At 43.5% G+C, this 576716-nt stretch overlaps 5 protein-coding genes, 1 long non-coding RNA gene, 1 other non-coding gene and 3 pseudogenes across 34 annotated transcripts; 5 read left to right on the forward strand and 5 right to left on the reverse strand.

Annotated features, from left to right (window-relative positions):
* Positions 1 to 2112: 2112 nt before the first annotated feature.
* Positions 2113 to 52607, reverse strand: FAM114A2 (family with sequence similarity 114 member A2). Of its 16 annotated transcripts, none has more exons than XR_010157373.1 (15): positions 52493 to 52550; positions 51933 to 52074; positions 48380 to 48603; positions 47914 to 48013; positions 47427 to 47519; positions 43122 to 43213; positions 41781 to 41915; positions 40809 to 40967; positions 40034 to 40157; positions 21496 to 21575; positions 13106 to 13228; positions 12510 to 12988; positions 8133 to 8205; positions 5257 to 5310; positions 2113 to 3456 (listed from the first exon to the last, which is right to left on the reverse strand). XR_010157373.1 is itself a non-coding variant. In XM_016954096.4 (15 exons), exons 3-15 carry the CDS (start codon positions 48587 to 48589, stop codon positions 3322 to 3324), a joined length of 1518 nt encoding a protein of 505 aa, XP_016809585.2. In that variant the 5' UTR covers positions 48590 to 48603; positions 51933 to 52074; positions 52493 to 52568; the 3' UTR covers positions 2113 to 3321. The 16 variants fall into 16 exon arrangements, 7 of the variants coding, with proteins under 7 accessions (XP_016809585.2, XP_063667676.1, XP_518045.4 ...); XM_016954096.4 differs by having other exon boundaries at positions 12510 to 12649; positions 52493 to 52568; XM_063811606.1 differs by having other exon boundaries at positions 12510 to 12649; positions 48380 to 48582; positions 52493 to 52557.
* MFAP3 (microfibril associated protein 3) lies at positions 52591 to 71073 on the forward strand. Of its 9 annotated transcripts, none has more exons than XM_063811610.1 (4): positions 52595 to 52647; positions 63192 to 63652; positions 65336 to 65578; positions 66557 to 71073. In XM_063811610.1, exons 3-4 carry the CDS (start codon positions 65560 to 65562, stop codon positions 67348 to 67350), a joined length of 813 nt encoding a protein of 270 aa, XP_063667680.1. In that variant the 5' UTR covers positions 52595 to 52647; positions 63192 to 63652; positions 65336 to 65559; the 3' UTR covers positions 67351 to 71073. The 9 variants fall into 9 exon arrangements, with proteins under 9 accessions (XP_003310979.1, XP_063667680.1, XP_016809588.1 ...); XM_016954099.3 differs by lacking the exon at positions 65336 to 65578 and adding an exon at positions 55926 to 56088 and having other exon boundaries at positions 52629 to 52938; XM_063811608.1 differs by lacking the exon at positions 65336 to 65578 and adding an exon at positions 55926 to 56088 and having other exon boundaries at positions 52635 to 52702.
* A 39050-nt stretch (positions 71074 to 110123) lies between these two features.
* On the forward strand, positions 110124 to 436214 carry GALNT10 (polypeptide N-acetylgalactosaminyltransferase 10). Of its 3 annotated transcripts, XM_063811602.1 has the most exons (13): positions 110124 to 110371; positions 162996 to 163076; positions 309772 to 309874; positions 312892 to 313030; positions 344520 to 344686; positions 391481 to 391666; positions 395659 to 395842; positions 401518 to 401635; positions 419348 to 419455; positions 424800 to 425021; positions 428136 to 428252; positions 431029 to 431178; positions 432049 to 436214. In XM_063811602.1, exons 2-13 carry the CDS (start codon positions 163074 to 163076, stop codon positions 432205 to 432207), a joined length of 1656 nt encoding a protein of 551 aa, XP_063667672.1. In that variant the 5' UTR covers positions 110124 to 110371; positions 162996 to 163073; the 3' UTR covers positions 432208 to 436214. The 3 variants fall into 3 exon arrangements, with proteins under 3 accessions (XP_063667672.1, XP_063667673.1, XP_016809583.1); XM_063811603.1 differs by lacking the exons at positions 110124 to 110371; positions 162996 to 163076 and adding an exon at positions 203968 to 204242; XM_016954094.4 differs by lacking the exons at positions 110124 to 110371; positions 162996 to 163076 and adding an exon at positions 204801 to 205093.
* On the reverse strand, positions 352708 to 353466 carry LOC129144036 (heterogeneous nuclear ribonucleoprotein A1-like; annotated as a pseudogene).
* On the forward strand, positions 362022 to 362162 carry MIR1294 (microRNA mir-1294). The gene has a single exon (NR_035647.1). It is a non-coding gene; the product is annotated as a microRNA mir-1294 (primary transcript).
* LOC134810120 (uncharacterized) lies at positions 405043 to 461113 on the reverse strand. Of its 2 annotated transcripts, none has more exons than XR_010157382.1 (3): positions 460938 to 461113; positions 458552 to 458670; positions 405043 to 408287 (listed from the first exon to the last, which is right to left on the reverse strand). It is a non-coding gene; the product is annotated as an uncharacterized LOC134810120 (long non-coding RNA). The 2 variants fall into 2 exon arrangements; XR_010157381.1 differs by lacking the exon at positions 405043 to 408287 and adding an exon at positions 455971 to 456185.
* Positions 461114 to 461196: 83 nt separating this feature from the next.
* SAP30L (SAP30 like) lies at positions 461197 to 471380 on the forward strand. The gene is made up of 4 exons (XM_518049.8): positions 461197 to 462005; positions 466291 to 466413; positions 468610 to 468708; positions 471133 to 471380. Exons 1-4 carry the CDS (start codon positions 461805 to 461807, stop codon positions 471259 to 471261), a joined length of 552 nt encoding a protein of 183 aa, XP_518049.2. The 5' UTR covers positions 461197 to 461804; the 3' UTR covers positions 471262 to 471380.
* Positions 471381 to 490188: 18808 nt separating this feature from the next.
* On the reverse strand, positions 490189 to 493458 carry HAND1 (heart and neural crest derivatives expressed 1). 2 transcript variants are annotated; one of them, XM_518050.8, is made up of 2 exons: positions 492683 to 493458; positions 490189 to 491127 (listed from the first exon to the last, which is right to left on the reverse strand). In XM_518050.8, the coding sequence occupies exons 1-2, from the start codon at positions 493223 to 493225 to the stop codon at positions 491023 to 491025; spliced, it is 648 nt and encodes a 215-aa protein (XP_518050.4). In that variant the 5' UTR covers positions 493226 to 493458; the 3' UTR covers positions 490189 to 491022. The 2 variants fall into 2 exon arrangements, with proteins under 2 accessions (XP_518050.4, XP_009448295.3); XM_009450020.4 differs by having other exon boundaries at positions 490189 to 491124; positions 492683 to 493323.
* A 15484-nt stretch (positions 493459 to 508942) lies between these two features.
* On the forward strand, positions 508943 to 509971 carry LOC462211 (vacuolar protein sorting-associated protein 37A-like; annotated as a pseudogene).
* A 47818-nt stretch (positions 509972 to 557789) lies between these two features.
* LOC744339 (corepressor interacting with RBPJ 1-like) lies at positions 557790 to 575293 on the reverse strand (annotated as a pseudogene).
* Between the last annotated feature and the right edge of the window lie 1423 nt (positions 575294 to 576716).

Below are 576716 nucleotides of genomic sequence, written 5' to 3' on the forward strand. Positions count from 1 at the left end.
TTTTCAAAATTCTCTTCATACAGTTGCCAGAGGCCTTTATGACATGTTAACTAAGAGGCTTATTATTTTTAGAACTTCCTCATTTCTCAAATGCTTTTTAAGGCTTTTATGAAAAGAGATATCATGTGTTAAGAAATAATAAAAGGGCCAGGCACAGTGGCTCACGCCTGTAATCCCAGCACTTTGGGAGGCCGAGGCAGGTGGCATCATCTGAGGTCAGAAGTTCCAGACCAGCCTGACCAACATGGAAAAACCCCGTCTCTACTAAAAATACAAAATTAGCCAGGTGTGGTGGCACACACCTGTAATCCCAGCTACTCGGGAGGCTGAGGCAGGACAATCACTTGAACCCAGGAGGCAGAGGTTGCGGTGAGCCGAGATCACACCACTGCACTCCAGCCTGGGCAACAAGAGTGAAACTCCATCACACACACACACACACACAAAGAGATAATAAAACATCTCAGTCTCTGACATTTGTGAAATATCACACTTGTTGAGTGCCCACTGTGGGTATAATTTTATTCTGGGTTTTCTAAACTGAAGAATTCAGGCTTAAAATTCAGAACACCTCTAGAAATACAGAAAAATGTCTATTTCTCAAATGGAGATATCAATAGCAACTACCTATAAAATGGCTCTCCCTCAAAAAGGTCTTTCACTAAAAACAAGTACAAAAGAGAGCACCCTTTTTCAGCAGTAGGAACCCACAAGATCTTGTTCTTTGATTACAGGATTGAAAAATTCACATTTGTACACCTAGCACTGATTTCAGATTCATAGTAATGCCATCTATAAAAATTACAATTTCACATTTCAGAGGCCTGCCAACCTGGATATCTACGCTTAAAAAAAAAAAAAAAACTATCAAAAGCAAGTAAGGAAAATATAGCTTGTCCTTAACACATTTCTAAGGTATTATGCAAAGGAAAATAAAAATTGTTTCATAGAGGTTTCTACTTCTTTCAGATCAAATTAATAAAGTTTCTCTTAATCACAGCCTTTTAAAATCTCAATAGTAGGAAAAGACACATTTACCCTAGCAATACCTGAACATTTCACTTATTAAGGTTTTAAGTGAATTGGAAAGGCATATATTAGTAATTAGTGGTAAATCTTAGACACCAAAAATTTAAAAGGAAAATAGTACCAAAAGTGTAGCTGTTAACAAAAAACTACAACACTGTAACTACCCCAAATAAAATAATGAAGCACATACTATCCAAAAACCATCACCATAATCCAGCAAGTTCCAAAGTGATCCCTGAATTTACCTACTCATCTGTCATGAATGTTTATGTTTCTCTATGTCTACTGGATCAAGGAACCTTAATTATTTTTCAGTATATTTTATGTGAAGAGTAGACAATTGTTACTCAGAATTGGGCCTTTCATCATTTCACTAGTGGTCCCTAACTCCATTAAAATAAATAAATATATATGGGGGGGTGGGGAAGATGAGAAAAAAAGAGTTAGTGAGTCATATTTACCTTATGTGAGACCTAATCTAAAATTTGCCAAATTCAGGGCTGAAATCTGAATAGGTGTATAAAAAGAGTTATTACTCTCTCCTTCATATGTATACCCCATTTCTTGAAAGAAAAACCTTAAATACATTTCTAGGTTAAGGATTTAAAGCTGCCAAACTGCCATTGTACAAGAGGCTGAACAGACAGTAGGCAGAGTGACCAGTTTCTAAACTTTGCCCTCAAGGGATACAGGTTCAGACACATCAACCAAGCTTGAGGCAACAATTCAGAACCGGTGACACCAGCCTTTGTAACCAGAAGGCAACTGTTTTTCTGAAACTTCAGAAATATTCAAGCTGGAAAGGGTGAAATTTGTCTTTAAAAAGGAATATTCAAAAACTTTCTGATCATATTAAGACAGAATATAGGCAGAGTAACATTGTAGTGCTGTTGGTATACCTTTTTAAACCAAATTTATTTCTCTTCCTTGCTTACTAACTGACTCCTGCCCCAAAGAAGATTACATAGAAACAGTCTTTATACTAATCTATGTTATGGCTTTGCTTTGCTTTTTTTTTTTTTTTTTTTTGGTCTAAGTAAGATATTAGGGCTCGTGTTTACAAAAGTAAATGAAAGGATCAAATAACATGATTAATACATTTTATTACAAAGGTTTTAGAAGATGAGGGGCAGAGCTAACAAATAACCTTAATCATTAAAAAACCACAAAGTTGGAGAATTTTTTTAAAAAGAGTGGATACCAAAATAGCTTTTAGGAAGATGACAGCTTAATTAAGTCTCTTAAATTGCTGAAGAGAGCAAAAGAAAGCTTAAGATCTGGAGGATAAAAGTTATATCAAAAACATGCTAAAGAATACATTAAAACAAAAAGGAAAGAGGAAAAAATAAACTATGCCTTAGAAGTTAAATCCTATCATAAATGAACATCATTTCTAAAGGATTATGGCCCACTTCAACACTCAAACAAAAAAATCCTCATTGCTAAAACAGCTTCAACATTCCTTTGGAGTTTGCTGTTAAAGAATTTATCCTGCATATATGGTAGACACGAAACACATCCTGAAGAGACTCAGAATATCTGCAAACATAAAACTGCTTCTCTAAATTGCATTTACTGGTCTTGAATCCAGTAGAGTAGGGTTCAGCTATGACATGAAGTGTGTCATCCTGGGGAGGGGGAGCAATTTGAAGAAAAAGGGCACTTTGCTACAGTTAATTCACATGGCTATAATAGTCTACAAGTTTCTCCTCAATGCCAAATATCTACTAAGAATTTAAAAAAGCAGATGAAACTTTCTATTTCCAAGAATTCATGTGATAAAGGGTAATCATCACAGAGTTTACATATGCTCAGTTTTCTTAAAGCCATAGATTTTATTCCAGAAAGGAGAAAGTACATGGCATTAATAAACCACACATGCCATGAATTTTAGAACACTAAATTATTTTTCTGTGGCTTATCAACCAGTTATATCCATGGGCTGCAAATTATATCCATGACAAAATTGATAACATTTTGCAACATGTCAAAGAAAGACCAACATTTTTGCCTGAGTGTCCCACTAATCTTTATCTAGAGTTATTATTCTTGGACTTTCTACAAAAGTTTCTTTTCAAATAATTTATGAATTACAACAACTGGAAAGAATACTGTGAGGACCTGAATACTTCAATCAAACACTGAAGGCAACAATCTTCCTCTTTAAACCATCTCTCCTGCCTGAATTTTTATATACTAAAATAACCCCACTCCTTCATTTCTGCAGGAGTAGCCAGAATAAGGTGGCATTCCTTGGCCGTCACAAGTCCCAGGTCAAAACGTCTCCATTCTTCAATGTTCTAACAAAGGTTTCTGGCCCTGCAGCTCATGCCTGTGTGATTCAATCTTGTTCTCAATGAGAGAGATCTCTAGCACAGGTAAGAGTAGCTGAAAGGTGTCCTGGATGTAGGAGGCACTGTTTGATGCCTGCCAGGATTGAAAAAACAAGAAAAAGAAAATATTAGTTATTTAAAAGAGAAGATATACTGTAAGGCAACAAGGGAACAGATTAATTTTTGTAATCTAACTGAATTCATAGCCTGGCAAGTAAGAGCAGTGACCTGGCCATTTTGGTAAACTCTATTATAGGGAGAAGAATTTAGCTCTTAAGATGATATGAGCACCAAAAGAGAATGTCAGCATTTTGTACAACTTGCCCATCAGAAATGGTAGCTTTTCTTTGGCAACATGGTCAGACTTGGCATTCAAAGCTTATTTATTCCTTTACTGAGTAGGGTAGATTCTGTCACAATATTGTGGTCAATTACTGAAAGAGGCTTTCAGAAGTCTATAAATCCTACACCTATAGAATTTCTAGCCCATTATGATAGCTCTTTTTCCATGGACTCAATGCGATCAGTGAGCACAATAACTGCTCACACACATAAACATCTTTCACACATATACTGCTTTCAAAGATGACAGTATAGATATATTTCTATCTTGAACAACATTTTTCAGAAGTGTTAGAGAATCATTACCCTCAGTTTGCTGGACTTCATTTATACTGAAAAGCCCTCACCTTTCAAAAGAATATCAACAGAGAGCTCATTAAGATAAAAATGTATAATTTCGAAGACAAGAGTGTTTCAAATCTGTATGCAAAAAAAAAAATCCACTAAATAGGGAGCCCATATCAAGTGATATTACCTTTTTAAAATTTATCAATGGCAAGTACTATTTAAAATTCAGTGTGACATTTAATACTCAATTTCCCACACAAAAGGGACCTCAGATATCGTCTAGTTAAATCTCTTATGTTGCACATGAAAATAACGAAGTTTGTCAGAGTCACACAACAAATCAAGGAAGATCCAGGGCAACACGGGGCTTCTGGTTTACAAAGTCTTTTCTACTGCACCACTCTGCCATTTACTAAATCACAAACTTATATTTTTAAAAATTATTAAAATGATCAAAATAGTTTCCCTGACTACTTGATTAAAACTGTGTAATTAAAGAATTAAAATCATTTCCTTGATGGTAATGTCAAAAGAATTTAAAACTAGAGAAGTAAGAGTTTGGTAGTTAAAACATTTTTTCAATTAACATCTAAAACTTAACTATCAAATATATTTTCTCCCCCCAGACTTACATAAACATGTTTTAAACAAATCATCAAAAAGTCTATGTTGTCTGCACAGTTAGTTTACAAGGTAGAGTTCTTAAAACATGGAATCCAGAAAACATCACATAGGGAGGTAATATAATCAGTCACAGGATCCTCTTTTCCATTGACTTAAACCATCTACCTTCTCAAATCTAATGGAATGATGAGGATAATGTAAACACTACCTTTCTGACAAAACAAAGCATGATTTCCTGGCAAGGAAATGACAACATGTTTTGTTTTGTAACAAACCTCTGCATAAACTTTAGTCCTAAATTAGGAAGCAGTGCTTACCTGTAATTTTCAGCCCTTCATGTTTACCAGCTGGTATTCAGAAGGTGTTTCATTACTGTGAACTGTCCATTAAGCTGTCAAGGATTAGTACTAAGTAATGACAATCTACTGCTTCTTCCAGTACCCTGCAGCTTCAACTGTGTGCTTTGTAATTAATAAGGAAGGAATACACATCAAATATACACTATTTTTGTCATATCTACATCAATATGGCTAAACTACCAATATGGTGAATAAAATAAAAAAGCCAAAAGCAAAAGGCTTCAGAAGAGTTAATTATACGTAATACCTTTGGAGTCAGAGACTTAAAAACAATTACTAACCTCTAGAAATACTGCAGTGATTAACGGGTTAAGGACATCTGCCATTTCTTTGACCTGGAATAACGAATACATTTTTAAGTGAGCAGAGTAGGTTAAATAACAGTAAGTGGAGTACGATCACACTTTAAAACACACACACACACCCATACATAAATATTAAATATAAGCATAGAAGTCTGGACTGAGAGCAAAATGTCATTTTTAGAACGGAAATTGTAAGTGTTTTAAACTTCCTTCTTAATATCTTTCTGTGCTATCCATATTGACAGTGTATTGTTTTATACCTTTTTATTGACTTTAAAAAGTATCTTCATTTGACCACAAAACCTTAGAACCATTTTAAAACAAAACATGTAGATATGGAACATGTGCTCAAAAAACTCAAGGGTCTTTAACACAAGCTGTTTAGAAAAGTCTTATAAATAAATAATGTAAATTTAATACTTGTATGTGTCAGCATCTTATAGTTGATATGCCGGCTTAAAGTATCTTTATGGAACACACAGAAAGATTTGGCCTTGTAAGATTAACTTCAGGAAACCCAGATCCTTTTGTCAAGAAAATACTACAGGGAAAAGTGAAGCTGTACCAAAAGATTATCCTTTACAGGAATAATCTAAACTCAAATTTTAAAAAATTAACTTAGGCCATGGTCTTAATTAAAACAAATGTAATGTTCATGACTAGGGCTTTAAAATAAATAAATAAATAAAATTTAAGAACCCACAGTAATTTTGCTGCTACACTGACACTGATAAACTTACTATAAAGTAATTTTCATTTGCTTGTTTAAAATGCTCGATTTTATCCTAACTCATTATTACTGGCTTCTCAATCATCTTCCATAGCTCACACATCTTCATAAATTTTTACAATTCCAATTTTTAAAATCCCCAAAAGACTTTGGCTTTAACTACTTCTCTCCCACCGGCTGGCAACTGCATACTGTGAGCACTGCCATAGTCTAAGTACAGAGTTGCTCTTTAAAACCAGAGTCAAAATCTGAAGTTTGAATTTTATCAAGGTCTATATTTCCATTATAGGTCTCAGAAGATAGCATAAAAAATACTGAAAACTTCATAAACAGAAGAGAAAAAAAATTAATTAGAATTAGACATAGACAAGCTGATCCTAAAAGTCATATGAAAATGCACAAGGCCCCAAGCAGTCAAAAAATCTTGAAAATAAGAACAAAGTTGGAGGACTTACACTTCTTGATTCCAAACCTACTACAAAACTACAATATCAAGACGATATGATACTGGCATTTGGATAAACATACAAATTAATGGACTAAAAATCAGAGTCCAGAAATAAACCCATATATCTATGGCCAACTGATTCTCAACAAAGAAGCCAAGAGAATTTAACGGAGGAAAGAACAGTCTTTTCAACACATAGTACTGGAACAAACGGATATCCATATGCAAAAGCATGAAGCAGGGCCCCCTACCTTACACCATACACAAAAATTAACTCAAAATGGATCACAGACATAAATGTAAGGGCTACAACCAAACTTTTAGAAGAAAACAGAGGAGTAAAATTTCACTGCAAAGGACACGATCAAAAAGCGAAATGACAACTCATGGACTTGGAGAAATACGTTCCCATCAAAAATCTGATAAGAAACTTGTACTAGGAAAATTAAAAAAAAAAAAAATCTCCTACAAGTAATAATAAAAACACAAACAACCCAAGTTTTAAAACAAGCAAACTGCTGAAATAGATATTTCTCCAGAGAAGCCAGACAAATAGCCAACCAGCACATTAAAAGATGTTCAACATTGGCTGGGCACGGTGGCTCACACCTGTACTCCCAGCACTTTGGGAGGCCAACGCAGGTGGATCACCTAAGGTCGGGAGTTCGAGACCAGCTTGGCCAACATGGTGAAACCCTGTCTCTACTAAAAATACAAAAATTGGCTGGGCATGGTGGCAGGTGCCTGTAATCCCAGCTACTTGGGAGGCAGAGGCAGAAGAATCACTTGGACCCAGGAGGCAGAGGTTGTAGTGAGCTGAGATCATGCCATTGCACTCCAGCCTGGGTGACAAGAGCAAAACTAAAAAAAAAAAAAAAGAAAGAAAGAAAGAAAAAAAGATGTACATTAGGGAAATGTAAATCAAAACCACAATGAGATACTATTTCATACCCACTAGGATGGCTAAAATAAAAACAAACAATAAGTATTAGCAAGGATACAAAGAAACTGGAACCCTTACACACTGCTGGTGAGAATGTAAAACTGTGCAGCCAATTTGGAAAACAGTTTGGTAATTCCTTAATGACCCATATCACCCATATGACCCAGCAATTCCACTCCTAGCTATCTACCCAAGAGAAATGGAAACATAGTCACATAAAAACATACATGCATGTTCACAGCAACATTATTCATTATAGCCAAAAAGCAGAAATAATCCAAATGTCTACTAACTGATGAACAAATAAAATGTGATATATATCCGTAAGACAGATTTTTTGGTAATAAAAAGTATTAATACATGCTACAATGTGGATAAGCCTCAAAAACACTATGCTAAGTCAGGGAAACCAAACACAAAATACCACATATTGTTTAATCCCATTTATGTGAAAGATGCAAAGCAGCCAAATCTATAGAGAGAGAAAGCAGATTCATGGTGCGTAGGGCTGGGGAAATGCGGAGTGAAAGGGAATGGGGATTGTACGAGTTTTGGGGAAGGCTGATGAAAATGTTTTAAAATTAGACTATGGAAATGGCCGCACAACTCTGTAAATATACTAAAAACTAAAAACTATTGAACTGTACACTTAAAGTGAGCAAATTTTATGATATTTAAACTGCTAAAGAAACCAGACAAACATTATTGCAATAAGAGGCATGGATTCTTACCCCAGCAGTTGTTAGGCAGGTGGTGAACTCTTTAGACAGAGAGGACAACTCTTTACACAACACAATTGTCATCCTAGGAAAGAAAGGAAAAGTCAGAAACGTTCTTTTTTCTTTTTTTAAAAAAATAAGTTATATTTAACAATTGTCAGAAGAGAACAAATCACTTCTGGTACTAAATGTGAAAGAAGAAAGCTTTTCAAGGGAGTAAATACAGTATCCCCCCCTTATCTGTGGTTTCGCTTTTTGCAGTTTCAGTTACTCATGGTCAACAATGATCTGAAAATAATAAATAAAAAATTCCAGAAATAAATAATTCATAAGTTTTTAATTGCACATCATCTTGAGTAGTGTGATGAAATCTCTCATTGTTTTCTCCATCCCACCCAGGACATGAATCATCCCTTTGTCCAGCATATCCACAGAACCCACTCATTAGTCAGCTATTAATATTAGCCATCTCGGTTATCAGACTGACTGTTGTGTTATCACAGTGCTTATGTTCAAGTAACCCTTATTTTACCTAATAATGGCCCCTGCTATGGTTTTGATATGTCCCCTCTAAAATTCATGTTGAAATTTGATTCCCAACATGGCAGTATTAGGAGGTGGGACCAAGTGGTAGGTGCCCTCATGAACAGATTAATGCAATATCACAGTAGTCAGTGAGTTCTCACTCTGGGGGGAAATAAATTAGGTCCCAGAGAACACGTAGTTATAAAGCAAGTCCAGTCTTTCATGCAGGTCTCTTTGCACACATCCATTTGTCTTTCTGCTTCTTTACCATGTTGTGGAGCAGTACATGGCCCTCACCAGAAGTCAAGCAGATGCCACTGCTATGCTCTTGGACTTTCTAGCCACCAGAATCATGAGCCAAATAAGCCTCTTTTCTTTGTAAATTACCCAGCCTCAGATATTCTGTTACAGTAACATTAAATGGGCTAAGGCAGCCCCAAAGCCCAAGAGTTGTGATGCTGACAATTCAGATATGCCAAAGAGAAGCTATAAAGTGCTTCCTTGAAGTGAAAAGGTAAAAGGTCTTCACTTAGTAAGAAAAACAAAAACATATGCTGAGGCAGCTAAATCTACAATAAGAATGAATTTTCTATCCGTAAAACTGTGAGAAGAAAGAAATCATGCTAGTTTTGCTGTTGCACCACTAACTGCAAAAGTTATAGTAACAGTGTGTGATATGTACTGAGTAAGATGAAAAAAAGCAAACTACTCATCTGACAGGAGACTAATATCCAGAATATACAAGGAACTCAACAATAAAAGAAAATCTCATTAAAAAATGGGCAAAGGACATGAATAGACATTTCTCAAAAGAAGACATACAAATGACCAACAGATACACGAAAAAATGCTCAACATCACTGATGTATCAATCATTAGGAAAATGCAAATCAAGACCACAGTGAGCTATCATCTCACCCCAGTTAGAATGGCTATCATTATTAAAAAGACAAAAAATGGCTGGGCATGGTGGCTCATGCCTATAATCCCAGCACTCTGGGAGGTCAAGGCAGGTGGATCACTTGAGGTCAGGAGTTTGAGACCAGCCTGGCCAACATGGTGAAACCCTGTCTCTACTAAAATACAAAAATTAGCTGGGCATGGTGTGCACGCTTGTAATCCCAGCTACTCAGGAGGCGGAGGCAGAGGCAGAAGAATCACTTGAACATAGGAGGCAGAGGTTGCAGTGAACGAGACTGCACCACTGCACTCCAGCCTGAGTGACACAGCAAGACTCCATCTCAAAAAAAAAAAAAAAAAAAAAAATTGATGCTGGCAACAATTCCAAGAAAAGAGAATTCTTATACATTGTTAGAATGTAAATTAGTACAACCACTATGAAAACCAGTATGAAGATTTTTCAAAAAATAAAATGGAACTACCAAACTACTGGGTATTTAGCCAAAGGAAAATAAATAAATAAATTATATCAAAGGGATACTTGCACCTGCATGTTTATTGCAGCACTATTCACAACAGCAAAGATATAGAATTAACCTAAGTCAGTTGAAAAATGGATAAAGAAAATGTGGTGTGTGTGCGTGTGTGTGTGTGTGTATATGTATGTGTGTGTATATATATGTGTGTGTATATATGTATATGTGTATACACACACACATATAATGGAATACTATTCAGCTATTTTAAAAAAATGTCATTTGCAGCAACATGGATAGAACTGCAGGTCACGAGGTTAAGTGAAATAAGCCAAGCACAGAAAGACAAACACCTCATGTTCTCACTCATATGTGGGAGCTAAAAAAACATGATCTTACGGAAATAGAGAACAGAACAATTGTGATACCAGAAATGGGGAAAGGTGGGTGGGTGAGTGGGTGGGGATGAAGAGAAGTTGGTTAATGAGTACAAACATACAGTTAGATAGAAAAAAATAAAGTCTAATGTTTGATAGCAGAATAGGGTGACTATATTTAGCAATAATATTTTGTATATTTCAAAATAACGTAGAGCACTTGAAATGATACCAACATATAGACATAATAAATACTCAAGGTGATGAATACCCCAAATACTCTGACTTCATCATTATACATTCTATGCATATAACACTCACATGTACCCCATATATATATATTATGTATCAGTAAAATATTTTTTAAAAAGACGGAAAAGGCATTAAATTTGTGGGTGGAAGACATGAATGAAAATGTGTTCCAAATGACGGCAATCAAGTTTGGTACTATCCACAGTTTCAGGAATCCACTAGGGACTTAAAACATAACCCATACAGATAAGGGGGTACTACTGTATGCCTAAATCAGCCACCTGAGGTATAAGAAGACCCATCTGAGCAGGCACTCATGCTACATAAAAAGGAAGTTCAGTCCTTAGAAAAACATTTCTCTACAAAATTCTCTAGAAAGCAGTATATGTTCCAGTTAAATCAAATAGAAAATAATTAAAATACATTTTAAGGAGACAACATCATACTCAAAATACCCTACATTCCATTTAGAAAAGTTAAAATATGTATTAATTCTCAGTTCTTAATAATAGTTATTAGTTATTAGTTACTGGGTGCTAATTTTATGCCAGGCACCATGCTAAGGGATTTACATGTATCATTTCTAATTTTTACAACAACCCCAAAAGTAAGTGATTAGTCCATCTTTAATAATAGTTACCTAAAGTCTTGTGGGTGCCAGATTTTATTTAAAGTCTTTCAAGCAATGGGAACATATCAGTGTACAAGAAAAGTCCCAGTTTTCATGGATTTCAACTTACTTGCTAAATTAAGGGGGAGACTATATACATATATATACACATACACACATATGTATACATATACACACATATATATTCATATACATATAAGTCCTACTTGGTGATATAAGCTAAGACAATAAAGCAGAGTAGCAGAGTAAAAGGACAGAGAATGGTGGAAGTTGCTATTTTAGACTTTGTGGTGAAGGAAGGCTTTTCTAAAAAGGTGGCATTTGAGTAGACTTGAATTCAGAGAGGGAGTGAACCCCATTTCAAAGGACATTCCAAGTAGCAGAAATAGCCTCTTTTCCGCAGAACAGGCTCCTTTTAGGGTTGTGAGTCTCTCATCCTTAAGGAAGTTCAAGAAGACAAATTAGCCCCCTATTATGGGGTGCTGTAGTGGGATGGTGATGGTGCAAGTAAAGAGGAAGTCTGCAGAAGACTGACAGCCCCTCCCAGTTCTAATAATGGGCACTCTTATACATTTGTTTCCAATGAAAATTCTCATTATTTTAATCAGGACATTTGCTTAGAAACTACTGGGCTTTTTCTTCCCTACCTATGATTATCTATACTATTTTTGAAAAATTTTTGTACAAATCAGCAATAGAATGAGAAAAAAAGAATGGGTTCAGGACACTCAGTCAGACCTGGGGCTAAATCCCAGGCCATACAGCACAGACAGATTACTTAACTCCTCCAGTTTGCATTTCCTCATGATTAAAACTGGACTAATTACTTACTTTTGGAGGTATAAAAATTAGAAATTATACATGCAAATCCCTTAGCATGGCACTTGGAATGGTATAAAATTAGCACTCAATAATAACTATTATTAAGAACTGAGGTTCTTAGAACTCTTCTCTGTTTTCACTTATACCAAATTCCATTCCTATTAAAACTTATCTGTAAAGAAATAGTCTTCAGAGCATGAGTTGGTTAATAAAAAGGGCATATTTATAATATTGATTTATCATGGTTCAATGAAAAGAAAAAAACAACCAAAATGAACAAACCATCTAATATGTGGATGGGTGTGACGTGAATGGTTTCTTGAGAGAGACGTTTATAAAACTTTGGAAACAGGCCAAGAAAACTCCTGCAATTTGCATCATTTAGAGGAATTCTCATTACACTTACTGGGAAAGAGTTTGGCTCCTTTCTATGGCTGTCACTTCCTGCTTCCTGCCATGCAGAACCAATGCAGCTGTTTTGTGGAATAGTTCAATTGAGCAGGCAGTCAGTTCAGCCAGGCTCCGGATTGCAAACGCATGGATATCCTGGATGGAAAAACAAAACAAAGCATAGCAAAACAAAACATTTGGTGGAAAGATACCACCTTACTTCTCTCATACTACAGGATTTGTAGCAGAGACTAATAGTTGCCTTCCAATAAAGAGTGTCTTCTTCTTCCACAGTAGTGATGTAATTTTACAGCTGGGCTCCCCTGAAGTCAGGCGTGACGAAGTAACTAAGTTTTGGCCAAATGATTTAGATAACAAGTGTCAGGCGGCAGTTTCTGGGAACCTTCCTCATGACAAAACACACGTGCATCCTTTCTCTCTTTTTTTCTTCACTCCTCCTTTAATCTTATAGTCTGGATCTAAGATGCTACAATCCTAGATCACAAGGTTGAAATTATGGACAGCAGTGTAAAAATAGGAGCCTGGGTCCCTGATTGCGACACATTTCAAATCTACTAAAACAAACAAAAAAGGCTTAGTTGCTTTGGCTACCTCTATTGAATTTTTGTTGACTTGCTCAGTATTTTCTGCTTCCGACTGTTTTTCTCCTTCTTCATTCTCTGCTAATGGCTTGGTCAGAGACTTCCTGATCCATTCGTGGGCGGTATTTCTTGCCTAAATAAGAATAACATTGGCCATCAACAATTCAATTCAGTTTACCAAAATTACTGTGCACCTACCAGGAACACAATAGCATCCTAGAAGTAAGGGCTCCTGTTCTTACCTGAACGTACCATCTAGCTTTTCAGTCCTTATCCTACTAGTCTCAGCAATACTTATCACTGTGGTCCATCATTCCTTTTCAAAATTCTCTAATTGGTAGTTTTTTTTTTTTTTTTTGAGATGGAATTTCGCTCTTGTTGCCCAGGCTGGAGTGCAATGGCACAATCTTGGCTCACTGCAACCTCTGCCTCCTGGGTCCAATCGATTCTCCTGCCTTAGCCTCCCAAGTAGCTGGGATTACAGGCGCCCACCACCACGCCCGGCTAATTTTTGTATTTTTAGTAGAGACGGGGTTTCGCCAAGTTGACCAAGCTGGTCTCGAACTCCTGACCTCAGGTGAACCCCCTGCCTCAGCCTCCCAAAGTGCTGGGATAACAGGCATAAGCCACTGCGCCCGGCCTCTAATCAGCTTTTTAAAAAACCAAGGTATAATTTACATAAAGCACACAAATCTTCAGAGTATGGCTTAAGAAATGTTTTTATGTGTATATGCCTACGAAACCATGATCAAGATATAGAATATTTCCTCATCCCTAGAAGGTCCCTTCATGTCCCTTCCTAGCCAATACTATTCAAACCATGTCCCCCTCCTCCTGCCCAAAGACAAACCCTCTTCTGCTCACTATAAATAATTTTTCCTAATCTTAAAATGCATAAAAATAGAAATATAAGTTCATTCTAATTTGTGTCTGGCTTAAGCACAACATAATGTCTGTTAGATTTATCCATGTTGCTGCATGGATTAGTTCATTCATATTAACTGCTGTGTAGTATTTCATTTTATATACAGTCATGCACCACATAATGATGTTTGGGTCAACAGCAGACCACATATATAATGGTGGTCCTGTAAGACTGTAATACCATATTTTTACTGTACCTTTTCTATACCATTGTGTTGCAACTGCCTACAGTATTCAGTACTGTAACATGCTGTACAGTTTTGTACAGGAGCAATAGGTTAAACGATATAGCCTAGGTGTGTAACAGGCTATATCAGCTAGGTTTGTGTAAGTACACTCTCTGATATTCGCCCAATGACAAAACTGCCTAATGATGCAGTTCTCATAACATATCCTCAACATTAAGCAATGCATGATTGTATATATCACAATTTATCCATTCTCCTGATAATGAATCTAGTTTTCTTTGGTTTTTGTAACCCCAACTTTCTTCTGTTCTCCTCTGACCTTTATGACCATTTCTCCTCAGTATCTTTTATATATTGATCCTAACTGGCCAGTCTCTTAAACGCCAATATTATTTGGAGGTCTAGCCTTCATTCTTTACTCGTCTCATCCTATTCCCTCTCCATCCATCCTATGCCAGTGGTTTCAACTATCCTCAACCTGCTGTTGACTCTTAGATCCTTATTTCTAGCCCTGACCTCTCCTGAAAACTTATTCCAAATGCCTGCTAGACAAAATACTCTGCAGGCATCACACATACAACAAATAAAAACTTTGAACTCATTGTCTTTCTCTTCTTACCCCCAAATTTTTCAACCTCTTTTATTTCCCAAAGTTTTAGAGGTGCCACCAGGTACCAGTTACCTGAGCCAAAATATAGGGGCCATCTTAGATTTTTTTCCTCTCCAACCAATCACCAAGATGGTCTGATTTTATCCAAGCCCCTCATCATCCTCTTCCCGTCTTCCTCCTCCCTATTACCACTACTTGAGTTCAGATCCACTTCATGACTGGTCTCTCTGCTTCTGATCTGTTTATCTTAAATCTATCTTCCAAAATGCTACCAGTGATCTGTCTTAAGCCCAGGGCTGACCATTCCTCTTTCCTTCAATGGTTCCTCATCAACTAGATCATGCTCTTTACATGATGTAACAGGTCTCCATGACCTAGACCCTACCTACTTTTCCAGCCTCATCTCTTATCATTTTCCATTTTATCTTCTGGTAAGAATGACCTCTACTGTACTTGTTCTTTCAATCCTCTACCCAGACATCATCTCTTTCAGGTAACTTAAATTCAGAACTTAACCAAATATAGTAGAATTATCTGTTTCCTAACTAAACTATGTATTATAGGATAGCTAGAGAGTGTTTTATTTGGCTTTGCACACCCAGTGTCCAGCACACTGTGAAGAACATCTACTGTTTTGGATATGGATATGACCAGCACCCATATCTCCTTTCTTTTGGTGGCAGGTTCTAGATTCTCCTTAGTTCATGTGACCTGGGTGCAGCTGCTTCCATCTTTTGGCTCCAAAAGTTGGCAAACCATTCAGATTTAGCTACTGAGAATACTAATACCCCTGTCCACAGAGTAAGTGGTGCATAGATTAAAAAGTAACCCAAGCCAGATCAATGGACATCAGTCTCAGGACATCTGGTAAAATTATCAGCAAAAAGAAGTGTTCTTTCAGTAAGAGTTACCGAAATGGAAAAAAGTCACCCACCCTGAAGCTGCCAATGGTCATTTTACCACCATATGGAAAAGCTTCCCTAAGAATGAAGCCAAAACAAAAAGGAAGCAAGCCGAAAGACACAGATAGGGATAGAGATAGGTTCCTGAATAGAGCCATGCCTGAAGCCAGTTCTGCTCCTTGATTTTCTGTTTTCTTGAGCTACTGCATTCCCCTCTTTTAAATTAGTTTCTGTTATTTTTTAAGTTTCTTAACTTGAGTTTCTGTCATTTGCAAGTGAAAGAGTCCTGGTTTCTCAGAAACTGTTTATTACCACCTAGTTTATTAACTTTACATACACAGAATGTGTTCAAAGCTGTCATGAGGTAATAGGAATCCAGAGAAGACTTTGAGAGTCATTCTAACTGAGAAAACAGGTTTTATTACACATACAGTACTGGAGTTAGGCCTTGAAGGATCAGCAAGTGGGGCTACACCCAAGGCTACCCGAATGAGCTAAAGCAGACCTGTGTTCCCAGAATTTCACTGTAGGGTTCTTTCCCTATATCCTCCCACAAAAACATTCAGGAACAATCTAGCTCTGATCTATACCTTCCCATTACTTAAGCATTAACCTCTCAAATTCAAAACACCAAACAGCATGAACTATATAAAGGCTTGGAAACAGAAAAATGCAAAGTGTGTAGGCAAACAGTGAGATATCTAGCAAGACCAAAATATAGGATACAGGCATTTTACTCATTCATTTATTGCAAATATATACTAACACTGTGCCAGTGCTGGGGATTCAATGGTGAATAATACAAACTAGGAGTCTGCTCTTCTCTCTCCTAATAAGGCAATTAGCAAGCAAACAAACAAAAAGATACATAAAGAAAATAAAATGGAGTAATGGTGGGTATGGGTAGAAGGTGGCTTGAGTTTGGGTGGTCAGGAAGGGTCTCTGAAAAGTTATGTTTCAGCTGAAATCTGAAGGAATTGGCCATACAAATAGTTAGGCAAAGAGAGTTGTAAGCACAGGGAAATCAGCTTGGTACACCTGAGAAACAGAACAAAGGCCAGTAAGGAAGAATATAGAGGATGGGGAGTGTGACAGAAAATTAGGTTGGAGTAGTGAGATTTACAGAAGAGAACACTGAGAGATGAGGCTGGAAAGAATCATAACAGTTGACTAATAATACAAACAATATGTTAAATTCTTTGCAATATCTTTGAAGAGACAAATTGAGTAAAAAAATGAAGGATTAATTTATCAGAGATTAAAAAAGAAAAATGGAGAGTGATAGACCACATAAAAGAAAAAACGGATACCATAAATTTAATATACCCAAAGGAGATTTTTTTTTTTTTTTTTGAGATGGAGTCTCACTCTGTCGCCCAAGCTGGAGTGCAGTGGCATGATCTCAGCTCGCTGCAACCTCTGCCACACTGGTTCAAGCTATTCTCCTGCCTCAGCCTCCCGAGTAGCTGGGATTACAGGCACCTGCCACTGCGCTTGACTAATTTTTGTAGTTTTAATACAGACGGAGTTTCACCATCTTGGCCAGGTTGGTCTTGAACTCCTGACTTCGTGATCTACCCACCTCGGCCTCCCAAAGTGCTGGGATTACAGGCATGAGCCACCGCGCCTGGCCAGGAGATATTTTAGTAGGCATAGAGCATACCCAAAGTGACCTCTCTTGTAATAAATATATTAAGTGAAATCATCATGAACTATTGTGCCAACTCAAGGTAATTTATTATCCTTTCCCAAAATTATTAATGTCATCCACGACCACAATTCAGTCTGGAACTTCCCACTTGTTGAGATCTGCAGATCTCAATAGGTACCTTTGAACTTGGCTTCTCCAAAAGCTTATTTATTTCCAACAGAAAAATAATGAGGCCCACAGAAGAAAATGAATTTGCCCCAGGCCACACCACATGTGAGTATTAGAACAAGAATCAGAATCATAGAATCATATTCCCGGACTCCTAATTCAGTGCTCTTTCCCCTACATCACAGCCTGCCATATAAATCTTTTGAGGGCCAATGGTTAAGGCCTTGATCCTTAACCAATCTACATCTTAAGTCTCAATGCCTAAAATTTAAACAATCTGAAGATTGCTTTCAGAGAATGGCGAGAACTGCCAGACAGATAAGGAGTTACTGGCCTTACAAAAATACGTATTAATGTGATCTCTCATTAAGCATGTAAACTATGTCTTTTTCATGATTATTTCCCTAGCACCTAGCAAATTACTAAGCATAATAAAGGTTTATTGAACACATATGTATATTTATTGAACAGCTACATGTAGAGGACATCGGGCTGTCTTCTGTGGAGCCATCAACAGTGAGCATTTATTTACTATGAGCCAGGCCCTTTGTAAGAGCTGTGTGTGTGAACACATTTAAACCTCACAGGAACTCTACATTATTACAACTCACCTCACAGATAGAAAAAAATGAGGCTCACAGAGGTCAAGCAATTTGCCAAAGGTCACACAGAAAGTAATAGGTAGTAGAGCTGGAATTTTAAGGAGTAGGTATGTACAGATCCTGCCTTCAAGAAATTTAAGCTTCAGGATAGGAGGTAAGATACACATATTTTTTAAAAACTGTAATAAATTTATAAAAATACCTATGCACAAGGCTAAGTGAAAAAAGCAGAGCGCTAAAGAACAAATATAGTATGTTGACTTTTCCATCAGAGGAGATAAGAAAATATATCTGCTTATCTTTACAAAAAGAAACTCAGGAAGGATAAGCCAGAAACAAGAAAGATGAATACCTATAAAAACAGGTGAATGGAGTGGAAGGGAAGTGGGATGGAGAGATCTGAGTATATTTTTTGTGCAGTTTGATTTTTGGAAGCGTATTAATACTCTACATATTCAAAAATAAAATTAACACACAGGGCAGCAAATAAAACAATTTTTTGTAGGTTACTTTTGTAGTACAGGTCAAGTATCCCTTATATGAAAATCCAAAATTCTCCAAAATTTGAAATTTTTTGAGTGCCAACATGATGTCACAAATGAAAAATTCCACACCTGACCTCATATGATGGGTTGTAGTCAAAATGAATTGAAAATTTTGTTTCATGCACAAATTTTTTTTAAATATTGTATAAAATTATCTTCAGACTATGTGTATAAGGTATACATGAATATAAATGAATTCTGTAATTAGACTTGGATTGTATCCTCAAGATACAGCACTATATGTGTATGTGTGTGTGTGTGTTTATTTGTGTGTGTATGCAAATATTCCAAAATCCAAACAAAAATCTGAAATCTGAAACACTTCCCTGTTCCAAGCATTTTGGATAAGGGATACTCAATCTATAGTATAGGCAAAGCAATAAAACCATTTCAGATACATCTCATAATTAAGGAAATGTGCTAATATTGTTGGGAGACAAGGTTCCTACTGTAGAAGGGAGATACAAATGTGTAATGGGGAAAGGCAAGGAAAAACCCTGTAGGGATGGATTAAAATTGGAGTTATACTGTGTGTGAAGTCATGATTTCTAAAATACATATAGGTGTACATGTGCACATATGTATCTACAAACATAACACATATAGGTGTATATGTACCTGAGTATATTTTCCAGCTCTGCTGACAGCCTAGAATCAAAGCCATGCCAGTGGCAATGAGTACACTTAGTACTCAGGTCTTGGTCTATAAAACCAAAAGGGAATGAATCATGCTTTCTCAAAGAAATGTCTGGTTGCGGGGCTGGGGCACAGAAGGCATAAGATGAGTCTAGAATATCTTGTTATGCCAGAAAATAAGGAAGCACCCAAAAATGATGGAGGCATGCCACCTAGGAGCCAGCTTGAAAGACAAATTTGAACATCAAAATAATTAAGGACAGTGATGAATTACAAGCCAATGGGGAAAAAGCAGAACTCCATGAAAGCATACTGATAACAAATAAAAAAAGAACAAAATGGGGGAGAAAGGAGAGGTCATGACTATTCTAGAATGCTGAAAGCCAACTGGTAAATCTTCACATTAAATATTGGTGCCAGAATCATAAATAAATGCTAGATTTAGAAGAGAAATTATGATGAATAGCAGGATATTTGTATGGTCTTACAGTATCTCCTCACAGAAAGTTTATTAGCAAGATAGGAAAATAAACTTTAACTCTACAGAACAAAATCAGACAACACATCACCAATAAGGGGCAGACGGTTATCATGTACCTTTAGATGTGATACCCTGGGCAGGACACACCATCACTTATGGAGTATTTTGGCCAGGAATGTATAAACTGACATTAATCATGAGAAAGCATTAGAGAAACTCCAAAGCTTGTTTTTCAAAAACGCCAACGTCATAAAAGACAAAAAGACAAAAAAAGACTGAAGAACTATTTTAGATTAAAGGAAACTAAAAGTACATGGCAACTAAATACAATTTGTGATCATGTACTGGCTCCAGTGGTAGAGGAAAAAGTTTGGTATTATTGGACATTATTGGGTCAACTGATGTAACTGAAATATGGAAAATAGATTACAACAAATTAGTACAACAAAAGTACTAATGTTAAATTTACTGAAGTTGATAGCTACACTGTAGTTATGTAAGGGAATATCCCTATCCTTAGCAGACACATACTGAAACATTTAGAAGAGCAATAATGTTTACAATTTACTCTCAAATAGTTACAAAAATAAAGTGTTTATCTATATATGTATACATGTATTTACACAGAGAAAGAACACATGTGAAAGCACAAATGTTTGAGCAAATGAGGTAAATATTAACAGTATTGGATTTGCATAAAAGGTATACAAATATTGTTTGTGCTACTCTTGTAACTTTTCTCTAAGTTTGATATTATTTCCAAAATAAAAAGCACTATAAGATCAAAAGTGCTTTAGTAAAGTGTTACAGTAGAGGTGAGGGAGATGAGCTGCCTGGGGATGATCTAAAAGAGCTTTTTCAGAGAATGCAGCATTTTCGATGGGCACAGGAGAGTGGGATAACACACCAAACATCATATTCCTTGCCCTGGGGGATGGAGACAAGGTGACTGGGTTGACTATGCAATAGCTCTCACCTCTCCCTGGCCAGGAAACAATGTGCACCTGCAGCTGACTGGTCCTGAAATGCTTCTCAAGATTGGTAGAGGTGGGTAAAGAGGTAGCAAGCAATCCATGACCCAGTGAACAGTGTCCCAAGAGCAGGCACTGGCTTATACTTGCCACAGAACCTCCCTACCCACTCTGAGCTTTGATTAAAGTCTCTCCACATTCCAAATATAAGAAAATAGTTCCAGAATCAGCACCAAAAATAAGGGCCTTGGTCATAATACTCTCTCATTTCCACACGCCAAATAGTCATTATCTGAGTCACTGGGCTCTGGGTAATGACAACCTCTAATCCCTATGGGCAAGGCCACATATCATCTCTAAATCATTCAGATCCCTGAGAACAGTGAGTCCTCGACAGAGGCTCACCCACTGGAATCATGAGGCTGGTCAGCACTGCCAATTTTTAATGACCAACATTGTAGACTAAATTAAGCTTTCAGATAAGCAAAGCATCCCAAATGAAAACAGGTAAGGATGGGACACGTGTTGTGGGGCAGATGTGGCTTCAACACACTAACCTGGAGGAGCAGAAGGCAAGTAGATGCAGAACCCAATTCTGGGTATAATGAGAATATACCTTCGATTTTGGTGACACCTCTGCCAGGAATTTATAATCTTATGCTCTTTATCCACTACATTTTTACAAGTAAAATAATGAAAATCACCAAGAAGCAATAACTTACCCTGGCAAGTTTCTCTGGTTTGGAGGAAACGTGCAGCTGGGAAAACAGCTCTGTTATGTCCTTGGTAAAATCTTCATCCCCTAAAAAACCAAGTCCCATATAAAACACTCCAGAAAGACTGCTGAGGATCATGAGGTGGCAGGCGAGGAGGAAGAGGAGAGGAGTGGTAATAGCAGTGACAGTAGTAGTAATAACAATAGTAGCAGCAGTAATGTACATGAGCATGGTGCTTTAGTGCTTATAGAATCCTTTTACGTATATCAATAAATGCTTCAATGGGCTTGAGAGAAAAGTGCCATTATTCCATGTTAGAGATGAAGTGATAAAGGCTTGAAGACATTAAGTGACTTCCCCAAGACTGCATAGCAAAGATTAGTAGTCAAACCTTAGTCTTCCTACTCCCAGTCCAAACCCTGTGCTGTGCTTTTTGCATTATATCCAGAGCAAGAATATAGAAATGGTGACAGCATAGACTAAGCAAGTACTGTACATGCGCTTCCAAGAAAGTGGAGTTTAAGTTGGGACATGAAACTTGAGTACAAGTTAGCCAGGAGAATAGGAAGAGTTTCAGGCAGAGAAACAAATGTAAAAAGCCAAAGGTGAAAGAAAGTATGGGAAGAAGTTTAATATGATTGAGAATATCTAATGTAAGGGGGAGAAGTGGTAAGCTAGAAAGGTAAGATCCAGATAATAAAGGCCATATAATCGATGGTGAAGAATTCAAACTTTATAATGAGGAAGTGAGGAACCACTGAATGGTTTTAAGCAGAAACAGAATCACATTTAAATTTTAGAAAGATCACTTTGGTGGCTGGGTGGAGAATGGATTAGAAGGCGGAAAAGAAGGGAGGCAGGCTGAGGCAATAATCTAGGATCCAGGTAAGACAAAATGGTGGATAAGAAGAAAAGAGGATCAATCATTATGCATCCATAATAATTAAAAATAAAAAGAAGAGAAGCAAAGGGGATTCCAGAACGTTGGAAGGATGGTAAGGAAGCTGTTGGAGTTAGTCTTGTGAAAGATGATGGAGAACCAGGAACACTTACAAAGAAACAAGCAAGCAAATGGGTGACTCAAGATCAAAAAGCAATTAGCAAATCCAATCAGTGCGAAATGCTCTCTTCCCCTCTCCACTCATCTGAATCCTATACACTCCCCACTTTGTGGTCCAGCCCAAGGCTTCTCTGCAACATGGAATGCAGAAGAGAACTCTTGTACATAGACATCTTCTAGCAATCTATTTACAGTCTATAGACTATTTCTTAATTCACTATAGTTTGCCAGGGCAAATCATTACTGCTTCATACTCAGCATCTTCCCTAATATTCCCAGGAATAAAACAGTGTATCTTGGCTCTTCTCTCTCCATCCACTATCCTTTTGTCCCTCTCTCTTGGTGTTTAAGGCAGAGAATTAAATGATTTAGTGATCTCAGGTATAATAAGGTTTGGGAAAAGCTGATCTCACTAACTGATACAACTCTTCCTACATAACTCATCTAAACAACTGCTAATAATATCCTACTATTTAGGTAGACATTTTGTTTTCTCAAGTAATTTATAATTTGGATACAAAGGATGAATCTGAACCCATAGTGGGATGCATATACCCAAAGAGGTTCACAAAATAATTCAATGGAGGGCAGGAAAAAAAAATGGACTTTTTTATTTATAGAGATTTATCTCATTCTATTAAAAATTCTATTTTAGGGTATATTTTAGAATGTTAATTATACATTATTATGGTAGTACATATAATTTATATAATTTACATATAAATTATTTATATTCACATATAATTTATATGAATTTACAGATTATATAATTTATAAACATCCAAATACCCACATATTATGTCTGAATGTGAAACACTGCTTAGAGTTGTGATAAAAAAATTTTGAAGATTACTGTCATCTACTGTTTAGAATTGAGTAGAAAAAGTAGTTATTGCATTAGAATAAAAATGTGTAAGGATGGAAAAGAGACTGGTTTAGTGCTTTGGAGGGACTCTGGAGAGGGGCTGGAAGACTCCTTCTGAAAAAAGGAGTCAGGTACATATGGTAGAGGGGCAAGAGCCCAGGATGCTCATGGAAAATGAAGATAACCAACATCATAACCAGAACCAGGTTCTATGGTATTCTCTCCCCTCTGATACCACCACTTTTTTAAAAAACAGCTTCACAGAGACATAATTAAATACTAAGGTCACTATTGCATTCTCAACCAAAATCACTGGGGAAGGCTGGGGCACAGTGAGTGGTGGGGGGAATCCAGTGCTATCTTTTCAGAGTTCTGGTCTCTGGTGAACAAGTAGGAGAAAAAAATATCATAGACACAAATCCATCTGTTTAGAAAACTACTTGGAGTTCTCTGAATGGTATTTAAAGACTGAGATTTCTGATTACTATGCAAAGCCAGATGTTGAGTAAATTGAACAAATACTGTTAATGGCACTACAAACAAATAAGTTTATAAATAACTGAGGACTGTCATGTCAAGGCTTGATTAGGAAATTAGGAACAATGGAGCAACTTAAGAAAATCAAAATTAATTTCTTGGTTTCCTGCTAAGACTTTTAAAATGCATATTTTTACCTATTTATTTATGCCCTCCTAATAATGAAAGTAATAATAGCTACATTTATTGAGTGCTTACTATATGCCACATATTAAATATAGTATTTCATTTAATCCTTATTACTTGAGAGGAATTAGCATACTCTTCTTACAGGTTAGGAAACAGAAGCTCAATGTTAAGTAACTTCTCAAAGTCACATGGCTTAGTAAATGGCAGATCTTGATTTTGAATCCAAGTCTAATTCCAAAACCCATCCTTTTATTCACCATGCTATCCTGCCTTCTCAATATCTCAAGGCAGCTTTAGAAACTTGTATTCAAGAACCGTTTTCCAATCAGGACAAGTACCTTTACATAGAATAAGGTATCATTTAGCAAGATGCTATATAACCAGCCAGTTTGACTTCTTAGGACACAATGCAGAACAGAAATGGAAACAAAAAAGAAAAAGTCCTGAAAGTAGGAGAGATCATGGCGGACAGGAGGCAGGAAGAGATTTCAGGTCCCACTTGGATGGACAGAGCAGCGCGTGGAGGCTCGCATCGTAAACTTCTGCTCCAGAATGACTACAGGAATATATTAGGAAGGCCAAGAGAACCCATATACCCTCTGAAGGAAGTGGATTGCTCCTGCAGGACCCGGGAGACATCTCAAATACTGTGAGTGCCCAAATAGTGTGGAAGTGGAAAGGGAGATCATCTGCCCCAGAACACACACCCCACTGGGGAACCTGAGGGTCTAGATTAAAGGGAGACGAATCTGACCTTACTGGAGCTGAGTCAATTTAGAGAGCCAAGTGAAATACAGGGGTAGAGGAAGCAGTAGGAAAACCCCTGTGGGCTCGCTGGGTCCCCTAGCAAGCAGTTTCCACCTTGCCTCACAGGGGTCCTTGGGGAGGATGGCCAGAGGCACTGGGAAAAGGCCACAGGGAGAAAGAAACCTCCAGTTGAACTTCGCAACAATTTGAACTGATGGAGAAGTCTCCTGACCAGAACTCAGGAGAGGGCATGAATCCAGTGTGTGGACTCCACAGGCAGGGGAAAAACGAAAGTCCTACTTGCTTTCACAGCTGGGAGGTGGGTAGTCTGGGGCAAGTTCTCAGCCCTGCTTGCCCACTGCCTGGAAACAGACTCAGTGTGGTTGGGGAGCAGGCACAGTGGGAGTGAGACTGGCCCTTTGGGTTGCATGGAAAAGCCTGTGACTGCTGGCTTTCCCCCACCTCCCTGACAACCTGCATGACACAGCAGAGGCAGCCATAATCCTCCTAGGAACATAACTCCATTGACCTGGACCTCACCCCCATTCCCCACAGCAGCCACAGCAAGACCTGCCCCAAGAGAGTCTGAGCTCAGACACACCTAACCCTGCCCTTCCCACCCTGATAACTGAAGACAAAGAATATATACTCTCGGGAGTTCTAGGGCCCTCCTCACTGCCTGTTCCTCTCCATACTACCACAGCTGATGCTTTCTTGAAAGTGCCACCTCCTGGCAGGAGGCCAACCAGCATAAAAATAGTGCATTAAGCAACCAAAGCCAAGGATGCTCACAGAGTCCACTTCGTCCCCCTGACACCTCCAGCAAAACAGGTGCGGGTATCCACAGCTGAGAGACCCACACAGACAGTTCACAGGACTCTGTGGAGAAAACCCCCAGTACCAGACTGGAGCCTGGGAGACTTGCTGGGTGGCTAGATCCAGAAGAGAGATAACAATCACTACAGCTTGGCTCTCAGGAAGTCACATCCTTAGGAAAAGGGGGAAGGGTGCTACGTCAAGGAAATACCCCATGGGACAAAAGAATCTGAACAACACCCTTGAGCCCTAGACCTTTCCTCTGACACAGCCCACCCAAATGAGAAGGAACCAGAAAACCAACTGTGGTAATATGACAAAACAAGGTTCTTTAACACCCCCAAAAATCACACTAGCTCACCAGCAATGAATCCAAACCAAGAAGAAATCCCTGACTCAACTGAAAGAGAATTCAGAGGTTAGTAATTAAGCTAATCAAGGAGGCACCACAGAAAGGCAAAGCCCAATTTAAGGAAATCAAAAAAATGATATGAGAAGTGACAGGAAAAATATTCAATGAAAGAGATAGCATAAATAAAAAAAAATCCAAACTTAAGGAAACAATGGACGCACTTACAGAAATGCAAAATGCTGCAGAAAGTCTCAGCAATAGAATTGAACAAGCAGAAGAAAGAACTTCAGAGCTCATAGACAAGGCCTTCAAATTAACCCATTCCAACAAAGACAAAAGAAAAAGAAAATATGAACAAAGCATCCAAGAAGTCTGGGATTATGTTAAACGACCAAACCTAAGAATAATCAGCATTTCTGAAGAAGAGAAATGTAAAAGTTTGGAAAACACATTTGGGGGAATAATCGAGGAAAACTTCCCCAGCCTTGTTAGAGACTTAGGCATCCAAATACAAGAAGCTCAAAGAACATCTGGGAAATTCATCGCAAAAAGACCATCGCCTAGGCACATTGTAATCTGGTTATCTAAAGTTAAGACAAAGGAAAGAATCTCAAGCTGTGAGACAGAAGCACCAGGTAACCTATAAAGGAAAAACCTATCAGATTAACAGCAGATTTCTCAGCAGAAACCCTACAAGCTAGAAGGGATTGGGGCCCTATCTTCAGCCTCCACAAACAAAACAATTATCAGCCAAGAATTTTGTATCCAGTGAAACTAAGCTTCATAAACGAAGGAAAGATACAGTCTTTTTCAAACAAACAAATGCTGAGAGAATTTGCCACTACCAAGCCAGCAGTACAAGAACTGCACTGCAAGAACTGCTAAAAGGAGCTCTCAATCTTGAAACAAATCCTGGAAACACATCAAAACAGAACTTACTTAAAGCATAAATCTCGTGACCTATAAAACAAAAATACAATAAAAAAAAAAAAAAAAACAAGGTGTACAGGCAACACAGCACAATGAATGGAATGGTGCCTCACATCTCAAAAGTAATGTTGAATGTAAATGGCCTAAACGCTCCACTTAAAAGACACAGAATTGCAGAAAGGATAAGAACTCACCAACCATCTGCTGCCTTCAAGAGATTAACCTAAAACATAAGGACTCACGTAAGCTTAAGGTAAAGGGGTGGAAAAAGACATTCCATGCAAATGGACACCAAAAGCAATCTGAGGTAGCTATTCTTGTATCAGACAAAAGAAACTTTAAAGCAACAGCAATTAAAAAAGACAAAGAGGGACATCATATAATGGCAAAAGGCAGTGTCCAACAGGAATATATCACAATCCTAAACATACATGCACCTAACACTGGAGGTCCCAAATTTATAAAACAATTGCCAATAGACCTAAGACATGAGATAGGCTGGGTGCAGTGGCTCTCGCCTGTAATCCCAGCATTTTGGGAGGCCGAGGCGGGTGTATCACCTGAGGTCGGGAGTTCAAGACCAGCCTGACCAACATAGAGAAACCCCCTCTCTACTAAAAATACAAAATTAGCCAGGCGTGGTGGCATATGCCTGTAATCCCAGCTACTCGGGAGGCTGAGGCAGAAGAATCCCTTGAACCTGGGAGGCGGAGGTTGCAGTGAGCCGAGATCGTGCCATTGCACTCCAGCCTGGGCAACAAGAGCGAAACTCCATCTCAAAAAAAATAAATAAATAAAATAAAAATGAGATAGATAGCAACACAATAATAGTGGGGGACTTTAACACCCCACTGACAGCACTTGACAGGTCAACAAAACAGACAACAAAGAAACAATGGATTTAAACTATACCCTGGAACAAACTGACTTAACAGATATACACAGAACATTCTACCCAACAACTGCTGAATATATATTCTATTCAACAGTGCATGGAACTTTCTCCAAGACAGACCATATGATAGGCCACAAAAGGGGCCTCTATAAATTAAAAAAAGTGAAATTATATCATGCACTCTCTCAGATTACAGTGGAATAAAACTAGAAATCAACTCTTCAAAACCATGCAAATACATCGAAATTAAATAACCTGCTCCTGAATGATTCTGGGTCAAAATGAAATCAAGATGGAAATTAAATTCTTCAAACTGAATGACAACAGCGATACAACCTATCAAAACCTCTGGGATACTGCTAGGAGGAAAGTTAAATATGCCGAAACACCTACATCAAAAAGTCTGAACGAGCACTAACAGACAATCTAAAGTCACACCTCAAGGAAACAGAGAAACAAGAACAAACCAAACCCAAACCCAGCAGAAGAAAGTAAATAACCAAGATCAGAACAGAACTAAATGAAGTTGAAACAAACAAAAATACAAAAGACAATTGAAACAAAAAGTTGATTCTTTGAAAAGATAAACAGAATTGATAGACCATTCGCAAGATTAACCAAGACGAGAGAAAATCCAAATAATCTCAATTAGAAACGAAATGGGAGACATTAAAACTGACATCACAGAAATACAAAAGATAATTCATGGCTGCTATGAACACCTGTATGCGCATAAACTAGAAAACCTAGAGGAGACGGATAAATTTCTGGAAAGATACAACCCTCCTAGCTTAAATCAGGAAGAATTAGATACCCTGAACAAACCAATAACAAGCAGCAAGACTGAAATGGTAATTTTAAAAATTACCAACAAAAAAAAGTCCAGGACCAGACGGATTCACAGCAGAATTCCACCAGACATTAAAAAAAGAATTGGTACCAATCCTATTGATACTATTTCACAAGATAAAGAGAGAACCCTCACTAAATCATTCTATGAAGCCAGTATCATCCTAATTCTAAAACCAGGAAAGAACATAACCAAAAAAGAAAACTACAAACCAATATCCCTGATGAGTATAGATGCTAAAATCCTTAACAAAGTACTAGCTAACCAAATCCAACAACATATCAAAAAGATAATCCACCATGATCAAGTGGGTTTCATACTAGGGATGCAGGGATGGTTTAACATATGAAAGGCAATAAATGTGATATACCACATAAGCAGAATTAAAAACAAAAATCATACAATCATCTCAATCAATGCAGAAAAAGCATTCAACAAAATGTAGCATCCTTTACGATTAAAACTCTCAACAAAATCAGCATACAAGGGACATATACCTCAATGTAATAAAAGCCATCTATGACAAACCCACAGTCAACATAATACCGAATGGAGAGAAGTTGAAAGCATTCCCTCTGAGAACTGGAACAAGACAAGGATGCCCACTCTCACCACTCCTCTTCAACACAGTACTGGAAGTCCTAGCCAGAGCAATCAGAGAAAGAAATAAAGGGCATCCAAATCAAAAAAGAGGAAGTCAAACTAACTGTCACTGTTTGCTGATGATTGTTTACCTAGAAAGCCCTGAAGTCCTAGAACTGATAAAAGAATTCAGCAATGTTTCTGGATACAAAATTAATGTACACAAATCAGTAGCTCTTCAATACACCAACAGTGACCAAGCAGAGAATCAAATCAAGAACTCAACCTCTTTTACAATAGCTGCAAAAAAAATATTTAGGAATATACCCAACCAAGAAGGTGAAAGACCCCAACAAGGAAAACTACAAAACACTGCTGAAAGAAATCATAGACGATACAAACAAATGAAAACACATCCCATGCTCATGGATGGTAGAATCAATATTTTGAAAATGACCACACCACCCAAAGCAATCTACAAATTCAACACTATCCCCATCAAAATACCACCGCCATTATTCATTGAACTAGAAAAAACAATCCTAAAATTTGTATGGAACCAAAAAAGAGCCCACACAGCCAAAGCAAGACTAAGCAAAAAGAATAAATCTGGAAGCATCACATTACCTGATTTCAAACTATACTATAAGACCATAGTCACCAAAACAGCACGGTATTAGTATAAAAACAGGCACGTAGTCCAATAGAACAGAATAGAGAACCCAGAAACAAACCCAAATACTTAAGGCTAACTGATCTTTCACAAAGCAAACAAAAACATAAAGTAGGGAAAGGACACCCTATTAAACAAATGGTGCTGGGATAATTGCTAGCCACATGTAGGAGAATGAAACTGGATCCTCATCTCTCACCTTATATAAAAATCAACTAAGACCTGAAACTATAAAAATTCTAGAAGGTAACACTGGAAAAACCCTTCTAGACATTAGCTTAGGCAAGGATTTCCTGACAAAGAACCCAAAAGCAAATGCAATAAAAACAAAGATAAATAGCTGGGACTTAATTAAACTAAAGAGCTTTTGCATGGCAAAAAGTTCAGCAGAGTAAACAGACAACCCACAAGGTGGGAGAAAATCTTCACAATCTATACATCTGACAAATGACTAATATCCAGAATCCACAATGAACTCAAACAAATCAGCAAGAAAAAAACAAACAATCCAATCAAAAAGTGGGCTAAGGGCATGAACAGACAATTCTCAAAAGAAGATAAACAAATGGCCCCTAAACATATGAAAAAATGCTCAACATCACTAATGATCAGGGAAATGCAAATCAAAACCACAATGTGATACCACCTTACTCCTGCCAAGAATGGCCATAATCAAAAAATCAAAAAATAATAGATGTTGGCATGGATGCAGTGAACAGGGAACACTTCTACACAGCTGGTGGGAATGTAAACTAGTACAACCACTATGGAAACAGGTGGATTTTCCTTAAAGAACTAAAAGCAGAACTACCACGTGATCCAGCAATCCCACTACCAGGTGTCTACCCAGAGGAAAAGAAGTCATTATATGAAAAAGATCCTTGGAGGGGTCCATTCCAAGATGGCTGAATAGGAACAGTTCCAATCTGCAGCTCCCAGTGTGATCGATGCAGAAGATGGGTGATTTCTGCATTTCCAACTGAGGTACCTGGTTCATCTCACTGGGACTGGTCAGACAGTGGGCACAGCCCACAGAGGGCAAGCCAAAGCAGGGTGGAGCATCGCCTCACCCAGGAACTGCAAGGGGTCAGGGGACTTCCCTTTCCTAGCCAAGAGAAGCTGTGACAGACTGTAACAGGAAAATTGGGACACTGCCACCTAAACACTGCGCTTTTCCAACAGTCTTAGCAAACGGCACACCAGGAGGTTATATCCTGCGCCTAGCTCAGCGGGTCCCACTCCCACAGAGCCTTGCTCACTGCTAGTCTGAGATCGAACTGCGAGGCAGCAAGCCCGGATGGGGGAGGGGCGTCCGCCACTGCTGAGGCTTGAGTTGGTAAACGAAGCGGCCAGGAAGCTCGAACTGAGTGGAGCCCACCACAGCTCAACAAGAACCCCCGGCCTTTGTAAACTCCACTTCTGGAGGCAGGGCATAGCTGAACAAAAGGGAGCAGAAACTTCTGCAGACTTAAACGTCCCTGTATGACAGCTCTGAAGAGAGCAGTGGTTCTCCCAGCACAGTGTTTGAGAACCGAGAACGGACACACTACCTCCTCAAGTGGGTCCCTGACCCCCATGTAGCCTAACTTGGAGACACCTCCCAGTAGGAGCCGACTGACACCTCATACAGCCGGGTGCCCCTCTGAGATGAAGCTTCCAGAGGAAGGATCAGGCAGCAATATTTGCTGTTCTGCAGTATTTGCTGTTCTGCAGCCTCCACTGGTGATACCCAGGCAAACAGGGTCTGGAGTGGACCTACAGCAAACTGCAACAGACCTGCAGCTGAGGGACCTGACTGTGAGAAGGAAAAATAACAAACAGAAAGGAATAACGTCAACAAAAATGACATCCACACCAAAACCCCATCTGTAGGTCACCATAATCAAAGACCAAAGGTAGATAAAACCACAAAGATGGGGAGAAACCAGAGCAGAAGAGCTGAAAATTCTAAAAACCAGAATGCCCCTTCTCCTCCAAAGGATCACAGCTCCTCGCAAGCAACAGAACAAAGCTGGACGGAGAATGATTTTGACGAGTTCACAGAAGTAGGCTTCAGAAAGTCGGCAATAACAAACTTCTCCGAGCTAAAGGAATATGTTTGAACCCATCGCAAGGCTAAAAACATTGAAAAAAGATTAGATGAATGTCTAACTAGAATGAACAGTGTAGAGAAGACCTTAAATGACCTGATGGAGCTGAAAACTATGGCACAAGAACTATGTGACAAATGCACAAGCTTCAGTAGCTGATTCCATCAAGTGGAAGAAAGGGTATCAGTGATTGAAGATCAAATTAATGAAATGAAGTGAGAAGAGAAGTTTAGAGAAAAAAGAAATGAACAAAGCCTCCAAGAAATATGGGACTATGTGAAAAGACAAAATCTATGTTCTACCTGAAAGAGATAGGGAGAATAGAACCAAGCTGGAAAACAATCTTCAGGATATTATCCAAGAGAACTTCCCCAACCTAGCAAGGCAGGCCAACATGCAAATTCAAGAAATACAGAGAACACCACAAAGATATCCTCAAGAAGAGCAACTCCAAGACACATAATTGTCAGACTCACCAAGGTTGAAATGAAGGAAAAACTGTTAAGGGCAGCCAGAGAGAAAGGTCGGGTTACTCACAAAGAGAAGCCCATCAGACTAACAGCTGATCTCTTGGCAGAAACTCTACAAGCCAGAAGAGAGTGAGGGCCAATACTCAACATTCTTAAAGAAAAGAATTTTCGACCCAGAATTTCATATCCAGCCAAAGTAAGCTTCATAAGTGAAGGAGAAATAAAATACTTTACAGACAAGCAAATGCTGAGAGATTTTGTCACCACCAGGCCTGCCTTACAAGAGCTCCTGAAGGAAGCGCTAAACATGGAAAGAAACAAGCGGTACCAGCCACTGCAAAAACATGCAAAATTGTAAAGACCATTGAGGCTAGGAAGAAACTGCATCAACTAATGGGCAAAATAACCAGCTAACATAATAATGACAGGATCAAATTCACATGTAACAATATTAACCTTAAATGTAAAAGGGCTAAATGTTCCAATTAAAAGACACAGACTGGCAAATTGGATAAAGAGTCAAGACCCATCAGTGTGCTGTATTCAAGAGACCCATCTCACGTGCAGAGACACACATAGGCTCAAAATAAAGGGATGGAGGAAGATCTACCAAGCAAACAGAAAGCAAAAAAAAAGCAGGGGTTGCAATCCTAGTCTCTTATAAAACAGATTTTAAACCAACAAAGATCAAAAGAGACAAAGAAGGCCATTACATAATGGTAAAGGGATCAATTCAACAAGAAGAGCTAACTATCCTAAATATACATGCACCCAATACAGAAGCACCCAGATTCATAAAGCAAGTCCTTAGAGACCTAAAAAGAGACTTAGACTCCCCCACAATAATAATGGGAGACTTTAACACCCCACTGTCAATATCAGACAGATCAACAAGACAGAAGGTTAACAAGGATATCCAGGACCTGAACTCAGCTCTGCACCAAGCAGACCTAACAGACATCTAGAGAACTCTCCACCCAAAATCAACAGAATATACACTCTTCTCAGCACCACACTGCACTTATTCCAAAATTGACCACATAGTTGGAAGCACTCCTCAGCAAATGTAAAAGAACAGAAATTATAACAAACTGTTTCTCAGACCACAGTGCAATCAAATTAGAACTCAGGATTAAGAAACTCACTAAAAACTGCACAACTACATGGAAACTGAACAACCTGCTCCTGAATGACCACTGGGTACCTAACAAAATGAAGGCAGAAATAAACATGTTCTTTGAAACCAATGAGAACAAAGACACAATGTACCAGAATCTATGGGACACATTTAAAGCAGTGTGTAGAACAGGGAAATTTATAGCACTAAATGCCCACAAGAGAAAGCAGGAAAGATCTAAAATCGACACCCTAACATCACAATTAAAAGAACTAGAGAAGCAAGAGCGAACAAATTCAAAAGCTAGCAGAAGGCAAGAAATAACTAAGATCAGAGCAGAACTGAAGGAGATAGAGACACAAAAAAACCCTTCAAAAAAATCAATGAATCCAGGAGCTGATTTTTTGCAAAGATCAACAAAATTGATACACCATTAGCAAGACTAACAAGAGAGAAGAACCAAATAGATGCAATAAAAAAATGATGAAGAGTATATCACCACCAATCCCACAGAAATACAAACTACCATCAGAGAATACTATCAATACCTCTACACAAATAAACTAGAAAATCAAGAAGAAATGGAGACATTTCTGGACACATACGCCCTCCCAAGACTAAACCAGAAAGAAGTTGAATCTCTGAATAGACCAATAACAGCCTCTGAAATTAAAGCAATAATTAATAGCTTACCAACCAAAAAAAGTCCAGGACCAGATGGATTCACAGCCGAATTCTAGCAAAGGGACAAAGAGGAGCTATTACCATTCCTTCTAAAACTACTCCAATCAATTAAAAAAGAAGGAATCCTCCCTAACTCATTTTATGAGGCCAGCATCATCCTGATACCAAAGACTGGCAGAGACACAACAAAAAAAGAGAATTTTAGACCAATATCCCTGATGAACATCAATGCAAAAATCCTCAATAAAATACTGGCACACCGAATCCAGCAGCACATCAAAAAGCTTATCCACCAAGATCAAGTTGGCTTTATCCCTGGGATGCAAAGCTGGTTCAACATACGCAAATCAATAAACGTAATCCATCACGTAAACAGAACCAACGACAAAAACCACATGATTATCTCAACAGATGCAGAAAAGGCCTTTGACAAAATTCAACAGCCCTTCATACTAAAAACTCTCAATAAACTAGGTATTGATGGAACGTATCTCAAAATAATAAGAGCTATCTATGACAAACCCAGTATCATACTGAATGGGCAAAAACTGGAAGCATTCCCTTTGAAAACTGGCACAAGACAGGGATGCCCTCTCTCACCACTCCTATTCAACATAGTGTTGGAAGTTCTGGCCAGGGCACTCAGGCAAGAGAAAGAAATAAAGGGTATTCGACTAGGAAAAGAGGAAGTCAAATTGTCCCTGTTTGCAGATGACATGATTGTATATTTAGAAAACCCCATTGTCTCAGCCCAAAATCTCCTTAAGCTGATAAGCAACCTCAGCAAAGTCTCAGGACACAAAATCGATGTTGAAAAATCACAAGCATTCTTATATGCCAATAACAGACAAACAGAGAGCCAAATCATGAGTGAACTCCCATTCACAATTGCTTCAAAGAGAATAAAATACCTAAGAATCCAACTTACAAGGGATGAGAAGGACCTCTTCAAGGAGAACCACAAACCACTGCTCAACGAAATAAAAGAGGACACAAACAAATGGACGAACATTCCATGCTCATAGAGAGGAATAATCAATATTGTGAAAATGGCCATACTGCCCAAGGTAATTTATAGATTCAATGCCATCCCCATCAAGCTACCAATGACTTTCTTCACAGAATTGGAAAAAACTACTGTAAAGTTCATATGGAACCAAAAAAGACCCCACATTGCCAAGACAATCCTAAGCCAAAAGAACAAAGCTGGAGGCATCATATAGACTTCAAACTATACTACAAGGCCACAGTAACCAAAACAGCATGGTACTGGTACCAAAAGGGAAATATAGACCAATGGAACAGAACAGAGGCCTCAGAAATAACATCACACATCTACAACCATCTGATCTTTGACAAACCTGACAAAAACAAGCAATGGGGAAAAGATTCCCTATTTAATAAATGGTGCTGGGAAAACTGGCTAGCCATATGGAGAAAACTGAAACTGGATCCCTTCCTTACACCTTATACAAAAATCAATTCGAGATGGATTAGACTTAGACCTAAACCCATAAAAACCCTAGAAGAAAACCTAGGCGATACCATTCAGGACGTAGGCATGGGCAAGGACTTCATGACTAAAACACCAAAAGCAATGGCAACAAAAGCCAAAACAGATAAATGGGATCTAATTAAACTAAAGAGCTTCTGCACAGCAAAAGAAACTACCATCAGCGTGAACAGGCAACCTACAGAATGGGAGAAGATGTTTGCAATCTACCCATCTGAGAAAGGGCTAATATCCAGAATTTACAAAGAACTTAAACAAATTTACAAGAAAAAAATCAAACAACCCCATCAAAAAGTGGGCAAAGGATATCAACAGATACATCTCAAAAGAAGACATTTATGCAGCCAATAGACACGTGAAAAAATGCTCACCATCACTGGTCATCAGAGAAATGCAAATCAAAACCACAATGAGATACCATCTCACACCAGTTAGAATGGCGATCATTAAAAAGTCAGGACACAACAGGTGCTGGAGAGGATGTGAAGAAATAGGAATGCTTTTACAATGTTGGTGGGAGTGTTAAACTAGTTCAACCATTGTGGAAGACAGTGTGGTGATTCCTCAAGGATCTAGAACTAGAAATACCATTTGACCCAGTGATCCCATTACTGGATATATATCCAAAGGATTATAAATCATGCTACTATGAGGACATATGCACACATATGTTTATTGTAGCACTATTCACAATAGCAAAGACTTGGAACCAACCCAAATGTCCATCAATGATAGACTGGATTAAGAAAATGTGGCACATATACACCATGCAATACTACACAGCCATAAAAAAGGATGAGTTCATGTCCTTTGTAGCGGCATGGATGAAGCTGGAAACCATCATTCTGAGCAAACTATCGCAAGGACAGAAAACCAAACACCACTTGTTCTCACCCATAGGTGGGAACTGAACAATGAGAACACTTGGACACAGGGCGGGGAACATCACACACCTGGGCCTGTCGTGGGGTGGGGGGATGGGGGAGGGATAGCATTGGGAGAAGTGCCTAACATAAATAATGAGTTGATGGGTGCAGCAAACCAACACGGCACATGTATACATACGTAACAGGCCTGCACGTTGTGCACATGTACCCTAAAACTTAAAGTATACTAATAAAATAATTAAAAAAAGAAAAAATAAAAGAAAAAGATACTTGCACATGCATGTTTAAGCAGCACAATTCAAAACTGCAAAAATGTGGAACCAACTCAAATGCCCATCAATCAACGAGTAGATAAAGAAACTGTGGTATATATATACATGATGGAATACTACTCAGCCATAAAAAGGAATGAATTAATGCATTCGCAGCGTCCTGGATGAGACTGGATGCTATTGTTCTAAGTAAAGTAACTCAGGAATGGAAAACCAAACATCATATGCTCTCATTCACAAGTAGGAGCTAAGCTATGAGGATGCAAAGGCTTAAGAATGACACAATGGGCTTCGGGGACTCAGGGGGAAAGGATGGGAAGGGAGTGTGGTGTATACTGCTCAGGTGCACAAATCGGGTGCAGTGTATACTGCTCAGGTGATAGGTGCACCAAATTCTCACAAATCACCAGTAAAGAACTTACTCATGTAATCAAACACCACCTGTTCCCTGATAACCTATGGAAATAAAAAAATTGAAAAAAACAGAAGACAAAAAGCACTGGTAAAGATAACTATGTAATTATAAATGATATACATGTATATTTCTTCTCCTTAACTGATTTAAAAAGAAAAAAAAGTCCCTGTTTGTAGAGAATCCACACAGTTAACTTTATGTTTCCTGTCACAAGAAAGACTCTAAGACCCTCACTCAGAACTCTTTGCTTTTAATAGACATCTCAAATAAAATTAGTTACCTGGTTTCTCACCCACAGATTAGAAATAGAAAACCAAATGAGATTCAGGGGATATCAGAAGCCAGCTAACAGTGAAGTAAAAGATGAACAGATAAATGAACAGAAAGAAATAAAGATGTACAATTCTAAAAAGCAATCAGAGACATTTCTAAAAAGCATTGCAGTTTAGGTCATTTAATCTGGTAATTCTCAAACTTGTTGGTCTCAGGACCTTGTTCTTGTAAAACTTTCTGAGAACATTAAAGAGCTTTTTTAGTGTAAGTTTTATACATATACATATAAAAAGTTATAAATATTTATATAAAGCTAAAACGAAGTGTTTATTAATTCATTCAAAACAGTAAACCCATACCACTTATTAACATAAACCTACTTTTTATTTTAAAAAGCTGTATTTTTCAAAAAAGAAAAACTTTAGTGAGAACAGTGCCATCAGGGTTGAATCTCTTTAATATCTAGTTTAACAGATGATAGCAAAATTCTCTTATCTACTTTTATATTCAGTCTGTTATGTTGCTTTAAGTATATGAAGAAAATCCAACTTTACAAAGATACATAGTTGGAAAGGGAAGAAGTATTTTAATAGCCTTTTCAGATCATTATTAATATTCTTTAATACCACATTAAAACTCAACAAGTGGTCGTTTCTTAAAAATTAGTTGCAATGAACCATATTGCAGTATACTTGAACCCATATCATAAAATTTTGTACACTAAATTAAAATCTATTAGGTCTTTTACCCATGGTGATTTGACATTTAGAAAATATTGGTTCTCTGAGTTATGCAGACTTTCCAAATGCTGACACATTTCCTTGTTAAAATATCAAAAAGTGATATTTTAACAAATATGATCACCACCAATTTCATAAGAGTCTATAAGCACTGGGAAGCTGTCAAGCTCACCACGGCAGCAAATATGTTTTACAAAGTTTCAACCTTCACTTAAATTTTTATCATGACTCACAAATAAATTAGTTGCTCTCCTTGAAGAAAAGGTTCACTTCATTCATTTTCAGGAAAATGTGTACCAATTATCCTATTCTGAATAGTCTCTGTGACTGCTATCCTTTCAAGTAAAAATGGTATTCCACGAAAAAAGCACATAGTTCAGCTCACAACTCAAATAATGTAAGTGCTTTTCCTGAGACAACCATCATACTTCAGTAGGCATCACACAGAATATTTGTAAGATGCATACTTAAAGGTAAAGATTTAATAAAATTAATAATTTTTACTGCTTCATCAAGGACAAGATTAAATAAAACTGGCACTTTTTTTTTTAACTGCCAATGCATGGCAATGAAAATGCAATGACACTAGTAGAGTCTGCTAACATCTTGATCCATGTTATGGCACCAGCAATTTTATGCATCATTGTTATTCACCAACAGCACAAATGCCAAAGCAGAAAAAAAACTCATTATAATTTTTAAAAAATTCCTAAGTAGACAACATCTTAGTATTATGATGCAGAGTTCTGACTCATAGACTCCCTGAAAGGGTTTTGGGAATTCAAGGGTCTACAGACCACACTTTGTTCATCATTGATTTAACCTACTACATGGGTGATTGGCCCTATGTCTTAATGAAACCTGAGAGAATTTTTCCATTCACTTTTAATGTTTATAACTGATTATTTCATGAAGAAAAGGCAAAACTGTATTCATTAGATTCCACTTTTTTTTTAAAAAAAGGTCAGTTAGTGTATATCTTAGAAATATTTCCAGCTAAAATGTCAATAAAACAACCCTTAGAACTTAATATTCAGTTGCCTGGCAATTATACTTTACGTCAGCCATCTCATTTCCTGACCCATCTCATTTCCTGATAATTTTGCAAATATACATAGTATCTACATTTACATTTTCTGAGAAATGAAGATATTAAAATATGGTATAAGAGTTTTCAAAATAAAAAAAGACAAACTATCACCCACATTTTAGATAACTGCCATCCTGCATGCTTCAATTCAAGACAGAATCAGGGGTTACAAGAGTCAGAGAGGCAGAGGTAAAGTACCTAGGAATATAAAAGCTCATATGAATGACCAGTCAAACTGAGGCAAGAATCTGACGAGAACAGCTTTCTAACTGCAAAAATAGGCAAAGATGTGAGTTGCAAGATTAGACCTTGAGAAGCCACAAAGAGTTTGGTTGGAAGGAGGTAGGGAGACATGGGCATAAGGCCAACTGCCCCCATCAATGCCTAGTCAGGTGCAAGGCTGCAGAGAATTTTACACGGAGAATTTGCATAAAAATTTTCACCGAAAAAGTAAAATCAAGCCAGTGTAATAAGAGTAAATAATTTATTTCAAGGGCAATGCACTGCATACAAACACACTGCATCCTCTCCACTCAGATACTAAATTTTCATATTACCTTTTTTCTCTTCTTCCTCTTCTTCACAAAATTCTGCTAGAGAAAATGCTTCTTTGAGTTGCTCTAATTCAACTTTTAGAGTCTCTAATTCTTCTCCACTCAGAGAATTAAGGATAGATTTCACCTGAATGGATACAAGAACAAAATGTTGTAGGAGTATGAAAGAAAAGAAAAACATTCACAAATAGGGAAGAGACTATAAAAAGATCATATTGAAGTCAAAATTATGAGCTCATCAGCCAGCACAAGTTATTCCTTAAGAACCTTAACACAAGAGGCTGGTTATGACAGAAAGGTAGGGAGACTCTGTGCTTCTAAAAGTAATACCAGCCAGAAATTCCTGGAAATTATCAGTGTTTAGCAACAGCTTAGAAATAACAGAAAAATGAGATAATCTTAAATCAATTAAAAGCTAACAGGTAACTGTACACAAATTGGCAGCTCAAGTCAACAGGTTTCTTGGCAGCCTAGGCCAAAGAAACTAAAAAAAAAAAAAGACCAAAACGAAGGAAAAATAACACATGTCCTATTTAAGACCTCTTTGTTAACCTTTTTTGTTTAAATTTAAAGAAATAATACTTGACTAATTCTGCTTTTAGCAATTAGTTCAATCAAACATTAGTTTTTAAATTTATTTTGTGGTAGCATTTCGAAGGCATCTCAAGCCTCTAACAAAAAATACATTTCATCTTCCAAATGTACAAAGAGAAAAGAAACCATGCAGCATTCTTTTACTTGAAGACTTTTTCCAGTTGAGATTTTGGCTTGGAATTACCTTTATTTCACTTTCTCGGGAAAGCATCTCCAGAGCTTCTAGATGTGAAAGGCCTTGAAATTCATCAAAGAGTAGCCCATAATGAGTTTTCTTGTCTGTTTCCACGGTAACCTCACTGGAGGTCCGTATCTCTTCTTTCTCCTTCGCCTCTCGTAAAACCTAAAAAGAGATGGAGGCATTACACTGTAGCAAACAATGAGAGCTCAAGGGTGAGTTCTGAGAATTGAAGGAAGCAAAGCTTAGACAGGTTACAGTACAGAGGATTGCCCTTTCATTCTTGGCACTGCTATTCAAATCTGGTGGGCTCAGGAGCTGCAGAAAGAAAAACAATCACACATAATTCGAGACGGAGTTTCACTCTGTCACCCAGGCTGGAGTGCAGTGGCACGATCTCTGCTCACTGCAACCTCTGCCTCTCGGGTTTAAGCTATTCTCGTGTTTCAGCCTCCCAAGTAGCTGGGATTATAGGCATACGCCACCACGTCCAGCTAATTTTGGTATTTTTAGAAGAGACGGGGTTTCATCATGTTGGTCAGGTTGATCTTGAACTCCTGACCTCAACTGATTCACCTACCTCGGCCTCCCAAAGTGCTGGTATTACAGCCGTGAGCCACCGTGCCTGACCACATAATTTGATCCTAGACAGTGCAAATCACACCCAAGGAACCAGGTGTTTCTCTGAAAGTGATTTAAACACTAAAACAAACAAACAAACAAACAAAAAACCCTGACAGGGTTTAGCATTTTGCACTGCACTGATGGGAGGCTCCTGCAGAAAGAGGAGGAGAAAAAGAGCTGGGTATTTTTGTAAGCAGTAGAGCTCTCACCCATCCCTGATCCCCCAAAAAAACGCCTGAATAAACATTATTGAAAATGCTTGAAAAGAAAACACTAACAAGGTTCCAAGTAAACAAAGGCAAAAATACAGATCAAAACAGAAACAGGAAGTAAACAGGTAAGGATAATCAGTACCTGAGATAGTGTAGCATTTCGGTTCATCAGACCCTTGGTTCTTTTAAATCCAGGATCCCCTTCTGCTATCACATCCATTGTCTTTTTTCCAATGAATTCTAAGGCATCCAAACCCCCACTTATAACACTCTTTCCCTAGAAAATACATGCAATCTCATTACAACAATATTAAGAAAACATATTTTTATGCATTTTTATTATGTATTTATTATATAAAAATAGTGGCTAACAATACCAAGCATTGGCAAGAATGTAAGGCAAATGAAACAATCACACACGGCTTGTGGGAACGTAAATAGGTATAACCACGTTAGAAAACTGTTTGTCAATATCTACTCCAGCTGCATGACCCAGAAATTCCACTCATGGTTACATCCTAACAGAAATAAGTACAGAGATTCATCAGAAGACATGCACAAAAATGTTCATAACAGCTCTGCTTGTAATAGCTACAAACTGAAAACCACCCCAATGCTCACCAACTGTGGAATGAATAAATAAAACGTGACAAAGCTTCACAATGAAATACAACAAAGAAAATCAAATCTACCACACAAACTGCAGCATAGGTAAATTATACAAATATAATGTTGCATGAAAGAAGTTAGATACTATATATGATTCCACTTATGTAAAGCTGAAATGCAGGCAAAATTAACCTATGATGGTGGAAGTCAGGATTATGGTTATCTTGGTGCAGGAGACGGGGAGAGCAGAAGACACAGAAAACTGGGAGAGGACACAAGATGGTGGGGAGATCTGATGTACGGTAATACTGTTTCTTACTCTGGGTGTTTCACACTGAAAATTCAAACAACACTTGTTACATTCTTCTGTATGTATATTTCAATAAAAAGTTAAAATTTAAAAAAAACTAGCTATCTATCCTCATGTAGCAAAGATATTTAGCTTCCTAGATAATCCTCTTACAAATGTTTTTAATCATACATAGTTTTGCAAATATCTGTCATAAAGATCACATTTCCCCTTTGCCTAAAAGATGCAACTATGAGAAAAATATTTTTGTAAAGTAGACATTTTTTAGGGCCACCAAATTAAGAATTCCTAATCCATAAAATAATACGTATATTGCCTCTCTGTAACTCCTACTCCCTTATTTATTGCTACTCCTTTATTTCCTACTTTCTTCCTTATTGCTTTAATGAAAGTTTTCAAGTAGCATTCACTCCACCCATAAGACCAAAGTGACTGATCTTCAGTGGCTTGGACTCCTTTAAAAGTAATCAGTCCACATGGCTGTTCAAAGAAAAGAGAGAGAAAGATATGCAAACCCATTATAATAATGGAAAGGAACAGGCCACCTTGCACTTTTTTACTTACTGTGCTCTGAACAGCAGTAGAGATGGTAGAGAATACACCAAATGCCCCAGCCACTGGGGAGGAGTTTTCATTCTCTTTGGCATTTGTCTCTCCTACAAGAGGGAGGGGATGTGTAAACATGAAGGGAAGGTCCCTTAACTCTCATGCTTTATTAGCATCTATGTGAATTTTTTAAAACTAGACCCTGCTTACTACATACTAGGCCTTAGCCCTTTTTATCATTTTAAACCATTTGCTTATTTTAAAATGAAAGCTAAGATAGGCAGTTTTCATTTTCTTTTCATTTCAAAAATAAAATCCAGTTTTGTAAACAAACTGCTGATATATACAACAGCCTATATGTTGTATGATTCCAATTATATAATCTTCTGGACAAGGTCAAACTGTAAGGTCAGAAAACAGATCAGTAATTGCTAAGAACTGAGAGTAAGGAGAACAGTGACTACAAAAGGACATGAGAGAACCTTTTTGGGGTAATAAAAATTTTCTTATGTCTCAATTATCAATACAGATATAGGAAACATTCTATATATCTGTATTGATCATTCTATATAGAATGTTTTCTATGTCTGTATAATCACAGTGTACTATGATTACACAGTATAAACAGAAGTATATATACTGATCAAAACATGTAAAACTGTACACCTAAAAAGAATAAATTTTACTGTGTGTAAATTATAATTTGATAAACCTGATTTTTAAAAATCCAGTCTATTTTAAATTTTATCCTAGAAAATTATGATTAGTAGAAATCAAACAGACATACATTACAAAGATAGGTATGTTTCAAAACAAAAATCCATTAACTTAAAAATTTCACATAGGAGAACAACCATTATAACAAATAATTTCAGTATTATCAAATATTATAGAGAGGACTTCCACTTCTAGCATGATGGATTAACTGGTATTAGATATGACCTCCTGCCACAACAACTGAAAAACTGGACAATATATAAGAAGCAACTGTCTTCAGACATAGGACAATAGGCAGTACAAGACTTCGGTTCACACAAGAAGAACAACAAAGTAAACCTTACAATTGGCTTGGCTTTCTGTATAGAGGAGCTTTCCAGGACATGACAGAGTCAAGAAACCCAAGTAGGGCATGGCAATCAGTTTGAGTGGAAGAAACGGAGACTGGAATCTGGGAATGCTGAAGCAATCGGAATTTGCAGGTCAGAAAACCACAGAGGAGGAAGCTACATAGCTAAAAAGTTCTAAGAATCCGCACAGGCATGCCCTAAGACACCTTTAGGTGTTTTTGCTTAAATACTGCACTGCTGAGGCACTGGGAGGCTCCACAAGTCTGTACAAAGAACTAACCACGGAGCTCTAAGCTAAGCAATCCCCAGAGCTCACGCTAGGCTTAGAGACATTTGACCTCCAACCACCAAAGCAGAGACTTTATATTAAACACCTGAGAATTAAGGTGGAGACTTCAGAAGAGTCAAGCCTTAGCAGTAGAGATAAACAGTACTTAGTTAGAGCAAAGGCCACTATAGACTCACCCTAAACAAGCTTTACAAAAAGCCTTGGCCAGACACAGCAGCTTATGCCTGTAATCCCAGCACTTTGGGAGGCCGAGGCAAGAGGATCACTTGAGGTCAGGAGTTTGAGACCAGCCTGGCCAACACAGCAAAACCTCACCTCTATTAAAAGTACAAAAATTAGCCAGGCATGGTGGCCCATGCTTGCAATCCCAGCTATTTGGGAGGCTGAGGCAGGAGAAGAACTTGAACCCAAGAGGCAGAGGTTGCAGTGAGCTGAGATCGCACCACTGCACTTCAGCCTGGGCGACAGAGTGAGACTCCCTCTCAAAAAAAAAAAAAAAAAAAAAGCCTTAAAGCATCAATTTAAGTTGCAAATACCTTAACTGCCCGCCGACAAAAGGAAAGCAGAAGATAGCACCCTTTAAAGGAAGACAACAAAATCCCTAATAGATGATCAATGATTTCCATCAGTGGCCTATGCTTATCTCAAAATTCTGAAAATATACATGTTGACTACAAGACACATCCTTGGCAGAGGAATTAACCTCCTTCCTCAGGAACTTTAGAAGATAGAAGGGGTTTAGTATCAAAAGGCAGTCCATTGTAATTTTGGAAAGTTCTCCCTGTTAAACTCTTTATTAAACTAAAACTTAACTCTATATAACTTCCACTGAGTGGTACTAGTTACTAGTTCTCCCCATAAACCATGAATAATAAACCTAATCCTCTTCTCCATGCTAGTCTTCAGGAAAAGACCAGGATATTCTCCCAATCTCCCTTCTCCAGATTACCAGATTCAATCTCTTATAAGACTTTCTCTTATAAGACTTTAATTCTAGACATTTCACTATTGTGAAAGAAAATAAAACTCAGGACCCCAAATTTACTATGCCAAAGGGAACAGTTAAGCTGAAAGCTAAGTTACACAAAAACTGTCTTTCCTTTTGTTCCTAAGCAGAAAGGCCAGACAGAAGGCCAGATGTTTCCACAGGTAGCTACTCTACGTTTACTTTATTTCATGTAAACTGCCAATTTACTGAGCATAAGACAAATACATAATTGACTCTACCTCTGCTCTTTCCTTTTACACGTAAAATGTGGATTCAGTGAACACTGATCAAAGATTCAAAAGAAGGCAACCACTTGCCCCTCTTATCTACCCTCCCCTTTCTTTACTTCCTCTTTCCCCTAGAGCCCACTCTTCTTCCTTTAAATATTGAAGTCACCAGACCCTCTTCAAAAAAAGTATGGAAGGTAGATTGTTTCTGTGGTTTGTGTTCCTTTTTCCCAGGTGCATCCTCAAACTTAGCAAAATAAACCTCTAACTTGATTGAGACCTGTCTCAGACACTTTTTGATTCACACTATCTAGCTGACTCTTTTCTGGATTCACCCAGTTTTTCAAAGCCCTTCTTAAAACATGGCCCTCTGTGGTAGATATCTTTCAGTGTCATGAAGATGCTGCTGTTAACATATTCAAAGCCACTTCTAACCCCCTTTTTCCTTGGCTGCTAAACCCATATCCTGATCTTGAGGTTTCTAATAATGCCCAAAACTCACTCTCTCAGCATCTCTTGCTGCTACATCAAGAACATGAGATCCTGTTCTAGGCAATGGCATTGGAGAAGAAACATGCTTGGGACTGCTGGAAAACATTTCCCCTCTTTAAAGAAAGAGGGATGCATGAGGAAAAATGACACTTCCCATCTACTTCATTCCTGACTTTGAGCATGGTTATTTTAGAACACTATACTTGGAGTTGCAGTATTATCGGACAACCATAAAGAAACTATAAAGAAATCAACAAAGAATACTGTAGAGAAGCCAGCCCAGAACCTTGACATCATTGAGCCACTAAACTAACTCTGGAACAGCCTACTTCTAGAGTCCTTAAGTAAGAAAAATACATTGACTTTCATTCACACATGCTGTTACTTGCAGCTAAAATAGTTTAACTGATGCAGGCATCACTAAGAACAGTGCCTCCAATTCACATCCATAGTCCTTTGCAGCCATGTTTATACATGTGACTTGTCTCCAGGCCATAAGTGATCCATGGACATATGACCCAAGTTTAGACTGATTCTTTTACCTAGGAATTCAGAAGTGGAAATAACTGATGCCAGGATTCAATATAAAGCTGGAGCTGAGGAAAATAAGCAGCGAAAGTCAGTCTGCTTCAAGAAAAAAACTGAGACAGATCAGCAAAAAGAAACAAGAGTGAGAGACAATAAAGCCCATGAGAGATGAAGAATGCAAACCAGGCCTTGAAAAGATTCCTATTTTCTGGTCCCAGGCCCTCTCGATTTCTGGTTATAATTCTAGCCTTCATAGTTTGAGAGTAGGTTTCTGTCTGATCAAGGCTAGCCTCTAGAATTAAACGTAGTCTTCATAAAAATCTGAACACAAAAGGAATACACCCCTAAAACAATACATTAAAATATTTTTATCATGTCACAACAGACTCAGACTCAGCTAACTCTTATTAGTCTCTTATTCAATTATGCCAAGCAAAATGCTAAGCAATTTTTATATTGTATATTCATGGCCTTATTTGTTAAATGTTTATAACAGTCACTTGAGATATAAAATATCATTCTATTTCAGATGTGGAAAGTGAAGTAAAGGGACACATAAGCGGTTAAAGGACATAGATGTCTAATTGGGAACTAAAGATTCTAAATCCTCTTTCTCACTACAGTCCCATGATGCCCTGAGTATCAGATGTCCAATAAATACCTACTGAAAAATTAGTTCAACTGTTCCATTTCAATTCATAATTCTAGGTCTTTATGTTTCCATATACTGACCTGCTACATACTTGACTTCAGTTGAAATTTCACTGGGACTAGGGATTCCAAGGGAAGTCTCTGCCTTCTCGATGACATTTGAAATGCCTTGTCCTAATGAGAAAAATAACTTTTTTTTTTGCTATTTGTCACCAAAACTGAAGAAACAAAAATCAAACTTGAAGATTTTTAAAATCATTTAGGACCACAAGACATGTTATTTTGACAATACATAACTAATCTTGGCACTATTTCCTTAAAAAAATTGATTCATCATCACCAAAGAATAAGTTCACAGTAATAATTCCTAGACTTCAATATTCTAATGAGGAAATGCTACAAACTCTAGTGGCAGTATATATCAGCCCATCATTACTAATGCATCCTCAAATTATAAAGCCTTTGAGTAAACATGGAAGGAAGAAGAATTTTAACCAAGTCATATGCAACGCAGATCTGTATAAAATAAATACACACACAAAAATAACTAAATGACTGATGATCTTACCTACTGTAGCTACTGTAGCCGAGGCTGAGGAGAGTATGGACTTGCCCCAGCTCCCCCAATAACCCCATCTGGTCTGGGGTACATCTTTGGAAACATTATCCTAATTTCCCAGTAGGCAGAAAAACAAAAGGCAAAGAAAAATGAAAAAATCAGAGGAAAATCAGAATGTACAGACAAGGTATCTAATTATTAGCCAAAAGCATGGGTGAACAAATACATATTATTTAGCTAAAGAAATGTATTGCTTGACTGGCAGATATATGCTATCAGCATGTAAGTACCACATAGCAAAAGCAATTATTCATAAAGGAATTTATAGAACTGAAAAGACTGTATTTTAGGGTTGTAAAGAGAAAGAAATAAGAGCAATTCTAAATTGGTATTTATGCCAAATTTCTTTTAGCCCCAACATTTTTTAATCCTAATATTTTAATAGATATCCTACTTTTTCTGTGGTCTGTGATACCTGAATAGGGAGAACTTTTGAAGTCTCAAGGTCACTGGAAGGTTTGGTCTCTGGTCTTTTCCGAGTGGAAACTACAGGTTCTGATTTACTCTCTGGTTTGGCACCTTGGTCAACAGACTCAGAATTCTTGGCTGGCTCACAGTTTCCATCTTCAAGGATGGGGGCTGCTTCAGTTAGCAGTGGAGTCTCAATATCATCTTTATCTGACATGATTAGAATATCAGCTGGTAAAATGAAAGCCCAAAAAAAATTTATATAGGCTTCTTTGGTATAAAGTATTTGTTTAAACTTTTTAGTTTGAGATTATCATAGATTCACATACAAGTATAAGGAATAATACAGAGATCCCATACACCTTCATCCAGTTTCCCCCAATGGTAAAACTTACACAAATATAATATCACAACCAGGAAACTGATATCAATGCAATCCACTGATCTCATTCAGACTTTATCAGTTTTAAACGCACTCATTTGTATTTAGTTCTATAAAATTTTATCACATGTATAGCTTTGTGTGACTATCACCACAATCAAGATACAGAACAGTTCAATCACAAGGATCCCTTGTGCTATCCTTTTTTAGCCATAACCACTTCCGACACTCCTTCCAACCCAAAGCAATTACTGATCTCTCTGATGGACAGGTGTCCTCCATCTCTGTAATTCTGTCATTTCAAGATGTTATATAAATGAAATCATACAGCATATTACCTATTGACATTGACTTTTTTCACTCAGCATAAGCCCCTCAAGATCCATTTAAGTTGTATTAGTATTCCTTCCTTTTTATTTCTGAGTAGTATTCCACAGTATAGATGTATCACAATTTACCCATTTATCCATCGAAGCATATCTGTATTGTTTCCAGTTTGGGACTATTATAAATAAAACAGCTATGAAAGTTCATGTATAGGTTTTTGGGGGAACATAAGCTATCATTTCTCTGGGGTAAATGACCAAGAGTGCAACTGCTGGGTCATATGGTTAAGTTCATGTTTAGTTTTATGAGAAACTGCCATACTCTTTTCCAGACTAGCTACACCATTTTACATTTCCACCAGCAATGTATGACTGATCAAGTTTTTCTGCATTCTTGCCAGCATTTGACATTGTCGCTATTTTTTATTTGAGCCATTCTGACAGTTGTGTGGTGATATCTCATTGTGGATTTAAGTTGCACTTCTCTAAGACCTAATAAGGTTGAACATCTTTTCATGTGCCTATATGCCATCTGTATATCCTTGTCAGTGAAATATCTTTGTATCTTTTGCCCATTTTCTAATGAGATTTTTTTTTTACTGTTGAGTTTTGAGAGCTCTTCATATATTCTGTATAATATGTGGTTTGCAAATATTTTTTTCCAGTATGTAGCTTATCTTTTAATTGTCTTCATTGGGCCTTTCAGAGCAAGTCTTTAATTTTAATGAGGTACGATTTATCAATTTTTCCTTTTACTTATTGTCCTTAAAAATCTTACTAGTTATTAATCATTCCTACCTCAATTTTTCCAGGACATCATGAAATTTAAGCCAACAGATAGGCTTTATGTCAGATCAACTTTTGAATACCAATGTTACTCAATTCAATTCCTTCCAGATGTAGAGCTCTTTGGCAATTAAAGCCAAGATACTATTGCTGTCTCTACAAAGAACAGACACTAGTTTCCAGGATAACCAAGGATTATCAGAGTAGAAATCAATACATCTCACACATATGTACACACACGCTGCAGGTATGTACTGATATGTACTAAGTGCAGAATTAGACCCAACCCATGCTATCAAAAATGTTTCTAATGTATTAGAAAAGAAAGGCATATTAAAACTAAGGCAGACTGGATGCAGCACTATAACAGGTGCTGCATTCAGTCCAACACACAAAATGCTGAAACATCCCTGCCAGACCATCCAACACACAAAATGCTGAAAAAAAACAGAACTCCATTAGAATCAGACAACGTAATTCATGAACAAAGTACCTGAAATAAGCCTAGAGTAGTGGTCACAAACTGGGAATTTAAGTGCCAAATCCAGCCTACAGATGTTTTTATTTGGCCTGCACAGTATTTAAACTTTGCAAAAACTAGATGCCAACATTTAAAAATCAGACTTCATATAAAAATATAGGCTTCCAACTTCTAACTTGTAAAATTAAAAGATCTAGCAACACTGGGCCCACATTCAACTCTGTAATAACTAGCTTGTGCTAAATAGCTGCTGGGCCCTTTTAGCTAGGGCAGTTGCTCTCCAGCTCCCTACAATCCCCCACGCAAATCCACTTCACTCAAATTATGCTACCTGATTAACCTCTGTAGGCATCTGAGTTGGCAACACCTGCCTTAAAAGAAGCTTATGATTTTGACAGATGATGATGCCAATGACAGGATTCAAGGATATGGAAATAACATGAGGGAACAGCCAAAGGCCTGAGGTCTGACAGTATGGAACATGGACAGTTACAGTAGGGAGTAGTTACCATGGCAGAGAGAAGAACAATGGGAAGGCATGAAGCTAGAAAGGTAGATTAAGACAACACTATGGAGTTCAGAATATATGGGCATATAATATAAACACATTACACATTTCCAAAACACATAGAGAAAAAATCCAGATACAACTACTCACTGACATACAAACCAACTTAGAAGTAGCCATTCATTCACTCGCAAACATTTTTTGAGTACCTACTACGTACCAAGTAGTACCACAGTACCTGTGGAGATAGAGAACTAATGTAAGCCATTCACTCCAAGGGCCTATCTAATAGGAAAGACAAGACAGTTTTTGCACAAAGTTCAATTAATGTTTTGTGTATATGAATAAATGTTTCCTATCTTTTCCTTATGCTCTCTCCAGGTTGCAACGCATCATTATCATCATCATAAATATATACAGTATACTATATGTAGAATATATAATATACATATTACATAAATTCATATAATTCCATGAAAGACTGGAAGGACATACTCCAAAATATATTTTTAAAGACAGGGTCTCGCTATGTTGGCCAGGTTGGTCTTGAACCCTAGGCCTGGCCTCAAGCAATCTTCCCCTGCCTCAGCCTCCCAAAGTGCTAAAATTACAGGCGTGAGCCACCATGCCCTGCCAAAACAGTCCCTTTACTAAAATATTAAACACTGGTTATCTCTATTCTTTCATTTGTGCCAGATATTTGAGCTAAGCCAGAAGAGAATTTTTTATGGTGATGGTTGTTTATATTATCATTACTATCGTTATTAGAATGGCTGTACCATCTCTTTCCTCAACTCATTCATAATCTAGGAGAAAGGTTAAAAAAAAAAAAAAGGAATAAATACCAAGTACGTGGAACTGCACTATTTAGTGTTTTTGTAAGTCTTCCAGGCATTGTGTAGTAAGCGTGTAGAAATAATTGTAGTTTCTCCTCCAGTTATTTTCCCAGTTGGAGGAGAAAGATTCCAATAACTGGAAATAAATACTGCTGAGCCATATTTTTAAGAAATAAAAACGCATACGCTTACACACACACATATATATTACGTATATATACACTCCCCCCGCCCCATTTACCAAAATGAAGAGCAGTACAGCTTAGTAGCTAAGAGCACGGGCTCTGGAGTTTACTTTCTTCCTGTCCTGCAGCGATTGTGGGGAAGTCAGGTCACCTGTCTGCCTCTCCGTTTCCTCATCTGTCAAATGGAGTTCTGGGTCCCTATATTCAATGACGCGATATGTGAGGGGCTTGGAACAGTGACCGGCACGTAACCGCCCACAGGTTAACAGCTGCTATCACTTGGTGGGGTGATGGTTTGTATCCTATCGTTATTAATACGGCTGTCTCTAGATGAGCAAACATGCGCTCTCACTTCTTCCCACATTCAAGAATGGGGTCCCAAACGAGAGATCCGACGTAAACGTCCGCTCCCAACTAAGTTCTCAGGCGCTGACAACGACAAGAATTCCTCACACAAACGTAGCGCTTCAATCACTAAACCGCTTTCACAGCCCTCGACCCTGCCGCGAGATGTCCGCCGCCCACCGTCAGGTCACCGCCTCCCTAACGACTTCGGCTGCCCGGGCCCTGCCCCTGAACCTCGCACCCCTCCTGCCTCGTCCAGGAAGCTCCGCACCTATCCGGCCGCCACCCTCAGCACAGCCACCGCAGCCGACTCGGCGTTCCTACTGCCCCGGAAGTGCTCCTTCAGCGCAGAGGCGTGCCGGTGTGTCCGAGAAAACTTCCGGGTTAAGCCGCCGCTGAGGCCGGAAGGAGCTAGACGGAGGTCGGGTAGGTGACGGCTTGGTTGGGGTCGCTGCGAGGGGACTACTAGGAGCGCCGAGGCGTGAGTCGTAGCCTGTGGCTTGGGGTCGGGAGTGCAGGAGGCGAAAATGTTTGCCATCCTTTTGAAAGTCTGGCCTGGGTGCGGGAGTTCGGTCATCGAACACTTACTGAGAGCCAGATACCTGCCAGGCACTGCCGTGGGCTCCAGGGACACATCAGTCAACGAAGGGAAGGGCCCTGCTCTCAAGCTGTGCGAGAAGCAGATTATAAACAAGTCAACAAACGGGATTATCTAAGGTGGTAGTAAGTGCTGTAAAGAAATTTAGACTGGATAATGTGATGGAACGAAGTGGGAGAGTAATAAGCCGTATGAAAATCTGGAATAGAGCATTCCAGGCAGAGAGAATAGCGCGTGCAAAGGCCATATAGTGGGAACAAACTTAGCAAAGTCAAGGAAAAGACAAAGGCCACTGGCTAGAGCAAAAGGAGCAAGGTGAGAATGGAGAGAGATGAGGCCAGGGACTTGAGCCCAAATCTTGTAAGGCTTATGAGCAAGGATAAAGAGTTTGATTTTTGTTTGGAACCCAGTGGAAAACCATTGAAGGTTTCTAAGCAGATGAATGACATGATCTGATTTATGACTCTGAGATTACTCCTGGGACCTCATCAGAAAGATGCAACTCTTCTGTTGCCCTCGAGCAATGAAAATGCATGAAATCCAGACTGACAGAGCTAGGAAGATATTAAAATCAATCTTATTGTACAGATAAGAAAAATTGAATCCCAGAGAGGTGAAGGGACTTAGCCTTTAGGAACTCATGTTTTCCAACTCCATTTAATGCCCTCGGAATTATCATCTTAATTCCCAGATAAGAGTAATTGTCACTTCTAAAACTCTTCAGATATTTTCCTTTGCTTTTGACAGTGTTTCTCTAAATTTAGGTTCATCAATATCACCTGGAAGCTTGTTAAAATTCCAAAAAACAACAACAAAAAAACCCCTGCTTAAATATAAAATGGATCATTTCCTCTGATTTTCTGTTGTAATGGAAAATGCATAGAATTTGGGGCTAAAGTATGGAATCTTGGGAAGCCACTTATTTTTTTAATGCTGCTGATAATTATAGCAGCAGTTCTCAAACTTTTTGATCTTAGAATTTCTTTATACTTTTAAAATTTATTGAGAACTTCAAAGGGTTTTTGTTTATAATAGCTATCAATATTTACTATTTTAGAAAACAACTTTCAAAAAAGGTTATTCATTTTAAAATAAACTCATTTATGTTAACATAGATAGCATTTCTATAAAGGATATTTTCCAAAATGAAAAATTATTGAGAACGGCATTGTTTTACATTGTTACAAATCTCTTTAATGTCTGGCTGAATAAAAGACAGCTAGATTTTCGTAACTTCTACCTTCATTCTCTTACAATATCAATCATCATGTAACTTCTAGAAAATTGTGCCATATTGTGTGAGAATGTGAGTGAAAAAGGGATATGTCCTAATATTGTGTAAATTGTTTTGAAACAGTGTCAGGGACACCCAGGAGTTCCTGCACCACACTTTTGAGAATTACACTGAATTACAGTGATTGTCATGCCAGTAAAAGAAATATGAGTTTGATTTGTAAATCAGTAAACCTATATGCACATTAAAAATGCAGATGCCCAGGCATCCCCTAGAGATCCCAATTCAGTAAGTCTGTGGGGTCAAGAAATCTGCGTCTTTAACAAGCACCACAGATTAATTTGATATAAATGGTCTGAAAATTACAGAGTGAGAAAACCAGTCAAATGATTCTCTAGAGTGTTCTGCCTACTAAAACTCAAGATAGGTGTCTTTCTTATCTTCACCTCTCTCCATCAATAGTTTCCAGAGCCTGAAGCTCTGGAAAGTTAATAAGTTTGTAGCAGACACCTTTCACACTACCAAGTCGATGAGTGTCTGAACTCAAAATTTTGAGCACTTGCCACAGGCAGTGGCCCTGTGCTAAGGACAGAAGGTTTTTAGACTCTCTCATTCATAAGCTTACAGTCTTTTGAACGGATAACTAACTGCTAAGAGGAAAACTGATAAGTCTTATAATAGCGTACTCTTAATGTGCTAGGGGACTGACAAAGCAAAAAAAAAAAAAAAAAAAAAAACTCATCTGACAAGAGGGTGGGCATGAGAGGGTTTCCTGAATAAGATGAAATTAGAGTTGAATATTATAGAGAGGGTACAGTTTCCCCCAGAAAGATATTGATGGGAAGGGGCAGAAAGATTTTTAAGCAAAAGGAACAACTAGTAAGGTGAAAAGTTATTTAGAGAGAATAAAGTAAAACAAGCATAGTTTAGGCTTTCAGCCATGGCAGGAAAGCTGGGTAGATTATAGGATTTAAGCAAAGAAACGAATGATAATGATAATCAGCCTCTAGGTGAGGAAACTAAGACCACTGGAGCACATGATAGCTAATTTGTGATAGAGGTAAAACTAAAGACCAGACTTAATGTTTAAATCCATTCATTCCTCCTGCAAGCAATTATTGTACATAGAGGCACCTCTGGGCTTCTCATGACTTTCTGTTCTGCTGCCTGAATCTATTCTTGGAGAATTACAATGCCAAATTGGAATTTTAAGCTTATCTCATGGGCAGTGAGAAATCACCAGTAGATTGTAAAATTACCCTGAATTGCTCAGATTTGTGTTTAGGACCGATTCTGAGTGTCACAGTGTTTGGATACATCATAGAGGTAAAAGGAGTTAAGGAGATCCATTCTGAAATTAAAGGGATAGTGTAGTATACCCAGGTGAGATAAAAGGATATGAGTTAGGACAGAGACAACAGGACTTAACTGAAAAATGTGTAGGAGGTGGAATAATAACAATAGCATATATTTATAATTTACCCACATTAGTTCATCTTATCCTCAAAACTACTCTATGATGCAGTTACTGTTAATATTATTTTATTTAATAAATGTGAAAACTAAGGCCTTGCAAGCCTATGGCTTCACCCAGGGGTAGGATCAGGCACCTTAACTCTAGAGCCCATTCTCCTAACCACTGAGCCATGATTGTCTTACAATTTTGATACTGCAAAACTGGAAGAATTGTCTGGCTATTATCTAAGCTGTTCATAAGCTGAACAAGTAGATCTGAGGGTAAGAGGAGTTCTGTTTTAACTAGACTGAGTTTCAAATAGAGATGTTTCAGACTATAGAGGGGGAAAAAATGGCCTGGGAAGATCATAAATCTAAGCCTGTTTCATTGATGTTTTTGTCATTTGCATCCAGTAGCTATTCAGCAAATATACATATGGCGAAAAGGATATAAGTTATGGGTATAACTGAAATAATCCTGGGTTTAAAGCAAAGCTCTCATAAATACAGAAGATGTTTCTCCAGGTGCCAGAAGATATGTTGAAGTTTGAGCTCAGACTGACCAAATGCTAGTTATGAGGTATGTGATAGCTCCAAGGTAGTAATATAAAGGCTATTTTAATTAGAAACTTTTGAGTAAATGGCCCTCAGGATAGTGATTTCTGTTTGAATGTCACTAACCTTTTTTAGTTACAGATCCCTATAATAATGCTTGAGTCTAGGCAGAACAACTTTGTGTTTATTCTTTGCAAAGGGTAGGGTAGTGCTAACAACCTGCTCTTCGTTTGCTTTTTCTCCCCTTTGCCGATTCAGAATGCTGCTTTGTCAATTTGTGTGCCTGCTGTAGGAACTGGTCCGTTTTCCAAGTGTGACAGTGCAGGCAGAGAAGGGTGGATGAGCTGTAAATGCAGCCTAGAACACATTTGATTATAGAGAATGAAGCACTAATATCCCAATATAATTGGAGTTTAAAAAAAAAAAATACCGCCTGGGCATCAATGTGTTTCCCTGCTTTGCATTTTCCCAGAACTATTTCTGCAAACATCAGTTTCCTCAGCCAACTTAATACTGAGTCACCAGAACGGAAATCAGCCATATTACTTCCTTATTTGTGTTGAAAATTGGAACAGAATGGAAATATTTCTTCCCTCAGAAGTTGGCAGGAACGGCAACAAGACAATCTGTTAGGGGTGACAGCTATAGGCTCTTCTCTTTTTTAAAAATAATATAGTCAATATTCAACATGGTTTTCTGGGGTAAAATCATCCACGTTTCTGATTCTTTATGATCTTAGCAAGGCTTACATTCTGTATACCTGAAAGATGAAAAAGGAGTTGGATTAAACTTGAGTCTTACACTTAACTATTACATTTTTATTTATTAATGCTGAAGAAAGGTAATATAGGCTGGGCGCGGTGGCTCACGCCTGTAATCCCAGCACTTTGGGAGGCCGAGGCAGGCAGATCACCTGAGGTTGGGAGTTCAAGATCAGCCTGTCCAACATGGAGAAACCCCGTCTCTACTAAAAATACAAAAAATTAGCCAGGCGTGGTGGTGCATGCCTGTAATCCCAGTTACTTGCGAGGCTGAGGCAGGAGAATCGCTTGAACCTAGTGGGTGGAGGTTGCAGTGAGCCAAGATCTCACCATTGCGCTCCAGCCTGGGCAACAAGAGCGAAACTCCATCACACACACACACACAAAAAGGAAAGGTAATAAAAAATTTTATCAAGTAACTTCATCCACAAACATAGTATAGCCCTTTTTAACTGATAAGAAGAAGGTGACACTTTGGTTTTCCTTTTTGAAATCTGTTCTTGGGTTTCAAATGTCAGCTGCTACATTAAAAACAGCAGGCATAACATATATATATTTTTTTTTTTCCAAATACAAATGCATGTACTCTTGTGTCTCCCATGGCATCTAATATACCTGCCTTAATGACCTCAGCCCACTTAACTGATTTGGTGAACAATTCTGCATCTGAGGCTGTATATATGAGGAAAAATTAAAGGATTGGAAATGAAAGTAAAATAACTATAGTATAAAGGATCATATGTTCAAAGCATGCAGACCTAATATTATAGGAAGTCCCAAACATATAAGTGAATTGCATTCCTAGAACTGACACATTTGTCTTTTCCCTGTTGCATTCACAGCATAATTACATTTCAGTCACATTGTCTTAGATACAGTTGGCTGTTTCTGGGCTGTCTTTCAAGCTGGTTTGTAAATTCTTGAGGGTCTAGGACAGTGTCCTAATTCTCCTTAGCAACTCTTGCACCACCTACTGTACTTCATCTTCCACGATGGATCTTTGACCTAGCTGAGCTGTAGTTTTAAAGTCATTAGTCTAGAATGAGCAGAATGGTCATAGTCAATGCAGTTTGTGCTGCAAGTAGCAGAAACCCATTCAAGCTGACTTAGCAAAAAGGAGACTTAGTGTGAGGAAATAATAGTACCCTGATGCCAAGGATGATTTGTTCTTCCCTCACTATTTTTTTCTGCTTTGTCACCTTCTTGGACACGTATCTTTGCCAGTGTTTTGTCTCACAGCTGCTGAACAGCCTGTTACCTGCAAATGGGTTATATCCGTTAGTCTTTCAAATCAGAAGTCCTCTGTGTTCAGGATGTACATGGTATGAGTGAAGTGCCCAGTATTAACTGGATGTGTAAGGCTATTGTGCAGCCTCTTTCTCTTGTGGCTCAAAATCAGTGTGCCAGGTTTCTTCTGCCATGTTTGGCCTAAGAGCAGTTTAAGGGAGTTTATAGTGTTTTCCTAAATCCTGTCTGTAGGTAGAGGCAAATGGCTGTGTCTGTACAACACAAGAACCACAAATCTTGGCCACATGGGCAGTTTGCTTGCCACACTCCACTGTGTAAGGAAGAGACTAGAGATCTATGATGAAGATTGCCTGGCAGCCACAGACACAGTTCAATAACTTTTTGTGAACTTAATCTTTTTTCTCCTGCCTAACCATTTCCGCATTTATTACGTGTTTGCACATTCATCTTCACTTTTGTGGTTTTAATTTTGAGTAAAATTTAATAAAGTTGTTTCTTTTTTTAAAAAAGAAAAAAAAAGGGTCACACGAGTGCCAGGAAGTAGAATTCTGTCAGGCACCAAAGCACCATGTATGAGTCTTTCTTTGTCTTTCTCCTGCTCCTCTTCCTGTCTTCCTACTCTCTCCCTTCCCCATCCCTCTTGTCCTTTCTTACAGCTTCTCCTTGTATGTGGCCCAAACCTGACTGCCTCAGCCCCCACGTGCCTCCTTTTCCTCAAATGACCCTGACCCACAAGGGTCTCAATTCCAAGTTCCAAGAACAAAGATTCTATTAGCTTACTTTGCCAATAGGTTGTCTTCCTCCTAGGCCCAAGAAGATAGGGATAGGGCTCAAAGAGGGGAGCCGTTGGGTAAGTAGATCACGACAAATCTTCTCTACCACAAACTGAGGACACATACAATGTCATATCATGGTTGGGATCCAAGCTCAGTTTACAATGCCTATATGCTCCATAATATTGCAAAATATTTGCAATGAGAAAAAGAAAAATGTGAAATTTTAAATTTAAGATTACAACTGCATAATGGTGTCCCCTTCCCCCCAACCCCCAAGATTTTTAAATGGTTGCATGGTATTCTGAGTGTTTTATAATGATGTAACTATCAAATGTAAATTTTAGTACAATATCTGAAAGAACCATGAACAGTAATAATAGAGCTTATTCAGTGATTACCATTGCCAGGCTCTGTGTTTTATGTATACTACCTCATTCAGACTTTGCAATAATCCTGTGAGAATAGATTCTGTTATTTTGCCCATTTTAAAGATGAGGGGCTGAGGCAGGGAGATTAAGTCATTTATAAAAGTTGCAAGGCTGGTTAGAGTCAGAGATCGTATTTGAATCCTATACTCTGAACCTCTCTGCTACCCTGCTCTTATTAGAGACCTTCAATTTTGCTGATCTAGAGTAATCTAAATCTAGAATGGAATGTGAGTGATTATATCTCTCATTGGAAATATTCAAATAGCCTGAAGCACCATTCTGCAGGTCAGTTGCAGAGGAAATTGAGGAACTGTATTAGTGGCCCTTAGATGCAGTACATGAATCCAATGCCTCAGAAACACCCAGGGAGCCAATTAAAAGTCATAAATTCCAAGGCGCAAACACAGAGTTTCTTACTCGTTCTGGGTTGGGACCTGGGAATCCATATTTTTAAAAAGCTCTCCTGACAGTTGTGATATTCGACCTGGTTTGGAAACTGCACTTGGTGATCTTTTATTCCTACCATATCCTCTAGGACAACATGGTAAATGAAGATATCAGGTTGGGAGTCGGAAGAATGCATTTAATTAGGTACTTTTAAGGTCTTCCAAGATTGTTAGCATTGACTGTTTTTGTTTCAGAGAATTTATAATAGGCAACTGTATGTCAGTTTGAACAATTATAATCCCTGTTGCATAACATTATTCAATTTATAAAGATCTGTCACATACTGAATCAAATTTAAACTAATCTCCATCAATATTTATTGAGCATGTGCTAGTTATGACGTACAGCAATAAAAAATATAGGCCTTGTTCTTAAGGGGTAGTTGAGATGGGATAGACTGCCTAGCAGTACAGAGCAGCATATACCAGCGCCAGATGAGTACGGTAGGTGGGGAGGGCTCTGGGGTGAAGGAGAAGCCATCCTTTATACAGCTATACTCTGAATTTATGTAGGAGGAATAGCTAAGGCCTTGATAGGAGGTTCAGGAAGTTTGCGGGAAGGCAGAATTCCATGTGGGAGTTATGTTTTGCCAAGCCTTGTGTTGGTGAGCACACTCATTGCCCTGCAGCCCTCGCCTGTGACAGCTGTTCATTCTACTGAAGTTCCTGAATCTCAGAGCAGGAAGACCGAATCCATTTCCTTTCTTTCCAGTTTCTTCTACACTAGCTACTTTGATCCTGGGGGGATGTGACCATACCCCCAGGTGATCTGCCCACGTTTGAGCCTCTCAGTTGTTTGACCTCTTCATCATGGACGAATATCTCCCTCACTCACTTCAGCCACTGCAGCTTCCGGAGTCTATCTCCAGTTTCACCATTGGCCCAGTTAGTTCCCCTCCAGAATCAGGAATCAGACGCAGCATTTTTGGCCACTGCCTGTCTTTACCACAATTTTTTAGCTGTTTTTTGTGAACAACTCCTGACCAGTGACCCCTCTCATTTTTCCCTGTCTCCTGGCCCTCTACCTTGAGTGCTTTCCTCCCAATTTTTATTCCTCTTTATTCTTCAGGTCCTGCACCTGAAGAATAGGTGCTGCACACCTCTCTTTCTCAGAGGCTTTCCATGATGAGATTAACTCCCCATGTTGGGTCCTCCTGTAGCATCTGTATTTTCCCTTGGGTAACATTGAGTTTATTTTGTATATATGTAGTTAGTGTCCATCATCTGCCAGACTGAACTTCATGGAGGCCGAGACTGTCTATGGGGCAGTAGGTAGGCACATGGTAGGTGCTCAATAGATACTGTTCAGTATATGAAAATGTGTCCCTCCGATCTCAAACTCAGTGGTGGGGAAGAGTAGAAAGGAAGGAGATGGCAGGATAAGAAATGAGGTGGCATTAAAATAAACTGGAGTTGTGGGGGGCTTTTGGTTTTGGTTTTGGTTTTACTACAGAGAGAGCAAGCCTCCAGCTCAAAGCCTTCAGCAGGCAGTAGTATCTCTGGAAGCTAATAACACTTCTTTGTTTTCATTATGTTTATGTGTACGGTTACATTTGTCCACAGAACTGATGTAGAGTTTCCTTTTTAAATAAATGTGAAAGTAAAAATAAAATGAGTTGATTTAAAAGAAAAGCAGAAATGACGATAATTTGGTTCATGGATATAGTAAAAACAACAACAACAAAAAAGACAGGAGAAGGAATGAATGAAGTTTGGGAAGTGCTGCCCTGGATGAAGCTATAGGAACTCCTAATCAAAGTTCTGGAGAAAGCCTGGAGCATTTTTTCAGCACACTCATAGCCTGTCACCGTTGAGAACCACTAATCTAGAATAAAGTACAAAATTATGTCCTCCAATTGCTGTATATCTTGCAGTGAAAAAGAACTTGGAAACTTACATGTCAAGCCCCTAGCACAGTGCTTGGCTTATGGCAGTCATTCAATAAATGTTATTTCCATAGTTTCTACCCATCACCCCCTCTTAAAAAAGAGACTGTATTCCAAACTAGATTCTCCTACTAACTTGTAGCATGTCGTAAGAAGCAAATCACTGTGCACTGAATCAATTAGATTATATTACTTCCAAAATCCCCTCTCTGCCTAAGTCTTTGTTTCCTTTAGTGTCCTTTTTGTGCGGTTTTAGGAGGAAATGGAAATAAACACGTTTAGTGTGTCATGTATTGCCAAAGTCTGAAGGTTTTTTATTTTACTCTGTAAACCCCATCCTTAAATTTTAAAGATTTAGAAAAGTATTTGTCACCATTCAACCATCCTTTCAAGGGTTAATGAAAATTAAATGACATTTGCACCGTATTGTAATTTAGACTTTGAGATATTTAATGGCAAAATACAGTGATTCATTGTTTTTTATGTTCTGTGATCAAGCAGCCTTCATATAAATATAAAGGAGAGTAAATGTCATTTCCAAAACTAATTATCTTGGTGCTTTATAAGACATAAAGCTAGGCATTTCATCCCATATTTTATAGAAATAAAAGTTGAATTTTTTCTTTGAGAGTTGGTGGCTTAAAGGGGGAGTCAAATTACCAGGAAGGTGATCATAAATACATAGACTTTTGGACTAGGATGTTATTTTGCCTTTTATTCAAGATATTTTGCTCTTCTTTTAAATGTGTCTAACAATCTGTCCCTGTAGTTTTATATTTGCATTTCTACTAACTAGACACTTAAGATGTCAGTTCCTCCCTTAGCTAGTTTACAGAGTTTGAGCTAGAAATTTGGTATCCTTACAAACTATTAAATACACTGTACTTTGTCTCTTCGTATTGGAGAAACTATTAAAAGAAAATTCTGTTGTCTAATGTTCTTGCCCATGAAGGAGGTTCCATAGCTTTAGAAGTCAATAACTCTATTTATGTGTATGCAGTAAGTGCAGCTTTCTTTCTAGTGTTAAAAACAACCCACCTCAGGTGTCCCTGCATTATTTATATGTAACATATCTTCATACTTGAATTACTCAAATTTTGAGCTCCATGGTTATGATTATGATATACCAGTTGATTTACATTATAACAACAGATGGTAATGGTGCAGGTTGAAATAAAAGATCATTAAGATAAATATTTTAGCCTTCATTGGCTCCCTGTTGCATAAAATTCGTCAGAATGAAATAGAATCATGGCATTTCAGAACTGGAAGAGTCCTTAGAGATTATCTCATCCAGTCCCTTATTTGACAGAGGAGAAAACAGAAACCCAGAGAGAATGCTGTTTGCCAAGGTCGTACAGCTAGTTAGTAGCAAAGCTAGGACCAAAATCTAGGTCTGCTATTTACCAGTTCATTGCTTTTTCTGCTGTCTCTGTGTGAGATTTTTAGGTACTGTTCCATCTAATTACTCCCCAATGTCAGCACCAATTATTCTAATTAACATCTGTTCATTCTGGAACATACACACTTTCACCCCATTATGAATCTCAGTTGGTTAAACTTTGTATCTGGCTTTCTTTTAGGTTCTCTACTCACATCTTTTAATCTTGAAGACTAGAAAATATAACTGGATCTACCACTTGTTTGGAAAATTTCTCTACCAAGCAATAAATTACCTGCTGTGCTTTTGTTGTAGTGTAGAAGTTTTTGAGTTCTCCAAATCTAAACAAGATTTTGTCCCATTTTCCCATGAAGCTACATTGTTGCTTATTCACTTTAGTGGCAAGTATTATTGTGCCAGCTGCTTTTGTTTTGGAAGATGTGGACTTCGACCAAATGGTTTCACTGGAAGCAAATCGTAGTTCTTACAATGCATCCTTTCCCTCAAGCTTTGAACTCTCAGCAAGTTCCCACTCGGATGATGATGTCATCATAGCCAAAGAGGGAACTAGCGTTTCAATTGAGTGTCTTCTCACAGCCAGTCACTATGAAGATGTCCATTGGCACAATTCAAAAGGACAGCAACTGGATGGCAGAAGCAGAGGTAATTGGTCAGGGTATAATTAATCAAGGTTACTCATTTCCTGTTATGTCTTCTTATTTTTTAACACGTTAAACAAGAAGTCTCAAAGATAAGGTGCCAAGGTGAATAGTTTAAAACATTTGAAAGGTCTGGAGTGTTGTACCTATCAGAAAACGCAAAGTAATTATAATTGTTTAACCAGAAGAAGAAAAAAAAGAATCATTGTAAATTTAAAAGATGTTCACATGATGACAATGAGCTATTTTCTCTCCTGATCAGTTGGTTTTCTTCTTCATTGAAGGTAGAGTAAATCAGGGCTGCTGCATACAGCTGTACAGGTGGTATACAACACAACTCTGGGAGCACCCTTCACCTAGACTACTATGTCAATAGTACAGTGTGGTGGCCCTGTGTGAATACATCCAGAAGGGTTTTGGCTAGACTTAAGAAAATTTGTTATAAATAAAAAAGTTTTGCTCTGAAATTAGTTACTATAAACTTTAGAGGAAATCCAGGACATTTTTGAAAATGAGTATCAATCTGTGCATAAAACTTTGACGTCAGGTCTCAGAGAATTAGAAGGGCACTATGGAGCTTGTAAGCCCTTCCAGCTCTTTTTTTTTTTTTTTTTTTTTTTTGTATTCTATACCTTAATTTACTGGAAATGAGAAATTTTTTTTTGCATTTTTTGTTTATGTCTTAAAAATCACATAAACATAGTGATAGTGTGTTCAAGGTCTACTTTTTGACAGATTTTTATTTAATTTTCCTGTTCATGGATCTGTGAATATATCTTAATCCAGACTACTCCTAACCAGTGTTCTGTTATAAAGATCTTTTTGATGAGTACTTGAGTTATAATGGACCTCAAAAAGAAATCACCATGAAAAGCCAAAGGGATGAAGATTAAATTCTAAGATCCCCACAAGCTACACTTTCAGAAATTTTTTTGTTAGGAAGATAGTGTAGCCTTTTGAAATAGAAAAGGATATTGGTTATTCATATTAGGCTGGAAAACACAAAAGGAGACAGGTGATACTTCCTTCAGACATATGCACTATTTTAATCTATAGACTGAGTGACTAGTCACCAAGGGATTGAAGAGTTTGAATTGTTAGGGTATTTTTAATCAGCGTGTTTAAAATACATAACTATTAAATTACCTGGAATGTGTACTTTGAACATGATTTGGGGTTCCATATTTGGACCCACTGAACCAGACTCCTATCTTCTCTGGGCTCTACGATATCCTGACCAAACACCTCTGAGATCTGAATTATTCATTCAGTGTCATCACTGTAGACTGACTGCATAAACAAAGCCTTAGGTTAAAACAAGACCAGCCAAGTGGAATGGCAGTTTTATTTTTCTATTTTGCCTTTACTTTGAAAACCACTAACATCTATCATTGATGCTTTCAGCAGCAGCTCTGGAAAATTGTATTAAATTTTATGAATCTCAAGTGAGAGGAGTTTAAAGAGCATGTCAGTCTAGTATAAGGTTCATAAATCTTGAGCTATTATCAGCAAGTGAGCTAGAGAGTTTAGATTGTGGTTGTAGTGCAATGGTTGATGAATGGAGTCTTTGTAGTTCATCATACCTTGGATTCAAGTGGTGTCGTTTTCATAGCTCTAAGTTCATGGAACAGAAGCTTATGGAAAATGGCTATATTCATAACTACATGTTTTCCTCTTTTTGTATTAGTGAAGTGATGGCTTTTAAATATATTAATACCTATAGGATTGAGATAAGTTTGGATGATGATGAAAATGGACAAAATCCAGAGTGCTTACTAATTTATGTGCCACTAAAATAATCCAGAACCATAGAATCTTGGGGATGAAAGAGATTTTGAAGATTGGGCACTCAAGTAATGCTTAACAAGCAGTCCGCTAACCTCCCCTGGGACACCACCTCTAGTCATTGGAATGCATCCCCACACTGCAGGTTAGCCCATCCTTCCCATCTCTGAATGGCTTTCATAGTTAAAGCACAGAGTGCTTTGGGAATGTATCACAAAAGTAGGAATTATGCAGTCAGAGCCAAGTTATTGAAGGATGTGAATCAAGATGCGTAGTCAATATGCTTTGCTTTTCTTACACTTGTATACTTCTATATACATGTTCCCTGAATGAAAATACCTTCACGTGTGGAAGAGAGGCAGTATGTTTTAGGTTGAAAATGGAAGCATAGGCATCTTAAGGGCAACTTTATTCTTTTTGCCAAGCTTTTCATTTACCATGACTTGTGAGATGTATTTTTTGGCCTGTGCTTCAGTTACTCTTGCCAGAAAATCAACAAAAGTTTCTTAACAACAACAACAAAAAAAATTGATATGTGCAAGGCATACCAGATTAGGCAGTTACTTCAACAAATGCATTAAATTGCTAGGATTTTTTAAAATAATTTCTTCTTGTTATATAAGTTCACTATGGAAAGTGAGCAAACACAGAAGAAAATAAAAATTACTCATAAAAATTTAAAATACTGTTATTTTAAACCATTGTTTTATATTTCTGAGACATACCCTCGTAGTATATGAAAATGTATTGGTTGCAATGTGATGTAGACAGACACATATGTATAAACTATAAGCTTTTTTTATGATTAGTCATTTAGCATTTTGTAGACATACCTGTTTCACAGAAAGGCTTTTGAAGTCTAGCAGTGAAAAGGAAGCTATGTTAATTATTAGTGTCATGAAGGAAGATCTTGATTTCCTTTTAAGATCCAAGCTAATTAAATTCTGACTCTGGACCTCACAGTCTGCCCTTTTTTTACATGATTTAAACAAATGGTAGAATCTAACAAATCAGCTGAGTTAAAGTACTTTGATAAAGAGGTGGAATATGGATAAGGCAGCGGGCATATTTAGTAATCTTCTTTTTGCTATAATTTTTTTTTTCATTTCTGTTCAATTATCAGGTGGAAAGTGGTTGGTTTCTGATAACTTCCTAAACATCACCAATGTAGCTTTTGATGACCGTGGGCTCTATACCTGTTTCGTCACCTCTCCAATTCGTGCCTCCTACTCTGTCACCCTACGTGTTATCTTCACCTCGGGAGACATGAGTGTCTATTACATGATTGTTTGCCTGATTGCCTTTACAATCACACTCATCTTGAATGTCACACGGCTGTGCATGATGAGCAGCCATCTTCGCAAGACTGAGAAGGCCATCAATGAGTTCTTTAGAACTGAAGGGGCTGAGAAACTTCAGAAGGCCTTTGAGATTGCAAAACGTATCCCCATCATTACCTCAGCCAAAACTCTGGAGCTCGCCAAAGTCACACAATTTAAGACCATGGAGTTTGCTCGTTATATTGAAGAACTGGCAAGAAGTGTCCCTCTTCCACCTCTTATTCTAAACTGTCGAGCCTTTGTTGAGGAGATGTTTGAGGCTGTGCGAGTGGATGACCCTGATGACCTGGGTGAAAGAATTAAAGAGAGACCTGCCTTGAATGCTCAAGGTGGCATCTATGTCATTAACCCAGAGATGGGACGGAGTAATTCACCAGGAGGAGATTCAGATGATGGCTCTCTGAATGAACAAGGCCAGGAAATAGCAGTTCAGGTTTCTGTCCACCTTCAGTCAGAAACCAAAAGTATTGATACAGAGTCTCAAGGCAGCAGTCATTTCAGTCCACCTGATGATATAGGATCTACAGAATCTAACTGTAACTACAAAGATGGGGCATATGAAAACTGTCAGCTGTAACCTACAATGCTGTAACCCAGTACCTACAAAATCAGCTCGCTCTCAGAAAAGGAACCTGTTTCTTAGAAGAAGTAACATTTTTGCCAAAAGATGACTGGGGTTTTCCGTTTGTTAATATTAAGCACATCAGAACGTGAATTGCCAAAGTCTTCATTAGAAGGCAGCATTTTTCCTATCTGATACTTTTCAGTCATTTTCCTTAGAGCTTTATTAAATTATGCATGCTAAGATTTAAAGGAGCCCCAGATAAACATGATGGGAAAAGCACTGAACTAAGAGTCCCATGGTTTCTCTTCTGGTCACAGTTCTTCCATTGGTTGGATCTGATACTTATCTTGGGACTTCAGTTTTTCCGTCAATAAGATGAGGGATTAGGTGAGATCTGAAGTTGTTTCTAGCTCTATAGCTTCTTAACCCATCACTTTAAATTACCAGAATCTTCACTCATCTCTAAGTAAACCTTTCCCGGGACTTTTACTCGCTTCTTTTGGAAAGGATTAAGCTGAGATCTAAATTTCCACACCAATGTCATAATGCACAGAGGTTTTTGAAAAACATCTGAGTATTTTTCAGATGTTTTGCCATGTGGAGCATATAATGATATGTGCAAGACTGAATCTTTTCAATGTAGCACATGTCTGTAGGGTTATACAGATGTCAGAGAGCTAACTGCTCATTTGTAAACTACTTTCCATGAGTAAATTGGTCCTTGGTGGGGGTGTATCATGTTTTTAACTTACTGAGACATCATTTTAGTTCATTGAGGTTGGCAGGGATTGCCTAACTGATCTTCCAAAGTGAGCAGTTTATTTCTAAGGTATAACGTCTTTGATGCTTTTAGAATAAGAACAGTGTCAAATCATCTGTCTTCTGGAAAATCATGGATTTTCATATTTCTGTTAACAGAATTTCTCAGGCTTTCCCTTTTTAAAAGTATTGGACTCTACAAATAGGTTCTATATTTGGGATCTCATCCTAGGAGAAAACCCAAAACTGGATTCCTCTTAAGACCTCTGTCAACCCTCCTGCCCTTTGTGGTCTTAAGTATGGTGCTATAGGTTGCATGCGTCTTTATCTTGTTTGTTTGGTTAATATTTTGTTGTTGAGGTTTTTATTTTTGTTTACTTCAGATACATAATTCTGAGCTATGGCTGCTTTTGTAGCCTTTCTGAGAAGCACTAACCTGAAATAAGATTAGATAATTGTGAGGGTGTGTTTACTATATTAAAATACACACACAACTGATCTAGACATCAAGAGGAAGAAAAATGATGGATGATGCCACCTGCTTCAACTGTATATAATAAACACTTATGATGACATTTCTTGCCTGGCTGAGATCTGATATAATGGAATTGTAAATACTCTTCAGAACAATTTCTTCAGCTACAGGAAGCGTGGTGCCATATAATTTTAAGAACTTGGCAGTGGAGCTCCATTTGGGGCTTCACGTTTCTTCATATGACTTCTGATTATTGAAGCATTACTTCAGGTAGAGGCTCCTGAGGGAAATGTTCAGAGGAGGTTTTATCAGGATTTTAATTTAAGGTTTCAAACAGGGGAAGACAGGAAATTCAAAGCGTGACGGGATAAAACTCATGCCTCCCTTTGTCCAGGCTTATCAGAAGTAATACATCTGCTCTGAATAGCATGAATGAATCAATGTGCAGTTTTATCAGATGGCATCATGGATAAAGATGATAATGCTGCCTTTTCTGTCTCTCAGGCTGTTTCCATGGAAACTTCTAGAGCCAAATAAAAGCTAACCAATCATTTAGCCAAAGCTTGCCTTGGCTCATAGACTGGTATTTCTTTAAGGAAAATTGTTTTTATATATTTGGCTATAAGAGCAAAGGCTCTTGAACATATCCTAGATTATGGAACACTTTTTCCCTTCCCTTTTCTCTGGAAAAATTAAATTTTTTTTCTGTCCACTGAGACTGGAGTGCAGTGGCAAGATCATAGCTCACTGCAGCCTCCAACTCCTGGGGTCAAGCGATCGTCCTGCTTCAGCCTCCCAAGCAGCTAGGACTACAGGTGTGCACCATCTTTCCTGGCTAATTTTTTTTTATTTTTTGTAGAGATGGGGGTCTCACTTTGTTGCCCAGGCTGACCTTGTACTTGTGGCTTCAAATGATCCTCCTGCCTCACCTCCCAAAGTGTTGAGATTACAGGCATGAGCCACTGTGCCTGGCCAAAAAACATTTTAAATCCCTTGTCTGGGGGTCAGTCCTCTAAACATCCCTCAGATTTCAGATAGTACTTTCAACCCTGTCCTAACATAGCAGGTTTGCAGTAATCTTTTAGAATATAGCTTGTCAAATTAGAGAATGGTTTTACCCCACATGTTCTCATAGGAGACATTATTATTTAGAACCCTAAGGTAGGTTTGTTCAAAATCAAAGTCCTAAGAAACAGAACTTTGGAAAAATGGAGGAAATGTTTTTAAATTCTGTAAGTTTGCACAATACTGTATAGTAACTAAATGCATGCTACTCCGTTGTATCCTAGTTATTTTAGAAACAGAGGTGGCCTAATTTGGTGGCCAAAGTAACTGGTTTACTTTGAGTGTACCAGCTTATGGTGCCATTGATGAGGAATTAAAGTAGGTCAAAATTTAATTGGAGTTGTTATTACTTCGTAAAGCTAGTTTTCAAGAGGAAGAAAACCACACTTACTAATGTTTTCTGTATCTAATCAAATACTCTTCATATATAATTAAGCCTCATGTTATCTTTTTTTTAAATCAACCTTTTGAACTTCAACTACAGTCTAAAAGTCTTGATGGTAACTATAGTGTAATTATCTTTTTGTCTCACTGGATTTTATAGTTAGTGGAAAATGCCTTTACAAAATGTATTTAAAATAGCTGTCATCTCATTTGTAAATTTTGTCGTGTATTGTGATATAGTGAACCTTATTGTCCTTATGAAATGGTAGCTTTGTGAAATACATTCACCAAAAATCAACATTTGAACATCTTTATGATTCCTTACCAGCTGAAGCCAGATAGACAGGTATCAATTGAGCTGATGCCCCACTTGAGTTTATAGACTGTTTGATAACTGCCTGTCCTCCAAATTGTGTATGTATATGTTACGATGGTTTAATTCTTGAGTCAGGGCCAGCACGCATTTATATTTTCTACCAATTACCTTGATAGAAATACCTTAGAAATTGCTGACCTGGAACGGTTGTGAGAAGACTCCTGGCTTCTTTCTTGCCTCACTTAACAAATATTTTAAGGTCAAAGCAATATCTGTGCACGGCTTTCCTTTTGCTCCTCCAGACAAGTGAGGCTGTTGGTATAGTCCTCTTCACCCTCTGCATGTAGCTTCACCCTAGATCAGACTTTTGTCTCTTGGGTCCCAGATGGCACAGGAGCACTGCATGCTTGTTTTCTAGAGCCCAGCCAGTCATGGGTGCTAGCCTAGTCTCCACACACCAGCAAGTAGAACCCAAGTGTATTGTATAAATATTTCCTGAGTACCAGTAAGAGAATGCATTCTTTTCTCATCTAGGCCAGGAATGTTGAAAATGCTCAGCCTTACATAGAAACTCCTAGATTTTCACTAACGCATTTCACAAAAGTAAATAAGTATTTCATATAATTCAGAGGATGTTTAAATTGTCAGCATTTTAATAAATACTTGCATTATAATTTTGTCTCTTTTTTAAAGAAAGTCATACTTGAATATAATTTATTAAACGTTCCATGGAGTATATAGTCTATTTGAAATTTACTATAGTGTATGTTTCATTTGTATGTTTGACGAAATTTGTATGTTTGATGGAACTTGATGTTAATGATTTTAAATGGGTAATTTTTTGGGGAGAGGGTAGTCTCACTCTGTCGCCCAGGCCAGAGTATGATGGCATGATCATGGCTCACTGCAGTCTCAACCTGGGCTCAGCAGTTCTGCCTCAGCCTCCTGAGTAGCTAGGATTATAGGTGCACGCTAACGCACGTGGCTAATTTTATGTGTGTGTGTGTGTGTGTGTGTAGAGATGGGTCTCGTTATGTTGCCCAGACTGGTTTCTATCTCCTGATCTCAAGTAATCCTCCTGCCTGGACCTCCCGAAATGCTGGGATTACAATCATGAGCCACAGCCCCCAGCATAGGAGTAAATTTGAATTCAACTTGGATTCTAGTGTGGCTGGAATCCACTTTAACTTTACAAATATTTACACCTAAGCACTGTGTATGTTTTCAGTGCTATGAGCTACACTGAGATGGGTATCCTGCCCACAACGGGCCTGCAGATACCAGACTATCCTCCCTGGGCCCAAATACAGCAATTTACTCTTCTGAAGTAAAGCATTTTTGGCAAAGGCAAGAGCTTGAGAAAAAAAGATGAGAAGATTTGGTACATTTTTAAAGAGATTGTGATTATAGTGTGTAGTTTATGGTGAGATTTGGCGGGCAGGAGGTTTAGCTCTGGTAGAAGCAAAAGTCTGCAGTCCCATCAGGGTGAAGAGTGGTGATGGTTAACAGGCATGGAAAAGCACAAGGTGTTAGGAGAACGCAAAGGCAACAGATGGGAGGTGTGACTCATTACTTAAATGCCACAGACTCCTTAGAATGAAAATCTAGCCTTTATATCCCTATGGCAAAAGATTGCTGGACTTTAAATCCTGATTTCACCCCTAGCCTTGTAACCATGGACAAGGGCTTCAGCCTTTCTCGGCTTCAGTAAAATAGAATTGATAATGCCTACCTCACAGAATTAACACAAGGATTAAATATAGCAACCGATAAGCAAACACTGATAGCTCTGATCTACCACACTGTAAGGGGCTAGTCATGAGCCGGCGTCAGCTTTGTTAGTAGCCTTGTCCAACTGATGACTATATTTGCGTTTGTGGTCAACTAAAAATTCCTCCACACCTCTGAGAATTGCATTTGGCTGCATGCCATAGAAACCTGATTGTGGTGGCTTATCATAATAGCTAAGAGATTTATTTTTCTCAAATCCAGAGATAGGCAGTCCAAGGCTGGTGCAGGGGCTTAAGAACTGGCATCAGGGACTCGGCTCTTTCTAGACTGCTCTCTATCCTTAACATGTGGCTTTCATCCTCAAGGTCACAAGATGTCTTAGTTTGGGTTCCCCCAGAAGGAGTTCTGAGAAAAGGATTCACATGCAAATAGTTTATTTGGGAAGTGATCCCAGGAAGGTAGGGAAATGGGGAAGTGAGACAGGCAAAGTAAGAAAGCCTACACAGGATGTGTTAATGAGTGGGTTACTGCTGTGGGCAACCAGTGTTCAGTCCCACTGGGGACCTCAGGGAGCTCTCTCTGCCCCAGGTGTATGTAGCTCATGCCTCAGTTGTCCCACCTCAAGGCCAAAGAGCTGGGATATTTATCCACCAACTACCATCTGTCATTAGTTAAAGGCTGCTCCCAGGGTCACTAACCCCCACTTTCAGACTGCATTCTACAGGCTCAGCATGATTCTGTAGCTAGCAAAAGCCCTCGGGTAGAGAACAGGAGTTTTCAACAGGAAGCCTGTGGTAAATAGAATGGTGACTGTCAACGAATAGTGGGCAGAGCACTGACAGCACCTGCTACATAGGACGACTCTTTTACCTCCAGTATCGTGTCTGCATTCCAGACAGGGAGAAGGGTAGAAGGTCAAAGGACAAAGGACACAGCAGCTGAGTTTGTACCTTTTTATCGAGAAAGTGATAGCTTTCCCAAAGCCTCAACCAACTTCTGCTATGCAGCGGCCAGAACTAGGAGACATGGCTACCTGCTGTAACTAAGAAAGCTTGCAGAGAGGAGCGTGTTTATTTTTAACTGGACACATTGTCCCAAAGTTTGGGCTTCTGTAATTAAGAAAGGAGGAAAAATGGAGGTTGTGGGTAACAAGCAGTGTGTGACAAGGTCAGCTTCACATGAATGACAGGAGCAAAACGTGGTTCTGTGGTGGATAAAATTGCAAACCATGTTCCTTGAAGATGATCACATACATGAACAAAACAAGAATCAGAAGCAGTAAGTGCTAGGCTAAATCTTCAAGTCATCATTTCTGTTGTCTCCAGTCCACGTAGCTCAAACCGCAGACAGGTTATCAGATTCTGCTGGGGCATAGTTGGCTTTTCTTAACCTATTTATTCATGAACAGGTATTTGCTGACACCTGCTATGTGCCAAGTGTTCTTCCATGAGCCAGGGACTCCACAGTGACAGAGAGTGACTGGCAGTGTATATCTATTCACTGGGGTCAGAAAACCCCCTTCGAAAAGGGCATTGTGCTGAGACCCAAATTATGAGGACCCAGACATTCAAAAGTTAGGAGGGGTACTCCAGGCAGAGGAAAGAGCAGTGGCAAGGTCGGCCTTTTGGAGGAACAGAAGAAGTAGGCCAGTGTGTCTAGTGAAGGGAGACAGTCACAGAAGCAGGCAGGGGGGCAAAAATATGGTAAGAAGATTTCAAAGCTCCTTTTGGCTGGCCCCAGAAATGCATTTCTTAGAAGAAATGCTAGAAGTACCTAATTTGGAACCGAAGATTTACATATTTGGTGGGGAAAGTTTGATCATTCAAAGAGTACTCTTAGTTTTTATTCCTAAAGTCATCTGCAGCTAAAAAAAAAAAAAAAAAATTGCGCTGATTCCCTTTTTCTTCTTCTTCTTTTTTTTTTTTTTTCTTTTTTTGAGATGGAGTCTCACTCTGTCGCCCAGACTGGAGTGCAATGGTGCGATCTCAGCTCTCTGCAACCTCCACCTCCCCAGTTCAAGCAGTTCTCCTGCCTCAGCCTCCCCTGTAGCTGGGACTACAGGTGCATACCATCACACCCAGCTAATGTTTGTATTTTTAGCAGAGACAGGGTTTCAACGTGTCGGCCAGGCTGGTCTTGAACTCCAGACCTCCAGTGATCCGCCCACCTCTGCCTCCCAAAGTGCTGGGATTATAGGTATGAGCTACTGCACCTGGCCCTAATTTTCTTTAAGGAATTAAACTCCTTCAGAGTCCCTTAAATTCCAATCATTCTCTTGAGTTTTCATGTTTTTGCTGGAACCTATTGATTAGGAAATATATATATGTAAATACACATATGTCACTCCATCTGCCTAGAGGATCCAAGGCTGCTGCCAGCATGCTTATTCTTCCTGACAGTTGGGAACACTCTGCTTTGCCTCCAACTCAGCTATGCCATAGGGAGGACTCGAGTGTCCTAAGTGATGATAAATCAGCCTTTAAGGGGCCTCATTCAGATAGAAGAGCCACCCTCTGGGAAGTAGTTTGTCCGTAAGCAGAAGGGAGTTCATCAGAAGACACTCCCGCTCATGTAGCAGTTTTTCATTGTGGATTTCAGTCTTCTTTCAGAAGCTGTAAGCACACAATTGGACCATTCCTGAGGCCACTGTTCTAAAGCCCCTTTGTCCTTTGAACACCTAAGCTCACATGTATTCATTTAATTTTTAGCAGTTGTTTGTTGCACCCAAACTGGGAACACTAACTGCAAGCACAACTAAACATGGTCTCTGCTCTTTGGGGACTTACATCCTATGGGAAAGCAGTTCCAATTCACATAGTGACATGGAGTGTATAGTTTAAAACTGAGCAGTGTGCTAAAGGAAATGATTCTATAGGCGCCTAGAAAAAAAAGAGCCTCATCTAGGTCAAAGAAGAATTCCCTGAAGAGGTGATACTTAACGCAACAGGGATTATTTGAGGGCTTATGTTCCTAGCCATGAGCCGGATCTATGGATTTAAGTCAGATCTTGCCTAGAATGAATTTACAGACCAGTTGAGAAAATAAGATGTTCCTGTCATAAACCATCTGAAAGAGTCAGTGTATCAAGTGCTAAATGGATTAGTGCTGGAAAATAAATGCAAGAGGACTTAAAGATGAAAAGAGTATGTGAGCAGAGAATGGGCAATGCTTTGTGGACTAGGTGAGATTTGAGCTAGACATGGAAGGATGAATTAGTCATGGATGCAGAAGGAAAGGTGTTAATCTGATCATGGAAATCAGAAATCTTCAATGTTGCCCTGTTCTCTAAGCAGGAAAAATCTAATTCTTTGGCCCTCCAAGATCTGTTCTCATCCTATCTTACCAAATTTATCTTTTGAAGATCCTCCCCAATCCCTTGCAAATACCTTAACGTATTCTACCTTTTCCATTAGAATTGTCTTCTCCTTACCAATTTTTTAGCAACTTGACAAGATGGCATCATATATTAGTCATCTATTTTTGTAGATTCTGTATCTTAGGTCACCTTTCATATAGAAAAGACAATGTTTGCTGCATTTAATGGAACGGAAGGAGTGAACTTGTTCTGTGGTCTATGACTATGTCCATCAGTTGATGTGAGAATTAAGAATGAAGGCTTGGGAGGTATGGCCACCACTTCTCCATAGCATTCTTCCTTGGTGGCATTACCTAATTCCAAAGTTTTAAATGCCATCCTCACACTGATGACTCCCAAAGGTATATTGCAGCTCCAAATGTAGCCTTTCAGACTTGTAGATCTAATCCCTTCCTACTTGACATCTCCACTTGGCCAGACATCTCTCATGGCATCTCAAAATTAATATATCAAATATAGAATTCCTTATTCCTTTCCCTTAAAATAAAAAATACACCAGTTTCACCCCTGCCGTCTTCTCTCAGTAAATGACACCATCATCTCATATGCTCAAGCAAAAGCATCATCTTTGACTCTATTTGCTTTACTCTCCACATCTGTTATGTCGACAAGTCCTACTGTCTCACTTCAAAAAACATATGCAATCCATCCACTGCTCCCTACCTCCACTGATACCATCCTAGCCCAAGACCCTGCCATCTCTCACATGTACTATTTGATGGTCCTTACCTCATGAGCTTCCTGCTTCCACTTTTGTCCCCAGGTCATCCATTCCCTACACTGCCACTGGAATGAATTGTCAAAGTAATAAATTATGTCATGTCACCCTCTGCCTATATGCCACAGTATTTATCCTCACTGAAAAAAATTTCAGAAGAAAATCCATCCTCCTTGCCATGGCCTACAGGATGCTAATATGAACTGGTTCTCTCCTATGGGTCCAAACTCATTGCCCACCACTCTCCACCTCACCCATTATATCCCAGCCACCCTGGCCTCCTTGCTGTTCCTCTAACACACACACCAAGTCTGCTCCCACCTTAAAACCTTTTTCAGGGCTGGGCACAGTGGCTTACGCCTGAAATCCCAGCACTTTGGGAGGCCAAGGCGGGAGGATCACGAGGTCAAGAGATCTAGACCATCCTGGCCAACATGAAACGGTTGTGAAACATGACGGGGTGAAACCCCGTCTCTACTAAAAATACAAAAATTAGCTGGGCATGGTGGCACGCACCTGTAGTCCCAGCTACTCAGGAGGCTGAGGCAGGAGAATTGCCTGAACCCGGGAGGCGGAGGTTGCAGTGAGCTGAGATGGCGCCACTGCACTCCAGCCTGGAGACAGCAAGACTCCATCTCAAAAAAAACAAAAAAAAACCCACCTTTTTCATGCTGCCCCTCTGCCTAGAATGATCTACCCCAGATGTTCCCTTGACTGGTTTATAAGCATTCAGAATTCAGATTTCAGCTTAGTTATCACCATTAGACGCCTCCCTGACCATACTAAAGTAGGTGTTCCTAGGTTGGGGTTAGGATGAGGGTTTAATACCCTGTTTTTCATTTTTCTTTTATTTTCATCATAGTATTTGTCACTATTTGATATTAATTTTTTTATTTATTTTCTTGTTTATTCTCTATTTCTCCCATCTAAAACATGAGCTCCATTAAAACAGAGACATTACCTATCTTATATTCCCTGCAGCTAAAACAGAGCCTGGCACCAAGGTGGCAATCACTAAATATTTGTTGCATCATCAGATGTAGTGGATGGGTCAATACTGATAAATTATGTGAAATTAAGGAAATTATTTAGCATCTAGGCCTCAATGTACCTTTTTACTTGATGAAGATGAAGGTAATATACTACTTGCTCTTCTGGAACACAAAGGAAGTAGGTAAGAAAATAAAAGACTGAAGAGATTACCACTTTATTTTGAGAAAAATATTGGAATTTATGGGCAAGCCATTTGAAAATGGCAATGACAAGCTAATGGAGAAAGAAGTTCATTTATTTTCTTTCTTTTTTTTTTTTTTTTTTTTTTTAGATGGAGTCTTGCTCTGTCACCAGGCTGGAGTACAATGGTGCAATCTCAGCTCATTGCAACCTCCGCCTCCCGGGTTCAAGCGATTCCCCTGCCTCAGCCTCCCAAGTAGCTGGGGTTACAGGCAGGCGCCACCACGCCCAGCTAATGTTTTGTTTTTGTTTTTGTTTTTTGGGGGTTTTTTTGTATTTTAGTAGAGACAGGGTTTCACCATGTTGGCCAAGATGGTCTCGATCTCCTGACCTTGTGATCCACCTGCCTTGGCCTCCCAAAGTCCTGGGATTACAGGAGTGAGCCACCATGCCCAGCCTTTTTTTTTTTTTTTTTTTTTTTTTGAGACAGAGTCTCACTCTGTCACCCAGACTAGAGTGCAGTAGTGTGATCTTGGCTCACTACAACCTCCTCCTCCCAGGTTCAAGTGATTCTAGTGCCTCAGCCTCCCGAGTAGCTGGGATTACAGGAACCCGCCACCACACCTGGCTGATTTTTATATTTTTAGTAGAGACAGGGTTTCACCATGTTGGCCAGGCTGGACCTCAGGTGATCTGCCCACCTCACCCTCCCAAAGTGCTGGGATTACAGGCATGAGTCACCACACCCGGCTTCATTTATTTTCTTATCCATGAACCTCCTGGGGACTGAATAAAATGGAGAAAAATAAAATTACCCATATACAATGTAAAAATTTATAAATACAGCTTACATTAATTCAAATACAGTAACATTTTATCTGGCATCAATAGGTATTTTGCTAAATGTTTTGTTTTTTTTCAGATAGTTAGTATTCCCATTGGAAGAAGACATTTTTCAATTTGAACATTTTAACAGAAATAGTTTTCCAATGAATTTCAGTACCACCTTCTCTGGCAACATACTGAACAGAGCCTTTGTCGATAAGTTGGGGACATCATTATAAACATATGTTATTATGTCTGGGTATAAAATAGTGAGAAGCTCTGCAATCATAGATGTGTGAAACTATTAGGCTTTCTAAGCTCTTATGTGTATTGTATAGATTTTCCTCTCCTCTCGTTTATTTAACCAACAACTATTAATAAGGCACCTAGCACATGCCAGGCTGGTTGCTGACAACTAAACCCAGAGTAATAAATGTAGTCCCTGCCCTTCTGGAGGCCAGAATCTTCTGGGGAAGACATGTCATGATCAAGTAAGTACAAGTGTTACAAGAGTCTCAAAGGCCTACCCAGGGGCTTGCAAAAAGCCTCTGCAAAGAAGCAGTCTTTTAGCTGATTCCTGTGAAGGAGATGCTCAGGGGAAGAATGTTCCGGGCAGATGTAAAAGCATGTACAAAGTCTATAAAAGCTAAGAGCCAAGGTGCTGGTGCATTTGAGCAGACAAAAGAAGACCAGCATGGCTCCCGATATTGCAGAGAGGGCCAGAGCCAATTGCAGAGCCCCCTCCTAAGCTGAGGCTAGGAATTTATCTTCATTCTAAGAACAAATTAAATGGTTTTAAAGAGAGGAGTGACATGATCAGTGTTACACTTCAAAATATATGTTAGAAGAAAGCTAAATAACTAACGAACCTTTGCTTTCACATATATTTTTGGTTTAGATGAAGTTAAAGTAAGTGGTGCCTCAGTAACCCACCTTTCATAGACTATGGAATTAACAGATGGTGCTCAAGGACATGGGAAAAGGGCAAAAATAAAAGGGAGTATTCAGGTTAGGGGAGTGCCAGTTTCAGAAAGGAACCTCATTATTGGGGTTCTGTTACATTACTGGACATGTAATATCCTCAATTAAATTCCACTCAACATTGTTCAAGACACCTATATACATATGTAAGATCTAAGGGGAAGATGGTTAGGGTGAAAGAACTCGCACTGGGAATGGATACCTGAGTCCTAGGCTCACCTTGGCCACTACTGGCCAAGACTAAGATGATGCCTAGGGGACCCTCCCCTCTCTAGAATGCTGAAATGCACATACATTATTAACAGGTAGGAGGGTCAAAGGAGGACTCCCCCACCTGCTCACCAAGCGACCTTAGACAAGTTTTTACGACTTTATCACTTCACTTATTTGTGAAAATCCTATCTCATCAGGTTGTTGTGAGGGCTAAAATGCCAGGCTCTGAGAAAGCAATCAGTAAACATTAGGATCACTCTGTGACTGTATAGCTTACTATCTAATGGCTCACACATTAGCACTAAGGCAGGAGAAAGTATTTGGAAATGAATGTTTCCTTAAGAGAAAAAGAGGCCCCTTGCAAATTAAGAATTCATGTTACATATTACATTTTTCTGTATCCTTTTGAGACTTGGTAACATTTTGGGAAGCATCTTGCACCACCCATCTGCCCAACATTTGCTCTCTGGAATATCTTTCCTCTAACAGCTTGGCCAACTCCACTTTGAATGTGTTCAGTGCTGCTATCCCTGGTCTATTCTGAGCATGTTATTAACCTGAGCTTTCATGTATCAGTATACATTATGCTAACAGCCAACTTCTTAAAAATTTCTGAGCATCAGTGCAGAAATAAGCTTGGGTGGTTTCTTTGTGGTCTCTTTGCAGCCCCCAGTGATATTAATGACAAGTCACATACCCTCTAAATTCTTATTATTTTTAAATAACTCAGTTTAAAATTATAAATTTAATCCATGCACATTGTTTAAAAATATGAACAGTGTAGAAGGTTTTTAGGTTAAAAAAGAAACACTCTTTTCTTTGCCTCCCACCTCCGGCTCCCTAGTTATACTACCCATATATTCAGTATTTTATGCATCCTTCCAGGAATTTTCTCCCTCCCTTCCTTCCTTCCTTCCTTTCTATATATATTCTCCATAACTGTCTTTATTTTACACAAATAATATACCATCTTTACTTCCCACCTCCCTTCCTGTATATATTCTATATAATTGTATTTTTATAAAAATGTGACTGTACTCTACAGATCCTATATCTTGGACATTTTTACATACCAGTACCCACAGATCTGCCTCATTCTTTTGAGTCTTTTGAGTGACTTGCTGGGATTCCATTAATGGAATGTACCCTTTAGCCAACCCCTCTTGATGGACATTGTGGATGTTTGTTTCCAATCTTTTGCTTTTACAAACATCTCTGCAACAAACATCTCTGGAGATATGTCACTGCACACTTGAAGGAGTTTATCTACAAGATAAGTTCTTCAAAGTTTGAAAACTCTGAATAGCATCCTCCTATATGTTTGCCAGACCATGAGCATATCACTGCTAATGTCAGTCTCCAAAAAGAGCTTCTTACAAGGCTAGTGGCTGCCTTATTTGACAGCAAGGGGAAAATCAATACTGTAAAAGTTGTTAATCTTTATTGTGAAGATTGGTGATAATGTAACAAAGTGCTTAATGAATATCTGGCATATCATAGTTGCCAAATAAATGGTGGCTATTAGTTATGTTGCCTTTATCCTTGTGAATAACCAGTCAAAATTTATCTCCAAGTCCTGAGGCTAAATATAACTACAGTCAATGGATTGGTATAATATTAGTTAATTTTAGGTGGCACTTTTTTTTAGGAAACTCAGCAATTAAGAGGAATGTCCAATGGGACAAGAAAGTCCTTTTTAGGTGGTAAAGGGAAAACTACAAAACATTATGCTTCAATATTAGAAATTTTCTCTGGCTAAGTCTCCAAGAAGCCTTCACATTTTCAACAAAATGAAATCAATTTGTAGCTGGTAGGTATTAGCCTGAGTATGTAAAGAAAAGTAATTGCCAGCTTAAACCAAGTAATGTTAATTTTACTCTTAGCAAGTATCACGAGAACATTATTTGAAGGAATCCTGAGCTAGAGATAGTGTATTTGCATTCTGTTCATTCACTTATTCAACAAATGTTTATTGACCACCTGCTAGGTGCCAAGCAGGATTCCAGGTTACAGAGGATGCAGTATGAACCAAACCTATATGGGGCCTGCAATTAAATGGCCATGTGACCTTGGACAAGCCCCTTGCCCTACCTGGACTTACTCTCCACATCTTTAAAATAAGCTGGCTGAACTACATTATCTCCAAAGATCCTCCCAGATGTATCATTTTGTGCCCTCCTTAATGCATTCTTTTTGGGGTTTTTTTGGTGGGTTTTTTTGTTTGTTTGTTTGTTTGTTTGTTTTTGAGATGGAGTCTCACTCAGTTGCCCAGGCTGGAGTGCAATGGCACAATCTCAGCTCACTGAAACCTCCACCTCCCGGATTCTCCCACCTCAGCCTCCTGAGTAGCTGAGATTACAGGCACCTGCCATCATACCCGGCTAATTTTTGTATTTTTGTAGAGATGGGGTTTCACCATGTTGGCCAGGCTGGTCTCGAACTCCTGACCTCAGATGATTCACCCACCTCAGCCTCCCAAAGTGCTGAGATTACAGGTGTAAGCCACTGCTCCAGGCCTCTTAATGCATTCTTAATGGTGATCTCAATCCAGTGCAGCACTGATTGATGTACATGGCACTTCAGGGTACCACAAAATCCTTCACAGGTGTACTGCCAAGCTCTGACCAATGGGTACTATGTTAATTTCCTTGAGCTACCATACTAAATTACCACAAAGCTGATGGCTCAAGACAATAGAAATGTATTCTCTCACAGTTCTGGAGGCTGGACTTTTGAAATAAAGGCGTTGACAGGGGCCAAGTTCTCTCTGAAGGCTCTAGGGAAGGATCCTTTCTCGCTTCTTCCTAGCTTCTGGTGTTGCCAACAATCCTTGGCATTTCTTGGCTTATAGCTGGATCACTCCAGTCTCTGTCTTCATTGTCACATGGATGGTGTCCTCCCTGTGTGTCTGTGTCTCTGTTTTCTCTTGTTATAAGAATGGACAGTCACTGGAGTAGGGCTCACCCTAATCCAGTATAACCTCACCTCAACTAATTATACCTACAAAGATCCTATTTCTAAATAAAGTCACATTCTGAGGTTCCAGATGGACATGAAATTTGGATAGGGGGACACTATTCAACTTAGTCTAGCTACCATTTCTTTTGGCTTCTTACCAAAAATATGGACTGTTCCAGCAGTGTTCATCTGCAGACACTGTGCTGGAAAGGTCATGCTGCCTAGTGCAGAGAGGGGTGGGTTTGAGGAAGAGGTAGGGAGTACATCTGAGCATCAAGGCTGGCAACAAAGGAGCGGTTGTGTTTAATGGAATCTGTCAGGCTGTGCCCTGCAGACATGTACATCACTACAAGCATGGTCAGGTTGAGTGCCCGGCTTGTTCCAGGCATTAAAGAGCTCTGTGCAACAGCAACACTGTGTTTAGGATGACAGAGTAAAGAGCGAAATAATTGTGGAAGCTTTTCTAGACACTTGGGGACTTTATAAGATAGTGCTGTCATCATGATTACTTTTGATTGTCGATTTCTTTGATGGTCTTTTGAGTCATTTCATCCCTTCTAGCTGAGCACCAAAAATTCAGGCATTTAAAAGAGTGTGCTGGAAGGCTGATGGCTGGGCTGTGCAGGGCAGGTGTTAAGGACTCTAGCTCTGAAGGGGATTCCAGGGCGGAACGTCTGCTCTCCCATTTTATTGGCTATGTGTCTGTGGAAATGTTAGTTTCTTTCTCAAAGCTCAGGCTCCCTTGTCTATAAATTGAAGAGAATAATAGAGCCTCCTCAATCATTATGTTAAGTAAAATAAGCCAGGTACAGAAAGACAAATTTTTCATGTTCTCACTTATTTGTGAAAGCCGAAAATTAAAACAATTGAACTCATGGAGATAGAGATTAGAAGGATGGGCCAGGGGTGGTGGCTGATGCCTGTACTCCTAGCACTTTGGAAGGCCAAGGTGGGTGGATCACTTGAGGCCAGGAGTTTGAGACCAGCCTGGCCAATGTAGCAAAACCACGGGTCTGCTAAAAATACAAAAATTAGCTGGGCGTGGTGGCATATGCCTGTAATTCCAACTACTTGGGAGGCTGAGGCATGAGAATCACTTGAACTCAGGAGGCAGAGGTTGCAATGAGCCAAGATCATGCCACTGTACTCCAGCCTGGGCAACAGAGCAATACCAGGTCTGTCCCGCAGACCCTAGCCGACAGATGAAATGAGTACTCAGACACAGGTATGCAGTATAAGAGCAGCTAGGTGACTGCCTGGCTGTAGTGGCCAGAGAGCAGCCCCGAGAAGCTGGAGCTGCTTGCTTTTATTCAGTGTAGGCACAGTGCCGAAAACCTGGAGCCAACACAACCTGCAGGTAATTAACATTTATTGTTCCCCTTTCAGGGAACATCACGGGTGGATGATCAAAGGCCAGTTCCTGGTCAACAATAAGTAAACAAGCTTGATCAAGATAAATTCCCCTACACTCCCTTGCACCTACTCCTTGCCCTCTGCCTCAGGGTCAGAGAACAGCTGCCTTCAGCTATTCTCCCCCGAAGCTATGCAGATCCTTCCGACCTTTCAGAAGGCCTGCTCCTTTCCCTATAGTTTCTCCCACCAGTCTGACCCATCTCCTACAGAGCAAGACTGTGTCTCAGAAACAAAAAAAAAAGAAGAAGGATAATTACCAGGGGCTGGGAAGGGTAGTGGGGGACAGAGGGAAGTAGGGATGGCTAATGGGTATAAAAAAAAAAAAGAATGAGGCCGGGCATGGTGGCTCATGCCTGTAATCCTAGCACTCTGGGAGGCCGAGGTGAGTGGATTGCCTGAAATCAGGAGTTCAAGGCCAGCCTGGGCAACATGGTGAAACCCTGTCTCTACTATAATACAAAAAATTAGCTAGGTATGGTGGTGTGTGCCTATAGTCCCAGCTACTTGGGAGGATGGGGCAGGAGAATTGCTTGAACCCGGGAGGTGGAAGTCGCAGTGAGCTGAGATCATACCACTGCACTCCACCCTGGGTGACAGAGCTAGACTCATCTCAAAAAAAAAAAAAAAATATATATATATATATATATATATATATATATATAAAGAATGAATAAGACCTAGTATTTGCTAGCACAACAGGGTGACTGTAGTCAAAAATAATTTAGTTGTACACTTTTTAATAACTAAAAGAGTGTGAGTGACTTGTTTATAACACAAAGGATAAATGCTTGAGGGGACTTACCCAGATATGATTACTACATATTGCATGCCTGAATCAAAATATTTCATGTAACCCATAAATATATACACTTATTATGTACCCACAAAAATTAAAAGTTAAAAATAATAATAATAAAACCTCCTCATAGGATTGTAGTGAGATAAGAAATGTGAGGAAAAATAATTCATGTGCAGCATTAAACAGTGTCAGGAATATTAAAATGTGCTTAATAAATGTTTGTTTCTATTAAAGTATCTACTCATTTTTTCCTGTGCTGGAGGATCTCTTCCAACAAAAATATAAACATGCTAATTCTCTCATATTAAAACACACAAAAAAACCTTTCTTGATTCTGTTCTCCAACACCCTCCCTTTACAGTGAAATTTTGCAAAAGAATTTTTGTTCTCTCTGTCCCCAAATCTTCTCCTCCCATTCTACAAAGAGGCCCTTGCCCCTCTCCCAAACCCTCCCATGATGTTGTGGTCTTCTGTGACCTCCAGGCTGCTAATTCCAGTGGTCAGTTCTCAGTACTCATCTTACTTGGCCGGTCAGCAGCTCGTGACTATTGACAACTCCTTCATTCTTAAAATACTTTTTCACTTGGGTTCCTGGAGCATCACTCACTCCTGGCTCTCTACCTATTTCCTTCCTATACTGCAGTGCCCTGGGGGATCCCCTGGACTTCTCTCTTTTATCTTTGCTTCCTCCCTAACTGATCCCATCCAGCCATAAGGCTTTAAATACCATCTCTGATGGCACATAAACTTAGATATCCAGCCTGAACATTTCTCCTGAACACACCCTTTCAGCATCTCTATTTGGATCTCAAATAGACATCTCTAAATTAACATGTATGAAATCGAACTCCTGATTCCCCTCTCTGGTGAAACCTGGTCCTTCTGCAGTCTTCCCCACCTTAGCAAATGGAAACTGCCTCCTTCCAGTTGCTTGGAGTAAAACTCTGGAAGTCATCCTGACTTTTCACTTTTCTCTTTCACCCTGCATCCAATCCATCAGCAAACCTTGAGAGTTCGACCTTTAAGATAAATCTAGAATCTAACCACTTCTCTTCACCTTCACTGTTTCCACTGAGGTCTGAGCCAGCCATATGTCTCACCTCTATTATAGCAATAGCCTCCCAACTATACTTCCTGCTTCTTCCCTTGGCCCCTTTAGTCCATTCTCTATCCAGAAACCAGAGTGATCCCACCCTTGGCTGCACATTAGAAACACCTGGAGAGTTTTAGAAATTCTAATCTCCAGGCCATATCTCAGACCAATCTAATCAGAATCTTTGGGGATAGGACTCAGGCACAAGCATGGGTTTTTTCCTTTTCTTAAGTCAGACTGTGGTACTCTTCTACCCAGAAACTTCCAATGGCTTCTCAGAATAAAAGTCAAAGCCCCCACACTGGCCATGAAGCACTTCTCAGGCCCACCTTGCCCACCCTTAGGAGAGCAAGGACTTTGTTCTGCTCACTGTTCTGTCCATAGTGTCTAGGACCATGCTTGGCACACAGTAGAGTTCACTAAGTATAAATCGAAAGAATGAAGAAAACCCTGAAACCCACTGAGACCAGACAATAGTACCTGTAGAGGTGGTGACGGCCACAAGAGGCCGCTGTTGTGTCGTGGAATGGACAGGAGAGCGGGCAGCTGCTCTTCCACAGCCAGCAGGCCTAGCAGAGTTTTGAGTGGGAACAGCAGGGGGGCACCTAGGTGGTCAAGCGGACAGCTGGGACGTGGAAACATGTTTATTATCGCCCCCCCAGAGCCTCGTGCTCAACACCAACCCTGCTGGCTCCTAGAGATCAGCTGCAGCCCATATTGAGTAAGCTTTTTGAAGGGAACACACCAAAGTGAGAGCATTTCAACAAATCCTCGATGGGGTTTGATGGACGCCAGTTCCTGCAGAAAGCCAGCGAGAGAGGAATGAACTTGGCCTGGTCCTGGTACATACAGCCCAGGAGCTGAATTAGATAGAGTTGCGGAGTCACTCTGAGTTGTAGTCCAGAAATTAAATTTCTAAAAATTGTAGAGGGACAGGCATAGAGCCTAGCTTGAATGCATCCCTTCCTGAATCAGGAAAGTTCCAGGGCCTGTTCTTTGCCCTTTCCTCATTATTGCGGGATCTGGCCAGTAGCCTGCAATGCGACGGGGCTCTCTCTTTGTTCCTAGGCAGATTGGCAGGTTGAGAAATAATAGACACACACAAGATAGTGAAAGCTGGGTCCAGGGGGGTCACCGCCTTTTGGTCCCGCGGTGCCACCAATGCACTGGATATACCAGCATTTATTATTAAGTTTAGTGAGGGCGGGGGTAGGTTAGTGAGGGATTTAGGGTCGTTTGATTATGAGGTGAGATGGTCACATGGGGATGAAGTAATTCTTTAACATAACATTTGTATGTAGAAGTACAGTGCATTTGTATGTAGAAGTACAGTATACAGAGATAAGAATTTACAATATAGTGTGTGCGTCAGTAATTTCTAACAGAGCCTTAAAACAGAAACACAGTCTTTCCATAATCTATGATTAGCAAGATATTAATCAGCAGTAACAGTTGCAGCAAAAGCTGGTTACAAACAATCCATAGAAACAGGACGTGAAGCTAGACAATCGGGTAGACCAGAAATTCTCAGAAGGGAGTATGCCTTAACCCTAAAGAGGCCTAGAAGAGCTGTGGCAAGATGAGGGCATTTATAGCCCTATCTTATCCGTATGGACAGGCGCCCCCCATGCGTCCATTTATAGACTCTCCACAAGGGTCTCATTCCATTCCCAGAGCTATGAACATCTGCTTTTCTGGGATAGGAATCTTGGTGATGTGAAACCCCCTGACTGCACGTCCATTCACAGGCTCTCTGCAGGGGGAAGCACATCACGCGCTGTTGGCTCATTCTGGCAGTCCAACCTGGCATTGTCTTTACACAATCCTGCATGCAATTTTGTATTTACAATAATCAGGAGCATTTCATCTTTTATTCCGTAGCAATAGTTTCAGGGGGTCTCCCTACACCTCATTAATATAGCCATCTACATATTCATATGCATATATATGTATATATATGCATATATTTACACATACACACACACACACACACGTGTAGATAACATAATATATAAAACTGAGACCCAGTTCTCCGTAAAACTCACCCAGTTTTATTCTCTATGATACAGTAGATAAAAGGTCTGGGCTTGGAAATTTTTTTTAAAAAAAGGAAGCCAGGCATAGTGGCTCACACCTATAATCCCAACAATTTGGGAGACTGAGGCAGGAGGATCACTTTAGGCCAGGAGATTGAGACTAGCCTGGGCAACATAGCAAGACCCTATCTCTACAAAAATTTTTAAGATTTCTGTCCCACTTCTATCTGTGTGACTCAAGATTTACATATGAAGAAGGTGGTCAGCATACCTGTGTTCCCTACTTCATGGGTATTAATCAAATGATGAAATATTGTAAACCCTCCTTGTGAATTGTGGAAATGTCAGGATGGTTTTTCTTTTGTGTGTGTGTGTGTGTGTGCGTGTGTGTGTATGTGAGAGAGAGAGTCAAAGAGAGGGAGGATCTCACTCTGTTGCCCAGGCTGGAGTGAGTGGCACAATCATAGCTCACTGTAGCCTTTACCTCCTAGGCTCAAGAAATTCTCACACCTCAGCCTCCCAAGTAGATGGAGCCACAGGTGTATACCACCACACCCAGCTAATTGTGTGTGTGTGGGGGGGGAACACACGCATGCGTGAGTGCATGCATTTGTGTAGACAGGGTCTCACTATGTTGTCCAGGCTGGTCTTATACTGCTCAAGTGATCTTCCCACCTTTGCTTCCCAAAGTGCTGGGATCAGGATGGTTTTTCTGATGATGGTGGGATGACTTATTAGCTTTTACTAGTGGCACTTGAAGCCACCAGGAATTTAACAGAAGACCCATCCAACCACAGATCCAGGGGAGCCACAGGATTTATTTGCATGTTGTTTGCATACAGTTTAAGAATAATAATATTATTGACCAGGCGTGGTGGCTCGCACCTGTAATCCCAGCACTTTGGGAGGCCGAGGGGGGCAGATCACCCGAGGTCAGGAATTCGAGACTAGCCTGGCCAACATGGCGAAACCCCATCTCTACTAAAAATACAAAAATTAGCCAGGTGTGGTGGTGGGAGCCTGTAATCTCAACTACTCGGGAGGCTGAGGCAGGAGAATTGCTTGAACAAGGAGGCGGAGGTTGCAGTGAGCCAAGATCGTGCCACTGCACTCCAGCCAGGGTGACAGAGTGAGACTCTGTCTCAAAAAAAAAGAATAATAATATTATTAATAATAAGAGCTAAAATTTATGGAGCCTTTGCCATAGGCACTTAAACCCATTACAGGTAATTTTATTTAATCATCACAACAAATATATGGGGTAAGAACTATTCTAATCCTCCATTATATATAGATGAGGAAACTAAAATTCAGAGAGGTTAAGTTGCCCCAAATGCCAGACTAATTAATAAATGAGACTTGGACCGAGGCAATCAGCTCCCTTCCCCATCCTCCACATCAGAGCCTGCTGAATGAGCCAGGAGGATGATGAAATCAGACTTCTCAGAAAATGGCAGCAGGATGTGGTGAACCCGCTTTGAATCTTAGGGTCATGCAGACCTGGTGTGCATTCCAGCTTTACTACTTCTTTTGTTGTTGTTGTATTTTTTTTTTTTTTTTTTTTTTTTTTTTTGAGAGGGAGTCTCACTCTGTCACCCAGGCTGGAGTGCAATGGCGTGATCTCGGCTCACTGCAACCTCCGCCTCCCAGGTCCAAGCAATTCTCCTGCCTCAGCCTCCTGAGTAGCTGGGATTACAGGCACATGCCACCACGCCCAGCTAATTTTTGTATTTTTAGTAGAGACATGGTTTCACCGTATTGGTCAGGCTGGTCTTGAACTCCTGACCTCAGGTGAACTACTTGCCTCAGCCTCCCAAAGTGCTGGGATTACAGGCGTGAGCCACCACGCCCAGCCCAGCTTTACTACTACTGAACTGCATAAGTGGGCAAGTGATTTATCTCCTCTACACTGCTGGTTTTTCCTCCAAAAAATGAAGATAATATTTCCCCTGAAAGGAGGTTGTTGTGAAGATTAAATGAGATAATACTTAAAGCACCCAGCCTAGTTACTGTCAACATAGAGGTCCATTAAATATTAGTCTACCCCTGTGTCCCCATTAAAGATGAAAAAACCAAAGCACCAAGAGGCTAAATGTCTTAGCCCCTGTGACCCAGTGTGTTCCCCTAGACTTTGTAGTCAGTCCTCAGGCCATCTCCAGATGAGATTTTATCCTTGCTGCAGTTAGTAGTCTAGGACCTAAACTTTTCTCAGTTCTCTCTTAGCTAATTTCTGATCTTCTCCCTCCTGGGATCCTGAGAGAGAGAGAGCTACTGGAAGCCTTTATGCAGCCTCCCTCCTTTCTTGCTTAAAAGGATAAATGAGAGAAGGAGAGGCTAAAAGCTCCCTTGGTCATCAAGAGAATTAAGGCGAGGAGAAGGGGAGCCACTAGCTCCCCCATGTTCATGACTGATAATGGACTCAAATGGTTCTATGGTGGTTTCTTTTTAAAACTGATCTCCTAGAGAAATGAACCTTTACTCGAAGGTTAAGGTACTTAAGGTAGAATTCTGGGAATTCTGAAGCAGAAAATCCTCCCAGCACACCTCCAAGAGTACAGTTGAGACAACCACCACCATGCCACCATGTGATACTAGTCCTGGGTTAGAGGTATGTGTGTTTTCAAGCACTATCCTGATAATGATCTGGTCTCTTTTATGTATCTAAGAAATGCCCTTCTTCTTATCATACCAAATCTAAAGGCATTCATCTCCATTTCCTTGGAGCTCTCTCTTAATGCATCTCTCCTTTCCACCCAGTGCCTGCAGTCAAGAGAGTGCAGGAAAGGTGAGGAGGGTCCCAGCTGCCCTGTTACTGCTTCTTATAGCAACTCCCGAGGCAATTACATTCACCCCTTTCTAAAATTCTCAAGCACCAAGTTTCAAATGCCTCATTCCCACAGGACTTTACCTCTTTCTTACAATGCTGTCTAGGTAAATTGTAATAATGAAAATGATGGTGGTGCCAGATGTAATGGGTTTCTTCTCCACGTTATGATTCATGGTGGTCTGAGGGATAGAAAGAGCCCATTTGGATAAGCACAGTAGTCAAGAACTGAAGTTTATGCCTGCTGTCTTGACATAATTATTAATAGTGCCTTTCACTCTCAAAAGTGTCCTGGTTTGGGTGACAAACTATTTGGTCATCCTATTAGGAGCACGGGCTTTGAAGTGGATTTGACCTGGGTTCAAACCCCAGCCTATTTCTTACTAGCTGAATGACTGTACAAGTTACTTAAGGTCTATGAGCCACAGTTGCCAAATCTACTGATAGAGAATACTATTAGCACCGAGTTCACAGGGTCATTTGGAAGGACTGGCCTTGCACATTGCCAAGCACATGGTAAGATTGCAACGTGAGTCACCTCCAATTCTAAAGTTACAGAGCATACATTGTACAACTTCATTTGTGGACTCACCTAGGCAGGAAAGTAGACTCTTGAGGATGTTTTGCATTGGAAAAACCTGGACTTGTAACCAGACAGACTAGCATTCAAATCCCAGCTGCACCACTCACTAGTTCTATGACCCTGGGAATTTAAATGACCTTTCTGAGCTTCACCTTGTTCATCTGTGCAATGGGGATTAAAATCTCAGAGTTGTTGTGAAGGGAAAATAAGATAAAGGTATTAGAAAGCACTCCATATGAACTCAATAAATGCTGCCTCTTATCATTACATTTGCCCAGGTACACATCCAGGGTTCACTGGTAAGGGCAGAAGCAGATCTAGCCCTGTGCTCTTTCAGTTATATCTTATGGTCTCTGGGGACTGCATTCTTCTTCCTCCATTGATCAAAATGTTGTCCTAAGCCATCGGCATTATTTCCCACTCTAAATCCTTCTCAAGCTCTCCCCCGCTTTATCATGGAAATTAGAAACAAGAAAAGGAAGCATCATGATGACATGCAGCTGGCCCCAGGGTTTTTGGATTAGAACCAAATTTCATGTTTGTGGAACTGATGTCAATTTGCTGGCTATGTGACATTGGGCAAATTACTCCACCCCACTGAGCTGCAATTTCCTCCTGTGTAAAAAGAAAATAATACCCTTTGCAGGGTGAGTAGCAAACCCAAGTCATTCTAATTCCCAAGCCCATGCTTTTAACCTTTATTCTGCTTCAAGTTCAAGAGCTGTTTAGTCTCATGGCCATTTGGGCAGCAGTTAAGATGATAGCAGGTAGTGAGACCAAAGTTTCTGGACTAGAACCTACGTTTCAGGTGCATGGGATTGAATTCAAAAGTTTGGAATTTGGGCTAAGGTATGAAGTATGACGCTACCTCATTCGAAAATAGTCTACAAAGCATCTGGCCTGTTTTTTGTTTTACATAACTATATCCCTGTAGCATCAACCATGGCCCACCAGCCAAAACCATCCTGCCACCTATTCTGGTAGCGTTTTATTGGAGCAGAGCTATGCCCATTAATATATGTATGCAATATGTCTGCTTCCTTGGAACTATGGAAGATTGAATTGTTGCAACAGAAACTATATGGACTGTAAAGGGTAAAATAATGTGCTATCTGACCCTCTACAGAAAAAGGTTGCAACCCTGCTCTAGGGCATAATACCACTTTAAGTTTTAATAATGATAATTACAATAATACGTGGTGCTGAGTGCTTACTCTATGCTGAGTGCCGTTCTATGGCTTTATATGTATATCTTATTTGTACTTGCAATAAATCCATGATATACACAATTATTCCTATTTTATGAGTAAGGAAACAGACAGAAAGAGGTTAAATAACTTGCTGGAGATCCAGTGGCTGGTAAATGGCACAGTTGGGATTCTAACCCAAGTAGTGTCAAGTATTACATTTCCTTGGAAGTTTGCAAACACATTTTCTTTCCTGATCAACTTGACCACTCATGATATGAGAGACAATTTTAGATGGTTCATAAACACCTTATTAAGAAACATCCTCTCCTATGGTGAGAAAGCCATTCCCTTTCAAGTTCACTTTAACATGACAAATCTCTCTTTTAACAGAGAGAGTGAACAGTCTTTTCACACACAGCAGTACCTTGCTAAAATTTAACTTCTAAATTAAACTTTTAAACTTAAATTTTAAATTATATTTAAAATTTAATATATTTAAAATGTATTGCTTCATTTCATAGCATGTATTTTTTGTGGTCACCTTTTATTTGTGGAAAACAATCCTTGTTTTCTCTTCACAGCAATTTCCTTTCAAAAGGAATTTATTTAAGGATAAAAAAATACAGTCGATTCAGATATTAAGACCATGTTAATAATGGTGCCGAGGGTGTGTAAATATGACACAAATCATGACCGTGGTACAGAAATGAATGACAGAGGCCAGGCACAGTGGCTCATGCCTGTAATCCCAGCACTTTGGGAGGCTGAGGCGGGAGGATCACTTGAGGTCAGGAGCCCAAAACCAGCCTGGCCAACATGGTGAAACCCCATCTCTATTAACAATACAAAAATTAGCCGACTGTGGTGGCGCACACTTGTAATCCCAGCTACTCGGGAGGCTGAAGCAAGAGAATTGCTTGAACTCAGGAGGCAGAGGTTGCAGTGAGCTGAGATGGTGCCACTGCACTATAACCTGGGCAACAGAGCAAGACTCCATTTCAAAAAAAGAAAAAAAAAAAAGAAATGAATGACAGAGATAGGAAGCCCTGCCCAGAGCACTGGCCCAGGAGTAAGGTGCCATAGCCCTCAGCCCAGCCAGCAGCAGTTTGGTATATGGCTGTGGACAGATCGTCCCCTCCCTGAGCTCAGATTCTCTATCTATTGAGTAAGGAGTTTAAATTAAATTATCTCTAACATTCTGTGGCATCCTAGTTTCTTCTTCTTGGCCTGGAATTTACTATACTTTAACTCAAGCCAATATTAAATTAGACGTGCTAGAGATCCACCCTTTCAAGCCCCGTAAAGACAAAGGACTCCACTGCACCCACTATGTCTTTTCCTCTTTGAGTGAGTCTATTAATTCCTATCTAGATTCCTGCCGAAAAAGGTGAGGAGATAAATGCATGTAGTGCAGGATTCAATTTGTGCTTCTTGCCTAGAAATTAAACAGGTCTGGGTTGGTCCAAGGTGTTTACAGGAGAAAGATAAGTTCCTTGACATGTCCTCATTCACAGCGATTCCACCTGGGCCCAGCAGGCCTTCTGATTGGTTTTCTCTCCCTCTGGAGGGTTCTGTGTCTGCTCACCCAGAGACAGCTGTGGCCATACCTCATGACGGCTGGGGAAAAAAAAAGAGAAGGATTTTTATGAAAAATTACAAGGTGCAGCACTGCAAATGGATGCCAAGCCTATATGAAAAGTAACCTGACTAGAAGCAGCAAGAGTGGAAAAACCCATTCTTCTCACATTTAAAAAAAGTTGTGGGGTAGAGGATGCCCAGGATAGGCCAGGTGCAATAACTTATCCTATTAATCTGCTATATTTAGTTCTTTTACCCCACATCAATCCTGAGAAGGAGTTATCATCATCATTTATTAATTTTATTACACTTTATAGTATAGATTAAGAAACTGAAATTCAAAAACATTTCATTTCTCTCATCAATACAGCCCTAATAGGTATAGGTATAATTGTTCCCTATTTTATATGTAAGGAACTTGAGATTCAGAAAGATTAATTCATGCAGCTAGTAAGGGGTAAAGCCCAGATTGGAACAGAGGTCTGACTCTCTGCAGGCCTTTTCTGTGCACTTCCTCACATGTAGCCTCAGGAAAACTTTATAGTAAGAGAAGGCAAGGGGCAAGAATTTCTCCTACATGTCAGATCATAGGGGCATGGACCTCGCTCAACATCTTCATATTTCATTCCTCATTGTGTGTCAAGAATTCCTACGTGGTCAAAACGATGCATCCTTTTTCCCCAGGCATCCACAGAGATTTGAACCATCTGTCAGCCCTTCCTAATGACAGCTGATGGAGACATCTGTGGCCAAAAGCCACCACTGCCAGCAAGGAGCAGGTTAAGAACCTGTTCTCTGTCTTGTTTAACATTCTTTCCCACAGGCTCTGCACACACTGTGAAGCAAAAGTCATCTGCAAGGCCCGAACCTCTGTCCTCAGGGAGTCCCCATCTGTAGTGGGCACTATCGATGCCCCAACCAGTGCCCCTCAGATTCCCTTTACCCCTTCTGTGATCCATCTGCCAGCTTCTGTGTGCTCCGCTCCTAATGGCTCACATCTGTGACTTTCTTCAGAGGCCTGCCCTGGGGCTGCCGAATCTGCTCTGCCCTCACTTTTAGAGAGCTGAAAGTGTTCAAAGCCAGTACTGACAAGGGCAGGACTATGGAAGCCCAGCTCTCTTGCATCAAGTCAGGGCCAGGTCTAAGGTAGAATTTTTACTCCAGAGCTCCCCATGGGATCAGGCTGGGATTGAGCCCGAAAAAGCATGCTTTGCTTGGCTTCTTCCCCGTCCTGTTCTGCTACCTCACTCCCTCACCAGTTTCTCCTCAGAGCACTCCCTTAATAAGTCACATGCAAATACAGTATCATTCCAGGATCTCCTTCTGGGGAACTTGACCTAAGACATCATTTTTCATCCATAGAAAAGCTACCTTATTTTCTATGTCCGCAGACTATCTTCACCTGAATAGACACCCCCTCCGGGCATCTCCTGAACCAGCCTCCCTGTGGAAGTTGTGTTATGGACATATATATGGTAAATGAGAGTGTCACTGTTCAAAGGTATCACCAGTCTTCTAGGCAACAATAAATTCAACCTGGTGGTGTCTCTGTCCATCTTATATATACAGCCTTTTGGATAAGAACATTTCACTACACATAATGCTGACTTTATCCCATTGCTTTAAAGAAAGAAAGAAAAGTAAGAAAATTGGGTCAAAGTTCTTCTTGTCCATCCACTTATTAACTAGGTAACCTTTGATAACTGACCTAACCTTTATTTTACTTAAAAAGGGAAAAGGAAACGGCCTTCTCTCTGATTTAAAGTCATGTGTGTCCTTCATAGAAAAATTTAGAAAACTTAGAAAAGTACAATAATCAGACACCCTCACCTCAACCAGTACTTTTTGGAAAATTTCTATCCAATCTTCCTTTTCTCTATGCAGATATTCTAAATTGTGATAGACATTAATTGTGTTCATCATCTGGTCCAGATAATTATCTGGTATGAAGAATGGCCTACCAGACCTTAAATCTGCTACTGTGGACTGTGAAGCTTCAAACTGAGATTGTGGCTACTCCACCATCTCTACCTCAATGACAACAATAATAGCAGAGTCCCCTGCCAACTCAAAATGAGCATATAGTATATGCAAGAAGCAAACTGTTGTTTCAAGCCATTGGGATTTAGTAGCTGTATTCATTTGCTAAAGGTGCTATAACAAAGTACCACAAACTGAGTGGCTTAACATCAGAAACTTATTGTCTCACAGCTCTGGAGCTTAGAAGTCCAAGATGAAAGTGTCAGCAGGGTTGGTTCCTTCAAAGGGCTGTGAGAGAGAATCTGTTCTGTGCCTTTCACCTAGCTTCTTGTAATTTGCTGGCAATTTGTGTGGCATTCTTTGGCCTGTAGAAGCATCACCCCACACTCAGCCTTCACCTTCACGTGACATTCTTTGTGTGTGTGTGTGTGTGTGTGTGTGTGTGTATACACATGCATGCATGCACATGTGTCCAAATTTCCTTATTTTATATGGACACCAGTTATATTTTATTACGGCCCACTCTAATGACCTTATTTTAACTAATTACATCTGCAACATCCCTACTCCCAAATAAGGTCATATGAGGTACTGAGCATTAGGGCTTCAACATGTGGATTTGGAGGGACACAATTCAACCCATAACAGTGGATGTTTATTACAATGGTATAGTTTAGCCTATACTGGCCAATGCAAGGGATTCTTCTTATGCTGTTTTTTGACCTCCTATTTTCACTTCATAAGGTTAAGTATTTTGCCCACAGTCACAATACCAGTAAGAGGGAAACTGGAATTCTAATCCAGGTTTTTGATTTGTTAGCCTGTTCTTTCGGCCACTCCCTGGGGTTAATCCCTTACAGTGGAGGTGCTTTGTAGTTCCCATAGTTCTCGCCGTTCCCTATTACTCTCAGACACTGAGTTTAAGTACTATCTGTCTTTAGGCTTGTCCCATTGACTTTCCTGTACACAGCCCAATTTATTCATTTACACTGCCTGTTTTCCCCCTGTGGACACTGCATTTGCAACCTTGAACTATGGTATAATTCCTTCCCTTTATTATTAAAAAGGCAACTCACACCTTTTGAATTCACTTTCCAGGTCACTAAAAGCCCTAGAGTTATTAAGACAATCTGCACAACCCTCGCCCTGTATTATACCTGTCCCTGATTCTCTGCTCCCACTTTTCAAGCACAGCCCCATGGACTAGGCCCCATCACCCATCTTGTACTTGTTTTCTGCCAAGCAAATTTTCCCTCGAAGGAGTAAACCAGGAATAAAAATACTTGATCAATTCAAGCAAATGGCTTGTCAGGAAATGGCACCTCCTCCTGTGTATATCCTTTATAAGAGATTCTCCCCATTACAAGGAACTCGATCAAATGGCATTTTCTCTCAGTCCTGATGTTCGCATTTCCCAATGCAGAGAAAAGAAGAAACCCTGCTTTGTGAAGCTTATGCCCAGGCAGCGAATCACAGAAGCTCTTCAATCACTTACTGCTTTCTCTCTCTTGCCATTCCCATTGAGCATGATGTCTTTTTCATCCCACACTGAGGGGCTTTGTGTGTGTGCTACTCCTCATTAATTTGATCACAGAGGGAAGATTTAAGATGTGATTCAAGTAAATGAGAGGTTCTCCAGAAGCTATCCACGTAGAGGCATTCTCTTCTAAGCTCTCATCCATGGCTTTGAATTCATTAGCTCGGAGTACACTGTGCCTCCAAAGAGGCACGTACACTGAGTGTACACACCCTGGAGAGCCTGACTCTGCAGACTGGCACTGAGTCACCTTCTCCTAACCCAAGTTGACAAGACACATGTTGTGTTTACTCCAATTTTCTCATTAATTTCTCTGGCTGCCTGACAGTCTCTGCCTCCTCAGATTAGATTTCTGGAATTAGACTGATCTTAATGCTGCAAGAGAACAACAGACCCTATGCCCTCCTTCCAGGCAGAAGTCCCCATCCCCATTTTGCTGATTAAGGCAACTGAAGCCCTGCCAGGGAAGACCTTTCTAAACTGTTGGGGAGTTTCTAAAGTGTTGGGGAGACTAGCCTTCATATGTAGGTCAAGTGCTTTGCCTAACCTGCAAGACAACCTCACCAAAACATTTCTCAGGCTGCCTGCCTCTGTGCTGCAGTGTACAACATTAGTCCAGGTTTACATCGGGTATTTTTTAATGCAGCACTTACCTGGAAGGATTGCTATAATATGCCATTAATGCGTAACTGTAAATGAATTTGATCAAATTGACCTCAGCCTCTGATAGGGTCAGCAGGGATAAATTCTAATGAGGGAAAGGACTTCAAAAAAAATTGCAAAGGCAGAAGTAATAAGGGCCCCAGGCACCAGGAACAGCAAATGGACACTGGGCACCAGTTAGGGAGATGAAATGGAGAAAGGCCAAGAGAGTCCAGAGAGATGGAGCAGACAACTCTTAACCACCCAGCAACCGTAGGAGGACTTGAGATGTCAAACACATTTCTGAATATCCAAGCTAAGTGACTTTGAACCACCCCCTTAAAAATCTCTGGCCCCACTGCAAGTATCGAAAGGAGATAATAATGGCTTATTTACCTAAAGGCAGAGGAGTGAATCAAAGATCCCTGGAGAACCCTTCCTTCAGGAAGTTTGTATAAATCAAAGTGAACTCCAGTCAATAAAGAAATCCTCTGGTTTAACCCTTCCCAGCCTTAGCATCATCTTTAGAGCCAGACAGACTTTGTTTTAATTCTGAGTTCAGCCACTGTGTAACTCACTGGGCAACCTTGGATGGGTCCCTAAACCTCTTTAGGCCTCAAGCTTCTTGTCTACAAATAAACCATAAAACCTACCTCACTGGGTTGTCAGACAGTTTTAATAAAACAATGTGTGTGAATCCCTTAGTGCCACGTTGGGCACAAAATAAACACTCAGTAATAACAGTTTAGCTGCCGTGTATCATCCTCATCCTCTCAGACCCACCAGTGTCTTTTGGTAGGTGATAGCTCAGCAAGGTCATGGTGAATGGCATGGGTTCTGGAGTCAGACCATCCTGGTTTCAAATACGGGCTCCAGTGAGAACCAGGTATGTGACCTTGGGCAACTCATTTATACTGGGTTTCTATTCTTTCATCTGTAAATGGGAGTGATTAAAAATGGCTTCCTCTGAGGTGAGGATTAAGTAAGACAATACACGTAACTTGCTGAGAGTGGTGGCTAGCACACCGTAAGAGCCTAGTAAATAGGAGATGAAAACTCCCTTTCTCTTCCTCTGCCTTTCTCTCTCTGTATCTCTTTCTCTCTTTGCTGACAGATGTGGTTGAGTAGGGAGAATGAGATCCAGTTCTATCGATGATCAAAGGTAGATGTAAAAACCTTGCTTTTCAACCAGAGAGACAAAGAAGACCCAGTGAACCATCTCAAGGAGCCAAATCTGGTTTTATCCAGCTCTTGTAGTAGTGTTCTGGCTTTTGGGCTGCAGTACAGAAAATTAGTTCCCCTGCAGTCATCCCCTTCAGAATGGAGCTAGGAGAGATAAAGAGTGGCTAAAGAGCTCTGAACAATAGCTAATCCTCTAATTAGCACTTCAGAGAGCAGTGATAACTGGAATCCACTCTCAGTTCTAAGCTCCAGGGAACAGCAGGGTCTGATCAATGTTTTCCTGGAATCATACCCAAAGCCAATGACCTCCTTCCTTCTAAGTTGGAGTCTCCCTCCTGGAGCGTTGCTCTTTCCCTTTCTTTTGTCGGTGCCTCTTTCTTTTTCCCTTTATCTAGCTCTCTGTTTCCTTCTGGCTCTCAGAACTACTCTCCTCTCCCAACCCCTGCAAATTTTCCCACCTCTTTCTCTCAAAACTACCATACTATGAGGTACTTGTATAATTAGGTGTTCATCCCTTCATTTGTGAGACATTTACTGAATATTTTCTAGGTGCTAAGAATATAGAAAAGAATAAGATGGGCTCCCCATTCTCAGGGCAATGGACTGATGAACAATGGAAGGATCTTCCAAACAACTATAATATGGTCCGACAAATGCTTTTCCAGAAGTACACACAAGCGTGGGTGTATACGGCAAGTGCCAAATTCTGGCTGGGTGGGGCCCAGAGGAGCAGATATTGGGCTTGAGACATGAGGAGTGAGTCTAGGTTTTAAAAATAAATGAATCATTCAATCAACTGTGTAGTTCTTGATCCTCATTCAAACACCTGTGACTTAAACATGCATTTGTGAAACAGAAACCAACATTCCTAAACTAACTGACATGGTGTGTGTAACCCCCACTTTTTCCCTCCATATGTCAGTGACCAATAGGAAAAGGAGCTTCCCTCCTGTGGGGCTCCTTAATCCAAATGGGTGACTAAAGTGAGGATGGATAGGGAACTGAACCAACAAAGTGATTAGAGAAGGCACTAATAAGGCTCCTCACCCATACTAGCTATAGAAAAGGGGGCCCTATGCTTTACAATCTCTAAGCTTTATTCTTAGTGATGAAGCTAAGGTTTTCAAAATAATCCAGTGCCTTCTGTCTCCCATCTCTCTCCCAAACCCAGAGCTGGAGAGTAAGAGAGGCATGGACCTGAAGCCAGACCCCCTACCCAACCGTTGATCAGACTTCACTCTGGACAGATGAAAGGTTTGAGCACTTTCTGAGTGACAGCTCACAGAGCTGGCATGTTACATTTAAGCCATTTACATTTTGAAGCCTGTGAGTCTGTCAAAACAATGCCACCCCCTGCTGTGACTCTGGCATAATAACTGGCTTGTGCAGAGCAAATCTTGACTCAACTTCCATGTGACCAACCATGTGAATGTGTGCAGATTAAAAGAGAGAAAGAAACGAGATTTTTATTTTTTTTTTCTTTATCTTTAACAAATACAGGCACCTTTTGGTCCAGGTTTCCCTCTGATTCAATGTCATGCACTAGTAAATCTGGATCTGAGACAGCCCAGTTTATCTTGGAGTATTAAGGACTTAGTGAAGCAAAGAAAACTCATTCTAAGGGTTTAAAGGAAGTTAAAGAATATCCTGTTACATTTTCAGGTTAAGGATCCTAAATGCCTTATTCACTGGTATATTCCATGGATTTGCCCAGGGCCTGATGTGTAGAAGATGACCGACAATATTCGTTGAGGGAATCGATGTTTTCAACAACACCATCTCTACCACTCCACCCCCAAAACCATACAAGGTTTCCTGCCATTCGTCTATCCCTGGTAGTGTTGTCATCCATACCGCCTCCTCACATTTCTTAGAGAGCTACTTTGGATGATCCATCCTCATTTCATTTCTGAGTAGATATACATCTTGCAGCTGAACCATTCATTCACTCTTTCATCAACTCTATGTTGTATGGAGGGCCTATTTGGATCAAACACTTAATTAATGACAAAATTACAAAGGTAAGAGGCATATGGAAAATACCTTTGATAAGACTATAGTCCAGTAGAGAAGACAGGAACATGGGCATCTAAAATCTAGGGTATGAGGCTCGGAGGAGATGAATAAAGACCAAAATAGGAAAGAGAGGGAAAATTCTCAAGGGAACCCTAATAAGGTGTTCAGAGAAATGGAAGATGTCTAATTTGTGGGTATTAGAGCTTGGGAGTGTGTACCAGTGAAGGAACTATAAGTTGGGTATGTGTGGCGCAGCTAGGAGAATTGTCCGTCCTGGGTTGCCCGAAAACAAGCTAGCTAGGACCAGGATCCCCCCTCCTTCTCCACACCAGAAGGGCTGCCCCCACACTCAGCTTTCTACAGGACTGCTGGCTTCCTTCACCTGGGAGGGAGGACTCTAATTTTCTATGCACCGTAAGATGAATTGCAGGATAGCTGGTGTCCCCACACTATTTCTTTACATGGTTGGCCCCATAATTCTGGACTGATAGCACCGAGTAGCCTATGTGTTCCACCCTCTTCAAAGACTGTTTTCTCACTTTTGGTCTACAAATGGGAGAAGAACAGGGCCCACTTGGTCCCTACTGGCAATCAGATCCTTACTGCAGGCCCAGAAATGGCTCCTCCCTGTGAAGTATAGAAGCACCAGCTTTGTAAGTTTTCCATTTCCTCAATAAACCTATTCGTTGTGCCATGTCAATCAATTTAAACCAAACCATGATGCATCATAGGCAGAGATCCACAAGGGTCCACCTCATATGACATGGGCCTGGGGACCCTGCAGAGGTAGGCAGCAAGGGTATCCTGGTGTGTGCAGGGTATGAACTATCCTGGTGTGTGCAGGGTGTGAACTATCCTGGTGTGTGCAGGGTGTGAACTATCCTGGTGTGTGCAGGGTGTGAACTATCCTGGTGTGTACAGGGTGTGAACTATCCTGGTGTGTGCAGGGTGTGAACTGGAGGAAGGGGGAATATATTAGGTTGGTGCTGCAGTTTTTGCCATTGAAAAGAAATGGCAAAAACCACAAGGACTTTTGCACCAACCTAATAGTAAAGAAGAGGGGATAGTCTGCTCTAGGAGTCATGGGACTTGGGACAGCAGGGATAGCCGGAACCTCTTTTGGCCAAGGCCTTTGTAGCAGACATCTGTTGTTTCTGCTTGCCTGCCTTCTTCCCGTTCTATTGCTAATAGTACATCAATGTTTCTCTGAAGAAACTTCCTTTCCCGCAGTCTGGCGGGCCTGTTAGTGCTGACCATTCTCTGGCCAAGGAAAGAGCTAATTCATGCCATGAGAACCTCTCAGGGATTTAAATCCTGAGCACAATCACCAGGAACTGAAAACCATGGCACAGACTCACCAGATGGAGTCTCTAGGGAGTGAGTCCATTCTTGCCCTGGATCCCTCTGCCAGCCCTGCTTGAGGTGCCCACCTTTCCTTTGATTCTGTCAGCCCCACAGTCTTCCACCAGGTCCCCTTTGGGCCTGAGTTAACTTGAGCCAATCCGCAATTTGCAAACAAAGAAGCCTAGTGGCCAGTCTTGAACACTGAAGCTCACTAAGTGAATGCCATCCCAGGGCAAGAGTAACATTAGAATACATGCCTGATGTCTGTATGGTACTGTGCAGTTTCCTCACACTATTAGAGATATTGAAAGGTCAGATTCAGAAAATTTGGGGCCATCTGGCTTAGTGCTGTGACCTCAGACTCCTGCTGGGGATATTCAATTAGAGAAAGAGATGTGTTGGTATCAAGGATGGCTCTTTATCTTTCCAACTTTTCTGAAGCTTGATAAAGAAATCAAAATTCTGTGTGCACGTGGGTGTGTTTCTGTGCCCAAGTGTCCTTGGGTGGTATTCCAAGAAGTCAAGCAATTTATCTGTCACTGTCATTTGCAAAAATTGCTCTTGGTTGATAAGATTTAAACCCAGCACATCCTCCATTGCCTGTTGACAACCACTCCTGCCTGGAGCTCTGCCTGGGATCAGTCTTGCTCTGATTCTGCTCCATACTTTACTGCATTGGGTCCTGGAGATAAGAGATACCTAGCATGATTCTCAGAGGATGTCCTCTTGAGCAAAAGCCTTTAAGCTTCCAGCTCACCTGCCCACATTCAGGCAGTGAGCTACACATGTCCATCCCTTTCCCAGATTCCTCTCTACTGGGTGGAAAGGAGGAAAGAACCACATGAATTGTCGGAAGCACAACTCCAAAGCCCTTGAGGAAAAGGGCAAACTGAAAAGTTGCTGGGTCTCTAGCTACATGATCACTGGGGCTCTACTCCTTGGTTTTGTGTGTAATCAGCAACAGAGAATTTTATTCCTCACTGCAGTGGGTTTTGCCATCAAACATAGTTGTCTTAGAGTCCATTGTCATCTTACCAAAGATGCATTCTGTACAATGCATACTGGATAAGGAAATTAAATCCAGGCTAGGAAAGGCAACTCAAGGTCACTATTAAATATATGGTCTGATTAATAAGGACATTTTTAATCATCTTCGAATCTCAGAGCCAGAAGCAATTTTAAAGGCCATCTATTTTCCAATTTTCATGTAATCCCCTCAAATTAAAAAATACATATACATGGATATGTGCATATTGGATGCTTATAGGCACTATGCTAAGTATTTTATATGTATTCTGTCATTGATATACTCTGAATCCTTACAACAACCCTCTGCAATAACCACCATTATTCTCCATTGTACAAACCAGGAACCTGGGGCTCAGAAGATTTGGTCATTCACCCCACGTCATGCAGCAAGTATGTAGCAGAGCCTCTTCAGAGAAGGTGTCCTCGTAGCTCCTGGCCAAACCTGACCTGCGTGTTGCCTTAAAATTTTCCAATATAGCTTCAATAATTTTTTTTTTATTTTTGAGATGGAGTCTCCCTCTGTTGCCCAGGCTGGAGTGCAGTACACGATCTCGGCTCACCGTAACCTCCACCTCGTGGATTCAAGTGAATCTCGTGCCTCAGCCTCCTGAGTAGCTGGGATTATAGGCACCCACCACCACTCCCAGCTAATTGTTTTATTTTTATTAATTATTTTATTTTATTTTATTTTTGAGATGGAGTCTTGCTCTGTTGCCAGGCTAGAATGCAGTGGCACAATCTTGGCTCACTGCAACCTCCTCCTCCTGGGTTCAAGCGATTCTCTGCCTCAGCCTCCCAAGTAGCTGGGACTACAGGCATGTGCCACCACACTCAGCTAATTTTTGTATTTTTAGTAGAGACGAGGTTTCACCATGTTGGCCAGGATGGTCTCGATCTCATGATCTCGTGATCCGCCCGCCTCAGCCTCCCAACGTGCTGGGATTACAGGCGTGAGCCACCGCACCCGGCTGGCTTCAATAATTTTAAATGGAGGGTTTAACATTAGAAATATTCAGATTTGCACCTTTCCCTGAAAAGTCAGAAGACCTGGCCATACTGGGCTGGCATTCCTACATGGGAAGAATGGGCTCAAGCCAAGTAGTAGTCACCCCTTCAGACACAAATCAGATCACTGCAATAACCTGCTTAGGCTTTTCAATGGCTCCTAATCACACTTAGAATAAAATCCAAAGCCCTCACTACAGCCCACAGGGTCAGGCCTCTGCCTGCTGCTCCACTCTCATCTTGTCTGACTCTCTGCTCCCCCATGCTAGCATTCTCTCCAGTCCCTGTACTTAAAAAGCCCCGTCTTTCTTCAGGGCCTTTGCTCTTACTGTTTCCTCCTTTGGGAAAGCTATTTCCTCTAGTCTGCCCATGTCTGACTTATACTAAGCCTTTTGCTTAAATACCACTTCCTCAGAGAGGCCTTCTTGTCTCCTGTAGTAAATAGAATAATGCCTACTCCCCCTCTTGAAGATGGCCACATCCTAATCCCCAGACCCTGTGAATGTGTTACCTTACATGGCAAAAGGAACTTTGCAGATGTGATTAAGTATCTTGAGATGGGGAGATTATCCTGAATTGTCCTGGTGCGCCTGATGTAATTGCAGAAGTTCTTATAAGAGGAGGGTGGGAAAGGCAGAGTGAGAGAAACAGATTTAACAGCAGATATAGAGGTTGGCATGATGTGAGGAAGCGGCCCTGAACTGAGGAATTCAGGTGGCCTTTAGAAGCTGGAAAAGTGAATTTTCCCCTCCAGAATCTGACCTTTTCTGTAATCCTAAAACTTCTCTAAAAAATAAAGTCTATGAATAGTAATAAGAAAGAGAGAAAAACATGCAGACCCCTTTGGTTTAAATCTGGGTCAGGCACTTGTAAGTTGGGAACTCTTAGGAAGGTTATTTAATCTCTCAGCCTCAGCTTACTCGCCTGTAATATATGTCTCTTTCTACCCACCCGATGGAGCTGTTGTGAAAAACAAGTTAATGCCTAGTATAGTTCCTGGCATCGTGTAGCAAGCACTCATAAGTATTAGGCTTAGGGATGGGGGGGAAGTGGAGATGTTGTTTGTTTTCTGTAAACACTCAAGAAGACATTGAAATTTTACGGGCTGGGAAGCTGCTGCTCAGAACTGCGTGCAGAATGGAATGTCATGCAGAGAATCTTGAGCCTCCAAGAGGAATGCAGCCCTGAGACACCTTGGCTTTAGCCCAGTGAAGTTGATTTTGAACTTCTGACCTCTAGAACTGTAAGAAAATATGTTTATATTGTTTTAAGCCACTAAGTTTGTGGCAATTTTGTACAGCAGTAATAGGAAACTAATACAACCACTTATTTTAAAATACTCCCTTCCCCATTACTAGTCTCAAACTTAACCATTTATTAGTGTCCATCCATGCACTTACCACAACTTGAAATTATTGTGTTTGATTGTCTGCTTGCTTAGTTTTGGTCTCCTTGACTGCTAGACTGGAAGTCCCAAGAGGACAATACTATGTCTTTCTAGTTCGTGGCTGTTATCCCAAAATAGAGCAACTCTCCAGCAACTGTAGGAGCTCAGCAGATATTTACTGAATAACTAAATTGGTTATTGAATAGTTTGCCTCACTATTGATTTCAGATGCCCTCATTTGAGTATATTGCAAGTTGAAAATGTCCCTACTTAAAGGTGGAATTTACGCTTGAACTCAGCCAGGTGCAAGTATTTCTCTAAAGCATAAGAAACAATCAGAGATTTTAAGGAAATCAGGCAGCAAGTCCAATGACAAAACAGGCAATATTCCCAAGATAAATTCATGTTCTGTTTCTTACATGCTTGCTACTCTCAGTGTCACCGGGGAGCTTGTTAGAAATGCAGAATATCAAGCCTCACCCCAGAGCTACTGAATCAGAATCTGCATTTTAACAAGATGTCCAGAAAATCCATATGCATGTTAAAGTTTCAGAATTGCGGCACCACATATTTGATTAAAGGGAAGTGCTCTTCAGAAAAACGAGCTACAAGTATATCTTCCATGGGCAGATGCAGCAAGCACCATCAACCCCATCACAGCCTGAGTGAGCCCTGACTCAACAGCTCTATGCTGCCATATCCCATCACGGGCTCACTAGGCTGAATTCTCTGTGGAGCCAGACAAAGAGGTGAATTTTTAGGCACCCATAAGTTCAATCAGAACTAGGCTTGAGCAGGGGAAGAAACCCCTTCCCACCAATGGTGGTGGTAGTGGTGGTGGGGTCTGGCTTTGTTGACTCCTGCCCTGCATTATTCTTCCAGGAGTGGAAGAAACTAGAAACTACTGAAAGCCTCTAGGTAGCTGGGTCAGGAGTAAGCCTACTGAGCTACTGCTACCCAGAAAAACCCCTCACACCACCCCATGTGTCCTACAATAAATGTTTGCTAAAAAAAATGTGTTTGTTAATGCAGATGGGACCCCCATATGCATGGATTCACTATCTCTGTGCTTCAAAAAGCTCTTGTTAGTCCTTTCCAGTGGCCAACACTCAGTGCAGCATGTGGAGCATAATAGATATGTAATAAATATCTGTTGAATGAATAGTGAATCTACAGATGGTCTGTTGGGAAAACTGAGCCATACTGTTCTTATAGTACCTACCATTCTTCACCTGTATTGGCAAGTCCTTGTAGTAGCAAATATCAGAAACCCAACCAAAATACACTTGAATGAAAAAGAATGTACAGGTGCACATGAATACAGTTTGATTGTGGGTGTATATTATATCCTTATGACCTAATTTCTCTTTTTCATTTCTCCCACAAATGATCCTGTTCTCAGACACATTCTCCCTTGGGCCACAATAGAGCTGCCACTGCTCCTCATACCCTCTCAGCTTCAAATTTATGAACTCTCAATGCAGGTTTCATTGGTTCCCACTAGGTAACATTCTCATTCCTAAACCAATCCCCTGGGAAATGCAATTCAGTAATGGGTTTAAGTCTGGTCTTAGGTTCCACACCTGCCATATGGCAGTGGGGTGATGGCTATCCATGCTTGAACATTCCTGGAATGTTCTCCAAGCAAAAGCTTGGAGAAATGAAGGTCATGCGCAGGGAACAGTGAGGTCAGAATAAAATTGGGATGAAAGGCGAGGGTCAGATTAGGAAATATCTGAAATTTCAGCCAAGTAATGTGCCTTCAAGGAAGCTATATATTGTAAAAATTAAAAATACATACCAGGATAAACAAACTGTGGTACATCCATACAATAGAATATTACTCAGCAAAAAAAAAAAAAAAAAAAAAAAAAAAAGAAGAAGAAGAAAAAATGAGCTATCAAGCCACAGAAAGACATAGAGGAAACTTAAATGCATATTGCTAAGTGAGAGAAGCCAATCTGAAAAGACTATGTACTACTGCATGCTTTTAAATATATGACAACTGGAAAAGGCAAATCTATGAAGACAGTGAAAAGATCAGTGGTTGCCAGAAGTATGGGGAGAGGAAGGAGGGGATGAATAGGTGGGAGACAGGGCATTTTTAGGGCTGTGAAACTATTCTGTATAATAGTATAAGGTAGATACATGTCATTACACATTTGCCAAAACCCACAGAATGTGCAACACCAAGAGTGAATCCTGATGTAAACTATGGACTGGGTGACTATGATGTGTCAGTGTAGATTCATTATTTATAACAAATAAACCACACTAAGGCAAGATGTTAGGGGAAACTGAGGTGGGGATAAGAGAGTATATAGGAACTATAATTTCTGCTCAGTTTTTCTGTAAACCTAAAACTTCTCTAAAAAATAGTCTATGAATAGTAATAATAAAAGAAAGTGGGAGAAAAATGCAGACCACTTTGGTTTAAATCTGGGTTAGGAGCTTACAAGTAGGGAGCTCTTAAGCAGGTTATTTAATATCTCAGCCTCATGTTACTCAGCTGTAATATGTACTTATTAGTACCCACCTCATAGAGCTGTTGTGAAAAACAAGTTAATGCATGAAGCACCTGGCATCATGCAGCAAGCACTCATAAGTGTTAGGCTTGGGGGTTGTTGGGGAGGTGTCTTTTGTTTTCTGTAAACACTCAAGAAACCATTGAAATTTTCTATGCTGGGAAGCTGATGTTGAGGACTGCCTGTAGAATAGACTGTCACTCAGAGAAGTTAGGGTCAGGAAGATAAGTTAGGACATTATTCTGAGAGGAATGTGGACATTGCAGTAGAGATAGGGGAGGTAATGATGGAAGAAGTGTTGATTAATGGGGAATATGAAGAGGAGCCTTGGAAGGAGAACAGGGTGCCTTGAATGAAGATCAGAAATGTTGGGGTTTGGGGGAGTAAGCACTGGAATCTTAAACTGATGAAAGAACTCTCTAGATTACTGAGATCATTTACCCCTCCCATTCGAGCTCAAGATAGTCTTCATGGCTGACTGCCATACAAGAATCCTAACATCATTTCCTTTCTCCAAAGCAGAAAGTGGAGTTTTACACAGAAATTTACCTGCTAGCTACACTGCTGCCTTGACATTTTAAGTGGTACCTGCCCTTCTACATCAGACATTTCCCTCAAATAAGAAAGTGACAATCTTCCCTAATGGGCGTTTGTTCGAATGTTCAACCAAGTGAGAACTCGGCTAGAGTGGGGAAATCTGGCGCCTGCTGAAGACAAAGGGAACATCAGCAACAAATATATTCAGAGCAATTATGTTGGGGACCTCCCACCCAGTGTCCCCTCCCTTAGCCAAGCAACATCTTCAGGAGGAAGGCTGAGCGCTGGCTGTCGTGCCTCCTCCCTGCCTCCTGCTGAGTCACCATAGCAAATTGCAGCAGACAAATACAGCAGCCTCAAAATTGGCAAGATGAGGTCCTAGGGAGCACAAGCGTTGGCCTTTTCAATTTGAAAATTTGAAAATTTCAATTTTTAAGACAAATTGGCATAAGACTCTCATAGAAGAAAGAACAGTAAAGGTCGTGTGGACCCATCTTGCTGTCCTGTGATTGAATCCCTTCTGTCATGTTGTTGGCATGTGGTTCCCTAGCTATGCTTCAAGCTTACATCCAGGGACAGGGAGCTCACCACTAAAACAGGGCTACCTGGTTAATTCAAGGCCTTAGAGCTAACCCATTAATTTTACAGCTGGGGAATTCAAAGTTCCATGAGAAAGTGCCTTGCTCTTAATTGCCAGATGAGCCAGGGGCTGACCTTCCCATGTATTCTAGAACCCATCCTTGAGCACGTTTACCAGGAAGAACATGATGGTTAAAAGGTCAGGTTCTCATGGTGTCAGGCAGACCTGAGGCAAAACCAATCTATTGCCCTGGGTCAAACTATTTTTTCTTTTTAAGTTCCAGGAGTTTTTTTGACTAAAATATAGGGACAATAATTGTACCTACTTACTGGTTTGTCATAAGGATTACATAAGAAAATGATACAGCATACTTATCATACAGTGCCTGACACATAATACACGAGCAACAGTGGCAACTACTAAATATAATTGGTACTAAATCTGCTTATGTTTACCTGCCATTCTAGTTGAGTATTAGAAATCATATTTACCATCCTGACCCTGGACTGCTCATTATTTTGTTCTGTGTAGATCCCAGGGTCTGAGAGAGAGCCAAGATGAATATGGCCTTCCAAGAAGACATGCTGACAAGAAAAGACTCAGAGTGCCCAGGAGCTTCCCCTTCCTACCAACCCTGCAGCCTGGAACCCTAGCCATACCTCTCCCTGACTGTGGACAGTACAGCCTTTGAGCTGAGCCAAGCTGCTCCCCTGGCGATTTCCATAAGAGTACCACTTATCAGCACCTTGGACAGCATACAAATGATTCTGCATCTCCAGGTAAGGGAGGTGTCAATTCCTTGACATGATATAGGGTTGGTGGCAGCAAGAAGGGTTGCAGAAATCTTCTTTCCCTGTGACCAAATTCCTAGGGAAATTGCACATACAAGGGAATAAAGCACTCAAACTGAGAATAAAACCTCCCGTATGTCTGGTTTTTATTCTCCACTTCCCACAGAAAGCCCACTGCTTATTAGAAATTTGGGATACAAAAAAACAAATAAGGATGGTACTCATTCCAAAGAGAGTGATTGGAACCAAGTAGGCGCATTTCACAGGACTGGCTGATTTGCCAGCTCCGTTTCTCTGGCATTGTTACAATTACAGCTATTCTTGGGGATGTAATTCATTATGGACCCCATTATTCCCAAGAATCAGAGAAGAGCAAAAATCAAAGGTTTATCATCTGGCTGTGGTATGTAGAACACAGCAGGCTACCTGTTGGGCACATCCAGGTTGCAATCAAAAAACAGAGCTCAGGGACAAATACACATTCCGCTGAGCTCTTCTGTCTACCCAGAAGAAATGATGCTATTTGCATCAGGGAAAGAAGGTTGCTGGCCCTTCTGTCAGCCTTCTGAGCAATTTTTAGTCATCTGGCCAACAAAGGATGAGCTGCTGCATGTAAAAAAGAGGGGCATAGTCACCTTCTCTCCCAGAGCTCAGAGAAAGGAGGACAGTTACTACTATGTGCCAGCATTGTGTTCAACATCTTGTATGTGTAGGAGTGGTGTTATTAAACTCCATTTAGCAGAAGACAAAACTGAGGCTCAGAGAAGTTGTTTAGGATTCTTTCCATGACAGAACCCAATTTTGACTTGCTTAAATAAAAAAGAGAATACATTAGCTCAAGTAACTCAAAAGTCTAGGGGTAAGTTGGTCTTCAGGTATGGCTGGATAGAGGAACTAAAACATGTCCTGACAGTCCATCTCTTGCCTTGGCTTTCCTGTGTTGCCATCTCCACTACTTCCTCCCCTCTCTCCCTGGCCCTGTATATACACACACACCAACATAGGCTCTTGCTCTTGGTTGCAAGATGGGAACCACAAACTCTTGGCTTCATTCTTCTAGCCTAGCAACCCCAGTGAAAAGAGAGTTTCTTTGTCTCAATGGTTCCAGCAAAAGTCCCAGGACTCACACCCATTGGCCTGGAGTCAGTGAGGTGGAACAAGCACTGACTGGCCATGCCTGATTCAAGGACCCATAGCTGGAGCTGGGGGAAAGCCTAGCACTCCAATATCGCACTGGTTGAGAGATGGAGCAGGGTTATTTCTGCATGAAATTCAACTTGCAGCTTCAAAAGAAGGAGGAAAGGAGACAAGCAGACAACAAAAACTAATGTCCATTGTAGCCACCCTGCTGACAAGCAGCTGCATTCTTCCCACAGTCACATGTGTATCACTAGTGCACATTTGGCTTTATCAGGCTTCTGCTCTGGGACCATGCTATGCTACTAACAGAGATAATATTTTATGTTCCCAGTGGGTTCCAAAGGAGAAGACCAGAATATTATGCTAGGTAATTGAGATTACAACCTGATACCTTCTCCAGATCAACCATTTTCCAACCTTGGGCTGATTGATAACCAGGAAGAAAGTGATCAGGGTTGTTCTGATGAAAGGACATATAACTTATTATCCTGCCCAAGGAACCCACATATAAAAAGTTGTGCCTCTACTGTGTTTAACGTCTTACATAATACATTGAATTCAGAAAAAAAAAATGACAAGGAACAAAGGGCTATTTAAGCCACTATTCTTGCCATCAGGAAGTAAGGAATAATTAATTTTTTTCACAATAATAGCAATTGCTAAATGTGTACCAAGTGATTTACACATACAGTTGCTTCATGTAACCTTCACAACAATCCTGTGTGTGTCTAATATTAAAGTAGCCATTTGATCCAGGCTTGGTGATATTAAGTTGCTTGCCTGGTATCCACAGCTAGCAAATGGCAAACCCAGGATTTGAACTCAGGTGTCTCTGATTTGAAATTAGTGTTCTTGACCACATGCAAAAATCTGTATGAACCCCCATTCTTGCTAGGAGACAAGGTAGTTTCTTGGAGAAGGTAGCATTCGAGCAGTGTATCCATCAGAAACTTTTTGTTGTACATGACAGATTCCATTCATACTGGCTAAGCAGAAATATAGGAGTTGGTTTTTGTTGTTGCTGCTGTTGTTGCTGTCCTATATAAGTGAAAACCCCAAGGAGAGATGGAACTGCAAGCACAGGCTGATCCAGGGTCACATGATGTCTGCAGGGCTCACTCTCTGTCTCTCAGTTCTTCTCTCTTCTGTGGTTAGCTTCATTCTAAGGCAGACTCTCCCCTCACAGTGGCAAGATTACTATCAGTTTCTTGAGGCTCATATTCTCCTAGCCAAGCCATCTCAGTAGAAAAATGGCATCATTATTCCAAGAATTCCAACAAAAATTCTAGACCTGAGTCTCACTGAACCATCTTGGGTCATGTGCCCATTCTGGTAGCCAGGGATACACTGATTGACCATCTCCAGAGTCAGAGGCAGCAGTTCGAATCAACTTCACTGGAAGCATATAGCATAGATGAGAACGGAGGAAGGTGTTTATATATTTGCTATTACCAAGAGAAGAGTAAGAGGTATTAAATTGGTAAAAACAATTGGTTGTTGTATTATTTATCTACCATATTCAACAAACCACCCAAAATGTGTAACTTAAAATAACAACCATTTATTTAGCACAAGATTCTGTGGTTGGCATGCATCTGTGGACAGATGCCAGGTTAACTTGGGGCTGATTGGTCTAGGGCCCTTAGCTGGGGTAGATTGTCTCTGTTTCGCAGGTTTCTCAGCCTCCAGCAGGCTAGTCCAGACTCATTCACACAGTGACAGAAGATTTCCAAGAAAAAATAATTTAAGCCCTTTCAGACCTCTGTTTGCATCGCATTTGCCAACATCCCACTGGCCAAAGCAAATCTCATGACTAAACCCAGAGTCAGAATTGGAGGGCATGCCAAGGGGCCATGGATTCAGGGAAGTGAGGAATTTGTGGCCCTGTCTGCAATCTACGACTATGGTCATTTCAAATAGCACTAGAATCATGTCTAGCATATAAGAGATCCGCCAGTCCAATAAAATCTTGTCATATAAATGACAAGGTTAGGATAAAGGAAGAGAAAAGAAGGCCTTCAGGCAGAGGAGACAGAATCTGCAAAGACCCAGAAGTGGTAAATACAGGCTTATTTGTATACTGGTGAGTTTGCATGCTGTGGTTGAAAAATGGAGTAGAGGAGCGGTGGGGTTTAAGGCCATATTAGGGAAGACTATGGGTGTCGAGCTTAGGATTTGGACTTCTATTCCTATGCATTGGGGAACTGTTGAAGGTTTTTGAGCAATGGTATGATTCAATTAACAAACTCTGAGCAGGGTTTTAAAAGGTAGCTTTAGGCAGATGGCCTTCTTTAAAAGACAAAAATCTCAGGGAAAGGAAGGGACAACATCCTTAAAAGCACAGAGACAGAGCAGCTGCAGAATCTACTCTGCTCCAGTGGGCACCAAAACTGGGTTTGGAAGTCATCTTTTCCTTGGCATGTGCCAGATCCTGAGCTTCCTCCTGCCTCCCCAACACTGGGAGGACTTGGAGACACTCTGTATCCTGAGCAGCAGGCAAATGCTAATCGTTTTCCTTGACAGTTTGTGTGTGTCCACCCCAACACCTGGGACCAGCTGGCTATTGGTCCGAGATGTTTCTTGATGGGTCTTCAATGTGCTAGACCCTCTTTGGGAATAATATTTTTCCATGCAGGTGAGGAGAAAACATATATATAGAGAGAGAGAGAGAGAGAGAGAGACAGAGAGAGAGAGAGAGAAAGAGATGTGCACATATTTATAATAAATGTAAATAAATGATATATAATTACATATATGTATACATAAATAAATATAGAGAATAATAGTTCCCATCTACTGCTCTGTTCTGAAATCCAAACCTCCACTCACAGCTGACCTATCGTAACCTTTGCCAGCCCCTCCCATCAGATGCTAGGAGGCAGTTTGTTCTGCAAGCTTCCCAGCAAACACCAAAGGCCCAAGCACCACTTCAAAGTGTCATTTCTCTGTACAGAACCTCTCCAAGCCCAGTCACAAGCCCAGCAGGTTCTGGACATGACTGAGATGATCATTTTTGTCCCCTTATTTGCCTAAATGTGTGTCTTGCCTCTCAGTAGGAATGCTTTGCACTGTGGGCTTTTTGTTAGTTTATTTGTATGTGTGTTTTAGCAAACGAAATAAATGCTGGTCTGCAGCAAACAACAAACCCAGAGGCCACATGTTTGTCTTTTGAGAAACAATAAGGCTGGGTGCAGTGGCTCATGCCTGTAGTCCCAGCTCTTTGGGAGACCAAGACAGGAAAATTGGTTAAGCCCAGGGGTTCGAGACCACCTGGGCAACATGGTAGAACCCCGTCTCTACAGAAAATACAAAAATAAGCTGGGCATGATGGCACGCACCTGTAGTCCCAGCTTCTCAGAGGCTAAGGTGGGAGGATTGCTTGAGCTCAGGAGATCGAGGCTGCAGTGAGCCATCATTGCCACTGCACTCCAGCCTTAGTGACAGAGCAAGACCCTGTCTCAAAAAAAAAAAAGAGGCTAGGCGTGGTGGCTCACACCTGTAATCCCAGCACTTCGGAAGGCAGAGGCAGATGGATCACTTGAGGTCAGGAGTTCAACACCAGCCTGACCAATATGGTGAAACCCCATCTCTACTAAAATTAGCCAGGCAAGGTGGTGCACGCCTATAGTCCCAGCTACTCGGGAGGCTGAAGCAGGAGAATCACTTGAACCCGGGAGGCGGAGGTTGCAGGGAGCCAAGATCATGCCACTGCACTCCAGCCTGGGCAACAGAGCGAGACTCCCTCTCAAAAAAAAAAAAGACAGAGAGACAGCAAAACAATAAGCACCATGATCATACACTGAAATGATATCCCACAGTGATCCTCGCAACAGCATTGCAGAGTTTATTGTGGTATAGGCTTCATCAACGACTTCAGCTCACTGAGGACAGAGGTGGCACCTGCAGCCCCCAGGGGCAGGATTTCGAGCTTGTAGGTGCATGAATTGCTGCAGTTGCTCATTCACACCCAATTTCCATCTACTGATGTCCTCTGAGAGAGAAGGCAAGAATCATAGCGTAGTGCAGGACTCTGTTCTAAGTACTTTATATATTTAAACTCATTCAGTCTTCTTGAAGAAATTGAGACACAGATACATTTTGAGACCTGACACAGGTCACACAGGTTGATGGTAATGCTTTTCTTTTTTTCATGATTAAATACTCAAATTTAAAATTGAAGCTAAAAATAAAAATAAGTGAATATTTTAAATAAAATGGGTTTAAATAAATGGAAGACTCTACTATATCTTATTGGAAAGAGCAGTGAACAGCTCAAACATGACCTTTGCATCAGACCTTCAGGACTCCATACACGCTGTCTGCCCTCTCCACCACTGGAGAAGTGTGGTCTCCCTACCTTCAGATCCCCCTGGAGAGGCCCCACACTATTCCCGTGGCATCACTTCTAATGCAATGCTCATCACCATTTATGTTCCTGTCTTCCTCAGTAGAAGTGAGATTTCAGCACCTAGCGCAGTGCCTGACACATAGCAGACACTCAATACTTGGTTGAAAACAGAAATTTTTAAGAGTTCCTAAGTTCAAGCTGGTGCTCATAATTGCAGCGACTATGAAGAAGTCATTGCCTGCTCCATGCCTCTGTTTCCACATAAAGGAAAACTTTAGACAGCAGGCATCACTCGTTAGTTGCCTGAGTGGTGGTAAACTCAGAAAAGCTGTAGCTATGGAATTCCAAGCTCAGAACCTGAGAACTAGGAGGGCATACCTGCTTGGCTGCAGACAGGAATGAGCCTTCCCAGCCCACTGCCCATCATCGGCAGTGTCTGGAAGTGGAAGCCCACCTCTGCACCCTTGCTGGGGTTCTGTGGCTGTGACACGCAGCACAGAGGTGTAAATGAGTTAGCAATGGCACTTCCCTGAATCATTGCATCATCCAAAGACTGCGAGGTGGCAGCTGGCATCTTTGGCCACTGCTGTGGATCAGGCAGCATCTGTTGCTCTAGGCACTCAGCTGGCTCTGTTGTGGAAAGACTTGTGAGGGCTGCCTTCCTTCTGCTCTGCGTCTTGGCCAGGAACACTGAGCAGGGAGAGGGAAGTCATCAGTGACACTTGGCTTAAAGCTGATCATATCCCCAACACTGGGGTTGGGGTTTGGGGTGAACAGAGAGATCATCTGTATTCCTGATGTTTTCATCTGAGATCTTCTGTGCAACACCATCTGGGTAACCTCCAAACAATTGTGACAGTTCCATATTCTGTGACCTAGGGAAAATTACCAGATTTCTCTAAGCCACAGCCTCCTTATTAGAAAAAAATAAGGCCTGAAAGAAAGAAGAATAAGTACCCAAAGTTGTTTTAAGATTCCAAGATGAGAAGCCAGGCATGGTGGCTTACGCTTGTAGTCCTAGCACTTTGAAAGGCTGAGGCAGGAGAATCACTTGAGCCCAGGAGTTCAAGACTAGCCTGAGCAACATGGTAAAACCCTGTTGCTACAAAAAATACAAACAAAACAAAACAAAACAAAATTAGCTGGGTGTGGTAACATCGCCTATAGTCCCAGCTACTCAGCAGGCTGAAGTGGAAAGATCAATTGTGCCTGGGAGTTCAAGGCTGCAGTAAGCCATGATCACACCACTGCACTCCAGCCTGGGCAACAAAGCGAGACCCTGTCTTTAAAAAAATTAAAATAAAAAAGGTTGAAATGTATAATCTCCATCCTCTAAATACCTGAACTTCTGGCTACTTGTTCTCTCTCTGCAGTCACTGGCCTGATCACCCACCTAAAAAGTACTCCCCATACCCTCCCTATCAGACTGTCCTGTTCTATTTTCTGTGTAGCACTTACCATGGTCTAAGCTCTTGCTTAATTGTTTGTTTGTAAGATATGTGTGTTTGTTTGTTTGCCTGTTTGTTTGTTTTTAGATGGAGTCTCACTCTGTCACCCAGGCTGGAGTGCAGTGGCACAATCTCAGCTGACTGCAACGTCTGCCTCCCAGGTTCAAGTGTTTCTCCTGCCTCAGCCTCCCAAGTAGCTGGGATTACAGGTGACCGCCACCAGGCCTGGCTAATTTTTGTATTTTTAGTAGAGACAGGGTTCCGCCATGTTGGCCAGGCTGGTCTCGAACTCCTGACCTCAAGTGATCTGTACACCTCAGCCTCCCAAATATATGTGTTTTTAAATACTTGCTTAGAATATTATTTAAATTAATTCACTGTTGTGTGCCTCTCCGCCACTAGAACCTAAGTTCCATGAGGGCACAGACCTTGCCAGTGTTGGTCCCTGCTGTTCTTCCAGCACCTTGGTCAATGCCCGGCATGTGGTAGGCATTTGAAACATAATAGTTGCATAAATGAGTAAGTGAATGAATGAATATCAACTCATTTTATAAACTCTAAAATATTCTTTAGAAGTTATAGGTTATTATTACTACTAAAGCCAGACTAGAGGCTGCAACTAACTTCCTGTATCTGAGAAGACAGAGAGTGACGAGGAGGGTTTCATAGGGAGAATGGGGCTTGGGGGTAGGTAGAGAGTATTACAAGTAAAAAAGGTACCTATGAGTTCAGATGTTCAAGCAACAAGCAATAAGAGTCTATGGAGAAGATTCCTGGGGGACAATGCCAAGTACATAGAGATTCACCCTCACCAAAGTTATCACCATCATGATCATCATGGCCACCAAGTATTGAACGCTAACTGTCTGCCTGACACCACATTAAGTAAGGAGGGAACCAGTATTTATAGCAAGAAAAGTATCTACTTACTCTTACTATCATCTACACACTTATATGCATTCACACATGTAAGTGTGCATACACACTTATACACACATACCATCTGTCTGAGGTTGAGTTCCTCCAAAAGAAGACTCTGAGACCAAGATCGGGATGCATGTAGTTTACTTGGGAGGTGATCTGGAGAAGAGATGGTAAGGGAGTGGGTTAAGAATGACAGGAAAGGGAAAGGGGGCAGTATTGGGTGTATTACTGAGAGGGTGACTGCTGTGAGTACCTGGGGTTCAAATCTTCTGGGTCCTCAAGTACACAGTGTAGAACATGCCTCAGAGTTGCCCCTTCGAAGGAAAAGGAAGCTAAGGTACTATACTAGTCCATTTTCATATTGTTATGAAGAAATACCCAAGACTGGGTAATTTATAAAGTAAAAGAGGTTTAATGAACTCACAGTTTCATATGGCTGGGAAGGCCTCACAATCATGGTGGAAGGCAAAGGAGGAAAGGCATGTGTTACATGGTAGCAGGCAAGAGAGTGTGTGCAGGGGAACTGCCCTTTATAAAACAATCAGATCTTCTGAGACTTATTCACTATCATGAGAACAGCATGGGAAAACCCACCCCCATGATTCAATTACCTCCCGTGGGGTCTCTCCCACGACATGTGGGGATTATGGGAGCTACAATTCAAGATGAGATTTGGGTGGGGACACAGCCAAACCATATTAGGTACTTATTGACCAACTCCCATCCATCACCCAACAGAGTCAACACCTGGCATTTCTGTCATGCCCATTTGTAGGCTGCATGAGGTCTTCAGGCAAGAATAATGTCTGCTACCTGCTACACCATTTCAGGGGATGGATCTGGACAACTGAAGTCTCACTTGCTGTGGGGCGTGGGTGTACTGTACCTCAAGACATTAAGTGATGGACATAGGACACAAGCTTGGAGGGGGGCAAGCTAAAGCTAACTTCCTCTGAGAATGCAGAGAGTGATGAGGAGGGTCTCAGAGGGAGCATGGGGCTTGTCAACAGATAGAGAGTAATAACTATGTGGTAGCCCAGGGTAGTCTTTGAAGGGAAAAAGATATGTTTATAAAGAATTTGATGTAAGTTGCTGTGCACAGCATGGTATAAGCCATCTCTGTCTCCTCAGTAAAATCTTCTTAAGGTCATGTACTACACTTGAGGGGGGTTGGGAGCAGAGAGAGTTGATCAAATACAAAATCCTGCTTTGGAGCTGATTCAGACTGAACAAAGCAGTGGCACATGGAGACAGCCAACATCTGAGTAACACATGCATATTCTCTTTTTTATTTTATTTTTTTCAGAGACAGGATCTTGCTCTCTTGCCCAGGCTGGAGTGCAGAGGCACAATCATAGCTCACTATAACCTTGAATTCCTGGGCTCAAGTGGTCTTCCCACCTCAGACTCCCAAGTAGCTGGGATTACAGGCATGCCACCATGCCCAGCTAATTTTTAAATATTTTTTAGAGATTGGGTCTCACTATGTTGCCCAGGCTGGTCTTGAACTCCTGACCTCAAGTGATCCTCCCACCTCAACCTCCCATAGTGCTATGATTACAGGTGTGAGTCACCATGTCCAGCCTGCATATTTTCTAATTCTCACTATTGTAGCTTCTCTATATTAGTTAGCTGTGGCCACAATACTGCATAACAAACTACCCCCAAAACGGAGTGGCTTACGATAAAAAGCATTTCATTTTCTAGCTCATGGGTCTGCAGGCTAGTTTGGGAAGGGCTCAGGTTCAAGCCATAGGTTATCTCCAAGCTGATGATTGGGTTCTAGTCATCACATCTTCCATGTGTGTCCTCTTTCTCCTTAGACCAGACACTGTAAAGTACTTGTTCTTTCAATGGTGGATCATAGGATGTAAGAACCAAACCAAACCTTGGAAGCACACTACAGCCTCTGCTCATACCAAGTTGATAACATTCCATTGGCCCAAGCAAGTCACATGGCCAAGTTCAACATCTATTGAATGAGAAAATCTACTTCTGTGCACATGTATGCACTGCATAATCACATGGAAGATAGAGGGTTTGAAGAATTGTGAACAATTCCATCTGCTACAGCCCCATTTTACCCTCTGGGGAAAGCCACAGCTTAAAACAATCAAGTTGTTGTTTGAAGTCACAAGCCTTGTATATAATTCACCTAGGTTTGGGACCAGCTTTGATGACAAAGCTTGTATGTTTAGTATGCTGAACTCCTCCGCTAGAATGCAAGATGAACCAAGCCCCTCAGGGAGCTCACTCAGCAGTATGCAAAGTACCCAGGTAAACCAGAGATCACCTCTCTGCTCAAGGTCACGCCACTGGTTGGTGACAGCACAGACCCTAGAACCTTGTTCTTCCTGTTCCTTATACCATTCTCCCCGGATAGAACCATGTGCGTTTGGCTTTAAAACATCACTCACAGTAATTTCTCCTCTCTGAGGAATTTCAATCAGGCCAGAGGTTTCCGAAACAAGCCCAGGACACCCAGAGGTGAAAAATAGTTCCGTTTTCACTTCCTTGAAATTTCTCCTAAATGTGCCTACCCTGCCAATAGTATCTGCAAAAGGAAGGAGGTGAAGTTCACACCATTCAACTCCTTGGCTGTTGCCATGGAGCCCATCCAGCCATCAACATGCCAGCAACTCTGACTGCCTTAGCAATGGAATCAAAGAAGGGGAAAATAATCAGCAGGGGAGCAAACTCTTGTTTAAATGCAAATACCTTTGAGAGGAAGCAATTGAGGGAAAAGAAATTATGAAAACCCCAGTAAAGAACATGGAGTCGGGGCCAAAGCTGATAAGCCATGCCATTTCCCCAGCAGGATAGTCCCTGTTCCATCTCCTGCCAAAGTGGGAAATGTGTTTTCAGAAGCGATTTGCCAACGTTACACATCCTAGTCACCCCTAACAAGGTTCTTAGAATGGAGCGGAGAGGAGTTCCTGATGGGCAGAGAGCTTGTCAGAGCTGGGAAATGCTGACAGGAGGGCTGGGCTGGTTTGCACTAGAATTTAAAGTGATGGAAATGAAGGTTGAGAATTGGGCCCCAATGGGAGATTTAGAAAGACATATCAGGCTCCCCAAAGGAGTTCCCCAGCCCAGTGATGCTCAGCTCTTTCTAATAAGAATGATAGTGTAGGCCGGGCACGGTGGCTTATGCCTGTAATCCTAGCACTTTGGGAGGCCGACGTGGGCGGATCATGAGGTCAGGAGATGGAGACCATCCTGGCTAACACGGTGAATCCCCGTCTCTACTAAAAATATAAAAAGTTAGTTGGGCATGGTGGCGGGCACCTGTAGTCCCAGCTACTCAGGAGGCTGAGGCAGGAGAATGACATGAGCCCAGGAGGCAGAGGTTGCAGTGAGCCAAGATCGCGCCACTACACTCCAGCCTGGGCAATAGCGCGAGACTCCATCTCAAAAAAAAAAAAAAAGAATGATAGTGTATTTTCATTTGCTAATCTTGTTTTGTTAAAAATAAACAACCACCCATTTTTAGCTTAAAGTGTGCTAAAGCTCAAGTGTTTAAATGCAAAGGAGATTATATGTTATAATTATATTGTATTGAGGATTATTTTGTCCTGTATCCTTTTATGATGCTTTGCAACTAAAAGACATTTCGTGATTCTAACTCGGAAAGTGGGCAAAGCTGGCAGGCTTGGGGCGAGAAGAACTGCTGAGACAGTTCTGGTGCCTGGAAGCTCTGAATTGCCACCCCCTTTCACCCGCCCAACACTCTGTCCTGAGCCACTGTTGAGCTGCAGGTGTTACATGTAGGCACATAGGCTGAGGGTCTGTGGATGACCTCAAACCACTGTTATCTGCAAGTACTGTAGGAAAATATGTGGAAAAGAGGTGAGGAGAGCTGTGTCTCCAGTCCCTGAATTCCCACGAGGCTTCTAGACAGTTCCAGGCAGCTTAGCATCAAGGCTGTGATCTTCCAGAAGGATTCTTGTAGCTTAGCAAAAAGAGCACCAGACTGGGAGTCCAAAGACCTGTGTTAAAATCCTGGCTCTAATATAATCCAACCATGTAACATTGGGGAAATCATCTCACGTCTCTTAGCCTTGACCTCAATTTCCATATCTGTAAAATGGAGTTGTTGAGAGAGCTAAATTAGACAATCAGGGTTTTTCCTACCACTCATTGAGCACTTACTAAAGGTTACAAACTGGCAAACTGCAGGCCACATCCTGGCCACAGCTGTGTTTTAATTTGTCCTGCATAGTATTAAAAAAAAATACAAGCCAGTGTATAAAATTCAGGAAATTTCACATACAAATCCAGGTTTCCTGTGAAAAAAAAATCAGACCTGGCAACACTGGGACCTACGACGTTATAGTCACTGGAGTAAGCCACCCTATTTGGAGGGAATATACACTCTACTTGGCTACAATCCCCACCACTCCCTATTTCCCTAACCAAGGGTCAGTTGCATGTTTATCAGAAAAATATGTTTTCTCTTACAGTAGATAGAAATTTCCTGGAAAACACTACATATTTAATCCTCCTAACAACTCTAAGCAATATGCAGTTAACTCTCATTAGGACAGCAATAGGCCATCCTAATTCCCATTTTACAGACAAGGAAACTTACACATACTTCACATTGATCGGTACTTGTTCAAGGCCACACAGCTAGTAAGTGGTAGAGACCAGATGTGATCCCAGGCTGCCTGCCTGAAAGCCTGTGCTTATAAAGTACTTTGCTATTCTGCTGGTCTGTGAAAGGCACCATTAAACACATTATTTAATTCAGATCACGACAGGAGATTTAGGGAGACAGTAGCCCACCTGGGTTGCTTTTTCCATATCTCACTTGTTCCTGGAGATAAGTAAGCTGCAGAAGGATCAAAGCCATGAATAAACAAGAGCAAAGAAAATGAGAGCCAAAGGGGCTACAAAAAGATGATTTAGTTGAATGTCTTCATTTTAAGAAAGAGAGACTTGGAAAGGTTAAATGACTTGCCCATGATCACATATTTCTTAGAAATATCAACGCAAGGTCTACATTTAGGAAGAGGAAGTGAAGTGAATTAGCTAGTCAGGTATAGTCTAGGCTCCCAATCAAACTGAGCTTGCAATTGTGTAGATTTTGCATATAAAGAGGTTTTTGAGGGAGCCAGAATTACCTGGGGAATTGCCTCCATTTCATTTTCTTCTATATCCTATCAGAAAAAAATGGTCCCCAAAATCTTAGCAAGGGGGTAGTGTAGCCATTTCATAGTTTCCTTTTAAAAACATGGAATGTCAGGGGAACAAATATCATCTGAGGTCATCTAGGCCAATCTTCATTTTACAGGTGAGAAAACCAAGGCCCAGAGGTGAGGGGATGTGTCCAAGGTTGGCTCACTAGTGGGTGCAGAGCCAGACAGGAGGCACTTCCCGTCTCAGCCTCAGCTTCTATCTCCACCGGCATGGCTCAGTGCTGCTGTCAGCTTCTCACCCGCTGGGCTTCAGTCTCTTCCTGGGAAGCATTTTAATGATATTGTTTGGAGGCTCTGCACCTCATTCCTCAGGGGTTCAGGGATGGGGGGACAGCTAGCCTAAAAAATGCTCACAGCTGGATTAATAAGAGAAGCGACGCCTCTGAGTTCCTGCACTTCAACAGAAGGTCAGGGAACACAGCTGTTTCTCTCTCTGCTTCCCAGATGCTCCCAGCGAGGCGAAGATGCTCCCTGGTTTCCTGCAGGAAGGAAAGGAAGATGTTCCTTGCTTTCCATGCATGCTTCATGTTTATTGTGTGAGTCAGATGCCTCTTCCTCCAACCAGTCTTTCCTGACTCCCCACAGGATCAGAACTCCCTCCTCTGAGCCTGACTCCCACAATACTCTCAGCAGACACACTCTGATAGCACACTGATGGACTAGCTATTGCTGATCTCCCTGACTGTATTAGAAGCTGCTCAAAGGCATGGATCCAATCTGACTCATCTCTCCTCCCCACGTCTCAGCAACAGCACACCTTGCACACAGTCATAAACTAATTGCTACCATTTATTCAAAGATTGTCGTAGACCAGGTTCAGGGCCAAGCACTTTGCATACTTTATCTCAGTAAGTTCTTCTGCCACCCTGCAAGGAAGGAATTATTGTACCCATTTTATGGATGAGAACACTGAAAGTTAACTTGTTCACAGACTTTATCGCAGAATTAGGAAATTCAGGCAGGGCACAGTGGCTTATGCCTGGCTCATGCCCAGCATGTTGGGAGTCCAAGGTGGGAGGATCGCTTGAGCACAGGAGTTTGAGACCAGCCTGGGCAACATAGGGAGACCCCATGTCTAAAAAAAAATTAAAAATTAGCCAGGCATGGTGGCATGCACCTGCAGTCACAGCTACTTGGGAGACTGAGGTGGGAGGATTACCTGAGGCTGGAAGGTCAAGGCTGCAGTGAGCCATGGTGGTATAACTGCACTCCAGCTTGGATGACAGAACAAGATATTGTCTCAGAAAAAAAAATAAAGTAAAATAAATTCAAAACTTTCCATTATGTGTTCCTTCCCCACCCTTCTCACTCACTCTCCGCTTTTCTTCAAAGCCCTCAATATTTTCAGCTTCCTTCTGCCTTGGGGCCTTTCCCTGAGCAGTTTCCCTGGTAGCATCACATGCCCTTCTTCACCCAGTTAATTATGGTTTCAGATCTTCAGCTCTTGGCTCAAAAGGATTTCCCCAAGGCAGACTCTCCCAACCCCTAAACCATGTCATACCCTCTTGTAATCAGCTCTCACAGCTTCCCTAGTTTCTCCTTCATGGCATTTACCACAGTCTGTAATTCCATGTTTTGTGGGATTATGTGATTACCATATGTCTCCTCCATCAGTACAAGCTCCATGAAGCCAGGCCCCTTGTCTGTTTTGCTTATTATTTTGTCCCCAGTGCTGGGCACAGCACCCAACATATAATAGTTGCCTAAAAAACATTTATCGAATGAGTATCTGACTTCAAACACATGCACTAACTAGCATGTGGTGAATAATTCTGAATAAGTGGTTGCTAATAAATGATTATATCAATGAAAGCATGGATGGAGGAGGTGATCAACCACAAGATTTCAGTTGGGAAAGATCAACTGCTTGGCACCTGGAAAATGTGGAGGCCCAACAAGCTGCTGGTTCACTTTCCAACAAAGCAGGCTTCCAGTTTGGGGGAAAAAAAGAAAACAATTTGGTTTCTCACTTTCTCTTTTCAATAGCTATTGGGACCCCTTGGCTTGAACAGCCCTCAAATGCAAATGAAAGAACAGGTGTGCTTATATCAGAACTGAGTAATCAGGGCATCTCTGTTACTTCTTCCTGAGAGCTTTGCACTCTGCCTCCTGAAGGAGCTACTTGATCAGCCAGGCCCTTGAAATGATGTGGACAATCATTTCTTTTTTTTTTCAAATTGGGTTTTTAAACTTCTACTTAAAGGAAGATTGAAAGTGGGAGGGTATGACCTGGGGTAACTGGCAAGACAATACCAAGGTTTCAAAGACATTCTGGATGAAAGGCCCAGAGGCCATATGATGGAAAGGAAGAGAAAGGGAGAGGAAGGGGGTGACATGCTGTAAGCCTCTCTGGTCTTCTCAGGAGGCACACTCCCTTTTCCCTGGGGATGGAAAGACATGAGCACATGCAGTTAAAAAAAAATGTGGCTGGGTAGAACTCCAAGCCTAAAGCTTCTCTGTAGAATCATATAAAGTGGAGATTGGAAGGCACCTTTGGGATGGATCATCTGGTCCAGCTTTTCATTTTATATCTATCCAAAGCCCAGAGAGGTGAGGGATCACCCTAGGTCACACTGAGACTCAATGCAGAGTCCACCCTGAAACCCCAGGCTCCTGATTCCCACCCCAGGGCTCTGTTCATTACATCAATATTCCTTACTTAGTAGATAGTCCAGTGTGATGGGCAGAATAATGATCCCCCAAAGCCATCCATGGTCTATTAATAATTCCCATCACTTGTGAATATGTTACCTTATGTGGCAAAAAGGACTTTGCAGATATGATTAAGGATCTTGAGATGGGGAGATTGTCCTGGATTGTCTGGATAGTCCCAATATAATCACAACATTCAGATAACACGAAGATAGAGGTGTCAGAATAAGAGAAGATGTGATGACAGAAGCAGAGGTTGGAGTGATGCAGGAGGCCTCCAGAGTCTAGAATAGACAAGGAAAGAGATTTTTCCCCTAGAACTTCCAGAAGGGTTGTAGCCCTGCTGTCCCATTTTAGACTTCTGACCTCCAGAGGTGTAGGATGACACATTTGTGTTGTTTTAAGCTACAGAGTGTGCAGTAATTTGTTACAGCGGCAATCAGAAACTAACACAGTCAGTGATACCATTCAGCCCACATGCTAAGGATGCAAATCTCTCAGAAGACTCAGGGAATCCCACCCATACCTGAGTGACAGTACATCCTAGTGATTATGAGCATGCTCTGTGGAAATAACCCCAACATTCATCCATGGGAGAATAGATACATATTTCATAGTGATTTCACACAATGTGAAATACCACATGATAGCGCAAAAGAACAAACTTCTAATACATGCAATGACATGGAAGAATCTCATAGACACACCACTGGAGAGAAAGAAATGAGATGCAAGAAATTATGTACCAAATGATTCCATCTACATCAAAATCCAAGCACAGGAAAAATGAATCTATGCTGATAAAAATTAGAATGGTGGTTACCTCTGGAGGAAGAGTGTCACAGGGGAGGGTGATGAAGGAGCCAGCTGGACTTAAAATGTTCTATAACTTGATTTGGTTACAAGAATGTATATATGTAAAAATTTATTGAGCTGTACACTTAGGATTCATTCACTTTACATAAGTTATACTATAAAAAGTTTTAAACCATTAAAAAATCAAAATAGAAAAATAAATTCATCTGAAGAGCACAGGCTCTGGAATCAGACTCTCTGAGTTTAATCTTGGCTCCATCATCTCCTACCTGCATGACCTTAGCAAGTTGTTGAACCTATGAGACTGTGTTTCTGTGTAATTGGGATATTACGAGCTTCCACCTCATAGGGTTGTTGGGAGTTAGCAGATATGAAGTGCTGGCAACTGTTGCTGTTACATAGTGAGTGCTTTGTAAATGCTGGTCATTCTTACTCAGGGTATAAATGGTATACATTATTACTCAGGTGTAAATGCGATGGTGTGCTGGAGCCAGCCTGCACCAGCTTCTCAGATCTCACTGTGCACATCTCTTTCAACTCCTCCATCACAGACATTACATTGGCAGCTTAAAATTGGCCAGGGTGGGAATGTTTACACCACAACAATTGGCAATAGCTATAAATCAGTGCCTTTTGTATTTGCTTGGAAAGCCAGTTGTTAAACACTTATCAGCACACCGTTGTATAAGTGGCTAAACTTAGGAAAGGGGAGAGAAGATGGGGGACCTGGAGAGAGGAAAGCAGAATCTGCCACCTTCTCTCCACTCCTCAGTGGAAGGTGCTGCCACAGCCCAGCCCCTGGAAACTTGCTTATGGGCCTCTTGACAACATCAGTGTCCCCTAGTCTTTCCTCCCCATTCTTTAACCACTTATTAATGCCAACCCAATCTCTAGGACACCATCTCCCCTCAATATGTTCCTTATGAGAGGCCTGGACAATCTTCTCACCCATCTCCTAGCATCAGAGACCCCTTGAACGAGTCCCTTCCCCTGCCAGGCCCTCCCCAGAGAGCTGGCCCAGAGTCTGGCTCCCTGTTTCTACTCGCTCTCTGTTCTTTCTCTGCCTGGAGCCAGCCTCTCTTAGATCCTCTTTGGACCAGCTGTTTCACATGGTTAGTGTCTTAGCTTAAATATCACCTACGCAGAGGAGCCCTTTTTGACCACCCTCAACCAGTCTCAATCACACTATTCCTCACTGATGGAAAGTCTCATGTACATGACTGCTTAACCTTGTTTTGTGTCTGTCTTCCCAACCAGGATGTAAGTTTCTGGATACAGACTATTTTTATCATCCCTATTCTACATGGCAGAGAAGTTAAGTAACTCATCTATGGTGACAAAGCCAAAAGTGGCAGAGCTGGGATTTGAACCCATGCCTTCTCAGGGTAAACTGGCTACTAGTTGTATAGGCAACTGGTAAGTCCAGAGAGAAGACAGCTCAACTAGACCAGAAGGCCAGGGGACCCACTGCCAAGCTAAGGAGTTTGGCTGACAGTTTGAAGTGGTAAAGCCCAAAATCAGTGCCAAGGCGGGGGGAACACTAATGGGCACAGGGGAAGCAGTGAAGCTGTTTATGCAGAGTGTCTTTACTCACTTATTTATAGAGGATGAGATGTTAATCAAGGGCTCATTCTTGGAGCTGTCAGTGCCTTCTCCTACAGCAGCAGGTGTGATGAGCCGGGGCTAGGGAAGGAAGCCAAATTATCTGCCTCTCTCTAAGACTCATGCCGCTCCCAGGCTTCCCGGTACCCAATCCTCTGGCCAGAAGCTCCATGCAGAAAAGTGGGGATCAGAAATGAAAGTGTAGGAAAGCCAGCTGGGACAGTGGAAGGAGCACTGAACAGGAGTTCTCAAGCCCCATACGACTGTGTAGAGCACTTAGCACAGTTCTTGGTACGTGCTAAACCTCCAAGAAATAGTTGGCGGTGGTGGTGCTGGTGGTGGTCCTGGCTCTGTGTGACCTTAGGCAAGTCATCAATCTCTTTGTGCCTCCCTTTCTTCATACACAGAAGAAAAGTGAAAGAATTGCCTCCAGAGCCCTCAGAGTGGGTGGGAGGTCAGATACCTTGCACAGCCCTCAGCACAGTAGTAGGCCCCCCATAAATATTTACTGAATGAGTGTCATATGTGGTAACTACAAAGCCCTATGAAAACATAAGTAGTGATTATTTCAACGGCCATCTGAAAACGGAATAAGATGTCTGGGCAGATGGTAAGTTTCCCACCACTGGATTCACTCAGAGAGATAGGCGATGCTTGCATGGGGCAGCAGCTGAGATTCCCCTCTGAGGAAGTGGTGCTGTTCAGTGATTTAGCTTTAGAGTCCAAGAGTGTAAGTTAAAAATCCTAGCTCAGCTACTCATTAGGTATGTGGTTTTGATTAAATTCTGGAACCTCTGGATCCTTGCTTCCCTCATCTCTAAAACTGGGATTGTCACAGTACCCGCCTTATATGATTCTTTTGAGGATTCAGTGATTGAATCTTTTGAGGATTCAGTGATTGAATCTTTTGAGGATTCAATGAACAGGTAACTGATTTATTAAGCCATCGACAGGCAATGCCTCCTTTTTCCCTTTATTTTTACTTCTAGTTGTACTCAGCCAAATCCACTACCTTACCCATGTGGTAATGATGATTTCAGCAGATACCAAAACATTCTGTCCATGAAAAGTCCAGTCTAATGTAAAACTCCTGCTTGATTTAAACCTCATTTCTTCCCTCCTCCTGGTGTGGGTTGGACCCATGACTCAAGAAACAGGGCCAGAAGTGGGGAAGGCACTTGGCCTACTCATTCACCCCCCTCCTCCCTAGCATCTCAAAGCAATTGTCTACATCCTCCCATCTCTGTTCTAGGTCTCTCCTTCCTCCTCTAGCATCCAGTATCCAAGGCAGGCAGTGGATGTGTCACACATCTGACCACCTGGCAGTGGTAGAGAGGTGTCCCTCACCTCCCAAAGGGCCAGTGCCTTTCCACATGGTAATGGTAGCCTCTGCTGCTGTGGTGGTCTTTGTATTGGTGGTGTGTCTACTTTTTCTTAGGGTAGCATTTGACTTAGTTTACTAGCAGCTCTGAGAACCACCCAGAGAGGGGCAGCCCACACTAGTCCCTCTCTTCTCAGGGTGAACTGAGCCTTCCTCAACCCACTGCAGCCTCTTTTGGAAGCCCCCAGTCTCCTTTACCAGGAGCTGCAGAAACCCCTGACCTTTGGGTCCTCAGGCACGTACCACGCGCCAGCTCCCTCTTCACCCGCTGGCCCAGGAAGCTCCAGCTGTCCTCCCTTCCTAGCATCAGTTTCCATGTTTACTCGCAAACCCCAGGGGACCCATGCTGAGGAGGGGACACACACCAAGCAGGGGACCCACATGATGAGCTCACTCACCACACTCCATTCCCATGGCAGCATAGACTGGGCCTACAGGTTATACCACTCAGCAAATGTTCAGCTGAGAATGACTTGTCACTCTCCCCTTCTTGCAGGATCCCTCAAACTGCAGGAGAGATTCCCTGGAAGCCCTTCCACACAGCCTCACCTTCTGACTCGCTGAAGGGAAGGATATGGGGTTCAGGGACGGAGATGGAAGGAAACTTACCAGGAACACTGCTGGTTCCTGGCCACAATTCTGCTTTTCTTCTTAGTTTTCCTTTTCTTCTCCCCGCCTCCAACCAGGCTGGAGTGCAGTGACTATTTTACAAGCGTGAGGCCTGGAACTCCTGGCCTCAAACAATCCTCCTGCCCTAGCACTGTGTGTGCGCCACCGTACCCACACCTGGCTTAGTTTTCAATGGCAAACCAAAAGAAGAATATAGGGGCTGACCAGGGTGATAGGACTCATTCTTCTGTCTTCCAGCTTTCCCTGGGGAATGCTTCTGGACACTACTGCTGGCATTCCTGATCAGAAGAGGGGGAAAGCATTACTTCTTGATCCTCTGCCCTGGAACTAGGTACCCGTATCTCAGGGTAAAGAATGAGGTTCCCCAACATCCTGTTACACAGAGAAAATGTTTAATACAGCAAATAGTAAGCGCTCGCAGCAATTCAGCTGTTAGCTGCTTGACCAGGCCCCTGTATTGCCTTCCTGCCTTCTCCTTTGCCACCTCCTCTCTGTGCTCCAGCCCACTAAGACACTTTCAGCTCCTCACATCTGCCTCTGGGTCTTCTCACATTCCATTTCCTCTCCCTGGGGGATGCTGCTCCAACCCCCTCTTCCCTAGCCACCTCCCGCTCATCATTTAGGTCTAAGCCAAAGGCCGCATCACCAGGGGAGCCCTTGCTGTCCATCCCTGCATTAGTCAGGTCCTCCCACTCAGCCTTCCCACAGCACCTTCCTTCTGTGAGAGAGCATTTTTTCTTGCAGGTTCATTTTTCTGCTTCTACTAGAATACAGGAACATGTCTATTGAATTCTCCCCAGCCCTCACTTCTAGCTTAGAGGAGATGCTCAGTACTTGTTTGTTGAATGAAAAAACAATTAGCTCTTCTTTTTTAAGGCAATGAAGCACCTCAATCCTGGGAGAATGAGAGGCCTAGGAAACCTGAAGACCCTGCTCTTCCCCCCTAAAAAGACACCAATAGACTTGCTCAATACAGGTTTGCCACAAACCTTCAATGTGTAAAAAACACAGTATCTGTGAAGTTCAATGAAGTGGAGAGCAATAAAACGAGGTATGCCTGCACCTGCTGCCTCCTTCAGACCAGGCATGCACTCTGCGGTCTTGTAAGGAGCCCCTAGGTCATGGGTGCAGGGCCCCCACCTTGCTTAGGGAAGCCCTCACTCTGCCTTCTCACAGTGCTCCCCTGTGCTAGCTGTCAGCAGATTTGATGAGGCCTAGGGGAGCTATGTGGAAAGAGAAATAAAAAGGAAAAGAGACTCAAACCTGACTCTATGGAGCTGTAAAGTCACTCAGGGCTCATTTATTCCCCAAGGCCCAAGGCCTCCTTCCCGAGAGCCTGTGTTAATGGGGCGGTTACTAATGTTCCAACTGAGAGCAGCAAGATAGTTAAGGGCTGGAGACCAAGTCTGCGGCCATTAACCAGCTAATAGGTGAGAAAGGACATGTGGGCCAGTACTTGGACTGCTGTCAAACGCCTTCCCTAGGCTGTGCAGCCAGGCAGAGCCTCTTTGCATCCCTTTCTCTGCCACCCACTAGTCATGTGACCTTTGCTAAGTCAGTGAGACTCTCAGAACCTGATTGGCAAGTGGGGATTTATTCATTCCACAAATATTTGCTGAGCACCCACTATGTCCCAGGCCCAGGGATTGTATTCCTTCCTTTTCCAGTGGTTTTAAGGAGAGGAAACACAGACTCAAACACGGACAGAAATGAGAGGTGGGTGGGAGACTGCAGAGTGCATGCCTGGTCTGAAGGAGGCAGCAGGTGCAGGCATACCTCGTTTTATTGCTCTCCGCTTCATTGAACTTCACAGATACTGTGTTTTTTACAAATTGAAGGTTTGTGGCAAACCTGTATCGAGCAAGTCTATTGGTGCCATTTTTCCAACAGTATATGCTTATTCGTGTCTCTGTGTCACATTTTGGTAATGTTCATAGTATTTCAAAATTTTTCATTATTATTATATTTGTTATGGTGATCTGTGATTAGTGATCTTTGAGGTCACTATTGTAAATTGTTTGGGGGCGCCACAAGCCACAACCACATGAGATGGCAAACTTAATGAATAAATGTCATTTGTGTTCTGACAGCTCCACCGACCAGCCATTCCCCTGTGTCTCTCCCTTTCCTCCAGCCTCCCCATTCTCCGAAAGACAACAACATTGAAATGAGGCCAAGTAATAACCCTCCAATGGCCTCTAAATGATCAAGTGAAAGAAAGAGTTGCACATCTAAATCTAAAGCTAAAAATAATTAAGCTTAATGTGGATGGCATGTCGAAAGCCAAGATGGGCCAAAAGATAGGCCTCTTGCACCAAATAGGTAGCCAAGTTGTGAATGCAAAGGAAAAATTCTTGAAGGAAATTAAAAGTGCTACTCTAGTGAATACACAAATGATAAGAAAGCAAAACATCCTTATTGCTGATATGGAGAAAGTTTGAGTGATCTCGATAGAAGATCAAACCAGCCACAGCATTCTCTTAAGCCAAAGCCTAATCCGGAGCAATCAGTTCATGAGATTTAAAGAAAGAAGTCATCTCCATAACATAAAAGTACAAGGTAAACAGCAAGTGCTGTTATAGAAGCTGCAGCAAATTATCCAGAAGATCTGGCTAGGATAATTGATGAAGGTGGCTACACTAAACAACAGCTTTTCAATGTAGATGAAACAGCCTTAAATTGGAAGAAGATGACATAGGACTTTTATAGTGAGAGAGGAGAAGTTGACGCCTGGCTTCAAAGCTACAAAGGACAAGTGGACTCTTGTTAGGGGCTAATGCAGCTGGTGACTTTAAGTTAAAGCCAATGCTTATTTACCATTCCAAAAATTTTAGGGCCCTTAAGAATGATGCTAAATCTACTTTGCCTTTGCTCTGTAAATGGAACAACAAGGCCCTGATGACATTTCATCTGTTTACAGTATGTTTTACTGAATATTTTAAACCCACTGTTCAGACTTACTCAGAAAAAAAGATTCATTTAAAAATATTACTGCTCATTGACAATGCACTTGGTAACCCAAGAGCTTTGATGGAGATGTATAAAGAGATTAATGTTGTTTTTATGCCTCCTAACATCCATTCTACAACCCACAGATCAAGGAATAATTTTGACTTTCAAGTCTTATTATTTAAGAAATATATTCTATAAGGCTATAGCAGCCATAGGTAGTGATTCCTCTGATGGATCTCGGCAAAGCAAGTTGAAAATCTTCAGGAAACAATTCATCATTCTAAATGCCATTAAGGACAATTGTGCTGGGTGCAGTGGTACATGCCTATAGTCCCAACTACTCAGGAGGCTGAGGCAGGAGGATCTTTTGAGCCCAGGAGTTCAAGGGTGTAGTGCATTATGATCAAACCTGCGAATAGCCACTGCACTCTAGCCTGGGCAACATAGTGAGACCAAGTCTCTAAAAAAAACAAACAAGCTGGACACAGTGGCTCACACCTGTAATCCAAGCACTTTGGGAGGCCAAGGTGGGTGGATCACAGGAGTTTGAGACCAGCCTGGCCAACATGGCAAAACCCTGTCTCTACTAAAAATACAAAAATTAGCTGGGCATGGTGGTGCATGTCTGTAATCTCAGCTACTTGGGAGGCAGAGGCACAAGAATCACTTGAACCCAGGAGGTGGAGGTTGCTGTGAGCCGAGATCACACCACTGCACTCCAGCCTGGGCAACAGAGCAAGGCTCTGTCTCAATAAAAAACAAAACCAAAAATGAATATTTATGATTCATTGGAGGAGGTTAAAATAACATTAATAAGAGTTTGGAAGAAGTTGACTTCAACCCTCATGGATGACTTTGAAGGGTTCAAGACTTCAGTGAAGGAAGTAACTACAGATGTGGTAGAAACAGTAAGAAAACTAGAATTAGAAGTGGAATCTAAAGATGTAACTGAATTGCAGAAATCTCATAAGAAAACTTGAACAAGTGTGAAGATACTTCCTATGGATGAGCAAAGTGGTTTCTTTAGTTACAATTTACTCCTGGTGAAGATCCTATGAACATTGCTGAAATAACAGTAAAGGATTTAGGATAGTACATAAAAGTAGTTGGTAAAGCAGTGGCAGGGTTTGAGAGGATTGTCTCCAATTTTGAAAGAAGTTATACTGAGGGTAAAATGCTGTCAAACATTATCACATGCTACAGAGAAATCTTTCAGGAAAGGAAGAGTTGATATATGCAGTGAACTTCATTATTGTCTTGTTTTCAGAAATTGTCACAGCCACCCCAACCTTCAGCTACCACTACCCTGATTCATCAGCATCAATACCAAGGCAACATCCTCCACCAGAAAAAGATTACAACTCAAGCACATTCACCTGGGGATCTGGCAAGATGGCTGAATAGCAACAGCTCCGGTCTGCAGCTCCCAGCGAGACCAACACAGAAGGTGGGTGATTTCTGCATTTCCAACTGAGGTACCCAGCTCATCTCAGTGCGACTGATTAGACAGTGGGTGCAGCCCACGGAGGGTGAGCCAAAGCAGGGTGGGGCATCGCCTAACCCAGGAAGCTCAAGAGGTTAGGAAACTCCCTCCCCCAGCCAAGGGAAGCTGTGAGGGACTGTGCCATGAGGGACTGTGCCAGCCCAGATACTATGCTCTTCCCACGGTCTTCGCAACCCACAGACCAGGAGATTCCCTTGGGTGCCTACACCACCAGGGCCCTAGATTTCAAGCACAAAACTGGGCGGCCATTTGGACAGACACTGAGCTAGCTGTAGGAGTTTTGTTTTTTGTGGTTTTTTTTGGTTTTGTTTTTGTTTTTTTTCCCAGTGGCACCTGGAACGCCAGTGAGACAGAATTGTTCACTCCCCTGGAAAGGGGACTGAAGCCAGGGAGCCCAGTGTTCTTGCTCAGCAGATCCCAGCCCCACAGAGCCCAGCAAGCTAAGATGCACAGACTTGAAATTCTCGCTGCCAGCACAGCAGTCTGAAGTTAACCTGGGATGCTTGAGCTTGGTGGGGGAAGAGGCATCTGCCATTACTGAGGCTTGAGTGGGCAGTTTTCCCCACACAATGTAAACAAAGCCACTGGGAAGTTTGAACTGGGCAGAGCACACCACAGCACTGCAAATCCTCTGTGGCCAGACTGCCTGTCTAGATTCCTCCTCTCTGGGCAGGGCATCTCTGAAAGAAAGACAGCAGCTCCAGTCAGGGGCGTATAGATAAAACTCCCATCTCCCTGGGGCAGAGCACCTGGGGGAAGGTGCAGCTGTAAGTGCAGCTTCAGCAGACTTAAATGTTCCTGCCTGCTGGCTCTGAAGAGAGCAGTAGATCTCCCAGCACAGTGCTTGAGCTCTGCTAAGGGACAGACTGCCTCCTCAAGTGGGTCCCTGACCCCCTGCCTCCTGACTGGGAGACACTTCCTAGCAGGGATCGACAGACACCTCATACAGGAGAGCTCTGGCTGGCATCTGGTGGGTGTCCCTCTGGGATGAAGCTTCCAGAGGAAGGAACAGGCAGCAGTCTTTGCTGTTCTGCAGCCTCCACTGGTGATGCCCTGGCAAACAAGGTCTTGAATGGACCTCCAGCAAACTCCAGCAGACCTGCAGAAGAGGGGCCTGACTGTTAGAAGGAAAACTAACAAACAGAAAGCAATAACATCAACATCAACAAAAAGGACACCCACACAAAAAACCCATCCAAAAATCATCAACATCAAAGATCAAAGGTAGATAAATCCACAAAGATGAGGTAAAACCAGCGCAAAAATGCTGAAAATTATAAAAACCAGAAAGCCTCTTCTCCTCCAAAGGATCACAACTCCTTGCCAGCAAGGGAACAAAACTGGACAGAGAATGAATTTGATGAATTGACAGAAGTAGGCTTCAGAAGATGGGTAATAATAAACTCCTCCGAGCTAAAGAAGCATGTTCTAACCCAATGCAAGGAAGCTAAGAACCTTGATAAAAGGTGACAGGAACTGCTAACTAGAATAACCAATTTAGAGAAGAACATAAACGACCTGATAGAGCTGAAAAACACAGCATGAGAACTTTGTGAAGAATACACAAGTATCAATAGCCAAATCGATCGAGCAGAAGAAAGGCTATCAGAGATTGAAGATCAACTTAATGAAAAAAGGTGTGAAGACAAGATTAGAGGAAAAGAGAATGAACAGGAATGAAAAAGCCTCCAAGAAATATGGGACTATGTGAAAAGACCAAACCTACATTTGATTGGTGTATCTGAAAGTGACGGGGAGAATGGAACCAAGTTGGAAAACACACTTCAGGATATTATCCAGGAGAACTTCCCCCAACCTACCAATACAGGCCAACATTGAAATTCAGGAAATGCAGAGAACAACACTAAGATACTCCTTGAGAAGAGCAACCCCAAGACACATAATCATGAGATTCACCAAGGTTGAAATGAAGGAAAAAAATGTTAAGGGCAGCCAGAGAGAAAGGTCAGGTTACCCACAAAGGGAAGCCCATCAGACTAACAGTGGGTCTGTCTGCAGAAACCCTACAAGCCAGAAGAGAGTGGGGGCCAATATTCTACATTCTTAAAGAAAAAAATTTTCAACCCAGAATTTCATATCCAGCCAAACTAAGCTTCATAAATGAAGGAGAAATAAAATCCTTTACAGACAAGCAAATGCTGAGGGATTTTGTCACCACCAGGCCTGCCTTGCAAGAGCTCCTGAAGGAAGCACTAAATATGGAAAGGAAAAACCAGTGCCAGCCACTGCAAAAACGTATCAAAATGTAAAGACCATCAACACTGTGAAGAAACGGCATCAACTAATGTGCAAAATAACCAGCTAGCATCATAATGACAGGATCAAATTCACACATAACAATATTAACCTTAAATGTAAATAGGCTAAATGCCCTAATTAAAAGACACAGACTGGCAAATTGGATAAAGAGTCAAGACCTATCAGTGTGCTGTATTCAGGAGATCCATCTCACATGCAAAGACAAACATAAACTCAAAATAAAGGGATGTAGGAATATTTGCCAAGCAAATGGAAAGCAAAAAAAAGCAGAGGTTGCAATCCTAGTCTATGATAAAACAGACTTTAAACCAACAAAGATCAAAAAAGACACAAGAGGGCATTACATAATGGTAAAGGGATCAATGCAACAAGAAGAGCTAACTATCCTAAATATATATGCACCCAATACAGGAGCACCCAGATTCATAAAACAAATTCTTAGAGACCTACAAAGAGACTTATACTCCCACACAATAATAGTGGGAGACTTTAACACCCCACTGTCAATATTAGACAGATCAACGAGACAGAAAATTACAAAGGACATTCAGGACTTGAACTCAGCTCTGGACCAAACAGACCTAAGAGACATCTACAGAACTCCCCACCCCAAATTAACAGAATATACATTCTTCTCAGCACCACAGAGCACTTATTCTAAACCTGACCACATAATTGGAAGTTAAACACTCCTCAGTAAATGCAAAAGAATGGAAATCATAACAAACAGTCTCTCAGACCACGGTGCAATCAAATTAGAACTCAGGATTAAGGAACTCACTCAAAACTGCACAACTACCTGGAAACTTAACAACTTGCTCCTAAATGACTAATGGGTAAATAACAAAATAAAGGCAGAAATAAATAAGTTATTTGAAACCAATGAGAAGAAAGACACAATGTACCAGAATCTCTGGGACACACCTAAAGCAGTGTTTAGAGGGAAATTTATAGCACTAAATGCCCATGGAGAAAGCGGGAAAGATCTAAAATCGACACCCTAACATCACAATTAAAAGAATTAGAAAAGCAAGAGTAAACAAATTCAAAAGCTAGCAGAAGGCAAGAAAAAACTAAAATCAGAGCAGAACTGAAGGAGATAGAGACACGAAAAACCCTTCAAAAAATCAATGAATTCAGTAGCTGGTCTTTTGAAATGGTTAACAAAATAGATAGACTGCTAGCCAGACTAATAAAGAAGAAAAGAGAGAAGAATCAAATAGACACAATAAAAAATGATAAAGGAGATCTCACACTGATCCCACAGAAATACAAACTACCATCAGAAAATCCTATAAATACCTCTACGCAAATAAACTAGAAAATCTAGAAGAAATGGATAAATTCCTGTACATATATACCCTCCCAAGACTAAACCAGGAAGAAGTCGAATCCCTGAATAGACCAATGATAACTTTTGAAATTGAGGCAGTAATTAATAGCCTACCAACCAAAAAAAGCCCAGGACCAGATGGATTCACAGCCAAATTCTACTAGAGGTACAAAGAGAAGCTGGTACCATTCCTTCTGAAACTATTCCAAACAATAGAAAAAGAGAGACTCCTCCCTAACTCATTTTATGAGGCCTATGAGGCCAGCATTCCTGATACCAAAACCTGGCAGACACACACACACACACACACACACACACACACACACACACACACACAAATTTCAGGCTAATATCCCTGATGTACATCAATGCGAAAATCCTCAATAAAATACTGGCAAGGCCGGGCATGTTGGCTCACGCCTTTAATCCCAGCACTTTGGGAGGCCGAGGTGGGCGGATCACGAGGTCAGGAGATTGAGACCATCCTGGCTAACGCAGTAAAACCCCATCTCTACTAAAAATACAAAAACAAAATTAGCCGGGCATGGTGGCGGGTGCCTGTAGTCCCAGCTACTTGGGAGGCTGAGGCAGGGGAATGGTGTGAACCCAGGGGGCGGAGGTTGCAGTGAGCCGAGACCGTGCCACTACACTCCAGCCTGGGTGACAGAGTGAGACTCCATCTCAAAAAAAAAATATATGCTGGCAAACTGTATCCTGCAGCACATCAAAAAGCTTTTCCACCATAATAAAGTCAGCTTCATCCCTAGGATGCAAGGCTGGTTCAACATATACAAATCAATAAACGTAATCCATCACATAAACAGAACCAATGACAAAAACCACATGATTATCTCAATAGATGCAGAAAAGGCCTTTGATAAAATTCAAAACCCCTTAATGGTAAAAACACTCAATAAACTAGATATTGATGGAATATATCTCAAAATAATAAGAGCTATTTATGACAAAGCCACAGCCAATATCATACTAAATTGGCAAAAGCTGGAAGCATTCCCTTTTAAAACTGGCACAAGACAAGGATGCCCTCTCTCACCACTCCTATTCAACATAGTATTGGAAGTTCTGGCCAGGGCAATCAGGCAAGAGAAAGAAATAAAGGGTATTCAAATAGGAAGAGAGGGAGTCAAATTGTCTCTGTTTGCAGATGACGTGGTTGTATATTTAGAAAACCCCATCATCTCAGCCCCAAAACTCCTTAAGCTGACAAGCAACTTCAGCAAAGTCTCAAGATACAAACTCAATGTGCAAAAACCACAAGCATTCCTATACATCAATAATAGACAAACAGAGAGCCAAATCGTGAGTGAACTCATGATTCACAATTGCTACAAAGAGAATAAAATACCTTGAAATACAACTTACAAGGGATGTGAAAGACCTCTTCAAGGAGAACTACAACCACTGCTCAAGGAAATAAGAGAGGCCACAAACAAATGGAAAAACATTCCATGCTCATGGATAGGAAGAGTCAATATTGTGAAAATGGCCATACTGCCCAGGGTAATTTGTAGATTCAATGCTATTCCCATCAAGCTACCACTGACTTTCTTCACAGAATTAGAAAAAAACTACTTTAAATTTCATATGGAACCAAAAAAGAGCCTGTATAGCCAAGACAATTCTAAGCACAAAGAAGAAAGCTGGAGGTATCATGCTACCTGACTTCAAACTATAGTACAAGGCTACAGCAACCAAAACAGCATGGTACTGGTACCAAAACAGATATATAGACCAATGGAACAGAACAGAGGCCTCAGAAATAACACCACACATCTACAACCATCCAATCTTTGACAAACCTGACAAAAGCAAACAACGGGAAAAGAATTCCCTATTTAATAAATGGTGTTGGGAAAACTGTCTAGCCATATGCAGAACACTGAAACTTGACCCCTTCCTTACACCTTATACAAAAATTAACTTAAGATGGATTAAAGACTTAAATGTAAGACCTAAAACCATAAAAATTCTAGAAGAAAACCTAGGCAGTACCATTCAGGACCCAGGCATGGGCAAAGACTTCATGACTAAAACACCAAAAGCAATGGCAACAAAAGCCAAAATTGACAAATGGGATCTAATTAAACTAAAGAGCTTCTGCACAGCAAAGGAAACCATCATCGGAGTGAACAGGCAACCTACAGAAAGGGAGAAAATGTTTGCAATCTATCCATCTGACGAAGGTCTAATATCCAGAATCTACAAGGAACTTAAACAAATTTACAAAACAACAACAAACAACCTCATCAAAAAGTGGGCAAAGGATATGAACAGACACTTCTCAAAAGAAGACAGTTATGCAGCCAACAAACATGAAAAAAAGCTCACCATCACTGGTCATTAGGGAAATGCAAATCAAAACCACAATAAGATGGTCGGGCGCAGTGTCTCACGCCTGTAATCCCAGCACTTTGGGAGGCTGGGGCGGGCGGATCACGGGGTCAAAAGATCGAGACCTTCCTGGCCAACATGGTGAAACCCTGTCTCTACTAAAAATACAAAAATTAGCTGGGCATGGTGGTAGGCTCCAGTAGTCCCAGCTACGTGGGAGGCTGAGGCAGGAGAATCACTTGAACCCGGGAGGTGGAGGTTGCAGTGAGCGGAAATTGTGCCACTGCACTCCAGCCTGGCACAGAGTGAGACTCTGTCTCAAAAAAAAAAAAAAACCACTATAAGATACCATCTCACTCCAGTTAGAATGTCAATCATTAAAAAGTCAGGAAACAACAGATGCTGAAGAGGATGCGGAAAAATAGGGACACTTTTACACTGTTGGTGGGAACGTAAATTAGTTCAATCATTGTGGAAGAGAGTGTGGCTATTCCTCAAGGATCTAGAACTAGAAATACATTTGACCCAGCAATCCCGTTACTGGGTACATACCCAAAGGATTATAAATCATTCTACTATAAAGACACATGAACATGTATGTTTACTGCAGCACTATTTACAATAGCAAAGACTTGAAACCAACCCAAATGCCCATCAATGATAGACTGGATTAAAAAAAAATGTGGCACATATATGCCATGGAATACTATGCAGCCATAAAGAAGAATGAGTTCATGTCCTTTGCAGGGACATGGATGAAGCTGGAAACTATCATTCTCAGCAAACTAACACAGAAACAGAAAACCAAACATCACATGTTCTCATAAGTGGCAGCTGAACAATGAGAACACATGGACAGAGGGAGGGGAACATCACACACCAGGGCCTGTCGGTGGGGTAGGGGGCAAGAGGAGGGATAACATTAGGAGAAATACCTAATGTAGATGATGGGTTCGTGGGTGCAGCAAACAACCATGTTACGTGTATACCTATGTAACAAACCTGCACGTTCTGCACATGTATCCCAGAACTTAAAGTATAATAATAATAATAATAAAGATTACAACTCGCTGAGGGCTCAGATGATCTTTTTTTTAAGCAATAAAGTATTTAATTAAGAGATGTACTTTTTTTAGACATAGTACTATTGGACATTTAAAAAACTACAGTATAGCGTAAACATAACTTTTTATATAACATAGTATAAATATTACCTTTTTATTTGGAACCAAAAATAAGTGTGACTCACTTTATTGAAATATTTGCTTTATTGCAGTGGTCTGGAAGTGAACCCACAGTATCTCTGAGCTAAGCTTGTACTCATATCCAACTAGTTGTTGGTGCCTTGTAGAAATGTGGCCCAGCATGGCCAGAACTTCTTTTAATTTTTTTCTTTCTTTTTTTTTTTCTTTTGAGACAGGGTCTCCCTATCACCCAGGCTGGATGGAGTGCAGTGGCGTACTCACAGCTCACCGCAGCCTCGACCTCCCAGGCTCAGTTGATCCTCCCACCTCAGCCTCCTGAGTAGCTAGGAATATAGGTGTGCACGACCATACACACCTAGTTTTTGTATTTTTTGTAGAGACAGGGTTTTGCCATGTTTCCCCGACTGGTCTTGAATTCCTAAGCTCAAGCAATCCACCTACCTCAGCCTCCCAAAGTGCTATTACAGGCATGAGCCACTGTGCCCGGCCAACTTCTTTTCCTGTTAAAGAATCTGAACATTTATATTTTGGGGTCAAATCTCAGAATTTTTAAATGCTGGCAACTAAACTGGAATGTTTAAAATTTCCAGGTTGACCAAGCACACGGGCTAGCTTTGGCTGTGAGATAACTGGGAAAGGCTGTGAGATAACAGATATGAAGGGCCCAGCTCAGAGACCCTACTCTTAACTTAGCATTTATTAGTATTATAGTGATTTACAATACATACCCAGTTCCCAGAGAACTCTTAGCCCAGAAGAGACAATAGAGTACACATATATACAGATAGAACCTATGGTCAAAATTGTGAATGTGAGACTGGAGAGATCATTTCCCTAGAAAACAAAGCAGGCTACCTGGAGGAGGTGGCATAGGCATGGGTTCAGGAGGAGTTGTAAAACCCAGTGGTCCTTGGCTGCATGATTAACAGAGCATTTCATCAACTCCCTAATCTGGTGAGGTCATAAAAAATGTCATCTGATACTGTGTTCTTAGATAGAAAGCATTCACATCATAAAAATAATAATTGTCCCTAAGTTAATTTATAAACTCTAGGCAATCCTAATAAAAATACCATCAGGTTTTCCTTTTTCCCGCAGCTGAACAAATTGATTATAAAGTTCATTGGGAAGAACAACAAATCAGAATAGTGGGGAAAATCAAAAAGGAAGAACAAAGAGGAAGGCTTACCCTAACAGATACTAAAGCATGCTATAAAGCCTCTATAAGTGAAATGAAACAATAGGAAAGTCAGAAAAAGACCCAATTGCATATGCAAATGTAAAATATTATAAAGGCAACAGCTCAAATCAGTGGGAAAGTAATAGACTTTTAGATATTGAGATAATTAGAGAGTCATATAGTCATATAAAAAAAGCTAAAATTGGATTCATTCCTCATGTCATTCACCAAGATAAATCCCAAATGGATCAGAAGTGTAAGTGTAAGAATATGAAACCATACAAGTACTGGAAGAAAGCATAGTTGGCTTCCTCTATAGCCTGGGAATGGAGAAACCATTACTAACTGTATTCAAAATCTATAAGCAGTAAGAGAAAATATAAATTGATTTCATTCAAAAAATTTTTGTATAGCAAAAGATGTTACAAGCAAAGGGTAAAGATAAATGACCAACTGGGGATAATATTTACAGCTTATGTCACAGAGAAAGAATTCATATATCTAATATATAAAGAGCTTCTAAAATTGGAGAGGAAAAAGTTCAATAAGCCTATATAAAAATAGGCTGCATAATTGTACCAACAGTCCACAAAGAAAGAAGTGCAAGTGGCTCTTAACCTTATGAAATATACTCAAACTTGCTCATAATAAGAAAAGTGTACATTTTAAAACTATATCTGGGGGTATAACTTCACATTTATTCAATTGGAAAAAGACAAAAGTTGGACAAATTCTCTGCTGGTAAATCTCTGAAGAAACAGTCTCTCAAGATCTGCTGGTCTAAATGCAAAATTATGCAATCCCTATGGAGAAGAATTTGACAATATCTGGAAAAATTACATACACATTTACCTTTGAACCAGCAATCCTATTTTTAAAAAATACAACAAAAAAATACACTGGTAAAATATGAAGAGATGTATGCACAAGGCTATTCGCTGAAGAACTATTTGTGGTATTAAAAGATTGGAAACAATCTAAATCTCTATCCAAGAAAGACTAATCGAACAAACTATAATATACTCATACTGGGTAACCAACCTGCTTGGTTTGTCCAGAACTTTCAATGCTAAAACCGGGAAATCCTGAGCAAAACAGGACAAGTTAGACATTCTTACAATTGAGGACTGTAAAACTGTAAAGGAGGAATGAGCACTATCTCTTTATACTAGTGTGGAGTGATCATCAGAATACACAGTTACATTTAAAAAATGCAAGCTAGAGGAAAGTATTTAGAGTGTACTACTGTGTAAGTAAAGGGTGAATATGAAACATACACAGACACACACACCTGCTTATATTAAAAAGAAAGAATAAAAAATAAACCATCACCATTATTTTAAGTCGCTAAATATAAAGAGATAAAGAGAATAGAGTAGAAGGTACAGAATTACAAGCTAGATTTCTGTGGATAATCTTGTTTGGTAGATTTGACTTGGAATCATGTAAATATTTAATACAATTACAAACTTAAATTATAAAAAGCAATTCCTAAAAATAAAAAATACAACTTCTGCTTCAAACCGTGCTATAATAACTGGGTTTGGACCAGCCCTTCCCCAATTAAGAAATATTAAAGTAACTATTTTTAAATGTTGCAGTTGTGCAACATTTAAAATAGTTGCCCTGGCTTTCTACTAGAAGGCACCGCTCCAGACCACACAACGCAGAGAGGTGAACTTCAAGCAGAGCATAGAAGTTCTGCAGAGATGAGCAGGCACAGATTAGAGTTCAAGGCTGCTAAGCCAGTTGGAATTGCAGGTCTGGGTACCAGACACGAAGGACTTGCGCATAGAAAGAGCTCTGAAATCTGCATTGGTAGATGGGGGTCCCCTTAGGTCTTTAGCCAAATGTAAAAAATAAATGCACAGGACTAGATTCTGCAAAGGCTGGCAGAGAACAGCTACAAAGGAACTGAAAGCTGAATGCAGATTCCAAAGTCACAGTTCTGGGTGACATATGAGTTCTGATTGTCCAGAATGGAGAGATCTGCTAACACCCTAAGCATTCATTCAACTGAGATTCTAGAAAAGCCACAGCTTAGAGTATAGGGCTATTCTAGTTCCAGAGAAAGAATTAATTTAGACACATCTTTACAACGCTTAAAAAAACACACACACAAGACTTTAAAGGATGAGGCTTTTGATATGCTAGCAAATTAACTGCCTGTTCCCCACCCCGACCCCCAAAAAACTTAAACTCGTTAAAGGAAGACATCAAATTCCAGAATCTGAACAACGTAACATCCACGATATGTATCTTATGATTAAAAGTTATTAAACATGCGATCTAACAAAAAAGGAGACTATAACCAGGAAAAATAAGTTATCAATAGTAATCAAAGTTAAACAAACTTTTTGTTTCCAATAAACATGGAAACAAATCAATAAGATATTTTCACATAGAAATAACCGTTTTAAAGAAAATTTTAAAACAGAGTAATGGCACAACGACTGGCAAGGAGAAGAGGATCAGCATTGATTGAGTGAGGAAGGAGCCCTGAGCGCTGAGACCTGAGTGGCGAAAAAGCCAGTTAGCAAAGGTCCAGGGGAAAGGCTGCCAGCAGAGCTGTGAGCACAGAGGTTCTGAGGCGGGAATGGATGATCTTGGACTGGCAGGAGAAAAGGTCAGAGGAAGCCAGGTAGGGAGGCCCAGATCATGAAACTGTTAGTCATGTTAGGCTATGGTTAAGGGTTTGGGTTTTTTTTTTTTTTTTTTTTTTTTTTTTTTTTGAGACGGAGTCTCGCTCTGTCGCCCAGGCTGGAGTGCAGTGGCGCGATCTTGGCTCACTGCAAGCTCCGCCTCCTGGGTTCATGCCATTCTCCTGCCTCAGCCTCCCGAGTAGCTGGGACTACAGGCGCCCGCTACCACGCCCGGCTAATTTTTTGTATTTTTAGTAGAGACGGGGTTTCACCGTGTTAGCCAGGATGGTCTCGATCTCCTGACCTCGTGATCCGCCCGCCTCGGCCTCCCAAAGTGCTGGGATTACAGGCGTGAGCCACCGCGCCTGGCCCGGGTTTTGTTTTAAGAGCGATGGGAATAGATTCTAGGGTTTTAGGCAGAGGAGTGGCATGACCTGATGGGCATGGTTAACAGCTAGCTCTGGCCACAGTGTGGAACACGGATTTTCAGGGAGGCCTGGAGGCCAGAAGGCCAGTTAGGAAGCTGTGCCAATGTCCATGCATGGGAGGTGATGTGTTCTGAGTTTAGAGAAGCTCTGGGGACTGAGAGAGCAAGTGTGTGCATCTTCACAACAGGGGACCTGATAAATAAATCTATGCCACATCCCTGAAAGATTCTGCAACCACAGCCACTGTGCAGATCTGAATAAACTGCCAACGTGCGTTTTGAGCAGAAACAGCATATTGCACAACTGCACAGATATTTTATGAGCCCAACTATGTAAAATTAAATACTCATTTCTGTATCAGTTTATCTATATATAAAGAGACATCTGGGAAGATACCGAGTTGTCAGTAATTTTTCTGGGAAGCGATGTTTTCTGTTTCATTTTGTTTTTGCTTTTTTCTTACTTTGTTTAAAATTTCTGAGTGAAATTTTTTTCAGTGAGTATATATCATTTCTACAAAAGCCTATGGTTAGGAAAAAGAGTATATATGAGTATACGTCGTTTCTACAAAAGACTTTTGTTAGGAAAAAAATGAGGAGAAGGAGGACAGAAAGGAAGGAAGGAAAAAAATAAAGACCAATCTCCTTGTGTCCCTACCCGAGCCTTGCTAACACACACACACGCACACACACACACGCACACACACACACACACGCACACACACACACACATCCCCCAGCACAGGGATGTGAAAGGCAGCTGGACCAACTCCAGACACGTATCTTCCAAGGACACCACTGGAGGCCCAGGGAGTACCTTTCCGAGAGGATGATTAATCCTGCTACAACATGGTTCAGGTGCCTGAAGCAAAGACCCTTCACTCCTTCAGAGGCTGGCTTTGAATTTAAGAGGCAGGAAGTGGAGACGGCACTTTTGAAGCAGCTTACCGGTCCCCCACACACCCTGAAGCTGCTGAGCTGCCTTCACCCCACCTGGAATTGTCCAAAAGGAAACACACCAGAGCGTGGGGGAGGTCAGGGCACCTGTGGCTGGAGACCCAGGCTCAGCTGGGCATACTTACAGAGATCTCTTCATCCTCCCAGAAGGAAAACTCAGAGCTCAACAGGCAGACCGGACATAGTGACAAGGGGAGAAGGTAGAGGAAGCATGCTCATGTACTCCTAGGTGCCAGCGATTGTCACTCGGCACCTGTGGTTACAAGCCCCTGGCCCTCCATGTGTATTTTGTTTGGGTTACAAACTGGAAATTAGTTGTCAAGGTCTAAAAGTTAGTTTTATATACAACTCTGAATTTGTGGGTGGTGTTTTTTGTTTTTTGGTTTTCGTTTTTTTTGGGTTTTTTTGGAAATTTGGGAAAATGGCATTTGCTGAACCTGCCTTCCCACCAGGAACAACCGGCTAGTACCGAGCGGTGGCTTCTTCTTCAAGGTTGTGCTCCCTTGCTTGCCACCACTTAGCAATCACTCATCTCTATAACTTTCCTGGGGCACTTAGGCATGTGCCTTTGCTACTCCTGCCATTTAGTAACCCCTTTACTCTTCACACAAACCTGAGATGTGAGAACGATGTCCATTTTATGGAAGATTCAGAGATTCAGAGAGGTTAAGTGACTTGCCCAAGATCACACAGCTTTAAGTGACAGAGCAAGGATTCAAACCTCTGACTTCAAAGTTTATGTCCTTGGCAGTGAGGCAAAGGCATACAACCAGGAATCAGCAAGTCATCGCTGGCCATGGCCTCTAAGCTTCCTTTTTTTCCCAGGAAGAACTGGTCCTTCAGCCAAGGGCAGCACTGAGCCCCAAGTGGCCCCAGATGAGTGCAAAGGACTACCAGGTAGGTACTGCAGCAGGAGCCTGGGAAGGTTGTCCATTATAAAGTGGGGAAGATAAAGGAGCGCAAGGTTTTTAATCTGTGCTGCTACCTCTGTTGTATGAGTGAAGGGAGATGGGCATCATCTGAGTGAATGGGGCAGAGTGACCCTGTCCCCATTTTCATCCGTGGACTGGAGCAACTTGCTTTTTTTTCTCTTTTCTATCTCAGGGCTCCATTTAAATCTTCCTTTGGGCAAAACGGGATCTTGCTGCTCAAAAATAATTTGAAAAAACTTTGACATTTTGGGTTTGTGTCAGAAAGTCATGGATTTTTTTTTTTTTTTTTTTTTTCGCCTAAGAAGCTATCACCAGGAAGCGTCAAATGAGCCCTGTGGACCATGGCTGGCCTCTTATCTTTGGGTTTCAGGAGGGACCTCCTGCTAGGTTCATCTCCCCCCACAGCTCCTGAAATGGAGTCAACTCTCCCAGGACGCCAAACAGGGCCCAGAATTTGTTTGCGTGGATTTACATAAAAAGCTTCCCTGAATGAAATTCACTGAGATTCACTGAACGCAGGTGAGATTCACAGAGTCCCCCAGGGCAATAATTTTCTCTTTGAATTTCATTTTCTCTTGAGATGCAAACACTTCACTTCTCTGGCTGTCTCTCCCCACCAGGCCTGTGCTCCTTTCCTTTGCCCTTGTTCTTACTCCATATCACACACACACAAATATACATAGGCACATGCATGCACATGCATAAACACGCATGGACGCATGCACACACATAAATGCACATATACCCAACAAGCTTTAAATCACTGAGTAAGTGACCGTGTTGTTTCTATCTATCACAGATAGATCTCGTAGTTTGACTCTGGCCCATAGCAAAATCTGGCTGAGTGAGAAGGAAATACTCCCAAGCCCATATGCCTCAGAAGCACATATCATTTACTTGGGCATGGCAGTGTGGCCTCCAAGGAGACATTAGTGTGTCCCCAACCTATGTTACTGAGCAAGCTCTCAATAATTGAGGCCAGGAGTCTATGCTGTAACCAGCTCCTTCAGTGAGTCTGAAGCCCGGCCAGGCTTGGGAACACCTGGGGAAAACCCTCCCTTTATGTTCCTAGGTTGCATCCAGATTCTTAGCGAAGACCTTCTGACATAGTGTCACCCAGGCATTGTCAACCGCCCTGCACACAGGGAGTGACTCTAATAGTGAGGAGTCTGGCGTCACCATAGAGGATGGGGTAAAGATTTGAATGGACCCTGCCAGCAGCCTATAAGCATAACATGAAGATACTTGTGGCAAAGATTCTTCCTTGACCAAACTATACTTGGGTTCCTCTGGACTGTCTTCTCAACTAGGCCCTGACTTCTGGGCTTCCGTGTTTGCCTCTGCATTGTCCAATTTTAGCAAGAATCCTGCTAAACCAGTTTAATCAGAATCCACCACCCTCAATATTTGATTGATATCTGATCAGCTTCCTCACCCTCTACCATCCCCAGATGATGTCTGGTAACTCTGGCCTGCCTTCAGTAAGAATCCTGTTAGGTTGGTTTAGCCAGAGTCTACCCTCAGCCCTGATGTTTCCCCTTAATAAATTTTCATTCACTGACCCCGCCCCACTCTTTGTTGTATTCGGAGTTGAGCCAGATCTTTCTCTTCTACTGCAAAACCCCATTGTAGTACCCTTTAAATAAAGTCTGCCTGTCTTTAACAAGCTATTATATATTGTAATATAATTATAATTATATATTATATTATTAGTATATATTAACATTAAAGACAGGCAGACTTTACTCAGAGGCTATTAACAATTATTAGAATAATTGTTATCTTTAACACTTGGATGTTTTGTTTTAATCAGACACCCAGACCTGCCAAGATACTTAGATGACTCTGTCCCTGGGCTCTAAAGATGGGATGAGTGGGCTCCCACCTCACTAACCTGCACCCCACATTTTCTGACTAGACCAGGCATTCTGGGACAGCTGCCTGAGGCTGTGTGCTTGTTAAGGCTCCAAACCCACCTCTCTTTCCCAGGCTGGGTCCCTCACACCCCTCCTCTTCTTATGTATCACCACCCGCTCCCTTCAACCAGCCCAGTTTGTTCACCTCTTCCTAGATCCACCCTCCTTGCTCTGTTTCCTACATGTCTGCCCATCCCCACCTCCTTCAAGTCCCTATAAAGCTCATGGCCATGTCCATTCTCCTCCAGACTTCTCCCCCAGTAATCTTAAACACAACAATAACTAACACTTACTAAGCACATATTACATCCCAAGTCCTGTTACTCGTTTCATTTAATTCTTATAACTACCCATGAGGTAGACTTATTATTAACCCCATTTGAGAGAGGAAAAAAATTAAGGATCGAAAAGGTGAAGAAACCTACTCAAGGTCAAACAATTTGTAAGTGGCAAAGCCAGGCTTCACATTCAAGTCTGTCGTATGTATTTCATGCCCCTTATCCCTATCTGATATTATACTACATATTTATTCGTGTATTCATTTGGTTGTTATTATCTAGAATGTAGGCTTCCTAAGGGCAGAGGTTGTCTTATTTAGCATTTCCTATATCAGTACCTGCTACATAATTGATGCTCAATAAATATTTAAGTGAATAAATGAATTGATGGCAAAATCTGTGCTCTATTTTTAAGATCATTTATTAATTTTTAAAGCAGCACACATGGTTTAAAAAAATCACAAAGTACAAAAAGGTACAGTGGAATTTAAATCTCCTTCCTGGACACTCAGTTCCCTTCCTCCACGGTTGCCAGGCTCTTATGTATCCTCCCAGAGATATGTGAAAATTCTAGGCATGTGCATATGTGAAAGTATGTATGTAACACATGTATGTGGTATGACACCACAGAAACCATCCTGTAAGTTGACTTTTAAATTCAATATGCCTTGGGAATGTTCAAGTACACACACACACATACACACACATCCCTATGCTATTAACCATCATAAGTTTTCATACCCATCATATGGGTTCTGGAGTTGTCTTGGAGACTTTTTCAGGCTGTAATAGTAAGTATGAGCTGTGTCATTGAATGACCTAGAATCTTGGAGCAGGAAAGGACCTTTGAGATGGTCTGGTTCAACCTCCTTATGTTGCAAATGGGGAAACTGGCCAGGCATAGTGGCTCATACCTATAATCCTAGTGCTTTGGGAGGCCAAAGCAGGAGGATTGCTTTAGGCCAGGAGTTTGATACCCACCTAGGCAACATAGCAAGACAACATCTCTACAAAAAACTTTTTTTTTTTTTTTTTTTTTAGTTAGCTGGGCATGGTGGGGCAGGCCTATAGACCTAGCTACCTGGGAGGCTGAGGCGGAGGATTGCTTAAGCCCAGGAGTTCAAAGTTATGATGAGTGCCACTGCACTCCAGCCTGGAAGACAGAGTAAGACTCTGTCTCCAAAAAAAAAAAAAAAAAAAGCTAGGCCAGACACGGTGGCTCACGCCTGTAATTCCAGCACTTTGGGAGGCCGAGGTGGGTGGATCACAAGGTCAGGAGTTCGAGACCAGCCTGGCCAACATTGTGAAAACCCATCTCTACTAAAGATACAAAAAATTAGCCAGGCATGGTGGTGCACACCTGTAATTCCAGCTACTTGGGAGGCTGAGGCAGGAGAATCGCTTGAACCGGGGAGGTGGAGGTTGCAGTGAGCTGAGATCATGCCATTGCACCCCAGCCTGAGTGACAGGGCGAGACTCCATCTCAAAAAAAAAGAAAAGAAAAGAAAGAAAGAAAAAGCATGGGGGGAACTGAGGCTTGGAGGATCGTGGGATGGTAGTAATGGGAATAGACATTCCCAGGGTCACATAGGGAGTTCATTGCAGATCTGGGGCGAGAACCAGGCCTCTGGAATCCTTGGCCAGGTTCCCACTGCCCCAGTCTCCTCACTGCTTGGCAAGCTCAGGAGAAATTGTAGCCAGTTCCCAGCAGAGAGAGTGCTTGGTTGGGCTTTGTCAATGTCAGTGCCCTCCCAGGCAGGCTGGGGTGAGAGTGATAATGTAGGTCGCTTGGTAATCAGAAAAGAGAGCTCCAGCCCTTTAAATGCAGGCTGTTTCATTTGGTCCCAGAAGATTGGATTAGCATCAATTGTCTGCACTGAGCTAGTAGATAAAAGACCCACACCAAAAGGGAACATCACCCAAAGGATAAGTGAGGGGCCTTGCTCTCAATGAGGCCTCCACTCTGACATGCGGGGCTCCCTGAGCCCATCAGCAGCTTCCAGAAGTCTGTGCTTCCCTGCTGGTTTGCAGAAGCATGAGTAGGAGGAACAGAACCAAGAGGCAAACCTGGGGGAGCAAGAAGGAAGGAAATGGGTCTCTGTTGGGATAAATGCCCTTATCTGCATGTGCCGCCCCAACAATGGCTCTCAATCCTATCCTTCACCTTACTCTCCCTCCCTTCCCTTCCTCCCCCTCACACTGTAAGCTTCGTGAGGGCAGGAACCCAGTATACCTACGCTGTGATTCCTCAGCACCTAGTACAGTATCTGGCACATTAGGTGTTCAGTAAATATTCGTTGACACAATCAATTCATGCACATACTTATGTCATTCCTACACAGAACACCACACACTGTGCATTCCCTCAGTCTGGATTCTTGTTTAACTCATGCTCAGTCCCTCACTGGCCCTTTCCCTTCCCTGTTGCCAAAGGTCTAGCCTCCTCCAGGAAACCTTGCCCACTACTCCAGCTCACATTGGCCTCTTCTGTAGGCTCAACGGGTAAAGCGATCACATCTTCCCTATCCAAACCCTGGCCTGATGGATACCTGTGTCTTCCAGGAAAGAGGAGACAGAGGGTTTAAAGTCAGAACTTTAATCCCAGAAAATTGGGTTGGAAATATATAATTGATACTGTTCAAGCAATTGCTATTTCTGTGTTGTCTTTTAGATAGAGGTAAGGTTGGGTAGTGGAGGAGCCTTGGGTGTGCTGCCACATGGACTTGGGTTCCAATCCTACCTCTGCTGCTTGCTAGCTTTATCACCTTGGACCAGTTCCTTAGCCTGTCCATGTCCAGTCCTCACCTATGAAATAGGGGTAAGAAGACCCTCTTCATAGGGTTATGAGTATAAAATGAGGATGCACTAGAATGTAAACTCCACAAGAACAAGGATTTTTGTCTGTTTTGTTCACTGATATATCCCAACACCTAGCTGGCACATAGAGGGCACCCAATAAATATTTGTTGAATGAATGTACATGTAATAGTAATAAAGATAGTTATGATCTATTAACCCACTGTATGTCAGGCTTCTTGCTAAGTATTAAATATACATGATCTTATTTGATTCTTACTATAGTCCTGTGGGCAAGCCACATTTTAGAGATGAAAAAACTGAGGCTAAGCCCCAAGCTTCAGAGGAAGTTTCCAACGAGGGTTCATTCCCTTCCCTCACTGGCATCCAGCCGCTTCTCTCTTTCCTCTATTGTTAGCCTTGTTGCCCTCACTCAACCTTCAGCTCTTCAACTCCTACAGCCTCAGTCTTATATCTTGAGGATCTCAAACCCCTGCCCTCTGCTTAGGCTACAGAGTCCAGCCCATATTTACATCAACACTGGTAAGCCTTAAAGGGCCAGGCAGATGGCTGCCCATTATCCTAGCTCCATCTCTGCCTCTGGCTACAAAGCAGCTGCCTGTATTCCAGGCCCAGCCCTCACTTGCAGTCTTCCTCTGTCCATCACTCTAGCTAGTCTCTGAGCTCCAAGATTTGGAGGCCATTTTTCTGCCTAGACTGAACCTTTGCCTGGAACACCCTTTCTGTCTTATTCATTCGCAAATGACTAAATATCTCAGGTTAAGGGTGGATTCCTCCAGATGACCTTCTCTGGCCCCTCCTGCAGCATGACAGGGTCCCTTCTACTATTCCTGTGGCTCTGTGCATCTCCTCTCCCAGCCCCATCACTCTGTATGGTGATTGCCTGTTTAAATACCTGCCTTCTCCCACTTGACCCGAAGTGCCTGTTTGAGATCAAGAACCTTTTCCATTTCACCTACTGCTGTATCCCCCACATCCAGTTCAGTGGCACGGAGTGGGGCTCCTGAACATCTTGGGAGTGAATGGCTTAAGTTCACTGTTAGCTGACTTCTCACTCTGCCAAGACTCACAATTCCACTTTTTCTTTCCAGTCCTGTGTGCAACCCTGCTAACAATCCCTTCTTTCTGCTGAGCCAAACTCCTGGATTTGGCCATTCCTCACCAGGCCTGCCCAGTTACCACCCACCCTGAGAGAATTCTTCCTTACTAGTTTGTAGGGTTCATGTCCAGGCTGTTGGGGAAACATAGAAATGTCTCCTGGAGGGAACTTAAAGATCATGTAGTCCAGCCCATTGATTGCACAGAACTGAAGTGGATTGGGGTGGATGAAGGGACTGACTACCCAAGGTCACACAGTCTTCTTAGGGCAGGGACAGGAACAAAACCCAGATTTCTCAACTCAACGTGCAAAACCTTTTCTCTGTATTTAGCCCATAGTACCTACAAAGCCAAATAATAAGATTTGTTTGATGGGATTTTATAATCATAAAAATCAAGACTACAACTTGAATTTGGGAATTTTGTATGTGACTAGTGTCCTGTCTCCTGCCTGGTTGTGTGTTGGAAGAAAAATAGAAAGCATGGCCAGGTCTTGGGCCTTCTCAGTCTGACCTCAGCCCTGTTACTAATGGGCAAGCCATTTCCCCCTTAGAGAACTGTGAGTTTGACTGTAGCGTTAGTACTAGAGGACAAATAGTGGAAAATAAGGCCAGAAAGGAAGGGTGCAGCCCAATGAAACAGAGCTGGGAATGTCCTCGTGAGCAAAATGTTGGCAAGCAGAGGGGAGTCTCTGAGGGCCTTTGAGCAGAAGATGACCTGCTCAGCCAGAGGCTGAGCCCCTAGAGAGCACTTGCCTAATAAATCTGAGTGAAGGAGTGATTGTTTTATGTGAGGTTGTAACCTTACCACCTGCTGGGGAGGCTAATGTCCCAGAATCTACCTCTCAGATGACAGTTTTCTCAGCTTTCCTAAAGACTCACTTCACAAGCTCAGTTTTCCTGAGGGAGAGATTAGAGCAAAGCAGAAAGATTCCCCTGGTACTTCATTAGCGGGGTGGCTGGAATCTCCATCCAGAGCTTTGGTGACTAAATCTGCCCTGATAGGCCAGTTCTTGGCAAAGCCTGTCATGAGACTCTGGGGATCTCACCCAGTTTGTGCAGTGGAGCCTGGCCTTCCAGGAGATGACAGTAAGTGAAGCCAGACAAAAGCCCCAGAAGGATCATTTCTTTAAGCAGCCCTGGCTTCAGGGAAAAAGAAAGGATTCCTGCAGGGGTGCTGAATCCAAGCCAGAATGCTGTGTCACCATTGATACTTCTCTACCAACCTGGGCTTTTGAGGGTCTGACATAGGGAAAATCATCTGGCCTGCAAAAGACAGTCCTGCCACTAATGGGCTCTGGGCTTCACCCTCTAGGCTTCCGTTTTCCTATCCACTGAAGGCAATATTTGGACCTGTTCACGGATAGCAAATGGGTTTCATCTGCCCTTCCCAACTCTGATCAGTTGTTAGTGACTGCCAGAAGCATTATATTAGGAATAAGTCTGAGGCTACAGCCACAAACGAATACAGCATTCTATTAGGTTCTCCAAGACAGGGAGTAGTAGCCTGCCTGATGTATTAGTTTCCTGTCGCTGCTGTAACAAATTACCGTACACTTGCTGTTTAAAATACGAATGTATTCTTTTAACTCTTCTGCAGGTTAGAAGTCTGAAATCAGTATCATTTGGCTAAATTCAAGATGGTGGCAGGGCTGGTTCCTTCTGGAAGCCCTAAAGAGAGAATCTCTTTTCTTGCCTTTTTCAGCTTCTGGTGGCCTACTGTATTTCCTGGCTTATGGCTCCGTCCTCCCTCTTCAAAGCACATCATTCCAATCTCTGTTCCCATCATCCTATCATCTTCTCCTCTTCTGTCGTCTAATCTCCCTCTGCCTCTTGTAAGGATCTTATGATGTACACTTAGGACCCATGCAGATAATCCAGGATAACCTCCACATCTCAAGATCCTTAACTTAATCACTCTGCAAAGTCCCTTTTGCCACATATGGTGACATTCACAGCTTCCAGGGATTAGGACATAGATATATTTTCAGAGACTGTTATTCAGCCTACCACACCTGGCATGTGGTGCTAATTTGCAATCCCTACCATCAGCCTAGAATTAGAACTGGAATGGAATAATGGAAGAGCTCTAAGTTCGTGTTTGAAGCCTGGCATATGGGAGCCATCACAGAGAAAAAGATTGCACGTGACATTTTCTCTGTTTCAAGAACCACTCCAGCCTCATTGAAATTCCACATCCCACAGCCTTCTCCTGACACTGTATCATTTACAATGCTCCCGAGGCTGGTACAGTGACTCATTATTATTAGTTAATGAAGCATCTAAGGCCTAAGCTCACAGTCAGCAGATAGGATAAAGAGTGAGAACAGAGCTGGACTATGGGAGGTCTGTAGTGGGGCTGTAGACCAGAAGACAGAGAGGCTGTGCTCTCCTCATGCATTCATTCCACGAGCATTTACTGAACACATAGTGTGTGCCAGGAACTATGGACACAACAGCAATTAGGGCTGCACGGGTGGTCCTTGTCCTCAAAGAACCTACAGGCAAATGGGCAAGACAGACACGCACATGAATATGCCAAGACACCCATGAGAAGTGCTCCAGTCGGGGTGGGTGTTGGGGTAGCACCAAGGACAGTCTCTCTACTTCAGATAATCAGGGAAGGCTTCCCAGGGGAGGGGGAAGTTGAACTGGGTCTCAAAGGTGACTAGACATTCTGAAGTTGGAAAAGGAAACGGAAGAGTATTTCAACAGAAGAAACAAGTGCTGTGGGGTGGTGCTAAGGATGGTTTTTCACAGCAGCCTGAGTGAAATGGAAAGATATACAGGCAGGAGGAAAAGATCTGGAAAGTCTGCCCTCGGACTAAGTGGTAGCAAGGAAGTAACGTTTGGCTGGGTCATGGGAATATGGAAAAGCACTTCGAGGGAGCCTGGCTTTCGGAACAAAGAACCAAACCAAACTACTCGCTGAGTAAATTCTGGGGACTGCAAGGAGAGGCCGAATACTGAGACGGGGAAGGCAGACTGGGGCTCCAATCTCAGCTCTGCCACTTACTACCTCTGTGACTTTGGGAGGTTCCTTATCCCCTTGGGGCCTCAGTTTCCTCATCTGTAAAATAAGGAACATAATAAGCATGGCTGTGAGGTGAGGCCTTGCCTGTCTTTTTTTCTGCTGTAAATCCAATGTCTGGTACGGGTTTGCCACCTGGATGAGTAATGTCTTAAAAATACTTGGCAGGGTGTCTGATAAATAATAAATGTTCAGTCAATTAATTATCTCATTAATTTTAGGGAAAAAAACATTTTATATGTGGCTCAGCCCACATGCCATGCGTGGGTGCTCTCTAATATTTCTGATGAGAGGTCACCTCCCCTGGGGCCATGTCAACCTGGAATAATGGGACAGAACTCTGAATCTGGAGTTGTGAAGAGCAGGACTTTAGTTTCAGTCCTGACCTTGTCACTTATGAATGTGATTCTGGTCCATGCACCATGGCCTCCTCCAGGACACACCCCAAACTGACTCTGCCTCATTCCCAGGCAAGGTCACTGAGGGCTGAGGAAGGATACCAGGCCTTTTGGGATTCTTTTTTTGAGACAAAGTCTCACTCTGTTAACCAGGCTGGAGTGCAGTGGCACAGTCATGGTTCACGCAGCCTCAACCTCCTGGGTTCAAATGATCCTCCCACCTCAGCCTCCCAAGTAGCTAGGTTAACCTGTGCACGCCTAGGAACCCAGCTAATTTTTGTATTTTTTGTACAGACAGGTTTTTTCCATGTTCCCAAGGCTGGCCTCAAACTCCTAGATTCAAGCGATACGGGATACGCCTGCCTTGGCCTCTCAAAGTGCTGGGATTACAGGCGTGAGCCACCCCGCCTGACCCATTTGGGCTTCTTGATGAGCTGAATCCCTCTCTGTTTTTAGATTTCACCTTAATATGCTGCCATTAATTTTTGCCATCCCTCAAATAAGGGCAGGCGGCATCTTTCCCTTCAAATGTCTTTTTTTTTTTTTTTTTTGAGACAGGGTCTCACTGTGTCACCCAGACTGGAGTGCAGTGGTGCAATCTCAGCTCACTGCAACCTCCACCTTCCAGGTTCAAGTGATTCTTGTGCCTCAGCTTCCCAAGGAGCTGGGATTACAGATGCACACCACAGCACCCAGCTAACCCTTCAGATGTCTTAAAAGACTGGTCCCTCCGCATCACCAAGTACAGCATGGAGTGAGGAGAGGGCATGTTCTTGGGCTGTATGGAGGACTTGGTTGGGAACAGCACTGTGGCTGTTCAGTGTACTTTCTCTCCCTCTCTCACCATCTCTCACACACACATGCACATGCCCGGGTACACACTTACACATATTTGTTCTCTCAATGGGTTAACCCCTCCACCACTTATGCGTGACTGCAATCCTAAACCAGAATAGTAAAGTGGTTCATGGTTCAGGCTCTGATTCACCCAGTGCAGGGCGGGTATCCCCAGCTCTGTCGTCTCCTAGCCGGGCAGCTTTGGGCAAGGTCCTCAACTCTTCCATGAGCTTCCAGTTCCTCATCTGTAAAAGGGGAAAATATTAAAAGTACCTATATGATAAGGTTGTTAGTGAGGAAGTGCTTTTTAAATAGAAGCCATTGTTACTACAATTACCATTACTATAAGTATTATTCCCATGAGAAGGTAGGCTCTGTAAAGACGAGGTCACTATCAATGCCTTGTTCACCCCTCTATCCCCATCTCCTAACATATAATCAGTGCTCAATAAATATGTGGAGAATTAATTAATGACTGTACTTTTGGGAGGCATGGCTTATCTACCTCCCCCATCCCTATGTGATTTCAAGCTACCTCCTCTGGGCTCCCACAGCGTCTGGATACAATAAATATCACAAGAGTTTCCTATGTGCCAGCCACTGAGATAGGGCCTGCTGGACATTGATTTTCTTGCCTCTGCTCCATGCCACCCGCCCCACCCCCAGTTGTGTGAATCCCACAAGGAGAAAGACTAAGAGTTATAAGTCAGAATAAGTGCTCGGCAAATTTTTTTTTTTTTAAGTAGGTAATAGAGCAGTTTATTCTACATGTGAGGAAACTCAACACATTTGTCCAGAGCTGGAGGGGAGTTCTGGTCCCCAGGAGGCCAGAATAATACTGTCTCTGCCCCCACGGCACTGTCCCCTGCCTTGCTGATGATTCGGCACAGAAGGGTCCACGAACACCAGCAGGTAATGGGTGAATGTAGCCAGGGGAGAAGAGAATTGAATTCCACAGTCACCTGCCTAGTCACATGAGAAGATTACCTATGCCATTATGAATTGCTTTTCATTAAAACAGGGCCTCTTCATAGGTAGTCTTTGAAATGTCAATTTTAATTAAAACCCTAATCCTAATAAGCACATCATAGATTAAACCCAGCCAGAGCAGATTCCTGCTGGGTGAACTTCTCACATGCTTCAGTAGACAAAATTATCTTTAGTAAAAGGGCAAGTTCAGGAACATCCAATCTATCAGGCAGCCTCACTCAAAGAAGGGCCTTGGCCATGGTCCCCAACATTACTGATTCTGGGTTTCCAGTGACACATCCCAGAGTGGAGACAGCTGGGTGCCAGTTTCAGGTCAGCTGCTAGTATGGAGCTGGTACTTAACCAAATAGAATTAGAGAATTGCCAGTATTAGAAGGGGCTCTGAGACTGTCTGTCTCATATCCTTTTACAGATAGAGACGTTGAGTCCTAGAGAGAGAAAGGGACAGAAACCTGCTGGTAGCAGGAGCAGATCTCCTATACCTCCCAGCTCAGTGACATACCCACCCTGGTTTTGTCAAATAGGAGCTGCGTATCCCTGGACAAATCTGTTTCCTTTCTTTTCTTTCTTTCTTTTTTTTTTTTTTTTTTTTTTTTTTTTGAGATGGAGTCTCACTCTGCCGTCCAGGCTGGAGTGCAGTGGAATGATCTCAACTTCACTGCAACCTCTGCCTCCCAGGTTCAAGCGAATCTCCTGCCTCAGCCTCCCAAGTAGTGGGATTACAGACACCCACCACCATGCCCAGCTAATTTTTTTGTATTTTTAGTAAAGACCGGGTTTCACCATATTGGCCAGGCTGGTTTTGAACTCCTTACCTCAAGTGATCTGCCTGTCTCAGCCTCCCAAAGTGCTAGGATTACAGGCATGAGCCTCAGCACTCAGCCTGTTTCCTTTCTGAACTTCAAATTCCTTACATATAAAATCAAATAATTTAGACCAGAGCAGTAGTTCTCCACCATGACCACACATTAAAATCATCTGGAGAGCTTTAAGAAATGCCAGTGTCTGGACCCACCTGAGACCAATTCTTCATAGTCTCTAGGGTGGACCTGCTCATGAGTGGTTTATAAAGCTCTTCAGGTGATTCTGACTTGTGTCCAGACTGAGAACCAGGAGACTAGATAATCACTATGTCTCTTTTGCTCTAACAGTTTTTTGTTTGTTTGTTTGCTTGTTTGTTTGTTTCTGAGACAAAGTCTGGCTCTATAACCCAGCCCGGAGTGCAGTGGCACAATCTCGGCTTACTGCAACCTCTGCCTCCTGGATTCAAGCCATCTTGCCACCTCAGCCTCCAAAGTAGCTGGGACTACAGGCGTGCACTAACATGCCTGGCTAATTTTTGTATTTTTTTGCAGAGACGGGGATTTCACCACATTCCCCAGGCTGGTCTAGAACTCATGAGCTCAAGCAATCTGCCTGCCTCGGCCTCCCAAAATGCTGGGATTACAGGCGTGAGCCACCGTGCCTGGCCATTGCTCTAACATTTTATGAGTTGAGAACTCCTCTTCCTGGAACCCTCTGTGCATCATATACTCCCACTACTTCCCACTTACCCCCAACTCCCATGTACACTTACCCCACAATTTATTTGAGCAGTTCCTCAAAGTTCTTGCTTAAATATCCTTCATTACACTGAGTGAGGGAGACATTACCTAAGTTCTTCCCTTCTTATAGCCGGAATCACACTTCATAGTAATTATATTTTATGGCTATCTTCCCTGTAAACTGAGTGACAGCAGAGACTGGTATAGTAGACCTAGTACTCACATCCATATGTAATCTTCCCATCCCTAGAGTGTGGCAGGGGACTGTGACTTGCTTCTAATCTATGCAATATGGCAAAGGTGATGGGAGGCCAGTTCTATGATTATATTATGTAAGATTGCAGTGTCTGTCTTGCTAGGCTCCTTCCCTTGCTAGCTTTGATGAAGCAAGTGGCTATGTTGGGGAGGGCCACATGGCAAGAAACTGAGAGTGGCCTCCAGCCACAACTAGCTAGAAATTGAGGCTCTTAGCCTCATAGCCTGCAAAACCCAAACCCTGCTAACAACTACATGAACTTGGAGTTAGATCCTCCGCAGTCAAATCTTTTGATAAGAACCCATCCTTAACTGACACTTTGATTGTAGCCTTGGAGAGATCCCAGTTAATCTGTACCCAGACTCCTGATCTAAAGAAACTGAGATCATAAATGTATGTTATTTTAAGCTTCTAAGTTTGTGGTTTTATTGTTATGCGGCAATAGATAACACATACACTGAGCCTACTTCATTCAACTACTGTATCCTTGCCATCTGGCACAGTACAGCTATCCCTTGGTATCTGCAGGGGATTGTTTCCAGGACCCCCGCAAATGCCAAAATCTACAGATGTGCAAGTCCCTTACGCATAGTCAGCAAGCACAGTGGCTCATGCCTGTAATCCCAGCACTTTGGGAGGCCAAGGCAGGAGGATCACTTGAGCCCCAGAGTTCAAGACCAGCCTGGGCAACATAGGGAGACCCTGACTTTACATACAATAATAATTATAATAAATAATTATAATAACATTAGCTGGGCATGGTGGTGCACACCTACAATCCCAGCTACTTGGGAGGCTGAGGTGGGAGGATTGCCTGAGCCCAGGAGTATGAGATGGCAGTGATCCATTTGATGGCACCACTGTATTCCAGCTTAGGTGACAGAGTAAGATCCTGTCTCAAAAAAAAGAAAAGAAGGAAAGGAAAGGAAAGGAGGAAGGAAGGAGGAAGAAATGAAGGAAGGAAGGAAGAAAAGCTGGATGCAGTGGCTCACGCCTATAATCCCAGCACTTTGGGAGGCCAAGTTGAGTGGATCACCTGAGGTCAGGAGTTCGAGACCAGCCTGGCCAACAAAAATGAAACCCCATCTCTACTAAAAATTCAAAAATTAGCCAGGCATGGTGGTGAGCACCTGTAATCCCAGCTACTCGGGAGGCTGAGGCAGGGGAATTGCTTGAACCCAGGAGACAGAGGTTGCAGTGAGCCGAGATCGCGCCACTGCACTCCAGCCTGGGAGACAGAGTGAGACTCCGTTTGAAAAAAAAGCCAACAGAGAGAAAGAAAGAAAAAGAAAGAGAGAGAGAGAGAGAGAAAGAAAGAAAGAAAGAAAGAAAGAAAGAAAGAAAGAAAGAAAGAAGGAAGGAGGGAAGGAAGGAAGGAAAGAAAGAAAGGTATTTACTTATAACTTATGCATATCCTCCCAAATACTTTAAATCATCTCTACATTACACATAATATCTAATACAATGTAGATGCTATGTAAATAGTTATACTGTATTTTGGTATTTGAATTCTTTTTTATTCTTGTATTATTTTTTAAATAGTTTTGATCAGCGACTGGTTGAATCCGTGGATGCAAAACCTGTGGATACAGAGGGACAGAGGCCTACTGTACATGGCACATGGTAGGTACTCAAAGATATTTGGCAAATAAATGAATCAATTAATTGATCAGAGTAACAACAATAAGTTCTTTGAATCCAACATTTGCCCAACCCTTTTTCCTTTCTTCCTCCTGGTCACAAGCTTATGTCTCAAAATTCAATGTCAGCCCACTAAGTGAGGACTGGGCTCTAAAACCTTTCACTATTAGGAGGGCAAGTGGAAAGCACACACTGTTATTATGATGATTATTGTCATCCAGCCTTAATGAAATCGACGTGTGGTTAAATAACAGTTTGCTGAGTGTAAATTGTTATTGTTATTGATAAACCATTTCCTTTACCTGATAAATGCAGTGCTGTACTCCAGGCAAGGGAGCAATCCCTGCTGTACAGACCCATAATCATTCCAAAGATGCAGAGGATGCCATTGACCCCATGGGCCAGGCTTGGGATGACACAGCCCTCAGTTACAAACCACACTTGGACCCTTGGCTACACTGTCTTGGCTTTTGGGCCTGCTCAGGACAACTGCTCAGAGCAAATTGCCATAAGGCGCAGCTCTGTCTAAGCATTTACTGCTGCTTTTATCCTCTGAACAGCAACAGAAACTTTCAAGAATAAAAAGCAGAGAATACATCTACTTTTCCTGCTAAAGCTATGGCTGATCTCAGGCTGCTTTGGCTAGTTTTCACTGTGCTTTGACAGGGCCAGGACTCTATAGGCTCAGGAACAGCTCTGTGAGATTACTGGATTTTCCAAGGTCCCCTGGGAGTCACTGATAGCGAGTAAGACAAGAGCTTAAGGCAGGACCTCACTGGCCTCTGTTTGATTTGGGGCAGCTTATCTAGAACACTGCTGACTGGCACTCTGATAAAAATTCAAGTAAATTGAATGTAATCAGGTCTTGAGAACTAGCTGGCTACCTCATGGAACCTGCTGAAAGCACGTTGAAGGTCCCTGGGGAAAGGGTGAGAGGACTTTCTTAGAGAGCATTTGCAGCTGACACTAGGAAGACAGAGCAGTCTGGGCCTCCTTTGTCACCGGCATTCTGCTCTTTGGTTTCTCTCTCTTCCTAGTCCTCAATTCCTCACCTGCCTCTGATTATGTCTCCGGCTGATCACTGCTAAAATTCACCACTAAAGGCTCTGGATCCAAGTGACTTTTGGTCTTTTCTCCCAATAGCCGGGCTGCAGAAAGAAGGTCTCCAATGGGAACATGAACTATTTATAACAATAATAACAGCAATGACAAAATTAACTGTTACAGTTTTATGGCCATTTACCATGTGCAATGTGCTAGGCTCTTATGCACAAAAATTAACTTGATTCTAAGGATAATCCAATGAGAATGGATTGGATTGCCATTCTTGTTTTATAGATGAAGAAACTGGGCCTTAAAGAAGCCTAAAAATCTTGCTTTATTAAAGTCCCACAAAACACAGAGAAAGGATACTTACATGTCGCTGTATGGCTGACATCTAACTTAAAACTCTCTAATTCACCCATGTTCTCACCCATAAAATAAGGATAAAATAAGGATAATACATAAAATAAGGATAATACAAGAATAAATGTGTAAGGACTGCCACATTCATTCATGCAGGAAATGTCCGAGAACTAGGCACTGTTCTAAGTGCTAACAATGTAGTGAGAAAAACAGACAAGTTTTCTTCATGGCGTTTACAATAAAATTATTTTTAAAATGTGAATAATGTCTAAACTGTAGAAGGTGCAATAAATGATATGTATATAGTACTATGGAACCATATAATGGTGGCAACTGACCAAGGAAAGACGGTTAGAGATGGATTTCCTGAGAAGTTATGCTTGAGCTGAGGAGTTAACTAAGCGAAGTAGGAAGGAAAAGACTTTCCAGGTAGAAGCAACAGCATTTGCAAAGACCCTGTAGTGAGAGGGCAGGGAAATAACAAGGGCTAGAAGACAAGTGAGGGCAAGAAAGAGAGATGGCAAGAAGAATGTGGTATAAGACATTGAAGAGAGAGGCCTAATTTGTGCCTGGTCATGGCTGCAGCCTGGGGTCCCAACAGATAGCAAGGGAAGGTCTCTGATCTTGTAGGGTTTACAGCCTACTAGGACTATTTAAAAAAACAGACAAATGAATAAACAAGAATATTTCAGATATCAGTAAAAGCCATGAAGAAAATAAAATGAAGTGATAAGCTTGGTGTAGTGGTGCATGCCTATAGTCCTAGCTACTTGGAAGGCTAAAGCGGGAGGATTGGTTGAGTCTAGGAGTGTGAGTCTGCAGTGAGCTATGATTGTGCCACTGCATTCCACCCTGAGTGACAGAGCAAGCCCCTGTGTCTACGAAAATGAAAAACAAACTGTAAAAAATGAAGTGATATGATATAATCAGCAATACTGAACTGAGGAATTCAGAGCAAACTTCTAGTTGAGAACAATAAGAAAAGCTGGACATTTTTTTTTTAAAATCTCATTGAGTGTATCAAAGGGCTAACAAGAGTAGTAAAGAATCACTGGAACAGGATTAGGGGCTGGAACAGATTTATACATGTGAGTTTAGAATTTTGTCCCAAATGAGGCAGCTGAGAGGCTGAGAAGCCCTCTTATGATAGTCTCTCAAGGCTGAGAAGACAAAAATTGAAGTCTAGGACCTCTCATTTCTGGGTGGAAGTTGAAATAGCTATATTACAGAAATATAGGTAAACCAGAAGCAAACCAGCCCTGCTCTAACAGTAGCCCAAATTAGAGATTTTGCCTTAAAAGCAACCCAAGAAAAATGACCCATTTCTTTCTTTCTTTCCTTTTTTTTTTTGAAACAGAGTTTCACTCTTGTTGCCCAGGCTGGAGTGCAATGGCACAATCTCGGCTTACCACAACCTCCACCTCCAGGGTTCAAGTGATTCTCCTGCCTCAGCCTCCCGAGTAGCTGGGATTACAGGTGTGTGCCACCACGCCTGGCTAATTTTGTATTTTTAGTAGATATGGGGTTTCTCCATGTTGGTCAGGCTGGTCTCAAACTCCTGACCTCAGGTGTTCCACCCACCTCAGCCTCCCAAAGTGCTGGGATTACAGGCATGAGCCACTGTGCCCGGCCAAAAAATGACCCATTACCTTCAAAGGAAGAAAAATTAGACTAGCAACTGACTTCTCAAGAGAAATAATGGAAGATAGAAAACAATGAATTGATGTCTTTTAAATCATGAAAGAAAATGTCTGCTAAAATAAAATGCTGAAGCTAGCAAAAAATCCTTCAAAAAGGAATATAAAATAAAGACATTTTGTACACACTGAATTTTGTCTAAGAGAAGTTATCACCAGCAGACCTACACTAAAGGAAATAGTAACTGGTGTTTTCCCAGGTAGAAGGAAACCATCCCACAGAGAGGGTAAGAGAAGTCAGAAGGAATGAAAATGGTAAATGTGTGGCTAAATCAAAGTGATTAATTACTATATAAAGATAATGAGGGCCAGGCACAGTGGCTCACACCTGTAATCCCACACTTTGGGAGGCTAAGGCAGGCAGATCACTTGAAGTCAGGAGTTCGAGATCAGCTTGGCCAATATGCTGAAACCCCGTCTCTAGAAAACATAAAAAATTAGCCAGGTGTGGTGATGCGCGCTTGTAGTCCCAGCTACTCGGGAGGCTGAGGCAGAAGAATCCGGGAGGTGGAGGTTGCAGTCAGCCAAGATCATGCCACTGCACTCCAGCCTGAGCAACAGAGCGAGACTCCATCTGCAAAAAAAAAAAAGAAAAGAAAAAGAAAATGAGGCTTCCATTCATATGAAAGTGAAATGGACAGGGAAATCTGTAGAGACAGTAGATAAATGGTTTCATAGACTAGGGCTGGGGATGGGAGATAGAGGATGGTAGCTAATGAGTATATCTTTCTGAAGAGATCATGATGTTCTAAAATTGACTGTGGTGATAGGTGCACACCTGTGAATATACTAAAAATCATTGAATTGTACCCTTTAAATGGATGAATTGTAAGCATTCTAGTGGTATTTAAATTATACGGTGCATCCAGCCTGGGTGACACAGCAAGACCCCATCTCAAACAAAATAAAACAAAACAAAAAATATGTATGTATAGAATTAAAATACAGGACAGTATGGCATATAAGTTGGAAAGAGATGAATGGAGTTAACACATTCTGAGTTTCTTGCTGTGTCAGGAATAAATGTACATAAATTTACGTAGAGACATAAATTTAGATATTAGATATTAATTAAATGCTTCGATTAAAACAAAGATTGTCAGCCTGAATTTTTAAAAAGCAACAAAAAAAACATGGTTTATAAGAGACATAGCTAAAACTTAAGAATACGAAAGGTTGAGAATAAAAGATAGAAAATAATAATTAAAATATACCATGCAAATATTAATTTTTAAAAAGCTGATGCAGTTATCTTAATAGCAAGTAGGCTTTAAGCCAAAAAGCAGTATAGAGATAAAGAGGGTTTTTTTCTTAATATAAAAGTCTCAATTCATCAGAAAAAAGGGTAATAAATTTAAAAAATTCTTTGAAAATAAGAAATATACTTCTAAATATTTCATAGATTCAAGTATCAATCACAATGGGGGTTAGAAACTATTTTAGATTGAATGTTAATTGAAATATGACATATCTAAACATTGGGATACAGTTTAAAATATGCTTCGAGAGAAATATATAGCCTCAAATACACATATTAGAAAAGAAGAAAGGCTGGAAAAGTATTTATCTCAAAACAATAGAAAAATAAACAACAAATTGATCCCAAATAAATTAGAAAAAAACAATAAAAATAAGAACAGAATTTAATAATATAGAAAACAATCATACAATAGACTGAATCAATAAAGCCAAAAGTAGGTCATTTGAAAAGACTGATAACATTGATAAATGGCTGGAAAGAGTTATCAAAGAAGAAAAAGAGAGTAGAAACAAATAACCAACAAAAAGAGAGATACCCTACATAAACATATAATTTTAATTAGAATTTAAAATATAATAAAATCATAGTATTAACTATTTTACACCAATAAATTTCAAATAAATTAGGTTAAGTGAATATATTTCTAGTAAAACACAACTTACCAAAACAGACACAAGAAGAAATGGAAAACTCCAGTAGAACTATTCATAATTCATAATTAAAACTCTTCCTTAAAGAAAATTCTGGGTCCAGATGATGTACAGGCAAATTCTACCAAATGTATTATACAAACTTTTACAGAGAATAGAAAAAGATGAAATACTTCTCAACTCACTTTATAAAATAAGCTATAATCTTGATACCAAACCCTGACAAGGATAATATAAGAAAGGAAAATTACAAGCAATCTCGCTCATGAACATAAATGCAAAACCCCTAACCAAAATATTGCAAAAATTATTCTAGGAATATGTAATTAGGATATGTATCTTAGTTAAATTGGGTTTATTCCTGGATGCCAGGTTAGTATAAAGCTTAAAAATTCGTATAGTTCACTATGTTAGTTGAATAAAGGAGAAAAATCCAATTATAACCTCAATAGATACAGAAAATGCATATGATAAAATTTATTATCTAGTCACAACATAAAACTCTTGGAAACCAGAAATAAAAGAAAATTTTCTTGATTTGATAAAAAGTATCTAGAAAAGTATATTAGAGCAAACATCCTACTTAATGGTGAAATGCTGAGTTTCTTTTGAGATGTGGAATGTGACAGAAATACTTGCTATTCCTACTTCCATTCAACTTTATACTGAAAATCTTGGCCAATATGATAAGAAAAAAAATTAAAGGCAGAAGGATTGGAAAGCAAAAAAAATAAAATTATCATTATTTGCATTTGATATCAGGTTACAGAAAAGAATCCATGAGAATCCATTGGTCAATCACTCATACAAAAAATTAGTATCAGGGGATCACAGATATAAATCTGAAAGGCAAAACAATAGTGCTTTAAAAAGATAACATAGAAGTACTTTCTATGTAGGAGAAATTTTTTTAAACAATACACACAAAAAAACACTGATCATGACAGGAAAAAAGTACAATTCTGACTACACTAGAATTTTAAAACTGTTCATCATATCATAAGAAAGTGAAAAGGCAAGCCATAGAGTGGAAGAAGATATGTATAAAAATAATAACTGGCCATATTCTGAATATGTAAAGAATGATTACAAATCAATAACTAAAAGACAACTCAGTAGGAAAGCAGAGGAGAGATTTGAACTGGAACTTCACAAAAGAGGAGGTTCTCAACCTCGTTTGTCATCAGGGAATGCAAATTAAAATAATAATGCAGTACCACTATCTACTATTGCAAAAGGTTGTAAAGGTTGTACATTGTATCACACATGTACAATGGTGTATGTGTGATGCCACTGTGTACCCACCAGAATGGCTAATCTTAAAAAAGACTTACAATATGAAGAGTTAGTGAGAATGTGGAGTAATAGAAACTACCATGTTTTGCTGATGAGAGTATGAATTGGTACAACCACTTTGGAAAACTTTTGTCCATGTTCCCTGTGACCTAGCAATTCCTTTCCTACTTACATGCCCAGTAAAAATGTGTGCATGGTGGTATCAATAAAAATGTATAAGAATGTTCATTGCAGTATTTATTATTTATAATAGCTAGAAACTGGAAACAACTCAAATGTCTATCAAGAGAAGAATCTCTTGATAGATTGGGGTTCATCTGTACAATGGAAAATCACACAGCAATAGAAATAGATATACTACAATACATGCAACAAACATGTTAAATGAAAGAAGTTGGATGCCAAAGAGTACTGTACGGTTTCGTTTAGGTGAAGTTTAATATTAGTAAAGCAATATTTTAGTGTTTAAGGATGCATCCTTAGGTGATAAAAGTATAAAGAAAAAGAAGGAAATTATATGAGACAGGTTCACTCATGAGCTAGAAACCATCACACAAGCTATTTCAACAGGAGGAATTTAATGTAAAATTATTAGGTATTGCCGGGCATGGTGGCTCACGCCTGTAATCCCAGCACTTTGGGAGGCCAAGGTGGGTGGATCACCTGAGGTCAGGAGTTCAAGACCAGCCTGGCCAACACGGCGAAACCCTGTCTCTATTAAAAAATACAAAAATTAGTCGGGTGTGGTGGCACGCGCCTGTAATCCCAGCTACTCGGGAGGCTGATGCAGGAGAATTGCTTGAACCCAGGAGGCAGAGGTTGCAGTGAGCCAAGATCGCGCCATTGCACTCCAGCCTGGGCAACAAGAGTAAAACTCTGTCTCAAAATAAAATAAAATAAAATAAAATAACATAAAATAAAATAAAATTATTAGGTATTAAAGAACTAAAAAGGCAAAATGAGTTCATAGAGGTAGTAATTGCAGGAAGCAGCTGAGGGAGCGGGGCAGAGGAAAGAGGTCAAAATGACTAAAACTTCAAAACTTGGAGCTGGGTCAGGCGTTTCTGAGAAGAGGGTGCAGCCCGGCTGACAGGTATTGGTGTCTCTAAAGGGGCACCATGAGATTGTTTCTGAGTGTCGGGGAAACTACAAATAGGAACCAACTTCTACTATGAAACAAACTGCTTTGTTGTGTTGAAGCTGACAGGTACAGACAAATAGGATAAAGCTTTCTTTCCTTTCACCCTCCTCTAAGCGCCTTCCCCTATAGCGCCCCCTATAGGCAGAATGTAAGAGGGAGGCAGCTGGCCATGCAGGGGGTGGGGGGGCACCCTACATCTTATAAGTGCAAGCCTGGTGGCAGTGTACAGGGTGACCTAGAGGAATGGGAGGGACCAATGCGGGGAGGCAGCAGGAGGCTGCTGCTGTGAAAATTGTAGGGAGCAAGCAGAGGTGAGCCTGGCTTCATGGGTGGCCCAAGTGGTCAGGTGCAGATGAGGCAAAGCACCTGGAGACTGAGCAGCCCCTTAGCCACTGGAGGGCCAAGGAAATGCACCCTGATGCTCTGAACACATCCCTCTTCCATCCCAGCCTCCTGAAAAGTGTCAAGAGGTGATTCTGGGACAGAGGAGCCAGCAGATGGACTGGCTCCAGGGAGAGTTCCTGAGGTGTCTGAACCAATTCCAGTCTGCATTCCTGTAGTTGGCAGAGGCCTCCAGAGAGAACAGCAAGATCTAGGCTCACGTGTCTCAGTCCCCTCTTTCCTTTTTCCTTCCCAATTTCCTTCCTTCAGCCTTTCCTTTCTTACTAATTCCTTACTCTTCCTTTCTTCCTTCCTGCCTGCCCTCCCTCTGTTCCTCCTGTCTCCCTTTCTCTCACACATTTACTAACCCATGATCAGACATAACACCCATGCATATAAACATACACACCCACATATCCACCTCCTACACATATATTATTTATATATATCCCCCTCACACACACACATTCAAACACACACTACAAATGCAGCTTCATTCATACACATTTCAGATATATTTTCCTTATTGCTTGCCAGATAACTTGCAAATTCAGTGTTCAAGAACATGGTCTCCTTGTAAGTCATGGCAGCCACATTTTCCAGGTAGAGAACCTGAGATTCAGAGATGTGGAAGAATTTCCTCAAGGTCACAGAGCTGGGAAGTGACAGAATCGAGATTAGCCCTCAAGTGCTCCTGGCTCTGATTATTCTTTAGCCACACCCTGCTCTCCCTACACATGCGGACACAGACACACACAGATGCATCCTGCAATCATCCACACATAAGTGGTTATATTTCTACCCACATGGGCACTTATACACATACCCAGACATGGAAAGACATTTCACTGACATGTCACCAACAGTTCCAAGGAAGAATCTGTCTTTCCAAAAATGTTCTGGCTTTCTTGTAGATAAGGCTTCTGAATTGTACATATTAGCTCCTTAGAGACACCCAGAGGACTTAGTTCGATAGACTTGCTCTGACAGGGGTAGAAGGCAAATGGTAGGGATGAGGCTTTGTGTTATGTGTTTGATTTTTGCAGCTCTTTCTACCTTATCTCAGCTCATAGTCCATTCTCACAATAACCCTGTATGTGGACATAGAAGGAACTATTATACCCATGTTACATATGGGGAAACTGGGAATCAGGGTGTTCAGGGGGCACCCAGGTGCCTCCACCTCCTTAATCATCAAGGATCTCACTTTTCTTCAATGCCCAAATAATAACAATTCAAGCTGCCTTCTCCTTTGAGTTCAGAAAGTCCACTGCACATCCCCCCAAGTGATGTCATGGGTACCCAGGAGGAATACTTAAATGTTTTAGCAGTCCCTCCTGGCTCTCCCATGTCACATCCTATTTGAGCATGTTTGCTCCTCTAGTGGTCATCACTGATTTCCTCAAACCTCTGCTTAACCTCTGACTTTCTTCCTTTCCAAAGCTAGGATACCAGCTCTCCCTTAATTCTCAAAACACATCTCTTTGGTTGCTTTTAGCTATAAGTAAGTAACAGAAAACCCAACTCAAATGCGTTTAAACAATATAGACATTTTATTCCATTTCTTTAACCAGAAGTTCCAAAGGAGGGTACCTGGTACCTCCAAGGTTAATTAATTCAGTGGCTCAGCAATACTATCAGGGACCCAGGTTCTTTCCACTTTCTCCCTCCACCATCCTTATGTGTGTTGGTTTTGCTCCCAAGTTGACTCTGTTTTCCCCTGAGTCATAAGCTGGCTCACACTATTCCAGGCATCACTCAGGGAAAAAAAATCTCCAGCAAAAGAAGAGTTTTTTTCTTCCTGTGTGTCTCTTTGTAACGGAAAGGAAGCCTTTTCTAGAAGTCTCTCCACAGAATTGCACTTACATGTCATTGGACAGAATTTTATCACATAAGCAAACTTCTGGGTATAACTGATAAATATCTTTATTATTTTGATTATAGTGATAGTTTCACAGCTGTGTTCATGTGTCAAATTGTATGCTTTAAATGTGCACAAGATATTGTATGTGTCAATCATACTTCAATAAAGCTGTTTCAATAATTTTTGCGTAAGTAGCAAATAAATATGCTCTCCTGGTAAAAAGTTAAGACATTATATATAAAGCGCAACTATCCTTTTCCACTATCTCTCTGTCCTTCCAGTTAACAGATTAGTGTGTATCTTTACAGATCTTTTTCTGTACATTTATGGATATGATGTACCCACAGAATATATAGAGTACTACCTGTTTGTTATTCTTTTTCCATAAAAGTCATGTTGTATGTATGATGTTGCAATTTCCTTTTTAGAACACGATATTTCTTGGAGCTGTTTCTAAGTCAGTATTTAGAGGTTCACCTAATTATTTTTAGCTGGATAGTATTGCGAGATACAGGTATAGCCTGGTTTATCCAGACATTCCTCTCTGCTTTTGTTTGTTCTCAACTTTCCATTATTTCAAACAGTCCTTCAACAAGGATCCTCAGGCAGGCCTCTTTGTACAAAGTCTCTGACATGGATCCCAGACAATAGGGTTTGGACAATTTTAATTGCTCTCCAAAGCAGCTGCACCCACCAGCAGTGGTTAAGAGCACACATTTTTCCAACAATGTTTGATGTTCTCAAATTTTTGTTTGCCATATTATGGATGAAAAATGATATGTCATTCTTTTAATTCGTATTTTAAGGGGAGTTTTCACAGAAGAAAAGATTTCTGCACCCCAGTCTTGGCCATTCTAATCTGAGGCTTAAGAATCTGAGTGATTTGGCCAGGCTCAGTGGCTGATGCCTGTAATCCCAGCACTTTGGGAGGCTGAGGCGGGCAGATCACTTGAGGTCAAGAGTTTGAGACCAGCCTGACCAACATGGTGAAACCCTGTCTCTACTAAACATACAAAAAAAACTAGCTGGGCATGGTGGCGCACACCTGTAGTCCCAGCTACTTGGGAGGCTGAGACAGAAGAATTGCTTGAACCTAGGAGGCGAAGGTTGCAGTGAGCAGAGATCTCACCACAGCACTCCAGCCTGGGTGACAGAGTGAGACACTGTCTCGAAAAAAAGAATTAAAAGAGAGAGAGAGAGAGAGAATCTGAGTAATTTTTTCCAGGTGATGTGCAGTGAGGTTTGGTGATGTCTCTTCCAGCTCTGTTGTTCTGTGATCCTGACACTCCTGCCTCCTCCTAGGCATGGGACTTGTTTAGGCCCAAGGTCTACACCATCTTTGCCACTTAAATTGCTGCTTTCTCCATGGGGGAAGATTTTTAAGACAAAGAAGTCCTGGTGACTCTGGCCTTTTACTGCGTGTGACTGATGGAGCCATATTTCAGATGTCCCACTGAGGAAATCCTACTCCTGGGAAGGAAGAGACTAATCCATGCTGCTCTATTGTTTGCTGGACACTATGCTGGGCTTTGTTGTCATTTGATTTCTACTGGGTCATTTAAACATCGCAGCAACCTTGGGAAATATTATTGTCCTCATTTTACAGATGAGGAAACTGAAGTTCACAGTGACTTAGTAATTTGCCCAAGGTCACATAGCTACTATGGAGCCCCTATCCCAGATTTGACAGACTCCAAAGCCTGTGCTCTTTTCATTATACCACCTGCCTACAAATTAAGGTGTCTAAGGAGACAGAGACCATGGATGGCCAGTGCCTCCTTTCCAGAGATGCTCAGAGGAGTCTACTCACTTTGGCTCCCAATTCTCAGCCCCTTCCTGCCTTAACAACCCAAGTTCCTGACTCTGGGAGGTCTCTAGAAGGTAAGAGTCATATTTTATTTGACTTAGCATGTAGTAGCTAGAAGATGAGCATCATATTTTATTTGACTTCGTATGTAGTAGCTTCTTTGATCAATCCTGGGGAATGTGTTCCTGAAAATATGGACTGGGGAATAGATGGATTGGGGTACGAGAGAGAGAAGGATTAAGTTCCACCTTCTGATCATCCTTGCTGCTTCCACCTTCTGAAATTAATGCAGAATATATCTATAAAAGTGACTTGTCTCAGTGAATTACAGTCAATGTTTCAATTTCTTGAGCTTTTTTTTTTTTTTTTGGATTCTGAGAAACTTTAAAAGAATAGTATATGCCAAATTACCATGTATCCGCCGTGTAAAAATAACCAAAAAAAAGGTCAGATTTCTTTTTTTTTAATAAAATAAGCAATATGTCACTCATCTGAAGATGAAATCCCCTGATTCCCATTCCAGGTTTCATTTCCTCCTCACCTCATCCCCCAGGAACCTCAGATATAAATTTTGATAATTTCTGCCTAATCTGTTTTTATACTTATAAGTATCCATTAAATACATGTATCATGAACAAATAAAAATAACAAAAGTAGTTTATATAAATGGTATCACACTGTACCTATTATTCTGCTGCCTGCTTTTCTCCTCTTTATGCTGTGCCACTGAGAGCCCTTTAAAACTTAAGAATCATGTCTTCTCTAATCACTACATCCCTGGTTGCCTTGTACATTCCAAATGCTTAATAAATGAGAAAGGAAAGAAGGAAGGAAGGGAGGAGGGAGGGAGGAAAGAAGGAAGAGAGAGATGAGGGAAAAAAGTAGGGAGGAGGGAAGAAAGGAGGGAAGAAGGAGAAAAGGAAGGGTGGAAGGAAGCCCAGCCAACAGGGTCAGTCTTTCCCATCAAAACTTCTTGTGTGGCTCCCAATTAGAACGGAGGGTAATTACAAACGTATAAGTCCTCCATGCTATGATTTCCCTGATTCTGAGAACTGTTCACATCCCATTAGAGCAGACAGCCTCTCTATCCTGCGATCTGCTCCAGGGAAGTCCCAGGCATGACTGCAAGAAGTTCCAGGCCACACAGCCGCCTAATGTGCTTAGCTCAACTGTGGCTCAACTCTCGCTGGTCATAAATCAACCAGGCAAGGCTGAAGCCTGCATTACTCTCTATCTCTCAAAACCCCTCAAGGATTTGGGGAATTAGCTGCCAGTTCAAACACTTGTCTGCCCTCCTTTCCGTCTCCCACTCCATCTTTGTCTCTGTCAACCACAGAGTGCCTCTCAGTGCCTGTCTCTGCCTCTCTCTGGGCATCTTTCTCACTGAGCATCTCTCTGTCTCTGGTTCAAAATTATGCCTCTGTCTGCCTCTCTTCAGCCCCTGCGTCTACCTTCCTGCACTCCCGCTTCCCTCCCCTGAGCCTTGCTGCAGCCATAGATCCAGGATCCCAGCTGGGTCATAGATCTCTTCGTTACTGCTGTTCTTTCCCTCTTGCTTTTAAGAATGCTTTTTATGGTGGCTTCTAGCACAAACAGCTGTTGGAACTTGTTTGAAAAAACCTCCGGGAACAGATGCTCTGGCAGCCCTTCAGATTCTTCTTTCCTCTGCAATCTGAGATGAGTTGGGGAAGAAATTCATTCATTCATTAACCCATTAAACAAATATTTATTGAGCTCCTATTATGTGCCTATCACTGAAGTAGCTGTTGAGACCAGGTAAAACAGCCCTTACAGAGTTTACAGTCTAATGAGGGGAGGCAGATTAAATCTAATAATCACTAAAATATGTAATATCAAACAGTGATCAATACTATGAAAAAAATGATCCACAGGTCCACAGTGCTCTAATAATAATTGTTAATGTCTATTAAATGTTTATTATATACTTGACTCTATTCTAACCATTTCACATACATTTATTTTAACAAAGACTTCCAACATCCTATTTTACACATGATGAAACAGAGGAACAGAGTGGTTAAGCAACTTGCTTATGAGCACACAGCTTGTGGTTAGGGGAGCCAAGATTTGAACACAACATGGGGGTTGGGGGAGCAAGAGTAGGAAAGCCTTTCCTGAGCTCAGTTTCCTCCACATATGAATAGAATTTTCTTTTCCAAGATCATGTAGAGACTAGGAGGCAGAAACAGGACCAGGGTCTGGCCTTCTGAATCCCAAACTCATCTGGTTCTAAAGGCAAATAGGCTGGAGTATAAGCACTGGCTCTGCTGCTAAGCCCCGTGAGATTTTGTGGAAAAGTAAGTGGAGCATGGGGGTGGGGAGATGGTAGGATTAGAGACTTCCTGCTAAAATGGGTATGTGGGAGCTGGAGCACCCTAAGCTCCTGGAAGGAAGGACTGTGTTGTGTTCTCCGTTGCGTCCCCACCACGTAACACAGCAGCACTTAGCAGGTGCTTGGTCTTTATTTATTGAAAAATGAATGAATGGATATGTTGAATTAAATGTAAGTGAATTAAGTGAAAAGGATGAAACAGATGGAAGCTTCATGTTTCTTCCAAGCTAGGGGTTTATGATTCCGGTAACTTCATTTCTTTCTCCTCTCACTAACACTAGCCAACAGTGCAGAGATATTCTGCCAGGTATCTGGATCTGTTTCTCTCTTTTCTTTTCAGTCTGCATATCCAAAATGTTTTCCTGCTGTTGCACAAAACTCCCTTTCAAAATTTTTTCAGTTTTTGCTGATTCAATTAAGAGCTTAGTTTAATCTCAAAACTTTACCCCTTCTTAAGTCCCTTTTGATAAAACAGTCCCCAGGGTACATCTTTGAAGCCTCTTCATGAGTTTTGGAGCTGAGTAAAATGCCGACCACTTACAGGATAATTACATTGGAGCAGACACATTGTTCCTAGAATCTGTTTCCCAATCTCAGTAAACAGAGCCTGGTCCTTTTTATGTTGTAATAAGCACTACCTTCTTCATTTTCCTCTCATCTGGAGAGCTGCCTGTGAGTTATTTCATCTCTGGTCCAGGGAAGAGGAAAGGAATGGTTGAGAGAACATCTTCCACAGGGAATTTGGCTAGGAGGGGTCTTTTGGATGGGAGGGTGACATTTGGCGGATTCTGTCACATTCTCAATGATTCTCTTTAGAACAGTGTCTGGCATGTAACTGTAATAATTATTATTACTATTATTGTTATTATTGACATGCAAAGCACCTTTACATTCATGCTTACATTTGATCACGTAAGGTACCATATTCAAAGATTCCAGAGATTAGGATGTAGACATATTTGGGGGACCATTATTTTGCCTACTACAAATTAAAAAATAGGTATTATTATTATCCCCGCCCTCCATCTTTTTTTTTTTTTTTTTTGAGCCGGAGCCTCGCTCTGTTGCCCAGGCTGGAATGCAGTGGTGCAATCTCTGCTCTCTGCAACCTCCGCCTCCCAGGTTCAAGTGATTCTCCTGCCTCAGCCTCCCGAAGAGCTGGGATTACAGTCACATGCCACCACACACGGCTAATTTTTGTATTTTTAGTAGAGACAGGATTTCACCATGTTGGCCAGGCTGGTCTCAAACTCCTGACCTCAAGTGATCCACCCTCCTCAACCTCTCAAAGTGCTGGGATTACAAGTGTGAGCCACACTCCCAGCTATTATTATCTCTATTTTATAAAGAGAAAAGCTAAGGCTTAGAAAAGTTACAGCATCCCTTTTGATAACTAGTAAGAGCCAAAGCCTTGACTCATTACCAGGGGGTCTGATCCAGTGTCTACATTCATTGCGTTATTCTCCCCTCCAACCCACTTATGGATTTTAGGTCACACAGACCTGGGCAAGTCACTTAACCACCCTGTGCCTCATTTTTGTCGTCTGTAAAATGGAACTAGTAATTTTATGCTTATGAACATTTGAGGTTACGCATGTGGTGTTCTTAGCACTGTGTCTGGCTCATGGGAGGTGCTCAACAGATGGCCACCATTCTTAAAAGTGTCATTTGAAGAGCAAAAATGGCAGGTGCCTAAAGAGATAGATTCAATGCCCTTAAATGAGGATGGGGGTTGGTCCAAGGAGGAAATGTTCACTTTAGGCTCAGAGGAGTTGGGTCTCCAAGGATAGCTCTGGGGCTGGCTGTGGAGTGGGATGCTTTCTCCTGGCTTTTATAACACAGGGGAAAAGAAATCCATCCAGGTTCAGATCTGGAAGATGCCAGCCTAGGGCCAGAGAAGGCTGGGCCCTCACTGTTGATTGGTGGGGAAGTTAGCAGGTTAAAAAAAAAAAAACAACCCTTTCCGCTCCCTCCAACTACTTTCTCAGATCCTTAACAACTGGCATATCAACCCATCGACTCAAACAAATTGTTGGCCAGGGCCCGCTTTCAGAGACAGATGTACTTGCAAAGCTCCCACACACCCTAGTCTCACACCTGAGGTTTGCTTACCTCCTGTGCCCTGCTGAGCTGCTTTGCTGCAGGGGATCTGACTACAGAAGGACAGCAGGATTTATCACTGTCCTAACTTACCCATTTGTCTCCCGCCCAGAGGGTCCTGACAGGGGAGTTTCCAGGGACCTTGCTGAAGGCTGCTCAAGTTCTTGACAGAGACACATGGCAGCGATTACATGCGACGTTAGGCACAGTTACTGCGAGACGCGCCTGCTCCAAGTCCCCTCTTGAGCAGTCTCAAGCTGACTCTACAGCCTCCTTTGCTTCCAACTCTTTTTAAAAATTATTTATGCGGGCGTGGGGAAGGAATGGGGAGGGGTGCACAGAAGGCTGGAGGCAGGACTCTTCCCCAGAGGCCGGGGCGGGGGGAAACCCCTCTGTTGACACAATTAGATGGGGCAGCTTGAAATGCTCTTCTTTGTCACCAGCTTTCTGTCCTAGGACACAAAAGTGTTTATTCCATTTTCTCAAACATGAGACTTGAACCAAAAATCTCTGAAGAGACAAAGCGTTTCCTGAGAGATAAAGGAAAAAGAAGATGGAATCATAGAAATTTTCAAGGTCATAAAATTTAACTCCTGAACTAAAGTTTCTCTCCTAGTTCTGTCAGATATTTACCTGGCATTTGCTTGCACACCTTCCTTGACAGGGGGCTCACTACTTTTCAGGGCAGCTTAATTCATTCTTATGCAGCTTTGACTCTTAGAAAATTCTATTAGGGGCTTGGCACGGTGGCTCACGCCTATAATCCCAGCACTTTGGGAGGCCGTGGGGGGTGGACCACGAGGTCAGGAGTTCAAGACCAGCCTGACCAAGATGTGTAACCCCATCTCTACTAAAACTACAAAAATTAGCCAGGCGCGGTGGCAGGCACCTCTAATCCCAGCTATTTGGGAGGCTGAGGCAGGAGAATCGCTTGAACCCGGCTGGCAGAGGTTGCAGTGAGCTGAGATTGTGCCACTGCTCTCCAGCCTGGGCGACAGAGTGAGATTTTGAAGAAAAAAAAAAAGAAAGAAAGAAGGAAAGAAGGAAGGAAGGAAGAAAAGAAAGAGAAAGAGAGAAAGAGGAAAGAAAGAAAGGAAGGAAGGAAAGAAGGAAGGAAGGAAAGAAAGAAAATCGTATTAGGTTGAACAGGAGTCTGCCTCTCAGCCAGTGCTCTTGGTTCTGCCTGCCAACCTACTTTCTCAGCCACAATATTTCTCCAAGAGTTGTTGCTTGTATGAGAATCACCTGGGGAACTCATTAAAATGCAGATTCCTGGGCCTGATCCCATCCTGGTGAGGCAGAATCTCTGATGCAGGACTCAGGAATCTGCATATCAATGCAGGATGCCTAATCTCTAAGATCTGTAGGGGTTGTGGGCCCCCACAATGAATTGAAAAGGTGTCCACAAGCAGGGCAGGAATGTTAAAAGAGAAGACCAGGGATCCAGAGGACTAAGTTCTCCAACTTGTCAAACTCTACCAAGGATGGGGCTGATTAGGGAAGAAGCCACATTAAATAGAAATAAACTACCAGGAAATCACAAATAACAGCTATCACTTACTAAGAACCCACCTGTGTAAACACAGTACAAAGGGTTTGGCATAATCCCTCTATGTGTAAGCACTACAATCGTCCCCATTTAACAAGGAAACAGGTTTACAGAGCTGATGTGACGGGCCCAAGAAAACACATCTGGGATGACCTGTAGTCTTGTCTTGTCCCATATGCCTTAAGATATGCTGTTAATTTACATTGTTGGGGTGAGGAAGGCCACCTGGCGAGAAAGGTGGCCTTCTATCTTGCAGCTACCTGTTTAGGAACAAAAGGAAAAGCAGGGTTTTCGGTTTGTTTGTTTGTTTTTTTAATGTGATTCAGTTTCCAAACTTAACTTTTTCCTTTGGCATTGTGAGTTTGGGGTCCCAAGATTTCATTTTCCTTTTGCACTGGGAACCCCAAATCTAAACCTCCTAAGGTCCAGGCCTCTTCCTTTGTTCCAAATGAGCAGGTGCAAAGTTGTTTTCATTTGACATTGGGACCAGTTTTCACCCTCACATCCAAGAAGAGATCCTACCAGGTGCTCCTGAGGAGTATAGCCAGTCCCCGGGGAAACAGGGTACCTGGGGCTTCCACTTGGTAGTTCTCGTCCCAAAGAGCAGCGTAGGCCCTCAAGAAGCAGTCTTGCTTGTCTAGGCTGTTCACCTCCCTTGGTCACTCTCACAGGCCCACCCCAAACATTTGCAGGGCCTGAGCAAGAGTATAAATAGAGGCCCACATATCACCTGTTTGAATTAAGGTATCACACTGTAAATAATACCTATCTTCCTATCTTGACAAATATTCTTTCATCATGGCCTGGAAGGGTCAAGTTCAAATTAAAATTTGAAGGCACTCCTCCCTAGAATGTGGCAAATATAGGGAGAACTGGCCCACAGCCCTGGCTCCTGGCACTGTCCCCTTCTCTTTCCAACCCTGACTCTGCCCCACAGCCTGAAGGCCTCACATGCACACATGTGAATACCGTAGCCTGCACATCCCAGCTTTGTCCACATGCCCTGCAAACAGCTGAATCTTGGCCCCCTTTGGGCTGGGCTGAGTCATTTTTGGAAAGCTCTGTCTTGGCTTGCCTGCTTCAGCCATGGTCACTGTCTGGCTATCTCTGCCCTCTGAATCCATTTGCACCAACTGCTAATCATGGGGGCTGAGAGGGGAGAGGACTCAGGATGTTGCAAGTCCTCCAGCCACCTGCATCAGAATGCCACTCAGCCACTTGGGGCCTTGGTCTCAGCCTGGCACCAGGCCTGGCAGCGGGCACTGGGAGGCAGCCCCTCCCATAGCGAATGAAGCACAGGGAAAGGAAATACAGTCTTGAGCTGTTACTCTTGCCTGCAAATGAGAGGGAGAATCATATACTTTAGGCAGGGAAGGAGGTGACCTAGATCATGAGATCATATCTACTTCACCATCCCACCTGAAGTTTGCCTATTAAATCTTATAACCTTTAAATTTAAAAATATATGATGATGCATATAACTTGGGGATGATATCAGCTATAATCCTACAGGTCAGTGATTATTAAAGTGCAGTCTAGGGCCAGGCGCAGTGGCTCATGCCTGTAATCCCAGCACTTTAGGAGGCTGAGGCAGGCAGATGGCCTGAGGTCAGGAGTTCGAGACCAGCCTGACCAGCATGATGAAACCCTGTCTCTACTAAAAATGCAAAATTAGCTGGGCGTGGTGGTGCATGCCTGTAATCCCAGCTACTCAGGAGGCTGAGGCAGGAGAATCGCTTGAACCTGGGAGGCAGAGTTTGCGAGAAGCCAAGATTGTGCCATTGCACTTCAGCCTGGGCAACAAGAGTGAAACTCCATCTCAAAACTAAATAAGCAAATAAAAATAAGTAAGTAAATAAAGTGCAGTCTAAGCCCAGCAGCTTCAGCATCACCTGTTGTTAGACATGCAAATTCTTGGGCTGCAGTCTGACCTATTGAATCAGAAACTCTGAAGGTAGGACCCAGGCATTGATGTTTAACAAGCCCTTCCGATGACTCTGATCATGGTGAACTCCAAGAACCACTGATACAGGCAATGCAGTTACTGATTGTTGCAGAGCAGAGTAGCAATTCCACGAGAGTCATGCTCATCAATATGTGCTCATTCAACACTGAGAGTCAAACACTGCATTGGGCCTTGGGGACTCGCGATACAGTCTCTGGCCTCAAGTTGCTCATCGTCAAGCAGAGGAGCAGGCAAGTAAACAGATCACTACACTGGGATGTGATGAGCGCTAACATCTACAGGTGAAGGGTGCTGTGGGTGGAGGAGTCTCAGATGACTTCCTAGAGGCAGCCCAGTGAAGTGTTCCTGGTGACAAAGTCTCTATCCTTGACAAACTTTAGTCAGACTCCTCTGAGCCCTCTTCTTGACTAGGCCTTGACCTGGGCCCCCATCTTGTCTTTGGTCTGCCCAGCCCAGTCTTGGCAAAGAATCCACTAAGTCATTCCTCATCCTTGAGATCTGATTAAATTCCTCATCCCCCACCCTTGATGTTTAAGCCTCTGACCTGCCTTTAGCAAGAATCTCATTAGGCCAGTTTAGCAAGAATCCCCCTACCCCAATGTCTCCTCTTACTGATTTCCCATCCACTGAGCTCTTACTCTGCTCCTTGCCTGCACATCCCCCGCCATTTTCGTTGTATTGGGAGTTGAGTCCAATCTCTCTCGCCTTTTCCAACACCTCTATTGCAATAGCCCTGAGTAAAGTCTTCCTTACTATTTTATGTTAACAATAAATCTTTAACACTGGACAGGGAGCAGTGTGCTGAGGCCCAGAAGAAGGAAAGAACATGGCCCAGCTCAGGCAGGCCCTGACTATGGCTCCCATGTGAGAGGCAGAGTGTGAACGAGGTGGCTGAGGAACAATTGCGGTGGGATGTGCCTGGAGAAGTAAGCCGGAGCTTTGCGAGGTTTTCCAGGGACCTGGGCTTTCTCCTGAAGGCAGGAGAAGGTTTTAAGCAGAAGAGTGACATGATGAGGGTTTCATCCCAGAAAGATCCTTCTGTTAGACAGCCTCAAGGTGAATAGACTGGGGAGCCCAAGCCTGGAGTCCTGAGAGACAGGGGAGGAGGCTGCTTTCCTCAGGGGAAAAGAGGTGGGAGGTAGGACTGGAGCAGGGAAGGTGGCTGGAGGGAAGTAAACATCTTTGAGATCAATTCAGAGAGTGGGCCACACATCAGAACTACCTAAGGAATTTTTTAGGGAAACACTTGTCTGGGCCCCTATCAGGACTCTGGAATCAGAAACTCGAGCAGCTGTTTAAAAAGCTTCCCTGGTCATTCAGCTTCAGCCAAGGCTTAGTGTCACTGAGGTAAAAGGTGAAGAGCCAGGGCTAGGTGACATTGTCAGAGGAGGGCAAGAAGAGGAGAGGAAGGAAAGAATGTGTGCATGGCAGTGGTGGGGTTGGGGGTGCCCCAGGAGTCTGTGTGTGTCATCAGGGAGGCTAGTCGCTACATTTTCACAAGGTAAATCACGACCTTGACTGGAGAGGTCAAGGATAGACAGCATCATCCCCTCCTTTTTAGATGCAAAAGATATACTGGGTTTCAAGGAGGTTAACGCTCACACAAATGAACGATTTGATTAAAGGGGCTTGATGAACTCCTTCATTCATTCAAGCAATGTTTACTGAGCACCTACTATGTGCTGGTTGCTGTGCTGGGTGCTGTGCTAGGTGCTGGAGATACAGTGGTAAAGAAAATCAGACATACTCCCTGCCCTCATGGGGGTTCCAGTCTAGTGGGTAAGGCCAATTTTCTACAAGTATTGACTCTAATAATTGTAAAATTACAACTGTGCTAAGTGTAAGAAACAGAAAATACTTACAGAACATAATAAGGAATGTGGCCTAGTCTGGAGGTTCTGGAAGTCTTCCCTTAGGCAGTGGCACCTGACTCAAGGTGTAAAGGCTGAATAAGAATTAGCCAGAAGGATGGGAGCTAAAAGGGAGGAGGGTGCTACAAGCAGAGGCACAGCATGCACAAAGAGCCTACGGCAGAAGAGGTGGCCTTCATCATCAAATGGACTCTTCCTAGGCAGGTAGGGTTCCCTAGCCCATGGGAGAAGTTAGCAGCACCAGACACCCCTTTCAAAAAGCCCACTTTGGAAGTGATGCTAATAGGATGCCTAAGTTTCCCACAATGGGGAGATGGCCAGAGGCCTGCCTGGAGTTGTTCCCTGGAGGCTTCCCTGCAGGCTGGTGGAATAAGCCCAGGTGTGCGAGCCAAGACAACCTTGCAGCGAGGTCATTCAGCACATCCGCTGGGGGAAGTGCTTCCTGACAGCTGCTCTGAAGTGATTCTCCTTCAATTTTCATTTTATAGCTCAGTGTTCCCTCCTCAGCAGGAGGCTGTATCTCTGAAGAAGTCAGGCTGACATTGCAGGCTGCAATTACCATGCCCTTCGCCTGCCTGAGATTTCCTGGTCATTTCCTACCTTTGGCGCTGTTAAGATTTTTTGCATTTGTTCCATTGCACAGATATTTATCAAGCAACTGCTGTGTGCCTGGAACAGAGGTGGAGACTACAATGAATAGGGATGGATATAAAAAAAAAAATTGGGATGGCCTACCACCTTTCAGGTGACCCTACACAACCAATCAACAAATGTGTGTAGAGTAGGAACTAGAAATTGAGATTTAAGTGCATCAACTAAAGCCTCAAAGTTTCCCACAACAGAACTAAATATTGTGACACATCTAGTTAAAATTGGTGCACAGAAGGTGGGGGTTAAGTGAGCTAAATCCTCATCAATCATACTAAGAAGTCAATAGATAATATCTAGCCGATAAATCAAGAAACAGAGGTAATAAAGCTTTGACAGGAACCACCAGAGTGTGATGATAAAGAACACTCCGGTGGCTGCAGTCAGACACCCTGGCTGAAATCCCATTTCTGTTGTTCACCAGCCATGTGACCTTGAACACATCACCTACTTCTCCCTAGTTTTCATATTTGTAAAATGGGCATAATAATGATACCTACCTCATAGAGCTATGGGGAGCACTTAAAGAAATGATGTACACAAAGAGATTGGCACATGACAAGTGCTCCATAAATATTAGCCAAGGCTAAAAGCAGAACCGTGGAAAATCAGTGGTTTCTGGGGAACAGGATACGCGAGGGTGCAGGAGGTGGAAGGCAGATGCTTTTTATTATAAGCTTTCTTCATTGTTTAATTATATAACCTTAGGCATATATCACACTGCCAAAAAAGAATTTTTAAAATACACATACAAATTGGGTGACTACTATAGAAAACAGGACATTGACTGAACTCTTCTGGCCTGAGCAGCTCTTTTACTGCCCCATTCAAAGCTCCTCCCCCTTCCTTGCCCCATCTTCAGCCTCAGTTTCCCACCACCCCACTTTGCTTCCTTACTTTCCGTTTGTCTTGTCACCCACTCTTAACTGCCTTAAGTAGGTCTTGGTGCCCTTGAGTCATTCAGTCCCTGGGCCCAGGAACCTGTTGCAATGCTATTATGAGGCCTAGGCCAAATATCAGGCACATTGTCTGGGGTAGATGGTGTTGCATCTGGGCCTGCAGGCTGATGGATCTGCCACAGAGCAAGTGATTCCAGGGGTTCCTGGAAGCACCCACATCCCTCTCCAAGGCACTTTTGCCTCCTCAGATAAGGGAATGCTCACTGCACGAAGGTCCTGGGATTCAGATTCAGGGAACTAGGACTCCTCCTGGATGCTGCTGCTGTCAGGCTGTGTGACTATAGATAAGTCACTTTGCTTTTCTGAGACTCAACTTCTCCTCCATCGCTGATGAGACAGATGTACTCTCAATCCACCACTGTTTCCAGATCTGATGATTTTGCCTACCCAGCACCCATCCATCCTTCCTCTGAACACAGGACTCTAATTTTCCTTTGAGACTCATTCTGCCCTACTCTCAGAACTCGAAGACTTAGGTGAGAGTTCACTCCTTACTCTGGGGGTAAGCAAGTGACCCAGACCTAGCCAGTGAAACTCGGAATGAGATTTTTAGTGAAGCTATTGAGAAAGAGAAATTTCCCCTGGCATTGCTAGCTGTCCGGATAATGTAAACCTAGAGCTGCTGGCAGGTGCCTGTCATCTGGAGAGAGTGGCCTGCCTGAGGGCAAAAATCATGAGTAAGAAGAAGAGTTGAGAGAGAAAGACAGAGAGAGAGAGAGAGAGAGAGATTGTGGTTTGATGGCATCCTTTAAACACATGAAGCTCACTGCACTTGAAGTCCCTGGACTTTTCAATTAAGTAAGACAGTAAATTTCTGTCATCCTTTTCCTCTTTTTTATGCCCAAATCTTTTTTGAGCTGGTTTTCTGTCACGTTCTGTCTTTGAACATTGATTATCTTCAAGAAAGTCTCTCCCATGTCCCTTTTTTTTTCTTAGCAAACACCTATGCATCCTTTAGGATCCTCCCAAACATCACCTCCCTTGTGAGCTTTTCCATGTGCCCTTTAGCAGAATTAGAAGTTCCTTCCTCTGGGCTTTCATAGCAGGCTGTAGTACATTCCTACAATAAAACCCTTATTGCATTATATCAAGTTTTTTCCATACTTGTGTGTTTGGATCCCTGTGTTCGAGTGCTTGTTTGTCTTTGAATTCCCAGTGCCTAGATCAGGGGCTGGCACACAGTTCATGTTTGATGAATGAGGGAATGAATGAATACATAACCCGGATCCTCCTGCTATGGCATTAGCCCTCTTTATGGTTGCTCAGAAGAAATAGAAACCAATCTGTTACTCTGCTGTATGTGGATTAGTCACACTTTAACTAACTACAGTGTGGTGCAATGTATTTACTGAGCTCAGTAAATGCTAAAAACAATTTCAACTTTAATGCTGAATTGTCAGTGCTTTTATACACTTACCCTCCCTTGCTACCCATCCCTTTTGTACTTACTCTGGAGGTCACTTGATGCAAGAGACTGGGAGTTAACTTCCACTCAGCTGCCTCTATGAATCTGTAGACCTTTCTCATCTTCACAATGAAGGGGCTGAATTGGATCAGTTGAAACGTCTAAGACCCACAGAGCTATGGCGACCACTCAGCCCCAGCTTGTTATTGCCATGCAGGAAAACAGGCCTAGTGTTGCCAGATCTTGCAGTGTGTGTGTGTGTGTGTGTGTGTGTGTGTGTGTGTGTGTGTAATTTTTATAGATCTTGCAATTTTTAAGAGAAATCAGGAGTGTGAATTTTTATATAAAATGCATGCTTTAAAAAATATTGTGTGGGCCTAGGCTGTGAAGAACCAGGCACTCTCCTACACTGCTTGTAGGAGTGCAAAAGGATAGCTTTACAATTAAAGATGTGTTTATCCCTTAATCCAGCAACTTCCACTTCTAGGAATCTCTCCTGAAGATTCACCTCCACACTACAGAACAAGCTGCACACAAGATTATTCATTATGATGTTATTTTAATAGCCAGAGATCGAAAACAACTCCAAATGTCCATCCATAGGAGACTGAACCTGATTCATTCACACTGTGGAGTACTTGCAGCTGAAAAAGAGAATGGGAATGATCTCTATGTACTTATATGAAGTGATCTCCAGGATCATTTATGTAATAAAAGCAAGATCCAGCCCCATATACAGAGAAGTGTTTTTCAAACGCAAATCCCCCAGCTGAGGATAAGACATTTGCAAAGCCCACAGCATTGTTTTTTCCCTAGGCAAGCTGTGCAGATGAGGGCATGGGCAGTGTAGCTCCCACTGAGTGTATGTGTGTATATGAACATGCATTCAGTAGGTGGCAGGAACTTCCTACAGGGACAAGCAGCTCAGAGAGCCATTGGCAAACCCAATGTCCCACTAGGAAAACATCCTAGAGGAATCACGCTAGTGTAACTTTGCACAAAATGTTGGACGTGGATTCAAGGAGTAGTGGCTTCTAATACCAGATCTTCCCCTGACAGCCAACAGGTCTTTTCTTCTTCCTCCCATCTAATGTAGTTGTTATTCATGTGTTCATTTCTACAATGCCTTTTCCACCACTAGACTGTGAATCCTGGGTGAACATCTGTTTGCTCACCACCGAATCCCTAACATCCGTTACAATGCCTGGCTTGTGGTAGGTACTCAATAAATATCTGTTGAATGCATAAATGAGTCAATGAGGTGATGTTCGTAAACAACTTAGCATAGTATCTAAGCATGGTTAAATCTTCTATTAAAGGTAGTAGTTGTTTACTTAATATTAGGATGATGCTGATTACTAGTTGTTTGACTTTAGACAAATGAAATCCCTGAGTCTTGGGGATATAGTTTGAATGTGTGTCTCCTCAAAATCTCATGTTGAAACATGGCCTCCAGGCTGGGCACAGTGGCTCACGCTTGTAATCCCAGCACTTTGGGAGGCCGAGGCAGGCAGATCATGAGGTCAGGAGATTGAGACCATCTTGGCCAACATGGTGAAACCCCATCTCTACTAAAAATACAAAAAATTAGCCGGGCGTGGTGGCAGGTGCCTGTAGTCCCAGCTACTCAGGAGGCCGAGGCAGGAGAATCGCTTGATCCCGGGATGAGGAGATTGCAGTGAACAGAGATCGCACCACTGCACTCCAGCCTGGTGACAGAGCGAGACTCTGTCTCAAAAAAAAAAAAAAAAAAGAAAAAGAAAAGAAAAAGAAAAAGAAAAAGAAAAATATGGCCTCCAATGCTGGAGGTGTGCCTAGTGGGGGCAGATCTCTCATGAATGGATTGGTGCCCTCCCCATGGTTAGGAGTTCACAAGAGAGCTGGCTGTTTAAAGAGCCTGGCTCCTCCTTCCTCTGTCTCTTGCTCCCTCTCTTGCCAAGTGACACACCAGCTCCCCTTCCCTTCTACCATGTTTGAAAGCTTTCTGAGGCCTCACTAGGAATGAATGCCAGCACCACACTTCCTGTACAGCCTGCAGAACCCTGAGCCAAAGTAAACCTATTTTCTTCACAGATACCCAGTCTCCGGTATTCTGTTATGGTAACATAAATGAACTAATACATTTGGTTTCCTCATTTGTGTTATGGATACAATAATATCTATCTCCAGGTTTTGTTGCTTAATAAGCTAATAATATATACAGATCACACACTGTAAGGTTTCACACATAAAAAATACTTAATCAGTGGTAGAGAGTGATGTCACCAAAATGGTGGAGTAGAAGCAATCTGGCTTTACTCTCTCCCACTGAAACTCAAAATCAAATACCCAGCACCTAGATTATCACCAGCAATATCCCAGAACTCAAATGTGAGGATGAGAAATTCCCTGGGGCCACAGAGATATGAAAAAACCCTGAGCAAATGGTAAGAGCAGACTCCTATATCTACAACACACCTCCCCCAGTAAGTGGGGGCTGTTACTAAAGAAAAATAGGGCCAGATGTAATGGCTCACACCTGTAATCTCAGCACTTTAGGAGTCTGAGGCAGGTGGATTGCTTGAGCCCAGGAGTTCGAGATGACCTGGACAACAAAGTGAGACCCTGTCTCTACAAAAAATCAAAAAATTTGCTAGGCATGGTGGCGTGCACCTGTAGCCCCAGCTACACAGGCTGAGACAGGGGGATCACTTGAGCCCAGGAGGTCAAGGCTGCAGTGAACCTTGTTCACACCACTGTACTGTCACTTGTCATCATCCTGGTGACTGAGCAAAAAAAAGAAGAAAGAAAGGAAAATAGTATAAAATAAACAAAAGAATCAGGCAAATCTCTTAATTGATGTTGAAATGACAGAAGCGTTGCCTGAAGAGCCTCTCTCTTGCACCTTCCCCTGTCTTCTAAGATACGGTAGCTATCCATTCTTCAACAAGTGCTGGCTGAACAGATACTACGTGCTAGGCACCACACCAGCTGCTAAGAGCAGCATTAAAACAATGAGTAATCAATGGGTATGAGTTTCTTCTGTGGTGATAAAAATGTTCTAAAATTGATTATGTTGATGGTTGCACGCAGCTGTGAATATATTAAGACATTGACTTGTACACTTTAAATGAGTAAATTAATTGTATGACATGTGAATTATATCTCAATTAAACTGTTAGTTTTTTAAAAAAAAAGAAAGGAACAATAGACCCGAGTCAACCACATTCTATCTGTGTGATTTTGGGCAAGTCATCTGACATCTTTGCTTCAGTTTTCTCTTTTGAGAAGTAGGAATAATAAAAGAACTACTTCATAGGGTTTCAATGAGGATTAAAAGAGATGACATCTGTAAGGTGCTAGTTAGCACTTGGTATGTAATAAGAGGTCCATAAATGTTAGCCGACATCATCACCCTCATCTTTATTAGTATATAATGCTAAAATAGGAATATACACAGTAGTATGAGAAAAAAAGAGGAAGGAGTTCTTAGTCAAACTGGATGGGAAAGTGAAGAAGTGATGGAAGAGGAGATGGCATTGAAGCTGAGTAAGAATTCATCAGTACAAGAGGATGTGAAGGGTATTCCTGGAGGAGGAAACAGCATGAGCAAAGGCATGGGGGTGAGAAATAGCATTATTAAGGTAATGAGCGCCTAGCAGTTTTGTATAAAGTGTAAGGCCAGCAACTCGGACTTTACTGTGAGGACAATAAACCTCCAGAGGGAAGCAACATGGCAAGTTGGCATCCCAGAATGGTCACTCCAGTGGGGAGGATGAATGTTAGGGAATGCAGGACAGAAATGGCAGAGGAGTTAGGAGTGAGAGATACAACAATTCAAGCGAGAGATGGTAATGGCTACAACTTGGACTTTGAGTCAAGAGTATCAAGTATCAAGGCCAGGGCTCCTTTGGTCGTAAGTGACAGAGTCACTCATAACTTCAGGGAAGGCGTAAACTCCAAGGCAGGGGCTTCAGTCTAGTCAGGCATCCCAGAAACCAGAACTGGAACTGGAAAACCAGGAGGCAAGGTGATTCTCTTTCAGTTTTCTCTCTCAGCATCCCTGCTTCCCATACTTGGGCTGCACTGGCTTCTTTTGACTGAAGCACTTCCTCTGTTACTCCTGGTTTCTGCCTTCCCATATCTTCTCCTTCAGTGTGGCCCAAGAGTAATCTCCACCCTTGTGCTACCTGAACTGCCACCTTCAGAGGCCACCACCAGCTGCCTTCTTCCCTCTGTGTCGCTGGATTCCAATTTCTGAGATAGAATCTGAATGGCTCAGCTCATCCTTTTGAACTTGCCTTAGGACAGTTCAGGCAAGTCATAGGTCAAGGAGCAGCCCAGAAATGAGGGTGGAGGCTGTCTACAAAGTAGAAAACGGAGTCATTATAAGTAGCAGGTTTCTGCTCAGGGATTCATCTTACAGGCATCTGAAATATGTCTCATATAATAGGCCTAGAGGGGAAGGGATACATTTAAAATTTATTAGGCAATAAAACCAGCATTATTAGGTAATTGTTTGAATGTGGGAGGGGAGTTGAACCGGAGGCATGGATGACATCAGGGGTTGGCTTGGGTAACTGGTTGATCTCTCAGCTCCACTTTCCCCTGTGTTGGGACTGTTTTCAGGTTCTCAAGAAGCTTTTCCCTTGATTGAGTTAGGGTCTGCAGGAAACGAATGGCACTCTCACACTGGAACATTGGAAGAGAGTTTAATAGGAGGACAATGGGGCAGGGTATAGTGTAACCATGAGGGACGGGGCAGTACCATGGGGCCAGAAACAGCGTGTGATGTCCAGCCCTAGCCCTGAAGGGTGAGGAAAGGGGCAGTTATTGGAATCTAGAAAGGGAGGACTGTTTCAAGAAGCCTGCGCGATGGGAGCCATGGACTTTTGTGGAGGACACAGACAGCCTGCGGCAAAGTTGCAGCAAGGGAATGGCGGGGGAAAGAAATACTCTGACCTGGCTCTTCTCCCTCCCTCTGAAATCCTGCCCTGGCTCCTCAAGGGCTAAACCCAACAGGAAAACATAGAGCAAGGAAGCCCACTGATGTAGTCTACACCGCCTCCCTGGGGTGGGGAGAAGGTGCGGAGGAGCCGAGTCAAGAGGTCCAATACACGCCTCACGGTGGGGCTCACATCCAGCTCGCAACAATCCGCTGGAAGAAGCCACTACTTTCTTGATAGCCTCTATACAAAAGCCTCGGAGTTGAACCTCGATTGTTCAGATTCCGTCCCTGGACCAATCACTGCAGCTGAAGGGGGTTACTGCTCTGATTGGCTAAGTTCTGAGATGCAGAAGGGTGAATCTTCAAAGAAAATCAGGGTGTTGTTAACTAACCAGATAAAAAGAACAAGTGTCCACTACTGCACATAATGGGGCTCCTTGAGAACTTTTGAGAGGAGTTTATCAATCCTGCTGGAGAGATGGGTGGGGGTGGGGGAAGAGACCAGAGTGCATCCGTGAAGAGGTGAACCCAGTCATAAGAGATAGAGACATCTCTCTTCAAGCTTCACCTTTTTATTTTGTTTGTTTATTGTGACAGAGTCTCGCTCTGTCGCCCAGGTTGGAGTGTTGTGGCGCGATCTCAGTTCACCACAACCTGCGCCTCCCAGATTCAAGCAATTCTCCTATCTCAGCCTCCCAAGTAGCTGGGATTACAGGCGTGAGCCACTGCGCCCAGCCCAGCCTCACCTTTTTAAACAGGGATGAATCAACCATCTGTGGCTCCAGCACTCACCAGCAAGTTGTTAAACAAGTTCAGCCTTCTTGTCAAGAGTGCAGACCCCTCGTTGGCAGCAAAGACCACCAAGCCCTGCTTCATGAATTCATTCCTTGCAGTTAGACCTAGAAGCGACTTCTCTGGACCCACTGAAGTTTGCTGGAAGGTGCCACCTAGTGGAACAATAGAGGACCTACCGCTTGGACAAAAAGAAACCTTAGCAGGGTTTTAGAGCCCTGAGAGCCATGTTGGAGCAGTGGTTCTCTCAAACTTGGCTACAAATTGGAATCATGTAGGGATGGCTGAGTCTGACTCCCAGAGATTCTGACTTAATTGGTCTGGGATGCAGGTTAAGCATCCAGAGCTTTTAATGGTCCACAGGTGATTCTAATGTGTAGCTAAGGTTCAGACTACCGGGTTATAGAGTATCCAATCCTCTTACTTTACAGAGGTGCCCACAGACTGCAGCCATTCTTCCAAGAGTCTCAAACTCCTAGGAAGCCCCCTTTGGTCCTGTGCCCCACTACCTCTCTATCTGTGTTTTGTATACCTTTTTTTTCTTTTGTACAAAAATGAAAAGTAATTAAACAGAAAGCACTCTCGTTTACCAAGCCCTGATACTTTCATGGCAGTGCCAGGAGGAGGATGGCTCCCTATACACCTGATATTTGTATCTGACCCTACTGGCTAATGCTCTGTTTGAGATGGGTCCACCCAATGACATAGTATATTTATTCTTTGTTTGAGATTTGTGGCCTTCTCTGTTTGCTCTTTCAAAGTGTATCCTACTTGAGGTACTTTTGATATCTACTGTCTTGATTCAGTGGCGTTCCTTTATAGTTGACAGGATTGATTTAATTGGCATCTCATTGTGGAAATGACAAAGTAGGGTCTGGGAGAAAAAGAGAAAGGGAGACAGGCAGTTCCCATCTAGAGGTCATTTCAAATAGGTGTTGGGGCTCAGAAAAGAACACCCCAAAATATGGCACTTTTGCATGCTGACTGCTTTGAACTAAGGAGACTGACAGCCCTCAGAAATAAGCTTCAGAAGTAGAGGAATTAATGTCTTAGACTCCTCTGAAATCTATGTTGACCAGAGAGGAGGAGCTCCTTTTGCAGGAGAGGAAACTAAAAGTCTCCAAGCCCAGGATACCACACACAGACAGACTTTTCACCTGTTCTTTCAACTATTCTTCTGAGGGTGGTTACCTGAGAGACTTTATCTGCATAATAAGACAACCTTTGTTCACAGTGCAATTCTGCCCCCCGCCTTTTCATAACTTGTCACCACCTCTGAGGAACTTTGTCCCAGGTTATTGTCTGTTCTCCAGGCCCATTCATCTCCCTTAAAAATCATTTACTCTTCTTCTAAAATTGCCTATATCCCCCACTTTATTCTCTCTTATGATGAGGGTATTTAACTTCAACCATCTGGCCCTTCTTTGAGTTTCATATTTTGTGTGGCTCCCATGCAAATAGCACATTAATAAATGTGTAGGTCTTTTCTCCTGTTAGTTTGTCTATTACCAGTTTATTTTGGAGACTTAAAGACTCAAACTTTCAGAAGGGGAGGGAGAAATTCCCTTCACCCCTACATAGGCATCCTGCAAACCCTTTCTTTGCATTCAAAATAGGAGTTGAAGTGCCACTAGATGCAGAAACTGGATTGAATCCCAAGTGGTGTTCCATGTCTGCCCCACTTTTCCCATCCTACCTTGCAGGATTTAGTCACAGAATTTTGAAATTAAAAAAGACCTTAAAGAGCATCTGGTTCAACTGCTTTATTTAATACAACCATGTTCTGTGTTTATCTAGACATCTCTCCTTCCTGCTGCCATTACACTCACAAACCCACACATGATAAACCTGAAGCTCAGAGAATTTGAGTGACCTGTCTGAGATCACACAGGAAGCTAGAAGCAAAGTCTAGGCTGATTGAGGCTGACCAGGTGCAGGTGGGGAAATTTCAGCTCCAGGAATTTTTTTTCTCTTCCTCTGTATTATAAGTTTGAGCCTTGTTAAATGACCAACCTGGTGCAGATAGAAATTTGGGTCATTGAGACTAGTGTTAATGAGTTTTCTGAATACAGATTTTAAAGAGGTGGGTGTAGGATTATTAATTAATTGACTGATCGATTCATTTATTTCCCAGATGTTTGTTGAGCACCTATTTTGGGGTAGGTACTGTGCTAGGTATTGGGGATATGCCAGGGAATGAAAACACACATGGCAAGTGTGAAAGGAAAACAGACTTTGGGACCCCAAAACCACTAAGCCAAAGGGAAAAGTCAAGCTGGGAACTGCTTAGGGAAAACCTGCCTCCCATTCTACTCCCACACAGATAGCACTTCCCTGATGAAATATGATGTGGAGTTTTTTTTGTTTGTTTGTTTGTTTTTTCTGAGACGGAGTCTCACTCTGTCACCCAGGCTGGAGTGCAGTGGCATGATCTCGGCTCACTGCAATCTCCGCCTCCTGGGTTCAAGCGATTCTCCTGCCTCAGCCTCCTGAGTAGCTGGGATTACAGGTGCATGCCACCACGCCTGGCTAATTTTTGTATCTTCAGTAGGGACGGGGTTTCACCATGTTGGTCAGGCTGGTCTTGAACTCCTGACCTTGTGATCCGCCCGTCTTGGCCTCCCAAAGTGCTGAAATTACAGGTGTGAGTCACTGCACCCGGTGATGTGGAGTATCTTTTTAATGTGCTTGCTTGTATAAACCAAAAAGTATCTGAGACAAGTCTCAATCAATTTAGGAAGTTTATTTTGCTAAGGTTAGGGACGTGCCCGTGACACAGCCTCATGAAGTCCTAACATGTGGCCAAGGGAAATGCAAATTAAAACAGTGAGATACCTCTACACACCTGTTAGAATGGCCAAAACCCATAACACTAACAGCACCAAGAGCTGGCAAGGATGTGGAACAATGGAAACTGTCATTCATTGCTGGTGGGAATGAAAAATGGTATAATCACTTTAGAAGCCAGTTTTCCAGTTTCTTGAAAAACTAGAAAAACTCTTACCATATGATCCAGTAATTGAGTTCCTTAGTATTTACCCAAAGGAGTCAAAAATTTATGTATACACAAAAACCTGCACATTGATGTTTGTAGCAGCTTTATTCATAATTACCAAAACTTGGAAGAACCAATATGGCCTTCAGTAGGTGAACGGACAAACTGTGTTACATCCAGGCAATGGAATATTATTCAGCACTAAAAAGAAATGAGCTATCAAGCCACAAAAGGACACATGGAAGGACCTTGAATGCATATTGCTAAGTGAGAGAGGCCAATCTGAAAAGGCTACTCCATACTGTGTAATTCCAACTATATGACGTTCTGGAAAAGGCAAAACTATGCAGACATTAAAAAGATAAGTGGTTGCTGGGTTAGGGTAGGAAGGATGAATAAATGGACACAGAGGATTTTTAGGGCAGTAAAACTGAGGCAGGAGAATAAGGCCTGGAGGCAGGGAACCTAAGGACTTCGTAGAACTAAATCAAACTGAAAAACCCCAACTTTCTTTTTTTTTTTCTTTTTATTTATTTATTTATTTATTTATTTATTTTTCAGAAGCATGTTATAATTTAATTTATGATTTATGTTTCAAAGATAACCGCAATGTAACCACCCAACAGGTTCATGTTGCCTGCTGCCTAGACAAGGCCAATTTATCAAGACAGGGGAATTGCAATAGAGAAAGAGTAATTCATGCAGGGCCAGCTGTATGGGAGACTAGAGTTTTATTATTACTCAAAATAGTCTCCCTGAGAATTTGGGGATTCGAGTTTTTTTTTTTTTTTTTTTAGTCTTTTTTTTTTTTTTTTCTTTTTTATTGATCATTCTTGGGTGTTTCTCGCAGAGGGGGATTTGGCAGGGTCACAGGACAATAGTGGAGGGAAGGTCAGCAGATAAACAAGTGAACAAAGTTCTCTGGTTTTCCTAGGCAGAGGACCCTGCGGCCTTCCGCAGTGTTTGTGTCCCTGGGTACTTGAGATTAAGGAGTGGTGATGACTCTTAACGAACATGCTGCCTTCAAGCATCTGTTTAACAAAGCACATCTTGCACCGCCCTTAATCCATTCAACCCTGAGTGGATACAGCACATGTTTCAGAGAGCACAGAGTTGGGGGTAAGGTCACAGATCAACAGGATCCCAAGGCAGAAGAATTTTTCTTAGTACAGAACAAAATGAAAAGTCTCTCACGTCTACCTCTTTCTACACAGACACAGCAACCATCCGATTTCTCAATCTTTTCCCCACCTTTCCCCCCTTTCTATTCCACAAAACCGCCATTGTCTTCATGGCCCGTTCTCAATGAGCTGTTGAGTACACCTCCCAGATGGGGTGGTGGCCGGGCAGAGGAGCTCCTCACTTCCCAGTAGGGGCGGCCGGGCAGAAGCGCCCCTCACCTCCCGGACGGGGCGGCTGGCCGGGCGGGGGGCTGACCCCCCCCCACCTCCCTCCCGGACGGGGCGGCTGGCCGGGCGGGGGGCTGACCCCCCACCTCCCTCCCGGAAAAACCCCAACTTTCTAAGACCAAGTAAATAACTTTGTAACTCTACTTCTGCTATGACAGGAAACATCCTCTTCATTTGCATAGGATGTACACCAAGTAAATAACTTCGTAACTTTACTTCAGCTTCTTCATTTACATAGGGTATACACCAAGTAACCAATGGGAAACCTCTAAAGGGTATTTAAACCCCAGAAAACTCTGTAACCAAGCCCTTGAGCTGCTTGTTCAGGCCCCCTCCCACCCTGTGGAGTGTGCTTTTGTTTTAAACAAATCTGTTTTCTTGCTTCATTCTTTCTTTGCTTTGTGTGTTTTGTCCAATTCTTTGTTCAAAACACCAAAAACCTGGACACCGTCCACCAGTAACAAAACTACTCCGTATGATACTATAATAGTGGATATGTCATTATACATTTGTCCAAACCCAGAGGAGGTGTAATACCAAGAGTGTATCCTAATGTAAACTATGGATTTTGAGTGACAATGATAATGTTAATGCAAGTTCATCAATTGTAATACATATAATACTCTGGTGGGGGATGCTGATAATTCAGGAAGCTATGCATGTGTTGGGACTGGAGTATACAGGAAATCTCTGTACCTTCTACTTAATTTGGCAATGAATCTAAAACTGCTCTAAAAAGTAAAGCCTACTAAAAACAAACAATACCAAAACCAAACACGGTCTGTCTCTGTCCTCATGGGACTTACAGTCCAGTGCGGGAGACAGATATCAAACAATGACCCAGCAACTGTAAACACTGTGACTGTTAAGGAAAGGCATTGCTAAGAGGTTCCATAGCTGGGGAGCTTACTCTGTTTAGGGAGGTCGGTCAGGCTTCTCTGAGAATGTATCATTTGAGCTTGATGATGCCCAAGGAAAGAAGAAGCAAGAAGGCTTTAAATTTGCAGGAGACGCAGAAGTCCAACACTTATAGCATTCTGGGTTTTGCTTGCAGTCAAGCAGACCTCTCTCATGTCAACCTGGAAATTATATCATTATAGAGTCATAATTATTCTCATTTTTCAGATGAGGAAATTGAGTAGGTAAGGGACTTGGCCAAGGTGAAAGAGAGTTAGACTGACATGCAGACCTGTTGGTCTGCAGATCTCTTGACTTGCTGACCCATTCTACTTTTACATCTTCTCGGCTCAGGGCTGGTCCAGACGAGCCTGAGGGTATAGTTCTTGACGAATGGGGTCAGTAACAAGGGACCCTAAAAAAGCCAAGGTGAGGACATCGAGTAGGAACGCTTTTCATATCCTCATCAGGGAGACTGAAGGCCTGCGCCTGTCACCTCTCCTCTGGTTGACCCTTCTTGCTGAAGTATATTCTGGGGGGATACTGAAAGACCTGCTTGTTACTGATGACAAGATAAGAAACCGAAGAGTGAGCAAGAGAATACGCAGCTCATTTAAAAAACTAAACAAAAAAAGTAAAGATGGGAATATGGGGAAAGAGAGGAGCTTCTCATTCATCAAATGTATGTTTTAAGCCCTTTCTGTGTGTCAGGCACAAATGTTCCGGGATGGAGGAATACAGCAGGCAATGAGCAGACAGGCCCTTGCCCCATGCAGCTGATATTCTATTTGGGAAAGCCCAATAACAAACAAGTAAATAAACACATAAATGAGACTATGGCAAAGAGGGATATGTATGCACTGTGAAGAAAACATGGCAGGATGTAAAGTACGGGAGAGAGTGCCTGGGTAGTTAAGGAAGGTCTCTGTAAAGAGGTGATATGTAGTCTGGGACCTGAAGGATGAAAGGGAGCTAACAGTGGAGGAAGATCTGGGGAAACAGCTGGCAGAGACAAGAGCTAATGCAAAGGCCTTGGGGCCGGCATGGGCAGAGGGCCTTCAAGGACCAGGAAGAAGGAGAGTGTGGCTGCTTTGGAGCGAATGAGGAGAGTAACAGGAGATGAGAGCAGAGAGGCACAGGCCAGAGCAGAAGGTTTTGCCTGACAGCTGAAATTCTGTTCATCCCTCTCAATGCTCCTGTGTTGTTGAGCTTTTATTTCACCCAGCTACTAGTGCTTACATTTGACCAGGGTCTGCACGGTAAGCCCTTTATGCACATTATCTTATTTAACGCCCACAATAGGCCTAGAGGGCTCAGTCTGAAAGTAACATTTTTTGTTCAATTTCAGTCAATGACCAGATCAGTTCTCCCAGGAAACCAGCCAGAGCTAATAGACTGCCCATGTCTCAAATGGTATTGTCTCAGCGAGCGGAATAAAGCCCCAGAAGCCCACCCCCTGCCTGGCGCATCCCATATTGTACAAAGTGATCAAAGAGTCCCTGGATTAAAGCTGGGTTCTTGGGCTAGAGTCCTCATTGGGGCCAGACTGGGCTGGCATGCAGCTTTGATCAACAAGTGACATGAGAAAAAACTCAAATCCAATTTTGTGCAGAATCTTCTAAGGAGCTAGAAGAGGGGATGGGAAGGAGAGAGATGCTGAGTATCTTCCCTCCTGTACTTGATCTTCACTGCTATACAGTACTTCACTCAACAGGGGCTTATTGAACACCTACTGTGTGCCAGACCCAGGAAAGGCCGCAGCTTAGTTTGTGTGGCTGGGTGGGAATATGAGTTGAAATCCACACACCTTGGCTCTGTTCTGGCTGCTTTAGCACAAGGAGAGGGGGGATCCTTTTTGTAAGTTCTTCTGCCTGGAAGGAGCACCAGTTTTCTGATTCACAATGAAGGGAAATACAATTGTGCATGGCTTAGTGATGGGGATACGTTCTGTGAAATGTGTCAATAGGTGATTTCTCATAGAGAACATCATAAAGCATACTTGCACAAACTTTGATAGGATAGCCTAATACACATCTAGGCGACACGGTATAGCCTATTGCTCCTAGGTTACAAACCTGTACAGCATGTTTCTCTACTGAATACTGTAGGCAATTGTAACACAATGGTATTTGTGTATTTCAGCATATCTAAACATAGAAAAGGTATAGTAAAAATAGAGCATTATAGTCTTATGGGAACACCATTGTGTATATACAGTTCATTGTTGACTGAAATGTTGTTGAACAGTACGTGACTTTATGTGCTGACAGAGGCAGGGGACACCATAGAACGCAAATACAAAGTTCCTGTCTGTTTGGAACTCACATTCTAGACAGGGAGACCAAAAATGATACCTGCTTTGAAGAAAAATCAAGCAAATGGAGATGGTGGTGGTGCTAGTTGATATCTTAGATCAGCTGGTCAGGGAAGCGCTCTCTGAGGCAGGACCACTGATCTGGTTCCTGAGAGAAGGCGGAGAGAGAACCATGCAGAGGGGTACAGGAAGAGATTTCTAGACAAGGGCACAGTAAATTTGCAAAGGCCCTGAGGGAATCATCAATTTGGTATACATTTGAGGAACATAGCAAGACCAGTGTAACTAGAAGAGAAGGAAAGAAGGCAAAAATTGGAAGTTGGGTCAAATAATGTAAGGCCTTATGGGCTGTGGTAAGGATTCTCATAGATTGTAGGTTGTTTTCTGTTTATTTGTTTTGAGAGACTTGGTCTTGCTTTGTTACCCAGGCTGGAGTGCAATTCTGTGATCATAGCTCACTGCAGCCTGAACTCCTGGGCTCAATCCTCTCACCTCAGCCTCCAGAGTAGACAGGACTACAGACACATGCCACCATGCCTGGCTTCATAGACATATTCTAACATGAAGAGAAGCCATAGGCAAGTCCCAGCAGCAGAGTTAGCCTTGTGTGTGTAAAAAGAACATTCTAGCTGCTCTGTTACCAGCACTGTGCTCAGTGCTATAGTGGCACCTAAAAGTTTTTTGCAACATTATCTAATTACATAAATACTGTGTATCCACTGCAGTATAGAAGACATAGGGCTATTCATAGCAACATTATTCACAGTAGCCAAAAGGTAGAAACAACCCAAATGTCCATCTACCGATGAATGAATAAACAAAATGTGGCATACATACAATGGAATAGTATTCAATCTTGAAAACAGGAATGGAATTTGGCTGAGCGTAGTGGCTCACACCTGTAATACCAGCACTTTGGGAGGCCAAGGTGGGAGGATCATTTGAGGCCAGGAGTTTGAGACCAGCCTGGGCAACATAGCTAGACCCGGTCTCCATAAAAGATTTTTAAAAAATCAGCTGGGTGTGGTGGCATGGACCTGTAGTTCTAGCTACTTAGGAGGCTGAAGTGGGAGGGTGGCTTGAGCCCAGGAGTTTGAGGCTACAACCAGCTATAATCCTATGACTGCACCAGTGACTGCACCACTGCACACCTGCCTGGGCAACATAATAAGACACTGTCAAAAAAAAAAAAAAAAAAAAAGGAATGAAACTCAGATACATGTTACAACATGGGTGAATCTAAAAAATATTATGAGTGAAATAAACTGGAAACAAAAGAACTAATATGATATGATTCCACTTACATGAGGTACCTAGAATAGTCAAATTCAAAAAGGATAAAGTAGAATGGTGGGTAGTTGCCAGCAGTTGTGGGGAGAGGGTAATAGGGAGTTAGTGTTTAATGGGTACAGAGTTTCAGTTGGGTTGATGACCAGTTCTGGAGATAGCCGTGATGGCTGCAGAACAATGTGCATTTACATAATGCCGCTGAATTGTACACTTTAAAATAGTTCAAATGATCAGTTTTACAAACGTTTATCACAAAAAAAGTGTTTAAAAAAGACATAGAGTTAGGAGCTAGAAACAGAAAAATGGCCATTCTAGGCAGAGGTAACAACAGGTGCAAAGGTCCTGAGGCAGGACTGTGCCTTCCTGAGGGATGCTCTGAGGAACAACAAGGAAGCCAATGTCACTGGGGCACAATAAGGACAGTAAGGAGTGAGAGCTGATCACATATGGGCTTGTAGGGTCCTGTACTTTCTTAGGAACCTAATGAGAGGTGGGAAGCCACTACAGGGATTTGAGCAGAGGGGCGATACAATCTAACTTTGGATAAAACAAGATCATTCTGGCTGCCACATTCTTTTATTTATTTATTTTATTTGTTTATTTATTTATTTATTTATTTTTTTGAGATATAGTCTCGCTCTGTCGCCAGGCTGGAGTGCAGTGGCACGATCTCGGCTCACTGCAACCTCTGCTTCCTGGGTTCAAGCGATTCTCCTGACTCAGCCTCCTAAGTAGCTGGGATTACAGGTGCCCGCCACCACGCCCAGCTAATTTTTGTATTTTTAGTAGAGACAGGGTTTCGCCATGTTGGCCAGGATGGTCTCGATCTCTTGACCTCGTGATCTGCCCGCCTTGGCCTCCCAAAGTGCTGGGATTACATGCATTTTTAAATCTGAGTCTCATTCGCCAATGGGTATAAGAAAAGCATGTACCTCACAGGGTAACTGCGAGCATTTAAAGAGGTAATGCATCTCAAGGGCTGCCTGACATAGAGTAAGCACTCAATAAAAGGTAAGCATTATTGTGATGGAAATCTAAAGAAAGAAAACAGTTCCCTGAGGAGGAGTTTTAGAAGGCTTCGTGGAGGAGGTGGCAGTTCAACTAGACACGGAAGGATGAACAGGATTTCCACCGACCTAGAGAAAGGGGTTTTATGGGTAGAAGGAGCTGCGTGGTCAACAGCACAAGAAGGAAAACACAAAGCCTGCAACAGGCTGAGCGAAGCTCAGGGCAGGGCAGGGCAGGGCACGGCAGGAGACAGAACGTTTGATCAGCCCTAGCAGGTCATAGGAGAGGAGCATGATGGACTCTAGAGCCGAGGTGATGGAAGCCTTGAAGGTTTTGCTGCAGAAATCAAGAACTGAGCTGTGATGTCAGAAAACTGACTCCCCATCGCTCAGCCTGGAGCTGGAAGAACTGGGAGGCAAGAGTTGTCAGAACGCTGGTCAAGGACTAGTGGCGGCTAGGCACGAAGGTCAGCGGCTGAGCTAGAGAAGCAGAGAATCAAGAGGACGAATGTGGGGGTGGCAGAGAGTAAGGTAGCCAAGGGGCTGCTCCGTTCCACCGCATCAGGGAGGAGGCAGCTAAGTGACCAGCGTCGAGCGCCCCGAGGAGGAGCCGCTGGCTGGCATCACCGTCGGAGTCCGGCTCCACGGCCCTCCGCATCGCCCAGAAGCCCGACTCCTCTGTCAAAGCCCTCGCCACAGTTACAGACACATTGCCTGGTCTAGTGAAATTACGTGTTTCATGTTTCAGCTCCCAGACGTCAGGGCTCAGGTCTGTTTTCATTTCATCCCAGAGCCTGGCACAGTGTTTGGCACATAGTGGCGCTCGCCAACGGTTTGCTGAAAGCTTTCCGGGAAGGGCTCAGTGCGCTTAGGATCCAAAAGCACGCGTGAGAATGCAGGGCATTCTAACTCCAAGGGGGTTGGACTTGCGTGAGGAAAGGTGCTGCAGAGAGGCTACCGTCACCTACCCACCCGCCGGTTTGCAGGATCTACAGACGGGCGGCGGCCGGGCACAGCTCCCTACAGTTTGCAGAGGGCGTTCACACCTAACGCCAGGGGCCCCCTACAGGAAGAAAACCAGGGCCCGCCCGCGGAACAGTGAGCGTGCAGCACGGCTGTGGCCCCGTTTCATGGCCGGGAACACCGAGTCGCCGGGGTCAAAGTAGGTCCGCAGGTCCTGGGGGCCGAGCCTAGGTGGGCTGGAAGTGACAGCCCCGGGGGTTGCAGGCTCAGAACGCCCGGCGGGGCCCCAGCACTATTTGCATTATCCCCAGGGAGGCAGCAAACGTTCGGCTGCAGTCCCGGGCGGAGGTTGCCGGGCGGAGGTTGCCGGGCGGGGCGGCAGGGTACCCGGGCGCGCGGACATGCTCCCTACCCAGCGGTGCCCAGCCCGCACCAGTTAGCGCCCAACTCGCCAACTCCGGGACTTTCGCAAAGCTCCAGAGGGCGGGGGAGCCGCCGAGGAGTGGGACGCACCATCGCGGCTCGAGAGGGGGGAAGCGCTCCGGCCCGGCACCCTGCCGCGCCCGGGCGGGCCGAGACGCTCCGTGAGAGGGCCGAGCCTGCTGCGCAGAGACTCGGCGGTCGACGCGGGGGCAGGCGGCGCGGGGCGGGTGGCTCGGCGGGGCCCGGGGGCGGTGGCGGCGGCGACGACCCCCTCGTGGCGGCGGCGTGGTGGCGGCGCCCGGCTCCCCGGCCGGCGAGCGGCGGAAGTGCCGCGGAGTTGGAGCGGGGCCGGCGCCGCGGCCGCTTCTGCTCGCTGAGCTGCTGCCGCCGCCGGGCGGACGGGCGGACGCGCGGAGCTGGGGGCGGCGCGGCGGGGCCGGCGGGGCGCGGCGGGGCTGACCGGCCCCGATGAGGCGGAAGGAGAAGCGGCTCCTGCAGGCGGTGGCGCTGGTGCTGGCGGCCCTGGTCCTCCTGCCCAACGTGGGGCTTTGGGCGCTGTACCGCGAGCGGCAGCCCGACGGCACCCCTGGGGGGTCGGGGGCGGCGGTGGCGCCGGCGGCGGGACAGGTGAGTCCCCCCGTTGCTACAGGCCGGGAACACCCCCTTCCCGAATTCACTTTTAGCCTGTGGTTCCTTCCTCCACCTTCTGCTGTCTGCCTCCTCAGAGTCAGCTCCGAGACTCTTCAGCTCTTCCCATTTTCCGGATGGGAAAATTAAGTGCTGTCGGGACTTGTCCAGGGCCCCACGCCAGTCAGAGACTGAGTCCGAACTAGCACTCAGGACGCTATTTCTCACCACATGTTACCACCTTCCTTTCTGTCCCCGTCTGGTATTCCTTGACGTCTTCCAGCGGATCTCTTTTGAAGGATCCTATCTGCATCCCTGTATCCCAGGATGACTCCTGCCTTGTGCCAATAGGAATGAAGATTCTGGTTCTTCTATTTGGTGTCCAGGTCCTCTCTGCTCCCCTCCTCCCACCCCCCCCACAACCCCTACCTGCTGATCCCAGTGTTCTTTGCTCAGGTCAGCCCTTTTCCTGATTTCCCATCTGCCCAACGAGACACCCGGGCCTTCCTCCTCTCCCCATTTATTCAACACCCCCGCCCCAACTCTAGCCTTTTCCTTTCTCAGATCCTGTGGATTCCTTGCAGAATGTAAAGATCATGCTCCCCTTAAAGCTTCAAGCCCCTGGGGGTGGAGAAGGGGGTAAGCTCCTGGTCCTTGAGGGACCTGCTGCCTTTGACCTTATGGGAGTCCAGAGGTGGGGCTCTGGTGGGGGGACCCCCAAAATGTCCCAGAGGCTATTGGTGCCCAGTGTCCTGAGGATGGAACACCAGAAGCCTTCCCTATCTCTTCTGAACTTGTCTAGTCTGGTTAGTTGTAGTGTTTATTGCAGCCAAAACTGGGATCGGAATGGTTTCTGCCTCCTTTGAACTTACCCATGTATGTTTGTGTGTATGTGTACGTGCACACATTTAGACTAGCAGCTCCCTCATAGCAGAAGCTCTGTCACATCACTCCCACCCTCCCAGGAGGTGCTAGTGAGTGTATTGCTTAGACTGTTTCATATAGTGGAACATTTCAGGCTTTCTTACGGGATTTCTCTGGTCCCATGAGAAGTGGATAATTTGTGTATCAGGGTCAGACTTGACTGATTGTTGGCTGGCCTCGACGAAAGAGGCTGGGTTTTCTGAGATTGATGGTTTTCCTTATTCTTCCCAGTATCAGGCTGCTGTCTAGGCAGTCTGGCATCTGGAGCACAGAGGGCTCTTTGCTACAGAGCTGACCAATTTGAGCTCCGCCTGTAACTGTTAATTGCTGCAAAGCATCCCAGAGGGTCTCATTGATCTTTCTGGTAGAGCTTACAGTTTAGAAACTAAGGTTTCCATCTCTTTCCTAAACCCCTGGTTCAAACCCTGACAGCTAGCTTAGACCTCTCTCCCTGAAATTCTGTATCTGTATGGATTTTCCTTTCATGAAATCTCTTTCCTCTGTTCCTATTCAGTACCAGCATCAGAGTCAGGAGTTCCAGGGTTCTGACCTCAGCTCTACCACTAACTTACTGTGTGTCCTTGATCACCTTTCATCTCCTTCTCTGAGCCTTACTTTCTTGGTCTGTAAACCATGATTATTGGTCCAGTTCTAACATTCTGTGATACTATCAGTTAATCAATGAGGAATACAACGGTCCCTTCTTTTTTTCTGTCTTGAGTCCAGAGTTCCTTGTAGCATCCCTAGCTGTGGAGGCTCCGTACTGGACACAGCCCCAGGTCAAGGGGGAGTGTCCTACCCTAGTGCAAACTCTCCTTTAGAATAGCTGTAGCCCATTCTAAAATAGCGCTTGACATTCTGCCTCTGCTTGGAGAAAGCCCTCGTATTTCATTTGCAATAGATGCCAAAGACATCCTGATTTTCATTTCTGTAGACCCAGATGTGTAGAGAAGGTCAAGGTTAACTGCCAGTTTGGCCTGAGCTTTCAAAGTAAATTACTCACTTGTGCAAGAGGGTATTGATAGAGTAAGGCAGACTTTTGGGCAGGGAGAGAGAGGGGAGCAACAGCTGGGTGCTGCTCAGAGCCCCTAACTGAAATGGATAGACAGGCTCATCTGGGAAGATCTAGTTTTTGTTCATTTCTTTTTCTCTGGAATAGCATGAAGAGGAGGAGGAAGAAGTGGTGAAGGGGGTTTGGGGGGTTGGGGGGAATACCAACTGATTATTCTTGCTTTAAAGAAAATCTCTTTGCTTCATGGGAGCAGCAGAATGGAGCTGTTTCCCCAATGATAAGCTCTTCTAGGTGCTACAGGATTCAGCATTCATCTGCTGCCTTTCAAGAACGCCCTGCCAAATTTCCACACAGCCCCTTTTTGTTTCACTCTCCCACAGATGCAGAGCACTGGGCTTGGCCCTCAGTCCGTTGTTTGAATGTCAGCTGGCTTTGAGGAAAGAGGCTGACTTCTCAGAGTGATGGTGTTCCATCCCTCATCCCAGTGTACTGGAACATACATGTAACATGCCAGGCTGCTATCTGGGAAATCTGGCATCTTGAGCATACAGAGCTTTTTCGACAGGGCTGACCAGTTCTGAGCTCAGCCTGTCATTCTTGTAATTGTTGAGAATCATCTTTGAGCATCTCGTTGATCCTTCTGGTGGAAATAACTGCAGAGGCTCTGGAGGGAAGTCTGACAGGACTTTATCCAAATGAAAAATGTGTTCCATATGGGTTTGAAAGAAGATTCTTTGAGAGTAACATATCCACTACTTGAGTAGTCCTCTAACTCCTTGATTTCTCCACTGGATTAAAGAACGGAGTTTCAAATTTATAGTGTTTATCATCTGCTAGAATGAAAGTCTACATAACTCATGCCAGCTCATCCTGGGTGTACCTCTGGAGCTGGGTGGGATAGCTGATTTATAAAGGACACATAATGCTTCTAGGATTTCAGCAGTCATCTGGTCAGACAGTTGGCTTCTTGGGAAGCTGCAAAACCAAGCAAGAAATGCCAGCCTTGAAGCCATCTTCCTTTTAATTTGTGGGTCCCTCTCATTCCAAGCCCCAATCTGTTTAACATCTTGGTTTAATTCAACAGTCTGTTTCATATTCCAGGTTTGGGACAGGTTATTAAAAGCTCAAGTTAGGAAACTCAGTGCAGTCTCTCCTCATTTCTGAGCCATAATATCTTGTTGAAAAATGACTTCACTGGATAATAGCATATGTGGAATAGAAATTGGTGGAATAATGGAATAACGGTGACTTTAATTTTCAAGTATCAGGATTTCTTTCTCATTGTATTAGAGCTGAACTTTATTCTTAGAACATCCAGAAATCAATATGTTTTTTTCTCTTTTTTCAGTCTTCCTGGTGGCAGAAGCCTTGCCCATCAGAAAGTTAAGTATAGAAATGTAGCCTTGGAACGATTTCCTTAATTTTCCGCAGAAGGGCTAGTATCCTTTAGCTTGCTAATCACTCCTCTGTCTGCATGCCCAGGTGAAATCTGATGCCACTAGGGAAGGGTTGTTGATTTGCCAGAACAAATCCGGCTCCCTACATTCTTTCTGTCATTCTTGGCTTGCTGTCTACCAAGGAGTCCAGCTGAGGAAGGCCTGGGAACAGAGACCTGGCTTTTAGTCCTTTCTCCTGCCCTAAACTCACTGTGTGTCCTCAGGAAAGAGGTTTAACCTCTCTGGGCCTTGGATTCCTCATCTGCTAAGTGAGGCTTAGATTCAGAAGGGAAAAGGCAAATGCATATTGTAACGATGCTTCCCCTCCCATGGCCAGGGCAGACATTGCTAATCAACCTTTTCATTACTAATACCAGACTTGGGCTCAGACTGTTTCTCAGCAGGGCTACTCAAGTAGAGTTAACGACATATGGAAACTCATTAGCAATGTAGGGAATAGATACTGTGTTAGGGCTTTTCCAACTCTTATATCCTGAGGTTCTGTGAGTATGCTTGGAAACACGTCTGAATAGTGATAGTATATTTAAACAGGCCTCTGTATCTAACTTGTAATGAGGCCACAACTTAAGGGTATGTTCATATTTGAATGTCTTTTCTCAGGCTGTAGTCTAAGGATGTTCAGCCTTTGATCTATTGGTTCCAGTGACATGGTAACAGATAATGGAATCAGGAATGAAAAGCAAAAGCCCATTTAAAAGATAACCATCTAGCTTGCTAATTGTACCTTGTCCACAGTCAGCTCTTACACAGAGATGGCATCAGGATCTCCTCACTGAATCAAAAGCACCTTGAGGCAAACCTGGCAGCTACACGTAAGCCCCATGGCAGCTAAATGCTCCTGACGGTGTTTGCAGAGGTTTCGTGTTTTACATGTATCTGACCCTCTGCATCCCATATATGTGTCAGAACTGGTAAGGGAAGGCCTTGAATAAGAGTCTTGTTTCTCCAGAGAACCTTTCTTCTCATGCGCAGTGGAGTGGGGAAAGGAGGTAGCGCATATACACCTGAATTCCCGCAGCAAGAAGTGTATCATGGCCTCCCTGCTGGAAATGTCTTAAGGTAGGAACACATCCTCCTCTAGCACAAAGCACAAGATTTGGCACTTGGAAGACAGGATGTGTTTGCTGAATGATTGAAATATATCAGAGCAGGCAGGGGGCTGCAGAAGTCATCTAGTCCAATCTCCTCAATTTCTAGGTATGAAAACTGAGGCCGAGAAAAGGGGAAACAAATTAAACAAGTTCCCATAGGAAGGAACGCAGATCAGAATCCATTCTCCAAGTTCTTGTTCTATTTCACCATGAGAAATTTTTTCCCTCCATATACTAATATTTGATCCTTCTCTACCATTATTTCTTTCAGGAGCCAAGATTATCACCCCAAATTTTGGAGGCCACTGCTTAATGACACCAATTATCTGCTGGAACCTATCTGGCTATTTTTTTGTAGATCTATTTTTGTACATTTTCTTTCCAACATTTTATAGTGTTTTGTTTTTGTTTTTGTTTTTTTTGAAACGGAGTTTTGCTCTTGTTGCCCAGGCTGGAGTGCAATGGCGCGATCTCGGCCCATCGCAACCTCCACCTCCCAGGTTCAAGTGATTCTCCTGCCTCAGCCTTCCCAAGTAGCTGGGATTATAGGCATGCGCCACCAAGCCTGGCTAATTTTGTATTTTTAGTAGAGATGGGGTTTTTCCGTGTGGGTCAGGCTGGTCTCGAACTCCCGACCTCAGGTGATCTGCCCACCTCAGCCTCCCAAAGTGCTGGGATTACAGGTGTGAGCCACCACACCCAGCCTCATTTTATAGTTTTAAAAGCAACTAAAATGGATTAAAATTTAAGGTGGCAAAGGGACAAGAGTAGAGGAATTAAAGGCTGGGTAGTACATGGCACCATTACTGCTATCCCTGACAGACAGAGAGAACCTGAGCCTAAGAACCACCTCAGATTCTCTATCAGTTGCAAGTGACAAAACAAATTGAGCCATGTGGGCTGAAATGAGTAAGGGAATATATTGGCTCCTGTGACTGTAGTTGGCTTCAGGTATGGTGTAATCTAGAGGTTTGTGGCATTGTCAGGGCTCGGTCTCCTTTCCTCTGGTTTCTGTTGGTTCTGACTTTCTCTGTGTGTTGGCTTTGTTCTATTCTGAGGCTCCATGGCAGCAAAAAATGGTAATAGCTCTTTCAGACCTCAGATCCACACCTAGATCCTAGAGGAGAGGGTCTGTCTCCTCTGGTAGCTTCTACAAAAGACAGAGAACATCTTTTCTATAAGCTCTAGCAAGATCTTAGGTCTTACCGGTCCACTTTGGATCTAATCTGCTGTCTGAACCATTCGCAGATTTCAGGAGGAGAAGCTGTATTGATTGACTTAACGTACCCTAGAGCTAGGAGTGGAGTCAGGTTACCCAGATCTAAGAAGAGCAGTTCCCCAGAGAAGACTCTGGGTGCTGCTTTTGGAAAGAGGAGAAAGATATCTAGAGAAGAAGCCCACAAATATCCACTCCAGAGTCCTGCTGACACAGTGTTCCAGGCAGTAATCACTCCTTGGGGATGAGATTTGGTCCTGGAGAGAAAACCCCTTTGCCTCCCTGGACCCATTTTTGGGCACCGAACCTGCAGTCTGGACGTCTGTGTTCTCATTCCAGCACTGCCACCCCTTGGCTGAGATGATTAGCTGTGTGGACCTCAGTTTGTTGCTGAGGACGGCTTGGGTGCAAATGCTTGCCAACACACAGTGGAGGGTGGAGATAAAGAGCAATTGAAAGCTGTCTTTATTGAATCTTACTTACCAGTTCTGCCGCTGCCTTCCTTTCCCCTCACAGACGTCCCGAGAACTGTCTCCCCTGCCCCCATACACACTAAAAGTCAATTCATTGAAAATTTCTCTCAAGCTGAAAAAGAACTTCTGTCTCTGCAGCTTCCACGTTTTTTCTGCCTGGCCCTCTTAGCTGGAGGAGGTGGAGTGTTCATACTTTGGAAGCTAGAGGAAGCTAAACAATTCTGCTTGCTGTGGTGGGTGGGTGTGTATTTATGCGTGTGTAGCTTTCTCTCCATGTGTCTCTCTTCTCTCCCTCTTATCTTTGAGTGGTTCCTGTTTGCTGCCCTCTGCTGAGTGTAGATAGGAGAGAAAAGAAAAAAGCAGGCCTATTTTTTTCCTTCCCTATGGCTTTAAGAGAATGCTGAGCTTCAGATGTTAAATTGTCTTCAGTTTTCTCAGGTGATGAAAGCCACAGCATAAAATGATACTGATCCAAAGAATGATGATGATATGGCTGATAATGAGGTTGATAATGTTAATAGTAGTAATAGCAGTTACCATTTATTTAGCACTTACTCTGCTAGGTCCTTTACCTGTACATCTGTTAAATATTGTTGTAACCAGGTAGGAAAGAAGGAGGGAACTGAAGCTCGAAGAGGGGCAGGTGCTTGCCCAAGGATGCACAGCCTGTAGTGGTGGAGCTGGTATTTGAACTCTGACCTAGTGCTGAGTCCTTAACCACCATACTTCCTCCATATCTGAGCAGGACAAAGGACTTGTCTTCCACCCCTGCCCGTTAAGCCCTTCCTGCAAGCCTGGACATCTGAGCAGGTGAGAGGGACCATTGCCCTAAGACAGCCTCTTCAGTAGCTGAAGTGGAGCACATAAGGTCATGTGGTGGTGGTGTGTGCTGGAAGAGAAACCTCTACCTCAGCCTCCTCCTGTCTCCGTTCCTCTTGGTTTGAGGCATGTGGGGCTGCGTATAGTGCTCTAGCTTTGGAGCTACACTGCCTGGTTCAAAACCCGAGGCTTGGGCAAGCTTGACCTGTGTGCCTGGAATTCTTGGTCTGTAAAATGGTAGTAATGTTAACTGTGGCAGAGAGTTCTCTTGAGGGTTCAGTGAGTCACTGTGGGCAAAACCCCAAACACAATGCTTGGTACAGAACAAGTGCTCGGTAAACATGGTGATGCCGCTGCCTTTGTGAAGTGCCTCGCCTATGGCAGGGACTCAATTCTCTGTGGCTTCCCTTTGGCGGAGGTAGGGAGGGCTGCATAACATTGTCATTGTCTAGAAGGTGAGCAATTCGAAGATAAGTGGTTGGCTTAACAGCACAGGGTTCAGAAGAACTGGAAGAAGCCAGGTGGGTGCAGTCTCTGATTATTGGGGGTAGGAAGGAAATTGTGCATGCAGAGGCTGCTCTTGGTACCCCTCTCCCTGAAACTTCGGAATGCGAAGCAATTGTTGGGGATGCCTTCTCAACTCCCACCCTGGGACAACCCAGACCCTCTGTATCCTTCTAGATTCAGCTCATAGCCTACCACCTCCAGGAAGTGTTCTTTGGTTACTCCGGCCCCCAAGGGTCACTCAAGGGTCTTAGCTCCTCTGAGCCTTGATTTTCTCATCTGCCTACTTAGATCAGAGGCCCTTCCAGAAGATTTCTAACATCCTTCTTCCCTGCAGCCTTGCCCCTAGACCTGACTAACTCCTGCCGGGGCAGCCTAGGTTAGCATTCTTTCCAACCAGGGCCTGGAGACCTGTATATAAATCTGTCACGCAATGCTGTAATTGTTTTTAATCTGTCCAGACTGTCTGCTTCCTAAAGGCAGGAACTAACCTCTCTCTTGGTCACTCTTGTTTGCCTAAAATATTTGCTGAATGGCTGAGGGGGTGAGTGAGTAAGTGAATCATATGGTTGGTACTCAGTAACTGCTGGCTGCCTGCTGGAAGCTTAGCCTTAGGAATGGTTCTTCTTGAACTTCAGGGTGCTTCACAATCCCTAGGGAGCCTGTTAAGGATGGTGACACCAGGATCCATGCCCAAAGAGCATGAAGGGGCTGGTTTGGGCTTGGCCAAGGATCACATATTTAACAAATCCTACTGAGGGTCCAACAGGGAACTCCTCTCCACCCACCTGACAGGAGACAGACCTCTCTTTCCCCAGGGACCCACTCCATTCTCCTCAGGAGTGCTTCAGGACCCGCCCTTGAACTTCTGTTCCTGGGAAGTGTGTTTATCTGCAGCTTCCCAAGTTGTCAGTCGGCACCCACAGGGGAGCTCTGTGGTACTTTTAGCAGTGGCACTGTATCTGATGCAAGCAGATCAGGCTCCAGTTCAGGACAGGGATGGGAGGTGCACTTTGGAATCCCTCTCCTGTGGGCTGCAAGGATTGGCTGGGGCTGCAGAGCTTTATTTTCCTTTGATGCCCACAGTCTGCTGCTCTTCCAGGATGCGTGCTCTGCCTTCTTGCCATGGGCAAGGATGAGGTAGGTGCCTCTACGTGGGTGTTGGGCTGAACTAGGGGGTCTCTTGGGAAGGGTTAGTATTGTGGAGACCCTGTAAACCTCTCCCTTGTACTGGAGAGAGCAGAGGAGAGAGTGTGGAGTTGGGAACCAATGTGACCTGATCCTCAGGCCCAGCTCTGCCACTTGCTGGCTCTGTGCCTGACCTCTGGGGCTTCCGGCTCCTTCTCCTAAAATGAGCAAAGTCATCACTACTTCCTAGTGTCATGGTGATGATTAGATGAAATTAAATAAAAGTTGTGAGGATTGAGGTACAGAGAGGTCAGGTAACATATCCAGGGCCACGCAGCTAGGAAGTGATGGAAACAGGATTCCAATCCAGCTGGGATGCTTCCTTCCGGTATCTGCGCCAGCCACTGACTGGATGGTCTGGGGCGAGTCTGTGGGTCTGCCCCTGCTCACAGGGACTTGCGGAGGCCTCAGTGGGAGGTTATCACTGAGACCCCCATGAGCCTGGTTCTTGGATTTGTTGTTGTTGGCTCCAGAAAGCTCTTTCAGCTGAATACCCAGGCAGCCGTGCCAGGGCAGGGATTATAGCAAGTCCCACGTGCCGCCTGGATGCTGCACTCGGGCAGCCTCTCACGAGCCCAGTTCGCCAGGGTTGTGTGTGTGTGTGTTTGTGTGGGTCTCCCTTGTGAGTTACAAATGTCAGCCTCCTCTGAGAGGCGGGCTGCTGAGCAGAGGGGCCGACGGGCTCCTGGAGGGAAGGGGGTTTCTTCGAGGGAACAGGTTGGAAACATCTGGCAGGGGTGTGTGTGTGAAAATTACGTCCTGCTGCTAAAGCACATTGTATGTTCTCAACTGAAAACTGTTATTTTTTGCATGTTTCCTCCTGAGTATTGATCAGAGTCAGCTGCTGAGAGTTAAAATGTGTATGTGTGTGTGTGTGCCTATTTGTGAAATAACCAGTTTCTAAATTTGATACCTAACTTCAGTGAAAAGTTAGTAATTCTGTTCTTGGAGAGCCAGGATCTGTCATTTGGATTTGTGGTTATTTTATTAATAATAAACTTTAATGGCTATTTCATTCAGAGAGCTTCTTTTATTAATTTCTTTGACCTTTATGTATTTTTAATCACCTTACCTGTATACTTTAATGGAAGTTGCAAACTGGTGGCCTGTGGGCCAGATGCAGCCCAGAGATATGTTTTGTGTGCCTTGAACAGTGCTGGCCCATAGATAGTTGGGTTTTTAAATTTTTAAATGTTCATATGTTACCAGTACCTAAACATGAGAATATTTCCTATTTTAAAACAATTCTATACTAATTTCTGTTTTTTTGTTTTTGTTTTTTTGTTTTTTAATCAGAAAGTTCAGCTGCTGAGTTCAGGTTCAAGTTTTGTAAGAATTTGCTGGATGTGGGAGCAGCTGTCTCCTCTAGACAGACCTTAGCTCTCCAGTTGGCCACCACCCCTGCTGCACTTAGTGGTCTCAAACCTGGGCACTTCACCCTTTCACACAACTGGCCAGGCTGCAGGAGACATACGATTTTGGGAGCCCTCCTTTATGATATGCAAATTCCCATAGGCTTTTCCCAGTTCTGTATCACGGTGGAGGCAGGGCAGGGCTTACGGTCCCCACTTCACAGATGTAAAAACTGAGGTTCAAAGAGCATAAGTGACACGACTAGTCACAAAGCCAATAAGTTGATGCTAATCCTTCTGTCTCTAAGACTAATGTACTTTTCAGAGAAAAAAAAATAATTACTTGGAAGTGTAAGTATATAAACCTTAGGCTCTGACAGACTCACTTATGTTTATATTTAGATGATTCTTGCTCTATCTCATTTGCCTTGCTTCTGTCCGTTTCTAGGTATCTGAATTTCAGGTCTACCCTGTCTAATAAAGTTTTGTTGTTGTTGTTGTTGTTGTTGTTTTTAGCCATGTCAGGGGCTGCTCTAGATTTGTTAGAAATGATGTAGGTACAGGCCAGGCGTGGTGGCTCTCACCTGTAATCCCAGCACTTTGGGAGACCGACATGGGCAGATGACGAGATCAGGAGTTTGAGACCAGCCTGGCCAACATGGTGAAACCCCGTCTCTACTAAAAATACAAAAATTAGCCAGGTGTAGTGGCGCACTCCTGTAATCCCAGCTCCTCAGCAGGCTGAGGTAGGAGAATCATTTGAAGCTGGGAGGCAGAGGTTGCAGTGAGCTGAGATCGCACCACTGCACTCCATCCTGGGCAACAGAGCAAGATTCCGTCTCGAGGAAAAGAAAAAAAAAAAGAAATGATGTAGGTACAGAATCCACCTTGTTTTCTGCCTGTGCTTCCTGGCATGTCGGGAAACCCCAGAATGTATCTTCCTATTATTGGGGAAGTGTTAGGATCCATTAAATGAGAGTGAAAACAGGTTTCCCAGCAGAAATGGTACATGCTCCACTCCCTGGTCTGAGGGGACCTCACAGGCACCCAGGAGGTTTCTAGAAAAGAGAGAACCTGGATGAGAACAGCTTAGGTCCCCCCAGAGGCAGCTGAACATAGCCACTCATGTCTCTGAGAGTAGGGTTCATTGCCGGGGCAGGAGTGGGGGCCCCTCTGCCCGCCATTTCAAGAACCTTCCCTTGGAGGCTCCAGGTGGCTCCTGGTGGGGCAGTGGGGCATGGAGTGTGGGGCACAGCTCGGTGTGGTGGCCAGGAGTTAGCTTTGTCCTTGAGCACTGGCTCCGCAGCAGAAACAGCGATGATCATTAGTTTATTGAGCTCTTACTGCGTGCTATGCACTGTGCCCATCTCAGTTCATCAGCACTGTAATCCCAGGGAGTGAGTGCCCTTACTGTTGTCATTTTACAGATGGGAAAACTGAGGCTCAGGAAACTTAAGTCACTTCCCAGGCCTATACAAGAAACGAGTGGTGGGACTCAAACTCAGATTTCTGACTCTCCAACTTGTGCTCTTAGCTACCATGTTTTATTGACTCCTCTGGGCAAGTCTTTTAACGTCCTTTGGCCTCCATTTCCTCACCTGTAAGTGGGAATAATACCTTCTTGGCACACGAGCAGAGTCAGTTTTCCCACCCATAACTCTTCCTGCCACCCCTCCCTCGGGGCGGTTGTCAGACACTGGTGTGGTGTGAGCTATCTTTCCCGCTAGGGTGGGGCCTCTCTGCTTGTGGGGTTGGGGTCTCCCAGCAGAGTCAGCCTGGGGTGTGCCTCTCTGCTTCTCCCTTTCGCAGCCTAGACTCCCCTCGCCTGCTATTCCGCACTCTGCCCTGGCAGCAAGAGAGGCAGCTGAGGGCTCCTGCCATCCAAGCCCTGCCAGGGAACAATGGGACACGTTAAGCAGGCTGCCAAGTGCCAAGCCAGAGGTATTAAAGGGACATTTGATTAGTTTTAACTCTAATTGTCAGGCTTTTGCTTTCTTTTGTTCTCTGTAGCAGTTAAGGGCGAGGGGAAGCCCCGGTGTGAGTTTCCTCCCTCTGTGACTTGTATGGACTCTCTTTCACTTTGGGTGTATGACTCTTTCACCTGTCTCCTATTCTCAGGCCTCTTCCCTCTCTGTCTGTGTGTGTTTCTCTGTCTCTCCTTCCACCTCCCCCCGCAACCCCCATAGTCTCTGTGATGTGTGTCTCTCTCTTAGCAAATATGATGAGAAATGACACTAAAGAAGCCATAAGCCTACCACAGTGGAATCCACAATTTCAAGGAATTGTATCTTTTATCATATCCAGTCTCCCTCAACCTTATCCCTGCCAAATGGTTACCATCTTTGACTTGAACACCCCCAGTGATGGGGAACTCACCTCCTTTTAGCTCAGCAGAGTACTAGGTAGTCTGCCATGGCTCAGGGGTGACCTAAGAATTTCTTGAGTACCCTCTACCCATCCCTTCAGGCACCTCTGAAATCTTTTTCTTCCCAGAAAGCCTTCCCTGATCTTTCCAGTTAGAATTAGTCTGTCTCTTGGAAATGCCTACAAAACTTAATTTGTACCACTGTGGTGGCGTGAATGTTATAGTGCCATGTATTGCCATGTCCCTAGGTGGAGGAATGTATTGTTGAAGGAGGCTTCCTAGCAGGACACCCCCTTGGATGAGGCTCCAGCTGGGAAGAAGAGATCCCAGAGCTCTCTCTTGTGAGCCTGGGCTTCCTCCTCTTTCGAAAAGTTCCATTCCCAAACTTGACCACTGTGTTTTATGTGATCTTTTAGTCCAGAGAATATTCTAGGTTTTTACAGGCCATACAGTCTCTGCCACAACTACTCAATCTGTCTTTGTAGCGTGAGGGTGGCCATAGACACTACATAAACCAATGAGAGTGCTGTGTTCCAATAAAGCTTTATTTGCAAAAGCAGTCAGCAAGCTGGATTGCCAGGCCATGGTTTGCTGACCCCTTTCTAGTCTTTTCATGATGAAAGAGCCCTGGGTTTTGAGGTAGGAGCCACCTTGAGTTGCTTTGTGACCCTAGTTGGGTCCCTGACTCAGCAGTGCTTCCGTCCTCTCCTATGTAAGCTGTGTTAATTGGGAGGACAAGTTCTAAGGATCCCTCCAGCTTTTGATACTCTGTGAGGCCCTGAATTCTCTGCTGGATCTGACTGCATCTCTGAAACAGATTCCAAATCCACCTATTTTCTTCCCGCTTCCCACCAGCCCGTCACATCTCACCTCCATTCCTGCCACAGCCTCCTGGCTCCTCTCCTACCTCCACCCTGAAATCATAGTCCATTCTTTATGCACAGCCCAAGTACACATTTGCAAGGGTAAATCAGAGGTTTCTGCCTCTTTCCTAAAACTCTTCAGTGGCTTCCACTGCTGCACTGAAACACAGCACAGACCCCTGTCTCGTCTGGCCCTGCTTACCCTCTGGCTCACTGTGTCTCCTCCTCTCAGTCACAGCACAGCAGCTGCATTAGCCTTCTTACACATCCAGCATGGTCCTTCTGCAGGACCTTTGCATGTGGTCCTGCCTGTAATACTCTTCCCCAAGATTATAGCAGGACTGGTTCCTCCTCATCTTTTAGGTCTTGGCTCCAAAGTCACCTCCTCAGAGAGGGCTTCCATGAACATACCATCTGAAGTACCTCTTTCCTACCCACTCTGTGACTTGATCAACTGTGAAATGTCTACATAGCAACTTAGCACTGTCTGGAGTCACCTTGCTTATTTATTTACTTGTTTATTTCTCTGCTCCAGTAGATACTAAACACCATGAGGGTAGGGACCTTGTGTGTCTTATTTACTGCTGTACCTTATAGTGCTGGCACATGGCAGGTGCTCAAGAATATTTGTTGAATTAATGAATGAATGCATGCATACCTGTGTTCCCAGATACCCTACAGATAGGACTCTGACTTCTCCATGTTTCTTCTCACCACTCCTCCGTGTTTCATTTGGACACCACTCTGGTCTTGGTGTTGTGGGAAATTGCACACTTTCACCCTAAGGGGCTGTGTTCTCATAGTGGGGGAAGAGACAGACTTCCTTCTCCCCTGTTGAGATCAGAAGGCCTCAAAAGTGTTAGCTCCCTAAGGCAACAGTCAAAGGACACCGTTTCTCTTGAGATCTTTTAATCAGAAGCAGCTCCTGTCCTCAGTCCATGTGGCTTCATTGGTGGTATCTCTGGATGAGGATCCATTTGGTTCTCTCCCTCCAGACAGTCTTTAGAATATGAAGTAAGTAGCTTGTCTGGGATTATATTTTCCCCCTGGTTCTTAGGAGGAAAATATAAGGGTGGACCCCTGCTTACTTGTTTTGTGAGGAGCATCCCTGCAGTCTAGAGGGAGCGTCTTAAGGAAGAGGGCTGCTGGTCATGCCCCAGGCTTTCCCAAGGACTGCAGCTCCCAGTAAGTGGGTAAATGGGCTCGTGGGTTGAATCATGTCTCTCAAAAAGATACGGCAAAGTCCTTACTCACGGCACCTCAGAATATGACCTAATTTGGAAATAGGTTTGTTGCAAATGTAACCAATCAAGATGATGTCATGCTGGAATAGGGTGGGCCCTTAATCCTCTGTGACTGACTGATATCCTTATAAGAAGAGGAGAAGAGATGCAGAGACAGAGAGGGAAGACGGCTGTGAAAAGCTGTAGACAGAGACTGGAGTGATGCTGCCCTAAGCCAGGGTACACCTGGGGCCACCAGAAGCTGGAAGAGGAGGAAGGAAGCCTCTCCCCTAGAGGCTTTGGAGATAGGATAGCCCTGCCAGTACCTTGATTTTGAATTTCAAGCCTCCAGAACTGTGACGCAATAAATTTCTGTTGTTCAAAGCCACCCACTTTATGGTACTTTGTTATGGTAGCCCTTGGGAACTAATACATGGACCATTTTCCATTTTCTCATCAGATTGTGTTGTGTGTGTGTGTGTATGAGTGTGTCTGTATGTTATATTTGTAGGCAGATAGATAAAACACCTTTGCAAAGGCAGGGATAATTGTCTTAATCTCTTCTAGCTACTTACATTTCTTTTTAATTCATGGAAAAGATCCTCTCTTTCTGTGGAGGATTAGCATATTACACTGCACGTATATATTCTTTAACTAAAGCCACTCTGCTTATTAAGAGATCAACCTGTTAAAAAAAAACCTGAGCCATTAGCCTTGAATCCCAGTGAATAAACACATGGTACATACTGCCTTTCACTTAACTGTATTATCCTTTTGTTCTGAGCTCAACAATCTATTTTTGTACTGGGTCCCCACTAAATTGATTTGGGGGATTACTATGTGATAGATACAAAAAACAGCCGCTGCCTTGAGAGAGCTCCTAGTCTAAAAAGGGACGCAGACAAGTTCACGGGGATGCAGTGCGTCAGGCAGAGCATGACGAGTGTTGCAAGAGGAGATCAGCCAGTGCTGCGGGAAGCCAAGAGGAAGAGAGCAGCACCCTAGTTGTAATCAGGAAGGACTTCTGAAAGGTGCTGATTTTTAAGATGGTCCTGAAGAAGGTTAAAACTTTAGCAAAGTGTACATGGTGGGATTGGGGTCTCTCAGATGGCAGGAAGTGGGGAGCCTCTTTCAAGAACAGCAAAAGGCAGAGTCACTGAAACTTCACGTGTCTGTTAGAGAGTAGCTGGAAAAGTGGGTGAGGGCCAGGTCACAGGGTCCCTGATTGCTAGGCCAGGGAGGCTGGCCTGCAGGAGGCAAGGAAGCCATGGATAGTTTTTGAGCAGAGGATGACTTGATCAGGGCTAGGCCTCAGAAAGGTAACTACGGCAACGCAGGAGCCACAGGAGGCAGGGAGAGCAGTTTGGAGGCTATTGGGGTGGAGAGATTCATTCATCCACTGTGCCTTTCTGTGGTCCAGATGCTATGCTAGGTTCTGAGGCCACCAAGATGTGTAACGTGCAGCCTTTGAGCTTAAGGAATCCATTACTACTGTTGCAGACTGTTTTTCCCAGGCACAGTGTTAAGCACTTTGCATACATTATCATCTTTGATCCTCACAGCAACCCAATAACATACTCACTCTAATTATCCCCATTTTATGGATGAAGGCAGAACCAGCCTGGGGCATGCGCAATATGCATTCAAAAACTACTGGATAAATGACATATTGAAGGAAGAAGAACTGCAGACCTAAATGCCAGCTACACAGCAGGCTGAGCCTTCCAGGTCAGGTCCTGTGCCTGGAGTGCCCTGGCCCCTCAAGAGCTGTCCTGGGAGCACCTCTGCCTTATCTGGTCTGGTTGCAGGGAGGTTGCAGGTTCATCAGGGAGATGAAATGTTTCATTCAAGGTCACACAGCTGGTCACTGGTAGGGCTGTGACTGGCCTACAGAGTCCTGGGCCTTAACCACTTCTCTGGGCTCCACATACTAAACAGGTCAAGTCAGAGTACAGTGAGATCTTTCTTGGTAGCTGTAGGTACAGGGTTCTATGTGAGCACACAGGAGAGCCAGTGGACCCGGACGGGCAGGGCGGGTAAGCAGAAAAGGCTCCCTGAAGGAGGGAATCCTGACCTAAGTCTTTTACGGGGAGTGGGATGGTTTAGCCAGACAGGGAAATGGCTGGGCAGGGGGTGGGTAGTGAAGGGATTCCAGGTAGAGGAGATAGCACAGTCAAAAGTCCAGAGTTGGGAAAACAGCGTAGGGTGTGCAGGGTCTCCTAAGCTCATTATTCCTGGCCCCAGGAGTGGGGCTGGGAGAGGCTAAAACACAGTTAGGGCCAGGTCATGAGCTACACTCCATCCTCAGTTCCCAGGAGCATGAAGGGTGTTGGGCAGAGAAGTTGGGCGACCAGATTTGCTTTCGTATGGGTCCTGGAGTTCAATAGTTGAAAGAGATCGGGAGGCCATGTTGTCAACCACTGTCAGATGTTTGCAACCAGACCAGACAAGGCAGAGGTGCTCCCAGGACAGCTCTCGAGGGGCCAGGGCACTCCAGGCACAGGACCTGACCTGGAAGGCTCAGCCTGCTGTGTAGCTGGCATTTAGGTCTGCAGTTCTTCATTCAATATGTCATTTATCCAGCAGTTTTTGACTGAACACTGCACATGCCCCAGGCTGGTTCTCTGCTAAGCACTTGACATTCTAAGAGAAAAGGACATGGTCTCGGCCCTTGAGGACCAGGTGGCCCATTAGACAGATAATCCCAGGGCAGTGGGATGCATGCCGTAGGTGGAGTGAGCACAGGCCTGAGAGCACAGTGAAGGATTCACGTTAGCCTTCACGCTGGCTTCCCAGCCGCCACCTCTACCTGCCCCTCCCACTCACCTCAGGCTTATAAAGCCATGGATTTGCCTAGGATTGAATCCCAGCTCTGCCCTTTACTAGCTGTGTGACTTCGAGAAATTTCCGTAATCTTTTATTTTCTCTCTCTCATTTCTTACATTTTAAAATGAGCCTGATGATAGTACCTACTTCACAAGTTAGTTATCAGGATTAAAGGAATTCACATACACAAAACACTTGGAATAGTGCCCGGCGTTTAAAAAGTGGTACATAGATACCCTTAGGATTACAGGTCTGGAATCTCTTAGCCCAAACCCTGTGTATTAGGCATATTTTAGCATTTAGAATTATTAGTCAAGGTTCAGTCAGGACAGAGAAACCACACAGTGATTTGAACACAGGAAGTTTAATATAAAGAATTATTTACTGTAACAGGAGATTAGAGTAATGAAAATTGGCTATTAAGAAGTGAAAAGCACTCTAAAGAATATAGGAATGGCAGATAGAGGAACAGCTCCTACCCCCAGTGTTGAGATAACAGCACCCAAGGAAGAGGCCCCTGTAGGCTGAGATCCTGACTTTGTTGGAGAGGGCACAGCTATGCTTACTGAGTGGTAGAGAGTCACTAGAGTGCCACCCCAGCAAAGTTCACAGGAAATCTGCCTGCTAGGGTGCTGGAGGAAGAAACACATGGTGAGGTATCTCATGGAAGACATTCTGCTACAAAACCACCCAAGGGAATGGGTGCTGGGAGAAGCTATTGGTCGCTGGATGCCGGTGATTGCTGCACACCGCAGGAGCTAGGCAGTGGAGAAGCTACGTGTACTGCAGGAGCTAGACATGGAGAGGCCATGCACGCTGCAGGAGGCTAGTGCCAGAGACGCCACCCATGCTGCCTGCCTACTGAACACACCAGAACCAGGGTGAAAAAAGCCTTTCCTTCTGCAGTGTCTCTCCAGCATCTTCTACTAACCACTGTTAACATCATGTTAGCTGGCAAGGGAAACACGTTTAAGGGCCCAGAACCATTTTTGCATAGCAGGCAGTGAAGGTGGGTTTAGAGCTGAGAGGCAATAAATTAATAACTGACTGTCTCAGTGAGTTTGGGCTGCTGCAACAGAATACTATGGACTGTGTGGCTTAAACAAGAAACATTTATTGCTCACAGTTCTGGAGGCTGGAAATCGAAGATCAGGGTGCCACCATGGTCGGGTTCTTGCCGAGGGCTCTCTTCCTGGTTTATAGACAGCGACTTTCCTGCTGTGTCCTCATGTGGCAGAGAGCAGAAAGAGAGCAAGCACTCATGTCTCTACTTACAAGGGCACTAATCCCATTCACGATGGCTCCACCTTCATGACCTAATTACCTTCCAAAGGCCCCATCTTGTAATACCGTCACCTTGGGCATTAGGATTTCGACATAGGAGTTTTGGGGGCATGTAACAGTCAGTCTCTAACACTGGCAGAAGAGTCTTTCTGATTTAGGAATGTTAGTAAAGTGCATGTATTATTATGTAATAGCTCTAGTGGGGTTTACAGTGCTCCCCATAATCAAACACATTTTTTTTTTCTGCAGCAAAAATGTATTCACAGTGAGAGAATAAATCAAGACTATAAATAGCCTCATGTCTATTCAAGTCAGGCTTTGTCACTAAATGAGTTATTTTTTTAAAGTTATTTAAAAAGCCTGTTTGGACTTTGGAATTGAGGCTAAGGGATGGTTGACCTGCATCATTTTCATTTCCTCTCTCCATGCAGCAGTCAGAGTTATCTTTTGGAAATGTAAATTATGTCACTGGGAAAGCCTAAGTGGCTTCCTGTTCCAGGATAAAGACTAAACTCCACCCCTGGCCCCCTACCCACTGTGCCCTCACCCACCTCTGCCCTCCAACGACTCTGACCTCCAACAAGCCATGTGTCCTTCTGCAACAGAGCCTTGGCACATGTCACTCTCATTACATGGAGCACTCTTCCAGTTACCTACCGTGCACACAAGCACATGCACACAGACACACATGCACTTGCATGCACACACACATGCATACACACACACACACACACACACACACACACACACACACACAGTTTTGCTTGGCTAATCCTGCCTCACCCTTCTAATGGCAGCTCAGGTGTCCCTATTCCAAGAGAACTTTCTGACCTCCTTCTACCCCAACCCTCAGCCCACTCAGGCATTAAAGCATGTGTGTTAGTTTGTGATTATACAGACTTACAATAAGTGTGATTATTTGATTAACATGTCTCTCTATTAAACTGTAAGTGTTATAGGACAGTGGCTGTATCTGTTTTCCACCCCCCCCCCCCCACTATTTTATTCCCAGTGCTCTACGCAGTGCCTGGCATGTGACATATCTGATGAGTGAAAAAAGGAATAAACCATCTTAGATTAGATCCTGAACCAGAAAAAAATAAATTAGACATAAAGGACATTATTGGAACAACTGGCAAAATTTGAATATGAACTGTAGATTAGATAATAGTATTGTATCAGTGTGAAGTTTCTTGATTTTGTTGTATGCACACTGAAGAATTTAGGAATAAAGGGTTATCATGTCTTCAACTTTCTCACAAATGGCTTAGAAAAAAAAATGTAGATACAGGTAGATGGGGGAGAGGGAGAGAGAATGATAAAACAGATGTGGAGAATGATAACAGCCAATGTGGATAAAGGATATACAGGACCCTCTGTACCAGCCTTGCATCTTTCCTATTAGTTTGAAATTATTTTACAATAAAAAGTTTTTTAAAAAATGAATAAAAATGAATAAATGAGGAAAGGGATGCCAGGAGGAGGAGGACCCCTCAGGTACAAAGGCAGGAGGGCAGGAAAGGGCTTGGTCCCTTTGGGGAACTTGCAGGTGGGCTGTGTGGTTGGAGGGTGGCCCTGGGGCTGGGGAGGGAAGAGCAGGGGATGGAGCTGGAGCCCCCACTATGGACTCTCTGGAGGGAGTGCAGTATTGAACTGTTCAGTCAACCTTCATCTACACTTTCCCCTCTCTTTTTCCCTTGGTGATTTTTGAGCAAAAGTCTGATTGCATGAAGCCAGTGTGTCTCAGGTCTTCCATCTGATTTCTCTTTTGTCTTAACAATAGGGAAAATCTCATCCATGTATGCAGGTTACTCCTTCTGCTGTGAAACTGTGACTTTCCTGTTGTCTGCTTGCTGTTAAACTCACCATGCATTTCCCGTTTTGGTTATATAGTGCTGCATAACAAAATGTGGTAGCATAACACAACAAACATTTGTTATCTTAAAGTTTCCGTGGGTCAGGAATTTGGGCTTAGCTGGGTGGTGGTGGTACAGTGTCTCTCATGAGGTTGCTATCAAGATGTTGGCTAGTCCTGCAGGCATCTGAAGTCTCAACTGGAGCCGGTTAATCTACTTCCAAGATGGCTCACTCCCTTGGCAGCCGGAAGGAGACCGCAGTTCCTCAACATAAGACCTCTTCATGAGTAAGCTTGAGTGTCCTTGAAGCATGGCAGCTCACTTTCCCCAGAGCACACCATCCAAGAGATGGGGAGAGAGCAAGCAGGAAGCCACAGTCCTTCTAGGACCTAGTCTCCAAAGTTATATATCATCATGGACGTTTTATCCTATTAGAAGTGAGTCATGAAGTTCAGCCTATGTGCAAAAAAAGAATTCAACTCCACTTCTTGGAGGGAGGAATGTGGAAGAAGTTATGGACATTTTAAATCACCATAGTTCCTGAAAGCCTTTTGCTTCTGGAAGGCCAGTGTCTGCCCTCCAGAAGTTTACATCATCTGTTTAAGGAAGTAAGACATGCTCTGAAATTGCTCATAAAAACCAAGATGTCCCATGAGAGATGGCTTGACAGGGTTCTGAGGAAGCAGAAATCAGAATAGATGGTAGCAAAGGAGAGCTCTTGGAAGGAACTGACACTGCCTTCATGGATGAGCAGCTTTCCCCTTGGTTCTTAACCCTGATTATTAATGTTGTCATACAATGGTAATGAATAATAATGATAGCATTTGAACATTTCTACCATGACAGGCATTACGCCAGGCAGGACTGCCTTGTAGCACATCTACGTATATAAATAACATCCTTGGAATTGTGCAGTGGGACCATACTGATGCTAAATATTAATACTTCACTTATGTTACTTCATTTAATGCTTTGAACTACCTTGTGGAGTTGCTGTCATCCCCATTTCACATTTTCATCTGATTTCTCTGTTTGTCTTAACAACAGAGATTAATTCACAGATTACAAACATAAGGCTTAGAAAAAATTAAGTAACTTAAGCACGATGGCACAGCTTGTAAGTGGCGGAGTGGTTAAGATCACAGGCTCCAGGCCGGGCACGGTGGCTCACGCCTGTAATCCCAGCACTTTGGGAGCCCGAGGTGGGTGGATCAGAAGGTCAGGAGATTGAGACCATCCTGGCTAACAGGGTGAAGCCCCGTCTCTACTAAAAATACAAAAAATTAGCCAGGCGTGGTGGCGGGCGCCTGTAGGCCCAGCTACTCGGGAGGCTAAGGCAGGGGAATGGTGTGAACCCGGGAGGCGGAGCTTGCAGTGAGCGGAGATCGCGCCACTGCTCTCCAGCCTGGGCGACAGAGTGAGAGTCCATCTCAAAAAAAAAAAAAAAAAAGATCACAGGCTCCAGAGTCAGACCTGTGGGTTTAAATTTCAACGCTTCTACTTTAGAGCTTTGAGCAGGTGACTTTAACCTCTCTGTGCCTCAGTTTCCTAATCTGTAATATGCATATAAAACTATTTAATGTTCTCAGCACAGTGCCTGGCATGTGATGAGCATTAGGTGCTATTGCTACTATTATCAGCTCACAGTCAAACACAGCTGTGCTCTCCTTGAGTTCTTTGCATTGGTTTGTTATAAAGAGTTGAGATGAGAGAAGTAAGTGGTAACTACAGCTACCACTCTTCATTTGTAGGGATTAAGAATTTGAAAGGAAAAACAACCTCTCCAGGCTGAACATTCCCACAGGTCTTAAATGACACATTCTGGCCATTCCCAGTTTCTCTCTGTTTTATGTCCATGAGGATATCAATGCTTTGAGGGATGCCTGGCCATTCCCTTCTCTGTATAGGCATACATAGTGGCTAAGCTGGGTTTCAGGAAGCTGAACTTGAGTTGACATCTTTCTTTGGAAGTGCTTTCCCTCTTGAGGGGCAAGGGACACTGGCTTGAATATAAATCAGGATATCACAGGATATCAGTCATTCAGGATACAAGTCTATGCCGTGGGGTTATTATTTTTTTCCTTACTGTGTGGCCCAGACTGAAGTGCAGTGATCATAGCTCACTGCACCCTCAAACTCTTGGGCTCAAGTGATCTTCCTGCTTCAACACCCCCAGTTGCTGGGACCATAGGCAGGTGCCACCATGCTGGCTAGTTTTTGTACTTTTTGTAGCAACAGGGATCTTACTATGTTGCCCAGGCTGGTCTCAAGACTCCTGGCCTCAAGTGATCCTCCTGTCCTGGCCTCCCAAAGTGTTAGGATTACAGGCACGTACCATGTGCACAGCCTGTATTGTGTATGCTAGAGCCAATTACTAAATCTTTCTGGGCCCCAAGGGTCTCTTTTGCAAGAAGGACTTGGCAACTTCTCCCCTCCAGAGTTCTCCATCAGTAAGAGGATTGAGAGGGTATATTGTAGAAACTGTTCAACTCTAGTGCAAGGTTTTAGGAGTCTTCGTTTCCTTCCAGTTATTTGAGAAATGTGGCTTCTTCAAGCAACTGGAATACTGAAAGCCTTTTTGATGGGAATCACTCCTCCCTAACCACTTCCACCCACACCTTCTTTGGTAAAACATTTTTGAGAAAAATTGGTTTTGATCTGAATTCTGAGGACCAAAACAGCCTCCAAAAATCAAGCACAAAAAAAATCAGCCTCCAAAATAAAAAACCAGGTGGTTCTCCTATTGAAAATTCAAACCTGATAACCAACCAGAGGGACTTATCTTTTAGAATTAATCTTTTTTCCATCTTTAATGAATTGGCATTTGTCTGCTCTGCCGGTTCATTGTGGAATTCAGCCTCATGTTTCATTGTGATCTCAGAAGCAGCGAGCACTCATCACCAGTGGGAATGATAGAGCCTATTTTGGAAAAAGGAGAAAAAAAACCCCAAACCTCCTCCCTTTCATTTCCTCACTTTAGACTAAAATGCTTCCTTTTTTAAACTTAAAAAAGGGACTAATTTTTTTCTTTTCAAAATTGGTTCAGATATGCATGAACCATTTTTTTTAAAATTATTGCACAACTCAGTATATTCATTACACACCGAGGTTATGAGTAAGTCTTCCCTGAATCATCTTGTGGTACAAAGTGACGGGAAGGGATTCAGTCAGCTACCTGTACAGGAGGCTCATTCTGTTTCTCTCCTCCATTTTCTCATTATGAAACTGTACTTTTCAGAAGACAAAAAGGGGAGAAGATAAGGGAAGAGGAGGAGGAAAATGTCAGAGGGAAACCTAGAGCTGTCAGCAATTACTGCTTTCCAACTGCCTAACCTCAGAGCAATTACTTAAACTCAGAGCCCCTGCCCCACTTCTGAAATGGGGATAATAACAGTAATGGCTATGTTGCAGGGCTGTGGCAATGATTAACTGAGAAAATACCCATGGGAAACATGCTTTGTAAATTCCATTATACTATTGTTGGTACTGAGATATGACTGCATTTATGTATAACTTGTGTGATTCTTAAAAATTAATTTTAAAAGGGTTGCCTTTATTTTTAGAAACAGAGTTTGAGTTGGAAGGGAACCTTAGGAATCATTCAGTACGACGTGTCACCCTGGAGAGAAGTCCTCTCTACAGTTGCCTTCAAAGGTGTTATCTAGGCTGGGTGCAGTGGCTCATGCCTGTAATCCCAGCACTTTGGGAGGCTGAGGCGGGCAGATCACGAAGTCAAGAGATTGAGACCATCCTAGCTAACACAGTGAAACCCCGTCTCTACTAAAAAATACAAAAAATTAGCCGGGCGTGGTGGTGAGCACCTGTAGTCCCAGTACTTGGGAGGCTGAGGAAGGAGAATGGCGTGAACCCGGGAGGTGGAGCTTGCAGTGAGCCGAGATCACGCCACTGCACTCTCCAGCCTGGGCAACAGAGCAAGACTCCGTCTCAAAAAACAAAAAACAAAACAAAACAAAAAAGGTGTTATCTAGGTATTGGCTTGAATAGCTCCAGGGATGTGGAGGTCACCACCTCTGTCTTTTCTTCTTTTTCCTAATTATCCCTGCCTTTTAGTTCTTCTAGACCTAAGATATAACAGTGATTTTCCTTCTCCTGAAGATAGACAGCAAAAGAATACTGTCATGGTTAAAAATGAATAAACATGCCACAGCATGCATTGTGAAGATCTGCCATCTGTATGCATCGCTGCTGCAGGTATGTTAACCAGTCTCCAAAGTGTTTGAACTACTTGTTCAAGGGGATCTGGTGTTCTCTGTAGCAGAAGCTACTGAGTTATTAGGGGTAAGGCTTCAGCCCTGGGGCAGAAGGAGGACTTGGCAGGGCTCTCTTAGCTCTGAGCATCTGCATACCTTTCTGTTTTTTAGCTGGTGGTTTATCTAGCTTTAGGTATATAAAGATTTATCTGAAAAGGTAGAGTTTGTGGCAGTAATTGTTACCTTCTCTTCTTCCCTCCTCTCTTTCCCCTCTGAAGTGGAGGGGAAACCTGTTTGTTTCATGCCAGCTTCTGCCACTGATGTTTTCACTGCTTTCTGTTCAAGATGTTATGGTGAGGGAGGAGGCAGAGACCAGGGTCAGGAGGATCTTGGAGATCATCCCAGCCAGCACTTTACAAACTGTCTCTGGAAGTTCACATGGATGCTTCAGTGTTTACATTGTTTCAAATTGTTAGCTCTTTTTAAAGTTGTAATAATAATAATATTATTTTTAAAAAATACTGCTATGTGTTATATACTGCATTTTTACATGTTGAAGGTCACCAGCTTTTTCTTTTAACATCTGTTTAATTGAAGATAATCCTGAGATTATAGGGCAGGCTGTGTTTTTTAAAATATGTATCTACTTATTCATCAAATGCATCAACTCTCCATTAAATTAAAAAGATTTTTTTTAGCATTGGGCAACTAAAACCAAACAGAAAACTATACTTTGAGGCAGATGTAAGCTGCAAGCTGTTGTCTCCAATTCCTGAGTTCAGATTATTTGTGTTCATCAGAACAACCTCATTGTCCTCATTGGTTAATTTTCAGTAAATAAATGTTATTAATTTGAAAATTAGAAATTTGTAATCATAAAATGTACCTCCAAGTCTTACCAATTGAAAGACTTCACTCACTGAAAACCTACCAGCTTCTCAGAGAACATGAAACTGGCATTCCTCAGTTGTTTGGGAATTCCTTCTAGTCCATCATTGTTTATTTATTAAATTGTACTCCAGGTGGACTATATAACAAGATCATATTTGCACAAGAAGGCCTACTTACTGGCAACAACCTTTATATTGTCATGTTCACATCTCAGCAATTGCTTTTTACTTGTGAGTAGACCCTGGCAGCTTTTTCTTTTGTAGATTGTGTCAACTTATGAAAAAAAAAATCTCCTCTCCTATCCTCCAGTGTGAGAAATGCTTCCCTCTGCCCAACACCGGGAAGTACTGCTTTAATTATAAGACCGTTGTTACCTTTTACCTCCTGTTCAATTGTTTCCTATGTGCTTAGAGATTTGTTGAGCAATTTGCCCATAAAAATCACTCCAGCAGTTATCGAAAGCCTTGGATGATAAATTAGATCATCCCTCAACCTCTGAGGTCAGGCAGCCCCCACTTCCTTCCTCCTCCTTTCACTAGATCTCTTTTCCACCCTCTCCGTCTGTCTGGGTAGACCTCTCTGACACTACTCCCACCCTTCCCAATTTTTGTGCACTACAGTGGCTTCCGCCTAAAGCCTTGTTCGCCCTCTGAGAGATGCCCATGGAGCTCCAGGATCTGTGTGTTCCATGACCCCTGGCAGATCACGCTCCTCTTGTGGAAAATGGGAATTTTACATCTCCCTTCCTGCCTTACAGGGTTTGTTGTGAGGGGCAAGGGAGACAGTGAGAGGGTGGTTGGGGGCACTTGAGTGCTGTGGGAATTGGAGGTTCTGCTGCCGCTTCTCTGTGGGGCTGTTATCTGAGCTCTTTCACTCTTTAGTACCGCGTCCCTGTCTCATCTCAAGAAAGCAGGTAGTGGAAGAGATGGAGAGAGTTCCAGCGTGCCTCCCAAATGAATTAAAATCAAAGTTCCCACATGCACAGAGCCAGATGCATCCCTCTTCCCGTCCACACCCCTGTCACCAAAACAAGTGTGGTGAGGGGCCCCTGCCTTCTCAAGCAGGTCAGCGCAGGCCCTGCAGTCAGGAAGGCCTGGGTTGAATCTTGGTTCTGTCATTTGTAACAGCCATGTGGACCTTCAGGATGATGCCTAGACTTATGCTAAAGATTAATTGGGCGACTGTATGGAGAGGGCTTGTGCCTTGCACATTGTAAGAGCTCAAAAATAGCTATTAATTTTTTGGTGTTTGGAGAGACCGTTGTACTTTCTATAAATAAATGGTACAGTTTAACTCCCTGATTGGACCTGAATAAAAATGTTGGGGTAGGGATAGAAGAAAGGGAATCATTCCATGTGGTTTCTTCCTTCTATTTCTCCTGCCAGCTCGCTTCCCCACCCCAGCCTGGGCACTCCTGTTCGACTGAGACCAGGATTATTCCCACCTCCCAAGAGCAGAGAGGGCTCAGATGCACAGCCTCTGCCTTCGTGGAGTGGGCATTTTCAGGTGGGGATGACATTTTCTAACAAGCCTGGGGCACCTCCTCCCTCCCCACCTCATGGGTCCCTCTCTCATTTTAAAAGCCCTCCCAGGACTTCAAGATGAAACACTTCCACACTGGGCAGAGATTCTCATTGAATTCTCCAGTTCGCTGTCTCCAGTGCTGAGGAGAGACATTTTAATTAATTATAGTCCCATGGGCTCGGGGATCAATGGCAGTAAAGAACCGTGGAATGAATTCCAGCCTCTGTGCTGTTTCCAGCTCTCCCTGTGACCTTGTACCAGTCGCTCAAGCTCTCTGGGCCTTGGTTTCCTCTTCTCTAGAATGGGAATATTCATTTCACAGGCATAATGAGAATCTTCAAAAAGGTATGGCGATCAAAGTGTTGTAAAATGTAGAGTGCTAACCACAAGTAAGTTATTATTAAGGTGGTATTTATATTCCCAAAGGGTAAGCATGAGCGGTGTTTCTCTTCTGAGCCATTTCTAGAACCTTCTTGCTTTTTGTTAATACGTTAAAACCACCTGGCAGCTTCCATTTTCCTTTCTGAGTCTGAGAAGCAAGCAGCCCAGACAGAATTGGGGGGAGAGGGTGTAGATGGGAAGAAGTTCCTGTTCTGTAAGCCCCAAGTTTCTCCAGCAAGGAAAAGGTAATCATACTTGTGGGACCTGGGATAAGAAGACAGAAGCCTTGGCTTTCCCCGAGAGTCAGTGCTGTTCGCCACACTGGCCACCTCTAGTGCTGAGTCTTTGTTTATTGAAGCCTCTTCTTCTGTTTTCCTGTGTCCTTTTCCCTGCAGTGTATTCTGCACACAGCAACCAGAGTGATCTTTCCAAAACACATCTGGTCATGTCCTTACCCTGCCCAGAACCCTCCCCCGACTCCCCTAGACTTTAGGATAAAATCCAGCTTCTTGCTGTGGCTGCTCAGGCCCTGCTGCTCCAGCCTCTGACCGCATCTGTAGTCGTAGTCCCCTGCTCTCCCACCTGCTCGCCTTTGGCTCCCAATGTAGCTCATCTACTCCCCGACATGTGCTCTACCTGGGTCCCCAGGCCTTAATGTGCCAGTCTGGGCCTCCCTGGCCAGGTCCTCCACGTGCTTCAGGTGTCTACTGAGACATCATCTCCCCCAGCAAGCCTTCCCTGACCACCCTGCCCTCCTCAGCCTGAGTGGGTTCCTGTGGTGTCCTGTGCTTATGGATGTCTTGGTCCTAACCGTATCCCAGGACAGTCATCCATGTCCTTGGCGGCCTCCCCTCACCTACCCTACAGATGCATGAGCTCCTTTCAGGCTGTGCGTGTGTGACCAGTTTACTGTTCTATCCTCCAGCGTCTAGCACACCTCCTGCCACACAATGCATGCCAAATAATGGATGGAAGAATGGACATGGGCTGTTACCACCAGACTGAAAAACCTGTACATACTAGAATCACCTGGGCACTCTCCCAGCCAACGGCTTTGGCTTCCTGGTGCCACCTTAGTCCTCCAGATTCAGCATTTCTGTGGGTGGGCCGGGGAATCTGCATGTTTAACAAGCGCACGCCCAGGTGATTATAATGCAAATTTGAGAACCTCTCAGTGATCTTGTCCAAGCCCAACGTTTTACAAAACAGATAACTGATCCAGAGACAGTAAGTGACTTCTGTAAGATCTCAAACGCTGTCTCGCGCGCTCTCTCTCTCACACACACACACACACACCACAGAGAGAGAGGGAGAGAGATTTCATTTATGAGATGACATGAACACCCAATGCTTTTCCCACTCCCACAAAGTAGACCTTCAAGAAAACCATGGTAGGCATAGGAGAATTTTTGTCTTTGTTTTAACCTTTGTCCTAAACAGATCTGATCTGGCGAATCTTCACATATTGTTTATTTCCTTTCCATAGGAAGTGCTTAGCCTCCAAGTATGGGCTACTTATTTTCAACAATTACTTTCACTCCAAGACGTACATAATTTTTTAAACATGGGAATCCCTGATGTTTCATTTTTGTTTTGGAAATGATTTTTAGAGAAGATGAATTATCCTGTCTGATGCCATGAGATCTATTTTTATCATTTGGGATGTTGAGACTAAAACTGACAACATATTTAGTATTGCTTATAGTACTCAGTGACACTGCCTCCCTTTGAAGCCCGCCAGAGAGCCACCATGCAGGAACATGAGTTACTAATTAATTCAACCTGCTCACTGGGACAAAATGGGAAGGAAGGACCCACATTTGACACAGATAAAGTGGAGCATGTTCAAAGCGCCAGGACACCAAGGGATCAGGAAATTATGTCTCAAGGGAAGGGCTGAAGAAACTGCACATTTAGGTTTCCATGGAGGAAACTCAGTGGCTGTAAATGCCAGAAGTGCTGAAATAGGGGTGGGTAGGCTTGCAAGGAAAGTAGACCTGGACCTGAGGGTGGAAGTTACCAGGACAGACCTTCCGCTGGAATATGTGAAAGAACTTCCAAGCAAATGGAATCCTGCAAATAAGCATCCTTAAAAGGGAGTTCCCACAGCAAGAGAAATGTTCAAAGCTGGAGCCATCTGATGGGGCTGTCACAGAATGTCCTGGGTGAGGAGTGGTCTGGACTAGAAGAAGTCCAGGTACCTTTCTGACAGACTCTGGGCTGAACACAAATGGCCACAGGACCAAGCCAGTGACCTGAATGAGTCAGTCATTACTCAGCTCCAGCCAATTGCTTGGGAATGTGGGTCCAGCAAGGCCAGATCCTTCTTCTGATTTTTCAAGAAAAGACAGACTTGTGGATTTTTAAAAATATGGACTGTCCTGAGTTTTAAATATCATGCAGGCCAAATAAAGCCATCTGTGCCTGCAGGGTCTTGATTGTGACCTGCCAGTTTGACCCCTCTGTTCCAGGATTCTCAGGGTTATGTGCACTTTTGTCCTTCACAAGTAAGATAAATGAAATAGGTAGGGATTTTCCTCCTATTCAACAGATGGGCAAGTCAGGACACCGGGAGGTTAAGGGACTTCTAGATAGACCCACTCTTATAATATAAGGTAATGTTATAACAGACAAGGGCTAGAATCAGGGTACGTGGGTGAATAGGTAGTTATGTCCCTCGGCTGCTCCACTGACATTTCATTTTTTAGCTCTTCTCTTAAAGTAATATTTGCTGAAGGGAGCACTGGGAAGGCCCCATACTTCCTATATGACTGGAGCAGGGAATTCTGCCTCCCAGGGGCTCTGGGGTGAGGGGTGTCCTCCCTGCACCGCTCGGGGGGTTAGGGTGCCCCTGAGTTGTGCCTTACTGAGTCTGCACATCCTGCACAGAGCTCCTGCCTGGAGCCATTCTAAAACTCAGCCGCTCCTATTCCCCAAGGATCTGTGTCTTTAGGCCTCCAGCCATGCCTGAAATTTCACCATTATAAGCCTGCTTTTGGGTGAAGGCTTCACAGGCACCCAGGAATCACTTTCACAGTGAACACAGGAAAAGAAAAAAAACCACAGGAATGCAACCTGACATCTCTCTCAGGCTCTAAGTATTGGACTGCCAGGACTTGGGTACTGAAGAAATTAGTTTTGCCACGAAGGCAACCTCAAAAAGCCAGTCATCTTCAAGCCACATTTACAGCACTCCGCAGTGCGACTTGAGGCCTGTCTGCCTAGCTTCCTGCGTCTTGGCCTTCCTGCCACTCTATGCTGACACCGCGCTTACAGTAGTGGCTTTCAGACCAACTTGAGGCCTTGCTTACTTTGCCAGTGGACTGCCTGCTTGTTTTTTAAAGGATTTTTTTTTTTTAAGTATTGGTACTTTTTTTTCCGTGAAGCTTAGTTGAAGTATATTTGAATTACAATAAACTGCACATTTTAAAAGTGTGCAACTTGATCAATTTTAACATATATATAAACCTGTGAAGCCATCATCACAGTCAAGAGAATGAACCTTTCTATCACCTCCAAAAGGTTCTTTGTGCCCCTTTGTTACCCATTCCTCTCTGTGTCCCCTAATAACCACCTGCCTGCTTTTTGTCTTTCTGGATGAGTTTACATTTTCTAGAAATTTGTATTGAAGGAATAATATAGTATGTGTTCCTTTTTGCCTGTTTTTTTTTTTTTACTCAGCATGATGCTTTTTGACATTCATCCATGTTCTTGTGTGTATCAACAGTGCATTCTTTATTGCTGAGTAGTAGACCATTACATGGATAGACTAATTCATTTATTCATTTACCTGTTGATGGACATTTGGATTGTTTCTAGCTTTGGGTTATTACAAATAAAGCTGTTATAAACATTTGTATACAAGTCTTTGTGTATATATATGTTTTTGTTTTTCTTGGGTAAATACTTAGGAATGGAATGGCTGGATTGTATGGTATATATATATATCTTTCTAAGAAACTGCCAAATTGTTTTCCAAAGTGGCTGTATCATGTTGCATTCCCACCATCAGTGTATAAGAGTCTGGCTGCTCCGCATCCTCACCAACACTTAGAATGGTCAGTCTTTAATTTTAGCCATTCTGGTAGATGTGAAGAAGTGACATCTTAATGTCTCACATGAAATTTACATTCTGCCATGAAGAGCATCTCTTCATGTGTTTATTGGCCGTTTTATGTCTTTTGTGAAGTATCTATTAAAATCTTTTGCCATTTTTTAATTGGATTGTCTTGTTGAGTTTTAAGAATGTTTTATGTATTCTGCCTACAAGTCTTTTGTCTAATATATGTTTTGTGAATATATTCTCCCAATCTGTAGCTTGCCTTTTTGTTTTCCTAATAAGGTATCAGTATCATCTGGCAAAATCTAGAGCATATGGGGTTTCCAGGGATAAGTAAGACATTGAAATTTAACAAATGTAGTAAACCTTAAGAATCCTGTGGAACCTGAATGTGGTACCAACATGAATATTTATCATATTAACTCTGAGTTTGGATATTATTTTGCATAATTTGAGAAAAACACTGTGTAGGGCACCGTACTAGGTGCTAGAAGAGATGGAAGGAAAGGTACAGACAGAATTAGACATGGACACTGTTCTCAGGATGCCCTCATCTGTGGAGGGAGAGGCGTAAGGCATGCATTCTAATACTAATCATTATTGCATGCGTGATCTGCTTTATTGGCTTGATAATCCTCAGAACAACCCTCTGAGGTAGATTGTCCTAATTTGGCAGATGTGGAAACAGGCTTAGAGAAGTTAAGTCACTTCCCCAGTTCGTACAGCTAGGACATGGGGGACCTGGATTCAATCCCAATACTGTCTGACTTTGAAGGCCCCATTCTTAACCTTTGGGCTAAATTGCCTCTCTAGTATAAGGTAGACTGTATTAAGGAACTATAAGCAAGTTATAAACAGAGCATTGTAGAGCAAGAAGTGAACATTTATTTTTGGCTCTGTGCCAGAAAGCACCATGAAGGGGTTAGCATTTGAGCTAGGCCTTGAAGGATGTACATAACCTTGGCAACAAAGATGACAGAAAGGGAATAACAATTGGAGGGAGCAGGCCGGGTGCAGTGGCTCACACCTGTAATCCCAGCACTGTGGGAGGCTGAGTCGGGTGGATCACCTGAGGTCAGGAATTTGACACCAGCCTGGCCAACATGGTGAAACCTCATCTCTACTAAAAATACACAGATTAACTGGGCGTGGTGGTGCAGGCCTGTCATCCCAGCTACTCAGGAGGCTGAGGCAGGAGGATCACCAGATCCTAGGAGGTGGAGGTTGCAGTGAGCTGAGATCGCGTCACTGCACTCCAGCCTGGGTGACAGAGCAAGACCCTGTCTCAAAAAAAAAAAACTAAAAAACTAAACAACAGCAGAACAATTGGAGGGAGCAGCATAAGTAATGATGCAGAGGTGGGAATGGTCCTGGGATCTGTTGACTATAGCCTCATTTTCCTTAAGGGGAACAGAGAGAAAAGGCGATTAAAATATATTCTCAAAAGTCCTTGAAATTTGGGCTTAGAAGTTTGAATTTGATTCCAGAGGCAATAGTGATCCACTGAAGCATTTGAGCAGCGGGGAGGGGAAGTATTATAGAAGGTTGTGTGTCCTAGAAGGACAAGGAAGTAGAGGAGGTACAGAGAACCACTGGGGATCTTGTGGTCCCCACTGTAAGTGTTGGGGCCCCCAGCTAGGTCATTAGCCACAGAAATGGACAAGAAAGGATAAATACATAATCCAAAAGTAGTAGCCACCTTCCCCATTCATCATTCTTATTCTATCAATTCTTCTATAATCTGGGACTAATTTGACCCAGTCTCTTGCTTCCTCCTTCTTCCTCGTCCATCTGTATTTTGCATACTTCATTGCTCTCAGATGTAACAAGGGAGAAGAGAGAAACTCAATTTGTCCAGCTTGTAATTTGTTGGCTAATTCTGATAAATGAGGTGGTTCCTGGAAAAGGCAGAAACTTTTGGCTAAAACGAAGTTTTATACTATTTGTACATTTATTTATTCATTCATTAAGCTAACCAGATTCATTCATTTACCATTCATTCATCCGAACATTTATTCATTCTATAAACAGTCATTTGATATTTATGGAGTATCTAATATGTTAATATGTGCCAGACATTGTGGTAGATACTGAAGATACAGTGGACAACAGAACACAGTCTCTGTCTACAAGAAGCTCACTTCTTTTTTTTTTTTTTTTTTTTTGAGATGGAGTCTCGCTCTGTCTCCCAGGTTGGAGTGCAGTGGCAGGATCTCGGCTCGCTGCAACCTCCACTTCCCGGGTTCAAGCGATTCTCCTGCCTCAGCCTCCTGGGTAGCTAGGACTACAGGTGTGCACCACCATGCCTGGCTAATTTTTTGTATTTTTAGTAGAGATGGGCTTTCACCATTTTGGCCAGGCTGGTCCTGAACTCCTGACCTCAAGCAGTCCACCCACCTCAGCCTCCCAAAGTGCTGGCATTACAGGCGTGAGCCACCACACCTGGCCTTTTTGGGGTTTTTTTGTTTGTTTTTTTTTTTAGACAGAGTCTTGCTCTGTCACCCAGGCTGGAGCGTAGTGGCGCAATCTCGGCTCACCACAAGCTCCACCTCTTGGGTTCACGCCATTCTCCTGCCTCAGCCTCCCAAGTAGCTGGGACTACAGGCACCCGCCACCATGCCCGGCTAATTTTTTGTATTTTTAGTAGAGATGGGATTTCACCCTGTTAGCCAGAATCGTCTCGATCTCCTAACCTCGTGATCCGCCCACCTCGGCCTCCCAAAGTGCTGGGGATTACAGGCGTGAGCCACTGTGCCTGGCCTTTTTTTTTTTTTTTAAAGGCAGGGTCTCACTCTGTCGCCCAGGCTGGAGTGCAGTGGAATGATCATGGCTCACTGCAGCCTCGACCTCCTGGGCTCAAGTAGTCCTCCCAACTCAGCCTCCTGAGTAGCTGGGACTACGGGCATGTGCCACCACACTTGGCTAATTTTTTTTTTTATTATTTTTATCTTTTGTTGAGATGAGGTCTCACTGTGTTGCGCAGGTTGGTCTTGAATTCCTGAGCTCAAGCGATCCTCCCAGCTCGGATTCCCAAAGTGTTAGGATTACAGGTGTGAGCCACTATGCCCAGCCAAAGTTCACATTTTAATGGAGGATTCGTTCTGCCATCTTCTTTTGGATTTTCTTTTTGTCTTACCTTTTTATGTTCCTTTTCCTCTCCTTTCTTTCCTTTGGATTTTTTTCTCATTTTACTTTTTCCCTCTCTTCTGCTAAAAGAGTTTCATATTATTTCTCTACTTTGAATAGTTAACCAAGAAATTTAACATGCTATTGTTTTCACTCATAGGTGGGAATTGAACAATGAGAACACTTGGACACAGGAAGGGGAACATCACACACCGGGGCCTGTTGTGGGGTAGGGGAAGGGGGGAGGGATAGCATTAGCAGATATACCTAATGTTAAATGACGAGTTAATGGGTGCAGCACACCAACATGGCACATGTATATATATGTAACAGACCTGCGCGTTGTGCACATGTACCGTAAAACTTAAAGTATAATAAAAAAAGAAAAAAAAAGAAATTTAACATGCATTCTTGAATCTAAAATTAATTAATTTTTTGTAGCCAATACAGGGAACTTAGCATATCAGCTTTGATCACCATACTTTGACCTATATATGCTATGGTTGTCATGTATTTTAGTTATATTTTTTAATTTCCTAAGACTATAGTATTACTGTTTTCTACAGACCTTCCAAGGGGAATCACATTCCTTCTTCCTGAAGCTTATTCTTTTAAATTTCCTTCAGCAAGGGCTCTTGATAGCAAACTCTCCATGTTTGCTTGGGAATATCTTTATTTCTCTCCTGTTCTTGCTGGGTGTATGATTCTAGTTGACAGTGTTTACTCTCAGTATATTCAATATATTATTCTACTGCATTCTGGTTTCCATTATAGCTGCTGAGAAGTCAGGGGTCATCTAATGATTATTGCTTTAAATGACATCTGTCTTTTATCCAGCTACTTTTAAGATGTTATCTCTGTTTTCAGAGTTCTGTACTTTCACCATAATGTAGATTTTTAAAAATAGCTTTACTGCCATATAAATGACATAAATTAAACTGCGTGTTTAAAGTGTTCAATTTTGTAAGTTTTCACATATCTATACACCCATGAAAACATCACCACCTCAAGAAAATTACTATATCCATCATCCCCTAGAATTCCCTCGTGTCCCTTTGCATTTGTAACCTCTCCCTCCTGTCCCTCCTGCACCTCCTCTAATCTCTGGCAACCACTGCCCTCTATCACCATAGATTAGTTTGTGTTTTCTAGAGTTTTATACAAATGGAATCATACAGTATGTACTCTTTAAAAAAAAAAAAAAAAACTTCCTTTTTTCAGTGACCATGATTATTTTGAGATTCATTCATGTAGCATGTATCAATAGTTTGTTCCCTTTTTATTGGGAAATAATATTCCTTTGTGTGGTTATACCATGGTTTACTTTTCCATTTACCTGTTGATGGACATGTGGGTTGTTTCTAGTTTTGTGCTATTACAAAGTTACCGTGAAATTCATGTACAAGTCTTTCTGTGACCATATGCTTTTATTTCTCTTGGGTAAATACCCAGGAGTAGAATGGCTGGATTATGTGTATATTTAACTGTGGTGGCACCATTTTACATTCCCAGCAGCAGTATATGAGAATTTCAGTTTCCCCACATCCTCACCAACACTTAGTATGATCAGTCTTTTAAATTTTAGCCTTTCTAATATGTATGTGGTGATATCTTAATGTGGTTTTAATTGGTATTTCTCTAATGAACAATGATACTGAGCATCTTTTTGCATGCTTATTTCCCTCTGTACATCTTTTTTTTGTTACGTGTCTGTTAATACCTTTGACCATTTAAAAAATTTGGTTGTTGGTTTCTTATTACTGAATTTTGAGAGTCCTTTATATTCTATATACAAGTATTTTATCAGAGATATGTTTCTGCAGTATTTTTTTCCCAGCCTCTGGCTTGTCTTTTATTCTTTTAATAGTGTCCTTTGAAGAGCAGAAGTTGTAACTTTTGATGCAGTCTGATTGATCAATTTGTTCTTTTATGTATTATGCTTTTGGTGTTGTATCTAAGATGTCTTTGCCTAACCATAAGTCCCAAGGTTTTTTTTTTCCCTTATGTTTTCTCCTAGATGTTTTATGATTTTAGACTTTACATTTAGATTTGTGATCCATTTTGAGTTAATTTTTGTATGTGGTTGATATAGTTTGGATATCTGTCTCCACTGAAATCTCATGTTGAACTGTAATCCCCAGTGCTGGAGGTGGGGCTTGGTGGGAGGTGTTTGGATCATGGAGGTGGATCCCTCATGGCTTGGTGCTGTCTTCATGATAGTGAGTTCTTGCAAGATCTGGTTGTTTAAAACTGTGTGGCACCTCCCCTCCCAGCCATTTTCTCTCGCTCCTACATTCTCCATGTGATGTGCCTGCTCCTACTTCACCTTCCACCACGATTGTAAGCTTCCTGAGGCCTCCCTAGAAGCCAAACAGATGCTGGCACCATGCTTCCTGTAAAGCCTTCAGAACCGTGAGCCAATTAAACCTCTTCTCTTTATAAATTACCCAGTCTCAAGTATTTCTTTATAGCAATGCAAGAATGGCCTACCACAGTGGTATAAAGTATGGATCAAAGTTCTTGTTTTTCTACTGATATTCAGTTGTTCTGGTATCATTGGTTGAGTAGACTATCATTTCTCCAGTAATTCCTTTTGCATCTTTGTCAAAAATTAGTTGCCCATATATGCATATGTATATGAACTCATATTTCTTGGAAACTTCTCTGGGGATCCTTCGAGGGCTAGGTAAAGGCGGGCTCCTCCAGTAAAGACTGGCATTTGCTTCTGCCATGTGCCTAATAAAATCACTTTACATTAAATTTTCAGTTTGAAGTTTGTCAGATCTCCCAGGTACTCTGATTATGGACCAAAAACCTGTACGAGAGCCGGCATAGTAACAAATTCTCAAGAGAGATTCCTTCCCATCCCATTTACTCTTTGCCAGAATTGGGGGGTTTATTTCTCACTCACAGTAAGGATGGCGGGAGTCCCAATTGTATGTGGGTGGTGGTATAGAGTGAACTGCCAAACTCCCACCTTGCGTGGACTCTGGGCTTTGTTCTCTGTGTCCTGTGTTCTAAGAGGATGTGCAAATCCACATTCAAGTTAACCTGGTTTAGTAAACGCCCTCAAAATGAAAGCCAGTTTCAGTTCTCCACTTAATTCTGGGTTCTCATTTTCATTTGGTTTTTGGTTTCTGATTATTTCTTACTTTCTTGCTAGTTTGTCCATGCGTTTTAAAAATGTGATTTTGCTTTTGCTTTTAATTCTGCCTTTTTCATTGTTTTCACCTAGTGGGTTGGCCAGGGTATTCTACCATCTGCTGGAAATGGAGGTTGGGTCTTGGTCTTTTTATATTGTTAGGAATGTTTCTTCTCTGGTAACGTGGGATTGATTGCATTTTTGTTAGTTTTTGTTTCCATTTTTTTTTGGTAAGCACTAGAGAACCAGAGGAGGAAGGTACTTACTTTTCCTATATTGGTCGTCTGTACATTGTGGTATTATCACCACCTAATGAACTCCTGGGCTTTACATCTTTCCCTCTTACTAAATCATCTGTGCCAAATGAGTTGAAGTTTTATTTTAGTGTGATTAAAATTCCTGCACTACACCACATCTAGAGTTAATTTCTTATCTACTTGCATAGTATGCTCTACCTCTCTTTTAGATTATTTAGTATAATTAAAACAATATGATTATTTGTATGACTATTGATTTTAATCTTCCCTACAAAGATTGTAAGTTCCTGCCGGACGTGGTGGCTCATGCCTGTAATCCCAGCACTTTGGGAGGCTGAGGCAGGTGGATCACGAGGTCAGGAAATCGAGACCATCCTGGCTAACATGGTGAAACCCCATCTCTACTAAAAATACAAAAAAAAAAAAAATTCGCCAGGCATGGTGGCGGGTGCCTGTAGTCCCAGCTACTTGGGAGGCTGAGGCAGGAGAGTGGCGTGAACCCAGGAGGCGCACCTTGCGGTGAGCCGAGAATGCGCCACTGTACTCCAGCCTGGGCGACAGAGTGAGACTCCATCTCAAAAAAAAAAAAAGAATCTAAGTTCCATGCAATCACGGACCAGGACAGTCTTACTCCTTCCGTGGTATCCCTACTTTCTGGCACAGTCCCTGGCATATAAAGAGCATTTGATAAACAAAGTGAATGAATGAATGAATGACAGGGTTTGTCAGGATACATTGAGGAAGCAGACATCTGTGATAACTTTGTTTGGTCCAACAGCCAGCTGTGGAGCCCCTACTCTGTGTCAGTCTCCATGCTGGGCACCTTTGGAAAATGCAGAGATGAGTAAAACACAAGTCTCACTCTCAAGGAATCTTCAGTCCAGTGGAAAAAAGGCAGTGTTCCCATTATTGGAATTTCCATATTCAAATAATAAATTTTTTGTCTTGTGAATAGACTTGTGTTGAGGTAGAACCTCACTGTTGATTAGCTATCCAGGTTTTAAATACTATAATCCTGTGTACGCAAAGCTTTATGTCCCTGAAACAGTCTCAGGTAGGTACCTTATGTGATGCTCAAACTCCTATCTCAAACCTCTCTTCAGTCCAGTTGACTATCAAGTGCCTCTCTACGCCCAGAAGTGTATCAAGTCATTTGGGGAATACTAAGTTTCAAAGAAAACCTAAGTTCCTGTCCCCAAGGGGTTTACTAGTTACGGAGTATGGAGATTGTGGGCAGCAACCACTGGGCCTGCCTGTAGAAGCCCTAAGTGGACACAAGTAGAAAATTCCTGGGCCCTGCAGCACAGGGCACAGATAAGGGGACACTTCCCCTTGGTATGCAGCAAGACTTTCAAGGCTCCAAATCTGCACCATAGGCTTCTGTGTCTGGCTTATGAGTAGCAGCTTTATGGTCTTAGAAGTTGTTTTCTAGGTCTGATGGGACTAGAGAGATAACAGGTAACAAGCCCACAGTTCTGTGCTTCTAAGACTTGTGAGCCTCTCTCGCATAGGACCACCTACATCCCTGGGCTCAAGATGTGCCTCTGAGAAGACACAAGTCAGATAGGAGCTGTATGTGCCCACAGCATCCTTTCCTCCTGTGCACTTCCTCTGCACCACTTACTAGCAGCTTCTGGAGTAAACCAAAGGTCAGTGACCCTGAACCTAATCCAGGTCACAGTTCTTATTCTTTCTGGAATCCAGGCCAGTCCTGGGGTCTGACCTAGACCAGGAAGAGCAGATGTACCATTTGGTAAATAAAAGAAAGTCAAGCTTATTTGACATTTTTTGTGCATGTGACTTCACAGAGATGGCAAGGCATACACCAGACAAGGCGGGTCCCTGCAGCTTCTGAGGACGCCATGAACCAGCTTTGTGAACGTTGGCTGCCTGGCCTTCCTAGGCCTCCTTGTCCTTATATATAGATGAGAGAAATAGGCTAGAGCTGTGATTCTTTTCCTGTGGTTCACAGACCTGTTTCTGTGGCTAAAATTTTTACCAGTCCAAGGGAAAATGAGGAGAGAGTGGTGAGTTTTTCAGAAAGCTGTGTGTTACTGATCCTGAGTGGACATCTTTCCAAGTTGGTATAATGCATCCTCTTATTTTATAAAATGGTAGTAATAGCAGACGGTAGGTTGTTTGCCTTCTTGGTTGGTTTGAATGTATATACTGCACAGAACACAAAGCTGATAACATCGTCTTTTCCCAACACCACTTTTTTGGGAAAATCTTTTCAAGCCCTTTGAATTCAGAAGTCAGAAATGCCAGGTTAGATGACTTCGAAATTGGACAACCTCAAGTTTTCCTGATGTATGGATTATGAGAGGGTGGGAGACACTTTTCTGTTCTTATTAGCTGTGAAGTTGGGTTTTGGTTTATTTTTGATTTTATTTTTTACCATGCTCAAACCCCTGTCTCAGCCCTCTTTTTAGTCCAGTTAACTATCAAGTGCCTCTCTCTGCCCAGGGGTATATCAAGTCATTTGGGGAATACTACGTTTGAATTAGAGTGAACCCCGGTCTCCTGTGGGGGTAATGAGGCCATTGTGGGACAACATCTTGGTCTCTTATCTCAAGGCCATACATGTTTGTAGGTCATGAGTTTGGCATGAGCTTTATTGCTGGCACATCTCTACCTCTATGTGCCTTTGTAGCTCTCTGGGATACAGAAAAGTCCTTTGATACTTACGTACTTGTCTTTGTTGGTAATCCAGAAACCCAGGTTTTGGGGCCCATCAGCTTTTCTGCACAGGATCCTGCATACAGTACAGTTGTGGATTAGCCTCAGCCCAAAGAGCCTGTTAAGTCACATGTCCTCACTGTATATCAGCTCAAAGAAATGCTGCAGGCATGGATGGCCCTCTGCCCTCCAGGGGGAGAGAGCCAGGAGCTCAGCAAACTACCAAACAGTGACCTATGAGAACCTTTAAGGCAGTGGGAATAAACTAAAGGAAAGATATAAGCAGATTTTTATAGAAAGTAAGTTGAAAGCCACCCCACAGGCCCACCTCTACCTCTTAGTGCTGTGTGGCTCCAGGCAAGCCACTTAACCTCTCTAGGTCTTTTCTTTTATTTTCATCCTTAATAAAAACAGAATGCTGTTATCTGTCCTTTTAGTTGCTTATTGTAAGGTTAATTGGCTATTATATGTGCTTTGGTTATTATGAGTAAGATACTGTGAGCTTGATAATGGTCAAATGCAAATAGGATTCCTTTACTTATTCGATACACTTGTGGCTAATGCCTGCTATGTGCCAGGCATCTTTCTGTGTAGTGGTGAGAAAACCATATATAGCCTTCAGGAAGCTTACATTCCAGTGGGGTGGTGGGGGAACAGACAATAAACAAGCAAACAAATAAATAAAACAGTGATAATAGGTGCTATGAAGGAAACAAATAGGCTGGCATAAGGGTCAGGGGAGGAGGTTAGAAAAGGTTTCTCTTAAGATATGAGGGTCAGGTTGTGATCCAAAGCCAGGAAGAAGCCTGGGGAAGAATGTCCAGCCAGCAGGCTCAGCAAGTACAGGGGTCATGAGGCTGCAAAGGGCTGTCTTGCTTGAAGACGAGAAAGAGTGGAAGACGAGAAAGAGTGCAGTGTGGCAGGAGCATCGTGACAAGTAACAGACGTGGTCAATTTCAAAAAGTGTTGAGTAGCTACAACTTGTTTTCATGCATTTCTTCCTATTTTTCAAGCTTATTTGTCTTTGGGAACAAAATTAATTTATAGGTATGTTCTGGATATTAAAATCATTCTTTAAAATATCTTTAGAATATGGAAGGGAGAATTACTCTAGAGTAGTTAACAGAGTATATATGGCCTGTAGAGTCAGTTAGCCCCAGGTTCACATCAGCTATGCCACTTACAAGGTCGCTGATCATGGACAAGTTACTCAGCCTTTCTGGGCCTCAGTTTCCTTATCTGTAAAATGGGGATAATAATCTCTGAGCTCCATTCTTCAGAAGATTGTTATAAAAAAATTTTAACAAAATGATAAATATGAAAATGGTTGGGATGCTTAAAGGACATTGTTAATGGGAAAGAGAATGTCTTGACTCCAGGTTGGTTCTTTGCATCCTGGGCCTGCTTGGCTGTTGGTAATTGGGTACTCTCAGATAAGATTTTCTGTAGCGGGGTTGTATCAATGTTAACTTGCAGGTGGGAAGCCTGTTCTAGGGCTTGTCCTTTGAGTGCGGCAGAAATGGTATTACAAGGAAATAAATGAATAATAAATGAAGGGCTCCAAAGTCAGGCTGCACCTGCAAGATTTCTGTGTGTGGGAAACTCAGCAAAAAGAAAATGGTCTCATTGTGCTGTCTCTGCAAGGAAAAGTGGGCTTCTGCAGGCAGCACTGTGTTATGAACAAAGGCTCTGGCTTCTGAAAAGAGACCAAGGTGAGGCACCAAGGGGTGGAGGCCTTGTTCTGGGGTGCCCAACAGGTTAGTGGTGGCACTGGGATGAGATTCTTCAGAGCACCCCCCACCAGCCCCCCACCATGGTCTCTGTACCCCAGCCCTCTGCTCTTGGCATTCTGAAACAGTTATTCCACAGCACATGGTTGTCGAGTGGCTGCCATGTTTGTGATACTGTGCTAGGCCCTGGGGATACAGGGTAGACAGGGCCGCCTTCATAGCACCTACAGTCTTGCTGGGAGACTGTAATGGCAGGAAGGTGACAGAAGTGCTTTTGGTGGGCAGGTAGAGGATGTCGTGGGTTAGAATTGCTGTGGGTAGCTTCTTGGACAGTTTACTTTTCTCCTTATTATCTGACCAGATGTCCTGAGCTATGGTGGTGGCCAGTGTCAGATTCACCATGAAGCTTCAGAGTCCTTTCCTTCCAAGGCTCTGGGAGGGGCCCTAGCAATGTGTTTCATGGTCATCAGTTCTCTTAACATTTGCAAAAGAGCATTTAACTATGATCAGTTACAACCACTGTCTCTCTTCTCTCTAACTTCCCCTCCTCTCTGGTGGTGGAGTGGCCACAGGCATTTTTAAGATTCTGTGGTGGGAAAGTTGAGTTGGGATACATCTAATGGCACTTATAAAATGCATTATGTGCATGCTTTAATTTCATATTCTTCTTAAAGAGCCTCTCCTCATCCCCACCTGCCAAAGCATCAACATCAGATCCCACAAAACCAGACCTGCCCATGGTGGTGGCTTTGATTTTTCCTACCCAGGGTCTTAGTGGCAGGCAGTGGTGACAGAAACCAGCAACTTTGCTCCAGGTGAAGAACAGGCTCATAGGCTACAAGAGCTGTCTGCAGACACCAAAAGGGCTGGCATGGAGACTACTAAGCATATTTATCTATTCCTGGTGCATAAATTGGGTACAAAATTGATAGCATTTCCTCTGTGCCAGGCACTGTTCTAAGCACATCATTACATAGTAACTCTAATCCTCAGAAACAAGTTTATGAAATAGATATGATTACCTTCATTTAACACGTGAAGGAAGTAAGGTACCATGAGGTCAAGTAACTTGATAGTGGGATTCAAACCCATTGAGTCTGGCATCAGGATCAGGTCATGTGGGCATGTGACCAGTGCATATGCACAGGGCCCTGCACTGAGAGAGGCCCTGCATATACGGGATTGGTCCTGATCAGGGCCTGTGCTTCTTATCTCTCACTACATTATTCTGACAGTAGGCAGAATATGGCACAAGCTGCCCCAATAAGTATTGAGTTCCCCAGCCTGGGAGATGTTCAAGATGAGACTGGACAACACTTGAGCAGGAATACTTTAGAGGAGGCCTAAGTGCCAGATAGGAGGAGAGTGGACTAGACACCCTTTAGCATCTGAGATCTGCTGAGCCTTGAGAGTCTAGGATTCTGGGACTTTCCCTTCCACAACTTTACTGAAAGTCAGAAAATAGAGGAAACAGGGCCTGAGGGAAATAGTCTAGTACATAGAATTTAGTGAGAAAGTGGGACAGTTCCCAAAGGAAAGAAATCTGTGGAAGGACAAGGAACCTGGAGACATTTCCCTAGACTTCTGGCAATGGCACTGGGCTGTGGTCCCTTCGAAGCCCAGCACCATTGCCACAAAAACCTGCTTCTCTCTCCTTTATCACCAGAAATGCCCCTGACTAGCTGCAGATAAATAAAATGAACATTCAGTTGGGGGGCCTTCTTGGTCTCAGTGAGCCTGTAGGTTCTACCAATGGGGTACCAGCCACAGCAGCAGCTGGTAATACCATGATTACAGCAGCACAGATGGGGTTCATTCTGAGACCTTGAGTTTTCCTGTCCTCTGAGGCTGCAGTCTTTGCAGAGTCTTTCCTTACCACCTGGAGAGCTGAACAGAGAGTTGTAGCTTCAGTACTAGGAAAGGGCCTTAGGGGTTGATTCAGTTTGAGAACAGGAGTTCTCAAACTGTTCTCTGGAACCCACGTGTGTGTTTGTGTGCTTGAGTGTTTTGGGGGACCAACAATTGAGGACATGAGAAACCTATGACCTTCTTCTAGACATTCCGTCATGGCTATACCAGTAACTCTTAATGTTGTGACCCTGAGCCAGTTATTTAATCACTTTGATCCTCAATTTCTACCTCTGCAAAGGAGGCATGAGAGGATTAATGTTAGTACTCAACTTGAAAAATTTTTGTCTAGCTATTCCCGTTAATAACACAAGTTGGATAGTGCTTTGGGGTTTTCAAAGAGCTGTTCACATATGTAATCTCACCGGTTGTCTTAATGGCAAGAAGTCATATTGCCCTCATTTTACTGATAAAGGAACTGAGGCTAAAGACTTAGGAGGAAGCAAAGCCAGACCTAGACATCCATAATTTTAGAATAGGGATCCTTTGTATTTTCTAAAAGTTTGCCCTTTTGTTCATTGTGCCAAGTTCCCACAATTTGACGTTTACATAGTTCCCAGACCACTCTTGTGCACAATGATGTTTTGCTTAGGTCTGGGGAGCCCTTGATGTGCCCCATCTTAGGTCTGCTTGGACTGGGAGGGAGACTAGCAGAGGGAGTCAAAACCTGAGCTCTAAAGTTAGATCCCTTGTGTTCACAGTTCCAATCTGTCACTCCCCAGCTGTGTCACCAGAACAAATGGCTTAACCTCCTGGAACCTGAATTTTCTCATGTGCAAAATAAGGACAACAGTGGTACCTACCACATGGAACTATTGCAGGAATTCCGTGAGATAATCCATGTAAAATGCCCAGCTCAGTGCCTGACCCAATGCATCTTAGCCGTCATTGTTACTGTTAATGTAAACTATTAGCACATTCACACTAAATGTATCCATCTTTAAATGAGCTACTTTCCATATTTTGGTCATTGCACATTAAACACATTTTTAATAAACTTGTTTTAGGCTTAAATTGTAGGCTCCTCTGGTCTTCTTTTTAGCATCTGTTAGAAGTATTTTTAAAAGCTCTGCCTGAATTCATGGGGAGCCCCTGTAAACCCACTTGAAAGCAGATTTCATCACTAAAAACCCACAAAACACCTCAGTGTGAGTGGAGGAATCAGGATGTAATTTATGGCATCCACTTCTTGCTGCCATTTGGCATTTTGCAAACTGCCATTGCCATTAGCTGTCACTTTTGAGTATTTATGATCTTGCGGTTGGAGCACTTTGATTCTCATAACAGAAACAGGGTCACATTTAGAAAATGTACCCTGGAAAATGTAACACCGAGCTGGAAACTGAGATCCCCCAGGGTGGTTGATGGATGGGGGCGCACAGGGGAAGTGTGGCCTGCCAGCCAGGCTGTGCTGTGCCCTTTCCACATACCACAGTTGGAAGCTATCTTTGTGTCTCAGGCCTCAGCCTGCCAGGCCTGGGCTTTCTGCTTGGCAGTGTCTAGGGGTCTGGGGCAAAAAGATGTGTAGCTAAATACCAAAACCATTTTCCATATGGATGCCCTTCACAGCCGTGAGATTGGCAAAGATAGAGCTAGGATTTGGCAGGAATTCCTCCATGGTCCTAAACTGGTTCTTTGTGTCCCAGGTAGCAGAGAGTTTGGGATCTTGCAAGTGAGGAAGCATGAGTTAAGTGTGGCACCAATATACTGAACTGGCAACAGGCAGGACATTGTCACCCCCTTTGGGCCTCAATTTTTTCTCTGCTAAATGGGAGGATTTGGTTTTGGTGAGCTCTGAGGACCATTCTTTCAGCCCCATTGAATCTCTTGATTTCAGAGAGGTGCTTGACTGTGAAATTATTTGGGATTTTTGGTCAAAAGAAGTTGAGGGTTTTGAGAGGAGAGAAGAAATTGCATTTAAGTTGTGGGTTTTTTTTTTTTTTTAATCCAGGCTATTCACTGTGTGTGAAAAAGAATACCATCTCCATCACTGTAATGCATCCGCATACTTGTGAGAATCTGTCTACCAAAGAGTCTGAGGTGAGGATGCAAGTCCTGACTCGGCTATCTCTGTGAGACCTTGGACAGATCCCGGTTCCCCTTGCTTTGTTTCTCCAATTGGGAAATCCCTGCAGGATACTGCATTACATTAGATTGCTATGTCTTCTTAAGCTCCTCTTGGCTGGGACAGTTTATCAGACTTCACCTTGTTTTTGAGGAGCCCTGGCCAGGCATTTTTTTAGAATCTGTTGGAATTTGTCTGATGTTTTTCTGATGCGTAGATGGGGGTTATGGGTTTGGGGAGCAAGATTACAGAGGTAAAGTGCCATTTTCCTTGCATCACATCAAGGGTACCTACTATTAACATGACTTATCACTGTCGATGTTGACCTTGATCACCTGGTGAAGGTCGCGCCTGCTAGATTTCTCCACCGCACCATGACTCATGTTTTCTTCTTTTTCATACTGTACTCTTTGAAGGAAGTCATTATAAGCTGCCCTTGGCCTCCTCTTTTGAGAAGGCTTTTGGGGCCATTTGTTTATTTCATTAAACATTATTGGCTGCTGCCTGCATACCCGGCACAGTGTTGGGTACAAGGGTTGTGGAGTTACATACGTAAGACGTGGCCTGTGCCCTTGAGGCATTTGGGGTCTAGAAGGCAACACAGACACGTGTAGCAACAGTTACAACAACCCAAGGAAAGTGCAGTGAGAAGTTCCCACAGGCGTGGAAAGGAAGTCGCCTCACACCAGGCTTTTCTGTTTTCTGTTTCCGTGCTTTAAGTGAATTTTCTTAATGCCCTCTATTTCCTTCAACCATAAAGTTTTAAATGTTAAAAAAAAAAAAGCCTAGCTTATTTCCTTTCCATAGTTATCCTGAGACTCCTGGATATTATTTTTTAGGCATTTGCATAGCACTTTCTCTGGTGAAAGCATTTTTTAGTCATTAATTAGTAATCCACATTAATATGCAGATTGAATTAATCTATTTCAGGCAGAAGTCTGTCTTGAGGAAGCAAAATAGCTTAAGTGTTATTTCTCCCCACCTGCATCTTCTCCTTCTCCCCCTGCACTTTACCCTGGTCATTATTAGGATTATTGCTGTGATTATTAAACGCTGATTGAGCACTGGAAGTGTCTGCGGTGCTTCGAAGAACTCCAGGGAAGGCAAGTCCCTGCTCTCTGGACGCAGAGCTGCACAGAGGCTGCCGTGGGGGATTCATTAGCACTGGGAAAGCGAAATTGGCCTCATAAATAGTCATCCTCAGGAAACAGTTTCAGCTGTCCTATTTTTATTTTAGTTGTACTAAGCTGAATTCCTTCTTGGCTGTTATTGTCTGAGGATGTTGGCTTTTACCTTCAGAAAAAAGTATATCCTTCATAATATGACTACCATTTATTGTGCTGTTACTGTGCACCAAGTGTTCGGCAAACTTTGTATTTGATTCGCACCAGCCTCATGGGGGAGGTTCTGTTATTTTCCTCCTTGTAGAACTGAGGAAGCCAAGTCTCAGGGAGGGGCGATCTCAGGGCTGGTCAGTGTCAGAGCTGAGCTTTGAATTCTTAGCCATATAGCTCCAGAGCCTTCCCTCTTAGTGCTTCTCTTTACCTCACCATTCAGTGCCTTCCCAGCCTCACTGCCCACTTTATTTCTGTATCTTCACATCTTCCTTCCTCTTCTTGTTGGTCTCTGGGGAATACAAGTCTTTCTGAGATAACTCTGCAGGGTAAGTACTGTCTTTATTTATAGTAGGGCTGGCTCAGGAGTCCTCTGCTGCCACTGAAGGAGATTCTCTCGCCTCCCTTCTGCCTACCTGTCCTTCTGTGCACAGTTCAGGGTCATCACCCTGGGCAGGGCACGTATAAGGCAGGGGTCCCCAACCCCCAGGCCACGGACTACCTTTCAGGAACTGGCTGGCACAGCAGGAGGTGAGCGGTGGGGCGAGCAAGTGAAGCTGAGCTCCGCCTCCTGTCAGATCAGCTGTGGCATTAGGTTCTCATAGGAGCCAAACCCTATGGTGAACGTGCATGCAAGGGATCCAGGTTGCAAACTCTTTCTGAGAATCTAATGATAAATGTAATGCACTCCCCTCACCCCCCGGACCCCGGTCCCCATCCGTGGAAAAATTGTCTTCCACAAAACAAGTCCCTGTGCCAAAAAGATTGGGGGACTGCTGGTATAAGGTCTCTGCCATTAGTCGAACATCATTTATTGGCTAGTGCTGGGGTTACAGATGTGAACCGCCCATTCCTGTCCTCAACCAGCTCACAGTCTACTGAGGGAGGAAAACACCTTGAGTTCCAGGTGTCCCATTAATTGGGCACTTCTGTTTCTGGCCTTGTAGTAATAGATATCTGTGTTTTAATAAGCAATTCCCACATGCCAGACCTTCTGCTCATAGACTGATATCCATGACTCTTGTTGATTCCTCATCCCCTCCTTAGTGAGTGAGTGTTTTGTTCTCCCCATGTAACAGGTAAAGAAACTAGAGCTCTTAGAAGACTGAATTGCTTAAGAAGAGACATTTGGGACTTGGCAGAGCTGCTTTTCAAACTCAGATCTGCCTGAATCCAGAAGCTCCCTTTTGAGTTACCTTGATTGCTTCCCTTGTAGTGTTGCCCATGTGTGTATGAGAATGTGTATTCGTGTATACACAGGCTTACACTTACCATACATCAGGCACAGGACTAGATCATTGCTATCCTTATGGGCCTGCCATCTGGTGGGGTGACAGACAGACACAAAAATAACCCTCAAATTTGATTATAGATACTACTTGACCTTGGGCAAATCTCTTAACTTCTCTCAGTCCTAGTGTCCTCACCTATAAAATGACGATAATAAAACCTGTGTCCCAGGATTATGATAAAGAGTGGAACAGAGGAAGTACATAAAGCACTTAGTATATAGTAGACCCAATACACAATAGCACTGACTGCAAGTGTTAGTGAGGTCATAATCCCAGGTTAGAATACTCAGTATGGGGTCAGCTTGACACAATTTTGTGGACTTCTCAGTCATTGGTCTTAGAGCTACAATGAGTTCTTCAGATATTTAAGGACATGGATCATTTCTGATAGTTTTCTGTGTCCTGGCTTAAAAGGGTGAACTTTCCTAGCAGACAAGATAGATGTGTACTCAACACCTAATAAATGCTATTAATTGATTGAAAACAACCATTATATTTTGTGGCTGGGGAAGTTGGGAAAAATCATGCAAGTGTAGCTGAAAGTATTTTATTTAGGAATCTTGAGCGTTGATAAGAGTCCAGTTCCTTGGATAAGGAAAGAGAAATTCAAGGCCAGGTACACAAAACCAATGAGAAGGTGCTATTTCACTGTGGTATGGAGCAGAGTTAGACCTGGGGTTGAGGCCCTCTCAGACGCTTCCTGGCTGTGTGACCTGGGCAAAATATAGCAGAGCCTCAAGTGTCCTCATTTGTAATTTGAAGGAAAAAATACCTGCCTTGCAAAATTGTGGAGATCAAATAAGGTAATGTTCAGAATGCATTTAGTACAGCTTTCCAGTGAGGAGTAGAGCTTACATGCTCAGTAAATGGCTGGAGGTGTTGCTTTGAGGGGGCCTCTTGCTCAGATTTGGAGCCCCACGGTGTTCTGCCTGATAGATGGTCTATTTCAGATTCCTGTCATTCTTGCTTTTGACTGAGGTTTTTCTGGAAATGTCCATGGAAAGAATGTGCTATTGCCAGTTAGACGAGGCCTTCTGGAGAGGCCCTACCCCAGCCCATTCCTAAGGAGTATGGGTTTGGTGTTTGGCAGTTCCTTAGAATTCTGGGCCCCAGCTGAGGGGCAGAGCTGTGGGATTAGCCAGTTCAGAGTCACTGAAATGTGGAAAGGGGCAGAGAGGGGTGGGGTATAGAGGACAACAGCAACATAATCTCATTATAGAAAGTTCACGAAATGCAGATAAGTGCAAACAAAAGAAATTTCCCAGTAATTGTGACCATCCAGAGATAACCATAGTTGCATTGCATATATCTGTTCACATTTTTAGCATGCAATTTATATATTTTTAAGGAGATAATAGAGAGGTTTGTGTTAACAAGGTTTTTTTTTACATGTATCAAAACATCACATTGTACTCCATAAATACGTATAATTATTGTGTCAACTAAAAATTAAAACCAAGCTTTTTTTCACTTAATATATTGTGAATAGGAATTATTTTATGTTAATAAGAGTTGTGCCTCATCATTTAAAAATACTAGATATTATTCCTCTTTGGGAGATGAATTCTAGTTTCTTTAACCATTCCTATGTTATTGGGCATTTAGAATATTTCCAGTTTTTCATTATTATACACAACACACGCTGAGCATTCTCTTCAACACATATTGGCTTGTTTGTCCAGTTATTTCCTCAGTAAAAATCCTGAGAATTGGAGTCATCATAAGGCTTTTTGAATAACATTTTTTTCCCCTTCGCCACTACAAGACTTAGAAGTGGCATTAAGAGAAAGGATGCTGGAGTTCGGGAACAGGCTTCTTATTCTTCATCACCATCACCACCACCACAATAACTTACAATGCCCAGTCCTTCAGAATCACAAAGGATTTTCAGTCCTTGTCTCATGTGACTGGCTCTGTGAAGTGGGCAGGGCAAGGTAACTCCATTTTGCAGATTAGAAAATGGAATCTCAGGGAACTTTTAAGGGACTTGCTCAAAGTTGCATAATTAGAAAATAGTAATTACCAGAGTCTTGATTCTACTCCACTCAGTCTAATTCGATGAGTCTTTTGATAATAAAGCACTATTTTTTTAGGTTGGTCCAGGGTTCCCTGCAGGACAGCCATCTTGTTTGAGGAGGGTACAGTCTCTGCCCCACTTTGAACCTCCTGAGGCCGCACTTTTCTGGTGGTAGCCCAGAAAGCTGCATTTTAAGGTTTCTAGGGTGACTGTTATGGTTTGAGAATTGCTGGTCTGAGCCTGGGCCCTTTGCAGCACTGGTTGTGTCCCTCGGGCACTTTTCTTCTTCCTGCTTCTCCTGTATTATGCTCTTTGAATACTCTTTGGTGCATCTGCCCAGGCAGCTTTTCCAGGGTTAATAATAATTGTGATCCTATGAGGCATAAACCCTTCCTGGAGAGGGTCCCAGTGGCCAGGCAAAAGCTCCTAAATCCCTGCTTCCCTCCTGTCACTCTCTTGAGAGCTCAATGACCGTGGGCACTTGTGGGATTATGCCCAAGCACTCAGAGCCCTCCTGTGTGTGACAGTATTGTCCTGGCTCAGCCTTGCTGACCTTGTCTGCCTAAAGTGTCTGAGGTTATTCTAGCTCCTACCCTCAACCCAGACTCCCAGATATAACCCATGCATTTTAAAAAGTCCTTCCTTTTCACTGATCTCCTTGGAGCATAATAGCCACCACACCTTAAAAGTGCTTCAAGCTTGTCTAGTTACTGTTTTCAGCCCTGGTCTCTTACAGCTTTGTTATTTGTTCTATTTTGGCATGTCTTTTGATTCTGCAAAGCTTAAATTACTTTCCTAAGAGTGTAGTAAGTCAGTTCTGTTAAAAGCACAGACCATGAAACACAAGCAGATCTGGGTTCACATTATAGCTCTGCCACTTACTAGCTGTGTGACCTTGAGCTGGTTACTTCAGGTCTCTGTGCCTTCTCTCCCATCTGCAAAATGAGATAGCATCAGCCCTCACCTTATAAATATTTTTAGAGATGGGGTCTCAAATTATCTTATCTCAAATAAGATAATGAATGAAGGTGATTAGTAGGGTGCCTGGTACACTGTTACTGTCATTGATGGTATCACTGTATCCTCCCTCGGGAAGAGGGACTACTCTTTTGCTTTCTACTCCCACTCACTTCTGAGCATTTGCAGTTTCCATAACAGACAGAAGAGAAATGCAGTATTTGTTGAACAAATTATTTGACTCTTCCTGTTTCCATCTAAGTACTATTTAACATAGGACTGCTTGCCAGGTGTACCTTGGTATACTTTCCCACATAAGCAACTTTCCCTTTTGGGGAGAATTTAACCAAAAGTGCCAATATTACATAGTGGTTAATAATGCATAGTCCAGAATTAGACTACCTGGATTTGACTCCTGTTCTGCCATTTGATAGCTGTGTGACCTTGAGCAAATTATTTAACCACTCTGTGTCTCAGTTTTCTCATCTGTAAAAGAGAAGCAATAATAGTTCTTTCTCATGTGGTCATCGTGAGGATTAAAGTAGTTAATAGAATTAATTCTTTAAATAGGGTCTGTCACAGAGTAAACCCTTGATGAAAGTTGTTATTATTATGTTCTTTCAAAGATCTTTCAGGGAAGGAGTATTGCTATCTAAAGGCATTTCAAGAAGTTGCTAGGGGAGCTGGTCTTAACACTCAGAATTCTTCCTCTAAGCCATTGTTTGACATATATTATAAATTGGTCCCCATCTCTTCAGCCACTGGTGGCTTAATAAGGATTTACATTCCTGAGATGTTAGTGCTTTAAAGGGTGCTTAGAGAGCTTCTTGGCCATAGTCCTCATTTTATAGATGAGGATAAGAGGCCCAGACAGGGAGGAAGCTTGCCCCGGTCACTCAGTGGGTGAGTAGCAGCACCAGGAACCAGAACCAGAGCCCAGGGCTCGGACCATGACAGCAAGCACTTAGTTTTCATTGCCACATTCTGCAACCTGCAGGGGATGAGAAGGCTCATTTTCTCCCTAAACGGGAGCTTTGCCACTGCTGGGAATGGAGTGACCGCCTAGAAAGTGATGGATTACGTAGTTAGATAGCAGTCATGTGGCCTGTATTATTCCTTGCATAGCCACAGCCACATTTGTATAATATTAAGAATTATTTCAGGAGGCTGGGTGTGGTGGCTCATGCCTGTAATCCCAGCACTTTCAGAGGCTCAGGTGGGAGGATTGCTTGAGGCTGGGTATTTAAGACCAGCCTGGGCAACAAAGTGAGATCCTGTCTCTAAAAAAATTTTTTTTAATTAAAAAAAAAAAGAATTATTTCAACCTGCTTTGAAAGTGAGATGAGATTCCAACATATGAAAGGCTTTTTTGGGGGAATGCTGGATCAAGTTTCTATTGTGAGCCCAGAGGGCAAAGCTGGGACTGGTGAGATTGGGGGAGTTCAGTGCTTATCCGTGTAATAAGTTAGTTAAGAGTGTTTTCTCTATGCTGGAGGACTGCCCAGGATGGAGTGATAATCCGGCAGACAGCAAGGGTGGCAGATGTGAAAACACATGAGCCCAGTAAAGGGGAACAGGTGCTGTGAGAGAAGCAAAGGCAGCAGCCAGAGAGGGCAAAAAGCAGGGGCAGCCACTTCAGCCTGGAACCAGGTTTCAAGGAGGTATCACTGCTGGGGTATATCTTCAAAGATGAATGTGTGTTTTCTAGGCAAATGGAGGTTGGGACTTTCCCAGCAGAGAGAACACAGCACAGTATGAAAAGTTCACCATTTTTGGTGGTCTCAAAACTCCTTAAGTGTGGAACATGGAGTTGAGGGGAGACCTAGACGTAAGATAGAGATTGGGGGTGCTGATCACCAGGGGCCTGTGGGTTCTTCCTGGGAGCTGAAGTCCATGGGGTGCCACTGCAGGGATTCTGGAAGCTCATGCAGCAAAATGAGCTGCACAGCTTTGCAATTTAGAAAGCTCACTGGGCTGTCAGCCTGGAAAGCAGGCTGGAAGGGACACTGGAGTCCAGGAGAGCTGTTGAAGACTTGTGTGGTGATGCAAGGGGGTGGAGATGACAACTAGAGCCACCATGGTGGCAGTGAGGATGGGCATGCAAAGACAAGGATGAGAGGACAGAAGAGTCCAAGAGGTGGAGTCAGCACGACTTGGTCACCAGTTGGATACGGGGAGGTGAGGGACAGGTGATGTTGAGGCTAGCAATGACAGCTGTTGTGCATTGAGCACTTAGCTATGTGCCCTGCATGGTGCTAAGCACCTGACATGGGTGATCTCATTTTATCCTCACCAGTGGGTACTACCCCTGTAAGCTTGCTCTACCCATGTCACAGCTGAGAAAACTAGCTCAGAAAGGTTCAAACTTGTCCTCAGGTCACAGTGAATGAGTCATATAGCTGGGACTCCGAGCTCTGGCTTTTTTTTAAATTATATAGTCGTCCTTTAATAAATTCTACCTATTGAACACTTTTATCACTTTGTGATCTTCATATATTAATACATTAATATATGTAAGGCACAATCAGAGGGGAGAATCTAAGCATCTAGTCTACCAGGTAATGATGAAAAGAGGATGTGTATGATTAATTCATTTGAAATATTATGGACATCAATAAACAATGGAAATGGTAAGCATCTGGGATAACAGTGGGCCTGGCCAGGGATGTCTGGTGATATCGTAAGCACTTTTTTTTTATATACTTTAAGTTTTAGGGTACATGTGCACAACGTACAGGTTTGTTACATATATATACATGTGCCATGTTGGTGTGCTGCACCCATTAACTCGTCATTTAACATTAGGTATATCTCCTAATGCTATCCCTCCCCCCTCCCCCCACCCCACAACAGGCCCCAGAGTGTGATGTTCCCCTTCCTGTGTCCGTGTGTTCTCATTGTTCAATTCCCACCTATGAGTGACAACATGCAGTGTTTGTTTTTTTGTCCTTGCGATAGTTTGCTGAGAAAGATGGTTTCCAGCTTCATCCGTGTCCCTACAAAGGACATGAATTCATCATTTTTTATGGCTGCATAGTATTCCATGGTGTATATGTGCCATATTTTCTTAATCCAGTCTGTCATTGTTGGACATTTGAGTTGGTTCCAAGTCTTTGCTATTGTGAATAGTGCTGCAATAAACATACGTGTGCATGTGTCTTTATAACAGCATGATTTATAGTCCTTTGGGTATATACCCAGTAAAGGGATGGCTGGGTCAAATGGTATTTCCAGTTCTAGATCCCTGAGGAATCGCCACACTGACTTCCACAATGGTTGAACTTGTTTACAGTCCCACCAACAGTGCAAAAGTGTTCCTATTTCTCCACATCCTCTCCAGCACCTGTTGTTTCCTGACTTTTTAATGATTGCCATTCTAACTGGTGTGAGATGTTATCTGATTGTGGTTTTGATTTCCATTTCTCTGATGGCCAGTGATGATGAGCATTTTTTAATGTGCGTTTTGGCTGTATAAATGTCTTCTTTTGAGAAGTGTCTGTTCATATCCTTCGCCCACTTTTTGATGGGGTTGTTCGTTTTTTTCTTGTAATTTGTCTGAGTTCATTGTAGATTCTGGATATTAGCCCTTTGTCAGATGAGTAGATTGCAAACATTTTCTCCCATTCTGTAGGTTGCCTGTTCACTCTGATGGTAGTTTCTTTTGCTGTGCAGAAGCTCTTTAGTTTAATTAGATCCCACTTGTCAATTTTGGCTTTTGTTGCCATTGCTTTTGGTGTTTTAGACATGAAGTCCTTGCCCATGCCTATGTCTTGAATGGTATTGCCTAGGTTTTCTTCTAGGGTTTTTATGGTTTTAGGTCTAATATTTAAGTCTTTAATCCATCTCTTGAATTAATTTTTGTATAAGGTGTAAGGAAGGGATCCATTTTCAGCTTTCTCCATATGGCTAGCCAGTTTTCCCAGCACCATGTATTAAATAGGGAATGCTTTCCCCATTTCTTGTTTTTGTCAGGTTTGTCAAAGATCAGATAGTTGTAGATATGTGGCATTATTTCTGAGGGCACTGTTCTGTTCCATTGGTCTATATCTCTGTCTTGGTACCAGTACCATGCTGTTTTGGTTACTGTGGCCTTGTAGTATAGTTTGAAGTCAGGTAGCATGATGCCTCCAGCTTTGTTCTTTTGGCTTAGGATTGACTTGGCAATGTGGGCTCTTTTTTGGGTCCATATGAACTTTAACGTAGTTTTTTCCAATTCTGTGAAGAAAGTCATTGGTAGCTTGATGGGGATGGCATTGAATCTATCAATTACCTTGGGCAATATGGCCATTTTCATGATATTGATTCTTCCTACCCGTGAGCATGGAATGTTCTTCTATTTATTTGTATCCTCTTTTATTTCATTGAGCAGTCGTTTGTAGTTCTCCTTGAAGAGGTCCTTCACATCCTTGTAAGTTGGATTCCTAGGTATTCTATTCTCTTTGAAGCAATTGTGAACAGGAGTTCACTCATGATTTGGCTCTCTGTTTGTCTGTTATTGGTGTATATAAGAATGCTTGTGATTTTTGCACATTGATTTTGTATCCTGAGACTTTGCTGAAGTTGCTTATCAGCTTAAGGAGATTTTGGGCTGAGACAATGGGGTTTTCTAGATATACAATTGTGTCATCTGCAAATAGGGACAATTTGACTTCTTCTTTTCCTAATTGAATACCTTTATTTCTTTCTCCTGCCTGATTGCCCTGGCCAGAATTTCCAACACTATGTTGAATAGGAGTGGTGAGAGAGGGCATCCCTGTCTTGTGGCAGTTTTCAAAGGGAATGCTTCCAGTTTTTGCCCATTCAGTATGATATTGGCTGTGGGTTTGTCATAAATAGCTCTTATTATTTTGAGATACGTCCCATCAATACCTAATTTATTGAGAGTTTTTAGCATGAAGGGTTGTTGAATTTTATCAAAGGCCTTTTCTGCATCTATTGAGATAATCATGTGGTTTTTGTCGTTGGTTCTATTTATATGCTGGATTACATTTATTGATTTTCCTATGTTGAACCAGCCTTGCATCCCAGGGATGAAGCCACTTGATCATGGTGGATAAGCTTTTTGATATGCTGCTGGATTCGGTTTGCCAGTATTTTATTGAGGATTTTTGCATTGATGTTCATCAGGGATATTCGTCTAAAATTCTCTTTTTTTGTTGTGTCTCTGCCAGGCTTTGGTATCAGGATGATGCTGGCCTCATAAAATGAGTTAGGGAGGATTCCCTCTTTTTCTATTGATTGGAATAGTTTCAGAAGGAATGGTAACAGCTCCTCCTTGTACCTCTGGTAGAATTCAGCTGTGAATCCGTCTGGTCCTGGACTTTTTTTGGTTGGTAAGCTATTAATTATTGCCTCAATTCCAGAGCCTGTATTGGTCTATTCAGAGATTCAACTTCTTCCTGGTTTAGTCTTGGGAGGGTATATGTGTTGAGGAATTTATCCATTTCTTCCAGATTTTCTACTTTATTTGCATAGAGATGTTTATAGTATTCTCTGATGGTAGTTTGTATTTCTGTGGGATCAGTGATGATATCCTCTTTATCATTTTTTATTGTGTCTATTTGGTTCTTCTCTCTTTTATTCTTTATTAGTCTTGCTAGTGGTCTATCAATTTTGTTGATCTTTTCAAAAAATCAGCTCCTGGATTCATTAACTGCTGCGCCTCACCATTCCTTGGGTTTCTGGCTTAGGCCACTGAGGGAATGAGGGCATTTTTCTTTCATGCTGGTCATATAGAGGAGTCAGAGCAGGAGAGGTTGACCCAGTCTTATAGTCCCATATGAGGAATGGCAGTATTTTAGGCTCCAGGCTCCAGATAAGTTGCTGGAATGTATATGGAGATACTAGAAATGGCTAAGAATGGTTTTGAAAGAGCTCTCAGTAGCTTTGCAGCTTTGCTTTCCTTTTCTGGTGCAATGAGAAAGATTAGGAGTCAAATCCAGCTTCTAGTTTAGTCCCTGTGTTACCAGCTATCTGATCCTAGGTAAGTCACTTTAAGTTCCTGGGCTTGCCCCTTTTCCTTTCACATAATGCAGTTCCTGGTCTAGTCCTGACGTGCAGTTGTTCAAACACAGATTTCTGGCCCCCATGCCCAAAGTTGTGATTCAGTAGGCCTGATGTGGAGCCTGAGAATTTGCATTTCTAATAAGTTTCTAGGAGATGCTAATGCTGCCGGACTGGGGACCGCACTGTCCTAGGTGCTCTTTCTGTTCCTTTTGAGCAAGTGAGCTCCATTCCAGTGGGCAGAGACAAAGCAGGCAAATGCACACACCAATATTAATACCAGAGGGCATTCAGTCCAAGGCAGACAGCATAAATCAAGCAAAATGGGTGGCACTTTGAAATGACAACAGGGTAGAATTCATCCTGCCCTTCCATTCTCTTCTACTCTTTTTTAATCCTATGCCTACCACCAGTAAGACCAAGGCCAACTCCAGCCCCCCCCCCCCAATAACTTGTTTCCCTTTGTGGGTTTCAGGATAGATGGGTCCATGGAGGAGTCCTACATACCAACTGTTGTCAGGGCCAAGACACCTGCCCCAAACAGTTGATGGACTGAAGATACCCAAGAGAGGCACAAACTCCCCAGGTCACAGGAGTCTACCAGTTTGAGAGACAAAACTTCTACTAAAGTAGCCTACAGGGCTGCCCTTTACCCTAGGCAGCAGAAGCCTATGGTCTGAGTATTGCCTTTGGGTGAGGAGAAGAAAAGCTTCTCTCTCTTGGTACCCCACAGATCACCCATGTTGGCCTCCTTGGCCTTCAGGGGCATATAAGGGAATTTTTTTTTCTTGACCACACTCTAGGCATGAGCAGCATCAGGCCTCCCTGTGACCCTGTGCCAGAAATCTGATGAAGAAATTTCAGGGAGACAAATGGAGATTACATGGAAATCAATCATGCACAGCTGGTGTTTTCTGCAGGCAACTGTTCAATTTTATTTCCTTTTCATTTTTCTCCCCCTTCCCGGGGATCAACTCCTTTAAGAGCTTGACACCAGCTAGACTTGTGCGATTAAGTGGTAAACTTAAACTGGCTGCTGCAGCCCCCTGTGTGTTTCTGTGGAACTGGGAGATTGTTCAGGGCAACTGATAAGTCAGTCCTTTGGACCACTGATGGCATGGAAACTATTTAAAGGCATTTTGGTCTTTCTTTCTTGGAGTCTTACTTCCAAGTGTCTAGGTGGGCTTTTAAATTATTTTTCCATAAAGCCCATGCATCATTTTGGCTGCTTCAGCTGCAAGTGATGGAAGACCCAGCTCATTTAAATGATATGGAGATTCATTATTTCATTTATCAAGAACCCTGGCACAAGGGTGACTATGAGGTTAATTCATTCAGTGGCTCAGCAGCATAATCTGAAATTCATATTCCTGCCACTTCTCTGTACTTAAATGTACATGTACAGCATGTACTCCCCAGGGTAAAGTTTCTCATCGCCCCGAGATGGCTGGTACAGTTCCAGACATCACACATAGACACTGAAACCTCCAGGATGGATCACTGGACAAAATCAGAGTTCTGTTAGGAAGGAGGAGGGGGTTAGAGTGAGAAATAACCACCAGAGTCGCTCAATCTAGGTGTCAATCCTTGTTGAGAAACATTTACCCATTCTCTGCTGCTTAAAAGATTACAAACATCTTGTCCTGACATAATTTGACTTCCACAGTATGCCCTGACTTCTTAGTTTTTATTTTCTCCCATATCCTCTGCATATAGCCATTGCACAACCAAACAGGAATATCTGCTATTGCCAGAATTTGCCACATGTCTGGTTTCTACTTTCTTGCCTTGCTCAGGCTGTGCCCTGTATCTGGAATATACTCTGTTCATGATCCCTGTCTCAACACAAACATGTCCAGGGACTGGGATAAAAACAGAGACTTTCTATTCTCCCTCTTGTCCCTATCTTTTTTAGACAATCTTTTTATTGCAAAATAAAATACAAGATACAAAAAGCTAAACAAAACTGCGAATGTAATGAATTGTTATAAGGTGAACCCCTTTGGAGCCACTACCGGCTAAAAAGTGGAACATTGCCATTCCCTCCAGAAACCCCTTCTTGTGCCCCATCTGATCACAGCCCCCTCTTTCCCCTTAATAGTAACCTTACTTTTATACCAGTCACTCTTTTCATTTTAAAAATGGACTTATCACCCGAATGTGTACCCATATTTGTTTAGCCTTATCCATTTTTAAGTGTGATGTTTTTAAAGTCTCAATCTACAGGTTTCCCCTTCATTTTTTCTTTTCCTTGCAATTTATCTGTTGAACAACACAGACCTGTCAGATTTTCCACAGTCTGGATTTTGCTGATTTTACTCTCGTGGTTCAAGTTAACATATTCCTCAGTTTTCTTTACTTTTTGCAAATTGGCAGCTGGATCCAGAGACTTGGTCAGACTGGCATTGACCCCTCTGGCAAGAATTAGGGGATGCCATGTTTCTACACCAGGAGGCACATTACATCTTCTGGTATTCTATCACTTCTTTTTCATTTATTCAGTGGGAATCTCTTCAAATTGGACCCAGAGTCCTTGTGACATGACCTCAGTAGTCTTTGATGACTGCCTTGCTCTCTGCTGCATTAAGATATTCCAGATCCATCTGGCACATTCCCTACACCAGACCTGGAATTCATAATTTCTCTAAGAAACTGCTTGGTTTCTTTTAGAGGGAAATGGTATTTTAAGACCACAAATTGGGCATTAGGAATGCTCTTTGCTACTGGGCTTGTTTCTTGCCTTGAGATTGGACAGGGGGAGGAGATTATAAATATGTTTATAGTTGTATTTTATTTACATTTAAAGAGAAAATACCCTGTGAGTTCATAAATATATATTTAAATTAAAGACTGTAGAATTTTTTCTCTATTATATTTCTGTAGCTCCTTTCTTTATAGCAAGAGCCCTGGTTTTCAAGGATACAGGAGGTAGTAGAATTAGATTCTTGTCTTACCCATGTTATACACACAACAATATCAGAATAGCAATACTAATGCTACCGCTGATATGATTATGGAAAACACTAAACAGTATTTTTTGCATATGCTCTCCCATTTCCCCCATTGTTTCTATAGTTGTCCTGTATCTATGTTATACCACTGTCTCCCTCTTAACTTCCACTTAGTTCTACAGGTGAGTATATAGGTGAGTATATAGTTAATATTCACCATCAGTTTGTATGTTGATGTTTCTCCAATCAGTTTGCTTGCCTGAAGCTCTACCTCTAGTAGATTCCTTACGGAGAACTAGTGGGAACAATATTTTCTGAGTACTTAGATATTGATAACAGTTTTGCCCTTTATACTTGAAGGTCGGTTTTGCTGGATATAAAATTTGTTGTTCACTTTTTCTTTCCTTGTGTATCTTGTTATTCTAGTTTCTTCTGGCATTAAGATGTTTACTACCATTACAATATCTGGTGATAATCTATTTTTTTTTCTTTTATAAGTCCCTTGCTCTTTTTTTCTAGATATCTAAAAGGATGCTCCCTACTTTTCTCCTTCATTCCTTCCTTCCTCTTTTTCAGTAAATTAATGCCTTAGTGTTGGTTGTCCTGAGCTGACATTCTTAAGTTATGTCCTGGGCTCTTTCAGTTTGTGCTTTCAAATCGTCTTTTCCCTTAAATTTCAGGAAATTTTTATTGAATTTTAGTTTTTCATATTTTTTCCTTATTACCTTGTTTTGGTTTTCTTATTCAGGGGCTCATCTTATCTGTATGTTGGATCTTCATTACCTGTCTTTGGTATTTCTCTGTAGTCACTTTCTTTTGAGTCTTTACCTCTTTTTTTCCCCATTTCATCTTGATTTAAAATTTTTATCTGCTTTCACTTATTTGGGGCATTAACTGTTTTTTGTTTGTTTGGTTGGTTGTTTTTTTAGTGGTTTTTTTTTTTTTTTTTAGTTTAGTCTTCATTTGTGAAATGGTTTTTTTTCTTTTATTTCTAGTTATTTGCTGAATTTGTTGCCTCATTTCTGAGTGTAATTTTAACTTACGTTGTATACCTTAGAGCATTTTCTTAATGTCTTTTAACTAATTTTGAAAACATAGGTTGCAGTTTGATCTGTTTTGTGACCATGTCTTTCAGGCATGCTTTCATTGTCTATAGAAAGTCCTTTGTAGGGACATGGATGAAGCTGGAAACCATCATTCTCAGCAAACTATCGCAAGGACAAAAAACCAAACACTGCATATTCTCACTCATAGGTGGGAATTGAACAATGAGAACACTTGGACACAGGAAGGGGAACATCACACACCGGGGACTGCTGTGGGGTGGGGGGAGGGGGGAGGGATAGCATTAGGAGATATACCTAATGCTAAATGATGAGTTAATGGGTGCAGCACACCAACATGGCATATGTAACAAACCTGCACGTTGTGCACATGTACTCTAAAACTTAAGGTATAATAATAATAAAAAAAAGAAAATATTCTGCTTTGTATTTTTTTAAAAAATAACAATTTAGTATGGGATTTGACATCAGTACTTTTAAGTTATCCATATTTTGGTGAAATTAGTTGTCTTGAACTTTCAGAAGAAGGTGGGATTCAGGAAAGCTTTTCTAACTTCATAAAGCCTCCTCTTTTTTTTTTTTTTTTTTTTTTGGTGTGGTATTAAAAAACATGGTGGCTTGCTTTCTTAGATTTCCTGGCTGTGTTTCTCTCTCCTACTTTTATCTGAAATTCCTCTTTCCTTTGTCTCCATTGTTCCTGTTCTGCTCAGTTTGGACTTCCCTCTTTGCAGATCTACCTCAGTGCAGGTCTTGATCCGCCCTAGAAGATCAGCTTTAAGAGTTTATAGGAGTGAGGTGGCCCCGTCCCCTTCAGACCTGCTCACTGTGGACCTTCTACACTCACCCATTACTGCATTGGGCAGAAATCCTCCCAGTTTTGACTGCAGTTCTTACCTTAGCCCATAGTGCTCTCCCAGAGAATGTTGGCTGTTTTTTCGTTATGCTCTCAGGACCAGCAGCCACTGTTTCCATTGCTTCCTATTTCCTCCCACACAGGTGCTGGTAACATGGAAGCCTCATGGTTAGTAGTGGTTTGCTCTCACCCACTTGTATAGGGTTCATAGGGATGCCTTGTTAGCAAATTTGGTTGTATATGTTGTTTTGTGGATTTTTCTATGTTTGCTTTGTGTGTGTTTCTGTGGGGATTCAGAGATACTGAAGAACTTTGTTGCTTCTATGGCCATCTTATTCTTCATCCCTTTGATTCTTCCAGTGCCTCTTACATATATAGTAGATGCTCATAAATATTGAGATCACACTGAAGAATCATTCCTGTTGGCAAAGAAATGTTTACTAAGAGATGTTTTATTTATTTTTTGCAGCCCTTTTGGTCCCAGAATTCCCACAGAGGTGTTTCTTTTCTTTATTTCTTTTCTTTTTTTTTTTTTTTTTCTGTCTCCAGGTAACTTTTATTAGTAATGAATTCCTGAAAGAGAGATAACATCAAATCAGGAATTTTTTACTGGCATCAATACCTCTTTGAAAAAAGTCTGTAGCCCCAGGAAGGCAAGCATACTTTTATGCCGAGTGGTAATTCTGATCAATTCATAATGACTTTCTGAAGCATTGTATTAAGAAGATGTCTAAGGCCACATTACAGCTTGCTGAGTATATAAATTAGCATACTTTTGGCTGCAAGTAACAGAAAATTCTATTCGAAATGACCAAAACAATAAGTGCATTGAATATATTAAGACAACAAGAAGTTCAGGGGCAGGTAATTTAGCAGCTCAATAATGTCATCAGGGACCTGGTTCTTCCCATCTTTCTTTGCTATCATCCTCTGCATGTCTGCTTTTTTCCTTCAGAGATGTAAGATTCCTGTAGGAGCTCCTCCCAGAAGCAGAGAAGGGCATCGTTGTTGTTGTTTTTAGAGACAAGGTCTCACTATGTAGCCCAGGTTGGTCAACTCCTGGGCTCAAGCAGTCTTCCTACCTCAGACTCCCAAAGTGCTGGGATACAGGCATAAGTCACCATGCCCAGCCCCTTTATTACCTTCTAATCAGTCAGAAAATCCTTTCCCTAACTCCTGTCTCTAACCCCGAACAGACTCCCTCAATTGGCCCTATCCTTGAACTAATCTCTAATAATTAGGAAAATGGGACCACCAGGATTGGTGCAGACTCGTCAAGATATATCCCTCAATTATGTGAGGGAAATCTGGTACCTATGTGAAAATCAGGGCCCTGCTGGCATGGCAAAAGAAGGAAATGGCTCTTGGATAAGCAATTGCAGTGCCGGATATAATGAGAAAGAGTGTCGTGATTGATAAACTACATCTGCCACAAGCATAGGACAGAGATGTGGTATCATGAGGTCATGTATTGGTTGCACCTGATAGAACTTTTTATAGGTTAAAAAAATGTTTTCACAGACATTATCTCTACTGTTGGTCAACACTCCTTGACCTAAGCAGCTCAATGGTTATACTCCTTATTTTATAGTAGGGTCACTGAGACCCAGAGGGGCATATTGATTTGTACAAGGTCACAGAGCAAGAAAATGATAAATCAGGGTTTCCTCCCTCCAGGTCTAGTATGTCTTCCACTTTCCCACACTTTCCCCCGCTGGTGGCTGGCTGGAAACCAAGTTTTTCTCTCAAGGAGTAGGCAAAGGGCACTAAAATGGGAGCTGGGAGGTTACTAAGGGGTAGGCCTTGTCAGTATCACAAAACCTAACCTTACCCTGCAGGAAGCCTCCCTTCCCTCCCCTCCCCTCCCCTCCCCTCTCCTCCTCTCCCCTGCCTTCCCTTCTTCCTCTCTCTCTTCTTCTAAATAACAGTTTTATTGAGATATGATTCACATTTCAGTGTTTTTTAGTTTATCATAGACTTGTGCATCCATTACCAGTGAAGTATAACTCTCTTAAGTAACCATATAACTGCCTCTAGAGTGGGGAGGTTGACAGAGGAGAAGTCTGGTTATGGCTCCCTGAGCTCCCAGATCTTCCTTCTCAAGGTAGACAAAAACAGATCCTTACAGGGCTTTGGGTATGCCACTTGAATGAGTGACACCTGCCTATTTAAGAGACTGGAAGGTGGATGAGTTGGAGAACATGCCCACCATCCCTGGGGTCATCTCTGCCAACTTAGCTCCTGCCAATTGCTGTCATGCAGGAATACAGGGCTTGGCTTGCCAGGGCTTCTGGTTTTTTGACAGAAACTGGACATTTGGATTTTTTAAGAGAACTTTCTGGATTTTTAAACAGAGGCTTTTTTTTTTTTTTAATATTGTGTGTGGTCCCTTATAGATGGATGACCTTAGACCTGCAGTTTGAGACTTTTTTTCATTATTTGATTTCTCTCATTCAATTTCATCTGTTTTCATTCATTTTGCTCATTCATTTATTATTTCATATCACTAGGGAGTGGGATTTTTTAGGTGTGTCACAGGAGCCAGCTTTTAAAAACCTAATACTGGATAATTCCCCTGAAGATCCATAAGATGAATACAATTGTGTTCTTGAATATTAGGAGTAGGCAATTCTATAAAAGAGAGAGGGCTTGTGATGAAGATATAGTCAAATGTTTGGTTCACATATTCTTCAAACACTGTCACAGTGTTTGGGTGAGATGGTTTGATTTTCCCCCTTGTTCCAGAGTCAATGGCCGATGTTTTTGATGTTAGTCCTTCTATACAGGCTTCAACAGATGTCTCCCCAAATTCAGATGCTCTCCCAACAGTGCATGCACACCCCATCTCCTCCCATCTTATCATGTACCTCAGCAAAGAAAAGAAAGGATTGTTTTGATTGGGCAGTGCTTAGCTGTTTCATCCATTAACTCTTTGGTTTTCATACCAACCCTGTGAAGTTGTCACCTTTATTTTCAAGGTGTAGAAACAGGCTCGGCCAGGCATTACAGGTGGCTCATTCCTGTAATCCCAGGATTTTAGGAGGCCAAGGTGGGAGGATTGCTTGAAGCCAGGAGTTTGAGACCAGTTGGGGCACCATAGCAAGACCCCGTCTCCAAAAAAATAAAAAATAAATGAAAATAAACTGAGACTCAGGTTAAGCAATTGCCCAAAGCTACTTATCTAGCCAGTTGCAAAGTCCAACTGAGACTCTGGTTTAGCAGTTCCCCAAAGCTACTTATCTAGCTAGTTGCAGAGTCCATTTTGAAATTGGCTTGCTGACATTGAAACCAGTGTGCCTTTTACTCCTTTATACCTTCATGTCTTTGTGACTATACTTTCACCTGACCAAAGCTGCCTCACCCTGGATCTTAAAGTTGAGTTTTAGAGATTAGAAAAACCCACTTCATCTCTGCCTTCCTGTGTTTTCTATTTTTAAACGACATTTGTCTTAGGACTCTTTCAATTGCAAGTGACAGAAACTTGTCTCAAAGTGGCCTAAGTGGAAAAGGGAATTTATTGGCTTCTGTAACTGAAAAGATGGCACGTGCCTATAATCCCAGCTACTGGGGAGGCTGAGGCAGGAGAATCAATCGCTTGAACCAGGGAGTCGGAGGTTGCAGTGAGCTGAGATCGCACCACTGCACTCCAGCTTGGCAACAGAGTGAGACTCCGTTTAAAAAAAAAAAAGAGAAAAGGAAAGGGCAAGCTTTATTTTCCCATGCATGACTAATATATGTACAATATAGATTTCCTAGGGTCTTAACATAGCTTCCTGGTAAAGCAATGTTACATTTATCTGACATCATTAGGGAGTGAGGTTTTTCTGGATGAGTGGATTTTGCAGATATGTTTGTGCTATTAAGATTTAAATCTGTTTTTAAAAATCTTTCTTGAAACACTTCTTTGCACTACCAGAATACGCTGTTACAATACATAAATTAACATTTTCTGAGCCTTTTTGCATCATGCTTCTAGAAGTTAAGGTATATGTCAGCAGGTGCAAAAATCTACAGAATAAATACGGCATTTCTTTTCAAGAGAAGAAGGAAGAAAGGAGTTAGGAAGGACTGTAATTTTTATATAAAAATAAACATGAGTATGTTATGAAATAGAGTGCAAAATTCTTAGGGATTTTTGAGATGAAGCCTGAATTGATTCAGGCTACTATCAATATGCCACCTTTCCCTCCTCTCCCATACCTTTCTCTATATCCATGAGCCTTTAGAGAAAAGTAGACCCAGAATGTACTGAAAGCCTGTGTCTCCAAACTACAGTGCTTTTTTTCTTATTCAGTGTCTATTGTCTTGAGCAGTTCTCCATCACTGCTTATTCCTTACATTATGCTAGGGAATAATTGGGCATTGCCGGGGAAACCAGATAGTCAAACTTTTTTAAATGAATAACATTAAAATCCACACACATATACCTAAATCAGTAGACTTGGCAAGACAAGAGTTCTGTCCTTTTTCTATAAAATAAGTTCAAGGCTGTGTGACTTGTCTAGTGAGGACTCACACTGGGAAGAGATTGGTGAAGTCTTTGGGATTCTGATCACAGATAAATGGAGTATCCACTGGCCTGGTCACTGATTCTAGCCTGTGACCCTTGTCACTTACACGGATGTGGGCTTTCTATGCTTCTTGACACTAGTGCAGAATGGTCAGCCTGTTCATCACTGTAAATGATTCTTATTTCCTGCTCTTTGGACTTTTCCTCCAGGCAGGTGCAGGGTATTATGGCCTGGCTATTCATGACTATTTGAAACTCATGGCTTTGATCATGAGGTTGAATTGCTTTTGGTCCCCACTGAGGCCTGCCTTTGCCATATTTAAAGGCCAATCCAAACAAAAGTCCAATTGTGTTTCTCATGAATGGTGATTAAAGTGTTTTTAGTTACAGAAACTTTAAAAAAAAAAAACTCTTAATTTGAAATAATTTTAGATTTACAAAAAAAGTTGCAAAAATAATTCTTTGTACCCTTTACCCAGCTTCCCCTAATGTTAACATCCTACATAAGCATAGTTTAATTATCTAGACTATGAAATTATTGAAACAATATTATTAACTTATATACCGATTTTATTTGAATATCAGCAGTTTTTCCCATTGATGCCTTTTTTTTTTTCTTTTTCTTAAAACACATTCAACCCATTACATTTAGTTCTGGGATCTCTTTAGTTTCCTTCAACCTATGACATCTCCTCAGTCTTTTGTTTTTCATGACGTTGGCACTTTTGAAAATAGTAGCCAATTATTTTGCAGAATATCCTCCAGTTTGGCTTTGTCTGATGTTCTCTCATGATTAATTTGACACGTTTAGGCAAGAATAACACAGAAGTGAGATGTTTACCTTCTCCTTGCATCATATCAGGGCATAGTCCTGACATCTTATTATGGGTGATATAACTTTGATCACTTAGTTAAGGTGATGTCTGCCAGCGTAAAGTTACCATTTTCCTCTTTGCAATTAATAGGTATCTTTTTCGGAGGTGCTTTGAGATTATATGAAAATCCAGTTGCAGGAACTATTTCTTCAAAGGATATTTTATGTGAAAGTGTAGCAAAGAAAACAGGTAGAAGTGAGTTATGTTGATTGAAATGGACATGAGACAGGGCAGCAGCCCAGCAGCCTCTCCCATCTCCTCCCCTAAAACAACCACTGAGTCACTTCTGTTGAGCCCCTAAGTCTCTGTGGAATGCTGGTTGAAAATCATGGCTCTAGGTGTTGGTTTTGGCTTTTGGTTGTTACGATTCTTACATATGTTATAAGCCCCTGCACTCAAAATGTTCTACAAAATTGTTTTCTTCCAAATTGAAATTAGCAAAGTTAGTTCTAACCAACAACATGAAGTATAACTGATACCAATCAGCAAACATGTATTTAGCACCTTTTGTATACCAGTCACTGTGCTAAATCTAGGGAATATAAAATTCATAAAACACAGTCTCTTCCCAGCAATCCTACATCTTTTCTTTCAGAACAGTGAGGACTTTATAATCTAGACCCAAGGAAGAAATATGAAGGGAGAAAACAAACAAACAAACAAATTGGCTTTTTGGAGGGAAATACACTTGTGGATGTTTTGTTTGTTTTTTGATTGTGCGCAGGGGCCGCTTTGGCCTAAATGGCTGTCATGTCATAGTCAAAATACTATTTCTCCTCTGAGAAGCATATATTCTTTAGCAGAAAATAAAAGAGAGAGACAGTTCTAACCACCTCCCCCCAACCCTCCCAAAAAGACCCACCCTTTGGTGCCTTTGATTCTCTTTCCCATATTTGAAAGGATCCAAATCCTTGTCCTTCATGGATGAGGTGTTTTAGCTGTCCATAATTACATTATTATTCCAGACACTGTCGGAATGCTTCTTGCTGAGGAGGGAGGATTAGGCCAAGAAGGCTGGAGCAAGCGTGCAGCCAGTCATCTGCCCCGTGCCTGGCAAAGGAGATTATGCCTCTGGAACTGAGGTTTCTGGCTGAGCCTTTGTTACTTAATTAGTCTCCTGTCTCTTTTCCCTTTATGACAGTGGCAGAATCCAGGATGCACCCCTTTTTAAATGAATGCAAACGTTTCTAACGAAGTTTTATAATCATTCATTTTAAACAAATCAGAAAATATTCAAAACCACTCTAGTCGCAGGGAATTCAGAGATAGGAAACAACTTTTAAAAGCATATGTTTCTCAAGGGAGTAAAGAAGCAAATACCATCCCTTTAAATTCTGTGTAACATGAAGCCTTTGTTGACTGCTCATGATGGTTCTGCACAATTTAATGCTCTTTTAAGTGAATATTATTTAGCTTCTTCACGTGAGTCAATGTGGCCTCATGGATGTGTACATTTAGATGCTGATCACAACCAGAAGTCCATGTATAAAATGGTTACAATTTAATTAACTGGTAATAGATCTAATGCAATGTCAGGTTAAAGGGAATGTATAAATACTGCTTTATGAACCAGCCTCTGCAGAAAGTGTAGACACCGGCCATTCTGTCTCCACTTGCTTGGTATGAGTTATGGGATAGCCCTATTAACTGCAAAGTAGTGTGAAATTGGGCTGGGGCAGGGGTGGGGACACCCATTGTTAAACAGCTGTGTCCAGACAATCAACCTTGAAGCGTCTGACTTCACAGGTCAATAAAGATTTCTGACACTGTTAATTTCATTTTAGGAGACACCATTGAAATTCATCAATCATGCCTTGTCTTTGCTTTTGATGGAGAAAGGAAGAGAGAAAGTTCTGATGGCTCATAAGTAGGTTTAAGCTAAAAGAAAAAAAAAAACAGCATTAGTTCAACCTATTCACCTTACAGGTGGAGAAACAGAGCTCCAGAGCAGGGAGGGACCCAGGCTGTCCACACTGTCCAGCGACACCACATACTACTGGTGAGATCAAAGACCTCGGGGGTGTTACTCAAACCCTAAGATCCCTTGAGTCTTATCTGGACTTGTTGCTTTAGGAGATGAGCCCCTTGGACACTAAAGTGCATTCATTCCACAGTTCTGTGTTTAGCACCAAACAAGGGAAAATGTGTTCCATTGCTTTTCTTCCACCAGCTAAGCAGGCCCTAGGTGAGAATTTTATTCCTACTACCGGAGGTATATATCTCCTGCTGCCTTGGTAGAATGGAAGGAAGGAACCAGAGGTCTCATACCTTCTGTGAATGACACCTGAGGCAAATCCCTAGCCAAGGTTACGGCCCCACACATGGACTCCCTGTAGTTCCCTTAGGAAAGTGGTGCTTACCTGTTATTGCTACTTATTGTCTTCCCTGCCCAGTTGAAAGCTCACAGCAAAAATGCAAAATCCGTACCTATTTAGCTTACGATTGTGCCATCAGGGTCTAGCATAGCACCTGGCACTTGGTGGATGCTTTATGATTATTGCCCCAGAATGAATGAATTAACCTTAGATCTGTGAGCCTTCCTCTGCAAAATGGGAATGATAACACCTATCTGCCCTATTTGGGGATGAAGGAGATAGCATGTATGGAAGAGTCGTGGGATACTCCATAAAAGTGAAGAGACAGTTCATGTGGGTTACTGGTAGTATTACCTTGTAGGCTTTAGCTGTATTGCATTTAGCTCTTCCTAAATTTTCCTTTGACAAGGAATACATTTGAGTTATTTTCAGTAACATTAACTGACAGTATCTTGCCTAGAATGGGAGACCCCTAACATTTAAAGAAATCTCATGTGCATTGCTTTCTCCCGCATTGTAGATTAGGGAGGGGCCCAGACAGGTTGATTTACCTGCCTGGCATCATGCAGGGAATTTGGCTAAGCTAGAGCTAGGTCACAAGACCCCTCCTTCTGTCCCTCTCAGCTCAGTGCTTCAAATCTTCATTTCTGTTGGAGAAGCTGTAGAGTATTTAATTAGCTACAGTCTGAAATGTGATATATGTCAGCGCTCATTACTGCAGTGGGGCTGGTAGGTATTATTCTCCAGTGCTACACCCCATTGTAGTTCAGTGACCCCAATTAACTCCAGCACTCAAGACAGCCCAGCCAGGCAGGCATCACCAAGGACCACTTGAAGCAGGTACTCAGATTCCCTAGAGTCCATCAGACATGCTCTTCTCCACCTCAGTCTGACCTGCTGTCCTTCCCCTGAGCCTCCCTGTTGATGCTGAACAGAAGCCTTAAGAGGTTGAGAAGCATTTACCAGGTAAGAGCCACTAGGTCATTGTGCTCAGCACTAAGCTGGGCTCCATTTTATCTCCCTGGAGGCTGCACCCTCAAGACCCTCAAGTTGTCAGTGCAATGGGCAAGAGAAGGGTGCTTTAGGATCCTATCAGAATCAGGAATAAATCCCTCCTCTGAACTAGACCCCATTTTTATTCTTTTAATGCTAACATCAGGAAAGGCAAAAGAAGACTGGTGAATTGGTCCAGATTAAAGAAAATGAAAGACACATGGTAACTAGATATAATGCAGAATCCCTGATTGGATCTTGGTTTGAGGAAAAAATAGCTATAAAAGTAATTTGGAGACAGACAATAACAAGTGTTGGCAAGGACGTGGAGAAATTGGAACCCTCAGACATTGCTGGTGGTTCTATAAGTGATGTAGACACTTTGGAAAACAGTCTGGCATTTCCTTAAAAGGTTAAACATACAGTGACCATTGACCCAGCAGTCCCACTCTTAGGTATATACCCAAGAGAAATGGAAACAGATGGCCACAGAAAAACTTGTACATGAGTGTTTATAGCAGCATTATTTATAGTAGACAAAAGGTGGGAACAACTGAAATGTCTACTTATGAGTGGATTTATAAAATATGTGTATATATACCTACTGTGGAATATTATTCAGCTGTAAAAAGGAATGAAGTACTGATACACACTACAACATGGATGAACCTTGAAAACATTATACTAAGTGAGAGAAGCCAGACACAAAGACCACGTATTGCATGATTCCATTTATACAGAATATCCAGAATAGGCAAATCCCTGGAGACGGAAAGTAGATTTATGGTTTCTAAGGGCTCAGGGGAGGGAGAAGGGGAGTGACTGATTGTCTTAGTCTATTCAGACTGCTGTATCAAAAGACCACAAACTGGATAGCTTATAAACAACAGAAATTTATTTCTCACATTCCTGGAAGCTGGGAAGTCCAGGAGCAAGGCAGTGGCAGATTCAGTGTCTGATGAGGGCCCGCTTTCTAGTTCGTAGACGGTGCCTTCTTATTTGTGCCCTTACATAGTAGAAAGGATGAGCAATCTCTCTAGGGTCTTATTTCTAAGGGCACTAATCCAAGCCCTCATGACCCAATCACTCCCAAAGGCCCTACCTCCTAATACCATTACCTTTGGATTTGAATTTCAACATATGAATTCCAGAGGGGGACACAAACATTCACACCATAGCACTCATAATGGGTACAGAGTTTCTTTTTAGGATGATGAAAATAATCTGAAATTAGATAGCGTTGATGTTTATACAACTTTATAAAAATACTAAAAAACACTGAATTGTATGCTTTAAAAGGGTAAATTTTGTGTTATGTGATTTATATGTCAATTTTAAAAAGGCTGGGTGTGATGGCTCATGCCTGTAATCCCAGTACTTTGAGAGGCTGAGGTGGGCAGATCACTTGAGGCCAGGAGTTCGAGACCAGCCTGGCCAATGTGGCAAAACCCATCTCTACTAAATATACAAAAATTAGCCAGACCTAGTGGTGCATGCCTATAATCCCAGCTACTTGGAAGGTGGAGGCATGAGAATCCCTTGAACCTGGGAGGCGGAGGTTGCAGTGAGCTGAGATCATGCCACTGCACTCCAGCCTGGGAGACAGAGCAAGACTCTGTCTCAAAAAAAAAAAAAAAGTGATTTGGGGGACAATGGGAAACCTGAATATGGAGTATGTATTAGATAATAATTTATATCAATGTGATAATAGAATTGTGGTTATATAGGAGAATGTTCCTTTGCTCGACAGATGCATGCTGAGGTACTCAGTGACCAAGCATTATGATATCTGCAGTTTACTTCCATGTGACTCAGAAAAAAAAATGTATATAATGTATATATAGGCAGACAGCAAATGCGGTAAAATATTAACAATCGGTAAATCTTGGTGAGTAAGAAGAGTAAATCTTTTTACTCTTTTTAAAACTTTTCTATTGAAATTGTTCAAAATTGTAGGCTGACACATAGTATTTTTACAAGGCAATGAGGTGGAATTTTTAGAATACCAAGAGACAGAGATAAGTCAAAGGGCTTTTGGCTGTCCACAGTGACCCTTTTGGTCTCTGTCCAAGACAAGGATAAATGAACACTTGTTTCCTCTTTTCTTGGATGAAATCAATTGCATTTCTAAGCCGTACAGACCCCCACTTAGCAGTTCTCAGGGAGTGCCTGAAATCTACAGCCCAATACTGTGGGCTCTTCATGCCAACTGTCAAAAGAGTGGGCTTTCTTATGACTTCCAGTGGGCCAGAAATTATAGCCAATGGGAACACCAGTCAGAGCTCCCTTCCTGACCTCATTCTAGGATCATTCCAGGGGCAGTAGTTAGGCTAACTTTCTTTACCAGTCTCTAAGGGAAACACTAAAATAGCCAGCGAGCGTAATTTCTGGAGAGACAGATTTCTTGATGAGTATTCTAAACCTTACATGTTCTCCCCTTCTTGCAGTATTTATAGTTTGGGAATGGATGTAGGGAGCCTTGTGGTAACATGTCAAGACTTTAGTTCCCTGTTCCCCTTCCCCCAGACAATCAGCAGGGTGTCATGCAGTCTTGAAGGAAAATTTGTGCACATCCCTTTCAGAACAAAGGGTGAAACCCTACTTGAGAACAGTAGACCTGGAAGGGACCTCAGGAAATAAGGGACCTCAGAATGTCTTCAATTTCCTGATGCTGACGAGGCCTTTCACAAGAGAAGCCCACTGATTTCACACCTCATGGCTACCCAGGAAATACACTCAGGAGCATTTGCAAAAGTCTTTAAACCAACTACTGCTTTTACAGTGTACAGACTGAGTTTTCAATGTGCAGATTTGCTATGAATTTATAGAGTGTTTTGATTCTAAATTCACAATGTGCATCTTTAATGGCTCCAAGTTTGGATAATTTTATGCTGTTTATATCCTAGCAGCAATGGTTTATGCATATTTCCCAAGTTATTACCCTCCTAGGAGAAGAGCGAACAGCCTCCTTTTACAAAAGACAGTCCCTTATGTCCTGGTTTAGTGCATCTCTCTTCAAAGATCACTTTGCATTGAGATGTCAGGAAAGCATGACAGCTGGATGAAGCACCTACCCCAGTTTGCAAGCAGGTGGGTTTTCGGTTTTCTGGACCCTCTTACCCGGCTCCCAGATGGCCATGCATTTGAAAATCGCCAATTAGGCACTTTGCAGTTGCCTGGAGTTTTTCTATTGAGACATGTTTCAATCTCATTAAAAAAAAAAAAAAATGTTGCCCACCTTCCTCCACTCCCATCAGAAAAGAAATTTATTAACATGCAATGAGAACTTTAAAAAACTCATCCAGAAGCTTTCTTTCTGAGAGTCCAGCCTGAGGTGATAATCAGAAATGTGGGATGTATAGAATGTTTATTGAAACTTAAAGAAATTTTTCTATTGTGGCAAAATATATGTAACATGAAAACAATTTAATAGTAGGAAACTGGAAGCAAGTAAATATCGAGCATTAGGGAATATGATATTCCATGTATTCAAATATAATACATTCTTTGAAAATACTTTCAAAGAACTTTTAATAGCAGGAAATTTCTCTTGACATATCATGAGTGAAGAAAGCAGGCTCCAGACCTCCAATTAGGTCTTTAGATTTCAGATTTCAGGCACATGCATTGAAACAAGATAAATAAAGGAACTACAAAATTCTTAACAGTGATGATTATTGGACGGTAGGATTATGGAGGATTTCTTTAATTAAATTTTTTATTTTGAGTTAATTATGGATTTCACATGCACTTGTAAGAAAAATTACAGGGAGATCCTATGAACCCTTTACCTAGTTTCCTATAGGGGATTTAAATTTTCTCCTTTGTGCTTTTCTCTTTTCCCAAGAATCTACAGTCAGGGAAAATAAAATTAAAGACTATCATTAAAAAAAAAAAAACAGCTTCCCAGGTATGATGACTCAAGTCTTTAATTCCGGCACTTTGGGAGGCTGAGGTGAGAGGATCCCTTGAGACCAGGAGTTCAAGATAAGCCTGGACAAGGTAGCCAGACCCTGCCTCTATAAAAATAAAAAAAATAAATAAATATTAGCAGGGTGTGGTGGTGCCTACCTGTAGTCCTAGCCACACAAGAGACTGAGGTGGAAGGATTGCCTGAGCCCAGGAGTTAGAAGCTGCGATGAGCTTGATTGTGCCATTGCACTCCAGCCTGGGTGACAGAGCAAGACCCTCTAAAACAAACAGAACTTATTCATCCTTCTGGAGAACTTTGCTCCAAATTTTAGTTGATCTCTCCTTTTCCTGTGTACCCATAGCTCACTACCTGGGCTTTCAGTCCCCTGTAGATCTTAGCACCTTCTGCTAATATTGGAGTTAATTGGATGCCATGCCTTTGTATGGTCTTTCATACAGTGAGTTCATGCTGGGTAATCACAACATTCCTTCCAAAAGCATGAAGTTGACCCAAACTATTTAGAGAAGACAGGAAGAGAAACACATTTTTATATTAAAATAAAGTTAAAATAAAACATCCAAATCATGGCGTGGTAAGTACGATTTGCAATATGGGATGAATATTTAAGGTGAAGCAAAGTAGCTGTGGCTACTTGGGGCCAAAAGCCTCCCAGATGCTCCTGCTCTAAGCACATGATGTTTTTTGGGGAAAGTGGTAGCGGGTAGAGGGTGGCAGAAAATGTGAGAAGCACTTGTTGTAGGTGACCCAGACATGCCTCTTGAATTGAATTCGGTGATCTGCTTCTTTAGCTGCTTTCTTGTCCCTGCCCAGCAGGATGCCAGGAAACACATAGCCCTGTAGAAAATCACTGGAGAAGAGGATGATTGGAGTTCTTCATTTCTTAAAAAACAGTTTAGGTTTTCCCTGTCTGCCCTAGGGCCCATGTCTTGCTGGAAAATACGCTACTTAGAAATTAAGGCCTCTGGGTTCAATTTTTGGCCCCAGTGTTGACCTCTGTGTAAGCCTGGCAGGATGTCTCATTTCTGGGTCACCTTTTCCTTGCCAACATAATGAGGTATGTAGACCAAATCATTGCTAAGAGCCTTCTAACTCTAAGACACTAGGTTTAGTCAGCCAAAAGCATGTGATTTTCCCAGATTTCCCAAACTCCTTGTACCTAATTGAAAGTACACAATGAACTTGCAAGAATTTAAGCATCCTTAGATGCCAGTCTTCACTTTGGGTATTTTCCTGCCTCCTCAGTGAAACTTGACACCTCTAGTTTGTCATTAAAAAAAGAAAAAGTCTCAAGAAAAAGAAGGTTGTAGAAACTGATTAACAGGATATCCCCTTTTTCCTTTCCCCTGAAGATTATCTTGGGAATGTCAAAAGCAAATTTTATAGGCAGCTTGGTCTTTTACAAGAGATGTGTTTACAAAGCATGAAATTAACATTTTTGCACAGAGCCAAATAATTGCTTATAACATAGTGACTTTAGAAGCAGGTTTGCAGCTTGAGCAGTTATTAGCAAGGTCAGATGGTACATACAATTAACAGACTCCATCATCAAAGCAAAGTTAGCCAAGCACCTTGTAAGGGAGCAAGTCCCTACCTGTGAAGAGTTCACCCATGACGTCATTTCAAATATTGGGCACAGCACAGTCCATTGACACTGAAGTTCACTGAATACCACAGTGTTAGAGGGTCAACCCACTCATGGAGCTTCAGACTCCTACGAGTCCACCATAAAAGGTTACACTCCCTGGGTTGGCTAAAGAGACTCAGCCAAACAGCATCCAAGCAACTTCTTACCAGAGAGGTAGCTGTACTTTCAGGCTCTCACCCAGACTAAATATCACATTAGAGTTAAGGAGCCCCAAATGACAACATTCGAGGGGAAGAGACAGTAGAGCAGACAGGTCTGGATAAACAGTGTGCACATCTGAGTAACAATTTAGGATATCCTTAAGTTCATAAAGATGGCAAAAGAATATTAAATCTCATTCAGAAAAATCTATTCAAGGAAGTGTGTTGGTGTGTAACTTTGGACTTGCATTCTTATTGGTAGTGTTAGGTGGTATAACAGATCAAACCTGAATTATCAGTGTTGTAACACCTGAGATTTATTTCTCATTTAATAAAGTTTAAATTATACTCTGGTATAGGTCTTAAGAGCACCTCATAAGAGAAAAGGAAGAGGAAATGGATTTCTCAAGAAGTTTCCAGGGAACTTATTAATATTAAAATTCACTTTGGAGCCAGGTGCAGTGGCTCACGCCTGTAATCCCAACACTTTGGGAGGCCAAGGCGAGAGGATTGCTTGAGGCCAAGAGTTCAAGACCAGCCTGGGCCACATAGTGAGACCCCCCATCCCTACTTAAAAAATAGAGTTTATTTTGGAAAATATAAAGAATCTGAGATGCCCTCATCTCATTGTGGCTCAAATCCAGGTGTGTGGAAGAGGAAAAAAACCTCTCCCTTCCTCTCTGCTCACCCCTCTGGCATAGTTTGTACTCTAGAACAAAAGGGAAAAATAAATGTTCCTCTACGGCTTGGCTGGGGTCAGGTTTTACAGAGTAAAGAGTTGCAGGCATTAGAGTTAGGCAGACCTGGGTTCAAATCCTAACTTTATCACTTGCTAAATCTGTGTGGCGTTGAGCAAGTTACTTAACACTTGTAAAATCCTAGCTACCTTGGGGATAACTATACCCACCTCATGGGGTTGTTTTGAGGATAAAATGAGCTAGTGCATTGAGAAGGAATTATTCCAGGAACCAGCACATAGTAGACATCCATTCATCCATTCATTGTTTATTCAGCTAACATTTACTGAGCACCTGTATGTGTCTGGTACAGTGCTATTAGTAAGCCAGGTGTATGGTGAGCCAAACAGACACTGCCTGCTCTTCTAGAGCTTACAGTCCAGGCACAGACATGCATTCATGTAACAATCACTCTAAATAAAAGTCTGCTGACTTAGTGCTCTGAAGGAAAGGACCATACTGTGCTTGCCAGAGGCTTGGACTTAAGAGGTCTGGGAAGACCTTCTTAGAGGAAATGACATCTGAGCTGAAATGTGAAGTGAATTTGGTGGAGTGGGAACAGAGTATGAAGAGTGTTTGAGGTACAGGAAACAGCATGTGCAAAGGTCCTGTGATAGGAGAAAGTGAGGTGCATTTGAGGAACTTACAGAAGTCACTGGAGTTCTGAGGCCATGGGAACATGACACAGGATGGGCTGGAGAGGTGGGCAGAGATCAGGCCGAATAGAACCTTCTAAGCCTGGGAAGGAGTTTGGTTTCATCTTAAGAGCAATGGGAAGCCATTGGAGGATTTTAAGCAGGGTCTTAAAAATTATTATTATTGTATATTTTCTGAGACAGAGTCTTGCTCTGTCGCCAGGCTGGGGTTCAGTGGCACCATCTCAGCTCACTGCAATCTCCACTTCCCAGGTTCAAGTGATTCCCCTGCCTAAGCCTCCCGAGTAGCTGGGACTACAGGCGCTTGCCACCACACCCGGCTAATTTTTTATATTTTAGTAGAGATGGGGTTTCACCATGTTGGCCATGATGGTCTCCATCTCCTGACCTCGTGATCCGCCTGCCTCAGCCTCCCAAAGTGCACAGGTGCTGCTAAAAAGTATTAAGCTTAATAAATGCTAGCTATTATTGTTCCTTTCCAAGAATTTTCTACTACATCCCAACATTATTGACTCTTCTGTTGGATTTTATGAATACATAATTTTTAAAAATACACACAAAAAAGTCCTATTGATCCATTTGGTGTTCTGAAAGCAGAATCTACAATATACTAGAACCACTTGGTCTATTATGATGTGCTTCCTCCTTCATGTGGTATCAGAAGGACACTAAAAGCAGCCTGGCTCAATATATCTATAAATGCTGTGTCCTTTGAGCCCTGACATATTTCAGAAATGTGAGACTGTCAGAACCAGAGCCAGGCCCAGCTGGACGTGGCTGGGGCCAGTGGACTTGGCAGACCTACTGAACTAGGTTGGCTTCCACAACCCAAGCAAGGTTGCCTCCAGGCCTCTAACAGTGAGTGGTTATAGGCTGGTGGGCAGAGAACAGTGTCAGTGGAGGGAGCCTGGTATGGTTGAGGCAGACAGGACATTAGAGAGTCTGGGACATCCTTTGGAAGGGAATTAGGGGCTGGACTGGCAGAGGGTAGGAGGGACTGGGCTCTTGAGTCAGAAGACCAAGGGGAAGCCCACAGTGACACCAAGGTGAGAGGTGGGACCTTGTCTGAAGGAAGAAGGAAAGAGTCTGGGCACTGAAGCTAGCAGAACAAGTCCAGGTAGTCTGACCCAAGCAGGGATACTGAGCCCCACAACCTCGGGTCCAGAGGTCTTACTCTTTCTCTTATCAAAGGCCAGACTAACCTTCAAAGCCAAGTGGCTTGGCTGAGGTTCCTAATGGAGATGAAGGGGGTCTCAACTTTTAGAACATATTTGACTCATCCATGTGTGACTATACTTGATAAATGCATGTCAGCTATCTGGCTTCTAACTGGAGCTTCTACAAACTCTACTGCCCAACAAAAGCTTACATCTCACATCTTTCAGCCTATACCCACACATCTATTTCCTGCGGTGTGCCCTGAAGTTGGAACAGTAGAGTAGGCATTCCTCATGCATACTAGATCTAGCTCTATTATTTTACTTAGTTCTATGTAGTCTAATTGTGTGACTGGATACCCAGTTATATAGTTAATCAAAGTTAGCATCATTCTGCTTAAGAACAAGGGCAGGGCCAGGCTGGAGATGGCCTGGACCCACGTGCTTGACAGGCCTTTTACAGAACAATAAGAGGCAAATGGAGTGATTTCTGCATCCCTGGTTGAACAACATGAGACCACTGGTGTCACGGGTGACCCAGTTCAGAGGACGATGATGAGCACTTCCATGTGCGTGGTCCTTCACGTTATAAAACGCTTTCCTATGCATGTTGCCCTTTGATCCTCCAGTCAGCTGGATGAAGTATCCTCCTTCTTCTCCAGATGAAGAGACTGAGGCCTGGTCATTACACACCATGTTCAGGGTCACTTGTGAAATTGGAACTCCTGGCTGGGCACAGTGGCTCATGTCTATAATCCCAAAACTTTGGGAGGCTGAATGGGCAGATCATCTGAGGTCAGGCATTCAAGACCAGCCTGCCCAACATGGCGAAAACCCATCTCTACTAAAAATATAAAAATTAGCTGGGAGTGGTGGCGCACACCTGTAGTCCCAGCTACTCGGGAGGCTGAGGCAGGAGAATCGCTTGAGCCTGGAAGGCAGAGGTTGTAGCGAGCCGAGAGCACATCACTGCACTCCAGCCAGGGTGACAGCAAGATTCCATCTCAAAAAAAAAAAAAAAAAAAAAGGGATACCAAGTGGCCAGTCTAAATTCATTTGCTTGTGTGGCTCACTGGATGCCTTAAAAAAGGATAAAGTGGACAAGTAGTATGTCCAAAGAAACAATAGCCTGGACAGATATTTGAGTCCTGTAAATGAGGCTGGGGCTGTATGTAGATCTGGTGGTGCTTGCTGTAAGGGTTTAATAATAGAGCCAAAGCCCTGTAATCCCAGCACTTTGGGAGCTGAGGTGGGCAAATCACCTGAGGTCAGGAGTTCGAGACCAGCCTGACCAATATGATAAAACCCCGTCTCTGCTAAGAATACAAAAATTAGCCAGCGTGGTGGCAGGTGCCTGTAATCCCAGACACTTGGGAGGCTGAGACAGGAGAATCACTTGAACCCCAGAGGGAGAGGTTGCAGTGAGCGGAGATTTCATCATTGCACTCCAGCCTGGGCAACAAGGACGAAACTCCGTCTCAAAAAATAAATACATAAAATAAAAATAATAGAGCCAAAGCCTCTTTTAGATGATTTTGCTGCATTCAAGCTTTCTAAATCCAAGGCGTTGTGTGTGGGTGTGTCTGTCTGTCTATCCTTCTCATTATGTGTTCATTTCTATCTGGTGAGGAAGCAGAAGTCATTATGTCTATAAATCTTGCATCTTTTGAGCCTTGACATATTTTAGACAATGTCCCAGTGGATGCCACATGTCCAGTCATCTGTGACTCCTTCAGGAAACTAAAATGCACACCTAGAGAGGAAAGAGTCGAAAGCCAGAAATGCAGGTAGAGTCCACGCTGAGGTTCAGGTCATCCAATAGAGTGTTTCTTAGAAAATAAGCCTTCTGCAGTATGCAGAGGAAAGGCTTTCCTCCCTACCTCCGGCTGCTGCTCTGCCTCCTTCCTGCATAATTTTTTAAAGCATGCAAAATGAAATGAGGCCCTTCACGTATGAGACAGCTATTTTCTCAGGTCTCATGCCTTCCTTATGAATAGCTCAAATAATACAACTTATAATTATGCTTTGCCTGGCAGCATATTTTTGCCTTCTGAGTGATAGTTGATATTTCCTGGCAAGTAAATACCCTTGGGAATGAGCCCCTTCTGTCCCACCTGGTGCAGGCGGCCCCTCTGTTAGTGTTCCTACCTGCCCTGGCCTCCAGGGCTGCCTCCCTGCAGTTCTTAGGTCATTTCACCAAGAAGCGCTCCCCAACTTCCTCACTTACCCCAGTGGCACAGGGAGGTCTGAGCACCCCTCCCGAGGGAGCCATGCCAATCTGATTAATTAAGGTAAATAGGGGAGTGATCGGTAGTGGCTTAAACTCCAGTCAGGTAACCTAGGTAACGGCAGGGAGTCTGTGCCACTGCTGACAAGTAATGTGGGATTAATTTCTTCCCAGATCTATGGCCTTCTTTTAGGCTCAGGGTCCTCTTCAGGAGCCTCAAGAAGGAATTAGGCTATTGGATAACAGGGGGAGGGGAATTGGTAACAGTCAACCAGGGTTACTTGTGGGTGTTTTGTCCCTCCAGGAACACCACGTGGGCAGTGTAATGGAGTATAGTGGGCAGACATCAGAGGCCTGGGGGTCAGCGCCACTCACCTGCGTCAGGAACTTGAGCAAATCCCTCCTGAACCTTGCGTTAGCCAGCTCCATGTTCCTATCCCAGCTACCACTTCCATGTCAGTTTCCTCATCTATAAAATAGGAACGATAATAATAGTGCCACCCTCTAGGCTTGTGGTGAAGATAAGGACTTGAAATTGCCTAGCACAGAGCCTGGAACATAGAGAGTCCAATAAGTGTTAGCATTTCAGGTCTTCTCTATGGGAGAAAGAGGCTCGGAGTGCTCTGTCTTATATGTACTCTTTTTTTACAGACAGGGTCTCACTCTGTCGCCCAGGCTGGAGTGCAGTGGCCGGATCGTAGCTTACTGCAACCTTGAATTGTGTACTCTAGCCTATCAGGTAGGAAATGGGCTCAGCCTGGAGGTGGATCTGCAGTTTCTGGTGGTTAGGAAAGGGGGCTGCAGATGGGGAATGCCGAGGGCGAGGGGTCAGCTGAGGCCAAGAGGGCAGGCAGGAAGATTGGGACTAGGGAGAGAGTGGCCTCAGGGCCAGGAGAGGAGTGGAGAGGTTAACACTGCACTCAGAGAAGAACCTAAGCTGTTGGAGGAGGATCTTCTGAGGCCACAGATATAGAGGTGTGGCCCCTTGCAGGAATTTGGTTGAAGCCTGACTTCCTGTGTAGTGGCCCAGATCACTTGCTGAGCATGCAGTTTTATAGCTGCTGCTCCTGGCTTGAACACTGGCCAGCACTGAGAACCTGATTCTGGTGGTTTCTCCACCATATGAAACAAAGATCGTGGAGAAATAAAGTCACATGAAAAAGATGTGTAAGCTTCCTGTTCAGGGAGTGAGGCCAGCAGATGCATAATGTATGGTTTCTCATGCTGCAAGTGGACTGGGGAGAGAGTTTGCAATCTGTGGAAACATTTCAGACTTTTGCAAGTTATAAAAGGAGAGAGGGTTGCCAGGAGCATAATGTCCAGTAAATAGCCCTGAGCCTGGCCAAATAACCTCAGACAAGCCAATCCCTGGGGCTCAGTTTGTTTATTAAAAAATCTGGAGGGGATACACAAGCAGTTGTTAATAGTGGTTATCTCTAGGGGGTGAGAGTAAGGGTTGGGAGTAGGGAGAAATTTTTATTTTTCATTGTACCCTTTTGGCTGCATCTTTCACCATGTGCCTTTATTACTTTTATAATTGCAAATCAAATTATAGGGTTTTTGGCATTTTAAAAATGCCGTGAAGGAGTTGGATTAGATCATTGGTTTTCAAACTTGTTTTTTAAAGCAGTGGAACACTTTTCACATAATCTTATTTGAAAGCCTAATTAATGTATCACAAAGAAGAAATTGGGGCCCCTCTTGCCGGGCTCCCCCTCCGCCTCCCAGTTGCTGCATCTCCAGAGATCCATTGAATGTAGTTTGAAAATAATAGGTTTATATGATTTCTCTGGAGCCCCTTTCACCTCTTCAATTCTATGCTTCCCTTCTATTTAGCAAAGAAAGCTAGGGCATTCTAGCCCTGTAGCCTAAGCTGCTGCTTGTACTGCAGTAGATGCAGACACACCCTGGCCCTTTGGAGAGTCGACAGTTGGGGAGGATGAGCTGTATACAGGCTGAATGTCATTCAGACTCTGGAGGACAGGAAACAGGTCAACCTTGAGTTACTTCTGGGTTGAAATGATAGACAATGTTAGAAGGTGGATTTTGCAACAATTCCAGGTAAAACTGAACCTGGGGCTTTGATAGGTAGGATGCTAAAGAGACATTGAAATGGTGTAAGGTGATAGAAAACCATTCCCCTTGTAAAAACATGCTTATGAACACAGACCTGCTGCTTACTTATGCTACTATCTTGCCAAGTTGCTTAGCTTCTTGGAGTCTGTAAAAAGGAGAACTACTAGTGCCTACTTCCTGGAACTGTTGAAAAGATTAAATGAAACTGTATATCTAAGTGCCTGGTATATTGCCTTGCTCATGATAGGAGCTCAATAAATGTGGGTCACCATCATCGTCACCAACTTCCTGGACAAGTTAGAAAATGGCCTTGCCACCTCTTCCTACGTGTTCTTGGTGAAACCTGTAACCTCTCAGGACCTCATTTTTCCTTATCTGTAAATTACAGGTACTCAACCAGCTCAGGAATTGCAAATTGGTGGCCTGCTAGATAAAATCTAGCCTGCAAACATGTTTGTTTATCTAATGTAATAAACTAAAAATCAAGAAATAGCCCCTAGAAATCTGAATTTTCCAGCTTCTCTTTGAAAAATGAACATCTAGTTCCATTGGCCCTCACTTGGCAACAGTTGGCTGGAGCTGGGGTAGCAGCTGCCCCTCACATGGGCATGCATGCACTTGCCTCTCCCCCAGCCATCATATTTCTGCAGTGCCTTACACCTGGCCACTCCCCCTTCACAACATACATAAGCAGCTGAGTTTCCAACGTCTGGATTGGAAGGTTTCAGGAATTCTGTGGCTTTCTCCTGGTTCTGCCACGGGCTCATTCCATGACCCTGAGTGTATTCCTTCACCTCTCTGGACTATCACATCACCGTCTATAAAACGAATGAGTTGAGCTTCCAGACTCAGCTTTCTTTGGGTCTTCTATTCAGTTCGTAAACATTTACTGAGTTGCTCCTATTTCCAGGAATTCTAAAAAGCACGTGGAAGGATACAGAGATGAATAAGAATGGGTCTGGCCCAGAGATGTTTTATAGCAATGCCTCTCAAAATGTAGTCTGCAGACCAGCACCAGTTCACAATGAGATAGATAGGGGAATTGAGGATAGTTGTTCAGAAACTTTTGTTGTAGTTTGATATTGCCATGACAGCCAGGTGCATGCTCAGTAGACTTATCTTGTTGAATAGACATAGAGCAGTTCACACGCTGTCAAGCTCGTGTGGTGAATTGCATGTGACACAAGCTGCACACTTGTTTCAGTTACTACTGGTGCTTAACAAATTGCCCCCAAACTTAGTGGCTTTAAAAGAACAACAGTCATTCATTTGTTCAAATCTACAATTTGAGCAGGACTTTGCAGAACACTTTATCTCTGATGCACACAGCGCCTGCCAGGTGGGTCAGCAGGGGCCACAGCATCCACTTCCAAGATGGCTCATTCGCATGACTGGTGAGGTGGTGCTGGCTGTCAGTTCCTTTCCATGTCGACCTCTCCATAGAGGAGCTTCTTCATAGCATGGTGGCTGGGATCCAAGAATGAATGTCCCAAGAGAACAAGGAAAATGTGCCTGGCACTTTTATGATCTAGTCATGTAGAAATCAGAAGTCACGTTGCATCTCTGCTGCCAAACTCTATTGATTGAAGCATTCACAAAGGTTTGCCCAAGTTCAAAGGCAGAGGATGGAAATTCCACCTCTCAGTGAGCTTGTGGAAAGGTTCTAGAAGAGCACAAGGGACAGAAGATTTCATTGCAGCTAGCCTTTGAAAATACAATCTGCCATACTATTGAGAAGTATATTATGTTCCTGTTGCTGTGTAACAAGTCGCTACATATTTAGTGGCTTAAAACAATAAGAATTTATTAGTTCAGAGTTTTACAGGTCATGAGTCTAACTAAGCTGACTAAACAGGAGTTTCTGCTTAGGGTCTGACAAGGCCAAAATCAATGTTTCAGCCAGGCTGGGCTCTTATCTGGAGGCTCTGGAGAAGAGTCCACTTCCAGACTCATTCAGGGTGTTGGCAGAATTCAGTTTTTTGCAGTTCAGGATTGAGGCCCCTGGTTTTTGTGCAGGCCAGGGGTTGCTGTCTGTTCCTAGAGGCTACCCATACATGGCCCCCTTGATCTACAAAACCAGCAATGCCATATTTAATTCTTCTCTCTCTTCAAATCACTTTGACTTCCTTTCAGTACCGCCAGATGGAGAAAGCTCTCAGCTTTTTGTGTGTGATTAGGTTAAGTCGACCTGGATAATCTCCATTTTGCCATATAACTTGATGTAATCACAGGAGTGATATCTCATCATATTCACAGGTTCCATCTCCACTCAAAGGGGAGGGGATTATAGGAGGATGAAGGTCATTGGAAGTCATTCTTAGAATTCTGCCTACCACAGATGGTTTCATTCACAGTGAATTAGAAATTGAAGTGGTTCTTCATTACAGATAGTTTAAAAACACTAGTTTAGAGTCCAGTAAGAGGGAATAACATGTATATAAATGGCTATAGTTTAAGACTTTAAGTGCTAACTTCCAAAAAGAGAGAGGCAGAGAGAGTGCAGTGAGAGGTCAGTGGAAGGGAGATTATTTTGTAAGCGGAGGGGGGATAGAAGTGGGGCCTCTTGAAGATGTGGTGTTTGAACTGAACCTTGGAAGATAGGTGTTGTTTGGATCTTAAAAAATGAGGTGGGAGGACAAGATTCAAACAGTTCTATTTCTATTTTGGCACCTTAGCTTGCAAACACAGAACGGAACTGAATCCTCTCTAAGGTCATTTGATTCCTCCTTACCATAAACAATGCTGTATAAAAAATTACTCCAAAGCTCAGTGACCTCAAACAACAACCGTATGTTGTTGCTCAAAGGACTACACATCAGTCAGGTGGTTTCTCTGGCCTTGGCTGTGCTGACTCATGTATCTCTGGTCAACTGGGGCTGGGCTGGGCAGCTCTGCTAAACTTGGCTGGGCTCTCTCATATCCTTGGGGCTTGGCTCTCTGTCAGCTGTCTAGGATTACCTCAGTTCTTCTCCACATGTCTTATCTTCTGCTTGCCTCTAACATCTTTCTAGCATACTAGGCTGGGTTTGTTCTCATAGAGGAGGAAGAAGGACGAGAAATAAGTACAAAAGAGTACAAGTCTCTCGAAGCTTGGACTCAAGCTGGCACACTGTCACTTCTACCTCATTCTTTTGGCCAAGGCAAGTCACAGAGCCAGACCAACTTCAATAGGTGTGGAAAGAGACTCCACTCTTGATGGGAGGAGCTGCACAATCCCTTTGCAAAGGGCCTGGGATGGAGGATTCAGACCACTTTCACAATCTACTATAGTCATCCTGAGAAATCTTCCTAAACTCTAGAATGAAAGAAATTCAAATGCATTGTTTCTCAAGCTAAGCCAAGGCTTTTGGAGAAATCTGCATGTAATAAACCATTTGGAAAATGTACAGTGACCCATAAACCAGAGTTATCAGAAGTCAGGCTTATAAAATAGTCTACAGTCTTCTTTGTGAGTGAAAGACAAAAGAGGAGTATTTCAGGGCAACTTTATTACCTTTACTCATGTGGTACTCATTATCAACACCCAGCCCCGGTGCTCCTCTGCAAAACTGTTCCCAGAACCATTCTTCTGGCTTCTGAGAATTTGTGGTTCTTCTCCCAGGTCCCAGTAGCAGTTTTTGAAATGAAAGGATCTCCAATCTGTCCTGTATCATAGACATAAATCATTGTCTTTTATGATATTCCCTGGAGTACCTAACCTAAGGCCAAAAAATAGTAATTGCACAATAAACATGTTTTAGGTGAATGGATAGACGGATGAATGGATGAATGAGTGGACCAGATGGGTGACAGATGCTTCAGAAATTGACTGAAACCTTCCTTTGGAAAATGTTAACATAAACTTTATTTTCCTCTTTCCAAGTTAGTATGTCAGTTTGAAATCTTGGTGTAGTTGTTTCATGTCTGTGAGCTTTTTTAAAACAAAACAAAACTGGATTGCACACTGCCAAGGGGAAGAATCATGTTGTATTCTCCCTCATCAACCCAATCTTATAAGCATCAAAAAAGTCTGTGAGCTTCCTAGGGTATTAATCATTGTCTAGTGGGTGGGGGTAGATGAGTGGTTGTTGGAGTTGGGGACTTCTAGTCAAATAAACTTGTGAAATGCTGGATTAAACAAAGTTAGACAGCTTTCTTTTCTGTGTGACTTCAAAGAGCCTTTAATATGCTAATATACATTATGAATCACCAGAAGGGTATTAGAATATGTAAGAGTTGAAAACGAGAAGAATTGGCTTTTTTAGAGGGGAGGAGAAGGGAGGTATTTTTTTATTGTGCTAAATGAATATAATAGTTGTCATTTTAACCATTCATAAGTGTACAATTGTGTGGCATTAAATATGTTCACAATGCTATGTAACCATTACCACTATCTATACCCAATTTTTTAATGATTCCCAACAATAACTCCCTGTAAACAACAATCCTCGTTCTTACTCCTCTGTAACCTCTGTTCTACTTTCTGTCTTTATGAGTTTGCCTATTCTAGGTACCTCATATAAGTGGAATCATACAATGTATGACCTTCTGTGTCAGGCTTGTTTCACTAAGCATAATATGGTCAAGGTCTATCCATGTTGTAGTAGATATCAAAATTCCATTCTTCTTTATGACTTAATAATATTCCATTTTATATATATGTCACATCTTGTTTCTACCTTCATCTGTTAATGGACACTTGAGTTGTTGCTACCTTTTGTCTATTGTGGTAATGTGACTATTATGAACATTGGCCTAGGAATGTCTGTTTGAGTCCCTGCTTTCAGTTCTTTTAGATACATACCTAAAATGGAATTGTTGGATCATATGGTAGTTCTACATTTAACCTTTTGGAAACCACAAAACTTTTTAACAGCAGCTGCACCATTTTGCATTTTTACTAGCAGTGCACAAAGGTTTCAGTTTCTCCACCCACATCCTCACTAACACTTGTTGTTTTCCACTTTTTAAATTATAGCTAGCCTAGCAGGTGTAAAATGATATTTAATGCTAGTTTTTGTTGTTGTTGTTGTTGTTGTTGTTTTTTGTTTGTTTGTTTTTTTTTTTTTGAGATGGAGCTTTGCTCTTGTTGCCCAGGCTGGAGTGCAATGGCGCGATCTCGGCTCACCACAACCTCCGCCTCCCAGGTTCAAGTAATTCTCCTGCCTCAGCCTCCCAAGTAGCTGGGAGTACAGGCACGCACCACCACACCCAGCTAATTTTGTATTTTTAGTAGAGATGGGGTTTCGCCATGTTGGCCAGGCTGGTCTCGAACTCCTGACCTCAGGTGATCCACCTGCCTCGGCCTCCCAAAGTGCTAGTATTACAGGCATGAGCCTCCGCACCTAGCTTAATGGTAGTTTTGATTTGCCTTTCCCTATAGTGACATTGTGTACTTGACTCACTGCAGCCTCAAACTCCTAGGCTCAAGCAATCCTCCCATCTCATCCTCCCAAGTAGCTGGGACTATAGGAATGTGCCACCACACCTGACAAATTTTTTTTTTATTTTGTTTTTATAGAGATGGGGTCTCACTGTGTTGCCCAGGCTGGTATGAGTTCTTTATGCATTCTGAATATGTCCTTAATCAAATACGTGTTTTATGCAGTATGGAAGTTCCTCAGAAAGCTAAAAATAGAACTGCCATATAATCCAGCAATCCCACTTCTGGGTATATATCCAAAGAAAAGGAAATCAGCCTGTCAAAGAGACATCTGTACTCTCATGTTTATTGCAGCAAGATAAGGAATCCACCTAAGTATCCATCAGCAGATAAATGGATAAAGAAAATGTGGTATATATACAAAATAGAATATTTTTCAGCCATAAAAAAGAATGAAATTATGTTATTTGCAGCAACATGGATGAAACTGGAGGTAGTTATGTTAAGGGAAATAAACCAGGCACAGAAAGACAAATATCGCATATTCTCACTCATACGTGGGAGCTAAGATAGTTGACCTCATAGAAGTAGAGAGTAGAATAGTGGTTACTAGAGACTGGGAAGGGAATGGGTAGAGGAGATAGGAAGAGGTAGGTTAATGGATACAAAATTACAGCTTAGATAGGACTAAGTTCTAGTGTTCTATAGCACTGTAGGATGACTGTAGTAAACAATAATTTATTATATTTTTTCAAATAGCTAGAAGAGAGGATTTTGAATGTTCCTAACACAAAGAAGTGATCAAGGTTTGAGGTGATGGATATGCTAATTACCCTAATTTGATCATTATACATTATATGCAGGTATCAAAATATCATTTTGTACCCTATAGGTATGTACAATTATTATGTGTCCATTAAAAATATTATTTTAAAAGATACATGTTTTGCAGATATATTCTCCCAGTTCATGGCTTGTCCCTTAAACAACCAAAGTTTTCAATTGTGATGAATTCCAACTTATTCATATTTTATTGCAGTTTGTGTCCTCTTTAAGAAACCTTTGCCTAAACCAAAGTCACTAAGATTTTCTCACATACTTCCTTCTACAAATTTTATAGTTTTGGCTCTTACGCTTAGGTCTATGATCTATTTCAAGTTTATATCATGTAGGGTGTGAGGAAGTATGAGGTGTATTTTTTTGACATATGAATATCTAATTGTTTGGACACTATTTGTTGAAAAGATTATCCTTTACCTATTGAATTTTCTTAGTGCCTTTGTTCAAAAACAACTGAATGCATATAGTTATGAGCTGTCCACTCCATTGATCACATATCTGTCCTTACCTTAGGGCCACTCTCTGTTGGTCACTGTATCCCAGGAGTGCCTTGAAATTAGGACATGTAAGTCCTCCAACTTTGCCCCTCTTTTGAAAAAGAATTATTTTGGCATTTTTCCAGGTCTGTTGAATATCAGTTTCTATAAAGAGTAACTTGAGTTGATAGATCAATTTTGAGAGGACTCACATTTTAACAATATTGAGTCTTCTGACCAATAAACATGACGTATCTCTCCATTTATTTAGATCTTTGATTTCTCTAGCAGTGTTTTGTAGTTTTCAGTGTATAGGTCTTACACATTTTGTTAAATGTATCTCGACTATTTGATATTTTTGACACCGTGGAAATCAGTATTTTAACATCAGTTTTCGATGTTTCATTGATAGTATTTAGAAATAAGATTGATTTTTGTATATTGACCTTATATCTTTTGACGTTGCTAAACTCATCAGCTCTACTAGCTTTTTTGTAGATTCCTTAGCATTTGTTTTATAGATAATCATGTCATGGGCAGATATTATTTTGATCCCCATTCTACCGTCAAATAATGGAGACCTGGAAAGACAAGGGGACCTGCCTAAGGTCCTGCTCTTCATAAATGCACAGCCAGGAAACTGAAGCCTGTGTCTTTTGGGTCCTCCTTCAAGGACCTCTCCACACCCTAACCTAAGCTAAGCTGTTCCTCAGTCTTTCAAGCCTGAAGAGAAGAATCTTATATTGGTTACGATTATATTTGAATGGTTCAAACAAGAGAGTGTATTTTTCTCTCACTTCAAAGTCTGAAGGTTTGAAGTCCAGGACTAGTATCATAGTTCTGCCCCCTGAAGTCCTCAAGAACCTGTACCCCCTGCTGATGGCTTCAGCCATCCCTAGGGCATGGAGGCACCTCATGGTCCATCATGGTGGCCTTTGCATTCTAGGCAGCAAGATAGAGGAAGGGATAAACAAGAAAGGCAAAAGTGCACATTAGTAGTTTTTTCTGGTAAGTTCCATGAGGCTGGCTCTTAACCTGTTTTGTGCTGTAATAACAGATGCCAGAAACTGGATAATGTATAAAGAAAAGAAATGTATTTGGTCACAGTTCCTGAGGCTGGGAAGTCCGAGATCAAGGGCAGCATCAGGTGAGGGCTTTCTTGCTGCGATATAAGGTGGTAGAAAGCATCACATGGGTGAGAGAGATGGTTGGGACCAAATTCATCCTTTATAAGGATGCTGCTCTCACAGTAATTAACCCACTCTCTCCATAACAGCATTAATCCATTCATCAGGGCAGAGCTCTCATGAGCTAATCACATCTTAAAGGTTCCACCTCCCAGTACTGTTGCACTGGGGATTCAGTTTCCAACACACAAACTTTGGGGATCATGCTCAAACCATAGCAGGCTACCATGCAGCTCCTCCACTCGCCTCTCATTGACAGAACCCAATCAAGCCACATCTAGCTACAAGGATGTCAGGAAAATATCATCTTTATTCTGAGCAATCATATTCCCAGCTAAAATTCTTATTACTGTGGAAGAAAAGAACAGCTCCTAGGGGATATACAGCAATTTCTGCCACAAGCCTTAGTTAGGAATCCAGAAAGGAAACCATTTGAAAATGAAAGAAGGAAGAAGGTGGAAGAGTTCAAAGCCTGTTGCATCTTTTTAAAAATTATTTTAGGATCAGGTGAGCCAGCTCTCTTTTGAGCTTTGTAGCCCATTAAGTTGACCTGAAGCCATTTAGTCATAGGATAAAGTCAATCCTCAGAACCCTTTTATGGTATTAAATCTTTGGACTATATTAGACATGTCTAATCCTTGGGTGACCTTTCCTTCATCTGGAAAAGATAAAAGATGTCTCCACTCATTCATTCATTATTCATTCATTCAACAGAAATTGATGTCTTCTCATAGAGCTCACAATTTGGGGAGAGATAGACAATATTCAAATGATCATCCAAATGAATGTGAAGTCACAAAGGAGCAGTGAGGATGCTGTAAGGTCCCATATCAGGGGCAGTGATCTAGCCAGAGGGGTTAGGGAAGCTTGCCTGAGGGTTTAGATGATTCCTGTGGGAGCATCTGCATTCATAGCAGTTTGCTGTGGTCTGGGAAGACTGTCCTTTGTGCTGTCTTTTGGTTGCACCTCACACATCCTGCCTGGGACACCATATATCTAAGAAATCGTTATATAAGAACAAGAGAGGCTGGGCATGATGGCTCACGCCTGTAATCTCAGCACTTTGGGAGTCCCAGGTGGGACGATCACCTAAGGCCAGGAGGTTGAGACCAACCTGGGCAACATAATAAGACCTCGTCTGTTAAAAAAAAAAAAAAGCCAGGTGTGGTGGTGCATGTACCTGTAGTCTTAGTTTCTTGGGAGGCTGAGGCAGGAGGATTGCTTGAGCCCAGGAGGTCAAGGCTGGAGCTGCAGTGAGCTATCACCATGCTACTGCAAGCCAGCCTGGGCAACAGAGCAAGATCCTATCTCTTAAAAAAAATAAATAAATAAAAACAAGAATACCAGAGTGACAGAGTGAGAGTGAGGTGGGATAGGTAAGGGGCTGGGTGCTGCCCAGGAGATTCAGAGCCTTTCGTGGCCTCCACCCTAAGAGAAACAAAGAAGAAGAGTTCAGAGAGTTCTCAGTTTCCAAGATGGGAGATGGAGGAGGCCAACATCATTGTCCAGGCAGAGACTTTCCTCCTGGGCCAGGAAGGAGTCCAAAGAGGAAGGGACTACCATCAGTCACATGTTGCTTCCCCATGCCCCTACCCCTCTCCCCCTCTTGGGGGACCTTTGCAAGCAGTGAGCAGCCAGCCAGCTCAAAGAGCCAAGATTGTGGAAATCAACCAGTGGGTCACTGTCTACCAGGTGTACTTGGAAATTCACTCTTCCAGCTTAAGGCAGCTGTGGCAGATGGGTCCTGTCCCCTGACCAATGCCAGCTGATGGGTAAGCGCTGCTTGCAGCACAGTGTTGAGAAAGATTCTCGAAGTCTGGGATCTACAAGGAAGGATATTACAATAGGTTGGTGATGTCTGCTTTTACCCTGGTGCAACTGAGAGGAAGGAATGGGACATAAATATAAAAATGCTTTGTAAATTATAAAATACTACCAAGTAGTAACTAATAATGGTAGCTAGCATTGCTAGTGCTTTCTAGATACCAAACACTGCTAAGAGCTATACTTGCTGCATCTCATTTAATCCTCATAATAACCTTTATGCTAGGTACTATTAATTTCCCCCATTTTACAGTTGGGAAACCAAGGCTTGTGAAAATAGCGTAACTTGCCCAAGATCAGAGAGCTAATAAACAGAACTGTGGCACAAGCCTAGGCATTTCTGATGCCAAAGCAGATGGTCTTCTTCACTTTGGTCTGCTGTCTTCAGAATGTAGGGGATTATGATTATAATTATTACTATTATTAGAGCAACTACTTTATTACTGTGTGGCTCAACCCTACTTACCCAGCTAGGAGACTAATAGGATGTGTTTGCAGTCATTTTTTAGTCTCTCTCTGAAAAGTAGGAACTTGCCTTCTGATGAGCTTTCCAGTTCCTTTTTTTCTTTTTACCCATCCACAGCTGCTGTGCAGAGCAATATTGCAGCCCTTGCTCCTGCCCAGCCCGTCAAGCCTCTAAGAAGAGCACTTTCTAGGGGCTTTCCTGTGATTGATCACACATCAGCTAGACTGAGATTTTCAAAACCTCTTGTGAATTGCCCTCTTGGTACAGAAGTATGATTCATCTCAGCACATTTTCCTTATTTGAGAGCTATGTTCCTGCAGCCTTTCTAGATGCTGAGTTTGGGAAGGAATGGGCAGGTACATGTGGTAGGTGCTATTAGCTGTGATGATTACACTCATGTGGCGGTTGGCAGTTTGCAAAACGCTTTCATATCGATTTTCTCTCCAAGCCTCAGTTTTCTCATCTACAAAGTGGATATAATGACGATAATAATATAGTCAAGTCTAATCTCATGAAAGAGTTAGGCTATAATAAACCCACCACTTAAGGTGAAAATAACACAAAATCAGAATCACCCTTGACAATCGCCCATGGAATATGAAGACACACCACCTCTCAAAAGTCCAGTGTAGGCAGTTTTAACTCCAGCTTGAACACCAGTGATAACTGTTTCTTTGGTTGAAGTAATCACAGTGCCTTCTGAGGTAATGAAAATACTTATCTTCCTAGAGTAGGCTCCCCGAGCACAGAGCGCTCACACTTCCAGGGGCCGGAGAGAACTGGGGCCTCCAGGGACACTGTGAGGGCAAAGGCACACTCTACATGAGCACGGGAGGCTCGCCACCACCCTTGTAGGATTTCTCTCTTCTTTCTTGACTATGTGTCACTGAATTCTTGAAGGTGAAATAGACATAAAATCCTATCTCATTAGGTCTGATTTCCTGACTTGCTTTCTATGGACAGTATTGGAACTTAAAAGTAAGGTGATGACACAGACACCAGGCTAGGTGAGGGGAGAGCTGGGCTCAGGTCCCAGGTGGGTTTCACCTGCATCTCTGGGACTATTGATATCCAGATCTTACAGATGAACTTCTCACCTGACTGTCCAAGTTCTCAGGCTATATTTCTTGACTCAAACCCACAGGACCCTAGTAACCCTATTTTTAAAAAAAATCTGTGTGTGCCCACCCCTACTTCTGCCTTCCCAGCACAAGCTAGCATCATCTCTGCCTGCACCACTGTGATAGCCTCCTTCCCAGCCTCCACCCCTCCTCTTGGCCTCCTAATCCCTTTTCCACTTGGCTACAAGAGAGCTTTCCAAATGCAACCTGATCTTATCACCTCCTTATAGAAAACACTTGTATTTCTAAATGCTCCTGGAGGAAAGACAGAATCCTCACCCCTGTCCACCTCTCATTCCTACCAGACTTTCCCTGCTTCTCTGTGCACCACACACACTGCTCTTCCAGGCCCTCCTATGATTCATGTTTGCTCAGCCACAGAATCTTTGCATATCTTTACTTTTCCCTCTATCTGGAATGCTCTGTACTCCTCTTTCTACTGAGTTAACCTGTAATCCAATTTTCTCAAGAAAACCTTGCAGGCTGGATCAGATCCCCCCAGTCTGATCTGAAAGAAAGGGACTCTCTTTGTACCATGTACCCCTCTTTTATGGCCTGCCACTGTAGCTTTTTTAATTTACCTGTAGTTTCGGATGAAAGTCTGCATTTCCCCACCACCACACATACTTCTATAAGCTCTATGAGAGTAGGACCCCGTCCGTCTTCCTCACCAGTATATCCTCAGCACCTAGCACAAGGCTTGATTTGTGCTTGTGTTCATCATACACTTAAGTTGATGGACAGATGGACAGACAGACAGATGGACAGATGGATTGATAGGTAAGAGACTCAGATGAACATTATCAAATTATCGATCAGAGTCGATTTGGTTTTTTTTTTTTTTTCCAGTGATAAAACATTTGGGCACTTATCCTGAAGAAAGTGTTGAAATTGTTCTTTTAGAATGGAAGGGAAAAGCTACTGAAGGTTCTATTTGCCCTTTAGATAACAGACATTCCAAAGTATCTTGGCTTTTTTTTCTCCCTGCCGTTTAAAAAATCTTTTAATGAGCTTTCATGCCTTACGTAGCAAATGACCTTTTCTAGAGCCACCTACACCAAACAAAGGAATTGGAGGGTTGATATGGTTCTGCCCTTGGAAACACAGGATCAGCCCTTTGAAACAATGGCTCCTATCTGTGAGTGACCTTCCCCTCTTAGAGAAGGGCCAGATTTCAGATTTCAGCATCCTGGTGTTGAGACAATGGAGTTACTGGAGTGGGGACAACAGACACAGCCCCATTGCTGATTGGAACAGCAGGACTTGCCTGACGTGGGCCCAGCAGACGTAGTCTCGTGGTTGCTGGGTTGTAGTGCCTCCTTCCATTCATAAATAGTGCCATTCATGTTTGATTGTTTTCTCATACAGCTTGGTCCTGGTTATAGTGAAAGTTAAGTTTTCTCAAAACAGCAGCCTACTGAATAGGTGCTAGGGTTAGGTCAGCCTCACTTAAGTCTAACTGTGGGGTACCAGAATGAATGATCCTCAGCCTATGAAAAGGGGACATTTTCTCTGAATGAAAACAAAATCATCTTTCTCCTTGCATTTCTCATGGGAGGAGGAGGATTCTGAGATTAATTGAAAGTGGAAAGGTAGTAACGTATTTTATTCTTGGAGTTCTACTTCAGCCTGTTCCTTGCTCAAAGGCTTACTGTGGCTGCCACCTGCCAAGCAGCTCAAATGTAAGGCCCTCCAATTCTGGTCCAGACTTCCTTCCTGGTCTTATTGCTCGTGACTCACTTTTGCATCCTGCTCACTCCAGCCAAATCAGGCTCCTTGCCCTTAAGTAAATATGCCCTTCACTTTCTAACTCGCATTCTTTCCACATACTTTCCCTCTAGCTGGATTCCACCCCCAACCCCCACCCCTCAACTACCAGTTAAAATCCTACCCCTTCTCTCAGGTTCCTGTCAAAGACTCTGCTTCTGCAGGAATTCTTCCCCGATCGTCCCAGGTAGAATTTAATTTTTGGCTTTTGTAAATATCTATCGAATTCATCTGTACAGCTTTCAAGGCACTATGTTATAGGCTTGTATGTGTGTATGTGTGTTTTCCTTCCTTATATACTTGTCTCATAGCTGTTTGTGGAAGCCATGGACTACCTTGTTCATCTTTGTCTCTCCCAGAGGTCTTTGGCCATAGTAGGCCCTCAGTAATCATTGTTTGGATGAATGAATTAATAAAAACAATCCAGCTTATGTCGTCAGAACTCATGAAGAAAGTACATTTATCTGATTGTCCAAACTCCCTTGTTTAAACTTTATATGCTTTGAGCTAAATTAAGCCCTACCTGGTCCTCTTTGAAGGTAATCTTGAAGAAATTGCTTTGCTGTGTGTGTGTGTGAGAGAGAGAGAGTGTGCGTGTGTGTGCATGTGTGTGTGTGTCAGAGAGAGAGAGAGAGAAGTTTATTAATCTACTTGGTAGATAAACAGATGTTTGAAATGATATAGTTATTTAAACCTCAAAGCAAAATCATTTCATTGCCTTTGTAGGGTTCTTTGAGAGGAAGGTGGAGGGGAGCCATCCTAAAATTTGCAGCAGAGCCTGGTCTCTAACACAGCCTCAGACTGTGGATGAAGCAGATGACCTGCTCAGCTTTCCTTCCAACACTGCTGTTTGAGCGCATACAGCCCTTTCCTTGTTTTGAAGACACTAGCCAGCTCAGCCAGAGATGCTCTTTGCCAAGTCTGCAGTCTTGGGATTAGAGTATGCACTTTAACAAATCTTCCTTCTTGAGCAGAATGTAGTTGGCTTGCTTCACCACCATTCTTTCCTACCTCCAAAGGCTGCCAGGCCTGCTAAATAGTGATTAAACAAAGATTAAAATTCCATTTGTGTGTGTGTGTGTGTGTGTGTGTTTGAACACTAATCGATTCTTTTAGTAGAATGTTAAGTAAAAGCATGCAGATACCAGAAGCAGTTATTTAGAGCAGCCAGTCAAAATCCATTGCCAATTTATTATTTAATGTGATTTCTACATTGATTCTGCCAGTCTCCTCCACACACTCTCCCTCACTTCTCTTGCCATGTTCCTTCCTAACCCCTTTGCTTCCTGTAGCAGAAGGACATCTGGAAACCAAGAGAAAGCAAAGTAGCAAAAGATGGTTGTTGAAGGAAAATAATTACAGCTTTTGTAGACAAATCTTTGAGCTTACAGAATTAAAGAAACTTAAAATTACCTCTGGATTGAAAAATCCAGACGTGCTCTTTTACATAATATTAAGTGATTGCTATTGCATAAGAATTGCTGTCTTTTGAGAAGCAATGTTCCTGCCTTTTCTGTTGTTAATGGTCTTGTGGCATTTGTTTCTATTGTAGAATGCCACTATTAACTAAGACTTTTTTCTTTCCTTGAAGAACACTGTGTTTCGATGTGGGCATATGACATCCTGTTAATGAGGAAATTCTAAATCCTGTTATCAGCAAGAGCCAGTTGAATTGAATCAGGTGTTAGATAGGTTGCCTCTGCAGGACCCACAGTTTTTCTTATTAGTTTCCCGTTTGCTCTCCTATTCCTCCAAACATGGTTATCACAAACACTGGAACATACCGTGTTTTCATAAACTTTCCCTAAAAATAATGTATTCATAGTAGCTCACCTTTACTAGGAGAGGACCTAACTTTGTCCCAGACACTGGGACACTTTGTCCCGGATTAGCTCAGTTAATCCTCCCAACAGATACTCTTATTCTGTTAGTTTTCTCTATTTATCAGTCAGGGAAATTGGGCTCCACCTGCCCAGGAAGTAAAACCTAGGTTTTCCTAACTCTGGAACCAGAATGTTCCAAGTCATTAAACTAGACTACCCTTCCCATTGATGAGCATTCATTCATTCATTCAGCTGGTATTTTTCAAGGGCCTAAGATTAGTCAGGTATTGGCCTAGGAAAGTGCAGTGGTGTAATGCCCCTGCCTTCAAGAAGCTTACAGTCTATTCCAGGGAGAGAACTGCGAGCTCTGGTTTGGTCCTTGGGGCTGACAAGCTGTAGGATTTAGGGCAAGTCCATTCTACTCTGTTAGCCTCAGATTTCGTATCTGTAAAATGAGGCAGCTAGATTTAGACCAAAGGTCTTCCAACTTTATTGTGAATTAGAATCACATGGAGAATGTGTTTTCTAAAAAAGGTATCTTCCTGGGCTCCTATCTGTAGATATTTTTACTTAGTAGGTTCAGGGTGTGAGTCCAGGAATTTGCATCTATAATAAGGGCCCAGGTTCTCCAAGAACCACCTTTTGAAAGAGACTGATCTTTCTGTAAACCTCATTAGGCCTACACAGTATCTGTGCTGTCAAACCTGAATCCCTGGTGCCTGACACACTGCTTTGTACAGAGTAGGTGTCAGTAAACATTTGGTGATAGTTCAGATGATCTGAGGTTTCTTAATCTGCACTATCTCTAGAAATTCCATGGATTGTCCTCAGAGGCTCCTAAACCACCTGAAATTGACCACAATTTCCGTTAAAGTTTTTGGATAGGATTCTTAGGGCCCTTCGGGCTCCGTGTACTCTGTAATTTTTTTCTTTTTTCTTTTTTTTTTTGAGATGGAGTCTCACTCTGTTGCCCAGGCTGGAGTGCAGTTGCGCAATCGCGGCTCACCACAACCTCTGCTTCCTGAGTTCAAGTGATTCTACTGCCTCAGCCTCCCAAATAGCTGGGATTATAGGTGTGTGCCATGACACTCAGCTAATTTTTTTTTTTTTTTTGTATTTTTAGTAGAGACACGGTTTCACCATGTTGGCCAGGCTGGTCTCAAACTGACCTTAAGTGATCCGCCCACCTCAGCCTTCCAAAGTATTGGGATTACAGGCGTGAGCCACCACACCTGACCAACTCTATAATTTTAAGACTGAAACTAGTATTCCACCCTACTGAAGGCCCAGACCTATAACTGGGATACTTTTTAACCTATACAATAAAATTTGAGTTTTATACCTACATGATCTGGTGAGATGTCAATTTACAGTAGATTCTTAAAATCCTAAAGGAGTCAGTGTCCTCAATCCATGTGTAAATTAGGAGAGCGCTCAGGCTATACTGTTTGTGATTGTCTCAGTTCATCTGAAAGTACCTTTGGGCAGGTAGTGCCGTCTCCATTTTCCAGGTGGGAAAATTGAGGTACCTGTGACTCCTGTAGCTCATGCAAGGTCACACTCAAGGGTTCTTTCCCACTAAAAACTAACCTGGGAGTCAAAGGACATGGTTTTTATCCTCTTGCCTGCTGTGAGGCCTTGGTTGGGTAGCTTGGCTTGTTTGGACTTCAGTTCCTTTATCTGTAAGATGAGCGGAGGTGGACTAATTGTCTCTGAGCAGCTATTTAGCTCAGATGGCTGAGGACTCTAGCAGCTGCGTGCTTAGACATGTAGGAACTCCCTGTGTCAGCAGGCTCCAAAGTCCTCCTGGTTTAGGGAAGGTATAAGGACCAATGAGACCTAAAACAGCATAGTTCATCTCTGCAGACCCTAGGAGGGAGGGATAGAGGGAGCAGTGTACATCATAAGGCAAAGGCAGTGGAGTTAGATATGAAACTCCCAGGATTTTGGAGCCTTAATTCTCAATGCCATCAGTTCAGCAATCCAGTGTTTCATTTTGAGAACATGATTCTAGGGGTTTACTTCTGTGAGGTCAAAACAGTGAGATTTATCCCTGTACCCCATTCCCAGTAGCACTGGAAGACTTTCACAAGCTTGTAGAGGAAATAGTATCCTTCATGGAATCTTAGACTCTCGAAGTGCCCTTTAAAGGTTGCCTAACCCTTGCTACTCAAAGTGTCTTTTTTGGCCCAGCAGCGTCAGCATCACCTGGGTTCTTGTTAGAAATGCAGAATCTCAGGCCCCGCCCTAGACCTACTGTACCAGAATCAGCATTAACAAGATCTGCGCATGATTCTCCTGCACATTAAAATTTGAGAAGCACTAGTCCCACCCTGCACTTGATTCTTCTCCTTCACATCCTGATGAACACTCAATCTTTCTATTCCTGGCCACTTCTAATATCTTCTTCCAAATGGTTTTACTTCATCCTAGCAGCAACCCAATTTTTGGAATTTCTTCTCTGTCTGAGGCCCCTCAATCATTCAGTAACATCTACCATTGGCCCTTAGTGTAGCCTTAGGACTTCATGGAACAAAATAACTTCTCCCATGTCCTCCAGGGCTTCTTATCTCCTAGTCCTCATAGTTTCTAATCTTTCCCAACCAGGATACATTCCTGAATATCCCAGCATGTTTCAAGCTCACCAGGGCCAGGCAGGTAACAAAAATGAGAGATGGGAGGCAGGTGAAATGCAATAAGGAATGGTAGGGACTGTGGCAAACTGGGGAGACGTGCCCCATCCACACAGCCCAGCTGATGAGCTGAGGGAAGTCAGCCCAGTACTGGCATGTCTTTTAGGTTTTCAAGAGAAGCCAAAAATCTTGATAAAACAATATGAAATCTCCCCATTTTCACACTAGAATTAAGAAAACCAAACCAAAGCGAAAAGCACCTTGAAAGCCACCAGGTTGTTTGCCAGTGACCACATTTGGCCCACGGGCCTCAGGGTTTTGCAGCCTTCTATGATAATTATCTGCTCAACTTGATGTGACAACACAGATCAGGTAGGATTATCATCTGCTTCATTGTAGACCAGCGGTTCTCAAACCTCAGTGTGTATCAGAATCTCTTCGAGAGCTTGCTAAAACACGGATTGCTGGGCCCCATCCCCAGAGCTTCTGCTTCTAGAGGTCTAGGGTAAGACCCTGGGAATTTGCATTTCTGGCAAGTTCCCAGGTGGCACCTATCCTGTCCCCTTCAGATACAACACTTTGAGCACCATGCCTTTAGTTTTGTGCCTTCCATTAAAAGATCCTCAGTTTGCAGAGCCTCTAGTCCCACCAGGGCTGAAGTAATCAACCAAAGTTTCCAATCTGTGGGCAGCAGAAGAGGAAAAAGAGATTGGGAGGGAGGGCTGGAGAAAGGAGAGCTAACTAGCCCCTAACTGATCAACCTTGACATCACAGAAGCAGAATATTACCTTGGGCAGGTTCCTGGCCTACCCCAAGGCTTGGTTTCTCTGTCTGTGGTATAGGGAAGTGGTCCTAGCTCAGCTTCCAGATATATTTGTTTGCTTGTGTAGGAAATTTGATATCTATTTATTTTTAGCAGAAGAACTGTCTTCAAATGAAATCCCACATGGAACCCCAGTACATAAGACAGGTGTGTTGTTGCTCTGATTGAAGAGCAGGCAGAGCAGGCCCCTACTCTCAGCCTTCCTCTTCCCAAGGCAGTGCCGGGGTCCCCTCCTGTAGAACTGTATCCTGAACTGATTAGATGGTTCCATAAGGACCTTCCAGCTCAGCTTCTGTGATTTCTAAGAATGCTGAGAACTGTTGAAAGCATGCGGCCTTAGTTTTTTTTCCCCTCTCTAACCAAGACATCTAGCACACCAACTTTCAGAATTATCTTCTTGCAATTCAGAGAGGTCTATAGGAGAGAGAATACAAAGGATTGCTATTATTACTAGAGCTGTTATAAAGATGTTGAGCCATTGTGGAAAACCTGCTAACACAGGGATCAGCCAGAGGCTTAATAAACAAGCGCAGGGACGATTTTATTCAGGGGGCTTCTTGTTAGCACTAATGTCCAGCACACCACACATCAGGGCCTTTGAAGTTAATTATATAGGAAATAGCACTATTGGATTCTGCCTGCCACAGTGGCAAGAACAAGTCTGCAAGATTTGTAATGGGCAAGGTGTTTCAGAAAGTATTTACATGAACATGGAAGATATGTAAGTAGCTGTGTGGTACAGCATTACCTGGGGAAGGCTCTGGGCCTGGAGGCCTTTGACTTGACTGTTGGCTTGAGAAAGTATCAGGTTCCTTCTGCTGACCCCAGTCACTGGAATGCAGCCTCCTTTAATTAGGGAAACTGCTTCCTAATGGGCGCATGAGGGTGGGCTCACCTCCCCAGGTAAATGATAAATGCTGTCAAAGCCCAGCCCCTGGGGGCTGCTCTCTTGGGGCTGATATATATATATATATATATATATATATATATATTTTTTTTTTCCTTTCAGCCATTCAATTGCTTGTTCATACAGTGCATGCCCATTTGCCACATGTTTACTCTCTTTGGGTCTGGGCCCTCAAGACCATACAGATGTCCAAGACCTGCCGTCTGCTCTTGCTTGCGGCACTCCTTCTCCTTGGGCCACACACAGCTTTGCTGTTCTTTACCCAAACATCACAAGTCAGTGCCCGGGATGTTTGTCTTGCCTGCCTCTCCTGTCGACCTGTCTGAGGCCCAGCCCAAATGCACTCAGGTCCATGAAACATTCTCCATTTCTCCCCAGTGGAACTGAACTCATGTAGTGCATTCTCTGAGCCCCTGCCCTATCCAAGCCACATACAACTGTTGAGCACTTGAAATGGGTCTGAATCGGGATGAACACAAGTGTAAAATACACACTGGATTTCAAAGGCAGTACAAAAAAAAGAATGTAGGTCGGACATGGTGGCTTATGCCTGTAATCCCAGCATTTTGGGAGGCTGAGGTGGGAGTACAGCTTGAGCCCAGGAGTTCAAGACCAACCTGGGTAACATAGGGTGACCCCCATCACTACAAAAAATAATTTCCTGGTATGGTAGCACGTACCTGTAGTCCCAGCTACTCAGAGGTTGAGGATGGAGAATCGTTTGAGCCCTGGAGTTCGAGGCTGCAGTGAGCCGTCGTGGTGCCACTGCACTCTAGCCTGGCCAACAGAGTGAGACCTTGTCTCCCACTCCCCATCCCCCTAAAAAAAAGAATGTAAAATACCTTAATCAGTGTATTACATTGATTGCATGTTGAAGTGGTAATAGTTTAGGTAGAGTACATTATTAAAACAACTTCACCTACTTTTTTAAATGTGGATACTAGAAAATTTCAGGTTACACATGTGGCTCACGTTATATTTCTGTTGGGTGGCAGCACACTGCGCACTTTCTCCCTTGGGTGAAAAGAGTGTGTTCATCTTTTTTCTCCACCACCGATTTGTGAGTTCCTGAAAGGTAGACGCTGCATTCATGACATCTTACTGACCTTTGCAAACCTAGCTGGTACATGGCAAGGCACCAACAAAGGTATGCTGAGGGAGTGGATAAAGGAACCCAGGATGACAGGCATTTGGTCAATACAAAGCTCCTTTAGGCAGTGTAACTCCTGGGCCTGTGTTACTGATTTGCCCTTTTCTATTTTTCATAGTTTTTGTCTTTTTTTAAGGGCTCACACAGTCGACAAAAGAAAACGTTTTTCTTGGGAGATGGGCAGAAGCTGAAGGACTGGCATGACAAGGAGGCCATCCAGAGGGACGCTCAGCGCGTAGGTACGGAGGGCAGGATTGGCCATGGGTGGGCTCTGTGAAGGGCATATGCACATATGCTTGTGTGTGTGTGTGTGTGTGTGTGTGTGTGTTCATGTGTGTGTTTAGCAGGGGTGTCTGGACCTCCTGTTGGCTCCCTCCCTGTCAGCCACCATCCCTTCCCCTGATTCCCAGATGCCCCTCTTCACCGGTTAGCTGACCCCTTTCTCCACTCCCATCACCAGATCTGCTGCCTGCAAGAATTTGCCTGCCACCTTTATTGGGTGATAGGAAATGTCTCCCTCATAAAGGATATTTTGTATTTTATTTTTATAGGATAGAAATGTCTCTCCCTTATGAGATTACAACTAAAACAAGGAGCAGTAATAATAAGAGCCAGCATTTATTGAACACCTATGGTGAGGAAGATCGATGCTCTGTACTTGGAAATTTCCTCTGTGAAACCTCAGATCGACCTTTATGGCCCATTTAATAAGAAGGGGCCTGTGGCGCTAAGAGGGGTGGTAATCTGCCCACTGTTGCACAGAAAGAAAGAGGCAAACTTGGAATTTGAACCCAGGTCTGGAGGGAGGGCAGAGTTGATTCCTACCTAACACTGCAGCCATGAGACTGAGTCAACGTAGAGGGCTTCAGCTAAAGTTTTCTTTGGCTAATTAGTCTTGGGAGCAGTTCCGTTTACACTGGTGAGTTGGGAAGGGTTGGGGTAAGGTGGTACAGAAATTATATGGAGAATCAACTCTAGGGAGCCCGGTCTAAGGAGTCAGGAGAGCAGCTCTGATGCCACTTACAGCCATCTAATCAGTAGATAAAGTCCATACTCCCAGAGCCTCAGTTTTTCCATCTGTCTGTGGGACTCATGCCTCATGCTTCCTGCTTTGACAACCTCAGGATGTTATTGTGAGGGTGCCAAATAAAGCAATGAGTATGTAGTAGCTTTGCAATACTAGAAAGCACTGTAGAAATCTAAGGGATTGGTATTAATATTTTATTCATTTTTATCTCCGTTAAAGCCTCCCACCACTATTGATTTTTTAAAGTTACATTATGACAAAACCAGCTTACCACAAGGCTCTGAATAGAGCTGGTGCAATAACTTAACTGATGATAAGAGAAATCTAGAGATGCCAGAAAATGAGGAAGGGGAATGGGTGCTGCTCTTTTCTTTTTTTTTTTTTTTTTGAGATGGAGTCTCACTCTGTCACCCAAGCTGGAATTCAGTGGTGGTGCAATCTTTGCTTACTGCAACCTCTACCTCCCAGGTTCAAATGATTCTCCTGCCTCAGCCTCCCAGGTAGCTGGGATTACAGACCTGTGCCACCACGCCAGGCTAATTTTTGTATTTTTAGTGGAGTTGGGGTTTTGCTATGTTGGCCAGGCTGGTCTCAAACTCCTGGCCTCAAGTGATCTGCCCACCTCGGCCTTCCAAAGTGCTGGGATTACAGGTATGACCCACCATGCCCAGCTGGTGCTGCTTAAATTAAGAAAGAAAACATTTGGGAAGAGCTGATTTGCCAGACATACTAGAATTATTAACACTGGGCTAACCAGCAAGACAAGAGTAACGAGCAGTGGAGACATTAAGAATAATAATAACCTGCATCTGTCGAACGCTAACTATGTGCCAGGCATCTTGCCTTCATTACCTCCTTAATCATCACATCATTCACATTGAACCTTCTCATTCTAATTAATACAAAGGGCAAAATCTTCAGACTCAGAAAGGCTGAAGGCATGTCCAAGATGACATAGCTGGGGACGGTAGGGCTGGCCTTGGAACTCCATTCCATCTGGCTCCAGGGCCTGAACTCTGCAGTGGTCTCCTGTACTGCCCTTCTGAAGCTTCCCTCCCTGAGCAAACACTTCTGGTCTCCTGCTTACTGTGTTTGGGTCCCTCATGTTATCTGTCCTGGGATCTAATCCATGATGTCTTATGAAGCATTACAAGCTGTAGATGACAGAGTCCTGTTTCTTGTCTGACTGGATTGGAGTAGTCAGAGCCCTTGGGCTCCACGTCTCAGCTTGCACCTTCCTGGAAATCTGACTTTGTCAATGTTTACTTTGCAGAGTAAATAGATGTTGCTCAGTCCACAAGCTCCAGAAGGCAAGATGATTTTTAACCCGTTGATTTTATTGCCATTTCTTCAAGATCCTCACCAATGACAGATTCTTAAGCTACTATTGCAGGGGTCAATGTGGACATTCCCACTTACCATATGCACCCTGGGAACCTAGAGAAAAATTTCCTGGAGTATCACACTCCTTCTCCAGATGGGTTGTGCTGAGAAAGGAAAGCTAGCACTTTAACCCACCCAAATCCATGACTCAAAGCCACACTTTTCAGGCACTCCTGGTTTAGAGTGGGCAGATCTTAATTTGTTTGCTGCCCTAAAAACAAAAATAAAATCAAAGCATCTTTTATCATTTATGGCAATTTTGATTTACTTATAAAGTTTGCCTTACCTACAGTAATCATCTTTCCTTGTGTTTATGAGGTGTATTATAGTTTACAAAAAGCTTTCAAATAGGCAACTCTCATTTGACTCTTCCAAGTGTGCTGTGGGTATCAGAGGAGGAAGCTTTAGCTCTGAGAGCTGGTGGGACTTGGCCCAAGATTGATCAGCTCACAGATGGTGGACCTAGCTGTCCAGTGACTGGTCTGCGAGGGCAGGGGTCTTTGGAGTTCCTGACGGAGTGAGGGGAGCATGGGTTTTGGAATCCATACTCCTGATTTGATAACCTTTCTCAGTCTCAGATTATCATTCTGTGGAATGAGAGGTCTCATGTCCACCCCGCAGAGCTGCTGTGATTACATGAGAACAAGATGTGCAAAGTGTCTGAATAAATGCTTGCTCCCCTCCTACTCTTTGTACTTCCCCCTGCAAAAACTGAGCTATGCTCTACTCTATATCCAAATCAAGTTTTATCTTGGAGGTTTAATCATATTTTTCATCCTTTTTCCCCACTCCATATACAGCACCCCATACATCATTAGCAACATCGAATTTGCTCTTTGCTTCTAGGAAATGGAGAACAAGGAAGACCTTACCCCATGACCGATGCTGAGAGAGTGGATCAGGCATACCGAGAAAATGGATTTAACATCTACGTCAGTGATAAAATCTCCTTGAATCGCTCTCTCCCAGATATCCGGCACCCAAAGTGAGTGTAACATCTCTCAAATTCTGAGATCTAAGGATGTTTCCCTGGCTGTTGTTGAGAATTAATTAAGGAAGCAGGTACATGGAGCCCTGCTGATGGAGACACCCTCCTCTTACACAGGCATTTGTGCAAAGGTTCATGGTGTTGAGGAGTAGGAGACAATACTGTCTCTCCAGATGAGCCAGCCTCCTTCTTCTTTTCAGGAGGTGGAACTATGTAGCCTCTGCATTTCCCCTTTTGCTCTGGGCTGAAGGGAAGTTCAGACCCCAGTGTAGACGACAAGTTGTCATGCAGTTTTTAACTTTCATTCTCTTCACTTTCTGTGTGATGTTTTTATTTCTTTTTAAAAAAAAATCTTTCTATATATTTGTATCTTTGTTATAAACCATCTCTAATCACATTGAGAGCAGACATATCAGAATGATTATAAAGATGACAACAATGGCAGCTAACATTCTTTGAACCGGTACTATGTGCCAAACGCTTTATTTGTATCGTCTCAGGTTGCTGTGAGGTAGGTCCTGTAATGATGCTGATTTTACAGTGAGAAAACTGGGGCTTAAAGGAGGGTCATAACTCACTTAAGGCTATAAGTTGATTAACAGAATAAGACAGGCCTTGGACTCCAGTTCAATCAAAAACTATACTCTGGACCTTAAGCTATCCTGCCTCCCTGTACATTTTCAATAAGGGTCATTGTGGTGATGATGGTGATTTTCTGGTAGAGCCGTTCTTAAATTTGAGGTGCGTTAGAATCACTTGGAGGGTTGTTAGACACAGGATATTGAGGCCTCAAAGCTGTTGATTCAGTAGGTCTGGATGGGGGCCCAAGAACTTGCATTTCAAATAGGCTCCCTGGGGATGCTGGCGCTGCTTATCTTGGGACCACACTTTGAGAATCACTGCAAGTAGATTTCAGAATTGCTTCTACATGAAGGCAGTACTGAGTAGCACTGGAATGTAAGTTTTGCTCAGGGACTAACAAAATAGAGCCCAGGAAAAGATAATAAAAGCTAACATTTATTAGTTGCTTACTGTATGCCAGGCATTTTTCTAAGCCAGTGGTTCTCAAAGTGTGGTTCCCAGACCAGCAATATCAGCATCACCTAGGAATTTGGTAGACCTGCAGATTCTTGGGCCCCAGCCCAGATTTACCAAATCAAAGCTATGGGGAAGGGTCCAGCAATCAGTGTTTTAACAAGGCCTCCAGGAGATTCTGATGCATGCTTGCATTTGAGAACCACTGTTTCAGGTATTTTAAGTATATTAACTCAGTCAAATCTTCTAAAATCCCTGTGAGGTTATTATAACCATTTCATAGATGAGGAATTGAGGCACAAAAAGATTAAGTAATTTGCATAGGATGACATAGCTGAAAAGAGATGGAGCCAGAATTTGAACCCAGGGAGTCTGGCTCTAGAATCTGTGGTTTTAATCACTGAACCATAAAAGTCTTTCCACTTATAAGATCTCAATCAGTAGAATGCAGTGCTAAAGACTTCATCTTGGTAACATGTTTGGCAGCTTACAAAATGCCTTCATTCCCATAACCTCCTTTAGTTCCTACAACAATACTTTGAGGTTGGCATTACCATGATCATCTCTACTTTGTAGATGTAAAAGATGTGCTGTCACCTAGGATTGGGCCCTTTTCCCAAAGATGCCTTACAGCGAGGGAACAGAGCAGGGGCCTCACTGTGCTTTCCCACGGGCTTTGCCATTTGTTTCATGTTTTTCACTGTCAAATCCCAGATTTTTTTTTTTTTTTTTTCGAGACAGGGTCTCGCTCTATCACCCAGGCTGGAGTGCAGTGGCACGATCTCAGCTCACTGCAACCTCTGCCTCCTGAGCTCAAGCAATCCTCCCACCTCAGCCTCCCGTGTAGCTGGGACCACAAGTGTGTGCCACCACTGCTGGCAAATGTTTTGTATTTTTGGTAGAGACAGGATCTCGCTATGTTGCCTAGGCTGGTTTTGAACTCCTGGACTCAAGTGATCTTTCTGCCTCAGCCTCCCAAAGTGTCAGGATTGCAGATGTGAGCCACCGTGCCTGGCCAAGCCCTAGATTTTTTCATGTAAGTCTAGACTGTTTGTAGTTCAGCTATGACAGATGTTACTGGATTTGGAACTGTAACCTGACTCTGAGGGTCAAAAACTCAATGTATGTGTTTAGCTCCTTGCAGAGTGCCAAATTCTGCACTAATTTCATCTTTCTGAATCTAGGAAAGAAGTTCACCTGGGGAGTTCATTCTTTGTTCTCTCACCGCAGCTGCGGTTCTTGTGGTACTGTGGGTTCTCAACCCTGGCTGCACGTGGATGGTTTTTTAAACTACAAAGGCCAGGACCCCACCCCAGACCACTGAAATCTGAATCTCTGAGGTTGTTACCTGGATCTCAGTATTTTCTAAGATCTCCAAAAGCAATTCTCACGTATAATGAGGGTTGAGAATCACTGATGTGCAATGAAGAATATTTCTGCAGTGAGAGAGAGAGACAGGCTGGGTGTGGTCACAGCTTTCTTCCATTCTTTCATCTATCATAGTAAATATGTAGGTCTTCTATGTGCCAAGCCCTGTGCTTGACACTAGGATCACAAGGATAAATGAATCATTAGTGTTGCCTCAAAGGAACTCCCACTCTTCTGCAAGGGGTGGGGATGGATGACATGAGCTGGGCATTACACCATAGTTGAGAAGATCAATAATAGGGTTGGGCACAGGGTGCTTTGTGACCACAGAGGATACCCCTGACCCTGTGTCTGCAGTTTAAGAGCTAGGAAGGCCTTCTGGAGGGGTGCTATCTACAGCCTCTGAAAGGAACAACTAGGGCTAGCCAGGGGATGGGGATGAGCAAGAGCATTGTGGGTAGAGAGAGTGGCCTGGCCAGAGGCCTCCAGGCAAAACAGCACATGTTCTCTGGCTTAGGACTTAGGAAGTGGAGCCAGGATGAGAACCTAGCCCCTTTGTCTCCCATTGTAGTGCTCTTTCCTGACAGTCCAGAAAAAGAAACCTCTTTTTCATCGAAGAGTCCTGGGATCCACAGATGTGTCCCTCAATAGAATTCAGGGGAGTCTGTGAAGTTGGATGAGAAAAACGTTGAATTTTTTTTAAAAATTAACCTTTATCTGAAATTTCGTGTTCCCTTCAGTTGTGTATGTAGGCAACAAAGCCCTGTGATGTCCCCCAAGGAAAGCATTTGCTTTCACATCACTTACAGACCTCTTGAATCCCATGGACACTCATCACTACTTTGAAATGGAGGTAGTTTTTAGAACTACCACTGATCTTTTTTTTCTAGATATTTACTTTTTAATTTTAATTATCATGGCTATATAATGATTGTATATATTTATGAGATACATGTGATGTTTTGATATGGGCATACAATATGTAATGATCAAGTCAAGGTAATTGGGAAATCCATCACCTCAATAATTTATCATTTCTTTTACCACTAGATCTTGTTGCTTCTTGTTTTTTTTTTTTTTTTTTTTTTTGAGACAGGGTCTTGCTATGTTGCCTAGGCTGGTCTCAAACTCCTAGGCTCAAGTGATCCTCTTGCCTCAGCCTCCTGAGGAGCTGAGATTACAGGCAAAACCTCATCACATTTGGCTTTGAATAAATTTTGATAACTATATTTCAGTCTAATTGGTTTTCTTTAAAATCTGGTACATTTTATGTATTATGAGCATTGCTCTGAGAAGTGTCCACAGGCTCCCCCAGCCTGGCAGATGGACCTCTGGCATCAATAAGCTGTGGAACTCCTGTTCCAGGTGGGTGGGAGTGCAGCTAAGGAGGCCTTAGGTACCTCTGTCACCAGCCCACCCACCCAGCCAGCCAGCCAGCATCCAAGTTACTAACTGCAAAAGATGTCACTACTGCCAGCACTCCTGACACCCCCCTTTTTTGGAGTCACCAAGTGTGTGGAAGCTGACTTTTCAGAAATGAGTTGACAGATGTCTCGAAGAGATTTCCTTTTTTTCCAGAGGGGAATCTTTCCTGCAGTTTGACAGCAGAAATGTGTGAGTAAATTAGAGCAGTTGAGCCGCTCACTCCGTTCAGTTTCTTTTAGCTTAAACAACTTCTCCAGCAGGAGCTGAGGTTTATGTTTGCCTTTTGTTCCTTCAAACTGAATTTTGGCAACAGCATGTCAAGAACAAGATTGAGGGGCTGTTTGTTTGTGCCAGCTGCCTTTGCTTCCACCAGAAGCTGCACTGGGGACTGCGTAGCCAGAGAACGGAAGCGAGGCAGTTTGGCCCAGACTCACTGGACCTGCAAATGGGAGTCAGCCAGCTGGCTCTGAGTGGGCCTGCCCTCTGTACCTCCTGCCAAGTGAGCGTGAACAGTGGCTGGCTGGTGGGCTGGCCCACTTTCCCTACTCCCTGGGAGCCCTGCTGGGCTGCTTGGCAACTGAGCGTGGAGGCCCCTCCAGAGCACAGGGCTGATGGCACAACAGAGACCCAACTGCTAAAGTGCCTGGGATCTGCAGTTTCCTGTGCAAACCCCATGTTAGGTGGTCAGTTTCTCCTATGCAAAGATCATCCATAGATATCCAGGATATCCAAAGATATTCTGACCTGCTTTCTCCATTCCATAGTTTTAGCTTCACAATGAATGAACCTATGTTGCAACAAAAGGCCCAAGTCTACCAGATCCCTACTTCCATGTTCCTTTTTGCTTTGTCCTTTTTGTTAAATTAACACAGTTAATTTATGACATATACTAAATGTCCTCAAAAGAACTTATAAGCTCATATTACTATAATAGTCCAGTATTATATTGAGTACCTTTACATCCCTAACAGGCTACAAAGTGTAACAGAAGCAAGAAGGAAGGGAGTTATCACCTATTACCTTTGACAAACATGTATTAAAAAATGACAACTTGCCAACACAGGAAGTTTAAGTCAACCACATTTATTGTAGTAATAATATAATAGTGCCCCAATTGGAACATACACATAGGTATAAAATCACATTTGGGCCAAGATGAAGTAAGATAAGTTTTCCCTTCTGCCTAAACAACACCCCACCCCCCCAAAAAAAGGCCAGGCAAAATACATGAAACACTGGTTTTTAAGACACTGGACATCAGGCAGTGAAGAACAATAATTTCTAAGAAATTGAAACAAATGAGGTGAGCCCTATAGTTGCCCCAGCTTATTGCCTTTGGAGAATTTCCATGCCATGGTACAGGGAGGGCAAGCCCAGATAGAGCCCAGAAGACTTACTGAGTTGAGGAAGTGGAGCTGAGAGTCCAAGGAGATCAAGAAGGCTAGAGTTCAGAGGACACAGTACTGGAGACATGAGAGCTGTGCAAAGAGAGACCTACAGAGATCTACAGAGTCCTCTCAAACACTCAGTGGATTATTGATCAGCACATGCCGTGAGGAAGCTATCTGAGGCTGGGAAAGGAATCACCCTAAAGGGCTATAGGGAACAGTGCATAGTGCTCACTCAGGGCCAAAAATAGTTCCTCTTCCCACCACCCAGGCTGGAAAACCTCCTAATTCATAACTCATGGGGAATCAGGTAGAGTACTTAGAAGAGTTTTGCCTTAGTGGCATCTAATCAGCCCTAGACTAAACAGTGCTCTGGACCAGTCTAAAAATATCATAAATTATTACCCAAAAGGATCAAACTGTTTCCAAATATATAATGCACCCAGAACAAAGCTTGATAATACTTACATCAATACATAAATATTCACTACTAAGCAATGTGAAACCCAATCAAAGATTATCAGGTATGCAAAAAAGTAGAGAAACATGACCCACAGTGACAAGTAAAATCACTCAATCAACCAACCCAGGGTAGACACAGATATTAGAATTAGCAGAGTTAATTGTAACTGTATTTCATATGTTTAAAAAGTTAGGTAGAGATACGGAAGATACAAGAAGATCCAAATCGAAATTCTAGAAATGAAATCAACAATGTCTAAAATGAGAAATATACTGAATGGGATTAATGGCATAGATATTGCTGGAAAAAAAAGATTAATGAACTTGAAGATGTAGCAAAAGAAACTACTCAAAGTAAAACACAGAAAAAGATTTTAAAAATTGAAAAGAGGTTCAATTACCTGTGGGTCAAGTTTAAAAATTCTAATATTCATGTAATTAGGGTGTGTGTAAGGAAGTAATGGCTGAAAGTCTTCCAAATTGGATAACAACTGTAATACCACATCCAAGAAACTCAGTGAAACACAAGCTCAAGAAATACAAAGAAAATGACATCAAGGCATGTTATAATCAAATTACTAAAAACCAGTGATGAAGAAAAAAATGTCAAAGCAGCCAGAGAAATAAAGCATGTTATATAGAGAGGAACAATGATAAGAGGAGAATTCTTGTTGTAAACAGTACAAAGAAGAATATGGTGTAGCAACATCTTTAAAGTATGGAAATGTCAGTAAACTATGGTTAGTAAGAAAAAAATAAGGTATGGAAAGAGAAAACTCTGTCAACTTAGAATTCTGTACCCAGTGAAAATATCTTTTTTAAAAAAAGATACTAGCTACAAATAGAGATCTTTATTTACAAAATATGAAGATCACTAGAAATAGTAGCTTTGTGGGTAAATATATGCTATTTGTCTTATTGTTTAAATCTTTTAAAAGATAATTGACTGTGTAACCAAGAATAATAACATTACTGGATTTAAAACATGTGTAAAATAAAATGTGTGCCAACATAAAGATTGAAGGGGAGAAATGGTAATCTGGTATCGTAAGGTTCTCATAGTACGTATGAAGTATACAATATCATCTGAAGGTAGACTGATGAGTTAAAAACATACTATAAACCCTAAAGCAAGCATTAAAATAACAAAACAGAATTTATAGCTAATAAGCCAACAGAGGAGATAAAATGAAATCATAAAAAGTAATCCAAAATATGGCAGAAAAAGCAAGGAAGGGAATCAAAACCACAAAGGAGAAATAGAACTGGGTGCAGTGGCTTGCACCTGTGATCCTAGCTACTCAGCAGGCTGAGGCAGGAGGATCGCTTGAGCCTAGGAGTTTAAGATCAACCTGGGCAAGACCCCATTTCTAAAATTAAAAAAAAAAAAAATTAGCCAGGCATAGTGGCATATGTTTGTAGTCCCAGCTACTTGGGAGGCTAAGGTGGGAGAATCACCTGAGCCCGGAAGTTTGAGGCTGCAGTAAGCTATGATCGTGCTACTGCACTCCAGCCTTAGTGACAGAGCAAGACCTCATCTGTAAAAAAAAAAAGAAGAAGAAGAAATAGAAACTACCAAAATGATGAACTTTAACCTGACCATATCAATAATCACATTAAATGTAAATGCTCTAATTATTCTGGTTAAAAGGTGGAGATTGTCAGATTGGATAAGAAAACAAGATTCAAATACATGCTCCCTGCAAGAAACACACTTTAAATGTAGAGATACAAATAAGTTAAATGTAAAAGACAGAAAAGATATACCATGCTAACACCAGTCAAAAGAAAGCTGCAGAGGCAATATTAATATCAGTCAAAATAGATTTCAGAGCAAAGAATATTACCAGGAATAAAGAAAGTTATTTCATAATAAAGAAGTAATTCATAAGGAAGACATAGCAATCCTAAATGTTTATGTACTTAATCAGTGAGCTTCAAAATACATGAAGCAAAAACTGATAGAACTATAAGGATGGGCCGGGCACAGTGGCTCTCACCTGTAATCTTAGCACTTTGGGAGGCCAAGGAGGGCGGATCACCTGAGGTCAGGAGTTCCAGACCAGCCTGACCAACATGGTGAAACCCTGTCTCTACTAAAAATACAAAAATTAGCCAGGCATGGTGGCACGTGCCTGTAATCCCAACTACTCAGGAAGGTGAGGCAGGAGAATCACTGGAACCTGGGAGGCAGAAGCTGCAGTGAGCCGAGATTGCGCCACTGTACTCCAGCCTGGGCGACAGAGCGAGACTCCATCTCAAAAAACAACAACAACAACAAACTATAAGGAGAAATAAAAAAAGCCACAATTATGAGATTATGAGATTTCAACACCTCTGTCTCAATAATTGGTAATACAGATAGACAGAAAATCAGCAAGGATATAGTAGACTCTCACAGCACTGTCAACCAGTATGACCTAATTGACATTTATAGAACACTCCAACCAATAAGAGCAGAATACACATTCTTTTCAAGTGGATATGAAACATTTACCAAGATAGATTATATTTTGGGCCAGAAAACAAGTCCTCATAAATTTAAAAGGATTCAAGTGATACAAAGTATCACTCTAACCACAATGCAATTAAACTTAGAAATCAATAACAAAATAATCCTTTTAAACTTTCCAAAAGATTAGAAAGTATATTACTTACATATAAATAACAGATGGGTCAAAAAAGAAATCAAAAACAAAATTAGAAAGTATTATTAACTGAATGATAATGAAAACACAATATATCAGAATTTGTGGAATGTCACTAAACTACTACATAAGGGGAAATTTGTAGCATTAATGCCTATGTTAGAAAAAAAGAATGGTCTAAAATTGATGACATCAACTTCCACTTTCAGAAACTAGAAAAAGAAGAGCAAATTAATCACAGTAAACAGAAGAAAGGATGTGAAAAAGGGCAAAGCAGAGATCAATGAAACAGAAAATCAAGGAAACCAAAAGCTGGTCAAAAAACAACAACAACAACAAAAAAAACTATAAGGAGAAATTTAAAAAGCCACAATTATGAAATTATGAGATTTCAACACCTCTCTCTCAATAACTGGTAATACAGATAGACAGAAAATCAGCAAGGATATAGTAGACTCTCACTGCGCTGTCAACCAATATAACCTAATTGATATTTATAGAACACTCCACCAATAAGAGCAGAATACACATTATTTTCAAGTGGATATGAAACATTTACCACTTTGAAATGGTCAATTAAATTGATTAACATCTAACCAGCTAGAAAAAGAGAAAAAGAAGACAAAAATTACCATTATCAGGAATGAGAGAGATGACATAACTATAGATTCTATAAGAATAATAAAGGAATATTCTGAACAACTTTGTGCCAAAACATCTAACAGCTTAGCTGAAATGACAGATTCTTTGAAAGACACAAACTGCCAAAACTCACTTAAGGAGAAACGATCAACCTGAATAGTCCTATATCTATTGAAGAGATTGACAGTGTAGTTAAGTACCTTCCCATAAAGAAAACTTTAGGCCCAGATGGGTTCACTGATGAATTATTTCAACAATTTAAGAAATAATTCTGGCCGGGTGTGGTGGTTCACGCCTGTAATCCCAGCTTTGTAATCCCACTTTGGGAGGCCAAGGCGGGCAGATCACGAGGTCAGGAGATCGAGACCATCCTGGCTAACATGGTGAAACCCCGTCTCTACTAAAAACACAAAAAATTAGCCAGGCGTGGTGGCAGGCACCTGTAGTCCCAGCTACTCAAGAGGCTGAGGCAGGAGAATGGCGTGAACCCAGGAGGTGGAGCTTGCAGTGAGTCAAGATCGCACCACTGCACTCCAGCCTGGGCGACAGAGTGAGACTCCATCTCAAGAAAAAAAAAAAAAAAAAGAAAGAATTCTATACAAATTTTTCCCCAAAATTAAAGAGGACGGGGTACTTTCCAACTCATTGTAAAACCAGCATTATCCTGATACCAAAATCAGACAAAGATATTACAAAAAAAGAATATTACAGACCAGTATCCCTCATGAATGGGTTGGGCAGGTGGTATCATCGTCATTATTCACTTTTCTTCAGGTCAGCAACTAGAAGATCAAAGGATAAAGAGGTGTGCCAAAGTCACACAGGTACACCCTGAGCAGGGTTGTATGTTTAGTGAAAAATAATAACAATAAAGTATGAAAAGAAAAACCTGTCAACCTAGAATTCTATACCCAGTGAAAATATCTTCCAAAAAAAAAAAAAAAGATACCAGATAGAAATAGAGATCTTTATTCTTTGTGAATAAAGATCTCTATTTCTATCTGGTATCTTTTTTTTATTATTTCTATCTGGTATCTTTATTCACAAAGAATAAAGATCACTGCAAATAGCAGCCACGTGGGTAAATATATGCTATTTTTCTTATTGTTTAAATCTTTTAAAAGATAATTGTGGGGTAGAATGCAGTTGGAAAGGGATTTGTTACCATGGTTTGCCAACCATTGCAGCATTCAAAACACCCTGATAAAATGGTGGGGAATCAGAAGGAGGGAGTGGACTGTGAGGGAATAGCATCCTGGGCCTAGCAGAGCTGGTGGCTAAGGTCCTATTCAGGCACCACCCACTTGCCCCCATAATAATGTGGCCTTGGTGATGCTGAGTTTGGCTTGAGGAGTGGAAAACTTGATGTTCATAAATATTCCCATAGCAGAAAGGAAGTCTTCTCGAATGGTGATGTAAGCCTGGGGCAAGAAAGGGCAGGGATGTAACAAGAATTGAGCTTTCCTGCCCCACGTGGCATCACCAGCTGTGCATCCCTGTCGGAGACCCTGAGAACTAGGAGAAGCTGTTGGCAGAGCTGCTGCCTGTGCTCTTGGGCTCCTGCTTTGCATGCCCACCCAACTGACATATCCAGAGCTAACTAAATCAGGAACTTTATCTACGGTAACTATGTGTTTGTTATGGGCTCCTTTCTACCCTTCCACCTCCAGTCTGCAGCTCATCTGAAATGCAGCCAGCCCTTACTCAGGCTTATTATGCAAAAATGATCAAGAGATAGTCCCGGTCTTGAAGAGATTTCAAGTGTATTAGTCACTTAAAACTGTCTCTGAAAGCCATTTATTCATTCAGCAAATATCTATTGAGTGTCTATTTTGTGTGCTTACTGTATGGCCTAGGTCCTAGGGAATCAGCAATGAGCAAATAGTCAAAATCTCCTTCCCTCCTAGAGCTTACATTCCACTGGGGGTAGGGGTGGGAGAGTCATAATATAAACAAACAAATAAATGGATTGGTTTTTTAGATAGCAATAAGTCATGTGGGGAAAAAAGATTAACAGGATAAAGGGTAGAAAAAATAATAAGAATGGGGTAGATTTTATTTCAGGGGTCAGGGAAGTGCTTTCAGATAAGATGGCATATGAACAGAGCTATGAAGTGGTGAGAGGCCTAGCAGGAAAGTTGACCGGGGGAAGAGCACTGCAGGCAGAGGAAACAGCAAATGCAAAGGCCCTGAGACCACTGTGCCTGGCTTGTGGAGGCCAGTGTGGCTGGAGCCTGATGATGCGAATGATGAGAAGTTAGGCTGGAGAGGTGTCTGGGTGGTGGTCGGGTTGTAGCGGGGCTGGAGCTTTTCCCAAAATGACTAAGACGGGATGCCACTGGAAGGTTTTGAACAGAGAGTGACATGATCTGATTTTCATGTTAAAAGGATCACTTTGGTTGCTATTTTAAGAATAGACTGTAGGCAGCCAAGGGTGGAAGCAGGGAGACTAGTTAGGAGTATGTTAACAGCAAGGCAGGGGAGCGTGAGAGTGAGTCAGTCCACAGTAGGAGTAGTGGAGTAGCCATGGCTGAATTCTGGACATACTTGGAAGGTGGAGATGGAGATGCCAGGATTTACTTACAAGAATGTGGATATGAGAATAAGAGAGGAGCCAAGAATAATGCCAAGGTTTTTGGCCAGAGCAGCTGGGGAGATGGAGTTGCCATCTGCAGAAATGGAGATGACTTTGGGAAGAGCAATTTTGGGGAAAATCACGATTTTGATTGCAGACAAGTTTGCGACACTGTTTCACATCAAAATGTCAGTGTCAAGTAGGCAGTTGAATAAATGATCTCATTTGTGTTGTGAAAAATGGAAATAGTGACAAGATTTTTTTCTGAGTTGCTGTGTTTTTATTGTGGTTTTAATTAACTCACCTTCCTAGAATATCAGGAAATGCCTGAGGCATAGAGATAGTAAGCCTAAAAATGACCCAAGACCGGATGTAGTCTGTGGCGTGCAGTGTAATGGAGTTTGTGGTCAGCGTTCAGGTTATGGCGAGAGCGGTGCCCATAACCTTCCACCCTTTTTGTTGGGAATGAATGACGGGAGTCTGCACCCGCCCCCACCCCATGGTGCAGAGTGGCTTGTCAGACCCTCCATAGAATAGAGACAGGCTTCAAAGACTATTTAGTACTTATTAGCAGTTTTTACCCTTTTTATCATGATTCATGTGGTAGAGCAAGCTCGCCTGACACCTTTAGAATGGAGTACTTCAGTATAAGATTAGTGCCCCAGAGATACTCAGAGTTCAAGAGCAATGCAGCCTCCCTGTTTTGGTAGGTTGTTAGCGAGGCTGTTGTGGGAGGGGAGGGCCTGTAGATGGAATGATTTGTAAGCTGGGAAAGGAAAAAATCTAGGTTTTTCTTTTTTTGGACCATCACTGTTTTTTTTTTTGTTTTTTTTGTTTGTTTGTTTGTTTGTTTTGTTTTTGAGACAGAGTCTCGCTCTGTCATCCAGGCTGGAGTGCAGGCGTGATCTCGGCTCACTGCATCCTCCACTTCCTGGGTTCAAGCAATTCTCCTGCCTCAGCCTCCCAAGTAGCTGGGATTACAGTCACATACCACCCACCACACCCGGCTAATTTTTGTATTTGCAGCAGAGACAGGGTTTCACCATGTTGGCCAGGCTGGTCTGGAACTCCTGACCTCAGGTAATCCGCCCACCTCAGCCTCCCAAAGTGCTGGGATTACAGGCGTGAGCCACCGTGCCTGGCCGCATCACTGGTTTTTTAGGAGACTTAAATCAGCTCTTCTCCTCTGAAATTAAATGACTCCCTTCTGAACAGTGGTGTTTCTTCCAAGATAACAGTTATTGATCCATTGGACCTAATATTGAGATTTAAAGGTGCTCATATACCTTAAAATAAAATGCAGCCAATAACATTTCTTACATTGACTTCTTTTCTCTAATTTTTAAAAGAGTTCAGTGAATTCAGCCCTGAAGTTGAAATTGTGAAGATAAATAATCTACAGCAAAATGGCTGCCTATCAACTAAAAATTATATGGACATCTACTCCCTACAATTTATGCTAGATAAAAGCCACTTACATTTATGTGACTGGATGTGTGGCCTGTTTTCTTTTTATTATTTCTGCAAACAGATGAATTTTCTGAGTCTTCTAGAAATGGATGCTGTGTTCTCCATTAATAACAACATGTACCATTTGTCGAGTGCTCCTATTTATTTATCGATGTACCGGGCATTGTGCTGAACACATTGCCAGTTGTATCTTACTTGTTCCTATTCTGAATTGTTGTGCAATGATGATTTATTTCTTTTATGCTCAACATTGTCTTCTGGTTTACAAACTGTTACAACTATTTTGTGGTTTAGCCTCTCTGCAATTGTGTCAAATGGGGATCATCACTAGCTCCATTTTACAGATGCACAAACTAAACCTCAGAGAACCTCAGCCCTTTGTTCCAGTTCACACTGCTAGTAGAAGGCAAAGAAGGCTCGACCTAGATCCAAGCCTGTGTTTTTTCTATTGCATCATACACAGACTGAGACCGGAGACCTGAGACCTGAAACCCGTGTCTCACAGAGAATGGAGACTTTTTTTTTTTTTTTTTTTAAGACGGATTCTCACTCTCTTGCCCACGCTGGAGTGCAGTGATGCAATCTCAGCTCACCGCAAATTCTGCCATTCAGGGTGAAGTAATTCTCATGCTCAGCCTCTCGTGTAGCTGGGACTATAGGCACACGCCACCACACCAGGCTAATTTTTGTATTTTTAGTAGAGATGGAGTTTCACCATGTTGGCCAGGCTGGTCTCAAACTCCTGGCCTTGAGTTGATCTGCCCACCTTAGCCTCCCAAAGTGCTGAAATTACAGGCATGAGCCACCGTACCCGGTGGAGGGAAACGTTTTTAAATCTGAATCCTCTGTCCACGAAGGTACTTGGACCAGGCCTAGTGAGTGGTATTTGCTATATAAATCCAGCAAAAACAACCAGCCGACTCCTCTGCGTGCATCGCATTCACCATGCAGAAGGTAATATGTTCTTGTCCAGGAGCAGATAAATAGCATTCAGCAAAATTGGTTACAGAGATGAGTTTGATTTCTAAGTGGTGTTGGCCTTGAAAGGGTTTAAGCAAAAAGAAAATAATGACTGGAAGATAAGAGTGATTATCAGTTCTCTCCCTTCATTAAGATGGTATCAAGGGCAGTGTGATGATAAGACAAGTAGAACAGCTTAGCTTAGGAGCACTGTTACATAGAAGAGAACATAGTTCTTTCTTGATTGGAAGCCTCCTTCTCCACACCTTTCAGGGGAAGAAATCAATAGTCCCTCTCCCCTCTCTATTCCCCCACTTTACGCTCCAATCCTAAGTCTGCCTAGGTAGTGAATTGTAACAGTTTAGTAGCTTTCTATAGTTTTTTCTTTGCTTATACAGTATATAGAAACATATGAATGGGGTTTAGGGTTTTGTTTTATTTTATAAAAATGTGGTTGTGCTATTGTGTTTTATTCTACAAGTACTTTTTTCACTGAATATATTGTGGTCACGTTTTAAGATATTTCTAATAACTGTGTAATATTCCATAGGAATATAATTTAGTCAACAGTTCCTCTGTAGACAGATATACAGGTCATTTCCAGGTCCTTGCTTCTGGAAATAGTGTGGCAAAAAACATCCTGAAACATATATCTTTATATTTTTATTTCTTCTTTTCTCCTCTTTTATGAATCATCAAGAAACTTGATATTAAAGTCCATTTCCTTCTAAGGAATGTTTGCCTGGCAGCTGGCAGCTCACTGGGATGTGAGGTGTGGTCCTTAGGGTTATTTTGTGCCTTGCACACCATATTCATCCATTAGAGTTCCTCCTTCCTGCTGTCATCCTTGGTTTAAAGCTTGAGTATGTGGAATATATTGCATGTTACATCTGTAGGAGGGCCAAAAATTTTATCATGTGGGACAGCAGTGTGAAGAAACTGTCACTAGATTTTTTTAAAATGTTATTGTTAGGCTGGGTGCGGTGGCTCATGCCTTTAATCCCAACACTTTGGGAGGCCGAGGCAGGTGGATCACTTGAGGTCAGGAGCTCGAGACCAGCCTGGCCAACATGGTGAAACCACATCTCTACGAAAAATACAAAAATTAGCCGGGCGTGATGGTGAGTGCCTCATAGTCCCAGCTACTTAGGAAGCTGAGGCAGGAGAATTGCTTCAACCTGGGAGGCAGAGGTTGCAGTGAGTTGAAATCACATCATTGCACTCCAGCCTGGGTGACAGAGCGAGACTCTTGAAAAAAAAAAAGGTACTGTTTTTATAACCATCTTAAAACTAGATATGACCTAAATAAAACAGTTCCGAAAATGTAAGTTCAAAAGGAAGGAAAAGAAAGCACAAACCAAGATCCTTTAAACACTCCTTGTACCTGAAATCTCTGGTCCTAGTCAGGGGGTGCACAACTAGTGGCAAACTGATACTGCTGAAGTTTATAATTAACAATATGAATAATAAGAATAAACCTCTGTGTGTTTCTTAGCTGTCTGTTGAACAGGGACTAGCAGGTGGGTTTGGCTGGCTCTCAGCAAAGCATCCCCTGAATGGCAAAGGGCTTTCATAAAGATGTCAGCCTTGGCACACGTTGTCAAGTAATCTTTTGGGTCCTTTTATTCCAGCCAGACTGTGTTAAAGAGAAAGCTCATGTCTGTCTCATCCCCGAGAGGAGGGTAGAGAAGGGCTGGAGAGCTGAGCCTGAGCCTTGAGCTGAGGAAAGAGGCTTACAATCAGTATGTGTCAGGAGAAGGCCTAAGTCTGCAGCTCGAGGGAGGATGGGGGAAAGGGAACAGGGACTTTTCACACTCTACCCACTAAGACTCAGTTTCTGCCTCTTATTCTGGTGGAGCTGTCTCTGACTTCCACTTAGTCAGTTTCTTGGTGGCTCCAAGACGACTGGACATAGTCTTTTTGAGAATGTTATATTTTAAGGGACTGTCCTTTTTGCAGAATAGAGAGGAGAAAATCCTAGAATTTTGAACTTACACCATTTGCTGGAAAATGACCTATACCGTGGCCTCTGTAAAGTGGAAACTAAATTTACATTCCAGATGCTGTACCAGGTGCATTCACATATGGCACCTCTTTTATTCCTTGTGACAGCCTTAACAGGAAGGATGTATTTTACCCAAGAGGAAACTAAGTCTCAGGGAGGTTATGACTTTTTCCCAAGGTGACCCAGCTGCTAAGTGACAGACATGGATTTTGAACCCAGATCTGAGTGTCTCTTCAGCCTATCCATTTCCCTCACCACACCTGTAGTTGCATCCCAAGGAAGTGCCCTTCCTAGAATTCTTACCCTTGGACCAAGGGCCACTGTTTGAGATATGGATATGCTCTCTCCCTCTGTGACCCTGGGAAGTTCCCTCCTCATTCTAGACCTCAGTTTCCTCATCTTTAAACCAAGGAGCACAAATGATATGAGAGTCAGGCTTTCCAGACTTAATATTCATTGCTTCTGATTGGCCTTTCAGGTTAAAGCTCCGTATGTGGCCTGGGAATGGTAGTTGGCTTTCTGCCTTGGTCCTCAACCCAAAGAGATGCTGGCGTCTGCCTACCTGCCTCCCCGCCTCCCACAACATACAAACCAGCTCCCAACCAGCTCCATCTCATTAAGGGAAAATCCAAAATTGTCATCTGCTTGGCAAAGGGGGGTATGTTGGATTTGATTACCATGAGAAAGTGCTAAAGTGGTACCCGTTTCCAGAAGATGATTGTTTATCTAGGAGTCCAAGCACTAAAAGCTTTCAAACAAGAGTCACTTGACAATTTTTAAAATGATAATTTCCTTAAAAAAAAAAGACGGAAATTGCTGAAGAGTAATTTGCCACAATGTGCAGAGCATAGAGATGGTGAAGTGCTGTGAACTACAAGTAATTGCTCTTAATGTTATGATGGCCCAGTTGGTTCAGTGTTGATAGGGCCTTGCAAATCATGTAGAACAACAACAATGTGTCCTAGCAGTCTCAGTGTCTATGACCTGGAAGTCCAGGTTTCCGTATTAGTGGTACTTCTGAAGTTTAGAAATCTTAACTCTAAAAGAATCCAATTATTTTCACAATCAAAAATAATAATAAAAATAATTGATTCAGCTGTAGTACAACTTTTGGATGCTTACTCTTGGTTTTTTAATCCAGGGAACAGATTTAGAGATAGGACAGAATTCCTTGGCTTCATGGTTACCTCAGCTAATGGAGTATCCCATGCAAGGAATCACGGGCAATAGAGGGAAATGGGAATGTTGTCTAGGTGGAATGTGAGAAAGGCCACACAGCCAAGCCCCCCAGGGGAAGGAGGTGGAGCCACGGCACAGACAGGCCTCTTAGTGCCTGAAAGGGGAAATTTTTCCAAGGCTGGCCTCCAGGTTCTCTTACGATCTCCTCAGCACCAGGAATTTCTGGATTCCACCATTAAGAGGCCTTAGCTCTCCTCTGTGTAGCTCTGTCTGCTCCCCTCATTAGCTCTGTGACATTCTTTCCATACATCAAGGTTGTGTCCTCAAGAAAGAGAATTTGATTGGTCTGGTGAGCCTCATTTGGGCACAGATTTCTTGCAAGGCCCTTGACCCCTGGCAAGTCAATGGATTGGCGGCCCTGAGTCAGAGTTCTGCTTCTGCCCTAAACAACTGTGGCCAGGTAAGGGGCAATCACAGAGCCCACCCAGGACTCCTTCTTCAGCCAGGGCTGTGGGCTTGGTCATTTCTGTCAGAAGGGAAGGCATGGGCAAGATAGGCCCCATGACTGACCTGATCAGCATATAAGTTCCTTGTTGGACCAAGATGGTACCTGATGACCCTCCTGTTTACAGAGCACCAACATGTTCCTTTCTTATTCACTTCTCAGCTCAAACGTACAAGTCCATTTTATAAAGGAAGAAACTAAGCAGGTGTTTGATAACTTGCCCAAGGCTATATAGCTAATAACCTTTGGTCTTTCTGGCTCCAAGTCCATACCAAACTACTTCTGAGAAAAGAGAATGAACATTGAATGGACATCATCAAGCATATTTAGGGCATCCACATTTTTATTAGTGGGAGTTTTTAGTTGCTGAAGTTCATTGACTCTTCTTGAAGATCCCACTTCTCTAGGCTGTGTGGTCAGCCCCCCATGGACTTGCCAAGCCAGCAGGCACCACTTGGAACATAACAGCAGACACTGGCTCCTTTAAACTGTGTCTGATTTAGATTTGTTATTTACATCCAGGGTCTCCAAAAGATTTTCTCTTTGTGTTGGGACTAAACTGAGGAGCCAGGTCCACCTCCCAGCTGGCCACGTTGTCTGGGATCACCAAGCAGCTCCTCTAAGCCTCACTACCTTACTTGGAAAACAGAAGGGTTGGATGAGGCACCTTCCAACTCCAGTTCAACTCAGCAACTATTCATGGCCTGCTTGTTGATGGCAAGGCACAGGCCTGGGCATGAGGCTGTGCCACTAATAACACTTCAGTCTGTGCCTTTCTAGGCTGTTTTCATTTTGCTGTCACTTCACAGCCATACACAGGAAGGCAGAAAAAAATTATCATAATTTATTACTGTTTATGTTATTTGCTTGTCCCCCACAACCCTGATTAGACTGTGTATCCCACGGGACAGGAACGACAGCTTGTTTCCTGCCATTTTAATTCCAGGTCTTAGCATAGTGTCTGTCACATTGTAAGTGCTCAGTATTACGTTTCTTGAATACATGAATGATGCAAGGCAGTGAGCAAATGAGAATGTTTTGAGTCATGAGCTGGCCAAAGCCTGAGGTACCAAAAGTGGGATTCTTGTCTACTAGAGCAGAACTCTTCAGTGAAGCCTTACTGAAGCCCCATGCCCTTCCTGGGATGGCCAGCCCTGATTCTGAGAGAACTGAAATCAGGAGCTGTGAAATCTTTGCTGTGAGTTGTCCTCCACATTTACCTATCTCCAAGAACAGCCAGCTACTTATCCCTCCACATGGCTGTTTTAAATGTACTGTCTCACTTGGTTCTCATGACATTCTCATGGGGTTACCATCCCTATTCCATAGATAAGGAAACTGAGGCTCATCATGGGATAGGAACTTGCCGGGGTCTCACAGTTGCAAAGGAGCAGAGTCAGGATTTGAACCCAGGTCCAGAGCATTCTTGCTCCGTTAGGCACATACAATATTGGGTTTGTTAAATTGACTTACATTTCAGTTTGATCTGTGGATGGTGTCCCATGCCAGGGAATTGAATGTTTGTTATAGTTCCCTTTTAAATGATTGGATTGTTCTAATTCAAAGTTTACTCAGAGAGAAGATTTTTGAAATACTTCTCTTGTATTTTGACTTTTGTTTTCTAGTGCTCCAGCATTAAGCCCTGATGGTACATCTTAGTATATTTTATATGTCTCTGTGTCCCAAGAGCTCAGAATCCTTTAGGGAATGTTAAATTAGGAGCTGTTTGGTCACAAGCAAGCTGAGTTATCTCCCTTTCCTCCCAATCCCATCATAGCCCTCTGCCCAAGTCACTTTCTCCTGGTCAGTGAACAAGCAAAGTTCTCCTATAGCAGACAGAACCTGCCCACTTCAGATCAGAGGTAAAGTCTGGGCAACGGTTGTGCTTCTTTGTCTTTCAGAAGCCATCGCTGGGTCCAAAACAGATTCATTTGACGGAATATACCTGGGGATTATCAAGTTAAATCAGCAAAGATTCTTCTAGTTGTAAATGACAAAAAACCTAACTCAAACTGACTTAAGTAAAGAAAATGTATTGGTTTATATAACTGAAAAGGCCAAGAATAGACCTTGGCTTCAGTCATAGCTCGATCCAGGTCCCCGACTGATGCCAGTAGGAATCTCTCTCTCCAACTCTTGGCTCTGTTTTCCACTCTGTTAACTTCATTCTGAGGCAAGGAACAGTCCACATGGTTGCCCCAGGCAGACCAGATATATATCCTCCCATGTTCAATCTCAACAGAAAAGAACTTGCATCTTTCCCAGTTGTCTCAGCAAAGACTTTCTCTGATTTGCAGGTGCCCGTCCTAGACCTACTTATAACGGGGCTGGAGAGGTGACATGCTATGACTGGCTAAGCCAGGCTCCTTTGGCCACCCTCAAGGCAAGGAAGGAGTCAGCTCCACCCCAGCCCTATACAGGTGAGGTGTAGGAGATTCCCCAAGGAAAATCAGGTTGCTGCTACCAAGAGAAAGAGAAGAAATGCAGACTTGCCCATTCCCTCATTGACATAAAAGGAAACTGAGGTCCAGCTGGGACCTCAGTTGCATGGATTGTTGACTTGGATTGTTGCATGGCAGAGCAAAGGCTAGAAGCCACGATTTCAAACACCTACTTAGTTTCCTCAATATTTGCTTTTTAGCTAGTCATTCTTTTTTGCTGATACAATTAATAGGATTGATAAATTATCCCTATAAAATACTAATATATATATATAAAAGACAGATGGGTTTAAATCTGGGCTTCATTCCTTGCCAGCTATTTGACCATAGGCAAGTTTCTTCTCTCTATCTTGTTTCTTCCTCTTTGTAATGAGAATTATATTCCCTACATTGTAAGATTATTTTGACAATTAAATGACTTAATGCATATTAAGTGCCTACAGCACTGTCTGGCATATTGGAAATCCTCAACAGATGTTTTCTATTATTGTCATTGTCACTTTCTGCCTTAATTTGTAACTGCTTATCAGCATTCCATAGTTTGAATTTTTCATCTTTTATTTAATCTTCCCCTATTGGTGGACATTCACTGTTTCTGCTCTTTTCACTATTTCAATGTGTGTCAATCAACATCCCCAGTTGTGTGTCTTTGTCCCTGTGCTGTACACCTCTCACTAAGCTTTGCGCATTCAGGGTTGAAACCTAATCAGACCGTAAACCAAAGGATAGTGAAAGTGCTTTTGCAACAGAGAAAATGTTTCCACCAACTCTCGGTTGCAAAATTCTAAACTCCACAGAAGTCTCTTCTTTCACAGTACCTTTGGGGGTCAGAAGTATTGATTCAAGAGGGCCTCAACATTGAGGTTGTGTGCTGGAAGTTTCAGAGTGCCATTGCTTTGACCCTCAGCTGGGCCATCACTCTGCCTGGTCCTGACCCCAGAGAGACTCTTCCAAGCACCTCAGGAGGCCACGCTGCATGTGGAAGCCCACAAAGACCTGGATGCCATCTAGGGTGAGGGAAACAGAGGGAGGACACAGAAGAGTCTGTGTGCTTTATGCCATGTTGTAAAAACAAATGCACATGTGCAGAGGAGAACACAGAGAGGACACATCCCAAATGTTTAGCAGAGATCAGCCCCACATGTTAGCGGCAGGACAGTATGTTTGCTATTGTCAGTTTTCCTTTGAGCCCCTCTGTCTTCCAGACTTTTGTGCTTAGCAATGATCACTTTTGAAATTTTTAAAAAATATTATTTTAAATAAATACTACCTGGATTTGAGGCCTGAATCCAACTCATTTACCCCTCTGAGCTCCATTTTCCTCATCTGGAAAATGGGGTTAACACTCTCTGCTTCATCTCCCTCATTTGAATATGGTACAGATTAGAGGAGAGAGAGGGAAAAGTGCTCTCTAAACTGTCAGGTGTAAGCCATGAGGCAGCAGAGGTTATATTGCCTGGCCCACAGTGGTAGCCATGCCCAGCCTCTTTGCAATGGGAGCAGTGCCCTAGGCCCCTTTTCCTGTGGCTCCTTTCTGAGGACATGTGGACAAAAGGATGCTTCTTGTTTATCATACACAAAAGAACAGGGCACACTCCACCATCCAGTGTTGAGATCCTAAAACACAACATGTAGACAAGTCTTAAGTGGGGCTGCTAAGATGGGAGTGTCACTGGTGTGAGTGGCGGCTTTCTATTTTCTTCTGTGTCGTCCCCAGGTCCCCTTTGTCTGCTGTGATCTGCAGCCTAATAAGAGGCGGAGAAAAGGGGCTTTGCTTGGGCTCTCAACTGGAAGGTGGCTTGTGGGCAGGTCTATAGAGCCAGGTACCCTGCTGGATACTGGAGAGATTAATTTGAGCAGGTCACACAATTTTTTATTTAAACAAAGAACCTCTACTAAGCTGGGACCAAACTAATGACTAGTGCTCATGGCAAAAGTCGAATTTAAGTTTTGTGTTTATTTAGGAAATGAATGGATGGATAGAGGAGGGAGAGAAAGAGAGATGAAAAAAATTTAAAAGACAGGCACACGTTCAGGGCTGTGATCCAAGCTGAGCCTTTTATTTGAGTTCTGAATAATCTTTAATTCCATGATTGAATTAAATTAGAAGTGAATTTAGTCTATTGTGGCTTTGTCTACTTCCCTTAATGCATGATGGTGTTTGTGTGTCTAACTGCAGGCTGTGGGGCCCGGCTCTGGGCCTGGAGTGAGTGAGGGCTTTCTGCTGTGTAATAGCTATATTGTATTTCACCCGTGGACCCCAGGCAATTTATTATAGCTAACACCCCACCCCGCCCCCAACCCTGCTTCAATCAAGCAAGCCTCCTGTGAAATTAGATGTTAAGGCAGGAACTTTTGTAGAAAACCAGATATCACCAGTCTTTCTTGGCCGCAAAGGATTCAGCTGAGTTAAGGAAAGGGGATTTTTAAGAAGGGGTGCTTTCATTTATTTGTGAAGGCCAACATAATGAAGTTGGAGCAGATTCCCAGAGAATGCTGGATGAAATGATCAAAAGGATTAGAGAGAAGGGGAAAGGGCAGAGGAAGGCTGTGTGGGGACTGGATAAAAAGAGGCCAGCAAGATGGTAAAGCAAGAGAGGATGTGAAGGAAGTCTGGAAGGTCCCAAAGGGAGAGAGGCTGACTTTTCCATCAGAACTGGACTACTGGAATCAGGGGAGTCTTGTTCACACAGCTGGAATGAGCTCTCTGCCAGATGCAACGGTTAAGTCAGGGCAAGGACATATCTGCCCTCCCACATTTTCCCTTGGTGCCTCTAGCAGAGGTACAATTTGAAACTAAGAAGTCTCTGGACTCTGACCTGTTTTTTCCCTCAGCATTTCTTTCTAAAAATTATCAGACATACAGAAAAATTGAAAGAATTATACAGTGAACACCCATGTTCCCATCATGTCCATAATTAGCATTGGTTTACTTACTTGATCACATGTCTATCTAACCCTCTCTCCACCCCTCAATCCACTATAGGTTTTGATGCATTTCAAAGTAAGTTGCAAAGTGACTCCTGCCCATTTTGACAGTTGAACAGTAGATTGCAATGGCATACAAAGAGACTTTGTTGTTACATGCATTGCCCTGAGATGTCACAAGTTTCTCCTCAAAACTTTTTTTTTTTTTTCTCCTTGAGACACAGTCTCGCTCTGTCACCCAGAGTGCAGTGACACAATCTTGGCTCGCTGCAACCTCCTCTGCCTCCCAGGCTCAAATGATCCTCCCACCTCAGCCTCCCAAGTAGCTACAACTACAGGTGCCCACCACTACACCCGGCTAATTGTTCTTTTGTTAGTTTGTTTTTTTAATTTTTGTAGATGAGGTCTCACTATATTGCTTAGGCTGTCTTGAACTCATGAGCTCAAGTGATCCTCCTGCTTCAGCCTCCCAAAGTGCTGCGATTACAGGTGTGAGCCACTGCACCTGGCCACCCCCAAAACTTGTTACCTGTCTCTGGAGCCCCTTCCCTTGATGCTTTTTACTTCTGGGCTGTCAGATTCCAGCATCTCCAGGGATCTGGGAGCTAACATGAGGGAATGAAACACCTGAAGCTGCCCTGGTGTGAGGCTGTGGGGAGAGCTGAAGTGTCTGGAGAGCACCTGCCCCCTAGACAGCACCTGCCCCCTAGAGAGGGGCACCCACTGTCACCTCCAGCCCATTGCTGTTGCATGAGACTCTGGGGTCAGTGTTGCCCAAGTTTAAGAAAAACCAGAAATGAGGGGTTTTGTGTGGAATCTTCCACTTTTTAAATGTTTGCAAATAATGTTTACACCCTGGGCAAAAGGGTATCAAGGACGACTCCTCGTGTATTTGTTTTCTATAGCTGCCATAACAAGTTACCATGGATCTGGAAGCTTAAACAACACAATGCATAATGTATTCTTACCATTTTAAACAACATAGAGGTATTCTTACAGTTCTGTAGGTCAGATACAACATGCGTGGGTCTCACCAGGCTAAAATCAAGGTGTCAGAGGCAGGGTTACCTTCCTTTCTGGGAGGCTGTAGGGGAACGTTGCTTGTCTGGGTTGAGGACTGAGGCTCCTGTTCCCTGGCTGTCTATCAGCTGCCGACTGTTCCCAGCTGCTAGGAGCTGCCCATCTTCCTGGGCTCACGACCCTTTTCCTCCATCTTGAGAGCCAGCAACCGTGGGTGGAGTCCCTCTCGTAGCTCAAATCTCTACTTCTTCTGTCTCATCTTTTAATGCAGACAGAAAGGTTCTCTGCTTTTAAAGACCCCTTGTGATTACATTGGGACCACCTAGATAATCCTGGCTCCTCAAACCCATCTCCAGGTCCTTAACCTCAATCACGTCTGCAAGGCCCCCTTTGCTACATAAGGTACACATGTTCACAGGTTCCGGGGATTAGGGCATGGCCATCCTTGGGGGCTGCTACTCTGCTTACCATGCCTGGTTTCTGGCTGGAGACACAGGTGGGCAGTTGTTCTTTCTGAGCCTGCCTGGTCCTCAGGTTCCCTCTTCTGGGCCTGGGAAAATTCCCTATCCTCCCACAGGAGCTGATGTCCTCAGCCAGAGCTCACCATGTTGGTACAATTCCTGAGACTCCCCCTCCTGCCTGGATCCTGGCCTCCCTGCAGGCAAGGGCAAGAGCATTTCCTGCAAGAGAATCACACTGCCCTACAGCTACAAATCAAGAGACACGGAGACAAAAGAACTTGGGATATGGTATAAAAAGACTGAAGTTGAACTCTGGTATCATTTATTCATTCAGCAAATATTTATTGATCACTGTGTGCCTGACACTGTGCTAGGCTAAGCATAAAAATTTCCCTCATCATGGAGCTTACATTCTAGGGAAGAAGACAGACAAGTAAACACCCAGATAAAATACATAAAGTGCAATGAAGAAAAGCATAGGGTGCTAGGAGATTGAATAGGGCTCAGCAAACTTTTTCTGTAACGGGCCAGATAGTAAATGTTATGGGCTTTGCGGGCCACATGGGGTCTCTATTTAATAGTCTACTTTGATTTGTATGTTGTTTCGTTTTGTTAAAACTCTAAAAGTTAGCCTGGCATGGTGGCACCCACCTGTAGTCCCAGCTACTCAGGAGACTGAGGTGGGAGGATCATTTGAATCCAGGAGTTTGAAACTGCAGTGAGCTACGATTGCACCACCACACTCCAGCCTGGGCAACAGAGTAAGACCCCATCTCAAAAAAAAAAAAAATGTAAAAGTCATTTTAGCTTGAGGGTCACACAAAAACAGGCTGCCGGATTTGGCCTTCGGACCATAGTTTTGACTGATCCCTGGGACAGAATATCAGGAGGGACCTACCTACAGCTGGGGAAGGAGAGGCCAGGAAAGACTTCTGTGAGGAGGCAACCTTCAAGCTAAGATGTGGAGATATGAGGAACAGCCAGCCAGGCAGTCAGGTGATGTATGTAGCGGGGGCAGGTATGGACAGGGAGGTCAGGGGAACCCCTGCTCATATTCGAGGAACCAAGAGGAAGCCCCATTTTTTGGTGCTTCTCCACCTCGGCAGGTTCCTTCGCCTCATTGAGCCTCCCTCAGCATCCCTTCCTCCTCACAGGCTTGTCTTGAACATTACCTGAAATCCTGTCAGGTACTGAAACCAGGTATGGCAGGCAGAATGCTGCTACCACCCCCTACGATGTTCAGTGCTTTAAGCCCCATTACAGGGGCAGGGCTGTGTTACACTGTGGAGTGCCGCAGCACTGGGAATTCCACCTTCTCCTGGCCACCGCCTCTGCCTTGAGCCTCAGCACCTTCTGTGAAATGAGGATGAAAGCCCTGCCTTGCCTGCTCCCTGGGGCTCTGGTGAAAATTTGGATGTGAAAGTGGTCTGTGAATGTCAGCCTCATGGTTGAGAGGGCAAGCTCTGGGGTGAGTACCAGGTTCAGAGCCTACTGTTTCTAGTTGTGTGACTGCATACATTTCTACACCGTCTCTGTGCTTCAGGCTCATTGTGTGTAACATGGGGAAGGTAATCATGCCTTCCATGTGGGGTTCTGTCAGTGCTGAGTGATAAGGCAGCGCTCTGTGCAGATGCAGTGTCCCCAGCTGCTGGCAGGAGGGGCAGTGGGCAGCTCACAGCTGTGCTTCCCACTGGGAATTGCCCTAGACAGCCTTGCTCAAGGTTATGCCCCCTCCCAATGACTAATTGATGCTTGGATATAAAGGCCAGGCCACTTGTCTCACTCTAGGACCACTTAGAAAGGCCTTCTCAGCTGCAGAGTTCCTGGTAAAATGGGCCAGGGGCTCACATGCAGCCACATGGGTGCAGCCTCTTCCTCACTCCTCTGCCTGTCTCACCTCTTTACAGGTGAATCTCCCCAGAGTGCCTCCCAAGAAGCCATCAAAAAACAATTTTCACCTCAAGATCTGTTCCCAGGGAACCCAATATCTACCAGTTATGGATGTGAATATTTTGGGGTGATGATTCTCAAATTTGAGTGGGCATCAAAGTCACCCAGGGAGCTTGATAAAATAAAAATTGCTGGGCCCCACCCTGAGAGTTTCTGAGTCAAGTGGTCTGGGGTGGCCAGAGAATCCGCATTTCTAACAAGAACCTCTCGGTGATGCTACCACTTTCAGAATCACTGTTTTAGAACTCAGTAAGTTGTTGCCCTCCTCTTATTCCTCTTCTGAACTAAAGCTAAATCATAGAGTTTATTGAAATGAAATAGATAAACCTTATTTCTGTAAAATGTTGTGGTGTGACCAAATCGACTTGCTTAGAAAGAAAAAATGCAAGGATCAACCATAAAATAAAATGGAGTCCTAGAAGGAGGGAAAAAACAAGATGGAAGATATAGAGATAAAAGCCAGAAATCATTGGATTACTTGGTTTTTGGATTTGACTTGGGAACCATGTAAATATTTAATATAATTATAAAAACAAGATTAAGTCAAAACTAAATGCAGAAAGCAATCCCTAAAAATAAAGAGCTAAATGAAATAAATGAGCCCAATGTGTGTGAGTTGGTGGCCTAACCATGCAGAGAGGAATTGTTTCAAGTGGCTTAAAAACATAAAAATTTGACTGTAGATTCCTAGTTATATATATGCTAGAGACAAATATCTTAACTTTTCTGTAATCATACTCTTAGCCATAATATTGGTATTGTTTTCTGAAACTACTATATATTGTAGAAAAAAGCAAATAAGTAGCTATATTAATGTTAAGAATTTATATTTTTAGCAAAAGAGATACAATAAAATCAGACAAAGACATAACAACTATAGACCAGTGTGCCTTATAAGTATTGATGCAAAAATTCTCAACAAAATACTAGCAAACCAAATTCAGCAATATATAAGAAAGTTTATACACTGTGACCAAGTAGGATGTTGCAGGAATGCAAGACTGGTTCAATATATGAAAATCAGTGTAAATACATCATATTAATAAAATAAAGGACAAAACTTACATAATCATCTCAGTAGATGCAAAAAAAAAAAAGCCATTTGACAAAATCCAACACTTATTTTTCGAGGATTAAAACACTCAGCAAACTAGGAATAGAAAGGAACTGCTCCAAGCTGATAAAGTGCATCTGTGAAAAACCCACACTAACATCTTACTTACTGGTGAGAGACTGAAAGCTTTTCCTCCTAAGATCAGGAACAAGATAAGGATGTGTGCTCTTGCCTTCTGTTTAGCATTGTACTGGAGTTGCTAGCCAAGACAATTAGACAAGAAAAAGACATAAAAAGTCATCTATATTGGAAAGGAATAAGTAAAATTACCTCTATTTGTAGATGACATTATCTTGTACATAAGAAATTCTAAGGAGTTTATACAAAATTATTAGAACTAATAAATGTGCTCAGCAAGATTGCAGGATACAAAATTAATATACAAAAATCAATTGTATTTCTACACACTAGCAAAAAAAAACTGAAAGTAAAATATACATTTACTAGCCATTTTTCCAGAGAAGATGTACAAATGGCCAATAGGCATATGGAAAGATACTCAACATCATTAGTCATTAAACCATAAGGAGATACCACTTCACACTCACTAGGATAGCTATAATCAAAAAGATGGACAATAGCAAGAATTGGTGAGGATGTGGAGAAATTGGAAATCTCATTTCACATTGCTGGTGGGAATGTGAAATGGTGTTATCACTTTGGAAAACCATTTGACAGGTCTTTACAAAGTTAAAAATGGAGTTACCTTTGACCCAGCAATCCAGCTGTTTGCTATGTACCCACAGAATTGAAAACATGTCTACATAAAAACTTGCACATGAATGTTCATATTCATGTTATTCATAATAGCCAAAAGGGGGAAACAGCCCAAATATCCATTAATTGATGAATAGATAAATAAAATGTGGTGAATTCATACAATGGGCTATTATTCAGCTATGAAAAAGAAATGAAGCATTGATGCATGCTACAACATAGATGAACTTTGAAAACATTACACCAAGTGTGGCCAGAAACAAAAAGCCTCAAATATGAATCCATTTATATAAAATGTCCAGGTTAGGAAAATCCATGAACACAGAAAGCAGAGTAGGGATTGCTAGCAGCTAGCTGGCAGGAGGGGAAGATGGGGAATGACCGCTAGTACACACAGGGTTTCTTTAGGAGTGATGAAAATGTTGTGGAATTAGACAGTGGTTATATTTGCACAACTCTGTGAATATATTAAGAACTACTAAACTATAAAAGAGTAACTTTTATGGTATGTGAATTATATCTCAATACAAAGGAGATACAATATAAAATTAGAGTTCAGTAAAACTCAGTAATTCTATATGTTAAATATAAAATTTCTGCTTAAACTCATAATGTATTGTTTAAAATATATTCGTACCAGCCTGGGCAACTTGGTGAAACCTTGTCTCTACAAAAAATTCAAAAATTAGCCAGGCACAGGGTGGCGTGCACCTGTAGTCCCAGCTACTTGGGAGGCTGAGGTGGGATGGCATGAACCTGGGAGGTGGAGGTTGCATTGAGCCGAGATTGTGTCACTGCACTCCAGCCTGGGTGACAGATTGAGACCCTGTCTCAAAAAAATAAAATAAAAAATAAAATATATTTGTAGTTCTGACCACTGGAAAGGCATAGAAACTATAACCAACCTAGTAGTAAGGAACACCCTTAGTGCTCATGTTGCAGCATCCGAATGGTGATATTGATGATATGAAGGATTAAAAGTTCTTTGGCAGAATGGCTGATTCCAGGTTAGGGCAGGAAATGTGTGAGTTAAGCCTGGGGAATATTTTCGTATCTTTTATCGTAAAACAAAGAAGCTATCAGTACTCTGATCATGTCCAAAGGACTCAGGAACCAACCTGAGAAGACTCCTTTTGGCTAAAGATGGGTTTATTTGGGAACCAGTAAGAATAATAACTGCATTTGATTGAAACACATTAATTATGTTTCCATTTGTGAGTTAATTGACCATCGTTGGAGGATGCTGGGGAACCAGCTCATTCTAAAGACTTGTAAAGAATCAAGAACTTACCCTGCCTTTCCTATACTTTGGGGTGAACGAATAGTTGATGTGGTAAAGTTTTCTCTATAGAAGAATTTCAGCTGGTAAATGAAGATGGAGTAATAGAATTAGAATGTAATCGTTTTTCAAACTCCTGATGAAATAAAATATTTAGGCATCGATTATCACAAAAGGAAAGACAACTGGACACAATGTGTCTCCTAAGGGATCCCTGTACCACCACCTTTGAAGAGGCTGTCAGAATAGCTTATTGAATTAGGTCAAGCTTGTAGATCTAACTACCAGTTTACAAGAACTAAAGGGGGACAGACAGAGGAACAGTTTAAAGGATACCACAGAGATGCAAGCAGCAAAATGCAGACTGCAGGGACTCCTATAGGATAAATAGCCCAGTTTCTTCAACAAAGAAATCGAAGGGGAAAAAAAAAAAAAGGAGGGCAGAAGCTTATGTATAAAAGAGACTTAGGAGACGCATGAGCTGTATGCAGTACGTGGACCTTGTTTTGATCCTGTATTAAACAAACCAACTATAGAAAGACGTAATATCAGGGAAATTTGCACACCAACTAGATATTTGATGATATTAAGGAACAATGTTAATTCTTCTGGGTGTTATAATGGTATGAAAGACGTACAAGGGGCAGGGCCTTCCACCCCTAAGCTTACTGTGGGGCTGGTGGAGACTAGAGCCCAGGGAGAGAGAGAGGAGGGGCTGAGCCATTGAAGCCCAGTTTATTCTTCCAAACTCATGGATAAATCATTTCTCCTCCATTGGAGAGGAATGTGTAATATGAAAAAACAAACTCACTGTTTTTTCCTCTCTGTTCACACATGCAACACAGAATACTTCTGTGACCAAATGTGTGGGGCAGGGAGGGGGGCTCCCCGACAAGCAATTCTCCAGCACCAGCCTGGTGTCCTATGATTCAATTCAATTCTGACACTACCTACCTGGAGTTAGAGTCAGATCCCACAGGTAAAGGGATTGGTCCCACAAGATTATCCCTCACCCCCAATCTTCAGATGCCATTTGCAACTCCAGACCTTGGGTAATTCTGACCAGCCGGCTGTAAATTGGTGGTTCCCCTCCTTAGATTTGATTATCTGCCAGAGTGTCTCACAGAACTCAGGGGAACACGTTTACCAGTTTATTATGAAGGATATTAGAAAGGATACAAATGAACAACCAGATGAAGAGCTGCATAGGGCAGGGTCTGTGGGAAGGACCTCCTACATTCTTGTGGAGGCCTCATCACATGGCATGATCAATTATCATCATGATCTCCAGCTCCTGTCCCCTTCCTGGAGGATGGTGGGGTGGGGCTGAAAGTTCCAAGCTTCTAATTATGGCCTGTTCTTTCTGGTGACCACCCCACCTCCTGGAGCCCACCAAGAGTCACCTCATTAGAACAAAAGATGCCTCTGTCACCCAGAAAACACCAAGAGATTTAGGAGCTCTGCATCAAGAACTGGGGTCAAAGACGAAATATTAGAACATAAGATTTTCCTAGCACCCCTTTTGCTTAGGAAATGACAAGTTTTAGAAGCTCTGTGCCAGGAACCAGGGACAAAGACCAAAGTCTATAGTTCTTATTATAAATCACAATATCACAGCTGGACAGAGAGGCCAGAGTGTTACTGTAGGGCAGTCCTCCACATGAAATCACAACTATTCAAACTCGGGGAGGTCTTTTATACATATCCGCATGTGCTGTATATGCAGAGATTGGAGGTGGGACTTTGGGATGTCATGTAGAAGTTCCTATGTGACCAAGGTCTCCCTGGATTTTGCTCATTCCCTAAAAACTGGAGAGGAAGTGGGATTTGCAGTTAGCCAAACCCTGTGCCTGAGTTCTCTTGGCAGGAGGAGAGCTGACCCTGTCCTCTGCCTCCCCTTGTGTTTCCCTCTAGCTGCAACAGCAAGCGCTACCTGGAGACACTTCCCAACACAAGCATCATCATCCCCTTCCACAACGAGGGCTGGTCCTCCCTCCTCCGCACCGTCCACAGTGTGCTCAACCGCTCGCCTCCAGAGCTGGTCGCCGAGATTGTGCTGGTCGACGACTTCAGTGATCGAGGTAGGATCCGTCCCACCCAGCCTCCCACCCTCTGTGCTTCATCTGGCGACTCACCAAAGGGATGGCAGGTTTTCCCTTCTTTAGCAGCGTCAACATATAGGCCATCATTGGCTAAATGCCTGGACGTTGCACTGTGCACACATTTTCTCATTTAATCCTCACAACTCATGAAGTGACTGCCATTTTTATCCCCTGCATATCTGTTTAGAAATGTATTAACTGCAAAAAAAAAAAAAAAAACCAGAAAACTTGATAAACAATAACTCAAACAAGTGTAAGGATTCATTCACTTATCTGTCTCTATCTATGTATTAAATATTGCATAACAAGAGATCCAGGACTGTTACAACTGGCTGCTCAGCGCTGTCATCCAAGAACCAGGCTGTTTCTTTGTTTCTGCTTCCTCATCCTCATGGTCACAAAATTGTACCTCTGGCAAGTCTGCCTTTCAGGCAGGAAAAAGGGTGGAGAGCAAAGGGCACAAAGCCTTCATCTGTCAAGGTTTTGCCTTCTAATTCAGGAAAGTGTCCTGTAGACTCTCAGCCAGATCTCTGACATCTGGGCACCCCTATCTGCAAGGAAGGCAGGGAATGTGAGTGTTTTGGTTTGTGGCCTCTTTGGTGAGTTAGGAAAGGGAGAAGTGGGTTGGAGATGTCAAGTAAGCCCAGCTGGGATTGCAGTGTCTGGCACAGCATTTTACAGATGAGAAAACTGAGACCCAGAGAAGTTAAGTGACTTACCCTTGGTCACACAGCTCTCATATAGTCATGTGGTGACCGAACCATGTCTGGCCCCAAGCATGTGATCTTAGCTACATCCAGAGCCTCTTAGCTGTGAGTCTTACCCTGTGGAATAACTCAGTCTTGGGTTTAAGAGACACAGAGATGGGGCCAAAAGTGAAATCTAAGAGGAAATTGCCCTTCAGCCAGTGGCCTCAAGCTTATTCTTTGCATCAAAGCTTTCACCAGTTGCAGCAAAATTAAGAGAAGCCCTTTCCTCTGCTCACCTTCTTGCAGAGGCACTAATAAGCAGTGAAGAGAGGGAGTATGCGTGCACTCCAGAATAATTGCAGCTGACAGTTTCAGGAGCGGCTCACCTGCCCATCGCCCCGTTTTAATACCGCACTCTTAATTACATGCGTTTAGTACAGAGGCCTCAGAGAGACAGAGAGGGTGTGTGTGTGTGTGTGTGTGTGTGTGTGTGTGTGTTTGTGTGTGTGTAGACATTTAACTCAGTTCTTACCCGGTCTATAAAGTCTTCCCTAACTCTTGACATACACTCATTCTCGTGCTACCCTTTACATTTCCTTCCTTTTCCTTACCACTTATCACAGGTGGAATTAAAATACGTATTTGTGTGAACATTGGTGTGTTGTATGCCTCCCCTACTAGACTGTCTATTCTGATTGCAGGGACTACCACATTCGTCCTGTTCACCACTGATCCCAGCTCCTTAGGCATACAGTAGGTGCTTACTACATGTTTGATGAACCAGAGCCTGGTTCTCCAGTTTTCTTATTACTTCCACCCTGGAAGTACTAACAGTAAGCCTCGAGCATACTATATGAGATTTATCTGTGTCCACAAAGCGAGGCCTATGAGCCTGCTGGTGGTGGGGGTGTGCCTTCCTTATCCCATAGTCCTGCTGTTTGGCAGAGAGCCTGGCAATATCTATATCTTTGATCCTGGCCCTGCCACATACTATCTCTGTGACCTTGACCCAGTCACTTCCCCTTTCTGAGCTTTAGTTCCCTCATCTATAAAATGGGATCACAATAGTATCTATGACCTCTTAGGTGGCTGTGACTGTCAAATTAGTTAATAGATGTCTATCAAGTGCTTAGGACAGTACCTGGCAAAGAGTGAACATTAAAGATAGACATCTGAGCTTGATATCATTTCTGTTGTGGACATTCCTTATGGTTGGTGTGCAGGAAGGGGAGTCAGGGATGAGTATACAGAGGTGCATGTACAGGATGGATGTGTGGGTGCAGGTATGTCTTTCCTTTCTGTAGGGAAGAAGATTTTTGCAAACTGTGAAACACTGAGCAAACAGTCTCTGGTCTCAACCTCTGCCTAAAATATCTCCCTGTCCCTTCACCCCTCTTTATAATAGCAGCCCCCATTTTGGGGAGAAGCTCAATATGCCAGGCCCATATATTCTCTCATTTATTCTTGACAGCAGCCTCTGAGGGAAGCCTTGGGGTCCCTCCTTTCAGATGAGGTACCCAAGCTAAGTAATTCGCCCAGAATCACAGGCCATGGAGCAGCACCCCTAGGTCTGTGGATTCAGCACCCAGACCCTGGGTCCTCTTCTGCCTCTTGCTCCCTCTCTTCTGCTTTCTGTTTCCCAGTCTCCTCTCCCAACCTCATCCTTCTCCCAGCATGGGCTGCCACCCACAGGCCAAGGGCTCACAGCTGGGCAGCAGAAAGGGAAAAAAATGAGCAAACTGCTCAAGTGATTGATTTTCTGCAGCATAAACAGCCTCCACCACCTGGGGACAAACACCTGAGCCTTCCCTCAGGTACGGGCTGCCTGCTCTGAGCAGGCTCCTTGTTGTACTCCTTCTCAGGGCCACAGCAGTGGCAGTGAGGGCTGCGCTCACTTTCTGACACTCCCCAAAGACCCAGCCACAGCAGGGCTCTCTGTCCTGGAGCACAGCACACACCATGCTCTGTCCTGCCTTGGGATCCTGTGCCCTTCCTCTGCCTGAACGCCCTCTTCCCAGTTCTTCCAACGGCTGGCTCACCTCATCCCATCGTCATTTAGGCTACAGCACTACCATTATTCACCATGCTGCATGCGCGGTTACATGGCTGTTTGTTGAGCTGTTTATTCATTGTCAGTCTTCCCCCACTAGACCACTTGTGGTCTAGAAGGAGGTGATTAGTAAATGTTTGTGAATGAGTGAATAGATGCATGAGGAGGAAGGGAGGAAATGTATGGCAGCTACCCACGCATACAGAAAACCATCACCAGCAGCAGGGCCATCTTCATCCAGCAAGACAGATGTGGCTGTGGAAGACACTGCAGTTCCTGCAGTGACTAGTGCTGGCCCGCATCTGTGTTTTCAGGCTCGGGTCCCTGTATGTAACCTGTTTTTCTGAAGCATCAGCTGCCCTGGGGTTGGGCTTGTAGCACTCAGCAGGATCCCCCTCTGGGTATCACAGGGCATCCGTCCTTCAGACATGGAATAAACCAGACCTCAGCCAGATTCAAAACAAGCATCTCTCCTTGTTCAGTTAGAAAAGAATTTCAAGATCATCTAGGCCCGTGACTTTGTGCCTGCTCCTCAGAGCAGCAGAGGCCCCAGAGAAGTCTCAGGAAACGCTGTGAGAAGTATGGAGAACCTCACAGGCACATGTGGGGTTCAGGTGCCTCTCCTGGTGTGGTCTGTATTTACTTTCTGAAAAAGTGTTCACTAGGGGGAGTTACACTGCTAAAAAAAGTATATGAAAACCACTGTGTAACTCAACCTGCTCATTTTACAGATGGGAAGCCTGAGGCCTGGAGCAGTAGGCAGACTTAACCAGGAGCACACAGCCAGCTGGTTGCAAGAGAGGGACAAGACCCCATATCTGGGCCACAGTGCAGCCTTGTCCCCACTCGCCTTGGGTGGTTAAGTGACACATCTGCAGAAACACGTTATTCCTTTCTATTTCCAAGGGCACTTCTTAATAAATTACTTTCCCATTGTATTACAGTGCAAACTTTGCCGAAAATAATTCATTATCAAACATGATTAGTCCTGACCCATAATGGTTTGTACCTCTAAATATCCCAATTTCCTCAGTGTACATAGTGGTAAAGATAACAGAATAACCCCCTCCCCCACCAATAAAGTATAACAGTCTTGACAAAGAAAAGGTACACTTCATAACAAGATCATTCTCTAAGTGCATCTGTTTCTCCAGAGAGCAAAAATATTAATTCAATGTAGTGCCATACCCAATCCTAAAAAGATAGAGAAGAAAAATAATACTGTCCCATTTCACAGATGAGAATGAAAACCGAGGCCCCCTGATCACTGCCCCCTTTTCTCAACCAATTAGGCACCCAGCCCAGAGGAGGACTCCCACCTCACACCTTTCAGACTTGCACCTCAGCTGTCATGTTTTGCAGCCTGCATTTTTCAGAAAAGCAATCATTATTCTTGTTTCAAGAAGAAATTCTCAAGGCAGCTTTGGAAGAAAACTTACTCAGCAGTGATTGTTTTAAAAACGAGATTTGGGAGAAACAATTTCAGAATTATGGAGAGGCCTGTCTAAAGTACGGCAAATATGGACCATCCTACAAGATAGATTTCTCTGGGCTGCATTAGCAGAGGCTGTTCTCAGAGCTGAAATTCATAAATGCTAACTACAAGCTAGATTGGCACTGCCTAGGAGAAGGCATTTTCCTCTGAAATGAATCTCCTCCAGGATCCTCAGGGCAACTAATTGTAATTCAGCTAAGGGTCGAGACCTCAGGTAGGAGACAAAATTGGAGCAAATGAATTCTCCAAATAAGATCCAGAGCTTTGTGCAGGCAGCATCAAGGACTCGAGTGGAAGCAGAAGCTGACACCAGAATAATCCTGGCCCTGCTTACAAATAGAACACTGCACTTTGCCAGGGGTCTCCAAAAGCTCTTCAAATGCATGAGCTTTGCTCGAGGATTAGGCGAACATTGAGGTGTTTTTGCACATGTGGAAGGGAAAGATGGGGGTATAGGCTGGCAGACCTGTCCCCGGGTTGCACTGCCTGGGTGGCATGTTTTTATAAGGAAAAACAAGAGAGGTCTTGTTCATTTGTTTGTTTTTATTCCTTTCTCCTTAGCCTCTCCACTTTCAAACAGTGTTGTTTTTCCAGAAAAATTAGTTATGTGGTAATGGAAAGAATTACTGTGTTTGGATTAACTAGAGGCTGCCCGGAATGATGAGGTACAAAAGTGACAGGCTATGGTATGATCTCATTGACAGCATTTTCTTCAGCTCAACTGCCTTTCTACAAACAAACAAATGTAGGAAATGGTTCCCAGCAGAAGTTCTTAGCAGGTGTTTGCAGAGCTGTTGAAAAGTTGTTGCAGTGATTGGTGCTGGAAGGAGTATAGACAATGCTGGGCCCGTTAGTTCACATGGTAGTAAGCTCACCTCACCCACGAGGCCAGGGTCAGTAGTCCTCTTCCCATAACGGGCTTATTAACTCTGACCTGCACTCTCACACCATGCCAGTCATGGGAACACATCACGGAAATCCATTTTGCCCCATCCCTCTTTGCATTTCAACACATCACTCTTGACACTGCCCAATAAACCTCTATTCCCCATTTCTTGTCTTCTCTCCAGCAGCCTTAGTTTGCTTCTGACACCACCACAACTTGTTAGCATGGCCATTTCCCACTTACAGTTTATTGCTTGGGTTCTTTCGCCTTTTTGAGTTCTTTTGCTGCTTATTTTGTTTTTCTCTACATCTGTTCTGATTTATCAAAGTAATTCATATTCATGTATTCAGCAGTATTCATGACATGACTCTGTGTCACATGCTGTACTTTGTGCTATGATATAAGAGGAATCAAATAGGCTTCCCTCGACGGCTCCAGTAGGCCTAGAGGAGGTAAGGGGCAGTTGTAAGACCGTGAGACCATGAAATACGTGCTACCTGGTGAAAGTCCAGGCAATGTAGAGTACAGAGAACAGCAGGGCAGACTTTCTAGAGAAAATTCCAGCGAGATTTAATCCAAAGTGTTGTAGATATTACTCCTTGGGGTTAGGGAAGGGAAGAATGTTCCAGGCAGAAAGAGCAGGACAAGCACAGGCTGGGAGTCGAGGAGAAAATGTGGGAAATGCAGAAAGAGCCATCCATAACCTTATCACCTGGAGGCAATTAGTATTAATATTTAGGCTTTTCGCCCCAGTGTTTTTTCTTTTAATAGACCTTATTTTTTAGAACAGTTTAGGTTCACAACAAAACTAAGTAAAAAGTAGGTAGGTCCATGGCCATACTACCCTGAACACACCCAATCTCATCTGAAAGTTCAGAGAGTTCCCCACTGTCAAAATCCCATACCATAGTGGTACATTTGTTACAATCCCTGAACCCACATCAATACATCATTTTCTCCTAAAATCCATAGTTTATATTAGGGTTCACTCTGGTGTTGTACATTCTATGGATTTGGACAAGTGTACAATGACATATATCTACCATTATAGCATCATACAGAGTAGTTTCACTGCCCTAAAAATCCTCTGTGCTCCACCTGTTCATCCCTGCCTTTCCCTAAACCCTGGCAACCACCAATCATTTTACTGTCACTGTAGTTTTGCTTTTTCCAGAATGTCATGTAGTTGGAATCATACAGTATATAAAACCTTTTCAGATTGGCTTCTTTCACTCACATATATGCACTTAAGGTTCCTCCATGTCTTTTTATGGCTTGATAGCTCATTTCTTTTTAGTGCTGAATAACATCCCATTGTCTGGGTATACCACAGTTTGTTTATCCATTCACCTACTGAAGGACATCTTGGCTGCTTCCGAGTTTTGGCAAATATTAGTAAAACTACTATGAACATTTGTGTACAGGATTTTGTGTGGACATAAATTTTCAGCTCACTTAGGTAAATGTCAAGGAGTGTGATTGCTGGATCATTTGGTAAGAGTATATATAGTTTTATAGGAAACTGCCAAATTGTCTTCCAAAGTGGCTGTACCATTTTGCATTTCCACCTGCAATGAATGAGAGTTCCTGCTGTTCCACCTCCTCGTCAGCATTTGATATTGTCAGTGTTTTGGATTTTGTCAATAGCTGCTTAGTGGTCTCTCACTTTTATTTTCACTTGAATTTTCTAATGACATATGATATGGAGCATCTCTTTGTATGCCTATCTGCCATTTGTGAATTTTCTTTTTGTTCTCAGTGTTTTATAATTTCTGTTTTCTTTTTCATACCCTCCCAATTCCCCTCCAGTCCCACCCCACTGAGGAAATTCATGTTTGCAGTCTGGTATGTATCATCCCAGACCATTCTGTATAATCATACTAACATATAGTAACATGTAATAAAAAGAATTCATGTTTATTGAGCTTCTACTGTGTGCTAAGTGCATTCACTCATTTATTATCACAGCACTATGGTAGGTTCTGTCATGCCCAGTGTGAAAACCATACTGGCCTCAATGATATCAGACCTCTTCTTTCTACTTATAAATTTAATATTTTTGTCCCTATTTTACAGATGATAAAACTGGGACACAAGTAAGTTGCTGATGTGTACTTAGCTCAAAGAGGCAGAGCTTTGATTTAAAACCATCCATTCTGATTCCAGAACCTTTACTCCTAAGCTTTACATGCTTTTTCCCCCATTTATTAGGATCATACTGTATATGTTACTTTACAACTATTTTTTTAAAAGACACATTTATTCAGCGTCATGATCAGACTATTACATTTAGCAATCAACAGCATGGGCGCAAAAAAAATCGACATTAAAACCCTTTGTTCGAATGCTTTACACTTTCCACAGAACGGGGACTAAAGTAAACTGTTATACAGTTAATCACAAATACAGTCCTTGAGTTTTTTGCCCATACACATGAATATTTGTCTAAAACATGTCTTCTTTGTAGCAGCTGGGCTCTGCCACCATTGTGCTTGGCTGAGTTCACAAATCTGATATAACCTGTAGCTTCCCCGTCACTTCTCTGGCTATCCTCTCCTGCTAAGCTTTGTTTTCTTGCGGTAATTAAAATCTCCTGCCACTGCCATGGCTACTGCTGGTACTAGAACTGCCATAGGCACCTTGGTTTCATGGTTTGGCAAAGTATTGGCCTCCACCACCATAGAGGCCAGAGCTTCTGCCTCTAAAGTTTCCTCCCTTCATGGGTCCAAAATTTGAAGACTGATGGTTGTAATTGCCAAAATCATTGTAGCTTCCATCACCTCCAGAATCGCTTCCATCATTACCAAATCCATTATAGCCATCCCCACCGCCACCATATCCACCACCACCATGGCTGCCACCAAAGCCACCACAACCACTGAAGTTTCATCCATGACCAAAGTTGTCATTCCCACTAAAACCACCTCCACAACCACCACCAAAGTTTCCAGAGCCACTTCAACCTCTTGGGCTGGATGAAACACTAGGCATCTCTTGCTTTGACAGGGCTTTCCTAACTTTACATTTGTGGCCATTCACAGGATGGTATTTCTGAATGACAGTCTTATCCACGGAGTCATGGTCGTCAAAGGTTACAAAGGCAAAGCCCCTTTTCTTGCCACTGCCTCGATCAGTGATGATTGCAATCACTTCATTTTTCCATACTGTTCAAAATAATCTCTTAGGTGATGTTCTTCAGCATCTTCTTTAATGCCACCAGCAAATATCTTTTTCACAGTTGAGTGGGCGCCTGGTCTTTGAAAATCTCCTCTTGAGACAGCTCTCTTTGGTTCTGCAACTCTTCCATCCACTTTGTGTGGCCTTGCATTCATGGCTGCATCCACCTTCTCGACGGTGGCATAGGTGGCAAACCCACAGCCCCTGGAGTGCTTGGTGCTTGGATCTCTCCTTACCACACAATCTCTGACCATTCCCCATTGCTCAAAATGCTCAAAAATTTGAGGCTGAGATTTGAGACCTCAGGCTCTCATCAGTTGTTTCAAAGCTCAGCCCTCCAATGAAAAGTGTCCTCAGCTGCTCGGGCTCTTTAGCAGACTCTGACTTAGACATGATGGCAGTGGGAGGAGACTTTAATGGTGCTTCCTCAGTGGCGCCCACGGGCAGAAAGCTACAATTTTTTTTTTCTGTTAATGTATCACAGCCATCCTTCAGGTCAGTAGTAGAAACAGAGCAAACCCATTTGTCTTTTAATAGCTAGATAATATTCCATAGTGGGAATCTACATTTAGTCCCTTTTTATGGGCACTTTGTGAAGTGAACATTTAATCATATGCAACTTTGCATCCTGGTTTCTTTCACTTAACTTTTTACAGTCCCTTCCCCTTGTCATTGTGAAATGACTACCCATCTCTTCTTCTTTGAGACAATGGTGACATAGAGACAGGAGTCAAGCAAGACCAGAATATCAGCTGTATTGTTGCAGAGGCTGATCCAGAGAACACAACATGAATCTCTTTGTACCCTTTATCTTCTGAACTGACTGACCCAGGGACAGGCTTAGCAGGTATGGAACCATGGCCTTGCTGGCGGGCAGTGTCGGCCAATAAGCATGGCACAAGGAGGACAGATAAAGCCTGCCGTGCAGGCACAATGACTGTTTTTACTTCAGCCTGTCCGGCCTCACCTCCACAACCTCCCTTAGAGGTGAAATAGTTTTCCACTATGAAAGTACAAGGGCAGGGGAAGTGACTTCTGTTCCAGATGATGAAGCTGAGGCTTGGAGAGATGGTTGGGAGGTGGCCTCAGCTGCTTACCTACCCTGATAATCATCTCCTCCTCATTGGGAATCGCATTGACAGAAGAGATTGATCATCCCCACAATGGGCTCAGTAATCTTAAGAATCCCACATCTCAAGTATCAGTCTCCAGGGTGCCTTACCACTAAGGAAATCTACAGGCTTTCTCGATTCTCTTCTCCTTTCATGTCTTTGACATCCTAAACGCTTCTCCCTCAGACTCCAAAGGAGAGAACAGCTAAGAAGATTAAAACTGTTACAGAATATCAATTAGTTTATAATGAGGGAAATCTGTAAACCTTTTGGTGGATATCTGGTGGAAACACAGGATGCAAGAGTCAATATATCTATGGGATATTTTGTGCATCTTAAAAAAAAAAAAACCCCAGGATTTTGTGAACCAAGTACTGTATAAATTATTTACTGGGAGAGCAAAAAAAAAAAAAAAATCAAATAAATCGCTCAGATTGCATCTGAAGAATCAAAAGCTCCAATGTTTTGGAAAGAGTTGTTTCTGTAGTGGAAAATAGCTGCATTATATTTTCAGAAAGGTGACGCTTCTATTGACGTGGGTGAACCTTCTACATTTTAAAAACTTGGTGCAGTAAGAGTGTGGTAAATCACGGATATTCTCCTGATTTTCTTATGAGGATTAAAGTCTAACCTTTTCCACTCTTTTAGTGTTTCCTTAAAAACATAGTGTGGGGGAGTAAAAGCCAATGGAACACAAGATTGGGGAACCTTGGATAATATCCCCAGGGAGAGGGCAGAGGAACTGCCCCCTTCTGTCATAGTCTTCCTTCGGAAAGCTCCCGGGCCTTCCTGCCAGCTGAGGCCGAATGTAAATTCTTATCTACTCAGGGTTTGAAGAGAGATGAGATTTGAGGCTGAAATAGAAGTATTAGGTTGGTGCAAAAGGAAATGTGGTATTTGCCATTACCTTTCATAGGAAAAGCCACAGTTACTTTTGCACCAACCTAACAGTAGTTTCCGTAATAACTAACCTGCTCTAGTGCACACCAGCCAAGTCCTATTCCTGTCATTCACATTCTCAAGCTCAGTAAATGGGGAGCTGAAAGTGCTCATTTGCCTGCATCACAGAGGGAAAAAAAGCAGTAATAGCAATAATAATAATGCGACACAGCACCTATATAGCACTTTCTATGTGCCAGGCACTGTTGTAAGCGACTTAAATACATTATGTTTCACTTTATAGGAAGCCTCTTTATAGACAACATTGGCCTAAAGGAAAAATTCACATTTAGTAGAGCATTCAACCAAAATCCAAGAGATTCCCCTTCTCTGTGTGCCCCGCCTGCTAAATAAAACAAAAACTTTTAAATAGTGATATGAAATGGCTCCAGCATGACCTTTGATACATCTCCATATGTCTAATAGGTATGTTCTTCTGTTTTCATTTATTATAAATCCTCTAAATAATGTTGGTTCTAGCAGGTAAATGAAGCACGTTGGCCAAAAAGTAGGCATTAGTTCTAAGCTACTGCCTGACCCAACCCACGGGCAGCCTCCAAGTAAACCCATTGCAAACAGAGATACTTCAGGGATTCTTCCCAATTTCCTTAAAGAACTTCCAGCCCCTGAAGCTTTCAAGCAATCTTTATCAGACAACCACAACTCCAGAGTCAATTATGTTTTGATTTGAATCTGGAGGCACCTTTAGAGCTGTTTACATCAGAGGCTTAAAATGCTACCAATTTTCTTAGCCAAAAATAGGCAACAGTTGACAGCTCTAAAGATCAAGAAGGCCAAATATACACATTTATATATCATTTATTTATTTCAAATTTTTTAAAAAGAAAATTCCACCACTGTACATTAATATAGTGTTCATAGGTATTGAAAGTTTAATTTCTTTTTTCCCTCTTTTTCTCTTGTTTTACTGTCTCAAATACTGAAATCTCATGAAAATGGAATTTTTACATCATTATAGAGAACAAAGAAATAGACACGTGTTAAGGCCAAAGTAACATCCCTTCCTCTCATGTGATTTAGTGACATTAGTTCCTGTAAAGTATTCACAGGTGCAGTCTGCCTTTTCCAGCCTTTGGGGATCCTCATGTTCACTCAGTTCCTTCGCCTAAAAGACAAAAATGTTCATTCCTCCTAGTATAATAATAAAATTATTTTATTTGCTTATTTTATAAATGCAGACCTCTTCAGAGATGCCCACCTTATTTATAAGCAACCAGGAATCTCAAAATAACCAATAACTTCCTGTCATCTCCTATTTGTCCTCCATTCCTGGGCTTGTTAATGAATGAGATGTATTGGGCATTGTTAATAATCTGCAGTGAAGGTGAAAGCAGGTGGAATTATAAGGCTATGCTTTCTGTCCAGTCTTCTCAGAAATTGTCTTTTTTTTCCTATATGCTGTCAGAACATATGGTTTAGAATATTCTAAATAATAACCTCACTCCAGTCTCTGTTAATAGAAAACTCAAACTAACAATTACTTCTCAGAGCCTCCGCACCAGCTAGCAGATTTGTCTTAACCAGGCAAGAGGAAAGACTAGCCCTGACCCTTCACAGCATTCACGTTCTGTTGCCATACGACAGAACTTGAACTCATGAAGGAATGAAAATGACCTGTAAATAGACCTTCTTCCTGAGCAAAGTGATGCCAAATATTCTTTGTAGTAGACACAAACCCCTGTGTCCTTTCCCCTTTAGGCTGCAGGGGGATGGAGAACGTAGTCAGGATGCCAGCTGGGTCCTAAGTCCAGATGTGCCTCAGACCAGTCCCACCCCGTCCTTTCCCCATCCCATGAGCCAGTACATTCTCTTCTTATGTAAACTAGTTGGAGTTGATTTTCTGTCAGGACTAACCCCAAAGCCATAAGTACTGTCTTCCCTTTTGCGGGTTGGGTGAGGACTGGGTAAGGTACTGCACCGTGACAGGGCCGGGCACATGGTCATCATTCCTTCAGTGGTTGTTGTTAATGATGCTGTTGTTATGGTGATGCTTGTTATTATTACTGTTAACTGAAATGCTGCGCTACCCTGTCTACCTCAAAGTCTCATTATGGGAATGAGATGAAATTAAAAATGCGAGATTAATGAGCTAAACAATGCAATGAGGACGTACAAGAGGGTGCTGATTTTCACAGAAGGAGAGAACCCTGAGGAGAACTTTCTAGTCTGGTGGCCGAGAAAAATGTGACCTTCAAAGCAGACATTCCAAACCTGGAGTGTGCCCCTGCGGTCTCCAGGTCATCTGGATTCAAGCAATGGCTCTTAACTCTTATCCTTATCAGCATCGACTGAAGAGCTTGTTAAATGTAGGTTACCAGGGCCCACCCATAAAGATACTGATTCGGTGGTTCTAGGGTGGGCCTCAGGAATCTACATTCTTAACAGACATCTCAGATTATTTTGATAGAGTTGAAAAGATCCTCGGACTTTTGGAAAACACAGGATTCCAGGCATGGCAGGTCACTAAGTGTGCTTTGTGATAGATTTGGATAGTGATGTCTTTGAATGTATACCCCGGGTCAGCAAAAACGCATGGCCCTTCTAGGAGGAGATAAGTTAAGATGCCTACAGCCTTGGCCAGACCCCTGTTTTCCAGGATGTCTTGTCCTAAATAATTGCCTTGCTATAACAGGCCTGTGTGGATTTATGGTCTCACATTTAATTTCAGCCGCTATTCATTAATCCTGATGATCTCACTTAAATTATTAAACAGTCATATATTCCAATTTTGAGGGCACTAATTATATCCTTGAGAGGCTGTTATTATCTGGATGATCAGATACACTCAGCCAACACTAGACTGTTTTCTCCTCACTCATCAGAATTTTATACTTTTTCAGGATTTTTTCAGTTGCCACGTGTGTTTTATGTGACAAGATCTCAGAGCTGAGGAGTTATGAAATATGAGAGCAGAGGTTCTCAAATTTTGGTGTGCATAAGAATCACCTGGGAAGAATGTTTAACATGCAGATTCCCCGGGCCCTGTGAGTGTCCAGGTCCTCAGTCTCGGTGGAGTCCAGGAATCTGTGTTGTAACCAGCTTTCTGAGGACTATGATGCAGGCAGTTCTGGACCCTGAGCTGAGAAACTCTGCCTTCAGATGTTACTGCTGGTAGAAGCTCTCAAGAGATATTTGATGAGAACAAATACTGAGTGATGAGAACAGTCCCCTCATTTTTCAGTAGGGAAACTGACACCCAGAGAGGGGAAGGCTCTCCTTCAAAGCCCCATAGCAGAGACACAGCTGACATCTCTGGCCCGTTGTAAGGATCAAATGAGATAATAGATGGGAAAGCACTTTGGAAAGTATTCAGCACTCTATAAATACAAGGAGGCACTATTATTTTCAAGTTGGGCCGGCCTTGTGACAGAAATGGCTTAGTACTTTCTCTCTAAATTACCATAATCACCTGTTTGAGGCCTCAACCAAGCCCATAACTCTAAATTCACTAGGCATGGAATAAATTCCTCCTGAAATGTCCAATAAAAAAATATTTTATAGAAGAATGTGCTTGAGGCCCTGCCTGGTCCTTGGTCAGAAATTTCCTTTTTTCTGTTGCCTCATCCCATCAATTCTGGGGATAGATCACATCTCCTCCAACCTCAGGGTACCTGGTTAAAAAGCCCTACTTTCCAGCATGTGGCCTTTCTTGGGACATATAAAACTCACCCATGAACATTTTTGCCCTCAAAATCCTTCCTCAATATGAGCCCACTTCTAACATCTTTGTGGCTTTGGACATAGGAAGGCTGATATCAGGGCACCCCAGGTCTTAGTTCCTTTAGTTCAGAATACTCACTGGCTTGGGTTTGCTGCAAGTGTCCTTTGAGGCCAGGTCGCTGATCCTGATGGCTGCCTCTGTGCTCCTGTGTGTGTTTGTCCTGCTGTGTCATGATTAACTGGATAGCTAATTCATATTCATATTACATTAGAATCACGCTCCTTGAAGGGTTCATCACTGGGATCTGCATCTATACTGATCTTCCCATGGCTCCCTCCAGGTTTTAGAAGAACCTGTTTGTATCCCAGTCCATAAGTTCCTTCCACTACAAAATAAATTTCTTTCTTTCTTTTTTTTTTTTTTTTTGAGACAGTCTCACTCTGTCACCCAGGTTGGAGTGCAGTGGCATGATCTCAGCTCACTGCAGCCTCCACCTCCTGGGTTCAAGTGATTCTCCTGCCTCAGCCTCCTGAGTAGCTGGGATTACAGGCGCACACCACCATGCCCAGCTAATTTTTGTATTTTTAGTAGAGACGGGGTTTCACTGTGTTGGCCAGGATGGTCTCGATCTCCTGACCTTGTGATCCACCCACCTCGGCCTCCCAAAGTGCTAGGATTACAGGCATGAGCCACTGCGCCTGGCCAATACATTTCTAAAAACGGTGGTGGTAGACTGAGTTCAAGAACAGATATTCCGCTTCTATTCACATTTCAACCTTTATTTTTAAATATTTCTTCTATACTCCTACGGATCCTATCTCTTGGCGAGCCCTCCACATGCAAAACCTCAAGTTCAGGTATTTGCAAGTTACGTCTATTTTTAAGTCTAGAAGAAATCAAGGCTTTCCACTGATATTAGAAAGCCGAGTTTTCCCAGGCAGCATGACTTCAGAGTTCAGGGAATTTCTGCACTGTTTTCAGGAATCTTCACCCAACCTGTACATTTTAGAGATGAGAATATACATTTAGGGACTTCCTAAAGTCATATGGCTGGGTAATGACAAGTCGTGCGCCACCTTCAGGGAGCACCTATTGCTTGCCAGGCATAGCCCTGACAAGCTGCCAGGACCCTCCAAAAATCAGGCCCACAGTCATAGCCCCCGAGTCCAGGCTGTCCCCAGTGGGCATGCTGCAGCAGCAGAACTGTCCACGTGCTCAGAAGGCAAATCTGCCAGCAGCAGGTATGGACACTCTAGTTGGGTCCTTTTTTGTTCCTTTGCTGACTTAATATAATGAGCCAAAGATGCATCAAAACTCATCCTCCCCCCACCCCCACATATGATTGAGAGATAATTGACAAGTAAAAATTGTGTATATTTAAGGTGTACAATGTGATGATCTGATATATATATACATTGTGAAGTCATACCACAATCAAGCTAATTAATGTGTTCATCACCTCCCATAGCTACCTTTTTTGTAGTGAGAATATTTAAGATCTATTCTTTTAGCAAACTTCAAGTACATAATACAGCATTATTAACTATATTCACCATGCTGCACATTAGGTCTCCAGAACTTACTCATCTTTGAACTGAAAGTTTGTACCCTTTGACCCACATCTCCCTATTTCCCCCACCTGGAGCCCCTGGAAATCACCATTCTGCTCTGTAACTATGAGTTCAACTTTTTTTAGATTCCTCATATTAGTGAGATCATGCAGTATTTATCTTTGTGTGTCTGGCCTATTTCACTTAGCATAATGTCCTCCAAGTTCATCCAGGTTGTTACAAGCAGCAAATTTCCTCCTTTTTTTTTTTTTTTTTTTTTTTAAGACAAGAGTTTCACTCTGTTGCCCAGGCTGGAGTGCAGTGCCCCAGTCATGGCTCACTGCAACCTTGACTTCTCTGGGCTCCAGCAATCCTCCCACCTCAGCCTCCTGAGTAGCTGGGACTACAGGCCTGCACCACTACACCCAGCGAATTTTTTTTTTTTTTTTTTTTGTATTTTTTGTAGAGCCAGGGTTTCACCATGTTGCCCAGGCTAGTCTTGAACTCTGGGGCTCAAGTGATCCACCCACCTCAGCCACCCAAAGTGCCTGGGACTACAGTTGTGCACCATCACACCCACCTAATTTTTTTTTTTGTATTTTTTGAAGAGCCAGAGTTTCACCATGTTGCCTAGGCTGGTCTTGAACTCCTAGGCTCAAGTGATCCACCCACCTTAGCCACCCAAAGTGCCTGGGATTACAGGCATGAGCCACCATGCCTGGCTATTTCCTTCTTTTTTAAGGCTGAATAATATTCATGTGTGCGTGTGTGTGTGTGTGTGTGTGTGTGTGAGATAGATACACACACCACATTTTGTTTATTCATCTGTTGGTGGACACTTAGGTTGTTTCCATATCTTGGCTATTGGGAGTAGTGCTGCAATGAACATGGCAGTACAGATATCTCTTAAGGATAGTGACTTTATTCTCTTTGGATATATATCCAGAAATGAGATTGCTGGATCATATGGTAGTTCTGTTTTTAACGTTTTGAGGAACCTCCATACTGTTTTCCATAATGGCTGTATGGAAAATATGAGCCAAAGCTCATTCTCGAATAACATTTCTTGACTAGTGCATTCAAGTATCTGCCCTGTCTTAACATTTTAGCTAATTGCTAACACAGCACATGCAGTACATACTTTCAGCAGGACTGAACATTTTTAGTCATCTAACAAAGACATTTCGTCTCATGACAAGTTTTTTGGACATACCTCAATGTGCTGTGTCTGTAGCTAACTTAATTACAGGAGCCGCCTTGGCAGTACCAGGAACCAAATGTTATGACCAGCAACTCTCCTATAGGTAGTACTGCTTTTATAACAGTGTAAGTCACAGTTGTGCCAATTTTTTTTTTTAAAGAAGCTAAATGGAAGATTTAAACCTTAAGTTGTTTGGGCTTTGAATCCTTGTGTTCTTAGAACACAAGCTTTAGTCAGACAGCAGACTTTGAGCTAGTACTTAACCTCTGTGTGCCTGATTGAGTAAAACTGGGCTACTTTCTCAGAGTTTTATAGATTAATTGAGATATTTTGTGTAGAGAGCTTAGAACAGTGCCTGGCTTAGAGCATCTATCAACCTTGATACCATAACATTCCTTGCTAGGAAATTCTGTGTTTATTCATCCCTTCTTTTTCTTTCATCCTCCTTTCTAGTTCCACATTGACGATCCCAAACTTAAACCGTCATTAATAATAATATATGAGAACAGTAATAAATGTCACCATTTATTAACACTTAATGTGTGCCAAGATCTGTTCATTTATGATCTCACCGCGTCCTGTGAGGTTGGCATTGTTGTCTGGCATTGTCTGATATACAACAGTGCCAACCTCACGGGACTCAGTGAGGTGAAACTGAGGATTAGGAAGGTGTAAACTGGACAGGCGCATGGCAGAGTCAGAATCCAAACTCAAATTTATTTGGATCAAGAGTGATACACTATTATGCATTACTTCCTGTTACCTCCTATGTGGTGATAGGAATAACTTATAAGGATTTTTTTTTTTTTTTTTTAGACAGGATCTTGCTCTGTCATTCAGGTTGAAGTGCAATGATGCAACCATAGCCCACTGCAGCCTCAAACTCCTGGGCTCAAGCAGTCATCCTACCTCGCCTCCCAACTAACTGGGACTATAGGCATGCACCACCACACCCAGCTAATTTTTAATTTTTAGTAGAGACAAGGTCTCGCTGTGTTGCCCAGGCTGGTCTCAAATTCCTGAGCCCAAGTGATCCTCCCGCCTCTGCCTCCCAAGGTGCTGGGATTACAGGCGTGAGCCACCACACCCAGTCTACTTCTAAGGATTTAATGCCTTATGTTTTCTTCATTTATTTCTCATAGAACCATTCACTCTTAGCACTTTGACTTTGAAAATCAGGGACCAGGTTGAGCCAGACAAAATATTCACCTATAAGGAGAAGGAATGAAAAACCAAACATTTTCCTACTTGGCTATCAATCCCCAAGTTTGATTTGCTGAGAATTTTTTCCCCTCTAAAATAGAGTCTGATTTTCTTTCCCTTCAACCTTCATGCCACTGGAAAATTTTAAATTATTCAAGATATTGAAGGTTTATTATCTGCTGGAAGGCTGTAATGTAATTGCAAGGTATCATTTAAAGAGCTGTCTGTCTGTGTGAACCACCTTGTTCTGAATACCTGTTCCTGCACAGAGCCAGAAGATGTATATTTATTTATCAGTGGTGGTTCATGGCTGCCTTAGATCAATCGTATTATTCTTCCTCCACGGCTCAAGCCCCAAAATAAATGGCTTGTGATGTACAGAGCGTTGAAATCATTTGTATATCATCAGTCATTTGTTTCTTTTCTGTCATTTGCATTATGATGGACAGCCATATGTTTAGGGGATTTCATTTTTATTACAGCCTTTGGTCACATTGTCCATTTGTAATACCATCTTAGATATTAATTACCCCAATTAGAGAAGGCCCTTTCAAATATTACATCACCTCCAAGTTGCGCTATTCATACCATAAAGCTATAAATGCCAACTATTGTTTTATTCTTCCTTTTTGACACCTGCTTCTCTGCGGAGAGGTATTCTTTCCCAGAGTTTGTCATCAGTGATAAGAGAAAATATCTTTGTGTAGAGGGGTAGGGAATTATTGTTTTTCCTCCATAAATACCTCATCGATTCAGTGGCATTGTGGAGTAGAACATCCTTTAGTGACTTTTCTAGGTGTTGCTATGAGAACAAATAGACAAGCTTTGGTTCCAGCCCTACCAGTAAATAAATAGCTTTGTGATCTTGAGCAAATTACATCACTTCTTTGTGCTTCAGTGTCTGCATCTACAAAGTATGGATGACTTCTAAGATCTTGTCAAGCTTTAAATCCTAGGACCCTACGATGACTTTCTTCACTTCTTCCCTAGAGTTTAAGAGTTATAAATTGATAACTTTTCAATGTCTTAATATCAGTTATATCTTTTTCTAAATCTTCTCCCTTACTGCAAACTCTTAGATGATGTTTACTTCTTGTCACCTCCAGTGTGTCTGTCCCTAGAAGGCTTGTACGCTTTCTAATTTGCCATTTCAATTCAGCCGGAATAAGAAACCCAGTTATTAGTTTTTCAAGTATTATCTAAAGTACGGGTTAAATAGATCCTAAGGGGGTGGTTCAAGGCTCTCACTTGAGGTTAGACTTTATGGGCCATGTTTAAGTGGCCACAGAGACAGCGAACCCTTTATTTATATTATTTTAAATAAAAATAATCAGGAAAGGCTTCCTAGATAGGTGTCATTGCCTAGTAAAGGAGGTTCCTTGGGCTAAGGGAACAGCATAAGCAAAAGCACTGAGGCAGGATGGTCTCTCAGCAGTCCTGAGCAGTGATTGTCAGGAGGCTATACCTCCTGAGTTACTGTACCTCTGTCCTCCCTGCTGAGCCTGGAGATCATTTCCTGATCCCCAAGGAGACCCATAATCTGACAAAGGATTCCAGGTAGAAAAAGTAGTCTGGGAGTTGTAATTTAAATTCTGAAATATCAGAATTTCCAGACATTTAAAAATTTCTCCGGGCAAGGTGGTGTGTGCCTGTAGTCCTAGCTACTCCGGAGGCTGAGGCGGGAGAATAGCTTGAGCCCAGGAGTTTGGGGCTTTAGTGCACTATGCTGATCGGGTATCTGCACTAAGTTTGGCATCAGTAAGGTGACCTCCTAAGAGCAGGGGACCACCAAGTTGCCTAAAGAGGAGGGAACCAGCCTGGTTGGAAACAAAGCAGGTCAAAACTCCTGTGCTGATCGGTAGTGGGATTGTGCTTATGAATAGCCACTGCACTCCAGGCTAGGCAACATAGCAAGACCCCATCTCTGAAAAAAAAAAAAAATTTTTTTTTAGCTTTCAGTATGTTAGTGTTTATGAGTCAGTGGGAACAGACTATTTGAAATTAGAGCTGAGACCAGTAATGCAGGATGTCTGGTCACCGTGGTTATCAGTTATAGAAGAACCATAAGCCCTGGTCCCTCCTGAATTCCAGGAGCTGTGTTGTCTGTTACAGTAGCCACTAGCCACACATGGCTATTCACATTTAAATTAAAATTCAATAAAATTAAAACGTCAGTTCCTCAGTCACACAAGCCACATTTCACATGCTCAATAGCCGTATGTAACTGAGACAGCACAGATACAGATCATCACAGAAAATTCTGTCGGACAGCCCTACTCTAGAGACAAGTGTGGAACACATGACACAGCCGTGAACATTGAGTCCCTGGCTGCTCTGCCTATGCAGTAGCCATTTTTTTCTTTACTTCTCTAATAAAGTTGCTTTCCTTTAAAAAAAAAAAATGTAGTCCCCATAGAACTGGAGACACTGAGAATGGGGTAGGGGCCAGTGGTTGTTCTATAATGTCAGGACTTGCTCTGTTCTTCAGCATGGCTGGGGCATGGTGCAGGATCCTGGGTCCGCAGTCCACAGCTCAAACATCCATTGCAACCAGTGCAGGAAAATAAACTCACTCCTACTCTGCTAGTGGGAGTATAAATTGACAGGCCAAATTGGCAGTTTGTATCAAAACACCTTAAATATGAGCATATCCTTTGATCTAGCAATTCCATCTCTAGAGATTTTTCTAAGGAGACAATCGAAGATAGTTAAATAGATGTATGTGCAGGGTTATTCACCATAATGCTGCTTATCATACAAAAACCAATGGAAGTAGCCAGTAGCATGCTGGTAAAAGTTAACAACAAGCTGGAGTAAAGGGGAGGAGCCCTGATTTGTTGCATTTGCTGATTTCTGTGGCGTAAAAACTCCCACCTTGGCTGATTTCAAGCTACCAATGGAACAGAGCTGGGAAGAGATGTTCACAGTTGCTTCTTGTGAGCCTGTGCAAGCTCGCTCCCGCACACCACTAGCAAATAGTCTAAGTGTCTGAAAAAAGGAGACCAAGTAAGTAAATCGTGGTAGAAAATTCCGTGAAGCCATTAAAAATATGCTGTAAGCCAGTGGTTCTTAAACTTGAGGGTACACCAGAATCACCAGGAGGGCTCGTTAAAACCTAGTTTGCTGGGTCCCCCCACTTGTAGTTTCTGATTCAGCAGGTCAAGTCTGGCTGAGAACTTGCATTTCTAACAAGTTCCCAGGAAATGCTGTGAGAACTACTGTTGTAGAAGAAACTTTGATGACATGATAATTACCAAAAATATCCCATTTTGTGAGTATGTGTGTATGTATGAAAATAATAGCTACACTGATTGAATTTGTATAATGTGACAAGTGCTATGCCAAGCAATTGATGTGCATTACCTTGTTTATTCCTCATTATTGTGAAGAAAATAATGTTATTGTTATCCCCATTTTGCATACAAAGAAACTGAGATTTAGAGAAGTGAGGAATCTTCTCCCACACATCTAGTGGGAGGTGAGACAGGATTTGAACTTGGCAGCTGACCTGAGGGCCTGCCCTCAAACCACTCTAGTGTGCAGCCTTGTGTCCACTCATCTGGAGCTCACCTGGGGCTCACCTAAGGCAGTGCCACACTGAAACACAACCAAATACCCATGGTTATTTCTAGGTGATAGAATCACAGAAGATTTCTGTGTTTTACTGCTTGCTTTTAAGTGTTTTCCAAATTTTCTACAATGCAATATTTTTATAATCAGAAAAAATATCCAACATAGTAAACATGATAAATTGGAAAGGCCATTGTGACTTTGGTTCACTGTGCACACACCTTGTTCCTGGCTCCTTTGGTTTGAGTGGCTTCCACTCGTCTGTAACCCACAGTCCAGCTTGATTTTGCTCAGCCACTAGCATCCATTCACTTTAGACTTTATGAAGTTTTCACTTTGGGTACCTTACCTGATCCCCATAGCAATCCTATGGGTTTGGCCATCTGACTGCTTCCACTTTATAAATGAGGCAACTGAGACTTTAATAAAGGAAAATGACTTGCCTGAGGTTACACACCTAAGTAGAGTTATTTCCCTTCAGTTATGACTCATTTATTTTCTGGTTCCTGCTCCTAGTTCACAGTGTAATTCAATGGCTACCATTTATTGAACACTTACTGTGTGCCAGGTATTTTACTTACTGCATTTTAACTTTGCAACAACCCCAACAGGAAGACATTATCATCACCTTTTTAGAGGTGAAAATGAGAATCAGAAAGGCTGTGTGCCGTGTACAGGGATGCACAGCCAGTTGATGATTCCAAAGCCCATTGATTCACTTAGGGAATATTTATGAAATACCCACTCTGTATCTGTTTACCAGATACCTGAGTTTCTAGCATTGGCCATTCCTGGCCTGACTCTGCACCCAGCACCCTGACCTGGGCCTCAGGGACTGTTCCCAGGCAGGGCTCACAAGGGAAGGCTCCCTCAGCCACCCCCGGCTCCAACTACTCTTCCACACCCCAAGCTCAACACGGCCCACTGGTGGGAATAACTGAGTGCTGACAGCCCCTCTGCAAGTGGACATAAAGTTCACCTGTTTAATCTGGGTTTCCACCTGGGGATCCTGGCCCTAGATAAAGTGCTTACTATGTCCCAGGTGTAGTTCTAAGTGAGTTACCCTCACATCTCAGTAATTCTTCACAGCAGCCTTGTAAGGGAGGTATAATATTATCCCCATTTTGCCCATGAAAACCCTGCAGCTGGGAGAGGTTAAGTAATTGGCCCAAGATCGCACAGCTAGTAAACGGAAGCTGGGAGCTTCCCTGGGCTGGGTGGGCCCCAGGTACCTACCACTGCTTTCTACCATCTTGCCCCCAGAGGTCTTGCCTGTCATTCAGGAAGAGAGGAATTGGCCTTGGACCTGTCCCTGTCCTGTGCCATTTTTGAAAATTTTGTCAGCTGCATGTTTGTTCATGCAGAGGCCCATTTAGTAGTGTGTGATGCTACAGAGCCCTTTAAATTGTGTTAATTGAGCAAAGCCTTTTGGTTTAAGAAACCTTGACCACCCCGCGGTCTTGCATCGGGACATGGCTATGGCAGGGAAGAAATTTTCACAGGGCGCCCAACTCAGGTGGACAAAGATGCAAACTTTTTACATAGAATGCAATTTCCTTCTGTCTCAATCTGTGTCATCCGAAGGTGAACTTGGATCCAGGAATCCTCGCCAGCTCTGACCTCTTCTCCCCTCCTCTCTGATAACTGCCCACTCCCCAAGTCCAGAAGAGTTTGCAGTCCAGGGCACTGATGAGGCCTCGGAGGGCTGGTTACTTACTCAGCAGATGTTCCTCCACACAGATTGCTGTGTCAGGACCTTGGTTTTTGCTGAAAACTTTTGTTTGTTTTGTTTTCTGATGTTGATTATGGCTTTCATCTCTGAGGGCAGTGGAGTTCAAGGTGAATTCTGTTTATGTTTTGGATTGTGGTGGAGCTAGTGAAGCCGCAATTATGAGCGAAAACAGATTGCAATGACACCACCACCCCCAAAACGACCTTCTAAATATCATCCTACCATACTCAATTTAATCATTACCAACCCCTGGCTAAGGTTCTCACAGGGGAAACACTTTCCACGCCACCCAGAGGAGTGGAGCAAAGCTGCAAAAAGGACTTTTGTCCTCAGCACCCACCTTCCAAGGGGAGCACAGCTCCTTGGAGTCACTGTGGCCAGTGGGAAGGAATGAGCAACGTCCCTCAGGCGCATTGGGTGGAAGGGAGGGCTAGACCACTGAGCTGGGCTGTCTGTGTCTTTCTCTGCCGAGCCCTTGCCACAAACCAGGCCTTGGGCTAGACTTTAGGGATACCCTGATGAACAAGAAGACATGGGCCCTGCCCTGAGGGCCTGAGATTCTATAGCAAAATGAAGTCTATGCTGTGAGAGAATAGGCAACAGGCAGTGGAAGTTCGGAGAAGAGTGATTCATTCCCTCTCACTTTTCCTCCTGGCAAATTCTGTTCGTCCTTCTGGACCAAACTCAAGAGTCCCCTCCTCTGTGATGCCTTCCCCATCTCTTGTCCTCAGACAGCCTTACCTCCCTCTTCCCCCTCCCTGACTCCCAGCTCTTATGTGGCACCTGCCCTTGTACTTCCATGCTGACCCTCCCATAGACCATGTCTTAGTTACTTCTGTGTCCCAGTACTCGCCACAATGCCAGATGCATAGCAACATCATCAAGTGTTGAATTAATGAATAGGTACGAGAGCGCCTTTGAGTACTTGAATCGCAACCCACCAGCACTCTGTATTCTAACCTACCATTCCCTAGCATTGTGAGATACTATGGGCTGGGATGTGCTATAAGGGTGTCACAAGTAATTTTGTGACCATTCCAAAAGCATCAGTGTTTGTGAATGACTTACTTTTATCTTACAAATTAGATCAAATGTATGGTTATTCTTTGTCATACTTAAGCCTGTGTCCTCTAGAAAACAGAGACTAAGGCAGGATTAAGTCACTGACGGTTTATTTGGGGAAGGGGAGTGTGAGCCTGAGACAGCGACGGTGAGGATAAAAGGGAAAGTGATTCAGGAAACTTCAAGGGGTGATGACTGCAGCTTTCTCTTCACAGTAGTGCCAACACTCAGCAGGTGTGCTCTTGCAGCATGGGGGCACTGCTTCAGTAGCTCACGAGGGGGAACAGCATCTCAGAGGAGTCCGTAGACAGAGAGAAGAGGAAGTTTTTCTACCTGATTGTCTCTCATCTCCTGCTTCCCATTGGTCATAGTCCGAACTAACTTCCCAGTTGTGTCATCCAGTTCTGTGGTGGCTACTCAGAAAGCCACATCCCATGCCCCAGTGTAGTGTGATGTTTCATCTGAGTCTCCCTGTGACCTGATTCAGGTGAGATGCTGGGGCATTCGGGTGGGGGGGTATCGTTGGGGAGAGGAGACAGTTAAGGACATTGCAGAAGGCACACATCTTTGTGTCTAGTACGTCTTTATATCATGACACTCACACATCTGCTGTACACTGTGCTTTACTGGGTGGGAGAAAAAGAGATGCCATTATAGCTCTTAGAGCCCCAGGCATGGAAACTGTACGTGACCCTGGGTATATCCGTGTGATCCTGTCACTCCGTGAACATCATCAGTCATATGTGTTTTCATCTCAGCTCCAAGTCCATGTGATAAATTGGATATTGCTTTTGCTTATCTAATTCTCATTGCCCCAGCCAGACTGTCAAGTCGTTGTGGTACTGTTTGTGCATTGTACTGAATTATGACATCCACATGATAGATGTAGAATGCCCCTTTGAAATGTATCGCACACACTCTGTCTGTCTTGCACGCTGTAGAGCTAGGGTGGGACAGATGAGGGGTGGATGCTGCTGCAGGACAGGGCTCAGTATCTGCCCTCCCAAGGTCAGGCCTGACATTGCTAGGAGACAGAGGCACGGGGCCCCACCTTCCTGTCCAACCTCCCTTCCTGCTCCTCCCCCATCACCCTCTCTCATCATCACACATGCTTTCATGACCCAATACATATCTGTTTATCTGCCTCCTGACAGTCCCACTAGTCCTAGAGGCCCAGGGCAATCAGGCCCTCTGCCTTCTGAGAAGGCTTCTCTGATACTCTGGCCCAGCCGTCTCTTCCCTGGAGGTCCTGGAGCTTGAATGGTTGGCCTCTCGTTATTTGCTCCCCCTCCCATTCCGGGCCTGGCCCTGCCTCTCCAGCTCAGGAGGGAGCCAAGGAAGGGCCACGGCCAGGTCCTGCGGGAGTAGGCATGCCTTAGAGCTCACTGGTGATGTCAGCACTCGCCAAAAAATGACATGTTTGAGGCAGCAGCTGCCATTGCATGTCAAAGAAAGAAGTGATTTTTTTGGTATCCTATTTATGGAGAATCTCTGACACCAGTATTACTTCTCTCCCGATTAGTAAATTTGTTTGCTCCCATTTTGCAGTTGAGATATCTGACATGCTGGGGCTAAGTGACAAAACACATCAGCCTGCCTCCAGGCACCATCTATCATTTGCACTCTCACTACATCCAGTGAACACATTTTAGAGATGAGGACACTGACGCTCAGGAAGGATACATGAGTAGGCTAAGGTCACATGGCAAGTTTGAGGCAAGGCTCACCCTGCCTAGAAGCTAGGTCTACACCAAGGCACCTACCTTCCACTCTGTACCTCCCAGCCCCTCCCTCTTCCAGGTCATAGACCGAGTACCTGGCTGCCACTGTCAGACATTTGGCTCCATGACAGAGAGAGCCTTCATTTCCTGAAAGCCTCTGTTTTGGTATTTAGAATGGGAATGAATTCTCAAATTGAATTCATTTCATCTTCAGTGGAATCAGAAAGGTGTCTCCAGCTAAAAAGATTATGTCTGCAATTACAGATCTGCCGACTGCATCAACTCCCTCTCCCTTTGTGTGCTAGAGACCCTTCAGCATACGCGGCTCTGGGATGATGCCAGGATTCCATTTGGAGACTTCTGCACCCGTTGCTTTTGTGTCTTCCCATCTGCATGTGAGAGGAAATACATAGGGAACTCTTAAAAGTTGATGCTTATTTTGGGGAAAGCAAGGAGACAGTGAAGCAGGGTACTGTGCGGGCTGGGGGCTGGGTATGAGAAAGGCTCTGGGAGAGGGATCTGAGGTGTGGCAGGGCTGGGGGAGGGAGCCCCAAGTCTCAGGCCTGTCTGCCACAAACTTGCTGGTGGCCCAGGAAGCCCTGCCCTCTCTGATTCATAATTTCACCATCTGTGATATGAAGAGAATGGCTTACATTTGTGCTTTTCAAGCTTTTTTCCTTTTTTCAATAGTAAAAACGTTTTTCAAAATAAATCTTACCCAGGAGCCTCATGTAGAAAAAATTGTAAAGGATGCCTACTCCCCCTGAAGGTGGGAGAAGGGAGACCCTGGGAGAACCTGGGCTGCACTCCAGGGCTCCAGGGTATACAGGGTGCAAACCAGTGACCTGCGCACTTTCTAAGGTCCCTCATTAGGGAGGAAGGGCCAGCAGAGCTGGGCCCAGATAAAGAGGGCTACAGAGGCCAAACCAACAAGGACCTTGGGTTTTGAGGGACCCGTTATCATGCCTTAGACCAGTGCTTTCAAATGAGGGTTCACTGCACCCAAGAGGTAGACAGGAATTTTACCTGTCTTTTTATTTTGATTTTTAGTGTCTTAAAAGATTCTTTTACCAACTATGATACTCCTCTTTGTAGTGAAAATTCACAACTAAAAGACAGAAACTTTGGTTTCTTTGATTAGTATTTCTTAGATACATTCCCAGGTATGTTTATAGAAGAGGCCACAAATTTTTTTTTGCTTTTAAAGGGGACTGTTTATTACTTACATTTGGGAAACATTGGCTCAGCCCATCCCAGAAAAACTGCCAAGTGAGCAAATTTTGGTAGTAAGGAGGGTTTGGTGTAAGGGAGCTACCGGGAAACAACAGCCTGCAAGAGGATTGCAAGGCAGGGGTTAAGTGCAGGAAAGCCAAGGCTACAGATGGGGATGTATATCTGGGCCCATTCCTATGAAATATGGAAACCAAGCAGCACGTCTCTAACTATAGGTATGTATGTGGATTTTTTAATGCCTGGAAGTATATATATATATATCAAAATGTTAATAGTGGTCTGGGTGGTAGAATTATGGGTGGTTTTTATTGTCTTCTTTTTTCCAATCCATTAAATGCCTTTGGTCTTAGAGAACTCCATTTGGTGAATTACTCCTCCTTTGCTCTAGGTCATAAACTTCTGGCTTTGAAGTGTTTATGTTCCTTTCAAGGTGCTGGAAACAGCCCCATGAACCTCCTTATTTGGCCTTCGAAATAATTTTTTAAAATCTGATTGAATTGCCAATATTGAGAACTCCCATAAAAATCTGCTTCTGCAGTTCTCCTGATATCATCTCCGAGACCTCATTCCCACGAGGCCACAGGTGGGTTTGCAGGCTTCCCTATGGCCCATTTCCCACATGTGCCTTAGCTGCCTGGTGCTGGAAGTGTGTGAGCCCCTCTTCTGCTCTCAGGACTCCCAACCCTCCAACCTGGGGGCCCGTTAAGCATCCCACAGGGGCCGCTCCCTATGTGAGCTGAGATGGACATTTGACTTACCCAAGGCTCAGCGTGCTCCAAAATTTCTTCATGGGAAGGGTTTAGGGATGACAACTGGGTGGAAGAGAGGGCTTTGCAGAGTACTTTACATAAAATGAATAGGGAAAGAAAACCCCAGAATGGTCAGGCAGGACCTCTTCTGACTACATCCTCATTAATTGCTGAATATTACACAAAAAACATCAGTGAGGTATTGGTACCTCTACCCGGCAGTTCACATTTCTGAAAAGGCCAAGTGGAAAACACTCTTTACCATTTTTCTCCCTAAATAAAGCCCATGGAACACTGGGAGGGAATTGTGTGTAGCACAATTGGGGGCCTCATCTGACCTCGATAAGGGGAAGGAATGGGATTTGAAATGTTCTGCATGGGGGGACGTGTCTCTAGTAAATGCAAATTGGGAAAGTGGGGTCTCCTTGGGGGCTCCAAGGCTGATGCCATTTCTCCTGGCTTAGAGTAACAACAACAATAATAATAACAATCACCACCAACAAGTGTAAATGTTGGTCTGTCTCAGTTACTGGGCCTGCTGAGCATTCTGTTATCACCTTATATCATCCTTACACCCAGTGAAAAACGCTTCTATTATTATTCCCACTTTGCAGATAAGGAAACTGAAGCTTAGAGAAATTTAAGTAACTTGGCAGAGCTTGCTGGTCTGTTGGAAAAGTAGACATTCCACTTAAGTCTGGCTGCTCTTAGAGCCTCTCTCCCACACATAGAGCCTCTCTCCCACACACTGTGCTACCTCCCGCTCCTCCTGTGTGCCCTCTTCCACTTTCACCTCTGCCAGTAATGACGGTGCTCCCACTCTCTGCATCTTTAAGCCGCCTTCAGTACAAACATCCTGCCTGGCAAGCAGGAGAGGGATTACTGCCCCATTCAACAGACACGACGCCGAGGGCCAGGGCAGGAAAGCGACCTTTGTGGGGTCGCATGGCTAGTCCTCATCCTAACTGCTCAGAGCATTCTCAGGACACTCTCCCCACTGATCATGGCCAGGGCTTCCCAAACAGTCACGGTCCTTCAGAACTTGTTTTCACAAACCTCTGCCTCGTTGAATATGCCTTCGTCAGAGTGTTGTATTATTTTTTCCCCTGTTTTCTGCCTGTGTGTGTATGAGCCTTTGCCACAAGAGCCTTATTAATCATTCGGAGTTGAAGGTTACCAAGAAAAATATGCCAGAGTGTGACAGGCCATTAGTATTTGTGTTGTAAGGAAACCAGTAATCATCTTAATTGGTGCACACTTTGGAGTGGAGTGGGGCTTTCTCCTGAAGGGCTGTCTCCTCCTTCATGTACCATTAACGCCATGGTAAACGCACCTTCCTAACCACAGCCATCCGCAGAGGCAGCTTTTTGCTAGAGCCTCATTTTGCCCCTGAAATCTTGGGCTGTGTGAGTTAAACAAGCCCTCTCCACTCAGACCAGCTGGGCAGGAGTGTTTGACCCTAGAGAGATTTATGAGGTCGGTGGAGCAGTCCTGCCTCTGGCCCCAGGGAATTCATGCTCAGCCCGATTTTGATGGTGACCAGACGTGCCTCCTAAAACACAAGGTGGCCCTGGAGGCCTGGGGAGGAGAGTGCAGTCTACCTACTTGGCCCCTTCTTCCCGGCCCTGAGTCAGTGACCTTCACCTAAATCCTAAAAGGACTCTGTTTCTTTCTTAAAAAAAAAAAAAAAAAGAGAGAGAGAGAGAGAAAAAAGAAAAAACACTTCCTTTTTAAAAACTTGTAAATCCTATATCCTTTCCCCATCACCCTACCAAAGATTCTTGGGGGGCCAGGGTATGGCTTCCTCTTTGACAAGGGCCATCCTTTTGTGTGTCACCACAAGCCAAGATTTTGACCAGCTCTAAAAGTAGAGCTGGAGGCCTGTCTAGTTTGTGTTATGAAAACAGTAGTTATTTTTCTAAGTATTTTATTATATCAAGTATGCCATTTAAAATACAGCTTCACTTCTCACTCTACCCCATCTTCCCTCCCAAGATTCTTCTCACCATTCTAAATAGGAACTGCTTGGTGGTGGGACTAAAATTGGGAAAGCCACTTCAGAGGGCAATTTGGAAGTATCAAAAAAATTTTAATGTGCATATTCTATAATCCAGGAATCCTACTTCTCAGTGTCTATCCTGGAGAATTCTTCACTATTTACACCATGAGCATACGTAAAGATGCTCACTGCAGCACTGTTTGTAATAGTACCAAATTAGAAGAAACCTCAGTATTCATCAGTAGGCTAAGGGAAATAAGCAATGCCATATCTCTAATATGGAATATGATGAAGCTATTAAAAACTATGCACTGGGCTGGGTGCGGTGGCTCACACCTGTAATCCCAGCACTTTGGGAGGCTGAGGCAGGCGGATCACTTGAGGTCAGGAGTTCGAGACCAGCCTGACCAACATGGTGAAACCCTGTCTCTACTAAAAATACAAAAATTAGCCGGGCATGGTGGCACATGCCTGTAATCCCAACTACTCAGGAGGCTGAGGCAGGAGAATCACTTGAATCCGGAAGGCGGAGGTTGCAGTGAGCCACGATTGCGCCACTGCATTCCAGCCAGGGTGACAAGAGCAAAACTCCATCTGAAAAAAATAAAAATAAAAAAAACCGCACTGGATCCACGTGACATAAGCAGAGCTCTAAGATGTATTATAAAGTGAAAAAAAAGCAAGTTGCACAACCACTTATATAATACAGCACAGAATACAACCAATACCATATCTTTTCAGTGTCAAGTATATGTGTGTAAACGTATAGAAAAAGACACAGAAGGATATACTCCGAAGTCCCAACAGTGGTTACCTATGAGACAGGGGAGCCAGACCAGATTAAAGATCATGGTCGAAAGAAACTTCACCCTTTTTTGTATTTATAATGTTTTATTTCCTTTCACAAGGAGAATATGTTTATGTATTTCTCATTTAATTAAAAAACAATACTATCTTGGAGAAAAGAAAGTGGTTGATCCAAGAATTTATTTCCCAAAAGGTTTTAGAGATTTAACATCTTCCCCTCCCAGCTGGAGATTTGTGTCTTAATCCTTTATAGGCTAAATTTTTGTTTCTCAGCAAAGCCTATGTTTGATACTCACGCATACTTAAGAAATGCACCCTTTTAATTGAAAGAAATTACAAATTGTTTATTAAAAAGATTTATCATTAGAGAGAATATATGGGACTCTTAATTCCCTGTGTACTCAGATGTTTTAAAACTCTGTATCTTTCCATGGGTTGTTTTTTCCTATCTAGAATGTCCACCCTGGTGAGTTTCACTGAAACTCTGCTTAGGAGACCTCCACTGCCCTTGGTCCTCCTCTCCAAAGTTAATCCTTTCCTAGAGAGCTGCTGCTGATCTTTGCATATGCTTCCACTATTAAAGGAAAGCACAGTAGTTAGGAGCACAGGCTCTGGAGTCAACCCGGCCTGGATTCAGTCCCTGCTCTGTCATTTACCAGCAATGATAAGATCCTCCAACTCTCCAAACCTCGATTTTCTCATTTCTAAAATGGGGATCACAGTCCCACCTTGTAAAATCATCAAGGGCATTAAGGGAGATAATACATGGAAGATGCTTAGCACATGCCTGGTACAGAGTACACTCTTACTATGTGTCAGCTGTTCATGTTCTCATTGCAGAAATGTCTTCCTCGGACCCGAACTTGGTTACTTGGTTTCTGATCGGCTCATATCATCCCTGAAAAATACTGGAGGCTCAGTTAAATGTTATTTTGTACTGAACTGTGCAGTGAGGAATAAGGAAGGATGACCTTTTGGTCCATAAGGATTTTCTGCTAAAGGAACGTGAAAGCCTTAACAGACCATAAGGTATTAAAAGAGGCCATCTAGACAGTGGGTTAATTGGTGGTGTTTAATTTATGTTTACATATCTGATTTTCAACAATTTCTAACATGAGCACCTATTAATATGACTTGTATAATTTCTTAATGCCCCCCAGAGGAGGACAGCGGTGACCCACAAGAATCGGGTAACCAGTGGTGGAAGGTCAGGCGCTGTGACAGAGTCAAATGGAATAGGTACTGAGGAGCCATGTGGCATTGCTGGCAAGACTCACATCACACCACCTGGCTTCTGGGTGATGTGGGTCATCTATGGCTCCACCCAGCCAGCCATCTGGGTCCCTGAATGGGAACAAGATGCCTCTCCAGGGCTGAGAGTCTTTTGCCACAGCATGTCCAGGCCAGTGCTCCTTGTTTGCTTTTGAGCTTATGATACCCCAAATATAAGAAGCTCCTTCTGTTCAAACTGGGCACCCCAGCAGGAGGTGAAAAGTATCCCCCTCATTCCAACAATGGACATTGGGATGTGTGCATGTGTTTGTTCATGTTTGTGTTTGAGCCTGTGCTAACAAATCGAATACCTGGGCATCGAGCAGCTCATACATAACCAGAGGACCGAACAGTCTTTCTGTCCATCACTGGTCTGGGTTCAGAATGCATAGACCTCCCAGCCCACGTTGCCTCACATACACCACATTGTGGAGTTCTCTCGGAGGCAGCTTTCAGTGTGCTTTCAGGCCTTTGACAAATTAAACATTCAAAAGTAAAAATTGCTCACTGCTAGGGTAGGGGGAAAATTACAGGGGTAGATAAAATAGGCTAGAGCTTATGAAAAGAAAACCACAGTCTCTCTACGCTAATTACTAATGCGTCTCAGAAGGAGCTCAGAGGTTAAAGGACTAAGTCCTTAGCTGGATTTTCACCATTCTTAGAACCAATTGCAGAGAGGCATAGCATCTTGGAACTGTGAAATGATACAATTCCAATGCTGGAGGGGGGTCTTCGAGGCTACACAGTTCAATTATTTCTCCAATATTTGAGTCTTCTTTATGGTTAGCATAGTAAGTTTCACCTATGATTGAATTCTTCCAGTGATGGACAACTCACTGTCTTATGAGCTATCCCATTCTTTTGTGAGACAGCTCTTCTTATCAGAAGGCTTTTTCCTTACATGGAGCTGAACTCTAGCTCTCTGCAAAGTATATCTTCTGGTTCTAGTCTTGTCTTCTGGAGGCAGAGAGCATGGTGTCAGGGCGAGGGCATAAGCTGTTGAATCACAGAGCCCAGTGTTCTAACCTACCAACTGTCCACTTGGGCAGAATAACTCTCTCCCAACCTCAGTCTTTGTATCAGTCAAAGTGGGGCTACCTCCCTGGCTTCAGTTAATTTGAAGATAAAGTGAGATAGTGAAAAGAAAAAGGACATGCTAGATCTACATGTACTGTTATAGAAAGATGATTTTGGCATATTGTCAACTGGACAAAACAGGTTTCAGAAGAAATAAGCATAAGAAGATTGGGAAATTGGGTGAGAAATAGAGCAAACTTAAGAGTGGCCATCTCTGGTGGGTGTGACTAGCACAGCTTGTCACTCAGATGTTACATTCTGCCATGATGGTTAAAACATTTTTTTCAGCCGGGCGCGGTGGCTCACGCCTGTAATCCCAGCACTTTGGGAGGCCAAGGCGGGCGGATCACAAGGTCAAGAGATCAAGACCATCCTGGCCAACATGATGAAACCCCGTCTCTATTAAAAGTACAAAAATTAGCTGGGCGTAGTGGCGCACGCCTGTAGTCCCAGCTACTCGGGAGGCTGAGGCAGGAGAATCGCTTGAACCCGGGAGGCAGAGGTTGCAGTGAGCCGGGATTGTGCCACTGCACTCCAGCCTGGCGACAGAGCAGGACTCCATCTCAAAAAACAAACAAACAAACAAACAAAAAAAAAAAACATTTTTTTCAAAAATGCATCATATTTAGAATCACAAAAAAAAAGTCAAGACTTTCCATTTTAGAAAGAAAAAGATGAAATATCCAGAATATTTTATGTCCAAAAATGGAGACCACCTGTATCAATTTTGGTGTGTCTTTCCCTACAGGATGTCTGAATCTTCAAGGCATATCCTGAAAGGATTTTGTGCCAGCGTTTATCTGAAAAAAAAAAAAAATGGCTCCAAACATCTAACAACAATGACAAAATCAGTGACTGCTTTAGGTCCTGCCCAGTCTGCCTCAGGGCCTTTGCATTTGTGGCATGTGTGATATTAACAGGGTGGGCACACCTGAAACACAACCATCCACAAACACACTTGCATGTGACGGGCAGAGATGTTAAGTGGGGAGAGAGGTTTGAGTGGGAACTTCATGAGTGGTCATTTTATTGATAAATATCCTGCCCAGATGATAGCATTTGCTTCCTGACGCTACCTCCTATGTTTGGAGACTCACAAGTGTACCTGAGTGACAGGGCCTCCCAAACATGCTTTATATCTTCCCCTGGGTGACATGTTGAGTCTTTGGAAGCACATTGGGTATATGGGTTTTATAAAATAAAAGCAGCAAATGACAAGCAAAATATGTTAAGTTATGATCGAACATCTGTGTGCCCCTACAGTATGCCAGGTGCTGTGAGGAAAATCAATCACTCTGAGTCCTGCCCTCAAGAAGCTTGTGCCAAGCAGATAGACACAAGTCCCAAATCAGAACATGCAGATGATGCTTCAGGAGCACTTTGCGCTGAGCCTGGGGGGAAGAATAGAATAGGATTCCTGGAGACAGAGGAGCAGAGAAGGATGCTCTGAGCTGACAGATTTGCAAGAGTAAAAGAGTGAAAGCAAGGAAATTAGTCAAGCAGTGTCTGCAGAGAATGCACCAGGGGCAGGGCTGAGATGAGAGATGGTTCTGGAAAGGTTGGTTCTGGCCATCCTGAGAAGCCTGAACTGTCACCATATGACATCAGTAGACCTGTGCTGTAGCACCGGTAGTGTGAATGAGATGAGAGGTGAGGGATTAGATACCAGAAGACCTGTGCATATCAGATTAGTCTCTGGTATGGGACATTTCTGTAAGTGGCAGAAGATCCCAATGCAGAAGCAGAGGGAAGAGGCCCTGAATGGGAGGTTTCAAAATATTTGGTGTTGGATTGGGTTGGGGTGTTTTGCATGGGGAGGGGGCGGTGGTGGTTGAAGGAGGTCGTAAGGAAAGTTCCGACATATGTTCAGTTTTCTCTTCCTGTGCACTGAGCAGAAAAATTTCCCCCAGGAGAACACTTTTGCCCTTTAACAAATATGAAACTGACAGGCCAACACTGTTGCTGAAGTGGAAGGATTTTTTTTTTCTTTTTTAATAACACCTTAAACGATAGTCATGGAAGCCGGCATCCTAAATGAAATACATGTTGCTCTCCGACACCTGACAACCTGACATAATTTAAGAGCAGCTACCAGAAGCCCACAACTGGAATTGCCCATGAATCTGCTCTCCTGGATGGGCTCCAACTGGGTGAAAAAGTGAAGTGGGCTGAGTCCAAAGGGCCTGGTCTTCTCTTCTTATTTGTAGCTGATTGGTGGGGAGTCACTTTCAGAAAACAGAGGAGGCTGTAATTAACTTGATAGGGGTGGTTTCTGGAGTGTTTTTATTCGTCGTCTGATTATTAAACAGATTTATGGCCCTGCCCACTGCTGAAAAGGGACCAAGGCATTTAGTTGAAATTAAAAGTGCAGACAGGGCTGCCTGTTTAGATAATAGCATCTCTTTTTTAATAGATTACTCATCTTCTGCAAAATAGGAGAGAGGAGTTAATTTGTGTGATGAAGTGCTTTCTATTTCTGGGAGCTGGCTGGTGGATGTGACGGCTTGAAGAAGGAGAATAATTCATTCTCAAAATCACCAAAGGCATGTTCAGGCCAAATACCTGCACCTGAGGAGTAGGTTAATTTGTAGTGTGATACCTAAGAACAGGGGGGCCTGTGGTTTCAAAGCAAATGTTTGGGGAAGGTGTATAATCTTTCTTTAGGTTGCAAGTCATTCCAGCCACTCATTTTCAGAAAAAAGGCCAGAGAAATAAACTTAACATGTTAATCTAAGCCATCAGTCCAGGAGGCCTTGATTGTTAAGGGATGGTGAAAAGAGACTGACTTAGACTTGAATTCCAGAGAAGCCAACATGAGCTGTTTGATCTTGGGCAGTAATCTAGAGTCCCCTGAAAGAACCCATGTGCACCAAACCATCATCAAGGAAGACTTTAAACTTAACTGAGCACTTGGTGGAAGAGGCAGAGAAGGGGTTTTACATCACATACTCTATAGCAGCCCACTCGCAATCTCTCTAGACATTCCTGCTCTCCAAAGTCCCCTAGGCCACACCGCTGGGGACTGTCTGCCCTCTCACCCTTCCTTCCACACCACACTCAGCCTTACTGGTTCCTCTCTCCTTTTTTCTAAATTTTCCCCCCAGAAATTTATTTTGTCAATGGAACATGCCCATTAGCATTCCACCCAAACTCCTCTTCACTTGTTGTCAGCTACCACCCAAAACCACCTAGAGGCAATACACTATTCTTTCCAAGCTGAACTCTAGTGAAAGGAATTGTCTCCATCTCTTTGCTGTCTCCCCCCATGCTTGCCACTGCACTGACTTGTCCAGGAAGGCATGTATATCAAGAGCAGATAGTACTCGTTTTGGTTGGAACTCCACCAGCAGTTGTTTGTTGTTTTAGACAATCATGTCATCAACAGCAGTGTTGCTTAGGGCACTTGAGTTGCCAGCCCTGTCTGTTAGGTAAAATAATATGCAGTCCAATATATGGCACTTACAAGTGTGAGCATTTGGCTTCTTCTCTGTCTTCTTGTAGTCAGCCTAAGCATTTATGTTGAAACACATATTATTTTATTATTTCTCCTTTACATCACAATTGGTACATTATTAGAATTTTTGGAAATGGGTGTAGGCAGGTTATACTACATATTAATTTTATTTTAAGGTATTAAAGGGTGCCATATAAAACAGCTGTTTCATAAAGGGGCATTGAGTTGGAGAAGGTTGAAAACCCCTGAATTTTCCTTTAAACTGGAGCTACAAGGTAAAAATAAAAATTTTAAAAAAGAAAAAGAAAACCCCTGAATTAGAGGGTGAGTGAGTCAGCCGGATGTTGGAGCTATGTTGGTCTTTGACTAAGGGGGTTAGGTCCAATTCCCTCAGATCTGCTGTGTCCTTGATGTTTTCCAGCTGCTGAGACAATAGGCCCGTAGATACCAAAAGCTCCAATACACACCTTTTCCTGGCAACTCTTATGGTGGTAGGAAAGACAACTAAAAAAGGCCCTCTGGAGTCTTTGGGAGAAGGAAATTGGCTATTTGGGAATAACCTCTTCCTCCACCTATTGGTACTTCAGAGATCTCAAGTCAACAGAAAATGATTCTGGTAATGATCTATTGAGGTAAGCAATGCAATGATAGTCCTGTGTATAAAACCCTGGGCACATTGTTGTCCATTCTCAGAAGGCTAATAACAATAGCAATAGTAACCATGGTATGTCATGCACAGTACTAGCCTTGGGTCAGGGGCCGTGGCAGAGGACCACCTGTCTCAGGATCAAGTGGGCCACCTTTTAACATTATAGGTTCCAGGCTGTGCCCTAGGCCAGGGTTTTTCAGATGGTAGGAGTAGACCCATTGGAAGGTCATAAAATCAGTTTACAGGGTCATCATGTCCAGGATTTTAACAAAAATAGAATACAAGAGGATAGAATAGAAAAAAATAAATGTATCCCAGTGAATCACACCTTGTATTTCAGTTATATGTGTGTGTATACTTTTGTATATATTTGTTTCAGGTCATGATGTAAAATGTATTTCTTTCTATGAGTCACAGTCAAAGGTTTGAAAGCCACTGTTCCCAGACATGTAGAATCAGAATCTGTGAGACTACCTCAGCATCTGTGTGGAAACCAGTTTCCCTGGGGGTTCTTGGGACTGAGGTTTGATAACCTTTGCTGTGAGCCCTATTGGGATATGTGTTCATTTGTCAGACCTTTTCTCACTTGAAGGTGAGAGGACGGAAACAGAGCAGCCAGGCTAGGTGGAGACCAGTGTGAATCTGAGGGCTGTGCTGAGAGACAGGAGGAGGGATGGGAGGGCACCCAAGCCAGCACCCACCCGCTCGCAGGTTTGCTGGGGTAGGGGGCAGAATAGTCTTGGATTCCTTAAAGAACTTCAGTTTTGGCCAGGCACAGTGGCTCACACCTGTAATCCCAGCACTTTGGGAGGCCGAGGCGGGCGGATCATGAGGTCGGGAGATCAAGACCATCCTGGCTAACATGTTGAAACCTCGTCTCTACTAAAAATACAAAAACAAAATTAGCTGGGAGTGGTGGCGGGCACCTGTAGTCCCAGCTACTCAGGAGGCTGAGGCAGGAGAATGGCATGAACCCAGAAGGCGGAGGTTGCAGTGAGCCGAGATCGTGCCACTGCACTCCAGCCTGGGTGACAGAGCAAGACTCCGTCTCAAAAAAAAAAAAAAGAGAGAGAGACTCAGTCTCAAAAAAAAAAACAAAAAAAAGAACTTCATTTTTCCATTATTCTATCAGGAAACATGGGATTCTGGTTTTGATCATTTAGAGTTCCTAATATGATCAAGATGGCCTAGGTTGATTTTTCTAAACTCAGCTTTGGCATTATGTCACACCAGTGATCTGACCCTCAAACCTTTAGCATGCCTAAGAATCACAGGGAAGGCTTGTTAAAATCCGGCTCAGTGGGCCCCACCCATCTGCTTCAGTAGGTTTAAGGTGAGGCCTAAGAATGGACATTTCTACTAAATTCACAAATAATGCTGATGCATCTGGTCTGGACTCACACTTTGAAAACCACTGTGTGAGATCACCAGAAAGGAATGTACCCAGCATAGATCCTGGCACAGCAGGAGCTCAGGAAATGCTTTCTTGATTAAACTGGACTGAATTCTCCTCAGCAGAGATGCTCTCGCTGAGGTTCAGTCGGCTCTCTGCTTTCAATGGTGCAAGAAATGGCTGGTTGATATTGAATTGTATGCTTTAAATGGGTGAATTGCATAATATGTGAATTATATCTCAGTAAAGCTGTTATCAAAAAGAAGAGGAGGAGGAAAGGAAGGGAAAAAAAAGAAATGGCCGGCTTTCCAAGCTGCTCATCAAAAGTGTCCATTATGCCTGAAATTGTCTTACGAGCGGACTCATGTCAAAGTAAAACAAAGGTCCTCTAGCTGAACTCTGAGCTTCCTTTCAGCTCTGCCACTCTCTAAAATTCCTCCTGGGGCTCTGAGCCGGAAAAAGTATGTCTTTCCTGAAGGGCTGATCTGTTTCCCTTTTCCAAACAGTAAATGATGCTTAAATGCCTGTGCATTTCACCTGCCAAACCTGTCCTGATATAAACATAGCTTTCCTTCTCAACTTGTCTTTTTAATTTTCCTGCTGTTTATATTTACCTGTCTATAAGTTTTTCAAGCAAGGGAAAGCCTTAGACATCCTAGAGGACTAGGGTTGGAAACTGGTATTTGCCAGGCAGAATAGAGAGACTGAGGGCATTGAGAGGTGGTGTAGTTGCATGGTTAATAATAACAGCTTTGGAATCAGAAATACCTGCTGTGATTCCTGGCTGTCACCTACCAGCTGTCTGAAAACAGATTCACACAGAACTTCTATGAGACTCATTTTCTCTTTGTCTAAGAAAGTTGTCACAAGAGAGTGGTCACTAAGAGAGTTGTCACAAGAATGAAATGAGGCCAGGTACAGTGGCTCATGCCTGTAATCCCAGCACTTTGGGAGGCCGAGGTAGGCGGATCACTTGAGATCAGAAGTTCGAGACCAGCCTGGCCGACATGGCGAAACCCCATCTCTACAAAAAATACAAAAATTAGCCAGGCATGGTGGTGCAGGTCTGTAATCCCAGCTACTCAGGAGGCTGAGGCAGGAGAATCACTTGAACCCAGGAAGCGGAGGCTGCAGTGAGCTGAGATGGCACCACCGCACTCCAGCCTGGGTGACAAAGTGAGACCTCGTCTCAAAAACAAACAAACAAAAACCCCAAAAAAATGAAATGAAGCAATGTGTATGATAGACAGCAACAGGGCCTAGGCATGTGGTAAGCACCTGACAAATCTTGACGATGATAAAGGTGAGGGCCCACCTCATCTTAACATTTCCTTTGGTTGGAAACACCGGAGTATCAAAACAGGATAAAAGATGATGCTGTTTACTAATGTGTACCCTCCTCTCTCTCCAAATGGATTGCCAGTACCTTGTGACACACCAAGATTTACAAGTGAATAAGTCTATCCCAGGAAACAGATGAACTATGGTGCTTTAAGAGCAGAAGCCAAGCAGAGCCAAGATTTGACAAGACCCGGGACACCTACAGGTCCCAGAGCCAGTCCAAGCCTCTGCACGGTTAGCAGCACCCCAGCAGCCAGAGAACCAACGCTGGTGATGCTGCTGACTCATCTGGTTGGTGGCCCCCTCCCTGCTTCCCTTCTGCTGCTCCTCCTCTTCTTCCCTCTTGGGCTGCTCCATGGGGTGCTCTCCCAGATGTTCTGCGTCCTGCCAGAGCATGGGACAGTAGAGCTCTTCTACTTTTGGTGCTCCTCAGTGCTGTTTCTGCAAGGCTCAGTGGCATCAGAGATTGAAACTCTGAAATATTCCACTTGGGAATTGATCTGATTACACAGAGTAGTGAAGATTCCTGAACGAAGCAAACTGTATCTGAGTCCTGTCTTCAGCACATAACTTGTTAGCTGTGTAGCCTTGGACAAGAAGTGTTTTCTGGACCTTGTCTTGAAGTGAAGGTGTTGAACTGGGACCTGCTTCCCTCACAGGGTTGTGAAAATCAGATGAGATGAAGGTTCACAGACGCCTCTGGCTTGGGTGCTAGGCACGAGGACACCCTGGTGAGAGGAGCATTCACAGAACTTGCCCTCATAAGCTTAGGGTTGAGTGAAAGAGACAGTGAGGAATTCCATAAATATGCAGGGTAATCTGAGCTGAGTGCCTTGAAGGATGAGTTCCAGGCCTTTGCAAGGGGCTGACCTAGGAACCTGCTGTGGTTTGGGTACATCAAGAAAGGCTTTGTAAGGAGTTGAATTGGCACTGGGATCTGAAGGATGAGCAGGAGTTAACTGGGAGGAATTGTATGGAGGCCTTGGGATGTCAACCAATCCAGGTAGAAGGACGAGCATGGGCAGAGAACCTGAGGCTGAAGGAGACATCCTGGGGCCTTTGAACACCAGAAATAAGATAGTAAGGGAGGGAGCATCATTGAGGGAGGGGGCAAGATGAGGCTGAAGAGGAACAGAGACTGACTGTGCACACCTTGCCATATGACCTTTCTTCCAAGAGCCAGGGGAAGCCATTGAAGGGTTTAAATTTAAGCAGGAGAGTGGAAGAGTGACAAGATGCAACGTACTGCTGCTTTTAAAGACTGCTCAAACTGCTACAAACAGACTAGACTACAGAGGGGCGAGCCCTAGCCGGTGCAGTAGGCCGTGGAGTGCAGTGCTCCAGACCAGGCTCAGCAGAGGCCGCCAGCAGGCTGTATTCCTGCCATGTCACTGTCACAGTGCCGGTGTGTGAGAATCTTACTGCTCCTATCTTAGTTTCCTAGGGCTGCTGTAACAGAGAACCAAAAACTGGATGGCTTAAAACAGAAGTTCATTCTCTCACAGTTCTGGAGCCTCCAAGTCCAAAATCAGTGCCATGCTGTCTCTGAAGTCCTCGGGAGGATTCCATGCCTGTTCCCAGCTTCTGGTATTGCTGGCAAGCCTTGGCATTCCTTGGCTCATAGACTCACTACTCCAGTCTCTGCCTCCATCGTCACACAGTATCCTCTCTGTGTGTCTGGGTCCAGATTTCTCTCTTCTTAAAAATATACCAGCCATTGGATGAGTGCCCACCCTAATCCAGTATGACCCCATCTTAACATAACTACATCTGCAAAGACCCTGTTTCCAAATAAAGCCACATTCACAACAACCAGGGGTTAGGACTTCAATATGTCTTTTTGGGGGACATGATTCAAGCCACAACAACTCCTCCTTGTGCCACAGTCCATCCGGTAGAACCATCATCGGAGTCCTAAGAACCCTTCAGACCAGATAGGAGGGAGAGGCTCCACTTTAAGCCAGGAATCAAGAGAGCCAGAGGCCCCAGACACACCACAGTGTGTGTGTGTGTGTGTGTAAACACACACACGTGTGCACACACTCGGGACAGCATGTAGAGAGGACTGTGGGAAGCGTGGGCCCTGAGTTCTGGCCTCACTCAGACCTCACCAGCTGAGAGAGTTGGGGCAAGGCTTTCCCTTCCCTAGGTCTCAGTTTTCTCTCCAGTAATATCAGAAGTGATGTTACCTGCCTGCCCCATTCTCCTCGCATTGGCTCTGAGGAGTCCCGTGGGATAATCAAGTATTTCCTGAGAAGTTACTGCCTGCCCAACACTGAGATAACTTACTGGGAGTGTTCTTGGCAGAGGAACAAGAGTTATACAAGTTGAAGTTGTTACATCCTTCTCCGTTAATCCCCTGGGCTCTTCTCTTACAGCTTGGTGATTACAAGTACAGACTCCATTCGCTTCCAGATCATCCCGTGGGCAGGGACAGAGATGAAACAAGAGACATAAAGCTAAAGGATGGGTCTATGGAAGGTTCATCATTCTATTCTACTTTTTAAATATGTTTGCAGTGATTCTTAATGTTTAAAGTTTAACAAAGAAAACTACAGACTCTGGAGCCAGATTGCCTGGGTTGTAATCTGATACCTGCCACTTACTGTGTGGAGCTTGGAAAAGTTACTTAACCTCTCTGCGCCCTCAGTTTCCTCATCAGCAAAATCAGGGTACTAATTAGTGACTAGCGTCATAGAGGTTTTGTGAATATTAAAGGATTAAACAGGTGTAAAGCTTCTGGGGCTGTGGTTCGAGTGAGTACTAAAAAACGTGTTAGCCATTGTTTGGAGAAAGTGGGCACCAAAGAACTACACGTTGCTATGCTGAAGTAATCACTGTGAGCTTCATGGAATCATGCATTCAGCTTTGGAGATCTTCTAAGTCATGCCTGCTACTTGGAATCTGAGTTTGGGTTTTCTGAAGCAGATTCTGGGACAGTGCAAATAGTTTATTTGGGAGGAGATGCCAGGAAATATCAGCAAGAAAGTACATAAGTAAGAACAGAAAGAGGGGCCACCAGGAAGAGTGCCTGGGACAGGCAGTACTGCGGGACAGGCAGCACTGCGGGCGGCCATGCATGGTCCACTGAGAATTCTGGGAGCCAGCATGGAGCATGTGCTCAGTGTCATCCCACCTGAGGGGTGAGGGAGCTCAGGGGGTTGTTGGCCAAGGTCTGACACATGGACCTCGGCAGCCCCTGGGGCAGAATGGCAGATGCTGGCAGGTCGCGGGCAGGCAGGCATGAGACCAAATGCTGAGAGGGGGTATGGGCGGGGCACCAGATGTGTGTGCCACAGAATCCATCTGTCAGCTCTGATAAGTGCTCATCTAACACCTGTGTAATGCCTTACAATGATGGGCTTTCCCACCTTCAGAATCAGCCTCGGTGTCTATTGGATGGCTCTGAGTCATTATTAAATTAGGGGTAATAAGGATAAAAACAGTTCTGTGCTGTTTACAATCAGGGCAGCCCCTAGAATAGGGGTGTTGAGTATGTGGCATTAGGGATGCTGTGTCAGACACTGAGGCGTCTCTTCTCAGTCCTGACACTTTCATACTGAGCCAGGATACAGCCTCAGAATCTTTCTTAACAGAGCTTTAGGTGTCCCTTGCAAACCCATCAGTGTAGGCACTTTGGTGAAGGCAGGTTATCAGCCCTGCCTTAGGGCTTATGAAGCCGGCGTAAATCTGAGGCTGGAAAAAGCTCTGAGCTAGGTTATAATCATGCTGTGTCAAGGACCCACTGTTTGATTCCAGGTACATTTAACTTCTCTGGCTCTCCCTGCTCTTCTCTGGGTAGAATGAAGGGACTAACTAAAGCGAGGCAGACATGAAGTTTGGTGCAGTAGCAAGAGCCTGCTCTTTTACAATCAAGCAGGGTGAATCTTAGACCTTGGCATCATCATTTATAAACTATGTTCCTTGAGCAGCTCATATCATCCACTCTGAGCCTCGGCATCTCCTTCTATAGTACCCAGTTTGTAGTGGTGGTGTGGGTATCAGAGATAATGTAGATTAAATAGGGAGCTTCACATGCAAGCAGGGGCTCTATAATTGTTCCCTATAATTGTCATCATAATCATCATCATCTTCATTTAAAGTCCCTCCCAGCTCTAAAACTCTATGCCTTTATGAAATGTCCTCATCTAGGAAGATGGTGTGGTAAAATAGGGCAACGGCCCGATTTTGTGTAAATGCGCTGTCTAATAAGGACAAGAGAAGCATAATTGCCCCTAAATAATTGCTCTGACTTTACCACAAGCTGTCAGAAGGCCTTAATTGGTCACTCTGTAATGACTGTGGCCATCTGCATTCGGGGTGATTTAGCGATGGGGCTTTGCCCAAGCAGGGGCCTCAATGATTAGAGCCGGCCAGGGTGATATTTCTCCCTCTGATGGGAGTAGTGGTGTGTGGTACAGGAGATTATCTCATTCTCGTTGTAATGACCTATCAGTTGAACCCAGCCAAGAAGAAGCGGTGGTCACAGACAATGACTATGGATTTTTTTCTTTTTTCGAACATAGTGTTCCTGCCCAAACAGCAGCATATTTGGAGTGTGATCATGCCTCTTGCTTTCTTGTCTTGTTGCCCAAGAAAGTCTCTTTTGGAAAGATTTAGTCCCTCAATTAGGGCAAATTGATTTCTGCTTTCTACAGAGTCAGTGTACCAAAGAGAAGTGGGAAAGGGCGAGGGAAGCCATATTAATCTTTGTGCACAAGCAAGAAAAGACCTGGAGCATTTTTTAGCCTTCTAGCCTCTGGTTGTATGTATGTAGATCATCTTTTCTCTGTATTCTAATTTCTCCTGCCTACAAGATGCCAGACAACATAACACGAAACACACTTCATCTCAATGAAGTTCCTGGTGACAAAAATCAAAGTGATGGAAACAGTGTTTCCCTAAGTGTACCAGCACAAAAGTCATTTTTTTCACTCATTCATTCATTCATTCATTCATTGAGACAAGTTCTTGCTCTGTCATCCAGGCTGGAGTGCAGTGGCTCGATCATGGCTCACTGCAGCCTCAACCCGGTTCAAGCGTTCCCCCCACCTCAGCCTCCTGAAGTGCTGGGATTATAGGCACAGTGCCTGGCCCAGAAGTGAGTTTAAGTCACACCTAAAATATTACAGGTGGTTCAGAGACTTTGCATTAAAAGTAACACTGGATAATGTGGAGGGAAAGCCTTCTCTTTTCAATTCTTTTTCATTCTTCTGATCACCTCAAATGAGGAGCCTTGGTTGGTTTTCCACAGCTCCCTCCTTGATGAAGAGAGGGCAGACTTTAAGCTCATAGTTGTGGAGAGGCAGGAGTATCTGGTAGAAATCTAAAATCTTACAACAAATTCTTATTTGTTGGAGATTTTTAATTATTAGCTCTTTATTAGAAATGATACCAATTTTTCATCTATGGTGTTTAAAGTTTCCTTTTAAAATAAAGTTAATAAAAAGTTTACCTTGTAAAATTTAGTTGACTTTTAAAACAACTAAGTAAATTGTAGTAAAGTAGATGAATGTGGCAAAAATCTAGATGGTAGTATATGATTGTCAGAAACTGGGGAAACACAGCTAGAAGAAGGAAACCATCATGTTTCCACAGCAAACCCAGGAATTTACTGGCCGTATGTCTAATCCTTATGCCTTTTCTTTTTCTTACCAGTTACACTGGCTAGGAATTCTAGTACAATATTGAATAGATGTTGTGAAAGCATACAGCTTTTCTCCTGATCAGAGGAGGAAAGCATTCCACATTTCATCATTAAATATGATGTATGCTGTAGGTTTCTTTTGCAGCCGTCCTAGAGTCTTCGTAAAGGACCCCAAGCCTGATTAAAATCAAGAGACACCAACATTGAGGCTGAGACTTTTAGGAGAAAGAGACTGTCTTTGATATTTATTCAAAACAATTTATCCAGACTTGGGGCAGAAATCCAGCCCACATTAGGATAAGCAAGGAGAGGAATTTGCTGTCTTGTGTAATAAGAGCATCTAGGAGTCTGTCTGCTTCAGGCACGTGGGTCTAGGGAACTGAAATGTCATCAGGACAATGTTTCTCTCTCTATCCATGTCTTGACTCGTATTTTTACAGGTTGGCTTCAGTCTCAGCATATTCGCCTACCACCTCTCATCACCTCATTTCACCAAAGATGTCACGAGTGGCTCCAAACTTAGGGCCAAGCAGCTAGCAAAAGGAAAGGGCCTCCTTTTTCAATAATCCTGCAGAATATTCTCAGGACCCATTATTTGAACCAAATAAGGTCACATGACCATCCCTGAAACAATCACTGTGGCCAAGGGAATGGAATGCCCTGACTGGTCAGGCCTATACTACATGTTGGACCCAGGGAATGGGGTCAGCCCCACCAAAGTCTGATGGACTGAGAAGGGAAGGGGCAGTGTCCCAAATAAAAATAAAAATATTGTTACCAGAAGATGAGGGAATGGTTCCCAGTCAGGCATAAACCACAAATGTTCACACCCTTGGACCGAAGATCTCTCTGTGTTCCAGGTCGTGGCACCATCACTGGACCTCTTTAAGCCTTAATTTCTCCATCTGTAGTACACAGGTGATGAGAACACTGCCCTTCTTCTCCCTGTCTGAAAGGTCTAGTGAAGCAGTGTACAGGAAAGCTGTGTCTAGACTGTGAAGTGCAGTTCACATGTAAGGGAGGAGTCATAAGGATGACTATTAAGCAACTGTTCTCACTCTTCTGTCCTCTTCTGTCTCATAGAGCACCTGAAGAAGCCTCTTGAAGACTACATGGCCCTTTTCCCCAGTGTGAGGATTCTTCGAACCAAGAAACGGGAAGGGCTGATAAGGACCCGAATGCTGGGGGCCTCAGTGGCAACTGGGGATGTCATCACATTCTTGGATTCACACTGTGAAGCCAATGTCAACTGGCTTCCCCCCTTGCTCGGTAAGGGAGCCCCTCCCACTTGGAGGGAGGCAAACTGCAATGAGCCAGTGCCAGTGGCCCCCTCCTGCTGCAGGGAGCCATCCATAAGCCTTCCCTTGCCTGTTCGAGATGCCCCCAGCACAATGCCAGGTGCCATGAGGGATTCAGAAGTTCAGGAGTGCTCAAAATTAAAATCCAGCCAGTCCTGTCCCTTCATTTCACAGAGAAGTTAAGACTCAGAGAGGCGAAGTGACTTACCCAAAGTCACACAGCACATTAGCATCTAGTGACATGACTGCTTTCCTCAGATTACTTCATTTTATTGCAAAGCAAGCCCGTGCTGTTTGCTGTTAATAGCCAAACTGTGGGGGACATCATCATGTCAACTTAGAAGAGTTACCATAGACTGTGCTGCCACTGTGAGCCAGGCAGTTATAAGCATTATCTAATTCTCACAAAATCATGCAGGTCAAAAGTATACCCCTTATGTAGTAAAAGAAACTAAGATTCTGAGATACTGAAGACTCACTTGTCCCCTTGAGCCATAAGTGTCAAAGTCACCATCTGTCGGGCTCCAAAGTCTATTCTCCTTCGCAGTTCTACATTGCCTCCCTGTATTCACTTCCTCTTAAATAAGAGTTCCTGGCAGATATCAGGGAAGGGCTGTAGAGAGGGCAGCGTGATCCAGTAGCCCTCCACCACAGCCTACAGAGAGGAGGGAGATGGGAAGACTGGAGGCTGGGTGAAACATGCCTGAATCAGGCCTGAATCTTGAGGAGTTCGGTTTTGATGAGGGCAGTGTGCTGGTGCTGAGAGGCAGACATGGAAGAGGAACTGTCCCGTTGAGACTGGGAGTCAGGTGAGGGACACAGCCAGGGCTGGAGGCAGACTGGGGAAGAGTTATCATTCTGGAGAGAAAAATGAACTCCTTAAGAAAGGATGGGTAAGCTCTGCACTACAGAATGCTTAGGGAGCAAAGAGGACTGAAGTTTAGGGCAAACTTGAGCGTGCATCAGAATCACCTGAAAGACTGTGAAAACACAGATGCTGGCCCCTATCCACAATTTCTGATCCAGGAGGCCCGGGGTGGAGCCTCACAAGTTGCATGTCTACCCAGCTTCCAGTGATGCCAGTGCTGCTGGTCCAGGGACCACACTTTGAGAAGCACTGGTTAGGGAATGCCACCATTCAGGGGAGAGGACAGAAAGCAGAACCCACACAAACACACAGAAAGATAATCCCGCAAATCTGTAACACAGATCAGCAAGGAACTTTCTTATTAGATTCTGTGCTTCTGACCCCAAGGGTCTACGATCTCACTGGGCTGGAGAAAGGATATAACCCAGAATTTCTGGTAAACTGTTTATTTAATTAAACCAAGAGATATTCTGCATTTACCTCTCATTACTGAAAGAAAAAAAAAAAGAAAAAAGCCTCACCATAAATTGCCTAATTTATAGCCCTGAAGGAACAACCCATTTGTAGGGTCATTCAGTGACTCATAAAGAGAATGAAGTGGTGGGGCTCGAAGCTGAGCTTGTAGTCTAAATAGCCCTTAACTCTGTTTCTATGGAAATACATGAGGGCAGTTTTCATAATCTGCAGACATACATGGAAGAAACATCCCCTTGTTGGTTTTTGTTGTTGTTGTTTTGTTTTTTGCTTCTTCCAATAGAAATGTGAACCAGTGATGTAGATTGAAAAGTCTGTCCCTGCTAATGTCAGCAGCTGACAGAGCGCATCATGGCTTTTGTCTGTGAAACCATTAACACCTCCATGCATAGCTCACTCTGCCTCCTTTGGAGAACACACATTTCTGAGACTGAGAAGGATTCATCCTCCCTATGGGAAGCCACTGTTGATCATCATTTCCTTTTTTATCATCATCATCATCATCATCATCATCATCATTATCACGGCTCTCATAACCCCTTCACTTTCTCAGCCACATTAACGTTTGAATTTAACCATTGCCTGGTAAGGCAGGCAGACCAGGCATCATTATCCACTTTTTGCAAACGAGAAAACTGAGAGGCACAGAGTGAGGGAGATGCTCAGCCTTCCACTCCCACTTCTGAGCTGCCCTCAGTAATCCTGGTCATGGAGAGTGTCGCTGAGTGCTGACTATGTGCCAGAGGCTGCACTGAGTGCCGTGGCTCCATCATCCCGCTTGGACCTCACAGAGGCCCCATGAGATAGGTGCTGTCTTCCTCCCCTTTGTCAGCAAGGAAACAGGCTCAGAGACATCAGATAGTCTTATCGAAGATTATACTGCTAAGAGGTGAGAAAACCAACCAGGATTTGAACCTGGGCATTCTGTCCCCAGGTGGGCACAGTGCCTTAGAACACTGCCTTCCGAAGCTACCTTGACCTCATGCCTCCCACAATCAGCCAGCAGCCAGCAGGGCACTGTGTCCTCAGCCCCAACCCTCCTTGGACATGAAGTCTGCTGAACGGCCACGAACAATTAAATGGGAGGCCCTACTCTAGATCTTTCTCTGGAGGAGATTCTTAAGCTTCATTAAGAATCCCCAGGGAATCTGTCCACAAGGCAAATCCAAGTCAACCTCCAGAGATTCTGATTCAATGGGCCTGGGTCGGGGGCGGGCACTTGAGTTTTTTAAACACACCCCCAGGTGCATCTGGCACTGATGGCCCCTGATCCACATGTGGGGGTATACTGCCAAAAACAGTATTTCCCAAACTCTTTAAACCATGTGCCCCAGTAAGAACTACCTTGGGCATCTCAATCCAGTACACAGATGTACACACTCATGCAGTATGACTGAAACATGTTCCTGAAAGAGTATCACCTGTCACAGTATCCCTTATCACCTGAAATGCAGCCTGATATTTAGTATTGTTTTTTGGTTCATTACAAATGCACTTACAATCAATTTCATGACCCCACCTATGGACCGTGCCTTGCAGTTTAGGAAAAAGCAAAAATGCTGTTTTCTTTCCTGGAAGAAAAATGTGCTATCACTTGATGAAGGAAGCTTGGGCCCCAGACAGCTGCTGGCTGCCCTGGCCCTACCAGGCTCCCATTTCCGAGCCTCGAATTTGACTTCTGGCCCAAAGCAGCCAGGCATTGAGCACAGCCCACTTGTCTCCCACAGCAGATTGTCTGACCCAGTAGCTCACTGTTACCCCCCAGCTGTGGTCAGGGCTTCTTGGCACAAAGAAGAAGGGCAGAGCAAACCAAAGCTGGAATTGTGTTGGTAGGTTGGACAGACTCGATTTTCTAGGATCAGCTTCTCCCAGGCCTAAAAGGGACCATAAGCCATCTAAGTCAAGACCCCCCATTTGCCTTTGGAATCACCCAGCCTATGGCATCCCTGCAGGGTGTTGGTCCACCAGGCTCTGCTTACATACCTCCAGTCTTGAGGAACTCAAACTTCCTGGGGCAGTTCATTCCCCCATCCATAGTTCCGATGATTGAAAGAGTTGAGCTGAATTCTTGCAAGGAGGGCCATTTGCTCACTGATTACAGCCTAGGGTGCCAGTGAGCTGTTAGGGGCACATAGTCTGCTATGAAGGAAAGTGCTGGGGTGCCTACTGCTTTGGGCCATAAATCAAGCTCAGGACTTGGAACGAGGAGCCTCGCAGGACTAGAGCAGGGGCCTTCCCAGAAGGAAATCAATCTTTTTCCATAGTGATACTGATCGGTATGCTAATAATAAGGCACGTATGCTAAGCATTTTCAAACATACTGTGTTCAGTCCTCATAACCTATGAGGCAGAGCCTCTTCTTAACCCATTGCATAGAGGAGAACACTGGGGTTTGGAGATATTATTTGTGCAGCTGCCTCAGGGCCCCATGGAGAGTAAAAGGACTGAGATGAGAGCCTCGGTCCCTCTTGCTTAAAGCTTGCACTCTCCCTTCCCCTCCATGGATTGTCAAACTGAGGATTCAGAGATGTTAAAAATACAAGTAAGCTGCAGAACAGGATGGTGCACTTAGCTGCTCCCCCATCCTGCTTCATCTGATAGGCATCTCTTGGCTTCTTCAGACCGCATTGCTCGGAACCGCAAGACCATTGTGTGCCCGATGATTGATGTAATTGACCATGACGACTTTCGGTACGAGACACAGGCAGGGGATGCCATGCGGGGAGCCTTTGACTGGGAGATGTACTACAAGCGGATCCCGATCCCTCCAGAACTGCAGAAAGCTGACCCCAGCGACCCATTTGAGTAAGTATGAACAACCCTGGCTGGTCCCAGTGGCTACCCAGTGACCACTCCCAACACGCACACAACTCGGGATCACCATCTCCCTTAAAAGCCCAATGCAGAGGGTCCAGCTTCCCAGCCCCACTTAGTACCAAGTGGCAGATATCCCCAGCCAGAAGCACCATCCCTCCCAGCTTGTAACAACCTCAGCTCATGGCCCACCAGGCTGGTCTCCACCTTGCCCACTTCTGCACAGTTTGCCAGGATTGTCAGCAGGCGTAAGTGGGTCTCTCATGCTCTCTTCCTCAAGCCTGCCATGCAATTATAACCATCATCGTCACCAAGTGCCCAGCCCAGTACTAAGCACATTACCCTCTGATCCAATTTAACCCCCTACAACTATATATGGTAAAAATTATTATCCATGTTTTCCAAATGGGGACACCAATGCTCCAAGAGGCTAAGTAATTTGCCCAGGTTAATAGGTACAAATTCAGGTCTGTCTGTCTGCCTCTGGAGCCAATTTTCCCATCATACTGCTATACCCACTTGGAAGTGTAAGGAAAATAGCAGTTTGTCCCACAGCAGAAGTTTGCAGGCTAGGCGAGGGTGATGGGCTAGACTCATAGCATCCTAGAATGTGAAGGCTGGAAGGAACCTACCAGTGAAGAACTCAGCCCCTTGCAGATGAGGGACTAAGGCTCCAGAAGGAGGAGCTCTGTGAGTGGCTAAGACAGAAATAGAGCCCAGCCCCTCTCTGGTGCTCCAAGCTCTGGAAAGGGCTTCTCCCCAACAGTAGGCTCACTGTCCCTGCAGCTGTCCTGTGAGCTGTTCCAGTTCTCCTGCGACACGTGTGGAAAAGATCTCTGGATACAAAGCCGAAGCCCAAGCTCTCCCGCTGTATTAGTTTCCTATGGCTGCTGTGATAAATTAGTATAAACTTAGAAGGTTAAAACAACACAAATTTATGCTTAAAACTCTAGAGGTCAGAAGCCTGAAATGGGTCTTACTGGGCTAAAATCATAGTGTCGGCAGGGCTGCATTCCCTCTGCATGCCTTGGGAAGAATCCATTTCCCTACCTTTCCTGGCTTCTAGAGGATGCTTACATTCCTTGGCTCATGGCCCCTGCCTCCAACTTTAAAGCCAGAAGGATAGAATCTTCAGATCTCTCTTTCCTTCTCCCCGCTTTCCTTCATACCTCTGCTTCCTTCATCACATCTCCTTCTGACTCTGACTTTCCTGCCTCCTTCTTTCACTTATAAGCCCTGTGATTACGTTAATGATATGTGATTCCATGAGGCTTGCCAAGATAACCTCCCCACCACAAGATCCTTAACCTTAATCACATCTGCGAAGTCTCTTTTGCCACATAAGTAACATATTCACAGGTTCCGGAGATTCAGACACTGCCATAACTGGGGAGTCGTACCTCTCACCACAGTTTGGCCCTCAGTGAACCACATTTCTCTGTGCCTTACTCTCCCCATCTGAGAAGCAGGACTGTTGGAAGCTCAGCCATCTTCATGGGCATGGTGCATGCCCAGGGCTCCTGAGAGGAACCCCTAACACTATGGGCCCCAGGGCAGGCTCAGAGATAGAAAGAGTTGGGCTCTTTGAGGAAATGAAAGGTGGCCGGGACAATGGACCAGCCTGAGCCAAGAGTGGAGAGCAAGAATGGATTCCATGTCTCCAGCAGCAGGTCAAACATTTGTGGTCTTCTCTTGGCCTCTTGAACACAGTTGATCACTACTATTAGATCCCTTCCTGGTCCAAAGATATGATTTAGCCATGATCACATTATGCAGTCTGCCCCACCTGCCGTGTACCTCAGAATCAATCCTCAGTTGACCTAAATCCATGTAGAATAATACCAACACCAGGAGTAACTAACATTTGGCCTGTGTTGGCAAAGCAATTTCTACTGACATTATTGTGCATGATCCTCATAATAATGTAGGATGCTCAGGTCTAGGTAGAATTACCCTCATTTGACTGATGGAGGCCTTGAGGTTCAGAGAGGAAACAAGACTTGTCCTAGTTGACATGACTGCAGAAGCTGAGGTTAGAATAGGCTGCTCCAGAAAATGGAATTTTCAGGGTAACCAAGGGGGTAATTAGAACCTCCTTTATTGTTTGAACCTTTGCAATGAGCAGACTCATTGAAAGGTACTTAAGGACGGGTCTTGGCCCATCGTTATCCTCATTGCACAGTAAGGAAAGGCTAAGACCAGGTCATACAGCTGGCTAGTAGCAAAGGCCCAGCTAGTGTCTTCTGGGGCTTCAGTCTCCTCATCTGGTTATTGAAGTGGTTGGCCTCACCAGAGAACACTGGCTCTTGACCCTAGCCACACATTGACATCACCTGGGGAGCTTGTAAAGACACTCAGGCTTCCCTCAAGAGCAGTTACACTGGAGTCTGGGGGTGGGATGCAGGTATCATCATTTTTTAGAGCTCCCAGGTGATGCTGATGTGTGGCCACGGTTGGCAGTCACTGGTGTAGATGCTTTCTGAAGGGCCCTCCATCCTCTCCCATGATTCCTTCCAGAAGTCTCTCTTCTGCTTTTTACTTGGACAGAACCCTAGGAAGTGGCCACTAGAGAAATTCTGGTCATTTCCTGCACAGCTTCCCACCTTCCCACTTGATGGTAGAGTGCCCAGCAAGTGGGCAATCTACAGGCACAGCATGGTGCAAGGATGTTTAAAAGACATGGTTTCAATGGCAGACCCCACTTTCAGTAATAGCTTATCCACTCACTATGAGCAGATTATTTAACATTTCTGATTTTCAAATATCTCCGTCTGTAAAGGAGACTAATATTAGAGCTTTGTGAGAGCTGGAGATGGTGTCAGTAAAGTAAGTAGCACACACTGGACACTCAGAATTGTTACTAGTATTGCCAAACACAGCAGAAACCAGAACAGGCTGGGCAGAGAGGCCTCTCTCTGGAGGCAAAGCCTCGAGCATCCCAAATGCCTTACAGCTGATATCCTGCCTATTCCATGCAGCCCCTCGGCCCCAGCCCCTGCTTTGACCGAGGCTTATTTTCATGTGCAAAGCCTTGAGTTCAGTCTCCCATGAAGCACCAAGTCAGAAACACTGTCAGCCTTTCCAAGCGTTAGATTTGTGGCTCCAGCCAAAAAAAACCAGGACCCCCCAATCTCCAGAAGACAAAGGGGAGCCAATACTAATAACACCTTATTTTCTTATAGTACTGGGTACTTTTAGAAATATTCTAGCTGTATTAATCCATTCTCACACTGCTATAAAGAACTGCCTGAGACTGGGTAATTTATAAAGAAAAGAAGTTCAACTGACTCACAGTTCCACATGGCTGGGGAGGCCTCAAGAAACTTACAGTCATGGCAGAGGGGGAAGCAAACACATCCTTCTTCACAAGGCGGCAGGAGAGAGAAGTGCTGAGCAAAGAGGAAAAAGCCCCTTATAAAACCATCAGATCTCATGAGAACTCACTCACTATCATGAGAACAGCAGCATGGAGGTAACTGCCCCCATGATTCCATTACCTCCCACCAGGTCTCTCCTATGACACCTGGGGATTACGGTAACTACAGTTCAAGATAAGATTTGGGTGGGGACGTAGCCAACCGTATCACTAGCAATGTGGGATAGGAAGTATAGCTATCACTCCATTGTTTAGATGGGGAATAGGGCTCAAAGAGGTTAAATCAGCACTGTCCAATATAATACAAGCTGCGTATGTGATATTATTTTCTAAGGTAAAGAGAAACAGGTAAAATTCATCTTAATAATATATCTTATTTAAACCAGTATACCTCAAATATTATCGTTTTAACATGTAACCAACACTTTAAAATTATTAATGAGTCTTTCATACTCTTTTCATCCTAAGTCTTGGAAATCTGGTGTGTATCTCACACTCACAGCACATGTCAGTTCATACCAGTCACATTTTAAGTGTGGAGTCATCACCTGTGGCTAGTGGCTTCCTTCCTGGGTAGCACAGGGTTAATGGTTAAATGCTGCATCTCAGGTCACACAGCAGGTTAAGGAAAGCAGAAATGAGAGTGAGGGTTCCGAATTTCTCACGCCCTGTTCTTTGCATGCATCACCTGCTTCTCGAGTGTTCCTGCCGGCCTGGAGGCAGTATATTGTGGTGGCGAGGGGTGTGAACTGTGGCTTAGATTAGAGATTCACATCCCAGCAGTGCTGCTTTGTAGCCATGGGGCCTTGAGCAAGTTCCCTGTCTGCACTCCAGTTTTACATGTGTAAAATGGTGATGATAATGAGGCCTGCCACATGAGGTCGAGGTGAAGAGTAAATTCATTTTATTAATAAATTAGCCCCGTACAGCACCCGGCATATTCAAGCCCTCAGTAAATATTCAGGGGCTCCCCTTTTAAAGGAGTCCTGCCTGTGCTGTAAAGGCTCATCTGCTACTGGAAGGAGGAGCTGCTTGGGCAGCTTTTGGGTTGACTAAGAGCTTATTCGATCAGCCCACTTCCCATGAGCTTGCACTTCCAGGGACCAGGAGGGGGAATGGAGGTTGCTGCTGAAATGTTTGGATTTGAGGGTTTGGAGTTTTCCAGTGGAGCCAGACAAGGATGCAGCCACTCTGATAGCTTTTCACACAGCAAACGCTGGTTGGCCCCTACCAGGTGCCAGTCTTGTGCGAAATACCCTGGGGGACACTGACAGTCAGCAGCATGACGTTTCCTCACTTAGCACGGTGCCAGGCGGACTTCCTGTTCCCGTGGGTACTGCATGATTTGTCGTCTCTGTGTCCTTGCTGACGTTTTATCCTCCCCTCAGTGCCTTTCCCTCTCCCAAATTTCCTCTTGTCCAAACCCACTTAAATGCCACCTCCCCTGAGCCTCATTCCTTGACCCTTGCCCCAGCCATCCTCCTTACCCCAAAAGCTGGAAACAGACACACTCCTTTCAGATTCCTGTAATGCTGTCTCTACCTCCCGGAGTCCCTTATGCACACTCTGTCTTGAGGGGGCTGCCCCACTACACCAACATCCCCTGAAGGACTCTCATTGACCTCGAGATTCTTCCAGCACCTCCCTCACAACTGGCACGGGATGAACAAACTCATTAGAGAATGAATGAATGGAGTTAATCTTATCTCCCAGTTTAACTGAAAAGACAGAGACAGTGGCTTCTTCTGTAAACACCACAGCAGAACAAACGTCCATGCCGGCCTACTGAGTAATAGTTGTCAAAGGAGCATGTTCAAAAACACAGAGCCCTAGGCTGCCTCCCGCAAGGATTGTTTCAGCAGGTCTGAGGTGGGGCCCAGCAAGCTGTATATTTTTTCATCTCTCTAAGAGATTCTACAACACAGACAGGCTTGAAGAGACCCAACTTGGACCATTTAACTAGTGAGAGGACTAACATGTACATATTTATGATGCAGCTACAGGGCCCATGTGGACAAAGTACTGTGATTTCATTTCACAAGTACTCTTAGGTGTTAATTGTGTAAAGGAACTTCGGGTCCCATTTGGTTAAAATGTAGCTCTTATGAAAGGAAGTTGTAGGAAAGAAAGGGGGATGCCTGGAAGGGCCTTGGATTCCCTGGAAGACACTTGGACTGTGTTCAGGGAGCAGCATGGAACACCGCCACTGGAGGAATGGCATTATCGGGCCATATGAGAGCACGTGGCCAGGACATCTGCACCTTCACGCCATGTTCTTCTTCTCTGACAGGTCTCCCGTGATGGCCGGTGGACTGTTCGCCGTGGATCGGAAGTGGTTCTGGGAACTCGGCGGGTATGACCCAGGCTTGGAGATCTGGGGAGGGGAGCAGTATGAAATCTCCTTCAAGGTGAGCCAGCTCTCCAGATGCCCCGTTCTTGGCACAGCCTCCTGAGTGCCTGTCCCAGTAGGTGTCTCAGCTTCTGCCTGAGCTTGGAAAGACTGGAGGCCTCAGGGTTCTGTAGCCCTTCTGCACATCAGGTGAAGAAGACAGGGGCTCATGGGCCACTCTTTGTTGTGGGGTGGGGGGGTGTGGGAGGGAAGGGGAGTACTCTCCAGCTGCCAAAGGCTGGTCCTCACCACAGCTCTGACTGGCATTTGCCTTGTGTCTTCTTAAGATGTTGGTATAAGGTCTTGCTTCTACTCAAGATGGCAGGTCTGAGATTGAGATGTCCAGCAAATAAGCAGTGGGCCAGAGAAGCTAGGAAGGCCAAACAGGATACATAGGCCTAGAGGAGTCCTCTCGGTCACCCCAAGTTTTCCCTTTTGTACCTGTTGCTCTAGGAGTTTGACAAAGACCAGTGAGCATAAGCTCCAGTTGTAAAGTTACAAAGGCCTGGATTCAGATCCCAGCTCCATCATCAGGAGCTATCTGACTTTGGGCAAGTTAGATCACCCCCCCTGAGCTTTCTTTCCTCATCTGAAATAAGGGAATCATAATACTACCTAGCTTACAGAGCTATCGTGAAGATTAAATGAGATCATGTCTAGAAAGTGCTTAGCATACAACCTGGGAACATGACCAGCAATTAATAATTGGTAGAAATTGTTAAAGTTTCGGTGAGTAAATATTTACTGTAACCTACTTGACCAGCCTATGGACTCTGGAAGCTTTCTGACAGTAGTGGTAAAGGAGTTACTAGTTAACTAATAACTAATTAAGCACCCAAACTTCCAAGGCTACATTCTCCACTTTATTTGTGGGAGTCTGTCTTGTTCTCAAGTGAAAGCTTGGACCTTCTGAGGGGAGGGTTAGCTTGTCCCATGCCCCTGTGGCCTGTCAGAGTCAGCTTCTAACAGCTTAGACCCCTGGCTAAGGCATATCCCCAGCCCACAAGGGACAGATAGCACCATTACTGATCTGACCCCTGTGAATACACAACTCTGATGCCCCCTCATCGGGCCTTAACTTTCAGTGCAAAGGACCATTGTCAGGCACAGTGAATTAAGGCTTTGGTATTGGTGCCAGAGTGCCACGATCAGATCCTAGCTCTGCCGTGTCCTGCCAGCTGTGTGATCTTGGGCAAGGAATCCTCACCTCACTGAGCCTTGGTTTCTACTTCCATAAAGTCGGTTTAATGAAACGTTAATCCTCACAGAGTTGTTGAGAGGATTAAGTGAGACCATGCTTATTAGGTGCTTCTTAATAAATTATCCTAAAGATTATTATCGATACATTAATATTATTATCTGCAACAGTGGTTGAGTAGTTCAGAACTGGAGAACATAAATTCTTGATTAGCCAAAAAAAAAAAAACCTACAATTCTATTGATGTTATTTAGGTTTGAAAAGCAGTTTATATCCTTTTTTTTTCTTTTCTTTTCTTTTGTTTTTTTTTTTTTTTGAGATGGAGTTTCACTCTGCTGCCCAGGCTGGAGTGCAGTAGTGCGATCTTGGCTCACTGCAGCCTCCACCTCCTGGGTTCAAGTGATTCTCCTGCCTCAGCCTCCTGAGTAGCTGGGACTACAGGCGCCCGCCACCACGCCCAGCTAATGTAGAGATAGGGTTTCGACATGTTGACCAGGCTGGTCTTGACCCCCTGACCTCAGGTGATCCACCCACCTCGGCCTTTCAAAGTACTGGGATTACAGGTGTGAGCCACTGTGCCTGGCCAGTTTATATCTATTTTAACCACCAGAGTTCTGAAGTTGTCTCCCATAAGGAGACCAGCCCCCTAAATAAAATTAATATTCACATAAGGGTAATATTCAAAATATGTAACAACTGTGATGACACAAGCACATCCAGCCAGAACAGATACCAGCTATAAACAATGGTGCATCCACTCCAGCGTGTAACAAGTGAAGTTCAGTCCTGACCATAGCTAACAGGACAGTGTGCCAAGCCCTTCATACATGCTGACTTGTTTAATCCTCACAACAACCTTAGGAGAGTTGTATCATTATTATACCCGTTTCACCAGGAAGGCAAGCAAAGCTCAGACCAAGGCCTCGCACAGCCGGAAGAAGCAGAACTGGGGCCCAAATGCAGGTCTGCTTGACTCCAAAGCCCACGCTCTGACCTGCTATTTTTGTTGTTGTTTAAATCATACCCAGACTGTTCTGAAAACCTGCCATGTTTTATGGACCTCTGCCTCACCCTTTCTGGGATTTTTTTTTTTTTTTTTTTTTTTGCCTCTTCTGGGATTATTCCTAATTTACTTGGATATTCTGCAATTTCTTAGTTAATGGAATTAATAACAATCTAAGTCGGAAGTGGCAAATAGGGCCAGGAATGGTGGCCGAGATGGGAGGATCTCTTGAGCCTAGGAGTTTGAGACCAGCCTGGACAACACAACACGACCCCATCTCATTAAAAAAACAAAAAAAAAAAAAAAAGAAGGAAAGAGAGAGAGAGAGAGAAGGAGTGGGGAGGGAGAGAGGGAGGGGGAAAGGGAGAGAGAGAGAGAAGGAGTGGGGAGGGAGAGAGGGAGGGGGAAAGGGAGAGAGAGAGAGAGAGAGAGAGAGAGAGAGACAGCAAATAGGTTTCTACTCCCTGCCAGGCCAACTCTGATCCATTGGTAGGGGCTGCCCCAGGTGGGTGTTGATATGCATTCTGAGGCTGCTTCCAAGCTTATCAGCAAAGAGTAGTCAGTGGGGGAGGGATCTTTTTGTGTTTCACTCACCGCCATATCCCAAGTACCTAAAGCCTGGTCCAACACAGAAAACGCACTATGAGACCAATTTTTATGAGTCATAATTTTTATTATTGTATTAAATCTTTTCTAAAATTATATTTATATAAATATCTTATAAATATTCTAAAAATATGTAAAATGTATAAAAGTCTAGTAGTTCTGATATAACACTGTCAGCCATAATTCTGGTTATCATTTTAAAATACTACATATAATAAAATAACTAAATTCAAGACCAGCCTGGCCAACATTGTGAAACCCCATCTTTACTAAAAATACAAAAATTAGCCAGGCGTGGTGGTACATGCCTGTAATTCCAGCTACTCAGGAGGTGGAGACAGGAGAATTGCTTGAAGCTGGGAGGCAGAGGTTGCAGTGAGCCGAGATTGTGCCACTGCACTCTAATCTGGGCGACAAAGCGAGACTCCATGTCAAAAAAAAAAAAAAAATCAAAAACCTTTATCAAATTTTAACTGGGATTATTCTATTTTTCTCACTTATTTAGAATTATTATTCTAAATTCTTATAAAGGCATTTACAATAAATTCTAGTCCAACATTGCTTTTCATAAAAAAGACTCCAATAAATATAAGTATAAAAAATAATACAATTAGAAGTATACAAATATATATTCCAATTTTATTAAATATCATATTTTTTCCAATCTACAACAGACTTTATTACTATGAAGTCTGTATTACTGTATAGAATCTATAATATCCTCATAATAATCCTATTAAAATATTGTATTAAATACAAAAAAAGACACCATCAAAAACCCCCTGCATCCTACTAATGAGAACTAAATTCAGTCCAAAACATATTTTCCAAGAAAAGGCTAAAAAACGCACTAGGTCTGATACAACTACAACTAAAAATTACCAACCTTCCTAAACAAGAGCCCTTCTAACTACAGATGGCAATCAACATTAATTCTTATCAACACAACCAAACAATTTATGACCAAAAACTTTGTGAGACAAAGTGGCAAATGTAAGAGGCCATGTTTGCCCATTTCCCTTTGCTGGGAGAATTTCACAAAGCCCCTGACTCCGGGACACTGTGCAGCTCTCTGGAAAAATGTTTTAAAGGCAAAACAGGATAGAACGCATGGCCCCCCATGTCTCTCGCCTGAGTCACTACATTCCATCAAAGATAAATGACCCTAGTCCTCGCCTTTCTCTACTCATAACACCCGACAAGATTAGTGACTATGTTTCTGTAATCTATAACCAGATGTACTCTAACACCCAAACCTTGATGTAATTTTACACATACTAAATCTTCACCACCTATGTATAAACTAAAATACTACGTTGGAGGAGTCAGAGAACCTTTCTAAAAGCCTCCTCCCAGGCTAGAGGCCTTGGTCTATAATCCTCAATAAGACTTCTAAATAAAACTAACTTTAATTCTTTAAAAGCTTCATTTTTTTTTCTTTAGTTGACAGCAGTTAACAAATATTGGCTGAATACTCCAAGTAAGTGTGTCCCTGGCCAGAATCAGCCTCCAAGCTCCTAACTGGCTCCTTGCTCTAGAAGACCCCCTTCAGAACCCCCTCCATGGAGAACAGTGAATGGAGAAGGATTTGCACAAAGGAATTTCTAAACCAGCCCAAAATGATTTCATTCTATGTGTTTCAAAGACCCATCTACTGATGCTCATCAGGCAATTATGGCAGAACAAATGGCATTTTTCTCCACAGTTATTTACAATAGACTTGGTAATGAAGCCATATTGGAAGTATCTCATCCGGGAGGGGGAAGGAGGCTGGCTTACATTTCCATTTGATCCAATTATGTCCGTCACTCTCCAGAGGAAATGAGACAGTGTAATGAGGAGGCTCCTGAGGTCCGGAAGGGAGACTTTTCTCCCTGGGCTTTCTCTCTCCTGGCTTGGAAAAGGAGAGTTCCTGGAGCCAGCAACAGCCCATCTGCCAGTGCACTGTCTCCCAGGACCCTGTGGAAAGACTGCCTGCAGGGCTGAGGGGAACAGGTGAGCCCATTCATCCCTGGCAGCGCCCTGCTGGAATGCAGGTGTTCTCTTTCAGCCAGAGCTGGCATTTACGAAGGACCGAATTCCCTCTGATTCATCTCTGCTAAGATCCCTTTTCTTGGTGACAGAGAGAAGCCCGGTCTGAAAGGCATGAGTGTATTTTCAGAAATTAAGATCAATCAACACGTACCTTCAGGGCTGAGGGCTGATTCCAGACCGGATTCTCTATCCTGATGAGAAAATCCCCAAAAAGTATTCCAACAGCTCTGAAATTTCTAGAAAAGTCATTGACTTTCACTTTCCCTTTCCCTTTCCCTCCCTCCTTCTCTGTCTGTCTCTCTCAGCAGAGCAAAGTTCTCACATGGAAGTCAGAATCTTCCCAGTTCTAGTGGTTGGACAAGTCTTTAACTCCATAGCCTAGCCTCCAGCTAGGTTCATGAGCTGGCCCTACTGCTCTCTCCTTTCCCCTTTTCCTCTTATCCCATTGCATTAGTCTGGATTCTTGCTTACAGATAACCAAAACCCTAGTCAATCTGATTTAAGCAAAAACCAGAATTGATAGGCTCACATAACTGAAATTCCAGGGTAGACCCTAAGGCTGGGCTGGATGCAGGGACTCAGTCATCTCACTCGGGCTAGGTCTCTCTCAATGCCTAGTCCCTATTTCATCTGAGTTGGCTTCCCTCTCAGGTGGGTTTTTTCTCATGGAGATCCTCAGCAGCCCATGGAAGGCGGGTCTGTTTTTTCCATCATCTTGTACAAGTCCCCAGGTTGAGTCTCATTGGCCTGCTGGCCCCATGCCCATCCCTGAACAATACTGCAATTGGTCACCTGCAGTCACATGCCCTGTGACTGCAGGAAGGTGGGGATGGGCTAGTTACCCAAAGGAAAGTCCAGGTGCTGTGCCCAGAAGGAGAATGGATGTGGGGCAGAGCAAACCATAGATGTCTTACCCAGCCAGACAAGACTGCATGTAAGACCCAGGCTTATGGGCCAGCCCCTCTCTGCAGGCCCACACTGTACACTCCTGAAATGCCATTCCTTAGTCTGGCCAACCCTCATTCATCCTTCCAATCTCAGCTTATATAGATGGCTCCCCATGCTGCCTGGGAACCACCCCACATTGCACTCCCATCTCTGCATGCTCCCGGAGGCAGGGAGGAGGTTTTGTCCACCTCTATATCCCCAGTCTCTGGCCCACATCAGTGTTTTCAGTAAGTGTTAGTGTGTTAGTGGCATCACTTCCAACTGATATACCTCCTTGGTACTACCCTTCCCAGACTTAGGAGGCCATCTTTGGACAATGGTGTATGGTGGGAAAGTGCTCAGCAAGGAGGCTCTCCTTCCATCCTAGGACCCTGGGCCAGTTGTTTCACCTCCAGTCCTCATACCCCAGACTGTGCTGATATGGTTTTCCTTCCTACTCCACAAGATAGGATCAAATGAGATGCTGTGTGGAAAGTCCTCTGACATACACAGATATGAGGGGTTGTTTGGATTAGGGGTGGAGGCAGCAGGATGGGCAGAAAGGAAACTGCACAGTGTCCCCAGGAGGCCATGGTTAGGATATCTCCAACTATGAGATACAGGAGACAGAAAGTATCCAACCAGGACAATGTGACCAAACTAAAGTGAGAAAAATGTAGGCTTTGGGGCAGTGTAAGTGGGTATATCTTCTGTGAATAGCAATTTGGCAAAATCCATTACATTTCAGAGCAAGCACATTCTTTGACCTGAAATTCCATGCCCAGGAGTTTATATAAGAGAGACAGTGATGAGCAAATATTTATTTGCTGAAGTGTTACTTACCATAGCAGAAGATTGAAAATGACCCAAATGCACGTCCTTTGGGGATAAGTTAGAGCATATCTAAACAAGAAAATATTACGTAAAATAAATTGGAGGTCTCCACACACACACAAAAAAAAACAAAAACCATTTTTTTCAGACAGGATCTCACACTGTTGCCCAGGCTGGAGGGCAGTGACGTGATCAGAGCTCACTGCAGCTTCAACACCCCAGGGCTCAAGCAGTTGTCCCACTTCAGCCTCCCAAATAGCTGGGACTACAGGTCTACACCACCACTCCCAGCTAATTTTTTAATATTTTGTAATGACAGGGTCTCCATATGTTGCCCAGGCTGGTCTCAAACTCCTGGCCTCAAGCAGTCTTCCTGCCTCGGGCTCCCAAAATGCTGGCATTACAGGTATGAGCCACTGCACCCAGCCCATCTCACTTCTGAAAATGACTCACAGTGCCATGAACCCTTCATCCCTAGTGGCCTTTGGGGGTGGGAGGGCTTCAAAGTACAGCCGTCTCTTTCTACCTAATGTGTGTCTGTAACATTGAACTTGTTCATCATAAGTACGTATTACTTCTGTAACCAGGAAGAGTTACAAGAAGAAGGGGCCAGGCACAGTGGCTCATGCCTGTAATTCTCACATTTTGGGAGGTCAAGGCAGGAGTATTGCTTGAGCCCAAAAGTTCAAGACCAGCTTTGGGCAACACAGTGAGACCTCATCTCTAAAAAAAAATTCTTTTAATTAGCTGGGCATGGTGGTGTGCTGCGTGCCTGTAGTCCCAGCTACTTGGAAGGCTGAGGTAGGAGGATTCCTTTAGCCTGGAGGTCAAGGCTGCAATAAGCCATGTTCATGACACTGCACTCCAGCCTGGGTGATAGAGTGAGAACTTGTCTCAAAGGAAAGAAAAAAAAAAAAGAAGAAAATGTTGGGTTCTCAGCACTTCCAGCCCACCCCCATCCATATACATTCCAGCACATTGTTTGGGCCATTTGCAAGCTCTGAGATGAGATTCTGCACAAGTCAGCAGTGCAGAGACTCCCAGGGAAGGCCTGAGGCCTCCAAGAGCAACTCTGCAGGGTCTGCTCCAAGAGGCAGAGGTGGGCCCCACCGTCCTTGGCAAAATAGAGATTGGTCTGAGGGTTCCATGAGGCAGGCTTGCAGGAGCAAGGGAGTGATAGAAAGCCATGTGAGGGGACGAGAGGGAGGACACCCTCCCCTGCAGAAGTCAGGAAGGTCTTTGAGCTTGTTCTGAGAGGAAAACCCATTCTCTGGGTAGAGGAATGAAGACTCAGAGGAGACTGGGGTTCGCTTTGTGTGATACTGATATGGTTACTGAAAGGCTAGCCCAGTCCCAGGCTACGTGAACAGACTTAAAAAAAAAAAAAAAAAAAAAACTCTGATTTTTTTTATTTTCCCATAAAACTCAGTGTTATCAAGAAGACTAAGTGAAACAGGACGTGTGAAAAGAAGGCAGGACACACCCAGAAGCTGAGCAAGGGTGATATTGCAACCTGGCCCAGAGCGGTTAGGTGACTGGGCAGGGTCCCTCCGCCGGAAGGTGGCAGTGCCAAGGCTAAATCCCAGATGCCCTGGCTCCAAGCCCAGTGCTCATCTCATTCCGCCTGGTGGTAGGAGTAGAGAAAAGGTGTATCCAGTCTAAAGAGAGGCCCGTGTTCCAGGAAGAGCCCAGAGGTCAGGACCAGCCCTGAGAGGGGTTAAGTTGCCACACAGGACGGAGAAATGATTGCCAAAGGCCAGCCCAAGCACCAGAAGGATATCCAGGGCCACTATCAGGCAACTATATGGCAATGCATTTCCCCATCCTTTTCCCTGCCCCTACCAGCACCCTCTGCCTCGGACAGCTGCAGCATGGCTGCCAGGAACCTGGTCCTCATTTCTTCCTTTCCCTGTGTTATCCAAGGATGATGGAAATATGCTCTGATACATGCAGCATTTTCGTCCTGGGGCCACATATGCCCAGCCTTTGCAAGAGCCGTCTGCTAGAAACAGGGAAGGCATTCTGCTCATGACTCTCGGCAAGTCATTTGAAATTCCATGAGTGTCCCTGCCTGTGGAGCCTGCTTCTCCCACCACTCCTCCAAGGAGACGGCTCAAAGGCCCGAGGGTCGCCTGTGTGTATGTTACTCCCTAACCAGCACACACCTACCTCATGGTGCCTTGTCTCTTTCATCCCTAAAAGTGGTAATAAAATAACTTCTTCAAAAGTTTGTTGTAAGAACTAAATGGGATGATACATATATTTGGCCTAGAGCTAACCAAAGAGGAGGCACTCAATAAGTGGCAGCTGTTCTGATCATAACCCTCAGGTAAGGAGGCAGAACAGCACAGTATTACACAGATGGGCTTCAGCATCAAACTGCCTGGGTTCTAGTGCAAATTCAATGAGCTAGCTGCTGTGTGACTTTGGGAAAGTGACTTAACCTCTCCTCTTTATATTATTTAGGGGATAGAATAATCTTTACTTCATAGTGCAGTCGTGAGCATGATGTGAGCCAAAATATATTAAAAGCTTAGCTCAGTGCCTGGAACATAATAAATGTTCGCTAAATGATAGCTGTTAATGTCAGCATGGTTGTGGTTGTTGTGATCGGGCTGTGGTTGCAGGAAGACAAGAGTGGAAAGAGGCTGGCAAGACAGGTCTAAAGGCCTTGGCTCTAGGCCCTGTTCTGGAACAAACTCTCTGTGAGATCTTGGACTCATCTGCCCTTTCTCCTGAACTTTTATTTCGCCATCTACAGAGGGGCACCAATCATCCCAAATTCACAGGGCTGTTAGGAAATATAGTGTGAACTGGCAGGCACAGTCACCTGAGACGCTGTCACCATTCCAGTACGTGGTGGCTCTCAAGGTGTGAACCCTGGACGAGCAGCATTAGCATCACCGGGGAACTTATTAGAAATGCAAATTATCAGGCTCCACCCCAGGCTGCTGAGTCAGAGGCTGCCGTGGAGCCCAGCCAGCTGTGTTTCAACATGCCGTGCAGGTGCTTCCGATGAGGCCCAAGGTTGAAAATCGCAGCTGTAATGAATAGGTGGGAGGTTGTGCAGAGAGGATGCTCAGGCGTGGGTGTGGAAGGACAGAGTAAATGGGCAGGTTGGTCGGCAGGTTGGCCAACAAGTTCCAATACCTTCACCCGGCTTTCAAGGCTCTATATCTTTGGTCCACCCTTGGCAGTTCGTTTCTGTTCCATTTTTTCCAGCATGGTTTTTAGAACAAACCTGACCAATGACCAGATCATGTATGAATGAATGAATGAATGAATAAATGAATTAGATAATTAATGTTTGTTTGGGGTTTCAACAGTCACAGAAAGAAAAATTCACAAGCCCCTGGGGCAGAAAAGTGAATGCATTGCAGCCAGTTGTCAGCAGCATCCACATAGGGAGTCCAGCGGGTATGGAGAGGGTAGGAGGTGATAGATGGGAGCAGGTGGCAGAGGGCCTGATTGCAAGCCAAGGGTGACCCCTTTGTTCTGCAGACAATACAAGTGCTGTTAGGGATCTCTGAGGAAGACCATGATAGGGTGGGTCCAGACCTTAGGAAAACACAGTCTCTGTGGAACTCTCAGATCTGCCTAGTTCTGACCCAGGTTCCATTTTGGGTTCTGCCATTTATGCACTGGGCAACCCTGGGGAAAGTGTTAAGTAAACCTCGGTTTCCTCTTGTGTAAAGGGTGTGATCGTGCCTCCCTCGCTGGGTTGCTGTGAGATTGCTGTATTTCCAAATCTGAGTCAAAACCTAATGTAAAGTAACCATCTCGCCCTTGTTGGGGAAGTAACTAACTATAAACACTTAAGGATATTGTTGAAATAGTCCTATGTTTAATTTATTAATTTAGATGCACATATGCTTAAAACTGTATCATATAAAAATACTAGGCTGGGCGCGGTGGCTCACACCTGTAATTCCAGCATTTGGGGAGGCCAAGGAGGGTGGATCACTGGAGGTCAGGAGTTCGAGACCAGCCTGGCCAACATGGGGAAAACCTGTCTCTACTAAAAATACAAAAATCAGCTGGGCATGGTGGTGGGCACCTGTAATCCCAGCTACTCGGGAGGCTGAGGCAGGAGAATCACTTGAACCTGGGAGCCGGAGGTTGCAGTGAACCGAGATTGTGCCATTGTACTCCATCCTGGGCAACAGAGCAAGACTCCGTCTCAAAAAAAAAATACAGCTTAAATTTAGAAGTAAATTTAAAACTAAAGTTGTTCTTTTCTACTTTTTTTTTTTTTTTTTACCAGCTGCATCCAGTAAACATCCAAAACCAGCATGACTGAGGTTGTCCTTTCACGGTGGTGATACTTCTTGAAACAATATCTTGTTGAAAACAAACCAATACATTCAAAATAATATGAGTTTCTTTTCAGCCGGGAATTGTGTAGCATTCATGCAACGCCCTCCACCAGTAGCGATGGGCCACGTGCCCACAGGACACCATATGGATAGCTCACGGTGTCCTCTGAGCTTCTACATTACCTCATTTTAGCCTCACCACAACCCTAAGGAGGTAGGCACAGTAATTTTTCCCATTTTGCAGAGGAGGAAACTGAGGCTTTCAGACTTATAAAACTTGCTTAACAGCCTGCTTGGGACCTCAGTTCTAATTCCAGAACCAAGCTCCTAACCGCTACCCTATGTGCCTCCCAAGCACACAGTGAATGCTGAATGATTGGTGGCAATTATTAGTATAGTCTTTCCCCCAAATGCAACTGATTAGGGTTTGAACTTCATAGGGGTCCTCAGCTGAGATGCCAACGGCAAAAGCCGTGGCCAGCTGCCAGTCTTTTCCTTATCTCTGGGCAGGTCGGGTGCCGTGCCATTCCTGGCTAGCTTCCAGGCAGCCATTTCCTCAACAGAGAGAAGCTCTGCCCCAGCCCCTGCCCTCTTGGGTTCCCCTCCATGGACGATCCCTTCCACTGCGCTCTCTTTCTGGGTCCCATTGTGTTTTCCCAATGCACATCACCACTCGTTTCTTTCCCCCTCAGTTTAGGAGATAAGAGCGGGTAATTGTCTTTTATAGGCACTGTAATGAAGCCTATCATCACACAAAAGAAGTTTGCTAATAAAATAAATCAAAGCAGCAATGAAAATGAATGGGGAACAGGCTTTCACAATTAGATTTGTACTTGTCTAGAGGCATGGTGCTTCTATGAGAAGACTGCCACAGGGGCAGTGAAAGGGGCCTGGAAACAAGCTGGCAGGGTATGTTTGGGAACTCCTGTGCTGGGAACTCCTGCGGTGGAGCAGCAAGGGACCCAGAGCAGACAGCTGCATCCCCCTACAGGGGTGGGAGTTGAAGGGACAGAGCAGGGAGAAAGCTGACAGCAACACAAGGAGAGGAACTGCAAAATGTCATCTCAGTGGCCTGTATTTGTCTGCATCTCGAACAAGATGGGTTCCTGGTCAAAGATGATCCAGCTGCTGCCATCCCTGGAGCTCCCCTTCTCTTTGTCCCCAGCTGGACTCTGCTCCTGCCTCTTGGGTGAGAGGACAGTGCTCTTGGGTGGCCAGGCCCCAAATGGTATACAGGGACCCTGCCCCACCCCACCTGCCCCATCAGAGTATGTCTGGGCTGGGGATGGAGATAGCAGGAAGTAGTGGGGGACAAAGGACCTTTTAGGAGCCAGGTGGAAGAGCAGCCCTTCTACAGCCCCTGAACTAATCAAGACATGAAGCCCAATCCCCACGACCACATGGAGCAGTTCCAACTGAAAAGAGCACTTTTGCACAGAATCTGGGTTGCAGATGTCCCCATTCCTGCCCCCTGTTCCACAAATGAGAGAATATGGTAGCAAGATTCATAATAATATCATTCTCTTGGTCACTTGAAGGTTTTGCCACCAAGTTAGTTAAGAAAAAATACTTCCTCTCTTTGCACTTCAGTCTCTCCATTTGGGAAATCAGGCCATAGGGTGAAAAAACTTGATGTTGTTTGGCAGAGGGCAGGCGCTCTGTAATTTCAGGGTGGTGGTGTTTCTCGTCCTTCTGCAAGTAGAAATGACTAACATTCATCCGGTTCTCTAAGAGCCAGGTACCAAGCTAAGAGCTTTTCACACACTGTCTTGTGCCATCTCAACAGCCATCATCATCCCCACATCACAGTTGAGGAGAGTGAGGCTCTCAGGTTCAATGACCTGCAGGAGGTCACATAGCAGGCATTTGTGGTATGAGGATTGGTATGAGGGGAATCAGGCTGCAGTGTCTGCAGTGCCTGTCTGGGTCTTGGATGGTCACTACCTCTGCTGTGAAGAAAGGGAGGAGCCTAAAGATACAAAGGACAGGGCCTGGAATCTGTGGCCAGCACCACCCCGCTAGCCTGTCCTTGGAAGGAGAGTCCCCTCCTGTCTTGGCATCCTGTCTCTCCGTGGCAGAGTTGAGAGTTGTTTGTCACAAGAGGGAGGTGAGCAAGCCAGGAGCATGACGGCGATGCTCTCTCTGGCCTCCTACATCTGTTCCACTTCACCCCAGACAAACCCAGCCAGGATCCAGCCCGAAAGAGATGGCAATGGTGCCTTCTGCCCGAGAAACGAGGAAACCTCGGGCTCCCTGCTCATGACTTATATTGTTGCTAGGATTACTGGAAGCAAAAAAGACAGTTCATCCCTGGAGCCAGTGACTGAAGAATGGATGACAAAATGAGGTCATCTTTCTCTCTAGTCAAGTCCCTATGCTCAAGACTTTGAATCAGTCTTGATTCACCTCCTCCTTCATGACCGAGTGCCTCTTACGGGCAGAGCACTGTGCTAGGCACTGGGGGTCCAATGGCAAATACAACAGATGAGACTCCTGCCAACACTGGCCCTGAGTCTGGCAGGGCACAGAGGGGTTGGTAAGGACTCTTAATGTTAAAAGTGACAGAAAGGCTGGGTGCAATGGCTCATGCCTGTATTCCTAGCACTTTGGGAGGTCAAGGTGGGAGGATTGCTTGAGCCCGGGAGTTCAAGACCAGTGTGGGCAACACAGGGAGACCCCCATGTCTACAAAAAAAAAAATAGCCAGGTATGGTGGCACACACCTGTGGCCCCAGCTACTTGGGAGGCTGAGGCAGGAGGGTCACTTAAGCCCATGAGGTCAAGGCTTCAGTAAGCAGTGATTGTGATACTGTTCTCTAGCCTGTGTGACAGAGGGAGACCCTGTCTTGAAAAGAAATAAATATAAAAGTGACAAAATCATCTTAAACTAGCCGTAGCCGAGAAAAGCCATGGTGGGGGCGGGGGTGAGGGGCTGTCTTCAACAGGCCTGCTTCCAGGTGCTCAAACAGGTGTCTCTTTCCCTCTCTTGGGACTGCCCTGCTGGGTGCTCGCTGCATTCACGGACAGGCCCTCCCTTACTGTGTGGTGCAGAGGTGATCACTGGCAGCTGCAGTGTGTTGTCCACTTTGCTCTTCCCCCCAGAGAAAGTGTGTGGCCATCACATCAAGCACCAGCATGTGTGGCGACCATTAAATATATACCCCATTACCCTGCCCTACACCAGCTCCAGAGCCCAGGAGGTTGGGTGCTCCAGCTGGCCATCCTGGGTCACAGGCCCCAGGTGGAGCAGTTGGGAGGACAGTCCCCAATAGGGAGAAGGTGCACTGGACAGGCAAAAACAACAGATGCCCATTGCAGGGAGATTAGACCAGGGACATAATCCTGTGAATAATTAATATTTCACTTCTGGTAAAAGGCAATGAAGCAAGATGCTGTGTGTAGGTATAAAAGGGTGAGAAGCCCCTGAGGAGGTGGCTCTTAAGGGGACCTGAAGGATGAGTAGGAGGTAGCCACGCAGAGGGGGGAGTCTGTGAGGGGAGTCAATGGGTGTGGTGAGCAAGAAGTGAGTGGAATGAGGTGAGGGTGGAGGGCTGCACGGGGCTCTTGGTCAGGCCAGAGGACATTCTGAAGTGATGGGCGTGGCCTGCACTGGGATGCTCTCAAAGGACCCAGGAGTGAAGCAGCTTCATCTGAACAGATGTCTGTCTTCCTGAGGGTAGTTCACATTCAGAGTCGGCCACCAGGGCATCCTGTGCTGGGCAGGGAAGCCATGGAGTAAACCCACTGACCAAACCCTCCAGACATCCCAGGAATCTGAGGGCATCCTGGATGCCTCAAGCCTCCCGACATATCAGGGTCACCCTGGTCCCTCAGGAACCTTCAGGCTGATGGCCAGCATGATTGGGGCCAAAGAAACCAGAGGTCACAGCAAAGAGAAGGATTTGGAAATTTATCATCCACCTGCATAAAGTTAGGTGCCTCTGCCAAGCAGAGCTGGACACAGAGCCTCATTAGCTAATGCGAGTTTAATATGAAGACAAGGAAGCTGGATGCCGACCTGATCAACTGCCTGGGAGACGTTCAGAAATAGAGCAGGGTAAGGTGTCCCACCTGCTCAGGGCCACTGCACCACCTGAAAGGCAGAGGGCAGCCCAGCAGCGACCTGGGCAATACCCGCCAGGCAAAAGCATCACTTCCACATCAATCACTTTGTATAAAGGAAGAGTTATTGTTATGGGATGCTGGCGCCTGATCAATATCTCCTGCTTTGAAAAGAAACTTCTTGGTTTGGCCTTGACATTAATCTACCATCAGGAGCCCATTATCTCGAGACCAATGTTCTGTTCTATTGACTGGCTGGATTTTTTTTTCTCCCCCAAGATCAGAATATAATTGCATTTCTCCAGGCAGCACTTCCACTAATTGCAGCCCTGTGCACATCCCCTCTCGGGAGGGCCAGAGTACATCAGGGCTGGGGATGGAGACAGCAGGAAGTAGTGGGGGACAAAGGACCTTTTAGGAGCCAGGTGGAAGAGCAAGCCCTTCTAGAGCCCCTGAATTAATCAAGACGTGAAGCCCAATCCCCACGACCTCATCGAGCAGTTCCAACTGAAAAGAGCACTTTTGCACAGAATCTGGTTTGCAGATGTCCCCATTCCTGCCCCCCATTCCACAAATGAGAGACTATGGTAGTGAGATTCATAATAATGTCCTGAATCCAGCTGTGTCCCCCCATCGCCTCAGCACCCCTCACCCAGGGTCAGGACGGCCTCATATCAGGACGACTGCAAGAGCCTCCTGGGCCTACTCTCCCCCAGGCCTGCCCCATCAGGCTGTTCTCCACCCCACAGGCAGAGTCATCTTTGTAAGATGTAAGTGGATTGTGTGTCTCCCTCACTGAAGACCTTCTGTGAAGACTCCTTGTTCTGCCCCGAGAGGCCCCTGCGGGAGCCCTGCCCGCCTCTCTGGCCTCCCATCCTGTCCCTCTTCCCCTTTCTCCCTCTGCTCCTGCCCTGGCTTTCTTTTTGATTATGCCAAGCTTGGCCCTGCCCTGGTGCCTTTGCACTTGCTCTTCTCCCACCTGTTCCCTTGCCTTTACTTTCACCTTCTTGGTTCCACCTCAAACATCCCTTCTGAAGTGAGGCTTTCCCTGACTGGGGAGCATAAAGTAGCATCTCTCACATCCCATACACCCCCACAATGAATCTATGCAATGGCCCTGCTCTGCCATCGCCACCTGAAACCATCTCCCATGTTAGTTACCTATGCCAGGAAAAATTACCCCCAGAATCCATCTTAACACAATACACAGTTATGATGACAGCGCTTCCCTAGGCCAGGGATTTGGGAGTGGCTTGGTTTGATAGCGCCACCTTGGGTCTCGCATAGGAGAATAGTCAGGCCATGAGCCAGGGCCGCAGTCATGTGCAGGCTTGACTGTGACCACCACCTCTGCTTCTCGGTGGCTCACTGACCTGGCTGGCAAATTAGTGCTGTGGGCAGGAGGCCTCAGCTCTCACCGCATGGACCTCTCCACAGCATGGCTGGGGTGTCCTCAAACATGGCAGCTGGCTCCTCCAAAGCCAGCGGTCCCACAGAGAAAGGTGGAAGCCATGGCATCTTTATGACCGTCATTTCTGCAGTATCCTGTGGGTTACACAGGTCAGTCCTCATGTGACTCACTGGGAGGCATCTACACAGGGGCACAAATACGAGGAGGCAGGGATTGTGAGGCCACTTCGGAGGCTGGGGCCTCGGCTGACTGATTCACTGCTGTGTCCTGAGTATGCACCAGATCTTGTGCTAAACGCTTTTACACACAATATCTCATCTTCCGGTCCTGCCTCCTCTATTTCTTTACAGGAAACTGAGTCTCAGAGAAGTTAAGTACCTTAATCAAAGTCATAAAGTGGGTAAGTGGCTGAGCCAGGATTCAAACCCAGGCCTGCCAAGGAGGGTCTGTGTGGGCCAAAGTCATCAAGTGGGTAAGTGGCTGAGCCAGGATTCAAACCCAGGCCTCCCAAGGAGGGTCTGTGTAGGCTGGGCCCCTCAGTGGGTATGAGTCAGTATTGGCTGTACATGTTCACATTCCCAAGTTGCTATCAGACCAGTGGGCAAACTCAGGAGTTCTCTGTGATGTCAAATACTCCTCCCTGGGAGAGGGAGGCAAAGAGAACCATCAGATCCCACACTGCAGCAAGACCCAGCTGCACAGCCTAGCAAGCCAGACTCAGAGAAGGCAGGGCAGGGAGGCTGACGGAACTGCTCAGGGAGACCCAGCGAGAGGCTCATAGATCCAGGAGGAAAATAAATATGTGACAGTAAATCTATGGAACCTGTGTGCTACCTTGACTACTTATGCTGTGGCTGATGTCACTTTGTGATCACCATGGTCTTTCCCACTGATCCCCCGATGCCACCCTAGAATTCTCAACACAGCACTCCATAGTGGATTAGAGCTCAGACTCTGAAGTCAGCTAAAATAGGGTTTAAATTTTGGCTCCACCACTTACTCTGTGACCTTAGTCACATTTCTTAGCTTCTCTGAGCCTCCATTTCAGCATCTGTAAAATGTTACTACCTACTTTATAGGTTTTCTGATGGGGCTTAAGTGTGGTTGTGCATGTGACCATCTTAGCATAGTGTGTGGCAATGGTAAGCACTCAGTGCTGTCAGCTGTTTTTACCGCTGTTATTATATTACTGTGTTTTCCCATGTCATTAGGTCTGTGATCCAGGCTTCAGCAGACAATCCAGGCTGATGCTTTTGCTGAGTGCACTAAGGGATGCTGGCCTGGCGGGATGGTGAACTGGAAGCAGAAACGTCATCCTCTCTCTTCCTTCTTGCCATGCAGGTGTGGATGTGTGGGGGCCGCATGGAGGACATCCCCTGCTCCAGGGTGGGCCATATCTACAGGAAGTATGTGCCCTACAAGGTCCCGGCCGGAGTCAGCCTGGCCCGGGTAAGGTGGTGGCTTTCCTTGGGGGGTAGAAGGGGTTGGCCTAGGACCATCAGCTGCACTGAGGCACCCTGGGGCCCTAGACTGTGTTATGTGATCTCTGGGTTTGAGGACGTGCCTCCCATTCTCCAGGTGAAATCTGATTTAAAAGAACTCCCTTAAATCCCTACTTAACCATTCATTGCTATGGTGACCTGGGGAGGGTTGCTTAAGTCCTCTGAACCTGTGTTTCCTCCTTTGTTTAAAGAGAGCTAATTCTTTCCAACTCCCAGCATTGCCAGGAGAATTAAGGAGGTGATACTGTTTCCCAAAGTGTGACAGAGGAGACGATCTTAGGCAGCAAACACAGGAATGTTTTCTTGTTCATGTGTTTAAGTTAATGTGGATTCTAAATTAATGTGTATTCGTGTAGCTAACCTGTAATTTCACAGATATTATTACTTAGCATACAGCTAAAGTAGGTGCAAAGTTAGACCAGAGGTGATGTAAAAAAACATGTTAGATAAATATTAATACAGGTGGTGTGGTGTGGTGTGTTTGGGAAAGCTTGCGTACTAAGTTTCTGGAGGGGAAGTGGGCTTCATAAATGTCAGTGTCTTTCTCTTCTCCTCACCCCCTGTCTACTCTTACTGCCAAAACCTCTGCATGTCAAACTGTTTCATTGCCTTAAAATGGTTTCTATCAATCATTGCTTCAATTAAATTGGCCACTGGCTGCAAATGGAAATCTGTTAGCCAGAGTTTGTTTTTGGTTTTGATATTAAATGTATTCGGAAAAAAATAAATAAATCCAGGTGACCACAAAAGAAAAATGAAGAGGAGGGAGGGTCCCCAGAGGATAGAAAGAGCCTTGCGGGGAAGCTGGAAAGGACCCCCGCACAGCTTTCCCTCCGGGGAGCCTGTGAGCCCCGCCCCGGCCAGGAGACCCCGGTGCTGGCCGGGTTGGCATTAGACCGCACTGCCTCCTGTCCAGGGCGCTGCCTCCTCCTCCACTTGACAACCTTGACGTGTAGAATTGCAGCCCCCGGGACCTAGAAGAGCGTTGTCCTGTGACTTACAAGGAAAGCCGAGAGGCTCAAAGAGGCCGCGCGTCTCCCTGAGAGCCATCAGTGGGTGGGAGCTGAGCTCCGGGAAGTGTCAGGGGCCGCGTGGAGGGAAAGGAGAGCCGGCAGTGCCCTCCAGTGGTAGCAGAGCCTAACGACGCCCTCACCAGCCATCCGCGCTGCCCACAGCCCCATCCGACACGGGCGGGGGGTAGGTTCTAGGTTCAGTCCCTTGAAGCAGGAATCGCGTTCTTCTGAAAGGCCATTTGGCGATCCCTGAGGAGGGTGCCAGGCAGGAAAAGCGCACGCTCTCTCGGTACGCCCAAGACTGCGACTCTTCCGGCTACAAGGGACCATGGGGACACTCCAACTCCAGACCAGGAGCAACCCTAAAGCATTCTTTTCCTCTGCAGAGCTGTTGTTGATAAGGCTCACCTAAAAATAAAAATAGCCGGGCGCAGTGGTGTGTGCCTGTAGTCCCAGCTACTCAGGAAGCTGAGGTGGGAAGATCACTTGGGCCAGGGAGGTCGAGGCTGCAGTGAGTTGTGTGTGCCACTGCACTCCAGCCTGGGTGACAAAACGAGACCATGTCTCAAAGAAAGTTTGTTGTTGTTGTTGTTGCTGTTGTTTTTTTTTTTTTAAAGGCCCACCTGATAAAGAGACATTACCGCCTCCTGCTTGTTATAGAACCATTATTATAGATTAATTCAGTGGATAAGAGCTAACTGTAGTAACACTTATAAAAATTCCCTTCGAGCCAGGCATGCAAAGCATTTTACTTATCTCACTTAATTCTCACTTGTTTTTAACCCCATTTTAGGGATGGGGAACATGAAACGTGATGTTGGCGATGGAAACATTAAGTAACTAGTGCCAGAATTCAAACCCGTGTAGGTCTGACAGGTACCTGGCACATAGCAATTGTTCCTTAAACAGTGACTGCTATTATTAGTGTTAGCATCAATATTAACAATAAAGACTGGAACATGTATTTAAAAGTCTTATCTAAATTCTGTGTTTAGGCATTTTAACGTTATTTCTCTTTTACCCATCTGTACTGAAGCAGCGTCCTGTGTTTGGCTTTAAGCCACTTAACAATCTGAGTGGTGCCTCATGGCTTCTTCCCCAGGGACTCTGTGATCCATCAGGTCTGATTATGTGTAGGTTCGCAGAACCACAGAGATGCCTGAATCAGGTGCGGCCTTTTATTATGGTGACTAACAACCCTCAATTACTTGCAGACCACATTTAAAATATTTGTTCAGTGGGCCGGGCGTGGTGGCTCATGCCTGTAATCCCAGCAGTTTGGGAGGCCAAGGCGGGTGGATCACCTGAGGTCAGGAGTTCAAGACCAGCCTGGTCAACATGGCAAAACCCCATCTCTACTAAAAATACAAAAATTAGCCTAGGCGTGGTGGTGTGTGCCTGTAATACCAGCTACTAGGGAGGCTGAGGCAGGAGAATGGCTTGAACCCGGGAGGCGGAAGTTGCAGTGAGCCGAGACTGAGCCACTGTACTCCAGCCTGAGCGACAGAGCAAGACTCCATCTTGGGGGGAAAAAAGGGGGAAAAAAAAGTGCTCAGTGTTTTAACAACCACATCCTAAGCCTTCTAGAGCATTGTCCCCTAGATGATCATTTTGATAGATTGAGAGTTGTCCTAATAGCTCCGAGAGAGCCAGATAGAGAGAGAAACTGAGATTGTACGGACTCCGGAAGGACAAACAGCCAGACAGCCTTGAGGTAGAAGCAGTTCAGGAAGGATGAGCTGTCCACCAGCTTGCCTGCCTCAGGAACAAGTAGCCAGTCTTACATTGTTTACTAAACTTGCTGAAATCTTTCTTATCTTTGCCTCTGGAAAAAGGATCTTAGGGAAGGCAATAACAGAAACTACTCAAACTTGGTGAAACAAAAATGGAGACTTACTCCAAGGATCCAGGCAAATCTCTGTAATCCAAGCACAAGAAGTACAGTTGGGCCTCAGACGGGACTGGGACTCGGAAGTAGGAAGGTGTTGAGAGTAGAGGTATGAGGAGCCCGAAGCCCACTGAAATCCCAAGGTCCTTTTTATGTCTCTAACAAGGGGAGATGTGAGAGAAATAAGTGTAAAGTCATTTCCTTTGGTGCAAACAGTGAACTGTAGCAAACAAGTTCAAAATCTTGGAGAAAGAGCTTTTCAAGCTGTGTCTGGAAGATACAATTATGCAATATTAATTAAAATGGTAATTATAATTAGAATTAAAATATGATGTTATTCAATCCTTTAAGAATGACACTGGTAAATTTCAGTATCATTCTTAACCAGTCTGGCCATGGTCAGAGTGTCCAGACTTGTTTTCAGTTGGAGTGAAACTACCCTCATTACCTCTGTGACTCGAGCAGGTTAGACAGTGAGCCAAAAGAGCCTGGTGGACATACTGGAAAAAGCAGAGGAAATATTGTGTTTCAGAGTGTTCATGTAGACAGTCTCTGTTAGGCCTTCAACTTCCTCTAGCACGGTTTTAAATTAAACACAGCCTTTTCTGTGCAGGGGCCTGGTGGGGATAAACACTGTTCCTGAGCTGTTTTCTAACCCACTGTAGACTCTTCAGCACTCAGGAAGAACTAGGTAGCAACAAGGAAATTCAGCTGTTTCCTGGTCCCCAACTCAGAGCCAGCAAAATGGGGGAACTGGTGAATTTTGTCTCCAGTGCGGGGGCCTCCCTCATGTTGGCTTCCTTCTCCATTACTCCAGAGTCAGCAGCCTGTTTTTGTATGGCCTGTGACCTAAGAATGGTTTTTACATTTTTAAATCATTACAGGGAATGGGAATCAAAAGAAGAATATTTTGTGATACATGAAAATCAAATTTCAGTATCCATAAGTTTTACTGGAACCCAGCCACACCATTTATATGGTGTCTATGGCTGCTTTATAGCTACATCAGAGGTGAGACCATATGGTCTGCAACGCCTAAGTATTTACTATCCGGCTCTTTATAGAAGACATTTAAACATTTGGGACCCCTGTCTGACCTTCTGCTCCTAGAGCAATCCTTCACACTGAGGTGCAAATGACTGATAACAGCTTAAACTGCTAACTCCCCTTTAACCTTTCAGAGGAAATTTTAGATTGCAATAGGGAAAAAACTTACGAAGGAGGTAAAACCGAAGAGTTAAAATTGGGGTGGGGGGACAACAGCCAGGGGTTGAAGAAAGATGTTTTGGAGCAGAGAATTTCCCCTGAACCCTGAAGTTTTGCTCTCAGATATATCACATATCAGAAATTCTCACTGGGTGGGGTCTACACTGCAGATGGAATCAGGAATTTTCATCACATACGTAAGAATTCCCTCTTCCTCTGTCCCCAAGTCTACTCACAAACACTTTCCTCACCTGCTGCCTCTGCTTGCCAATCATGTGGCTGTCATTTTTTAAAACTGATTATCTTTGTGCTTCATGATGAAAGTAGCAGCAACCTTTGCACCTCAAAGGATTATTAGAAATTCCAGCTGCTGATGGAATTACACCTTTTGGTTTCAAATTATAATTTGCCTTTATCACATAACTTGGTCAAAACTCTCAGTTGAAAATGGCAAAAAGCCAAATCAAATTGGCTTAGCGAAGAAAGAATATACAGGCTTCTGTAACTGGAAAGTCCAAGGTAGCTCTAGCTTCAGACATGGCTGGATTCTGGTGTTAAAAGGCGGAATGCATTCCTGGATCCAGCCCTCCGCTCTGCTTCATTCTGGGTTGATTTCATCCTTGGACAGGCTCTCCTTGTCTCTCCTTGGAGGCCATATGGCCCAGCAGCTCTGGCTGGCATCCTGTCTTACCCAGCAATCCAAGCAGAAACAGAACGATTCTTCCAATAGTTCCTGCAAAAATCCCAAGGCTGATGCCTGTTGGTTGTGATTGGTGGGGCTTAGGGAATGGGTCTGCTGTTTCACCAGCCCCTGCACCGGGGGCGCCTGTATTCACATTAGCCAGGCTGGGTCCATGCCTTTCCTCCTGCCACATGAGCTGACAGGGAGACAGGGTGGCTCCCCAGAGGAAAATCAGTGGGGGCTATCGCTAGAAGAAGATGGGATGGAAGATGGGCAGGCAAAACAACAGCAGCCTATGGGCCAACTATAAGCTGTGAAGCCCTTAAAACATGCATAATGATAAATAGAAACACAGAAGGCCTAAACTCACGGTGGGGCTGGGATTTTTGATGCAACATAAAATAAGAAGGGTTGACCTCGACCTGCCAGGACCCTTTTCACCCCACTGCCTGGCTTTGGCTTCTTGGAAAGACTGACCCCTCCACTGCTTCTTGTCCCATAGAACCTTAAGCGGGTGGCCGAAGTGTGGATGGATGAGTACGCAGAGTACATTTACCAGCGCCGGCCTGAATACCGCCACCTCTCCGCTGGGGATGTCGCAGTCCAGAAAAAGCTCCGCAGCTCCCTTAACTGCAAGAGTTTCAAGTGGTTTATGACGAAGATAGCCTGGGACCTGCCCAAATTCTACCCACCCGTGGAGCCCCCGGCTGCAGCTTGGGGGGAGGTGAGTCTGGAGGGCAGGGCTGGCTCCATAATTTAATGGGTGTGCAAAATGCAAATGCAGATCCCATGTTCAAAAGGTAGAAAGTCAGTGTAGGGAGGAAAGGCATGAATATAAAATTGTTTCCTTTCTTTCCTGGTCTCTCTCTAGCCTTGTCATGGTGTATTTTTACTTGTTAGTTAGTGTTCTCAGTGTAGAAAAATTAAAACTGTAAGTTATTAGCATGAATTTTACCTTTCATCTTTATATTATGCAGTGACAATTTAAAATGCAGATTAACAGCATGTAACTCATGTTCAGAATAGGTGAAATGACATGATCTGTATTTCCCACCTGCTGCATGCATAAGTATTTCTCACCAGAACAATCTAAACATGGCACACAACAAACTCAGCTTTTTACTTCACTTCTTGATAATGTGCATATTCTTCCAACACTCTCTACCTTCCATTTACTGATGAGTAAGAAAGGGCTGGAAGGCAAAGGAACTAAGGAGCCAGGCACAGTGGCTCAGGCCTGTAATCCTAGCACTTTGGGAGGCCAAAGCAGGAGGATGACTTGAGCTCAGGAGTTTGACAACATTTTCCTATGGGAAACATAGGAAGACCCTGTCTCTACAAAAAAAAAAAAAAAAAAAAATTAGCCAGGCGTGATGGTACGTGCCTGTAGTTGCAGCAACTTGGGAGGCTGAGGCAGGAGAACTGCTTGAGCCCAGGAGGTCGAGGTTCCAGTGAGCTGTGCTCGTGCCACTGCACTCCAGCCTGGTGACAGAGCAAGACCCTGCCTCGAAAAAGAAAAGGAACTAAGGGTTGCCCTATCTTTCCCTTTCCTTCATAAGTTCTTGGCTAACACGGGGCAGTAACGCAAGTAAGAAAGAACATGACAGGACTTGTTGGTCGTTCCTGCTTCTTAGGATGCTGTTGCCCTTCTTAGCACACCCAGAGCGAGTTCCGGTTTGAAGGGAAAGCAGGGCCTCTGGGACCCCCAGCGCCCCTATTTATTCAGTGTCTTCGCACATGCTGCATGCAGACAGGGCAGAGAGGAACAGCATGCTTCTCTGCTCATGCACACGCTCCACTGTCCCATCAGATTTCACTTACAAAACAGTTCAAAGATAAAATTATTCAGAATTTCAAGACAGTGGCAGCAGAGCTTTAAATCAAGCCAGGCTCTCCTGAGCATGGGGACCTGTGAACTGCGCATGGTGCGGCCCGTGAGGCCCATGCTGGCCAAGGCAGACCAGTCTTTGCAAGCAGACGAGCATGCCACCATGGGATCCTGGGTCTCTGAGCTGAGAGGACCTACCCATTCATTGATGGATAGGTTGGAGCTTGGAAAAGGGGAGCATAAGAGTTGGGGCTCTTTCAGAAGACCAATTTAAAGTAAAAAAAAATGGGGGGAATATATTGTGTTTGACTCACATATGAGCCTGGGGTAGCTATGGCTTAAGACAACCTGGATCCAGGGCTTCAAATGATGTCAGTCTCTTCTTCTCCTGCTGAATTCATGTTCCTTTTGTGTTGGCCTCATGCTGAAGGTATCAAAATGGCTTCCAGAAGCTTTAGGCTGACCAACCCCTACTGCTTGGCCAACCCAGCAGAAAGTATATGCCTCTTTCCCAGTATACCAGTAAAGGTGCAGGAATCAAGTCTTATTCTTGGATCCTGCACCCATCACTGGGGCCATCGGGGAAGATGAAAAGCAAGGGTAGGATGGACACTACGGCTGGCCACAGGGCGCGTGAGGAGCAGTAGCCCCATGGAAAGTCAGGGTGGTGTTACCAGAGGAAGGGGAGAGGCATGGTGGGCTGGCAGGAACACCAGGTGTGATTTGCTCAAATTCACACAGCAGTCACAGAGCCCTTGCCTGGCTCAGCTGCCTGGCTAGCCTACCCCAACATCACCTCCAGTTTGCAGGAGCACTGCTGTGTGGACTTCCCTCATGAGGCTCTTTGGCTCTTTACTAGTTTGTTGGCTTCCTCACTTGTGTTAGTTCAAGTCCTCCAAGAAGCAGATGCCACAGTGGGATTAGACACGCAAGAGATTTATGGTTAAAACACTTGAGAGGAAAAATGAAGACACCTGGGGAGACTAGGAGAGCCATGAGACCACAACAGTGGTCTTACATCTGTGAAGGGTTGAGGGAAGGAAGGAGAGCCGGGATAGGAAGAGTCCAGACTGCAGTAAAGCTGTAAGGAAGCTTTGGCCAGGTTGATGAAGAGTCCCCAAGCCAAATCACCAGCCAGAGGAGTTCAACATCTCGCAAGAGTGGGTCTGCCTCACCCATTGGCTGGGATCCATCCATGGGTGGACACAGTGGTGGATTCAGAATACAGGATCTGGGTGCAATGAGACTCTCTGCAACAGGAAATTGGGTGGTGCATTTTCATAGCCACCACAGCCCCCTATCCCTCAGATAAAGTAGGATGGATATCTGTAAGGTTGGAACTATATGATGTGACGCTATGCACCTAGCACAACGGCCTGCCCACAGTAAGTGCCCAATCAGTATTTGTTGGCTAAGCAAGTGAGCAGCCTAGGGCTTCAGACTCCTAGCCCAGTGCTCTTCCCACCACACCCGTCTTCATGGTTGAAGGGGAAGAGGCAACTATTGTTCTTTGGATCTCAGCAGGGGGTGAGGGGGCCTCCTGCCACCTCTTGCCATTCACCTGTCCTAAGGGACAGAGACAGTCCATGACATACAGCAAAGGTTTCATGTCCTTTTCTAGGCGCTTTCAAGGTATGGTCCCTGGACCACCTGCACCTGAGTCACCTGGAATGGGGGTAAAATCTGGTTCCTGGACCTGTCGGTTCAGTTTCTCCAGGAGTAGGGCCAGGGAGTCCTTTACCAACTCCTCACCTCCACTCCCCCACCACCAACCCAGGACTCTGCATACTCTAAACACAGCAGTGCTTTAAGGATTACATTCTGTGGACTGAGTCTTCCTTCATTGAGAGGCTCAAGGTACTTCCAACAGCCCAGGGCAAGCTTTATCAAGACGATTTGAAGGTTAATCCAGCTAATGTCTCCCCCTTGGTTTCCCCTTTCACCTGGCAGGGACCCAGTGGGCACCTTAAGGCACCTCAGTGGTCCACTTCTTCCCTCTTTCCCTTTCAGATCCGAAATGTGGGCACAGGGCTGTGTGCAGACACAAAGCACGGGGCCTTGGGCTCCCCACTAAGGCTAGAGGGCTGCGTCCGGGGCCGTGGGGAGGCTGCCTGGAACAACGTGCAGGTAAGGGCCGCCCCTCAGGGACTGGCAGCCAGGTTCTCTGAAACATCTGCAGCCTGGGGTGCTGACACGGCCAGCTGGGAGGGAGAGGCATGGGTCAGTGATGAATGACAAGAGTCAGCCCCGGGGATGAGTTTTAAGATCTTCCTGAACACCGTGGAAAGGGGATTCCTTCACATTGCAATAAAACCATCAGTCTGGACCATTTTGGTTACAAATGATGGACACTCAGCCCAAATGGCCTTCAACAAAAAGTGCGTTATTGTCTCATGTCCCTGAAAAGCCTTGATGATGTTGCTGGATCTCTCAAGACAGTGCTTCCCTCTCTGCGGGCCTCATTCTCAACCTGGCCCTTCCTATATAGTAGCAGATGTGGCCATCAGCAGCCCCATGGATAGGCATGCCCCTTCCAAGAGTTCTGGAAAAGCCCTGGGGCTCCCATGAATTGTGTCCCTGAGCTGATTATGCAGGAGGTGAGGAAGTCCTCATATTGATGAGGACAGAGCCGTCACTTTTGAGAGGTGATGGGTATGTTCATTACCTTGACTCTTGGAGCCTAGGGGCATGGTCAGCCTCACCTGCAGGATGGGTGGGATGCAGAGGGTAAGCCAGCCTGCAGGAAGAGCCACTGCTCAGACAATAGTGGGCTCATGCCTGCAATCCCAACAGTGTGGGAAGCTTAGGGGAGGCTTGCTTGAAGCCAGGTGTTCGAGGTTACAGTGATTGTGCCATGCACTGCAGCCTGGGTGGAGTGACATTGGGATAAACAATTATATTTTAGATACAACAACAAAAACACAATCCATAAAAGAAAAAATTGAAAAACTGGACTAATTCAAAATGAATAAAAAGCAATCCACAGATGGGAAGAAAATGTTTGTAAAGCATATATCTGATAAAGGACTTGTATCTAGAATATATAAATGAAATGACTTGTATCCTCTCAAACTCTCAAAAGTCAATAATTTTTTTAATTTTAAAGCGGGCAGATACTTTACCAAAAAAAGTATATGAATGGCAAATAAACATATTTAAAATGCTGAATTTCATTAGTTAATAGAGAAATAGAAATTGCAATTACAAGGAAATTCCAGCACACACCTATTAAAAAGACTGACCACACTGAAGATTGGCAAAGATGTGGATGAACTGGACCTGTATGCTGCTGGTGGCAGTGTAAATGGCAGAGCCACTTTGGGAAACTGTGGCAGTTTCTTAGAAAGTTGACCATTGAACCAGTCATCCCACTCCTAGGTATTTATCCAAGAGAAAGAAAACATGTGTCCATACAAAGACTTGTACACAAATGTTCATAGCAGCTTTATTTGTAATAGCCAAAAACTGGAAACCACCAAGATGTCCTGTAACAAGGAACTGGAGTGCAAATTCAGCAATAACAAGCAATGAATTATTGATAAATGCTGTTAGGACATAGATGATTCTCAACAAAATTATGTTGAGTGAAAGAAATGACACAAAAGAGAATACATACTGTATGATTCCTTTATAGAAAATTCTAGAAATTGCAAACTAATCTCTAGAAACAGAAAGCAGATCAGTGGCTGACCTAAGGACATGGGGGTTGGTGGGGACAGGAGGAGGAGATTACAGAGGAGCATGAGGACACTTATGCAGGGTGATGGTATGTTCATTACCTTGATTATGATGATGGTTTCTCGGTGTAAACGTATGTCAAGATGTATCAAATTGTACACTTTAAATGTGTGCAGTTTATTGTATGCCAGTTATTATTCAGTAAATCTACTGAAAAGAAACAAAGGTTATCAACCAAATGGATCTTGACTCAGACTAACTGTGAAAAGAAATTGATAAGAATCCTGAGCCGGCACGGTGGCTCACGCCTGTAATCCCAGCAGTTTGGGAGGCCAAGGTTGGCAGATCACCTGAGGTTAGGAGTCCAAGACCAGCCTGACCAACGTGGTGAAACCCCTTCTCTACTAAAACTACAAAATTAGCCAGGCGTGGTGGCACACACCTGTAATCCCAGCTACTTGGGAAGCTGAGGCAGGAGAATTGGTTGAACCCAGGAGGTGGAGGTTGCAGTGAGCCAAGATTGCACCATTGCACTCCAGCATGGACAACAAGAGTGAAGCTCCGTCTCAAAAAACAAACAAAAAAAAGAATCCCAAGAACACTTGAACTGTGGATATTTGATGACATTTTGGACCTTGTAGTAACTACTTTTAGATGTTATAATGGCACTTACTGAAGTGTTTATACCTGACATGATATGATAGCTGAGATTTGCTTCAAAATACTGTGAGGGTAAGGATAGGGGTGGAAGTAGAGCTGCAACAACATTGGCCTTGAGTTGGTAACTTATTTTTTTTTTGAGACAGAGTCTCACTCTGTCCCCCATGCTGGAGGGCAGTGGTGCAATCTCGGCTCACTGCAACGTCTGCCTCCTGGGCTCAAGTGATTCTCATTGCCTCAGCCTCCCGAGTAGGTGGAATTACAGGCATACGCCACCACACCCAGCTAATTTTTGTATTTTTAGTAGAGACGGGGTTTCACCACATTAGCCAGCCTGTTCTCAAGCTCCTGGCCTCAAAGTGATCCACCCACCTTGGCCTCCCAAACTGCTGGGTGAGCCACCGCACCCGGCCAAGTTAGTAACTTTTAAAGCTAGGTGGTTAGAACAGGTTAATATATTATTATTTGGACCTCTGAGTTTAAATTTTTCCATAATTTAAAAAAATGGAGAAAAAAAGAAAGTCCTTGGCTTTGCTATCCCTATTTATGATGCCCCTGTGCACAGGTATTCACCTTCACCTGGAGAGAGGACATCCGGCCTGGAGACCCCCAGCACACCAAGAAGTTCTGCTTTGATGCCATTTCCCACACCAGCCCTGTCACGCTCTATGACTGCCACAGCATGAAGGGCAACCAGCTGTGGAAATACCGCAAAGTAAGATGGGATGCGCGGGGAGCAGGGCACCTGCTTAATTTTTTTTTAAGGCAATACAGTGCCTCACCCCTTCTTTCAACAGAGCCCATCCACTTATTCATTTGTGCCACAAACCTACCATGCCGGATTTTGTAGTCATTCAAGAGTAGTCAGAAATCTAGACTTCACTGTGAAATCCTCAAGTCTTAAATGTTGGCAACTGATTCCATTTAAAAAGAAAAGTGCAGCCGGGCACAGTGGCTCATGCCTGTAATCCCAGCACTTTGGGAGGCTGAGGTGGGTGGATCACCTGAGGTCAGGAGTTCGAGACTAGCCTGGCCAACATGGTGAAACCCCGTCTCCATACAAAAATCAGCCAGGCATGGTGGCTCATGCCTGTACTCCCAGCTACTCGGGAGGCCGAGGCAGGAGAAGCACTTGAACCTGAGAGGCAGAGGTTGCAGTGAGCCAAGATTGTGCCACTACACTCCAGCCTGGGTGATAGAGTGAGAACCTGTCTCAAGAAAATTTAAAAAATAAAAAAAAGATAAAAGAAAAGCACATACACACACACACACACACACACACACACACACACACGATAAGGACCAGTGAGGTTTGACAGGACGTGGGCAGTGTCTAGGTCCCAGGCCTGGAAGCTGCGTGCATCACTTCTGGCCACATCCCAGCGGGCAGAACCCAGTCCCACGGCAATACCAGCTGCAAGGGAGGCTGGGCAGCATCCGGCTTGTGAGCTCAGGAGGAAAACCAACAGGTGTATGAACAGCTAGTCAGTCACTTCCTCACTTTCTCATTGCTGGTATTGTTGCTGTGGTTTGACTGGCCACATGTCTCCAGTGCTGTCTGGCTTATTACCTCCATGTTTTGTAGGACAAGACCCTGTACCACCCTGTCAGTGGCAGCTGCATGGACTGCAGTGAAAGTGACCATAGGATCTTCATGAACACCTGCAACCCATCCTCTCTCACCCAGCAGTGGCTGTTTGAACACACCAACTCAACAGTCTTGGAAAAATTCAATAGGAACTGAGCCCTCATGTCCCCTTGGCAGGCCCCCCAGGGTCTGGCACTCACTGCAGCCTTCCTCTTTCAAGGGAGGCAGGGCCCCTGTGGGCACTAGGTGTAAAAGGTGCTGGCCAAATGGTTCAGGGTGAAGAGGGCTCTTGATTCAGGGGCTGGGGTCTGCCTGGTCCTTGAGCCCCTGAGTTGTGGGGGTAGGGTGAAGAGCATATCCCACAAGAGGCCCCACAGGGAGCAGAGACTGCTTTAATCCCTGCTGACATCACGGAAAAGCAACAGAGCCTTTTCAACTTTGTCACTATGTCCCCTTGAACATTATGTGGGAGAATACCAAGGTAGCCTAGGCCACCCAAAAGTGAGTCCTGCAAGGTTGCCCAGCCCTCAGATGGCTCTCCTACATGATGGTGCTTTAGAAACAAAGGTAAAATTTGCCTGTTTGGGGCAGCTTTTAGTATCAATGCCACTCACCTGCAGCAGAAGAGAAAGAAGTCCTCTTGGGGCTTTTTAGTTTCTGCCGTCCTGGGGGGAACATTGCAGTTACTGCCCAGCTTCTGTTCTCTGTCACAACCCCAGGTGATTTGGTCCGGTCAAAGGCCATACTTGGGGCCCTAAGAGTGTTCAGTATTGAATGCTGATCAGCTGCCAGGTGAGGAGTCAGAAGAGGGAGCCCCCCAGACATTTCTTTGCAGCTATGGACATGCGGGATATCTCCCCCTGCTCTCTGGGTATTTGAAATGTCAATTTTAGCACTCTCCAGGCACAAGGACAGCCCAGCACCAGCTTTACAGGCAGTGTTTCAGATGGCCCTGAGCCCACGGAAAAGGCCAGGTAGACCTCCAAACTAGAAATGCTGGCTGATTTGCTCTGATCCATGCTTCCATTTCCCTGTCTCTCTTCCCCAGGCAATTACTGGCCTCAAAAGAGGAACAGAGGTGCTGCGAGGTGCTCACCTCACAGATCCTGGAGAGTCTCCAGGATCAACTGTGGGCAAAGTGCCTGCCTCTGACCTCATCATGGTTCTAGTTCTCATACAGAACTCCAGAATTTTTAAAGAACTCTATAATTGGATTGCAAACTAGGATGCTACATAGGATTCTGGTATTCCACATCCAATATGGATTTCTAGAATGCTGTGATTAAAGGAGCCAGCCAGGTGTAACACAGTCAAGGCAGCCCCCAGCCTAGAGACAATCTGTGAAATCCAAAGTTGGTGGTGTTGGGGAAGCAGGGGGACATGTGTCCCTCAGCTCAGCAGAGGCTGTGGTACAACATGGTCCTTGGTGAAGACCTGCACCCCTGGAACCTCCCACCATCATCACAACTGTAGTCTCATTTGCAGTGGAGAAAAGAACCCGATGTCCCACAGCCAGATATACACCCAGCTCCATGCCAGCCCTTCATGTTTACCTTTTGCTTTGTTAATTACATGTCAGACTCCTAGAGGGCCTCCAGACTAATAGGAAGCATTTCTGTAACCAACCTGCCACCCACTGATTCAGAAATGGAAATCACAGTCCACAATCTATGGCTTCCACCAGCTAGCCCAGGAAATACTTGAAATCAGCATTCCAGTTAGTGTTGAGTCTCTTGATTGTGTCATTTACCAATTAAATAACTGAGACCTAAGTCTGGGAACAGAGCCACGAATCTGCCTTTGAGATGCTGGCAGATCTCAAGGCCATCAATTATTGGGGGAGGGAGGGACAAACACTCCCAATCATCCACCAGTCAGGCTGAATGTGTAGCTGGCGAGGAATTACTTCCACTTCTGGCCCAGCACAAGCCCTGCTTTGGCCACCTGTCTGCAAGAGAGGCGGCCCCTGTGCTTGCAACGCTTACATGTTGATCCCAGTGTCCTTTTCCAAATGAGTGCTGTAGCTTTAGAAGTGGCCCTCTATAGAAAGAAGTCAAAAGATGAGGCCCCTTCTAGAATCTAGGATAACAAGAGTGTTGACAGTTTGAGGAGTCGAATTGAGATTCATCATCAAAGAGCAATGCAGCGTCGTTAAAATAAAAACTGTGCCTTTTAAAAAGAAAAATGCAAATATAGAGCAAATCCCTAAACTTGAACCATTTCCTAGTGCCTTGCTAGACAAACATAAAGGGGCAGGGTTGTGGGGAGGGGAACGTTTTTGGTGGCGTGTGCAGTTCCTACTGGATGAGTGTGTGTTTCTTAATGTCTCATTTCAAGCAGGAGATGTTGGGTCTGGAGCAAGATCTGAGACTGAGATGTCCCCCAAGGGTGACAGGCCAGATTTATTTCAGTCAGTGCAAGTCACACTCCAAACTAAAGGCTGGGCAGTGCGTTTAGTCTGTGGCCTAGAAGACCTCATCAGCCCCCGAGAGGAGGCCTTGCATTACCTCCCTGGGACCTGTTTGGGGGCCATCCCTGCGGTCCACCCTCTGAACCCCCAGCATGTTTGTCCTGTTTCTCACCATTGGGTTAAGGGGTGCCGAGCACTAGCTAGACTTCCACACAGTCCCACCCCAAGTGGGCGGCAGTGTTCCTGGCATGACCAGGATTCCTGTGAAAGCAGGAGCAGCAGCAAGCCGTCCCGGGCCTGCCTTTCCCATCCTTTGGTTCTCCTTTCCAGTCTGGGTTCACACCCTGAAAAGGGATGGGTGTGTCCTCTGAGCACTCCGGCATTTGTCATTGCTGAGCCCATATCAGTAGGTCCTGGGACTTGACAAAGTATGTAGGAGGGGAAGGAAGGACAGAACTTGACTGGCTCCATTTCATGGACCAACTGATCAATTGCCAGTACTAAGCCACTCATTGTTATGGCTTCCTTTTTGAAAACCACCTGTCTCAAGGATTCAGGTTTCTGCTCACATCCCCAGCTGATGCTCAATAAAACTCAGCCAGGAGCATATAGAGATGCTGACAGCCAGGTAATGGGTGAGACTGTGGGGTCCTTTTTCCTCTAAAGCCCTTACTCTGAGGATAAGGTCACAAAGTAGGGTGTGACTTGAAAGTATCGTGACCATGTGGCCCACCAGCAGCCTTTCCAAAGGGGAACTCCAGAAACATTTCATAATGCAAACAGCACTGTTGCTTTAAGAACAAGGCCTTTGGAGGTGGCTAAACTTGCACGCACGTGTGTGAAAAGCCATCCCATCTTCTGCCTCCAGTTGGAGCTTTCAGCTGTTAAAACAGTCAGAAACTATTGATTCTTCCCTTTAGGAAAAAATGCTCAGGCAGAACAGGGTACATCCACAGGAGGAATCGGACGAGAGGATGTGACATTCGGTCCAGGAGAGAAAGAGCAGTTTCTGATAAAGATGTAGCAAATGGATTTCCAAAGTCTACATGACATTCACTTTTCAAACTTCCCACCAGTTGAATTTTTTTCCTTAAGAAACAGGTGATGTCTTGGAAAACAGCTCCTTATGTCTCTCTGTGCATCTCCATTTTCCTAGTCTCTGGAGTCTCAAAAAGAGTGGCAAAGCACTTTACAGTAGTAACTGAGGAATCAGATTCTCTGCTTCAGCGATATCTAGTTTGTACAGTTGGGTGATCTTTTGTAATTCCTAGGAGGTAATGCATTTTTAATGTTTTCTGAAACTTTGTAAGTGTGAGAGAGGGACAAGAAGTGCAGTTCTGTTCTGGAATTCCTTATTGCTTTCAACAGACACTCTTTGTGAAAAATCCAAGTAATATTTTAGTTCAAACTTGATCTTGAGCCAAGGCCCACTGCCACCTCTGGGATGGGAGTCGGACCTACATACCAAGTGACAAGTTCACCTTAACATCTGCTTCCAGAATGGCTTTGATTCAGCCATGCCAGGCAACAGAACAGGGTCAGACTCCTGCTCTGTTATTGGCTTGAAGACTAGGATCCCAAAGGGGTTGGAGGCAGGGAATATTTGAAAATTCAGACTGGAATTCCAGGCCAAAAGCTCAAGACCACCAGCCTCTCCTCCTGCCTGGAAAAATAAGCCTTTGTGAAAGACTGATTTACCATGTACAATTGTGATTGTGAACGTTGTTGAGTAAACCTCCAGATTTTCTCTAAAGTGGTCTCTGCCTTCTTCCTTCTCATGTGTCATTCTTCTTTTCATCATTCTTCACGTAGACCACCTACTTCAGACTCAGGCATTCTGCTGGGTACTAAAAACTCCCAACAGCCATCATTCTAGAGTGAAAGGCAGACCTAAAACAACTAAGATGATTTCAGATGCAAATAGGGCTATGAAGGGTATAAAGCAATGATATATTAGAGACTGGGGTGGGGGTCAACGTTAGCTAGAATGGTGAGAGCTGAAAGACATGAAGGAGGGTGAACCAAGATGATTTCAGGGAACAGAGTTCCAGGCAGAGGGAACAGCTAGTGCAAAGGCCCTGAGGTAAGTAGAAGTTTCTGTGTTGGAGGAGCAGAAGGAGGTTAGCTTGAAGAGTTACGTGGGACAGCCCACAAAGGGTCACACCCAGGAGCGGAGGATCTCAGGAGGGCAGTGACAATATGAAATAAGCATAACTTTTTTTTTTTTTTTGATGATGGGGTCTCCCTCTGTCACCCAGGCTGGAGTGCAGTGGCACTCATAGTTTACTGCAGCCTTCAACTTGTGGGCTCAAGTGATCCTCCCACTTCAGCCTCCCTAGTAGCTGGTACCACAGACACACACCACCATGCCCATCTAATTTTTTTTATTTTTTGTAGAGATGGAGTCTTGCTATGTTACCCAGATTGTTCTTGACCTCCTGGCCTCAAACAGTCCTCCTGCCTCAGCCTCCCAAAGTGCTGAAATTACAGGCATGAGCCACCACACCCAGCTATAACTCATTTCTGATGCTTACCCAACAGGCATGAGTACTTGCTTACCAAAACATTTTGATGCTATCAGGTATTAGATATGGTAGGAAGAGCACTGTCTGGCCCAGCTCTGCAAAAAAACTCAGTGAGATCTTGTGCAAATGCTGCTTCCAACTAGGCCTGTTTTCCACAGTAAAATGACAAGTTTTTGGATGATGCTTCCAGCTCCACCTGTGGTCCTATGATTGAGTCTTGGTTGGGGGCTACGGGTGACAATGAACAGAAGCTGGAAGCTGCCCCCTCATGCTGTCACTCAGGGACCACCAGAGGGTGCTATGGACCATGGCTTGACAAAGGCTGAATAACACAAAGGGGAAATTCTGACCCAAGATGACATGGTGGTGACTGACACAGTCCATCCAGGTTTTCAGTATGCCCACGCTCATGTTATCCTCACACAATAACACCTTACAGCTTTGTAGACATGGGGAGAGATTCAATTTTTAAAGCCTTTTATACCTGTTGTACCCCCCAGACTCTCAGAAGAATTCCATGAAACAGATAAGAGAAAAATATTAGCTATCATTCAGTAAAAATGTATCAAATGCCTACTATATACCAGGCACTGTGCTAGAAATTAAAAGACTGTGCAAGGCACTTATGATCTAGTTAGAAAAATAGACATTAAACAAATGATCATTAAAATAAGTGTATAGTTAGGGACTGTGGTAAGCTCTGCAAAGGAGAAGTACATGTGAGAGTATAAGAACTTGACCTTAGCAAGAAGGTCATGGAGCATGCTGAGTCAGCTAAGATCTTGTCATGATATAGCCCACTCCTGGAGTAACAGAAGAGAATTTAATGAAGGAACTATTGCAGAAGTATGGGTGGGATTAAGGAAACAACAAAGGATGGTGAAGCACCTAAGGACTAGCAGAAATGGGAAGCTGTTACTACTTGTAAGCCTGAAAAGGCAAGAAGCAGTAGTGTTACTATAATGCAGAGAAGGCTGTAGCCAGGAACAGGGGCTTCCCAATGGGATCTGCAGCTGCAGGTAGTAAATTGCAGCTACTGCCAAAACAAGAGGAGATGGGAGGAATACATATCCTGTCCTTCCTCCTTTTCTACCTTCCAGTCATCTGCCACTCACTGCCTCCCATTGGGTAAACCCAGTAATTCAAATTCACATAAAGAAATAAAAAGCACTGGTCAAAATAACTATATAGTTAAATATAGAAGACAGTATAGATAGGGTTTTTTTTTTAACTTATTTTTTCTCCTAGCTGATCTAAAAGCAAACTGCATAATTAAATAATCATAAATCTATTGATGGGCACACAATGTGTAAGGATGTAATTTATATGTCAATAACTAACAAGAAAGGGGAGGAGGAAAGGGACAGAGCTATATAAGAGCAAAGTTGCCATATACTATAACCTGAATCAGAATTTTTTAATTAAGATGTTAATTTTAACCCCCAAGGCAACAACTAAGAAAATAACTCAAAAATACATAGTTTTTAAAAAGAGAAGGGAATCAAAATGGTACACTAGAAAATAACACAAAAGAAAGTAGTAATGGAGGAATTGAACAAAAAAGATATAAGACATAAAAAACAAATAGCAAAATGGCAGAAGTTAAGTCGTTCCTTATTGGTAATTACATTAAATGTAAATAGATTCAACTCTCCTTATAAAAAGGCATAGATTGACAGAATGCATTCAAACATGGCCCAACTATAAGCTGTCTACAAGAGACACACTTTAGATATAAAGACACAAATAAATTGAAAATGTAAAAGATTTAAAAGATCGTGTGGAAAAAGATATTCCACACAAACAGTAACCAACAAAGAGCTGCAGTGGTTATAATGGCAGGCAGAACAGACTTTAAGACAAAAATTTTTGCTAGAGGTAAAGAAGGACATTTTATAATGATAAAAGGTCAAGAAGAAGATAGAAGATGTAACAGCTAAAAATATATGTGCACCTAATAACAGAGCCCCAAAACACATGAAGCAAAAACTGACAGAATTGAAAGAAGAAATAATTCTTTGACAAGAATAGCTGCAGACTACAGTACCCCACTTTTAATAATGAATGGAACAAGTAGACATGAGATCAATAAGGAAATATAAAACTTAAACAGTACTGTAAACCAACTAGAACTAACATCTATAGAACACATCACCCATCAACAGCACAATACCATAACAACAAAAAAAGGAGGAAAGGAACAGAGCAACAACAGAGTTCAAGTGCACATCAAACATTCTCCAGGATAGATTATATGTCAGGTAAGAAAACAAGACTCAATAAATTGTAAAAGACTGAAATAACATAAAATAGGTTCTTCAGCTACAACAGAATATAATTAGAAATCAGTAATGGAAAATATAGGAAAATTCAAAATATATGGAAATTAAACAAACACTCTTAATGACCAATGGGTCAAAAAAGAATTTCCAGGAAAATTAGAAAATTATTTGAGACAAACGAAAATAAAAACATGACATATCAAAATTTATGGGATGTAGAAAAATCAGTGCTCAGAGGGAAATTTATGGCTATAAATGCCTACACTTAAAAAGAAGAAAAATTTAAGTTAATAATCCAATCTTCCACCTTAAGAAACTAGAAAAAGAAGAGCAAATGAAACCCAAAGCAAACAGAAGGCAATGATAAAGATTAGAGCAGAAATCAATTAAAGAGATTAGACAAATAGAAAAAAAATCAATGAAACCGAGAGTTGGTTCCTTGAAAAGAAAAGGGTTGTCTACAAAAATGAGCAAACTTTCAGCTAGACTGACCAAGAAAAAGCAAGTTGTATTTCTACACACTGACAATAAACAAAAATTAAATTAAGAAAATCCATTTATGACTGGGCACAGTGGCTCACGCCTGTAATCCCAGCACATTAGGAGGCTAAGGCAGGTAGATCACTTGAGCCCAGTTCAAAACGAGCATGGACAACATCGTGAGACCCTGTCTCTACAAAAAAAAATTAAAACTTAGCCAGGTATGATGGTGCACATCTGTAGTCTCAGCTACTAGGGAGGATGAAGTGGGAGGATACCTTGAGCCCAGGAGTTTGAGGCTGCAGTGTGTCAAGATCACACCACTGCACTCCAGCCTGGGTGACAAAGTGAAACCCTGTCTCACAAAAAACAAAACAAAAAGGAAAATTCATTTATAACAGCAATAGGGGAGAATAAAATACTTAGAAATAAATTTAGCCAAATAAGTGCAAGACTGACGACTACAAAACATTGTTGAAGGATATTAAAGAAGACCTAAGAAAGTGACATTCCCTGCTCATGAATCAGAAAACAATATTAAGATCACAGTACTTGCCAAGCTGATCTACAGATTCAATGCAATCTTCATCAAAATTTTCAGTGGTAGCTGGGCTCAGGGGCTCACGCCTGTAATTCCAGCACTTTGGGAGGCCAAGACGGGTGGCTCACCTGAGGTCAGGAGTTCAAGACCAGCCTGGGCAACATGGTGAAACCCCATCTCTACTAAAAATACAAAAATCAGCTGGGTGCGGCAGTGCATGCCTGTAATCCCAGCTACTGGGGAGGCTGAGGCAGGAGAATGACTTGAACCCAGGAGGCAGAGGTTGCAGTGAGCTGAGATCGTACCACTGCACTCCATCCTGGGAACCAGAACAAAACTCCATCTCAAAAAAAAAAAAAAAAAAAAAACACTTCAATGCCTTTTTTGTAGAAATGGACAAGTTGATCCTAGAATTTATATGGAAATGTAAATGATCCAGAACAGTCACAAAAATCTTGAAAAAGAATAACAAAGCTGGAGGACTTACACGTTTCAATTCCTAAATTTTCTACAAAGATACAGTAATGCAGACACACATAAGGATAGACATATAGATCAATGGAACAGAACTGAGAGTCCAGAACTCATACATTTACAGTCTATTGCTTTTTGACAACGGTATCAAAATCATCCAACGGAGAGAGAACAGTCTTTTCGAAAAATGGCACTAGGGAAGACCAGGTGCTGTGGCTCACACCTGTAAGTAACCCCAGCACTTTGGGAGGCCGAGGCAGGCAGCTCACCTGAGGTCAGGAGTTGGAGACCAGTCTGGCTAACATGGTGAAACCCCGTCTCTACTAAAAATACAAAAATTAGCCAGGCATGGTGGCGGGCACCTGTACTCCCAGCTACTTGGGATGCTGAGGCAGGAGAATCACTTGGACCTGGGAGGTGGAGGTTGCGGTGAGCCAAGATCATGCCACTGCACTCCAGTCTGGGCAACAGAGTGAGACTCCATCTCAAAAAAAAAAAAAAAATGGCACTAGGACAATTGTATATCCACATACAAAAGAATGGATTTGTATCTTTACCTCACACTACATACAAAAATTACCTTAAAATGGATAAAAGACTTAAATGTAAGAGTGAAAACTAAAAAATTTATAGAATAAAGAATAAATGTTAATCTTTGTGACCTTAAATTGGACAATCGTTTCCTAAAATATATTAAAAACACAATCAACTAAAGAATAAATAAATTGGACTTCATTGATTTAAAATTAAATTTTAAAATTACTTATTAAATTTTAAATTAAGTTGGGTTTTTTTGTTTTGTTTCTGAGACAGTCTCGCTCTGTCACCCAGGCTGGAGTGCAGTGGCATGGTCTCAGCTCACTGCAGCCTCCACTTCCCGGGTTCAAGCAATTCCCCTGCCTCAGCCTCCCGAGTAGCTGGGACTACAGGCGTGTGCCACAACACCCGGTTAGTTTTTGTGTTTTTAGTAGAGACGGGGTTTCACCATGTTAGCCAGGATGGTCTTGATCCCCTGACCTCATGATCTGCCCACCTCAGCCTCCCAAAGTGCTGGGATTACAGCCATGAGCCACTGCAACTAGCCTTAAAATTAATTAGTAAATTTTAAATTAAGTTTTAAAATTAATTATTAAATTTCAAATTAAATTTTAAAATTAAATTAAAATCAAATTAAAAACTATTGTGCCTCAATGTACACTATTAAGAAAGTGAAAAGAGGCCAGGTGCGATGGCTCCCACCTATAATCCCAGCACTTTGGGAGTCTGAGATGGGCAGATCACTTCAAGTCAGGAGTTCAAGAACATCCTGACCAACATGGTGAAACCCCGTCTCTACTAAAAATACAAAAATTAGGAGTGGTGGTGCACACCTGTAATCCCAGCTACTTGGGAGGCTGAGGCAGGAGCATCACTTGAACCCAAGAGGCGGAGGTTGCCGTGAGCCAAGATCACGCCATCTCACTCCAGCCTGGGTGACAGAGAGAGGCTCTGCCTTGAAAAAAAAAAAGAAAAAAGAAGGAAAAGAAAAGAAATAAAAAGAAAACAGAAAAAAACTCACAGAATGAGAAAATATTTTCAGATTATATTTGACAAGCGTCTGGTATCCAAAATATATAAAGGGATCTCTGGCAATACAACAATCAAAAGATGAATAAGCCAAGCAAAGATTTGAACACACATATCTACAGCCAACTGATCTTTGACAAAGTCAACAAAAATATACACTGCAGAACGGACACCCTTTTCAACAAATGGTGCTGAGAAAATTGGATTGCCAAATGCGGAAGAATGAAACTGGACCCTTATCTCTCACCATGTGAAAATCAATTCAAAATAGATTAAAGACTTGAATGTAGTACATGAAACTATAAAAATACTAGAAGAAAAACTAGGGGAAACTCTTCTAGACATTGATCTAGGCAAAGAATTCATGACTAAGACCTCAAAAGCACAGGCAACAAAAACAAAAATAGACAAATGGGACTTTTAAAAGTTCTGCATAGCAGGCCAGGCACGGTGGCTCATGCCTGTAATCTCAGCACTTTGGGAGGCCAAGGCGGGTGGATCACGAGGTCAGGAGTTCAAGACCAGCCTGGCCAAGATGGTGAAACCCCATCTCTACTAAAAATACAAAAATTAGCCGGGTGTGGTGGCAGGCGCATGTAATCCCAGCTACTCGGAAGGCTGAGGAAGGAGAATCGCTTGAACCCGAGGGGCAGAGGTTGCAGTGAGCCAAAATCACGCCACTACACTCCAGGCTGGACAACAGAGCAAGACTCCATCTCAAAAAAAAAAAACAGAAAAAAACCTCTACATAGCAAAAGAGTGAACAGACAACCTGCAGAATGGGAGAAAATATTTGCAAACTATACACCCAACAGGGGACTAATATCCAGAATTTTCAAGGAACTCAAACTACTCACCAACCAAACAGACAATCTCATCAAAAAGTGGGCTAAGGATATGAATAGTCATTTTTCAAAAAAAAGAAAAGCAAATGGCCAAAAAGCATATGAAGAAAGTTCAACATCACCAATCATCACAGAAATGCAAATTAAAACCACAGTGAAATATCATCTTACACCAATCGGAATGGCTGTTACTGAAAAGACAAAAAAATAACAGATGTTGGCTAGGATGTGGAGAAAAGGAAATTCTTATACACTGTTGGTGGGAATGTTAATTAGCATAACCTTTATGTAAAACAGTATCTACCCTGTGTGTGTTTGTATATACATATATATACATGTATGTGCGTATACGTGTATATATACACACACACATATACTAGTATTCCATTGTGTGTGTATATGTGTATATATATACATGCACACATGCACCCACACACACAATGGAATACTATTCAGCCATGAAAAGGAATGAAATAATGTATTTTGCAACAACATGGATGGAGCTAGAGGCCATTAACTCAAAATAAACGAATCAGACAGAGAAAGACAAATGTTGCATGTTCTCACTTATAAGTGGGAGCTAAATAATATGTACATTATTACACATTAATATGTGTGAAGTAATAGTCGATGAAAACTCAGAAGGTCTCCATTGGGTGGGAGTTGGGAGGGGGTGAAGGATGAGAAATTACCTAATGGGCAAAATGTATATTACTCCAGTGATGGATACACTAAAAGACCTGACTTTACCACTATGTAATCTATGTTTGTAACAAAATGACACTTGCACTCCATAAATTTAGACAAATAATTAAAAAAGAAGTGGTGATGGTTGCACAACTTTGTAAATATACTAAAAACCACTGAATTGTACGCTTTAAAATGGTGAACTTTATGGTATGTGAATTTCATTTTTGTGGGGGTGGAGACAGAGTCTCGCTCTATCACCCAGGCTGGAGTGCAGTGACACAATCTTGGCTCACTGCAACCTCCGCCTCCTGGGTTCAAGCGATTCTCGTGCCTCAGCCTCCTGAGTAGCTGGGATTATAGGCATGTGCCACCACACCTGGCTAATTTTTGTATTTTTAGTAGAGACAAGGTTCCACCATTTTGGCCAGGCTGGTCTGACCTCAAGTGATCTGCCCAACTCAGCCTCCCAAAGTGCTGGGATTACAGGCGTGAGTCTGGCCTATATCTTTTAATATATATTTTTAAAAGTTTTAGTTCCTTTATGGTCAACACACAAGAATGTTTTACTATATGTCGATGTTAAAGCTCTGTCCTATATTTGCATTTTTTAAGTTTATTTGGACGAATTTTATGTGGCCAAATGTATTGATATTTTCTTTTGTAACTTTGTTTTGTTTAAAAAATATTTTTCCACCAATGAATAAGATAGACTTTCATCTATATTTACTTCCAAAATGTTTAATCATTTCCTGAAAAAGATTAAATTCTTTTATTAGAAAAAAAGAAACAAAAGGGGGAGAGTATTCCAGGTGCAGGGGCCAACATGTGCAAAGACCCCATAGAGGGAGTATGGTGGGCATGAAAGGCAGGCAGGCTGGAGCAGAGAGCAGGAAGGAAAGAGGAGAACAGGGAGAGGGTAGGCAAAAGCCAGCACCATAGGCCCTTGTGGGGTACATTAAGGAGACTCTGATCTTTATTTTAAGAGTAATAGAAACCATTAAAGGGTTTAAAACTGGGCACAGTGAAATTATCAGATATGCCCTTGACTGATGTCTGGAGCCAGGAAGTGACTTACTCCACTGCTTAGCACATAATGGGCACCCAGGGCAAACACAGTGAGAAACAAGCCAGGGCAAGTGGACCTCTGGTGCCTCCTCAAAGACACTGACCACTTAGGGGCAAGATCCTTTCCTTGAGCTGGTGGAAGAATGGGAGTAGGTATTACATTTCTCACCCATTTTAGCTCCTTCTCCTTCCAAGCCTGCAAGTGAGAGTAGAATCCAATGTATCTAAAATGCTGAGCTAGACACAGAGTGTGAGCTTTGTGGTGGTGGTGGTGGTGGTGGTGGTGGTGGTGGTGGTGGTGGTGGTGGTTGGCGGTGGCACACTTACTGGGAAACAGTCAGAGAAGCCAGCAATTTGCTCAAAGTTTTGGGCTCTACTTTTCTCTGTTTGGTTGGAACTGGGGCTTAGGGGATCCTGGAACTTAGTAGAGGCTCAATAAGTACTTGATGAATGGACAAATGGATGAGTACTATATTTTCAGATACTCACCAGGCCTTCTTTCCCTCCACTCACAGCCCACAGCCCTTCTGATAGGCTGGGTTCCTGCACTTGATATATGCTACATCCCATTAAGAGAGTTCCTTCCCCTCCCTAGGCTTTGGATTCTCCACATGAGAATAAGGAGAAGGAGGCAAGTTAGATAATGGTCAGCCTGGACTCTTAGAGTTCTATAAATCTTGCATCTTGTATTTTGCAATGACCTGGTTTTGTTAAGAATTTACTTTCCAAGCTCAGCTGGGAGGTAGGGGTGGGACTCCCTCCCAGTTCTGTTATTGGTATCTCCCAACCCAGGGCTTCTTGGTTTTTGCTGTAAGTGGGTCCAACACTCAACATCCAAGGCTTCCCTGCTGCAGCTGCACACAGCTCTGCCAACCTCTGGCCTCGGGCAGCTGGTTCCACTTTTGTTATCCTCAAAGCCTGGTCTGCCCAGCTTAGGGACACCTGGGGTCCATGGTGGTGCTGCACCTGCACGGCAGCCTGCAGTTCTTCCCTTCGAGTGTGACTTCACTCAGGCCTGGCAGAGTGACAGCCCTGGGTGTGCTCACACTCACACTCACTCACACACAACACCACGGGAACAAAAAAAAAAATGGTGAACCCCCAGAAAGGCAGTTTCTTAGCAACTTTACAGCCTTTGTTCATGAACTCCTTGGAATCCAAGTATCGTCTGATCTCCTGCCAGCTTCCGCCTGAGGGTAGGAGGAAGAGGATGGCAGGTCTGCCTTTATGAGAGCCCAGAGCTAAGCCCCCACACCACACCACTGGCCTGTCAGTCAGCCTGGGAAGCAGAGGCCTGAATTCTGCATTTCTCTGGGATCTGGGGAAAAAAATCTCTGCTATGATTTCTTCACAGCTGCAGCCACAGAATCCCAGGGCTTGGTCATTTAATCAACAAACACGGATTGAAATAGGTACTGTGGGCTCATGGTGTTTCGCATTTTGTACCCACAGTGATTGGTCCCAGCTCTGTCCTAGGCCCTGCAAATACCAGGTGCATAAGGGATGATCTGCAACTTCTATGGCCTAGTGATAAGAACAGATTTGAGTTCCCACACAAATTAAAAGAGAATAACTTGATTACCACTGCCCTACAGGTAACTTTACTCCAGGCCTTTACAATAAACCCAAACTCCCTAGCCTGGCCCAAAAGGCCTGTTGGGACTGACCCCTGCCTACTTTTCCATCACCTCCCAGCAGGGCCCCAGTTCCCCACACAGTCCAAAGCTTTCTCACCTTCGGACCCTGTTCCCTCAGCTTGGAATACTCTTCCCCCCTGCTCTGCAGCTTCATCCTTTAGGTTTCAGCTTTACTGTCACCTCCCCCAAGAGGCTTCCTTGACCACCCTATTAAGAATAGACATCCCCCCATCATCATTCTTAATCATTCCAGCACCTCTGTAGCTCCTCGCATGGCATGTATCCTGACTTACAGTCGATTGTCATGGTTCATGGTAGTTATGTTCTGTAAGTCACCATGAACACAGTTAGTGAATACTGAACTATTGTCCCTAGGGGAAGTACAGGGCTACGTTCCTGCAAGCCTCTGATCATAACATTTTAATCAAGTGATCAATACATAATCTTCTTTTATATGCATTTATGTTTAGAGAGACCTTAGTTAATATTTATCATTGATTCATTAAATTGAACTCACAGCCAATAGCACTATGACTCATGCCTCAAGCAAAGGTTCTCCAACACATATATTTTCCCTGTAAGGCACATCACAGTCTTCTTGTGCTCAGGAACACTAGACAGCACTTCAGCCCTATGCTTGGGCACCATGTAAACCAAAATCACCAACAAAAAGCTTAAAAATATGAAAAATGTGGCACTCAATAAACCACCAAAGGACACTTGTTTACAGTATGAGAGCTGAAACAAGAAGGCAGACGTCCTCTGGTTCGACCTTAGCTGTGAACGTGTGTGTCTACAGGCTGGTATAACAAAATAACTTAACCTGGTTGACAACAGAAATTTATTTCTCACAGTCCTGGAAGCTGGGAAGTCCAAGATCAAGGTGCCAGCAGAGTCAGTATCTAGTAAGAGCCCACTTCCTGGTTCATAGACTATCATTTTTTCACTATGTCCTCATACAGTGGAAAAGAAGAGGGAGCTCTGCAGTGTCTTTTTATAAGGGCACTAATCCCATTCATTAGGGCTCCATCCTCATGAATTAATCACGTACCAAAGGCCCTATCTCCCAATTGGGGGTTTGGATGTCAACAAATGAATTCAGGAAGGGACACAAACATTCAGTCTGTGACAGTGCATGCTGGACAACTCGAATTTTCTTCACCACTCTGTGCATATGCACATCCTCAAGTAATCTCAAAAGTGCCATATAGCAGGGTGTGGTGGCTAATGCCTGTAATCCCAGTGTTTTGGGAGGCTGAAGTAGGAGGATCATTTAAGTCCAGGAGTTTAAGACCAGTATTAGCAACATAGCGAGACCCCATCTCTACAAAAAACAAAAAAAAGGCAGATATGGTGGAACATGCCTGTAGTCCCAGCTACTAGGAAGGCTGAGGCAAGAGGATTGCCTGAGCCCAGGAGGTCAAGACTGCAGTGAGCTATGATTGTGCCATTGCACACTAGCCTGGGTGACAGAGTAAGACCAGTCTCAAAACATACGAATTTTTTTTAAGTGCAATGAGCATTGATTTTTTTTTTTTTTTTTTTTTTTTTTGAGACAGGATCTTGCTCTGTCACCCTGGCTGGAGTGCAGTGGTGCGATCTCGGCTCACTGCAGCCTCCACCTCCCGGGTTCAAGTGATTCTCCTGCCTCAGCCTCCCGAGTAGCTGGGATTACAGTTGCCCGCCACCATGCCCAGCTAATTTTTGTACTTTTAGTAGAGACTGGGTTTCACCATGTTGGTCAGGCTGGTCTTGAACTCCTGACTTCAGGTGATCCACCCACCTCGGCCTCCCAAAGTGCTGGGATTACAGGCGTGAGCCACTGCACCCGGCCAAGAGCATTGATTTTTGAGATTACAAATACATTTTAGTGAGTAGGTAAATTGTAAATCTGGAATCTGTGAATGAGTATAATAATGGAATCTATGAATAATGCATAATTATGTTATTCACTCTTATGTTATGTTACTTTTCCACTTGACTTTGGGCAAGCAAGGCTGTGTCTATATCATCCACCATTTTATCCCCAGCTCTTACCAGAACAGATTTGGACCTCCAAAATTGTTGAGCTGTTGATGAACCAACCAAACTAAAGCTAAACCTTAGAATTACAGTTTTGTGAGATTTATTAATAATCTCATTATTTATCCTACTATTTTTTGCATATTTAGTTATGGTCAAAATAAAACCACTTTCCAGGGCTGACTTTTCCTGCCCAAATTCACAAAAGACTGATCTATAAACCAAAAGCTATTTTTTCATGGGCATTAGAATTTTCCAGTGGCCCAAATAATTATGTGCAGTCTCCTGGTACCAGCTGAATTATTCCCTAGAGGAAGTTTGCTTGATAGTTCAGCATTAAACAAATGGGAAGTGAAGAGGGCTGAGAGATCATTTGCCTTCCCCATGACACAGTAAACACAGTCCCCTGCTTCCATACACAATTTATTTCAGAAAATATTACTAATGTCAAAAGTACAAAAGTCAAACAACAAATTTATGTTGGGAATAAAAAGTGGTACAGCATGTCCAATTACACCTGCATTTTTAGACACAATCGCTGATCATATGTTTGCTGTCCTTCCTAATGTACCTTCAACTTGATTATTTTCCTTCACAAATCAAAAAACAGCAATAGGCTTAAGAACATCCCATGGAGGCTAAAGATTCATCCCTTTCGATAAGTCTAATGATTTCTATGTTTATATCGAAAGAGTCAATGATACACATACTTCTTTTTAAACTCCTTTTTGTTGAGATATAAATCACGTATACTACATAATTCACCCATTGAAAATGTACAATTTCATATATTTTAGTATATTTACTAGGTTGTGCAACCATCACTACTAATTCCAAAATATCTTTGTCCCCCTAAAAGAAACCCTGTACCCATAAGTCACTCCCCATCCCAATCCTCCCTACTCTCTTTAGCCTCTGACGACTAATCTATTTTCTATAGTGTATCTATGGATTTGCCCTTTCTGGACATTTACATAAATCAAATCATGCATTATGTGGTCTTTTGTAACTGCTTTCATTTAGCATATTTTCAAAGTTCATCTATGTTGCAGCATGTGTCAGTACTTCCTTTGTATCATTAATATTTCATTGTGTGAATATACCACATTTTGTTTATCCTTTCATCAGTTGATGGATATTTGAGCTGTTTCCACCTTTTGGCTATTGTGAATAATGCTGCTGTTAACATTCATGTAAAAGTGTTTGTGTGGATGAATTGTTTCATTTCTCTTGGGCAGATACCTAAGAGTGAAATTGCTGATTAATAAAGTAACTCTATTTTAAAATTTTGAGGAATTGGGCTGGGCGAGGTGGCTCATGCCTGTAATCCCAACACTTTAGGAGGCCGAGGTGGGTGGATCACCTGAGGTCAGGATCAAGATCAGCCTGGCCAACATGGTGAAACCCCGTCTGTACTAAAAATACAAAAATTAGCCAGGCATGATGGCAGGTGCCTGTAATCCCAGCTACTTGGGAGGCTGAGGCAGGAGAATCACTTGAACCCAGGAGGTGGATGTTGCAGTGAGCTGATATCATGCCACTGCATTCCAGCCTCAGTGACAAGAGTGAGACTCCGTCTCAAAAAAAAAAAAAATTTTTTTTGAGGAATTGATACACTCTTTTGCAAAGTGTTTTACCATTTTGCATTCCTACCAGCAATATATGTAGGTTTCAATTTCTCCACATCCTCGTCAACACTTGTTATTGTCTGTCTTATTGGCTACAGCCATCCTAGTAGGTGTGAAGTAATACCTAATTGCAGGTTTGATTTGCATTTCCCTTCTGATATCCCTGGTGATTAGGATGTTGAGCATCTTTGCATGGGCTTATTGGCCATTTGTTTATCTTCTTTAGAGAAATGTCTATTCAAACCCTTAGCCCACTTTTCAATTGGGTTATTTGTCTCTTTATTATTGAGTAATAAGAGTTCTGCATATATTCTGAATACAAGTTCCTTATCATAGCAGTTCCCAACACCCCCATACCGCATTGTCTCCCCACACCGCATTGCCTCCCCACACCTGCATGGAGAAGTACTGGTTGGGAATGGGGCCGTACAGCAGGAGGTGAGCAGCAGGCAAGGGAGCATTAGCACCTGAGCTCTGCCTCCAGTCAAATCTTTGGCAGCATTAGATTTTCACAGGAGTGTGAACCCCACTGGGAACTGCACATGGGAGGGATCTAGGTTGGGTGCTCCTTATGAGAATCTAATGCCTGATGATCTGAGATGGAGCAGTTTCAGCCTGAAATCATCCCCACTCACCCCCAACCGTGGAAAAATTGTCTTCCACAAAACCGGTCCCTGGTACCAAAAAGGTTGTGGACCACTGCCCTATATATGATTTGCAAACATTTTCTCCCATTCAGTGGGTTGTATTTTCACTTACTTGACAGATGCATACTTCTTATCACTACTATTGGTACTTCCATTTTCCACTGACAAAATTTTATAAAATGAGGATAACATGGAATAAAATAATCAAGTACTTTCCCAATCATTGCTTTGCTGATGGATCTGGAGCCTACACAATTGGCTGATAGGCAGTACCACCCTATTGTCTTGCAGTATGATGTGTCCTTTAACATGCAGAAATCTGAATCTGGATACAATGGAAGTTCAGGGGTATCACCTTATAATGTATGAAATAATAACTGCCACTTATTAAGCACTTACTATGTGCAAGATATTGTGCTAACTGCTTTAGATCATATTTGATCCTCACAATATCCCTATTAGAGAAGTACTGTTATCCCACCTTACAGATGAAGAAAACTGAGGTTCATGGAGTTTAAGTTGTCAGCGGCACTACAGCTAGTAAGTGGTAGAACTGGGATTCAGACCAAGTGTTGCTGAGTCCAGAGCCTTTGCTTCTATCCACAATACCAGTAGCTGTCAAGTGCCAGACTGCAGGCCAGCATCAGGGCTGGAGGAAGCTTTCCCAGGTCCTCAGTGGAATGCAAAAAAAAAGGACAATGTTGTGGGGTTTTCATAAGGACAAATTTGTTCCATTTAAATGACTGTTATTCTAAGATTCTTCCTTTTTTTTTTTTTTGCTATTCCATATTTCCTTTTTAAAATAACAGTACTAGATGGTATTTTTATTATTATAAAAGAAATATAGACATGTAGTAAAACAAAAATCCAAATAGGAACAATGATTATAAAATTAAAATTACTTCTATCTTCTCTCCCTTGAGTCATAGTCCCTATCCTAGGGGCAACCACAGTTACTAGTTTTTTGTGTATCCTTAATGTGCATGCACGTGTGTGTGTGTGTGTCTGCACAAAAGTTTTACAAAATATAAATGGAATTCCACACTACATACTGTTTTGTATCTTACCTTTTTTGCTTAATAAATCTTTTGGTATAGTTGAGTACATTTATTTTATTTTTAAAATGTTTACTGAGTCCCTACTCTATTAGCCACCAGAATCGGAGAATTTGTGTTCTATGCATTGGAACTACAGGAACAAGATAGATGTGGTTTTTGCCTTCAGGGAGCTTACATTCTAATAGAAGAAACACTTGAGGAACAACAAAACAAACAGAATAATTGCATATTATGATAAATGCTAATAAGAAAAGACATTGGATAGAGAATAGTGGTGGTCGTGGGGGATCCAACTCCTTTTAATCAGATAAGGTTCTCTGTGGAGGTGACATTTAAGTTGAGATTTGAAGAATGAAGCCAGTAGGAAGGAAACAGCATTCCAGGCCAAGGAAACTGCAAATGCAAGACTTTGAGGTAGGAAAAAGGATGGCTTATTTGAGAAATTTAAGGAAGAATAAGGCAGGCCCAGTGCCGTGGTTCACACCTATAATCCCACACTTTGGGAGGGTGAGGTGGGAGAACTGCTTGAGCCCAGGAATTTTTTGAGACCAGCCTAGGCAACACAGGCACACCCCTATCTCTATAAAAAAAAATTAAAAATTAGCTAGGCATGGTAGCATGTGCCTGTAGTCCCAGCTACTTGGGAGACTACAGCTACAGGAGGATCACTTGAGCCCAGGAGTTGGAGGCTGCAGTGAGCTATAATCATAGTACTGCACTCCAGCCTGGGTAACAGAGTGAGACCCTGTCTCAAAAAAAAAAAAAAAATACGCCAGGCATGAATCACACTTGTAATCCCAGCACTTTGGGAGCCTGAGGTGGGTGGATCACTTGAGCCCAGGAGTTTAAGACCAGCCTGGGCAACACAGGGAAACCCCTCTCTCCAAACAATACAAAAAATTAGCCAAGCGTGGTAGCGCATGCCTGTAGTCCCAGCTACTCAGGAGGCTGAGATGGGGTAGCGCTTGAGCCCAGGATGTCAAGGCTGTTGTGAGCTATGATTGCACCACTACAATCTGGGCTGGGCAACAGAGTGAGACCCTGTCTCATAAAAAAAAGAATAAGAGAGCTCATGCATTGTGGGACAGGGCGAAGAGGTGCAGAGAGCACTGTCAGAATGCACTGGGAAGCTGTGAGGGGCTTTAATGGGGAGGGAGCATGGTCTGGTTTGTGTAGAGCTCACTGGGTAGAGAAGTTTAGGGACCAAGTTGGAGGCTTATGCACTTCAGGCAAAAGATGATGGTGTGATGGTGGCCTGGAATGGACTGTTAGCTGTGGGAAATGAAGTAAAAGAGACAGATTCTAAATGTATCTATTGGAGGTAGAAGAAAATGGCCTCGGCCGGGCGCGGTGGCTCACACCTGTAATCTCAGCACTTTGGGAGGCCGAGGTGGGCAGATCACGAAGTCAAGAGATCGAGACCATCCTGGCCAACATGGTGAAACCCCGTCTTTACTAAAAATGCAAACATTAGGTGGCTGTGGTGGCACGCGCCTGTGATTCCAGCTACTCGGGAGGCTGAGGCAGGAGACTCGCTTGAACCCGTGAGGCGGAGGTTGCAGTGAGCCGAGATCGCGTCACTGCACTCCAGCCTGGCAACAAAGCGAGACTCCATCTCAAAAATATGAAAAAAAGAAAGAAAGAAAGAAAATGGCCTCAATGATGAGTGGCCTCAGGATGTGGTGAGAGGGAGTTAAAGGAGGTACAGGTGGCACAGTTTATGGAGTCTGGATTCGGAGTCAGAGAATGTTTCAACTTGAACATCTTGGTCTGTGATGCCTCTGGAGCACCTCAAGCAAGGAGCTGAAGTGTTGCTGTCTGGAGTTCAAAGGAGAGGTCTCAGCTGGAACTATAAAACTGGGAGTTATTGACCTGTGGCTTTAAATATCTGGGGGTAGGTTTGGGTATGGACAGGAATCTTACAGTCACTGACTCAAGTTGTCCATTTAAAAACCTAGCTTTTCTTAAACTTTAAGTTCAATTTACAAATCTTGTTATTCCATTTTAAATCTAGTAATTTCTTGTATAAAGATAAGAACAAAATCTTGTTATTCCATTTTAAATCTAGCAATTTCTTGCGTAAAGATAAGAACAATCACTTTCACTTGTTCTTTGATTACTGTTAATTCTTAAGTTTAGTAGATTCAATCCTTCTTAATATTTAATAAGACTTACCTCCTTAATCAAATTTCCTTAGACACTTAAAACTACAATTATCAATTTAATATGCCTGATTTTCTCACTTTAAATGCCCAATAGGGCAGACTTACAAATCTAAAAAGCAAAACCTTTCTAAGCATTTAAGCAACTGTTGTAAATTAATTACCTAAATGTATAAATGTAGCAAATCAGATTCACTTGGCTATTTCAAGAACCTTAAATCCTACACAAAGCAGAACAAGGATCATAGAAGCTTCTGTTCTGTATTCATTTCTTCACTACAGAATATTTATTCCCATTTCCTTTCTGGAGTTACAGATTTACTCCCCCAATAAAGAGACCAGAATTTTCCCCAAATATTGCTAATGGCAACCAATCTATTTCACTTTCAAATCTGTCGTTTTGCGCACAAGTCTTCAGATATTTATTGACGGGAGACATTAGCATATGGTGGTTGTAAGGAAACCTAGCATCAGCTAGGGAAAGGATATGGAGAGAATGCAAGTGTACCCAGCCCTGAAGGCCAATACCTAGACATGGGGTGGAGCATGTAGAGGCTATAGAGGGAACTGCCCTAACTTGGCAAAATAAATTGTGTATAACCCCTTATTGTGTATAACCTCTTAATTTGGGGGGAAGGAGATTTTAAAGATAATCCCAGCAAATGCTGTCACCATATACCTTTTCAATCCTAATAGCCACTAATCACTGTGTGTGCTTGGACTTGTTGCTCAACCTTGCTGAACTCAAATCCCATAGGCTTAAATAAAGGATTGGCTTCCTAAGACCCTTTCTAAGTCTAACAGCCAGTGAGTCTAAATCAGGGATCACTGTAAGCAAAAGAGTAGATATAAGAAAATACATATGTTTGAAAGAAAGTGAGTAGGCTAGACTAGAAGAGGTAATTGCCTCCAATGAAGATTTATTATATACTTTAACCTTTAAAGCAGGGTGTCTTAAACTTTAAGGTGCATTAAGAATCATCCATAGATTAAATTAATGTGTATTAAAATGTAGATTTCAGAGCCTCATACTCTTTCCACCAAGATTTTATTTAGGAGGTCTGAGATGAGGCCTGAGATTTTTGTAATTTTTTTTACAGTTCCCTATGTGATTGTGATGTAGAGCTAGGTTTGAAACCTGTAAATCTTTCCTTTAAAGACTGGGTGATACTCTGTTGGAGTCAGTACCAGTTCTTGCAATGCAAGCTGCAGAGAACATTGTTAAGATTCAGAAACAGCCAGTGCGGTGGCTCACACCTGTAATCCCAGCACTTTGGGAGGCCAAGGTGAGTGGATCACTTAAGGCCAGGAGTTCGAGACCAGCCTGGACAACATGGTGAAACCCATCTCTACTAAAAATACAAAAATTAGCCAGGCGTGGTGGCGGGTGCCTGTAATCCCAGCTACTCAGGAGGCTGTGGCAGGAGAATCGTTTGAACCCGGGAAATGGAGGTTGCAGTGAGCCAAGACTGCGCCACCCCATTCCAGCCTTGGCAACGGAGTGAGACTCCGTCTCAAAAAAAAAAAAAAAAAAAAAAAAAATTCAGAAACTTGAGAAATGGCAAAATGCTGAGGCTGCAGTGGTCCCTGGATCAAAAAACTACAGGTCTTTGCAGCCCAGATTAGTCAGTGTTCTCCAGAGAAACAGAACCAAAATTAACCAAGACACACTCCCAGAATTTAAGAGATGGGGAAATTCTAAAAAGAGGTATAGCAGAGCAGCTGGTTGGGCTCCATATACATTCCACCCATCTCCACGTGTAGCAGAGCCCTCTGTTTTCACCTGAGCATACAGCCACCAGGAATAAGGGCTACATTTCCCAATGTTCCCCTCCCCCGTTAGGTATGGCGAAATTCTGGCCAAAGAGGTACAAGTGGGAGGCTCACCTACAACTTCTGGGAACTATCCTTAAAGAGCAAGGGTGAGCCCTTCCTCTGCCTTTCCCCCTTCCTCCTGGATAGAATGCCTCAGTAGATGGGAGTCCCAGCAGCCACCTTGCTTAGTGATGCGACCTTGGGAATGGAAGCCAAACATGGCAAAGCAACAAGAGAAGCCTCGGTCTCTGATGCTGAGGAAAACAATCTGATCACCTCTAGGATTCCTGAAGGTGAGAGAAAAATGTAAGCTTATTTTTGGGTTTTCTGTTACTTGCTAAACCTAATTATGACTAATTAAGCCAATAATAGTATCTAATATTTATTGAGTACCTAATATGTGCAAGGCACTTTTATATCTAATAGTTGGTTTATATCTAATAACTCACACAGTCTTCACAACAATCCCGAGAGGTTACTATCATCCCCATTTTACAGATGAGGAAACCATGGCAGACTAAGGCCATGTAATTTTCCCAAGGTTCCTAGGCTAGTCAGTGGCAGAGCCAGGATTCCAGCATAAGCTGACTACATCTAGATTTATACCAACCATTATGCTGTACTGCCTCTTGATTCCAGAGGCCAAGTCATCCATCATCCATCTATCCATCCATTCAACAAATATTAATCAAGTGCCTGGGCACTGGAAACTATGATAAGCCATAGAGACAGTTCCCTGTCCTTGCAGAACTTCCAGTCTCAGAACAATGTGAAAGGAAAATGAATCTCGGGACACCAAAATCACTAAGGCAAAGGGAAGAGTCAAGCTGGAAACTGCATCAGGCAAACCTACCTCTTATTTTATTCCTAAGTTAGACAGCTACAAAGATAAAAAAGCTACAGACCTCCCTCACAATTTGCCCACAAGGAAATTCCTTGTGGGCCTCAAGATCTTTACCCTAAAACAGTTCTGTTGAATTTCACCCTGGCAATGTAAATGGATAGCTTATCTTCATAGGTGTGGGACAAAGGACAGAACTCAAAGTCATCCCTCTGCTCACCTGAGACAAATGAATATCTGATTGCTTCTTCTGCCCTGTTGTTTATGTAAAAACGCAGATCCACTGAGACAAAGGCATAAATGACTATTCCTCTACCACCCACCTCACCCCTTCCCCACATGTAAATTGTATATTCAGTGAAAGGCTGAGCAAAGACTCAAAAGAATGCAACCATTTGTCTCTTATCTATCTATGACCTGGAAGCCCCAGCATCAAGTTGTCCTGCCTTTCCAGATGGAACCAATGTACATCTTGTACATATTGACTGATGTCTCATGTCTCCCTAAAATGTATAAAAGCAAGCTGTATCCCAACCACCTTGGGCACATGTAGTCAGGACCTCCTGATGCTGTGTCACGGGCACGTCCTTAGCCTTGGCAATATAAACCTTCTAAATTGAGACCTGTCTCAGATACATTTGGTTCATGCCAACATATCTATGAGTACCTTACAGAACCCAAGGGCAAGCTCAACTACCAGGCCCTGGGGAACACAGGAGGCAGGACCCACCATTAGTGCCTCTGCTCTAACCACTCCCACCAACCACCTGTCAGTTCCAACCAGCAGATTTGCTGGAGCGAAACTGACCAGTACAGTTTGAGCCACAGGCTTAACCCAGCAAGTATTCACTATTAGACAATCAGGGGCCACTCAAGGATTAGAAACCCAGTCACTGGACACCTAAGTGTCCACCTGTTCCCAAAGAAGGGCAGTCATTGGAAATCACTCCCAGAGCCATATGCCACATTCCCCAGAAAGGGAAAAGAGGAGAGAAAGAGGAGAGCAAAGAGCTTTTGTAGGACTGTGACTACTTGGCCAAGGTATCCAACTCTGATTCTTTAAGGCGTGTTGGGGGATAACTTCTCAACTGGGGCCTGACTGGATGGAAGGAGTGAAGGTGGGGAGGGCAGGGGCAGAAAAGACAGGAAAGAAAAAAAGGGTCAGTGAGCCTGGCCCTTAGACCTTGGAAAACTTTGTAGTCTTTGACCACAATTCCATCTCTGGCACTCAGAAAAAATAATAATCCTAAATAATAAAAAGTTTTATGTTCAAAAATAATTATACAGAACCACACAAAAAAGATATCCAACTTCTAGGGGGGGCAAATGTAACTACGGTAGGAATCATGATAGCTGACATTTATTAACCACTTATGATGTTCTAGGCACTGTGTTAAGAATTTGTCACCACCTATTTCATCAGACTCAAGAAGTGAAATAATTGCTAACATGTTATAACAAGTCATGGGTGGAGTCCAGATCTGAACCCAGTTCTGACAGCAAAGCCAACTGTCTTTAGCACCACAGTGTACTGTACTACAGAAACTGCACTGTACTACATAAAAAATGGCAACTGTGAAAACTACATAGCAATATGGGGAAAGATTATGATAAAGTATGCCTTGAATAAAGACTACAAAATTATACATAAAGAATGGCTGGGAGCGGTGGCTCACACCTGTAATCCCAGCACTTTGGGAGGCCGAGGCGGGCGGATCACCTGAGGTTAGGAGTCCGAGACCAGCCGGACCAACATGGAAAAACCCCATCTCTACTAAAAATACAAAATTAGCCGGGAGCAGTGGTACATGCCTGTAATCCCAGCTACTCGGGAGGCTGAAGCAGGAGAATCGCTTGAATCCGGGAGGCAGAGGTTGCCGTGAGCCGAGATCGCGCCATTGCACTCCAGCCTGGGCAACCAGAGTGAAACTCTGTCTCAAAAAAAAAAAGAAAAAAGAAAAAAAAAGAACAGTTACAAGCATGAACTCCCCCACCACCACCACACACACACACACACACACACACACACACACAGAGGCTGGCTGGGCGTATCAGGCTGGGTGTAATCAGGAAAGAGTAACTTTACAGTAATTTGAACAGGAAAATAATAATATAAACATGTATTAATTATAATAGGGGACTGTAGTCCCCTACAGTTATAAGGAACTGCCTAGTAAAAAGAAAAAAGAATGCTAAATAATACAAGAATAGCAGATATAAGTAGCCACTACCTCAAGGACTGAGACAGAGCACCTAAGAAAAGGTCCTAGATCCCCTTAGACCAGGGCAAGTTGGTGCAGAAGAAGTTGTGTACCGCAATAGCCTAGCATTGAATACAAATGCTGTTTAGAAAAATATGGGAAACATGGAGGTTTCATCCATACCAACTGACTTTGGACCCAACATCACACAGTGCCTGGTACAGATACCCAAGTGTTTTCTACATATATGTCTGAACACCCCAGATAGGAGATATTCTTTTAGGGCAAGGGTTATGTTTCATCCTCCTCCTATAGCCAACCCTATACTTGGTATACATAATGAGTTCAACAACAATTTACTTTTGAACAGAATATATGAACTCTGAGGGAAGACTCCTATTAATCTGTGCCTTTTTTCCATTAATTTTTATTCTATTTTTTCTACCGTAAAAACAAAAATAATGCTTATTAAAGAAAATGCAAAGGTTAAACAAAAGGAGAAAAATATCAGCCATATTCCTGCTACCCAGAAATAATCACTGTTAGTACTTTGGTGTATTTTTTCTACCAACAGTTTTTTTTTTCTTTAAACATAGATGTACAGACATCGTATCCTCCATGCAATTTCATATCCTGAATTTTTTTACTTATCATAAAAAAAGCATTTCTCCAACTCCTCATCAGCTCTTTATTTAAGAATTAATGGTGAATTATTCTCTATAGAAAATGTTTACATTGATGTTGAAACTACCTCAAATGCTAACTGCACAATCTCTTTCTGAAGATTTTAGGTAGTTTACTTAACCACTTCCCTTTTGGAACTCTGAGGTTCTATTTTATTTTTCCTATTATAAATAATTCCATAATGAACATCGCTGTACTTCATATTATCTCTGGTAGGCCTATTTCCGACGATGGCTGTCCCACGTGTGAAATTACCAGTTCAGATGCTACAAATGCGTTTATGGCCACTGAGCAAAACTTAAGATCACCAGCCACCTGCTTCTAAACATGGAAACTGGTAGCTTTCCCTTTTACAACAGGACACAAACCCGAAGCTCCTTCTATGCCCTCTAGTACTGACACTTGCTTACCTATCACCTAACACAGCCTTCCCTCTTCCCTGCCCATAAAACGCTGCCCAGCCCTACGTAATTACACGACCCTGGGCTGGTCCCATCGCCTTTCGGACCTCATCAGTCCCCATGCTGCGCAGTTGGAGAGTGGCATGACTGAAGTGCTGGACCAGAGCATAACCTACGGCCCTTCCTGGAGGGGAGGTGGTGCCCTGGGCGCCGAAACCAAGCGCAGGGTCTTGGCAAGGCGCAGTCGCTTCGCCGGTAGACCCGGGGACTCAAAGCAATAGAACTACAGCTTGGAGCTCTAGGGAGAGCCCAAGACACCGCAGCCCTTCCCCATCTAGATTCCGAGATTGGCCCCTGGGCCCCACTCCCAGCCTTCACTTCATCTCCCCTGAAGCCCTTTCTCTTGCCGGCGGCTCACCTAGTCCACCCTCCAGACCTCATTCGGACTTCCCATTCTTCCCAGTGGAGGGGTCGCCCAAACCCCTCGGGGTCTCCTTTCCCCCTCTCCTTTTCTTTCCGCGCCGTCCAAGCCAGTCCCACTCTCCACACTCTGGAAGGTATCGGCTACCCCCAATATTGCGACTACCTTGCAAGATCCCCCCATCACCTCCTCCGCATGTCTTTCCACGTATCTGTATGGGGTTGTCCCTCTGTCTTTCCCGCCATGACTGGCTTTCCGTCCTATTTCACCCACCCTTCCTCCCACGGATCCGCGAGTCCTCTGGCCCTGGCCCTTTCATTTTATTAGTCCGCCCCTCTCCTGATAGCACCTCCATCCTCTTTAGGTCCCCTCATATGCCGCTCCTCCAAGTCTGTCCCTCAGCGTCCCCGTCCGCGTCTCTACTGTCTGTCCCCGAATGTGTTCCTCTGTTCCCGGAGTCTGGCCCTCGGTCCAGCCAGGCCCCTGCTCACCATCCCTCCCCGGGGCCGGAGAGTCTGCGGCCCGGTTCCCGGTTCTCGCTGGGGTAACTCTTTCCTCTTCCACTTTCTCTACTTTGAACCCATCCCAGCAGAGTCCAGGAAGTAGCCTGGCGCCGGAGACTGGCGGCGGCGACGCCCAATGGGACGCGCCAGCGGCGGCGGCAGCCCCGCCCAGAGAGCAAATGAGACCAATGGTCGCGTGAAGGCGGGACTTCCGCTGTCCCGCGGAGGGCGGGGGGAGCGAACTGTTGTGGTGCGGAGCGTTCGGCGGGCGGCGGCCGGGCGGCCCAGGGGCTGCCGCGGGACTCGGGGCGCAGCCGAGTGGCTGCAGGGGTGGAGTGGGCTGGACGAGCCGCGGGGCCCGGGTGCCGCGGGTTCGAGGCCGGGCCCCGCGCGAGGAGGCCGCGCCACCCCGGGGGAGCTGCCCGGCAGCGAGTTTGCCCCGCTGCCGAAAGAAGGCGGGAGCCGGCGGGGGCCTTCGAAACCCCCTGGCAACCCAGGCCCGGAGTCCTTGGGGAGCGGCTGTTTCCTGGGACGCCCTCCCGGACACCCCCGCTGCAGGGTTACGGTTCTGGGCCCCCGGCAGAAGGCTCCTCCGGGTGACCCCCGGCGGGGCCCTGCGAGCCGCGGGAGCCGACCCCGGGGCCTCGAGCCGGGAGGAAGGGGGCTTCCGGAGGCGGAGGGCCGGGGGCCGAGGGAGCCGGGCCTCTCGGACGCGGGGCAGGGCAGCGCCCGGGCTGGAGACGGACTCTGGGACCCTCGGCTGCGGGGGTCTCAGCGACCTGCCCCGCGGCAAGCGCGGCCGCGGAGTGGCCTACCGGGGACCCTCCCCCAGAGGGACCGGCCCGGGGCGGGGAGATGAACGGCTTCAGCACGGAGGAGGACAGCCGCGAAGGGCCCCCCGCCGCCCCAGCTGCCGCCGCCCCGGGCTACGGCCAGAGCTGCTGCCTCATCGAGGACGGCGAGCGCTGCGTCCGGCCCGCGGGCAACGCCTCCTTCAGCAAGAGGGTCCAGAAGAGCATCTCGCAGAAGAAACTCAAGCTGGACATCGACAAGAGCGTGAGTCCGCCCCCGCTCGCGTCTGGGCCCCGGCGCCCCCAGCTCTCCGTCCGCTGCCCCGGGCTCCAGTCGGGACTCCCCGGGCACTCCCCGCCGTGGGCCTCGCCGCCCCGGCTCTGCAGAACTGAGTTGGACTCGGCATTTCAAAGGCCGCTCCAGCGCTGACATGCTCTGACTGTGATTCTACCCAGATCCGGGAGGATGGGGGCGGGGGCTTCAGGACTCCTGCTGCCTGGGAAGATTGGACAGCAGTTTCCAACTTGTTTTATTGGTTTAGACTTTAGAGCAGGGAGAGGTGGGTTAGTTTTGTTGGCCCTTGAAGGAGCAAGAATCGGAGCGGGGAGTGATGAAGATACCCGGCTCTTTTCCAACTTCTCTCTCCTTCTAGGAACCCTGTTATTCCTTCAGACAGAGAAAGGTGGCAGTTACTTCCCTGGCTCCCGCATCCTCGGTATCAGCAGACGGTCACCGAGCTAGCTGCTTCGCAGGCAGCTGTGGGAATGGGTTTTTCTAGGATGTGGCAGAAATAAGGCCAAGGCCAGGTCTTGGGAAATGGCTCTTGCAGTCGATGTGACTGGAGGGGGAAGAAAAGAAATCAATTTTCTTAGTGGTAGTTTCTTTTGAAATAAGGGGGTGGATATTTAAATTTAAATCGGATTGCCCTGCTCTTTGTGGCTTATTATAGGAAACTTCTCCCGTGTGACTTCACCACTTCTAGTTAACAATTCTGAAGCTGTGCCTATTGTCAACCAATTAAGAACTTTTTAGTTTGACATCTGTTGCTGCAAGCCTTAAGTGATTGCTTCATGATTAGGAATTGGAAATGAGTTAAGGGGATATTTAATATTCAGGTAGACTAGCTAAGAGCTTAGGTGGTTAACATCCATTCTCTTTTAGAATCAGAATTTCTCCACAGTTGGTGGAAATCAGAGACTGCTTGTTAAACTGAAAGGGAGTGCGCGTTTCCTCTCTGATTTTAGGGTTGAAACAGGCCCGGAGATAGGAAGTGAGGGTGTCAGGTACACACAGCACCTAAGAGGCTGGTTAATTTCTTAAAGATATTATCTAATTTACTTCCAAGCCCTATACATAAGTCTTCATTAAGTCTCTAATAAATAAAAAATCTCCCCTGTCCTTTTTCTTTTCTTTTTTTTTTTTCTTTTTCTTTTTTTTTTTTTTTTTTTTTTGAGACGGAGTCTCACTCTGTCACCCAGGCTGGAGTGCAGTGGCAAGATCTCGACTCACTGCAACCTCCGCCTCCCGGGTTGAAGCGATTCTCCTGCCTCAGCCTCCTGGATAGCTGGGATTACAGGCGTTTGCCGCCATGCCTGGCTGATTTTTGTATTTTTAGTGGAGATGGGGTTTCGCCATGTTGGACAGGCTGGTCTTGAACTCCTGACCTCAAATGATCCACCCGCCTAGGCCTCCCAAAGTTCTGGGATTACAGGCGTGAGCCACTGCGCCCAGCCCCTGTCCTTTCTTCAGACTCTTCCCTCCTACCCCCATTTTTAAGTTAATCATTATAATACAGTTGCAGCTCTTGCATGGACAGGTGCTATTTTTAAGTGGTTGGGAGAGAGTTAATGGCTTTCTTACTACAAATCTCTATCAATGAATGCATGAATGGAAATTATCTGAGAACAAACAAGGGTCTAGACACCAAGGTGATCCCTCGTTAGGTCACACGTTGAGGTGAAATGCTTATGGCAATGAATTCATCCACTTAGAAACACTGCCTACCTTCCGTGTAGGTTGTTAGAAGCTGCTTTACTTGAGCAGCTTATAATAATAATTTCCAGTCCTTAAAAGAATCTTCCAGTCCTTTTAGATCACTGGATGCCTTCCCATCTGAATGATTTTGCTGCTGCAACTGGGACTCCTTTTATTTACCCATTGACTGTACTGGAAAACCTGTGTTGAGCTATGCTGATCATTTCACACACACTGTCTAGAAGAAGGGCAGCCTGAGCCTAGCATTAGTGTTCCCAAAAGGTAATACTTCTGAGGGAGTAAGGTTTCCAGGTGGAATCACTCAAAATTTGTTTTAAGGTGGTGTTGTGGAGTCATTATTTCTGAAAGGGATTCTATTTCTTTCTCACAGGCTTGGGCAGGAATTCAATTCCAGGTAACTGCTATGTTACAAGAATTTTTAGCTATTGCAGAAAGTGAAGGAAAAAAAAAAACTAGAGCCTTTGCTACCACCCTCCTGCCCCAACCCCACTCCCAAAGGCCACTGAGCTCTGAAATTTCTGAAAACCAGTATGTACTTGAAAATGGTTAAGGAGAAAATGATTATTTGTCTTGTAAGAGAGTCTAGCAGAGAACCTTTTTAAATAACAACACCAAAAATTCAACTCAGGCTGTTTAACTCATTTTATATAGACTTTGGCAGTGTTCTGTGATCTGTTAAAATACTAATATACCTCCAGTTGACATATTTCTGCTTTTTTTTTTCTGGAGAAAAGTGGAAGTTGAGAATAGTATAAAGGAAAATGCTGGAGTAGGAAAAGACATGTACTGGGGGGGCAGAAGGCCTGGGTGACCTTGGCCAGGTCATTTCCTCACTCTGGATGGCTTCATTTTACCCATCTAGAAAACGGATTGGGGTCAATGGGATTGCACTAGTGATTGCTAAGTTCTCCTACAGCTAGGATTCCGTTATTCTATTGTCCTGATCTGAAATCTCCCAGCCAAAGCTTTAGGAAGCCACCTATTCTCCCTGTTCTCCTATGAAGTTTGTTACTGTGAACTTGAGGAGCAGTTGATCTGAGTGGACTCGCCAGTCTAGCTAACATGGAGGGCTAGCTTCCTCTCAGGGATGCAGAGTGTGCTTTGTTGTGCTTTCTTCCTGGAGAAAAGCATGTCCAGTAGTATATACATCAGCTAGGTGGGATTCTTTGGGACAGTGGCATGTGCTGTGTTTGAAAGTCCTTTGACAGAGTTGAATCTGACAAAGCTATCCCAGTTTGTAACCATGTTAAGTGGTGGCTTTCATTAGCCTTAAGCCACTTTTAGATATAGGAGACTTCCTATATTGGTACATCAGCATTTTTCAAGTACCTCCTGTCTGCAAGACACCATCACAGTATAAACTTAAAAGTACTCATGACTCACTAATCCAGCCACATGAAAGTGATCATTCATCTGAATAAATAAATAAACAGTTTTCATTATTTTCTCCATGAAAAGGTCTGAATTAATTGATGCGGATTTCCTGCCAGCTTACTTTTATCTTTAAGGATTTAAGGAATAAACTCAAATTCAGAAGTCTCTGCAGAACATTTGTGCAACAGCTGTTTCAGTACCAACAACCCCAAGTCATTTGCTGGGCATTCAGTTTCTGTAAAGTTTTTCAGTGGTTCCTCCAGCCAGCCTTGGAGGATTCTTCATGTCTTAGCTATTGCTGCCACCTTCACTTACCAGTGTGCCTCCAGCCTGTATTAGAAAATCTGTAGTATCCACCTTCTTGTGTGTGGTTCTACCTTGTAAGAACTTCCACATCTTTTTCCACTTTTCTTTGTGGATCAGATGTGAGATGATGCAAGAATTATAAATTGACACATAGAAACAAAGTTTTTCAAAGAGTTATTATCCTACAATAGTAGCTATTGTAAGTGTAAAAATAGAGTGTCCCAAATACGGTTGCAACAGTCCCTTGTGTCCTGCTTTCCTCCTCCCCAGGACAGTACATTCCAGTCGACTATAAGTTCATGACTCCTACAGGTCTTCCAAAAATGTCACATCACTCCCTGCTTCCTTGAGGGACTCTGTCTTGTCGGAAGGAAAGTCTAAGCTGTTCTCATGCCCACCCCCCTGATGCCTCACTTTTTCATTATGCTCCTACATGGGCAGCCATCATCACCCAACTGACACTGTACCCTGGGCCTCCTCACTCTTTCTGTCATCCTCCATTGGAAACTCTAAAGTCTTGGCACTCCTACCCATCTGGAATGCTTCCTGTCTGCCTAAAGTCCTCCCTTTTAGTCAGGGCCCTTCACCCTGAGCATCTCTGTTGCAGGGATCTCTTCCTTTGCTGAATCTGTACCATTTACTGTCTTCACCATTCACTGGAAGTTTGGTGTATGATATGCTGCCAAGTGTGATGTTAGCATTCTCTTGGTGTTCTGCAACTCAGTAGTGAGCTTCTGGGAATGATGGCCTACATCTTGTCTTCCATCTATCTCTCCAATGCCCTGCAATGGAAGGAAGCCCCACAATTCGACAGATACCTATTGCTGTCTCCAAGGAATTGGCCAACTCTGACTTTGATTTTTGTCTCCATCAGGTAAGGCACCTATATATCTGTGATTTTCACAAAAATTTCATCCAGAGTGTCCGAAATAAAAGGAAGAGGAAGACAAGTGACGATGGCGGAGATTCTCCCGAGCACGACACTGACATTCCTGAGGTAAAGGTCAAAGAAATCAGTTGCAGAAGCTGGAAGAATGGATTCTAATCTGATCCTCACCTCTGGCCTGGTCTGCTTTTTGTGTTAAGAAGTAATTTTAGTCCTTTTGTTTTGCTGTGGATTATTTGAAAAGTGAATTATAGTAATATGGAATCTGAGAGCTAAAAGCTTGGACACCCACTGGTCAGACTGCCCCATCATTTTACAGACAGGCACAGAGAGCCGAGGTCATGTATATAGTTTGGAGGCTCTAGTCTAGGGCCCTTTCCAGTAGACCACGCTGCTTTTCTGCAAGACGCCCCTGACGAATGCGTAAATACAACCACAGTGTCACTTTTTTTTAAACCTTGTTTATGCCTTTAGAGAGTGTATAATGGTTTGGGAGAAGTCTCTTCCCCAAAAAATGAAGGTGTAAGTCATCAGTTCATACCAGCTCTGATTTTCTCTCACTGATTTCTTGACATCTAGTCCAGGCTGTTCCCAAGGATCCATTTCAAAGTTGACTAAACTGGACCCGGTTTTCTCAACTCTAGCACTGTTGACATTTGGGGTCAGCTAATTTTTGTTGTGGGGACTGTCCTCTGCATTGTAGGATATTTAACAGCATGCCTCAGCAGCATCCCCTCGTGAGATTCTACCCATCACCACCCTGAGTCATGACAATCAAAACGTGTCTCCAGACATTGCCACACCTCCTTTACAAGACAAAATCGTCCTGTGTTGAGAACCACTGCGCTAGACCATGAGACCTAGCCTTCTCAAACTGGAAGGCTGCCTTCCCTTCAGGTGCCCGTGTCTATTAAGTGAGGCTTCAGGAAGGAATATTGGATTTTCTTTCTACTAAATTGTTTTCACTCAAGACTCAGCAAGAGAAGAACCGTTTATAGTGTACATTGAATATTTGACACATGAATATTTCATAAGGCAACCGCCTGTTAGCACTCAGAGTGAAAATGACTGTGTAGGAATAGAAAGAGTAGGCGGGCCTTTGTCTGCAGATGTGGAGGAAACCGTTGAAAATCTGGCCCTTTCCCTCTGCCCCTCCCTGTGTCCCCTTTTCCAATGTTGGTTTACAGAATCTTGCTTTTGCCTTTAACATTATTGTTATTTTACAAAGAAATGGACGTATTCGATTTCTAAGTGGTTTTCACCAAAAAAAAAAAAAAGGTTTTGAGGAATGTTTTGAAAAAGAATGAAGGACTTTGGCCCCTCATATTGATCATTCATTTTGTTTTTAAGTGCTCTCCACCTGCCTGAAGCAAGAACAGCTCTTTTAGAGGCAGGTAAAGGCAGCCCAACTTTATGGGCCTTCAATTTTTCATGACTATGCAGCTTTCCTCTCTTCCTTTGTTAGAAACATAAAGGGGGGGTCCCTTCCCCTCTGTTATCCAGTCATCTGCAAAGACCCCAACCCTAACCTGCTGGATTGCACATTCACTACAGTAACTTTTGAACTTTCTCTGGAGGGAGGTTAAGGATTCTAATACCAGAAGGCTGGGCCTAGGAAAGAGCTATTTGAGGATAACAGTTCTTCCCACTGCCCTCCTTTGTGCTCCTCTATCCGGTCGCTGCCTCGTTCTGGTCTATCATCCTCCGGGATGTCTCTGGTTTTTGCCTTTGCTCTCCATCTTTGGTGTCCCTTCTAGCATCACTGCCCCTCCAAAGCTCAGCCTCTTCATCTCATTCTGATTGTTGCTATAGCATCTCCCTCTGTATCCCCCCATCAGTCTTCCCAACAACCACCACCAGACCCATCCTGCGCCATCACCCTCCACCCTCTGTGATAGCTCCTTCTGTTTTTCTAGATGTGCTACCATCCATTCTCACCTTTTAAACTCATCACAGTTGCCTGTGACCCCCTTGCCCATCTGTGCCTCTCCCAGCTTTCTGTGCTGTGATCTTTTCCCCTATTCCCTACCGTTTCTCAGTGCCTTATCAGACCCTGCTCCTCCTTAGCTTAAGCTTTCCTTTTCCACCAGTTTTGTGAGATCAGCCCACCCCAGCCAGAACTGTTTTTCTACTGTTATTTTTGCCCTCCTAGCCAGTTACTAGTCCTCAATAGACCATTTCTAAGACCTCTTTTGAAGCCCTCCCCATCCTCACCCCTACCTTAGTGTAGTGCTAGGCACATAGTGGGCTCTTGGTGAGTCCTGGTTGGTCAGGTGATGGATAACATTTTTCTCCTCTTCTCCCTAGGTTGATCTGTTCCAGCTGCAGGTGAACACCCTACGACGTTATAAACGACACTACAAGTTGCAGACCAGACCAGGCTTCAATAAGGCCCAGTTAGCAGAAGTAGGTAGACAAAATTGCCCTCTAAAGAGAGCCAGCATTGTGCTGCTTCTGATGGTTACCCTGATTCTCCCTTACCTTGTGTGTCTGCTAATTGTAATTTCCTCCAGAGTTCTGGAAGCAACTCTGTATTCCTCTTTGGCACAATTTAGAACCCCACAGCTTTAGACCTGCAAAGGCCTCAGTTCCAGAAAAGAAACCATGGCACAGAAAGAGGAAAGGATTTGCTTAAAATCACACAGCAAGTTGATAGCAGAATTGAGCCTGGGATCTCATGACTCCAGATTCTAAGTCCTGAGTGTTCATTTGTTTGAATCTTTTTTGGAAGATTCCTCTTTTTGTTTTTTTGGAGACAAGATTTTGCTTTATCACCCAGGCTAGAGTGCAGTGGCTCAGTCTGGGCTGACTGCAGCCCCAACCTCCCAGCTTCAAGTGATCCTTCCCACCTCAGCCTCCAGAGTAGCTAGGACCACAGGTGCACACCCCTATGCACAGCTAATTTTATTTTTATAGAGATGCGGCCTCACTATGTTGCTCAAGTGATTCTCTTTGGCTCAAGCCATCCTTCCACCTCAGCCTCCCAAAGTGCTGAGATTACAGGCGTGAGCCACTGTGCCTGGCTTAGCAAAATGCTTTATAGATATGATCATTTTGTGTGTCAGATTAATCATTTCAAAACCTTCTTGATGTTCTACAGGAGCTATTTTTTTTTTCCTTGATTTCTCCTACTCTGGTGTTGGTAATGACAGTATTTTAATGAATGGCACCCAAGAAAGTTTTCTCCTGCCCTGAGTTATTAACACAGTTTGGATTACAGGGAAATGCTCCATTGGCCATTTTTAAAATACATGAACCGCCTGGCTTGATAATTCTGTCTTTGTCATTTCTGCAGGTATTTTCTAATCCCTCTTTTCTTTCTTAATCCCTCTTTTCTTAATATATTTTTCTGCCTATTACAGAAAAGTTGGAAAATGGAGAAAAGAAAAATATAATTCTATCATCCACAGATAACCACTCTTTATGTCTAGTTCTCTGTCTTTTTTTATCTGTTTCAGCCACCTTTATCCATTGAGATTTCCTGAAAGGCTTCCAGCCTGTTTCATTTTTGGTTTTTCCTTTAGAGGTTTCTTGCTTGACCGTCACTTTTTCTTAAACAACTCCTTCACCAGTGTCCAGATGACACAGAGGAGGTCAGAAGCCTCTCCTACTTTAAAATAACATCACCCATTTGCCAGTGTTCTCCCTGGTGGAAGGGAAAGAATGAGGTGGGGCAAGAGGAGACCTGCATTCTCATTACTTATGGAATGAAGTATTAGGAGCATTAGTAAATGATGCATTTTCCTTCAAACCTGATGTGTCTTTCAGGAGGCAGTTATGCACTACTTAGAAGAATTTTGGGGTTCAGATACCTCTGTTCAATTTGTTCAATTGGCTGTTCATTTAACACAATTTTTTTTTTTTTTTAAAGACAGAGTCTTGCTCTATCTCCCAGGCTGGAGTGCATTGCTATGATCTCAGCTCACCACAGCTTCCGCCTCCCGGGTTCAAGTGATTCTTCTCCGTGTTTCCCGAGTGGCTGGGATTACAGGTGCCTGTCACCACACCCGGCTAATTTTTGTATTTTTAGTAGAGGCTGGGTTTCACCATGTTGGCCAGGCTGGTCTTGGACTCCTGACTTCAGGTGATCTGCCTGCCTTGGCCTCCCAAAGTGCTAGGATTACAGGTGTGAGCCACCATGCCCAGCCTAACCCAATTTTTATTTGTTTTTGAGACAAGGTCTTGCTCTGTCTCCTAGGCTGGGGTGCAGTCACAGCTCACTGCAGCTTCAACCTCCTGGGCTCAAGTGATCCTCCCACCTCAGCCTCCTGAGTAGCTGGGACCACAGGTGCATGCTACGACACCTGGCTATTTTTTTGGTAGAGATGAGTTCTCCACTGTGTTGCCTGGGCTGGTCTCGAACTCCTGGCCTCAACTAATCCTCCCACCTTAACCTCCCAAAGCATTGGGATTATAGGTGTGAGCCACCACGCCTGCCCCACAATTTTTTAAAGACACATTTCTTCCCACTTTCAAGGCCTGAGAGGTTTGGTAGCAGCTGGCCAACCAGAGCAGTCCCAATCTCTCCTCCATGAGTATGACTGTGAAATCATGCCATGACAGGTGGTTGGCTGCCACTGAAATAGAACTGCACCTTGGAAGAGTTGTAGGTTAAAAAGCCACTTTTGGATCCTGGAAATTAAACCACCTACATCCCTGGGGAGGAAGGGCAAAGGGCATTCTGAGTTCCGCACATGGCAGGAAGTTCTTCAGCATTTGTCATTCCCGCCACAGCATGCAAACAACTCCATTCGCTTCTTTGTACAATGTAGAATTTGCGGTGTGATTTGTGCATGGTTTAAGGAACTTTGGTATTTTCCCCCCACATAGACTGTGAGTCGACACTTCAGGAACATACCTGTGAATGAAAAAGAGACCCTTGCCTACTTCATCTACATGGTGAAGAGTAACAAGAGTAGACTGGACCAGAAATCGGAGGGTGGCAAGCAGCTTGAGTGAGGATGAAGCACATCTTAAAGGAATGAAGTGTAATGCTTGATGCACAGGTGATATCTGCTACATTTAAGCCCATAAAGACTGTTAAATATTATTGTAAATAAAAAAGTTTGAATGATGAATACTGTAAATCTTTTTGGTCAGGAGGATTATATTCTCATGATTCAGCATGTGTATAGAAAGACTTTCTTTTACGATAACTCTGGACTAAAAAAATCAGGATCATTAAAAGAATTAAAAACTATGTATTTCAGCATTCAACAAAGCATTAAATCAATTCTACTGGAAATGTGGGATAAGAAATATTTTGGTAATCACCTTATCCACCAGGCTGCCACGTGTGAGCTGTAGCTTGGAATAGCAGCAAGGTGCAATTGGCCATGGAAGTGCATGAGCAGACCCACATCTGGACTTGCATGCTGCCTGCTGGCGACATAGATATCCCGCCCGCTTTGTTGCAAGCTTTGTCATTTATCAGCAGATCAGTTTGACACTGGTCCCCCTCACTCACCCTGTGCCTTGTACACAGTGGGCACTCAATCAGTAGGTATTGGCTAATTGAGCTGTCACTAATAGTGCCAGCCTTGTAACATCCGCTTCACACCTCTCATGACTGAGACCTCTGCCATTTCTGTTGCTCACCACTTAACTGCTAGAATGTGGAGGAAATCTTGATGCACCAGCAAGGAAGTTTCTGATCAGATAAGGATTTCAGGACAGTTGCATGTGCAAAACTATTCATTGAGGTTCCAGAAACACTGATATAGAGACCTTCACAGAAGATACGGTCCCTTATGCACCCCACTATGCTTCACTCTTTGGGGTGCAGTTAGATATTATGACTTCAGCCAAGCTTCTTGGTAATAAATGCATTGACACACTGACATATTTAGTAGGTTGGGGCAAGTGTTTTTAGAAGTTTTCATCCTAAGTTCACAACCACCATGCAAGCTGCCAGGGGCCATGTGATTCCTGCCCAGAAGTTCAGCTTAGGATTGAAAGTCTGGCTGGCCTTGACTCCCTGGGCTCTGGTCATCAGCAAATCATGAGTTTGGGCAACAAAGGTCAATTCCATCTGATGCTCATTTTTGTGAACAATTTGCCTCCCTCTTAGGGAGAAAGATTGCTAAAATAATTTTTGAAAATTACCTAATTTTTTTGTTGTTCAAAACATTGAACTCCTCAATCTAATTATATCAGAGCCAAAGTATCCTGTGAAAACAAAGCTTTATATCCAAAAATGTGCTTTTGCAAAATTCTTTAATCTGTGTAATGGAGGGCAGAGGGTATGGGGTAGGAGGGTGGGAGAAAGAAAAGAGAAGGATTTGGATTCTAATTTATGACCATCTTGACATATGGTCAAAGGTGTCATTTTCCTACTCAGTTTCAGTTCTGAGTTAATTTCTTAAGCCTTAAATAATAAGAACAATGGACAGCCTGGCCTGGCAGAGAGTTTCACAGATGGCTTAATCTGAGCACCATCACAGAGAAGTCAGGACTAAACCCCCTACTGAGCAGGGCGGTGGAGTGTCCAAAGGTCTCAGTTCTGTGGAGCAGAGTACCACGCTTTCTGTGGAATGGGGACAGGGTCGCCACACTCACTAAAATGCAGTATGTTCCATTGCAGCAAAGCTTTCGCCTGTGTTCAAAATGCATGTCTAGCAGATTGCAGCCTTTTAAATTAAATATATATAAATGGTTGTACATAGAATATACTCTGGACTGTGAGGGCATCCTATTTTGGTATGCCTCCTGGCTGTGGATGGCACGTCCAGTGCTCTGTGAGTGTTTTCAGTCATTCACATTCACTATGTGTTTAGAGAGTCTCTCCCTGCTTACAGCTGAAGGATGTTGATACAGGCATCAAGAAGGCTGAGGGGCAGATGGGGCCTGCAGGTTAAGGCATTGTTAACTTGCTCCATGGAAATGTCCATATCTTAATGAGTAAAAAAGTGTATTTTTCTGATACGTAAACCAGAATTGTGGGCGTGTAGGTCACATCACTATTTCTTTAGCAGCAAATCTGTTTTCCCAGTTGAGAGAGACAATAGCTTCTGCACAAGAATATATGATGGTAGGATCCATCTGTTCAAGTGTGTCTGAAAGAATCTTTATTCCAAAGCGAAACCTGGGGAAATGTTTTACCTTCAGCCAGATGCTGTGTGTGTACTTGGGTCCCTTGTCTTTCCTCTAAGGAGAGGTGCTTGTGGAAAGTGGAGGTTGTGGGCATCTTTTCAACCTTTTCAACCTGACCTTTCAACAGGTCAGGTGAGAGAAAAGACAAAGCTATTTGAACCTATGTTTTTCTTATGTCCAGAAATCCGTTCTTTCATCAAACCACTAAACCACTCGCCTTAGCCTCTTCTGCAGTTTCTGGTGGCTCTATCTGTGGGCAAGGGACTCCTGCCTGTGAGAAGTGGCCAGGCCCTCCAGAGCAACGGGGTCTGGCTTCAGGGAGCAGTGGGGTGTGGGGAAAGCAATGTTCATCTTGGCTGCTCCATTTTTATACCATCCATCAAGGACTCTTGCGCTTCTCTCCACCTGTGACGTAGCAGCATTGCCTTCTTTCCTCTTGGTGCTTCTGGGCAAAACTGGAATTTGAAATCCAGAACTGGCGTTGTCTTCTTAAAGAGTATGGTTCCTGCCTCAGTTCCAGCCTGGTATGGTTCTTTGATATGCCCTGAAGGTTCTCACATGGAAACATCAGTATCCTGCCATTCATGTTGTTTTAAGATGTTTTAAAAACCAATGGACAAACTTCTTGCTTCAAGGAACAAACTCTTAGGTTGGCAACAGCATATAAAAAAAAAGATCACAGCTGAATCTCATGAAAGATTAAAAACCAAAGGATTCAAGACCGGTGTTGTAAAATGAAGAGGAATTTTACTTACATGTTACAGCTGCCAAGTTGTTAGATGTTCCTGTCATAGCTAAATAGTCACTGCTAGCCTTTCAGAGAACAGATAGTAACAATTGTTTGCAGCTGCAGTGTTGCATCTAATTTTGGTGTTTTGGCTTTTTATTTTGTGGGAAGTTTTTTGTTAATATCCTGCAGGGCAACTGCCTGTTGGGAGGGAGAGGATGGAAGAAGGAGCTTACTCTGGGGGCCTTGCCTATTGAGGGAGGCTGTTGCCCAGAGCAGTTGCTTCATGGAAGTCATCCAAAGGCGCTCTCAGTCATTACAATGACAGGATCTCAAAGTTGGGAAAGGGCTGTTAAGTCATCCAGTCTAGTCTCCACATAGGTGCTGACATTCTGCCTACAACCATCCCACCAAGGGGTTGAGCAGTCTGGACTTAAAACACCTCCGAGGACAGAGAACCCACTACCTCGTGGAGAAGCCTGTTCTTTGTAAACCTCTGGCTTTTCTATGTTCTCTGTAATTTCCATCTTAGTCTCTGCCCCATGGGGGCCACATGGGACAAGTTATTTTTGGCAAAGCACCTAATTGCTGGCACTGTCCCAAAGCATAGCGTTTGCCTTTTGGAAAGAAACAATGTTAGGACATGGACACTTTGGTACACTGTCCTTACCCCTCAGTTCCTTGTTGGAGAATGTTGAGAAAACCCTACTGGCTGGCTTGTTTCTGCCAAAGCTTGGAGAGAGGAGAGGGGGATGAGAAGATGTTAGCAGCCTGCTAAACCTCAGACAGATGAGGACACAGTTCTGTGCTTGCCCCACAAAAACGGATGCTCACATCATCAGGAAAATGTTCAGCTGGAAGATTTATAACTTCGTTGCTTTGCATGAAGTTTAAAGTTTTCATGGTTGCCCAGGGCTTGTACCTTAGATTCCTGTAAGGACTTTGCACTGTTTTTGCTGAGAAAACAACGCTTCAGGACTTAAGGTCTAAGCGTCAGAGAAGTGCTGTATTTTCAAGGTGGAAAGTCTGTTAAGCTTGCTGTTGTCCAATCATCCGTTTTTAGAGATGGGGAAACTAAAACTCAAAAAGATGTGCCTGAGGTCATGTGGCATTATCAGAACCAACCTCTGGCCCTCTTGACCTGTCTAGCATTCTTTCCTTCTGACTTATAGGATGACTCTAATTCAGTCTAAATCGGCTGCCCTCAGATTCTTGAGAACTTAAAATTGAGCAGAAATTCCCAAGGCCAACCTAGCTCTCAGGGACCAACCTGCAGAACTCAAGATTGAGTGAAATGTTTAGGCCAGTTGAGTTTTGCAAAATGAGTGGTAAGGGAAAACAGATCTAGCCTGTTATTTAAAACCAGGGTTCAAAAGCCCTAGTGGGAGAGGTAGTATTGTCCTAGCATTTAAATTCTCATGAAATGTGCTTGGTCTGTGATCTCTTGGTCAGATATCTGCCTTGCAGGTGATCCTTTGAGGTTGTGTAATTCAGCTGGCCCTGGCTCCTGGTCCCTGTTACTGAGCTGGGCAGTCGAACTGAAGGGCAGATGAGCTCAAGATCATGCCTTGGGAAGCATGGTGCTCTAGGGGTGCCTTTTTATTCCTTTCATTGTATTATAGACTGTTTCCAAGTTTATGGTTAGAAATGGTAAAGTGGGTCTGGTGTTTTGAGGTAGAACCCAGCCTAGGGCAAGATATGAACTGTTCTTGAGGTAGAAATGTCTACAGTCAGTTGTTTCATCTAGCTTGCATCTTAAAACACAAACCCTTCAGTTGCTTTCACTTAATGCACACATTTGCCAATGACAGAGGGTTATACAGGATCCCTCTTTTACATTTCTATTGTCTGCTACGCTCATCAGAGTATATTTTGGGGTACGAGGTTTTGGGGTTTTTTTTTTCCCATTTTGTAACTGCCTTATTGAAAAGTAAGTGCCCTTCCATTCCAGGCCTCCTCATATTGTACTTGTTTCCTGCCAAATCCGGGGGATCATTTGTATTTTAACTTTGTAATCTATGGCTCTGTACTGTTGAAAGGCTCTCAATTCTGTGGGGTCTCCTTAGTATGTATGTGACTTTTCATGTTGCAATATCACACGATGGGATGGCCCGACTTTTGCTCTTAATAAATAATCTGAATGAGTAAGAGACCCTCTGTCTTCCCTTTGAATTTTTATATAGAATTCAGATGCTTTCACTTCCACATTTGGCCCCTGGCAGTGTATTACAGTGATTAATGACAGTGGTCTTTCCTCCCAGCTCCAAATACTAGCACCTACATTCCCAGTGCACACTGAGTTTAGATCCCAGAAGGTTAGGCCCAAGTTCCAGTACTGCTATCCCATTCACTCACCTGGAAAGAGACTGACTGGGTCCAACAGCCTGAGTCTGGAGCTCAACTTCCATGTAGTGTACTGGATGCACTGGGCAAATAGAGTTCTCTCTCTGGGTCTTCAGTTCTCCATCTAAATAAACTGTATGGAGGATTGATTGCACATTGAAATATCTGCAGAGGGTGAGCTGCAAACTGGAAAACTCAGGCCCCTTCTAAGGGCAGCCACTACTCAGCTCCCCGCTACTGTAGCCTTATGGGCACACCAGCCCTGTGTGACCAGGTCTTGCAATTTGACTGGAGAAGCTGGAAATTCAGATCTTCATGTAAACATCCCAATGTTTAAATGTCTCAAAGACATTTTTAACAGCGTGTGACCTGGAGTTTCTTCACCTACAGTAGAGTCTTGCTATTTAAAGTTGGTCCATCATCTGGGCACTTGTTGGAAATGCAGAATCTCCCAGCCCCTCCTGCTGGCCATCTACTGAATCAGAATCTTCATAGTAGCAAATTCCCTAGGGATACTACAGCTTGAGAAGCCAGGGCAGTATGACTGCACGTTCCTGGTGGAGGTCCCCGAGGCTACCGGATGACGCCTCTCGCCTGTCCTCACAGTGCTAGAGAAGAGAAAGGCAAGCCTCAAGTTCAGGTCTCCCACTTCAAGCCTGTCTCTAGTGCCACTTTACCACAGGTTTGTCCTCAGCAGAATGGAAAGGGAGAAGTGCAATAAATATTTGTCTTTATCATATTAGTTACATAGAAGTAATACATCTTAGCTCTAAAATTTTAAGCCTTACAGAAATTTTAAAAGTGCAGATCCTTTCTTTCCCACATCCTTCTCCTCTCCCATTCCACTCCCCTGTAAGGAGTGTGGAGGGTGGCTTTTCATGAGATATTTGAGAGGACAGGAAGTCCTGGCTCTCACCAAGGAGCTCACAGAATTAGTGATGGATTGTTGCTGAAGGACACCATCATTTACAGGGTCCCTGAGTTGCTTTAGAAAGCAAAGGAAGTTCCAGTTTTCATACCGTGTTTCTTAGCATAAGTAGTTGCTTCCCCTCCTCTGCCATCCTCCCATTCTTTTTTTTTTTTTTTTTTTTTGAGACGGAAGTCTCACTTTTTCACCTAGGCTGGAGTGCAGTGGCGCAGTCTCGGCTCACTGCAAGCTCCGCCTCCCGGGTTCATGCCATTCTCCTGCCTCAGCCTCCTGAGTAGCTGGGACTACAGGCGCCCACCACTGCTAATTTTTTGTATTTTTAGTAGAGACGGGGTTTCACCGTGTTAGCCAGGATGGTCTCGATCTCCTGACCTCGAGATCCACCCGTCTTGGCCTCCCAAAGTGCTAGGATTACAGGCGTGAGCCACCGCACTCGGCCTCTCCCATTCTTTTATACTGTGTCTAACCATGGGGGCCTGCCTGCTGTCCTCACACACTGAATGGCAAAGGGGTGCTTTGTCCCCACACTTTGAAAACTGGCTGACCCCCTACTGCAGTAAACATCGCTTGATGATCCACAGATATCAATTTAATGGAAAGATGGAGATGAACCCACATGTTAATATGCTATTAGAACAGAAGTTTCACGAGGAACCCGACACCCTTTTATTTTCTTTTCAAAATAGAGCTTTAGGACATCGAATATCAGATCATCTGAGGTCCGGTGTTTTAATCCCAGCACTTTGGGAGGCCGAGGCGGGCGGATCACAAGGTCAAGAGATCGAGACCATCCTGGCCAACATGGTGAAACCCTGTCTCTACTAAAAATACAAAAATTAGCTGGGCATGGTAGCACGCACCTGTAGTCCCAGCTACTCAGGAGGCTGAGGCAGGAGAATCGCTTGAACCCGGCGGAGGTTGCAGTGAACCAATATCGTGCCACTGCACTCAGCCTGGTGACAGAGCAAGACTCCATCTCAAAAAGAAAAAAGAAAGTGTGGCACTTGCCACCCCTCACCCCCATCAGAATCCCCTAAGCACTCTGTTGCAATGCCAATTCCTGGGCCCCCATTCCAGATCCTCAGAATGAAAAGCTCAGGGTCTAAGTCCCAGTAATAATGATTTTTAAAATTTCTCCAGGTAAGACTTAAGCTCAATAAAGTTGAGAAGCACCAATCTGGTCCAGAGGTTTCCCAATCCCAGCACAGAGATGAACAGCTTCAGTATCATCTGTTCAAATACTAGTTAAAAGTTCCCCTTGAGCTCTCTTTCATGAGAATTTTCTCAAGTGAAGCCCAGGAAACTATGTTTTTATAAAATCCTCTCGGATGCTGGGCGCGTTTTATAAAATCCTCTCGGATGCTATAATCGCAGCAATTTGGGAGGCCGAGGTGGGTGGATCACTCGAGGTCAAGAGTTCGAGACCAGCCTGGCCAACATGGTGAAACCTTACCTCTACTATACAAAAACATTTAGCTGGGCATGGTGGCACATGCCTGTAATCCCAGCTACTAGGGAGGCTGAGACAGGAGAATCGCTTGAACCCAGGAGGCGGAGGTTGCAGTAAGCCAAGATTGCACCACTGCACTCCAGCCTGGGCGACAGAGCAAGATTCTTATCTCAAAAAAAAAAAAATCCTTTCAGAAATTTATTTGCACATCCAGGTTTAGGAACCACTGAGTCCAATCCCCTAAGGCCCTGGTCAAGAAAGTATTATAACTATGTTATGTTCAGCATCAAACAGCTCAGAAGTGGCAGAGTCTGAGCAAACAGAGTGGCTGACACTGTTGTCATTCAAATGGATGATCTTCAGTCTGCAGAAAACCAGAATGAAAATAACCCACCATTCCAGCCCAAGACCTGACACAGAGGAGGACACTATATTTATTTAGTCCTGGGACTGAGTCTTCTGTGTACTCCACAGTTTTTTGTCTACAAAGATCTTCTATATTCAGGAATAATAATAGCTATCAAGTACAGAGTCCATGCCAGACAATGGCTAATAGTTTTATGTGCATTAATTCATTTAATCTCACTACAGTCATACAAAGTAGGAACTATTATTAACTCCAATTTATAGAGATGTAAATACAGTCTCAGAAAAGCTGAGGAACTTGCCCCAGTAACAATGAGAGCCAAAGAGCTAAAGGCACTCCCAGGATGGATCCCCAAGGCTTGCCTGGCTCTAGGGATACTGCTGTCAACCCCACCGTCCAAGAACTCAGAATGCCAAGCTCTGAAGCAGCGCAGCTACAACAGTTACCCTTGTCCCAATCAACTGGATTTACTAAACTTTAATGAGGGATTTTGAGAAGTCACTAGGACTCAGTTAAGAAATTTAATAGGGTTTAATGGAGGTTAACAAGGTACATCCAACCTTCTAGCCAGGTTTTAACTTACCAGAGCTGAACAGAGATTAACAAGCCCAGGAGGTGTAAAGGCACCTGCATGATTTAATGGGGTTAATGAAACTGTCAGAGGTTGGCTGAAAGGGACAGAACTGGAGCATGCTGCTGTTAACAGTCGATCTGGTTGAGGTCAACAGACATTTATTAAACAGCTGAAGCCTGCCCTGTTCTGCCCTGGGACCACAAGGGTAGCAAGTTAAGAAAGGCCACAACTGATATGGCAACCATGGTTAGTCCTGGTTGGTGATTTTGGAGTAAATTTGACTCTCTTCTTTGTGCTTTCTTGATATCATCTAAACTGGTTACAATGAACACAAATCATTTTCACCGTAACTGTAAAATAGCAAAGCATTTTTAAGTGCCTTCAAAGCACTTACTACCTGCTTGCATAGTTTACATTACATATTCCCAAAACATATAGAAAGTAGTAAGAGAAGTAAAAGCAACAACAATAATACAACCTTAAATTTGAGCAGGACTTAAAGTGTTGTACAGCGCTGTCATCCATCACTTCTGTGAGTTTTTGTCACACGCTATGAAACAGTGATATACAAAGTCACACTGGTAGTGGAGAAGACAGAGAAAATCTTCATCTTCCGCCTCCCGAATTGGTACTGTTTTTTCACTGAGCACTTACAATGTGACGGTCCCAATGGTAAGTAAGCACTGTACATGCCTTGATAACCCTATGAGATGAGTATTATTATTATCCCCATTTTATAGATGAAAAAATCGTTTAGAAGGGTGAAATGGCTTGCCCAAGGTCACCAGGAAATGGTGGGGATGAGTCACACAGTTTCCAGCGTCCACTATGTCATGCTGCCTAATACTTGAGTAAGATAATATTTCGCAAGAGCATTGTTTAGAACAGTGAAGAACTGGAAACAGCCTATATATCAAATACTAGGAGACTGGTTTTGAAAGCATTATACATATGTCATAATTGTAAAATAATGTTTAATGACATAGAAAGATATGCATATCAGCTTAGAAATACTATATATGTAAACATATGTATACAGAGTATCTGTATACAACTATATGGAATATGTATCTGTATAGATATATGTTCATATACATAGTATACATGTATATTTATACACACATATCTGTAACTATGACCATATATAATTTTTTTTTTTTGAGACAGGGTCTCACTTTGTCACCAGGTGATTGGAGTACAGTGGTGCGATCTTGGCTCACTGTGGCCTCAACCTCCCAGGCTGAAGTGATCCTCCTGCCTCAGTCCCCCAAGTAGCTGGGACTACAGGCGTGCACCACCACCATGCCTGGCTGATTTTTTGGTATTTTTTGTAGAGATGGGGTTTTGCCATGTTGTTACCCAGGCTGGTCTCGAACTCCTGAGCTCAAGCAATCTGCCAGCCTTGTCCTCCCAAAGTGCTGGGATTATAGGCATGAGCTACCATGCCCAACCCTGCTATGACCATATTTATAGGTAAATCAAAGCATCTACTTGCTAACTTCATGTGTAGCCACACTCTATCTATGTGATTCAGAGTAAGGGGAAAATACCAAGGTAAAGGCATTCTGAAAAGTAGGGGAGCTTCCCGGAAGAGGAAGCACCTAAGCAGGCCGTTGAAGGAAACAGGTTTGATGAGATGAGAGTGAAGGGAAGTCCAGGCTGATGTGACAGTGAATGAGGAGCAGAAAGCCTCATGCTGGAATGAGTACCTTGAACTTTGGAGTCATCAAACCTGCTATTATTAAAAAAAACAACCCATTGATGAAATATGGTCACAAAAGTATTTGAGTATCTGCTGTGGGCCAGGTGCCAAAGGAAACGGACTCTGTCCTCCAGGAGCCAGGAATTTCAGAGGAGCTAAGACTCAGACAGGAGTGGGAAGTAGTCCTTCCACTACTAAAATCATAGAATCTGTGATGAAAGCTCGGAGCCCTGCGTCAACCCTACTTCTGAGGAAGGAGCAGTGCATAACGGGCACTTGAAGTCTTAGAGAAGCCAATGAGGCTTAGCAAATGTAATGAGCTTAATTAGGCTAAAACAGTTAAAAGAGACTTCCTGAGGGCTCATAGCCACTAGCAAGATTGGCCTTTGTTAAGTGAGCAGTGGGAGGTTACCTGTGCCCAACCAGAGCCTCTCCTGCCTAAGTGATGGGGGATGCAGGAGTGGACCAGGCTTCAAGGGGAGCCATCCAGTCAGCTGGGCTGGGACAGGTTCAGCAGAGCTCAGACTCAGCCACGCGCACTAACAACTGCCAGAAGGTGAAGCTGTATCTAATGAAACTTACTGAAGCCCAAAGAATGAGGACTGAGGGAATCAATTACTCACAAGACCGCAGCCTGCCTGCTGGGGTTTATCTAAACTAGATGAAGTTGAACTTGGCTGAGTCAATTTAAACAGTTCCAAGGGGGCTCCTTCATCTTCAGCGAAGGGTGTTCTATCTCTGGTGGCTAATATAGCTTTCAAATGTATGCTATTCGTATTTCTATCGAGGAATATTTCCAAAGCTGGATATGAAAAGATGGTCAGGATGGCCCAGCTGCAGAAATATAGCTATTATTTGTTAAGCACCGACTGGGAAGTAGACACTGTGCTAGGGTCTTTGTATATGGTCCTAATCCTCACACAGACCTGCAAAGAAGCTATTATCATTGCTAGTTTTCAGATGGGAAAACTACAGCTTGGAGAAGTCAGGTGACTCACCCAGGGTCTCACAGTGAACTGGGATTTGAGCCTATGTCAGTCTGACTCCCCCGTGCACCATGCAACCTACACCACAGAATGAAGTGGAATATTGACCATGCTGGGAAGATGGAAGAGTGGTAAAAGCTGTTGGAAGAACTCAGGATCCCAGCAACCTGGGTTATTTAGTGCAGGGGGAAACTGCCCTCTGTGTTCCATTAGCCCTGTGTAGTAGTGGCAGAAATATTCTGAGTTACTAAGAGAGGATTGTGTTTGTTCAGTGGCTTCTATTCAAAGGAACCGGAAAAAAAAGTGTGGTGCATTTCAGACTTCACATAGTAAGGAAACACAGATCCCTGTCCCTAAGGCATATTTAGGTAAGAAGGCCTCAGAGATCTTGGGTTACAAAACCCCAGCGTCCCTCAGGAGTTAGGCTCACACCCAGGACTCCTGGTTTTGTGAACTTGCTGAGTCCCTTCTCTACGCCCCTGAATTGCCAGAGGAAGTTAAAGAAAGGGAGTCCTGGGGCTCCGGGCTCACCTTGCAAGGAGGAGTCTGGGATCCTGTCTGGTTTCTCTGCGCTGAGAGTGCAGAAGAGGGAGTATGGCCACCAGGTGGCGCCCTCCCCTCAATCGGTGGCAGCCTCAGGCCACAGGGGAAGGCCCTAGGAGTATTTTCTGTCCCTCATAGAGATGCTGTATTTGGTGAATACTTCGATTCACACCGTTGTAAAAATCCTAGAGAGTCCATGCAGAAAGGGACTTAGATCTGGTCCCCCTTCCTTGTTTTACAGAGTCCAGCTGGGGCAAGGAAGTACCGAAGGTCACACAGCAAACTGAACCCCCTTCTCTTGCCTTCTGGGGCTAGTGCTTTTCCTGCCACACTAGCTGTTCTTGCACTTCCAGCCACACCTCCCACGCCTCACCGTCGGACGGCCTGCGCTCTACCCTCAGCCAAGAGCCTGGTCTCAGGGTGCCCTGAAGGGCCACGCTGTCTTCGCCTCTCCTGCCACACTCTGTCGCTTCCCAAGCAGGCCCAGCAGCTCAACCTCAACCACAACAGCAGCAAGAACAGCTCGTGTTTACCACCGGCCTGCTCCAGGCCAGGCTAAGAGCTTCCCAGGTCCTCACAACGCTTCTAGACGCTACTCTGCCTTCCCTTTTTTTTTTCTCTCTTTTTTTGAGAATTTTTTTTGAGACAGAGTCTTGCTCTGTCGCCCAGGCTGGAGTGCAGTGACGCGATTTCAGCTTACTGCAACCTCCACCTCCCAGGTTCAAGCAATTCTCCTGCCTCAGCTTCTCCAGTAGCTGGGATTACAGGCGCACGCCCCCATGCCCGGCTAATTTTTGTATTTTTTTAGTAGAGACGGGGTTTCCCCATGTTAACCAGGCTGTTCTCCAACTCCTGACCTTGTGATCTGCCTGCCTCGGTCTCCCAAAGTGCTGAGATTACAGGCGTGAGCCACTGCGCCTGGCCTCTGCCTTCCCTTTTACAGAAGTGAGCTGTGGGTCTCAGAAAGGTTAAAAAACCTGCCCATTGCCATGCAGCTCATTTCACCAACTCACCTAGTTTTGAATACAGGCCTGGGGGGCCAGTCTAGACCTCCCTGTTGACCTTGGCCAGGCCTCTTGTGCTAATATGTTTTCTGTTTCAAAACACTTTTTTTTTTTTTTTTTTGAGACAAAGTCTCACTCTGTTGCCCAGGCTGGAGTGCAGTGGCGCTATCTCAGCTCACTACAACCTCCACCTCCCAGGTTCAAGCAATTCTCCTGCCTCAGCCTCCCAAGTAGCTGAGATTACAGGCATGTGCCAACACGCCCTGCTAATTTTTGTATTTTTCGTAGAGATGGGGTTTCGCCATGCTGGTCAGGCTTGTCTCGAACTCCTAACCTCAGGTGATCCACCCACCTTGGCTTCCCAAAGTCCTGAGATTACAGGCGTGAGCCACCGCACCCAGCCTTCAAAACACTTTCAAAGATCTTTTCCCACTTCAGCGTGACAGGAGTTCTGTTGCAGGCAGGAAAGATATTGTTAGCCCATCTTAGAGATTAGAAAACTGGGGCACAAGGAGATGACTGGGCCAAGGTCACCTGACTCATAGTAAACTAAACTAGGTGGGACACTCCAAAGGGCACTCCACATCTTACTGCCCAGCTATAGTCCCCCTACTGTCTCTGGGAGTCACGGAACTGAGTGGCTGAAAGGGCGGGTTTTCAAGTCAAATGCATCTGGGTCTGCAGCCCAGCCCTGCCACTTAATAGTTATGTGCCTGGACCAGGCACGGTGGCTCTTGCCTGTAATACCAGCACTTTGGGAGGCTAAGGTGGGAGGATCATTTGAGCTCGAGACCAGCCAGCCGACAAGCTGAAACCCCATCTCTACTAAAAATACAAAAAGTTAGCCAGGTGTATTGGTCAGCACCTGTAATCCCAGCTACACGGGAGGCTGAGGCAGGAGTATCGCTTGAACCTGAGAGACGGAGGTTTCAGTGAGCCGAGACGGCACCACTGCACTATAGCCTGGGCAAAAAGAGTGAAACTCCAACTAAAAAAAAAAAAAAAAGCCCCTGGTTTTGAAGGCTTAGTATGAAAAAAAAAGAATGTAAAATATCTTACTAATAATTTTTAGATGGATTCATGTTGAAATTCTTTTTTGGATATATTAAGTTAAACAAAATACATTATTAAAAATAATTTCACCTGTTTCTCTTCTCATTTTTATTGTGGCTACTAGAAAATGTTTAATCACCTATGTGACTCGCACTTATAGCTTGCATGATAGTTGTACTGTACAGTGCTGCCTGAAACAGTTTCAGAAATTCAACGGCTACAGGCTGCCTTCCCCCTGTGTTACCTTAATGATGTGGACTATAAGGGCTTTGAAGCAGGAATTTGCTCACTGGGTGTGTGTCCTTGAGAAAGTCACTGAAATCTTCTGCATCTGTTGGAAGTATGCCCTGAGTCTCCAAAGCCAGCAAACAAACCAAAAGAAACCCTCAATGCTTCACAAGACTGTTATGAGGATTAAATAAAATAATAAAAATAGCTCTACCATGGGCAACACGCTAAGTGCTTTGCATGCCTTATCTCTTTCCATCCTCACAGACCCAAGGATGTTGGGGGAATGATTGCTCTCATTTTGTAGATAAGAAAACTGAGGTTGAGAAATGTTCAGTAACTTGTGAAGAAAACTGAGATTGGGAAATGTTCAGTAACTTGTGCAGGGACTCCTGGCCCTTGTATTGTTCTGTTCCCTGCACTAGAAGTAGAAGGTATTAAATAAACAAAGGGAAAAGAAGAGCACAACTTCCCTGAGATGCTGGGCAAGTCCCTCTCTTTTGTGAGCCTCAGTTTCTCCTTCTGTAAATGAGGGACATGCTTGGATGGTGGGTAAAGACCTTTGAGGTCTCAGTGTTATGGGGTGTGTTCACATTTCCGTGAACATAAGCCTTTCAGGACTCCTCTAAAGTCCGATGCGTTCCATTGTCCATTTTGTGGGGATAAATGTGCATTTCTGTTTGTTTTAATAACATTTGTAGGAGCTTTATATAGTGTCTACGTCTGCTTACATTAGACGCTGTGTATTATAGTTAAGAGTCTTTCACGATTTCCCATATAAACCTAGTTTTTTATGAGTTTGGGAGAGCTCAGCTGTAAAAACTCTCTCAGCTGAAAAAATTTTGTTTCTAACAAATCAGGTTTAAATCAGGAGGCTGGTTTCAGACACTTCAGAACGTGCATATTTTTTCTCTTCAGTCACTCTTCATTTAAAAATGAGATTGGCTGATTTCTTAGTTTCGTTTCTTTTGTGAAGATTTAGCAAGACTATAAGGTTAACCGCTGGTTGCATAGACAGAAGGTATCCAGTGCCTTTTCCGTAAGAACCCTGGGTTTGAGGCGCACCTTCTAATCCGGGCTCAGCCTTTGACTGGCTGTGTGACCCTGAACTGGTCACATCAACTCTCTTGGGTTTGCCTTTCCCACATCTGTCCATGGGGAGCATCATTCCTGCCTTGGCTGTCTTCCAGATTATGGGGAGGAAAATGCACTTATAAAAGTGGAAGTAGCCGGGTAAGGTAAATGTGCCAGGCAAACACCAGAGACTACTGCAAAGAATAACGTGCTGAATTCCTCACCAGGAGAAAGTAGATTCCTGGAATCAGAATGTTACTAACAGGAAACCACCTTGGAGCCTACCCTTTTCCTCATTTTCTAGATGGGATCCACTCAGAGCCCTGACAGGGGAAGAGAGTTCCAGGAGAATGCTGGAATTTGAATCCCAGATCCTTTCACGTAACTCCTTCCTTCTTTTTTTCTCTACCTTACTTTGGGGACTAAGGAAGATCAGACTGAGAGAAACTGTATTTGGGCACATACGTATGTATACACACACACACACACACACACACACACTCCTGGAGGTGCTCCGAGATGTGGGGGAAACAGGTCTCTGGAGGTAGCCATGTTTGCACTTTGATACAAGTCCTATCTGCCATCCATGTGACCTTGTACAAAATCCTTCACCTCTCTACACCTCAGCTCCCTCAATATTGACCTCACGGAACCCTGCGAGGCTTATATGAAATAATGCATGCTGAGTTTAAATACTTTTCTTTATAAATGTTAGCTGTTACTATTTCATTCATCAATAGACTTTAAATGTAAAAAAAAAGACTATTTGCTGTGTACGAGGAATAATAAACTCTTCAGGACAAATATTTTCTGTTGTATGTTAATTGATCGTTATTAGGATCTTTTCATTATATTTATGCCCACAGTGCCTAGCACATGGTGGGCACACAATAAATGTATGTTAAATAAATGGTGTATTGAAAGTATGCTGGCAACAGAGGAAATTGCAGCTTAATTTTTATTGCAAAAGTAATACTTATTCATTATAAGACATTTAAGAAAAATATGGCTAAGCAAGAGGAAAAGTCAAAATTACCCTTATTCCCACAAGTCAGAGGTAAAGGTGTGAAAGTTTTGATGTATATTCTTCCAATTTTTCTCCACGAATAATATTTATTTATTTTTACATGAAAAGGGTCACAATGGACAGTGTTTGGTGTAATATGGGAGGAGGTTTTCTCACTTAATATATCGTGAACAATTTCCATGTCAATTCCCACATTTTTTCTAATGGCTGAATAGTAACCCACTTGAACTGATGGCTTTATTGAGCCAGTTCTGTAATTATAGGACATCAGGTTCTTTCTCGTGTTTCACTCTTTAATAGAATAGTCCTATGGTTAACGTTTTGTAACATCAATATTTCCTTGCAGTAAACTCCTGGAATTTACTTTTAAGTTGGTAACCATTCCATTTTTCCCATTTTTAAAAAAAGATGTATTTAATTCAAAAATAATAAATAATGACCCTGCTTCTGCCACAGCTGATTTGAGGTGTCTGACAAACCTCGTTGAAACCTGGGCAGAGAAGAAGAAACTAAACGTTAGGCTCTAAAGATGTTTTCAAAGAAGGGAGGGCTAAGGAGGGGTGGGAGCCTGGAGAGCCAGGGTGGCAGCGAGAAGGGCTGGACCCCTAGTCTGCAGACCCTCAGCACAGAATGGTTTGTGAAACCTGGGGCAGCTCCGAGCCGTTCTCTGGGCTCGGCTTTTCCAGCTGTGCGGTGGGAGCTGGGGATGTGGCGTGGGCGTGGGAGGCCGCTGGAGTCAGGCGTGGGGAGAGTGGGGGACTATCCAGTGACCCTCTCAATGGGCGCCGGCCCCGTCTCGGCTCCCGGGTTCAGGGACTGGACGTTTCTGAGACCGAGTTTAGGGCTCCAAGGCTCTCTTCCCAAAGAGGGTTTGGGGCCAGCAGGATTGGGTTTTCTGAAGAGGCCTGGTTATGCCAGACTTGGCTTTGGCGGCCGCTGGCGGGTCTCCCTCAGCACCCCCTCTTCTTTCCCCGGCTATAAGAAAGCTAGACCAGGGTGCGCATTCTTCCCGTGCCTAGGATACTTCACGGTGCTAAAAATAGTCCTGGGAGCTGGGACCTGTGTATAGCCAGAGGTTTGTGTGTGAGCGAAGTTGGAGTCCTGGGTTCGAATCTAGATAAGCTTCCCTCCGTGCTGTGGGGCTTAGATCAGCTCGCTCCCTGGGTCTGTTTCTCCATGCGCGCCGGAATTTCTAAACGGACTCCCAGAAAGCAACGGAAAGAAAGAAGGTAAAGAAAAGAAAAACAAAACAACAAGAAAGAAACTTTGATTTTTCTCTCTGCTCCTCCCCAAGGGCCCTGGGGCCTCGGCCGGGTACTGAGGCCGAGGAAGGGGTGCGTCGGACGGGCTCATTACCGCCAAGTGTTGCCCTAGTTAAATCGCGGGCCTGTTTGATCTGGCGGCGGGTGGCGAGAGGGAAAAAAGAAAAAAGTAGGGGGGGCGAGAGTAGAGAGAGAAGCTCACACCTCCCCCACTGTTTCCTAGCGCCCATAAAACACCTTTTATTAACTCCTTCGCGTCCGGAAAGGCCCGCGTGGCCTCTCAGCCCCTGCTACGGTGTTTACAGCCAAGACTAATGGGGTCCCATATTCACCCCGACGCTGGGACAAGGCGCCTGGGGCACGCCTGGTGCCCCGCGAGGCCCTGCCCCGGAGCTGCCTGAGGTCTCCTTTCTTGTTCCCAAGCCGAGCGCTCAGGCTCCAGGTGCGCAGAGCGAAAGTTCCAAGACAGCCTCACGGGTCTCCCCTTCTCCTTCGCAGAGCGCCGCAGACCCTCAGGCGCTGCAGAGCGTGCGCTCCGTGGGGCAACCATGGGAGCTGTTGGGAGACACAGAAGTGCTTAGCGCAGTGCCTAGCACACAGTTGCACGCAACCAAAGTATTCGTACATTATTATTCCTGGAAGTATAAACCACTGCGTTTGCCCGCCCCAGTTTAGCCCAATACGCATCCAAGACCCTTGGCAAATGCACCGAATTTATACCCACCACACCTAGTCATGGGTGCGCATGAGAGAACACAAAGACTGGCTCTCCTGCACAAGTGCCCGAATGAGCACGCATACACACATACACCCACCCCATCCCTTTGCACAAATCCATATGCTCTCACAACCTTCGGTCGAGTGCTTCGTTGCTAAAGAGAAACCTAAATACCTCAATTTAACATATAAGCACTCACAAGCTTATTTTACTCAGGTATAAAATAATAATAGCTGCTGTGACTTGTCAAGTCCTTACTGTGTGCTTGGAGCTGTACTAAGCAGACCCTTGTTGGCCCCTGTACAGCCTCAGGCTCCGTATGAGTTGCTGCACTGTCACATGTACATCTATATGTTGAGAATTTCACATACATGAACATATTCCCCACCAACACCTCCTCTCCTGAGCTACCCTGCCCCAGGGATAGGATTCACCTGTGTGCTAGGCCCCCTTCCCTCCCAATAAACCCTACAAACCACTCTTTGCAGACACCAGTGGGCATACTACTAACCTCCAGACAAGCACGAATACTCAACGCACAAAAACCCGAGCCCAGGCCCTCTGAGACTAATTCGTTTCCGTTTTTGTTCTTCCCCGTTCCCATAAGTTATCCCCACCTCCCGTTCTAGTCTAAAGAGAACTTTGCTCTTTGTTCTTGAAATACATTCTTTATCTGCCCGCTTCCCTTGATTTCAAGTTTGGTTTCGTGTTTATCAAAAGAAGAGGAGCAGGAACAGAGGCTTTCCATCTAGCAGAAGCCATGGGAGTCGGTGAGGGACCCCGGTTGAGACATGACACAGGCTTCAGATGATTTCAGAAAATGTTTTATTAATCAAGAGCATAGACACTGCTTTGGCGAAGGGAGGGGGGCTGTGAGTGGTCACACAGACTTGAGGTAGAAAAGGGTTGGGGATGGCAGGATGAACAAACACCTGAGCACAACAGGCATGGTAGGTAGTTTAAATACATAAAAACTTTCCAACACAGGGAAAGCTTTTATTTAGATAGAAACAAAAAGGAAGGAAAAGAAGGAAGAAAAGAGAGAGACAGAGAAAGAGAGAAAGTGTTTCCCTTGGAACTAAACAGGAAGTGCAGCGACAAAAAGAAAAATAAAATAAAACCACCACGATTCGAAGAACAAAGGGCAGCCTTTCATCTTCCTGCGTCTGGTTCTCTTTCTCAGGCAGAAAAGAATTGATTCCTTATTGCATTTTAATTAGAGAAGACGGCGTCGGGGCGGATCGTATGGAGGGACAAGAGAGAAAGAGCCAGATAGGGAAATGGAGATAGGGCTGAGGTTCTAAATTCGCTCCAAAAGGGTGGAAGAGTGCGTCTTTGAGCCCTTGGGTTCGACAGTCCCTCCTTCTTGCATGTTGCCGCCAAGGGCCGCCCTCGGTTGGGCTGGGGGTGGATATATATATATTTCTCTTTCTCTTAATGTATTTAAAAAAATCAAAGGACATTGCACGTGCGATCCAAGTGTGTGGTTGCAGCCGACGACCTGCCGGCGCTCAGCAGAAGCTCCGCGGGATGCGTAGCACCAGTCGCCGGAGCCCAGAGCCTGGCGTTCGCCGCTGCCTTCCTCTCCTCCCGGGGCTTCAGGAGTGGCTGGCCTGGCCAGGTCCTCGGCGCGGGCCTCGGCTCACTGGTTTAACTCCAGCGCCCAGACTTGCTGCGGCCAGCCGGTGCGTCCTTTAATCCTCTTCTCGACTGGGCCCAGGGCAGGAGGAAAACCTTCGTGCTGCTGCTGCCAAAGGACACACAGAAGAAAAGAGGCGGGAGAGACAGGTTTTAATTTTTCTGCTCCGATCGCCCGGCATGGGGTAAGATGAGGAGGAGGGGAAGGTGTCGGGAGCAGTAACTGGGAGTCTTTAAATAAGTGACGGATTTCTGTTTGCGAAATAGGCAAACAGGCTCGTAAATTTGCCTTTATGCGCGGAGTTCCTGGGACCCGGGATGGGCTGGGCAGCTTCGGGAGGTTTGGTAAGGAAAATGTTCTGCGTCTGGTGAAACTGACGCGCGTTGATTTGGCTTTAGGACACCTAAGGGAGACACCAGGATATTGGAAGGGAGGGGTGGAAATCCACGGTTCTCCCGCTCTCGCTGCACCCCACACACTTCCGCCCGCTTCCCAACCTGGTTTAAACATCAGGGCTTGGATGCAGGCTTGGGGCCCCCTAAGCCGGAGCTGGGAGCCTCAGATACGGAGGTAAAAGAGCGGGGAGTCGAGCTGGCCTAGCGTCCTCCTTCCCGCTCTTTCAGCAGGAACCAAGCGGTGCTACTTGAAGGAGGCGGCGGCGCGTGGGGGCCGGGATCCGCCCAATAACAACTTCTTTCGAGGCGCCGCACCTCGAAAGAAGCCGGCCTGCACCATCCCCAGTCCGGGGCAGCCGTTTAGAGACTCGTTGCCTATATGTCTTTCCCTCGTCCCTGGATGAGCTTTCGTCAGTTTACCACAGGCCCCCGCAGGTTGGATAAACCAGGTGGGGCGCTTCAGCTGGCTCCACTCCGCTACGGCCTTAAGCCACCCAACCTAGAGAAACTGATTGGCCAGCCTGAAAACCCAGCGCTCAGAAGCCCCCAGCCCCGGACAGCCAGACCGAGTGCCAGGAAGTGTCACCCTAACCGGAGAGGATCAAGAAGGCCAAGACGAGACTGCGCTCTCCAAAGCTAAAAGAAGTGGCTCTTATTTACATGCAAAGCCACTGAAGTCGTCCTCAGAACCAGTCCATGGGGAGAACCAGAACTCGCCCTGGACTGAGTAGAAGACCCGATCTGTTTTACCTCACCTCCACCCCGGACTCCTCAGATAGGTGCTTTTCCTGCCCCGACCCACTCTGGGCCCTCAGTTTCCCTATTTATACAATGATGGAAGTAGACTAGCCGGTCCAGCAAAGGCCCTTTGAAAACAGGAACCGAGCCCGGGCACATAAATTCAAACTCAAAATAAAGAACTTTAACACATATTCTTAACCTGGCTTCCAGAAGAGCCCAGGAATGAATCAGGACTTCTCCAAATTGGAAGCAAAATCTGTGGTGTGTGCATTTTTGGAGGGTCCGAGGCTCCAAACAGATTATTCACTCAGTATTACAAACACTGTCCCGTATTACAAATGAATTCTATGACGAATCTGCCTCCCTCCATGCACAGGATCGCACGCTGTGACCAACCATCTCAGAACTCTTCCCAACCTTTCCAAATCGGACACACGACAACACAGCCTCCTTCGACTACCTGCAAGGCCTGAGGGTGCTCACCGCTCCTGCACCCTTGGCTGGAGCATGCAAGCCCCAGGACTCACCAGCTCCCTTTTCCGCTTGCTCTCACGGCCGCCATCCACCTTCTTGAGTTCAGCCTTGAAGGCCTCGGGATCGCCAGACTGTGCATCCTTGGCCAGCACGTCCATCAGGTAGGCGATGTAGCTGGTGGCTAGGCGCAGAGTCTTGATCTTGGAGAGCTTGGTGTCGGCCGGCACGTTGGGGATGCACTCGCGCAGCTCCGCGAATGCGCTGTTAATGCTCTCCGTGCGTCTCCGCTCCTTCTTGGGTCCTGAGCCCTTCCGCCGGCCAAGACGGCCGCCAAGCGCCTCCAGCCGCCCGGGGCTCTGCCCAGGCCTGGCGTCAGGACCATAGGCGGTGGCGGCTGCAGCGGCCGCGGGCGGCGGCCCGCCCGCAGGGAAGTCCGGGGCAGCGTCAGCCGGGCTCAGCAGCCAGCTCTGGAAGTAGGGCCGTTCCTGATGACAGCGCGAGGCCGGACCGAAGAGGAAGGGTTCGTGGAGCATGGGGTGCGCAGGGTGCGGGTGGTGATGGTGGTGATGGTGTGCGTAGCTGCCCACGAGGTTCATGTTGGAGCGGCTACTGGCCTGCGCCGCCAGCCCTATTAACGCCGCTCCATGCGCCCCAGAGACTGCCGGGGGCCACCTGTGGGCTCTGGAGCCACTACTGGGCGCCGGCTTTGGGAGAGTCCGGGCAAGGCTGAAAATGAGACGCGCAGCCCACTGTCTTCTTGCCGGTTTCTGCCGCGGGCGAGGACGCCGATGCCCAAAGACCTGTTTAACCCTTCTGCGGACTCCCCTGCAGATCTGGCTTATATAAGACCGCGGCTTTGATGTCAACCTCTCCCGGGAGCCAATGGCAGGGGGCGGGGATAAGGAAAAGTGGGAGTGGCTATCCCAGGTTTTACGCTCAGCCCGCGCCACTCTAGTCCGCCAGCAGGGACTGGGAACCGGCCCCGCCTCTGCCCTTCCCACTCAGCTCCCTGCTCTGCGGGCTTAGGGGGGCGGGCTGCTGGGGGTGTTGAGGGGGCGGGCACAGGGACTACGTACTTGAGGCACAGGACTGCCAACGCCCTGGACTGTGGCTGCCACCCCCTCCCCACGGATCCAAGGAAAGGAATCCAGAATCACCAAGCGAAAAGAAGGCCTACACCTAGAGCCCGCCTTTTGATTTTACAGACAAGGAAACTGAGGCTCAGGGAAAGAAAGGTTCTTGTTTCTAGACTGTCTAGAAGTCTAAATAGGAATTCCAGCAGTTCCCAGTCCCGAGCTCCAACTGCTCTGCTCGGCGTCAGAGCTAGAAGATGAGAGGGCGCTGCTGAAGACAGGATAGGCCGCTAACGTTCTTCCCTAACACCTTCCAGCCCTCCACCCCCATCCCCACCCCTTAGTCATCGGCCCTTTCTGGAGAGACTGGGAGCCGCTTGTGCACGGGGTCGTTACCAGCCCGCCAATTCTGACCCAGCCTCAGGCAGACGGGCACGCAGCTACTGACCAGCGAAGAAGCCTTTCGGAGGCAGGGGTAGGGGTGGGGCGGGAAGGAGGAGGCGGACTCCAGGCCCACGGGCATCGACGGGTTTGTTCCCGGCTTGAGGGTCTGAGATCCACTCCGGCCTCCCGGGTGCCTGATCCATTCCGAAGGCCAGCCCGGCTGGCGCAGAGACAGTCTGGCGTCCGCCTTGGGCCCGAGGCATCTGGCCAGCAGGTCTCCTCTGGTCTGTCCGCAGGACTCGCACCGAGACCTGGGAGCGCGGCTACGTCGGACCGCTCTACCCAGATCATCACTCCTTAAGAATCTTTGGTTCTTTAAAGACACCGGCCCCGAAGCTCACACCTCGAGACACCAGCATTCGGCGGTAGACACACGCAGAGGGGACCAAGACTGCACAGCATCCGCGAGGCTTGCACAGGCAAACGCGACGTCCGGCATCTCTCACGCATCCGCGCAGAGGCGCGACTCCGCTGCACGACCCTCCGAGATTTCACCCCGGGGGTAGGGCCATTCCCTGCCAGCCGGACTCTCTCCACTGTGGGCTTTCCCCAGGCTCGCGTTGAAATCTGGGAATCCCGGAGTGGTGACGCTTCAAGCTGGGGACTCTCGGTCTTACCTCCCGCTGTGGTTCCTTTCTTGGCTGATGTCCACCTACCTGGGTCCCTCATTCTCTCAACCTTTCTCAGCTCAACGCCCCCTCCCTCGGTGTGGTAGAGGGAGTGTGCCTCTCTTCAAAGCAAAGTCGAGGGGAGGGGGAAAGGAGAAGTTAATGTGAGTGCTCTTTTTAGAAGGCAAATCATTCACCCATTCATTCAACAATTATTTATTGATGCCTACTATGTGCCTATCATAGTTACTAGTCCAAAGGCAGAGGGAGAAAGGCCCATTCCCTCCTTGAACAGATATGGAACGTGAAGCCCAGAGAAGAAGAGCGATTTTCTCGAGGTCCGGTAGGGCGTGGATGAGTGGAATTCCACTCCTGGACAAGAGAGTGAATGAAGGGTGGGGGGTTACATACAGGAGTGACGGAGACAAAAGCCTGGGCCTGCTGGTTCCACCTGTGGGAGCTCAGCAGGGCTGTGGGCCCTGGAGGTGCATGGGGCGGGGGTGCAGGGAGGTCCTGGTTTCCTGCCCGAGGCGGGCTGGAAACCCCCCGCTCTCCCCGGCGCCTGGCGCCAGCAGCGCTGGGGTAGGGCAGAGCGCGGAGCCGGAGGCACGCGGGGAGGGAGCGCTGGGCGCCCGCTGCTGCGGCGGCTCTGCGGGGTCCCAAGCCTCCCTGGCCTGGAGGCATTCTAGAAAGAGCGCAGGTAGAGAGTAATTACGCTGTGGAGAGAAGGACCTCAACACACAATCCTCAACACACGCCCAGTCTTTGTCCTAATCCAAGTACAATCTGCAACAGTGCCTCTCAGAGCGGCACACTAGGCCCTCAGATTATACATTCACAGGTACATGCACAAGGGCTCACAAAACCTTGCCGCCGTACACAAAAGCCCGTATCTTCATAAGACGCCCAAAAGCATGTGTATTCTCACAGTAGTACGCACAGCCACGGTACACACAGCATTCATGCATTCCTAGGATTTTACATATTGTCTCTCTGTCACCCACAGGGTACATACTCATCACGCTTCAGATGTGTTACACCTGGGAGCCGCTCCCAATCCTCCATTCAGGCATGCACAGAGACCAAAGTCATATGGTAGAAACACATAAATTCTGAATACTACACAAATGCAGGGTTTCACACATAATCTCATTGTCACAATTAAAACCAGCTTGTATCTTCCTAAGATTCTCCACAATTGTATTCACAACACAAACTTCCAAAATCCCATCATACATTTTGTATATTCTCAGTGTCACCACTAAACCTTCAGTGCACAAGTACACAGTCACAATTTCTACTACATATGCACAGGTGCTCACAAATAGAGATTCTCACATGCTCACACATAACACACATACAAATGTGTGGCCCACGCGCCTGCCCATATGAGTCCTAGTTGCTTTTATGATGTTACACAGATCACTCAAGGTTGTATACATCCCCCATATATCTGGCCTGGTTAGCGTGGTGGGGAATGCATTATCAGTACTGGGTGAGGAGTCCCAGTCCTATGACACCCCTTGAGGGCCCCTGAGACTACCCGGCAGCCCCCCATGGGTCTTAAAGAGCAGGGTGTCTCCAGCTGCCAGTGATGTGGAAAGCACTGTTCCCCAACCTAGAGAAGGGATTCAGTGTCATTTTTCAAGCAGTGCCCCCACCAGAAACTCAGCCCTAAGGGATCTCCTGAGGCTTGGGGCTGGGCAACCCCCAGCAGGATGACGTCGGGGGAGACTGCAGTACAACTAGGCTCTAGACTGCCTTCTCAGAGACCCCAAAATGCTTTACTGTAGTCCGTGGAGAGCGGCAGAACTCCCGGGATGGTGGGGACCTTGTAAGGTTGTTCTCTATCTCTGCCCCACGCTATATTGTAGGAGGAGGTCTGAGACCTAGGATTTTGGCTAAAATTGCTTTAGGCTGGCAGGCAAGAGATGTGACAGGCAAGAGTTCTGGCTTTCCCTATCTAGCACCTCTTTGTTCCTTTCCAGTCCGAGCCTCAGTTTCCCCAGTTGCAGAAGAAGGGATTAGGATTGATAGTCTGGAATTCTGGAATTCCCAGCTCCTCACTATTGCAGGGACCCTGCCCTGGTTCCTCCTGGGACTTAGTGCTCAGCTCAGGGATCCCTACAGAAGGACTCCGCTTTCCTCTTGCCTATCTCAACAGACCAAGGACTAGAACTCCCAGGGTCCTAGCCCACACTGCCCCTGCAGCCTCCTCTTAATGCACCTTGCTCACCTAAAGAGTGCCTTCAGGGGGGTTGGCCTTCTTAGTATTTTCAAATGCAGGCTTCTCGTTTCTTCCCCCAGTTGTAGTGGTGAGACCCGGCAGGAACTCTTCTTTACCCTGCTTTACAAAGTAGAGGGCTTATGCACATAAAACACATTCCACCTTGCTATGGAATCGGGCCCATCTGAGTTAAAACTGTGCACATCATTCCTCCCTGTGTGAAGCTTCTACACCTCAGTTTTCTCTTCTGTAAATTGGAGGACAATAATAACCTCTGTGGAGGGCTGGCGTAAGAGTAAGCACAAGGCGAGGCTCTTAGCACAGTGACAGTAAACCTGGATAAATGGTGGCTCTGTTTTTAGGAATATTAATTTCATAGGGGCGGAAATGGAATTACATGCGCCACATGACTACAAAGCTCTGGATGGGGAGGAGGACCAGGACACTGAATCCTCCTTGCAGGGCTCTGTTCTGACCTGACCTAGCTGCTTCTGACTGCCTTAGGTTCCTTCCCATTCCCTACTGACCCTACACAACCCAGCCATCATAAGGCTGGAGATACAGAGACATCGCCAGGTGTAGGAATTATGTTGCCAGAGACCCGAATTCCAGTTCCAGATTCCACCCTCCACCCCCATGTCCCTCCCTAAATGACTTGGTGGGGGGTGCAGTCTTGCCACCTACGGGACTCAGTTCCCCCATCCATAACAGTAGGACAGCTGTACCCTGGCAATGCGAAGGTCCCTCAAGCCTGGACGTTCTGCAGTGGTGGGGTCTCGCTCTTGCCCTAGCCCCTCTCCTACCCTCACCCCTATCCGCGCCCCCCGGACTGGCAGGCCTCTGGAAGCCCAGGCCGCGGCGCCTACCGCAAAACCTTCTCCCGCCGCAGTCCCGTGACCTTGACGCCACGGGCAATCCCCGCACCGGACCCCTTATCTAAATAGGGCAGTAAATCAAGGACCTGTCAGGGCCCGGGTAATTACAGGAACTCCATAAAAAGGACCCGGCCGGCCGCCTGTTTATATTAGCGCGGTGTAAAATATTCTCGCTGTCTTGGGGAATCGCGTCGCGCAGTAACGCGCCATAAATCAGCCCGCGGACCATTTACCCCGCAGCTTGAGCGCGCAAATCCCTTAAACATTTCTCTGCCATGTCTGAAGAGGACCTAGGACTTTCCAATCTGGCCCAGCCTGCTCCCAGGGATGGGGGACAGTCGGGGCAGGGAAGAGATAGGCACGGAGTAGATTGCTCCTGGGAGCTCCAAGGTTCTGTTTGCAGACGGGAAACTAGCCCAGAGAGGGGAAGGAACTTTCCTAAGGGCACACAGCCGATGAGTGGCAGACGCGCGGCTAGAGCCCAGATCTCCAGAGGGGACCTGGGGTGAACAGCAGCCTCTGTCTCCCCTTATTACCTTCTTTCCTGAGACGAGGGTGGTCAGGCCAGAGAGGGTCCAAGCAGGAAGTGACGTTCTTTACATTTTGGCTAGGAGGTTCTTGCCATTGTGCACAGAATTATGTGCCAATGCTTTTCTGCGCAACGGTAGCCCCTGATTACTGGCAAAACACAGGCCCAGAGGATGGGGAGAGACTTGCCCAAGGGCACACAGATAGAAATCGACGACCCTCCCCTGCTAAAATAATTCATTTTGGTTTATCTCCTCCACGCTCTTTCTTGAAGAAAAACTAGGAGAGAGTGCCTATGCATATATGTGTGTGGCTGTGTGTGTGTGCGAGGGGGGGTCATTTGTGCTCATTCTCAGGTCTGTAACAGGCCTCAAAAATACAAAATCTATTTAAGGTAAACCTGCTGCTGCCTATTGTCCAATGAGTAACATAAATCAAGCTTATGGAAAAAGAATATTACATTTTCTAACCTCCCTCTGGGCTAGGACCTGAGGATTCGAGGGAGAATTAAACATGTATGTGTTTCCCCCCACTTTTTCTGTCTTCCTCCCCTCATTCTCTTTCTCTTCCGAAGCCCGTAAATGACAATGTGTTTACATAAGTTTTTATGTCGTCTGAGCTTCGTCCCGGCTCCGTTTCCTCCTCTGTGTATTTTCCGCACAGAGAGATGTCTGCTTCGGGACGCGTTCAACCTAAACAGAACCCGGTCTGATTGGAAAATGTATTTATTTGAAAAATCGTAACTCACGGTTTTGGTGAAAACGGCCCCCAAATTTATGGGATCGCTTGGGGCGCAGCGATTGTAAATCAAAAGGCACTGGACACCTCCCTCCCCCATCCCCGAAGCAGCTCGGTCAGGTTCTCCAGAGCACCAGGAGTCCTGTCTCCTCCCGGTCCACCCTGCGGCCCTCCGAGACCCTCCCTTCTCCCATCCCTCGCAGTGGTTAGTTGCACACTAGCAGGCAGGTGGATTTTACTCCGGTTTCTTTTACCCAGTCCCGTTGCTTTCAGGGCAATTTCATTCTGGTCAGCTTCACAGCACTCAGTTCCAGGCCGCCTGTTAACGAAGTTTTGCTGTGCACCAGGCTGTTTTCGGCATATTGGGAGATTTTTTTTGTTCCTCACATGCTGGTTAGTTTCCTGGTGCTCGGTTGCTCCCCGGGTCGGGTCGGGCCACTTGTAGCCAATCCCTAGCCCACTGATCATTGCCTGCCGAGCTGTTTCATGCCAAGAGGCTTATCTCGGCTCAGTGTCACGAAGGTCATTCTCACTGCCTGACTGTTGCATCCCTGGTCAGGAGAATTTTTTCCTTTCCCAGTCTAATCTGAATTCCACAGCAAGGACTGAATCAACCCATTTTACCTATCTCCTGGATCCTCCTGCCAGCGAAAGCCAGCTGATTACTGGGGAAAAGCTAGAGCCGGGATGGTGTATCCAAGGACAGATGCTGCTGGCTACATAGGTGGGGAGTCTTCGCCAGGGACACACCAGCAGAGCTGGACGCAGGGACACTTCATGAGCAAACATTGAGTCTACTTTCTCCTGGAATATAGGACTGAGCCATATCTCTGTCTTAAGGATCATGCGCTTCTCTGGCAGAGTCCCCGTGGGGCACAATGCAAGCTGTCCACTCCAGGTTTGTCCATCTAAGCCCTGCTATCTCAGGGACAGGGTTTGGAGATTCATTCAAAACTTCTGTGCTCTTTTCTCCAAAAGAGCATGCAGGAGCCAAGAACTTCTGAAGTCTGCCGGAGCATAAGCGTTATAGCTAGCAATGGGTCGTGGGGATGATCGGTGGCTGGCTACACTTAAGGTGAAAACACTGGGCTCCTCAACCCTTTCCTTCTGCTCACAGGCTTTCAGAAAGAGTCCGTATGCATGAAACAACTGTATCATTATTAGCCTTATTATTTTAAACGGGGCCAGGCCACATCCATCATCTTTCCCATAATGGTCAATTGTAAACACACTTTAAAAGAGAAAAACAAAAAAGGGATTTAATGTTGACACTGGGAAAATGCTTAGCTCTGGCATTGCTGGGGAATTGGCAGGGAGAAGTTAAGTGCTCTGAGAGTTTTTTTTTTTTTTTTTTTTGCTTTTTCCATTGAATTTCTAAATCCCTCAGGAGTCTCCTTTGTCTCTTCAGTTTAATGAGGGAAGTCCTTGGTTAAAAAGTCAAGGATGGATAGAAGAGCTTTGGCATCGGAAAGGAGACGGGAGTGGAGTAAGAACACCAAACACGGTAAACTGCGCTGATCCTCTTCATTACCATGGTCAATCTTACCAGCACCCTTCTGGATTTCAGCCTCTTTCTGCCTTACGATTTCCACGCTGCAGCTGAATTTTGCCCTGGAAGGGAGAGGTGTAAAGAGAAGTGAACGACAGAAAAAACAGAAATTAGGAAAAAAAAAAAAAAGTGGCGATTCATGAATGGTGACTGAAGAAACGGGAGCACACTTTGGTTTTCACTTCATTATCAACTATTAGAGCAAGTTCCCTTCCAGAAAGCCTGGGTTTGAGCACCTCTTCCCAGTGTGAACATTGCTCCCTAGCCACATGGACACCCCCAACATCTCACCCACACACACCAGAGGATACAAGATTGTCCACATTAGCTTCCTAAAACTCACCCAGAGCACGGCTCAAAGAACAAGAAGTCACAGTGGAACCCAGCCTCAAACTCAAACCAACTGTTGGCAGTTATTAAATTCATTTTCATCCATACAAGCAAGGTCCCAAAAAAGTCTACTTAAAAAAAAAGTGGCAGGAGAAGAGAGAACAGAAGGGAAAGCCCCAGAAACCAGACCAGAAATTAATGTAATTACCTCTTCTCCCCTGCCATAAATTCCGCAGAGGAAATCAAATCTTTCTGTGCATGTGTATAAAAACCTATCAGTCTATGGAGCTCGCCAAAACCCATTATGTCTCAAACTGGGTGTTCTAATTGAGTGAATCTGAATGTACCAGTCGACCAGGCATCAATGGATCCAGGTTTTTCCAAGGGCGTTTGCCACAGAGCCAGAGAGGATAAACATTGGTTGGAACCACACACTAATCAGCTTGCTTGCCGAAGAGACCCTCTCTGAGCCTGGAGGAGATCTATGGAGCCTGGGTGCTGGCAGATGCATCCTAACATTTTGCGTCAGATTGTAATGGAATATTTCTCATAAACAGCCAAGTGTCTCTCCCAGCCATTCAACTGACATGTTTTTTGTTGTTTAACTTCAGATCTGACAGATGATGATAACCTGGAAAAAAGAGAGGTTACAAAATGCTGAGGGCTGTGGGGCTGGGCAGTGTAAAGGGCGCCTGCTCAAGAATTAGGACAGGGCTGTGATTTGTAGGGCCCGGAAAAGACTGTTATGCAACCCACAGCAAGCGGGGCGGCTGGGAGAGGGGCCTGGAAAGCAAGCGGGAGGGGAGAAGTGCTCAGCCACAAGAGCTCTGGGCTGCTTGCTTCACGGAAATATGCCACTTGTATTGCATTTCATTTTGTGAGATGGAGAATGCTCCCTCCCCCTCACCACTCTCCCCAGGCTCTCAGTGCTCTCCTCTCTCATGAGCACTCTGATTTATAGCACCTGTTAAAAACACATAATGAATGCAATTAGCTGTGGCACTGGAGAGAAAAGGTAGGAGTTGGCTTTATTCTAATAAAAGATAAATGTGTTTGTTTTCATTAACTTCGTTCATTAATTTAAATTTCTGGGGCCAGTTTTAAATCGTTGCTGCTTTCTTTGCCATTAGCCTAATAGGTGCTAGTTCTCCAACTTTAGTGGGTGTCACAATCCCTTTGGGGAATATGTTTCAAATGCAGGGAACCCTTGTAGGTGAGGAGTGAGCATGAGATCTGCATTTTCAAGAAAACTCAATAGCAGATTCTGATGCAGGAACCATGCCTCTGAGAATGTGATTTCTATAGATATAGTAGGTACTCAAGAGTGATCTATTCACCAAAGAAAATTATTTTCCTTGTTAGCTGTGGGATTCTATCCAAGTTAATATACATATATAGTTAAATATGATACATGTCTATTGTGGAAAAATCAGAAAATATAGAGAAACATAGGAAGGAAATAAACATTTCCTTGATCTTTACAAGCTATTTACATTCTCTGGGCTGTAGTTTTCTAGTTTTCTCTGCCAAAGCCTAGGGATTCTTAGAAGGAGCAGCTCTATCTTCACTGTCCTCTCTACCACCCAGCACCTATCTGGCACGTAGTAGGGCATACAAAAGTATTTGATGAAAGAAACAATTGTTAAGTGACACTGAGATTAGATGACCTCTAAAGTCGCCATCAACCCTAATACTCTATGTTTCATTCTCTGCTCTAAGAAAAAATATATAATTGCACAAACTCAGATATATTTGTCACTTGGACTCCTGACATTCAAACATGTATATGTTTTTTATCTATGTCTTGTCACTTGATCTGACAGCTTTCTGCCTGCTCTATCTGATAATAGTTTAGGGTTGTCCTTGCCCGAGGCAGCTCAGCTATCAGCATGGGCTGAAACTGAGTGGGGCAGTCCCCACCTTGTACCAAACAGAACAGTCTGAGTCAGTTTTTTCAGTCTCCAGCAAAATTGCACAGAACCAGAAACCGAATAGTTGGGTTTTTCAGTTCACAAATGTGTAATTCTTTCCTGAAACCTTGAAGCAGATCACTCCCCACCATCCCACCCTGCCTCACAGGGCACTAAAAAATGATCACTGGTTAAGGTCTTCCTATGTGTGACACACTTTACACACATTTCTTATTTAATCATCACAGCAGCACTTTTACCTCCATTTTACAAATATAGAGTTAATGCTCAAGTTTCCTCAAGTAAGACATTGGAGAAACAGGATTCAAACCCAAGTCTCCCTGACTTTAAAGTCCTTGCTTTCAACCACTACAATTAAAGGGGTGTGTGTGTGTGTGTGTGTGTCTGTGTGTGTAAAGTGGGGGTAAGTAAAATGCTAAAAATATTTTAAATTCTCCAACAATATCACAACAATAATTAATTACAATATATAACTTTTTTTTTTTTTAAGAGATGGAGTCTTGCTCTGTCGCCCAGGTTGGAGCACAGTGGCGTGATCTCGGCTCACGGCAACCTCCGCCTCCTGGGTTCAAGCAATTCTCCTGTCTCAGCCTCCCAAGTAGCTGGGATTACAGGCGTGCACCACCACGCCCAGCTAATATTTGTATTTTTAGTAGAGACAGGGTTTTGCCATGTTGGCCAGGCTGGTCTCTAACTCCTGACCTCAGGTGATCCCCCTGCCTCAGCCTCCCAAAGTGCTGGGATTACAGGCGTAAGCCACGGCACCTGGCCAATAACAATTATTTATTATATTATATTATTATTTATTGTATTTATTCACAATAATTTATCATAAATATGTTATTATAAATAGCAATAATAATTAAGGAAGAATATGAACCCACCACCCAAACAATGTGCTCTGTTTCATTCCTTCACCACAAACACTGTATCCTAAGAATTATTTCTGCAGCTGGCACAGTGGCTCACGCCTGTGATCCCAGCACTTTGGGAGGCTGAGGTAAGAGGACAGGTTGAGCCCAGGAGGTCAAGGCTGCAGTGAGCTATGATCACACGTGACAGAGTAAGGCTCTGTCTCAAAAAAAAAAAAAAAAAAAAAAACCTCTCTGTTACATGAGCTCATGTTTATCAGTTTTAATAGCAGCATCAGGTGCTCATCAGGTTACATCTAATTTGACTTGTCACAATAAGGTTATAAATCCCATAAAGAGAGGAGCCGAATCTGTTCTATTCACTGATGTATACCCAGCACCTAGCACAGTACTTGCACAAAGAAATCATTCAATAAATGTTTGTTGAATGTATGAATGAATGGTAACTTGCTTGATACAAACAATTCTGGGGAGATGCTACTGGCAACATGGTCACCCAGGTGTCAATCATACAATACAACCCTGCCACTCGGTGGGTGCTTAGGAAGATGTTGTGGAAGGAATAATCTTTTAGGAGGAGAGATGGGACATAATAGATGTTTAATACACATACTCGCTGTTTGATCATTGTCATTGTAAATACATTTTTTGGTAATGGTTTCATTGAGATACAATTTACATCAAATCCATACATTTCCAATAAACTTTTTATTTTGCAATAATTCTATACAGAAGAGTTGTAAAGATAACACAGAGAGTTTCTGTATAAACTTCACCCTTCAGTTTCTCCTAAGGTCACCTTCTTACACAAACAAGGTATGTTTATCGTAACTAAGACACTAATATTAATACATTACTATTAAACTAAATTTTAGACCTTATTCAGATGTCACCAGATTTTTCTTTTATGTCCCTTTTCTGTGCGAGGAAGCAATCCAGGAGACCATTTCACATTGAGCACAATTATGTTTGCCAAGCTGATTCTACCATGATTTACCTTTGACCAGCCGAATTTTTTTTTTTTCAGTTATCAGCTTCAGGAATTAAAAAAAAAAGTCTACCCAAATTAGCAAAATGGAACCAAAACAGATTCTCCACTTTAGTTAAGTGCCTTGCTGCCTCCTTCATAAGGAAGGCCATGCTTTCTTTTCTCAGCTTTGTGCACCCTCATTATGTGACCCATGTTACGCCCCAGGGACCCAATGTTTTACGGGTTTGTGCGAACCTAAGTCATCTGTAGGGTCCTAAGTCACGTGCCTACTGCCAGTGCTAAGACTGCGCAGAGTCAGACCTCAGCCAAGTTTTTTGGGATGATTTGAGGTTTGCATCCAGTCTTGGATTCCAGAAATCATACTTTGCACCTATTCCCATGTGTATGTTTAGAGTGAACTTGCTGGGAGAAAATGAATATGATCTAATGTTAAGTAAAAGAGCAGGACACAAAATTCAACACGCTGGACTGTTACAGCTCTGTCAAAATACACGTAGGAAAGAAAGAAGATACCCAAAGCAATTGTTGTCATATTAGGGTGGCAGGATTATGGATAATATTTTTGTCTTTCCTACATTTTCCAAACTTATTTCCATATTGTATTTTGCTTTTTATGATGATAATTTCTATAATTAAAAAATAAATTTATACTCAAACTAAATATACAACTTAAAATATAACTCCTTTGAAAGGAGACAGTCAATGAGGAAAAGTGCCTAGGACAAGGAAATAAGTGCTGGCAACAACAGCATTTATTTGGTAATAAATGTTCAATAAATGTTTGTTGAATGAATGCGTTAAGTAATTTACAGGGATCATCTCTTTAAATTCTCAAAAGTACTTCAGGAGAAAGTGCAGTTATTACCCCCATTTTGCAGGTAAAGTAACTGAGGCACAGAGAATTTAAATAACTTGTTCAAGCTTCCCCAGCTGGTAGGCGACAGAGCTGCAACTTGAACCCACTGAGTCTCCAAACACAGTTACAGAAGGATGGAAAAAGAGGGAGAGAGAAAAGAAGGAAAGACACGAGAGAAAATGGTTTCATCGGTGAGAACAGTTAGACCAGTGAAATGAATGTCTGAGATGCTTCACCTAGGGGACTAGTCAAAGATGCAGAATCTTGGCCCCATCTCACACCTAATGAATCAGAATCTGCATTTTAAAAACATCCCAAGGGACTCATATGCACATTCAAGTTTGAGAAGCCAAGACAGTTAATATGAAATCTGTTTGGGAAAAATAATTTACACATACACATGCACACACACACACATATATAATATATATATATTTACTTGTATTTATCACACACACACATATAATATATATATATTTACTTGTATTTGTCTTGGCTGGTACTACCTCGCTAAGAAATTGGGGCATAGCTGTATAAATCGGTGTTCTTCAAAGTGCAAGTGATGGCTGTTTTGTGGATTGTGAAAACATCTTAATGAATTGCAATCAGAAACTAAAAAAATAAATAAAAATTATCAGAGTGCATCTTATGAAGAAAGGGTGTGTTATTGCATGAAACTTTTATTTCAAGTGTGTGGGGGGGTGGTGAGTGTACTGGCTCTTGAAGTAAAATGTCTACCTCCTGTCCCCTTCATCAGAAAAGTTGTGACTGGCCTTCACACCATGGCCAAAGGCAGCCATGGGTAGTTTATTTTTTGTTTGTTTTTTGTTTTTGTTTTTGTTTTTTGAGACAAAGTCTCTCTCTGTTGCCCAGGCTGAAGTGCAATGGCCCAATCTCGGCTCACTGCAACCCCCACCTCCCAGGTTCAAGTGATTCTCCTGCTTCAGCCTTCCGAGTAGCTGGGATTACAGGCGCCTGCCACCACACTTGGCTATTTTTGTTTTTTCAGTAGAGATGGGTTTTCACCGTGTTAGCCAGGTTGGTCTCGAACTCCTGACCTCAGATGATGATCTGACCACCTCGGCCTCCCAAAGTGCTGGGATTATAGGCATGAGCCATGAGATTCTTTTTTTTTTTTTTTTGAGACGGAGTCTCGCTCTGTCGCCCAGGCTGGAGTGCAGTGGCACGATCTTGGCTCACTGCAAGCTCTGCCTCCTGGGTTCACACCATTCTCCTGCCTCAGCCTCCCGAGTAGCTGGGACTACAGGTGCCCGCCACCACACCCAGCTAATTATTTGTATTTTCAGTAGAGACAGGGTTTCACTGTGTTAGCCAGGATGGTCTCGATCTCATGACCTCGTGATCTGCCCACCTCGGCCTCTCAAAGTGCTGGGATTACAGGCGTTAGCCACCGCGCCCGGCCAAGCCATGAGATTCTGAGCTGACATTTAGAAGTGTGGTGGATCTCCTTCCTATATCTGATAGATTTAGAAACTCTGAATGAAATCAGAATTGGGTGGGGAAGGAGGGTGAATGTCTCAGAAATTATCCATCCCAGCCACTTCCCTGTCCAGGTGCAGAAACACAGTCCCAGAGAGGAGAGGGATTTGCCCAAGGGCACACAGCAAAACTGGGACTTTGGAGAGAGGAGTGTAACAATGTCAAGTCTTTCATTCCTTTTTTGTCTCAACCATGAAAGTCTTGGGGGCTGGGGGGACCTGGCCTGGAGGCCAGGCAGCCGGGGGGACATGACTCTGGAATGTGTTGGGGAAACAAGATGCCTTCTCCTCCAGACCTGACAAGCCAACAGGACTAGGTGTGGCAAGAAAGGGCTCTGGTTATCTGCCTCCCCCCTCTGTTTTGTTTGGTCTGTCAACTCCAGCAACAAAGTGCCCCAAACGTGTGAGGCTTGATAAAGATGGGAAGGTAAGAGGGTGAAGGTAGTGGGACAACAGGGACCAGAGCTTGAGAGGTGTCCCGGGACCTCTGTCTCTGCTTCCTCCAGGAGTCTGGGAAGCCAGCAGGATACCCCTCTCTCCTTCACAGCCTCCCCCTACTCAGTGATTGTGGCCAAAACACTTAACTTCTCTGGGTGGTTGTGTCTTCATTTCAAGATGGGACAGGATAAACCCTTAATACTTAGATCCTAAATCAGAGGATTTTGACTTTGAAAAAGAAGTCTACCATCTTATTCTTCCCTTTGTATTTTTTTTTAATTCAAAAAGTAATATGGGCTGGGCCTGGTGGCTCATGTCTGTAATCCTAGCACTTTGTGAGGCCGAGGCAGGAGAATGGCTTGGGCCCAGGAGTTAGAGACCAGCCTGGGCAACATAGGGAGGCCTCATCTTTACAAATAATAAAAAAAAAAAAAAAAAAAAAAAAGCTGGATATGATGGTGTGCCCTTGTAGTCCCAGGTACTTGGGAGGCTGAGGTGAAAGGATTGCTTGAGCCCAGGAGCTTGAGTCTGCAGTGAGCTGGGACCGCACCACTGCACTCCAGCCTGGGTAAGAGAGTGAGATTCTATCTCAAAAAAATTAAAAAAAAAAAAAAAAGTAATGCGAGAACCTGAGAAAGAAGAAACCATCCATAATCTTTCTAACCCCAAATAACTGTTACCATTAGGATGTGTATGTTGCCAAAATGGGGTCAGAGTCTATTCTGTTTTCCTTTTCTCACTTAGCAATGGGTGGCCGGCTTTTTTTTTTTCAGGGGTGGGGGTGTCAATGAATATTATTTACTTCATATTACGTGGCTATTTGATAATTATTGATTATTGTTAGGTTTTCTAAAGGTGTGATAATGACATTGTACCTATGCTTTTTAAAAAGAGTCCTTTTAGAGACGGCGTCACAGGTGGTGGAGCGCTGGGCGATCAGGCTGCCTAACTGGCCGGCTTGGGCGTCTGGGCGGTGAAGGTGGGACTGCCTGTTCTGGGCAGCAAGTTCCCCTCTCCAGCTGCCCGCCATTCATAACATGTCCCCCAGAACCCGGGAAGCACAGGCAGGGCTGGCTTAGAGAAGACGCGGTCCCCAGCGCTTGGGCCACGGACGTCCCAGCCCGGTCCTCTGTCGCAGGAGAACCGCTGGACCGAGCCGCTGGGAGAAGCAGGCCAGAGCCTTCCAGAGCCTCCGCCCGAGGACCTGACAAAGAGCGCCTCCTCCTCCGCAGCCGGGTTCCCGGTGGCCTTACCAGCCTCCAGCAGCAGAAGCAACGCCTGATCGAGTCCCTCCGGAACTCACACTCCAGTATAGCTAAAATACAGAAAGATGTGGAATACAGATTGCCATTCACCATAAACAACCTGACAATTAACATATATTGCTTCCTCCACAATTTCCTCAGGAAAAACCAGTGATCAGTGTTTTTCCACCAATAGGACATCACTTAATGGATAAAGAAGGAGTGTATGTTACTTCTCCATTAGCAAACAATTTTACAATGCACTCAGATCTTGGAAAAATTATTCAGAGTCTGTTGGATGAGTTTGGGAAGAATCCTCCAGTTTTAGCTCCTACTGCAACAGCATTTCCTTACCTATACAGTAACCCAAGTGGGATGCCGCCTTATGCTTCTCAAGGTTTTCCATTTCTTCCTCCATATCCCCCAGAAGAAACAAAGAGGAGTTATCACTTCTTTATCTGTTGCTAATACTGTTTCTTCTTCAACAACAAGTCATACCACAGCCAAGCCCGTCGCTCCTTCATTTGGCGTCCTTTCAAATCTGCCATTACCCATTTCCACAACAGATGCTTCAATATTGACGAGCCAAAATGGTTTTGGTTACAAGATGCCAGATGTCTCTGATGCATTTCCAGAACTCTCAGAACTAAGCGTGTCACGACTCACAGATATGAATGAACAAGAGGAGGTATTACTAGAACAGTTTCTGACTTTGTCTCAACTGAAACAAATTATTACTGACAAAGACGACTTAGTAAAAAGTATTGAGGAACTAGCAAGAAAAAAATATCCTTTCGGAGCCCAGCTTGGGAGCCAAAAGGCAAACTGTTTTAGATAAGTATGAATTACTTAAACAAATGAAGTCTGCTTTCGAAAAGAAGATGCAAAGGCAGTGTGAACTTAGCGAGAGCTGTAGTGCAAGTGCCCTACAGGCAAGATTGAAAGTAGCTGCACATGAAGCTGGGGAAGAACCTGATAATATTGTGGAAGACTTTGTGGAGGGAAAAATGGAAATAAATGATTTTCTCAGTAGCTTCATGGAAAAGAGAACAATTTGCCACTGTAGAAGAGCCAAGGAAGAGAAACTTCAGCAGGCAATAGCAATGCATAGCCAATTTCATGCTCCACTATAGACATACACTGCCAAATGGAAGAAATTAAAGCCGCTTCCTCAATATTAGGCAACAAAGTTTCTAAGAGTGGGCAGCTACAAGAATGGCGTGTAGTGAGTTATGTTATAAAAATGTGAAAGCCATTACCACTATATCCTAAGTATTTATCGTTTTAGCAAGGTATTCCCTGTTACATACAGTATATGGCAGAAAATGAATAAACATTCCTTGTACTTAATTTGGGAACTGCTCAGCAGGTAATGGTCAAATTTTATATTCTAAAAGAATTACACTTGCTTTATTTTTTACATTAACAGAGTACTTTTATATCACAGTTCTTTAGTATATTCTTTTTTTTGAGATGGAGCCCAGGCTGGAGTGCAGTGGCACTATCTCAGCTTATCACAGCCTCCGCCTCCCAGGTTCAAGCTATTCTCCTGCCTCAACCTCCCGCATAGCTGGGATTACAGGCATGTGCCAACACGCCTGGCTAATTTTGTATTTTTAGTAAAGAGGGGGTTTCTCCATGTTGGTCAGGCTGGTCTCGAACTCCTGACCTCAGGTGATCCACCCGCCTTGGCCTCCCAAAGAGCTGGGATTACAGGCGTGAGCCACCGTGCCTGGTCATATATTCTATTTTTAAATATGATGAACACAATTACATTTTTTCATTTATATATATATTGCCACACTCCCTCCAAATCTTTCATACTAGAGAGATCAGCAATGTTGCTTTCTTGCTCTTTCTCTTTACTTTGTTCTAATTTCAGCAAAATGTAATACAGTCTCCCATAAAAAATTTACATATTCAAAATATTGATGTAAATTGTAGAGTTTAAATTAATCCTTTTACATTCTAGAATGTACTAGTATATTAAAACCATACAAGATGAATATCATTTATCTCTGTCCAAACATGGCAACTTTTCTCCACTAAGTCTCATTTAGGTCACCTAGTGAAGTCTTTGTTTTACTCATAAGACAGGGGAGTGAATCTCCCTCAAATGTGCATTTTAACAAAACAAAACCCTTTTCAGAACTTTCAGCAGTCAGTGGTCATGAGATGTTACTAATGTTAATTAAACCATATTAGTCAGTTATATAATTTCTAAAAGGATAGATTACAAAATCTATTCCCTTCATTAAACAGACATGAGAACCAAATACTCTGGTTCTTCACTGGGTTTTCCCTACAGATGTTTTACCCTACTAACTTTATAATGTTATACTTTGATATCAAGCTGGTGGTTGGCCTACACTGTCGGTATTGCAGTCTCTAGAATAGTAATAAAAGATTGTTATTACAAGAAAGCTAATACTTGAATTCATATATATAATCAGAAGAATGAATGTTGCTTCTACCCTGTTAGGTATTAAGTCAGTGTTAGAGAAAACGTGAGATATAAGTTTTAGCATTTTTAAATAATGAGGAGAAACAGACTAGATGTCAGAGAAATGCAACAAAATTATTCTAACAATTCAAAATATATTATCTAAGGAAAAGTTAAAGTGATGGTTATTCCTAAAAGATAAGCGTAAGCAATTAAAAGCTCCTTGGGAATGTATCTATTAACCAAAAAGGGTGCATCTCAACAATGTTCCTGTTTTTAGAAATATGGATAAGAGGGTCAGAAAGGAAGATAATGTCAGAAGCTTTAGAAAACACAAAATAGGGATCTAGAAGTGAACTAAAAGGTTCATGATGATTACAGATGTGAGGAAAAGGAGTGGAGGCTTTTTGAGAGATGCATCCTATGACAAGGAAGATACATACTGATAACTTCAGGTAATGACAGAAGTAATTGCTCTGCAGTGAATATAATTTTCATAGTCTAGGGTGAGCTTCAAAATGGTGAACAATTTTCCTTATATTTGATAAACAAAATGACTACGTCCTCTTCAATATCTAAGAAATTAAAAGCTGGACACTTTTTTCCCTTTTCATAGCCGCATTAAAATAGTTCTCAATGACAAAAAAAAAAAAAAAAGAGCCTCTTTAGAGATATATCCTGAGCTGTTTCTAAGTAAAATGATATCTGGGATTCCCTTCAAAATAATACAGGAGGAGGAATTGGGTGGGAGTGGAGATAAACAAGATTTATCGTGAATTGGTAATGGTTGATGCTCTTTCATGTATGTTTTTAAATATAAGGTTTTTTCAATATTCTTCTCTAATAGTAGTTTTTAGCCTATTTTGGTCACAGATCCCTTTGAAAATCTTAAGTCAGCTATAGATCCACTTCCGTACAAATCCACCTTTCACAATTTTAGGAGGTTCTGTCTCCTGAAACCCATTGCTGTATCACAGGTTAAGACCTCCTAACCTGTAACATAATCTCCTTTTCTAAAGTTTGTATAGTATTTTTCAAGTAGATACATCATAATTCCCTTGACTAATCCCCTAATTGCTGGGAATTTTTATTAAATTATTATTAATAACATCATATTACATGTCTTTGCATACATATTCTTTAGGGCAAATTCCTAATAGTACCAAAAGATATGTTCATTTTAAACACTTTTTTATTTTTTTTTCAAAGAGAGAGGGTCTTGTTATGTTGCCCAGGCCAGACTTGAACTCTTGGGCTCAAGCAATCCTCCTGCCTCAGCCCCCGCAAGTAGCTAGCATTGTAGATACACAACACTGCACTGGCTTAAAGGCTTTTTTAAAAAAAAGAAAAAATCACATTGTCCCCAGAAAGTATTGTTAACATTTTTTTTTTTTTTTTTTTTTTTGATACTGGGTTTCACTCTGTCACCCAGGCTGGAGTGCAGTGGTGCGATCTCAGCTCACTGCAACCTCCGCCTTCCAGGCTCAGGTGATCCTCCCACCTCAGCCTCCTGAATAGCTGGGGCTACAGGCGTGCACCACCATACCTAACTAATTTTTTTGTATTTTTAGTAGAGGTAAGGTTTCATCATGTTGCCCTAGCTGGTCTCAAACTCCCGAGCTCAAGTGATCCACCCACCTTGGCTTCCCAAAGTGCTAGAATTACAGGAGTGAACCACCACCCCCAGCCTAACATATTAATATTTTAAAATCAATTCCCATCCCTGGAGTCCTGTCATCAGGATTCAAGCCCGGACAAGCAGCTTGTCCCTGGGCACAATTCGTCTTGCTTTTCTGAGCGTCAATGTCCTCACCTATAAACATGAGGCGCTAAATGAGCGGATTCTTTGATTGTGTCATTTTTTCCGATCCAGAAAATCCTGGCAAACTCTGTGGCCCTCAGAGTTCTGCCTTGGTTATCGGAGGAGTCTCCACAGGCTCCTAGCCATTCTTCCTGCCCCAGATCTCCATCTGTGATGGTGTACCTCTGACCACCAGGGTGCTCTTCCTACAACATTCACAGGTGGTGGGGCAGAGCTTTAGTGTGGTGGGCTCTTAAGGCAGACTTTGGGGGCTGGAATCCTGACTCCAACCAACGGGCAACTTTAGGCAAATGATTTAACCTCTCTCTCTGCCTCAGTCATCTGTTAAATGGGTGTTTTAGATCAGAACCCACTTCACGGGCTTGAGTGAAGATTAATTGAAATAATACACATTAAAGTGTTTATAGGGCCGGGCACAGTGGCTCACGCCTGTAATCCCAGCACTTTGGGAGGCCAAGGTGGAAGGATCGCTTGAGATCAGGAGTTTTGAGACCAGCCTGGGCAACATAGCAAGACCCTGTGTCTACAAAAAATTTAAAAATTAGCCAGACATAGTGGTGCACGTCTATAGTCCCAGCTGCTAGGGAGGCTGAGGTGCAAGGATTGCTTGAGCTCAGGAGGTCAAGGTTGCAGTGAGCCATGATCAGAACACTGCACTCCCAACCTGGTGACAAAGCAAGACCATCTCTATAAAACTAAAAACAAAAAAAAATTAAAACAAAGGGCTTAAAACAGTGCCTAGCATAGTATAAACACTCATCAAACACTTGCTGTTATTATTACATCTCTCTGTCACCCTGCCCCTTCTGAGGACTTTCCTTTGCCTGCAGAGTAATGTGGGACTCCTCAGCATGGGAGCCAACCTTCTTCATCACAGCTCCTCAGCCACCTTCCTGAGGGCCTTATCTGCCCTGCACACACCCTACTGTGAAAGCCAAAGAGAACAATGCCTATCCTTAACCCTGCCCTGTGCCCTCCTAAACTGTCATTCCTTGGTTCCTTGATGGGAACATTTCCCTCTGCCCCAAAGGCATCTCCTAAATGCACTTCCAGAGGAAGGGCCAGGGCTAAAATCTACTCATGCCTGAGCCTAGACTGAGTCCCTGTGTGTCCCAGGCCCTACGTGCACCACAGTTTCCCTGTCTGTAAAATGTGGTGAAGAGACTAGACATCTCCAAGGAAACTTCCAGCTCTGGATAGCTCACTGGTTCCAGAATGAGATTCTCACTTCATTTATACACACTTTGTGACTATCCTTGGGAAGCCTAGTGTGTCATCCCCAGCACCCTGCCCCAGCTGTGAGAAACCCACAGGCCTCCCTCACAGCCTATTACATCAGAGCAGCCACACTGGGAGCCATCATGTCACAGCCAGAATGAGAGAATCCAGGTTCAGGAGCCCAGGGAGCCAAAAAACCCCTTCGATCCAACCTGGAGACCTTGAATACGTCATTTTCCTATGCAGACACCTCCCCTTCTCTCACCTGGGGAGTGTGACATGTGTCAAATGCACAAACCCTTTGGAGGTGGCATTATGCAGATTTAGGACTGTTGGGCCCAAGCTGGAGTCTAAGTCTCATAACTCAGTGTGACCTTGGGCTCAGGCTCACCAAATCCCAAATGGCCGGGCCTAGTTTTCCTAAGAGACCTTCAGACCTAGCACTCACTTAGGCCCCAATCTGCCAAGGTCATATATTTAAAATGTGGTTCCAAATGTCTTTCCTCAAATAGCCATTATTTGAACACAAAGAACATATAGGCTACAGTGTGAAAGAAACTTGAATTTTGCCTCCTTTTTTCTCTTTTTGCACTTCCTATGAGTCTAGTTATCCTGCCCATGTATGCAAATGTGGACAGGGTCACCAATTTCCTGGTCACTTTAGGTAATAAAAAGTCCTACAACCACTTCCAGTCACTAACTATAGTCTCAGTTCATCCCTCTGCCCAAATTATCAAACCTTCCAACTTGACTTAAAGTTGAGCCTTCTCCCTGCTAGCCCTTGACTCCCCAGCTTGCACTTTTTGCAGGTAAGTTATGAAGCCTGTCAGGGAGGGGCACACTAGGCTTCTTCCCCTGCATGCATCCTTCCCTGAAGAATCTGACAGCCTTGATCTCTGATTCTCTAGCTTCAGAGCTCTGGAGTGAGAGAAGAGTTAGAGAAGCTGCTCGCCTGCAGTCCTTTTACAAGGTGAATATATTTCTATGCTGGCTAGTGGTTTTCTCCTTCCTTAGCCCCTAGGCATCTGTCTAGCAAGACCTCCAGCTCCTTTTGGCTGTCTGCTTGCCCCTCCAGGAGTCCCTTGTGGACAAACCCTAAGATAACCCCCTGCTGGCACCCTCTCTAGCTGTCCCACATGAGTTCACAAAAAATCCAAAGCTCTGGCTCTAGTAAGCTCTGGGGGTGAGCACCAGTGCAGCCACTTCACCTCTGCGCCATTGTCACAGCAGTTGACCAGCACAAAGGCTGCCCTCTAAAAGGAACAGGCAGGGTCAAATAGCAACCTGTTGTGTCCACCAAAACACAGGAGACACACCTTGAGCTTGTCTTAGGCCATTCCTGCTGCTATAACAAAATACCTGAGACTGGGTAATTTATAAAGAACAGACATTTCTTTGTCACGGTTCTGGAGGCTGGAAGTCCAAGATCAAGGTAACAGCAGGTTCAATGTCTGGTGGTGGCCTGGTCTCTGCTTCTAAGGTGGCATCTTGTTGCTGCTTCCTCCAGAGGGGACAAATACTGTGTCCTCACTTGGTGGAAGGCAGATGGGCAAAAAGCTACTAGCTAGTTCCCTCCAGACTTTTTATAAGGCACTGATCTCATACTAATCATCTCCTAAAGGCCCCATCTCATAAGACCATCACCTTGGGGCTTAAGTTCCAACATACGAATTTTGGATGGACACGTACATTTGAACCGTAGCAGAGCTCTGAGTGGTCACTTTAAAGCACTGTTCTCCTTTCTTGAGATGAAGGGGGACATATTCTTCATTGCTCATTTTTGAGAGAAGGTGTAACTCACAGCACATCAACTGCTACTTCAGATATTTCTCCCTTGGCTGGGCGCAGTGGCTCATGCTTGTAATCCCAGCACTTTGGGAGGCCGAGGTGGGCAGATCACCTGAGGTCAGGAGTTCAAGACCAGCCTGACCAACATGGTGAAACCCTGTCTCTACTAAAAATACAAAAAAAAAAAAAATTAGCCAGGCATGGTGGCATGTGCCTGTAATCCCAGCCACTCAGGAGACTGTCGCAGAAGAATCGCTTGAACCTGGGAGGCAGAGGTTGTGGTGAGCCGAGGTGGCGCCACTGCACTACAGCCTGGGTGATAGAGTGAGACTCTGTCTCAAAACAAAACAAAACAAAAACAAATATTTCTCCCTCATCCCCAACTACTTCCAACCCTTTAAAACCCACACACAATACCATAAGGGGTTGAGAGCAGCCAATCTTTGTCAACTTTGTAAATTTTGCACCATGGTCTTGTTCTTTACTCTGGAATGTGGCATCTCTTCTATGTTGACCTCTCAGCTGGACATTTCAATTTTAATATCTTGTTACACTTATAATAATAGCCACCATTAATTTAATGTTTGCTCTACACAGGGCAGGCTCAGGGCTAATCGTTTGTAGTGAATATTTGCTTTTTTTCCAGCTCTCTGTATCCATCTCTTCCTCTTCTGCAAAGCACGCTGATTTCTTTTTAGATGATTACCTCTCCTTCATTTTGTGTGGCTGGCTGGGACACTCAGTAATGGGTAGTGTAGCAGATGGCTTTGGTGGCCTGCCCAGACACCCTTTATGCTGCAAATGTTGGATGCTAATGGCTCACAGCTGCCTCCTTCCTTGGAGAATTGCCTGAGGTGATTTACCTGGGGCTACCTGAAAGGTTACACCTCTTCCCCTGGGAGTGGCCTGGGGTCAATGACTAACTAATGTGGAGTAAACCCAGCCCCCTTGCCTCTAGGTGGGACAAATTCAACGGTGCAATTCATACTCCCCCAGCATCAGGCTGAGAGACTAGACTCCCCCTAAAACCACATCTGGACCAGCTTCTTCTTCCTTTGCCCAGTCCTGCTCCGCTACCTCCTCTTCCCCTGACAGCACTCTCAACAGAATATTGCATGAGAATCCTTGTCTCAGGCTCTGCTTCCAGAGAAACTGACATAACCCAGGTGGGAATGTGACCCAAAAGAGGCCCATCTCCCAGGAAACTGTATCAAAGATAGGAGGAAAAAGAGGTTGAAACCTTACCGTTCTGGTGGTAGCTCCCAACAAGATTATTCCTTATTCCTGTTATCTTGATTCCTGGAGCATCCCTGGTTCTTTCAGTTTTTCTTGAGATTCTCTGTGTATTCCACATCTTGATCTCTGACAATATCCCTTTTTGCTGACCTTGTAGCCAACCTGTTTCTGATGGCTGCCACCAAAGAACTGTACAAATATAGGATTTTAGAGCAATATCTCAACGCTCCAATTGCCCTCCAAAAGCAACAGGTGTTATTATCCCCTCCATTTCTCAGAAGAGGAAGCTGCGCCTTAGAGAGATTTAGTCACTTGCTTTAGGTAGCACAGCTAGTAAATGGTATTACTAGGAGTTGGGCTGTGAGCTCAGGTCTATCTAATACCAAAACTGTGCTCTTAACAACTCCAATGTGCTATCTCCAAGTGGGAAGAGCAAGCTGTTGTGGCCCACAGCTCTCTACTCCCCACTCTTTGTTAGGTTAATATGCCCATGAGCAGATCACCATTGCTCCTGAGGCAGTGAGCCTGGAAGGCTAAGTACCTGGGCTTTAGAGTTTCATTGGCACTCAAACTCCATCACTTGCTAGTGGTGTCAACTGGGCAAGTTACCTAAGTTCTCTGAGCCTCAGTTTCTTAATCAGTTCAATGGAGACAATAGTGCCTAAACAGGATTGTTGAAAGGATTAAAGGAGGTCTTGAAAGTAAATTGCTTAGCTTGGTGCCCAGCATCTAGTAAGTACTCAATACATTGTAGTTGTTATTCATTATTGTTGTGTTACTTCCTGTCACACAGGGATGACTTGGAACATATTTCAGCCAATGACGCAGCCAGAGGAAGCCCATGGCAAGGACTGTCCTGTGCTCTCTGTCTTTCCTCCAGGTGGCCCACAAGAGATTCCCCACAAGGGCCTGCTTCCGCATTGTTAGGGTCAGGCCTGCAGAGGCCAGGCAGGTGCAGTAATTGACTGGAACGGGTCAAGCTGGAAGGCAGTACTAGCCACAGCCAGTAGTGGCCATTTGGAAATGTGGACTCAGAGCTGCCAAATCCTGTGAGTTTTCAGGAAAAGCCAGGAATCTAGATTATTACATCAAACTCCCAGTTTGCAAATGTTTTAACTTAAAACACATTTTTTTAATGCTGATTTGGCCAAACTAAACCCATATGTGGCTGAATGTGGTCTCAGTTTGCAACTCTGGGTTGGAGGCGCTGGTTGGCGTGGTTGCTGTGTGAAAGTGAAAGCCAACCAGGCTGGCCAATATGGCAAAACCCTATCTGTACTAAAAATACAAAAATTAGCCAGGCATGGTGGCATGTGCCTGTGATCCCAGCCACTTGGGAGGCTGAGGCAGGAGAATTGTTTGAACCCAGGAGGTGGAGGTTGCAGTGAGCCGACATGGCGCCACTGCCCTCCAGCCCAGGCAACTGAGTGAGACTCCATCTCAAAAAAAAGGAAGTGAAAGCTTCCCTTCTCCCACACCTCAAAATTCACCTCCAGGTCCTTAGATGGGGTTGGTTCTGGGGGGACTTCTGCCTTTGACTGCTCATGTTTTTAGATGCTCATTTAGAAAGCAGGGCCCGAGTTCATAGGGTGAGTTGAGCCCTGTGCTGCCAAGAGGATCTAAGGTGACTGAGACCTATGCCCTGCTCTTGACCAGAAGTAAGGGTTCATGGGGTGAGACTTCATGTTCACCAACAATGCAAGGAGAGGAAAGAAGGCACATGTGTGTATATGTGTGTATACGCCTATGGGCATGGGTATGTGTGTGTGTGTACGTGTGCATGTGTGTTGGAGGGGGATAAATATGAATGATCTAGCTCAAAGTTCCAAACTGGCATGCTGAAGTTACTGAGTAGCTTTTATTTTCATATCTTTCCATTTGTAGAGGCAAGAAAGAAAATCAAAATTCTTTTTTTTTTTTTTTTTTTTTTTTTTGAGACAGAGTCTCACTCTGTCACCCAGGCTGGAGTGCAGTGGCACGATCTCGACTCATTGCAACCTCTGCCTCCCGAGTTGAAGCAATCCTCCCATCTCAGCCTCCCAAGTAGCTGGGACTACAGGCATGCACCACCGTGCCCGGCTAAGTTTTGTATTTTTAGTAGAGTTTTGTATTTTGGCCAGGCTGGTCTTGAACTCCTGACCTCAGGTGATCTACCGACCTCAGCCTCCCAAAGTGTTGGGATTATAGGCATGAGCCACCATGCCCAGCCCACGAAAATCAAATATTTATTTAGTCAAAAAAGAAACGAGATACAGTTTGTTTTCTCTCTAGGGTTGTCCATGATATATTGCCAAGAAAGAAAAACAAGTTGCAGAAGAGTGTACAAGCTGATTTGATTTCAGTGAAAACAGCAGCAATAACAAGGGCCAAACCGACCATACAAGAAGATGTCAATCTTGTGTGTGAGCAAGAGAAATGGTGTGGAATGATCCCCACTGGGCTGTTAACAATGATCACTTCAGGGGTAGGGATGGGTGGGGGGTGAGATCAGAACTTGGCATGTGCACACATTTATGCTTTATTGTTTTACTTGTTTTAGTAAGCTTGCAATACTGTTGTAGTCTGAAAGTTGTACAATTAAAACAGCAATTTATTTTTATTTTTATTATTTTTTGAAACAGAGTCTCACTCTGTCACCCAAGCTGGAGTGCAGTAGCATGATCTCCACTCACTGCAACCTTGCCTACCAGGCTCAAGCGATTTTCCCACTTTAGCCTCCTGAGTAGCTGGGACTACAGGCACACGCGCCTGACTACTTTTTCAATTTGCTTTTTGTAGAGACAGAGTTTTACCATGTTGCCCAGGCTGGTCTTAAAACTCCTGGGCTCAAGCAATCTGCTCGCCCTGGCCTCTCAAACTGTTGGGATTACAGGCGTGAACCACCGCACCCGGCCTACAATTAAGACAACAATTTAAATACATATTACACGAACATCTACCAAGGCTATCATGCAAACTGTGGAGCCATCTCATTTTTCCCCACAATTATTTTTGTCAATTGCACTGCTATACATGTTCACTGTAGAAAATTAGCAAGTGCTCATAAATAGAAAAAAAAGGAAAAAATATGCACTGTGAATATTTTGGTGCATATTCTTTTGACTTTCTGCTCCTAGGAACAGCTAACACTTCCTGTGAGCCAGACCCTGTGCTGAATGCTTGGGAATGGCAGGGCCAGCTCTCACTCCTCGATGTAGGTCCTGCCAAGACACACTCAGGATGTGGTAGCAGATTCATGAGCCTCTTTCTTCAGAGATTCTGGGTCAGAGGAGCTGGACGGGGCCTGGGAATCTGCATTCAGTAAGTTCCCTGGGAAATTCTGATGAGCGTACTCTTTGGACCACACTTCGAGTCAGCTAGCTGTGCGTCCAACCTGCTCATTGCTGGAGCCCACAGAAAACAGCTGGAGCTCAGATTGGAGCCCACAGAAAAGAGACCTGCCCAGGGATACCCAGCCAGTGTGGCAGGGCCCGGTCCACAGACTCCCCTCTCCGCCTCGCTAAGGGCTCTCCCTGCCGTGCTCCTGCAGCTCTCCTCATGCCGACAGATGTTATTGTTTTCTTATGCCTCCAATTAAACAAAAAATCCTGTCAACGGGCGACAGGCCTAATGCACGGAGGCATTAACCAGACTTGCAACCCGACCCGGGCCTGCTCCTGTGGGTAAAGCACACTCCCTCTGCAGGCCACTGTGGCAGTCTCTCTCTGGATAAAGGGCCCTGCTGAGGCACCATCACCCTACCTGGTGCACACTGTGACCCCGGCAGATGCCTCTGGGAGCAGGACCTGGTTAGCCTGTCACCATGGCAACCCTGCTGCTGCCTTGAGACCCACTGAGGCAGCCTTTCCTAGACACCAGGTAGGTCAGAGCTGGAGACACAGAGGCCCAGAGAGGTGAAGGGCCCACCTGAAGTTACCCATTAGGTCAGGGGCAGAACCTTCCACTAGCTTCCTTCCAGCTTCAGGCTGCTAAAGAAAGCAGGAGAAAATTGGCGACCCTGGCAGAAGGTTCCCCAGGAACAGGGTCTGCAGGATACAGAGCCACTGCTAACCTCAGAGCTGGAGTCCTGCCTGCAACCCTGCTTCTGATTAGGGTGTGGGAGGCAGCAGCGACCTCCCCAGTCCTCCTGCTGCCTGCCTCCCGGAGTCCTGCTTGGAGCCAGGCCTCTGAGCAGGGAGGTATGGACACACATCTCAGGCCTGGGAAGCCCTCAGGGAGCAAGTTCCAACTCCTTCATTTTGCAGGTGGGGAAACTGAGGCCCTGAGAACATGACATACCCATCCAAGGTCTCACAGACTTAAACCTTGTCGTCTGAATCCTTGACAAGCGCTCTTTCCCCAAGGAAACCAGTTCCACGTGAGCACAGATTGCAGCATGGGGAGCCACTTCCCCAGCATTGCCCACCCAGTCCCAGGGGCGGAGCCTGAACCCAGCCATGGCCGCTCTGCAGATGAGCGGAAAGCAGGGCTGTGGGACCCACTTAGGAGAGTGACACATTTTGGAGAGCTGCCTTCAGGCACTTGGTAGGCTGGCACTTGAGGGTGGGGAAGGCTTGTTCTGTGACGGCCATGAAGACCAAGCCAGGGCTCTCGGGGGTAAAGATTCAAGCTCCACCTGCAGAAGTCGATTCTATCATTCTGGCCAAGGAAACCTGACAGGCCCTGGACTCCTGCCTGCCCCACACTCATCTCTACACCATTCCCCCGACTCACACCTCAACTCTGCTTGCTTGGCTCCCCGACATGCCATGAGCATTCCCGCCTTGTAGCCTTTGCACTTGTAGTTCCCTCTGCCTGGAATGCTTTTCCACAGCTCCAGTCTGGCTTTTTCTTGTCATTCACATTTCAGCTGGACGTATCACCTCTTCCGAGAGGCCTTCCCAGCTCACTCTAACAACGCTATCCCGTCATCAGCCTGAGTAATTCAGCTTAGGGTTTACCGCTGTCATCTTTACTTCTTATTGGCCTCTGACTACTCCTGCTTTCTAGAATGTAAGTTCCATGAGAGCAGATATCTTGTGCGTCCCTTATCCCCAGTGGCAAACAGTTCCTTCACATAGTGCTGCTGAATAAATATTCCCTAACTGGATGAATAAATGGAAGAATGAGCTGCCATGTAGGGAGATCCCTGACAAAAGTGGGATGCAAGCAGAGGCTGGATGTTTATCTGTGGGTGATGCTGTGGAGGTGGCATGCCTTAGTCATTGAGAGAAATTAAGAATCTCTGTTTTGAGGTCAAGCGCAGTGGCTTGTGCCTGTAATCCCAGCACTTTGGGAGGCCAAGGCAGGGAGATTACTTGAGGCCAGGAGTTCGAGAACAGCCTGACCAACATGGTGAAATCCCATTGTTACGCGTGTCCGTATAAGAAACCACCTGAGCAGGCTTAGTGTGAGCAACAAGGCTGTTTATTCACTTGGGTGCAAGTGGGTTGAGTCCGAGAAAGGAGTCAGTGAAGGCTGGTGGAATTATCATTGGTTCTTATAGGTTTGGGATAGGCGGTGGAGTTAGGACTCCTTTCTCGGACTCAGCCCACTTGCACCCAAGTGAATAAACAGCCTTGTTGCTCACACTAAGCCTGCTCACGTGGTCTTTTATACGGACGTGCGTAAAATTCATCTCCACTGAAAATACAAAAATTAGCTGTGCTTGGTGACGCATGCCTGTAGTCCCAGCTACTTGGGAAGCTGAGGCAGAAGAATCACTTGAACTGGGAGATGGAGGTAGCAGTGACACGAGATTGTGCCACTGCACTCCAGCCTGGGTGACAGAGTGAGACTCTGTCTCAAAAATAAAAAATAAAAATAAATAAAAATTATACATATATATATATATCCTTTGATATTTGCTTGCTGTGTGACCCAGGGTAGGTTACTATACCTCTCTGAACCTCACTTTCCCCATGTGTAAAATGAGGGCCCTAATAGTACATTCCACATAAGACAATTGTAATGATCACATGAGATGCTGTTGTAAAGAGTTTAGCCAGGGCCTGGCAGACAGTGCATGCTCCATAGTCATTAGTAACAGTCCTTAAAGATCTATTCTGACTGTAATCCCTTCTGACTCTCAGACACATGAAGTCTTGGATGACACGTGCACTTGGCTTGAGCATCCTCAAATGCATCTCCCAAGTGCTGTATCTGCCCTCAGCACCCTCCTGTGTTCTCCCTGTGGCCAGAGCCTCTGAGGTGGTATAACCACATTGCTTCTTTCAAGTTGCTGCAGTGTGAAAGGGGAGACAGAACATGCTTGGGCCCAATTCTCAAGGGCTGTGCCACCCAAGGGCCCATGGAGTGCAGATGGGAGAGAATTGAATTTCTGCTAGAGTCATCAGGGAAGGCTTCTCAGAGGAGGTAGGACTTGAACTGCACCTGACAGAGCTGGCAGGATTGGGAAACAGGGAAAGGAGGAGGGAGGCACTGCAGGCAGGAAGAATGGCACGAGCAACAGCTTGGAAGAAAGGATACATGCATTCATTCATCTATTTGTTGACTGAATTCTATGAACTGAATGTGACGCCCAAAGCTCATGTGTTGCGAACTTAATCCCTAATGCAACAATGTTAGGAGTGGGGTCCCATAAGAGGTGATTAGGTGATGAAGCTTTACCCTTGTGGATGGATTAATGTCATTATTATGGGAGTGTGTTTGTGATCTATCTTGAGAGTAGGTTATAAAATTGAATTTGGCCCCTCTTGCTCTCTGGCACACATGCTCTCTTGCCCTTCCCCTTCCATCATGGGATGATGCAGCAAGAAAGTCCTCGCCAGATGCCAGCACCATGCCCTTGGCCTCCCCAGCCTGCATAAGCACTAGCCAAATAAATGTATTTTCTCTGTAAATTAGCCATTCTGTGGTATTGTGTTATAGCAGCCCAAAACAGACTAAGACAGCACCTAATATACACCAGAAACTGGCTGGGCCCTGTGCTGAACAAAACTCCTATTCAACAGAGCATTTAGCCTACTGGGGGGACAGACAAGTAAACAGACAAATACAGTACAGAAAGACAAACACGGATGCACAGGGCCCCCAGGGCATAACTGAGTCCACTGGGAGTCAGGGAAAGTTTCCTGGAGAAAGCGACACTTAAACTGAGCCCGAAGGCAGAGTGGGGCAGGACAAGTGTTCCAAGCAGAGGGAACAGAGTGTGCAGATAGCAAAAGCAAGAGGGTCTCTTTTAGTTCAAAGACCTACAAGGTGTTCAGTGTGCCTGGAACTCAGTAAATGAGAGGAGCACATGAAGATGACAGTGGAGGGGGCCAGGACACGAAGGGCCTCAACATTGGGCTGAGACGTTTTTAGCCTTTGCCCTGAGAGTAGTGGAAAGTCACTGAAGGGTTTCAAGAAGGGACTATGCCAATAGGAGCTGCATTTGCCAAAAGGTCATTCTATCTGCTGTATGAAGAGAGGAGAAGGCCAGGTGTGGCAGAGGCAGGAGAGAGAGAGGTTAGGTCGCCTATTGCAGTCATCAAGGTGAGAGATGCAGTGGGCAGGTGTAGAAATGGGAGGAAGGAACAGAGTCTCTCAGGAGACTTTCCTTGCTGCAACTAGGCCGGCTGGGAGTGGGTGGCAAGGAATGAGAGGGAGGGGGCAGACGGATTATGAAGGAAGATTTGCTATAAAATTTTGGTTCAGAGATGCCTGAAAGGCATAATTTTTCAGGGACCCCCAGGTAGGGTACAACTGCTGGGGAACTTTGATAAGTGATCAGAGTGGGTAATGACTTCAACACCTGTTTACTGAATACCTACTGCACATCAAGCATTGTACTAGGCCCTGTGGACTCAATGGTGAGCAAGACAGATGAGTTTGCTGCTTGTCTTACCACAGTGGAGGAGCAAGACAATAAACAAAACCGTAGATAACATGGCAAGTGGTGATAGATGGGTTAGAGAAGAATAAGGCCCAATGAAGGGGCGTGTGAAGGGCAGAGAGGGACTGCAGTTTCAAATACAGTTGGCAAGAGCTTCATCAAGAAAACCAATTCATTTCTATTTTCCTTTTTTTTAAAAATCTTTATTGTGATACAATTTGCATACCATACAATTCAAATCTACAACTCAATGGTTTTTAGTACATTGGCAGGGTTGTGTAACCATTACCACGATCTAATTCCAGAACATTTTTATCACCCCCAAAAGAAACTCTCTACCCATCAGCAGTCACTCTCCACTCCCCCTTTGCTCCAGCCCCTGGCAACCACTGACCTACTTTCTGTTGCTATGGATTTGCCTATTCTGGACATCTCATAGAAGTGGAATCATGCAATGTGTCATCTTTGGTGATGCTCTTTCACTCAGCATCAAGTTTTCAAGGTGCAGAATAAGGTAACTTTTGAGCAGACACCTGGAGGTGACCAAGCTGGCTGTGCAGATGTTGGGGGCGGCACTCAGGGGAGAGAGGAACTCCAGACTGCCCAACCACAGAAAGTTAAGCACTTGCTCCAGCCAAGATGCCCTGGGTCCCCCTGGGGAAATGCCTTGCATAGCAGACAGTGAGGAAGGGTAAGTTAGGGTAGCTGGCATTGAGGGAACCTAGACAACCTGCTTTCTAGCTTGGGTAGGTGGGTTGCAAAGATAGCCTCTGACACCCTAGGAGACTTTGGAATGCTCCTTGGGACCTCAAAGCTGGGAGAGTCTTTGGCTCCTCCAGCCCCAGGGAATTGGAATGCTATTCCAATGGATGTGAGCCTGTACGGCTCAAAAGCCCAGGAAGGGTGGGAGGGGCTGGTGTTGCTGTGATGGTTTGGGCTCATTGGGGTATCTGGGGGAACAGAGGGGTGGCAGGAGGGAACAGCCGGGCCTGTGATTGAGAACCAGCTTTCTCTCACCATCCCTTTTTCTGGGACTGGGAGCATCCAGAGACTACAGCAGGCTCTCAAAGATCTGAATGGGCTTTTAATGTGGTTTTTTTGTTTGTTTGTTTGTTTTTTGTTTTTGTTTTGAGATGGAGTCCCACTCTGTCGCCCAGGCTGGAGTGCAGTGGTGCAATCTTGGCTCACTGCAATCTCTGCCTCCCGGGTTCAAGTGATTCTCCTGCCTCAGCCTCCTAAGTAGCTGGGATTACAGGCATGTGCCACCACACTCGGCTAATTTTTTGTATTTTTAATAAAGACAGGGTTTCATCATGTTGGTCAGGCTGGTCTCGAACTCCTGACCTCAGGTGATCCACCCGCCTCTGCCTCCTAAAGGGTTGGGATTACAGGCATGAGCTCCCGTGCCTGGCCAATGATTGGCTTTTTGATGGGACTTTTGTAAAGCCAGAGGGTGAAGACTGGAAGATATTTCTGGGGGCTCATTGAAAATTCTGGATTTTTCTAGTCTACGGCAGAGTGGGGCTTGAGAAGGAGAGGCGATGACCAGAGCCAGCGAGGTCTCCTGCTCTCAGCAGGGTGGAGGGCTGGAAAGCAGAGGTGTCTGCAGTCCTGGGCAGGAGTCCCAGCTCAGGGTAGCCTTGGTGAAGCCTTTTACCTCTATGGTCCACAGACTCCCCAGACGGGCACATGGGACATCATAGTCCACAGTGTCCCTCCCAACTTTGACACTCTAGGATTCCAGACCCCTAGGATCAGAATCACTGTGGGAGAGGTGCCAAGTGCCTCAGGGACACAGAGACTTTAGTAAACTCAAGGCACGATACAGGGCTTGACATGTGGTCTGACAATGGGGAACAATTTTTCTTTTAAAATTATTAATTTTTTTCATTTTGTAAGTATTTTCATGTATATTTCTAAAATGTAGGAGCTCTTTTTAAAGCAAACTATAATACCATTATCATAACCTGTATCAGTCAACTATTGCCACAATGATGCGGAGCAACAAACTCAGTGGCATTCAATGACAAGAATTTGGTTCTCTCTAAGATTTCTGTGGGGCAGCTGGGTTTGGCTGAAGTAGGTGGGGCGTGGCTCCAGGTTGCCATTGGGGTCAGGTTGGCTTCATGTGTCTTACTATTTTGGGGCCAGCAGGCTTCCCTGGCATATGTTCTCTTGATGAGGGCAGGAACTCAAGAACAAGCCCAACCCTGCAAGCTCATTTCAACCTTTCATTGGGTCATGTTCACCAGCATCCACTGGCTAATGCAAGTTACAAGGCCAAGCCCAGAGTCAAAAGGTGGGGAAATGGATTTCACTTCCTGATGGGAGGAGCTGCCGAATTCCCTATAGATTGAGGGAAGAGGGGAAAATGGGGTCCATTTTTACAATCAGCCAAACCCAGCATCCTCCAATGGTGACCAATGAGGGAGGTGTATATGTATCTATTTTTGTTTCTTTATGAACTGTAGATTTATTGCACTTATTTATTCTTGTTAACACTCCTTTTTCCCCTCTTGTCTTTAGCCAGTGGTGGCCTTTTCAGTTTAGCGTTGCCCTAGGAGTCTCTGGGAACTTCCTGCTCTTTATTAATTATAAGAAGTTCCAGGCTCATCTTGTACATTTCCTGCCCCAGACCTAGAATCAGCACCTTTTTAAAAAGCTATACATTTGTGCTGGGCACGGTGGCTCACTTTGGGAGGCCAAGGCAGGCAAATCTCCTGAGGCCAGGAGTTCGAGACCAGCCTGGCCAAATGGTGAAACCCCCTCTCTACTAAAAATACAAAATTAGCTGTGTGTGGTGGCGAGCGCCTGTAATCTCAGCTACTCAGGAGGCTGAGGCAGGAGAATTGTTTGAACCCAGGAGGCAGAGGTTGCAGTGAGCCATTGCACTCCAGCCTGGGCAAAAAGAGTGAAACTCTGTCTCAAAAAAATTAAAAAAAATTTAAAAATTTAAAAAATGAAAAGCTATACATCTGTAAAGCTTAAAGTCAAGCAATTTTAAAGCATGAAATGTAGAGCAAACTCCCTTCCCCTACCCTGCCCCCAGCCCTTCATTTCCTTCCATAGAGGCAGCCACTGCTATCAATATCTCATAAATCTTTCTAGAGATATTGTGAGGCTAATGAAGCATAAATATAAGATATGCATTTTAAATGCAAAAAAAAGTTCATTTTTGTTTTACATTTTACAGTGTGTAATGGTTTTATTTTATAGTATATAGTAATAACAGCTAACACTAATATAGCATTTACCACGTGCTGGGAGAGCTGACATCCTAATGGAAATCTGCCCCAAACCAAAGGCCAGGTATTAGCCACACCTTTACTGCCTTCTTTAGGGCATCAAACCTACCCTACACTTAATGAGGTCAGCATTTCCCAAAGCATGGTAGGTGCAATGATTTTACATGGTACAGAGTGAACATTTGTTATTTGAGTAGTTAAAAACATATTTTAATATATAAGAAAAATAAAACAAGGGTAACATGAAAGCCTGTGGTGTCCCATGATTTCCAAGTTGCTTCCGTTACTGAAGCTGAGTTTGTTGGGGGTCTGCTCATGGCTGTCTCTGAACAGAAGGTAACCGGGAACTCTCACTTCTGATCCCATCTCTATTGTTGTCTTTCCTCCAGGTAGCTATGGGCACCTCCTTCCATAGACCCTCCAGGAGCATCTGCTTCCAGTCCTGCCTGGGCACTGAACATACTCCTTCCTCAGATGGACTGGGTTCCTCTTCTCCTCGAAGTCCCTTCTGAATTTCCATTTTCCCAGTTGTGAAGGGTGTGATTCCTAGAGCAAAGCCCTTACTTGAGAAATAATAGTGGTTTTGTTTCCCTACGGGAACTCTGACTGTTTCACCCCATGTTCTGCCTCTTCCTTTTTTAAAAATAATTGTGGTTAAATACAAATAGCATGAAATGTAGTGTGTTAACCACTTTGACGTGTATAATTTAGTGGCATTAAGTACAACTCATCTTGTGCGACCAATCTGCAGAACTATTTTCATCCTGCAAAACTGAAACTCTGTACCCATTAACAAGAAATCTCCACTCCTCCTAGCCCCCCACTCTTCCACTTTCCTCTCTCTATGAGTTTGACTACTTCAGGTGCCTCGCATACCTGGAATCAGGCAGTATTTGTCTTTTTGTGACTGGCTTGTTTCACTTAGCTTAACGTCCTCAAGGCTCGTCCACAGTAACATGTGTCAGAATTCTCTTTCTTTTTAGGGTTCAATAATATTCCATTGTGTGTATTTGCCACATTTTGTTTATCCATTCATCCACAGATGGACACAAGTTGTGTTCGCCTCTTGGCTGTTGTGAGTAGTGCTGCTCCTCTGTCCTTTTTAAAGGCTGCATGGTGTTCCACGGATAGAGTAGCATGCTTAGGAGCACAGGCTCTGCAGCCAGAGAGACACAGGTTTGAATACTGCCTCCACCCTGAGAACACATTGTGGGATCTTGGGCACACAGTTAAGTGTTCAATGGAGAACTGTCAATGGAGAATGTTCACCCTCACCATGTGTTCAAACTCACAATGGAGAACTGTCACCCTCACCACAGTCATCTCTAGAAGAGTCCCTCCTGTCACAACCACGGCCACAGCTCTCCCTTTGAGCCATCCTACTCTCAACAACCCTAGGTCTCCTCTGTCTCCTCCACCTGGTGCTCCAGGGCTATCCCAATCTGGGTTGGTCTCTGTCAGCCTTCCCAGCCTGCAACATCATGCTGCCACCACACTGAGCTGTAAAAGACCCTTCCCCGTCGCTTGGCCCCAGCACAAACTGCCATGTATATGCACATCCCTCTCTACACCGAGGGCTCCATGGGGCCAAGTTACCAGTGAAGTCCCTTGCCTCCTGAACATTCCAGGCATCATCTAAAGGCAACACGCTGGGTAGCAGCTCTGCCAAGTCCCAGGAGCCTCCAACTGCAAAACAAGAGTTTTGTCAGCAAAGCTGTTCTCTCATTTGCCTTTTCACCTTCCTGGGTTCAGAGCACTGGTCTGGAGCCAATGTATCCAGACCTTCATCTCACTCTGCACCAGTTGGTTCTGGGAGTGCAGATAAGCCCCTCCCTCTGTGAGTCCCCCTTTCCTCTTCTGTAAAATGCAGAAATTGGCTCACAGTGTTCTCCCAGAAAGTGGCTCAAAATGTTCTCCCAGAATGCCCTGGCTTTGATTTCCATCTGGCTCCTTCAACTGATATTCATTTATCCAGCCACCCATCCTTCCACCATCCAATAATTTTTCTTTTTTTTTTTTTGTATGTATTCTTTTCTTTTATTTCAATGTAACGTGCTTGCATGTGGCAAAATTTTCAGCGTAGGGGTTAGAAAGTGGACACCTCTTGGCTGGGTGCAGTGGCTCATGCCTGTAATCCCAGCACTCTGGAAGGCCCAGGCGGGTGGATCACAAGGTTGTGAGTTCGAAACCAGCCTGGCCAAGATGGTGAAACCCCGTCTCTACTAAAAACACAACAATTAGCCGGGCGTGGCGGTGGGCACCTGTAATCCCAGCTACTCAGGAGGCTGAGGCAGAGAATTGCTTGAACCTGGGAGGCAGAGGTTGCGGTGAGCCAAGATTACGCCACTGCACTCTAGCCTGGGTGACAGAGCAAGACTCTGTCACACAAAAAAAAAAAAAAGAAAAGAAAAAAAAGAAAGTGAATACCCCTCTTAGTCACAGCCTCTAGATTAGTGATTTCTAAACAGGGTTTCAGGGAGAGCAGGGGTTCCCCTCAGAGAACATTTGGCAATGTCTGGAGACATTTCTGGTTGTCACAGCTGGGGTTGGAGAGTGTGCTACTACTGTCATCTAACGGATACCTGCCAGGGGTTTCACAATGTTGGCCAGGCTGGTCTCGAACTCCTGACCTCATGTGATCTGCCTACCTTGGCCTCCCAAAGTGCTGGGATTACAGGTGTTAGCCACCAATCCCAGCCACAAGTGTGTATATTTTAAAAACCCAAATAGGCTCCAACTGCAGTTTTCTTTATTCCTTTTTAAATTTATTTTATTTTATTTTTGAGACAGAGTCTCATTCTCTCACCCAGACCTGGAGTGCAATGACACAATCTCGGCTCCCTGAAACCTCCTCATCCCAGGTTCAAGCGATCCTCCTACCTCAAGCCTCCAGAGTAGCTGGGACTACAGGCGCCTGCCACCACACCTGGCCCTCTTTATTCCTTTAATAACACTGGCAGTGACATTTCAAACACTTAGGAGCTTGCTGCTAGAATCATATTGCCTAAATTTATTTATTTATTTATTGAGATGGTGTTTCGCTCTTGTCGCCCAGGCTGGAGTGCAGTGGTGCGATCTTGGCTCATTGCAACCACGGCCTCCTGGGTTCAAGTCATTCTCCTGCCTCAGCCTCCCATGTAGCTGGCATTACAGGTGCCCACCACCATGCCCGGCTAATTTTTGTATTTTTAGTAGAGGTGGGGTTTCGCCATGTTGGCCAAGCTGTTCTCGAACTCCTGACTTTGGGTGATCCTCCTGCCTCAGCCTCCCAAAGTGCTGGGATTACAGGCATGAGCCACCGCACCCAGCCAGGTTGCCTAAATTTAAATGCTGGTATCACCACTTACTAGATGTATGACCTAATCCCTCCATACCTCCATGTCTTCATCTGCAGAGTGGGGATGATTACAGTACTTACCACATGGCATCACATGGGATTAGTTATTTATTATGTGCGTTCCTTTGTATCTGGCTGGAGGTGGCAGCAGATCACTGTGCTCACTGCGGAGATGAGGACACTGAGACTCAGAGTCAGGCAGTGACTTGACACAGCCTGTCCAGTAAGTCAGTGGCACTTGGTGCTAGCTCAGGGCTCTCTCCAGTGTAAGCAGCACTTCTGATAAAGGTATGTTTTTTTTGGCCCGGTGTGGTGGCTCATGCCTGTAATCCCAGCACTTTGGGAGGCTGAGGCAGGAGGATCGCTTGAGCCCAGGAGTTTGAGACCAGCCTGGGCAACATGGCAAAATCCTGTCTCTACAAAAAATTTAAGAATTAGCCAGGCGTGGTAACCCATGCCTGTAGTCCTAGCTGGTCAGGAAGTTGCGGCAGGAGGGTTGCTTGAGCCAGGAAGGTTGAGACTGCAGTGAGCCGTGATGGTGCCACTGCGCTCCAGCCCAGTTGACGGAGCGAAAGCCTGCCTCAAAAAAAGGTATATTTTTTGCTTATTTGTTTGCTTTATTCTGTTTTGTTTTGGGGAAAAATCCAGAAGACAGCAGGCCATCAGCTCTGTGCTACAGGGTAGCAGAGAGTTCTGCGTCAGGCCTCAGGGCATCTTGGCAGACACCTCCCTGTCCCCAGTTCCCAGTCTCCCTCCCCACTGTGGCTCAGCCTGGCTCTCCACTAGGCCGGGAGCAGACCCTGCCTTATCTCCAGACGCCTGTTATCTGCACACCCATCTGTGGACAAATGGCCAGCCGGCTGGCTCCTGGTCACCCCAGCCTAGAGGGGGGTCCGCCTCTCAGGCCTGTGTCTGGCAATTTGGGCTGGAGCCCAAGGTGGGGGGTCTCCCAATGGAGGAGGCCCCGCTCAGCCCTACCCCTGGGGCTTTAAGCCCTAAAATGATGCTGCTTAGACATTCCATTCATGGGACAGGAATCCGGGCCAGGAAAACCATCCCATCCCACCATCCTTCCCTCACTTCGTTTCACATCAGGCTTTGTAAGGTGGGTAAGGGCTGCAATTGTCATTCCCATTGAGCAAATGGAGAAACTGAAGCTAAGTGAGGAGCTGTGTTGTGTTGCAGGTCACAGAGCAAAACAGCAGCCTTTCAGGGACTAGAACCTAGGCCCCTTAGCTCCCATCCTAGCCTCCAAGAAGGAGAACTCGCAGACCTCATGCTCCAGGCCCCACCCTGCCATAGATGCCAGGGGCAGGGGCACAGTCATGTCCATTCTTTGGGCCTTAGTTTCTTCACCTCTCAAGCAGAGATAAAAGTGGGTGACAGGGAGGAGCCTGTCCTTAGCTCCAGAAGGCCAGGGAAGCAGCAGGCAGAGTCGGGCAGGGCGTGAAGCACGTGGGGCTCTGGGCTCACCCTGCTGGGGCTCAAGTCCCACTTTCCCCGCTTATCTCAGTGTGACTTTGAGCAATCACTTGACCTCCCTCTCTGTGCATTGGTTTCCCCATATGAAAAAAACAGGGGAAGAACAACACGAGTCAACCTCCATGAAGTGCATAGCACGTAATGAGTGCTCATAAGTGTGAGTTACTGTTGTTTTTGTTCGCAGGAGAATATGGTGTAGTAATTACAGTATTTGGGTTGACGAACTGGCTGTGCTGTGTGACCTTGGGCAACTGACTTAACATCTCTGAGCCTCTGTTTTCTCATCTGTAAAACAGGGGCAGTGTGTCTTTGAGGCTCTAGTGAGGGTTTTGGCACAGATTGTGGCCCCATTGGCTGGGGTGAAGCTGGGAGCTGCCAGTGACCTGCAGGGAGGGGTGCCTGCCTGAAAGATGGAGACAGCCTGCAGGCCTTTGTTTACAGAGCCCATCTCTCCTCTGATGGATGCGGCCAGCAGAAGTCTGTTTGCAAGTTTCTCCTGGAAACATGAATCAAGGTCTGTTTGGAGAACACATGCGCTCCTCTGTCAAACATTCCACCCGTGCTGGGGCCACAGAGCCTTGAGAGCAGAGTGGGTCCCAGATTGTCCCCAGAGATAGGGGATAGGCCAGGATACCCAGCCCCTCCGGCCAGGCTTCAGAGGGGACAGCCTGGGCTCCGAGACAGATGCCCTCCCTGGCCTCAAGGAGCTCTCTAGAAAGCAAGATAAGACCCGGACTCGACCAGAAAACAGGGAGAGATAAGGACCCATCTGCTTCCACTCTTGTCCCCTCTGATCCTCCACAGCAGCCCTGAGTGATCTTTTTAAAATGTAAATTTCATGGCTCACTCCTGCTCACAACCCTCTGTGACTTATTTAGTAGTTGAATCAAAATCTGATTCCAGGCCGGGCGTGGTGGCTCACACCTGTTTAATACCAGCACTTTTGGAGGCTGAGGTGAGCTGATCACTTGAGGTCAGGAGTTCGAGACCTGCCTGGCCAACATGGGGAAACTCTGTCTCCACTGAAAATATAAAAATTAGCCAGGCATGGTGACAAATGCCTGTAGTCCCAGCTACACGGGAGGCTGAGGCAGGAGAATCACTTGAACTCATGAGGCAGAAATTGCAGTGAGCCGAAATCGTGCCACTGCACTCCAGCCTGGGTAACAGAGCGAGACTCCGTCTCAAAAAAAAATTTCAGATTCCTTAAACATGGTCTTGGAGGTCAAGTGGGATCTCACCCCTGCCTGCCAGTGGGACGCCAGCTCCCAGCCCCTCTCCCCTTGCCACACTGGTTTTCTTCCAGCTCCTCAAGCAAGCCTACCTCATGCCCTTCCCAGCCCTTCCCACGGGTGCTCCCTTCTCCCTGCCCCATCCAGGTGGCCCCTCTCACACTCAAGCTGAGCTTGGCCTCCCTGACCACCCCTTGTCACAGCACCTTACTCTTGCCTGGGTGGCCAACATCAAATTTGTAATGATGCGTGTATCTGTGTGTGTACACGCTCAGTCTCTGGGTGGGGCCAGGGTCACACATCAGTGCATGCTCAGCCCCTGGCACAATGCCTGCCACATAGAAGGCTCTGTACAAATATTTATTTAATGAATGAGTAACTGACCAGGAGGAGGACTGATCTTATTCTTGAGGTCAGTCTTATTATCTTATTATTCGGCTCACTGCAATTTCTTGAGGTCAGAAAATGGACAGTCATATCCAGTAGAGAGGAAATCAGAGAAGATGTTTTGGGGAAATTGGCACTAAAGCTGGGTTGTGATACTCGGGAAGACTTTGACTGGTGGAGAGGAGAAAAGGAGAGTGTAGTGTTTAGGCTATGGGTAGGCACTGAGTTGAGGAAAGGCAGCAATGTGAGGTGCTGAGACCCTAGGCTGCAAATGCAGCCACCTGGGGCAAGTCTCTTCAATCTTTTGAACCTCAGTTTCTCTATCTGAAATATGGGGATGATGATATCAACTTCCTAGACAGAGCATATGAGGAGGAAATAAAGCTTTTCATCAGGGCTCAAATTGCAAGTATCATGATTACACATTTTTATTTCACCACCATGCCAATCTGAAGATAGGGGTATTATTGTCTGCATTTTCCCCTGATAATAAATTTATTTTATTTATTTATTGGAGATGGTGTCTCACTATGTCACTCCGGCTGGAGTGCAGTCACTCTTCTCAGGTACAATCACAGCGCACTGCGGCCTGGAACTGCTGGGCTCAAGCTATCTTCTTGCCTCAGCCTCCCAGGCAGCTTGGACCGCTTGGGTATGTAGTGGTGCACTTGACCTCCAGATGTACACCGCTGACCTCGGCTATATTTATTTTTAATGCTACATATTTTTTAAACATTGAAACTATCTCAAATTTATAGACAAGCTGCAAGCATGGTACATAGAAGTGCTTTTCCCCCAAATGCTTTGAGAATAAGTTGCGGATATGATGCCCCAACTCACCTGAACATCTTTGTGTTTATTTTCAATAAACAAGGACAATCTCTTACAAACCGTAATACAGCCATCACCATCAGGAAATTAATATCGACACATTCCTACCATCGAATCCTCAGATCCCCTACAAGATTCTCACTGGGTTAGAACAACGTGCTGTGTTTAGTTGCCACATTCTTTGGTTTCCTTCAAAGAAGTCCTCAAACTCTCTCTGAATTTTGTGATCTTGACATTTTGGAGCTCACTGGCCAACTAGCTTGAAGAATGGGCCTTAATTGGGTTTCGTTTGATGATTAGGGCCAGGCTACGCATCTTTGGCAGGAACACCACGGTCATTTCTTCTGTCTGCATTGTTTCCAGGTAAGGAAACCAAGAAGGTGGGAAAGGAAATGTGAAATGGCCTCTGAAAAATCCTGAGGTGGCATATCCTACTTTAAGTCCTTTCTGCTGCAAGGATGTCCTCATTTGCTAGATTTTCACTGCAGCTGATCCTGGCCAGAACCCTCCCGACATCAGGGAAGAGGCTAGAAGGGGTTAGGGGCTTTTTAGAAGTTGTGGGCGGGGTGTGGGGGAGTGGAGAGGGGTGCCGCACTTTCCCCAAGAGACGAGGGCGCTGAGCTCCCGGTATCCTCTAGGTGGCGCACAATTCTCTGGGGAAAAGGAGAATTCCAGGTGAACTAATTCCACGGGAAGAAGGGTTGGTTTGGGAGGGGCTAAGCCCTGCCTACGGGATCCTGTAGGGGAATCAGCTCCCCATCCCCCTTCTCCCTCCAGAGCAGCGCCCAGCATTCAATCATTCGCTCGCATTTATTTGTCTCCCGCCTGCCTATGGCCAAGACTTGCCATTTGTAGGTCACAGCACAAAGCGGAGGAGGGCAGGGTTGTCTGACTTGGAGCTCAGGAAACCTCGGCTTGGGGCTGGTTTTGCATCTGAGTTGCTGTAAGACTTAGCACCTTTCTGGGTCTCAGTCGTTCCAACAGTTCAAAAAAGTGAGGATGGCCGGGCGCGGTGGCTTACGCCTGTAATCCCAGCAGTTTAGGAGGCCAAAGCGGGCGGATCTCGAGGTCAGGAGTTCAAGACCAGCCTGGCAAAGAGGGTGAAATCCCATCTCTACTAAAAATACAAAAAATTCGCCGGGCGTGGTCGCAGGCGCCTGTAATCCCAGCTACTCGGGAGGCTGAGGCAGAGAATTGCTTGAACCCGGGAGGCAGAGCTTGCAGTGAGCCGAGATCGTGCCACTGCACTCCAGCCTGGGCGACAGAGTAAGACTCCGTCTCAAAAAAAAAAAAAAAAAAAAAAAGTGAGGATGTCAGCTTGGCTAGATTATAGTCCTGCTTCATCACCCAACCCCCAACCCCTATCTGTCTCCATCTTGAGCCCACCCTGGCCCCAGACTCCTCCTCTGTCCCATAAGAAAGGATTAAAATCTCACCAACTGATGAGAATGAAGTGTGAAAGGGCCTACAGGGTTTGCATGAGGGGGGAGGGGCTGACGCTTCAGAGCTAGCTCTACCCCCACAAAGGGGAGGTGGGGGGAGGGAGCTGGAAGTCTTGGAGGGACCTATCTTCCTCCACACAACTCCCAGAGCTAAGCAGTACCGTGGCCCCCCACTCTTCCAGTGCTGCTGGCCTATGGCTTCCTTATCAGGGGTGGCACCCCCACTAATGCAGCACGGGGTGTCCAGGGACTGAGATCGGCTCTCGAGTTCCCCTGTGGCCACAAACTGTCCTCTGGGACAATTGACTTGCTTGGCGGTGCCTCATTTTCTTCATCTGTAAAACGGGCCAAAACCACTTTTGTCACAGAGTGACATCCTTGCAACAGCCATACTGCTGTTTAAAATCTTCCATCTGCTTCTCCTTCCTGCAGGGCAGGTGTAAAGAAGGCCTGGGGTGACCCAGCATCCTGACTTGGAGAAGATCCTATGGGGGAAGAGGGCCATGGAGTGGTCATCGCAGATAAGGGGCCCTTTGGTGCTTTCTGCCCCATGTGCGCTAATAATTCTTCAGCCACAGACAGCATCTTGCGACATCCAAAGTACTCTCATATCCATGACTTTATGTGACCCTCACATTCTACCTTGATTGGTGGGAAACTGAGGCTGGTAAAAGGAGATGTGACTTGCCCAAGATCACACATCCAGCCAGCAGCCAAGTCAAGCTGTAGAGTGCAGTGGATAAGAGGATGGTATCAGGCCATCCTGGCTCTGCTGTGCTTAAGCCGTGTGGCCTTAGGCACGTCATTTCACCTCCCTGAGCCTCGGCTTCTTCATTTATCAGTAGGAATAGTGCAGAATTGTTCTGAGGGTTAAATAAAACAAACAGAGTGACATACTGGGTGCCATCCTGGTTTTGGTAACATTCAGAGCCAAAACACACCTTTCTTGGTTCTAAGTGACTATATCTGGGGAGTGGGGACTTGTCTTTTTTTCCTCCTACATCTTGCATCTCGCTGGTATGATTTCCATGTCCCATCACATCAGTCTCTTCCCCAGGTCTTCCAGGCTCCACTGTCAGCACTAAGAAGTCAGGGATTGGGTGTGGCTTGCTCCCCGCTGTAAGCCCAGCACATAGCACAGCACCTTACACTGAGTGAGAATAATGGCTCATATTTTGAGTGCTCGCTGTGTGCCACTCCTGTGCTAAGCACTTTCTCTGCCTCTTTTCATTGAATCCTCACAATTCTACAAGGTAGGAGGTATGATTCTCATCCCCATCACAGCAGTGATGGAACTGGTATCAGAAAGGGAAAGCAACCAGCTCAGCAGAGCCAGGCAAGTCTGTGCGACTCCAACACTCAACCGCACGGCAGGCTCAGCAGCTGTTCTCTGCTTATAAAGCACATGGCGCCTGGCACATTGGTCACCCTCAATCCATGGCATTGGATCTTTGTCACCTGACTGTCATCATCCCTTCTGACTCTCAGTCCCTCCTCTGAACAACAGCTGTGTGTTGGCCCCATTCATGTCCCACCAATGCCCAGTCCTTTAGGGGGCTCCCCAGCTAGCCAAGGTGACCCCATGCTAACATTTCCCAAGCTCTTTCCTCAAATTTTATCTCCATCATCAATGACCAACTCCTCTGTGTCAGAGGCAAACAGCTCCCACCTGTATTTATTTCACCCCAGCTTTGTCTATTTATAGGAAGCTGGCTTGTCCTGACGCTGTTTCTGTTAACAAGGCAGGCATCTCAGCCAACTGGGCAGAAAAGCAGCAGAAACCTTCAGTCCTGCCCATAAAGGCCCCAGAAATGTCTCTGCCTCCGGAGGTTTTTGAGAAACTGCTGCAAGGGGAATTATGAGTGTAAACTTGCCCCCTCCCTCTGCCCGCCCCCCAGCCCTCTCATCTGGACAATAACAGCTCCCATCTCATCTCTGAGAAACCATTCCCGAAGGTTCCAGCTGAGTGCAGGATTAGGCCTCAGGGTGGCAATTAGCTGATAAGGCGATGACTTCACCCAGAGCAGAGAGAGCCTGCCTAGCTGGAGCCTGTCCCTGCAGGACACCCTGCCCTGGGCCTCTCTCCCTGGACTTAGAGACAGGAACCCTGGCCCAAGGCTTGGGGAAGTCTCTTCCCCTCTCTGGACCTCTGATTGCCCCTGTGTGAAATGGAGCATGTTCTGACCTTCACAGGCTTGTGGGAAGCTCCAGTAAAATAAGAAATAAGATCTTGCTCGGAAAGAATCCCTGGCAGCAGTGCATTGCTGACCATAGACAACCATAGAACTGGAGCCTTTTCTGGAATATTCCTGAAGGAACAAAGAAAAGAGGCACTGGCCAGGGAATCAGGTGGACCTGAGTTTCTGAGCACAGGCCCTGTGTTCACCAGCTGTGTGCTCTCAAGCAGGCTGCCTCCCTTTCCTCTCTGTAAAATGGGACAATGTTTGTGCCTTGTCTTCCTCGCACATGGTTTTGAGATGCAGAGATAACTGAGGAAGGAGAGCTGAGCGGATAAGATCACAGGTTTCAGAGCATGTGGGCCTGGCTTCGAGTGCCTGTTTGACCCCTTACTAACTGTGTGCCTTTATGTTGATGGCTTGTGTAAGACCTCGGTTCTTGTCTTCTTAGTTTAAAAGAATTTAAACAAGAGACACCCAGCAAAGGAGGTGAATCATAGAGTAATTTGTCGAAAAATAAAAAGATATTTTGCAGGTGGATCACTTGAGATCGGGAGGTCGAGACCAGCCTGGCCAACATGGTGAAACCCCATCTCTACTAAAAATCAAAAATTAGCTGGGTGTGATGGCACGTGCCAGCACCTCAGGAGGCTGAGGCAGAAGAATTGCTTAAACCCGGGAAGTGGAGGTTGCAGTAAGCCAAGATCATGCCACTGCACTGCAGGCTGGGCAACAGAGCAAAACTCTGTCTTAAAAAAAACAACAAAAAAAAAGCAGATTCCTTAAAAATGACCTTGGAGATAAAGTGGGATCTTGCCCCTGCCTGACACTGGGACCCCAGCTCCCAACCCCTCCCCCCTTGCCACACTGGTTTTCTTCTCTGTCTGAAAAAAGAGAAAAGAAAAAAAGAAAAAGAATATTTTGAAAGATCAGGGTGGGCTGCTCACGAGGATGAGACAGCCAAGACTGGCACTAGGGAAGCTCCCTTTACAGGAATCTTCCAGCATTATTCATAAGGAGGTAGGAAGAGGTGTTACTATTATAGTAAGCATGTTCTGGGTGGTCTCTGGGTGCACATGCTCAGTAGCCACACATACTTTTTCATACGTAGCATGTACAGTTCATTAGCATCTTAAATCTCCACCCAGGGGTGTGTTTTTACTATTTTAATGAGCAAAGGGTCAGTCTGAGGACAGGTAAAATCAAAATGTGCATGCTCTCTGGAGGAGAAAGTCCCTACTGAATATAGCTTCAGTAGCCCAGCTAATTTTTGTATTTTTAGTAGAGACAGGGATTCATCATGTTGTTCAGGATGGTCTTGATCTCTTGACCTCGTGATCCGCCCGCCTCAGCCTCCCAAAGTGCTGGGATTACAGGCATGAGCCACCGCTCCCAGCTGAAGAAAGGTGTCTTTCTATCCACGGCCCTCTGCCCCTCCTTTGCCTAATGTTGAGGTAGAATGTTGGTCATGAAGGCAGCTTACCAGCTGTGTGATCCTGGTCCAGTTAGTTAACCTCTCTGTGCCGTACTTTTTCTTTATCTGGAAAATGAAATGATAATATGCACATCTACCTCATAGTTATCTGAGGACTAAATGTGTTAGTAAATTTAAAGTGCTTAAAACAGTACCTAACATCAGAGTGCTCTGCACACATTAGCTTTTTTTTTTTTTTGGAGATGGAATCTCACTCTGTCACCCAGGCTGGAGTGCAGTGGCACGATCTCGGCTCACTGCAACCTCCGCCTCCCGGGTTTAAGCAATTCTCCTGTCTCAGCTTTCCAAGTAGCTGGGATTACAGGTACGCGTCACCATGCCCGGCTAATTTTTGTATTTTTAGTAGAGACGGGGTTTCACCATGTTGGCCAGGCTGGTCTCAAACTCCTGACCTCAGGTAATCTGCCTGCCTTGGCCTCCCAAAGTGCTGGGAGTACAGGCATGAGCCATCATGCCTGGCCCACATTAGCTTTTATTTGTATTATTTTAAAATTCTTGTTTTCTCCTCATGTCAAATTGCCTTTGCAGTAGACAGTGCATGGCTGCTTCCTGGAAACCTGTGGAGAAGCTGCAGAGGGGTTGATGACAATCCTGAGCCTGGCCCTGCCACTTGCACATTCAATGTCTCTGGCAAGTCCTCCCCCTTCAAAGCCCATTTCCCCATTGGTAGAATGAGAAGGATCAGGAATATTCCAGAACTCTAGGTCCCAGGGTGGCTTAGTCCCACTGAGGACTCCTGAGGGCCCCCTTTGCTCGCTGACCTCCAGGAGATCTGATGGGGCTGAAGTGCCCACCTTGGTGGCCCGCCTTGTCTCTCTCACTCAACAGCTCTGGCCCTGAGAGAAAGCAGGCCCCAACCCAGGGCTGTCACATGAGCTGACCCCGCACTGGGCGGGGAAGGAAGGGCTGTGGTGGGAGCCCAGGGGAAAGGGCCTGTATGCCAGTGTGTTCACACAATCACATAAACTCTCACACAGACAGACACACAGACATCAACCTTGACACACTCAACAGATAGGCATGCTCTGACACAGACACATAGTCAGACACTGTAGCCCCCAACACCTTCTCAAGACGATCACAGGCCTGGCCCCCTCCTGCCCCACCGTGTTGTGGAAGGGTGTGGCCTGGTGCTTTGCACATCATGGTTTTAAACAGATATTTGTTGACCGAACCAATGACAGCTTCATGGAGGGGTGCCCGACCTCAACCAGCCCCAGATCGGGGTTTCCAAACACAGAAACTTGAGAGGATTTGAAATAGTTCCCAGGTGAGCCATTCTCAAATGTTGATATGGTTTGGGTCTGTGTCCCCACCCAAATCTCATCTTGAATTGTAATCCCCAGGTGTTTAGGGAGAGACCTAGTGGGAAGTGATTGGATTAAGGAGGCGGTTCCCCCTGCTGCTCTGGTGATAGATAGTGAGTGAATTCTCATGAGATCCAATAGTTTTATAAGGCAGTTTTCCCTGCTCTTGCTCACTCTTCCCTCTCCTGCCGCCTTGTGAAGAAGGTGACTGCTTCCCCTTCCTCCATGATTGTAGATTTCCTGAGGCCTCCCCAGCCATGTGGAACCGTGACTCAGTTAAACCTCTTTTTTTTTTTTTAAATAAATTACCCAGTCTTGGGCAGTTCTTTATAGCAGTGTGAGAACAAACTAACACAAATATGTCTTAGATAAAAATGCAACTGACCAGGGGTGGTTACAATAGAATGACAGAAGTAATACAAGTTTTCTTCATTTTTAGAAGTTTCTTTTCAAAAAATAAATTAAAAGATAAAGGTAATAAAGGTTTTTTTTCCCCTAGGAGGCCTTTAAATAAAAATTTTAAGTAACTAGTAATACAGATGGAACTCAGATATGGCAAAGCCTAGGGTGCCTGAGGCTTGTGAAACACCGTTGACACCATCCCATCCAAACCCCTCTTCACCATCTCATAAATGGGGAAACCCAACCAGGGAACAGGTTCTTTCAAGATGAGCACTGATGTAGGGGCCTGGAGGGCAGGGCTCTGGGCTCTGATTCTGACTGACTGTGTGACCTCCGGCAAGTCACTTCATCCCTAGCCTCTTTCTGATTCCTCAACTGTGAAATCAGAGGGAAATGTATCCCTTCACCGACTGCCTCCCAGGGTGTTTGTGAGACTCACTAGAGGCACTTGGAGACCAGATTTAGGGAACTGCCTCAATTACAGGCAGAGCTGAGCCTAGAACCCAGGTCTTCTAAGGTCCCATGCAGGGCTTGCTCCAGAGCAGTACACAGCGTGATGAAGGGAAGAGAATAGATTTGGGAACAGAGAGACAGGTGCCTGAATTCAGTCTCTACCTGCTTATTCACTCCTTCAAATTTTTTGGAGTACCTACCATGGGTGTCACACAGTGCTAATTACTGGGAGGGCAATGGGGAGCTGAAGGAGGCAGGCATTGGTCAAAATATTATACAGATAAATGTAATGTAAGTGCAGTAAGTGCAACACATTGGTTCCCAATGTAGGGACAGAGAATTGTTCTGGTCAGGGAGGTCAGCATAGCCATCATCCCCCAGGAATGATGATCAAGCTGATGTTGAAGAAAGAGGGGAGGTTAACTTGGCAAAGGGAAAGTAAAAGCATCCCAGGCAGAGGAAACAGCCTATGCAAAGGTCCGGGGACTGGATGGAGCAGGAGCACTTGAGAAACATCAGCGTGGCTGCAGTACAGAGTACCAGGTGAGGCGTGCTCAGCCAAGAGAAGCTGGAGAGCTGGGCAGGACCAAGCAGGCAGAGCTCACGGGCCCATTAGAATTTGGGCCATAATTGTTAGAGCAATGGGAATCCATTAAAGGCTTTTAAGCAGGGAGTGATATCCATTTTGATAAGCTCACTGGCTGCAAGTCAAGTGTGAAAGAAAGGAACATGAGGGGGGACTTCCTTTACAGAAACCAGAACATGCAATGAAGTCACTAAAATCAGATCATTGTGATATTAGAAAGGCATAGACAAATAGATCTGTGGAAGAGGATAAATAATCCAGAATTAGATCTCAGGATATAGATGTTAGCATTTGACAAAAGAAGTATCTCATCACAGTGGAAAAAGGATAGTTTATTTCACAAATGGTGCTGGCCTGATAATGTAACCCTCTGGAATAAATAAAATGAACCCTCATCTTAAATCACAAAATCGGGTGGTGGGAGGGGGGAAGGATAGCATTAGGAGATACACCTAATGTAAATGACGAGTTAACGGGTGCAGCACACCAACATGGCACATGTATACCTATGTAACAAACCTGCACGTTGTGCACATGTACCCTAGAACTTAAAGTATATTTTTAAAAAAACTTGGAAAAATAAATAAATAAAGCTTGCCTACCATGAGTCATTAAAATGTCAAAAAAAAACCCCACAAAATCCAAAATTTCAGATAGATCAAAAATGTAAATGTAAGAATTAAAATAATACAAAATAATGTAAGATATTCTAGGACACTGTATGTTTAACATAGAGCAGGGGCCAGCAAACTACAGCACATGGGCCCCATCCAGCTGGCTGGCTGACTTAAAAAAACAACAGTTTTATTAAAATATAATGCACATACTATGTAATTCACTCTCTTGAATTATACAGCTCAATGATTTTTAGTATATTCTTAGATACATGCAACCATCACCAAAGTCAATTGTAGAACATTTTCATCACTTCAGAAAGAAACTCCATACCTCTTAGCTATCAACCCCCATTCCCTATCCTCCCCAGCCCTAGGCAACCACTAATCTACTTTCTGTTTCTATAGATCTGCCAATCCTGGACATTTCATATGAACAGAGTCATATTATAAGTGATCATCTGTAACTGTTTTTTTTTCTCTTAGCATGTTTTCAAGATTCATCCATGTTGTAGCAAGTATCAGAACTTCACTCCTTTTCATGGGTGAATAATATTCCATTTTATGGATATCCCACATTTTGCGTATCCATTCATCCATTGATGGACATTTAGTTTGTTTCCTCCTTTTGGCTATTATGATTAGTGCTGCTATGAACATTCAGGTACCAGTATTTGTGTGAACTATGCTGTCATTTTTCTTGGGCATTTACCTAGAAGTAGAATTGCTGCTGCCTATTTTTTTTTTTTTTTTTTTTTTTGAGACAGAATCTCGCACTGTCGCCTGAGCTGGAGTGCGGCGGCACGATCTCGGCTCACTGCAACCTCCGCCTCCCAGGTTCAAGCGATTCTCCTGCCCCAGCCTCCTGAGTAGCTGCGATTACAGGTACCTGCCACCACACCCAGCTAATTTTTTTGTTTGTATTTTTAGTAGAGATGGGTTTTCACCATGTTGGCCAGGCTGGTCTCAAACTCCTGACCTCTTGACCTGCCTGCCTCGGCCTCCCAAAGTGGTGGGATTAAAGGCATGAGCTACCACGCCCGGCCTTCTGCCTGCCTATTTTTATAAACAATGTTTTATTCAAGCACATTCGTTGGCATATTTATGGCTGCTTTTGTGTCATGATGCCAGAGTTGAGTGGTTATGACAGAGACCATACACCCCTCAAAGCCTGAAATAGTTACTTGCTGGATTTTTATGCAAAAAGTTTCCCAACTTCTGGTCTAGAGGCTGGGAAGACCTTATTTGTCAAAGAAAAGCGAGATTGGCCTGGTGCAGTGGCTTACGCCTGTAATCCCAGCACTTTGGGAGGCTGAGGTGGGCGGGTCACCTCAGGTCAGAAGTTTGAGACCAGGCTGGCCAACATGGTGAAACCCCGTCTCCACTAAAAATACAAAATTAACTGGGCGTGGTGGTGGGTGCCTGTAATCCCAGCTACTCAGGAGGCTGAGGCAGGAGAATCTCTTGAATCTGGGAGGTGGAGGTTGCAGTGAACCAAGATCACACCACTGCACTCCAGCCTGGGCGACAGAGCGAGACTCCATCTCAAAAAAAAAAAAAAAAAAAGGCGGTGGCTCACGTTCATAATCCCAGCACTTTGAAAGGCCGAGGAGGGTGGCAGGAGTTTGAGACCAGCCTGGCCAAAATGGCAAAACCCTGCATCTACTAAAAATACAAAAATGAGCTGGGCATGGTGGCGCATGCCTGTAACCCCAGCTACACAGGAGGCTGAGGCAGGAGAATCACTTGAACCTGGGAGGCGGAGGTTGTAGCGAGACGAGATCGTGCCACTGCACTCCACCCTGGGCAATAGAGCAAGACTCCGTCTCAAAAAAAAAAAAAAGAAAAGAAAAGAAAAGAGAGATTACTTAAAAATTAAATTTGACTATATATTTATAAATCAAATCTTTAGTATGGCAAAAGATACTAAAAACAAACTCAGTGGGCAAACACTAGAGTTTGAAAAATAGCACTGTCTACTAAAGACAGAGAAAAGGTTCCTATCTTATGTCACTGACAGTTCTGGCAAGAGGTAGGTGGCACGATCAACTGGGGTAGTTTAAGGCAGTATAATGAAGGGACAATACAGAGGGACTATTTTCAGAGGGGTGTGCAGGGTTTAGCAAATGCATCCAGGGACCTGCACAACCGCAGAGCTGGTATCAGAAGGAAATAATTTCCACCACGGCCAAAAGGAGTTGGGATATCAAGGAGTTTTCAGAGCCTGGAAAATACTATATGGCGGGTGGAGGGCCAGAAGACAGGGGCTGCAGAGGAATGAAGCCAATTCATGATGCCCATCAAGGGCAGGAAAAGGGCTTGGGTGTAAATACCCCAATCTCTCTTTCCTCTTGCCCAGTGATCTTCAGGTGTGCCTCACACTGGCCAAACCCAACCAGAAGCTGGCTATACAGTCCGTATGGGATAAGAGGCACATAGCAGATGGAGAAAGCAGAGCCTGATCTGGAAGGACAGATGGAAGACATCCAGCATGCAGCCTGAAAGGAGAAGCCATCACAACAGAAAAATGGGTAAAGGTGATAACTAGACCGTCAACGGAATGACCAACAAACATGAAAAATATACTCAAATTTATATTAACAGTTATATACTGTTATATTAACAGTCAGCAAAGTGATCAAGTTTGTTTGTTTGTTTGTTTGTTTGTTTGAGACAGAGTCTTGCTCTGTCAGCCAGACTGGAGTGCAGTGGCACAATCTCGGCTCACTGCAACCTCCCCGTCCCAGGCTCAAGCAATTCTCCTGCCTCAGCCTCCCAAGTAGCTGGGTTTACAGGCGTGTGCCATCATGCCTGGCTAATTTTTATATATGTTTTTTAGTAGAAATGGGGTTTCACCATGTTGGCCAGGCTGGTCTTGAACTCCTGACCTCAGGTAATCCACCTGCCTCAGCCTCCCAAAGTGCTGAGATTACAGGCGTGAGCCACCGAGCCCAGCCGTGATCAAGTTTTATATCTGACAGAGCTCTCACACCTATAGCTGGTGGGGAGGTAAAGAAAGTGGTACTCCCACATACTGCTGGTGGAAACGTGCAATGTTACAGACATTTTGGAAAGCAGCCATTCAACTCCTGCAAACCTACCCCACAAAAATAAAGACCCCTTGGCTGAGCGAGGTGGCTCATGCCTGTAATCCCAGCACTTCGGGAGGCTGAGGCAGGCAGATCACCTGAGGTCAGGAGTTCGAGACCAGCCAGACCAACATGGTGAAATCACATGTCTACTAAAAATACAAAAATTAGCCAGGTGTGGTGGTGCAGGCCTGTAATCCCAGCTACTCAGGAGGCTGAGGCAGGAGAATCACTTGAACCCAGGAGGCAGAGGTTGCAGTGAACCAAGATCGTGCCACTGCATTCCAGCCTGGGTGACAGAGTGAGACTCCATCTCAAAAAATTAAAAAAAAAAAAAAAATATATATATATATATATATATAATGCCCCAATAAAGAAAGACTTACGTACAGCAAAATTGCAGTAGATACTGCCATATTCATAGCTGCCCATCATCTTTTGAATAGCCTTTCTTTATAATTGGGGAAATCACCTCCTCAGTTCAAGAATTTCCATTGACATTCCAGCCTCCTTTGCAGCTAGGATGTGGCCATTCCAGCAGGCTCTGCCAATTAGATGCATCCTGTGAGACTTCTCCCATTTTGTGTTAACATGGGACCAGACAAGAGTCCAGTTCTGGTGGCTGCAGCACCAGAGGCAGTTTCCCAGGGACTGCAAGGTGGAATTCCAGGTGTAGAGGTGGCATGGGTGGAGCAGGAGAGAGCTTCGTGAGACCAAAGCCAGTGAGCTTATCAGGCTGTTCTGTGGCATGGTTTAGGGCTTTGGTCCTAGCAACTGAGCCTCCAGGTCAATTAAACAGCATCAGCTTCTGCTGCCTCTAAGAAATCTACCTAATAGTGCCACATTGCTCCCAATGGCAAAAAAATGAAAGCAGACAATGACCATCAACAAAGAGATGACCAGGCTGGGCATGGTGGCTCATGTTTGTAATCCCAGCACTTTGGGAGGCTGGGGTGGGAAGATTGCTTGAATCCAGGAGTTCAAGACCAGCCTGGGCAACATAGTGAGACCCCATCTCTTAAAAAAAAATTAGCCAGGTCTAATGGCACTCTCTTATAGTCCCAGCTACTCAGGAGGCTGAGGTGGGAGGATCCCTTGAGCCCAGGAGTTCAAGGCTTCAGTGAGGGGGTGATTGCACAACTGTACTCCAGCCTGGGTGATAGAGTGAGACTCTGTCTCAGAACAACAAAAATAAAAACAAGATGGTGACTGAATACACTGATACATCCACACAGTGAAATATTATGCAGCCATTAAAAAGAAAGAATTAGAGCTATACTCGATGACTTGGAAAGATGTCTATGAAGTGTTGTTGGGTGAAGAAGGTAAGATGCAGAAAACTATAATATTGTTTTAAATGTTTTTATAGGATGGTCCCATTTTAAAAAAAGAAGCAATAATGAGTAAATTCTGTATGTGTAAACGTGCATACAAATATGTGCTCAGGATTGAATGAGTACCGATAAAAACACGGAATGACACACAGCAGGTCGTTGGCATGAGTGTGGGGTGCTGTGTGAGGCGAGGGGGTGGAAAAGGAGGAGCCAAACCAAAAAGAAAAGAAAGAAAACTGTACTGACTAAATAAAGGGTATTTCTGATCATTTTTAGGCATTTGTGTAAAATTGTATTTATGGATATGCATGCATGTATTGTAGGTATATGTATAAACAAATTACACTGAAACTTTAAAATTTTTTATTTTATTTTATTTTTATTTATTTATTTTTATTTTATTTTATTATTTTTTTTGAGGCACAGTCTCGCTCTGTTGCCCAGGCTAGAGTGCTGTGGCACAATCTTGGCTCACGGCAACCTCCGCCTCCCAGGTTCAAGCTATTCTCCTGCCTCACCCTCCCGAGTAGTTTAGATTACAGGTGCCCGCCACCACACCCAGCTAGTTTTGTATTCTTAGTAGAGACGGGGTTTCACCATGTTGGCCAGGCTGGTCTCGAACTACCAACCTCAGGTGATCTGCCTGCCTCAGCCTCCCAAAATGCTGGGATTACAGGTGTGAGCCACCGTGCCCAGCCTAATTTTTATTTTTTAGGGACAGGGTCTCACTCTGTTGCCCAGGCTGGAGTACAGTGACCATAGCTCACTACAGCCTCGAACTTCTGTGCTCAAGCCATCTTCCTCCTCAGCCTCCAGAATAGCTGGTACTACAGGCGCAAGCCACTGTCCCCAGCTGAAAACATTTTCAGCCAAAAAGTCATTGGCTACAGTACTGAGGTCAGAGTGGTGACAGGGAGACCAGTTGGGAAGTTATGGTGTTTACACAGGCAAGAGGGAATGGTGGCTTGGATTGGGCTGGTGGTAGTAGCATGGAGAGAAAATTATGGATTTGAGAAACACTCGACAGATAAAAATGGTCAGGATAGGGAATGGGTCGGTTTGTGGGCAGTGGGAGGAAGGGAAGAATCAAAGATGATTCCCAGGTTACTAATGGGGTGATTTTGAATTCTTACTTTCCCTCATCTGTAAATGAGTTAAGATGATACCACCTATTTCGAGATGCTGTGAGGATGAAGCGAAGAATATAAAATGCCTACCAAAGAATGTGCCCGTCACCCACTTTAACTCCCAAGTAACCTAAAGGGCAGAGCCCACCTGGCGTGATCTCGTGGTAACCCTACAGACCACGTGTTCAGTGGGTCCAGCCAGGGGAGGCTGGGGACCCGCGTGTTGAGATAATCAGGGCAGGGTGAGGTTGCAGAGACGGTTCAGGGTTAGTTGGGTGCCGTAGCTCACATGTACACACATATTCTTTGTTCTTGCAGAGCTGGACTGCTGTTAGAGGAGCCTGTGACTAGAGCGTGTGCAGGCAGGAACTCCATCCCAGGCACCCAAGGCCCCGCCTTTGGCCATCAGAACACAGCTTTCCATTCAGTTTGGCTCAGCTATTTAGTGCTCACTGTGTGCAAGAAAGGCCCTCAGGGAGTTGTCATTAAAATGACAGGTAGGAAAAAGAGCCACAGAAATACAAGTAGGTGATAAGAGCCCTACAAGCTGGGCAGATAAAGGGCTTCAAAATGATGTGAAAAGAGGAGGGAAGGGACACTTCCACTTAGGAGTGCTCCTGGAAGGGCTTTTGGGAGGAAGTGGCTTTTGAAGGATGGGTAGAATTTGTTTTTTTGTTTTTGTTTTTTCTTTCTTTCTTTTTCTTTTTTTTTTTTTCTTTTGAGACCAAGTTTCGCTCTGTCACCTATGCTGGAGTGCAATGGCTCTATCTCGGCTCACTGCCACCTCTGCCTCCTGGGTTCAAGCACTCCTCCGTGCCTCAGCCTCCTGAGTAGCTGGGATTACAGGTGCCCACCACCATGCCCGGCTGATTTTTGTATTTTTTAGTAGAGACAGGGTTTCGCCATGTTGGCCAGGCTGGTCTTGAACTCCTGACCTCAGGTGATCCACCTGCCTCGGTCTCCCAAATTGCTGAGATTTCAGGCGTAAGCCACCACGCTAGGCCAATGGGTGGAATTTGGATATGCAGACTGGGCAATTTGTCTTTTTAAAAAGGAAATTCTTCCCATTTTTAAAGAATCAATTCAAAAGGCTGCCTTCCTGCTTACTGGATCCTGCTGGGTGGAATAATTTATGTTTTCCTGAGCACCTTCATAACACTTACAGAGCTAGTAACAGGGCCCTGTATGCTTCCTGCTGTACACTTGGTTGTTTGTGACCTTCCCCTCTAGACTAGGAGTGTTTGCAAGTTGCAGCTTGAGCACACCAGGGTCTTTAGTCTTACTGCCCAAGAGCCAGCTTTGTGCCTTTACTTGGTTGGCACTCAAAGAAATGTGTGTTGAATGAGGAAGTACAACCAATCTAATGTCGCAGCTAATATTTATTTAGCAATTCAGTGGATTTCAGCAATGGACTTGGTAAGGTTCACATATTTATTTTCCTCTGTTCAAGAACCCAACAAGCATTTCTCAGTATCAATTTCCCGAATCGGGCCATGAAGTTTTTCTCAGAAACAAGGAATTGCGTATTAGGCTTATGTGTTGAGCCTTTACCATGTGTGAGGCACTGTAGAAAGTGCTTTATAGATTTTATCCATATAGTATTCAAAACAGTTCTTTAAGAAGATTTGACTATGTTCATTTTACAATTAGAAATACTGAGATTTAGCAAGGTCAGTAATTTCAGTCATAATGGCAGAGTTAAGATCAAAACCCTAAACATGAGAAAGCTGCCTCTCACTTATGTATGAAACTGTGTGTGTGTGTGTGTGTGTGCTCACACACACACACACACACACGTGCACAGAGTTCTCAAGTTTGTGAAATTAAAGGTTGGTCCCTGTGAGCTTGGACAGCACCATGAGCCCTGACAAGCCCAGGACTCAAATCCATGAACATAAAAATATTCATTTAAATTTGGGGCCAGGCACGGTGGCTCGCACCTGTAATCCTAACACTTTGGGAGGCCAAGGATGGTGGATCACTTGAGGTCAGGAGTTTGAGACAAGCCTGCCCAACATGGTGAAACCCCGTCTCTACTAAAAATATAAAAATTACTTGGAAATCGCTTGAACCCAGGAGGCGGAGGTTGCAGTGAGATGAGATTGTGCCACTGCACTCCAGCCTGGGCAACAGAGTGAGACTCCATCTCAAATAAATAAATAAATAAATAAATAAATAAATAAATAAATAGATAAATAAATTTGGGGTCCTGGTTTATTTCACTTAGCATAATTTCCTTCTGGTTTATCTATGTTGTCCCAAGTGGTAGGATCTCCTGTTTTTATGCACACACACACACACACACACACTCTCTCTCTCTCTCTCTCCACATTATATTTATTCATCCATTTGTTGAATAAAAACAAATGTTGTTGGAAGCAACATTTAGGTTGTTCTCGTATCTTGGCTATTGTGAATAATGCTGCAGTAAACACGGGAGTGCAGACATCTCTTTGTGATACTGATTTCAAGTCCTTTACACTTATACCCACAAGCGGGATTGCCAGATCATGTGGTAGTTCTATTCTTAATTTTTTGAGAAACCTCCATACTGTTTTCCATAATGGCTGTATCAATTTGCATTCCCACCAAGAGAGTACAAGTGTTCCCTTTACTCCACATCCTTGCCAACACTTGTTATCTTTTGTCTTTTTGATGATAGCCTTTCTAACAGGTAGGAGATGATATCTCACTGTGGTTTTGGTTTGCATTTCCCTGATGATGAGTGATGCTGAGCATCTTTTCATAGAGCTGTTGGCCATTCGTATGTTCTTCTTTTGAAAAAATGTCTATTCAGGCCCTTTGCCCAGTGTTTAAGTCAGATTATCTGTTGTTGTTCTTATTGTTTTGTGCTATTGTGCAGTTTGAGTTCCTTATATGTTTGGGATATTAGCCCCTTATGAGATATATGGTTTGCAGGACCTCACATATATGTGGAATCTGAAATAGCTGAATTCATAGAAGCACAGAGTAGAATGGTGCTTTCCAGGAGTTAGGGGCTAGGGGTAACAAGGAGAGGTTGTTCAAAGGGTATGAAGTTCCAGTTGCACAAGAGGCATAAGTTCTGGAGATCCAAGGTACAGCAGTGACTAGAGTTAACAGTACTGTATTGGTTACTTGAAATTTTCTTAGAAGGTAGGTTTTAAGTATTCTCACCACACACACAAAAAGTAATTATGTGAGGTGATGGATATGTTACTTAGCTTGATCGTGGTGATCATTTCACTATCTATATGTATATCAAAACATCAAGTTGTGCACTTTTAAATATGTACAATTTTTATCAATTGTACCTCAATAAAGCTAAAAAATAAGTAGGTAAATAAATAAATTTGGGCCCAGGTGATCCCCCTTTGGTAGTTGAGAGAAGAGGCTCAGCAAATCCATGTGACCATCACAATAATGTGGGCTCCTCTATGGCCAAGTGTAAAAGCTCCTAGTTCTCATCTGGTGAGACAGAAGACAACCACAAGTCAGGCAAAATAACTTTATTGGCCGGGCGCGGTGGCTCACGCCTGTAATCCCAGCACTTTGGGAGGCCGAGGCGGGCAGATTAGGAGGTCAGGAGATTGAGATCATCCTGGCTAACACGGTGAAACCCCGTCTCTACTAAAAATACAAAAAAATTAGCCAGGTGTGGTGGTGGGCGCCTGTAGTCCCAGCTACTCGGGAGGTTGAGGCAGAAGAATGGCATGAACCCGGGAGGTGGAGCTTGCAGTGAGCCGAGATCATGCCACTGCACTCCAGCCTGGGCAACAGAGCAAGACTTCATCTCAAAAAAAAAAGAAAAAAAAACTTTATTACTCACAGGTAGGCAACAGGGATAAATAAAAGCCTAGGACACACAGGGAGCAGGTCCCCCAGGGTTCAGGTAAGCTGCCCAGGGTCGATGGACCCCTATCTGTGCAAGCCGCATGTCACACCCGAGCTCAGAGACCTTGAATGTGCTCCACTCTGGGTTTCTACCCTGGGAGCAACTGGGATCATTTAGTCAAGCATTACAGAACATCCTGTTCTTCCAGGAATGAGGTAATAACCCAGATTGTTGCAGACATTTTCTCTTTATTTCAAGATGTTGCATTCTCGGTACATTGTGCTGGAGAATTGTAATCAAGTTGGAGAAGAGCAGGGGCAGCCAGCGTCATCTGGGGCCCTGGCCTCCTGCTCCAAGCTGGATTCAGGACTAGCTCTTCTGCCCATGCTTTTCCCTCCATCCCTCAGTGTCCTTGATCCATAGCCCTGTGCTGCCACCCGTGTGGTGGCTGTAGATCTGCTGCAGGGTCCTGCAGGAGACGGGCATTGTTTCTCACTGTCCCTCCCTCTTTTATCTTTATAGAGAATATTAAGCATGTGTCCCAGGCACTGTGCTAAGCACCTTACATGTAGCAGTGATTTAAACTCTCACTAGAATCCTATGAGGTAAGTACAACATTATTGAGGATGAGCAAGGTTGAGTGGCTTGCCCAGTTTACTTAATTAGGGAGCAGAGGAGCTGGGATTTGATTTTAGGTTGGCTGATCCCAAACCCAACTTTCCCAAGTATAAGCCCAGTGTCCATAACCACAGCTCTGCAGGTTCCACTAAGGGTATGAGTGGTGGAGGGTTTCCTTTGGTAACATCACACTGGAATCCTGGAATTGTCCATTTGTGTGCCCAGGGCTTTGGGAGTGAGACACACTGTTCTTTGTGGCAGCTCTAGGCTATGGTGAGAATTTTATGGGACAAGGACACTCAGTGGGTAAGCAGAGAAGGATACTGCAATGGAAGTAAAAGTTGCTAGCACTTAAAAAAAATCCCATTCTTTCCAATTGAGTTCCACCCTCTACCTACTCCCCAGAATAAATAAATAAACATCCCATTCCTTCCTTCCTCTCTCCTCCCTCTTTCTCTTGGGAAATTAAGAGTGAGACTTTGGGGCCAACTCAGTGGCTTCCACCTGTAACCCCAGCACTTTAGGAGGTCAAGGCAGGAAGACTCTTTGAGCCCAATGGTTTGAAGCTGCAGTGAGCTATGATCGTGCCACTGCATTCCAGCCTAGGCAACAGAGCAAGACCCTGTCCCTATTTTTAAAAATAAATAAGCCAGCTGGGTACGGTGGCTCACACCTATAATCCCAGCACTTTGGGTGGCTGAGGTGAGTGGATCTCCTGAGGTCAGGAGTTCGAGACCAGCCTGACCAATATGGTGAAACCCCATCTTTACTAAAAATACAAAAATTAGCCAGGTGTGGTGGTGTGTGCCTGTAGTCTCAGCTACTTGGGAGGCTGAGACAGGAGAATTGCTTGAACCCAGGAGGCAGAGGTTGCTGTGAGCCGATATCACACCATAGCACTCCACCCTGGGCAACAGGGCGAGACTCCATCTCAAAAATCAATCAATCAGTCAATCAATCAATCAGGCCTGGTACAGTGGCTCACATCCGTAATCCTAGCACTTTGGGAGACCAAGGCAGGAGGATCACTTGAGGTCAGGAGTTCCAGACCAGCCTGGTCAACATGGCGAAACCCTGTCTCTACTAAAAATGCAAAAATTAGCCAGGCATGATGGCCTGTGCCTATAATCCCAGCTACTCAGGAGGCTGAGGCAGGAGAATTGCTTGAGCCCGGGAGGGGGAAGTTGCAATGAACTGAGATCATGCCACTGCAGTCTAGCCTGCACAATAGAGCAAGACTCTGTCCCCATTAAAAATAAATAAATAAAAATAAAGTATAAAACAAAAATTATTGAAAGATAAATAAATAAATAAATAAATCAGAAACGACCAGATTTTGAAGTCAGGCACACCTAAGTTAAAATGTTGGTTAGTTTGCTGAACAGACACTCTGTTCAGCAAGTGAACCAGCATTTCCTACAGTCTGGGGCAGACAATCGTATGGAAGTCTGGAAAAATACAGAACATCAGTGTTTTGAGAACCCTGGACCACTCCTGTCCCTCTGCCTCAGTCATCAATGCAGAAGCCTGGCTTTGCTCTATTAAGATTGGAAATGTACACTGTTGAGTCCCAGTGGTGGAAGGAAGGAGGGTCTTTCTTCCTGTGTTAATTGAATAGAGGCTACAGTGGTTAGCCTGGACTAAAGGCATCCCTGTCTTTTGAGCAGTTCACCTCAGTAGAAAAGAATCTAAAGGAAGATCACTGCCATTTAGATCTGCTGACCTGTGTGCCTACCCCTTGCAAATGTCTGCTGGGTACTTCTAATTCCACAGGTCATCAGATGCCTGCTTGGTAATATATAAATAATAAAAACAACTTTCACTTCTTCCTATTTAAAAAAAAAAATGCTGGTTCAGCCACTGACTAGCTGTGTGACCTTGGACAAACCACTTAACCTCTCTGGGCTTCACTTCTCTCATCTGCAAAACTGGGACAGTGACAGACACTAGCTCATTGTTATGTGAATCAGGAAACATGCACAAGTAAATACTTAATAAATAGGTAGCTGTTCTGAATCCCTTCTGCTCCCAGTCTGCCCCTCAATAGCTGAGTGACATTGGATAAGATCCTTCTTCTATGGGCCTTGGTTTCCTAATTTGTACAATGAGTGTGATTGACTAGGTCAGCGTTTCCTGAAGTATGGCTTACTGGTGTAAGCTAGATGATTTTTCGTGGTACAAGGTGAATATTTGTTATTTAAAATTATGAATAGATTTTAACGTATAAGAGAAAAAATTAAACTAAGATAGCAAACGTGTGATTTTGTGGATATTGTTTGGAATGAAGCCAAGTAAAAAGTAGCGATTTAAAATAAAAAGCATGAAGTGAATAACAGATCAAGCAGTACACCAATACGGCAGAAGTTGGGAAGGTGATCCTTGAACAACCCGGATTTGGGGAAGTCTGGGCAAGATGATCTGGCCTTGATTATCTGGCTACCCAAAGAAAATCCAGCTCATGAGTTACTTGCTAGGGGGACCCGTTGGTCCGCCCTATTTTTTTAAGTGGCCAGGCCCCTGTAAGCCCCATTGCCAGGAGTTTTGGCTAATGCCCTTTCAGTACATGTTGCAAAAATAATATAAATAACTCATCCTAGGACTTCAAACATGCCACCTGAGATGTATGGTGGAAGATTACAGGTTTCCAAGACGCACCCCCTCCATCATTCCCGTGGCTTAGAGGCTTGCTGGAGAGCGGAGATCAATGCTTTGGTTTTATGGGCAGCTGGGCCACGTGACCAGGCCCCAAATCCTTTGCTTTATGGGTTGTTTACACATTCCTGGTGAGAAACGGTTTACATTCTGGGCCCTGAGCGCACTCCTAAATCAGCTGCCGGGTTCTTGCAGTTGGAGGTGAAAGAGATCTGTGTGTCGGTGGGCACCAGGAGGTGAGGGGAGGAACAGAGAGGGGCAGGCTGAGAGGGGCCTGGGGAGGGAGCCCTCAGGGCCCCGTGTTTCCTGTCTGTGGCACCTGGAACCTATTTCTGAGTCAGCGGGGGGCGCTGTGCAGGGCCTGAGGTGGGTAGGAACCTGAGGGGCTGCATATGCACCATATTCAGGATGTGCTGGGCTCGCACTCAGTACAGGCACTTGGCACACGTTAGCTCACTGGGTTCCTACAACAGCCCTGGGAGGTTGGGGTTTTTCCCATTTTCAGAGGAGGAATCGGAGACTCAGGGAAGTAAAGCAACCTGTTCCCTATTACATAGCTGAGGAGTGTCAGAGAAGGACACTCGAACCCTGCTCTGACCAAGGCAAAGGCTGTGGTCTCGCCACTCTCCTTTCTTGTCGCTGGGGCTCCAACAGAGGCCATTTGGGTTGGAACTTAGGAGATGCCTCCTGGAATGGCGAGGGAGGATGAGGGGGAGGCGATTCCTGTCTGGGTTTTGTGACTTGGCCAAGTCACTGTCTGAAAATCCCGCATCACACAGTTGACCTTGCGGATCTGGGGCACAAGATCCCCTGGAAATCATCTGGGCAAGTTCAAGGGTACCCAATGGGCCCCTGCTTGTCCCTCCCCTCCTCATTCCCTCCTTCCTCTTCTTTCTCCCAGTTACCCTTCCCCTCTTACCCCCTCCACCCTGAGAGGGTCCTTACGGTCCATTTGTTTTCCTTGGCCCCAGTTCTGCCCTTGGCAGCTGTGTGGGCTCTTAGGAAGATGCTCAGATGCTGGGGCAGCTCTCAGCCCCCTGAGTCTTCTCCAAACCATCCAGCCCCAGTGCCTCAGCAGTTCCCCAAGTGATGTGGCTTCGAGCCCCTTCCTCATCTTGGCTGCTGCCTTCTGAGGTCAGAGCAGGGAGATGACCTAAAGTTGGCGAGGGGAGTTAGCAAGCAGCCTGTGTAACGAATGTTCTTCTCTCTCTGGATCAAGAGGCAGCCAGGAGTTGTGGAAAGTGTGCAGGCTCCAAGGAGGGTGACACAGACATGGATTAATGCCCTGTTCCAACACTGAATCACCTCGCTCAAGGCACTTAACTCTCCCAGCCATGGTTTTCTCCTCTGTAAAGTAGAAGTAACAATTGTAGCAGACATCCATGCTTTGCCCAGCAGCCTTCCACCTTCCACCTGGTATCCCTAGTTTCCTGTCGAGGTCCCTTCCTCTCCTGCTCTCATCCTATATGAGTTGGGGGTAAGCTCATCCTTGGCTCAGGGACTAAGGTACTGAGCACTTCCCTCACACTACCTGCTCCCTCCCACAGTGATTGGTTCAGGAATGGGCATTTTTGAGAACACAGCAACCCATGGAGCAGAGCCATGCCAGGAGATGGCAATATTATTTGAGTGTCTGCATTAAGCTGTACCAGAAGCCAGATTCTTTTGCCTTTCCAGATAGATACACAGACTAATAAATTCCCTGTGGAAGATGAATCACAAAAAAGGCCTCCTTTCTCCAATCCTCTCTGAGTTCTCCCGCCTTCTTGCGATATGGCTTTACAGCAATTCTTATCAAAAGGTGGGATTTATTTCCTTCCTCCCTGAATTTGGGTTGCTGTTGTGATTTGCTTTGGCCAATAGAAGGTGGCAGAAGTGATGGAGGGCCAGTTCTGAGCATGCCCTTCAAAGAGCTTTGCACACTTATGTTGGTTCTCTTGGACCTGTGAACAAGCCTGAGCTAGCCTGCCAGAGGTGTGGAGACCCAGTTGTCCCAGCCAAGGCCATCCTGGACCAACCTACAGTCTGCTAGCTGGAAATGCACGGAAGAGTTCAGCCAAAAACAGCAGAGCTGACCACAGAGGCTGAACCCAGGGAAACCACAAGAACCACCCAGCTCGCTGTAGATTCATGACCAAGAATAAATACTTAACTGTTTTTGTTTTTTGTTTTCAGATGGAGTCTCGCTCTGTCACCCAGGCTGGAGTGAAGTGGCACAATCTCGGCTCACTGCAACCTCTGCCTCCTGATTCAAGCGATTTACCTGCCTCAGCCTCCTGACTAGCTAGGACTACAGGCTCATGCCACCGCCCCCGGCTAATTTTTGGAGAATAAATACTGTTTTAAACATTGCATTTTGGGGTGGTTGATTATGCACCAATAGCTGATATATTCCTTGTTTTGATTAGTCCTGTTGGTTTTTCTGTCATTTTCAATCAGAAAATCCCAGATGATGCAACTGTAATACCTACCTCATAGGACTGCTCTGAAGATTGGAAGTGACATTGGCAGAGTGGCTGGCACACTTGGGGAGGAGTCAGTAAACAATAGCTGTTGTCATTATTCCCTGTTCATCCTCCCAGCTGCTCCCTCATCCACGTCCTCCAACCACAGGCAGCAAGTCCTCTGCCAGTGTGGAGAGTGGAGGTGGGCACGCTGGCTGAGGGGTGCCCTGGGTGGCCATGCTGTTGCTACCAAGCACTGGGGAGGAGACCAGAGAACCCAAGTTCAGTTCCCCATCTTCCAGAGGTGAGCCCTTAAGTGCCCCGTGAGAGAATGAGATGCTACTTCTCGGGTTGAACGGAATAAAAGTCTTCAACAAGATTTCCCTATGGTTTAGCAACTCCACTTCTGGTATGGGCTGAATTGTGTCCTGCCCACTCCCCAAAAGTCATAAATTGAAGCACCAATTCCCAATATCTCAGAATGTGACTGTATTTGGAGGAAGAGCTTTTAAAGAAGTAACTAAATTAAAATGAGGCCATTAGGGCGGATCCTAATCCAATCTGACTGGTGCCCTTTTAAGAAAAGGAAATTTCGCACAAAGCCACCAGGTATGTATATGTACAGAGAAAATGCTATGTGAGGGCTCAGCGAGAAGGTAGTCGTTATTATTTCGTTTTACTAACCAAAAAGAAAGGCTTCAGGAGAAACCAGCATTGCCAACACCTTGATCTTAGACTTCCAGTTTCCAGAACTGTGAGAAAATTAATTTCTGTTGTTTAAGCCACCCAGTCTGTGATATTTTAATAAGGCAGCCCTAGCAGACTAATACAACTTCCTAACTGTGTAGCTCTAGGCAAGTTACTTCACTTCCTAAATGTCAGTTTCCTCATTTATAAAACAGGAATGAAAAAATAGTAGCCATGGCAGAGGGTGTTGTGAAGATTAAATGAGATAGCACCTGTAGCAGAGGTGCCCGGGACCTGGCACAGCATAAGAGCAGAGAATAGGTTAGCAATCCCTCGTAGCATGTTATTCATTTTAATTTATTCTTTGTTTATTTAGCAGCAACTTGTTTATGATGACAAAAGCCATGTGTTTACTATTCAAAAATCTCATAAAAATACCAAAAAATGCAAAGTTCCATAAAGTGTCAGCTCCTTTTCCACATATATGTAAACGTTTTAAAACTTACAACCATACCACACATATCATCTCCTGACTTCCATCCTTCCTCCAGCAATAGACCTGCAAACAGTTCTCAAGGGTTTGTTATTCTTTTTTTTTTTTTTTTTTTTTTTTTTTTGAGACAGAGTCTCGCTCTGTTTCCCAGGCTGGAGTGCAGTGGCCTGATCTCGGCTCACTACAACCTCCACCTCCTGGGTTCAAGTGATTTCTCCTGCCTCAGCCTCCTGAGTAGCTGGGACTACAGGTGTCTGCCACCAGACCAGGCTAATTTTTGTATTTTTAGTAGAGACAGGGTTTCACCATATTGGCCAGGCTGGTCTCGAACTCCTGACCTTGTGATCCGCCCGCCTCGGCCTCCCAAAGTGCTGGGATTACAGGCGTGAGCCACCGCCCCCGGCAGGGTTGTTATTCTTAAATGACCATTACTGTCTCACTTTGCTGGAAAGGGGGAAAGGGGAAACTAAACGTGAGTTTCAAAGAGAATGGCCCTGCTTCCTTTGGGGAAGCTGTTGGCCTCCCTCATTATGGGGCACCGGCCCTTCATACCCCTTCTTGGAGATATTGGTTGAAAGAGGTCCCTGTACACCCCTCCCCAGGCTGGTGCCCAGGCTCTTCTCAACACCCCTCTACCATGCTCACCCCTCATTCCCATTTTCATCCCCTGCTTTCCTGTCCTGCCCCTCCCAGGTGTTAAATGAGGGGAATTTCAGTCTGGAGTGAATGTTTACAGCTTACTTGAAACCCTTAAAAATAAAAATTCATCATAAACTGACAGATCCTTAAATTTAACTGTGCAAACAGTGCCGCTATAATATTTAAGCTCCGCTTGAATGGATGTTCTATCAAAACCACATGGGCTCCCACCTGGTTCCCTCTCTGCGATGGTGGAATTTGAGGAAATGCTGGCGGGATGTTTATTTGGGCTGAAGGCACAGACCTGCTTACTCTGGGTTACCTTTTTTATGGGTGCCTTCATGTGACTTGGTCGACAGCCCTGGGCCTTGGGCTGCACAGAGTTCCTCTGGAGGCGTAGTGAGCAGGAATAGTGCAGGATTCAGACTTGCCTGGTTTGAATCTTGGTTCTGCAAGTGACTAGCTGCGTGACCTTCAGAACTTTACCTGTCCTCTCCATGCCTCAGTTTCCCATCTCTAAAATGGCGGGAGGTGTGATGATAACAGTTCCTCTTTATCAGAAAACTAGATGAGCTAATTTGTGTGACACACAATACCTGGAATATAGCATGTCCTCAATAAACTCTGTGTGTGTGTGTGTGTGTGTGTGTGTGTCTGTGACAGAGAGAGAGAGTGAGTAAGGGAGAGAGAGGGCATGTGCTCAGGTGCAATTGATCTAACTCCTGAGTTTATGACACATGGTCCACCCCGGTCTGCGCAGTCCTGCTCTTATTTTGTTGATTCCTTCTCCTTTACCCTCATTTCCCTTGCCATTCTCTGTCCATCCAAGACATCCATTTTAGTCCATTTTGTGGATTATGGGGGTATATATCCTTAACAAAATGTAATGTTGTTTTGGTTTTCATATGGTCTTTTATTGACCTGAAAGTGTGTTACAGATTTTATTTTGTTTTGTTTTGTTTTGTTTTGTTTCACTCAGAATGATGTTTTAAACACCCATGCGTGTTGCAGTGTGTACGAGTCTCTATCTTCTAACTGTGGCTGTTACTACATGCTGTGCCTCCAGCACACTTGACCATCTGCTCCTTAACTGATGGACTCCAGATTGCCCCAACTCAGCCTCACAAACAATACTGCCTTGGAAATAACTGGACATGTCCTTTATGAACCTGTGTGAAAATTTCATTAGAATATATGACTGGAGAAAAACAACAGATGCTGGTGAGGCTGCGGAGAAAAGGGAACGCTTATGCACTGTGGAAAGCCGTTTGGAGATTTCTCAAAGAACTTAGAACTACCGTTTGACCCAGCAATCCCATTAGTGGGTATATATCCAAAAGAAAATGAATCATTCTACCAAAAAGATACATGCACTCAGGGTATGTTCATCACAGCACTATCCACAATAGCAAAGACATGGAATTAACCAGTGGATTGGCTAAAGAAGAGGTAGTACATATACAGGATGGAATGCTACACAGCCATAAAAAAGAATGGAATCACGTCCTTTGCAGCAACATGGATGTAGTTGGAGGCCATAATCCTAAGTAAATTAATGCAGGAACAGAAAACCAAACACTGAATGTTCTCACTTACAAGTGGGAGCTAAACTTTGGGTACTCAAGGACATAAAGATGGTAGCAATAGACACAGAGTGGGGTGACAGGGAGAAGCACAAAGGTTGAAAAACTATTGGGTACTATGCTCACTACCTGGGTGATGAGATCAATCATACCCCAAAGCTCAGCATCATGGAATATACCCATGTAACACATCTGCACATGTACCCCCTGAATCTAAAATAAAAATTGAGATTATTTTTTAAAAATATAAATTTAAAATTAAAAATACAAACAAAAAAAGAATCTATGACTAAGAATGAATGGTCAGATAATACGTATGCACATACCTAATCTGACTAAGAACTGTAAACTGCTAACTCATGCCATTGGGCAATTTTTTTATTCAGGCTCATTTTCTTGTTAGTTGTCAAGAGTTCCTTTCTATTCTTGTTAGCTTCTGACAAAGCAAATTGTCTTCCTTCCATCTGTCATCTGTTTACTATATCTGCATTATTCTTCATTGATGAAATGATCAATTTTGATATATTCATATTGTTTTTTCTTACACTGAGTGTTTTTAGCTTTATATTGTTTGTATTGAGTTATAATTTAAATACAAAAGGATATGTAGAGTGTTAAGCATATAGTTGGATGAGTTTGGACAAGCATCTACACTCATGTAACCACTACCACAGTAAAGATATACAACATTTTCACCACGCCAGAAAGTTCCCACTTGCCACTTCCCAGTTAATCCCCCACAAAAGGCAAATACTGCTCTAATTTTCATCACCATAAGTTAGTTTTTCATATTCTAGAATTTCATATAAATGGAATCTTACATATACTTTTGTGGCTGGCTTTTTTCATTCAATGTGTTTTTCAGATTCATTTGTGTTATTGCATATATCAGTAATTCATTCTTTTTAATTGTTGAATAGTATATCATAAGAAATTGTGTATCCACTTATCCAACCATAGACATTAGGAGTGTTTCCAGCTTTTGACTCTTATGAATAAAGCTGCTATAAACATTTATATACAAGCCGTATGTGTGTGTGTGTGTGTGTGTGGTGTGTGTGAGTGTGTGTGTGTGTTCATTTTCACTCCTAAGAATGAAATTTGTGGATCATAGATAGATAGGCTTATTTTATTTGTTTTTTTTTTTTTTTTTTTTTTTTTTTTAGTGGAGACAGGGTTTCACCATATTGGCCAGGCTGGTCTCACACTCCTGACCTCATGATCCACCCACCTCAGCCTCCCAAAGTGCTGGGATTACAGGTGTGAGCCACCACGCCTGGCTGTTTTGTTTTGTTTTTGAGAATGAGGTCTCCCTCTGTTGCCCAGGCTGGAGTAAAGTGGCATAATCATGGCTCAATGCAGCCTCAACCTTCTGGGCTCAAACAATCCTCCTGCCTCAGCCTCCCAAGTAGCTGGGACTACAGGTGCATACCGCCATGCCCAGCTAATTTTGTTTGTTTGTTTGTTTTGTAGAGACAGGGTCTTGCTATGTTGCCTAGGCTGATCTTAAACTCCTGGCCTCAAGTGATCTTCCCACCTTGGCCTCCCAAAGTGCTGGTATTATAGGCATGAGCCACCACTCCCAGCTGGTAGGCATTTTACCTTCAAAAGAAACTGTCAAAGTGTTTTCCAAAGTGTTTTTACCTTTTCACACTCAAAACAGAAGTACAAGAGATTTTCAAGTGCTCCACTTCCTCACCAACACTTGATATTTTCCATGTTTTAAATTTTAGTCATTCAGGTATGTGATGAGTATCTCATATTGGCTTTAATTTTGATTTTCCCGTATGTCTACTGATGTTAAACATCTTTTCATGCACTTATTGGGCATTTCTAGATCTCTTTTGCAGAGTATCTCTTCAAATTTTTACCCTTTTGTTTTAAATTTGACTGTCTTTTATTGTTGAGTTGTAGGAGTTTTTATATATTCTGGATGCAAGTCGTTTGTCAAATATGTGTTTTACACAAATACTTTCTCCTATTTTGTGGCTCATCTTTTCATTTTTAAGTGATCTCTCTTTTTTTCTTTTTCTGAGGTGGAGTTTCATTCTTGTTGCCCAGGCTGGAGTGCAATGGCACAATCTCGGCTGATGGCAACCTCCGCCTCCCAGGTTCAAGCAATTCTCCTGCCTCAGCCTCACGAGTAGCTGGAATTACAGGCATCCACCACCACACCCAGCTAATTTTTGTATTTTTAGTAGAGACATGATTTCTCCATGTTGGTCACGAACTCCCGACCTCAGGTGATCTGCCCACCTCAGACCCCCAAAGTGTTGGGATTACAGGCGTGAGCCACCGCACCCGGCATTAATCTCTTTTTTTTTTTTTGAGACAAGTTTTCGCTCTGTCATCCAGGCTGGAATGCAGTGGCACGATCTTGGCTCACTGCAACCTCCACCTCCTGAGTTCAAATGATCCTCCCACCTCAGCCTCCTGAGTAGCTGGGATTACAGGCGTGCACCACCATACCTGGCTAATTTTTGTATTTTTAGTAGAAACCGGGTTTCACCAGGTAGGCCAGTCTGGTCTCAAACTCCTGACCACAAGCGATCCACCCACCTCGGCCTCCCAAAGTGCTGGATTACAGACGTGAGCCACCATGCCTAGCCTTAAATAATCTTTTTTGATGAGCAGAAGTTTGTATCTTTGATAAAGTCAAATTTATCAATTTTTAAAACAGGCTTTGTTTAGAGGAATTTTAGGTTCACAGCAAAATCAAACAGAAAGTGCAGAGAGTTCTCATTTACCTCCTGCCCACATAAAAGCACAGCCTCCCCCACTACCAGCATCCTACACCACAGTGTAACTTCCATGACAATCGAGGAACCTACACTGACACACCATTATCTCCGAAAGTCCACAGTTTGCATTAGGGCTCACTCTTGGTGTTGTATATTCTATGGGTTTTGACAAATGAAAAGTAACATGTATTCACCATTATAGTATCATACAGAGTAGTTTCACTGCCCTGAAAATAACCTGGCTCTGCCTATTTATCCTTCCTTCCCCCAGCCCCTAGCAACTACTGATCTTTTTACTGTCTTCATAGTTTTGTCTTTTTCAGAATGTCATACAGTTGGAATCATACAGTTATGTAACTTTTTAAGGTTAACTTATTTTACATAGAAATATGCACTTAAGACTTCTTTATGTCTTTTTTAGGGCTTGATAGCTCATTTCTTTCAGCACTGAATGATATCCCATTGTCAGAATGTACCACAGTTTATTTGCCCATTTACCTACTGAAGGACACCCTGGTTGCTTCCAAGTTTTGGCAATGGTGAATAAAGCTGCACTTTTTTGATCTTAGAGCTATTGTGCTGTGTTTTGTTTTGTTTTGTTTTGTTTTGGTGGAGTCTTGCTCTGTCAACCAGGCTGGAGTGCAGTGGCGTGATCCTGGCTCACTGCAACCTCTGCCTCCTGGGTTCAACCAATTCTTGTGCCTCAGCCTCCCAAGTAGCTGGGATTACAGGCGTGCACCACCACACTCAGCTAAGTTTTGCATTTTTAGTAGAGACGGAGTTTCACCATGTGGGTCAGGCTGGTTTCAAACTCCTGACCTCAAGTGATCTGCCTGCCTCGGCCTCCCAAAGTGCTGGAATTACAGGTGTGAGCCACCAGGTCCAGCCAGAACTATTGTTACTAATATCTGTGTGCAGGTTTTTATGTGGACAAAAGTTTTCAACTCATTTGGGTAAATACCAAGGAGCACAATTGCTGGATAGTATGAGAAGAGTATGTTTAATTTTGTAAAAAAACTGCCAAACCATCTTCCAAAGTGCCTATACCATTTATCATTTCCACCAGCAATGAATGAGAGTTCTTGCTGCTCTATAGCCTTGCCAGCATTAAGCATTGTTGGTATTATATTTTGGATTTGGGCCATTTTAAAAAGTGGGTGGTGCTGTCTCATTGTTGTCTTAATTTTCAATTTTCTAATGACGTGATGTTGAGCATCTTTTCATATGCTTATCTGCCATCTTCTTTGGAGAGGTGCCTGTTCAGGTCTTTTGCCCATTTTTTAATTGAGTTGTTCATTTTCTTATTGCTGAGTTTTAAGAGTTTTTTTCTAAATTTTGTATAATAGTTCTTTATCAGATATGTCTTTTGCAAATATTTTCTCCAAGTTTGTGGTTTGTCTTCTCATTCTCTTGAAAATTTATCAGGATTAATCTTTTATAGGTTTTGCCTATTGAGACCTTTCCAAGAAACATGTTCACCCCAAGATTGTGAAAATACTCTCTTGTGCTTATTTCTAGAGACTTTACAGTTTTTGCTTTTGCATTTAGATCTTTGATCCATCTGAAATTAATTTTTCAGTACAGTGTAAGGTAGGGGTTGAGATGGATTTTTTTTGCATATCAATATCTAGTTGTTACAGACACTTTGTTGAAAAGCCTTTTCTTTCCCCCTTTGATTACTTTGGTATCTTTTGTTGAAATTCAATTGACGATATATGTACATATATATGTATATAATATATAGTCAATTACATATAATTGACTACATATAAATTGTATATAGAGTCTATATATATATAGTTTCTCTCTATATATAATGTGTGTGTTTGTGTATATATATACATATGCCTATTATGGGGGACTATTCTTGACACTACCATATTCTCTGGATTATTGTGGCTTTAGAGTAAGTCTTGAAATCAGGTTGGATAAGTCCTTCAATTTTGTTCTCCTTTTCCAAGATTGATTTGAATATTCTAGGTTTTTTACATTTCTATATAAATTTTAGAATCTATATGTGCTTTAAAATATTCTGCTGTAGGCCGGGTGTGATGGCTCATGCCTGTAATCCCTGCACTTTGGGAGGCCGAGGTGGGTGGATCACCTGAGGTCAGGAGTTCAAGACCAGCCTGGCCAACATGATGAAACCCTGTCTCTATTAAAAATACAAAAAAAAAAAAAATCAGCTGGGTATGGTGGCGCACACCTGTAATCCCAGATACTCAGGAGGCTGAGGCAGGAGAATCACTTGAACTAAGGAAGGGGAGGTTGCAGTGAGCCGAGATTGTGCCACTGCACTCCAGCCTGGGCAACAAGAGCAAAACTCTGTCTCAAAAAAAAAAAATCTGCTGTAATTTTTATTAAGAGTGTGCTGAATCTTTACATAAATTTGGAGATAATTAACATTTCAATAATATGGAGTCTTCCAATCCATGAACAAGGTATAGCTCTCCATTTGTTTAGATCTATTTTAATTTTTTTAATCAATATTTTGTAGTTTTGGTGTAGAGGTCTTACACATCTTTTGATAAATGTATTCTTAAGAACTTTGTGGATCTCAGAGCTATTGTTAATGATATTATTTTATATTTATTTTTAAATTACTTGTGCTACTGTATAAAATTGACTTTTTTAAAATGTTGACCCTATGTCCTGAGATTGACAATTTCTTTTGTAGATTTTGTAAGATTTTTCCACATATAAGCATATTATTAATGAATAAAGATAATTTTACTTCTTTTCTAAGCTTTATGCCTTTTTTTTTTTTTTTTTTTTTGACAGAGTCTGTCTCTGTCACCCAATCTGGAGTGCAGTGGTGCAAACACAGCTCACTGCAGCCTCGAACTTCTGGACTCAAGTCATCACCTCACCTTATCCTCCCAAGTAGCTGGAACCACAGGCATGCACAACCATGCTTGGCTAATTTTTAAAATTTCTTGTAGAGACAGGGTCTCGCCATGTTTCCCAGTCTGGTCTGGAACTCCTGGGCTCAAGCAAACCTCCCACCTCAGTCTCCTAAAGTGCTGAGATTGTAGGTGTGAGCTGCTGAGCCTGGCCTTTTATGCCTTTTATTTATTTTTCTTGTCTTATTGCAATGGCTAGAATTACCACTATTACACTGACCACAACTGAAAGGGAACATCTTGGCTTTGTTCTTAATTTTGGGGAGAAAGCATTTAGGGTTTTTTGTTTTTGTTTTTGTTTGGTTTTTGTTTTGAGACAAGACCTCACTCTGTCATCCAAGCTGGGGTGTAGTGGCACAATCAGACCTTACTGCAGCAGCCTCAAACTTATGGGTTCAAGTGATCCTCCCACCTCAGCCATCCAAGTAGCTGGGACTACAGGCATGCACCACCACACCCAGCTGATTTTTAAATTTTTCTTTTGTGGAGTCAGGGTTTTGCCATGTTGCCCAGGCTGGTATTGAATTCCTGGCCTCAAGTGATCCTCTTGCCTTGGCCTTCCAAAGAGTTGGCATTATAGGCATGAGTCATTATGCCTGGCCAGCATTCAGCTTTTTGATATTTATTATTATGTTAGATGTAAGCTTTTTATAGATGCCTGTATCAGATTGAAGATGTTCCCTTCCATTGAAAATTGTTACTAGTTTTTAAAAATCATGATGACATGTTGAATTTTGTCAAAGACATTTCCTTTATTGAGATGATCCTATGATTTTCCTTCTTTATTCTATTAATGTGATGAGTTATATTTATTACCTTTTAGATGTTGAACCAAACTTGTAACCCTGAGATGCATCCCATTCTGTTACGATGTATTATCTTTTTTTAGTGGAGTGGAGGGACCAAGAATTTTTATCTTATTTTGTTTTTTATTTCAATAGGTTTTTGTGGAACAGGTGGTATTTGGTTACATGGATGAGCTCTTTAGTGGTGATTTCTGAGATTTTGGTGCACCCATCACCCAAGCAGTGTACACTGTACCCAATGTGCAGTCTTTTATCCTCCACCCCCATCCTACCATTCCCCTTGAGTCCCCAAAGTCCACTGTATCATTCTTATGCCTTTGTGTCCTCATAGCTTAGTTTGCACTTATAAGTGAGAACATAACAATGTTTGGTTTTCCATTCCTGAGTTACTTCACTTAGAATAATGGTCTCCAATTCCATCCGGGTTGCTGCAAATGCCATTATTTCATTCCTTTTTATAGCTGAGTATTATTCCAGCATATATATATTCCAGCATATATATATATATATATATATTTCAGCATATATATATATTTCAGCATATATATATATTTCAGCATATATATATTTCAGTGTGTATATATATATATTTCAGTGTGTGTATATATATATATTTCAGTGTGTATATATATAAATATATTCCAGTGTGTATATATATATTCCAGCATATATATATATTCCAGCATATATATATTCCAGCATATATATGTATACATATATTCCAGCATATATATGTATATATATAAATGTGATATATATGTATATATATATAAATGTGATATATATATCACATTTTCTTTATCCACTTGTTGATTGATGGGTGATATGGTTTGGCTGTGTACCCACCCAAATCTCATCTTGAATGGTAGCTGCCGTAATTCCCACGTGTTGTGGGAGGGACCTGGTGGGAGATAATTTAATCATGAGGGTGGTTTCCCCCATACTGTTCTTGGGTTAGTGAATAAGTCTCACAAGATATGATGGTTTTATAAGGGGTTTTCCTTTTCACTTGCCTCTCATTCTCTTTCTTACCTGCCACCATGTAAGATGTGCCCTTCACCTTCTACCATGATTGTGAGGCCTCCTCAGCCACATGGAACTGTGATTACATTAAAGCTCTTTTTTTAATATATAAATTACTCAGTCTCAGGTATGTCTTTATCAGCAGCATAAAAACAAACTAATATAATGGGCAAAAACAAAAACATAAAGTGGGGAAAAGACACCCTAGTCAACAAATGGTTCTGGGATAATTGGCAAGCCACATGTAGAAGAATGAAACTAGATCCTCATCTCTCGCCTTATACAAAAATCACTCAACATAGGTCAAAGACTTAAATCTAAGACCTGACACCATAAAAATTTCAGAAGATAACATTGGAAAACCCTTCTAGACATCTGCTTAGACAAAGACTTCATGACCAAGAGCCCAAAAGCAAATGCAATGAAAACAAAGATAAATAGACAGGACCTAATTAAACTAAAAAGTTTCTGCACAACAAAAGAAATAATCAGCAGGGTAAACAGACAACCCACAGAGTGGGAGAAAACCTTTGCCAACTATGCACCCAACAAAGGACTAATATCCAGAATCTACGAGGAACTCAAACAAATTAGTAAGAAAAAAACAAATAATCCCATCAAAAAGTAGGTTAAGGACATGAATAGACAGTTCTCAAAAAAAAGATATACAAATGGCCAAGAAACACATGAAAAAATGCTCAACATCGCTGGTTATCAGGGAAATGCAACTCAAAACCACAATGGCTACCACCTTACTCCTGCAAGAATGGCCATAATTTAAAAATAGAAAATAATAGATGTTGGTGTAGATGTGGTAAAAAGGGAACACTTTTACACTGCTGGTAAGAATGTAAACTAGTACAACCACTATGGAAAACAGTGTGGAGATTCCTTAAAGAACAAAAATTAGATCTACCATTTGATTCAGCAATCCAATCCCACTCCTGGGTATCTACCCAGAGGAAAATAAGTCATTATATGAAAAAGACACTTGGACACACACGTTTATAGCAGCAAAATTTGTAATTGCAAAAATATGATACATTGTCTTTTTAATACAATGCTTATTTTGGCTTGTCAGTTTTTGATTAAGGATTTTTGTATCTCACAAGAAATCTTAATCTATTGTCTTTTTCCTTACCTTGTTATATTCTTGTCATTTTTGGTATCAGTATTATGCTGGATCACAAAACAACTTTGAAAGTGTTCTACTGTCCTTCACTCCCTGAAAGGATGTATATATGAATAATATTATTTCTTATTTATTTATTTTGAGACACAGTCCCACTCTGTCATCTAGGCTGGAGTGCAGTGGCATGATCTCAGCTCACTGCAGCCTTGACCTCCCAGGCTCAAGTGATCCTCCTGCTTCAGCCAGCTGAGTAGCTAGGACTACAGACACATGCCACTATGCCTGGCTAATTTTTATGTATTTTTAATAGAGACGGAGTTTCACCATGTTGCCCAGGCTTGTCTCAAACTCCTGGCCTCAAGTGGTCCTCTCACCTCAGCCTCCTGAAGTGCTGGGATTATAGGCGTGAGCCACTGCACCTGGCCTTATTTCTTATTTAAATATTTGATATAATTCACCAGTAATGCCATCTGTGCCTAGAATTTTCCTTATGGAAAGGTTTATAATTAAAATTTTAATCTCTGTAGTATACATAAGGTTATTAAAATTTTATATTTCTTCTTATACTGGTTTGATAACATGAGTTTGTCTATTTTATTTAAGTAGTTGAATTAGTGGCATAAAGTGGTTTGTCCCTTTTTAATTATTTTTAATATCTGTAGGATCTCTAGGGATACCTCGTCTGTCATCCCTGATGTTGGTAATTTGTGGTGTTTTTTTTCTCTATCAGTTTAGTTAAGTACTCAATTTTACTAATCTTTTAAAAATAATTTTTGGTTCTTTTGATTTTCTCCTAGTGTCCATGCATTTTCTTTTTTAATTTTTGTGGATACATGGTGTATATATTTATGGTGTATATGAGATATTTTGATACAAGCATGTTTATACATTTTCTATTTCACCGATTTCTGCTCTTTATTTTCTATCATCTACAAACTTTACATCTAATTTGCTCTTCTTTTCCTAATTTCTTAAGTTGGAAGCTTAGATAATTGATTTTCAATCTTTCTTCTTTTCTAACGCAAGCATTTAAAGCTAGAAGTAAATAAGTATTAAGCTATAAATATCCCTCTAAGAACTTTAACTGCATCCCATAAATTTCAATATGTTGTTTTTCCTTATCGTTTAGTTCACACTGTTTTCTAATTTCCCTTTTGACTTCTTTCTTGAGCATAAGTTATTTAGAAGTATGTTGCTTAGTTTTTGATTTTTGGAAATTTTCCATATACTTAATTGCTTTTAAGAAATTTAATTCTGTTGTGATCAGAGGACATATTTTGTGGGATTTCAGTCAGTACTTTGACATGTATTGAGATTCGCTTCATGGCTCAGCAAATAGTCTATCTTAGTGAACATTTAATATGCTCTTCAAAAAATGTATATTCAGCAGTTATTGGGTATAGTATTCTATAAATATCAATTTGTTTGATCATGTATTCAAATATTCTATTTCCTTACTGATTGATTTGTCTGCTTATTCTATCAATTACAAAAAAAGAAATATTAACATCACCTACATATTTGTGGATTTCTCTTATTTCTCACTTTGATTCTGTCCCTTTTTGTTCTTTGCATTTTAAAGGTTTGCTACTGGTTGTGTACACATTGAGAATTATTATATCATCATCATGATTTTAACTTTCTATCTATAAAATGACTGTTTTTGGTAATACTTTTTGTCTTGAAATCTAATTTGTCTGATATTAATATAGTCATACTGGTTTCCTTATGCATAGTTTGTGTGACATATTGTGTTTCATCCTTTTATGTTCAACCTGTCTCTATATTTATATTTAAAGTGACTATCTTATAAACAGCATATAGTTGAGTCTTGCCTCTTTTTATTCACTTTGAAAATCTCTGCCTCTTACTGTACATTTAATGTAACTGTTAATAAGTTTGGGGTTGGCCAGGCATGGTGGCTCATGCTCATTCCTAGCACTTTGGAAGGCCAAAGTGGGCAGATCACTTGAGGTCAGGAGTTCAAGATCAGCCTGGCCAACGTGGCGTAACCCTGTCTCTACTAAAAATACAAAAATTACCCAGGTATGGTGGCACTCACCTGTAATCTCAGCTGCTCAGGAGGCTGAGACAGAAAAATCGCTTGAACCCAGGAGACAGAGTTTGCAGTGAGCTGATATTGCACCACTACACTCCAGACTGGGCAATAGAGTGAGACTCCCTCTCAAAAAAAAAGTTTGGGGTTAAGTCTTAAGTCTAGTATGTTGTCATTTTCCATTTGTTCCCTCTGTTCTTTGTTCTCTTTTTCCTGCTTTCTTGGTCTAATTAAGTACTTTTTAAGAACCCCATCTAGTTTACTCTAATGACTTTTTAGCTATACGGCACTGTATATATATATATATATATATATATATGTATACATATATTTTTACTGTCATTCTTTTAATGATGTTTCAGAACAAAGAAAATGTCACAGAGTTATATGTGGTTTTTATCTGGTATAGGGCACAAGAAACAGTTACCAACAGAAAATATTTCTACAGCCCCAAAATAGCTTACTTACAAATATTTGCAAAATTCATTCCCATGGTACTCATGTAGTTTTGTACTTGAATCGACAGTTTACAGAGATGAGTAATTAAAATTAGGTTTTTTGGGTTTTTTTTTTTTTTTTTGAGATGGAGTCTCGCTCTATCACCCAGGCTGGAGTGCAGTGGCCCAATCTCGGCTCCCTGCAAGCTCCGCCTCCCGGGTTCATGCCGTTCTCCTGCCTCAGCCTCCCGAGTAGCTGGGACTACGGGCGCCCGCCACCACACCCAGCTAATTTTTTGTATTTTTAGTAGAGAAAGCATTTCACTGTGTTAGCCAGGATGGTCTCGATCTCCTGACCTCATGATCTGCCCGCCTCGGCCTCCCAAAGTGCTGTATTACAGGCTGTTTTGCCTTCCACGTTGGCCAGGCTGGTCTTGAACTCCCGTCATTTCTTTCAGAGTCTCTCTTCTCTGGGCTGTAATTATGGCTTCTGGGCTTTTTGTCAGAATCGGAATGGCTCCATTTGCTATCCTCCCTAGAACTTTCATGTTTTAAGAACCTGAGCTTTTCCTTGGCTTTTTCCTGGTTATGGTGACTGCTAGAAAGTTCTTCATGAAGTTTTCTCTTCTTAGAATGGTCCTTCACTTCAGAATCACTGTTGTTATGCCCTGAACACTTGCTTTTCTTTCTTTTCTTCCTATTTTTTTTCTTTATTGTCACTCTCACTCTCACTACTGCTTTCTAAAGTCTCAGTAGAGAAAGAGAGGAGGGGGAGGAGGAGGAGGAAGAGGATTTATGTTTTTTGTGTTTACTTCTGCTCTTCTGAAACTTTTTCTTTTTTCTATCTTTTTCTTTTCTTTTCTTTTTCTTCTCCAGTCGATCTAATTTCCTGAAAATTTCTGTTTTTGTTTAGCTGCTAGTGACTTTAAACATTCAACTTCTGGATATTCTTCACCCTCACTTGCAACATACTCCTTTGATGGATCATTTGCGGTCAGGTTCTCCCCAGTACATTTCGGTTCAGTGCAAACCCACTGTTTCTCATCTTCGCTATTAGCTCCAAGGGGTGCATCGATGGTCCTGAGCCATCAGTGGGAACCAAACTTGCATTGATTCCAGAAAGACCAAACAAAGGACGTTCTTGATCTGTGTTGACATGATCCCATTGGTGACATTTAATGCACCACACATTTCAAACCTCAATACCACAGGGCTGCTCTCTGATGTTCATGTCATCTTTGACATATTTTTCTCGTGGGGCTCCTTTCTGCCATTCACATTTGTATTCAGTCTCTCTTTCTGTTTCTTTTTTCTCTTTGTTTTCTTTTTTAGCTCCTGGTGGGGCTTCATACATGAAATTAAGGCCATTATTTACACGTTCATCTCCCATAAACAATCTGTTATCATATGATTCTTGTTCTTTATGATATTGCTGCATTAATTATTCTTGTTTCTTCTTATCATATGATATTTTCTGTTCTGCCATCCATACTTTTTTGATATTGGATTTGGAGGCAAGATGAAAATCCTTCTTGCACATGAAGTTGGTGAAGGATTTCCCCATCTTGGAGCTGGAGCTGGGTAAAGCAGCAGCTAAATCTGTAAGCAACGTAAACAAACTCAGCCTCCTAACCAGAACTGCTGCCACTGTATATTTTTTAAATGATGGCTCTAAGAATTACATCCACAACTTATCACACTCTTTGGTTTTTGGTTTTCTTTTTTGTTTTTGAGATGGAGTCTCGCTCTGTCACCAGGCTGGAGTGCAATGGCGTGATCTCTGCTCACTGAAACCTCCGCCTCCTGGGTTCAAGTGATTCTCCCACCTCAACCTCTCAAGTAGCTGGGATTACAGGCACCTGCCATCAGGCCTGGCTAATTTTTGTATTTTTGTAGAGATAGGGTTTCACAATGTTGGCCAGGCTGGTCTTGAACTCCTGACCTCAGGTCATCCTCCTGCCTCGGCCTCCCAAAGTTCTGGGATTACAGTCATGAGCCACCGTGCCCGGCCCACACTCTTTCTTAAAATTGATATTATTCCACTTCACATATAAGGTAAGAATCTTAGTTACATTTATACTCCCTCTCCTCTTCTTTACTATCATATAGCTTCCTTCTACATATATTATAAATCCCACAATAAGCTGTCATTAATTTTGCTTTAAAATTATTAAATGAATTTTAAATAATTTAAGAAAAAAATAATTTTTATGTTAACTTACATATTTACCATTTCTAACAGTCTTCATTTCATCCTATATGTGTGATTTTTCATCTGGCCTGAATTTTCCCTTAAGCCTGAAAAACTTCCTTAGAATTTCTTGTGGTGCAGGTCTGCTGGTGATAAATTCTAACAGTATTTGCTTATTTGAAGATGCTTATATTTCACCTCAATTTTACAAAGATGTTTATGGTCAGGCCGGGCATGGTGGCTACTCCTGTAATCCTAGCGCTTTGGGAGGAGGCCAAGGCGGGTGGATCATCTGAGGGCAGGGGTTCGAGACCAGCCTGGCCAACATGGCAAAACCCCATCTCTACTAAATACAAAAAAAAATAGCCAGGTGTGGTGGCGTGCAACTGTAATCCCGGCTACTAGGGAGGCTGAGGCAGGAGAATCGCTTGAACCTGGGAGGCGGAGGTTGCAGTGAGCCGAGATCATGCTGCTGCACTCCAGCCTGGGCAACAGAGCAAGACTCAGTCTCAAAAAAAAAAGAGATGTTTATGGTCAACATAGACTTCTAACTTGACTTTTTTTTTTTTTTCCAACAACTTGAGCATATTGTTCCATTGTCTTCTGGCCTCAATTGTTCCTCATGAAAAGTCAACTCAACCAATATTCTTATCATTATCATTATCATCCCCTATATATAATGTGGCTTTTTTCCCCATGGCTGATTTTAAGATTTTCTCCTTATCTTTGGTAATCATGATGCATCTTGTTAATTTTTTTTTTTTTTGGGAAGATGGGGTTTCACCATGTTACCCAGGCTGGT

This window comes from Pan troglodytes, chromosome 4, assembly GCF_028858775.2.
Source record: "Pan troglodytes isolate AG18354 chromosome 4, NHGRI_mPanTro3-v2.0_pri, whole genome shotgun sequence".
Classification (NCBI taxonomy): domain Eukaryota; kingdom Metazoa; phylum Chordata; class Mammalia; order Primates; family Hominidae; genus Pan; species Pan troglodytes.

Excerpts from the sequence above, each read along its gene's own strand:
- GALNT10 (XM_016954094.4), top strand. The coding sequence starts at position 204,935 with ATGAGGCGGAAGGAGAAGCGGCTCCTGCAGGCGGTGGCGCTGGTGCTG. Across the intron at positions 391,667-395,658 it reads CTGGCTTCCCCCCTTGCTCG|ACCGCATTGCTCGGAACCGC; the intron begins GTAAGGGAGCCC and ends TGGCTTCTTCAG. Across the intron at positions 419,456-424,799 it reads CCGGAGTCAGCCTGGCCCGG|AACCTTAAGCGGGTGGCCGA; the intron begins GTAAGGTGGTGG and ends CTTGTCCCATAG.
- HAND1 (XM_518050.8), bottom strand. The coding sequence starts at position 493,225 with ATGAACCTCGTGGGCAGCTACGCACACCATCACCACCATCACCACCCG. Across the intron at positions 491,128-492,682 it reads GCAAGCGGAAAAGGGAGCTG|CAGCAGCACGAAGGTTTTCC; the intron begins GTGAGTCCTGGG and ends GTCCTTTGGCAG.
- SAP30L (XM_518049.8), top strand. The coding sequence starts at position 461,805 with ATGAACGGCTTCAGCACGGAGGAGGACAGCCGCGAAGGGCCCCCCGCC. Across the intron at positions 462,006-466,290 it reads AGCTGGACATCGACAAGAGC|GTAAGGCACCTATATATCTG; the intron begins GTGAGTCCGCCC and ends TGTCTCCATCAG. Across the intron at positions 466,414-468,609 it reads ACGACACTGACATTCCTGAG|GTTGATCTGTTCCAGCTGCA; the intron begins GTAAAGGTCAAA and ends TCTTCTCCCTAG.
- MFAP3 (XM_003310931.5), top strand. The coding sequence starts at position 63,358 with ATGAAGCTACATTGTTGCTTATTCACTTTAGTGGCAAGTATTATTGTG. Across the intron at positions 63,653-66,556 it reads ACTGGATGGCAGAAGCAGAG|GTGGAAAGTGGTTGGTTTCT; the intron begins GTAATTGGTCAG and ends TTCAATTATCAG.
- FAM114A2 (XM_518045.8), bottom strand. The coding sequence starts at position 48,589 with ATGTCAGATAAAGATGATATTGAGACTCCACTGCTAACTGAAGCAGCC. Across the intron at positions 41,916-43,121 it reads CTACTGCTGTTCAGAGCACA|GGAAAGAGTGTTATAAGTGG; the intron begins GTAAGTAAAAAA and ends TGTATTTTCTAG. Across the intron at positions 3,457-5,256 it reads TCACTGCAGTATTTCTAGAG|GCATCAAACAGTGCCTCCTA; the intron begins GTTAGTAATTGT and ends CAATCCTGGCAG.